This window comes from Staurois parvus, unplaced genomic scaffold, assembly GCF_062004578.1.
Source record: "Staurois parvus isolate SC_StPar_1 unplaced genomic scaffold, SC_StPar_1.0 ptg000086l, whole genome shotgun sequence".
Classification (NCBI taxonomy): Eukaryota; Metazoa; Chordata; class Amphibia; order Anura; family Ranidae; genus Staurois; species Staurois parvus.
This window is the reverse complement of record NW_028317882.1, coordinates 3,147,358-3,724,073: the sequence shown is the minus strand read 5'-3', so window position 1 is coordinate 3,724,073 and position 576,716 is coordinate 3,147,358. Positions and strand designations below refer to the sequence as shown.

Genomic DNA, 576,716 nt, shown 5'->3' with positions numbered 1-576,716 from the left:
GTTTGTAACAACGTAAATATTTCAGACAAAAGAGAGATATGCTCAGTTATATTTTGTGTAGACAAGAGAAGCTTGTCTACATGCTGGACAATACATTCTGGCCTAGAGAATTTAGATAATATTTTTCCCAAATACTCATGAACAATGCCATCACTTATATCCATGCCTGGGGCTAATCTTGTGAATGTATATGTTTCTTTGTTGAAGCTAAAAGCAAGCTTATATTGACAACTCTTAGCTAATGGTACTGACAAATGGCTATTGGCGATTTCAAGTACAGAGAATATTTTGGCCTTGGCATCCAGATGTGACATTATGTTACAATCAGGAACAATAGATTTGTTATTTGTGATGCATTTGTTCAATGTCCTGAAGTCAACTGATAAAGAATATGAATTATCAGCTTTGATAGGCCAAATACAATTATTCACCACAGATTGTACTTTCTTTAAAATTCCTTGCTGTAAAAACTCATCTACAATGGAAGAAATTGGATGAAGTGATTCTAATGGCAATTTGTATTGAGGTTGAGGCTTAGGGTCTCTACCTTCAATGTCAACTTCAAAATTTGTAAACAAACCTACATCATTTTTGCTTTGACTCCAAAGATCCTTATGTGATATAACCAATTGTTCCAATTCAAGATTGGTTCCTGTATGTGGCCATTTATGATCTGAAGACATGTCAGCAGTTGCTGTACAAATACTTCCAACATTACCGTACATGGAAGAATCAATTGATGTTGATTTGGGCCTTCCACTTTCATCCAATAAATGTGGAGCAACATATTCCAACGGTAAAGAAGAAGAGTCTCGATTTGATCCTGATTTAAATTTCGGCAATGGCAATAAACCATTCCTGTTAATGACAACAGCACTGTTTACCATATTGTTTAAGCTGTTGTTGACTCTCAGTGAACTGATCTTTTTAACTTCTGAGGCATAAGGCAACTCAGACAGACTATTGTTGGAACATGGAGGAGCAGATTGTTCAAAAATTATATTTTGGTCTTCTAATTCCAAAGCTTTTCTTTGTAAATCTAATTTATAGAGAATACAATCTCTTTTCAAATGACCAAATCGTTTACAATAGAAACAAATAGTATTTCCTGTCTGCTCTGAGACTCTCGTCCTGCCTGTGACGTATTCATCATCATAATTGGGTGTGGCTAAGCACATGGTTTCTCTCTGTTCTCCATTTTGAACAATTAAACTTTCCTTTTTCTGATTGTTTAATTTAAGTTGTCTCCTAACTGTATCAATAACTTTGGCTGCGTGATCTAAATCATTTTTTCCAGTAGCAATAATAAAAGATGCTGAATCAAGATACTTGAATTTTTTAACAAAAGCATTTACCATAGAAGGAGTCTCATTGTCTAAATTAAATATCATTTTGTATACTTTAGAAAATCTATTTTTAAATTCAAAAGGATCATCATTAATCGTAGCTCTTAAGGAGTCTAAGATTTCCAAAGAAGGTGTTTCCTGTCCAGTAGTAAATTTCAATAATTGACGTAGTCGGTCTGATGCATTGCTATGCATTTCCTCATCATCCTCAATATATGGCGTTTTGATTAATCTACATGCCATAACGCTGGGGAGCCATAAACAGAATAGAAAATTTCTTTGCTCCTGATTTAAACAAAAATTATTACAAAAATTTTCATAAACCTCCATGTTATAGAAAGCATCGGCGTCCATATCATAGGCTGGCATATCCTTCAAAATTTTCATGAGCTGATCAAGGATTTTAAGATTAAGTTTTGCAGCTTTATCCCTTAATTTTCTCTTACACATTTCTTCCTGATTGGTAGGATCTCCTTCTATAGACTGGATCTCTGGTACAAAAGATTTTTGTTTCTCTGCCTTAGTATTCACACAAATTCTTTTTACATCATTCTGCAGGTCAGATAACTGAATGTCTTTTGTTTGAATTGCACTTTGCATATCATCTATTTGCTCAGTCAAAATCTGGCAATTAGCACATACACTGTTCTGATCTTGCTGCATTACACATGTAGCAGTCTTAGGAACATCAAAAATCATGGCATTAAAAACATTAACTAACTTCATTACATTTCTAACTTGTTTGCTCAGTTTCTTAAAGGAAAACTTAGATTTTTCTATCTTAATATTAGCCTGTAAGCATTCATTATACATGTACCGCCAAAGTTCATTATCTTTAACAAATGTAGACAGATTCTTGAATTCTAACTTACTCTCTCTAGATAATTCATCAATAAAATCCATTACTTACCGATTAAGAAGGTCTTTCTTTACATAACGCGTCTTTTCTCTCTTGGCGGGAAATGACATCACCAAGGAACAGCGTTTCTTGCAATTGCGCAAAATTCTCACCAATTCTGCATTTAGGTTCTCGATTATGCCGACGATTCATCTGTTGCAGACTTTTACTTCTCCTGAAAGCTTGATTTCATATTTTGCTGAGTTTGCAAACCACGTCCCTCTCATCAAGATGAAAGAGAAAAAAGTCAAAAATAATCGATCGGCGGAAACGAATCGAACTGGAGGCTCGCCACTGTAAAATATCGTATTGTCTCGATATTTTATTAACTTGTATTGATGAGAAATGTTCAAATAGAAAGTCCTTCCACTTCTTGTAAAAACTCAAAAAGATGATTTAATAATAACGTTGCATAAAATTAGAAATAAAATATTGGCATACAGAATGTTTAAATAATGTCCAAAAAATATAGTTAAGTTCTTGATAATAAGATTGTATATATGTATATGTGTGTGTATGTGTGTGTGTATGTCTGTCGCATCAAGGCTGCTATATAGTGAGAGAGACTCAAACCTTTGTTCTGCTACCAAAAGAGCAATCCAGCCCCCACAAACCTAAAAGTGGGTTGGTATTCTCTTGTAGTCCTACTAAGATAATTGCTTCTCTCAAAGTCTGAGTGTAACTTTATCTCTTACATAGATGGGGGAGGATGGGGGAAGGTATAGCTAATTGCTCTCATATGTGGCTTGAATGTAAAGGAAAAACCCAAGATATATGTTCACAGACTCTGAAGTCTAATTACTCACTTTTCCCAATCTAGAACAAATATAAATATAATAACTCAATTATTCTATTAAGATCCAACTCATTCATACTTATGTTAGTACTGTTAATAAGAAGATATTAGATATTGGGTTAAGGAAAGCTTCTAACATGCACAAAACCATCATTGACACCCTCCATAAGGAGGGAAAGTCTCAAAAGGTAATTGCAAAAGAAGCTGGATGTTCCCAAAGTGCTGTATCAAAGCACATTAATAGAAAGTTATGTGGAAGGGAAAAGTGTGGAAGAAAAAGGTGCACAAACAGCAGGGATGACAGCAGCCTGGAGAGGATTGTCAGGAAAAGGCCTGTCAGGGATCCCCTCGATTCCCGCCGCGTTGGTCCCGGCGCAGGCGCAGTATGCCGCCCGGCGCAGGGACTCGAGCACTGGGTCCGGGCCGGCCGCGGTGTTAGAGTTCGCGCATGTGCAGTAGAAGCCGCGGCCGCCCGCTGGGCACCAATGGCAGCGCAGGGCGGGATATTTAAACGACCCTGAGCTGTCATTCAGTGCCTTCTGGTCTTTCCTGCATCCTGTATCCTGTGAACCTGTACCCTGTAAGTTATTGACCCGGATTATACCTGACCTTGCTGTTTTCTCCTATTCTGACCCTTGCTTTGCCTGACCTCTCTCCTGAATGCCCCCTATTGGATTTGACCTGCTGTTGCTGACCTGGCGTGTGACCCGACCATTCTATGCCCGCTGCCTTGTACCTTGCCGCCCTCTCTGTTACCGACCCGGCCCGTCTGACCTTGCTCATCCATCCAGCCATCCCGTGCAGTGGGGTCTTCTGACCTCCTCACATCAGACTCTTCCCCGTGGGAGCCCCTTGCGCATACTACTACCACTGACGGGCGCACCCAGTAGCCACGACCTGGTCTCAGGGAGCTCCAAGTCCATCCCCACCATCAGGGGCCCTGGTGAACAAGCACCCTGGGACTTAGACTCCGTGCGCTGGGGACGCCTATTCAGTGGAGTGCTAGTAGTACCGCCGGGCGGTCCCTTACAGTACCAGAAGGCCATGACTGAGTCTAGAGGAGGTCCCTCGCCGCTGGAGGAGATCTGCAGGCACCTGTCCAATTTGACACAGACCGTATCGGCCCTGCAGGATAGATGTCAGCGGATTGAAACTCAATTCCAGGCCTGCACTATATCCGCTCCCGCCCCACAGGCCGCGGTCCCCACATCTCCAGCTGTAGCAGCCCCTGTGCTGGTGTCTGGGGCATCCGCACCACTCCCGGCAGCCGACCCCCGAGTACCCTTACTGGAACGTTTCCACGGGGACCGCACACGTTTTAGATCATTCCGTGAGTCCTGCCTCCTCTATTTTGAGCTACAACCCCGAACCTTCGTGACTGAATCCGTGAAGGTGGGGTTCGTCATCTCCCTCCTGCAGGGTGAACCCCAAGACTGGGCCCATCGATTACGGGGAAAAAACGACCCTCACCTCAGTTCGGTTGACAGTTTTTTTGATGCTATGGCCATCCTTTATGATGACCCACAGCGGGCAGCTTCTGCTGAAGCTACTCTGTACACGCTCCGGCAAGGCCGCCGAGCGGCGGAGGAGTACGCAGCTGAATTTAGGCGATGGATGGGGGATACTCGCTGGAACGAGTTCGCACTCCTGCATCAGTTCCGTATTGGCCTATCAGATGGCCTGAAAGACGAGCTCGCCCGGGTGGAGGTACCTGAGACTTTAGAGGACTTAATAGCACTGACCATTAAAATTGACCGTAGACTGCGGGAACGCAGGTTTGAGAGGTCCGGCCAGGGTCATGGAAATCCCTGGGGATCATTTCAGGGTCCCAGTCAAACACCTAGGCCAGTCGTCCAAAACCGGCCACCTGGAGATAACCCCGAACCCATGCAGCTCGGCCTGGCACGGCCTAAACTATCCCCAGAGGAACATCTGCGCAGACGATCCCAGAACCTGTGCCTCTATTGTGGCGAAGCTGGTCATATGGCGCGTTCCTGCCCGCAGAAACTGAGTAAGTGCACCTCTTCTTCCTTATCCATTGGCAATGTTGGTCCATCCCAATACTTAGTGGTACCCCTTTCCTTTCAGCTTCCAGAAAGGACCGTGGAAGTATCGGCCATAATTGACTCTGGGGCATGCAGCTGCTTCGTGGATATTAATTTTGCTCACCAGCAGGGTATTCCCCTTCAATTGAAACAGAAGGGGTTCAATATTTATTTGGCCGACGGTTCCCGAATAAAATCGGGGGTAGTGAACCAGGAAACCCCCTCCATCACCACTGTCATTGCCGGCCAGCACCAGGAATTCCTCCGCCTGGATGCTATAGCTTCACCCCTCTTCCCAGTCATTCTGGGGCTCCCATGGTTACGGGCCCATAACCCCCAGATTGACTGGGAGACCGGAGTAATCACGTTCCCTTCCCCATACTGTCGGATATACTGCCGCACTTCGGGCCCGGGGGCCCCCCAAATCCTCCTGTGCTCTGAGGGGGAAGCTGAATTAAAACAAGTAATCCCTGCGGTCTACCATGGGTTTTTAGATGTGTTCAGCAAACGGGGAGCTGATACTCTACCCCCCCACCGCCCTTATGACTGCCCCGTTGACCTGTTACCCGGCTCAGAAATTCCTTTTGGGCGAATCTTCCCCCTTTCAGAGCCCGAATTGGGGGCCCTAAAGGAATATATCGAGGACAGCCTCCAGAAGGGGTTCATCCGCCACTCCACCTCACCGGCGGGGGCGGGAATCTTCTTTGTTGAAAAGAAGGACAAAACCTTAAGGCCATGTATCGATTACAGGGAATTGAACAGGGTCACGATAAAAAACCGTTACCCACTACCATTAGTACCTGAGCTGTTCCAAAGTTTAAAGTCAGCAGTGGTTTTTACCAAGCTGGATCTGAGGGGGGCGTACAACTTGATTCGCATAAGGGAGGGGGACAAGTGGAAGACGGCCTTCCGCACCCGCTTCGGTCATTTTGAATATCTGGTCATGCCGTTCGGGTTGTGCAATGCTCCGGCCACTTTTCAACACTTTGTGAATGATATTTTTAGGGACTTTCTGGATGTCTTCGTGATCGTTTATTTAGACGACATTCTGATTTTCTCCCCGTCTTTGGGGGAACACAGAATACATGTAGCAAAAGTATTGGGGCGGTTGCGGCAGCATGGGTTGTACGCCAAGGCAGAAAAATGTTGTTTTGAACAATCCAGCATTGTCTTCTTGGGCCTGATTATCTCCACCGCGGGGGTCGCGATGGATCCCCAGAAGGTCGCTGCAATACTGGATTGGCCTGAACCCACAGATAGGAAAGGCGTCCAACGATTCATCGGCTTTGCAAATTTTTACCGGAAGTTCATCAAGAACTTCTCGGGTCTGGTCTCCCCCATTACTCAGCTAACCAAGCTGGGAACCCGATTCAGATGGACACCAGAAGCGCAGGGAGCTTTCGAAGTCTTAAAGAAGCTGTTCACTTCGGCACCCATTTTGGGTCACCCAGACGCCGCTCTGCCCTATATCTTGGAGGTAGATGCATCGGAGAATGCGGTAGGCTCCATCCTCTCCCAACGAAAAGGCACCAAGGAACTGCTCCACCCTGTAGCGTTCTTCTCACGGAAGCTGACCCCAGCGGAGAGGAACTATGATATCGGTGATCGAGAGCTACTAGCGATCAAAACGGCGTTAGAGGAATGGAGGTACCTGCTGGAAGGTGCGGTGCACCCCATCTTAATATTTACTGACCACAAGAACCTAGAGTATCTGAGAACCGCCAAGCGTCTACGCCCGCGACAGGCGAGATGGGCACTATTCTTTTCGAGATTCAACTTCCACATTACGTACCGGCCGGGATCAAAGAACACTAAGCCGGATGCGTTATCACGGATGTACGAAGACGCCAAGGAGACCCCAGTACCTGACACCATCCTGTCCTCGGGTAACTTCTTGGCCCTTCAGTCGGATCTTCGTTCCAGGCTAATGGAGGCATCCACAAACTTCTCTACCCCAGGCGGAGGGCCACTCCGGAACAAGGGGGGACTCCTATGGAGGGAAGACCGAATTGTGGTGCCGGAAGAAACCCGAACCTTGGTCTTGGGGCATTGCCACGACCACCCAATGGCGGGGCACTTTGGCCCAGAAAAGACCCTGGAACTTCTCCGACGCTCATTCTGGTGGCCAGACATGGCTAAGGATTGTAAGGGCTATGTCAGGTCCTGTGTCACCTGCCAGAAGAACAAGCCAGCAAGAAACAAGGTTTGGGGTCTGCTGCGACCCTTACCTATTCCTGAACGGCCTTGGCAAAAGATCTCACTAGACTTTATAGTCGAGCTTCCGCCATCCCGAGACCACACGGCAATCCTGGTAGTCGTGGACCGCTTGTCCAAGATGGCCCACTTCATCCCGTTGAAGAAAACCCCCTCGGCGGCCGAGACCGCGCAAGTCTTCATTCGTGAGGTAGTCAGGTTGCATGGGGTCCCTGAAGACATCGTCTCGGACCGAGGGGTCCAGTTCACGTCCAGATTCTGGAGGGCACTGTGCAAAACCCTGGACATCAAATTATCTCTCTCCTCTGCGTTCCACCCTCAAACTAACGGTCAAACCGAAAGGACCAATCAGACCTTGGAGCAATACTTAAGATGCTATACCTCGTTTACTCAAGATGACTGGCTGCCACTTCTTCCTTTAGCGGAATTTGCGTATAACAACGCCCGCCACTCAGCAACAGGGCAGTCCCCGTTCTTTGCCAACTATGGCTTTCACCCAGTCTTCCTCCCGGATTTGGTGTCGGAATGCCCAGTACCAGCAACACAAGATGTGGTATCGTTTTTCGCTGCGAACAATAAGAAGCTTCAAGTGGCCATCAGTCGGGCCCAGGAAGACTACAGGAAGGCATTCAACAGGAAACGGAGAGGAGATCTGGTATTGCGGCCTGGGGAGAAGGTTTGGCTGGCGACGTCCAATCTAAAGATGCTTTGCCCGTCAAAGAAATTGGGACCCAAATTTATAGGCCCCTTCTGCATTAAACGGATGGTTAACGAAGTAGCCTACGAACTCGCCCTCCCTGACACGCTCAAGATCCACCCGGTCTTTCATGTGTCCCTGCTGAAGCCAGTGGTCCCAGATGCCTTCCCTGACCGGGAATCTAGACCCCCGGAAGCGGTAACGGTCGAAGGAGAAGAAGAGTTTGAGGTTGAAACAATCCTGAAGTGTCGAAGGAGGGGAGGCCAGACCCAATTCCTTATCAAATGGAAGGGCTATGGTCCTGAGGACAATTCTTGGGAACCAGCCCATAATGTCCATGCACCCAGACTTGTCCGGAGGTTCTTTCGCGATCACCCGTGGTGGAGAGATCGGGTGGGCATCCGGAGGTTGCCCGTAGGGGGGGGCAATGTCAGGGATCCCCTCGATTCCCGCCGCGTTGGTCCCGGCGCAGGCGCAGTATGCCGCCCGGCGCAGGGACTTGAGCACTGGGTCCGGGCCGGCCGCGGCGTTCGAGTTCGCGCATGCGCAGTAGAAGCCGCGGCCGCCCGCTGGGCACCAATGGCAGCGCAGGGCGGGATATTTAAACGACCCTGAGCTGTCATTCAGTGCCTTCTGGTCTTTCCTGCATCCTGTATCCTGTGAACCTGTACCCTGTAAGTTATTGACCCGGATTATACCTGACCTTGCTGTTTTCTCCTATTCTGACCCTTGCTTTGCCTGACCTCTCTCCTGAGTGCCCCCTATTGGATTTGACCTGCTGTTGCTGACCTGGCGTGTGACCCGACCATTCTATGCCCGCTGCCTTGTACCTTGCCGCCCTCTCTGTTACCGACCCAGCCCGTCTGACCTTGCTCATCCATCCAGCCATCCCGTGCAGTGGGGTCTTCTGACCTCCTCACATCAGACTCTTCCCCGTGGGAGCCCCTTGCGCATACTACTACCACTGACGGGCGCACCCAGTAGCCACGACCTGGTCTCAGGGAGCTCCAAGTCCATCCCCACCATCAGGGGCCCTGGTGAACAAGCACCCTGGGACTTAGACTCCGTGCGCTGGGGACGCCTATTCAGTGGAGTGCTAGTAGTACCGCCGGGCGGTCCCTTACAAGGCCATTCAAAAGTGTTGGGGACTTTCACAAGGAGTGGACTGAGGCTGGAGTCAGTGCATCAAGAGCCACCACACACAGACGGATCCTGGACATGGGCTTCAAATGTCGTATTCCTCTTTTCAAGCCGCTCCTGAACAACAAACAACGTCAGAAGCGTCTTACCTGGGCTAAAGAAAAACAGACCTGGTCTGTTGCTCAGTGGTCCAAAGTCCTCTTTTCTGATGAGAGCAACGTTGCATCTCATTTGGAAACCAAGGACCCAGAGTATGGAGGAAGAATGGAAAGGCACACACTGCAAGATGCTTGAAGTCCAGTGTGAAGTTTCCACAGTCTGTGTTGATTTGGGGAGCCATGTCATCTGCTAGTGTTGGAGCACTTCTTGCTTCCTTCCGCAGACAAGCTTTATGGGGATGCTGACTTCATTTTCCAGCAGGACTTGGCACCTGCCCACACCAAAACCTGGTTCAATGACCGTGGGATTACTGTGCTTGATTGGCCAGCAAACTCGCCTGACCTGAACCCCATAGAGAATCTATGGGGCATTGCCAAGAGAAAGATGAGACATGAGACCAAGCAATGCAAGAGAGCTGAAGGCCGCTATTGAAGCATCCTGGTCTTCCATAACACCTCAGCAGTGCCACAGGCTGATAGCTTCAATTCCACGCCGCATTGAGGCAGTAATTGCTGCAAAAGGGGCCCAAACCAAGTACTGAGCACATATGAATGCTTATACTTTTCAGAGGTCCGATATTTTCTATGTACAATCCTTGTTTTATTGATTGCATGTAATATTCTAATTATCTGAGATTGTGGATTTGGGGTTTTCATGAGCTGTAAGCCATAATCATATCAATTATGACAAATCACGGCTTGAACTATCTTGCTTTGCATGTAATGAGTCTATCTCATAAATTTAGTTTCACCTTTTAAGTTGCATTACTGAAATAAATGAACTTTTGCACGATATTCTAATTTTTCGAGTTTCACCTGTATATGTCATCTCCTGTACAACATGTAAAAACAATACTTCGGAAGGACAAACCACATGAACTATTATTCAAACATCAGGGCATGAAAACACACCAAAATAACAAGACGCTTTTTAGAACACTGTAAATAAATCCAATCAAATACAGCTAATAGGACTTTCATGGTACTACAACAGTCAATTCAACTGTAAAAAATATCAAGCATTTATTTGTTTAGACTCAAATTAAAATCACTTATTAAAACATTTCATGCACATTTTATTGCTATCACAATATGTTCATGTAAAGATGTCCTCCATTTTCTATACAAATAATTAAAGTAATTATTTACAGTTACGGAAGTGATGGATGAAATTTCCACATTCAATGCATTTCATAGGTCAAAGCCTGCTTCTTCAGAAACGACAGATATTTTTTTCTCACATTTGTCTGAAATATCAACAAGAAGTGCATGCATTTAAAACATAACACAGAGAAGATGCCTTCAAGGACATAGGCATAGGCCAAGGAAAGAGAGGACGTTCAGTACCAGCAGGAAAATGGCAAGCAGCGTGTTGAACACTATACTCCCACCAGTTTCCTTCAGAAGTCCTGCTCCGAAAGGTCTCTCATCTCTGGATCCACCATGCCACATAGAAATAATATTTATTTTAGTTTTTTTTTTATCAATGGCAGCCAATAGATGGATGTATATACAGTAAATGTATATTTTTAGGGGTGATTGTTTGCAATTTTTTTTTTTAATGATTTTTGTAACAGTTTTTTCTTATGGTCTTCACAAATACTATTGTATGAGAATATAAATATGGTTTGTTGTTGTAGTGATACACTATATTTCCAAAAGTATTCAAACGCCTGCCTTTGTTCACACATGAACTTTAATGGCATGCCAGTCTTAGTCCATAGGGTTCAATATTGAGTTGGCCCACCCTTTGCAGCTATAACAGCTTCAACTTTTCTGGGAAGGCTGTCCACAAGGTTTAGGCGTGTGTCTATGGGAATGTTTGACCATGCTTCCAGAAGCGCATTTGTGAGGTAAAGGCCTGGCTCAAAGTCACCGCTCTAATTCATCCCAAAGGTGTTCTATCGGACTGAGGTCAGGATTTTGTGCTTGGACCTTTGTGCACTACTGTGCAGTCATGTTGGAATAGGAAGGGGCCATCCTCAAACTGTTCCCACAAACTTGAGAGCATGAAATTGTCCAAAATGTCTTGGTATGCTGACACCTTAAGAGTTCCCTCCATTGGAACTAAGGGGCCAAGCCCAACCCCTGAAAAACAACCTCACACCATAATCCCCCCCTCCACCAAACTTTACACTTGGCACAATGTAGTCAGGCAAGTACTGTTCTTCTGGCAACAGCCAAACCCAGGCATGTCCATCAGACTGCCAGACAGAGAAGCATGATTCGCCACTTCAGAGAACACGTGTCCATAGTTGGCAACCCCTTCTGGGGAAGTGTGTGGCACGAAACGTGTCAAGGAGTGGCCAATACGTCGTGACGTCACGCCGCCAGAGCCTCGTGACGGTCCGGTGGCCATCTTGCTTAGCGGATGGTCAGTCCCTCTCTGCAGCATAGTATGCTTTTACTCGTATATTGTTTTTTTTTTTTTTTTTTTATTTTTTATTACCACGTGGATTCTCAATAAATCTTCATTTACAATACTGCACTATGGGCAACTCTTTGTCTGGCTCCACATAAATTAATTTGCAGAGTCTACCTTGGAAGTTAGCTGCAGTATCCCACAGGATCCAGAGGAGGGAGTTTCCACTTCAGGCTGTAAACACCCATCCATCCTATAAAGGGAACCTCTGGCAGAAATATTATATCTTTATACATCCAGGAAACATCCGCAGGGCTGCAAACGATCCAGAGGGAGGAGAATCCGTACCCGGCTTACCTCATCGATTCCACCCTTAAAGGGGACCTCTGGCTATACATATTACATGTGTATTTAAAATACGCATCTGGTGAGTGTATTTTTACCACACCTTATGGCACATCACTGACCACTGGAATAATCAGCAGTTTTGATTGATACCTTAGCACGAACTGTCACATTTATGAACATTTATTATTTTAATATTTATTTTTATTTCTTGATTCATATATCAGCACCTTTTAATATTGGACAGTCAGCAAGCAGCCTGTCAAAAACGTGTACCTGTTATAGGTGGAATTGCCTCTAGACACAAGGGAGATGTTGTCTGCACTCCCTACGCCGCATTCTGTCTCCCATAGCAACTGGAGCACAACTGCACTGCAGTGGTCTCCATCCTGTACAGAGGTAATAAAGTTCAAGTCAAGTGCAAGTTGGAGCCTGTGTTATGTGCACTGTGGGAATCCATGCTGCTACTGGGACTGGTAGCGGGAAAATGCTGGACAGGTGGTTGTAGTGAGTGTTTGGCATGGCCCACCTAATTGCAAACTATAGGTTGAGTACTTTCTGATGGCAACCTTGTCCCAGGGCATTAATGAAAATGGCATGATAGTAAAGGTACCCCATATGTGTCAAGTAGAATGACCCTGTTACAGGTGCACAGGGTAACCCTCTTATTTAACGCACTATGAAGGAAGGTCTGTCATCATCAGCTACCCTAACCCCCCCCCCCGCTCTACAGCTGACAATTTGGGGCCCAACATGGGGCTATGCCTACTGCATGCACTTGAAGACCACCTCTAATGAGACCATGGCATAGATAGCTAGTCAGATACATGGTGATAGAACACGTGCTTAGTCATGTCTGAATCTGAACTCCTGCAGAAGGTATTCACACTGGATTGGTGGGCATCCTGATAAGGAGGCGTATATAGCAACCACACTTGGACTCGCAGATGGCTCCACGTGAGTTGCTAGCCCACACTATGGCTGAACACAGACTCTCCCATGGAAGAAACCCCCAGTCCTGACTGATGCTGGAGACTAGTATGTTCCCGCTCTGGGTTTCACCCTCTGCCAGGTAGGTCCCAGAAAGGAGCTGGGGGTACTTTGGCACCGCTGCCCACCATGCCAGCTGCTTGGTCTGTGATGTCCTGCTGTTCTAGCGGAGGATAAGCACTGTCATCAGGCCAGACCATCTTCCAGAAACTGCTGTTGATACTAGAGACAACGGTACCCCCAAGCCTCCAGTAAAGATACAATGACTTGGAACCAGCCCTGCAACCGAGAAGGCCTTCCCTGATCAAGCTGAGGATGAGCCACCATCCAGCTCCACTTCAACAGAACCTGAAACCACTTGGGAGGAATCACACTTATGTGGAGGTCCTCTTTGAAGAATTCCCACCTCCACCTTCTCCCATGGTGGATTTTGGAAATGAGGAAGATTGGCCAGACAGCTCAGGCTCACTCCTGGACCTGCTGCCACTAGATATAGAGCAACCACAATTACTGGAGCAACAAGTTCTGTCTGAATTCTACAAGGATGATACCTGACTATCATCTATGGAAGCTACCCCTTTGCCCCACAGTCAACACACATGGTGTATTTGATAGAGACAGTGCATAATTTTGATTGCATTTGTTGTATATACAGTCCTAGACACCCCTATCTCTTTGACTAAGCCCAATCAGGGTGAAATACATCAGAAGGCTTCCTACAGATAGGGATGATCAGCAAACAAGTCTGGAAAAAAGTTTTTAATGGAGTGATGTCATTAGCATCCTCTGTTGTAAGAATATTGTGAAGAATGAAAGACTAGCCAGCATCTGTCCCATCCTTGATTGGGGAGAAAGAGAGTGAGGTTTGGAGCAGCGCTTTCTCTTATGGGAGTCATAAAAAGTGTTTGTAATGGATATCTGGATATTCTGTCAATGTTGTCATAGATAATAATAGTTGCTCTTTTATTTAAGCCACCTTCTGGCTTCATTAAATTCTTTTATTTTAGTATTTAATTGCATTAACACATTTTGCAGAATGTATATAATTTTCTAAAGCACTGTGATAATGTGTGTCAAAATCTAACCAACCCTAACATTTCTTAATTTCTTGCCAGCACAAATTTGATTCCTATTACTCTGGTATAGTTTTTTTTAAACTCAATTATGGAGAATTTCAAGATTGATGTTTGTGCTCATAACTGCAAATTTCCTTTGTTGGAATGGCATATTTTTCATATTTTGTGTGTATAAGTTCTTGGATATATATAAAAGTGTATTTTAGTTACAAGTTAGTATATATAGTAAAATAGATGTACAACTGTCTGCTTCTACTTCAGGCTGTCCCACTTGCATTTTAGCAAGTTTTTAACCACTAGCCTACAGGGCACTTATACCCCCTTCCTGCCCAGGCTAATTTCCAGCTTTCAGCGCTGTCGCACTTTGACAATTGCGCAGTCAAACAACACTGTACCCATATGAAAATTTTTTTTTCTTTGCGACAGATAAAGCTTTATTTTGGTGGTATTTGATCACCTCCTGGGGTTTTTATTTTTTCTTAAACCAAAAACCACTGAAAATTGTGAAAAAAAAATGTTTTTCTTAGTTTTTGTTATAAAATTTTGTAAATAAGTGATTTTTCGCCTTCACTGATGTGCGCTAATGAGGCTGCACTGATAGGTGGCACTGAAGAGGAGGCACTGATGGGCATTGACAGGGATCACTGATGGGCACTGACAGGCAGCACTGATATATGGCACTGATAGGTGGCATTGTCTGGCACTGATGGGTGACACTGAAAGGCAGCTCAGATGGGCACTGATATGTGGCATTGATGTACACTGGTACGAGGCACTGATGAGCACTGATATAAGGCACTGATGGACACTGACAGGTGGCACTGCTGGGGCTACACTGATCATCAGGGCACACTGATCATCAGTGCCCTGATGATCAGTGTACATGTCCCCTCCGTGGAAAGCCTATTACCAGCTCTCCTCTCCTTTTCGAGCTGTCAGCGTGACAGCTCGAGAGGACAGAAATGCCGATTAACCGGCATTTCTCTGTTTACATGTGATCAGCTGTGATTGGACACAGCTGATCATATGACCAAGCCGACATCTTCGACTCTTTCCGTGATCGGTGATCCGCTGTGTCCGAGGGACACAGCGCACCACCGATCACCGCGCTCCCTGAGCCGCGCATGCGCAGTGAGAATGGGAGGACGTCATATGAACGAGAGAACCACCTTGCGCCCATCATATTACTATATGGTGGGCGGGAGGTGGTAAAATATGATGATTATTGTTATTATATATTGCAGCTTATCAATCCTTAGATGTGGTGGCTGCATTTTTTTTTTTTTTCAGCTTTTCTTACCTTTATTTCACCTGGTGATCTAGCAAATAACACACTTCTAGCCAGGGGTGGACTGACCACTCATAGGGCCCCCGGGCAATAGGGGATCATGGGGTCCCTGTGTCCACGCCCACACTCAAACCACACCCAAAAAAGCCTATGAAAGGTACCAGGGGCATCTCATGGGGCTCCCTACTGACCCAGGGCCCTCGGGCAGTGCCCGAGTGTTCGAATGGTCAGTCTGCCCCTGCTTCCAGCCTAAGGCATCTACATTCTGGATGAAGTAGTAAAGCAGACACCTTTTGGACAGCAGCATTGTCAGTCTGAGGAGAGGATAGTGTTAGACTAGCAGATTTAAATGGATTAACAAATTAAAGCTGAACTCCAGCAGCTACAGCAAACAGTTTTGATCCTTTTGGGATAAAGGATTTACATACATAAATAAAATCTGACCATTGTAAGCACCTCTGTCAGAGTTAAATGGTTTGTCTCAAAACAACAGACCTGCTGGCTAAATCACAGCTGCAAATAAAAGAAATAAAACCTTTTAAAGGAAAACAAATGCAGCCAATACATCCAATAATTGGTAAGCTGCAATATAGTATATGTTTTCTCTTTACAGCTCTAAGGTTAACATTGTTGCTTTGCCTGAATAATTGAAAGCTTAAACCATACAATCAGTGCCAATGAATGGGGGAATGTGAATTTAGCCATATACTTGGCCTACAAAAAAAAAAAATAAAAACGTTATAAATATGACCAGCAACGTTACAAATGCAATTACTAGCTAAAGGGTGACACAAACATACTAAAAGGTGACACAAACATATTATTAAGTTGCTGATGATTACAGCTTGAGAACAGTCAACAATGAGATGACTGTGTAGGGTGTTTTCAACAAGCCTTTCATACTGGACACAAAGACTTTTAAATTTCAGAAGCAGTAATACTGTCTCTCAGCAGGATACATGCGTCTGTTTAATAACTTTATGTCTCATGCTCCTGTATCACAGATTTTGTTATCTCTGCACATTTCTCTGTAGTTCAAGAGTGCAAAACCATTCAGTGAGGCATCGAAGCCTACAGTTTATAGCTCTGTATCCACCCATAGCTCTAGATTACAGTGACACACTGTTCCATTTTTTTTTTATGTCTAAATCTGTAAATAATAACCCAGTAAAAACACACAAAATGCAATAATAAATATGTTCTCTGGATAGTTTTTGTTTCTTGATAAATTTCTTGGCCGTAGATTAATATTTATCTTCATAAGATTAATATTTCACACCAAAAGGCTCTCAATATCATTCAGTAATAAAGCACCAGTGTCCTGAGCCCATTGGCCACCAGCATACAATCTTCATGTGATTTGTATATTCTTTCTTATTCAATCTGCTATTGATCTATAAAAAAAATACAACTGGAGGTAGGCATTTGGATTACAAAGAGATAAGCGATATGACCAAGAGGCCCCACTAGAAGGTTTCATCTTAAACTGTCCCTAGAGTGTGTGCATATGTGTCTGACAATGGTAGGAAAGAACATATTTTAAGCTTCTTTGGGTAAAAAACTGTGATATGATCTAGTAAATATGAAAAATACTAATAAACCTCAAAAATGAGTGCTATGTGCAAAATCCTTCTAGATTCAACAGCTACAGATCTATAACATAAATAACTATAAACCTTTTAGTAATGGATCTTTGCTACAGCAAAGAAAACTACACCTCATAAACTAGTAAACAGAATATAAATACAAGTTCAAGTGCAATGCAAATATGCATAAAGTACAAAGATATCATTACAAATGTATTACATAAATACAAAGTCTTTTTTTATTTCTTACATAATGAGTCAGGTTGAAACAAGACAAAATTCCATCTAGCTCAATGAAAATAAATAAATATATATAATAAATAGAAAACCTCCTTGTACAGAATCCTATACCCACAGGTGATCCAGGGGAAGGCATAAAAATCTCAATAAACATGGTCCAATGTGCTTCAGTGGGAAAAAATAAATTCCTTCCTGATCCCTCAGAAGGCAATCAAATATTCAACAATCCCTTGTGTTCTTATCTATTAGGCCCCAGTCACATCTGGAGTCGTCTGGTATAGTGCAGAATTGCTGTGATTCTGTCTGCGATCCCAAGTTGCACTGCAATAAAGACAAACTTCGCCTATACGCGGTGCAGTTCAATGGCATCTATATGCGGCACCAAAGTCACACCGCATTTAGGTGCCATTGAAAATGAATGGCACCTGAACAGACGTGGTTGTTTTGTCATTATGGCACTGCAATTTGGAATCACTGCGATTCTGCTCAAGATCACAAAACACCAGATGACAACAAGCCTAAATGTTAAAATTAAGTTATAATATTTTATTTTTTTTTTTGCATCCAGGCCTTTTTTAAAAATAATCTATTGACCTGACCAGAACTAATTTTTGAGGGAGTCTATTCCACATTTTAACAGTTCTTACTGTGAAGAAGCCTTTTAGACAGAGTGCCCCCTTGTCCTTTTGTGGTGTTCTTAAAGTGAATAATTTTTCAACAAGTTTACAATATGGGCCACATATTATTTATAAATGGTGATCATATCCCCCCTTAATCACCTTCTCATAATAATATTTTAAAAGAGCTTTTTTAATTTACCGTATTTTCGCTCCATAAGACGCATTTTTTTTTTCCCCAAAAAAATGGTGGAAATGTCTGTGCGTCTTATGGAGTGAATATGGAGCGGCCGATCCGGTATTCCCGCTGCCACCATGTCAGAATACCGGGCCGGCCGCTCGGCTCTTCTCTGCAGCAGACCCTTACCAGTTCCTCGGTCCAGTGCTGTACAGTCTTCTCTCCCAGTGATGGCATCTTTGGTGTGGGCACCTGGCTGTGACAGCCGGGTGCCCACTGCGCATGCGTGGGAAGCTCTGCGCTTTGTGAATGGTCCGGCAGTCTTCTGGGAACTGTCACCTGTCCCAGAAGATGGGGAGGGAGTGCAACTCCACGGAAGTGGGAGGCGTCTCTGGTCATCCCCTGTACTGTGTCCGGCATCTCTGGTCATCTCCACTATGTTCGGCATCTCTGGTCATCCCCTGTACTGTGTCCGGCATCTCTGGTCATCTGCACTATGTCCGGCGTCTCTGGTCATCTGTACTGTGTCCGGCGTCTCTGGTCATCTGTACTGTGTCCGCAGTCTCTGGCCATCTGTACTGTGTCCGCAGTCTCTGGCCATCTGTACTGTGTCCGCAGTCTTTGGTCATCTGTACTGTGTCCGCAGTCTTTGGTCATCTGTACTGTGTCCGCAGTCTCTGGCCATCTGTACTGTGTCCGCAGTCTTTGGTCATCTGTACGGTGTCCGCAGTCTCTGGTCATCTGTACGGTGTCCGCAGTCTCTGGTCATCTGTACTGTGTCCGCAGTCTCTGGTCATCTCCTGTACTGTGTCCGCAGTCTCTGGTCATCTCCTGTACTGTGTCCGCAGTCTCTGGTCATCTCCTGTACTGTGTCCGCAGTCTCTGGTCATCTCCTGTACTGTGTCCGCAGTCTCTGGTCATCTCCTGTACTGTGTCCGTGTGAGATGGGGAAACAGCTCTCATTGTTTGAACACTGTTTGTGTGGAAGTAAATTAATGTTTTGACTGACATTCTGCGGTTTAGCCACAAGATGTCTCTGTTTTTCTAACACAGCCTCAGACTGCATAGATATTTGTATATTCATGAAGAGGTGGGGTTTTGCACACAGAGTTGGAGAGAAGAGGAAGGAGAGAGAGAAGCCATGTTTTGGAGCATGGTGAATAAGGGGCCGTGTGAGCTGACAATCTGATGACATCCAGGTGTGAAAGCGTCCCTCAGGAAGCTGATGAAATTGCTGCCAGGAATGCTGATGAGATTGCTGCCAAGAAGGCTGATGAGAGCAGAGGAACTAAGCAACATATACGGCAAGACCGCATGCTTGTTGGAGAGACGGTTGTTCTGTTCAGAGTCACCAGTGTATGCAAAGCAGACCCGGGTCGGTAAGATCGTGCACGCACCTCATTTCAGCGTTGGCGCCTTGAGAGTCCAGGCCTATAGTTAGTTAGGGTCTCTGTTTGTGTCAGGCCACAAGTGGTTTTACTGATTATTGGAAGGACTCCACAACTTAAAGTGATATTTCACATTGGAGAGCTGATAAAATCCTACAAACTCAAGCCAGACTGGCATTTTGCTCAGAAGGAATACTCAGGCACGTGCTACAGGACCAGTTATGGGAGGGGGAATACTGTAGATTTGTGTAAGATTGTAAGCTGTTGTGCTGCACAGCAGGCTAGCTGTCAGGGATCGCGGCTCCGATCGCGGCACCTTCCCCCGCGCACGCGCACTGGCGGCGGATCTCGCCGGGACACAGGCACTAGGTCCCGGCGAGCCGCGGCTGACAGGACGCCGCGCATGCGCGGTAGAGAGCCGCGGGCGCGCCTCAGGCGTCCAATGACAGCCGGGGGCGCGTCCTAGCCGGCCAATGACAGTGCAGGGCGCACTATTTAAAGATGCCCTGCACTGTCACTGATTGCCGCAAGGTCTTCTGAGTTCCTGTATCCTGTACCTGAGTTTTTGATCCTGATTGACCCTGACTACTCTACTCTCTCCTGCATTTTGACCCGGATTGTCCTGACTACTCTACTCTCTCCCATCCTGACCCCCGGCTTATTAAAACCTATCTACAGACTGACTTCTCCTGCTGACCCTGCGAGTGACCTGACGATTCTCCGCCTGCCGATTCTGTACCACGCCTCCTCCACGGGTCCCCTGCTCGCAATCTATCCTGCTGGGCCCTGCCATCCTCCTCACATCTGGCTCTTTCGGTACCATACATCCCCAGTGGTTCCCCCTGCCAGGCCTGCTCAGAGGTCATGACCTGGTCCTGGTCTGTTTCAAGTCCATCCCCACTGTCAGGAATGGACTGGCCAGCAATGGTGGGACTCACCTGCCTTTTGATCTGCAGTACCAGGGCTGGCCAGCGGGTGCTCCCAGCAATCAGAGACTCAACCTTTCAGCCAGCTAACACCTGGAACTGATGATACTGGTGTATTTAAGGGATGGCCAGACTTGCAGATTCTGCCTTGGTGTTGTGTTTGTCCTTGGCCCTGTATCTGTCCTGCATCCTGTTTCTGTTCCTTTGCTACCTGTTCTGATCCCTGGCTTGTGACCCTGACCATCCCTCTGCCTGACCCTCTGTACTACGCTGCTTGCTACCTGTTCTGATCCCTGGCTTGTGACCCTGACCATCCCTCTGCCTGACCCTCTGTACTACGCTGCTTGCTACCTGCTGAACCTGGCCTGTGACCCCGACCATTCTCCGCTTGCTCCCCCTGTACCTACCTGCCCAATTGATATTGACTCGGCCTGCCTGACGACGCTTGCTTGTATGTACTGTTATCTGTGGGTGGTTGGTTGGGTTTGTTTGCACTGTATTATGTTTAGTATTGCACTGTGTTTATGTTTGTATTGTTAGTGTTAATAAATTACATTGTTAATCACATATCTGAAGTCTGCGTTTCCCTGCTTCAGTCACACACCTCTGGTCATACCTGGGAGCCCTGACATTACACCAAGGCCAATCCTGACCAGAAGTGGCTGCACAGGGAAGCCATCTTGGCTTGTTGATGGGAAGGATGGATCTGGATGAGGTTGCGTATTTATATCTGCTAGTGTTTGATGACAGGGAGTATGCTTATCAAACTCTGAAGGAGTATACCCGGGATGAACTGCTAGAATGTATACGGCTCGCTCATGTTCTAGTAGATCAGGGCACAGAGTTCTCTGAGGTGCAGCCTTTGATTGAGGTTTGTGCAGAGTTGGTTTCATCTGGTACCCCCGAATGCAGGGATGAATTTTTGCCACCATTTAGTGCAGACCAGGTAGAGTCCCTGGTGTGGTTATTAGAGGATGATGTGGGTTACTTTCTGGAGCGTTATTCCACATGTTCACCACAGACACTAAGAGATTGTATAAACGCAGTGCAGTCATTGACCAGACAGGCTTTGTGTAAGCTCAGCTTTGTTCAACCCATACTGCAGACATGGACAGACTTGTTGCACCCAGCCTCAGTCAGCTTACAAAAACCCAGTCCTGCTTCTAACTCTACTCCTGTATTCCCAACAGCTCCTCCAGTTACAGCCCAGTATACTTGGCTATCTACCGCATGTCAGTACCCTGTTCCCACTCGCTGCACCTATCCTGCCTTTAACCCTGTAAAAAAGCCCTCTGTAGCAACTGCTCCCTCTCCTGTTCCATCCTCCAGTTCTTCTCTGTCTCCAGCTGCTCCATTCGTTTGCAGACCTGCGTTTACTTGCAGTGCTCCAGTAGTTAAAACCAGAAAAAAGCGAAAATTCTTTCCAACCAATACCATCCTGCCAGTATCCAAACCGGTGAGCCTGCCTTCCGTGGTTCAGCCTGAAGCCTCTACTCAGCCTGAAGCCTCTACTCAGCCTGAAGCCTCTACTCAGCCTGATGCCTGTACTCGGCCTGATGCCTGTACGCAGCCTGATGCCTCTCTTCAGCCTGATGCCGGTACGCAGCCTGATGCCTCTCTTCAGCCTGATGCCTGTATGCAGCCTGATGCCTCTCTTCAGCCTGATGCCTCTACTCGGCCTGATGCCTCTACTCGGCCTGAAGCCTCTACTCGGCCTGAAGCCTCTACTCGGCCTGAAGCCTCTACTCGGCCTGATGCCTCTACTCGGCCTGAAGCCTCTACTCGGCCTGAAGCCTCTACTCGGCCTGAAGCCTCTACTCGGCCTGATGCCTCTACTCGGCCTGAAGCCTCTACTCGGCCTGAAGCCTCTACTCGGCCTGATGCCTCTACTCGGCCTGAAGCCTCTACTCGGCCTGATGCCTCTACTCGGCCTGATGCCTCTACTCGGCCTGATGCCTCTAATGGGCCTGAAGCCTCTACTCGGCCTGAAGCCTCTACTCAGCCGGACGCCGGCATTCAGCCTGATGCCTCTACCCAGCATGATGAACTGATCCAGCCTGACGATCCTATTAGGCCAGTTGACTCGATGCCCGCTGTTGATCCAGATGATCCGGTACCTGATCCGGTGCCCGCTGTCGTGCCAATTGACTCAGAGCCCGCTGTCGTACCTGGTGACTCGGTGCCCACTGCCTTGCCAGATGACGCGGTGCCCGCTGGCGAGCCAAATGACCTGATGCCTGGTGACCCAGTGCCCGCTGTCATACCTGGTGACCCGATGCCCGCTGTCGAGCCAGACGATCCAATGCCTGGTGACCCGGTGCCCACTGCCTTGCCAGATGACGCGGTGCCCGCTGGCAAGCCAAATGACCTGATGCCTGGTGACCCAGTGCCCGCTGTCATACCTGGTGACCCGATGCCTGCTGTCGAGCCAGACAATCCGGTACCTGATGACCCGGTGCCCACTGTCGTGCCTGTTGACTCGGAGCCCACTGCCTTGCCAGATGACGCGGTGCCCGCTGTCGAGCCAAATGACCTGATGCCTGGTGACCCGATGCCCGCTGTCCAGCCAGACGATTCAATGTCTGCCCCAGTGCCCGCGGTCATGCCAGTTGACTCGGAACCCACTGCCTTGCCAGATGACGCGGTGCTCGCTGTCAAGCCAAATGACTTGATGCCTGGTGACCCGATGCCCGCTGTCCAGTCAGACGATCCAATGTCTGACCCAGTGCCCGCGGTCATACCAGTTGACTCGGAGCCCACTGCCTTGCCAGATGACGCGGTGCCCGCGGTCGAGCCAAATGACCTGATGCCTGGTGACCCGATGCCCGCTGTCCGGTCAGACGATCCAATGTCTGACCCAGTGCCCGCGGTCATACCAGTTGACTCGGAGCCCACTGCCTTGCCAGATGACACGGTGCCCGCTGTCGAGCCAAATGACCTGATGCCTGGTGACCCGATGCCCGCTGTCCAGCCAGACGATCCAATGTCTGACCTAGTGCCAGCGGTCATGCCAGTTGACTCGGAGCCCACTGTCGTGCCTGGTGACTCGGTGCCCGCTGCTCCGCCTGGGGGCCCGAGACCTGTCGCTCCGCCTGGGGGTCCAGCGCCCGCCGCTTCACCTGGGGGTCCGGCGCCCGCCGCCCCGCCTGGGAGCCCGAGACCTGTCGCTCCGCCTGAGGGCCCGAGACCTGTCGCACCGCCTGGGGGTCCGGCGCCCGCCGCTCCGCCTGAGGGCCCGATGCCTGTCGCCCCGCCTGGGGACCCGATGCCTGTCGCCCCGCCTGGGGGCCCGATGCCTGTCGCCCCGCCTGGGGGCCCGATGCCTGTCGCTCCACCTGGGGGTCCGGCGCCCGCCGCTCCGCCTGAGGGCACGAGACCTGTCGCTCCACCCGGTGGTCCAGCGCCCGCCGCTCCGCCTGAGGGCCCGAGGCCTGTAGTTCCGCCTGGGGGCCCGATGCCTGTCGCCCCGCCTGGGGGCCCGATGCCTGTCGTCCCGCCCGGGGGCCCGAGGCCTGTCGCCCCGCCCAGGGGCCCGAGGCCTGTCGCCCCGCCCGGGGGCCCGGTGCCTGCCGCTCCGCCCGGGGGCCCGGTGCCTGCCGCTCCGCCCGGTGGCCCGCTGCCTGCCGCTTCGCCTGGTAGTCCGATGTGCCTCTGCCCGGGGTCCTGCCCGATGTGCCTCTGCCCGGGGTCCTGCCCGATGTGCCTCTGCCCGGAGTCCTGCCCGATGTGCCTCTGCCCGGAGTCCTGCCCGATGTGCCTCTGCCCGGAGTCCAGCCCGATGTGCCTCTGCCCGGAGTCCAGCCCGATGTGCCTCTGCCCGGAGTCCAGCCCGATGTGCCTCTGCCCGGAGTCCAGCCCGGTGTGCCTCTGCCCGGAGTCCAGCCCGGTGTGCCTCTGCCCGGAGTCCAGCCCGGTGTGCCTCTGCCCGGAGTCCAGCCCGGTGTGCCTCTGCCCGGAGTCCAGCCCGGTGTGCCTCTGCCCGGAGTCCAGCCCGGTGTGCCTCTGCCCGGAGTCCAGCCCGGTGTGCCTCTGCCCGGAGTCCAGCCCGGTGTGCCTCTGCCCGGAGTCCAGCCGATGTGCCTCTGCCCGGAGTCCAGCCCGATGTGCCTCTGCCCGGTGTACCGCTGCCCGGAGTCCTGCCCGGTGTGCCAGTCTTTGATATCCCGCCAGTTACCAGACCCGGGCGGTGGAACATTTTTCCCAGCTAGGACTGTTTGGAGCGTCCTGAGGCCGCTCCTTGAGGGGGGGGTACTGTCAGGAATGGACTGGCCAGCAATGGTGGGACTCACCTGCCTTTTGATCTGCAGTACCAGGGCTGGCCAGCGGGTGCTCCCAGCAATCAGAGACTCAACCTTTCAGCCAGCTAACACCTGCAACTGATGATACTGGTGTATTTAAGGGATGGCCAGACTTGCAGACTCTGCCTTGGTGTTGTGTTTGTCCTGGGCCCTGTATCTGTCCTGCATCCTGTTTCTGTTCCTTTGCTACCTGTTCTGATCCCTGGCTTGTGACCCTGACCATCCCTCTGCCTGACCCTCTGTACTACGCTGCTTGCTACCTGTTCTGATCCCTGGCTTGTGACCCTGACCATCCCTCTGCCTGACCCTCTGTACTACGCTGCTTGCTACCTGCTGAACCTGGCCTGTGACCCCGACCATTCTCCGCTTGCTCCCCCTGTACCTACCTGCCCAATTGATATTGACTCGGCCTGCCTGACGACGCTTGCTTGTATGTACTGTTATCTGTGGGTGGTTGGTTGGGTTTGTTTGCACTGTATTATGTTTAGTATTGCACTGCGTTTATGTTTGTATTGTTAGTGTTAATAAATTACATTGTTAATCACATATCTGAAGTCTGCGTTTCCCTGCTTCAGTCACACACCTCTGGTCGTACCTGGGAGCCCTGACACCCACCATCAGGGGCCCTGGTGAAAGCACAGACCGGGACTTAGACTCCACGCTTTGGGTAGGTCTGTCAAGTGGACAGCCAGCAGCACCACCTGGCGGATCATAACACTAGCCCATACCATACACCCATACACTGATTCCTGCTCTTTTAGGGTAATAACAGGTAAGGTGTGGCAGCTTAGTTATGTCCGCCAGTAGGTAAATTACTTCACTTTCTACCTTCATTCATCAGAAGGCGCCGTGCTGTGCAGCACAAGGGTCTCAGCCTTTGGGCTGGGTGTATGTAAATTTATGGTATGTTTCCAGCATTTGTGGATGTGTTTATTTGCCACATCTAAGTAAAATTCTGTTGTGGCAAAAACTGGTGTTGGGGTTGCTTTCCTTGTTCGTGACTTCACTGTATCCTGGGGAGCCCACTCCGGTACACGGCTTACATCCGCAGTCTCTGGTCATCTCCTGTAGTATGTCCCCAGTCTCTGGTCATCACCTGTACTGTGTCCGCAGTCTCCGGTCATCACCTGTACTGTGTCCGCAGTCTCCAGTCATCACCTGTACTGTGTCCGCAGTCTCCGGTCATCACCTGTACTGTGTCTGCAGTCTCCGGTCATCACCTGTACTGTGTCCGCAGTCTCCGGTCATCACCTGTACTGTGTCCGCAGTCTCCGGTCATCTCCTGTACTGTGTCCGCAGTCTCTGGTCATCTCCTGTACTGTGTCCGCAGTCTCTGGTCATCTCCTTTACTGTGTCCGCAGTCTCTGGCCATCTCATGTACTGTGTCCGCAGTCTCCGGTCATCTCCTGTACTGTGTCCGCAGTCTCCGGTCATCTTCTCCTGTACTGTGTCCGCAGTCTCCGGTCATCTCCTGTACTGTGTCTGCACTCCATTGGTTCAGAATATTTTTTTTTTCTTGTTTTCCTCTTCTAAAACCTAGGTCTTATGGTCAAGTGCGTCTTTTGGAGCAAAAAATACAGTATGTGACTACACTTTGCAATCCACCTAATTTACTAGAAGACCATTTCATGGCACTGATGTAATCATTTATTGTTCGTTTAGGTAAAATATACAAAAAAAAAAAACACAAAACAAATAAACACACAACAAAAAAAACTCCGAATTAAAAAGCAGACTTTTAGTAATATTTTTTCAAATACATTTTAAAATGCTATTCAAGGAACCTTCTTGCAATCTACAATGATGTACTCAGCAAATAAGACAATATAAATCCTCTTTTATTCTTTCTAATCCTTATAAATGTATATTTGACTTTATACATAAATATTTCACTCAAAATTATAGTTGGGGTATATTATTCAGTAAATGCGGATAAGGAAACATGATTGAACAGTCTTTACTGACATGGGATAAATGATTTCTCTTTTTTTTGTATCCCTAATTGCTTTAGGATAAAAAATGATAGACTCATCATAACACAAGCTATAAAAAGATTTATATTGTTAGGCTTCATCAAAGTGCTAATTCTGCCGGATGTATAATTTCACACTTTACCTTGATGTGTAAATTAAATGTGAGTCAGCTTTTACTAAGCAGAGTTATTTATTTATTTTACACTTCACGCTGTGGGTGGTATCAGATAAATGTATGATTTAAGGGCTTTGCAAAATAAGTGAAAGGATTATTGAAGATATACAGTAGACATATGTAGAGAGAGTGTGTGTATGTAAATATATATATATATATATATATATATATATATATATAGTGGGAACTCGCTACAAAATGGTAGAGCTTTTCTGGTTAAAGCACATAGCAACTCGCTTCTTTAAGGGCCTCTTTGCCCAATTTTATTTAAAAGAAAAAGTTCAACAAAAATGCTTCCCACGCAGGGGTATCCACCATCAAGCAAAAACAACAAGGATTCAGCCTCCTGGCTTATACGCAGTTTGATGTCTGTCTCCTGCAGTCTCTTCCCAAATTATGGCTCTCACACACAGCTGGCCTCTAGCACGCAGCTAGTCTGGCTTCCACCTCTCCTTGGTGAAGCCCACTTGACTCCAAGGCAGAGACTTCATGTCTGCCAGGGTGGAGCCCTCCTGACTCCTGTCTGCCAGGGTGGAGTCCTCCTGACTCCGTCTGCCGGGGTGGAGCCCAGAATCATGGGTTAGGCCTCTACAAAAAGCCCTGCACCCACCTGTACAATCAGTGTCCTGGCCATTACCCAAACCTGGTCCCAGGATTGGAGATTTCATCCCTCCCAGATCTTTGAAATCTCCAGGCTCTAGATCCCAAAACAGACTTAATGAATAAATGAGGAAACCGAAAAGACAGTTTCCTCTGCAATACATCAACCCTCTGGAGCCCCTCAACCTGCCTGGTTGAGAATCCAGGGTTTTCAGCTTTATTTTGACTGTGGCAGGACACCGCACTGCCACAAAATATATATATATATACTCACCAGCCACATTTTTAGGTACACCTCCTTGCTAGTACTGGGTTGGACCCTTTTGCCTTCAGAATTGCCTTATACCTTCATAGCATAGATTCAACAAGATGTTGGAAACATTCCTCTCAGAGATTTTGGTCCATATTGACATAATTGCATCACACAGTTGCTGCAGATTTATGATGGGAATCTCCCGTTCACATCCCAAAGGTGCTCTATTGGATTGAGATCTGGTGACTGTGGAAGCCATTTGAGTACAGTGAACTTATTGCCAGGTTCAAGAAACCAGTTTGAGATTATTTGAGCTTTGGTGCATTATCCTGCTGGAAGCAACAAACAGAAGATAGGTACATTGGCAACCGGTGTGGTCTTCTGCTACTGTAGCCCTTCTGCTTCAATGTTCGACATGTGAGTTCAGAGATGTTATTCTGCATACCATGGTTGTACCGAGTGGTTATTTGAGTTACTGTTGACTTTCTATCATCTCTGCCCATTCACCTCTGACATCGACATTAAAAGACTCCAGAGAGAGAGATATAATTTTACCCCTGAACAAATCCATTAGTAATACTGCATCTGGAATTATGCAGTTCAGTTTTGGGCACCAATTCACAAAAAGAACATTGGTGAACTGGTTAAAGTACAGAGAAGGGCAACCAAACTGATAAGAGGCATGGAGGAGATCAGCTATGAGGAAAGATTAGAGGAACTGAATTTATTCTCTCTTGAGAAGAGGACATTAAGGGGGGATATGATCAACATGTATAAATACATCAGTGGTTCATATAGTGTAGAGTTATTCACCTTGAGGTCATCACAGAGGACAAGGGGACACTCTTTACGTCTGGAGGAAAAGAAATGTAATCTCCAAATACGGAAATGTTTTTTCTCAGTACGAGCTGTAAGAATGTGGAATAGACTCCCTCAAGAGTTGGTTCTGGCCAGCTCAGTGGATTGCTTTAAAAAAGGCCTGGATTCTTTCTTGTATACACAGAATATAACTGGTTACTAACATTTATAGGTAAAGTTAATTCAGGGAATATCTGATTGCCTCTCAGGGAATCAGGGAGGAATTTGTTCCCCTGCAGGAGCAAATTGAATCATGCTTTGCTGGGTTTTTTGCCTTCCTCTGGATCAGCTGTGATTGTAGGATTATAACTTTTTTTTTTTTTTTTATGGTTGAACTGGATGGACTTTTGTCTTTTTTCAGCCATACTAACTATGTAACTATTTAACAAGGCATTTCCATCCACACAACTGCCGCTCACTGGATATTTTTCTCTTTTTCTGACCATTCTCTGTAAACCATAGAGATGATTGCCCATGAAATCCCAGTAGATCAGCAGTTTTTTTTAAATACTCAGGCCAGCCCGTCTAGCACCAACAACCATGCCACATTCAAAGTTACTTAAATTCCCATTTTGATGCTCAGTTTGAATCTTAGCAAATCGCCTTTACCGCATCTAGATGCCTAAATGCATTGAGTTGTTGCCATGCGATTGGCCTGTTAGCAATTTGTGTTACCAAGCAATTGAACAGGTGTAACTAATAAAGTGTGTGTGTGTGTACATGTATGTATATATATATATATATATATATATATATATATATACCCCAATGAGCAAAAAACCTTATGACCACTGACAGGTTAAATGAATAAGATTGATGATCCCATTACAATGGCACCTGAAAGTCAGTGAGATATAATAGGCAACAAGTAAACTTGCTGTTCCTGAAGTTGATGTGCTGAAAGCAGATAAAAATGGGCATTGTAGTTTGGTGTGGGAGTGTGTTGCTACAGACCGGTCAAGGTACCTATGCTGACCTGTGCCCAGAGCCAAAAGTATCTATAATGGGCTTGTGAGCACCAGAACTGGACCACAGTGCAATGGAGGAAGGTGGACTGGTCTGAGGAATTAGATATTTTCTTTTACATCATGTGTATGCCTGGGTGCATGGGCATTGCTAACTTGGGGAAGAAATGTCACCAGGATGCAGTATGGGAAGAAAAAAAATCTGGCGGAAGCAGTGTGATGCTTTGGGCAATGTTCTGCTGAGAAATCTTGGGTCTTGCCATTCATGTGGATGTTACTTTGACATGTACCACCTACCTAAACATTATTGGTGACCAAGTACACCCCTTCATGGAAAAGGTATTCCCTGATGACAGTAATTGACTTGTCCTCCAAATTCTCCACATCTCAATATAACCATCTGTGGAATGTGCCGGGAAAAACAAGTCCGATCCATAGAAGGCCAACCTCACAACTTATAGGACTTAAAGGACCTGCTACTGACAGTCTGGTGCCAGAAATCACAGCATACCTTTGCAAAAATTGTTACAAAGAAACCGAACTGTTGAAGTTGTAAAAAAAAAAAAGGCAAGCATAGGAAAATGACTTGACACCCCTATTGTCTGTTTCCGTGCAACTGAATTTTTCCTCATTACTGACCTACCATGCCTTGTTCTGTCTCTGTGTAGAATAACCATACACTTGTCAGAGCTGCTGTTTGATGACTGATGATCCGATGACTGGTGGGGTAATACGAAGTAGCAAGAGAGGTGGAGGAAACATGGATCTACAGAACAAAAACAGATGTAGGAATATCCATGCAAATCCTCAGATACAACTCTGCCTCCTTTTCAGGAAACAGTACCTTAGTGGCATCACTAAATCTCACTTAACCACTTACCACCCGGTCACAGTAGACTTACTGTGACTGTGTGGCAGCCGCATGCTCGGCAATATAAATAAACATTGCCAGCTTGCTTCTGGGTTTGCGCATGCACACCCCAGCCTGGTCTGGGCTGTGGTTGGATACAGCACGATTTTGTCAGCAGGAGTCAGCCAATGATTTGGATTCAGTCTTTGGATGAGACCTGCTGATCAGCTGTGTGCAATCACAGTACAGAGTCCTATGTTTGTTTGTTTTTAAACACACAGGACTCTGTACACCATGGGTGACAAACTGGCAGCCCTCCAGCTGTTGCCATGTTGCCATGGGGCATTGCAAGATTAACTCCCAAAGGTAGCGGCATGATAGGAATTGTAGTTTTGCAACAGCTGGAAGGCCACCAGTTTGACACCCCTGCTGTACACAGAGCAAAGCAGGGAGATAAAACAGCCAGATCTCTTAGTAAAAGCAGCACAAATACACACATTATACTATTAGGCACACATATAACTCTTTGATTGTCCCTTGATGTTAACCCCTTTCCCAGCCAGTGTCATTCGTACAGTGATAGTATACAGTATTATATCTGATCACTGTATTCGTGTCGGTTAGTCACTTAGTGTACCTCCCAGCGAGGGTCTGTTATTGCCAGATTGCTCGCCACACTATCACAGTCCCATTATAAGTTGGTTTTCACCTCCATTAAAAGTATAGTATCACAGCTGCATAAATTCCAGTATATATACCAAAGTTTGTAGATGATATAACTTTCACACAAACCAATTAATATACACCTATTGGGATTTTTTTTTTTTTACCAAAGACGTAGCAGAAAACATTTTGGCCTACATTTAATTAGATTTTTTATTATAACAGAAAGTAGAACATATTGTTTTTCTAAAAATTTATATATATATATATATATATATATATATATATAAATCCAGTGGTGATCAAATGCCACCAAAAAGAAAATCTTTATTTGTGTGAAAAAAAGGATATAAGCTTACTTTGCATGCAATGTTGCATGACCGCACAATTGGCAGTTAAAATAGCACAGTGCTAAATACCAAAAAATGCCCTAGTCATGAAGAGGGTAAAACCTTGCGGAGGTCAAGTGGTTAAAACATAAACAAGTGTCATGCAGCCAAAATGAACAAACTCCAGATTAGATTTAGCAATAGCAGATGAACACATTCGAACTAACACATTTGCTTTTCATTCACACGTGAGTCATTACTGAAATATCCACGTAATGCAAACATTTGTTTTTTTTGCGGTATGCAAATAAAGTTTATACTCCACCAACAACATTCAATTTAGCACTATCTATGAAATAGCACATTCACATTTAACTCAAAAAGTAAATAATGCAGGGTAATGAAAATACTACGTGTTAGAGAGTAACCCCATAATGGCTTTAGTGTGAAAAATTATCTGATTTTACAAAGGGTAAAATTAATGGAGTTAATAAATAGCGTTCCGACTGTTTACGAAATATATTGTATTGCAAAAAATTTATTGGGATTGTCAGCAACAATGGTCCTCCAGGATCTGCAAAAGCTAATACAATGGATTATGCATACCTGGCATCATGACCCAGTTCAATTTTAACAGCCATTACAAAACCTCTTTAAATAGACAAAGTAGACATTAAAAAGTCCAGAGAACCTTGAAAACAAGAGAGGTTATTTTATGGCTGTGGCCTCTGAAGCCATGTATTCTCTGAACATTAAGTGCAACACACACGAACATAATAATCTGTTAGGTAGAAATGGGTTTCCAAAAACATTTCTGTAGAGTGCAGAAATGTTGTTTTATCTTCCGACTCTTTAGTGAAATTGCAGTGTTTGATTCAGAGGAAGGCCAAGACCTCTCACTAAAGCCAATGCCATTTCCTAATGGAAGATATATAGCAGCTGACATAAGTCAAAGCACTTTGGGAAATAAAAAGGAAGAAAACTGCAAATTTTAATGAAAGAAATAAGTGTAGGTGCAAAGGAAAATCCTTAGTGTATCATTTGCAATGAAGACGACAGCCTCAAGCAAAGCAATTGACTTAATCAAAAGATGTATACTAAGTTTAATTTCACAACAGCCCAGCAAGAAGTGGAAGAGTTTTGGATCTGGGAATAATTTAATGTTGTTTGAAAGGCTAATACATGGCAAAGTAGTCAATCTGGAATTAGACGTACAATTTCCTGTCTTTAATAGGACAATATGTTTTGAGATGGGATATAAGAGTATACACACTAATGCTTTCTTTATTTTTAACAAACATGAATAAATGATAACTCAATGAGCAGCCTGTATGAGTGCAGTTTGTAGCTCAGCTCTGTTACGGATTTCTAGTTCAAAAGTGAATTTGCCATTTTGTAGTAAAAAAAAAAAAAAACAGGGAGAAAAAGGCATTACCCTTTTTTCAGCAAATTATTATTATTTTTACACTATGATATCATGCACTGCAGCCCCACATACTTAACAGCTGATTCAAATGTGTGGTGCGGATTGAAGCTCAGGTTTCACAGCTAATTGATACAGTAGTTGTTCAGTGGTACAGGTCAGGTTTATATCAGGTTCAGGATAAGTTTGGCTCATGTTCAGGTCAGGATTTTATCCTGTTCACAGCTGACGACGTGCAGTTTAGGATCGGTTCCCATAGTAGTCTTTAGCCTGTAATCTGCACCTGAACCTGAAGGCACTGCTCAGAAATCGGACATGACTCCTTTTCAATCTGCTCTGAATCCGCACTGTCAGTGCACTGGACATATGTGAACAGGCACCATACAAAGCAATGTTGTTTTTTTTATGTATTTTGCAGGAATGTAGTGCATGCCATTTATATGTGAACCGGCATTAAAGCTGAACTCCAGTCTTACCTTAAGCCCAGGTTCACACCTGTGTGTTTTTTTTTAAATGTATTTTGCGTTTTGCGGGAATGTAGTGCATGCCATTTTATTATGATTTCCTATGGATCACATTCATATCTATGCATTTTTTGGGGGCACGTTTTTTTGAAAAGGGTCAGGTACTTCTTTTCCCACAGCAGTTTGTGTTTTTAGTCCAATAGACTTAAATGGAACCGCATATAAAATGCAAGTGCTGCGTTTTTTTATGCGTTTTGCATTTTTAATCTGCCCAGCAACAAGTTGAGAAGAAAAAAAACGCATCAGAAATGCATTAAAAACACATGTGCAAAAATAGCTTTTACAATAGCTACTCAAGTTATATTGTAATTGGATGTTATTAAAAATTACATTTCCTTTTCAATCTTTAGCACTATTTTCTATAACATGCAATGCAATATGGAGGTGTTCTGTAAACAGATGGTGTAGAGTACGCCCCCTGAAAAATGTCATTTCCTGCTTGAGTGATTGGCTTACTGATTTTCTGCGAATTCTGCACTAAAATGCAAGTAAGATTTTTGGCATCCCCTGCAACAAGAATGTCCTTTTTAGCGAGATACTCCCGAATGGAAATCACATCTAAAGAGATGCAGACCGTGACAATTTCCTCATTACCCACATTCATGAAAAATTTATTTGAAAAATTTTTTAAATATTCTTCCCAAATATATTGGCATATATTTGAAATGCCATATTCAATATATTAAAAAATAAATAAATATATATATATATATATTGCATGTAGAAGTGCATTTTTGTTTCAAAATACATGAAAAACATTAAAAAAAAAATTCCAATATACTGTGTCTTTAAAAATACTGTAGCAAGAGGGAGTGGTAGGGGCTCACAGAAAAGGAAGGCTGGCCCTGGGTTTGAGCACCCAAAAAGATTTGCCAAGTTGGGTGAAGATGTGGGGGTGGCAAGCACAGGGGTGGCAGCCATGGATGTCACTGCTATCCATAACCCCTAGACAGTTGGTGGTAGTAGGGGATTCTATGATCAGAAAGACTGATAGAATAATTTGTCACCAGGATCGCCGCAACTGAATGGTTTGCTGTCTCCCTGGTGCCAGGGTTCAGCATGTGGTGGACCTGGTTGATAAATTTACTGGGAGGGGATGGGCATGACCCAGCTGCCTTGGTTCATGTTGGAACCAATGACAGAATACATGGAAGGTGGAGACTTTCTAAGAACCAATTTAAAGAACTAGGCTACAAATTGAAGGGAAGGACCTCCAAGGGGATATTCTCTGAAATATTACCTGTGCCATGTGCAACTCAGGAAAGACAGGGGGAGATTAGAGAACTCTATGCATGGCTGAAGACCTGGTGTAAGAGGGAAGGATTTGGGTTTCTAGAGCACTGGGCTGACTTTTCATTGGGGTGCAAACTATATGCTAGAGATGGTCTGCACCTAAATGGAAGGGGGTCTGTTGTGCTGGGGGAGAGGTTTATGGGAAGGCTGGAGGAGTATTTAAACTAGGATCGAGGGGGGAGGGAGAATTAGATTATAACGGGGTAGACAGATCAGACAGACAGGGGTCAGTACTTATTGGTGGGTGGAATGGGGAAAGATGGGGGGAAGGTTATAGCAGATAAGAAGGTTCCCATGTTACAAACAACCAGTGGAATTGGTACCATTTGTATGAAAATAACAAATATGCAAAATATGTGTGAACAAGGTGTCAATCGATTAAAGTGTTTGTTTACCAATGCCAGAAGTCTGCCAAGCAAATTAGGTTAGTTGGAAGCTTTATTGCACGAAGAGAACTATGATTTAATTGGTATTGGTGAATCTTGGCTTCATTCTTTGCATGACTGGGCCATTAATATTCCTGGCTATGTTCTCTTTCGGTGAGACAGAGTAAACAGGAAAGGTGGTGGTGTCTGTCTCTATGTGAGAAGTGATCTCAGAGCAAGTGTGAAAGAGGACCTAGTTCATGGAGAGTGTGATGAGGCTGATGTATTATGGGTAGAACTGCACATTGGGGTGTGTACTACAAAGGTAATCATTGAAGTTTGTTATAAGCCTCCCAGTGTTAATGAGGAGGTGGAAACTCCTCTCCTTGCACAGATCGAAAGGGCTGCAATAGTGATAATAATGGTAGATTTTAATTGACTGGGGTAATGGTACTGCAGGAACAGTTAAAGGGCAAACATTTTTAAACCTACTACAGGACATTTTATGGTACAGTTCACAGAGGCTACTAGGAATGATGCTCTGCTGGACCTGGTAATCTCAAACCATGCAGAGCTTATTCCGAATGTCCATATAAAAGAACATCTGGGTAGCAGTGACCATAACATGATTTCATTTATTGTTAGCTGTAAACAGCAAGCACATACGGGAAGAATAAAAATGCTCAATTTCAAGAGAGCTAATTTTCCAAGGCTGAGAGCTGCTCTCCAAGACTTAGACTGGAAGGGAATATTGGCATTGATGAACACAACACAGAAATGGGAGTTCTTCAAAAAAGACTGTGTGTGAATACACTGCAAAATATATTCCCATGGGCAACAAGTGTAAAAGGCAAACCTATGTGGCTTACGACCAAAGTTAAAAAGATAATCAGAAAAGCGCTTTTATTCAATATAAAAATGAAGGAACGCTATCAAAGAATATAACAGAATATGCAAAAAGGAAATAAAAGCCGCAAAAATTGAATACGAACAACAGATTGCAAAGGATAGCAGGACCAACCCCAAAAAATTCTTCAAATATATTAATAGTAAAAAGGTCAGGTCCGAGCATGTAGGCCCTTTACAGAATAATCTAGAGTGGGTGACTGGGGACAAAGAAAAGGCAAATTTATTTAATACCGTCTTCATCTCTGTGTATACAAAGGAGCATGGGGGAGCTCTTGTCCATAATGGGCTTGGAATTGACACAGCTCCAGATGATCCACATTGGCTCACAATTGATATGGTCCAAAAATATTTAGACAGTATAAAGGTGAATAAAGCACCTGGACTGGATGGCATACACCCACGGGTCCTTAAAGAATTTAGCTCTGTCATTTCAAAGCCATTGTTTCTAATTTTTAGGGACTCTTTAATGACTGGCATAGTACCACCGAATTGGCGTAAGGCCAATGTGGTGCCAATATTTAAAAAGGGGTCAAAATCTTTACCAAGTAATTATAGACTTGTTAGTTTAACTTCTATAGTTGGGAAGATACTGGAGAGTTTAATAAGAGACCACATAGATGAGTTCTTGCTGGAAAAAAATAGTTTAAGCAACAGACAGCATGGAGTCATAAAAGACAGAAGTTGTCATACAAATCTGATTTCTTTTTATGAGGGGGTGAGCAAAACTTTGGGCAGGGGTGGCTGTGGACGTGGTATACTTGGACAGAGGGGTGGCAGTGGACAAGGTATACTTGGATTTTGCAAAAGCGTTTGACACAGTTCCCCACACAAGGCTAATGTGTAAGGTAAAGTCTACAGGCTTGGAAAAATCCGTATATAAATGGATAGAAAACTGGCTAAAAGATCGTATTCAGGGAGTAGTGGTTAATGATTCATACTCGATGTTCTAGGGTTGTCAGTGATGTACCCCAAGGTTCAGTGTTGGGACCCTTACTTTTTAATATATTTATAACCGATATAGAGTTTGAGATTAAAAATCCCATTTCAGTCTTTGCAGAAAACACCAAGCTATGAAGTGGGATAATCTCCTTACAGGATGTCTTCAATTTACAAGCCGACCTCAATGCACTGTGTAATTGGGCAACTATGTGGCAAATGAGGTTTAATGTTGACAAATGTAAGGTTATGCACTTGGGGGCTAAGAATATGCATGCATCATACATACTGGGGGGGTACAACTGGGGGAATCAATGGTGGTGAAGGATCTGGGAGTTCTGGTAGATCATACACTTAATAATGGCATGCAATGCAAAGCTGCAGTTTCTAAAGCGAGCAAAATCCTCTTTTGTATTAAAAGAGGTATAGACTTCAGAGAGAGAGATATCATATTACCCCGGTACAAATCATTAGTAATACCTCATCTGGAATATGCAGTTCAGTTTTGGGCACCAATTCACAACAAGAACATTGGGGAACTGGAGAAAGTACAGAGAAGGGAAACCAAACTGATAAGAGGCATGCAGGAGATCAGCTATGAGGAGAGATTAGAGGAACTGAATTTATTCTCTCTTGAGAAGAGAAGATTACGGGGGGATATGATCAACATATATAAATACATCAGTGGTTCATATAGTGAACTCCGTGTAGAGCTATTCACACTGAGGTCATCACAGAGGACAAGGACAACATTTATAGGTAAAGATGATCCAGGGAATATCTGATTGCCTCTCGGGGGATCAGGGAAGAATTTTTTTCCCAGCAGGAGCAAATTAGATCGTGCTTTGCTGAGTGTTTTGTTTTTTTTTTGCCTTCCTCTGGATCAACTGTGGGTATAGAATTATAACTTTTTTTTTTCTATAGTTGAACTGGATGGACTTTTGTCTCTTTTCAGCCAGACTAACTATATATCACTATAACATCATCCAATCCTGTCTGGAGTCAGTGACCGCAAGACCCAGAAGTAGCATTTTACATGTTGCTGCCAGGTCGTTAACAGGAAGAGGAGATCGGTGAACGGGTGTTCACTGATCTCCTTCTTTTCTACTGATGGCACCCACCATGCAGGTCCCAGGTCTGCTGATGGGAGTGTGGAGCCCGGGAAGCATGGCAGGGTACATAGGGTTGTGGAAGCAATCTGGAGGCTGCTCAGCTATTGGATCATTTCCATCTGACAGCCAGCTTGCCAGATTTATACACACTCAATATAATGCTTCCTGATAGTTCTTATTTACACTTGTGTTTGAGGGACATTAAAAATGTCTGGCTGAGCCACACTTTTACTGCCTCCCCTCCATCAACTCCACATTATGCTGCAAAGGCACTGCCAGCGGGTGGTACAGCAGTGGCGGGGGTTATACAACACCTCACCACTATTGCAGTACTACGGTGGCAGTGCTTTTGCAGCATAATGGGGAGTGGTTGGGAGACGGTAAAAGTGTGGCCCAGCAACACATTTTTTAATGTCCCTCAAACACAACTGTAGAAATAATCTAACAGGAAGCATCTCACTGTACTTATGTGATCACCATCATTATCACAATGATGATCACACAATACAGAAGGTACTGTATGCCTGTCTGTATACAGTGTATGGCTGTACTGCCCTGTCGGCGGCCCTGGCTGCTTTCTAGGCAGAAGTGCGCCCTTTGCAGTTGCCTAGTTTGCCTAGTGGTAGTCCAAGTCCTGCTTGTAGCCCTTTGACACTTCCTCCCCCTTTCTAATTGAAAGCTGGAGGATGTGTCTGCAGGAACTTGACATTGCTCCAGTGATTCAATGATCATGGGTGCAATATTTTGTAGGTTCCTGTGGGAAAAAATAATAAATGCACATCTTTTCCTGCAAAACTGCAGCCTGTCTAGGAATGCTATTCCTACAGACTAACATCTACTCATCAGCATGTTGGCTATATTTTATGTTCTATAAAAGTGTGTGTGTGTGTGTGTGTGTGTGTGTGTGTGTGTGTGTGTGTGTGTGTGTGTGTGTGTATGTATATGTGTATGTATGTACAGTGGGGATTGAAAGTTTGGGCACCCCAGCTAAAAATTTGTATTAATGTGCATAAAGAAGCCAAGGAAAGATGGAAAAATCTCCAAAAGGCATCAAATTACAGATTAGACATTCTTATAATATGTCAACAAAAGTTAGATTTTATTTCCATCATTTACACTTTCAAAATAACAGAAAACAAAAAAATGGCGTCTGCAAAAGTTTGGGCACCCTGCAGAGTTAATATCTTGTACTGCCCCCTTTGGCAAGTATCACAGCTTGTAAACGCTTTTTGTAGCCAGCCAAGAGTCTTTCAATTCTTGTTTGAGGTATCTTTGCCCATTCTTCCTTACAAAAGTCTTCCAGTTCTTTGAGATTTCTGGGCTGTCTGTCACGCACTGCTCTTTTAAGGTCTATCCATAGATTTTCAATTATGTTGAGGTCAGGAGATTGTGAAGGCCATGGCAAAACCTTCAGTTTACGCCTCTTGATGTAATCCCCCGTGGATTTCGAGGTGTGTTTAGGATCATTATCCATTTGTAGAAGCCATCCTCTCTTTAACTTCAGCTTTTTCACAGATGGCATCAAGTTACCATCCAAAATTTGCTGAAATTTTATTGAATCCATTTTTCCTTCTACTCGTGAGATGTTCCCTGTGCCACTGGCTGCAACACAACCCCAAAGCATGATTGATCCAACCCCATGCTTAACAGTTGGACAGAGGTTCTTTTCATTAAATTCTGTGCCCCTTCTTCTCCAAACGTACCTTTGCTCATTCCGGCCAAAAAGTTCAATTTTAACCTGATCGATCCACAGAACTTGTTTCCAAAATGCATCAGGCTTGTCTATATGTTCATTTGCAAAGTTCAACGATGATTTTTGTGGTGAGGACGTAGAAGAGGTTTTCTTCTGATGACTCTTCCATGAAGACCATATTTGTACAAGTATCTCTTTATAGTGGAATAGTGTACCACAACTCCAGTGTCTGCCAGATCTTTCTGGAGGGATCGTGCAGTCAAACGTGGGTTTTGAATTGTTTTTCTCACAATCCTGCGAGCTGTTCTGTCTGATATTTTTCTTGGTCTTCCAGATCTTGCTTTAACTTCCACTGTTCCTGATGACTGCCATTTCTTAATTACATTCCGAACAGAGGATATTGACATCTGAAAACGCTTTGCTATCTTCTTATAGCCTTCTCCAGCTTTGTGAGCGTCAACTATTTTCAGTTTCAGTTTTCTAGACAACTGCTTAGAAGAACCCATGGTGCTGATTGTTGGGGCAAGGTCAGATGAGTCTGAGCATTTAAAACCTTTGAGATTGACATCACCTGGTCTTCCCAGACGATGATTGAGAACAATCCATGACACTGGCAGGTCTCAGCTTTGCAAAGGGGGCAGTGCATGCTATAAATTCTGCAGGGTGCCCAAACTTTTGCAGATGCCATTTTTTTGTTTTCTGTTATTTTGAAAGTGTAAATGATGGAAATAAAATCTAACTTTTGTTAACATATTTTAGGAACATCTAATCTGTAATTTGATGCCTTTTGTTCCTTTTGAAAATATGAAAAGTTGGTGCTGCGGTAACTTATAAAGATTTAAATATCTATCAAACATACAGTGTGTGCAAAATAAAGTGCAATGTGTACAAACACAACTAAGAAAAATAAATGCAGTATATGCAATATATGTAAACATAACCCAATCAAAATGAATAAATATAGTTTATACATAATGTGTAAACATAGCCCAATAAAAAAATGAATACATAAATGCACTGTATACAATATGTATAAACCTAACCCAATCAATAAATAAAAACATGCAGTGTGTATGACCAATGCATAACCAACAAGTATGTGAAATATCTGTATGAATATGTGAAAAAAGTCTGTACACATTCATAAATATTCAGACTGTCCCATTGTGATAACTTGATTCAAGTAAACAATAAATGCTTCTTTCCTATTATTTCTGCTTTTCTTCCACCAAGACCAATGTAAAATCCACCACCATGGAATACTAAACAACCTCACCAAAAGTAAATGCAGTTATATTCAGGACCAGCATGCAGTGCATTCCCCTCTGGGAGTAATAATGTGCAGACCCAACCAGATCCTCACTACATTCTCACGTTCACCAGTATGCTGATCTGGTATCACCAATATGAAAATAGGTTTTATTTAAAAATGTAATTGGCATGTTGATTAGGTAGAAAAGATGAACCTGGAAAAATATAATCAGGTTAAACTACAGCTTTAATTTCCAACAACTTTAGGTATGCACCATTCCTTTGAAAATATGGGACATCGAAATTTTGGACAGTTAAAGTTTAAAATGATCCCTTCCAGTGGGGAGTGACAACACTGCAATGGTTATTTGCTTGTTTTGTCTAAGGGAACAGGAGAAACATATTTACCCACCTGATCCTCCCCTCCCTCAGCAGAGGGTACTTCACCATCCTCTGGCCATTAACTGCTCTTGGCATCAACACATCCAATGTAAGGCTATGGAACAGAGGAGCGGGAAAGTAAATCTTTTGTTATTGTTCCCCTAGACCTAAAAGAACAATATTTTGTGTTGCCTGAAGTTGGGATTTAAATGTCCCTTGTACTGTTGTTCTAATGATACATGTAGCTGAATATTTCTGTTTAGGGGCGCATTTACCAAGGACTCAAAACCGCAGGTTATCACTGATAAACTAAACTTAATCTGCTCCAGCAGATCAAAGCATATTTGAATTTGGTTGTCCTCCTGTGGCACAGCACATAAATGACTGAAACTACAGTATTTGGTAGATGAACAGTTAGGCTCCATGTACACGGGACACTTCTGAACGATGGAAACTGACTGCTGGAAAACGTAGGTTAAAAAACGTCTGTTTAGCTGCATTTGCATACCGCGTTTATGAGTGTTTGCATTTAGAAGCATTTTTTAAAGATAACCTCAGGAGACCTTCCATAATGCCCAGAATGCACTGAAAAACAGTAAAAAATTTACTATTTCAGACATTTTGAGAGAAATAGAAGCAGAAGCAGAGAGAGCAGTATTTGTTGAGTTTTTTTTTTTGTGGTGTTTGGATGTGTTCCAGCTCATTTCTGTGCAGAAATTATTGCAGCAGCATCTAACATATTTTATTTCATGCGAAACCTCAAATTATAGTGTACCAGGTCCACTTGGGTACTGGGAAAATGCTTTGCATGCATTTTTCATGATGAAAAAAGACTCTGGACAGCATCTGGAAATGGAAGAGTTAAAAAAAATTTCCAAATGCAAACGCTTATAAGCGCAGTTAGCCGTGTTTAAAAGCATTTGCCATTTGAAACACTGATAAAATCTACTCCTGAATGCAAGTTTGAAAAAACGAGTGTAAACTCAACTGCCTGTAAATGACTGTAAACGACGATGTGTACATGGACACATAGGAAAACATTAGGGAGAGTTCCAGGGCTGCTGAAAAAAAAACGCAGAAAAGCTCCTAAACGTGAGTTTATCAGCTGCAGTGTACATGAAGCCTTAGGCCTTGCAAAATGAATGAAATGTAAATTTTCCATAGTATATGGATTGGGAAGAGACATTTTATTAAATAATATCCTTCTATTACAGCCCATAGGCGACTTCAGTATAAAGTAGATTAAAAATGTTTACATAGTTTTAAGATTTAATTTCACATTGGATCATTATTTGCTATATAGAGTAAAATGTGCAAATCATGTTTGTAAAAAATGAAACCTAAATCTTTGAGTAAAACAGAGTCATAAACTTGGTCAGCCCTGTCATATGTTATTATCAGCTGCTTACTGATGTAATAGAAAAAGTAAAAGTTGGCAGAAGTGAGATTTAGAGAAATACAGTGCATCACCAAGCATACAAACAGTTCTCTGAAGCATTCTATAGAAGTGCTGAAGTCTCAACCAAATGATTGGTCATCAAATGGAGACCGTTTAAAACAGTGGAAAATCTCAAAGTGACCATCCAGCAGGGGCGGACTGACCATTTGGAAACTCGGGCACTGCCTGAGGGCCCAGGGTCAGTAGGGGGCCCCTTGAGATGCCCCTGGTACCATTTTCATAGGCTTTTTTGAGTTTGGGCAAGGACACAGGGGCCCCATAATCCCCTATTGCCCGGGGGCCCCATGAGTTATCAGTCCACCCCTGCCATCCAGCCAAAGTTTCCAAATCCAATGTCTGAACACATTAGCCAGTAAGGAATCTACAGACATCAATAAAATAAATAAAAAACAGTTCTCTCAATCATCCGCTCAAGCCAATGTTTCTGACCCAAATATAATATATGCATGCAGGATTGTAGCTATGTGTAAGAAGGCCTGTGAAGTTTGGGGAGGTCAGCAGGATACTGGCTTTGTGAAGTAACAGCCTATTACTGAAAAAAGGCTTATGAGCTGCAAAATCAAAAATCCACATCAACAAAAGTGAAAACAAATGCTCCTTTTTAGGTCAGTCTAGTTCCAGGAGTAGAAAGGAAATGCGATTATTCATCCAGAAAGATTCACTGCAGTCCAAACACAGTGGATACACATGGATCAGCCAGCCCTAGAGCTTTTTTCGATGTTGGTAGCCAACATTACACAGGTACAGCAATTCAGCTCTCCCTGCATAATATTCTACTTAGTACTTCCTTCTGTCTTATCAGTCCTCTCTTTCATTAACCCCTGCAGTATCTCTTAATGAGCCCATCAGATATCATACAAAGAGAGGATAAATACCTGCCATCCAGGCCACATCTGTTTTGTTCAGACTCCAGTGAAGCCAAACCAATGAACCCAGGAAAGAGTATCAGTATTTTGTTGAAGCTTACAGGGTCTATTTTCCACCATAAACTTGAACTCATGGAGTGCCAGGAACCATCGGGTTATCGGGACATTTTCCCCCTTTTTTTATCACATATATGTCAGAGCATGGTCGTAGACAAGCCATAACGACCTCCCTAAGAGACAATACCAGAACAACTCTAAGACCCTTTTTAATAGCCAAACATTCCTGTTTCCTTAAAGTATACTTTCTGTCAGCAGTCGTTATTTTCTGATTTAGAGACCATGGGATGCTCCTCCCTATGGATGACATGTGATGGAACAGCTCACATCGAACGACAAATTTTTTGAAAGACATTGTAATGCCTACAAAATGTGTTGGCCTTGGACCCTTTTTGTTTCTTGGGTAATTTTAACAATAAAGCATTGTTGCGCAAATGCCAGGGGCATGAGAGGTGACTTGATGTCATTTCTCTAGCCAAAGGAACAGTCACAAGATATTCTGCTGAGAGAAAGATAAAACCTTGTTTATGGAATGAACCGTGTTTATGACATCTAGTAACCTCACATTAGGAGATAAAAACCTGTTTAAGGACATCTAAGTTAGAAATCCTTAAGTCTGGGGGAGATGAAAAGAGGTTTTGGGGTTGATATGAAGCAAAAGTGTGACTTTTCAGATTACTAATATGGTGGTTGAACATGACTGTTACCTTAGCTGAACCCTTTTGCTAGCCCCTCCCGTAGTGGGTGTGGCACCACCCACTATTGGACTGCTTCCAGAAAAAGGGTTTATAAGGCAGAGGTCCAGGCAAGACCAGTAGTAGCTCCCATAGTGGCCAGAGGATGCTCTGACGCTGGGATTTTTACCAAGGCTATATGGGCTCATCAACTGGTCGTGCCTATCTCCGTGACCCCTGGGCAGTTTGGTTCTGATGGGATTTGTTCCTCCCAGCTTCCACATAGCTTCGGTAATGCATTAATTCTATGCTGTGACGCTGTCAAATGATGTGTTTATTTCATGCTGTAATGCTCACATTATTATTGGTGTGTGTTATTATGCAGATTGTGATGAATATAAGATATATCCTCCTGTTTGTCGTGTGATAATAAAAGTGGAGGTTTTGACAGTGCAAGAATATTGCAGTTGGATTCTGTTATTTCTGGGAGTGCCGGGTGAATGCTATGATGTGCCAGGGCAGGTATTCATTGGGTAGTTGGTCTTTCACAATGCATAGAACAGGTAATGGTTTAAATGCTGATTAAAAGTACCTGCACAACTGCATGTTGATTGTGTGCATGTATATGACTTGTTTTTAGTAATTGCACCCAGCATCACTATTACAGACAAATTTTTGAACAGTCCAGGACAGGATGTAGTGTTGGCACAGTGTAAACTTGAGCTCCATAATGGCCCTTTTAAAGCATCCAGGTTCCACTCAACTATGACCGATTTCTGCCACCTAGTCACATTAGTCAATGGAGCCACCAGGATGGCAAAACTGAGCACAAGCCATCTATAGTACCCTACTATGACAACACACACCTGCTTTTTATGAGGGGACTGTATGACCTTTACCTTGATATGTGGATTCATATCTCTTCCCATTGTGTCCCCAAGGAACTTTGCTTCCTCCATTCCCAAGGCTCATTTTTGGGGGTTTACATTAAATATTCTTTTCCTCAGGGAGTCTATCACAGTCTGGACTGTGAGCAAATGGGACTCCCAGTCCCTAATGAAATGACAGTGTAATCCTAGATAACACATTTGTTTACTGGAAATGTCCCTCTGGGACGAAAGACTTTTTTTTCATCTAGGTGGCCCTGGATAGAGGAATCTGCTCTATCCCTTTGTAAGGTCCAAAGTGGTGACATAAAGGGCCAGGCCTAGTATCTCATTTGCACCTGGCTCCTGGGAAACCCTGTTTATAACCACAATCTACTCTCTTCCTCAAGACAGAATAGGGTCTTGCATCTGGACCATGCCAAAAACCTACTTGGACATATGCAGGTTAGGGAGGGCAGGACTAGAGGTTGCCACCTCATCATTATATCTATGCATGATCTATAAATAAGAAATCTCCCCTCACCCACAGCTCAGTTTCAGGACCTTTCTCACCAGTAATGGCAAGCTTCTGGGTAAGCTGACCCTTCATCATACTTTATATGACATTATAGTTTGGCATATCTAATGGTGGAAATGGACATGGACTCTAGTGGATAGGTCCCTGTATTTCCATGGATCCAGATGACCCAACATGCATTGGTCAACCTCACCGACCAGAGTGTCCTGTGCCAGGATCACTATACTTCCTGAGTCCAAGAGAGTTGTGACAGGGACCTGGTTGGTAACAGAGCCCACCAGCTTCTGCAAAGAAAGGGGATGGCAACCCAGGACACATCCCTTTTTGGCCAGTACAGGTCCTCTACCAAAACCATTAAGGGTCCTTATTTTTACTTGATCCCCATATCACAGGCAATTTTTTTAATGATACAAGGTACTAATTTTGTTTTTGGCAATCATTTACCACTTTCCAAAGCATATACAAATTAATTTTATTCCAATGCATTTGCCAAATATTTTTGCTACTTGCATAAATAACTGTATAGCCAAATAACTCCAGGCCCCATAGCAGATGCATGGTTGGCTTTGGCTATGCCCTTGGGAGCATTTCAAGAGGGAAGTAACTGTTCACTGAAAATATTATGAAGATTGCACTTACAGTTACACAACAAAGGTAAAAAATGCCTGGGTGCTTTAAAAGTAATCAAGTAACCGTAGTATAGAAATAAAACGATAAAAACACCCTTTAAAAAAGATTTCCAGCTGCTGAAGTTATTCAACATTTCTGGGTGGGTCAAATACATGCTCCTTCTGCTTCATGCTGTGGTTCTTCCCATTACTTCTAGTGTCACTACAGGACATAGGGATTGGATGAACCATGGCTCTCATGTGGTGGGTAAGCAGGTATTTAACACACCTGACAGTCCCGGATGCTAGATATTTGCTATGCGGTGTATTTTAATGAGACCAATAGAAAGTAAAGTATAAAGCTTCTCTTTTCACAAGATGGTTTTAGGTTACTTTTGATCATATAGAGTAACTTTTCTTACCCTTTTTCCCAGAGGAACCCCTAAAATAATTTTCCAGTCTCAAGCAACCCCTACTTAAACCACTTCATCAGAGGTCAATGGGAAGAATGAAACCCTTGCAATGGTGGTCAGATTGCTACCCTCACAGACAGCTAAAAAGATAATTGGCATATTGCTGCTGGCTCTGTCAAGTGGTGTTGGCCCCAGAACTATTCGGGCACCTTCAAATGGGAGGTTAATCAGCCACAGCTTAAGGAAACCCTAACAACAACCTCTAGAGGAACCTCAAGGTGCCACAGAACCCTGGTTGAGAATGTCTGCTATAGAGACAGGGACACTTTAAGACTTCTGAAAAAAATGTTTGTGAAATGATCAATAAAAAGCAGTGCATTTTAATTGACAGGGGATCCATTATACCTGAAAAAATGCTTTACTTCACTCTAAGAGCCTTCTTCTAGGAGTTCAATATAATGATTGCAGTCAGCTGATGAATATGTCTTGTTGCGCAGGGATCTGCTATTATTATAAGAATTTGTCTTGGTGTTAGCAAATTCAGTGAAGAATGTGAAGCCATCAATCCATGGGCTGAAGCTGAAGTAAACCAATCAACAGTAGGATTGATTTAAAATCAATAACATAACAATGCAATAGCTTAGACAATCACTTGTGACCAATCGAAGAAGATATTGTGGCAAGAATGTGAAAAACTGTTTGTTTCAAAAACTGCATAGGCATCTAACATAGTTCTCCAGCAGCTTTCTTCTCCCTGCCTCTCATTGACAGGAGTGACTGTAGTGTCATTCCTGTCAGCAGGGCTTTTTTTTTGTGGCTGGAGTGCAGCAGTATTCTGTACCCCCACCACCAACACTAACCCTGTGCTCCCTGCTGGCCCTTGTCACTTGTTGTAAACACAGAAGCAACTTCCTGTGCTGATTCTGTGTTTACAGATTACAATGCCTCTCAGTTCAGAAGATGCAGCTGCCAGGAGAATGAGCATGGAGTATTCTTCAGGACTGAGTAAATAGCTGGGGAGGGTGGTAGAGCATTGTACGGAGCTCTGTGTATTTGGGAAAAAGGAAGGAAGGGGGAGCTCTAAACTAGTATGTAGGAGGAAGGGGGAATCTCTAAGTATTGGGGGAGTGGGAGGAGAGAGAAGCTCTGTACTGGGGTGGGGAGGGGGATATCTGTACTGAGGGGATGAGAGGAGAGGAACCCTGTACTAGGGGCCTAGGGGTGGGCGGAGCCCTGTACTGGGGTGTAGGAGGAGTGGAGAGATCTGTACTGGAGTTAGAATGGGGGTGAGCTTTGTAATGAGGAAGAGGGGGTCAGAGTTGAGGGAAGAGCTCTGTACTGGGGGTGGGGGAGGAGCTTTGCAGTGGTGTTTCTTCCAGTGAAAGCAACAACATAGGGTCAATTTTCGTTCCAGTAACACCACCAATGTAAGGATATTTTTTCTGTTCAGAGACATCACCGACACAGGGGCATTTTTTCTTTTTAGTGATACCAACAATGCAGGGACATTTTTTCCTTTTAGTGACACCACCAACGCAGGGACAATTCTTTACTTACAGTGATACCACTGACTTGGCAATTTTTAATTTCGGTGACAACGCAGTGACAATTTTTATTTCACTGACAGCACTGATACAGGGATATTTTCTCCTTACAATGACACCACCAACTCAGGCATTTTTCATTTCAGTAACACAACCAACGCAGGAACATTTGTTTTCAGTGACACCATTGACATAGGGACGCTTTTCTTTATTTCCAATGGCACCGCAGATTTCACTGGTAGTATTTCATTGCATGCCACAAACATAACAAACATTTTTCTGTTTGCCAATATTGGCCCCATCCTTCATCATCAAATGGGGTGGGGGGTTGCCCATCTTTGCCCTGGGTACTGCTTGACTTGTCCCTGCACATATAATAGCTAAAGATGTCACAACCAGTTTTATCATTGGGAATGAAAATTCATTTTGCACAACTATGACTGCATATATTCTACAAGAAAATGGCATAAAACTATATTAGTGTTTTGGGTTTTTTTGGGGTTTTTTTAGGCTTTATTGGTATACAAAGAATTGAAAAATGGACTGAATGTATTTTAATGTCATTATGCTTCAAAAATCATAAAAACTGGAATGGAAACAAAACGTTTTCCTTGGCAATGCACAGTATATCTTTATTGCATTACTAAAAAAACTATGCGCAGGTTCTGAAACTATTTTATTTTGCATACAGCACACAATAATGATTGAAATATTAAATCTGGCTATTTTGTCATTTCACTTGCTATTTATGGTGGGAAATAGGAAGATTTACGGCCAGTGGAACAGGACAATATGGTTGAGCATTTGATGAAAGAGCACAGTATTTTTATCTTATTATTTGGCGGACTCACAGTTAACATATTCTACGTAAAAAGTTAGTATTTTTCCTGTTTGGTGTGTGGATGCTAAGTATTAAAGGAGAGGTACAGGCAAAGCTCTTCTGGCTGTACTTCTCCTGTGGATCACAGGATTGCAGTTAGTTGAAAACTGGTCACAGGAATGCAGAACAGACTGTAGGTTGAAACCCACTGTCAACTGACGTCACTCAGCCAGTCCAGGCTGGGGAAATATCCCGACTTTAAAGTCGGGAACCACCCCAGAGTTTGGAGCAGCACCTAGCTTAGCCTCTCAGCGATATGTTGAGATCCTGAGCCAGCCGTTCCCTCCCCTGTGTTCTCACACTTCGGTGGGGGACAGATGCAGCATCGGACCGATGTTGCATCCACCTAGGTAAGAAAAAAAAAAAGCATACCTGCCTCTGCAAGTTCTTGGCTTATATTCTGACATGAGTTAGACCCTGCTGCAGACTCTCACATTGTGACTTTTTACAGTATTAGTGCAGCCTAAACAATGAGGGAGATGAGGCATAGTACTTGTGTCCTCCTGCCTGGAGCAAATTGATGACAACATTTCAGTCTAGGCAATGTCACTGGACTGGAGCTCAAGGATGCCTTAAGGTGTGGGTGTGTGTGTGTGTATATGTATATGTGTGTGTATATGTATGTATATGTATGTATGTATGTATGTATGTATGTATATATATATATATATATATATATATATATATATATATATATATATAGTGCTCAGCAGATTTGTCAGAAAACCTTTCCTTTCAGAATTAACCTGTTCTATGGAAAACTATACTACAAAATACTCCCACAAATGTGGGCCATTGATTGCAAACAAGATTTGTTCATTTGCACACACAAAAAAGTATTTTTCCTAACAAATGAATTCAAGACCATGTTACAAAATTGAATACACCCCAATGAAAGTCTTGGGAGCAAAGCTAAATTTTAGACAAAATCCTAACTAACAAGAATTCAACTTCAGATGAGTCTAAAATCATTAAACAGGTGTCCAGCAGACAATTGATTTTAAAAGGGTGATACTTAACAAAGAAAACTACTTCCCATCTCATGCTGTCCGCAATGGCACCACATGAAGGAGAAATGTCACAAGGCCTGATAAAGAAAATCATTTCTTTACACAAGAAAGGTGAAGTCTACAAGATAGTAAACATTTACTTACTACTTAACAACTCAGTCAGAATACTATAGCAAAAGTGATACAAACATTTGACAAAGATGGAGTTGCAGCCATCTCATAGAGATGTCTAGGCCGTCCATGGAAGTTAACACCTCAACAGGAGTGTCTTCTGATGAGAAAAGTTGAAGAAAATCTCCCTGCAAGTTCACTGCAGTTAGCTAAAGAAGTAGAAAGCCGAACTGGGTGATTCTTTCATGTGACACAATACGGCATAAACTGCAGAGGAATGGCATGCATGGGTGTCATCCATGAAGGAAGTCTCTCCTAAAACCCGTGCACAAAAAAGCCAACCTAGAAATTACCAGGGCCCATGTTGAAAAGGAAGATCATTGGGACTCTGCACTCTGGAGTGATGAGACCAAGATAAATGTGTTTTGGAACTGATGGCTTCAAAACTTTATGGCGTCGCAAGGTGAGGAGTACAAATAAAAATGCATGGTGCGTACAGTGAAACATTCTGGTGGCAGTGTCCTTCTGTGGGGCTGCATAAGTGCTGCTGGTGTTGGGGAGCTGCATTTCATTGATGGTATCATGAATTCACAGCTGTGTTTGTCAGGGCTCTGTCCTCAGCAGAGGACAGGAGACCTTGCACCCCTGCCAGTACCTTGCATGGCCACAGAAGTTCACATCGGCTTAAATTTGGCACCAAAAGGCCTTTATAAGGAAGCCCTGCACTATTCTCAGGTGCTGGTTGATCTCTGACTCCCTAGTACCTTCGTTCCCTTGCTATCCTGACTTGTGATTTCCTGTTAACGACTTGGCTTGCTCCTGGACTTGCCTGCTCTGTTTAACTCCAACCTAACCCCGGCTTGTCTAACGGATCTTCTCTCCTGATCTGTGTATGACCTTGGCTATCCCTTTTGACTACGTCTGCTCCGATCCCCACCTGGCACCCGACCTTGGCTCTAACTGGTTATCCTGGGATCCTCTGTTCTCTGGAAGACCTGCATACCTCGCACAGGCGCACTCTGCCTGCAGACCCCATCTCAGTGCATCAGCCATGCTCCTGGGTGGACCACCAAATAAGCACTCCCACAGGCGACCTGTGCTACTCTGGGCCTGACTCCTGCTGTCCCACCTTCAGGGGAGTCTGGAACTTAGCCGCAAGGGAAGCCCTCTCTCCCTTTGGCCTCTGTCACCAGGTATGTGATCGTATCAACCAGCCAATAAGTCTGAGGCCGAGAGAGGTGCTTCTGCACTAGAGGCCCTATGCCAACAGATGACGGCCCTCACACAAGCAGTTAAAGATCTGCAGGAAGGATATTTCCAGCTGGAAGGATGCCTTCATTCGCTTACTACTTCCACAACTTCTGCAGACCAGAGTCCATTGGTTAGTCAGAGCCCTATAGTCGCACCAGCCAGTCCGCCTCCTACCGCTACACCTAATGTGATACTACCACCTCCAGAGCCCAGGGTTCCCATCCCTGAATGCTTCCTAGGGTACCAATGCAAATTCTGACCCTTTAAAAACGCCTGCGAGCTGTATTTCACATTGCAACCAAGGACCTTCTCACTAGAGGTGGTTAAAGTGGGGTTCATCATCTCTCTTCTGTCTGATGAACCTCAATCATGGGCACATAGCCTACTGGAACAAAAGAACCCCTTACTTAACTCCATGATCACATTTTTCAAAGCCATGGCGGCTCTCTATGATGATCCCCAGAGGACCTCCACTGCTGAGTCCGCCCTCCATGCTTTAAAACAAGGCCGACGGCCTGTGGAGGACTACATTGTGGAATTCCCCAAATGGTCAGCCGACACTGGGCGGAACAATGTAGCACTAAAATACCAGTTCTGTCTGGGCCTGTCCGAATACCTTAAGGACGAACTAGCTAGGGTGGAAACTCCCTCCTCCATGTAGGACCTGATCCAGCTCACTACCCAATTAGATCTATGGCTACGGAAAAGACGTTCCGAATGTACCCAGTCCTTTCACCCTACGTGGGTTCTGCCAAAGTTTCCAAGACCAATGGCTCCTGTCCCTATTCCTCCACCCATCGGCACCTCGGAAGTAGAACCCATGTAAATCGGCCTTCTCCGACCCGCTTTAACTCCAGAGGAAAGAGCACGCAGATGGCAAGGCAACCTATGTTTTTACTGCGGGGCCATTTCTTACGCAACTGCCCTGTGCAACCAAGTAAGTCCAGCCAACCTCATCCCTCGTATCTCCAGTTGCCCGGAACCCTAACCACCCATGTTGATACAGGTGGCTGGAAGGGAAGTAAAGTTGTGGGCAATCATTGATTCAGGGGCCTGTACCTGCTTCTTGGACATCAACCTTGCCAAGAACCTAGAAATTCCGCTTCTTCCTAAGAAACAAAGGCTGGATGTATTACTGGCAGATGGTACCACCCCTAGTTCAGGACCCGTTACCCAGGAAACCATTCCCATCCTAGCAAAAACAGATTCCGGCCACCAGGAATTTATCAGCTTCGATGTCCTTAGATCCTCTATGTTCTTAGCCATCCTAGGAATACCTTGGTTGCAAGCCCACAACCCACAAATCGATTGGCCCAGGAAAGAAATTACCTTCCCATCGAGTTACTGCCTTTAACACTGCAGCAGCGCCACACCCTCCAATGTTCCTGTGTGCCTCTTAGTTAGGCCTACTTAAGATGCCAGTCAATCCGTTCCCTCTGCCTATCACAGTTTCCTGGACGTGTTTGATAACAAAAAGGCCGACAGTTTGCCTTCTTATTGATCCTACGACTGCCCTATTGAACTGCTTCCAGGGGCAGAAATATATTGACGAGAACCTTGCCAAAGGATTCATCCGCCCTTCTTCCTCCCCTGCCGGGGCAGGTATTTTCTTCGTTGAGAATAAGGATCAATCTCTCCGACCCTGCATCGACTATAGAGAGCTCAACAAGAACACCATTAAGAATCGGTACCCACTCCCTCTCGTTCCCGAGTTATTTCAGAGGTTTCGGACAGCCCAAGTGTTCACTAAACTAGATTTACGAGGGGCCTACAATTTAGTTTGCATTAGGGAAGGCAATGAGTGGAAAACCACCTCCAGAACACACTTTGAGCACTTCGAGTATCTGGTGATGCCATTTGGATTATGCAACGCCCCTGCGTCATTCCAACACTTCGTAGACAACATCTTCAGGGAATACCTCGATCTCTTCTTGATCGTCTACCTGGACGACATCTTCATTTTCTCAAACTCCCTGGAAATCCACCGAGACCATGTTAAGAAGGTACCGTCTATGCTGAGGACGCATGGCCTGTAGACTAAGGCGGAGAAGTGCGAGTTTGAGAAACAGTCTGTCCAGTTCCTGGGGCTCATCTCCACTGAAGGAATCTCCATGGATCCTCAGAAAATCTCTGCCTTCTTGGACTGGCCTGCACCTACTGACAAAGGGGTGCAAAGATTTGTGGGCTTTTCCAACTTCTATCAGAAGTTTATCCAAGGATTTTCAACCATTATTGCCCCGATTACTCAACTTACCCGCCAGCATGCACGTTTTGTCTTGAGCCCAGAAGCACAAATAACCTTCGAGCAGCTAAAGAAGCAATTTACAACGGCTCCTGTGTTACAACACCTGGAACCAACACTTCCCTTCATCCAGGAGGTGGACGCATTGGAGCTGGCTACAGGAGCCGTGCTCTCGCAACGCCAAGGTCCAAAACCCCTGCTCCATCCAGTAGCCTTTTGTTCCAGGAAACTAAGCCAAGCGGAAAAGCACTATGACATAGACAATAGGGAACTTCTGGCAATCAAAACGGCCTTCGAAGAATGGAGGTACCTTTTCGAAGGAACTAGTCACCCGATTATGATCTTCACAGGTCATAAGAATCTAGAATATTTAAGATCTGCCAAACGCCTAAGACCATGGCAAGCTAGATGGGCCTTATACTTCTCCAGATTAAATTTTCATATAACCTACCACCCAAGAACCTAGAATGGGAAGGCAGACGCTCTATCCTGTATGTTCCCAGATTCAGTTGAACCTTCGCCCCCCGACACCATCCTGTCTGCCCAAAATGTTTTGCAAATCCAACCCAGTCTAAGATCATCGATTGAACATGCCTTTACACGCTACACCGAACCCGAACCAGACTCGTTAAGGAGGCAGAATGGCTTTCTGTGGCACCAGGATAAGATCTCAGGTCTTCAGGACATTCCACCTCCATCAACTTGCTGGACACTTGGACACTGAAAACTATGGAACTAATCCAACTGTCCTTTTGGTGGCCCAACTTAAGTCAGGACTGCAGAGCCTAAGTACAATCATGCACAGTGTGCCTATGCATCAAGGGAGACAAAACCAAGGCATGGGGCTACTGAGACCCCTGCCCATTCCTTTACATGCTGTGTTAAGTGTTACGTAGTTCTTACTAAAGAGTTTATTTCAACAGCTGCTTGTTGCTGTGTAGATTGTAACTATTTTTATAAAGTTCATCTTCAAAGTAGTCTCAGACAAATTATTAGTTCCCTATATTCTGTTTTATTTTATTAAAACGATCCTCTGGTTTTATATGTGTCAATTAAACTATTGTTCATGATAGACAATCCATTCTGGCTCATAGCATATAGCCACAGTTTTGTATTTTGTAATTACAAAACTATGGTCCATGTACAGTTTATGCTAAAAATAAGTATCAGGCTCTACTTTAAGCCACACTCAATAGTTAATACAATGCAGCCCTTTTGTGTGGAACACACTGGATATGACTTTTTCATTGTTGTCTAGATGCCTCTCTTTATGAACCATTTAGTCATTCTCACTTTTTTTTCACACTCACTGTTTGACTTTTTAACTGTAATGAAAGGCAAATTACATGCTGTGGGTATTGTTAACAAATTTTTTATACTGTTAAAATATTGATTGTTTTAGTTCGGTAGGCATCCCTAACACTGAGGGTCATTGAATTCAAATTGTAAGTTCACATCAAGTGACAGAAATTCAGCTTTATTTTATTTATGTAATATAGAGCTACTCCCATAGGAGCCACAGGAACACTGCCCAGATCTTCCCCAAAAGCTTTGCCCAGCAGCCAGGCACATAGGCTTTCTTCAGTGACCAGGCTAGGGGAGTTGTTTTTGGCATTTAATTTTGGAGAACTAGGATAAGGATGAGGGAATAAGTGGGATACTCCAAAAATAATAACTACAGTATGTACAACTCGAGGACTTCTTTCTGATAAGCTATGACGAAGTCTGTGTGTCACGAACCTGTGGTAGTGAGCCCTTGTAGGCCACCAACTCAGGGTTCCCCAGGGTGCGGAGTCTAAGCCCCAGCCTGCTTCTTCACCAGAGCCCCTGATGGTGGGGATGTTCTTTCAGCAAGCTGGAACCAGGTCGCGGCCCCCATGTACGCCCAGCTGAGGATGCAGAGTGTAATCCAGGAGACAACAGGGAAGCCGGTAGACAAGCCGAGGTTAAGATGGGTGGAGATCAGCACAGTCAGTGGACGAAGCCGGGGTCAGTGTACGGGTAGTCAGATACAGGATACAAGCATAGCAACAGACAGGAGCTCATAGAACTAAGAAGTTGCTCAGGCAAAGTGGGCTAGACTGAGCATGTCTTTATATAGAAAAGCAAACTAGGAGGCGGACCAGGAAGTGATGGAGAGGAAGGAAAAAAAAAACCCAGAGGATAGCAGACGACGCCCATAGGTGAGCGTAGACAAACCACACATGTGAAAGGAATCAGGAACAGTACTGTACTGCAGCAAGGAGGTAAGAATACACAAACAAACTGCAGGCTAACTTGTGACACTGTGCTTGAAGCAAACAGAAGACGTCAGCTTTAAGATCGCAGTAGTAGTAGTAAGTTAGAGCAGAGTCCCCTCAAGTAGGAGATTAATTGACGCCAGTCTGTGTCCCCTTTAGCTAGACCTGCAGCTGACCCCTGGGCACCAGAGGGGTTTACATAGTAAAAGTTCCCTAAGATCCTTGAGATATCTGTACTCACAAGGTCCAAGAACAGCTGGTTGCCTTCCTCCATGATACTAGACCAGATCGTCTGTAGACTGCCCCTCAGTCCGCTTTAGCAGGCCTTAGCATTCAGGCCTTCAGGTTGCCCACCTGAGGTCTATGGCAGTAGATACAGCAGCATTGCCTGAGAGGGCAGCACGCTCTCTTGAGGTGGGACCAACCCTATACAGTAAAAGGCAGAGAACTCAGTGTGCTCACTGACTCTATACAGTTACCTAGCATGTCATCAGAGCCTCTCTCCCTGGGATAGGCCAGGGCTGTATCAATATTCATGCTGCCATCTGCATATCTCCTCACCGATTATCCAGAAGCTTCTCAAGCTTTTTGGATGCAAAGGGAGCTATGAGCAAGGCAACAGCTGAACTCACTGAGCAGACCTAACTAACAGAATACAGCAGCACTGTTTACAGTGTGTGTGTTATGCTTTTACCTAACAACAATTACAACCACATTGACTATAGTATAACAACTAAATTCACCAAACTAAATCTTATCTATCTAAACACAGCACCTATCTAGATGGGCGCTACATCCACCCCTCATCAAAAATAGGCCATGTCCTCACCGGCCTGAGCCAATGGCTTTTAAAAAAGGTTTTACAAAACAAGGCAGAGTATCCCACTAACTTTGAGGGGGAAAAGGGCAGTTAACAAATGAACAGTCCCAGGTGGCATTCCACATATTGGTGAATGCATACAATTAATTTGTGGTATAAAAATATATACTGTATACCTTTTGTACTATATTTACACATATATACAGAGTTGCTGGTGGAGCCATACTAAGGTGGAAGTTACTGTTGAATGCATCGCTCACCAAAAATAAGCAAATTGGCGGGGTAACCAAACAAATGTACATGTTTCCTGACTAATCCCTATCACTAACTATACACACAAGTATTTACAGTGTAGGCTAATACCGAAGCTGGACAGCAGACCAGCAAGTGATCTGGACTGGATCCCTGCCTACCAGGAGCATTGAGCTGAATCATCTTTGTCACAACAATTACACAGTTAATGCAATATAGACTGCTCTTCACTTAGCAGTCCATCAGCCATCCATTATAAACTCTTAAAGGGTCAGCTCCACCTGCACCACCTTACAGAAGGGCCTCAACTAAAGCCAATACTGACAATTAGGCGCTAGATACTTTATATCCAACTCCATGGTTACCCATTTGTTAGGAATGCATACAAACATTCATTATTGGGGCTGTATGTGTAATGTGAACACATGGACCTTTATTTTGGGTTATTTGATGCCACTACTTTTAACCCTGTTTACACCAGCTATAAGTTTGTTTGTCACTACAGTTCAGTTACTTGCCACCTTATTGAGTAGTGTTCACATTATCTAGTACAGCATCTTTAAACCTGTTCGGTGCAATAATACATCTAATTAATCAACCACAAAGTTGTTGGTGGCCTGCCTTTATAAAATGAATGGCACTGCAATGCACCACACAGTAGACTGTGTGGTCTTACATGTTGCAGTAACACATTACCACAACACAAAACTGTGAACACAGCCTTGAGGTTTTGGAATATATGTGTACGGCTATCATTGTATCTTCTACAAAATCAGCCATAACATTACTTAATTTTCTAGTCCTGTGCTTTTGAAAAATATATGTTTTGAGGTATTGCAAACTTTCTTTTTTTCACGCTATAATTGAAAAATATTGGAAAATGCCAGGATGTAAAGAAAAATTGTAAAAAAGACATGTCTCTAAATGTAGGGCAAAGCCTGGCAACAAATGAATTAAAGATCGGTAGCAATGATCCTTCAACCTTTCATAGTATTAGCAGGGACTCCCCCCTTCTGAGTCACCCCTCATTTCCACCCCCCTACCCACCTCTGAGCACTGTCCGTTGGTGGAGAATACAAAGCCAAGTATCATTTTATATGGAATTTGTTAAGGATAACAAGAAAAACAGTAAAAAAGATCCCTTGAAGCCATCAAGAATCCCCCCCCCCAGCAACAATAGATTCCCCTAGCAACAATGGACCCTCACAACAAAATACCAACCCAGCAACAATAGACACCCAACAGCAACAATAGATCTTCCATCAGCAAGCAACAATAAACCCCTACCTCAAAAGCAGATCCCTCTCCAGCAACAATAGACCGTCCCAGCAACAATAGACCAACTTGCAAAAATATATCCCCTCAAGTGACAATAGATCCCCCAGCAGCTAGCATCAAAAGACCCTCTAGCAAACCCCAGCACCCCTTGTCATTACATACATTCAGTGCCAGAACTGCGTTCACCCACATTCCTGCCGCAAAAAAGCTCTGAGGAAGAAGGCATGACCTTCGAAACGCGTCAGCTGTACTGAGTGGCTACCCCCATGATGGGATTCGCACTGGCCTCTTGCCTTTAAAGTCCCTTGGAGGACTTACATGCCTGTTTTTATTCGCTGTTTGTGAGTACCATTCTTTTACTAAATAAATTTTGGTTACTGAGGTAATGCGCAAGGTTGGTGCGCTTCTTGTTGTTTTACTTCACAGTTCTGTTTGGGCTTCCCCAGCCTTGGTGTGGAGCTGCACGACCTTGTTTATTCCGGTGGTTGCTTTTTCGGAGTTTGATTTCATCTACTCACCACCGGCCTGGGTCCCGGAGCGCAGGAGAAATCGCATTTGGTTCGGAGTATTAGTATTCCACTCCACATGCTGGTCATTGTCTGGCAAATGGAGATACTTTCATCTGTCACCTGAAGGAAAAAGAGGGCATGTATAGGACTATAGCACTTTGGTTGGGAACCAGCTGCAGGACAGAAGTACATCCTACAATTAAGTTTCACTCTGAGAAAACTTCACATTATCAAGTTGTGAATCATAGATTATATTCACTTTCTTATACAAAAAAAGTGTAATGTATTCAGTTTTGTATGGCTTGCATTAGATTTAATTTTTATGACCTTAGTTGAAAGTTAGTACCTTGTGATGATTATATTAGAAATTAAAAAAAAATAATAGGTCAGATGTAACTGTGTGTGGGTTAATAAAAATGTATGGGTTTAACCACGTTAGCGCTCATACTTTTATGCCCTCATAGATCAAAGCAATTTTTAAATTTCCATTATCAGCCTGTTTATTGGGCGACAACTTTGTAATTACTTAGCATAACAAAGTAATACATATATTGTTTTATGGGACAAACGATGCGGGTTTTTCCAATATTGTAAAATTTCTTTTGTTTTCTATGAAATCAAAAGAAAAAAATGCATGCTTTCTGTTTTGACCAGTAGTAGTTCTTTTTAAAAAAACGTAGTTCTACTGTCAATAAAAAGTATACATTGTATACATTTTTGTCCCATTTAAAATGGTTCTAATACACAGCTTGACAATGTTATTTAAAAAAAAAGTTAAATAGTAGTGGTAAAAAATAGAACTGATTACTGTTAAGTAAGGCTTAAAAGAGCAGTACGGACAAAGCTTTTTTGGTTATAGTTCTCTTCTGGGCTTATGTCACAGAGCCGCATACGGCTCTGGAAAGATCCCAACCATATTGTCAGGATCCACTCAGCTGCCTGACTGACAGCTGAATGAGAAATGAGCAATTAGTTGTCACGTAGTGCTCACTTCTCAGGCTTACAGTGAGTGGTGGACAGCTGCAACATCACACCAAAGCTGCAACAGGGAGGTAAGTTGTTTGATTTTTTTCTATCCACAGAAAACTTTTCCTTTTAATAAGGGGGTTACAAAGAATATACATAGGATACTATATATATATATATATATATATATATATATATATATATATATATATATTTATTTATACACTTTTTTAACTAATGTCATATGTAGATCAAGGTCACATCCTTTTTATTTTTTTCTTAATGACACTTCCAGACTTCCAGACAGGAGCTACTGCATTTTCATACCTGCTCATGCTATGTAATATATAGCAATTCCCAACTGTCATTTTGATAGCCGGCAACTGCTAGTTATAGTGGCAGGGGGGTGATGAAAGGGGGAGAGGAGCTGAATGTAGGAGATATGTCCTAGAAACTTTGTTAGGACTCATCTCTTATGTTCATTCAAAATCCTCAAGCTAGAATTTCCTTAAAAGAGAAGTATAGCCAAAGCTCTTTTGGCTATACTTCTCCTATGGATCATGGGAGTCCAGTAAGTTCTGTACTCCTGTGACCCATTTTCAGCCAACAGCAGGCTGAAACTCTGTTGGCTGACATCACAGAGCCAGTCCAGGCACTGGAAAGATCCCGACCATATGGTATCCCATTGTGGATTACAAGTTGGTTTATTCTTAACTATTTATATGGGCATGTATTGTTGGTATTATTGTGTACCAAAGTTTTTTTGTAATTGCATAATACACTTTTGATCATTACTGTACAAGAACTCATTTATGAAGCTCTTTCTTTCTTTTGTGATTGCATAAAACTGCGCTCCTTGCTGGCATGCCAGAGTGGTGTGATCCATGAAACATCATATAGTTCTGTGCGCAATTCTGACAAACTCATTTCTGCTAGCATTATTCCAGCAGAGAAAGAGTTTACCTTATGGAAATATTTCTTATCTCTATTTATTTCTTTCATGCCATAAAAACATGTTTTTTATTAATTTGTAATTCTAATGGTATCACTGAGAATTACATAATAAATAACAAAGCTGAATGCCTTTTTTTAATTATCCTATTATGTGCACTTCTCCAGATAAACATCATCACTTTTTAGTTGTGAATACAATAATTTAATTATTGACATTGAAAGATAAGAAAAATGTGTTTTTGCCATAGTTTAATAACCTCACATTTCTGTTCACCTTCACCGAATGCTTTCAATGTTACTAGGCTTAATGTCACTTGCTGGCATAATCACATGAAACATCTGGATGCTCACATGCTATTATCCTTTCTGTCTGTTGCGAAAACCCAAGTGACAAAAGAAAGGCAAGGCTACATATAAAAGAGCATAAGACAACACTAGACCATAACCAAAATTACCGCTGGATTGCTTACAGTAAATGATCCTCCTTAATGCACTTATTGAGATTCACGGTACTGCTTTTGATTTTATAGTATAAAATACAAACATCTTTGTTATGTAGCCATCAATAATGCTAAAAATACTCATAAGAGTTCTCCAGCAAAGGCATTGGTAAAACAACCATTGGGGGTTGATTACTACAACTTTAGAGTGCAAATTCTGGTGCAAGTGTGCAAGATAGCGAATCAACTTCTAACTTCAGCTTGTTCTGTTAAGCTTCGACAGTAAAACTTAGAAAATGATTGTTTTCTTTGCAGATCTGCTCAGATTTTGCACTCTAAAATTTTAGTAAATAACCCCCATCGTGTTAAAAATGAAGAATAAGTTAAGCTCAATATTACATGGTATTAACCATTTTGAACTAGGCAAGAGTATAATAGCCTGTCAGCAGAAGTTCCATCCATGTGGTGTGCAAATATACCACCTCCTGTTTCCAAAAAATATATCCCCAAAGTGCTGGTTTCTCCTTGCCAAGTCACAACATCACCTTTGATTGGTTCTCATTGCAGTACTCCCTCATTAAAACAAATGTAAAGTTCCCTGGTAATACATTATAAATAGCAGCATAAAGTTGCTGTGTACACTTTTCTGTGATAATGCAGTGCTTCATACACATATAGTACTATCCCCACAGGGGACACTTGATAATGCTTGTCCCCAGTGGCTGCCCTGACCTTGAAAGCCTCCCAACACCTCTACCACTCTGGGTTCAGATAAATTTCAACAGTATAGAATAGTAATGCGTGAGTCACAATTCTTTAGTAACACCTCTATATTAGACTTGTTCAAAAGAGTAGGCTATAGAAATAATGGGTTTAGGATATACAACCCCAATTAACATATAAAAGCAGAACACTGGTAAAACTGAAATAATCAATTAGCAACATTTAATAGGTTATATTATACAATCATGAGTAGTGAGCTTCAACCATTTAATTGCAACACCAGCAGCAAGAGGGGGAAGAAGAGGCTTGTTGACTTATCAGCTCCCTCCGTTCCACCAACACCACAATGGGACATGCAAAGAATTATGTAAATATATACTCTGGCACAAATAGATATAAGTACCCTAAGTTAAATAACAATGGCTTTAGAAGAGAAAAGGTCCCTTTTAAGCTAAAGATTGCAACTTGAGTCCTGCGTGTTTAAAGTTCCTGATGTGGTCGTGTCTTCTGCTAGCAATGGTGGGGCCCCTAAGCATTGATGAATACTGGTAATTTAATGAAGTTAAATAGATAGGAAAAGATCTCGTGGTAACTAGAGTGATAACAGAAAAAGGTTGGGTATCTGCCTGCTCACCAATCCCATGGATTGCATGGCTTCCTAGGAACAGAGTTCTTGCCCAGACTCTTCGCTATTTGCAGGGATGTGCAGAGTTACTGCCTGACAGACTGACAGGTGCAGTGAGTAGAGATGTCTGTGTGAAGACTGGACAGTGACAGTCCTGATGCAGAGAAGCTAATGTGATCCCAGAATGGCGATCAGTGTCACCGCTGTGCTGAACTGATGTGCAGAGTCCTGCAGCAGTAGGCCAGCAATCTGTCTCTGGAGGAGAACGACAGTCCCTCCGTGTTCAGCTCTGAATCATGCCCCAAGAGTGAAAGCCAGTTCCTTGCTGTAGAATATATCTGCTCTCCCAGCATCCTTCTTGATTTCCAGCTCTCTGGTAGTTGTAGTTCAATCAGCAATCATGAATACAGGATGTATTGGCTATAGGACTACAGGTCCCAAGATCATCTGCTGTCATAAAACCTGATTCCATCCTGCTAACAGGAAGTGATGTAGCAGTCCCAGTACTGGGCATTAGGGGGAAAAGGATTAACCAGAGTCTCATCTGTACATGTCCCTGAATGGCATAATGATCTAGCCAGCACCTGGCTACACACATTTGAAACTTCTTGTACCTTAGTGAAGATCAGACCGCAAACAAATGTGACCTCCACTAAAATAGAGAATATAGGTGACTTATCAGATAGTTAGGTTTTAAATGAGAAAAGAAGTCTAATTGCACTTGGCAGTGTGCTACCACTGCAATAGTTTTTAATAACAAGGATTATACTTTACATTTTTGTACATGTTTTGTAGGATGGAGGTGTATAGAAGTTTTCACATTTGTATTAAGAGCTGCATTATCACGGAATTGTACATGGATCTTTAACTACTAATCTTATGCATGCTGTTGTTTATATTGCGAGTCATCCATTTTCACTTTTGAATAGAGGTCACATTTGTTTGCAGCCTGATCTTCAAGGAGGTGCATATCAAATGCTTCATAATACAAAAAATGTACAGTTCCTCTTTAACACCACAAACATTAGATGACATCATAGAAGTTGAAAGGCCATAACATTCCACTCAAGATCATACACTATGCATAAAACCAAATGTCTGTGAACCAGTGAAAGTCATTGGTATTGCTACAACATGCAAAACCATCTAAAACAATTGTGCTCTTCTGAGTTGAAGCAATAGTTTGGGGAATGCCCTTCTCTGTTCCAGCATGGTTGTGTCCACATACACAAAGCCAACATCATAAAGATATAATTTGACCAGTTTGGTGTTCAGGGAATTGAGTGGTTTTCACTCAGCCATGACCTCAATCCAATATAACAACAAATACAAGCAAAAATGGGGTCCCCTGCAAATACACATTGAATTGGTATGTAGGTAATATGCTGACTCACCCAAGTTGAAGGGCGGGGTCCTCAGGTGTGATGTGCGTGGCAGTCGGATGGTAGAGCCACATGGAGGGACCCAGACGCTGGGGACGTGGGCGTCACAATGCTGTGACATCAACATGTTTCACCCACTGAGTCACTTGAGCTTCTTCCTGAAAAAGCTCACGTGACTCAGTGGGCAAAACGCGTTGATGTCAAAGCATTATGACGCCTGCGTCCCCAGCATCTGGGTCCCTCCATGCGACTCTACCATCCAACCACCACGCACCTCACACCAGACCTTCAATCCCTGGACAACCACATGGCATTCCTCCGCATCTTCAACTAGGCAGCAGAAAAATATCATTACAGACGACGGCTTATGATTGGGTGAGCTGACATTGTTCCTGCACCAAGATATCAATATATTAGGGAAATCCCCATCAATTGCAATTGCTCAGTTGAGCTATATACATCTGATGTCTTTGCCTCTACCGCTGGTATACAGCGATTTATTTTAACCACTTGCCGACCGTGCATAGCCGAATGACGGCTGCACCGCGGCCGGCTAGTTCTGGGTGGACGTCATATGACGTCCTCCCAGAACGCGCTCTCCTGCGCGCCCCAGGGGGCGCGCACCCGGCGATCTCCGTGATCGCTGTGTCCTACGGACACAGCTGATCACGAGATGTGGTGAAAGGCCGATCCCACCGGCCTTTTACCACGTGATCAGCGGTGTCCAATGACACGCTGATCACAGGAAAATGCAAGTGCCGGATCTCGGCTGCACTTTCCTCACGCTGTCAGATCGTGAGGAAAGTACTGCCGAGAACCGGCAGTTGTCAGAGCGGGGATCGGCACCGATCATCAGGGCACTGATGATCAGTGCCCTGATGATCGGTGCCCAGCAGTGACCCCCGCAAGTTCCTCCCAGCAGTGCGCCCACTAGCCCCGCCCACCCGTGCCCAGCAGTGCCCCCACCTGTGCCCAGCAGTGCCCCCACCTGTGCCACTCTGCAGTGCCACCTACCTGTGCCCAGAAGTGCCACCTACATGTGCCAGCAGTGCCACCCACCTGTGCCCACCCACCTGTGCCCACCAGTGCCACCCACCTGTGCCCACCAGTGCCACCCACCTGTGCCCACCCACCAGTGGTGCCCACCAGTGCCGCCCACCAGTGCAGCCCAGCAGTGCTGCCAGTCAGTGCCACCAGTCAGTGCCCAGGGGTTGTGCCAGTCAGTGCCGCCAGTCAGTGCCCAGAAGTGATGCCAGTCAGTGCCGTCTATCAGTACCCATAATCAGTGTCACCTATCAGTGCCGCCTATCAGTGCTGCATATCAGTGCCGCCTATCCGTGACCCCTAATTAGTGCTGTCTATCAGTGCCGCCTATCCGTGCCACCTCATTAGTACTGCCTATCAGTGCCCTTTAGTGCTGCCTATCAGTGCCCATCAGTGCCGCTTATCAGTGCCCATCAGTGCCGCCTCATCAACGCAAATCAGTGAAGAAGAAAAAATACCTGTTTGAAAAATTTTATAAAAGAAACAAATAAACTTTTTTTTTTTTTCAAATTTTTTGCACTTTTTTAATTTATAGCGCAAAAAGTAAAGCGCCCAGTGGCGATTAAATACCACCAAAAGAAAGCTCTATTTGTGAGAAAAAAATGATCAAAATTTCATATGGATACAATGTTGCATGACGGCGCAATTGTCAATCAAAGTGCGGCAGCGCTGAAAGCTGAAAATTGGCCTGGTAAGGAAGGGGGTATAAGTGCCCGGTAGGCAAGTGGTTAACTTTGCACATTAGCTCACCCACCACCTACTGTATTACCTATATTGTCAACTCTACCTGCCAATTATTGGCATTATGGCCATTACCACCTCTATTTGGAGATAATTCAGTGGACTGTCCTTCATGGGAAGCATACGGGTCTGTCATGCACCTACATGGCCCTTTCAATAATCAAGGGACTGGTCTCTACGATTTAGTGAACTACAACCAATTGTCTCTTCCTCTCACATAAGTGCACCGGTCCTGGGTGCCCAACTATATTCTTCCTTTGGGGGGCCATTCTATTTAGCTTATGAGAGCAACGTGCTGTGTCACTATTTTTACAATCATTGTCCATATATGCAAAGTTTGTGGACTGCCTGTAATTCTGACTGTAATTCATGAGGACTGATTGAGCTTGTCTCATTGTTTGTAAGTTTGATCCTACCATAATCTGTATTTTGTCCCATTGACTTCCGTGCTCACATCATTACTATTCTTTTTATACAATTTTTGATCTTCCCTTGATTCCTGTTTGATGTCCTATGACCCTCAGGGTTTCATGGTTCCTCATTGTATCGGCCAATGAGTGTGCTGAGTGTGAGCGTGTGTGTGCTGTGTGGACCTGAGTGCCCGGGAGGGTGTTTTTCTCTATATGCAACGTTGTCATGATTGTGTAGGGTGGAGGGCATTGTCAGTTTTTGTACTTGCCATGTCATTTTCAGTTAAAATTGTGTTTTAAGCCTCAGTTTTGTTCTCATGAGGACTTTTTTTCCAGTGAGTTCTTTTATTTTTCACTGCATGACCTCAACCCTACTGAAAACCTTGCAGATACATTGGAATGCCAGTTGTGAGCCAAGTCTTTTCATCCAACTTACTTGATTCTCTTATGTTCTGAATGGACACATGTCCCCACAGACATCCAAAATCTTGTGGAAAGCCTTCCCAAAAAGTAGGTAGGGGGACAATGCCATGTTAATGCCAATGGCTTTCAACAATCTCATGTAAGGCTGATGTTCAAGTGTTTACAAATTAGTTTTTTTCCTGTTTGTATACTTTAGTTTCTTAGCAAACTGAGATTGATTGCTGTGAAATGGAATTCTTAGAACGCAGTGGTCAGGAGTCTGTAACACAGGGTGAGGGGTCAGGGGTAAAAGTGCACAGAGTTCAGGGGTCAGGAGTATATAGTGCACAAAGTGCAGGGATTAGGAATGTGTACCACACAGAATGCAGGGTTTGAGAGTGTACAATACACAGAGTGCACGTGTTAGATGTGTGTAATGTGCACAGTGCAGAGGTTAGGGATATGTAATTCAGGGGTGGAGGGGTCAAGAGTGCATAATTCCTCTTTCAAGCAATAATATTTTATACTTTTGCATCTCTGAAAAAAAATACTATCACTTGTCAAACAAATACATCAGCAATCTGCAACACCCCCCCCCCCCAGCACATTTTACTTTGCAAGCCAAAATTTTCTCCCAATAAAATAGCCCTCCTCCTCCTAGCACAAATCTTCCTCTTCTGCTAAAAATCCACCCTCCCAGGCCATAGGAAGCAAAGTACCTGAGCTGCATCTTAGTTGCAAATCTAAATTTACAAACCCTGAGCTTGCAGCATAATACAGGCATATGTAGGCTTTTTGTGGTGCATGCTGTCGGACCATATCATATTTACTTGTTTTTAATATAGTGAGAGCTTTGCAGTATGAAAAAAAAATCTGTAATAGTGGAGGAAAAATTCCCATTCATTTCTTTAGAAGTTGATCATTTTCTAAATGTTTTTTTATCAAGAAATCTGTAAAAACGAAATAGGGTACATCTCTCCCTGGGGTGTTATAGAGTGCGTGATTTATTTCATAAACTGACCACTTTCCTTGATCCTAGATTTATTTCACTAACTGAATGTAGCAGCTATATAACTCCAGGATATTGCATTATGGAGAAACACTTTAGGTAATATTGTAGTTTAAAATTCTTTTAAGCAGCATCACACTATATTTGAAAACTACAGTTAAACCTAGGAATCTTTTACCATTCAATTACATTTAAATGATACAACCAAACTGTGCACACTGATAAAAATGGTAATAGATTATTATTTTAATAATAATTATATTAATAATAATGATAATATACAGGTGAAACTCGAAAAATTAGAATATCTTGGAAAAGTTAATTTATTTCAGTAATGCAACTTAAAAGGTGAAACTTATATATGAGACTCATTACATGCAAAGCAAGATAGTTCAAGCCGTGATTTGTCATAACTGTGATGATTATGGCTTACAGCTCATGAAAACCCCAAATCCACAATCTCAGAAAATTAGAATATTACATGTAATCAATAAAACAAGGATTGTACATAGAACAATATCGGACCTCTGAAAAGTATAAGCATGCATATGTACCCAGTACTTGGTTTGGGCCCCTTTTGCAGCAATTTGCAGCCTCAATGCGGCGTGGCATGGAAGCTATCAGCCTGTGGGACTGCTGAGGTGTTATGGAAGACCAGGATGCTTCAATAGCGGCCTTCGGCTCTTCTGCATTGTTCGGTCTCATGTCTGTCATCTTTCTCTTGGCAATGCCCCATAGATTCTCTCTGGGGTTCAGGTCAGGCGAGTTTGCTGGCCAATCAAGCACAGTAATCCCGTGGTCATTAAACCAGGTTTTGTTGCTTTTGGCAGTGTGGGCAGGTGCCAAGTCCTGCTGGAAAATGAAGTCAGCATCCCCATAAAGCTCGTCTGCGGAAGGAAGCATGAAGTGCTCCAAAATCTCCTGGTAGATGGCTGTGTTGACCCTGGACTTAATGAAGCACAGTGGACCAACACCAGCAGATGACATGGCTCCCCAAATCAACACAGACTGTGGAAAATTCACAAGCAGTGTGTGCCTCTCCATTCTTCCTCCATACTCTGGGTCCTTGGTTTCCAAATGAGATGCAAAAGTTGCTCTCATCAGAAAATAGGACTTTGGACCACTGAGCAACAGACCAGGTCTGTTTTTCTTTAGCTCAGGTAAGATGCTTCTGACGTTGTTTGTTGTTCAGGAGCGGCTTGACAAGAGGAATACAACATTTGAAGCCCATGTCCAGGATCTGTCTGTGTGTGGTGGCTCTTGATGCACTGACTCCAACCTCAGTCCACTCCTTGTGAAAGTCCCCAACACTTTTGAATGGCCTTTTCCTGACAATCCTCTCCAGGCTGTGGTCACCCTGCTGCGTGTACAACTTTTTCGTCCACACTTTTTCCCTTCCACATCACTTTCTATTAATGTGCTTTGATACAGCACTTTGGGAACATCCAACTTCTTTTGCAATTACCTTTTGAGGCTTTCCCTCCTTATGGAGGGTGTCAATCATGGTTTTCTGCACAACTGTCAGGTCAGCAGTCTTTCCCATGATTGTGATTCCTACTGAACCAGACTGAGAGACCAATTAAAGGCTCAGGAACCCTTTGCAGGTGTTATGGCTTAATTAGCTGATTAGAGTGGGACACTTTGAGCCTAGAATATTGCACCTTTTCATAATATTCTAATTTTCTGAGATTGTGGATTTGGGGTTTTCATGAGCTGTAAGTCATAATCATCACAATTATGACAAATCACGGCTTGAACTATCTTGCTTTGCATGTAATGAGTCTATCTCATATATCCGTTTCACCTTTTAAGTTGCATTACTGAAATAAATATACTTTTGCACGATATTCTAATTTTTCGAGTTTCACCTATACACTATTTGGTAACTGTATAAGATTATTACCTGTAGATTTTATTTACAAATATTAAAATCACTTAAAAGAGAGCTATATCCATTCTGTAATATGTATTAAAAAATTCCCATATGTCACATTTCTACCTCTATAATTACTCTAAAATACTCACTTCTTAATAGGCAAAAATGCCTTTACAATCAGGCACAGAGTCACTTTTAGCATTCAGTTGACAAAGGGGCAAGAATTATTCTCAACACAGTTCCTAAATCATAGATTGACTTTATCAGGAAATATAAAAGGTATGTATTTATTGAAGAGCCCAACAATTTAGGCAATGAACCAGATGTTCCTCCCTACAAGACACACTAAAATTGTTTATTTTTATAGCAGGTCTGCTATACATGAAAAGTAAGCACAAAGAGGTTATTATTACCTAGTTGAACCCAATTGGTGGCCAAAGTCAAATCATATACACACTAGCAATGCAAAGATGTGTATATATGGAAATCAACATCCCAGATATACATACAGTACAACTCCATCCTTGTAACACACCAAGGTGCCATATCAGAAGCACTATGGCAGCTACTCAAGCACTGGCTCCCAAAGCTCTAGTTACAAGGGAATGGTCTATCCCAGGGGTGTGCAACCTTAAAGAGGTGGAAATCTACCTGAACAACATGGGAGAAGTTAAAGGTCACAGTGTTGCCACCTCACACCTGATTTAAATCTCTAATTTCTGTACTACCGTGTCACAATTGCATGCATTGCACGGCAATCATGGGTTTAAATCAGGTGATGAGGAGGCAACATATCGCTTACTCACCACCTGTCAAACACACTGGGATCGCTTTGCTCCAGTAGCTCCAGACCCACCTGAGAAAGACCAGCCCTGACAGTATGTAGCACAGGCTATTACAGTGAATCTTCTAGATTGTAAACTCCACGAGCAGGGCCCTCCTATTCCTTCTGTATTAAACTGTATTGTAATTGTACTGTCCCCCTTTATATTGTAAATCACTGCAAACTGTTGGCGCTATATAAATCCTGTATAATAATAATAATTTCTCTATCCCCAGAGGCTCTCCTGATATAAAGAATCTGGATGTAACCCAGCTATACCATTATATATTTAACTGGTTGCTGACCAGCCACAGTGTTTTTACTGCGGCAGGGCGGCACCTCTGCGCAGAACGCCATTTTTTAACGTCGCTCTGCAAAACAGGTAGGGGGCGCGTGCCCGCCCTACCCGTCCCGCCGATCACGGGAGCGGGTGACCATCACTACCGGTCATTACCTGCCGGGTCACTGCGATTACCGGCAATCACTGGCAGAGAGCACGGCTGCAGTGTTTACACTGCAAGTCTTATACAACTAAAATACAGAAAGAAATTCTCCTGCGCTAAAAGGGAAGTTCACCTACTGAAAGCTGCCAGCACTTAACCTGCTACCCAAACAGTGTATATAATAATTAAAATTACAAATAGTGCAGCGCTCAAAAATAATACTAACTCAAATAATACAATAAATGTGCTCACATGCAATAGTGTCACAAAATTATTCAAACACAAATCATTAAGTGAGATATCTTCAATATAAAGTGCCACTCAGTATTATTCACTATCACATTAGTGCCCACATATTCAAAAAATAACTACCCTTTGAAAAAAACAGTTTTCACAGTGCTCCAAGTGTAATAACGTGACCACACTTTATATACTACTCAAAAAAGTCCAAAGAATTGTAGAAATGTCCATAAAGAACTGATAATAATAAATTCATGCAATGTGCAAACAAAAGTGCAAAAAATGTGTTCATATTCCGCAACCGTGCCACTCTTCACCTCCTAAGGCTAGATTGCCTCCTCACCTCCTTAAAACGACCCCTAAGGGCCAGACAGCTTTCAGAATCACTCTGGATCCTTATCCCCTGGCGACAAGCACTTCTCCTAACGTTGTGGATCACTTTAGGGGACATCCATTACCCCCAATTGGAAGCCTCTGGAGAACAATTGCTCACCAACCCTTCACTTTAATTAGCACACTTTGACACACACCGGCAACACTATACCAGTGTTCACATTAGTATAGCGTCCCCAAAAATGCAGCGTTAGCAGGATCAGCCCCGGCACCTGCCAGCACCTGCATTTAGCCCCTACGCTTACCCCCCCTTCTCCCCCAGCAAGTGCAGTGTCAGTAGGTCACTGTCACTTGATACATTGCACACAAAACCGCAGTGTTCGCAGAATCAGGCCTGATCTCTGTTAGCACTTGCCGGTAAATTTTGATGACTCTCATATGCAGCAGAGTGCCAGTACTAGTGCCGCTCTACCTTTCGGTGAACTGGTGAGTACCAGCGGTCTAGTACATCTTGGTCTTTCACATACCGTCTTGATTTTTGGAGCTGTTTTTCACGGAATATCTGTATGCGTTGATTGTGGATATATATGCACAACAATTTATCGCCGCCAGCCGAAATTCAAGGGTTCAAGGGTCAATCATAAATAACCAAGGGGGGGCAGCCTCTGTAGATAGAGCACAGCTGGGGGAGGATGGCATAGAATGCTCTCTTTTGTAGCCCAGGCAGATGAAGGGAAGCAATCTATTGTTTTAGTTCAGTCACATACAAGGGAATGGTTTTTAGCTGCTTTTAGAGCAGTGACTGGGTGTTGGAAGTTTGACGGCTCATGGAACAGCAGCCATAGCTTGTAAGCAGAGGGAGGGCTGGGATTGGAAGCATTGTTTCATGCTAGGACTGACTGTTTTCCAGTAATTTTCTGTCCAACCATAAAGTTGCTGGCAGCTTTGTGGGATCAGTCACAGTCTGTCACATGCCAGCAATTGATGGGTTGCTGACCCCAATCTAGTGTGACTATAACTGTTGTTAGTATCAAGACCCCTTTCAATTCCTCTATGAAGTATATGTTTGATGTATTTGTGCATAATGAAGAGTATAGCCTAATTGACGCAGTTCAGAGGCTCATTGTTGCTGAGTTTTTCGAAAGCTCTAGCTCAATAAACTGGTTGACTAAGGTGGAGCCTAATGAATGTGCATTTCTGCATGTACAGTCATGACCAGAAATATTGGCACCCCTGCATTTCTGTCAGATAATACACCACTTCGCCCAGCAAGTTGTTGCAATTACAAACGTTTAGGCATTCTCATGTTTATTTCTTTTGCTTGTATTGGTATAACACAAAAAAGTAGAGAAACAAAAAGCCAAATCTGATACATTCCACGCAAAAACCCAAAAATGGACTGGGCAAAATTATTGGCACCCTCAATGTAATATTTAGTAGCACACTCCTTGGAAAGAAATAATTGAAATCAATTGCTCCCTGTAACCATCAGTTTCTTACACCTCTCTACTGGAATTTTGGACCACTCTTCTTTCGCCAACTGTTCCAGGTCTCTCAGATTGGAAGGGTTCATTTTCCAACTGCTGTTTTGAGATCTTTCCACAGGTGCTCTACGGTATTAAGATCTGGACTCATTGCTGACCAGTTCAGTACTCTCCAGCGCTTTGTTTAAAAAAAATTTCTGAGTTTTTTGAAGTGTAATTTGGGTCATTACCCTGCTATAAGATGACTTCTGACAGAGATACAACTTTCTGACACTGGGCCCTACATTGCACCCCAGAATTCTTTGGTAGTCTTCAGACTTCATAGCGCCATGTACACGGCTGAGACCTCCAGTGCCTGAAGCAGCAAAGCAACCTCAAAAATCAGTTAACCTCCCCCATGTTTGACTGCAGGGACTGTATTCTTTTCTATAAAGGCCTCATTTCTTTTTTGAAAACCGTAGAATGATGGCCTTCACCAAAAAGCTTTATTTTTGTTTTGCCTATCCACAGCACATTCTTCCAAAAGGATTTTGGCTTCCTCATGTAAGTTTTGACAAACTCCAATCTGGCTTTTTTATTTTTCTGTGTCAGCAGTGCGGTCCTCCTGGATCTCTTACCATAGCATCTCTTTTCATTCAGATGGTGATGTAGTGCGAGCTGACACAGTTGTACCCTGTGCCTGAAGGTCAGCTTGAATTTGTTTGGAAGTTGATTGAGGTTCTTTAGTCACCATTCAATCAATCCTTTTTTGAAATGTTTGATTAAGTTTCTCTTTTTGTCCATGTCCAGAGAGATTATCTATAGTACCATGGGCTGTAAACTTTTTGACAATGTTGTGCACAGTGGACACAGGAACATTAAGATCTATTAATTGATTGAGTTTAGTTACAAATTACAGAAGCATCACAAATTTGAAATGCAATTATTTCTTACAATTTTGAGAAGGTACCAATAATTTTGTTCAGTCCGATTTTGGGGTTTTGCGTGGAATGTGTCAGATTTGGCTTTTAGTGTTTCCACTGTTTTGTGTCATAATAATACAAGCAAAAGATATAAACATGAGAATGCCTAAACATTTGTAATTGCAACAATTTTCTGGTGCATTCTCTGACAGAAATGCAGGGGTGCAAATATTTTTGACCAAGACTGTATATTGACACTTCTCTTTAAGCACAATAGTCCAACTCTTCTTGCATGAGCTATTTTTTAAAGTGTACATTTTTCTGTGTGGTCGTGAAATTATATTATTTATATGTTATCATACAAGAATTAAGAACTTTGCCCTTAAAAGCAAGCTTGACAATGTGCTGGTGACATGGGTTAGCCACAGCATGGCTGGTCTGAAGTCACTGCATCACCCTTTTAACCACTTGACGAATCCAGTATGGTGTGCAAGAGGGATATACCATATGTTCTGGGTAATGTATACCTCTGTTTATTCAGAATGCAGCTGGTTTCCAGGGACAATCCTATGTGAATGCACAAGAGTTATATGCCCAGTGGATGCCCAGTGGCATGAAATATATTTTACCAAGAAGACTAGCAGAAGATGTGAACAGGGAGATTCCTCTAGGGGCGAAGAGGGTGCTTCTGGGGATGGCTTGAAGGCTAAGTGGTTAGCACTTTCACCTGGCAGTACTAGGGTCATTGGTTCAAATACCAAACATGGCACCACCTGCCTGGAGTTTGCATGTTCTCCCTGTACCTGTGTGGGTTTCCTCCAGGTATTCCAGTTTCCTCCCACACTCCAAAGACATGCTGGTAGGTTAATTGGCTCCTGTCTAAATTGTCCTTAGTATGTGTAAATGGGAGTTAGGGACCTTAGATTGTACGCCCCTTGAGGGTTAGGAAGTGATGTGAATGTAAAAGACAGTGTATATATGTAAAAGCGCTGCGTAAAATTGATGGCGCTATTTAAGTACCTGAAATAAATAAATGTACCATAATGTTTAAGTATGCTGTTTATTGCAAACACCCACACACCAGAAAACACTACAAAAACACTTAAGTCCTATATTAAATAAAAATACAATAAAGATTCACTAATGTAGGTGATTTTCCAGCCTCAGAAGAAGTTTTCAATACAAGTTAAACCATGTGTTAAAATCTATCTAAAAAGTTTAAAAATAGAGTTTGTGAATAAATTGAAACTAAGTCCATCTTCCCCACTCATCTTTTTAAAAGCTTTTTTTCCTAAAATCATTCTTGGCAATCTCTAGAAACTGCAGTGCATGAAAATCCCAGCAAAAAAAAAAAAAATACAACTGTACCAACAATCGTTCCATGGTCAAAGTTGTTGGATCATGCTCCTCATTTTAACATCTGCTAGCTATAGATATTGGGTTGCAGCAACATGATTCACTGCTTGCTTCTTTGTGTAAACATGCAGGTAAACAGCACAAGATAACATGTCCACTGAGTGTATTTTTTGCTAGAGTTCCATAATAATTCACAACCCTTTCATATTGCCAGAGAGTGACTAGGGTACATTTATGCGATTTTTCTCATTTGGGAAAAAAAGCTGAATCTGTTTTTGGCACACTTTGCCAGTTGGACTTGTCGAACATAAAAAAAGACTCAAAATTCATCTGTACAGTAAAAATCCATTTTTAACTTTCATTTGCACTTGTACTGAACAAAATATAGGTTCTATTTGTCACTGTAGCTATATATATGAACGCCCTAGGGTTTCATACATACAATACATAGAATGCTTTTTGCTAATGCGCTGGTATTATACAATATAATGTCTGGCTGTAAAATCCTAGTTTGGTGTAAAAAAAATTAAAATACATACCACAGTGTCACATAACACTGTAAATAAAATATGCCAATGTAAGATCTAAACATACAGCTAAAAAATGTATAAACTTAAAGTGTAACTAAACCAAAAAACAAAACTAACATATTGCAGTTTACACATCTTAGAAGTAGTGACTCCATTAGTTTTCTTTTTTCTTTATTTCAACCTACTGATACTGCTTTCTGTTTTAGGGTGACAATGCTCACTCACTGTACTATGTCTATAGCCAGGGCTGTGGATAAGGGGGTACCACCAGTTCTCTTGTACGCTGCCCAGGCCAGCAAGGGGACCCAGGCAGCTGGGTAAATCGGATGTGAGCAGGGAGGGTGATTGGCACAGCGGGAGAAGGGCATTTACTAGAACTGATCCCTACATCCTATGCCCCCACAGTGTTGCTGGATTCCCTCCTCTCTTTTCCATTGGCAGCTGCAAGAACACAATGGGATCCTTCATGATGGAGAGTGGGGGAAGGTCACATTTACCAGCCCTTTCCTTTCCTGAATGAGCACAATGAGAAAACGGCACCGATCACTCACTCTGTTCATTCATAACTGAATCATAGTAAGCTGTATTTTTTTTTCCCGGGGGGGGGGGGGCTGTCAGGTTGGTTGTATGATGGGGCCCCTTAGTTTTTAACAGCAGCCCTTTCTATAGCATTGTCAACTTAGGCTGCTCTCCTGATTTGAGCTACAAAACCACTCCCCCTCTTCATCACATTATTAGTGTTTTGTAGTTCACAGAATATAGCTGGGAAAACTGATAGCATTGTTTAACCACGTCATGTCCTTAGCTCATCTTAAAAGTGGTTGAAAAATAAGCTCATCTTGAAGTGTTTAAAGCAAGCTCATGGCTGCGACTGCAGATATGAGCTTGGTGTCACTTTTTTTTTTTCAACCAGCGATCGGCTGTTTAAAAGTGTTCCTTCTACCCGCTTCCCCACCACTTCCGCAGTGGTGCCCTTTCATCCAGGGAGCCAGGCACTACAATAAACAGGAAGAGAAGGAGGAGATCAAGGAACATCCATTGCCCAGTCTCCTTTGTGACATGCATTTCATCACTTCCAGTTTCAGAGTTGTCCTTCCCTGACTACTTTAGCTGAAGAAGCAGGCACAACCTGAGCTTGATTAGCTACAGTGGATGTCAGCGGAGACATTGGGAGTCAAACAGGCCCTTGATGTCTTTATAAAGAGTACCTGTCTCCTGCTCATGATGTCACAAAGGAACCCCTTGTGCCTCCTTGTGAGAAAGTTAAAGTGATTGTAAACCTTCAGTTTGTAAAACAGCCCATTCAGTTTAAAATATAAATGAAAGGAAAAACATTTTGTGTATAGATATAAAAGCATTATACATACTTTTTCCCTGTTTTATAAGTGATCACATACCCTTTGTTCTCAGCTGCATAAGAGCTGGAGGAGGAGAAACAGCATGACACTGAACTGTGCAGGGGGGCACGTCAGGACAAGTCTGATCATTGGAGATGAGCACACTAAGTTCCAGCAGGACTAGAGAACTGACCACGCTGTGCTCTGCAGCCTAGTGTGGTCAATTTTTAATAGGAAAGTAGAGGGACTTGCAGGAACACAAGGGATTTTACACAAAGGAAGCAAGACAAAGAGAACAGGATACCTTTTTTATACAAGTGCATGGTACAGCAGGCGCATATCAGAAATAAGAAATGTTGGGTTTACATATTCTTTAAATGAAAAAGGTAAAAAAGTGAAAAAAATACATTCTTATTAAATGAATAAAAACAAAAAGTGTAAATGCACCCCCTTTTCCTTATACACCTGCCCAGGTATTGCTGTGAACCCTGGAGCAAGAACATTAAGTCTAAAGCCATAATTCATAGTTACTGCAACTTTAAACTGATAACCTGTAAAGGCTTTTAAAGTGTTACCTAATAAAAATTTGAAATACCATAGTTTTCATAATTTCAGGGGCACATGAAATGTTGGGTCTTGACTTGTTTGGTATCTATTTACTCAACACAACCCCATCTTTTATATTTTACCTAGAGTATTATATTGTGTTTTTGTGTGCACTAAGAATCATTTTAGTGTATTGTTTCCTGCAAATATGAGTTTCATTATCAGCTGCACAAATATCGTGCAAAATAAAAATAAATTTCAACTGCCTGTACTGTTTGGAGGTTATAAGTAATTTTCTAGCAACAAATGCTGCTTTGTATATGGAAAGTTAAAAAATTGCTATGGGCACACAGTGAGTAAAATTTCAGTTCAGTACATAGGAAATTAAAAGGAAATTTTATTTTTGTAAAGATCAGCAGGTCATTTTCTTTACTTGCAAAAGATATACTTAGCCCAAAAAACAAACAACCAAAAAAACTAACTCGATATCCACATCTAAGGACTGGTAAGCTGCAATATACTGTAGATCATTTTGGTTTTGAATTTTGATAAACTGCTCTGATCTGAAAGGGAGGAAACTCTCCTGAACAACAAAGGGTTAAGGTTACAAGGCAGTATTGAATTTTCATGAATGATGTATTGCTGATTACAAGGATTACCTATCACCAGCACCCAAGGAAAAAGTATATTCCATTTAGACTGACAAACTAACTTTTTCATGATTGTGTTTTTTTAGAGGTGTCAGAAAATGCTGGTGAACTCCAGAGTTTTCTGGACTTCCAATTCTGTGAAAGGCTCCTGAAAGTGATATGATCTTACCCTAGGTTCACACCTAAGTGTTTTCTGCATTTTGCAGAAACGCAGTACAGTCCATTTAACATGATTTCCTATGGGACAGGTTCACAGCTCCGCATTTTCACCCAGTGTGTTGTTTTGGAAATGGTCAGGGACTTTTTTGAATGCAAAATGTTGCATTTTTGGTTCTATAGACTTCATTGGGAATGCTGCAGAAAAGCATGTATTGCCTTTTGATGTGTTATTGCAGCATTTTTAATGCATCTTTTTATGTGTTGCTTTTTAAATTGCCTAGCAACAAGAAAAAAACTGAAAAAGAAAAAAAAAAAAAGCAAAACGCATCAAAAACATTGCAAAAACGCAAGTGCAAAAATGCAAAACGCAATGCAGAAATTCCTCAAATGCAAACCTGCATAGGTGTGAACCTAGACTAAGCAATAATTACACATTCAAACAGCCTCATTTAGAATGTAATACAGACACCGTTTTTCTTGAACAATAAAAGTTCACAAGGTACAACTAGTTTATTGATGAAAAGTATGCAAACCGCCAAGATAATGGCATTTTGAAAAAAGAGTTAAAATAGATATTGCAATCAATGAGTCAGGTACACCAATCAATTCATGAGCAGGTTTGGCATGGCATGTTGTACTAGGGCTGCCACCTCATCCCTTTAAAACCGAACACATATTAATTACACAGGTTCTGGGGCTGATTAAAGTGGTAATTACATTCACTTAGTGCCTTAGCTGCATTAAATTAGCCCCAGAATCTGTGTAATTAGTATGTGTTCAGTTTTTAACCGCTTCCCAACTGCTCTATAGCAGATATACTGCTACAGGGCGGCACGGGTGAGCAAACTCACGGATATATATGTGATTTTGAATTTCTGGGTAGGGGGAGCGCAAAAAATAAAACCGCACAGGAGATCAAATACCACCAAAAGAAAGCTCAATTCGTGCTAAAAAAGGACGTAAATTTCATTTGGGTGCAGCATTGCATGACCGCGCAATTGTCAGTTAAAGTAACGCAGCGCTGTAACACAAACGGCCTGGTCAGGAAGGGGGGTAAATCCTCTGGAGGGCAAGTGGTTAAGGGATGAGGTGGCAACCCTATGTTGTACATATACCAAAATAACTTTTCCTACCTTCACTGTGCAATAGTACAATAAAAACCCAAGTTTGGGCTCTGTGCTTACCCCCAGTCACCAACCTTACCTCCTTTGAAGTCCCCCACTGGCAGTATTTTATATTTTTCTTTCTACATCATTTGTTTTCTGCCCCTCTGAGTCTTCTTTCTCCATGGTTCTCTCCTGGCATTAAGGTCCTGCATGATGCAGAGAGTAGCTCTGATGTCATCAGACACTTTGTCTTAATATACCGTGAGTATAGGGTACCTCACTGATGCCCTGCATTCATAGTCTTTTCTATAGTCTTGCGGGCTGAGTAATGGTATTCATCATTCAATACAAACAACTGAAAATTTCCCAGCACACTTACCGACTAGCCTGCAAAAACAACAAATGAGCCCTGTCTAACAGTTCATGTGAGTAATGGTAGGTATCATTCAACCCTGATGACCGAGCACTATTTGTGGTGAAGACAGGTTTTGCAGATGACATTTTTTTTTCAACCACTGTGTGGTGGTAATTATAAAATATAAATCCGTTAGACTTTAGAGCCTAACTCTGAATTTACTATGACTTCAAGTAGTTTGTTTGGACCAAGCTGACACAAACAAGCTATTCTCTTTAGTAGCAGATTCTCTCGTTGGGATGAGTGGGATGGGGACTTACCATTCTTTTCCCGGAACAAAATCAAGCTGGGCTTAGCACTGCTCATCCATTCACCAGATGCCTTGTATTTTATAAATGCATGCAAGACTTCCTCTGATTGGATGAGGTGGAGAGGCAGGCAAATTACATCACAATCTCCACATCAGTCAATTAGAGGAGTTTTGTGGAACATATTCACTATACCATGTAAGTAAGTACTGCTGTGTTACACATTTCACAGAGCCTGCCTTTTAAACTACAGAGGTCTACAGAGGACAAATCTATCCTAAATAAGGACGTATGGGATTTAGATAAGCTGAAAAATTATTACCTGGGGGGTGCCTGTCTAGTAATCAAATTAAATATCCATTGAAATCCCCCATAAGCAATAAAGGAATATCTGGCTTGCCCACTAAGTTCGACAAAAAGGTATTTTAGAAAATCTCTAGAAAAAGGTGGAGGGATATACAGAATACAATTACTAAAATGACTGTAACAGTGAATATGTAGCAACGTATTAAGACATAATTACCCTCCGTATCCACCATCTAAATTCATAATTCTCTTTAAGGGACTGTGAACTTCTGTAACATTCCAGGAAATTATTTATATTGCAGCTAGTGATGGGCAGAACACCCCCCTGTTCGGTTTGCAGTCGAACATTTGAACCTAACAAAAGTTCAACTGTGAACTTCGAAAAGAGGGGAAAATTCACTAAGCGGTATCTTACCACATCTGAGTATGCGGCAAGATACTGCACAGCTACTAAAAACATTCTTTATTGTTTCAGCTGTCAAGAAAAAAATATGTGGGTACCCCCCCATCCATACCAAGCCCTTCGGGTCTGGTATGGATTTTGAGGGGAACCCCCACACCAAAATGAAAAAAAAAATGGCATGGGGGTCCCCCCAAAATCCATACCAGATCCTTATCCAAGCATGCAGCTCGGCAAGTCAGGAAAGGGGGGGCGAGTGAGTGCTCCCCCTCCTGAACCATACCAGGCCACATGCCCTCAATATGGGGGAGGTTTGGGACAGGAGGGCTCCCCCAAAGCACCTTGTCCCCATATTGATGGGGACAAGGGCCTCTTCCCCACAACTGTGGCCAGTGCTTGTGGGGATCTGCGGGTTGGGGCTTATCAGAATCTGGAAGCCCCCCCCAGATCTTAGCCCCCCCCCCTATTTTAATGAGTATGGGGTACATGATACCACTACTCATCCTAAAAAAAAGTGTAGTGGAAAAATGACAGGAGACAGTCTGACAAGTCCTTTATTAAAAACAAAAATAAAAAAAAATGTCCCCTGAAGGAGATCCAACGTCAATCAAACAAATATTTAATAATGAGATGTTGTGCTGTCTCATTTTTCATTTCTTAGAACTAAGGTAGAGAGAGTTTCCAACATAAATGGTTAGAGGGCTTTGTGTGGCCATAATCTCAAAGGTATTTTCCTGAAGAAGCAAAAAGGCATCTAGTGTTAGACCTTTCCAGCAGTTTGCTGATGACTGCTTCATTAGCATCCAGCCAGGAGGAAGCCTCTGAGGCCATCTCAAAAAAATGGGATGGACCCCTGGCAGTAATACAAAGCCTAGCAGGTTTAGGCATGGGATAAACTACCTGGAGGCATTGAAGCCTTTCTTAGCCTCTACGAACTTGAACCTTTGCATTGGGCCTCCACAGAGAAGTCCAGGTAGAATGACACCTTGGCTTCATTGTATTGGATGTTCTGGCAGTTATAGGCCAAGCATATGATGATTTCTCTCTTTATAGTTTAACATTTGAGCTAGCAAAGGTCTGGGTGGAGGAATGGGAGGCAGAGGACAGGGAGGTGTTCTATGGAACCCACAGAATAGAGAACTGTAAAAGCTTCTTCACCAAAAAGCTCTATCTGACGGAGTTCAGCAAATCTTTAGGGTCCTTCCCTTCCACCTTCTCCAGCAGTCCCAGAAAACAGATGCTGTTACACCTCTGTCTGTTTTTAATATCATTCAGACTGTTACCTTTTGGCTTGCTGGACTGTAGACTGAGACTAGCTGATAAAGGCTGGCAGCCCTGACTTCTATGTCACTGATATGACTTTCAGTGGTGGTGCTGCACTCTCTAATTTTCTGAAGGTATTGGCACAACAGGGCAACCTCTTCTTTCAGCCCCCTAATGTGATATTTCAAAGTGGTGACAGGCTCTGTATTTACTAACCGCTCATATGACCTCTCCAAATGTTCTCCCTCCTCAGTATCCTCCTCTAATGGTGATTCCTCTCAGCTGTGCCAGTAATGGCACCAGGGAGTGCAGCTGTTGCTCTTTCTATCATTAAAGTCCTGCAAGGTATCAGAGCCATTCAATAGAGACTTTTCTTGGGAGCCCGCTAGTTTCTGGGCTCCTGACCTGATGACAATTTGAATGGGGCTGTATGAGTGCTGGAGCAGAAAAGACGAGATTTGTTTATTAGTACAGCACTACCCCCATTGGAGCCACTTATATCTTGCCCAGGCTTTCTCCTAGATTCTCTCCCGCAGCCAAGCACACAGCATTTCCTAAAGCCAGGTGCACACAACTTCTGCTCGTTACTCCAATGGTCAGTCTAGGGGATGCAGTTTTGTTGTTTTTATTTTGATTTAGAACAGGGATAGGAAAGGGGTATAGTGGGATACTCCAAATTGAACTATGCACATTTGAGGAGAGCTTTCTCTAAGTAGATCTGTGTAGCAAACTGTACAAGTAATGCAGCAAAGTCCCTCTGTAGAAATGCAGAACTTAATGGACAATTGCTCTTCTGTACTCCAGCCGTTGTCCCCTCTAGCTTACACCCAGAAGCTGACTATGTAGATCCCAAGCGGGTTAAACAGCACAAGTCCCAGACATGTAGAACAGTCTGTACTCACAAGGCCCTTGCTGCAGGTCACCTTCCTCCATGATACCAGACAGGATCTGTCTCAGGATCCCCCTTAGTCAGCTTTCAAATGCACCCTGGGTTTCAGCATTCTGGCCCTCAGGCCGCCCATCAGAGACCTCCTGGCAAAATGAGCCAAGGAAGGTAGCCTCCTCCCTGGCTGGAACTCCCTTCTCAGAGGAATAGGAACAAGAACTCAGATCACATGTGCTTACTGAATATAAATACTAGTACCTAGCATGCTTAGGGGCACCACTCCCTGTAATTGGCTGGAACTGCTTCCATATCCATGCTGCTGATCTGAATGGGTCACTCCTGTTCACACAGAACCTTTCAAAGTCTCCTAGATACAGAGGAGCCAATCGCAGCAGCAGCAGCACTGTGAGCCTCGCAGGATATTCTCACTAAACAATTGTAGTTTTTCTGTTAAGCCGAAAAGCTGCTATGTTTTGCCTATCAGTCGCCTGTTAAGCAGGAGACCACACTATACTAAATTAGACTATATACATCCTAGCAACCTACCTAGGACGGTGCTACATTAGTTTGGGGAGGCAAATTAGGCTGGAAGTTTGGTGGTCTGCTGAGCCTTTATAACCACCTCAATACTGGGCACTTTCACCCCCCCCCCCCTCCCAAACCCTTTCTGCGCAGGCCAATTTTTAGCTTTCAGCTCTGTTGCACTTTGAATAACAAGTGCATGGCCATGAAAAAATGTACCCATATGGAATTTATATCTTTTTTTTTTTTTTCAGACAGCTTTCTTTTGGTTGTATTTTTTCACCACTGGGTTTTTTACTTTTTACTACACAAATTAAAAAAGACCAAACATTTTGAAATAAAAAATGTGTCTTCATTTATAAAATTTTGCAAATAAGTAATTTTTCTTCTTCACTGATGTGCTCTGGTGAGGCTACACTGATGGGCACTGATAAGATGCACTGATGAACCTGCACTGATGGGCACTGATTAGGCTCTACTGATGTGCACTGTTGCGGCTGCACTGATGTGCACTGATAAGCTGCACTGATGAGGAGGCACTGATGGGCACTGATAGGCAGCACTGATGGGCACTGCTTGGGCTGCACTGATAATCAGGGCACTGACGATCAGTGTCCTGATTATAAGTGTAAACAAAGTGCTGTCAGAATTGCCGGTTATAGGATACAGCTGGTCACATGGTAAGGTCCACTGTGACTGGCCCTTTACAGGAATTTGTGATCAGCTGTGTCCAAAGGACATAGTGGTCACAGAGCAAGCTCTCCCAGGACGAGAGAACTGTGCTGTAGCCATCTTTCTAGTACAGTATTAAAGTGGATAAAAAAAATAGGCCTTTTGGACCGCCAGTTGATTTATTTAGTACTAGATCTGTTTGAAGATACCTTAGGGAACCACAAATAATGGTCCTCCTTTTGCCCTGGTCTTATCAAGTGAGGGTTATCTCTTTGAGTTTTTTTTTCTTATCCAGGACCCTTATAATAGCCTATTCATATTTACATTTGTCATATATGCAGCTATGGACATGAGTGTTATCTGTTTCCAGCATAGGATGTGTCACTTTTAAGGTCAAAGTGTATCTCTGTGAGTACAAAGCATGTATATACACCACCACTCTGTAAGATAATAGCAAAACATATATACACACTCTAAAAGGTGGTTACATACAGTGGGGCAAAAAAGTATTTAGTCAGCCACCAACTGTGCAAGTTCTCCCACTTAAAAAGATGAGAGAGACCTGTAATTGGCATCATAGGTAGACCTCAACTATGAGAGACAAAATGAGAAAAAAAATCCAGACAAGCACATTGGCTGATTTGGAAATAATTTATTTGCAAATTATGGTGGAAAATAAGTATTTGGTCACCTACAAACAAGCAAGATTTCTGGCTCTCACAGACCTGTACCTTCTTCTTTAAGATGCTCCTCTGTCCTGCACTCATTACCTGTATCAATGGCACCTGTTTGAACTTATCAGTATAAAAGACTCCTGTCCACAACCTCAAACAGTCACACTCCAAACTCCACTATGGTGAAGACTAGAGATGAGCGAAGAAATGAAAAATTCGATTCGACTGATTCGGCGAATTCGTGGACAATATTCGATTCGAGTCGAATAAATTCGCTGTGAATTTAACTTAAAAAAGGGTGTTTCTAGGCTTCAGAGAGACTTAATATTAGTGCAGAACACTGTACCTTTAATTTAAATGCCCTTGGAGTCTGCTGGGGAAGAGAAATAATACTGTCAGTCAGTATGACATGCAGATGAGTGCCGTCGATCTTAGAATCACCGCACACTTCACTCATTTGGGCAGTCACGGGGCCAAAACCAGAGTGTGGAGCCACAGTGTGGCGGTGGAGGCAGCAGCAATGGGAGGCCATACAGCACCCTATGACAAAAATGGAAACCACCAGCAGTGTGAGGAGACCTGAAAGTGGCACATGGCAGAGTGTGGCGATAGAGACAGCAGCAATGGGAGGCCGTACAGGGACCCATGACACACTCTGGACCTGGCAGCAGCATGAGGAGGCGGTACAGGGGCCCATGACAGATTACGGGCCTGGCAGCAGCATGAGGAGTCGGTACAGGGGCCCATGGCAGATTACGGGCCTGGCAGCAGCAATGGGAGGCCGTACAGGGACCCATGACACACTCTGGACCTGGCAGCAGCATGGGGAGGCGGTACAGGGGCCCATGACAGATTACGGGCCTGGCAGCAGCATGAGGAGTCGGTACGGGGGCCCATGACACACTCTGGACCTGGCAGCAGCATGAGGAGGCGGTACAGGGGCGCATGACAGATTACGAGCCTGGCAGCAGCAACTTGGACAGGAGGACGTTCAGCTTCTGCACCGTCGGGTGCGTGCTCGCAAACTGTTGTCTCTTGGAAACGGATTCCAAGAAAGACTGCTGACGGAATCCGTGAAGAGGAGTAGCAGGAGAAGGAGCATCTGAACGAGCGGAATATGCCAACAAGCGACAACAGTGGCCCATGACAGATTACGGGCCTGGCAGCAGCATGAGGAGTCGGTACGGGGGCCCATGGCAGATTACGGGCCTGGCAGCAGCTATGGGAGGCCCGTAATCTGCCAGCACCCTATGACAAAAAATGGAACCCACCAGCAGTGTGAGGAGACCTGAAAGTGGCACATGGCAGAGTGTGGCGATGGAGACAGCAGCAATGGGAGGCCGTACAGGGACCCATGAGAGACTCTGGACCTGGCAGCAGCATGAGGAGGCGGTATAGGGGCCCATGGCAGATTAGGGGCCTGGCAGCAGCTATGGGAGGCCCGTAATCTGCCAGCACCCTATGACAAAAAATGGAACACACCAGCAGTGTGAGGAGACCTGAAAGTGGCACATGGCAGAGTGTGGCGATGGAGGCAGCAGCAATGGGAGGCCGTACAGGGACCCATGAGAGACTCTGGACTTGGCAGCAGCATGAGGAGGCGGTATAGGGGCCCATGGCAGATTAGGGGCCTGGCAGCAGCTATGGGAGGCCCGTAATCTGCCAGCACCCTATGACAAAAAATGGAACACACCAGCAGTGTGAGGAGACCTGAAAGTGGCACATGTTTGGGGCATGATTCATGGCGGATTTAGTCAGTTGTGTCAGGAACTGGTGGTTTGAAATCCAGACTAATCCACGCCTGATTCATTTTCACAAACGTGAGTCTCTCCACACTTTGGGTGGACAGTCGTGTCCTCCGCGGAGTTGCAATACCTCCTGCCGCACTAAACACGCGCTCCGATGCCACGCTACTGGCCGGGCATGACAGCCTTTCAAGGGCAAATTCAGCTAGTTGGGGCCAAAGGTCAAGTTTCGTTGCCCAGTAGTCAAGGGGATTGTCTACCTCGGTTGGCAGGGTGCTGTCCAAGTAGGCCTAAGCCTGTTGTTTGAGGTCCTGCTCCAGGTCCACCTGATGCTGCTGCTGCTGCTGCGGCTGGTTAGTAGTTTCCTCACTGCGCTGGTGAAGAAAGCTACTCATCATCGACTGCAGACTGAGGCAGCCGCTGCTGGTGGAGCTGCCACTGCTCCTACCACCCCACCCCTCCCCTGCTGCCATGGCAGCGGAACACGAGCGCACAGGGCCCACAGTGTCTGAGGATGGACGTTGGCGCAGACAGGCAGAGACCAGCTGACTACATAGGTGTTTTTTATAGTACGTTATTTTGGCCTCCCTCTCAGCAGGTGTGAAAAAGGCCACCATTTTTGAACGGTAGCGAGGGTCCAACAAGGTGGACAGCCAAAAGTCATCCCTCTGTCTGATGGTTATTATTCGGCTGTCGCTACGCAAGCAACCGAGCATGCTATGGGCCATTTGTGCCAAGGAATGCGAGGGACTCCCTGCCTCCATCTCCACAGCATACTGCCACGGTGCGTCTAGGTCCTCTGTCTCCTCTTCCTCCTCCTCTACCAGATGCTCCTGCTCCTCCACTCCTGTCCGCTGAGTGGAAAAACCACCCATTTCACTCAATAATTCCTGAGCACCAATGTCCTCCTCTACCTCCTCCTCTTCTTCCAGTCCTGCCCCCACAGGGGCCATGTGGCGTTGAGATCTGTGCGCCACGTCTACCGCACCCTGACCAGCCATTGTTAACAGCATTTGTTCCAGGACGTGCAACAGAGGAATGACGTCGTTCATCCCATAGTCCTGCCGACTCACGAATAGCGTGGCCTCCTCAAAGGGCCTGAGCAAGCGCAGGTGTCACGCATGAGCTGCCAATGGCTGACATCTAAGTTACACAGGGAGTACCTTTATCTGCTTTTAACATCAGGAAATCTGTGATGGCCTTTTGCTGTTCGTAAAGGCGGTCTAACATATGTAGGGTTGAATTCCACCTTGTTGCAACGTCACAGCATGAGGAGTCGGTATAGGGGCCCATGGCAGATTAGGGGCCTGGCAGCAGTTATGGGAGGCCCATAATCTGCCAGCACCCTATGACAAAAAATGGAACACACCAGCAGTGTGAGGAGACCTGAAAGTGGCACATGGCAGAGTGTGGCGATGGAGACAGCAGCAATGGGAGGCCGTACAGGGACCCATGAGAGACTCTGGACCTGGCAGCAGCATGAGGAGGCGGTATATAGGGGCCTACGGCAGATTAGGGGCCTGGCAGCAGCTATAGGAGGCCCGTAATCTGCCAGCACCCTATGTCAAAAAATTCAACACACCAGCAGTGTGTGAGGAGACCTGAAAGTGGCACATGGCAGAGTGTGGCGATGGAGACAGCAGCAATGGGAGGCCGTACAGGGACCCATGACAGACTCTGGACTTGGCAGCAGCATGAGGAGGCGGTATATAGGGGCTTATGGCAGATTAGGGGCCTGGCAGCAGCTATAGGAGGCCCGTAATCTGCCAGCACCCTATGTCAAAAAATTCAACACACCAGCAGTGTGAGGAGACCTGAAAGTGGCACATGGCAGAGTGTGGCGATGGAGACAGCAGCAATGGGAGGCCGTACAGGGACCCATGACAGACTCTGAACTTGGCAGCAGCATGAGGAGGCGGTATATAGGGGCCCATGGCAGATTAGGGGCCTGGCAGCAGCTATAGGAGGCCCGTAATCTGCCAGCACCCTATGTCAAAAAATTCAACACACCAGCAGTGTGAGGAGACCTGAAAGTGGCACATGGCAGAGTGTGGCGATGGAGACAGCAGCAATGGGAGGCCGTACAGGGACCCATGACAGACTCTGGACTTGGCAGCAGCATGAGGAGGCGGTATATAGGGGCCCATGGCAGATTAGGGGCCTGGCAGCAGCTATGGGAGGCCCGTAATCTGCCAGCACCCTATGTCAAAAAATTCAACACACCAGCAGTGTGTGAGGAGACCTGAAAGTGGCACATGGCAGAGTGTGGCGATGGAGAAAGCAGCAATGGGAGGCCGTACAGGGACCCATGAGAGACTCTGGACCTGGCAGCAGCATGAGGAGGCGGTATATAGGGGCCCATGGCAGATTAGGGGCCTGGCAGCAGCTATGTGAGGCCCGTAATCTGCCTGCACCCTATGTCAAAAAATTAAACACACCAGCAGTGTGAAGAGACCTGAAAGTGGCACATGGCATGAGAGACTCTGGACCTGGCAGCAGCAGGAGGAGGCGGTATAGGGGCCCATGGCTGATTAGGGGCCTGGCAGCAGCTATGTGAGGCCCGTTATCTTGCAGCACCCTATGTCAAAAAATTTAACACACCAGCAGTGTGAAGAGACCTGAAAGTGGCACATGGCAGCAGAGTGTGGCGATGGAGACAGCAGCAATGGGAGGCCGTACAGGGACCCATGAGAGACTCTGGACCTGGCAGCAGCAGGAGGAGGCGGTATAGGGGCCCATGGCTGATTAGGGGCCTGGCAGCAGCTATGTGAGGCCCGTTATCTTGCAGCACCCTATGTCAAAAAATTTAACACACCAGCAGTGTGAAGAGACCTGAAAGTGGCACATGGCAGCAGAGTGTGGCGATGGAGACAGCAGCAATGGGAGGCCGTACAGGGACCCATGAGAGACTCTGGACCTGGCAGCAGCAGGAGGAGGTGGTATATAGGGGCCCATGGCAGATTAGGGGCCTGGCAGCAGCTATGTGAGGCCCGTAATCTGCCTGCACCCTATGTCAAAAAATTTAACACACCAGCAGTGTGAAGAGACCTGAAAGTGGCACATGGCAGCAGAGTGTGGCGATGGAGACAGCAGCAATGGGAGGCCGTACAGGGACCATGACAGACTCTGGACTTGGCAGCAGCATGAGGAGGCGGTATATAGGGGCCCATGGCAGATTAGGGGCCTGGCAGCAGCTATGTGAGGCCCGTAATCTGCCTGCACCCTATGTCAAAAAATTTAACACACCAGCAGTGTGAAGAGACCTGAAAGTGGCACATGGCAGCAGAGTGTGGCGATGGAGACAGCAGCAATGGGAGGCCGTACAGGGACCATGACAGACTCTGGACTTGGCAGCAGCATGAGGAGGCGGTATATAGGGGCCTATGGCAGATTAGGGGCCTGGCAGCAGCTATGTGAGGCCCGTAATCTGCCTGCACCCTATGTCAAAAAATTTAACACACCAGCAGTGTGAAGAGACCTGAAAGTGGCACATGGCAGCAGAGTGTGGCGATGGAGACAGCAGCAATGGGAGGCCGTACAGGGACCATGACAGACTCTGGACTTGGCAGCAGCATGAGGAGGCGGTATATAGGGGCCTATGGCAGATTAGGGGCCTGGCAGCAGCTATGTGAGGCCCGTAATCTGCCTGCACCCTATGTCAAAAAATTTAACACACCAGCAGTGTGAAGAGACCTGAAAGTGGCACATGGCAGCAGAGTGTGGCGATGGAGACAGCAGCAATGGGAGGCCGTACAGGGACCCATGAGAGACTCTGGACCTGGCAGCAGCAGGAGGAGGCGGTATAGGGGCCCATGGCTGATTAGGGGCCTGGCAGCAGCTATGTGAGGCCCGTTATCTTGCAGCACCCTATGTCAAAAAATTTAACACACCAGCAGTGTGAAGAGACCTGAAAGTGGCACATGGCAGCAGAGTGTGGCGATGGAGACAGCAGCAATGGGAGGCCGTACAGGGACCCATGAGAGACTCTGGACCTGGCAGCAGCAGGAGGAGGTGGTATATAGGGGCCCATGGCAGATTAGGGGCCTGGCAGCAGCTATGTGAGGCCCGTAATCTGCCTGCACCCTATGTCAAAAAATTTAACACACCAGCAGTGTGAAGAGACCTGAAAGTGGCACATGGCATGAGAGACTCTGGACCTGGCAGCAGCAGGAGGAGGCGGTATAGGGGCCCATGGCTGATTAGGGGCCTGGCAGCAGCTATGTGAGGCCCGTTATCTTGCAGCACCCTATGTCAAAAAATTTAACACACCAGCAGTGTGAAGAGACCTGAAAGTGGCACATGGCAGCAGAGTGTGGCGATGGAGACAGCAGCAATGGGAGGCCGTACAGGGACCATGACAGACTCTGGACTTGGCAGCAGCATGAGGAGGCGGTATATAGGGGCCCATGGCAGATTAGGGGCCTGGCAGCAGCTATGGGAGGCCCGTAATCTGCCAGCACCCTATGTCAAAAAATTCTACACACCAGCAGTGTGTGAGGAGACCTGAAAGTGGCACATGGCAGAGTGTGGCGATGGAGACAGCAGCAATGGGAGGCCGTACAGGGACCCATGACAGACTCTGGACTTGGCAGCAGCATGAGGAGGCGGTATATAGGGGCCCATGGCAGATTAGGGGCCTGGCAGCAGCTATGGGAGGCCCGTAATCTGCCAGCACCCTATGTCAAAAAATTCAACACACCAGCAGTGTGTGAGGAGACCTGAAAGTGGCACATGGCAGAGTGTGGCGATGGAGAAAGCAGCAATGGGAGGCCGTACAGGGACCCATGAGAGACTCTGGACCTGGCAGCAGCATGAGGAGGCGGTATATAGGGGCCCATGGCAGATTAGGGGCCTGGCAGCAGCTATGTGAGGCCCGTAATCTGCCTGCACCCTATGTCAAAAAATTAAACACACCAGCAGTGTGAAGAGACCTGAAAGTGGCACATGGCATGAGAGACTCTGGACCTGGCAGCAGCAGGAGGAGGCGGTATAGGGGCCCATGGCTGATTAGGGGCCTGGCAGCAGCTATGTGAGGCCCGTTATCTTGCAGCACCCTATGTCAAAAAATTTAACACACCAGCAGTGTGAAGAGACCTGAAAGTGGCACATGGCAGCAGAGTGTGGCGATGGAGACAGCAGCAATGGGAGGCCGTACAGGGACCCATGAGAGACTCTGGACCTGGCAGCAGCAGGAGGAGGCGGTATAGGGGCCCATGGCTGATTAGGGGCCTGGCAGCAGCTATGTGAGGCCCGTTATCTTGCAGCACCCTATGTCAAAAAATTTAACACACCAGCAGTGTGAAGAGACCTGAAAGTGGCACATGGCAGCAGAGTGTGGCGATGGAGACAGCAGCAATGGGAGGCCGTACAGGGACCCATGAGAGACTCTGGACCTGGCAGCAGCAGGAGGAGGTGGTATATAGGGGCCCATGGCAGATTAGGGGCCTGGCAGCAGCTATGTGAGGCCCGTAATCTGCCTGCACCCTATGTCAAAAAATTTAACACACCAGCAGTGTGAAGAGACCTGAAAGTGGCACATGGCAGCAGAGTGTGGCGATGGAGACAGCAGCAATGGGAGGCCGTACAGGGACCATGACAGACTCTGGACTTGGCAGCAGCATGAGGAGGCGGTATATAGGGGCCCATGGCAGATTAGGGGCCTGGCAGCAGCTATGTGAGGCCCGTAATCTGCCTGCACCCTATGTCAAAAAATTTAACACACCAGCAGTGTGAAGAGACCTGAAAGTGGCACATGGCAGCAGAGTGTGGCGATGGAGACAGCAGCAATGGGAGGCCGTACAGGGACCATGACAGACTCTGGACTTGGCAGCAGCATGAGGAGGCGGTATATAGGGGCCTATGGCAGATTAGGGGCCTGGCAGCAGCTATGTGAGGCCCGTAATCTGCCTGCACCCTATGTCAAAAAATTTAACACACCAGCAGTGTGAAGAGACCTGAAAGTGGCACATGGCAGCAGAGTGTGGCGATGGAGACAGCAGCAATGGGAGGCCGTACAGGGACCATGACAGACTCTGGACTTGGCAGCAGCATGAGGAGGCGGTATATAGGGGCCTATGGCAGATTAGGGGCCTGGCAGCAGCTATGTGAGGCCCGTAATCTGCCTGCACCCTATGTCAAAAAATTTAACACACCAGCAGTGTGAAGAGACCTGAAAGTGGCACATGGCAGCAGAGTGTGGCGATGGAGACAGCAGCAATGGGAGGCCGTACAGGGACCCATGAGAGACTCTGGACCTGGCAGCAGCAGGAGGAGGCGGTATAGGGGCCCATGGCTGATTAGGGGCCTGGCAGCAGCTATGTGAGGCCCGTTATCTTGCAGCACCCTATGTCAAAAAATTTAACACACCAGCAGTGTGAAGAGACCTGAAAGTGGCACATGGCAGCAGAGTGTGGCGATGGAGACAGCAGCAATGGGAGGCCGTACAGGGACCCATGAGAGACTCTGGACCTGGCAGCAGCAGGAGGAGGTGGTATATAGGGGCCCATGGCAGATTAGGGGCCTGGCAGCAGCTATGTGAGGCCCGTAATCTGCCTGCACCCTATGTCAAAAAATTTAACACACCAGCAGTGTGAAGAGACCTGAAAGTGGCACATGGCATGAGAGACTCTGGACCTGGCAGCAGCAGGAGGAGGCGGTATAGGGGCCCATGGCTGATTAGGGGCCTGGCAGCAGCTATGTGAGGCCCGTTATCTTGCAGCACCCTATGTCAAAAAATTTAACACACCAGCAGTGTGAAGAGACCTGAAAGTGGCACATGGCAGCAGAGTGTGGCGATGGAGACAGCAGCAATGGGAGGCCGTACAGGGACCATGACAGACTCTGGACTTGGCAGCAGCATGAGGAGGCGGTATATAGGGGCCCATGGCAGATTAGGGGCCTGGCAGCAGCTATGTGAGGCCCGTAATCTGCCTGCACCCTATGTCAAAAAATTTAACACACCAGCAGTGTGAAGAGACCTGAAAGTGGCACATGGCAGCAGAGTGTGGCGATGGAGACAGCAGCAATGGGAGGCCGTACAGGGACCATGACAGACTATGGACTTGGCAGCAGCATGAGGAGGCGGTATATAGGGGCCCATGGCAGATTAGGGGCCTGGCAGCAGCTATGTGAGGCCCGTAATCTGCCTGCACCCTATGTCAAAAAATTTAACACACCAGCAGTGTGAAGAGACCTGAAAGTGGCACATGGCAGCAGAGTGTGGCGATGGAGACAGCAGCAATGGGAGGCCGTACAGGGACCATGACAGACTCTGGACTTGGCAGCAGCATGAGGAGGTGGTATATAGGGGCCCATGGCAGATTAGGGGCCTGGCAGCAGCTATGGGAGGCCCGTAATCTGCCAGCACCCTATGTCAAAAAATTCTACACACCAGCAGTGTGTGAGGAGACCTGAAAGTGGCACATGGCAGAGTGTGGCGATGGAGACAGCAGCAATGGGAGGCCGTACAGGGACCCATGACAGACTCTGGACTTGGCAGCAGCATGAGGAGGCGGTATATAGGGGCCCATGGCAGATTAGGGGCCTGGCAGCAGCTATGGGAGGCCCGTAATCTGCCAGCACCCTATGTCAAAAAATTCAACACACCAGCAGTGTGTGAGGAGACCTGAAAGTGGCACATGGCAGAGTGTGGCGATGGAGAAAGCAGCAATGGGAGGCCGTACAGGGACCCATGAGAGACTCTGGACCTGGCAGCAGCATGAGGAGGCGGTATATAGGGGCCCATGGCAGATTAGGGGCCTGGCAGCAGCTATGTGAGGCCCGTAATCTGCCTGCACCCTATGTCAAAAAATTTAACACACCAGCAGTGTGAAGAGACCTGAAAGTGGCACATGGCAGCAGAGTGTGGCGATGGAGACAGCAGCAATGGGAGGCCGTACAGGGACCATGACAGACTATGGACTTGGCAGCAGCATGAGGAGGCGGTATATAGGGGCCCATGGCAGATTAGGGGCCTGGCAGCAGCTATGTGAGGCCCGTAATCTGCCTGCACCCTATGTCAAAAAATTTAACACACCAGCAGTGTGAAGAGACCTGAAAGTGGCACATGGCAGCAGAGTGTGGCGATGGAGACAGCAGCAATGGGAGGCCGTACAGGGACCATGACAGACTCTGGACTTGGCAGCAGCATGAGGAGGCGGTATATAGGGGCCCATGGCAGATTAGGGGCCTGGCAGCAGCTATGTGAGGCCCGTAATCTGCCTGCACCCTATGTCAAAAAATTTAACACACCAGCAGTGTGAAGAGACCTGAAAGTGGCACATGGCAGCAGAGTGTGGCGATGGAGACAGCAGCAATGGGAGGCCGTACAGGGACCATGACAGACTCTGGACTTGGCAGCAGCATGAGGAGGCGGTATATAGGGGCCCATGGCAGATTAGGGGCCTGGCAGCAGCTATGTGAGGCCCGTAATCTGCCTGCACCCTATGTCAAAAAATTTAACACACCAGCAGTGTGAAGAGACCTGAAAGTGGCACATGGCAGCAGAGTGTGGCGATGGAGACAGCAGCAATGGGAGGCCGTACAGGGACCATGACAGACTCTGGACTTGGCAGCAGCATGAGGAGGCGGTATATAGGGGCCTATGGCAGATTAGGGGCCTGGCAGCAGCTATGTGAGGCCCGTAATCTGCCTGCACCCTATGTCAAAAAATTTAACACACCAGCAGTGTGAAGAGACCTGAAAGTGGCACATGGCAGCAGAGTGTGGCGATGGAGACAGCAGCAATGGGAGGCCGTACAGGGACCATGACAGACTCTGGACTTGGCAGCAGCATGAGGAGGCGGTATATAGGGGCCTATGGCAGATTAGGGGCCTGGCAGCAGCTATGTGAGCCAAGTGCCAAGTGCGATCAACCTCCTCATCATCAAGTAGGGTCTCCGCCTCACTACTAGCCCCCTCGGCTGCGTCTGGGTCAGGAGACAGACCTGTCTCTAGACCGGCTACCGAGCCACTCTCCTCGCCAGTACTTGTTCGCTTGGCTGCTGAAAAGGCCGATGTCTCCCCCCGTTCCTGACCGCCCTCTGTTAGCTCTTCCTCACTGTACAGTGGGGCTGAGCCCACAGCATGCGATACTTCGCTTGGTGAGGGAACAGCAAAGGACAGGGGCAGGTAGAGGACACGTGATTTCAGTGGGCTTGGTCCCGGGCCATGCCAACTAACGGTTGTGTCTGACGTACCCACCGACCGTTGGCTGTAGGTGTCAGAGGTGACCTGGGAAGAGGAAGACGACCGAGCCAACCAATCAATGACGGCAGGGTTGTCGGTGGAGACACGACCGCTGGATGACACCGGGAGCACTGGCCTCTGGCTGCGAATACTGCTGCCTCGACCCCTTCCTCTGCTGCCACGTCTGCTCGCTCCTAAAACATTGCCTCCTCTGCCACTCCTCTGCATGTTGTCTGACATACTATTTAATTCAACGATTAGGTGTCCCTGAGTAACAATTCTCTGGCACTCAGTAACAATTCTGTCTGTCCCTGAGTATGAATTCTGTGGCCCTGAGTAACAATTCTGTGTCTGTGCGAGTAACAATTCTGTGTCTGTGCGAGTAACAATTCTGTGTCTGTGCGAGTAACAATTCTCTGGCACTCAGTAACAATTCTGTCTGTCCCTGAGTAACAATTCTCTGGCACTCAGTAACAATTCTGTCTGTCCCTGAGTAACAATTCTCTGGCACTCAGTAACAATTCTGTCTGTCCCTGAGTAACAATTCTCTGGCACTCAGTAACAATTCTGTCTGTCCCTGAGTATGAATTCTGTGGCCCTGAGTAACAATTCTGTGTCTGCGCGAGTAACAATTCTGTGTCTGTGCAAGTAACAATTTTGTGTCTGTGCAAGTAACAATTTTGTGTCTGTGCGAGTAACAATTCTCTGGCACTCAGTAACAATTCTGTCTGTCCCTGAGTAACAATTCTCTGGCACTCAGTAACAATTCTGTCTGTCCCTGAGTAACAATTCTCTGGCACTCAGTAACAATTCTGTCTGTCCCTGAGTAACAATTCTCTGGCACTCAGTAACAATTGTGTGTCTGTGCAAGTAACAATTCTGTGTCTGTGCAAGTAACAATTTTGTGTCTGTGAGAGTAACAATTCTCTGGCACTCAGTAACAATTCTGTCTGTCCCTGAGTAACAATTCTCTGGCACTCAGTAACAATTCTGTCTGTCCCTGAGTATGAATTCTGTGGCCCTGAGTAACAATTCTGTCTCTGTGCGAGTAACAATTCTGTGTCTGTGCAAGTAACAATTTTGTGTCTGTGAGAGTAACAATTCTCTGGCACTCAGTAACAATTCTGTCTGTCCCTGAGTAACAATTCTCTGGCACTCAGTAACAATTCTGTCTTCCCTGAGTAACAATTCTCTGGCACTCAGTAACAATTCTGTCTGTCCCTGAGTATGAATTCTGTGGCCCTGAGTAACAATTCTGTCTCTGTGCGAGTAACAATTCTGTGTCTGTGCAAGTAACAATTTTGTGTCTGTGAGAGTAACAATTCTCTGGCACTCAGTAACAATTCTGTCTGTCCCTGAGTAACAATTCTCTGGCACTCAGTAACAATTCTGTCTGTCCCTGAGTATGAATTCTGTGGCCCTGAGTAACAATTGTGTGTCTGTGCAAGTAACAATTCTGTGTCTGTGCAAGTAACAATTTTGTGTCTGTGAGAGTAACAATTCTCTGGCACTCAGTAACAATTCTGTCTGTCCCTGAGTAACAATTCTCTGGCACTCAGTAACAATTCTGTCTGTCCCTGAGTAACAATTCTGTCTGTCCCTGAGTATGAATTCTGTGGCCCTGAGTAAGAATTCTCTGGCACTCAGTAACAATTCTGTCTGTCCCTGAGTATGAATTCTGTGGCCCTGAGTAACAATTGTGTGTCTGTGCAAGTAACAATTCTGTGTCTGTGCAAGTAACAATTTTGTGTCTGTGAGAGTAACAATTCTCTGGCACTCAGTAACAATTCTGTCTGTCCCTGAGTAACAATTCTCTGGCACTCAGTAACAATTCTGTCTGTCCCTGAGTATGAATTCTGTGGCCCTGAGTAACAATTCTGTCTCTGTGCGAGTAACAATTCTGTCTCTGTGCGAGTAACAATTCTGTGTCTGTGCAAGTAACAATTTTGTGTCTGTGAGAGTAACAATTCTCTGGCACTCAGTAACAATTCTGTCTGTCCCTGAGTAAGAATTCTCTGGCACTCAGTAACAATTCTGTCTGTCCCTGAGTAACAATTCTCTGGCACTCAGTAACAATTCTGTCTGTCCCTGAGTAACAATTCTGTCTGTCCCTGAGTATGAATTCTGTGGCCCTGAGTAAGAATTCTCTGGCACTCAGTAACAATTCTGTCTGTCCCTGAGTATGAATTCTGTGGCCCTGAGTAACAATTGTGTGTCTGTGCAAGTAACAATTCTGTGTCTGTGCAAGTAACAATTTTGTGTCTGTGAGAGTAACAATTCTCTGGCACTCAGTAACAATTCTGTCTGTCCCTGAGTAACAATTCTCTGGCACTCAGTAACAATTCTGTCTGTCCCTGAGTAACAATTCTCTGGCACTCAGTAACAATTCTGTCTGTCCCTGAGTAACAATTCTCTGGCACTCAGTAACAATTCTGTCTGTCCCTGAGTAACAATTCTGTCTGTCCCTGAGAATGAATTCTGTGGCCCTGAGTAAGAATTCTCTGGCACTCAGTAACAATTCTGTCTGTCCCTGAGTAACAATTCTCTGGCACTCAGTAACAATTCTGTCTGTCCCTGAGTATGAATTCTGTGGCCCTGAGTAACAATTGTGTGTCTGTGCAAGTAACAATTCTGTGTCTGTGCAAGTAACAATTTTGTGTCTGTGAGAGTAACAATTCTCTGGCACTCAGTAACAATTCTGTCTGTCCCTGAGTAACAATTCTCTGGCACTCAGTAACAATTCTGTCTGTCCCTGAGTAACAATTCTGTCTGTCCCTGAGTATGAATTCTGTGGCCCTGAGTAAGAATTCTCTGGCACTCAGTAACAATTCTGTCTGTCCCTGAGTATGAATTCTGTGGCCCTGAGTAACAATTGTGTGTCTGTGCAAGTAACAATTCTGTGTCTGTGCAAGTAACAATTTTGTGTCTGTGAGAGTAACAATTCTCTGGCACTCAGTAACAATTCTGTCTGTCCCTGAGTAACAATTCTCTGGCACTCAGTAACAATTCTGTCTGTCCCTGAGTAACAATTCTCTGGCACTCAGTAACAATTCTGTCTGTCCCTGAGTAACAATTCTCTGGCACTCAGTAACAATTCTGTCTGTCCCTGAGTAACAATTCTGTCTGTCCCTGAGAATGAATTCTGTGGCCCTGAGTAAGAATTCTCTGGCACTCAGTAACAATTCTGTCTGTCCCTGAGTAACAATTCTCTGGCACTCAGTAACAATTCTGTCTGTCCCTGAGTAAAAATTCTGTGGCCCTAATAACGTTTCTGTGGCCCTAAGTAACAATTCTCTGGCACTGAGTAACAATTCTGTCTGTCCCTGAGTATGAATTCTGTGGCCCTAACTAGCGTTTCTTTGTCCCTAAATAACGATTCTGTGGCCCTCATTAACAAGTCTGTGTCCCTGAGTAATGGTTCTCTGTCCCTAAGTAACTTCTCTCTGTCCCCAATTCTCGTTTCTGTGGCCCTAACTCTGTCCCTGTCCCTAGTACAGAGCGGTCTGCCTCTGTTCAATGACTGCAGGCAAATGAAGATTTCCAAAATGGCCGCTATATATACCTCGACCATTACACAGTGCTGGCTGGCTGGCTGCTGATTGGCTGATGCGATCACATGTCGTTGAGGAATGCATTATGGGGCAGCGCGCCTTGTCTGCGCGCCTTCCCCGACATCCCCGCTCCGTCGCCGCACATGTCAGCCGCCATTTTCGGAAAAATTTCGATTCGCGCGTCCGAATTAGGCTGTTTTTCGGATTCGGCACGAATCGAAATTTTTCCGATATTCGACTCGAATTCCACTTCGGATACTTCGATTCGCTCATCTCTAGTGAAGACTAAAGAGCTGTCGAAGGACACCAGAAACAAAATTGTAGACCTGCACCAGGCTGGGAAGACTGATTCTGCAATAGGCAAGCAGCTTGGTGTGAACAAATCAACTGTGGGAGCAATAATTAGAAAATGGAAGACATACAAGACCACTGATAATCTCCCTCGATCTGGGGGTCCACACAAGATCTCACCCCGTGGGGTCAAAATGATCACAAGAACGGTGAGCAAAAATCCCAGGACTACACGGGGGGACCTAGTGAATGACCTGCAGAGAGCTGGGACCAACGTAACAAAGGCTACTATCAGTAACACACTACGCCGCCAGGGACTAAGATCCTGCAGTGCCAGACATGTCCCCCTGCTTAAGCCAGTACATGTCCGGACCCTTCTGAAGTTTGCTAGAGAGCATTTGGATGATCCAGAAGAGGATTGGGAGAATGTCATATTGTCAGATGAAAGCAAAATAGTAGATGTTTGGTAGAAACACAACACGTCGCGTTTGGAGGAGAGAGAATGCTAAGTTGCATCCAAAGAACACCATACCTACTGTGAAGCATGGGGGTGGCAACATCATGCTTTGGGGCTGTTTCTCCACAAAGGGATCAGGATGACTGATCCATGTACAGGACAGAATGAATGGGGCCATGTATCGTGAGATTTTGAGTGCAAACCTCCTTCCATCAGCAAGAGCATTGAAGATGAAACATGGCTGGGTCTTCCAACATGACAATGATCCCAAACATACTGCCCAGGCAATGAAGGAGTGGCTTCGTAAGAAGCATTTCAAGGTCCTGGAGTGGCCTAGCCAGTCTCCAGATCTCAACCCCATAGAAAACCTTTGGAGGGAGTTGAAAGTCCGTGTTGCCCAGCGACAACCCCAAAACATCACTGCTCTAGAGGAGATCTGCATGGAGGAATGGGCCAACATACCAGCAACAGTGTGTGCCAACCTTGTGAAGACTTTCAGGAAACATTTGACCTCTGTCATTGCCAACAAAGGATATATAACAAAGTATTGAGATGAACTTTTAATATTGACCAAATACTTATTTTCCACCATAATTTGCAAATAAATTCTTTCCAAATCAGCCAATGTGATTGTCTGGATTTTTTTTCTCATTTTCTCTCTCATAGTTGAGGTCTACCTATGATGCCAATTACAGGCCTCTCTCATCTTTTTAAGTGGGAGAACTTGCACAATTGGTGGCTGACTATATACTATTTTGCCCCACTGTACATAGGGATATGCATGTCAGGTTTTGTGGCTGCTTGAGCAGATAATGTGGCTGGGGATAAGGATAAAAGCAGGATCAGATGTGGGTGGTCTGTGAGAAGCCAAAGCTCACATGCAGCTCTTGGCCATGCAGCTAGCATAGACTTATTACTAGAAACCACATGGCCGCTAGGTTTATTTTCACAGATTCATCTATATAAATATATTATCATTATATGGAAATATGTCACCAAACCACATTAATGAACAAATAAAATCCACCACGCTGTGTGAATACATGTAACAGAATCATAAGTGGGATTAAATGTCCATATGATTGTGAACAGATAAGTTAACTCATCTCAATTGAACAGTTAAGTAATACCTTTTCCAAGGTAAGTACATATATCCACTTTACGGTTTTTGGAAAAAAGCACTTTCCCATATACAGTATAATTGGATAGTGGACTTTCCTTTATTATAATTATTAATGTTGTAGCTTATACATAATATTATAAATTATAACAATATAGACTGTTTATGGTATTGGTATTTTCTGTAATTGGTTTATTAGTGGTATTTGTTCTGTGGTCCCTAGCCCTCTTTTAATTGTGAAGCTTGCACTCTCTTATGGTTCTGGCTTGGATTCCAAGTGGGTCTGCTGACAGCATGAATTGAATTGGGATGTCACATGACCAGTTGAGTTGCCCCTCTTCTTTTTTTTTTTTTTTTTTGTATTTATTTAGAAGATTGCAGCAGACAAGAAAAATATTGCCTCCATACATGAGTCTAAGGCAGCCTTTCTCAACCAGGATGCCCAGGCACCCCAGGGTGCCTTGAGGTTTCTTCAGGGATGCTTTGGCAAAATGTCTAAAAATTGCCCAAAATGTGTATACAAGCCAGCAGGTGGAGCAAGCCTACTTTTTGTTACACAAAGCCACATATTTTCATTGTGCACCATTACGAACTTCTAGACGCCTGCGTCCGACAACTAATGACACCATCAGTCGATAAAAAGGATGTCAGCTGCCTGCATAGCATCCTAGTTTGACCCTCTCCTGCCCCTTTCCATCAGTGCTGGGGTCACATTAGCTGAGTGAAGGAGAAAAACTGAGGGAGAAGAGCAGTACTGGAATACTAGTCAGTAGCAGTGTGCAAAAGTTTATTTGCTTTGGAAGAATAAATCACCTCTAATGTTGGATGTCCTACATGTGTGGATGTTGCTGCATTATATAACACTATTAGGATAGTTTTTCACATGTTAGAATGGGGTGCCTTGAGACTGTCCATAATTTTAAAGGATGCCTTGACTGAAAAAAAGGAAGAAACGCTGGTCTAAGGTATGTTTCAAATCACTGCATGTAACATTTCCAAAGTATCCACACGAGTACAGTACAGTATAAAGACACCATATAGATCAACATGAATCCACATGTGGAGGTATCAAAAGGCTAGCTAAACAAGTCGAGAGGACTTTGGTCAATGAGTATATCAAGGCCTCTGGGATGTCAATATTGAGCATAGGATCAGAACTTAAGCCCCGAAAACTGCAGAACATAATAAACACAAATGTACAAAAGTCAAATATAGCCAGCCAGAAAAAATATTACAGAAAGAGGGTATGACAAGTAAGAGAGAAAGCAAAAAAAAAAAGAGAAGAAAAAAAACAAACAAACATGAAAGGGGTGGGGGGTTTAGGGGAAAAGGGCAAGGGGAACCTACCCTTCTTAATGTCTTTTGATATCAGTAGTCCTGCTCACAAACCTTTTTCCTTGTCTTTACTTTGTTCATTACAGATCATATGTCATCGCTTACTGCAGCAGCACACACAGCCTCCTTCGCCTCAGTCTATGCTTCCAGTTCTCTGTCTTTCTTTCTGGCACCAAACTCTTTCTTTTTATGCCTGCTAATGGCATCACCAGCTCCCTTGCTACTTTTACAGTGAATATCAGCACTGACTGTTGTTTGTAACATCTTCTGCCTGTGGGAAATATATGTAGTCCCCATTTAATTTTCGATCTGATGAATTGGATTCAGAGTCTCTTGTTTTTAATGTGTATACAGTTGTGCTCAAAAGTTTACATACTCTGGCAGAAATTGTGAAATTTTGGCATTGATATTGAAAATATGACTGACCATGCCAAAAAATGCTCTTTTATTGAAGGAAGATGATGATGATATGAAGCCATTTATTATCAAATAGTTGTTTGGCTCCTTTTTAAATCATAATTATAACAGAAATCACCCAAATGGCCCAGATCAAAAGTTTACATACCCTGGAATGTTTGGCCTTGGTACAGACACACAAGGTGGTACACACGGGTTAAAATGCCAATTAGAGGGTAATGTCCACATCTGTGGCTTTTTAAATTGCAATTAGTGTCAGTGTGTAAATAGTCAATGAGTTTGTTAGCTCTTACATGGAAGCACTGTCTAGACTAGATACTGAGCCATGGGGATTAGAAAAGAACTGTGTTTTAAAAGTCCTGCGTAACAAGGCAATGAAACTTTATAAAGATGGAAAAGGACAAAAAAAGATGTCCAAAGCCTTGAAAATGCCAATCAGTACTGTTAAATCACCTATTAAGAAGCGGAAAGTTTGGGGATCTCCTGATACCAAGCCAAGGTCAGGTAGACCAAGAAAGATTGCAGCCACAACTGCTAGAATAATTGTTCGGGATACAAAGGGAAACCCATAGGTAACCACAGGAAAAATACAGGCTGCTCTGGAAAAAGACAGTGTAGTTTTTTTGAAGGAGCACAATATGATGACACTTGAACAAACATGAGCTGCATGGTCGAGGTGCCAGAAAGAAGCCTTTACTGCATCAATGACACAAAAAGACCTGGTTAGGCATGTCAAGGTGTTGTCAGGCATATTGTAACCGCTTTTTTGTGGCATTGGTGCAGTAAAAGCTTATTTCTGGCACCTCAACCAAACAGCTCATTTTTGTTCAAGTATCACCGTATTGCACTCCTTAAAACAACCACACCATCTTTTTCCAGAGCAGCCTCTTTTGAGGTTGCCTGTGGGTTTTTCTTTGAAGCCCAGACAATTCTTCTGTCAGTTATGGCTGCAATCTTTCTTGGTCTACCTGACCTTGGCTTGGTATCAAGAGATCCCCGAACTTTCCATTTCTTAATAGGTGATTTAACAGTACTGATTGGCATATTCAAGGCTTTGGACATCTTTATATGTCCTTGTCCATCTTTATAAAGTTCCATTACCTTGTTACGCAGGACTTTTGACAGTCCTTTTCTGATCCCCATGGCTCAGTATCTAGCCTAGTCATTGCGTCCATGTAAGAGCTAACAAACTCATTGGCTATTTATACACTGACACTAATTGCAATTTAAAAAGCCACAGATGTGGACATTAACCTCTAATTGGCATTGTAACCCGTGTGTACCACCTTGTGTGTCTGTACCAAGGCCAAACATTCCAGGGTATGTAAACTTTTGATCCGGGCCATTTGGGTGATTTCTGTTATAATTATGATTTAAAAAGGAGCCAAACAACTATTTGATAATAAATGGCTTCATATCATCATCATCCTTCAATAAAAGAACTTTTTTTGGCATGATCAGTAATATTTTCAATATCAATGCCAAAATTTCACAATTTCTGCCAGGGTATGTAAACTTTTGAGCACAACTGTATATACATCCCTCTCTCTTTTTGCTTTCCCTCTGCAATAGTTTCGAGCTCAGTCTGTAGCTGTATTGTTGAGTCAATTTAACATTCTGCCATTTGACTCATGTACAGTTGTGTTCAAAATAATAGCAGTCAGACATCACTAACCTGATCAATCACTGTTTTTGGTAGAAATGATATTTCTACATGGCAAATAATTTACTAGCAGGTGTAGTAGAGTAATAGAAATCCAACAGACCCAACAATCATGACATGCATGCTTCTGATACTGTGTAATTGAATCACTAATTGAAAGGGGCATGTTCCAAAATAACAGGGGTGTGGAGTTCTATTAGTGAGGTCATTCATTCTTTGAAAAACAGGTGGCAATTATTGCCCTTATTTAAGGAAGGAAGGCAGCAAATGTTGTACATGCTGGTTACAGTGCATTTTTCTCTGAAATTCTAAAGAAAATGGATCGTTCCAGACATTGTTCAGAAGAACAGCGTACCTTGATTAAAATGTTGATTGGAGAGGGGAAACCTATAAAGAAGTGCAGAAAATGATAGGCTGCTCAGCTAAAATGATTGCAAATGCTTTAAAATGGCAACCAAAACCTGAAAGACGTGGAAGAAAGCGAAAAACTACCATTTGAATGGATAGAAGAATAGCCAACATGGCAAGGACTCAGCCAACAATCCAGCTCCAGGAAGATCAAAGAAGGTCTAAAGTTACCTGTGAGTACTATTACAATTAGAAGACGCCTATGTGAAGCCAAGCTATCTGCAAGAAGCCCCTGCAAAGTCCCACTGTTGAAAAAAAGACGTGCTGAAGAGGTTACAATTTGCCAAAGAGCAAATTGACTGGCCTAAAGAGAAATGGCGCAACATTTTGTGGACTGATGAAAGTAAAATTGTTCTTTTTGGGTCTAGTGGCCGGAGACAGTTTTTCAGACGACCCCCAAACACTGAATTCAAGCCACAGTACATTGTGAAGACAGTGAAGCATGGTTGTGCAAGCATCATGATATGGGGATGTTTCTAATACTACTGTGTTGGGCCTATTTATCGCATACCAGGGATCATGGATCAGTTTGAATACATCAGAATACTTGAAGAGATCATGCTGCGTTATGCTGAAGAGGAAATGCCCTTGAAATGGGTGTTCCAACAAGACAACGACCCCAAACACACCAGTAAACGTGCAACATCTTGGTTCCAGACCAACAAGATTGACGTTATGGAGTGGCCAGCCCAATCCCTGGATCTTAATCCAATAGAAAACTTGTGGGGTGACATCAAAAATGCAGTTTCTGAGGCAAAACCAAGAAATAGAGAAGAACTGTGGAATGTAGTCCAATCATCCTGGGCTGGAATACCTGTTCACAGGTGCCAGAAGTTGGTCGACTCCATGCAACACAGATGTACAGCAGTTCTCAGAAACAGTGCTTATACAACTAAATATTAATTGATTCAAAGGAAAGCAAAATCTTCAAACATTTTTCAGTTTATATAGTGAATGTTTGAGTTTGTAAAGAAGAATACAAACACTGCTATTTTTTTGAACAGTCTAATATTCACTGTTCTTCAATTTTTTTAGAGGCACAACACAAATTTGATATATTTGATATTCTTCATGTTTTGATTTGGAATAGAATGTGTAGTGTTCCCAATGCATTTGTGTGTATGGAAATAAAAGCTATTAGAAGGATTTTGAGCTTTATTCACTTTTTTCAACACACTGCTATTATTTTGAACACAACTGTGTGTGTGTGTATATGTATATGTGTGTATGTGTATGTGTGTGTGTGTATATATATATATATATAGCCAAAAGTATTGGGATACCTGCCTTTACCCATACATGAACTTTAATGGCATCCCAGTCTTAGTCTATAGGGTTCAATATTGAGTTGGCCCACCCTTTGCAGCTATAACAGCTTCAACTCTTCTGGAAATACTATCCACAAGGTTTAGGAGTGTCTATGGGAATGTTTGACCATTCTTCCAAAAGTACATTTGTGAGGTCAGGCACTGAAGTCGGACGGGAAGGCCTGGCTTGCAGTCTCCGCTCTAATTCATCCCAAAGGTGTTCTGTTGGGTTGAGGTCATGTCTTTATGGACCTTGCTTTATGCACTGGTGGGCAGTCATGTTGGAACAGGAAGGGACCATCCCCAAACTTTTCCCACAAAGTTGGGAGCATGAAATTGTTCAAAATGTCTTGATATGCTGATGCCTTAAGAGTTCCCTTCACTGGAACTAAGGGGCCAAGACCAATCCCTGAAAAACATGCCCACACCATAATCCCTCTTCTACCAAACTTTACACTTGGCACAATGCAACCAGACAAGTACCGTTCTCCTGGCAACTATCAAACCCAGTAATGTCCATCGGAGAAACATGATTCGTCACTCCAGAGAACACGTCTCTACTGCTCTAGAGTCCAGTGGAGGTGTGCTTTACACCACTGCATCGGACGCTTTGCATTGCACTAGGTGATGTTAGGCTTGAACGCAGCTGCTCGACCATGGAAACCCATTCCATGAAGCTCTCTATGCACTGTTGTTTTGCTAATCTGAAGGCCATATGAAGTTTGGAGGTCTTTAGCTATTGACTCTGCAGACAGTTGGCAACTTCTGCGCACTGTGCTTTTCATGCGCTGACCCCGCTCTGTCATTTTACGTGGCCTTTTACTGTTGTTCCCAGCTGCTTCCACTTTGTTGTAATACGACTAGCAGTCGACTGTGGAATATTTAGAAGCAAAGACATTTCACAGAAGGACAGGTGGCAACCTATCACCGTACCACGCTTGAATTCACTGAGCTCCTGAGAGCGACCCATTCTTTCACAAATGTTTGTAGAAGAAATCTGCATGCCTAGGTGCTTCTTTTATACACTTGTGACCATGGAGGTGATTGGAACACCTGAATCCAATGATTTGGAGGGGTGTCCTAATACTTTTGGCAATATAGTGTACACTGCTCAAAAAAAGAGGAAAACTTTTTTAATCACATTATAGCATCAAGTCAGTTCAATTGGAATATTGATATAAGTTAAGTAGCAGAGGGGATTGTTAATCAGTTTCAGCTGCTTTGGTGTTAGTGAAATTAACAACAGGTGCACTAGATGGGCAACAATGAGATGACCCCCAAAACAGGATCGGTTTAAAAGGTGTTTAAAAATGGTTTAAAAGGTTTAAAGTCCACTGACATTAATTCCCTACTCATCGTTTCTGACTTTTTTTCACTAGTTTTGCATTTGGCTAGGGCCAGTGTCACTATTGGTAGCATGAGGCGATACCTGGACCCTACAGAGGATGCCAACTCTTCCAGGATGGCACATCAATACACGCCATTGCCAGAAGGTTTTCTGTGTCTCCCAGCACAGTCTCAAGAGCATGCAGGAGATTCCAGTTACTCTAGGAGAGCTGGACAGGGCCGTAGAAGGTCCTTAATCCATAAGCAGGTATCTGCTCCTTTGTGCAAGGAGGAACAGGAAGAGCACTGCCAGAGCCCTACAAAAGGATCTCCAGCAGGCCACTGGTGTGAATGTCTTTGACCAAACAATCAGAAACAGACTTCATGAGGGTGGCCTAAGGGCCCGAAGTCCTCTAGTGGGTCCCATGATCACTGCATGGCCCCATAGAGCTCGATCGGCATTTGCCACTGAACACCATATTTGGCAGGTCTGCCACTGGTGCCCTGTGCTCTTCACAGATGAGAGCAGGTTCACCCTGAGCACATGTGACAGACGTGAAAGGGTCTGGAGAATCCATGGAGAATGTTATGCTGCCTGTAACATCGTTCAGTATGACCGTTTTGGTGGTAGGTCAGTGATGATCTGGGAAGGCATATTCATGGAAGGACGTACAGACCTCTACAGGCTAGACAATGGCACCCTGACTGCCATTAGATGCCGGGATGAAATCCTTGAACCCACTGTCAGACCCTATGCTGGCACAGGGCCCAGCCTCATGTGGTGAGAGTATGTAGGCAGTTCCTGGAGGATGAAGGAATTGATACCATTGAATGCCCCCATGCTCACCTGACCTAAATCCAATAGAACACCTCTGGGATATCATGTTTCAGTCCACCGACGCCGCCAAGTTGCACCTCAGACTGTCCAGGAGCTCAGTGATGCCCTGGTCCAGATCTGGGAGGAAATACCTCAGGACACCATCTGTTGTCTCATTAGTTGGATGCCCTGACATTATCAGGCATGCATACAAGCATGTGGGGGCCATACAAACTATTGAGTACCATTTTGATTTGCTGTAATTAAATTTCAACAAAATGGACTAGCCTGCTGTATCAATTTTTCACTTTGATTTTCAGTGTGTCTTTGAATTCAGTCCTCTGTAGGTTGATGATTTTAATTTCCATCAAACGATGGGGCTTCCATACATTCCTAACACATTACCCATATCAATATAGATATCCAGCACAATATTTTTCCCCATTGAGATCTGATGTGTTTTTCAAAGTGTTCCTTTAATTTTTTTGAGCAGAGTATAAAATTATGTGAAAAATGTACCTAGCGACCAAATGGTTTCTAATATTAAGTCTAAACTGAAAAATCTGAGAAAAAAGGCAATTTTATAGTAAATAGGAACAGACCTATTATAATAGTTTTTAAAGAACTGTATGTGCTATTGCTGTATTGTAGGTTTTGATAACTATACCCTTTGGGGTGATATTAGTATAAAAGTAAAAACAGCTATTGTCTTTTAGATATAATCTTGGCCAGTTGTGTGGCTGTATAAACCTTTCTGAATGCATTCCGTGTACTAGTGTGTATTGAAGGCATTAAGTCCCCACTGTGATTATACAGTGAATTCAAGGTAGAGGGATTTTCTTTGTTTTCTGTTGAGCATTAAAACCTGACTGGAGTTTAAACACTTCCACACTCAAAACTTAAAAGAAAAAAAGTTTTGGCTTTACATACAGTGCACCTAAAGCAAACCATTGTTCCAATGTCTCCTGTTGACTTAGTAGACCAAAATTTACATAATGCTAAGCACTGCAAAGCCTGCAGCCAGATATACAAATACAGTAGTCTGAAGAGATTGTCAAACTAAGATAACAAAACATGGTTTCAAAAGATGGTAATGGTGCAGTCTATAGTTAAAGAAAGTCTAAAGTCTAAGGAAACATAGGTGCTGTCATTCTCCATCTACTGTGTGTGGTTTCAGTGCTTTCTGAATCATTGAGCTAGAACAAGTGTGCTCCAAGTGAACTCACAGCTCCTAATCTGCATAATTTTTTTAGGTCAGTACTCAAGAAGTATTAATACTAGATTGTCAGAATGCCAGCCAGAGAACCGTTATAAAAAGGTTACTACTTACAGCGTCCATATTTGTTTTAGTTTAAGTATGTTTTACTGCTTGCTGCCCGCCAACCAACATACTGTGGATAGGTGGCCCGTACATGCTCAGTGATGTACCTGTACATCTCTGGCCTCTTCTAGGTACAGGGCCGGCACTACCGCTAGGTGAACAAGGCAGTCGACTAGGGCGCACTGCTGCCTAGGGCTCAGCCATGTCCGCTGGTTTCCCTACTCTCCACCGGCTTCCTAAAACTCTGTTGGTTTCCCCACACAGTCCACCGATGTTCCCCACACACTCCGCTGATGTTCCCCACACACTGCACTGACGTTCTGCATACCACTGTGCTATAGGGAAGTATCATGTTAGCTGGAGACAAAGTGGTCTCCTGCAAACTTCAGTCAATCCATGAAGAAGAGGTATCCAGCCAAAGAGGTGCCACGCTGCGTGTAACATCACTTCCTCCCACCTCACCAGTCTCCAGGTGGAGCTAACGTTGGTATGGAGGCGAGAAAGCATCCCTGCACAGGCTGCATATGCCGATATGTTAATACATTTATCAGTAGTTGGAATTTACTTCAAATTATATGCTTTTTTTAATATATTGATATCATCATGGTAATATGTTTTTTATAATGGCACACAGTGAAATAATAATAAAGTGCCATTATAAAAAAAAAACACTGGGGGGGTGCATGCCCCCGCCTGCCAACTCCTGCTGTGATTGTACACAGCAGAAGTTAGTCAGCAAGGTCCCAACCAATGATTCATGGCCAGGATCAGCTGTGTTCAATCACAGCCACGAATCCTGTGTTGACAATCAACACAGAGCTCTGTACAGAGGGAATTATCTCTCTGTTTCTTCTTCCTGCAAAGCAGGGAAAAGTAACAGAGAAGTATTTAATGTTTGTATTATGTGCTACTTTTTACTACACATTGTTAAGTACACATTTAACCCCTTGATTACCCAAGATGTTAACCCCTTCCCAGCCAGTTTCAATATTAGTGACAGTGTATAGTACTATCACTGATCATTGTAATAACCTCTTCTCGTTCTGGCCGATTGCCGATAAATGGGCGGATGGGAGCGCTGCTGATGCGGCGAAACCCACTTTTTAAAAAAAATTTTTGGTCTTTTCATTTATTTAGCAAAAAAATTTAAATCCTAGTGGTGAATAAATAACACCAAATTAAAGTTTTATCTTAATCTTTATCTTACCAAAAAAATGCAAAAAATGTCATATGGGTTCAGTGTTGAATGACCGCGCAATTGTCATTCAAAGTATGATAGCGCTGAAATCTGAAAATTGGCCTGGACTGGAAGGGGGTGAAAATGTCCCGACTTGAAGTGATTAATGTCCCATGCAATGTCAGTGGCAGTTAGTCAGTTTCGACTTAATGTCCGTTAGTGTCAGATTGCTCACTACACTATCACAGTCTCATTATAAGTCGCTGATCCCCAACATTACTAGTATAAAAAAAAATACAGAAAAATTCCAGTATATACCTTAATATCAGTTTGTAGATACTATAACTTTACACAAACCATTCAATATACGCTTATTGGGATTTTATTTTTTTACTAAAGAAATGTAGCAGAATACATTTTGGCCTAAATTTATGAAGAAATTATTTTTTTTTTGGATGTTTTATAGCACAAAGTAAAAAATATTGGGGTTTTCTTTCAAAATGTTTGGTATTTTTTGTTAATATAATAAAAAATAAAAGGCCTAGGGGTGATTAACCATTAGCCGCCTGGCCAATGGCTGTTTGGCGGCTTCAAAAGTGTCTCTGCACTCCGGGTGCACGCCATTGCGCAGTTTGCGCAGTTTGCGCTAATGCAGAGCGGCGCAGCAGTGCGATCTGTCACCGGCCGTGCACCTCGGACACGGCCGTTGACAGATCCGAGTACCGGCTCCCGTTGCTGGTACCATGTGACCTGCTGTGACCAATCACAGCAGGTCACATGACAGTTGTATACAATGGATGGCTTCATTCATGATGCCATCCATTGTATACTAGTGCCTAGCTGTGAATGGTCACAGCTAATCACATGCACATGTCATGTGATTAGCTGTGACCAAATCACAGCTAAGCACAAAAAAAAATAAAAAACTGAATGAATCGATTTCATTCAGGTAAATGCTTGCTTATAGCAAAGTAATTCTTTGCTATAAGCAAATTGTGTAAAAAAAAAAAAAAATACTGATCACTTCCCCAAAGTAGTACAATGTTACTATGGTAACATTGTACTACTTTGGTCATAGTAAAATATGAAAACAAAAATCTTAAAAAAAATAAAAAAAATGTAATAAAAAAATTTAATATAATAAAAAAATAAAAAAATATATATTTTTTTTTTTTCATACTGTCACCAGTCAGTGTCCCTGTTCACCGCCATGCCAGTTATATGATGACGCTGTACTGCACTGGTGACAGTATGTAAAAAAAAAAAATTGTGAAAATAATTTTTTTAATTTTTTCATTTTCCGAAAAATTATGACAAAAAAATACAACTTCAAAAAACTCGCCATGCCTCTTATGAAGTACATCGGACTGTCTACTCTGCAAAAAGGGGTCATTTGGGGGATATCTGTACTGTTCTGACATTCTTGGACCTCAAGAAATTAGATGGGCAGTCAGTACTTCAGGATTGATCAATATTCAGATCTATACCATAGTTTGTGAACTCTATAACTTTCCTACAAACTAAAAAATACATCCTAATTTGGGTTATTTTCACCAAAGACATGTAGCAGAATACATCTTGGCCTAAATTTATGAAGAACTATTATTTATTTGTAACATTTTATAACAGAAACAAAGAAAAACATGTTTTTTTTTTCAAAATTCTTGGTCTTTTTTTGTTAATATAGCAAAAAATAAAAACCCCAGCGGTGATTAAATACCACCAAAAGAAAGCTCTAGTTGTGTGAAGAAAATGATAAAATTTTAGTTTGGGTTCAGTGTTGTATGACCGCGCAATTGTCATTCAAAGTGTGAGAGCGCTGAAACGTGAAAAATGGCCTGGGCAGGAAGGTGTAAAATTGCACGGTATTGAAACGGTTAAATACCACCAAAAGAAAGCTCTATTTGTGTGGGAAAACATTTATATAAATTTAATTTGGGTACAGCATTGCATGACTATGCAATTACCAGTTAAAGTAGCATAGTGTCAAAAAGCAAAAAATGGCCTTGTCATGAAGGGGGTAAAACCTGCCAGAGCTGGAGTGGTTAAAGGAAAAAAACATGTTTGCTGTGGCTTTAGAAAGTTTGTTCCTGCCATCTTGGTTCAAATTAATGCTTACCTTTGCACAATATTCCAGCCACTGTGGATGCTGTATTTCACTCTGACTCTTGACAGATGATGTGAAAATGTCCTCCTCAGCCAATCAGAAAATGCCCATTTTTAAACTTAACAGATTCAGCACAATAAAATAAACATTTCCCAGTACACTATTTGTTAAAATTCTTACCTCAACACTTGCAGTTTACAACTTTTAATGCTGTTGGCTCCTGCTCTATGAGTTCTGCTTCCCTGAATTTCCTGTCTTTACAGGAAAGAGTTAGAAGTGCACATAGCACTCTCCAATCAGTCTGTTAGCTAGGAGAAGAAAGAGGGAGGAGCAGGGGAGTTCCTTATCATCCAAGACTATGAGGCTCTGTGTTTCTATAGATGTACACAGTGTAGGAATACGCAACTCTAGTCCCTGCATACAAGGGTGGCTCCATAGGATGCTGCAAGAGAAGGGAGCTACCCTGGAAGCCTGGGACAGTGATCATGGCACCAGTGTAAACAGGAATATAGCCAAGGAATAAAAGACAAAGACGCTGTGTACTCAGTAAGTGAATAAATCAGCTGCTGAACATGCTTAAAATACCCGAGAGTTAATATCACTTTAATCTTATAAATGTTTCTGGATTTTTAGAACTCAATAATTCGTGGTTGGTAAACAGATGCAGCATTCAAAGGATCTCCATGAACTTATCTGCTGAACAGAAATATGTACTGTAAGTATCACATAAACACCTTTCCCTAGATCTAAGAATATTTGCATATGGGCTGAACTAAACTGGATACAGCAGGGGATTCTCAAACATGGGAAAAGTCTAATTTTTGTGCCCCATTATTTTTATTTTAACAGTAAGCAAAAAACAATTGAATAAATATTGTAGCATGACGATGGTGTGGAGGTGGAACATCACTCCCAGCAGAGGTTCCGACAGCTGAGCGGGTAAAAAACAGCTTTAAAAATGGACTACACACACACACACTGGATAAAATTAATAAAAGCAAAACCAATGTGTTATATACTAATGGTAAAAAAATGGAATACATCAGCAGAAAAATAATAGCTAAGAGAAAGGGAGAAGAAGGTTATTAGTGATGAATGGGGTAAACTAGAGGATACAAAAGGGTTAAATAGGAACAAATTGCAGCAGTTGCTCCTGTGGTACAGAGCAAGTCTAAGAGTGCTTGGGGAAGAGGAGCAAGACATACGGCATATGCCCAGGGCACTTCTATGAAGATTTTTAGGTTGTTTCCCATATGCCTTCGGTCACCAAGTGCCTAAGAGGAAAGGTTTCAAGATGAAGTAAGGATAATAAAAAAAAATCAATTATGAACATGTTATACTTACCTTCTCTGTGCAATGGTCTTGCACAGAGCAGCCCCAACCCTCCTCTTCTGGGGTCCCCAGCTGGTGCTCCTGGCTCCTACTCCCTGCTGAGTGCTTCCATTGCAAGCCACTTGTTATGGGGGCACTTGTGGGGGCTCACTCCCGAGCCAGCTTTGTGTGTCCATAGACACACAGAACGTGGCTCAGCCCCGTCCCAGCGCACTCCTCCTAGAATGCATGAAGGGAAAAATCCTTCAGCCTTTAGAACCACACTAAGTTTTTTAAGAGTAAATAAAGTAGAAATCTATCTTTCTGCACTCCAGAACTCGCATGAATCAATGAGCATGACTGTTAAGTGATGTTTAGAAAAGATGATTAGTAACGTCTTGGAAGGTATTTAATTTCATCTTGATGTCAATTAAACTACTCTTTCATTTTTAATGGTGTGTATTGGGACATTATTATCCTGAAATATGTTTAACAAAGTTTGAATCTGGTCCGGTAAAATAGCTCCCTACACCTAGGCCTCTATACAACTTTGTAGAGTATTCATGAGACACGAAGACTCCCATATGATGGCTACCATTACCATTTTAGATCCCATGCCATGTTTCACAGATTGCAAAATTCAGCCTCTGGCAGTCGCTAAGTATAAACCCATCTGGCTGTAGGAAATAGAAAGAAAACAAGTCATCAAGCCATATTACTTATAATAGTATAATAGTTAGCCCAACCAGGGGTGGACTGACCATTTGGAAACTCTGGCACTGCCCGAGGGCCTGGGGTCAGTATGGGGCCCCATTAGATGCCCCCGGTACCTTTTTCATAGGCTTTTTTGAGTTTTGGCAAGGACACAGGGGCCCCATGATCCCCTATTGCTCGGGGGCCCCATGAGTTGTCAGTCCGCCCCTAAGCCCAACTTAACTTCCAACTTTGTGAACCTCAAAATGTACAGATTTTATTGAGACTGTGTGGTAGATGTGGTGCATTTTATGGCAGGTATCCTGTTACCTGTTTGTCTTGCATTTCAACCATTGCTGCCTTACGCATAACAAGCTATGAGTAAGGCCACAGTGGCTGAAAAGCGTTAACATTGTTTTACTGGATGTACTTGTGTAGTCAATAAAGATCTCCAACGTTTGAGTCCACAGAGTTGCTGGCTTATATCTATCTACACTCACAGCTGAATATCTGCAATATGAGATCTAAGGACTCTTGTACCTCAATATCTAACATAGACAGCTCCTGGGAAATTGCCTGTTCATAAGTGATAGAAAGATCTCTATAACATTATGAGGCCAGACACTTCATGTTCTTAACCTAAATGGCAAACTAAATTATAAGATTTGCAATTCTTGACCAAAAAATGTTTAGAGATTTGACAGACTTATTCACAAATCAGATTTTAGACATTCTTTCCCTACTGTCTGGAAGAAGCCCTAGACCTGATAGCTTTTCTGCAGTGTTCCCCAAATTATTTAAAGGATAAGTTCACCTTTGGAACATGTTACATGTTCTACCCGTTTTTAGGTTGGAACTTGTAACATGTTCCCATAGCCACAGCAGCCACGCCTGCCACCCCCCTCTCCCCACAAAGAATCTTCCCCATACTATTTATCAGATTTGAAAACAGCACGGCCATGTGGGGCTCCTCCCACATGGCCACGACACTCATTCACAGTGCTCTGTAAATGAGTGCCTCCAAATCTCGGCAGCCTTAGAGGCTGTGGGCTTGTAGTTTTCAATGAACTACCACAGTGCTCCACAGCCCCTTGGTAGTTCATGAAGCTTCCTGTCAGAATATCTGCTTGATTGTACATCCCGTATGGACAAGCAGATATTCTGACAGGTCTGCAGGAGACTAGCATGGCATCAGCGATCTACTGATCGCTGGTGCAATGCTTTACCGGTTTCTGAAGACAAAAATAATAAATGCACATTTTTTTACCTGCAAAAAAATGTGCATTTATTATTTTTGTCCAAAAAGTGAACTTATCCTTTAAAGATTATTCTTTAAAGATCCTCATCTTAAACACCAGATTGAAGGCAGGGAAGTGACCCAGCTTTATTATTTATGAAGCGTGAGGTCCTCAACCTGCTTACAATGTTTGAAAATTGTAAATCTCAGGACTGGATAACCAAAATCAATGGTCCTATATCAGGTAGGATAGCTTCCATATACAGTGAGGAACAGAGGTATTTGAACACCCTACGATTTTGCAAGTTCTCCCACTTAGAAATCATGGAGGGGTCTGAAATTCACATTGTAGGTGCATTCCCACTCTGAAAAAAACAAATTCAGGAAATCACATTGTATGATTTTTAAAGAATTTATTTGTCTTGCACTGCTGAACATAGGTATTTGAACACCTGAGAAAATCAGTGTTAATATTTGGTACAGAAGCCTTTGTTTGCAATTACAGAGGTCAAACGTTTCCTGTAGTTCTTGACCAGGTTTGCACACACTGCAACAGAGATTTTGGCCCACTCCTCCACACAGATCTCCTCTAGATCTGTCAGGTTTCGGGGCTGTCGCTGAGCAACACGGAGTTTCAGCTCCCTCCAAAGATGTTCTATTGGATTTAGGTCTGGAGACTGGCTAGGCCACTCCAGAACCTTGATATGCTTCTTACGGAGCCACTCCTTGGTTATCCTGGTTGTGTGCTTCGGGTCCTTGCCTTGTTGGAAGACCCATATAAAAAATGGATATAGTGAGCGCTCCTACAAGGCAGCTGCTAAAACACCAAAAAGGTACCAATATAAAACCTTAAAAATAAACAATAAATATAATAAGAGGTGTAGCGCTGGAGATGATGATATTGGTGCGATTTCAAGCCCAAAAACCTATGGGGTGTGCTAAAATGTCCTTCTGGTAAAGTTCAAACATAGGTACATAAATGAAACAAAAATGAGAATAAATCCCAAGGTGATATAAACAGCAGACAAGCTCATGACGCCAACCAGTGGCTAAAGTGCGCACTCACCGGAAACGCATGAGAAAAGCGCATGTGATGTAACCATTACGGTATCTGTAGATGGGCAGGTCACTCCGGTGAACTTATCCTCTACGGTGTTGTCATCAAGCTGTAAAGGTTGTCTGCTGAATCCAGAGGTCCCTTTAAGGATAGATATGGTGCTCAGCCTATGTGCAGGGCTCCTGTTCCTCTGGAAATGCTGTATCACTGGCGTAACCTGCAGGCTTATTAGCTCCATATAGGAGCCAGAAAACAGGTGCCCATAGTATAGTAGGTTCAAAAACTTTATTAGAAAAGTAGTGCAGTAGACAGGGTGTAGTTACATCCAAAAATGACAGGGCTTCCTCCAGGCTCTGGCGGCAGTGATGTCACGAGCTGTCTGGTTCCTCCTGAGGCCTTTCGTGCAATGGCACTTCATCAGAGGGAGAACCGGTTGTACATCACTGCCGCCGGAGCCTGGAGGAAGCCCGTTGGCCATCTTAACTCTGGGTTAGTGTACTGCATCCTGTCAAAATCTCACAATAAATGGCCCCATTCATCCTCTCCTTAATAGAGTGCAGTCGCCCTGTCCCCTTCGCAGAAAAGCACCCCCAAAGCATGATGTTACCACCCCCATGCTTCACAGTAGGGATGGTGTTCTTGGGATGCAACTCATCCTTCTTTTTCCTCCAAACACGACGAGTGAAGTTTAGACCAAAAAGTTCTACTTTGGTCTCATCTGACCACATGACTTTCTCCCATGCCTCCTCTGGATCATCCAGATGGTCATTGGCAGACTTCAGGCGAGCCTGGACATGTGATGACTTAAGCAGGAGAACTTTACGTGCAATGCATGATTTGAAACCATGACGGCGTAGTGTTCTACCGACAGTGACCTTTGAAACTGTGGTCCCAGCTCTCTTCATGTCATTGACCAGCTCCTCTCTTGTAGTTCTGGGCTGATTCCTCACCTTTCTTATCATCAGTGATACCCCACGAGGTGAGATCTTGCATGGAGCCCCAGTCCGAGGGAGACTGACAGTCGTCTTTAGCCTCTTCCATTTTCTAACAATTGCTCCAAAAGTTGATCTATTTTCACCAAGCTGCTTGGCAATTGCCCCGTAGCCCTTTCCAGCCTTGTGGAGGTCCACAATTTTGTCTCTGGTGTCTTTTGACAGCTCTTTGATCTTTGATCTTTGATCACTGACTGTGGGGTGGACAGGTGTCCTTAAAGAGCTCAGACAGGTGCTACTAAGTTAGATTAATGAGTGCAGTAGAGGTGGACATTTTAAAGGCACAGTAACAGGTCTTTGAGAGCCAAAATTCTTGCTGTTTCTTAGCTGTTCAAATACTTACGTTCAGCAGTGCAAGAGAAATAAGTTCTTTAAAAATCATACAATGTGATTTTCCTCACTGTATGTATGGTGTTTCATATATGTATGTATGATTTGCTCTTTTAAGTTTAAATAATTTTCTTTTAACCAGACCAGAAAATCTTGGCTGACACATGATTCCATCCCAATGGATCTCCGAATGCCGACAGATAGCTGAACATCGTGATGTCACATCCACAAGCTCCTCCCTACGCGTTTCATCACCTGGCGTCCCATGGGGCGGGTCCATCAGGAGACGTCAGGGAGGATGTTAGGTAATGAAACGTGTAAGGGCGGAGTTTGTGGATGTGACGTCATGAAGTTCAGCGAAACGTGTAAGGGTGGAGCTTGTGGATGTGACATCATGACGTTTGGTGATCTGTCGGCGTCCGTGGATGCCGGAGAAGGCTGTGGTTTATTGCTGTGAACGCTGTTTATGCTGGTGTCGGCTTAGACACCATTCATTGTAAGTATGATGAGTTATTTTAAATAAATTCATTTTTAAACGTTGCTGCACTATGAGCTTCTCCTCTCTTGCTTCCTGAGTACTATCTGAAGTTTATGAAGAAGGGTGTGCCATACTGAATTGTTCCATATATGCTGAGATTCATCTGCAGACCATTGCTCCCAGAGCACAAGCACTTATGTTGGTTTATAATCTGACCAGCACATTGCTCTGGTGAGTTTATTCAATCTTTTCCGTGGTGGATTTGTGCACGGTGGTTTTGTGTTTTTCACGTGAAGATTTTTTGATTTGAAGATTTTGTTTATTGATATAGATATAATTTTGGTGTTGTACATTTGCACATTTATTGGACACTATTAGAAATTTATTTATATAAGTTGTATTAAGTTACACATTACATTACAAAATTTTTAATATATTGTGTGTGATTATTAGCGCAAACTTGATTTTTCATTTATATGTACACCTTATAGGTTAGGTTTTGTGGCTTTTTGCACTTTATTTTATATTATATAATTAAATATTTTGGCACTGTCCATATTTTGCTAATTAAAAGAACATGTGCATGTTCAGGTTCTTCTTCTTATAATAATAATAATAATAGTAATAATATTAATAAGGGATATTTACTAGAATTGGAGCACTCAGAATCTGGTGCAGCTGTGCATGGTTGCCAATCAGCTTCTAACTTCAGCTTGTTCAATTAAGCTTTGACAATAAAACCTGGAAGCTGATTTATTCAATCTTTAGATTGAAATTGGATATAAATGCAGTAGCCTCCCGTTTTTCAACCCACAGTGCTGCATACAGTTTAAAAGCACATGTGCATGATCAGGTTCTTCTTCTTCTAATATTATTATTATTATTATTATTACTAATAATAATTGTATTATTGTTATTATTAATACCATAATAATAATAATCATTATTATTATTTTATTATTTAAATAGCAACAACAGTTTGTGCAGTGCTTTACAGAATAAAGGGAGACAATGCAGTTACAATGCATGATGCATTTCTGATGATCAGTTATGACCAGCACACTCAGAAATACATCTTTTCCCCAACAATTTAAAAACTGATTTTTTGGGATTTCAGTGTCATATGTCACACTTTATATTGTTTTGCCTCCGATTGTCTGCCTGTTACTATTTTTGACAAGAATACGAGCCGGTATGAATGGTGGGGGCACCTTATTGTGCTTTGCAGGGAACATAGGGGCTCTGTGCAACCACAATGCTCTCTAGCAGCAGCAAGAGGAGCTCAGACACAGCCTGCATCCTGCTTAGGCACACACACACACCAGAGGCTACAGGAACATAGCAGTCACATTCAGCTTCCAATGCTGTAGAGAGGAAGGCATTGCAATCGCATACAGCTTCTGAGGCTGTGGAGGAAAGCATGACAGTCACACTCAGATTGATGCAGTGGAGGAAAGCATGGAAGTCACATACAGCTTCTGATGCTGTGGAGAGGAAAGCATAGCAATCACTTAGAGATTTGGATGCTGTGGAGAAAGCAGGGGAGTCACCTGCAGCTTTTGTTGCTATAGAAAGGAAAGGATAGCAGTCACATAGAGATTTGGATGCTGTGAAGGAGACTAATTCAGTCACATAGAGCTTCTGATGCTGTAGAGGAGACTATAGCAGTCACCTAGAGCTTCTGATGTAGTAGAGGACTATTGCAGTCACGCAGAGCTTCTGATGCTGTGGAGGAGACTATAGCAGTCACCTAGAGCTTCTGATGGTGTAGAGGAGACTATAGCAGTCACACAGAGCTTCTGATGCTGTGGAGAATATAGCAGTCACATAGAGCTTCTGATGCTGTGGAGGAGACTATAGCAGTCACATAGAGTTTCTGATGCTGTGGAGGGGACTATAGCAGTCACATAGAGCTTCTGATGCTGTGGAGGGGACTATAGCAGTCATATAGAGATTCTGATGTAGTAGAGGAGACTATAGCAGTCACATAGAGCTTCTGATGCTGTGGAGGGGACTATAGCAGTCACATAGAGCTTCTGATGCTGTGGAGGGGACTATAGCAGTCACATAGAGCTTCTGATGTAGTAGAGGAGACTATAGCAGTCACATAGAGTTTCTGATGCTGTGGAGAATATAGCAGTCACATAGAGCTTCTGATGCTGTGGAGGGGACTATAGCAGTCACATAGAGTTTCTGATGGTGTGGAGGGGACTATAGCAGTCACATAGAGCTTCTGATGCTGTGGAGGGGACTATAGCAGTCACATAGAGCTTCTGATGCTGTGGAGGGGACTATAGCAGTCACATAGAGCTTCTGATGCTGTGGAGGGGACTATAGCAGTCACATAGAGCTTCTGATGCTGTGGAGGGGACTATAGCAGTCACATAGAGCTTCTGATGCTGTGGAGGAGACTATAGCAGTCACATAGAGCTTCTGATGCTGTGGAGGGGACTATAGCAGTCACATAGAGCTTCTGATGGTGTGGAGGAGACTATAGCAGTCACATAGAGCTTCTGATGGTGTGGAGGGGACTATAGCAGTCACATAGAGCTTCTGATGCTGTGGAGGGGACTATAGCAGTCACATAGAGCTTCTGATGGTGTGGAGGGGACTATAGCAGTCACAGAGAGCTTCTGATGTAGTAGAGGAGACTATAGCAGTCACAGAGAGCTTCTGATGTAGTAGACAAGAAAGATCTTGCCTAGCAGTCCCAATCATCGACTAATTCAGTAGACAAGAGCCTGAGCTTCTGATGCTGTGGACAGGATCTTGGCAATTTAATCCAGGCTTTGATGCTGCGCTCAGACTGATTCCTTGAAAGTGCAAGGGTATGCTGAACTTCCCACTGACTTTCTCCTCTCCCCCCTGCTGATCTGTCTGTGTGATCAGCATCCCTGGCAGCTCTGCTGAGCTCTGGACAGAGCGATCACAACACTGAGCTGACGTCTGGATGTTTACTTCTTGACATCCTCAGCTTTCCTCCTCCCTGCTTGTATCCCTTCCTACCTCTGTCACCGAATCTTCCATGTGATGGTCTCCTCCAGGGACTTTCTGCGATCTGCTCTCCTTAATTTGGACATCATCGCTAGCTGCGATCTCCCAAGCCCTTGCTCTACCCCCTTCCTCCCTCTCTCAGCTCCATTCCATCCTACGATGATGCTGCTGAACATCTGACTTTTGGTTGAGGGGAGGGGGGGGGGAGAAAAAAAAGTGTGTGGGATGCTGTTGTCACATCCCTCATCTTCAGCCCCCGTCATCTGGCTCCTCTGAGCCGTCACAGGCGTCCAAATCAAAGTGTGGAAGAGGAGGAGAGACGGAGGAGGCACATCAGGGTTATTTGGAGGAGAGGAGGAGGAAGGAAAAAAAGAGGAATCTTACACCTGATCACATCCCACTACCAGAAAGACACCTCTGACAGCAAGGACAACCGACAAGTGCTCCATCGCCATCAGCTCTTGGATTGACAGCCTTAAAGGGAATTGCCGGGACTGCTGGAAAGGATCCTAAGACAGCCAGGCAAGAGGGTTTTTTTTTTATTTAATAAAGGATTGCTGCTGAAAGAAGATGTTGCATGTCGGTGGTGTCAAATCTCCTGCTGGACTGTCTTGGTTTCATAGTGGATCTTCCTGGTGGGGTGGATTTGGGACTCATTTAACCCTTTGGATATGGCTGATCACCAGCACCTACTCCAAGACCATCGCTGGCCCAAGCAATGAAGGTGAGCTCTATTATTCATCATCCTTAGATGTGTGCATTTACACTAAGCACATTAGGCAGCAACACTGACAATCAAAGTGCAACATCTCTGTGACACCATCAGTCATCACTCCAAAGCAAGGAGACTATACCATATGCATATGTTTATATGGGGGCTGCATTCAATCTGGCTCTAGAATGCTGGCAATCACCATTAAATAACAATAGGTAGCATGTACAAATCAAAAATGGCCAGAGCCAAGCTTGTAACTTCTATGTCTTTGTTTATTAAAGCTGTATTGAGTAGTTTACAAATAACTTGTATATGTTGACAAATAATGTGTATGTTGACAAATAACTTGTATATGTTATGGTTACAGCATAAAAGTAATAGAGACCTGAAGCCTATAAAGATCTCTATAAAAGTTCCATGTACAGTATAAAAATATATATTGCCATCAATATTATTCTGCTTTTTTTATAGTTCATTTATTGATGATCAGTCTTTAAACAATGTGGTAAAACCATTTTGAAAGGGGGTGCCCTAACAATTTACATATTGTAGTAATATTTACTTTTTTAAAAAAAATTATATTCTTGCATAACAGATTAGGATTGTATGTGATATATTGTGTTTATATGCTGGTTTCTACAGATTTAGTTTTTTTCGTTTTGTTTTTTTAAATATGTAAGTTAAAAGAAAATTGCTAATTCTAGTGTTCCAGCATGGTCTCTGTATTACAGTACACCAAAGTGATCTCATGCTGTGCAGTACTGATAATATTGTGGAGGAGATGAGAATGGAGTTGACTCTTGGGTCAGAGCGTTGCTGCAGGGTTTATGCTGATGTCTTGTTAGGAAGTTGTTCCTTGAGCCTTGGAAATGAGTCAAGAGCAGTAGTAGTCTCTGAGTTTATTACATTACAACTGCTAGGATGCAGCCTACTTCAGTCGTTTGTCTTTTATTTTGTAGACCACTCTTATAGCTGTATTAGTCATAAAGGGATAGGCTAGCAACTGTATGGTGATCAATAAAAGAGAAACAAGGAGGTCATTCACTATTATGTATAACACACTTTGGGCTAATTAACTGTCATTCTGTGAATGTGAACAATGTGTTTGAAAAAAAAAAACATGCTATGCAATACAAAAGTAATTAAAATGAAGTTGCTGTGGGTATCTCTTAATAGCAATGCTGCACTTATGCAATAATTCTCAATACAAAGTCAAGAATTAAAGTTGTCACACTTATAAGATATATTAGTGTTGTGGTGAATGTTTTATTATTTTGTTTATTTCCTACGAGTAGAATTATATTATGTGATTATTTGATACAATGCTTCTTTATACTGCAAACATTCTGAGTGGAAGTAATATCTGATAAACACAATTTGATAAAATTGTACTTAGAGAAAGGCATATGTGTTCAAATATTGTTTTTATCTGATCTATAAAATAAAAATTAGGCTGGTTTATGATGAAAATTGTACTTTGGTTGCATGTGTAGGCCCGTTTTTAAAAGTTTTTACAACTATTAAGACCATCTCCACATATAGGCATCCTTCAGCTCAAAAGCTTTGAGCAGAATAGTCTTGGATGTTTGGGTATCAAGGCTGGAAAATAAGACCGGAAAGATGATTATGAAAGTGGTTGGTGGATGTCCTATGATGCAAAAGTAAAATAATTTGACTAAGACTTTGATAAGAGATTGACTGTAGGAACGAAGGCAGTGTTTGCCAGCCACTACTGGTCTGCTAGTTTTTGTTTCTTTTAACTTTGTTTAAATTGTTCTGAAACCTTGTTTCAGTATGTTTTCTCAGAACATTTGAGTACATGGTAATTTTGCCAGCTATCATGTAGGTTACTTATGAAAATAGTAGATAGCAATGGGGCGTTTTTGTTTTTTTCCAACTTAAAACAAATATTTAACATTTTGTTACACCAAATTTACATCCCATCATGGCATTACGAAATCTAAAATATTGGAAAAATATGTGAACTTGCAGTTTTTAAAGTCTGACTGATTGTCTGTTGACCAAAGACCATCAGGATGTACATTTGGCCTTGCACAAATTATAGACTGAAAAGACACAACTCCCAAAACATCACAGCCAAAAAAGTATTAAAAAAAATAGAGCTTGTAAAGTTTTTTTTGTGATGTGTTTGGTCACATACACACATACACACAGCGCAAGATGTGAGCTGTAACTGAATGTTAAGTTATGGCCATTCTATATATTTCTTTAATACGGCTCAAGGTACTCTGTAATATAGCCTTCTCCATCTGTAGATTACAATTCAAACCTTGACACAATACAGATCACTAAACATCTGAAGGATGGATGCCACAAATACAATTGAACTGAACGTGTGATCCAGTTGAAGATGTAGTAGAAAACTAGGACCAATAAAAACATGTAATAAATATCCGAAGATAAACTGTTAAAGGAGGTTCATAAAAGAGGTCTTTTTTGCTGACTATTTACGTGCTACTTTTATTGTGTTTTTTACTTTACACGTAGCAGTTCTATCTTTGCTAGAATTTCTTTATTATTTGATAATGGCCAATTTCCTTTCAGCTCTTCTATTTTCCCATCCCTATTAGAGTGGGAAGAATCTTAATACACACAAAACATGATTAAAAGTAATCTAAACGGAGTTTGAGAAGGATACAAGAAAACTAGGCCCTATGAATATCACTTGAATTATAGGTACATATTTCTGGCCTTAAAAATCAAGTGCCTATGCTTTTTTTTCCTTGCCATCAAAGTAATGATTCTATCACTTTTCTTTTTTTCACAGTTTAACATATCAAGTGCGTTTTTACATTACACATGTATCATTGTGATTCACATGCACGTGGCTGACTATTTTTAGAGGTTTGCACGATATTACAAATCTACACAGCTAACAGGAGATGCTAAAAAATCTCAATTCATACCTATTATAGTATATTGTAAAAGAAGAAGTTAACTTACGCTGGTGGTTCAGACCTTGTCATGTATAAAAGTACTGCCTTTGTGCCAAATCAAATGGAGATCTCAAAGTAGGCAGAGGAAAATCATATTCCATTCTTCTTCTAGAAAAATAAAAATGACCTAGAAAGTCTTTCCTCCTGAAGATGGTACAGCTCTCTGGAAGATACTTACTAGTACAGTATATAAGTCTAGTGTAATCAGTATAAAAATGTCATATACTATTTATTTGATCATAACAAGCCTTTATATAAAATATATAACATTATTATTGTTATTTTTGGTGCACTTGTCTTTGTTACTGTTTTACATATCGAATATAAAACTCACCATCAATGGCTTGGCTATGAAGTGTAAATCTCTGTTATTTACATTATTAGAGAGAACATTTTACCTATGATAAACAGGATTTTCCTCCCCTCTTTGAATTCCTTAAAGGCTTTCAAGTGTCTCTGATGTGCTCTTAAGAGCAGCATCATGAGAATATTGCTGAAAAAAAAAACATGTTCATGGAAATGTAACTTCATTAATGACAGCAAAAAATAAGTGTAGTTAGCATATAAGCATAGTATGGACTATTTCAGAAACTCGTACACTATTATATTATTAGAGGCATACATTTCATAAAAAAAATACTACATTAAACATCTATATATGTTTGTTTAGCCTTGTGTATAAATGCACCTAATGCATATAAAATATTATATAGAAAATACTGTCTTGTGCATTTTATACCTACTTAGCCAATAACATCAAGATTGTTTGTTTATTTTTCAGACAAATATAAAAACATCATTACCTGAGAACAATGAATACCCATCATTCTTTTGTTAAGTTCAAACAGTAACATTTTTTTTTTACGCTGTACAATTTTACACTACATTATGCTATTATTAGTTATTATATTTCTCCTATTGTTATATTTTTATTTTTTTAGCACTGACACTTTCTTCTCAAAGTCATATGGTGAATATAGCCATACAATGTACACCTTAGATAACTTTTGATCTTTTTTTTTTCTTGGCCAGATGGTTAAGGTAAATCCCACAGGCTACAAGAATTAATACTGCAACCAAACCTGTCATGGTTTAACTGTGTCACTTTGATGAGCTACCTTAGAATATTGTTTGACAAGATTCAGATACACAAACAATGGGATGATAGTCTAGATGTCACAACATGTGTGAATCCAAGGGAGAACTTCAGTATAGAGTTACTGGGTGGAACTGTGTTACAGGTCTCTTTAACATTTCTCGGTTAAAACTGTGTTTAAAAAAAAGTGCAAATAAGTACACAAACATCAATACCCTGTGGTTTAAAAAAACCTGACATTTCAATATATTAACCCAATTCATTGCATGAGGGATATTACTGTATTAGGGTCCATCTGGAACTAATGAGGTTAAGTAAAATCCCTATGTTACAAAACTCCCCTCTAAGCTTATTCTTTATGTCTCCAACCACACAACACAAAGGCTGTCCTTTTCACTGCCAACGTCTCTGCCCCTTTTGACCCTTCCCTACTAAAAACAGGAGCACACCACAAAGCAAAGGGGTAGGCACATGAGGCCAGAAATTTCAGAAATCGTTCAAGGCTTTTCAACTTTTATTTAGAGAATGAAAATGTGAAACCTTTGTTATGGTAAATAGTTCATGCACAGTGAGGAAAGAAATAGGCCTGCAATAATTTGATGACTTCCTCTACGATGCTGAGTCTTTTATGAAAGACCTAAGTTTCTTTAGTTAGGTACTGGTGGCATTGTCATGAAATGTGAAATTCTGTGTCAGTTTAATAACACTTCCTCTATAAACATTGTCTTTTGTGTCATTCAGTGCAGCATTCATTTGTAAAAATGGTCAGAACATCAAAGACTATAGCAACCAAAATCATTTTGCTAGTCAAGTTTTCAATCTGAAAATCACTCTGATATCGCTTGTTGGGATCAGAATAGTATGAATAGTGTTGATTTTTATTTAATTTTTTTAGTATGTTATTGTTTATAAAAAGCTACAACTTTTATGCTTTGGTGAGTCAGGCAAAGTTTTCTACTTGCTATTTCTAATGACTCTTAGAGAAATGCTCTCCCATGTATTTGTCACTATTACTTTTTTTGTGGATTCATATGTATTTACATTTTATGGAAGATTGATTAAAACTAGAGAACATAAAATGGGGGCATATTACTTTTCATAATAAGCAACCATAATTTTATCTTACATCTTCTACAAAATCCATGCTAAAATCTGGGTTATTGCCATTCACAATCCCGATTTGTCAGTTTTATTGTAAAGGCAAGCATTTTGCATGTTCAGCAAGATATACGCTCACTTTAACTTGCAGTACTGTGATATTCATAAAAAAATACTACTCTAGAAGAAGAGATACAGCTTGTCATCTCTATGTGACTTCATTATTCAAAAATATGTTTGTTACAACTCTCTTAGCGTTCAAACAGCCAGTTTTAGAATTGTATTTGTATGTCCATCTACCCAGTCTTTGTAAACTGCAAATAAGTCATGTAAAGGCTTCCTTTCTCTATTATAAGCCTATTGCTCTTTATGGTTTGTAAATGGCCACTGAAAATATAATTCTTTTTAACTTGGAATGCTACTAAAAAACAAACCGTATGCAGGGGGTTGTGTGGTCTCTGCAAAGATTGCCTTTACTTTACAGACTGATATTTCAGGCACCTCTATAAAGCAAGCAGGTTCCATTGAGGACACCTAGCTGGCAGTAGGCTAATTATGCTGCCTTTATTGATGCCACTGAGGGTATAACTAAAGGAAATTGTGGATGGTGGCACATAACAGAGGTGAAAGGTAAAACTGAGAGTAATATCTGGACTATGGTTCAAATTCAGTATTGCTTTATGGATTTATAACTACTGTAGCATCAAGGACTTCAGATTAGAATAATAATTAAAAAAAACCTACAAACCAAAAATATCAGTAATAAGACATAGCAAAAGCTATTTACCTTTCTCTGCATTTTGTTTATGGCAGAAAAGCTAATAATTGACATCAGACTTTAGCTTTCTACAGCTCAAAATGCTTTTTTGCAGTATAGGAGTTCCTGCATGCGTTCAGGGCTTGCCTAGCTATTGCTGTAGTGTGATCTAAGGCAAAAAGAAGACTCGCATAGATTCAACCATGGTGATCAATATAGCAACTGGAAGCTGTGAAGTTTTATACTTCAAAAAAGAAACATAACGGAAAGACATACCGTAACTTGATTCTGTGTTTGTTTAATTTTGATTTTGTCTTAGTCTTTTGGTTCTTTTTAAACAGAACGTGAGGGTGTTGGACTGTTCCATGCTCAGAGTTTCTAATTTAGAACAAAAAAATTAGCTCAGTTTGGACTGGAATGTGAATTTGTGTATGGGGGAGGGGTTCTGTTACACTTTCTCCTGAAATGGAAAAACAAGCCTTGTGCTGATGAACGAATGAGTATGTATCAACTTAACAGGGGGGCTGTACTCACAGCTGTCCCCTTGTTATTAGAATATTATAAGATATGCCTGAGTTATCAAACTAGAAACCTTTGGCAAGGAACTTCTCACTATTATATATTGTATGTGAATTTTTTTTATTCTACATACACTTTCCAGGCATGTCAAATAGCTAACTTTACATGATAAGACATCATATGTTTGTTAGTACATTTGCATATACCAGTTTATGTTTATGAATATTGTTCAATATTAGCTGAATTTGGTCAATGGCCCACCCAAACCAGATTACCTGTGTCGATAAGTTTTCCTTCTAGCTTTATCCAAGAGACAGTATCCAGAGACTACAACTTAATTACAGCTGAATTTTCAGATTATTAAAAGAGATTTTATTGACAAAAAGTCTAAACCAAAACTGACCTAAACCCAAAGGAGGTAACTGCAATATATAAAAATATTCAGCTTGGTCATCTAGTTGGGGGCAATTGGCCAGGGTTGTCTGGTAATTCCCATAGACATGTCTCTCAGTTTGTATAGTTTCACCTTATGTCTATGGGTACTTTAGCTAGAGCGTTTTCTGTCTATGTAATCAGGGTTAGACAGACAAGTGAAAGAACATTAGAACCACCCAATGTAGTAGTGTTACATATAGAGATATAAGAAAATACATTTCTTAGGTTGTAGTTGATAGGACTCATTTACAAGTGGTATAGATATTCATAGTCTTTACCAAAAGCTTTCTGCCAGTTTTCCAGTCTAGTGATGGCTTCCTGATACTGCCTTGCATGTTTAAATCCTTACTAATAGGCTTTAATACATGTAATACCCTTTTCTACAGCCAGTATGCACAACTAATAATCTAGTTGCTCAGGTACACCATGTGGCTTCAAACATCAAATTGTACTGAGAATCTAAATACAAGTTTGAAGATCAAGAAAAGATTCAGAAATTGTTCCCTTTTTGTACTCATTGTGGTTCAAGATCCTTAGCACCGAAGAACACCCAAATATTCTTTTTCTTTCTAGAAAATAGTCTGCTTTTTGTGTTTTCTGCTGTTGGCCTAAACATAATGGCTGTTTCTCTTGTAAGAGAATGTTTTACTACAAGGTTAACATTCTGCCTGGTAATGGGTAATGGGCCACAGTGGCATATATTACTTATTTCACTGTCTTTGTGACTCTCAATGTATACTTTGTCTATTTAGCTCTTTTTAACCATCACCATAGTGTTTCTTTAAATTTTTTTTGTTCTTTCAAATTTTAACTTTAATAGTAACCCTAATATTTCAGTTGTATACAATTTGATATTTAGGTCACAGAGTAGAGAATATTTTTCTTGTATTGGTAAAATGTTTTTTTTTTTTTTGTATATTTCATTTACCTGAACAAAACAAACTTACTTCCAAGGGCCTGTTTACACCAGTGTGTTTTAGGTATGGGCAAATAAAAAAATCACTTTGCAAGGGAAGTGACACTTTGCAAGATATTTTTCCCCAGAGCTCTGCTGACATCCATCATCCAACCATGTGCAAGAAAGAATGCTTTTTTTTTAATGTTTGTTGCACGTGATTGGTTATTCCTTGCAAAGTGAAATTTTTATTACATTCACTAAGCTCTGGGGACGATATCCCTGTAAAGTGCAACTTCCCCTGTAAAGCAAACAGCCTAGTGAATCAACCCCATCATGTGTTCAATGGTAACACATGAAAAATGCAGTACAGCTATCATGTGATCTTGCCCTACGATGTGTATTCAATTCACACACACCTTAGGGCCTGGTTTTTCATGAAAATTACACCATTTGAGCTGAAGCTGACAATTTAAAGACTTTTACCAGATTTCAGTTAATAAGGATATTTTGCTTTCAAATATTTCTATTACGTTATTATAAATTCCTATATTTGCTATTTTTTGCAGCCTCTGATATATTATTTGTTTTAAATGAAACTGTTTGTCATTTGTGTTTGCATTTTCCTGTCTGTATTTTAGAATATAATAATGTATGAGTGTTTGTATTGCATTCATGAAAAATGAGGCATAAAGCACTGATATTATTAGACTAGCTGTTTTCTGTGCATTTTAATAAGACAATTTACAAGTCTGGTGCATTCATTTATAATTTTTTTCTTTGAGGTTACAGTGGTTTCTCTACATGTATGGGAATATAAACACATTTGAATATCTATTTAATCATACTTGCCCTAAATGTTTTCGGTATAAGACAGTAATCATCTGTGCAATAAAACTAAGTGAACCTATTTAAATGAAGAGTATATTACTTTAAAGGAGAACTATACTCTTTTTACTATTTTTAGATGTAATGTACATACCAGGGGCAGACTGACCATTTGGAAACTCGAGCACTACCCGAGGGCCTGGGGTCAGTAGAGGACCCCATGAGATGCCCCTGGTACCTTTTTCATAGGCTTTTTTGAGTTTAAGCAAGGACACAGGGGCCCCATGATCCCCTATTGCCCGGGGGCCCCATGAGTTGTCAGTCCGCACCTGGTACATACAGTATAAATTCAATTGGTTATTTTAATATTTTAAAATTCCTGTTTTTGTGCAACAATTGTAAATACAATTTTTTTTTCTTGTATGTGGCTTACTGATTCACTTATGTCACTCTACCAAATAGGGTTTGTCTGATTAAAAATAGCATATTCTTTGTATTCACTAATTATGAGAAACCGCTACAGTACTACTGGTAGCTAGGGACCACATGCTCCAGGCTGTCTGTATCACAGTTTTGTCATTCATTGCAAGAAAGAGGTTATTTTTTACTCAAAAAAGCAATGTGATTTGGTTATGCTGACAAACACCCTAATAATTCAAGTTACATGTAAATTTAAATATTATGCTCACTTTAAACATGAAGTGTTTTTATACAGTTTAAATATATATATATGTTAATTTTTAATTGGTAATTTGTCATGTCCCTTTATATAAAATAACATTACATTTATGACAAAGGGTTCACAGAGCACTATGTGTTTTCCAAAGAGAGAGAACAACAGTAGGCTGTCTATGACCAAATCCTCAGACAGAGCTGTATGGAATGAGAGGGATCAGATGCAGGTTTGATTGATTGACTCCTGTACTTGAAATGTATTTAGAGCTATTGATTATAAATAAGGTTTTAGTATTTTAACAATATAAGAAAGGTAAAACCAGAATCCATGTAAATAGAAGGGCTTAAGCAGCTGGCTAAATGTAAGAATATACATATTACTAATTAAAGCGGTATTAAGCCCCCCCAAAAAACATGTATTATATTGCAGCTCACCAATTCTTAGGTATGATGGCTGCGTTAGCTTTCTTTTTTGGGGGCTTTTTGCCTTTATTGCCTGTTGATCCAGCCAGTAAGTGTGATATTCAACTTCTACAACTTTCACAGACCAAACTGTCAAACAAAAGTGGCAGTTAAAGTATTGAGACAACCATTTTGTCAATCTAACCAAGTTTATCTAAATCTGCTAGTGCATCTAACACTACCTTCTTCATGTTATTATTATTTCTCATGTTTTGTATTGTTAACATTGATGTAAAATATAATAAAGACAAATTTGCCTTTACCCACTACCTTCTTGACAACACTCCTGTCAAAGGTAGCTCCATTACTCTCGATCCAGATCAGAGCCACCCTAAGACAGGAAGTGTGTTACTGGCCTGATCACCAGGTAAAAATAAAGGAAAACACTCCTAAGAAGAAAACCTGTGCCACCACCGAATTTGGGGATTGATAAACTACTTGGGATTTAATACCACTTTAAATATTATAATTACTTTTACTGTTAATAATAATTATTACTGCTGTTTTCATTATTTTTTGTGTTTTTTACTTACCTAACAAACAAAAAAAAAAACCAAGAAAAAATGTATAAAAAAATAACAAAAGCAAATAAAGAAAGAAAACATGTACTACACTATACACTCCCTTCAGAAAAGTAGCTAAAGCCTCCAGAGCAAAGACAAAATTCAGTAGAAATATTTAATGTGCATAAATATTTTCCTGTAATCTATGTACCTTTGTTCTTAATGAGATTCTTAAAGATATGGAATTTCATATTAGCACTGGAAGTACTCTAAATATAGATAAAGGGCAGCAATAAAAATATTTAGGTAAAAATAATGTAATAAGGCTTGACACATTAAAGTCTAAATTAAATAAATGTTTTATGATATAGAAACTATACCGACATTTAATCCTGTTATAACTCTTGAGTATATTAGAGTTTAAATACGTTGTGTTACGCAGTTCACAGAACCCAATATATTAATTTATTAATTATGAAGGCAAACTGAGTATTATTTGGGCTTCTGCATTATAGTAGTCAATTGTTTAAAATATACAGAAATAAAATCTATATTTTTAACAGTGGGTTAGGCCTGTCAAATCTCTGCTCCTGACACATATATTTAGTGTGTTTTAAATAGACTGAGAATGCTAGTCTATCTTAGGTGTTGTGTGGTCATTTTTGAATGTCTGTATTATATTACTGTTATTGCAACATCTACAACACTTTCCAATGTTGAACCTTTTTTCTACATTTTACACAGCAGAACTGTTATGCCGTATGAGGTTGAGAACCCTTTTGCCCTCTATAAAATGATTCCTTTTGTGTCCTTTAGAGGTGAAAACTAAAACTTGTCAACTGTATGCCATGACATCTGCAGATGGTGATCCATTTCTGTTTTTACAAATTCAGTCTATGAATCATTGCTTCTGGGAAATAAAACTTTAGAGCAGCTGAGAATGTATTGAGATACTGAATTTGTAATGCCAATTCTATTGGGGATGCAGTGACATTCATGTGCTGTGGGATCTTGTATTGGCTGAAGGTAAAAGATAAGTTTTGATATAAAAGAAGGAGAACGTGTTACCTTGGTTACCAACCATAACTGGAAAATTAGGAGCATTTGTGAAACACTTGGAAGAGGTTAATTGGACTGACTGTTACAGGATGACAATAACCTACAAAGAACCTGAGCACAGTTTTGTTCAGTCTTGCAGCTGTGAAAAAGTACAATGCTCCAGAATGAAAACTAATATAAGTTTCTATTTTTCTGGACTTTTTTTATTTTATTTTATTTTTTTTAAGTTTTTAAGTTTGATTATTATTAAACTGCATTTAACCAGAGCAGCTTTAAGACCAAAATGATTATTATCCTTGTATAACCAGCGTATCAGTAGCATAAGTAAGTAAAAGTCCAGCTCCAACCAATAATGTTTTTACATTTTGGGTAGAGTTGGAGAGACCTAGGACTTTTGTCAAGTTTATATTGCTGTCTGTAATCATACTTTCAGTCCTTATGATAGTGGGCTCAGATAGTGACAAAAACCTTACAGAAATTCTAACATTTCCATACTCTACTAAAAAGTGCTGTGTTGCTGTCTCTGTCCCCATTCGATATTTTCTGTTACTTACTGTCTCTGTAACACCCTGCCACTGGGACATGAAGTAAATTGAAACCTCAATAGGAGACAGCCATAGAAACCTTACCTAACCCTTGCCTACTGATTCAAGCTTAAAGAAAAAAACGTGGTTGGAATTGAGCTTTAAGCAAACTTTCCTTCCCTTTTAATTGTAACAAATAAATTGGCAACAAAGAATTGTAGAATTTGCATAGGGGCTTTGTAGAGCTTTGCATGAGATACTGCGCCCTTTCCTAGGTTCACATCTTACCATGTACTCAAACTTCATGATTTAGTCTTGGCTGTCTACAGGCCTTTACATATGCAAACTGACTTGGCTCTGTCTTTCACTCTCTTTGGGATGGGAGCCTGCTGTTTAGGGGAAAAATATGAATGCTGACAGAACACTAAAAAATGTACAAAAACTCCATGTTTGTTTTGGGGGAACCCATTAAGGGGCATGCTATTAGTCATGAGCTGAGCTGAGCTAAGTTTAATTAGTGGCTTGGTCAAGCAGATTTTGTTATGTTTTGTTTGATTTATGCCAGGGTCTTTTCTGTACTCCTCCTCATTAAATCTGTGTTTATTGGCTGCCTTGCTAAATAAATGAAAAGTGCAAGGCAACCCATATACACAAATACAATATCAAATATCAAAGTGTGCATGTAGATGCACACCATTGTCCCCTGAAAAATGTTCCCTCTCACTGCTATTCCTAATAAAACATACCTGGTGATCTTACCAAAAATACAGCCTGCACAACATAACTTCCTTTAATATGCTGACAACTCTGACACCCCTGCCTAGAAATTGTAAGCAGTGTTGCCAACTTTGCTACAGGACAACACACTGATGTTGCATAGTCAGCATAGCTCATATTCCTTATTCCTTCTGATGTGTGGCAGTCATCAACTATATCCTCCAATGCTAGCAACTGGCTGACTCTCAACTACCGACTGTTGTCATATGCAACAATGTGGTTCCCAGAGCTTCTTCTGCAGCATAAATTAGTCCTCCGCAGAGTTGATGTCTGCTATTATAGATTAAAAACCAGTGAAAAATAGACCAAAAAAACCCCCCTTTTTACTGGTGACTGAAGTGGAGCGTGATTTCCTGATGGAGAGGTGCCACTTATGTGGCAGCAGTACTTTGTTTGATGATTAGGTTTTTAGACTGCCCAGGGATTCCAGGGGGCACCTTTTCTCCTTTCCCTCCTTGTGTTTGACGCATGAGGTGGTGGCTGGTCCTTGAACATCCTCTCCATTGGGATACCATCTTTTGCCCTTTGCGCCTAATGACGTACTTATGAGAGTGTACCATTGAATTTTATCCCTAATATTTTCTCCATTTGAATCTTAGCTATCCACAATCATACCCCTTGAACCCATGAAGAAGCTACAGTGTGAAACGTGTCGGGACCAGGCATCCCCTCTTACGGATCAATACACTATGTGATATACTGTATACATGACATCATTATACAATGAATTAGAAGGGGGAATACTCCCTGGGGGGGGGGGGGGGTTGTGGTGTTAATTACACACATAAGAGTTCAATTTTTCCAGTCTTCTTTGTTCTTACTACTTTTTAGGGGAAGGCTTCACCCCAATGTTTTTAGAATTGTTATAAAAGGTGTCAGCACCATGAAAATCCCAATTTCTTTTTGTCTATTTTTCACTGTTTTTTCATATTTAGAGATGTGGCTGAATTTACCAACTGGACCTGTTACTGTGTTTTACTAATCTGCTATTATATGTTACCAGAAGACTTCTATCAAAGTAATTACATAGTGTGCTCAATCATCTCTTTCATAAATTATAAAGTATTGCCAGTCCATGACAATCCTAGTGTACCCTATACTGTTCTTGAGCCCTTGAAGGAAGAGGGGTACTGTCAGGAATGGACTCAGCACTGGTGGTGGGACTCACCTGCCGTGTGAGCTGCAGTACCAGGGCTGACCAGCGGGTGCTCTCAGCAGCCAGAAGCTCACTCCTGCAATCAGCCAACACCTGGGGCTGATTGCAGGAGGTGTATTTAAGGAATGGCCAAACCTGCAGTCAGTGCCTTGGTGTATGTTTCCCATGAGCCCCCTGTACCATGTATCCTGTGTTCCTGTTCTGCTGACTATCTGATTTGTTGCTGACCCTGCCTGATCCTGACCTCTGCTGACTTCTCCTGCTCGATCCCTGGCTTGCCTGACCATCCTTCTGCCTGATCCTCTATACCGCGCTGCCCGTGAGTTACTGAACCCGGCTTGTGACCCTGACTATTCTCTGCCTGATCCTCCGGTACCTCGCTGCCCGCACGTTGCTGACCTGGCCTGCCTGACTACGCCTGATGCTACCCAGACGATCCATACATCCATCCCGCATGGATCTGTCCCTGTTGCCAGGTCTGCCAGCCTCTTCACGTCAGATTTTCCCCCCGTACATACCCTCGGCAGACCCCTCTACCACAGTTGGGTGCACTCAGGGGCCGCAACCTGGTCTTAGTCCTGCGCCAAGTCCATCCCCCCCATCAGGGGCTTTGATGAAAAGGCAGACTGGGGCTTAGACTCCGCGCTCTGTGGAATCCCGTTCTGTGGGTACTAGAGATCCCGCCGGGCGGTGCCTGAAAGTACCTAGCGGCCTGCCTGACCATTCCACCTCTCCAGCCCTGACTACGCCTGTGTTCCCACACATTTCTGGTCATACCCAGATCCTTAACAGGTACTGCCCAGCCTTGGTAATCACCTATATTATACATGTTCCTGCTTCTGCCAAAGGATACCAGAGATCATGTGAAATGTTGTACTGTGACTGATGGCAAGTCATGGTGGAGTGAGGTGTGAAAGCCACAGCCATCTACCATCAGAAGTATCTGTGAATAGTACTTCAGGCAGGAGGAATGATTTCAAGTACTTTTTACACCAGCTAGAGAGTGATGATGAAGCATATACCTACTTTTTTTTTTTACATTTCAGTTCAATACAAGAGGGTTAGGACTAGGAGGACCCTGCTCCTTGGAGCTTACAATCTAAGAGGGAGGGGCTGGTGGTACAAAAGGCAATAATTGTAGGTGTCAGGGACCCTAGCGGGTGCCGCGATCGCGTTCGGATCTGCGCATGCACGGTGTGCCCGGCCGCGGGCATTAAGACCAGGGCACCTGCGATTGCAGTGGCGCTTGCGCACTCGCGATCGCAGGCGCGAGCCTGGCACCAATCAGGGCGCAGGGTGCCCTATTTAAAACAGGACAGGTATGTGTTCCAGTTGCCGTATGGTCTTACTTGTATCCTGTGTTCCTGTTTTGAGATTGCCTTGTTGCCGACCCTGCCTGACCCTGATTTGCTGTTTGTCTCCTGTTCTGATCCCTGGCTTGCCTGACCATTCTCCTGCTTAACCCTGTACGTTCTGATCTCCCGTTAACGAACCCGGCTTGTGACCTGTTTATCCCTCTGCTTGCTGAATTTGTACTTCACCGCCACCACTGTTACCGACCCGGCCTGCCTGACACTGGTCCTGTTACCTCCTCACATCAGACTCTCACCTGCTATACACCTCCAACGGTGCTTCTACCAAAGCTGGGTGAACCCAGGGGCCACGACCTGGTCTCAGCCTGCTCCAAGTCCATCCCCACCATCAGGGGCGGCTCTGGTGAACAAGCAGGTCGGAGCTTAGATTCCGTGCCTTGGGGGAATCCGGTCTGTGGAGTGCTAGAGGCTACCGCGGTTGGATCCCTGACAGTAGGAGATGAACTGATAGGAGAAATAGAAGATGATATAAAAATTTCCATACATGTTCAAGCCTAGAATTAAAGAGTGATTGAGAAGATTGGGTTAGTGGAGGATTAGTAACACAACTCCCTTTCTGCTTCACATGTGGGACTTTTCGGCAGTGTGGCAGAAACCAGAGTGTTATGCATATAACAACTGTAATAGTGATAGCTACAGGCCAGATGTATGAACACAGATCAGCAGTAAGATCCCCATGAAGTAAAACTTGTAATGGGGTCCTTTAAATCCCTTACCGGTTTATCTTGACACCATCCAATTTCTCATCTAGAAGTGATGGTTCTTCACCTTTAATTTTTGGTCTCCTGTTGGTAAGTGATTGAAAAAACCTAAGAAATGTGCAGATGTATGAGGCTGGATTCTCATACGATCATTATTAATTTTGTAGGTACCAACAGGAAGCATTGACCCTTCTACCAGTTTATTTTAAAGGTGAGGGTGTTTATGTTAGAAAAATGTTTTATATTTTTAAGTATATGACCCTGCAGGATTGTCACAGGTATAGCACAATAGCAGAAATGCTGTGAATTAGTCTTTTTCTTTTCTTATCGAAGCAAGTATTAAAAAATACATCCTGTTATGCATTGACATACTGTTCATTTGCAGTATCATTGTTTATACATAATCCCAGCAGCAGACAAGTTCTTATAGATACACAGACTGGCATTCAGTATTGAGTAATTGTTTTTCGAAGGGGATCCTGTGTACATGAACAGGGGACTGTTTTTGTGAAATTACTTTTTATTAAATAAATTATAGTGTGAGATGCCAATGAAAATAGGTAATTTTTTTGTATAATGGGATTTTGAAAAATAAGGATAACCCTTGGGTGTTGAAATGTCTATAAAGTCAGCTAGACATCCACTGTGAAATTTTTTTTAGTTTTGGAAGCATTTGTTCAATGAAGAATGTTGTTTCCTCTTATTTGTTACATTGAACTGATTTGTTTTCAGAATTCTTTTGTATCTTCAGCATTCTTTTGTATATTCGTTGGTCCAGGTGGATTCGAAAAAATTTTCCAGTTTTTCTGAAAGATTGTAAATATTAAATTTACTATTGAATCGTAAGGATTCGAATTGGAAGGATTCAATATTTCTGGATGCTAGTCCAACCCACCAAGAGAAATGGTTTAAGCTGATTGGACAATATCGACTGGCATTATATGTATCCAAATTAAGGAATGGAATTAAATTCAGATCTATTTTGTTATTTGAATCTGAATTATCGAACAAATTTGAAAATGTAATTCATTTCCCCATGGGTTCGAACTATCGAACTCATCTGAATGAAACTAATGAAACAAATGCATTTGTTAATTTCATTATAACTTTGTTTTCAGTTTCGATGGCATTCATTACTATGTATGTTCAGAGATTCGTAAACATCCAAATCTCTAAAAATGACATGTTTGTCCAAAAAACAAATCTAAATGAAAGGCACATGCCTAAAGTCAGCTATAGGACAAAAAAATCTGTTAGTAGCTCATGGTATATGCTGATGGGGCTCCACCATATGTTTATAAGGGTAGGATATACACAGTACATCTTCCCTTTTTATTATTCTATGCACTAGGTTTTGTTCTCCCTCCCATACCCAGGGCAAGTGCCACCTATTGGAAGCTAATGAACATGAACCCTAGCTCCAACGATTGTAATAAAAGCCATTACAATTTCCATGGTGGGATTAACTAGAACATTTACTTTGTCTTTTTTCCAAATATCCACTAGGTTGAAAAGAGTTATTCCATCAGCCTCATGCACACTGGATGATTTTTCATCTTCTCTTCACCTGCATTTAAATGCCCCTGCATGTTAGCCTATGTGTCCATGCACACGTAGGCTTTTAGAGGAATTTAGAGACGGAAAAAAAACACTGCCAATGCATCCAGGAGCAGCGGTGTTTTGGCAGAAAACACATGTAAATGCGCATTAACACTAGGCGCATTTAGACCTTGAGCATTAATTCATTTCAAAGGACAGAATAAATTATTATTCTGGCCAATTAAATCAATTCATGGCCAAACAATTGATGCAACTAAATGTGGCTAAACTCGCCTAAATGCCGTTAACGTTGAGTGTGCACGAGGCCTAAATGTTTTAGTAAATTAAAAGCATAATAAACTACTTGACTCTTTTAAAGAAGATTGCTATTTCATATATTTTTGTCCTACTAAGTTAGCATACATCCTTAACCACTACTCATCCGGCCCATGTAAGTAAATGGCCAGACAGAAGCAGCACCAATGCGAGTTAATGTACCTGCACGTTCCTCCATATTAAAGGCTTCTGCGTGACCCACAGAGTATGCACCTGGAAGCCTGATGATAGCTGTGTCCCCCCAGACACAGCAGATCACATTACTGCTATGTCCGGGTGATCACATGGTCTTGTACCATGTGACTGCTGTATTCAATCACAGCAATCACATGGTAAACATTGAACCAAAAAGTAAATAACAATTCTCTCTGCTCTTACAGAAATCAGCTGTGAGAGCAGAGACAACCATTACTTCAGCCTGTGAGTGTACATTTCCTGTCACACTGTATGTACACTCACAGACTGCAGTGCCAGCCCCAGTACCAGCGATCTGATAACTGCCATATACCATACCAGTGATCTAATCATTGCCATACCCCATACCAATATCCTGATCACTGCCATACCCCATACCAACATCCTTATCACCAGAATATGCCATACCAATGTCCTGATCACTGTTATATGCCATACCAGTTCCCTGATCACCCCCATATCCCATTCCAACTCCCTGACCACTGCCATACTCCAAGTCCTGATTACCACCATACACCAAACCAGCATCCTGGTCACTGTCATCCACCATACCAATGTTATCACTGCCATATGTCTTACCAATGTCTCGATCCCTGCCATACCTCATTCCAGCATCCTGATCACTGCCATAGCCCATATCAGCATCCTAATCACTGCCATACCCTATACTAGTGTCCTGATCACTGCCATGCACCATACCGGTATCCTAAGCACTATCATATGCCATACCAGCATCCTGATCACTGCCATACCCCATATCAGCATCCTGATCATTGCTATACCCTATACTAGTGTCCTGATCACTGCCATGCACCATACCAGTATCCTGCTATGGTGCATGGCACTATCATATGCCATACCAGCATCCTGATCACCTCAATACCCCATACCACCATCCTGATCACCACAGTACCAGTGTCGTGATCACCGCCGTACGCCATACAAGGATCCTGATCAGCGCCATACCCTATACCAGCATCCTGATCACCACCATATCCAATATCGGCATCCTAATCACTGCCATACCAGTGCCCTGATCATTATCATATCAGTGTCCTGATCACTGCATACTATCATCCTGACCATCATACCAGAACCAATGTCAGCAAAACTAGTGTCCACAATTATTTCCATGGTCCTGGTGCTCCAGGGCCTCCAAAAATGTGATAGTCAGGAAATTAGATACGTAATTTATGTCCCTAGAACACCTTAAGGTGCTTCTTGGACATCGGCCCCTCTGTGTGGCTAGGCTGTTAAAAAGTCTCACATATGTGGTATCTTTATACTGAGGAGGAGTAGTAGAACATGTTTTGTGATGGTATTCTAAGTATGCCCATGCTGTGTATGAGAAATAACCTATTAAGCTAACAACTTTGTGTAAAATATTTCATTTTCATTTTCTTTAAGCAGTTTCCAAAAATGTGTTGCAAAAAATTGAAGCCTTTAAAAGACTCATCACGCCTCCTACAGAAATACATTGGGGTGTTTACTTTCCAAAATTGGATCATTTTGTGGGTGTTTCTACTTTCCTGGTGCTCCAGGGACTCCAAAAATATGATAGGTAGTCAGGAAATTAGATGTGTAATTTATGTCCCTAGAACGCCTGAAGGTGCTTCTCGGTTTTTGGGCCCCTCTGTGTGCCAAGGCTCTGAAAAGGTCTCACATTTGTGATGTCTCCACACTTGGGTTGAGTAGCAGAATGTGTTGTGGTGTGTATTTCTAGGTATGTCTATGCTGTGTGTTAGAAATAACTTGTTCAAATTACATCTTTGTAGAAAAAAAAAATGTATTTTCAAAAAAACTATGACAGCTTTGTGTAAAAAAATACATTTCCATTTTATTTCCTACATTTTCCAGAAAATTGTGGCAAAAAATTACATTTTCAAAAGACTCATTATGCTTTTCAGAAAATACCTTGGAGTGTTTGCTTTCCAAAATGGGGTCATTTTGTTGGTGCTTCCACTGTCCTGATGCTCTAGGGCCTCCAAAATTGGAATAGGCAGCCAGGAAATTGGATGTGTAATTTATGGGTAATTTATGCTCCTGGAACTCCTGAAGGTGCTCTGTGGATTTTGGTTCTCTTTATGCATTTACGCTGTGAATAAGTCTCCAATATGTGGTATCCTCATACTCAGGAGGCATAACAGAATGTGTTTACCATTTAATTGTAAGTATGCCCATGCTCTGTGTGAGAAATAACTTATTCAAATTACATCTTTGTGAAAAAAAAATATTTATTTAAAAAAACCATGACAAAAAAAAAATGACAACTTTAAAGAACTCACCATGCCTCCTGTGGAATACCTTGAACTGTCTCCTTTCCAAATAGGGGTAATTTGGGGCATATTTGTACTGTCCTGGCATTTTAGGGCCTCAGGAAATGAGATAGGCAGTCAGTACATCATGACTGATCAATTTTCAAACAATATATACCATAGTTTGTAGGCTCAATAACTTTCACACGGACTAAATATTATACATTGTTTTTGGTTATATTTACCAAGAAAGGTAGCATAATACATTTTGGCCTAATTGTATGAAGAAAGATTATTTCTTAAAATTGTAAAACAAAAACTAAGAAAAACATTATTCTTTCAAAATTTTTGGTATTTTCTCAATTAACAAAAAATGTAAAAAAAAACAGCGGTGATTAAATACCACCAAACAAAAGCTCTATTTGTTTCAAAAAATATCAGCACAGTGGCTAAATGGTTAGTACTTCCGCCTGGCAGTACTAGGGTTGTTGGTTTGAATCGCAATCATGTCACCACCTGCCTGGGGTTTGCATGTTCTCCCTGTGCCTACGTGGGTTTTCTATGGGTACTCTTGTTTCCTCCTGCACTCCAAAGACATGCTGGTAGGTTAATTGGATCCTGTCTAAATTGGTCCTAGTATGTGTATGTATGAATGTAAGTTAGTGACTTTTGATTGTAAGCTCCTTGAAGGTTAGGGACTGATGTGAATGTACAATATATATGTAAAGCCCTGCGTAAATTGACGTGCTATATAACTACCTATAATAATAATGTAATAATTTGGGTACAATGTTGCATGCGTGAGTAATTACCATTCACAGTGTGATGGTGAGTAAAGCTGAAAACTAGCCTGGACTGGAAGGGGTTGAAAATGTCCTCCCTAGATAAACAAGCATTAAATTCTGCATACAGTATGCTGGGGGTGCATTTTTGGGACACCCCAGGACTCCACTTAAACACTATATAATTTATGATTTCAGGACTCATTGCTATGCCTTTATAGGCTGTAATGGTTATTCTTAACTGTAATTCACATTCATTCTATTAATTACGTGTATTTTTTTTCTTTACATTTCTAGTGACAAATTTAAATAAAATCAATATGTATGTGTTTATGATCCATTTTATTATCAGTTGTACTGTTTGTCATGTGTTATATATTTTATGTGATCATTTTATAGTAACTTAACCATCCTTGTCTTGTAAATTTGCAAGAAACTAATGCAACACTTATTAAACTCCAGAAGATGAAGATGTATGTTAACACACTGAATGAACATTTGCCCAGGGCTGCCTTCTGGGGCAGTAGTCAAGAATAGAAGAGAAGTCAGTATACAGTGTATTATGCTCTTTGAACTACCGCTATAACAAGTCTATTAAAACCAACAGAGAGTGAAAGCTTGCTGCTTAGCAGTACTGCCCCCATTGTTACATGAAGTTAGACAAACAAAACCCTGACAGAGAAACTGCTTGTGAATTGTATTAAACCAAACTGACACACTTTACAAAACTAGCATGTTCACAATAGTCAATTACAAGTCATCAGTCCAGCAAATATAAGCAAGTAGCATGAAATTCACTCCAGTGGCAGTTTTACCCATCCACTGCCATGTTCCTGTTTGCTGAATATAGATCTGACAGTCTGTCATTTTTTTATTTCCACTAATTCCCACTAATTGTGGGCCACCTTTAACCACTTCCAGTCTGGACACTTTTACCCCCTTCCTGACCAGGGCAATTTTCAGCGCCATCACACTTTGAATGACAATCGCGCGATCATGCAACACTGTAACCATATGAATTTTGTACCATTTTATTGAGAGAGATAAAACTTTATTTTGGTAGTATTTATTCACCGCTGGGATTTTTTTTTTTTTGCTATGTAAATGAAAATGTCCAAAAATTTTGAAAAAGTGTTTTTCTTATAAAATTTTGCAAATAAATAATATTTCATCATCAATCTTGGCCAAAATTTATTCCGTTATCTTTTTAGTAAAAAAAAAAATAAGCCAAATTAGTTTATAACCAAAAATTATAATTTTTAAACATTTTTGTTTACATTGTTATTTATTTTTTTATAGTATTTATTTTATTTTTTTTTTTTTACATACTGTCACCCTAGCAGTACAGTGTCACCATGGTGACACTGTACAACTTTTGGGGGGTGATGAAGATTTTTTTTTTTTTTGTACACGGATTGCTTTTACACCCATATAGGATGTAAAAGCAATAATTTCTCTTTCTCTCTGTCTGCATTCTTGCAGCCATTGAGAACTACTGAGTGAGCTGTGATTGGTCACAGCTTGTCACATGGTACAAGGCTGTTGTGAATAGCCTTGTACCATGTGAACTCTGTGATCATTCACAGATTTCACACGTAAGCAATGATATCAGAAGTGACATCTTGCTTACTACTTTGCATGCGATCACTGATTGGCCAATCAGTGATCACATGATCGGCACCTCGTACAGAGGTCCCGTCCAATGATTGGTGTTTCACTGTGTCCGGAGGACAGAGCGGGCACCGGATCGTGGTGTGCGCTCCCGGGGAGCGTGCATAAGCAGGGTGTGGGGAGGCCATTTATAAACGGCCACCCAACCCTGCAGTGCCACCGTCCGGCCGTTTATATACAACGGCCGGTCGGGAAGTGGTTAAGAATTTTGACCAGGGATACAGATTGGTATTGGTAAAGGAAGAGGGTCAGGGAACATGCAGGACCCTGTTAATTTATGTCAAATAAGTCTGTTAAAATCAAGGAGGTTTTTCACAAAGAAGGAGCAAGAAAAAGTGGATATTACTGGGATTAGGCTTGATGCTCGAGTCAAACATACAGTCAGGTCCATAAATATTGGGACATCGAGACAATTCTAAAATTTTTGGCTCTATACACCACCACAATGGATTTGAAATGAAACTAACAAGATGTACTTTAACTACAGACTGTCAGCTTTAATTTGACGGTATTTACATCCAAATCAGGTGAACGGTGTAGGAATTACAACAGTTTGCATATGTGCCTCCCACTTGTTAAGGGACCAAAAGTAATGGGACAATTGGCTTCTCAGCTGTTCCATGGCCAGGTGTGTGTTATTCACTCATTATCCCTATTACAATGAGCAGATCAAAGGTCCAGAGTTAATTTGAAGTGTGCTATTTGCATTTGGAATCTGTTGCTGTCAACTCTCAAGATGAGATCCAAAGAGCTGTCACTATCAGTGAAGCAAGCCATCATTAGGCTGAAAAAACAAAACAAACCCATCAGAGAGATAGCAAAAACATTAGGCGTGGCCAAAACAACTGTTTGGAACATTCTTAAAAAGAAGGAACGCACTGTTGAGCTCAGCAACACCAAAAGACCCGGAAGAACACGGAAAACAACTGTGGTGGATGACCGAAGAATTCATTCCCTGGTGAAGAAAACACTCTTCACAACAGTTGGCCAGATCAAGAACACTCTCCAGGAGGTAGGTGTATGTGTGTCAAAGTCAATAATCAAGAGAAGACTTCACCAGAGTGAATACAGAGGGTTCACCACAAGATGTAAACCATTGGTGAGCCTCAAAAACAGGAAGGCCAGATTAGAGTTTGCCAAACGACATCTAAAATAGCCTTCACAGTTCTGGAACAACAACCTATGGACAGATGAGACCAAGATCAACTTGTACCAGAGTGATGGGAAGAGAAGAGTATGGAGAAGGAAAGGAACTGCTCACGATCCTAAGCATACCACCTCATCAGTGAAGCATGGTGGTGGTAGTGTCATGGCGTGGGCATGTATGGCTGCCAATGGAACTGGTTCTCTTGTATTCATTGATGATGTGACTGCTGACAAAAGCAGCCGGATGAATTCTGAAGTGTTTCGGGAATATTATCTGCTCATATTCAGCCAAATGCTTCACAACTCATTGGACGCCGCTTCACAGTGCAGATGGACAATGACCCAAAGCATACTGCAAAAGCAACCAAAGAGTTTTTTTAGGGAAAAGAAGTGGAATGTTATGCAACGGCCAAGTCAATCACCTGACCTGAATCCGATTGAGCATGCATTTCACTTGCTGAAGACAAAACTGAAGGGAAAATGCCCCAAGAACAAGCAGGAGCTGAAGACGGTTGCAGTAGAGGCCTGGCAGAGCATCACCAGGGATGAAACCCAGCGTCTGGTGATGTCTATGCGTTCCAGACTTCAGGCTGTAATTGACTGCAAAGGATTTGCAACCAAGTATTAAAAAGTGAAAGTTTGATGTATGATTATTATTCTGTCCCATTACTTTTGGTCCCTTAACACGTGGGAGGCACATATGCAAACTGTTGTATTTCCTACACCGTTCACCTGATTTGGATGTAAATACCCTCAAATTAAAGATGACAGTCTGCAGTTAAAGCACATCTTGTTAGTTTCATTTCAAATCCATTGTGGGGGTGTATAGAGCCAAAAATGTTAGAATTGTGTTGATGTCCCAATATTTATGGACCTGACTGTAAGTTTGACTCAAACATCAGCCATTCCTGTGTTCAGTGAACACATGAACAGTATGAGCATTCGGCGCACTTTTTGCCCGCTGAGCCCCACAATGCACTGCGCCCTGACAGTGCATTGTGATTGGCCAAAGCAATGCAACTGACCACAGGTCAGGTGCAATGCTTTCGCCAGTCACAGTAAATGATGATGTCACAAGGGGGTGGGGCCACCTAGTGACATCAGCAGGGTGACCCTGCCCCCTTGTGGCATCATCGCAGTATCTAGGAACTGTCAGGCCGGGAGCCAGAGCAGAGAGCAGAGCTTTTTCTTTTTCTTTTTTCAGGTCAGCGGTCATGATTGACGTTGGATCTACTTCGGGGGACATTTTTTTTAGTTTTTGTTTTTAATAAAGGACTTGTTAAAGACTGTCTTCTGTAATTTTTTTACACTATACTTTTTTTTGTGTGTGTTACTGAGTAGCAGTACCATGTACCTCATACTCATTCACATAGGGGGGGAAGGATCTGGGGTCCCCCACAGTCATGGGGAAGAGGCCCTTGTCCCCATCAACATGGGGACAAGATGCTTTGGGCCCTTCCTGCCACAAAGCACCCTCCCTATGTTAAGGGCATGTGGGCATGTGACCTCATATGGTTTGGGGAGGAAGGTGCTTGTTCATCCCCTCTTTCCTGACCTGCTGCATGTTCGGATAAGGATCTGGTATAGATTTTGAGGAGGACCCCATTTTTCTTTTAAATTTTGGTGTGGAGTTCCCCTCAAAATCCTTATCAGACCTGAAGGGCTTGGCACGTATGGGGGGGTCCCCACATCATTTAAAAAAAACAAATTTAATTGATTGAAATTCTTTTTACATTCAGCTGTCAGCGGGGAACTGACAGCTGAAACATTAAAGAATATTTTTACTATTAAAATACAGCATGGCTTAATAATATAACTCTTGCGGTATTTTAGTAGCTGTACGTTATCTTATCACATACTCGGGTGCGGTAAGATACGGCTTAGTGAAATGTCCCTTTTCGAAGTTCAAGGTTAAACTTTTGTTAGGTTCGAATGTTCCACCGGGAACCGAGAAGGGGAGTGTTTGGCCCATCACTAGGTACTACCCAAATACTGCTTGACGTTCTTGAAGTTTTCCTGTTAATATTGGTTTCTGTAAGCTTGTTTGACATTGTAAGCTGGCTTGATATTTAAACTGATTTACTACAGGAGCTGCGAATCTTCACTAAAGTATATGGATATTCACATCAATATTTCAGTCGGGTGAAAAGCAAATTCTGGTTTAATTAACAGTTATTATTAATATTAATTGTGTGTGGATTCTCAACTCCTTTATTGAATCAGCCTCAGTGTATTGCTTGCCTTCGAGCTTGTAAACATGAAATTGTGAAAGGATTTATTACCAATACAATGTTTTGTCTAAAATTGAAACCCATTGAACAGAGTTTGTCCATTGCAAACAATAAATCCTAAAATAAGGGATATAGAACTATTCTAGGTCTCTTTTTTTTTCCACCACGATCCACTATATACCCTTGAAAAAGATTATTACCATGATCTGGAATTATTTTTAGTTGATTAAGGTTTTTTATTTTATTTATAAAAACAAGATAGGGACAGGTGAGTGCCCCCCCCCCCCCTCCCCATTTCTTCCTCTTAAGGTCCCTTTCTTTTGGGTAACTAACCCATTGGCAAAAGGCATATGTGAATTTGTCAATATAACAGAAACTCAGTAGCTCTTTTTCTATAGGCCATACAGCAAGGAGGGTAGTGTTTGATGAAAGAAGGTAGCCATTTAACAATGATGCATTTCTTATATCTGCAGTTTTGCTACAATTTAACCCAATTTGCTTTTAATTTCTGTCTAATTTTTTGCTGTAAATTAAAAATCTTATAATCCTTAACATATAATATGGCTTGTGAATTGTATTAATAGTATGTTAGAAAAGCACAGGGATCATTACTAATGCATGTTTTATTTGCCAACTCTTAGTAATTTAATGCCAATGGTTTATAGCCTAGCTGGAGATTTAGCAAGCCTCATCTTATCGCATGTAATATCAAGTACATTCACCTGTCATTCACTGTGTGTCTCTACATTCCTTGGATCTTCAGGACAGTGTTTAGTCTATATTTGAATTATTTATTATTTATTTATTGCAGGTACTTATATAGCTCCATCAATTTACACAGCGTTTTACATATATTGTACATTTTCATCAGTCGCTAACCTCAAGGAGCATACAATCTAAGATCCCTATCTCACATTCATATATACACATGCTAGGGCCAATTTAGACAGGATACAATTAACCTACCAGCATGACTTTTGGAGTGTGGGCGGAAACCTGTAGGAAACACATGCAGGCACAGGGAGAACATGCAAACTCCAGGCAGGTCACGCTGTGGTTGGGTACAGGGGTGGACTGACCATTCGAGCACTCGGGGAGTGCCCGAGAGCCCGGGATCAGAAAAGCCCGTTACCTTTTTTATAGCCTTTTTCTGTGTGCTTTGAGTGTGGGCAAGGACACGGGTCCCATGATCCCCTATTGCCCGGGGGCCCCATGAGTTGTCAGTCCGCCCCTGGTTGGGTAGTCTACAGAAAACTAATCTTGACAAAGTGAGCCATGACATAAAAAATAGTAAGTGGTGCCATAATTGCACTAGTCCTGATTCACACTAGAAAGTGGTGTGGGAATCCCCGATCTCTGTGCATTTCCTACACCGCAATCAAAATGCTCTGCCCTTGCCATCCGCAGCAGATGTCAGTGTAATCTTAGTGACACCCCAAACACAGGTTGCAAATGCAGTGCGCTTGCCCACACCCGATGACAGGGTGCAAAACTACCAAGCAATCTGGTTGGAGTGAGTTTCTAAAAGTAGCGCATGCAATACTTTGGTGCAATGCAGTGTGTTTTGAGCCCATTCAAATCTACTTACTGTACATTCTGTGCACTTGGACCATAGACTGACATTTGTACAGAAATACAAGCTATACATAGACAAAGTTAGTTTCTGTTTTCTACAATTAAATTCTTGTAAAATAAATTAGCAAGAGGTTTTTGAATTTGCTGTTAGTTTGAAAGATTGGATACATAGTAATTGGCTTTTTTGTGGATCATTGCATTTCTTCATTTTCCTAATAGAATTCTGTTGTATAGAAGCTGAATATAAATGTACAAATTTGCTGTATTAAATAGGTTGATTTGTTTCAGTAATAATGTAATTAAAGGTGTTATCTATCTGCATATGCACATCTAAATTATTCTTCTCATTTTCTAAACACATTGTGCCTATAGCTAAAATAATTTTTCTATTTTTTTGTATTTTCTTTAATTATACATGTTGCTTTCCCCAGAATCCTTTGTTTCGGACCAGATGCTGGTTCCCTATTAGTACAGTACCACACCTCCTTTTTCCTGACATTCTTCTTGCCCGTCTGATACTTTCTTCTTTTGATGGAGCCTTGCGCTTTTTTCCTTATCTTCTCTTCCATGACTAAACTCTTGATGGTTCTGCCACCTTAGGCCCTGGAATGAGAAATGAACAAAGCAAACAATGGACGTTTAACTTTTCCATTTGTCAAAATTCATTCAATAAACTCATATGTTTTTGGGCTGTATACCGCAGAACAGAAATCTGTAAAAATGAAGCCTTTATACACAAGCCCTAAAATGTATTTTGCTATGGATTTAATCAGTTAGGGGTATTTATCATAACTGGAGCAGTTAGAATCTGGAGCAGCTGTGCATGACAACCAATCAGCTTCTATTTTCAGCTTGTTCAGTTAAGCTCTGAAAATGAAAGATAGAAGCTGACTGGTTGCCAAGCACAGCTGCTCCAGATTTTATAAATTCCCCTCAATGTGTCCTTAGATTTGAAAGTAGAACCTTTCCCAAACTTCACATATGTTGCTACATATTTGGCAATAATTCTGTTGGAAGAACTACTGTATATTGTAAAAATCCTTAAACTGCTTACTTAGGTATGAAAGGAACATATGCCTAGCCCAGCAAAGGAGTAGTTCCAAAAACCACAGAACTAAAGATACATTTAGGTTATCATAAGTACATCATCATTACAACAACCATTCCTAAGTAGCAGTGTAAGACATTTTGTATAAGGGACATGGGCCGCAGGCACAGTCTGTTCTTTTGTACATGAGCCCTGTGACACCATCCATCAAGCTTGAACTGTTCTTTTTTAAAGTGATCTGCTTTACATATATGCTCTGCACGCCACTGGCTCCAGGATGTGGAGGCAGGTGAAGTGTGTTAAAATTGAATGGATGTTTGAAAAAAGTCCTATAATATGTCCTGTCAAAGTCACATGGTTAGCTCTCCTTAAAACATGGTGCACTTCCTGCACTATAGGGTGGCTACACACCACAGCCTAATTTTTATGAATGGGACGGGGTTGTGGTGTGCATAGGGTAGATGTGCATAATGGAAAGCAGATAGCGATAGCTGGTATCCATTATTAATTAGCCCATTAGAGCTATCAGTGCTCACTTTAATCTGTATTTTTCTTAGAAAAAAATTTGACATAGCCCCAAATATATTAGAAAAATTCTATTTATCTGGCATATATTTAGCATTTGGAGCAAATTAAAGATCAGCATAGGAGTATAACATGAGAAGCAGGCAACGTGTTCTCCTGAAAAGTACTTTATTCATAAAGGGTACAGTGTGCAAGTTACAGCAGCTGGGCTATGAATAAAGTTTTTTACTGAAAAACGTAAGCTGCTGTAACTTGCATACGGTACTCATTATGCAGAAAGTACTTTTATCGGGAGAACGAATTGCCAGCTCTTCATCTTATACTCCTATGCTGTTTAAAGTGCCAGGAAGACAATGTGAGCTTTGGAGCACCCTTGGTCTACCTCCAGGGGAAATCAATCTAGGCGTACATTTTCATTTGTAAACTACAGATCAGCCCATTACATTTGTAAATGAATATCAATATGTACAAAGTCATAGTTGTGTGCTTCACTATGTGTGCATAGTAATTAACAACGGAGTAAAAACACCATACCAACCTATGAGGCTGCTATGGGGGCTGGAGTACCAAGCATCTCCGACAGGTAGGAGGACTGTTTTGCTTACAGTTCTCCCCCCTGTCAGCTCGGGCACACTGCTTTGGATGGCTGTGCACAGCACAGCCATCCAAAACAGTGTGCTTACAGTGAAGCAGACTGACACGGCCCCCTAGTAAAACACTCCCTGCACACAGTTAACCCTTCGATCACCCCTCATGTTAACCCCTTCCTGCCCAGTGCCATTAGTACAGTGTGAATGTTTTTCTTTTTAGCTCTGATCACTGTATTGGTATCATTGGGGATGTCAGTGACACCAAGTCAGTTCCCCCCAGTGTCAGAATGTCTGATCGCTGCAATTACTAGTAAAAAAAAAAAAAAAAAAAGAAAATTCCAGTATCTATGCATATATTGGGATTTTTTCTTTAGCAAAGACGTAGCAGAATACATTTTGCCCTAAATTTATGACGAAATTTGATTTTTACATTTTTTCACTGGACATGTTTAATAGCAAAAAGTCAAAAATATTGTTTCTTTTTCAAAATTGTCGGTCTTTTTTTTTATAGTGCAAAAAGTAAAAAACGCACAAGCGATCAAATACCACATAAAGTTCAATTTGTGAGGAAAAAAAGGACGTAAATTCCATTTGGGTGCAGCATTGCATGACTGTGCAATTGTCAGTTAAAGTAACGCAAAAAATGGCCTGGTCAGGAAGGGGGATACATCATCTGGAGGGCAAGTGGTTAAGATTGCTCCTACTGTTACTCCATAAGGACAAATATAAAAAGTATACAGAGAATTACTCACTCAAGCTAACAGTTTGAAAACTAAAATCAACCTTTATCTACATTATACTATATTCAAACATCATTGTTGTACTACACAAATAGCTATTATATATTTTTTGTTCACACTCACCAAGGGGTCTTCTCCTCATGCTATTTCTGCAATCTTCACCTTAGAAAGGCAGGAAAAGAATAGGGGAAAGGTTGTAGATATTGAGGATCAGTTATTTCAACACATCAAGGCTACAAATGTACTAAAGGGATCAGCACTGTTCCCATGTGGCTCCTCTGCAGATACTGGCTTCTCCTACTCTCCTCATTGGGGGTCGGTTTAGACCCCTGGTGCTTCTTGAAAGCTCACTCCTGAAAAAAAAGTAAAAAATATTAAAAATAAAATTCAGTAACATCTTCATTTTATTTTACTGGTCTTGCGCTTTCAGAAAATGTATGATTTGGAGAAAGGGTCTTTTACAAATCTTGGAAACTGTCAGTGAAAAATGATAACCTTCAGATTTTTTATCTAAATTGCTTATTTACAGTTTTGCGTACCTTGGATTTTCACCATGTCGAAAAAGGGTGCAATTTAAAATGTTCAAATATTTGTTATTTATTAACAATACAGTTATCGCTTTTATGTTTGGTAGGAATTTAGCTGCACTTTTGTTTTGATAAACATTTGCACAAATATCATGGGACCTTAGAGAGTAATTCCACTTTTGCTGAAAAAACAACCCTCCCCTCTTGGTGATCTATGCATATTGCTAGGATTTTAATAAACTTTATTGCAAATTCCTATTCTGAAGAAATAGCTGTTTGTTTGTCTATGTCCATGGGTGGAGTGAATCTGTATAGGAATTACTGATTAATTATCAATCAGCTGCTGCACCTGCAGGGCACCAATGAGGGAAATTGCAAGGTCTGCATCCCTTTAGAAGTGATTTCCCATAGCAAGTATTTTACCAAAAATTTAATTTTTGTTGCAGAGGTCAATGCCAAAAATCTGACTTGTATCTTAGTGCAGACTTCTGGGAAAATCTGTGAGCCAATCACACAAGCAGGAAATTACCTTTTTAGGGTCATTACATTACAAATACAGCACTACAGATAGAAAAGGAAAGGTAATTTTTAACAACATTCAATTACAATATGACTTGAGTTGCAATTGTAAACACTATATTATTTTCTTTTTATTTTCCCATTTTTTTCCCCAAAGTGGAGTTGTCCTTTAAAAATTCTCTGCCTGCACTCCTCCTGGCAGGGGAGTTTTCTTTAGGCTTCATGCACACAGAGCATTTGATTTTCTCCTCTGAACACCTTTTACTCCTGGCAGGAAAAAAGCAGCTTAAAAGTATATTGCACATTGTGTTCAGCGTTAATGCATTCTGTCGGCCAGAATATGAATTTATTCTGGCTCTTAGAATGCATTATTGTGATACAACACCTAAATGCATAGTGTTTATGCTTGTATCACATTTTTTTGTGCCCAAAAGCTCCTCTCCTGAATGCTCTGGTGAGGTTTCTTTTTTCAGCCTGTAAACACTCCTCTTCTAATATGCCTCTAAAAGCCTATGTTTGCATGGACACCAGGCTAGCTGAAAAAAAAGTCAAATACTTCTAAAAGTTTTTTTTAAAGCCCTGTGTGCATGAAGCCTTAACTGGGTGAGAGAGGGTTCCTGCATTCCTGGATGGGGGTCCCTCTGATCACCCCCTGCACAAAGGTCTCCTTCTACTGGAAGAGGGTTCCTGTATCCCTAGACAGTGTTTTCTCATATTTGCCTATATTCCTGGATGAGAAGAAGGTGTCCTCTTTAATTATCCCCCTGCCTTACTCCTGGTTGGGGGTCTCCAGGGGGGAGGGTGTCACTCTGCACTCCAGTTGCAGATTCTAGGCTGGCCATACATTATACAATTTTCTTGAGAAGTTTGCTTTAGATTTACCAAAAACCATATAATATGAGGTCAAACCTAAACAACACTTTGATTTGTATCCAATTAGACAGGCCCTTGCACTATAAAGTTGAAGGTAAATGTAAAAGAAATTGGGCAGAAATTGGACAGAAAATTGTATAGTGTATGGCCAGCCTTAGATTACTCTCTGCACTCCTGAATGGAGGCCCCTGATTATTTCTAGACCCTCATTAGTGGTTGAACCTTGTAGGGAGGTTTTGAAGTTTATTTATTTATTACAGGTACTTATATAGCGCCAATTTACGAAGAGATTCACATATGTATTGCACATTCACAGCAGTCCCTGCCTTCAAGCAGCTTACAATCTAAGGTCCTGGAGGAAATCCTTGCAGGCATAGAAAGAACATGCAAACTCCAGGCAAGTAGTGCCTAGATTGGGATTCAAACCGGTGACCCTAGTGCTGCTAAGTGCTAACCACTTAGCCACTGTGCTGCCTGCATTCCTGCAGTTACAGCATGTATTTCCACCAAGGAGAGATCTGTTATCACTCTATTATGGGGCTCTCTGATTCTTCCATCTTGGTATCTCTGTCATGCACAAGGGTCATCTACTATTCTTTATACATTAGTACAGGGCTATAAAAAGGAAGGGGGGTGCTAAGTATTGGAAGGAGGGGGCACTGGGAGCTTGTGGCAGCTTCATTTTCCAGCTGCCTCACTGAAAGGAATGACAGCAGTGTGGAAGGAGCAGGGGTCTCCACAGTTGTTGGAGGTAGATATAGTAATGAGGGGTTCAGTGAGCACTAACTAATACAGCAGCTGATACACTAAAAAGGAAAAACCATAAACCTTCAAATTGACAATATAACATAAATAGTGCAGCGCTAGATGATATATGACTGCACCAGTATTTGAGGTGGTGCAAAATCCCTTGAATTAATATCAAATAGTGTATGCCACATATATTGTATGTGACCTTCCCAAAAATTGAAAAAATGAAGTAATGACGTGTACTCCACACAGCTTCACTTCACAATAAAAACGCACAATATGAATGCACAGTAAAAAGATTGTCCAATAATAGTATAGTAATCAAAAAAACACAGATAGATGTATTTTGATAAGATCCCTGTGATGCATATAGTCCGGCGTTGTGCAGAAAAAATGAATAAATTGCGCACTCTCGGGAAGCACAATTAAATTGTGCGTTTATATCTCATACACCAAGGATCACTCCAGCTCACACTCTCCTATACCAGCTGGTCAGTGTGTATTTCATGACATCCTTTGTGCACAAGGATTGATTTTACTTTCATACTCATGTTAAGTGTTTCTTGCTCTAATATTCAATAAATCCGTTTTAAATTTGATTTAAATACTACACTATGGGTATTCCTTTTTGCTCTACATCGAGCATTTAATCCCTCAGGACCACCAGGTGACTACCCCAGGGCCCAGAGTAGCATTCAGCTGATCCTGTTTGGAGCCAGGTCTACCATAAGGGACCCCCAGATGTGTCACCCCCCATCACGGAATCACCTGCTCAGAGCTTCCTTCCATCTACAGCTGGAGTGATCCTTGGTGTATGAGATATAAACGCACAATTTAATTGTGCTTCCGGTGAGTGCGCAATTTATTCATTTTTTCTGCACAACGCCGGACTATATGCATCACAGGGATCTTATCAAAATACATCTATCTGTGGTTTTTTTTTTATTACTATACTATTATTGGACTATCTTTTTACTGTGCATTCATATTGTGCGTTTTTATTGTGAAGTGAAGCAGTGTGGAGTACACGTCATTACTTAATTTTTTCACTTTTTGGGAAGGTCACATACAATATATGTGGCCTACACTATTTGATATTAATTCAAGGGATTTTGCACCACCTCAAATACTGGTGCAGTCATATATCATCTAGCGCTGCACTATTTATGTTGTTGGAGGTAGGATTTGGCATTTTTATCTAACACCAATGACAGGGCATGTCTTCCTTCACATCTGTTAGCCCATATTTTTCTGCAGGACAGAATGTGCACTGCTATTAACCAATTCCCATCCGGCCGTTGTATATAAAGCGCAGTGCATAAACGGCGCCTGCCATTTTGGATTGTGAAAGCTCTCTGGACACAGCGGAACACCAATCGCTGTACAGGACCTCTGTGTGAGGTCCCGATCATGTGATCACTGATTGGCCAATCAGTGATCACATGAATAGGTGTAAGCAAGATGTCACTTCTGACATCATTACTTACTACATGTGAAATCTGCGAATGATCACAGAGATCACATGGAACAAGGCTATTCACAACATCCTTGTACCATGTGACAAGCTGTGACCAATCACAGCTCACCCAGTATTTCTCAATGGCTGCAAGAATGCAGCCAGAGAGAAGGAGAAATGATTGCTTTTACAGCCTTTATGGGTGTAAAAGCAATTAGTGTAAAAAAAAAAATCTTCATCACCCCCCACAAGTAGTACAGTGTCACTGTGGTGACACTGTACTGCTAGGCTGACAGTATATAAAAAAAAAATAATAATATATTAAAAAAAAGCAAAAATGTAAAAAAATATTTTTTAATTATAATTTTTGGTTATAAACTAATTTGGGTTATTTTTTTTTTACTAAAAAGATAACTGAATACATTTTGGGCAAGATTTATGAAGAAAGATTATTTATTAGCAAAATTATATAAGAAAAACACTTTTTTTTCAAAATTTTTGGACTTTTTCATTTATACAGCAAAAAAAAAATAAAAATCCCAGTGGTGAATAAATACCACCAAAATAAAGTTTTATCTGTCTCAAAAAAATGCTAAAAAATTCATATGGGTACAGTGTTGCATGACCGTGCAATTGTCATTCAAAGTGTGATAGCACTGAAAGCTGAAAATTTGCCTAAACAGGAAGGGGGTAAAAGTGTCCAAACATGAAGTGGTTAAGCTCTTGAGTTTGCTCTGGTGTGCCACAAACATTGGCACTATTTCAGTGCATGCCACAACCACTGCATACATTTCAGTGCAACGCAATGCATGCACTGTTATTAGCTCTTCCACGACTCCTCCTGGGAGCCTCAGTTTGACATCTTTGCCCCGCGCACTTGACTAACCTTGTCCTGCCACTGGTAGTCTACCCTGAATCCTGTTGTCAGTAATTTAGAGGTAAGAGTCCCTGCATGTGATTCAGGAGAGGAACTCCAAAACACTCCTAATGCAAATCTCAGTGCTAAGATTGTGTATGTCTCATGATCACCAATCAGATTCATACTTTTGAGTGTTGTTTGTGATACAAGAAGCAGAGTAAGAGAATGTTACACAGCACGGGCATCAGAAAGTACACTGTCATTTGGTCTGTTTACTCTGGCTACATTGAAATTTACAGAACTCAGATAAGATAAATGAAGCCAACATTCTGATTTTTAGCACAGTTGCAACATGTGCTAAATAGCATTAGTAGTTCACTAATTGTTCCACTCGTGCTTGAAATTGTGCTCTATTGAAACCATGGATTTCATTAGCATTATTAAGTCATGGACAAACTAACTGAAAAAAGGACTAAAGTGGAAGCGACTGCATTTTCATTAAATCTGAATCTACATAAATTATATTTCAGAAAATAGTAGTTCACGTACAATCAATGTGTCGCTAATTACAATAAAGGTAGATATTATTTTCTCTAATTAAATTCACTTGTGGTGTTTAAAAGATATGATTGTATTTTAAATGATGGGCTACCAAGTAGATCAATACACATTGTGCATCCATTATAACGTACAAGAAAAATATACTGCTTTGAAGCACTTAATTACAGTAATTGCAGCTCAGAGAGTTGTGGGTGAGAATGGAACCTCCTTGCCAAGAACATCTATATTCCAACTTGTAATCAATGAAATGTGATAAATTCGTAAACTCATGCTGTTATATGAATAGTCTATTCATTTCAATATAGTCAGCTTAGAAAAGAAAAAACATTTAAGCTTTTCGGTACCAACTGGAGTGTGATATCAGACAAACAAAAAATACATTTTTATACAGTAGGTTTAAAAAATTGTCTTTTTTATAACAACCCTTTACTTTGCCCAGGCTAGGTGAAGCAACTGGTTTGCTTTAAAGTGACCCTGGCACTAGGGAACATGAACTTAAAGTTGAACTAAAGCTTCAAATACTCACCTCCTCATCAATGATCTGACATCTGCAAGGTCCCTTGTCAGTACCGGCATCTTTTTCCTCGGTCTTAGGCCATTTTGATTTGCTGGTGCAGGATGATGTTACTCATGCGCAGACACCATGCGAAGAATATACCTTTCAGCTGAACATGTGCAGCTCCGTGTACATTGTAAAGATGACTGTGAACAAGCAGATATGTGTATTTTATTGCAGAAAAGGCATAGCTGTAACTAGCCTACCTGTTCACAGTTTTTTGTTTTGTTCTTTAAGTTTAGCTTTAAATAGAAGTAGTCAGTAAAAGAATATTACTTATACTTACCGTGCTTAAAAACTTCAGACTTTGACTCTTGTAGAACCTCAGTCACTAAAATTTGACACTTCAGGGTGTGTCAAATGCTTAATCTTCTGCTACGCCCTGTGGTTTCCTCTTGCCCCCTACCCCTTTAGCAGCACATTCTCATCTTAAATTTGCTCTAATGCCACTCTTTTAAGCTGCCATTATGCATGTGAACAGAAAGGGGATTAAACAAGATATAATTGTATATTTAAAATCTAGTAAGACTGTCCAAACAATTTTATATCATTTTACATTTGATCAATGATGTTTAGGGTTACCTTGACCTCTCATAATGAATAATGATACTGCCCTCTGGTTCTGTAAATGCCCAGAGGGATGAAATATAAAATTATTTATGACCTCAGAATTAATGCTTACTTGCAATTCTATCTTTGCTCCCCTGTGCTGGTAGGTCTAGGGCAGATATCACTTTTTATTAGAATTGTACTGCACATTAAGTACGATGGTAACTTTAAACTATTTTGTATCATACAGTCTTTGGGATTATCTCTGGAATAGGATGAAAAGAATGGGCTTTGATGATGAGTTTAAATGCTGGGTTAAACTGTTGAATTCTGGTCCCAAGGCTACAGTAGTTAAAACAAACCAGGATTTATCTGCACCATTTTCTTTCTACAGGGAACCTGGCATGGATGCCCCTTGTATCCACTACTGATTTCACTTGTTATTGAACCCTTGGTAAAATGTATAAGGCAATCTCTCAAAGACTAAGATTGCCAACTTCAATTTATTGGTTTCTCGGGCCTTTAAAATGTTTATTTACAGTCTTCTGATGGTATTATGTGTACCTTTTTTTTTTTTTTTGGCATAAAGCCCAACTAATCAGAACCAAACATTAAAGTTATAACAGAGGATAAGAAAATATCCAAACATTTTGCAAGAATTTACAGTGGAGAAAATAATTATTTGTTCCCCTGCAAATTTTGTACGTTTGCCCACTTACAAAGAAATTAAGGGTGTATAATTTTTTATCATAGGTGTATTTTAGTAAAACACAATGTAGCGCTTTGTGTGTAACTTCAAGTTGCCAAGCAACAGCCAAGAAACCTTAAGGATTTAGAGAAGATCTGTAAACAAGAGTGGATCAAAATCCCTCCTGAGATGTGTGCAAACCTGGTAACCAACTACAAGAAATATCTTACCTCTGTGCTTGCCAACAAGGGTTTCTCCACCAAGTACTAAGTCATGTTTTGCTTGGGGATCAAATGCTTATTTTACTCTCTGAACTGAAACTTAATTTATAACATTTGTATTATGTGTTTTTTCTGGATTTTTGGTTGATATTCTGTCTCTATCATTTAAATTACACCTATGAAAGAAATTATAGACCCTTTATTTCTTTGTAAGTGAGCAAACTTACAAAATTTGCTGGGGATCAAATAATTTTTTGCCCCACTATATGTCTCCATTCAGAAGCAAAATAGGCCTATAGGACTCACACTTAGAAATGTATTTGCCTAACTGTGGGAGAACAACTATAAGAGTCTCATTCACAGAAGGTGACAAACAACTAGAATCATAGGCTGCTTGAAGTTATTAAGGAGAATAGGGGCAAACAACTAAGCATTGCAGACATACCATTTAAGGTTATCTAAGCCAGTGGTTTTCCTAGGTTGAAAGGATAAAATGGTAACATGTATTTCCTGAACCATAATGTGTGTATTTAAAGAAGCACTTTGAGCATAAGTGAGACACTAGAATCAGAGAAGGTCTGGAGCTCCACAGCGCGGTTGTAGTTCATTGAAAACTACAAGCCTACAGCCGCTAAGGCTGTTGGGACTTGCAGTTCATTCATTCACTGAATGAATGATGTGGCTGTGTGGGCGGAGTGTGGACTTCTCCCTGTACTATCTGTCATAGGGGGCGCTGGGCGGTGGCTGCGGCTATGGGAACATGTTACATTTTCCACCTTAAAAGCGGGTGAAACATATAACAGGTGAACTTGTCCTGTAATGAAACCTTTCATTATAGTAATAGGCCAGTAGTAAGGCACAAGGTGGGGGAGCATGCCAGAACCTGCGACCATGAAAGCCTATAATGTTTTGCATTAGAGAACTTCGAATTTTTTTTAGTAGTGTTGGAGGCTCTACAGGGGATGATGGGAGCTTTCAGACACTTGGAGGCATCTGTTTTTCAGATCAGGTGACACTTCAAAAACAATATTTTAATTTCTCAAAACTGCAAGATTTGTAATACACAGCTACACAGCGCTCTGAAAAAGGAGAGGTGAGATGGTGGATGATCTGTAATTGGTAGCTATCGCACTTTGCTTTGCTATATATATATATATATATCTATATATATTGCTCAAAAAAATTAAAGGAACACTTTGAAAACACATCAGATCTCACTGGGGAAAAGTATCATGCTGGATATCTATACTGATATGGACTGGGTAATGTGTTAGGAACATAAGGATGCCCCATTGTTTGATGGAAATGAAAATTATCAATCTACAGAAGACTAAATTCAAAGACACCCTGAAAATCAAAGTGAAAAAATTATGCAGTCAGAGATATTCACACCAGTGGGCTGCTTGAGGTCATTTTGCGGGGTTCTGGCAGTGCTCATCCTATTCCTCCTTGCACAAAGGAGTAGATAACAGTCCTGCTGATGGGTTATGGACCTTCTACAGCACTCTCCAGCTCTCCTAGAGTAACTGCCTGTGTCCTTGATTCTCCTCCATGCTCTTGAGGTTGTGCTGGGAGACACAGTAAACTTTCTGGCAATGGCATGTATTGATGTGCCATCCTGGAGGAGTTGGACTGCCTGTGCAACCTCTGTAGGGTTCAGGTATTGCCTCATACTATCAATAATGACTTTGACCCTAGCCAAATGCAAAACTAGTGAAAACAGTCAGAAAAGAAGAGTAGGGAAAAAAATGTCAGTGGCCTCCACCTGTAAAACCATTCCTGTTTTGGGGATTGTCTCATTTTTGCCCATCTAGTGCACCTGTTGTTAATTTCATTAACTTCAAAGCAGCTGAAACTGATTACCAACCCCCTCTGCTACTTAACTGACCAGATCATTATCCCAGGAGTTTAATTTACTTGAGGCTATTCTCTGATTAAAAAGTGTTCCTTTAATTTTTTTGAGCAGTATGTGTGTGTATGTATATATATATATATACAGTTGTGACCAAAATTATTCAACCCCCAATGCTGTAAAGGGGTTTAGGGACTATAGTGTACATTTGGAATTGTATTCAGAATCAAATCCTACAAGGACGTTGTAACTACCCAAATGCAACTAAAATGACATCAATTGTTTATGTAATACAGTAGTAAATGGTTCTTATGTGGTTTCTTCATTGCCACAATTATTCAACCCCTTAAAGACTACCACTCTGAAGAACAGAGGTTCATACAGGTGCTTTCCATCAGGTATTGAAAACACCTGTGGATGTCACCGAGCAGCAATCAAGCATAATAAGCACCAATTAGGCAGCTTTAAAATGACTGTGATACTCAGCTCCTTCTAGACATTTACTGGTGTGGTTACAAACATGGTGAAGGCAAGAGAATGGTCCAGGAAGACAAGAGAAGAGGTGATTTCTCTTCACAGGAAGGGCAATGGCTATAAGAAGATTGCAAAGATGTTAAACATACCAAGAGACACCTTAGGAAGCATCATTCGCAAATTCAAGGCAAAGGGCACTGTTGAAACGCTACCTGGTCGTGGCAGAAAGAAGATGCTGACTTCGACTGCTGTGCGCTACCTGAAGCGTAGAGTGGAGAGAAGTCCCCGTGTGACTGCTGAGGAACTGAGAAAAGATTTGTCAGATGTGGGTACAGAAGTTTCAGCCCAGACAATAAGACGCACACTGCGTAATGAAGGCCTCCGTGCCAGAACTCCCAGGCGTACCCCCTTGCTGTCTCCAAAGAATAAGAAGAGTCGACTGCAGTATGCCAAAAGCCATGTGGACAAACCACAAAAGTTGTGGGATAGTGTTCTGTGGACTGATGAAACAAAATTAGAACTGTTTGGGCCCATGGATCAACGCTATGTTTGGAGGAGGAAGAACAAGGCCTATGATGAAAAGAACACCTTGCCTACTGTGAAGCATGGTGGAGGGTCAATCATGCTTTGGGGCTGTTTTGCTTCTGCAGGTACAGGGAAGCTTCAGCGTGTGCAAGGTACCATGAATTCTCTTCAGTACCAGGAGATATTGGATGGAAACGTGATGCAGTCCGTCACACACCTGAGGCTTGGGAGACGTTGGACCTTTCAACAGGACAATGATCCCAAGCATACCTCCAAGTCCACTAGAGCATGGTTGCAGAGGAAAGGCTGGAACATTTTGGAGTGGCCATCGCAGTCACCAGACTTAAATCCGATTGAGAACCTCTGGTGGGACTTAAAGAAAGCAGTTGCAGTGCGCAAGCCTAAGAATGTGACTGAACTGGAGGCCTTTGCCCATGAAGAATGGGCGAAGATACCCGTAGATCGCTGCAAGACACTTGTGTCAAGCTATGCTTCACGTTTAAAAGCTGTTATAACTGTAAAAGGATGCTGTACTAAGTACTAAGATTGAATGTCACTTGGGGGTTGAATAAAACTGATAATGCTGTGAGCACAGAAAAGACATTTGTGGTTATTTCATTATAACTGTTATGTTATATTTGTCTGACCTACAAGTGCCTCTTTAATGTAAATGTAAGCAAGATGACTGAATGATCAAAAGCAATGTCAAACTGGCCAAAACACTCAATTTCAGTGGGGGTTGAATAATTTTGGTCACAACTGTATATATATATATATATATATATATGCATTTAATGTTTATAAGAAAGATAATGTTAAAGATCAGGTGAAATGGTGCTTTGTACAACTGACAGAATACAGTATATCACTCTTAAATAGTGGTTGGTTCTTGTATTGGCTTGTTTAATAACATAATACAAAGGCAGTGATGTGTAGTAGCCCATGGCTGGCAATCTAATTTCAGCTTTAAGAACTATAATAAAGGTTGGTTATGATACGTTGCTTTATTAAATGAAAGGTGAGTATGTAAGTAAACGTATCCTTCTTCTATGTTTCTGTGTTTAGTTAGGTCAAAATTGTTCTATCTTTACACAATAAATCCTGGTTTAGCTGTTTAAAACTTTATTTTCTGAAAAATCATTATTATTTTTTATTCATGAGCTTGTCTTGCTCTCCAGTTTAATCCATTCAAATTGAAATACAGATGCCTTTTTTGTTTTAATTTGCAGAGCTATAAAAGAAGCACGTACTGTAATCGGTACTGCATTCATTGACCCCTTCACTCCCATTGAGGCTACTTAATAGACAGGGTCAAGGAACTTGTAGGCTTTAATCCTCTCATGTCCTTTCTCATCTTTTTTGTGAGCTACGAGAAAGGAGAAAATAATCAATCAGAAGATTTTTTTTTCTGGTACAGCAAATCTAGGCTTTATAGCTCCGTACTTTGCTTTTCTTCATATCGTTAAACATTGTTAGCTACACTATTGCCTTTGTAACCAGACAGAACAAAGAGCAATGAAATACAAATGCTTATAGAGATCAGTCAGATTGAAAGTTAATGCAACCTAAAATCCAATTCTGGGTGGAAGAACTTTAGCAGGATAAAAGCAGTAAACATATCTTAGCCTTAGCTGCAAATGTCCATTCATTCAGGCTCTATTCAGCATGTTAAAGTTAATTATAACTGCCAATATTATTACAGCTGTACTTATAGGCCACTATAGATGTAAGTGTTGCAGTTCAGACCCCACAGCTGCACTTGGGTTTCCATCCCCCTGGACAATCTTAGAACAAAGCTTAAGGCCATTTGCTTTTTGATTGGCCCGGAGGAGAGGGGATCAGAGACATGACTGCAGAGCTTGGGTCTTTGAGACCTGCAGTGCTTACATCGACTATGGCACAGAAGTCGATGGGAGCTGTGCTATGTGGATATGATAATAACTAGTTTTTCGCAGTTTGCAGCTCAGGCTAAGGCATGTTAGCTGCCCTAAACCTGAGATGGTTCTCATATGCAGAGTTGGGCTTTAAGGTTAAATGTGTATATGTACATATTCTAGGCTACATGTGCACAAGCATTTTATGGGAGGTCAAAAAGATATAGCCTTCTGAAAGCTGCATTAAGGATTAATTTAATACTAAGAGCAGGGTATTTGTGGTATACATAGTTTCGGCATGCAGAAAGTCTGTTCTGACTACCCTTTTAGCATAGGTACTCTATAGGTGTACTATATAATTCTATGGTTCAACAAAAGTAATGTGAAAAGAATTTGTCTTTGCACCAACCTTTCTAAACTTTTTTTTTAACATGTGGGAGCTGTTTAAATTTCTATCTATATTGAATGGCACATTAGCGTAAACGGTATATTAAAATAGAAGAGTATATAAAAGAATAAGGAATGTGGCATACGTGGTGTATTCAAAAACTATAAATTACTTTATACAAAAATAATATAAGTAATAATACTCAAATAAAACTAATAACTACTACCAAAAAAGAAATGCAGACAGTGAAAACTGGTGGTCAGTGTGGAAATGCCCACTTATGAAGATGGTCGGTTAAGATGTGCCTCCTTATATTTGTGGTCAATGCAGTGTCCCCTTACATTGATATTTAGTGAAATACTCCCTTACGTAGATGGTTAGTGGAGACAGGCTCCATTTAGGTTGGTGGGAGAAGGACCCCTTTACATTGGTGATCATTGCAAGAAGGTCCTCCTTTCAATGGTCATCAGTGGGAGAAGGTCCCAAATATTTTAGATTTTAGTGGGAAAAAATGCTTCTTATATGGGGGATCTGTGGGAAGAATGCTCCTTACATTGGTAGTTAGTGGGAAAAATACTTTTTACATTTGTGGTCAGTGGTTAGAATTCTCTCCTTAAAGATAGCTAAAAAGATAATTTATGTCTATGGTTAATTTTCAAAGGGGCAAAAATTGTTAATTGCTCAAGGAACCACTTAGAAACCTCTGGAGGAACTATATGATTTCAGAGAACCTTGGGTAAGAAAGACTGATTGACACTATTAGCATAGCAAATGATCAAATTACGGAAGGTTTTTTTTTTTTTTTTACTTCCACTTAATTTTCTGTACATGGACTTTGTTATAGGTGGGGAAATTGGGGAAAAATAAAGGGAATTAAATCAAGCCTCTCTCCTTCATATCAAATTGCCATACTATGACAGAATGTATCAGTGTGCTGCTCCTCCATTTACTGTCCGGTCAAAGGCTTAAGAAAGGACAAGGCCTTAAAGTGTTACTTAACTGTTGTGGAGAGTAAGGTAAGAGTGGCAAGTAAAACAGCCTCCTATATAAATATTTTATTTTTGTACGTTGCTGTTTACCTTCATTTTCGCTTTAAATATTTCAAGCTTGCAGTGTGCAGCTATTCTTTAAAACATAGCAGTTATGCCTATTACATCAACTTTTTATGGACAGTTTATTTATATATTTATTTTCTCATTTACAGTGAATTTATTGGATTCACGGTCCGTGATGGGTGATCTTGGATGGGTAGCATATCCGAAAAATGGGGTAAGGTTTTATATTATACATAAAATTGTTTGCTAATAAAGATGTATACAAAAAAAAAATGTAATACTTTTATCCCTCAAGAAATTACACAAGGCCTCATGTGTCTCTAAAAGCAGTTCTATGTTAGCCTATGTGGCCATGCACATCAGGCATTTTGATCAGTGTTTTACGAGCAGTGTTTAGAAATATTAAAAAATGCACCAAAGCTGCATTTAAAGAGAAACTTAATGTACGCTTGTAAATGCACATGTATGACAGTAAATGTATTCCAGTGACCAGAATAAATTAATATTCTGGCCAGCAGAATGCATTTACACTCAATGCCATATGAGCGTAAATGCATGTATATATGCGCATAAACATGCGTACATGTGTGCATAGGCACATACATATGTGTTAAAAACTGTAAAAATTAAAGAATGAAGCTCTGTCACAACCAATAAGGTGTCCAAATGATCAAGCTCTGTGTTGAACCACTGAATTTCTTAGGACATTTCTTTTGATTGAGTAGGGAAGGGCTTAGGCTCCGTTCACACTGCCACGACTTGGGACTCGACTTGGGAGACCCCAAGTCGCATGACATGTGAAATCCCATGTTGGTCAATGAGAGCTATCTTAATTAGCACTGTACTACTTCAAGGTGACTTCTATCCGACTTGTTCCCATAGACGTTAATGGAAGTCACCTCCAAGCCGGATCCTCATCTATATTGATGTGATTTGGAATCAACATTGTAGGAAGATTTCATTAAAGTCACTTCAAAGTCGCATTAAGTCGCATCAAAGTAGTACTCAAGTTACCAGGAAGTTGCCTGGCAAAGTCACACTGTAAGTCGCTCAACTTTCAGGTCAAAGTAGTGTGAACCAGGACTAAAGGATATCTAATTCTTCCCAAACCATGTAACAAATGCCTCCCCATGTAAAGGAATTGAAGCGTGGACATGGGGTTAGTAGTTCCAATCAGGAGAGCTGCCTAGTTACAACTGTGGCTTTAGGATTTGACAAAAAGATACATTGTAGTCAGAAGAGAAAAATGTAACAGCAATAATAATACATAAAGGTACACTGGCTAGATCAAGGCTTGATGTAGGTTTAAAGAATATATACACTATGGTTCCTTGTCCCTACCATGGATTCCAAAATACAAATAATTTACACATATATGGGCTTGCTGTGAATGTAAGTAGGAAACATTTATTTTGGGGTTGGCCTTGGCAAGAAATATACAGTTCAAAGTTTCAAAAATATATGTTTCCCTATTTATTTGTTTATTTAAGGTATTTAGGGTACTTATATAGCGCTGTCAATGTACACAGCACTTTGCATATATATTGTACATTCACATCAGTCCCTGCACTCAAGGAGCTTACAATCTAAGGCCCCTAACTTACATTCATACCTACTGTACACATACTAGGGCCAATTTAGACATCCATCTTCATCAACAGAGGCATCTCGGAATGCTGCAGAAAGACAGCTGCTTCAACAAAGAGCTCTTCTCTGCAACATACTAGCAAGACACAGGCTTTTCTGCTCAGAACGTGGCTGCTGATTAAAGTAAACAAACTAAGATTTTGCACCCCGTTTATTTTGATGCAAATGGATTGTATTGCACTGATTTAAAATGAAAGGTCAGTTACGCGTAAAGTGGTTGTATACCTCAAACATGAAAAAACACATCTCTCTATAGTGTGTACTTGTCTCTCTCTAAAGCTCTGAGTGTCATTTCTCTCTGCTGCCTGGTTACTCTGTTATCAGCATGTGTCACTTCTGGCAGCTTTTCCAATACCAAGAGTTAAAGTGTTACTAAACCCCAGACTCTGCATCTACTCTATCTGGTCTCCCACAGTACACAGAACATGGAAATGCAACTATTTTAGTAAATATAAACTGCTGAATACCTTTTCTCATCAGTATATAACAGTCCTGTGATTTCTAGCAGTGTCCAGCAGAGGACATGTTAAAAATTGTAGGAGGAGTTTTCATTCTGCTCTTGGAGAATGCAGGACCCCTGACCTCTGTCTGGACAGTGCTGATTGGCCCTGTGCTGATCACATGCACTCTCCCAAGAAAAGAAAAAAAAAACATCTCTAGCAATACACAGCAAACTGAGCATGTGCAGAGTGTCTCCACACAATATGTCTTATCAGGAGATAAGAGGGGGACACTGGAAGAAGGCGATTATTAGAGAAGTCAGGATCAAACAGCCTTTTTACATAATGCAGAGGATTAACCGCTTACGTTCCACAGTGAGTATAACAAGCATGCTTTACTGCATATACAGACTGATTTTACTGTTGTGGGTTTAGTAACACTTTAAAGCGATCCTAAAGGTTATTTTTTTCTTTTTGGAAAATAACAAACATGTCTATACTTACCTGTTGTGTACAGTGGTTTTGCAGAGAGCAACCTGTATCTTCCTCTTCTCGGGTCCTCTGCATGCTCTCCTGTCCCCTCCCTCCTGTTGAGTGCCCCCACAGCAAGAAGCTTGTTATGAGGACACCCGCTGCTCCTCGTGATTATTCACACATGCAGCCGTGGCTTGATCCTCTCTCTCCTCATTTGCTGACTGGCTGTGATTGACAGCATCAGGAGCCAATGGCTTCTGCTTGCTGTCTCTGCCAATGAGGAGGCAGAGACCTGGGACAGCTGAGGCTGCCATGCACATCACTGGATGGCGATGGGGCTCAGGTAAGTATTGAGGGGGTTGGGGAGCTGCTGCACACAGAAGGTTTTTTACCTTCATGCATAGAATGCATAAAGATACAAAACCCTGAGCTTTAAACTGGAACTGCACTGCATCTGAACGCCACTAACCAAAAATGTTATTTCATGTTTAATATTCAAAGCAAACTCACCTATCCATCCATGTCTCCATGCTTTATTTTGCTGAGAATTCATTTTGAAAAACACCCCCTGGTATGTCTGGCAGTGGCCATCTTGAGTAAGGGCAGATGAGTCATGTAGCATTTACTTCCTGGAATCCAAGTGCCCCTAGCTCAGGCATTGGGTGGCCTGAGAACCCTGCCCTCCTGAAGACTCCTGGGATGTATGACACCATTTGCCTAGCAATGGAAACCAGAAAGTAACTGAAGAAATGTGGAAGAAAGTTGAAAACAAGTAAATATCCAAAGAGGGGTGTGTCCCTTCCCTCCAAACAGGGCTCAGAGCTGTCAGTTCTGTGAAGACTTCAGATATGCCCATTTCTGATAGAACTAGAGAGAAATCCTTTCCTCTTTGTGTCTTCAGAACAATCTACAGAAGAAATGGCTGCAGATGCACAGCTACAACTTATGTAGGAGGATTTGTTTCATCTCTGTGTATCACGTAATGCTAGTCACTTCACTGGGTATATGTAAGTGTTTACAAGCACTTTAACGGCGGCTACAGCGCGGTTGTCCATTTTGGGAGGGCGTTATATGAGATCCTCCCAGAACGCGGCCCTGTGCGCCCCCCTATGGACACAGATGACACTTGACTAGGTAAAAGGCCAATCACAGCAGTCTTTTACCACATGATCAGCTGTTTCCAATAACAGCAGATCACAAAGTAAATACAGTTGCCGATTGTCAGCAGCACTTTCCTCATGCTGTCACAGCGTGAGGAAAGTACTTCTGATAACTGTCAAATGTCACAGAGCAGATCTGCACTGATAATCAGGGCACCAATGATCAGTGCCCTGGTCATCAGTTCCCAGCAGTGCCGCCCAGCAATGCCACCCAGCAGTGCCACCCACCTGTGCCAAGCAGTGCTACCCATCAGTGTCACCCACCAGTGCCCAGCAGTGCTACCCATCAGTCTTCAGCAGTGCTGCCCTGCAGTGCCACCCAGCAGTTGCACCCATCAGTGAATAGTAGTGCCAGCCATTAGTGCCACCAGTCAGTGCCATCAGTCAGTGCCGCCTATCAGTGTCGCCTATCAGTGCCCATCATTGCTGCATGTCAGTGCAGCATCATCAGTGCCTCCTCATCAATGCCCACTAGTGCCACCTCGTCAGTGCCACCTCATCAGTGCAGCCTATCAGTGACCATCAGTGTTGCCTATCCGTGCCACTTCATTAGTGCCCATCAGTGCTGCCTATCAGTGCAGTCTCATCAACGCACATCAGTGAAGTAGAAAAATTACCTGTTTGCAAACTTTTATAATATAAACAAAGAAAAACTTTTATTTCCAATTTTTTTGCTCTTTTTTGTTAGTGCAAAAAATAAAAACTTCAGTGGTGATTAAATAGCACCAAAAGAAAGTTCTATTTGTGTGAAAAAAATTATAAAAATTTCATATGGGTACAGTGTTGCATGACTGCGCAATTGTCATTCAAAGTGCTACAGCGCTGAAAGCTGAAAATTGGCCTGGGCAGGAAGGGGGTATACAGTAAGTGCCCGGTAGGCAAGTGGAAAAATAGTTCTGGGAACACTGCAGAGAAGCTATCAGGTCCAGGGCTTCTTCCAGACATTAGTGACAGAATGGTCTCTAACATTGAGTGCCCGCTAGGCACTGCGGTTTTTATTTTTTGCATTATAAACAAAAAAAAAGAGCAATCAGTTTGAAAAAAAAGAGTTTTTCTTTGTTTCTATAAAAAAAATTTGCAAACAGGTTTTTTGGTTAAACGCTGACTTGGATTTGTGAAAAGTCAGATATGCTTTGATTGTGAAAATGTTTATGCGTTTTATGCTATTTATTTTATTATACATCCCCAATTCACGCAAGGTGCATAGAACTGTGCATGTTTCATACAAGCTTGGTTCATGGGATATATCAGAAAAATGTTGCCATGTCCTTCTCAGCAACAAATATGCTTTATATCTTGCTTTCCATGTTAACATGTTCAGGCCTCAGGGTGAAGGGCGTTTTTCCTCCACAGTTTATGTGCACGTATTCAGTAAAGCATAACAGCAAAGCTGTTATTACCAAATATTGTTTCACACACATGGGTTCACAGGCTATATGAAATACATATTTATTTGCTTTGCACAGGATTTGGCTGCAGTGTTATTGCAACCTCTGATGGGTTATTTGGTTTTACAGCTGCCAATGGTTCTGTTATGTGGTATAACTCCAATTTTTAATTAAGTCATCTGGAATAATGGAGCTATCAAGCAGCTTCCCCCTTTTCAAATCTCTTTGACACTACTGTGGGTGCAGAACGTTACACCCATGTGTGCAAACCGATTGAAACATTTTACAGCCAGCTCCCACCCTTATGACCCATTTGCTTTGCTTATCATGCTGATTTTATTTCCTACTATTTACATTTCGGAAAGTACAATTGCTTCCTTTAAGAAAATACACATCTGCTTACTGTAGGCAGTCAGATCCCTTTGAAGGATTCTGGGAGTTTTCTGCACAGTATGGGAGATAACCTTTTTTTTTTTTTTTTAGTCCGCAGAGAGTACAGAGTATGAGATGGGCCTTGCTGCATAAACTGTTCTGTTTCAAACGGCATTATAAACATTCCTTTCATCACCAGTGCAAAAAGGTTGTCTGATTCTGCCAGAGCAATCCTAACTGGATAAATTAAATGACACGATTTAAAAAAAGATATAAAGAGATAGCAGACAAACACGTTTTGATAATGGTGCGCTATTGGCATAATGTCAGTAATAGCAGGGGGGCATTTGAACTGGAAGATGAATAAATGACCAAGAGTTGATCCATTTCATCTTTATACTGTGTTATACTGCTTGAAGCTGTTCTAATCTATCCATGGAAAAAAATTAGATTAAAAAAAATGTTAGATTTATCACAAAATTTGCATGTCACGCGTCACAGTAGTAGTGGGAAGCTTATTCTGCCTTCAGCTAATAACGGTATCTTCTATTCCTCCTACGAGTCCATCCCCCAAGTTATTACGTTTTGTACCACCAGCCCCTCCCTGTTAGATTGTAAGCTCCGAGGAGCAGGGCCCTCCTATCCAGGGGTGGACTGACCATTTGGAAACTCAGGCACTGCTCGAGGGCCAGGGGTCAGTAGGGGGCCCCATGAGATGCCCCTGGTACCTTTTTCATAGGCTTTTTGGAGTTTGGGCAAGGACACGGGGGCCCCATGATTCCCTATTGCCCGGGGGCCCCATGAGTTGTCAGTCCGCCCCTGCTCCTATCCCTCTTGTATTGAACTGTATTGTTGCTGTATTGTCTCCCTTTATATTGTAAAGTGCTAAGCAAACTGTTGGTGCTATATAAATCCTGTATAATAATCAATCCTATAGAATAATGAATCCTGTATAATAATAAAAATAATAATAATACTGCTGGGTTTATGACTACAGATTAGATGACGACCTAGCATCTGTTACTTTCTAACCTGATTCACACCTAGAGTTGATTTACTTGCTCATAGTCACAACAAATGCCTTTTTTTTTTTAACCACTTGACCTCCTGAGGATTTACCCCCCTTCCTGACCAGGCCATTTTTTGCTTTACTTTAGCTGACAATTGTGCGGTCCTGCAACGCTGACCCATCCTTTTTTCCCACAAATAGAGCTTTCTTTCGGTGGTATTTAATCTCCTATGCGTTATTTCTTTTTTGCTCTATAAACAAAAAAAGACTGACCATTTTGAGAATAAAACTATATTTTTGACTTTTTGCCATTAAACATGTCCAATAAAAAAATTGTAAAAATCTAATTTCGTCATACGTTTAGGCCAAAATGTATTCTGCTACGTCTTTGCTAAAACTTCTTCGAGAAATATAAGTAACTGTATGTGCTTCAACTTTAAAAATCTACGCATAAATTAATTGGTTTACGTGAAAGTTATCGCATTTACAAATGGCGGTATATATACTGGAATTTTTTTTTACTAGTAATGGCGGCGATCAGTGACTTATAGCGTAGCATAAGCGCAGTTGACATGTCAACTGACCAAAAGAGACAAAAGGACATTGCTCAGGATTGTGACCTAGAATAAGGAGGCAACTGCTGCAAAAGTAACTGCAGTCACTTTTGCAGAAGTTGTTTTCCAGGAAAACATTGTCTGATAACCATAAGCACAGTCGACATGGTCAACTGACCAAAAGAGACAAAAGCACTTTGAGCAGGATTGTGACCTGGAATAAGGAGGCAACTGCTGCAAAAGTAACTGCAGAGCTCAATCTCAGTCTTCAGGACTGAAATTGAGCTCTGCAGTCACTTTTGCAGTTGTTTTATTCTGGGTCACAATCCTGCGCAATATCCTTTTTGTCTCTTTTGGTCAGTTGACCATGTTGACCGCGCTTATGGTTATCAGACAATGTTTTCCTGGAAACTATATACCGTTGTAACCTTTGAAACTCTAATGCATGGCACGGCAAATAAATTGTCAAGTTCAGTCACAGAGGCACCAGCTAAGCGGGCACAAACAATTTGCCCTCTTTAAAGCTCAGTAAACTCTGACATGACTCTGTTTTTACTAGCAGCACACTCAGGGAATTAGGAAAGTAAGGGTTTTCACCTGTTAGCTAGGTGTCTCATCACACAGCAGAAGCAAAAAAATGTTACATCACTTCCTATTTCAACATAAAACATGCTATTGCTTTCACACCTGCATATCATATAGTTTCCATATTTTTTCTAAGCACTATATCTAGGTACTTTGCCAGTGTTATAATTAGGAGGTCTCAACCCTACTGAATTTTTATATTATAATTTATTTACTATATTCACCCAAAGTGAGTAGAAACAGAGCCATAAAGTAGGTGGAAAGATTTTGTCACTGGAATCCCCAAAAGACATTTGAAAAGTGACTGAGCCCCCGGATTCCACTTCCAACTAAATTGTCACATTTGGACAGGATAATTATTAGCAGCATTGTAATAGTTAATTACTGTAGATACAAAGTATGTAGTTCATATTAATTATTCTAAGACTGAAGTATAATTATCATTGATAGATTATATAAGGGGCGATCTCACATTTGTTTTTCAAAATCAGTGGTACAAATATGGCATTAGAAGGAAAATTGTATTGAATTACATTCCAATAGCCTTGAAGGCTTAGTTCACCTTTTCAGAAAAAATGAAAAAGTGAACTAATACCAAACACACTCCCCCTCTGCCCCAGTCACTACAGATTAGAGCAGTTATGATTGGTCAGCGCCAGCCAGTGACCATGCTGACTAATCACAACCGTTCTGATTTGGCCTGATTTCCCTAGAGTAAGAAGAGGAAGAGCAATGCAGTTTCCAAGCCCCAGGACAGCTGCATCGGGCTATGTGGATGGTGAAACGGGAGGGGGGGGGTGTTTCCAGGGTGTTTTAAGTTTTAGTTCACCCTTTCATTTTTTTTGAAAGGGTGAACTTTAAGGAGATGAACTTGTTTATACTTTGCATTATAATACATAAATGACTACAAAAGCCCTATAATAGTCTGAGTTGATGAAAGATCTGCTGATTTTAGAGTGGTGCATAGTATTCAATCATTTGGGTCAGAATAACAGCCAGGACATTAGCATTTTAAAAATGTTCATAATGCCAGCCTTTATACTTTGTCAGTAGATATTTTTTAAGAGATATTAATGTGTTATCTATGATTTCTCCTAGCACCAGTATTTAACTGCATGAGCAAAGATATATGTTATAATAGAATGTAATTTATATGTTTTTTTAGCCAATTTATGCCGTCTTTCTCGCTCTGATTTTTTTTATGCTATTTTCTATTGTATCGTTCTCTAGAGGTTAAAAATGAGTGCAGTCTAGATTAGTCAGCATGCTTCATGAGCACAGTAATGTGTTTCTGTGCTGCCCTAACTGTAGCTTGCTATTTAGAAGAGCTGGCATAGTTGCTTAGCCAGTGCAGTGCAGGCTTTATGGAGCAAGGGCCCCCAGGGAGAACAAGAGGAATGAAAGCAAAAAGAGGATTTTTTTGGCACACCGGAGTCATGTCGCATCCCTGTCATGGTAAATGGCATATCCAGGGCACCAGAACTACAAAAATGTGGCACTGGACTCAAAGAATAAGAAAAAATGAATAAAAGCATCAATCTACAATATATTTATTTAATATACTGCTATGATTGTTATATTTATATAGCTTTTATCTGTATAATGAAAGATCCACAATAGCATTATCAAATGTCCACTGCAAAGTTGATTCTCTATTTTGCTTGTGTCATACTATATATGGAGTAGAATAACATTAGCATTACTATAAGCAAAGTTATGTTTTAGATAGCAACACTGTGTAATAGTATTACCTGTCAGGTTATAGTGAGTAGGCTAAACGAAAACAAACTCCCTTTATTAAAAATTGTAAAATACAGAACTATATTCTTAAAGGGGTAGTCCGCACAAACATGATATTTCAGTTCTAGATAGAGACTGGTAGGCTAAGTCAGCCCCTGGCATGTTATAAGTCTCAAATTCTCAGACATTGAGACCTCATTGCCATAATTCCTGACTCTTGTTCCATTGCACCTGGTTGTTCTGAGTTTATCCATCCACCCTTGTATATTCCAGGAAGCCTCCTGGCCAGGAACCAGATCATTTACAGCAACTTTAATATCTTAAGATAACAATACCATTGGAGTGTACCTGTGGGTCCAGTGCTGTCTTTCCACTTTCCTTAACCAATCTCCCTCTAACCATCACTCCTTTCACCCGTGGACATCAGTACTAACTGGAATGGCATCTCTGCAGCCATCTCCTCCTTAGGTACACCACTCCCAGGACCCTCCAGGAGAATAGCCTCACTTAATGACAGCACCATTGGAGTGTACCTGTGGATCCAGCGCTGTCTTTCCACTTTCCTCACTTTCCCCTTTAACCATCACTCCTTCCACCCGGGGACATCAGTACTAACTAGAATGACATATCTGCACCCATCTCCTCCCTAGATACACCTCTCCTAGGACCCTCCAGGAGAATAGCCTCACTCAATGACCCCCTGGCCTGGCCTTTTGTAAAGCACCTTAGCCCCCACCTTTATAAAGGTCAGAAAGTCTACAGCTGGCTCTCCTAGGTGCAGGTCTACTCCTTTCCAGCCTCCTATACAGGGCCTTCATGTGCTGTTTACATCTGTGCTGGTGTGTGGTGCTTGGTTCTCATGCCCCTAGTGTACTTGAGCTCCTCCTAACCTGTCTCATAACTGGGCACTGGTTCACCCATGACTTCACTGCAGGAGGACTCTAACTAAAAGGGGGCTAGCACCTGATGACACTGACTGGTGTAACCAAACACTGTTTCTGGTACAGAGCTACCTAGTGGCACAATAGCTAACTGCACCTGCCTACAAGTATGCCTGTGTGAATGAGGCCTATGAGGGTTTCCAATCTCCTTGATGGATGCTTTATTTATTAGGTATTAGGGAGAATGCAACAAAAGGTGTTGGAACACACAAGGGTGGGTGGATACACCTAAAACTACCAGGCCATATTGACCAGAGCAGGTTTGCAGACCCAGAAACTCAAGCACAAAGATCTCACTAACACTTCTTTGAGAAGTATAAGTAACTGTAAGTGATTCAACTTTAAAAACATACGGTAAAGCAGTAGTCAGAAAAATGGAGGAAATTAAAATGAATTTGACCTGGCCTAAAATGTGATCAAGGTAACAACTGTGCTGTGATATTTGTTACTTTTAAACTGATTTGTCCCTGTGAGCCCTTTAAAGTGTATTTCCACTTTTGCTGTCAAATTTGAGAAAAACCCACTATATATTGTATTTATTATGTGTTCCTTTTCACATAGCATACCTAAAAAAAAATCAAAGTGATATTTAAGGCATTTTTTAAAAATAACAAATACAGTCAGGTCCATAAATATTGAGACATCGACACAATTCTAACATTTTTGGCTCTATACACCACCACAATGGATTTGAAATGAAACAAGATGTGCTTTAACTGCAGACTGTCAGCTTTAATTTGAGGGTATTTACATCCAAATCAGGTGAATGGTGTATGAATGACAACAGTTTGCATATGCGCCTCCCACTTGTTAAGGGACCAAAAGTAATGGGACAGAATAATAATCATAAATCAAACTTTCACTTTTTAATACTTGGTTGAAAATCCTTTGCAGTCAATTACAGCCTGAAGTCTGGAACGCATAGACATCACCAGACGCTGGGTTTCATCCCTGGTGATGCTCTGCCAGGCCTCTACTGCAACTGTCTTCAGTTCCTGCTTGTTCTTGGGGCATTTTCCCTTCAGTTTTGTCTTCAGCAAGTGAAATGCATGCTCAATCGGATTCAGGTCAGGTGACTGACTTGGCCATTGCATAACATTCCACTTCTTTCCCTTAAAAAACTCTTTGGTTGCTTTTGCAGTATGCTTTGGGTCATTGTCCATCTGCACTGTGAAGCGGCGTCCAATGAGTTCTGAAGCATTTGGCTGAATATGAGCAGATAATATTGCCCGAAACACTTCAGAATTCATCCTGCTGCTTTTGTCAGCAGTCACATCATCAATAAATACAAGAGAACCAGTTCCATTGGCAGCCATACATGCCCACGCCATGACACTACCACCACCATGCTTCACTGATGAGGTGGTATGCTTAGGATCATGAGCAGTTCCTTTCCTTCTCCATACTCTTCTCTTCCCATCACTCTGGTACAAGTTGATCTTGGTCTCATCTGTCCATACGATGTTGTTCCAGAACTGTGAAGGCTTTTTTAGATGTCGTTTGGCAAACTCTAATCTGGCCTTCCTGTTTTTGAGGCTCACCAATGGTTTACATCTTGTGGTGAACCCTCTGTATTCACTCTGGTGAAGTCTTCTCTTGATTGTTGACTTTGACACACATACACCTACCTCCTGGAGAATGTTCTTGATCTGGCCAACTGTTGTGAAGAGTGTTTTCTTCACCAGGGAATGAATTCTTCGGTCATCCACCACAGTTGTTTTCCATGTTCTTCTGGGTCTTTTGGTGTTGCTGAGCTCACCGGTGCGTTCCTTCTTTTTAAGAATGTTCCAAACAGTTGTTTTGGCCACACCTAATGTTTTTGCTATCTCTCTGATGGGTTTGTTTCGTTTTTTCAGCCTAATGATAGCTTGCTTCACTAATAGTGACAGCTCTTTGGATCTCATCTTGAGAGTTGACAGCAACAGATTCCAAATGCAAATAGCACACTTGAAATGAACTCTGGACCTTTGATCTGCTCATTGTAATTGGGATAATGAGGGAATAACACACACCTGGCCATGGAACAGCTGAGAAGCCAATTGCCCCATTACTTTTGGTCCTTTAACAAGTTAACATATGCAAATTGTTGTAATTCCTACACCGTTCATCTGATTTGGATGTAAATACCCTCAAATTAAAGCTGACAGTCTGCAGTTAAAGCACATCTTGTTCGTTTAATTTCAAATCCATTGTGGTGGTGTATAGAGCCAAAAATGTTAGAATTGTGTCGATGTCCCAATATTTATTGACCTGACTGTATGTTATACTTACCTGATCTGTGCAGTGGTTTTGCACAGAGCAGAGCCGACCTTGTTGTTTTTGGGTCCCCTGCTGGCACTTCTAGCCCCTGTTCCTTCCAAGTGCCCCCAGAGCAATCAGCTAGCCCAAGCAAGCTTGCTCCTGAGCTGCTGCTCTGAGTGTTCTTTCACACACAGAACTGAGGCTTGGCCACACTCCCTCTCTTTCCTCATTGGCTGTGATTGACAGCAGCAGGAGCCACTGAGGAGGGAGGGTCCCTGGAGAGCCAAGGCTCTCTTGCACATCTCTTAGGTATGTATGGGGCGTAGGTAAGTATCAGGAGGCTGCTGCACACAGAATTTTTTTTTACCTCCATGCATAGAATGTGTAAAGGCAGGTGTCCCAATACATTTGACAATATAGTGTACAATGTAGTGTTTTGTTACGTCTGCTCAATAAATGCAAGAAAATACCCATTGATCCAGACAGAAATTTAGCACTGTCCTGTGCACTCTACAGTGTTTTCAGCCCTGCTCAGTTCACTTCTGTGGACTACAGAACATCAGCTGCTGTCAGCTGCAAATGGGTCACTGGAGTACAGAATCAACTGCTTTCCTGTGATCTACAGGAGAAGCCAAAAGAACTTTAGCTGTACTTCTCTTTAAGTCCTGCCCTACCCTGTGGTAAATCTTGTCCTTGCCAACTTTCAATTCCAGGGTAATGACTTCCCACTGAGGCACTGGCTTTTCATAACTGAATGACAGGGGACGTGGTTTAACATTAAGGTTCACCAGACATCTTACAATCTGACTGTGCAACCTCCTTTAGATCTACCAACAAGTACTGTATGTAGTGTAAGGGCCTGCTTGATTGGATGCACATTGATTGGCTAGATTAGGTAGGTCCCCATATTACATAGTTTTGGTAAATCTAAAGTTAATATAATCTAAAGTTGATAATAAGAGGGAGAGAGCCTATACTGCACTCAAAAAGAAGTCAAGGTCCCATATAAAGCCTGGGGCTTGGATCCAAGGATTCATAAGGGCACAGAAATAATTTTGAAGACCAGCACACATACTTGCAGACTTCAATTTCAGCTCTTTTGTTAGGCAATATATGGTCTACCTTAATTTTCTTTTCATTTTGTTCCCTTCATTTTCAGAACCATTCCCCTCTCCTATTCTTCATAACATAGAAAGATGTGGTTTTGTAGTCCTCAATTATATAGCTGAGAACAATGTAATTGATAAAATGTATAACAAGAAAGGCAAAGAACACAGGAATCCTTAACGTATGAGTGTTTTTTAAGGGGAAGTATGACAGATTTTTTTTTTAATCTTAAAGTGGTTGTAAACCCTTCATATAATGAAGTGACTGGCCTCAGGTGATTATTATTATCATTATTATTCAGGATTTATATAGCGCCAACAGTTTGAGCAGCACTTTACAATATAAGGGAGACAGTACAATTACAATACATTTCAGTACAGAAGGAATGTGAGGGCCCTGCTCGTGGAGCTTACAATCTAAAGGAAGGGGGAGATGTTACAAAAGGTGATAGCTGCGGGGGATGATTTGGTGGAGGTGATTCAAGTACAGTTCTTAGGTGGAGGTCGGGTTGGCTTCCATGAAGAAGTGAGTTTTCAAAGATCGCCTAAAGGCAGACAGGGTAGGGGGTGACCGGACATGCTTTGGTAGGGAGTTCCAGAGGATGGGAGAGGCTCTGAAGAAGTCCTGGAGGCGAGCGTGGGAGGAGATGATGAGGGAGCTAGAGAGGAAGATATCTTGGGAGGAGCGGAGTGGGCGATTTGGCTGATATCGGTGGATGAGGTTAGGGGCAGTGTTGTGGATGGATTTGTAAGCTGTGGTTAGTATTTTGAATTTTATACGTTGGGTTAGTGGAAGCCAGTGAAGGGATTGGTAGAGAGGGGCAGCAGTCGCTGATCTGTTGGTAAGGTGTATGAGTCTAGCAGCAGCATTCGTAATAGACTGAAGGGGGGGGTAGCCTGTGTAACAGTAGACCAATGAGGAGGGAGTTGCAGTAATCGAGGCGGGATATAACCAAGGCGTGGATGAGTTGTTTCATGGTGTCATTGGTGAGGAAGGGGCGGATTTTGGAAATGTTCCGGAGGTTGAGGCGGCAAGATTTAGCCAGTGAGTGGATGTGGGACCCAAAGGAGTGGTCAGAGTCTAGGATTACGCCTAGCATCTTGGCATGAGGGGAAGGACCAATGGTTGTGCTATTGATCTTAATGGTAAAGTCGTGAGTGGGGGATCGGGGAGGAGGAAATATTACAAGCTCAGTTTTTGAAAGATTGAGTTTGAGGTAGTGAAGTGACATCCATGCTGATATGTCGCTTAGTAGATTTGTGATACGTGAGGAGATTGAGGGGGTGATCTGGGGAGTGGAGAGGTAGATCTGGGTGTCATCAGCATAGAGGTGGTATTGGAAGCCATGGGAGGTTATCAGTTGGCCCAGGGAGGAGATATAGAGAAAGAAAAGGAGGGGCCCAAGAACAAAACCTTGGGGTACCCCAACAGAAAGGGGAAGAGGAGTGGAGGAAGAGGAGTTGTATGTGACACTGAAAGCGCGCTGAGAAAGGTAAGAGGAGAACCAGGAGAGCGCAGAGTCACGGAGGCCGATGGAGTGGGGTTTACTGAGGGGGATCGGGTGGTTGACTGTGTCAAAGGCAGCAGAAAGGTCAAGGAGTATGAGTATGGAGTAATGGCCATTGGTTTTAGCAGTTAGTAGGTCATTAGTGAGTTTTAGTAGGGCAGTTTCTGTGGAATGTTGTCGGCGGAAGCCAGACTGTCGGGGATCAAGAAGGTTGTTGTCGGTGAGGTAGCAGTCCATACGGTTGTGAACAAGGCACTCAAGAAGCTTGGAGGCAAACGGGAGCAGGGAGATGGGTCTTAAGTTGTTCAAACAAGTGGGGTCAAGCGAGGGTTTTTTGAGAATGGGGGTAACCAGTGCATGTTTGAGTGCGGAGGGAAAGGTGCCCATGGAGAGTGAGAGGTTGAAGATGTGAGTTATAGAGTTTAGGATAGCGCAGGATGGAGGCTGCAACAGTCATGAGGGGACAGGATCCAGGGGACAGGTGGTGAAGTGGGCCTTGGAAAGGAGATCGGTAACTTCCTTGGTGGTAACAGGGTTGAAGGAGGAGAGTGTTTGAGTTTGGTGTTGGGCCTTGTATGTTGGTTAGAGGAGGAAGCTTGACACTGGAGATCTCATCACGAATTGTGTCGATCTTCTTCTTGAAGTGACTGGCAATCTCCTGTGCAGTAAGTAAGTTGGTGGGCGGAGACAGTGGGGGGTGGAGTAAGGATTTAAGGGTAGAAAAGAGTTGACAAGCATTGGATGAGAGGGTCTTGATGAGAGTGTTATAGTAGGTTTGCTTAGCAGCATGGAGGCTGGAGTTGTATTTAAAGAGAGCGGATTTGTAGAGGTTAAAGTCTTTCAGAGATTTAGTTTTACGCCATGCTCACTCAAGAGTGCGGCTGTGTCTCTTGAGACTTCTGGTGTCTTCAGTTTGACAGGGTTGAGACAGGCGAGGCCTGGTTCTGTGTGTAGAAAGAGGAGCAAGAGCGTCCAGGGAGGATGATAGATAGTTGTTATAGGCAGATGTGGCCAGTTCTGGGCAGGACAGGGGTGCAATTTCATCATAGAGATGCTCAGTAGCGGAGTGAAGAAGGTCAGGGCTGAGGTGATGGAGGTTTCTACAGGTGACGGTTTGCTGGTTGGAGGCATGAGGGGTAGGAGGCAGGGAGAGTGTGAAGCTGATAAAGTTGTGATCAGAGAGAGGAAAAGGGGTGTTAGAGAGATTACAGGGAGTGCATAGGTGGGTGAATACAAGGTCAAGGGTGTTTCTATTGCAGTGGGTGGTGGATTGTGACCATTGGGTTAAAAGAGGAAGTTAGGTTGAGTAGTAGGTGATAAAGATACACAGAGATGAAACAAAACCTCCTACATAAGTTGCACCTGTTTATCTGCTGTCTTCTCTATATCAGTTCAAAGTACTGAATTTCTAAATCTTGTCTGGGAGTTCAGAAAAAGGGTGCAGAGAGCTGAAGTTACACTCTGCAGAGCTCAGTGTGGAGAGTTATTGATTCCTGATTGGAGGGAAGAGACACACCCCTCTTCCATACAGCTCACAGGAACAGAGCTGAGGCTGACAGGGGAGATCCCTCCCCTGTCACCATTTCTCTCTTGGTGTCAGGAAAACTTGTCAGAAGTGATTCATGCTGATAGCAGGGGAACAAAGCAGCAGACAGAAATGGCACTGAGTGCTCTTAATTGAGACAAGTACACAGTAAAAGAAGTATGCTTTCTTCACAATTTATGGCTGAGGTTTACAACCACTTTAACAAACAGCTTTAACAAAACATGTTTACTTGTAAATTTAACAGACCAAAAAGATCAAATAAGGGACTAAATCATAGTTAGTTTCCACCTACGCTACAGTCAGGTCCATAAATATTGGGACATCGACACAATTCTAACATTTTTGGCTCTATACACCACTACAATGGATTTGAAATGAAATGAACAATATGTGCTTTAACTGCAGACTGTCAGCTTTAATTTGAGGGTATTTACATCCAAATCAGGTGAACGGTGTAGGAATTACAACAGTTTGCATATGTGTCTCCCACTTGTTAAGGGACCAAAAGTAATGGGACAATTGGCTTCTCAGCTGTTCCATGGCCAGGTGTCTGTTATTCCCTCATCCTAATTACAATGAGCAGATCAAAGGTCCAGAGTTCATTTCAAGTGTGCTATCTGCATTTGGAATCTTTTGCTGTCAACTCTCAAGATGAGATCCAAAGAGCTGTCATTATCAGTGAAGCAAGCCATCATTAGGCTGAAAAAACAAAACAAACCCATCAGAGAGATAGCAAAAACATTAGGTGTGGCCAAAACAACTGTTTGGAACATTCTTAAAAAGAAGGAATGCACCGGTGAGCTCAGCAACACCAAAAGACCCGGAAGAACACGGAAAACAACTGTGGTGGATGACCGAAGAATTCATTCCCTGGTGAAGAAAACACTCTTCACAACAGTTGGCCAGATCAAGAACACTCTCCAGGAGGTAGGTGTATGTGTGTCAAAGTCAACAATCAAGAGAAGACTTCACCAGAGTGAATACAGAGGGTTCACCACAAGATGTAAACCATTGGTGAGCTTCAAAAACAGGAAGGCCAGATTAGAGTTTGCCAAACGACATCTAAAAAAGCCTTCACAGTTCTGGAACAACATCGTATGGACAGATGAGACCAAGATCAACTTGTACCAGAGTGATGGGAAGAGAAGAGTATGGAGAAGGAAAGGAACTGCTCATGATCCTAAGCATACCACCTCATCAGTGAAGCTTGGTAGTGGTAGTGTCATGGCGTGGGCATGTATGGCTGCCAATGGAACTGGTTCTCTTGTTTTTATTGATGATGTGACTGCTGACAAAAGCAGCAGGATGAATTCTGAAGTGTTTCGGGCAATATTATCTGCTCATATTCAGGCAAATGCTTCAGAACTCATTGGACACGGCTTCACAGTGCAGATGGACAATGACCCAAAGCATACTGCAAAAGCAACCAAAGAGTTTTTTAAGGGAAAGAAGTGGAATGTTATGCAATGGCCAAGTCAATCACCTGACCTGAATCCGATTGAGCATGCATTTCACTTGCTGAAGACAAAACTGAAGGGAAAATGCCCCAAGAACAAGCAGGAGCTGAAGACCGTTACAGTAGAGACCTGGCAGAGCACCACCAGGGATGAAACCCAGCATCTGGTGATGTCTATGCATTCCAGACTTCAGGCTGTAATTGACTGCAAAGGATTTTCAACCAAGTATTAAAAAGTGAAAGTTTGATTTATGATTATTATTCTGTCCCATTACTTTTGGTCCCTTAACAAGTGGGAGGCACATATGCAAACTGTTGTAATTTCTATACCGTTCACCTGATGTGGATGTAAATACCCTCAAATTAAAGCTGACAGTCTGCAGTTAAAGCCCATCTTGTTCATTTCATTTCAAATCCATTGTGGTGGTGTATAGAGCCAAAAACGTTAGAATTGTGTCGATGTCCCAATATTTATGGACCTGACTGTATATAATGCATGCACTGTAGTTGTACAGATATTTTTCTTTTCTTGCACAGAGAGGAGATGTTTGATTCAAGTAAATGATGCCCTTCCAACCCCAGTGAAACTAAGAGATCAGATGAGTTAGCCATCATTTGATGCATGAAATGCTTCACGGCTTCAGTACAATAATCCTAGCTACATCTGTAGTGCTTTATGAAATGCATGAAAAACACTATACTGTATGAGAAAGGGATGAAAGCAGCTAGTAGTGGCCACAGTCCAGTGATTTAAAAGTAATTGCACAATTCTCTACAGTCTGCACGCTGCTATGATATATTTTGAAGTGAACAGCCAGCTTGCTTATTCCCACCTTATGAGAAAAATTGCAGTGTAGTATATTGTAAGAGACTATTGATGAAATATATCCACAGTGTAAAAATGTGTGTACAAATAAATTCCTCTCAAATTATTCTTTTTTTTTAAACATGGCAGTGAACTGTATTTGAATGATATGTAAGGAATTCATAATGGTAGGGTGGTCATGGAAATTTAGTTTGCAATTTAAAGTAAACATTTGTATATCTTTGGCCAAAATGCAAAATCATGTTTCCACATTCTATTTCAATTATTTCTAGTCTAGTCCTATTAATCTGAATGACCTTGAAGTTTTTAAACTGATCTGAAGACCCCACGCATTTACTTCCATGAGTTCTGTGACGTGTATACACTATACCCTGTGAGCAAGAACTGCTGTGTCACACATTTCACAGAGCCTGCCTTCTGAACTACACAGGTAGTGAGGAAAGTACTTCCGATAACCCACCTGATCATAAGTGTCCTGATCATAAGTGCCATCTAGCAGTGCCGCCCATCAATGCCTATCAATGCCACCCACCAATGCCCAGCAGTGCCACCCATCAGTGCTGCCCAGCAGTGCCACCTAGAAGTTGCACCCATCAGTGCCCAGAAGTGCCGTCAACCATTGCTGTCATTCAGTGCTGCCTATCAGTGCCCATCAGTACTACCTATCCGTGCCACCCCATCAGTACCTATCAGGGCTGCCTATCAGTGCCCATCAGTGTTGCCTATCAGTGCAGCCTCATTAACGTACATCAGTGAAGGAGAAAAATTACCTGTTTGCAAAATTTTATAATAGATACAAAAAACTTTTTTTTCAAATCTTTTTTTGTTTATAGTGCAAAAAATTAAAACCCCAGTGGCGATTAAATAGCACCAAAAGAAAGCTCTATTTGTGTGAAAAATTGATACAAATTTCACATGAGTACAATGTTGCATGACCACTCAATTGTCAGTCAAAGTGCAACATCACTGAAAGCTGAAAATTAGCCTGGGGGGTAAAAGTGCACGGTAGGCAAGTGGTTAAGCTTGAGATCCACCTAGATGCCTGACTGATTCAGCCTTTCAGCGTGCCACTGAGAGTCTGAGCCAGCCTCTCCCTTCCCCTTCACAGCTCGGCTCTCCAGCGAATGCTGGAGGGGCACAGTAGAGAGCCGGAGGCTGAAAGTCACTGCTCTCTGCTCAGTGAAGACCAAGAACTGCACTTAGTTCTCAGTCTTATAGCCAGCAGCAGATAGCTGCAGCATCAGTCCAAAGAGAGTAGGTGTGTTTGTTGTCCCACACTTGTCCTTTTTGTTATCCCACACTTCTTCTTTAACCCAGATCACACTGATTCACCCAAGGCAGATTTTTGTCAGCTTTTGGCAATGCATGCAAAATTAGTTGGCACAATCCTGATGAAGGTCCCTATACTGATTTGAATGTCTCCCATCACCTTTGCTTGCCCACCCTTTCCCAAAGTCAATTAACTGGGGCTTTGTTTACAAATACATTATAAAAGTTGAGAAGAAAGTGCTATAAGTGATATAGGAGTTGTTGTCCAATGCCTCTGCTTGTCATGTAGATTAACCACTTGTTGACCGCGTTATAGCCAAATGATGGCTGCAGCGCAGTCGTCCAGTTCTGGGAGGGCGTGATATGACTTCCTCCCAGAACAGCACCCCCAGCAGCATGCATCCAGTGCTCTCTGTGATCACTTTGTCCTTTGGTCACAGCTGAATACATGGCATGGTAAAGGGCCAATCAAAACTTCTTTTTATCACGTGATCAGCTGTGTCCAATCACAGCTGATCATGATGTAAACACTTTCCTCACGCTGTGAAAGTAGTGCTGATAATCAGCAAGTGTGAAAGGAGACATCTACATTGATAATCAGGGCACTGATTATCAGTGCCCTGATTATCACTGCAGCCCCAAAATTACCCAGCAGTGCCCATCAGTGATGCCAATCTGTGCCCATCAGTGCTGTCAATCTGTGCCCATCAGTGCCACCTATCAGTACTGCCATTCAGTGCTGCCTATTAGTGCCCATCAGTGCCGCATATCAGAGCAGCCTCATCAGTGCCTCATCATCAATGCCCACCAGTGTCACCTCATCAGTGCAGCCTATCAGTGCTCATCAGTGCTGCCAATCAGTGCCGCCTCATCAATACACATCAGTGGATGAGAAAAATTACCCCTTTGCTAAATTGTATAGTAGAAACTAGGAACAATGTTTTTTTTTTAATTTTTGGTCTTTTTTCATTTGTTTAGCAAAAAATAAAACACCCAGTGGTGATTAAATACCAGCAAAAGAAATCTCTATTTGTGTGGAAAAAATGATAAAAATGTCATATGAGTACAGTGTTGCATGATCATGCAATTGTCATTTAAAGTGCGATAGCACTGCAAGCTGAAAATGGGCCTGGCAAGAAAAGGGGGTAAAAATGCCCAGTAGGCAAGTGGTTAAAATTGAAGTACCTCTGATTCTTTCCCTGTCCCAGCCCATAACTTTTTTGGAAGGAGGGAGTGACCTTTTTTTGTCAGTACCTGCTCCCACTTCTGCAGTCCTCGTACAGGCAAGCATGACATCACTTGTCCTGCCTTCCACCCCATCCACAGCCTTCTTGGGCATGCCACATGTTCTAGGAGGCTGCAGGATCTCCCTGTGTTATGAGGCTAGGTTCACATATGTGCGGGTGGTGCCCCTGCGGATCCGCACAACAATCCGTGCAGCCGCACCACCCACACAGAAGATTGCGGACACATGCACAGTGGGATGCCAGCTGGGATTTAGTCTTAGCTGGTTTCCCAAATCCAAGATGGCAGTGAGAAGAATCGGCTGCAGGAAGACAGCACTGGAATCTATAGACTGGTAAGTACCTGCTTTTTAAAAGTATCTGTAGCTGCTGAATTTTAGATTTTAAACATTTTAGTGAAGTTCCTTTTTTAAGCAGTAGAGTAACTGCAGGTGACTGGAGCTTTTGACCATGTTACAAGTTTTTTCCCAAAGTTTCAACACATTATTCAAGTTAAGCATAATATCCCACACTAAAATGGAATTCAGTGTAAAACAAATTGCTGCTGGAAAACTGGTTTGAAAGCAACATGATTTAGTAATGAATCTTCTCCTGTGACAAGGCATTTTACGTAAGTGCAGACTTACAGCATACATTGCTACTAGCCTGAGCACAGTGGATATGGAAGTCTCATTACATGGTAAGACTTGCTAGCCACAACAGGCACACACCGCAGGAAACCCTGTCCTAAGCTTGCACACCTGCTGTTTACAAAGTGTTAGTAGTCCATTAAGGCCCTTTCAGTACATTGCAGTTTAATAATGGATATGGGTCTACAACGTTTAGGTCATAACAACAAAATATATGTCTCTAGTACAGAACATTCAGTAAGCTTGAACATCTCTGTCAGACTATTAATCAAAATATCTGTCTCTAGAGATCCTTACTGAATTTTGATGGGAAGCAGCAGGCCATTTAAAACACCTCTATTAACCAGAAAGTAGAGTAGCAATGAAGGTGATATTTTAGTGCCACTTTTAAATTTTGGGGATTGGGGTAGGGGGTAGTTGCAGCAACATCGAACATGACTGCAGCAGGCAAGTACCACTGTTACTAAAGAATTGTCTACAACACAAGTGTCAAACTGGTGGCCCTCCTGCCGTTGAAAAACTACAAGTCCCATGGGGTATTGCAAGGCTTACCGTTACAAGCATGACTCCCAAAGGCAGAGGCATGATGGGACTTGTAGTTTCGCAACAACTGCAGGGCGGGCAGTTTGACACCCCTGGTCTACAGGGTCATTTATCCTTGCCAAATGCTTGAAATTGTTGATTAGATAACTTATTTCTCTTTTACTCACACAAGGATGCTGAATGTCACTAGGACTTTAAACTAGGATACCAAGTGAAAAGTTGCATTGGTGATAGTAGTTCATGGCTTCATCCAAAGTCTTAGGCCCTGTACACACAGGCCAAATATTGTCCGGTATTCTTTTGGCTTCTGTCAAACGGGCATACTGGAAAACCAGCATCTGATCAGCATCACATCAGTGCTGGCAGCCAATGTCCAGTACTGACTTGTGTGTGCACTCACTGGCAGCCAATGTCCAGCACTCACTGTCAGAACACAATAGCTCAGGAGGGAGATCGCTGTACGAACAGTAGTTAGTACAGCTAGATCCACCCAATCTTTTTTTTTTTTTGTTTTTTTTCATTCAGCAGCTGGGTTGAACCAAAGAAAAACTAATGGTATGTACCCATCATTAGTCATTTGGAGGAAGAAAAACTCTAGGAGAGATCCAAATGTAATACAAAGAGGAATTAGATTTAAAACAGAAAGGACAGAACTGAATGTTAAACAGTCATCTGTGATGGTAGTGCTGGTTGTGATGATGAGATCTTAGTGGCCCAAAGTGTATTATTTTTCTCTAGTATTACTACTTATGATGAATCTGACTCTAGGACAGTTGATGGCATTATGTACTGGTAGATAGGATGTGGAATGATAATGAGGTGAAGATGGGCATATAAAACATATCATGAAAAAGGAAAAATGAATCCAAGACAAAACTGAAGCTATTGCTCTTGGGGTGCAAATACACACTGTACATTTTTGTAGAACTATGGTGGCTATACCCTGGTATCCCTTCACAGTTTGGGAATTTTATGTCAGATATGATGAGTCACTTGTCTGGCTCCCATTCAAATCCCTAACTACATTATCATCACCTTCTGTCACTGCTGCTGTTATACACAATGTAGAGACATCTTCTGGTGATGTATTTTTCCATTTGCCTTGTTTGCTGTTGTGATAAAAGGGAGGGATAAGCAGTAGAACACCAAGTTAAAAGGCAGTAGTTTGCTATGTAGTCAACATCACCTCAAGTAGCAGCTAGGTCATTCACCATTTTCTACTTCTCGTGCTTTCCTTTCATCATGGACAGTAATCAATCCTGGAGTGGCTGGAAAGGAGGCAGCCATATATTGGATTATTAATTAAATTATTTCCTAGGCAGCTCTTTTGTCCCTAAAGTACTGTAAATTACTGGGTGTGCGAACAGGGCCATTGTCCTGATGTGCCTCAATCCAGGGGCATGTGTGCATGGCCTGATGTGTTCAAATGAGACTCATGGTGCCATCACCCAAATATACAGAGTTATCTACCACAGTTATGTCACCCTATGCATGAACTCCTTTAAAATGGTATGTTTACCTGTTTTCACTCCCATGATGTATTTACTGTGCATCCTCCTTCAGGTGCTTCACTGACGTTTCTTCAACATTCTTCCAGACGGGCTCTGTACCTCCTGTAAATGTACACCACAATCTTCATTCATTTCTATGGAAAGACCTCCACTGCCTGTCCCGGCATAGAAATCAAATGGTTTGAAATTGCTAAGGGGTAGGGGGTCCATTGCAAGAAACATGTAATTGAATCCTGAAGTTAGAACAATCACATTCACAACCTTTTCAGTATCTTTAATTAAAAACCTCTGGGCTGACTTTTGCTCTAACATGTAACCAATCTGTTTGAAACAAAGATTGTTTGTTTTCAAGTTTGTTTTCATGTACCCCTTTAGTGAATTGACTCAAATTTGTGGCAATACCCATAGATCTTATTGGTTTAATTTATCAAAGCATCTTCTGTAAGTGGTACCCTATAGAATATATTCCTTTATTGCAACCAGATTTAGACTTACACCAGGTATATGAATCTGCTTGGTTTAATACAGTCAATCTTTGATAAAAAGTATCTGTCATGAGGCCATACTCTGTCCCCGGGGCTGCATACTTATTCAAGGTGATGGAGCTAAACCTACTGAAGGCACTTTGTCCTGGAGCTAGTATGCGGCATTGGCAGTTGCAGTAGATAATTTACTGTTCTCTTTAAGGTTTCTCATACAGGTGTAGTATTTTACTTTGCGACAGGTTCTCTTTAAGACACTTTGATTAGCATGGCCCAAATTATGTTACCAGCATTGTTTGTTCTTTTTCTAGTCATGAAAATCCATTTACTTGCAAGTCTACAAAGTTTTTTGTTGAACAAGAAATAAAAGTTCATTATAAAGCTACACTGAATTGCAATGAATAAAATTCATCACCCATGTTTACTGGCCAACACGGCTGCCCTTTTCTGTCTATTACATTATTGATTTGGATATTGACCTTAGCATAGTGTGCATTGTGCATTATTTTAATGCTGCTGTATCATATTTGTAAGTGTTTACACAAATATAATTCATATGTGACTCCAGAAGCTGCAACTTTAATCTAGATTAGTTGAATGTCTGCTAAGCATATATTGCATCCTTCCCCTGAACAAGATATTTTTTCTCTTAACCGCTTGCTGACCGCTTCCTGACGATGCACAGTGGTAAAGTGGCCTCTCTATGCTGGATCACATATCTGATATGGGATCTAGCTCTTTGGGGTAGGGGGTGCACATGCGCGCACATGCCTCCCCAGCTGTGCTGTGACTAGTTCCAGCATAAGCTGACCAGTGGGTCCCAGCCATCATCATCAATCAGCAAAGCAGGGTATAAAAACTGGCACATCCCGTAGTTAAATTAGCACACAGTAAAGACACCAAACATTGTTAGGCATGCAGTTAACCCTTTAATTGCCCCTAGATGTTAATTCCTTCATAGCCAGTGTCATTGGTATAGTGTTAGTGTATATTACTAGCACTGATCACTGTATTAGTGTCTCTGAAGATGTCAGTGGCAGTTAGTTCCCACAAAATGTCAATTAGTGTCAGATTGCTACCCATACTGTCACAGTCCCACTATAAGTCTCTGATTGCCACCATTATTAGTAGAGATGAGCGAATCGAACTTGGCGAAGTGGAATTCGTTTCGAATATTAGGAAAAATTCGATTCGCATCGAATCCGAATTTTAGCAAACTTCGGATGCACGAATCGAATTTTCCCCGATCAGCCGGCAAAAGTGTCACTGCAGAGAGCTCCGCTATTTCTGACAGTTCTCTGACAGTTCTGACAGTTCATTTACAGCGGTTGAAACATTGTATCTATTTGTTTCCATTTAGGATACAGATGTTTTTATTCGGAAATAAATAGATACAATGTTTCAACCGCTGTAAATGAACTGTCAGAACTGTCAGAGAACTGTCAGAAATAGCGGAGCTCTCTGCAGATACACTTTTTGCTGTACTGGAATTCTTCTTCTTTTCATTCTTCTTCTTCTTTTCATTCCTCTTCTTCTTCTTCTTCTTCTTTTCATTGTTCTTTTCATTCTTCTTCTTCTTCTTTTCATTCTTCTTCTTTTCATTCTTCTTTTCATTCTTCTTCTTCTTCTTTTCATTCTTCTTCTTTTCATTCTTCTTTTCATTCTTCTTCTTCTTCTTTTCATTCTTCTTCTTCTTCTTTTCATTCTTCTTTTCATTCTTCTTCTTCTTCTTCTTTTCATTCTTCTTTTCATTCTTCTTCTTTTCATTCTTCTTCTTCTTTTCATTCTTCTTTTCATTCTTCTTCTTCTTCTTCTTTTCATTCTTCTTCTTTTCATTCTTCTTTTCATTCTTCTTCTTCTTCTTTTCATTCTTCTTCTTCTTCTTTTCATTCTTCTTTTCATTCCTCTTCTTCTTCTTTTCATTCTTCTTCTTCTTCTTTTCATTCTTCTTTTCATTCCTCTTCTTCTTCTTTTCATTCTTCTTCTTCTTTTCATTCTTCTTTTCATTCTTCTCATTCTTCTTTTAATTCTTCTTTTCATTCTTCTTCTCATTCTTCTTTTCATTCTTCTTCTTCTTCTTTTCATTCTTCTTTTTCTTCTTTTCATTCTTCTTCTTTTCATTCTTCTTCTTCTTCTTTTCATTCTTCTTTTCATTCTTCTTCTTCTTCTTTTCATTCTTCTTCTTCTTCTTTTCATTCTTCTTTTCATTCTTCCTCTTTTCATTCTTCTTCTTCTTTTCATTCTTCTTCTTCTTCTTTTCATTCTTCTTCTTCTTCTTTTCATTCTTCTTTTCATTCTCCTTCTTCTTCTTTTCATTCTTCTTCTTCTTTTCATTCTTCTTCTTTTCATTCTTCTTTTCATTCTTCTTCTTCTTCTTTTCATTCTTCTTCTTCTTCTTTTCATTCTTCTTTTCATTCTTCTTCTTCTTCTTTTCATTCTTCTTTTCATTCTTCTCATTCTTCTTTTCATTCTTCTTTTCATTCTTCTTCTCATTCTTCTTTTCATTCTTCTTCTTCTTCTTTTCATTCTTCTTCTCATTCTTCTTTTCATTCTTCTTCTTCTTCTTTTCATTCTTCTTCTTCTTCTTTTCATTCTTCTTTTCATTCTTCTTCTTCTTTTCATTCTTCTTCTTCTTCTTTTCATTCTTCTTTTCATTCTTCTTCTTCTTCTTTTCATTCTTCTTTTCATTCTTCTTCTTCTTCTTTTCATTCTTCTTCTTCTTCTTTTCATTCTTCTTCTTCTTTTCATTCTTCTTCTTCTTCTTTTCATTCTTCTTTTCATTCTTCTTCTTCTTCTTCTTCTTCTTCGTCGTGCCCCGTGACTGCCCAAATGAGTGAAGTGTGCGGTGATTCTAAGATCGACGGCACTCATCTGCATGTCATACTGACTGACAGTATTATTTCTCTTCCCCAGCAGACTCCAAGGGCATTTAAATTAAAGGTACAGTGTTCTGCACTAATATAAAGGCTCTCTGAAGCCTAGAAACCCTTTAAATAAGTTAAATTCGCGGCGAATAAATTCGCATCGAATCGAATTTCTCCCGCAAATTCGGCGAATCAGCCGAATCAAATTTTTGAATTATTCGCTCATCTCTAATTATTAGTATAAAAAAAATCCAGTATATATACTATATAGATAGATAGTGTTTGTAGACACTATCACTTTTACGCAAACCAATCAATATACGTGCTTATTGGGTTTCTTTTTTCTACCAAAAATATGTAGCAGAATACATTTTGGCCTAAATTTATGAAGAAATTTTGTTTTTTTAATTTTTTTATATGTTTTAGTGCAGAAAGTAAAAATATTGGGTTTTTTTTTTCTTTCGGTCTTTTTTCATTTATATAATAAAATAATACAAAACACGGGTGATATAATACCACCAAAAAGAAAGCTCTATTTGTGTAAAATACATAAATTTATTTGCGCACAGTGTTGCACGACTGCCCAATTGTCAGGTTAAGTAGAGCAGTGCTGAATAGCAAAAAATGGCCTGGTCAGGAAGGGGGTAAATCCTTCTGGAGGTCAAGTGGTTAATGATATAGAATATCTATGTATATTTATAAAAATGCATGTAGAAAATAAAATTGAACAAAACCAGTATAGCTATTCTGTAATGTTTCAGAGTTGATGCTAAGCAGCATGCCCTCCACCTTAGCCCCTTTATTTTGTGTTACATGTTGAGCAAGAAGCTAAGTAAATTGTTTTTTTGCTCATATATGGGTCTATAATGTGTCTGCAATAGGGCTGCCACCTCATCCCTTTAAAACTGAACACATTAATTACACAGGTTACGGGGTTGATTTAATACAGATAAGGCACCAAGTGAGTTTAATTACCACCTTATTCAGCTACAGAACCTGGGTATTTGATATGTGTTTGGTTTTAAAGGGATGATATGACAACTCTAGCCTACAAGCTGGAATGGCATTGTAGGGTGGACAATAAGTGCTGTACTAAATACTCCGTGTCAAATCCTTCATATGAAAGATATCATTTGCATGAAGCATTGGGTGCTCAGCAGATTTTAAATAGAGGAAAAAAAGGCACAAAATAAAAAAGGAGGATGTGCTTGAAATACAAATAGAAAATGATGATGAATGCTTAGCTTTTCAGTGCTTCTGATCTATAGGCTCTGAGTAATTATGGAAATATGTCAGGTCTTTTAAAATAATGACAGTTCCTTATAGCTGACAAATTCCCTATAAGTGCGTCCCTACTTAAGCACAGGTGGTTCAATCAACTGCACATTCATCTTCACTGTCATATATGCTCAATCAGGGATATCCTTAACACCTGGCATATTAGTGGATCTGGAGTGCTGGGCTTGACTGCTTGTGATTAAGCTCCAAACAAAAGTGATTGGTATGAAGGCTGAGCCAGCTGAATGTAAAAATAATAAGTAAATATGCTTATATAGGAGATGGGGCATGCTATATACTCATCTCTCTATTAGACTCAATTCAGCAAGCTCATTTCAAAGCAAGCTGGCAAAAGACCTTTCTGATGGCAAATCATTACAATAATAGGAGATTAAAATTTTGTGTCACAAATCCTTCTAGATGACACAATTAAAGTCATAACCACACAAATAATCCTCTAAGTTGGAATCAATTCATTATACAGTGCAAGCTCCTTCTGGTGTGCTATCAGCTTTATGTCGATGCCAAACCGAACAACTGGCTCTCCTTGTGTGATTAACTTCATCGGTGTTTTGTCTGCTCAGTGCCTCCTGGCTGATTTGAGAGTACATTTCACACTCTCAAAACATAACATTTGGGAAGATACTTCCCAAACAGAAGCCAATCAAATCACCATTAAAGTCATGTAGTCAGATTGGGGATTCTCTCTGCCAACTTACATTTTATATCCAAATTATAGTATATTAGTTCTGTCAGTTAGATGAATTTACCTGAATGGCATGTAATCAAAACACACAATTCAGAGATGAAAGTTAAATCTGGGGAATTACATTGCTTAATTTGCACACAGGGGGTTTTAACATGTCATTACCATAATGGAGAACTAGATGAATAATAATGTATAAAATACATTGAATAAATGTGATCAGGGAAATCAAAATTCAACCAACAGAAGATTATAGAAGTTTTAGGAGATGCCAAACTGTGTCTATAATTAATTAATTTCTACACATTTTTTTTTGCAAAATAATTTTATATTTCAATAAAAACGGTTCGTTTAATAAATAAGGGAACATTAGTTGGGTTGTTCGTAGATATTGCTTGTAAAGAGGGTAGTGACTGGCATATCTGCATAAGAGATGTTAATAAATGTGAGAAATAGGACATTTAGCTTTGGTTTTGTGTAAAGGAAAAACACTAGGATAAGGCCATCCTCTTCACCCAAAATTATATTATTATTATTATATTATTATTATAAATATATAATATATTATTATGTCTTTGCGTCAAATGATAGTGCATGTCTTACTTTATCCTTCAGCTGTTATACAGAAATTAAAGTCATGATCTCATCAAGATCTGGATTACCATCAATGGTAGTAATGGATTGCAAAAAATGGCACATATGATAGATACATGCATGTACAATACACACACACATATCCAGTAACATCTCCTAAAAGCAAAGACAGAAGTATAAGTTCATTTTTAAATTCAGGACCTAAGATTGACCAGGTAAAAGTTGGACTTAATAGACTTGTGTTTCTTTGTCCATAATTCTACAGTTATGTAATGGGGCAACAAATCTACATCCTAGACCCAAGGTAAACCCTTCCATAACTACTCGTATAACAGATTTCACTGAATTGTGTTGATGCATGGGACAACAGTCCCATGTATCAATGCCATCAACACCACTAAAATATTTTACATAGGAATATTGAAATGTAAAGAAAAATGAAAAATAATGAGCATTAGTTAAAGGTAGAAAGTGTAGACTACACTCCTGACTTATTATGGCAATAACTTGTAAGTTTCCTAAGAGTACACAAAAGCCTATATGCATTTGATTATAGATCTGACTGTGAAGTGGGACACTGAACCAGTTTATGTGCTGAGCTGCAGGAGTACAAAATGGGGAATGTGCATGGTAATTTTTTCTAAAGTACTTTGGGCAATTTAAACAAGATATCATGTAGTTAAAGTTAATGTTGCATATTCTTTAAAGAGGATACATTGTAGCTACCAGCACGAACACTCCAAACACTTTTTTTACTTTCCAAACCAAAACGATTCAAGGCTATAATCATGCCCATCAACGCATAGCTTGCCAGATGCGATAACAGAATTTTCCATTTTGTTGCTTTCTCTGTGGCAGCTCATTGTTATATTTAGTATGACATTTCTTCCGCAGCTTAGCACTTTTAGTTCTTTTTGTGCTTAATAATTTAAGGCTGAGTGCACACATTATTAGGAAGCTTAACACATTCTACACCACGCCAGCAATTATTCATTCCTTGAGTGATGTTTTTTTCCAGTGCTCCCCGTTTTTTCAATGCAAATTAATTGAAATTAATTATTCAAAGACATTTTTAAACATATATGAATTTATTTTAACATTGGATAATTATTGTATGAAGGGAGTTAATACTTACCTGCAAATGCATTAGTATCCCTATAACTATGTTTAAGTGCATGATATTACTGTAAATCAATTATTTTTCATTGCAGACAGTCCATGATTCCATACATTTTACCTGTGATAATATGGCTTATAAAGGTGACCAGTACTAATAGAAATATGAAGCCTGTCATCGCTGGCTTTCTACTGAAAATTCTAGTTTCCTCTTTCTCAAATTGGTCCAGTCCCTTCAGTACTTCCAAATTACTGACCAAGAAAAAGAATGCAGATCAGGAGTTCTGACTTCACTGTCACTCGACAAGTTGTATGCTTGACTCAGATCAGCGACTCAGAGAGTATTAAGGCCAAGGACAGCCGGGCAACTAGCATCCTAAGAGAATGATTGGCAATGGCAACATTTACATTCAGACCCAGATTCCCATCCTCTGAACCAACTACTTTGGGCAAGCTCAAGTCTGCCACCTAAAACATGTCTGACCTTGGCTCGTATGTCTTCTGGTGCCCTCTACCATATATACATTAGTAGTATGACCATTGCTGCAAACTGAAAAGGCTGTAAGCTGTTTCATTTATCCCTGTTTTGACCCTTTTTTTGAATTTCAGCAGTCAATGCCAGTTGGTTAGATAATTCACCGGAAGTGCAGAGGGTGATGGAAATTCAATACAGAGAAGACTTACCATTAAAGCAGAACTAAAAAATTAAATAGATTAAATCGATAACCCAGCTAATGTAAAGTGCTATATACAGTCAATGGAAATGTTTGTATAACATGAACAAAGTAGGCTTAGTTTGCAAAACTAACACATTCAAATATTTTTTTATTCAGAAGGGATTCTTATTTGTAGTTGTGTCCATTGATAATAACAAAATGTTACTCACGTGGCAGAAAATGTAGATCCTTATGGGCTTCTTTACACTTTGCTATTTGGGGAATGTAAACACATGTGGTAAGGTTGCATTTTTACCAACTCCAAATGCTCACCCTTAACCACTTGACTGAAATCCAGAAGATTTACCCCCCTTCATGACCACAGCATTTTTTGTGATACGGTGCGTTATTTTAATTGACAATTGTGTGGTCATGCAATGCTGTACATAAATTAAATTTATGAATTTTTTCCCACAACTAGAGCTTTTTTTTAGTGGTATTTGATCACTTCTTTTTTTTTTTTTTTTTTTTGTGCTATAAATGAAAAAACACACAAAAAAAATGTTTTTTACTTTCTGCTATTAAAAATATCCAATAAAAAAAGTAAAATTAAATGTCTTTATACATTTAGGCCAAAATGTATTCTGCTACATATTTTTGATAAAAAAGAATCCCAATGAGCATATATTGATTGGTTTGCGCAAAAGTTATAACGTCTACAAATGGCGATATATACTGGAATTTTTTTTTAATGTGCTAGTAATGGCAGTGATCAGTGACTTATAGCAGGACTGTGATATTGCGGGTGACAATCTGACATTAGCTAACACTTTGTGGGGACCAGTGACACTAATACAGTGATTAGTGCTATAAATATACACTGTCACTGTATTAATGACACTGGCTGGGAAAGGGTTAAACATTCAGGGTGATCAATGGGTAATTGAGCCAGTGTTTATGTGTTTACTATGTGCTTTTTTTACTAGGCAGTTTATTCCATGAATAAAATCTAGCAGATCGCTCTTGACATAACACAGCTCTACTTTGTGTGCATAAAGAGCAGGGCCCTCAATCCCCTCATGTTTTGCATTGTATTGGTATTGTTCTGTCACATGTTCTGTCCCCCTCTGTAATGTACAGCGCTGAGCGAACTATTGGCGCTTTATAAATACTGTATAATAATAATAATAGGCAGAGCTGTGTTATGTCAGTCTCCTCGGCTATCAACAGGTGCCAGCGCTCATCCGTTGGCCGGCACCTATTGATCAACTACTGTTGTATCCAATCACAGCAGAAGTAGCTCTCCGGAAGCAGGCACTCACCGCCCAGTGGCAGAAGTGCAAAATTACATTTATATACACGATTTTGCACAGAATGTCTGCCCCGTAGCAGTAAATATGCTATAGGACAGAAGGCAAGTGGTTAAAGCAGAACTCTGGGATAGGCAAAAAAAAAACACCCATTAGTATACTCCCCTACACAAAATACTAAACAGTTAATACCATTTTGAAAATCCTTACCATTTAGAAGAAATGTCTAATTGAATTTTCTTGACCTCATCTTTGTAATTCAAAAGATAATAGCATCTGCTCTGCCAAGGAGAAGGTGTAACAGCAGGGTTTATATCAACCACAGGGAATTGTAGTGAATGTGGGTGGGTACACTAGGCCTGTACATTCTGAATGTGTCGGAGAGTCTCAGTCCGCCCACCACTGAATGACATCACTGCTACCTGGATAAAGAACTACAGAAGGGATGTGCCAAGACCAGTGGCTGGGGGAATAGGAGACATAGCAGCTACTGGTCTTACTAAGAGGAAACCAAAGAGAATTAATGGTTTGAACAAATAGGCTATTTTGAATAGGCTATTTTAGAGTAACTACTAAATGATCCAGAAGATGGATGATATATTAATTGAAGGTAGGAAATCAGCAACAATGGCATGTAATGACTTTTTGCCCAGAGTTCTGCTTTAAGCTGCAAATGTAGCTGATGGAGGATGAACACATGCCATAGATGTGATGCTTTGCTTCACAGCCATGGCAAGAATTAAACCTCCTGTCAGATTTGTGGGGCAGTATCGCCTGCTAAACATGACCCATTCAATTACCTGGGGTTGGCTGCAACCACATGCAATGCTCATAGTTGTGGGAGCTTTTGGAGATTTAAACATGCAGTAAGGATGCATAGCACTTCCCCACTGCCTGTCATCGAAAAGCAGATCACTCTTTGGAGGGCTACGCATGTGTAAATGAGCCCTATCTTCTGTTAAAGCTTTAGGAATTGAGCCTAATGTTCATCAAAGATACCATCCTCTTCTGATAATCTAATTAAATACCACCTGTAAGCAGACCACTCCAAAACTATTCAGCGCAGGTGTCTGATATAAACATTGGGGACATTAACAAAAATTGGCATATGCTAAAAAAAAATCACCAATTTCTGTATGCCTGTTTAATCAGAGCTTCCTATGACAAAATAATAAAGATAAGTTTGTTTTATGGTGGTGGAGACATGCCAGAGTGGAGCTCTGTTATTCTGCATGTGCCAAAATGTTGGTAAAAAACTGAAATTATGGTCACTTTTTGTTCATTTATTTACACCACTCCAGTAATAATGTAAATGTTAGAACTGTTTTAAATGTAAACATTGGTGCAAGCGGTTCATTATATTGGTGCACATGACCAAACATTTATAGAAACTGTCACATAACACTTTTATCATGACACCACATAGAATTTATACATGTTAATTTGGTGCACGGAAAATAAGCCAATATTTACAATCACAGAACTGACATGTTTTCTTGTGTTGATTCCCCCTATTGTTGATGGGAATGTTCCATTTTAAAGATCATGTTTTCAGGTTGGGTTTCTGGGATCTGGCCAACCTTTGTTCCACCACAATGATGTTACTCAAGCATAAACTATAGTAGCAGCCTCTGACACTAAGCTTAGGTGGCCACTGACTTCAGACAGTTATAACAGTCTCCTGGGAACAAGAGAGATTTAGATAGAAAGAAGAACCTGTAAAAGATAATTTATAGAATATATAATGCTTTATACTGCTTGTTAAAGTATTGGTTTTTATTCTAGCCTTCCTCTAATTACACATAGCACAGTTAAAAAATAAACTTTAGCAACTGTTCAGTGAATATGCACTCTCCGGCCACATTATTAAGTACACCTTGCTAGTACCAGGTTGGACCCCCTTTTGCCTTCAGAACTGTTTTAATTCTTCATGGCATAGATTCAACAAGGTGTTGGATACATTCCTCAGAGATTTTGCTCCATTTTGACATGAGTTACTGTTGCCTTTCTATCATCTTGAACCAGTCTGCCCATTCTCCTCTGACATCAACAAGGCACACAACTGCCGCTCACTGGATATTTTCTCTTTTTTGGACCATTCTCTATGAACCTTAGAGTTGGTTGGGCATGAAAATCCCAGTAGTTTCAGAAGTTTTTGAAATATTTAGACCAGCCCGTCTGGTGTCAATAACCATGCCACGTTCAAATTCACTTAAATCCCCTTTCTTCCCCATTCCAATGCTCACTTTAGACTTCAGAAAGTCATCTTCACCACATCTACTTGCCTAAATGCATTGAATTGCCATGTGATTGGCTGATTAGCAATTTGTGTTACATAGCCATTGAACATGTGTACCTAATAAAGTGGCTGGTGAGTGTATATATGTAATAGAAGCCTACACATTTGCCTGGAGTTTCTTTTGCTGCTCCTCTTTTTAGTTTTACATAAATAACTGATTACCTCTCAACTTAAAGATGAAACATATCATTAAAAAAAAGAGAGAAACATCGGTTATCTATATAAAGTGAAAGATAGGAAAGTTGTCTACTGTAACTAGCTAGATTTACAGTAACACAGACTTTTGATTTGACTTTACAGGGCAAATCAACCAGTTTACTTTAATGCCCTCTTTCCAGTAGCATATACTCACTTTTCCTTTTCTCCCCCACCAGGCAGCGCTCATACATTGATAAAAAACTACCTCCATATTAGTGTTTGGCCAATCAACAAGCAGCAGTGCTGTCTCATGAGAAGAAGGGGAGAGTCATATGCTCTTCCAAAGTACATGAAAGCTATGTTCTGCTGAGATTTTCTCCCCAGCAGGAGCTACTAAATATATTTGTACTTCTAGGCATTAAGGCTTAGCTCTATATTTAAGGTCCCTTTAAATAGTTAATTTAGGCCAAGCTGACCCAAATGGACTAGTTGCAGCACTAACAGATGCACTTGCTGGGTGTGCTGTATTACCTGTATGTAGCCTCAGCTACATGCTGTATTGGCGGTGAGATGAGAACTTCCCATCCCACTCCCAAAACAAAATAGTCAAGCTGAGGGCTGCCCAACCATTCATGGGAAGCTTTGTATTCTAGAAAATACAAAGCTTCCTCTGATTGGCTGAACTTAACTGTATTTGAAGTTAACTGTGCAAAGCTGAGCACAGATTTAGTTTCAGAAGTGGGATGGGAAATCCCAGTCCCACTGCCAGAATACAGCACTGTATACTATTGGGTTGATATACTAAAACTGAAGAAAATCAGGTGCATCTCTCCATAGAAACCAGCTTTCAGGTTTTTTCAATTAATTGAACAAACTGAAGTTGGAAGCTGATTGGCTACCATGCACAGCTACTCCAGATTGTGTACTTTGCAGTTTTAATAAATCAACCCCTATATGCAGCTGAGGCTACATACAGTTAATACAGTGTGCCAAGCAAGAGCACTTGGGCCAGCTTGGCTCAAGCAAATTATTTAAAGAGATATAAAACATGGATTTAGCCTTTAACATGAACCTGTTGCTTCGCCCTGCATAAGAATTGGTACAGGTTTCTTTAAACTGCATGGTATGCTGTTTATTAAAATGTGAAAGCTATCTGCTATTCAGAACAACACCAACATTTTTCCATGATTTAATTGATTATTATCTCTTTATGAATCCGTTGCTTTGGGCTCAGGATGTGAAGGATCAAGCTAATGTGGATGAAAGCAGAATTGAGAGCTTTGAGGGCAGAACAAATTTTATTTAGCTATGATTTTTTTTGCAATAAATCCACATTTATCAGCATTTTCTAGAAATTTAAGTAACCCTAAATGGTTTCAAAGCTAAGATATTGATTATATTATGAATTATGAAATCAGGTCTGCTTTCTAAATCCTGCTTTGGAAGGACCAAGAGAAAACACATTTATTTTATCACAGGAAAGATGGACTTTTTTTAAATGCTCTGAATACTTTACAAGGCCTGCTACTGACAGAAAATCATTATTGTACTGTAATAAATGTGTTATCTTACTTTTAATTTGGGTATCTTGTGATATCTTTATATAATATATAGTATAATATATATAATTATATGCTTGTTCATCAAGCCTATATGAGATCAAAAGTGTGGATATTTTTTTTGTAATCCATATTTTGTATTAGTAATTGTAATAAATACTCATTAAAAAGCAGCTTTTTCAAGATGAAACATTTACTTTATCTTACTGAAGCAGTTAGTGAAGTATGGAAGGTAGTGATGTGTGGTATGGTATAGTGTAGTGTAAATGGAAGGGTAACAGCTATTATTGGTGTGTGTGTGTGTGTGTGTGTATTATTAAGCCATTTTTCATTGCAATCTATTTTTCCTTGAAGGTTTTCATGTTAATTGCCTCACGTTTAGTAATTATACACCCAGACATTTTGAAATATTGAAAATGTCCTCTTACACCCCGGTCACATGGGGTGCGACTTGGCATGCGTTTTGCATGCCATGCGACTTGCAAATCATATGCCAAGTCGCACCCTATTGTCTGCAATTAGAGCGGTCAAATCGGTGTGGTTCTGACTAGGTCGGAGCCGCACCGATTTCTAAAGTACTACATGTACTGCTTTTGGTGCGATTTGCATAGACATCTGTCTCAGATGTCTTGCAAATCGCACCGGAAATCAGCATCTCACCCAACTTTGAAATCGTGCGACTTCACTGTCAATTTCAAAGTCGGGCTTGATGTGACCGGGGGGTTACTGGCAAATGTAAAGTTGTATTCTAAAGGTTCCTAGTTAAGGATGAGCTTAAAGTTCAGATCAAACATTTATCTGTTCAACAGGAGCTGAACATCATGTATAATGCAGTATTACTACCACTGTTATACGTGACAGTTTCCCTTTTGGTCTGGATTTTAAAGGGGAACCCCATGCAAAAATAAAGAAAAAAAAGTCTGAGGTATCCCCAAAAATTCATACCGGACCCTTACCCGAACATCCTGGCAGGTCAGAAAAGGTGATGATGCGTGTGCAGCCCTCCCTCCTGAACCATGCCAGGCTACATACCCTCAGCATGGGGGGCATCTTGACACCTCCCTGGCAAAACACCTTGTCTCCATGTTCATGAGAACAAGAGCTTCTTCCCCACAACCCTGGCTCGGTGGTTATGGGGGGTCTGTGGACAGGGAACTTATGAGAATCTGGGAGCTCCCTTTAACAAAAACTGGGCCTACAGATCCTACCCCCCCTCCATGTATGATCCTACTCACAAGAAATATGAGTAAAAAAAGCTCTCTCACACACACACACACCTTTTGACTAAAATCCCTAACTATGAGTGCAACATGGTCCAAATGGTGTCGTTAGCCTTTTAAGCTTACTTTGCAGTGCAATGCCCCAAACTTGCACCATACTGTATAATATATATATATATATATATATATATATATATATATATATATATATATAAAATCAAGTTTACTTTCAGCATTTACAGTATAAAAAGGGTTGATTTACTAAAAGCAAAGAGGATGTTCACTTTGCAAGGAAATTTTTCTCTTAACTTAGTGAGTGATGCTCTGAATTTCTGCTGACTTCCATCAACCATCCATCTGACCCATCAGCCCGATTAAGGATAAAAAAAACAATAACTGCACCTAACCCAGTCATAAAGAATAAAGATCAAAATATTCAGTAAACTTCAAGTGATATCCTTTGTGTGTTTTTTTAAAATCAAAAATTAGTTCTTAGAGGTCCCTTTATCTGTATGTATGAATAAAGCACCCTTTGGTCCCCAGGAATTTTACCGATCATCATAGCTGAGTAATGTTAGGTCTACCTTTTGCTAAGAGCACACAGTGATCATTACAGTCTGATCATGAACATGCACAACAATCATGGAGTCTTTGGAGTAATAACAGACCAAAATCTGATGTGGAACATTGGCTTTTTTGGCAGACAATACGTCCAAAGCAGCATGTAGGCACAGGTGAGCAGCAGTAATTATGGCTTTTGTTTTGCATCTACTTGTCCTTTATTCTGGTTTATTGTGTATTATCAGATAAACAGCATGCCCATGTGCTTTTCCATGTTTAAAATAAAATACTGATTTAATTCTTGAATACCTTTATATGTTTTATATAAGAATGGTATTAAATATAAAGGAAATGGGCTGGGCAGCATTCATGGCCAGCAGTTTTACTTAGCCAATAACCAATTTTATCGATATTAAAGATTTCAATTTCTGGCATTCTCCACACATCTGTTGATGAGAGTAGATGACATCTGTTACTTAGTGGAAATGAGGCTGTAATCTAAGTACACTAACCTGGCTGTGGTATTCCAGACCAGCTGCAGATAGTATGGAATCATTTCTTGACACGTTGGCAATGGCGCATGAAGCAGCATTTCGGCTATGACATGAAAAATGTTAATGAACATAAAAATGTTTTTATAGCCATAGATGAATGTTCAAAGCTGTGCAATAAATGAATATGCCAGGTAAAGAAAACAGGCTTATGGCAAAGATTTAAGTGTACGATGCTTCATTAATAGCCTCAATCTAAATTAATAATGCACTGAGAAGACAGATTTGCATGTTCTTAGCTCAACTATAGCAGTACTTAATGAAAAATATTCTGGTATCTCAGTGTCTTGGGATAAGCAGTGAATGAAGTACAATGATATAGTTCAGTAGAGCGAAAGGTTGTTCTACTTGAGAAAACAACAAATAACAGCGCTGTTTCTCCCCTCCCAAAGCTGTGTTGCTTCTCCACTCTCAAAGCACAATCAGCATCTGAACTCTAAATTAAGCTTTTGAATATCCCAACATAAATATTTTGTCCTAGCACTGGTAAGGCTATAATTTCCCTCTAAAAGCTTGTTCACAAGATCGCAATACAGATTTAGGAAACATTGTTGATAAAAGTAATAAAGGCATATCAACAATGTTAAGCTATACGAAAATAGGAAGGCTGGAGAGTTAAGTTACAGCACTGATAACACAAGTTAATCTGTAGTTTCTGAGATATAAATGGATGTTATTCTTAATTTGCTATATAAATGGATAAAAGCATCTTCCTCTGTACTTTCACATAAAGTATTATAAAAACTACACGGTAAGGCAATTCCAACAAATCTGGAAAATCAATCAGTGAACTAGGTACTTTCCCAGAAACAATGCCACTATGTTAAAATTACAGTTTAATTTAATCAAATTTCAGCACTCTTTGTGGGGAATGCAGACTCTTGTCATATGTCTCTATGCTGTTTTATCCTGCAATTTTTGTGGGAATGTGAGATAAGACCATACCATAGAAAACATTGGTCTGTGTTTTTTCAGGCTTGGATGTATGCTATACAGATGATGAAGACACAAGTAACTAGCAGAGTTAAATAGCAAGGCAGTGAGTGGGAATGTGAGCTTGGGTTCAGAGAAAAGCTGAGAAAATACCATAGAAAACATTGGTCTGTGTTTTTACAGGTTTGGATGTATGCTATTCAGATGATGAAGACACAAGTAACTAGCATATTTAAATAGCAAAGCAGTGAGTGGGAATGTGAGCTTGGGTTCAGAGAAAAGCTGAGACCATATCATAGAAAACATTGGTCTGTGTTTTTACACGCTTGGATGTATGCTATTCAGATGATGAAGACACAAGTACTGTAACTAGCAGATTTATATAGCAAGGCAGTAAGGTAAAGATGGTATGTGGATGTAATATATGCCCATAAAGCAGGCAGCTGTGTCCCCAGAGTAAAAATTAAAGGAAACCTGTATTAAGTGCGAAATATGGGTCATCATTAAAGTGATTGTATGCCTATGATTTTTCTTTTTTTTGCACAAAGCATCCCTGATCCTCCTCTTCTTGGGTCCCCCGTGGCTCCTTCCACTGCCGAGTGCCCCCATAGCAAGCTGCCTGCTATGCGGGCACTCATGCAGGCTCACTCCCTACCACAGTATCTGTTGAAACTATTGATTCACATACACGTTTTTTGTTTGTAAGTGTACTTTTATGCCCTATTAAAGGTGCTTAAGTGGGTCAGCTGGGCCTTATTGTCCTCTGGACTCAGTTCTGTATATATAGAGGGCCTTCAGCACTTCACATCCAGGCCTCTGGAAGGAGCAGCTAGCTCACAGCATGTAGCTTCACTTCTCCTCGGCACACCGTTCTTCTCGTCCCCTGTGACGTCACATCCGCCCGAACTTGTGGCCCACGCTGGTCACAGAGACTTCCAGTTTTGTCTGCATTATTCTCACCCACCATCTATTGCAACTTTACCCAGTGCCAGACAGACCCTTGCACGATGCGTAGGATAGCAACGAGCCCTGGATGTTCTCTCTTTTACTACTGATGGGCGTTTTTACCTTTTTTCATTTTGTAAGCTTTTATAACTGTGGCTAAATATATTTTAACTAAAATACTGCACCCAGAAGGTGCCTTTCTCCCTCCTTTCTGTTTAAATGGTTTTGCACTATGAGGAGTTCTCTATCTGCTTATCTTGCATGTATACAGTTGCAAGAAAAAGCATGTGAACCCCTTGGGATTATGTGGAGTTTTGCATGAATTGGGCATAAAATGTGCTCTGAAAGTCATCTAAGTCACAACAATAGAAGAACACAGTCTGCTGAACATAATACTACACAAACATTAGATGTTGCCATGGTTTAATTGCACATAACATGTAAACATTCACAGTGCAGGGAGGAAAAAGTATGTGAGGCCCTAGCTTAATGTCTTCTCCCAGAGCTAATTGGAGCCAGGAGTGAGCCAACCTTGACTCCAATCAGTGTGATGATATTGGATGTGTTGCTGACAGCTGTCCTGCCCTTAAAAAACACACACCTGTTTTGGGTTTACTGGTTTCAAGAAGCACTGTCTGATGTGAAACATGCCTCGCAGAAAAAAATTCCCAGAAGACCTACAATCAAGAATTGTTGACTTGCATGAAGCTGGAAAGGGTTACAAAAGTATCTCCAAAAGCCTTGATGTTCATGTGTCCACGGTAAGACAGACTGTCTACAAATGGAGAAAGTTTAGCACTGTTGCTACTCTCCCTAGGCGTGGTCGTCCTGTAAAAATGACTGCAAGAGCACAGCGCAGAATGCTGCATGAGGTAAAGAAGAATCCCAGAGTGTCAGCTAAAGACCTACAGAAATCTCTGGCACATGCTAACATTTTTGTTGACACATCTACAATAAGGAAAACATTAAACAAGAATGGAGTACATGGGAGGACACCATGGAGGAAGCCATTGCTGTCCAAAAAGAATATTGCAGCACGTTTGAAGTTTGCAAAAGAGCACCTGGATGTTCCACAGCACTACTGGCAAAATATACTGTGGACAGATGAAACCAAGATTGAGTTGTTTGGGAAGAACACACAACACTATGTGTGGAGAAAAAAAGGCACAGCACACCAACATCAAAACCTCATCCCCACTGTAAAACATGGCGGAGGGAGCATCATGGTTTGGGGCTGCTTTGCTGCCTCAGGGCCTGGACGGATTGTTGTCATTGATGGGAAAATGAATTCCAGAGTTTATCAAGACATTTTGCAGGAAAACGTACGACCATCTGTCCGCCAACTGAAGCTCCGCAGAGGATGGGTGATGCAACAGGACAATGACCCAAAGCATACAAGTAATTCAACAAAACAATGGCTGCAACAGCACAGAATACGCCTTCTGGAGTGGCCCTGTCAGAGTCCTGACCTCAACCCAATTGAAATGCTGTGGCATGACCTTAAGAGAGCGATTCACACCAGACATCCCAAGAATATTGCTACACTGAAACAGTTTTGTGAAGAGGAGTGGTCCAAAATTACTCCAGATCATTGTGCAGGTCTGATCTGCAACTACAGGAAACGTTTGGTTGAGGTTATTGCTGCCAAAGGAGGGTCAACCAGTTATTAAGTCCAAAGGTTCACATACTTTTTCCTCCCTGCACTGTGAATGTTTACATGTTATGTGCAATTAAACCATGGCAACATCTACTGTTTGTGTAGTATTATGTTCAGCAGACTGTGTTCTTCTATTGGTGTGACTTAGATGACGTTCAGAGCACATTTTATGCCCAATTCATGCAAAACTCCACGTAATCCCAAGGGGTTCACATACTTTTTCTTGCAACTGTATACTATCTACTGAGAATTTTACCATATGCCTGATGAGCAATACTGGTGACCATTATTAGCATTGACATAGAGAATTAACATTGAGGTGGACCACATAGAGTGTTTATGATCACTCTGAATAAGGGGTCTTTTTATCTGATAAACCCGCATCTTATTTGCACTGCGGTGGCTGGTAGCACTGGTGCTAGAGGATGAAAAGAAGGACATTGAAAGCTGACATATTTTGATTCACTAACTGGAGACTTTTGATTTTTATTTTTCACTATTTATTTATTTATTTATTTATATTATGATTGTTTTGAGACACATATTCAGTTCACTTTTTGAGCGTCTATTAATGTATTTATTATTGATGTAGTTTATATATATTTTAATATATTAGTGACTGCATAGTGCAAAACTTACTACTACAGTATTTGTTATTAGAGAGGATGTCTTCTATTGTGCTTGCAGCTGTTTTTAGTTTTGTGCACAACAGTGTCCAATAATTTTTTTACTGGAAGTTCCACTTCTGAATGCCACAAAGTTCTTTTTTTGCATTCCATCTTGTATTTTTGTTGTGAAAACTCAAGAATTTAAAAAAAGAAACATTGCCTTAAAGTGTCTTCTTCTGCTCTGTTAAATTATAAATATTCATTGTGAACTTTTGTGTAATTGCTAATTAACCTTTTCACATCTATTAGATTAACACAGAGTATTTTTGCTCAAAACAACCAATAACAGTAAACTGAGCTGCCTGGAGATTTAAAATGTCTAATACTGTCATGGTAAAACAGAGGGTAGGCCGCTCACTAAAGCAAAGCTTCCTGAAGGTCACATGAACTGCAGTATTGCTGTGTACCACACATATTGTATTTATGTGATGCGCTTCATGAACTTGCGATGCCTGGGCTTATTTGTGCTAATTAACACTTATCACAATGCTCAATAAGCAATAGGATAAGCAATGACCTTAAGGGGCTAGCAGTCATGTCACATCATGACAGAGACATCTCATTATTGAATCAATTCATGTTTGCTGTTGTGTTGCTCAACTGGTGTAAGGGAAAAAGAATACTTGAAAATCCATTTAAAATGTCTATCTAAGAGGCAAGTTCCTATTAGATTTATTGCTTGAAGTTCAAGAAAAGAACTAAAAACCTTAAAGGTAAGAAGAGTTAGCACAAAAAAAGTCTGTTGGTAGTTTGATTAGCAGAAGTGCCCAATGTGGTTATTAAAAAAATAGGCACAAGTCATCTGCTTTAGTAAAACATCCAATTACTTGATTTCACCAAATAAAATTATTTTTGTGGCTTTAAATTGGTGTCTGCAGGTAAATAGGAGTCAGAGGATATAATAGGTATCTAGTATAACTCAAAAGCACAGTCGAAAAATGAAAACATATCAAAAGCAATCAAATATGCGAGGGAGAATTGTGCAAATAATAAAATAAATGTTAACTTTTGTAACGATATAAAGGCACAAAATGCATTTTATTCAGTAATACAGTAATTCAGTAATCAAATAACTGGATGGTTTGCTAAAGCAGACTGCTTGTGCCTACTCTTTGAATAACTATATCAAGTGGCTCTGGCAGTCAAACTACTGCCATTTTTGTTTTTGCATTGACTCTTCTTACCTCTTAATTCACCCACCTGAGAACCCCGCAGAACACCCAGGATAGGAATGCCTGAGGTGTAGAGAGCAACCACACTGATGCTGCAGGGAGACAGGATTTCTCCACCCATACACTAGGTAAGTTGAGTATTCCCCAATCTGGTTAAGTGACTGCACCCTTATCAATTGTAAGTCCATTCTGACCTTTTTTCCTTTTATTGTGGAAGAATTTTATCCTTGCTTTTGAATTAATCTACTACACTCTAAGGGCTCTCCAGCTTCCCTTTCTTTTCTTTTTTGGAGAAAAGTCAAAATTTTTCATAGACCCCTGATCAGCTCCTCAGGATCCTTTGGTCTGTGATCTATCACTATACCCTACACCCAAAAAAACCTAAAACCTACTTCAAAAAGACAGTTTTATCAACTTAAAACAATCAGGTAAAATCACAGACAACATCAGGACTTTTAAATGCATTCTTGCTGCATTTTCCATAAATGATTTTTCATTTACTTGTGATGTGTCTTCAAAGTTGATAGCAATCTCTTCTGTCCCTGCAAGCCATAGCCATCTCCTCTTCTGGGAGTGTCTAATTACTTTCTGTGCTTGCCCAACTACTCCTCCTCTCCCTTCACCTCCCTATATAACTTTTTATTTAGCAGCAAAAGGGAATACTATAGTGTGCCACTTGAGTTAGAACTCTTAGTCTGCTGGGGTTGCCAACATGATATCCAAGATTGTGGCTCCTAACAGAGGTCTGAGGGCTTTAAGAATTCTACACAAGGGAGCTTTATAGATATATAATGTAATCTTTTGGGAAGCATTTATTGAAATTAATAGTCTTACAACAGGGTCTCTTTAAATGAGTCAGAGTTTCCCAAAATGCACCCTTCCCCAGGATGGTATGTGGTGGGGTTCAGCATCGAAATGTTAACTGGACAATTTTACACAGAGGTTTCATTTATTGCAATCCGTCTAGTGTCTGGACTCTGTCACTAAAATACATAAATATATTCAGTCTAATGACTATTAGCTTGCAAGGTTATTTAATGAGCAGGAAATATAGCTATGGGAAATTATTTTAGGGATTGCATTTTTTGTCATAAATGGGATGATAGGGGTGCTTTCAATTTGTGAAAAAAATTAGTGTTGGTGTTAGAGTTAGTGTGATTTTGTTTATTACAAAATGCATTATGACAACCCCTTTACCAGATCACTCAGGCATGGGGTGGAAACTTTTTTCCCCATCCAGGACAGTTTGGCTGCCTCCCCTTAGCTCCCTTCCCACTCAGAAAGTACCAAATAGATCAGCACCCATTTTGCTTGAAAGGGCCAGATTTTTGGGTGGGTAGGGGAGGCTCTTTCAAAGTACCTGCCCAATGCAGAATGGCTTACAAGCTGGAGTCAGCATGGCATGAGGCCCTCATGACTGTACCAGACTGATATCCTAAGAGCAGTGGAGGTACTTGTGTAAATAGTTTTTTGGGGGGGGTTTTGTAAAAAGAATTTGAAAAAGAAGAGACTTCATAAATGGTGGGACTTTCACAAACCGATCCATGCATCTCCAATATGTTTCTAAAGCTATAAAAGAATTGGCACTGTGATGAACTGGGGTTACAATATTTATTTGTGGAGCTTGCAAAACAATTTTGCTTGGCCAGACTCTACTGGAGCCTAATCTAGGAGCCTTTCCAACAGAAGTTACAAAGTATTCAGAGCCAGTGAAAATAATGATAGATGAGACAAAACTTTAAAGGGTTTCTCTTTACAAAATCTTGTGACCCTTCTGCTTTGTTGCTGGTGAACACCAGCCATGACTGGAGTTTGCATTGAAAAAGCAGAACAGTTCTCCTATTCAGAGACCCTGCCACCAATGACAGACAATGCTGACTTTGCTCAGCCCTGTTACTGAATCACATTAATGCAACTCACGACAACTAGACTGAAAAGACTTCTGTGTTTATTAGGGGAATATAATCGTTTAAGCTTGAATAAGCTTAGGAGGCCTAATGTGGCAGTTTGGTCAACAGAAATGAGATGTAAATTTGCGGTGAATAGCCCCTGATTACAGAAAAATTATTAATGCAAGATCTGAAATTGATTTATGGGTACAGTTGTCAAGACGTAACACTATCTCTGTGAAATGCTTTGGACAGATTACAGCCTAGGGAATACGATTAATGGTACATTCAGTAATATCTCATATTTCTTACCATTTTGTCACTAATCCAGCCATGATAAGAAAAAGCAGAGTTAAGACATATGGGCAGAATGGTGGGTTATATTATTGTTTATTGTATTTATTTATGGTAATTATACAGTAAATAGAAATTAATTTATAATATTATAGATATCCTAGATATCCCACCATTATCCAAATTCAGCATTCAAATTGGTAAAAATACAGTAACTGTGTAATTTTACTAAAGACAATTCAAAGAGCTTTAAGCTTTTTTATAGATATGTATGTGAATGAGATTGGATGTAAAAAAAAAAATTACAATGCTTGTTGCTGGTTAAAAACCTTTTTTGTTTGTATAGATTGTTATTACATATGTACACTAGCAAAAGTGTGCCTGTTTATTGAACTGAATACAGAAGTGTGCATTGCTACAGTGGTGGGGTGGTTGAGAAGGCTACGTCTCTGCAGTGGCGGAGTGCATTTTGAAGCAGTGGCAGCAAGATTGGGCATGAGCGTCGGTGCACAATGGTTTTGATTACCCATGGACATGAAAGAAATAATGTTTACATTTGTAATAAGAATAAAAATCAAATGTTTTGTTGCTCCTCCTACCCCATTAAATGTATTACATTCTGGGAACAGTGAAGTAATTATTTTAATTAGCACATGCCTTTGCTGTACTGTAGGAAAAAAAATCATGTGTACAGAAAAACATGGAAAAAGTAAGCTCCAGTGAAAAGGCATCCCTAGAGACAATTTAGGTAAATCAGCCTTTTTCAACCTTCGTAAGGTGGAGAAACCCTTACAATAAATTTATGGATCAAGGAACGCCTGCTAATAATTACTAGATCTACAGATCATTGTACATTGGTGTGATGGTCACCGGGGAGACTGCTCCTTACACTTGTGGTCATTGGGAGCATTCTCCTCTGTACATTTAGTTAAAACGATTGTTGGTGTCAGAGGTTAATTCTTTGAAAGGCAAAAATTGCTCAAGGAACCCCTAACAACCCATGGAGGAACACTATGGTTTCATGGAAACTGTAAGAGAAAGGCTGAGCTAAGCTGAATAAATGTGACTTCTGTCAGCTATTTTGGGGTAAGCTTTTAGGCTAAATTCACACTGGAATGCAGAGCTCCCGAAATGATTTACCACTCACCATACATGCAGTAGGGGGTAGTGTGGTGAATGATTCAGCGCATCACACCGCTCCCTTTTTTTGTACATTTTGTCTCATTTTGTACAAACTTTATTCGAAGTGTAGAAAGTGCAATGTGCTACATTGCTGTACACTGCCCCACGATTTGGCACAGTGTGCCATGTTAAAATACAGTATGTCTGCATTTTATGGCAGTGTGTTGCAACGCAGCCATATGTTGCGTTGCAGGTGTGCATAGGACACAAAGGAAACAATTGTTTCCAGTGTGTCCCTAAGATGACAGACATTTTACATTGCAGTAAAATGTCTGTTTTTGCACATAGTGTGAATTCGCCCTAAGAACTCTGCAACTAAAGGAATCATACAATGCCTTATTTTAGGTAACTCATCATACACAGAGCATCTTGGAAGATACCATGCTGCTGAAAACAAGCAAAAGTCAATATGAACTGGCTGGGGTCTTGAAAAAAAGCTCGCGAAGGATAGGAAAATAAAAGAGAAAGGTAAAACCTGAGATGACGTTATAGTGTCAATAGTGATAGTGTACAAGGTGCTAAAGTTTTATTTGGTGAATTAGTAACATAGTCACTTTAAAATCGAGGTGGAATTTGGTTATTACAGTTTCAAAGTAAGACTTCTTGCCATGGCACATAAAAGGAGATATTATCAGAAACAAAAGGTCTGTTATCTTTCTAAAGCTGGTCATAGACGGTTTGAATTTCAGACAGTTCAGCAGGAACCAGCCGAAATTCGAAGCATGTATGGGCAGGCTGAAGGTACCCAAGTTGCTTAATTGATAAACTTGGGTACAACCAGCACGCATGTTTTTACATTTGATTATTGCTAACGGCTGTTATCACCACTAGCAGCAATCACTGTGTTCTCCCGGAGGGGACAGTTCCCCCATAGGAGAACACCGTAATACTGACAGCGTTGATGGGGGAATCAGATGATTTTCTTTCCTACAGGGCAGAAATTGCTCCATCTATGGCCAGCTTAAAACAGACACATTTTGAAAGAGCAGGCTATATTACTAAGAAGTCTAATAGAGCCTTAATGTGCCTCAATGCAAATGCATGCTCACCATTATTCTATGCTTATGGACTGTAATCTATGGTGAATCTTCACTTGTGTCCTGGCTGTTCAAAAATAACAGCATGCATTAGTTTTAATTTCTATGCAATATATGAGTTTTACTGAGAAAATATCATTACAGTTGATAAGTTTGTTTGAAACACAAAACTATTATACTGCGAGATGCCAAAATGTTAAAATGAGGAATTTCCATGTTTCAAATATGAATAATGCATAGCCCCAATCCAGAAAGATCCAAAGAAATCAGTGGTATCTGTATGCTCTTAAATGCTGTAAAGTAGCTATCGTTTCAGTGCAGTATTAAACACAGATAACGCGGCAAAGCTTTTATTACCTTCTGCCGAAGGCTGTTGGCAAAGGGATAAAAACTAGGATACTCTGGAACTTAACTTTCTCCAGGTGTGCTTAGCTAGGTCCTAAATTAAGTAACAATGTAATCCAGAGGGAAAAAAAATGATCACTGTGTTATAGTTAATTAAGTAAATCAAAGGCACATAAGAAGATACAACCATGTCATAAAATTAGTTGACACAATTATTATGTAATGTTTATAATAAAACATTTCAAAAGAAATATTACACATATATAGATATGTAATGGGATGAATATGGTTTCCCTTTATGGTGTGGCAGCATAAGTTTAGGAAGGAGCGACTTCTGAAGTATGACGAAGCACTTCCCTCTGTTCTTGTGATACCATGTGACAGGCAAGGTGTTAGCCAGTTGGCAGAAGAATGTAATGTGTGTGTGTGTTGTTCAAGGCTAAAGAATGGTAGAATGGACCTTTGGTACCAAGAGGAGACCTAGAGTAGGATGCCCCTAATGGTGGACTGAAACAGTTGATGAATGTTGGCAAACGTGAATATTCTGGCAAAGTCAAGCTTTCAAATAACTAGAATTCTCCTAAGTGTGCATTTTCTATCATTGTTTTTTAGTTTATTGTGTATATGATTTTTCACCTAGTGCACGTAGGTGCACCTATTATTATTGCCAGCTCTGTTAAACACTGCAATTATTGTCGTAAATGATGTGTAACCCCTAAATAAATTACAATTAGTTTGAAAATAAAATAAAGCTTTTCCTTTGTTGTAAATGTGTTGATCTCTTGTGGCCTCTTTGCAGTCATTCCTTGTCTACATATGCACTCGCTCCAACCATGGCTGCATGGCATTTCTCAGCGTGTGCTTCCTGATAGTGATGAGAGTGAACCATACCTGAATAATTTGTGTTGAAACCTCCATCGGAGGGCCATGTGGCAGACTGACATTGCAAGTATACAATAGGGAGGTAGAGACAGCATTGTCCACCAGCCAGTGGACAGAAGAATGTAGTGTGTGTGTGTGTGTGTGTGTGTGTGTGTGTGTGTGTGTGTTGTTCAAGGCTAAAGAATGATAGAATGGACCTTGGGACCTAGAGGAGACCTAGAAGAGGATGCCCTTAATGGTGGACTGAAGCAGTTGAAGAATTTTGGCAAACGTGAATATTCTGGCAAAGTGAAGCTTTCGAATAACTAGAATTCTCCTAAGTGTGTATTTTCTATCATTGTTTTTTAGTTTATTATGTGTATGATTTTGCACCTAATGCACGTAGGTGCACCTATTATTACTGCCAGCTCTATTAAATACTGCAATTATTGTGGTAAACAGGGGCAGACTGACCATTTGGAAACTCGGGCATTGCCCAAGGGCCCGGGGTCAGTAGGGGGCCCCATGAGACGCCTCTGGTACCTTTTTCATAGGCTTTTTTGAGTTTGGGCAAGGACACAGGGGCCCCATGATCCTCTATTGCCCAGTGGCCCCATGAGTTGTCAGTCCCCCCCTGATCGTAAATGATGTGTAACCCCTAACTAAATGACATTTACTTTTAAAATAAAATAAAGCTTTTCCTTTCTTTAAAATGTGTTGATCTCTTGTGGCCTCTTTGCAGTCATTCCTGCTCTACATATGCACTTGCTCCAACCACGGCTGCATGGCATTTCTCAGCGTGTGCTTCTCGATAGTAATGAGAGTGAACCATACCTGAATAATTTGTGTTGAAACCTCCATTGGATGCCCATGTGGCAGACTGACATTGCAGGTATAGAATAGAGAAGTAGAGACAGAGCATTGTTATCACAAAACAGGAAGTGCCTAAACAAGGAGCTTCATTGTAGGAGCACCATGCATTACTTTACTGAAAGCTGCAGATTAAAAAATATCAAAAAGGATCTTTTAAATGTACATTGAAATTTTAAAGCCTATATGAGATTTTAGTAACTGAGTTTACATATACTTTAAGTTTGAGTTTTATCCAATTAAATACTTAATTAGCAATCCTTACCTTAATTCATTAATTAATGCTTAACTTAATTAGTTTTCCATACCTGGTTGCAGACAAAATACAGAATGGTTAATTTGCTCTCATTGCAAATATTATTAGACACCAGCATACCCTAAATTGGTTCTAAACATTGTTTTTTCTTTAAAATAACAAACATTTCACACTTACCTGCTCTGTGCAATGGTGTTGCACAGAGCAGCCCCGATTCTCCTCTGCTCGGGTCCCCGACAGCGCTTGTGTCTCTTCCCTCTTGCCAAGTGACCCCTAGTTCAAGCTTCTTATGTTGGGGGTACTTTTACATGTTTGCACCTGAGCTGCGTTTGTGTGCCTATGGGACACACAAAGTATGGCTCAGTCCCCCCCGCTCCGTCCTCACTGGCTATGTTTGAAAGCAGTGGGAGCCAATGGCTGTGCCTCAGCCAGTGAGGAAAGAGAGTCCCTGGAAAGCCACTGCTCAGCTGTTGCACAGTTCTGGATGAAGATTGGGCTCAGGTGAGTATTAGGGGGGTCTGAGAGGGAAGCTGCACATTAAAGGCTTTTTAACTTCATTAATAGAACGTATGAAGGTAAAAAAAACCTTCAGCCTTTACAACCTCATTAAGTACAAGGGTTCATGCACATGGACATTTGTTGGCATATTCCTAGTGTAAATTTCCCCTTAGCTTCCCTCTGTTCTAGGAGCTTTAGGTGCCACACAGCCTGCCATACAGGTGAATGTACTGTATGCGTATGTACTCTTGCATACACCAACATTTTCTTGTATGGGCATGCACACCCAGCATAACTTCCAAATGCAAAAGCTTTACATGAAGTTTACAAGAGTACGTTCATGTAGAACCATTCAGGTGTATGGCAGGTTGTACACGCTCCCTAAAGTTCCCCAGGCACAGGAAAATGTCTGAAAAATTACATTGGGTGTATAAAATCCCTACAAATGTCCATGTGCATGAACCCTCAAAGTATCCCTATCAATATAAAGTAAATATGTGCCATTTGGAATAAACATATGACACTTTTCAATGCTTTTCCTTTATGTGAGACTATAAAAATAAAAAATTTATTTCATACGTCGTACTCATTCGCCTATAACATTCAATGACCTGTCTAATAAAAATGTCCATTTCTGTAGTTCTCAGTGCCCCTTTTACTGTTCCGCAGTATTTCCAGATTGTCATCACAATTTCATAGGTAATAATTGTTTTGCTACACATGCTAGGGGAATAGAGTAACCTTGGTCTTCTCCTGGAACTTGGCTGTTAAACATTTTTCATAAGCTTATAACCTTGTCTTATGAGTCAGTATGGGAAAACCAGTGTATCATAAATAGTAAAGGCTAAGTATGTTTACTTTAAATTATATACTTTCCAGCATGAAAAAATTGAAACCACCAATGTCAAGTTAAAGTCAACCTTTCATACAGCAAACTAATGTAGTTTTTGAGGCTGTGTAACTTGGTAGTTTATGAGTTGGAAAATAATGACTCCAATTGTACCTAATTTCCCCACCACCTGGGTTTGTAAAGCATTCTAAGATATTGACTGATCAAATATTCAAGTAATCTAATGAAGACAAGTCTTCATGATATATTACTTGGAACCAGCAGTCTGTATGGAGGAGGATGAGTAGTTCACAAATCCTGTATACATTTCTGCAAATAACAATGAAATGCTTTAAAATCCATTATGGGGGGTAATCTTTTATGTCCTTACATGTACACATTTTTCTCCTTCTGAAGATGCATAGCAGTAAAACATAATTGGAACAAATCTAAAAATATTCAGCATGGCAAAAAACTTGCATATGAAACACAAGTTTGTTCTTGCTTGTGCATACTGATAAACAGAGAGAAGTGACAGCAGATATATATATGTGTGTGTGTGTGTGTGTGTTTGTAACTTTTTGGGGCATAGATATATATTTTTGTCCCAAGGATGTATGAATCTGCTTACTGCTGACTAACTACCTCTACCAGAAGTCTATTACATGCATCAGCTACTCTTTCAGTAAAATATTACTTTCTAAGATTGGTTTTGAATTCTCCTCCAGTTTGTTTAAGGTCATGTCCCCGTGTTCTTGATCTTGGCTTCATATTGAAAACACTGTACTCCTGAACCTTATTCATCCCCTTGATGTATTTAAAGGTTTCAGTCATGTCCCCCTTTCCCTGCTTTTCTCCAGACTATACATATTAAGTTCTTGAAACCTCTCTTGATTTGTTTTATTCCCAAGACCTTTCACCATTTTTGTTGCCTATCTATGGACTTGTTCTATCTTATCAATATCTGTAGGTGAGGTCTGCAGGATTCAATATAATATTCTAAATGAGGTCTTACTACAGATCTTCATACAAAGGGGAATCAGGATACCTCTTGCTGGTGACCCCTCTAGTTATGCATCCTAGAATTATATTCTTTTCCCACTACCTGGCTACACCTTTTGCTCATTTTGCAATCTGAACTAAGTACTCCCGAAGCCTTTCCTTTGTAGTGCTGGCCAAAACTGTACCCCAAATGTTGTACTCTATTAAGGAATTATTTTTTCCTAGATCAATTATTTTATATTTAGAAACATGTAACTGCAGTTTCCACTGCAATTTTCCAGCCATGTTCCATGTTACCGACTCCTCCAGGGATATCAACCCTATTGCACACCATTGTGTCATCAGCAAAAAAACATACCTTACCCACCTATAGTTATATCTCTTACAGAGGTTTGTTGTGTTAAAATCAAGAAAAAAGCAGGCTTAAAAGCAACACTGCATTGGTAGATAAACCAGCAGGCCCTGAAGTCCGATACATATGCATCAAAAATTGTCTGGTTCAGCAGGAACCAACCAATGTTTGGCATACCAAGTCATGAGTAAGACCATTATGGTGGAAACACATTGACTGTTTGTACTGTGTACACCAATGTCTTAGTAAAGCTGATGTCTTGCTGTACTTGACCTTGATGCCACCAAGCACTGATCAGTGTATTCTGTCAGAATACAACAGTTCAGCAGGAGAAATCCTTGTGTTGATGTGGAGATCTGTCAATTTTTGTTCTGGTTGAACCCGCTGATTGAACGAAGAATTAAAAAAAACTACCTGTGTATTCCCAGCTTTAGAGGCAAGTGTAATTATAATGTTTGTTTTAGGTAATTCTATACATTCACTTCATAAAAGCAGCAGTATAGTAAGGTACGGTAATGAACTGCAATGTAGGGTACCACAGGCTCCACACTGCTGTTTACATTTTATGAATGGGCTGCAAAATGCAGACTGCTGTGTGTGTAACAATTATTAGTAAAACAGAGAGGGGATAACAATATTCACTTTCTGTTAGGAATGACCCCTTTAATTTTACAATACTAATTCAAGCTGATCTCAAGCCTGACCTTGGTAACATGCTAGCAAGAAAAAAAAAAGAATTACCTGTCACCATGGTTTTTTTCATTAACCTAAAATATGTGCTTTGGAACAACATGCTGTATTAGTGCTTACAGTGTGGAAATGGTTGGGTATTATTACAATATTCCAAAAGCAAAATCATTAGAGCTCAAATGAAGGAAATACGCTTTAACACACCTCAAGGGCTTTTGTAAGTTTCTCATTAAAATCTTAACTAAAGAAAAAAATACAAGGACAATGAATCCTGTGTCTTAGACACCATGAAGGACAAGCAGGTGCTGAAACAGGAGTTAATTGAAGAGCAAATTACCTCCGCAAAATTAAATGTACTTATCACAAGACTTTGCTTCACGTGTTTGAGTCTGTATGACACAATATAGCAGATTCCTACAGTCAAACATATACAAGCAGGCATTCTCATCTTGGGAATTGACTCTGCACTTGGGAATGTATGAATCAAGTATTGCAACTGATAAGCCAGCACAGAAATAATCAGCAGTGGTTCCCTTATCTCCAAATATATAGGAAACATTTGTACATCACGCATAGGCCATAACAGTTAGTGCTAGTTCTGGTAGCCATGCACTGGCTGGTTGACGTCTTACTACCTGTTATTTCCAATGAGAATTCTACACATCTATGAACAGCCTAAAATAATTACCAATGGAAGATTTTTGTCTATGTATGCTTTGCATCTACATAGGGCTCTTTGCATACTTCCAGTGCAATTAAGAAAAACAACCAGGAGGCCTCATATTCACCAGGTATTTGCCCATTTCTCCTAGATGCCTTCCCTTCTGGCAGCAGTGATTTGGGAGAAAAAATGCTTGATTGATGCTTGATGCTAAATGTGTTTAGGTGCATCAACGGCTTGGACATTAGTTCATTTCATTGGCCTGAATATTTATTTTTCCTGGCCATTGAAATAAATTAACACTCAAGTGCCTGACATGCCTAGCGTTATTGTGCATTTAGATGCATTTACAAAGGTCTAGCACTTTTTCTGTCAAAATTCTGCTGCTCCTGGACACGCTGGCTATGGGGTTCTTTATGCCTCTAAACGCCCCTGCCTTTAAATATCTCTAAATGCCTATGTGCATGGACACATAGGGTAACAAGCAGGTGTGTTTACAGGCAGAAAGAAAGCACCAGGCACCCCTAACTGTATCCTTAAAAATATCCAGTTTATATGAGGCCTTAAAAAAAATAATCTATTTTTTTGTTTCACATGATTCAAACAATCGTAATAAAAAAAGTGAAAAATAGGACCTATGTGTGGTTATACCTAGCTGTCATGGTCTGAGCAGGTCTGAATATTAAAAAAAATAAATCCTCAGATCCCGTGAACCATTAGCAGCCTTTTTTCTCTATGATCCATATGTGAGATTTGTTGATGGGGCAGGGGGTGGGACCAACAAACTCAGTCTGACTCCTACTGACTTCTTTAGAACTGAAGGCTGGGTTTGTGAAAAAATTAGAGTATACAGAACTAAACTTGAATTTGCCATTTGATGCTTGCCATATCTGTTCTTTTCTGTTAAATACCTGAGCAGTATTTTACTACAGGAAATGCTTGCTGTGATTTTTTAGATAAAAACAAGAGACACCAGCGAAGAGGGGTTTATAGTATAGTACATCAAGCATGGACAGGGCTGTGGATAAGGGGGTACCACCAGCTCTCCTGTACGGGGCCCAGGCAGCGGGATGAATTGGACATGTTGAGGGAGGCCATCTTTCACTTCATTTGTCTGTTTGGAAGGGTTGAGCTTTTCAGTGCTTTTTATTTTTTCCTCCTGTATTGTTACCTATGACTATAATTACTTATCTCTAATAACTATTTAAAGCAGAGCTACATTTCTGTTGTATTGGCTGAAATAAAGCATAGCTAGCCAGACTGCCAGCATCACGCCATTTCAATATGTCATCCCATGGTGTTTCCAATCTCGTTAGACTATTATGATTTTGGTTCCCTTTTATTTATTTTTTTTCTAACTTTTTTACATTTTTTTTACTATTACACATATACATATAAAAATGCAATAGTTGCAAAAAGGTTCCCAAACCACTGTGGGCTAGCTAAAGAGACAGCACAACAAACAAAGCTTGCTTTGTAGCTTTGATTTTCTGAAGAAAATTTTCCACTAAGTAGCCTTAAAAGAAGTCGCTACTGTGATTCATTTGCATTCAAGGAGGTTCTTTCAGCACAGCTCTGAAATAGCTGTCTATATGACTAGGACTCAATCTGCTGACTTGACAGAAGAGTGCATAATCACGATAAGCAATGTTGCATATGTATGTTTAAAGAAAAAAAAAAAAAATATATATATATAGTTATAGTTTTGATCATATTAGAAAATATGTGAAAAAACACTGTATATCTATTTTATATGAGACATAAAAAAATATTGAACGTCTGTTTACCCACTAGGTTGAAGAGCCATGAAAGGTTTAACCAGAAAAAAATCAGGGGTTCCAGATCTCCTTCTGATTATACCCTTTTCTACTATATCGCTTTATACGTTTACCATGAACCATGATTGCTGTGCCTTATTTATTTATTTCTATTTATTTTTTTATTTTAAGCTGTTACGTATTAAAATAATATATGTATTGTATATACAATACTTTTCTGGTAGCTGTTTAACATCAACCCTTACCATATAGGAGAGCAATAGATACAATTGTATGAGAGTCACTTGCATGCACTGGTGTAGAATTTCTATAGTCTCAGCTTCCATCTGGGCTCTTTTTGTCATCCTTCAGTTGGAGAGGAGCAGTACAAGAAAAATAATTATTTCTCTATTTTTTTCCCTTCCACTAAAAAAATAAGGAAAATATTTTTCATCAACTTTTTTTCTGGTTTTAGGTCAGCCCCGAGTAAGGATTTAAATTAGCCTGTTAATTTCTAAGGACTAATAAACTTGCGAAAAAAAATATTTTTCTCAAAATAACATAACTGAACTATTAATACTTTGCTTTTACTTTAGCACATCTCTGCACTCTTGCTTTAATGAAAATCCACTGACTTAAAAATAATGCTTTCATAAATGATTGAATACCACACAGTAGAATCACATTTGTGTTTTGCTTGGTGTGGCTATCAGAAGCTCAGAGGAATATTTAGCTCAGACAGTAAATGCAGAACAGCAAATTTCACCCTACCGTTACACTTGAATTATGGTTGAAATTTCAATCTGTGTTTCTTTGGGGATTCAGAATCATACATTAAATTGAGGGATTATTTTGTGGAGATGCTATATGGAACTAATTGTTTCATATCTGTCACCTTAACAAAATGTAATTCTTCTTGTAGCAGCGTGAATTTTTATTATTACTTGTTATAAGGGCTTGTTGAAACTGTTATTTTTTCCTGTTTATTAAGTACCATTATGTGAACTGTGTGCTTATACACTTGAACAAGACAGAATGAGCCTCATTTATCAAAAGAAAAACAGTCAATAGGGTCCTATGGATGTAAAAATTATTCAGCAGATTTAATGTTTTTGATCGAATCTGACATTAACCAAGCAGTGTAAAACCCATCCCCAAATTCCGAGCCTAACAGATATCTTCTTAATTAGCAAATTGACAGTGAGTCTGATGCTGTCCTATGAAGATCACATTAACACATAATTCTCGTGTGCTTATTGCTTTTGTTTAAAGCGTTAGTTTACCTTTACTGAAAAAATGTAAAGGTGAACTAACACCGGAAAACCTTCTCAACCCCTGGTGTCTGTTGTACTTACCAGGAGTAATCCCTGCTCTGCTCCATTTTCTCTGTCAGTGCTTCCAGAAATGACCAGATGGATACTGATGGGTCAACGCTGTTACATTGACGGTGCTCACCAATCAGAATCCATATGATTTTCCCTGGAAGCACTGACACAAAAGAGGGAGAAGAGTGGTGATTTCAAATCCCCGGACCACTGGAGCGACTACAGAAGTGCTAACAGCTTAGCAACCCCGGTGGTAAATACAGAAAGTACTGGAGAGGTGGGAAGGGGGTCCGGTGCTGTAAAAATTTAACTCAATGTCCCAGCAGAACCACAGCCAAATATTTTGATTGGTTGGAATGGGTTCTAAACTGTGTTTACAGAATCCATAAATAAACACAAGATAAAGATTTTGTGGGTAACAGCTCTGAAATATAGCTGGAATTGTGGGTGAAGCAACCACAAAAGTTTTATTAATAATTCCAAATACACAAAGCTGTACCCTAACTGTAAATCCACCTTTTCATATAGGGCATATGATCAGCAATATCTTTAAGAAATTTGATGCTCATGAAGTTTGCCAAAATGCAGATATTGCTTTGAACCATAACCACATGCTGGGCTGGATATCCTACACTTGCAAAGCCTCATAGTAGGGGAGCACCTGTACTCTTTAACCCACTCCTGCCCAGCATAGGTTGGTCCCCAAAACTCACTTTGGGCTGTGGGCAAGTGGTCCTTCCCTGGGTACCATTACAGAAGCAGCCACAGGAGACCTCTGGCTTGGCCTAACTAGCACCACCAGTAGCCTATTTTGTACCATCATGTGGGCTACAGCAATGACCCCCTATTGTGGCCTTGCCCTGAACATCCAGAACATGTTCTCATCTTGAATTTGGGACATTAAGAGCCTTTTAACTCTTTACTGAAATGTAGTTGATCTATGTATATACATTTTATCAGTCCCTCCACAGGTGGTGGCACATTCTTTAGTTGCAAACATATAACAGCAGAGATGAGAGCTGAATTAAGAAACAGCCCATACCTTTAAAGGGTTTTGATAGAGTTCTATATCCCAAGCCAAAGAATTGTGGGTAGTCCCATTGGTCCTGCCCCTCTCCTTTCTTGCTTCCATTGGGAAGCTTCCAGAAGCTATAACCTCCAAGACCACATCTTTTTCATTCCTTGGTCCTTGCACTGCTGCTTAAGACCAACTCCCCAGGTGGACTCCTGCCAGCCTATTTTTACTCCTAATGAAGGTTCCCTCACATTAGCTGGGGCAGGGCTGGTATTTCCTCACTTTTTATGGTACACCTCTCTCACTATTTTACCACTAGTGGATTCCCATTACAAACAAAATAAAATTTCCCAGCACATTTACCAGCTAGTCTGTACAAATTGGCCCTGTCTAACAGTTTGTGTTAAACAGAGGTTTTGTTTGCACCTACAGTTGCTCTTCTGCATACTGTGATTCTAACACTATAGTTTTGAGAGTCTCCAATTTGGAGCACATATATCAGTGGATAAATTAAGGGCAGGCTTGCCTGAAGGTAGTCCATTCCACCTTAAATGCACAGGGACACCTTGACCACCTAGCAACTGCACAATGGCAACTTAAGTTATGTGTCACAGCTTCAAATTCAGCTGACAAGCTGTACAGATAGTTACATAGTTAGTCTGGCTGAAAAAAGACAAAAATCCATCCAGTTTAACCATTAGAAAAAAAAGTTAGGATCTTATACCCACAGTTGATCCAGAGGAAGGCAAAAAAGCCCAGCAAAACATGATCCAATAAGTGGCAACCTCCCCAGTCTATAATTAGTCTTTACAGTAAGGTACTCCCTAACTATTAAGGAACTACAATGGGCACCACTATGCTCCTACCCTATTAATATAATCATCCATTCTTTTTAAATAGCTGGAATTTTTTTTCTAATCAAGGGAAGGACTGGTACTATTAAATTAAGTTGCATAACAACAATATCATGTAAAAAATAATATTATGACTTTCATTCACCTATTTCCTTTAAAGCATGCAAAGGTGACAGTAGAAAATATGAATATGCTACAAGCCTTATAACTTCTGGCATCAAGAAAATGTGACCTACTGCAGAGAAAATGTAGTTTTGGATAATTTTGGCCTATTATTTTTGCACTTTTCCAAAATAAGCAGGGACGGAAGGCTTCTGGACATGCCTTATCTTCTGCTTTCATAGGCACATACATGCATGCTCAGATGTTTTTAGCATCCATGTTTATATAGTAGTCAAGAAAAAAAACAATTGAATGTGCCTGCATTACTGACTGCCCACTAATGCCTGTGGCCAGCGTTGGCTGAATAAATAAATGTGTGATGGTGGCCTTTACGACGAACAAATGAGAGTGAATCTGTTGGACTCTAGGGAGTAAATATAACCTTCAGGGCCTTTCAAGCCAGGTTGTGTTAATCAGAAAATAAATGAGAGGTTGTTATACAATTTCTGATACAGATGACAAAGATAAGATTAGGAGGCAGGATGGAGTTTTGCACAGAGAGCACTAGGCATGTGCTAAGATATGATTGTGCTGTCTCTCCCTGGTGAATTTATAGAGATAAGCAGCCTTAGCAAATTACTATTTAGCACATCTTTTTCTTTGGCTCTTTCAATGCCTGCATTAATTTTAATGAAAGTCTATCTCCAGATTTGTATTGCATTAGCTGGTTACTTTTCTCCTTCTTTTGTTTGCTTCTGCCATTGTGAAGAATGGTTCAAGCGTGATGGGGTAATTTCAGCACAAATAAGGATTGATACACTGCCGGCTCTATTACAGAAGAAATAAAAAAAAATAAAATGAAGTATGCTCACAAGCATATACAGGGCAACATTTTTATGAACTAAAAAAAATGACGTTTTTTAAACACTTTAGCATACTCCAGTTACATGTTGTCTTTTTCTACTAAGATCATTCTTCTAGTGCTAAAATGGGTATTCATATACAGTGGGGCAAAAAAGTCGACAGCTCTTTAGTCTTCACCATAGTGGAGTTTGGAGTGTGACTGTTTGAGGTTGTGGACAGGTGTCTTCTATACTGATAACAAGTTCAAACAGGTGCCATTGATACAGGTAATGAGTGCAGGACAGAGGAGCCTCTTAAAGAAGAAGGTACAGATCTGTGAGAGCCAGAAATCTTGCTTGTTTGTAGGTGACCAAATACTTATTTTCCACCATAATTTGCAAATAAATTCTTTCCAAATCAGCCAATGTGATTGTCTGGATTTTTTTTCTCATTTTGTCTCTCATAGTTGAGGTCTACCTATGATACCAATTACAGGCCTCTCTCATCTTTTTAAGTGGGAGAACTTGCACAATTGGTGGCTGACTAAATACTTTTTTGCCCCACTGTATAATAAGCAAATAATATGCACTCTTTTTTCAATTCTTTAGTTATATATCTGAAAGATTAATAATTATACATGTCGTTTACACCCAACAAGGCCAACAAATACAGGCTATGACACATCCATAACAGTGCCATGTGCATACATTTTTGTCACATATGAACCTCCTACCTCTTTATATGAGTATGATAAATTATAAAAATTCCTATTCTATCCAAAAGAGCCTTTTATTTTTCAACAGACTAATTCTAATTTTCCCAAAATACCCATAAGAAAACCAAAACAACAACACAAAAAACAAAACGAAAGAAAAAAAGGAAGAAAAAACCCTCCAACAACCCCACACTCAAACCTCCCTTCTTATCTCTCCTACCCTTCCCACATCTCAGGTGAATCTTTATCTCTCTAAAAGCCTCCCAGAATTTCCCAGGCTAATTGCTCTTTGTATAGAAGGAAAGGAGACCATGTATTCCAGTACAGCTCACTCAGTTCCCTCTTGGCCGTAGTTAAGTCTTCAATTATTTGGATTTCCATTATTCTCGCCAGCCAGTGAGACTTAGTGGATCCTTATTTTTCAGGCTGCTGGAATACATGCCCTTGCCACCGTAATGAGATCTTTTAACAAAGATTTTCTATAATAAATAATCTGTACTCTAACATAGCAATGTATCTCCAACAACCAGTAAGGTTAGTTCATTTTCTTTTTTTTACCTTTTCTTTACTTGATATAGAATGTACTCACATTGGGACTGCTGCAGTTAGTTTTTTCTATGTTCCAAAGACTGAACTAATCTAGGCAGAGCAAAATAAGGTATCTTCATTGAAACAAGACATAAGGTCAAAGGATATCTTGCTGGGCAATGTCGTGAGGATACCTTACTCTGATCTACTAAGAGAGAACGGGATGTACACGTACACACCTGTCTGAGGTCACCTATAATCAGTACAGCCTGTATCTAAGCACATATTCACTCTTCTAACAGCAGCTGAGCTTTTAGAATAAAAGACAATTATTTTAAAACTTTTAATATAATTTTAATGCAGCATATTTGCTTTTCCTAATTATGGCACATTGTTGAGGCTTCACAATGAGTTTAAAAAGAAAAGTTTTCTAAGCAAATCTTTTTTTTTATATTTAAATAGAGTGGGGAAGAGTTGGAACCTTTGTCTGGTTTCTATTGCTGTCTGTGTGCCTGCTGGAGAAAGTCATCGTCTATTTGTGTACTCTATAATGTATTAATATCCATTCCCATTGGGAAGACAGAAGGCAACAGGAAATTGTCACTGGAACAGTACTAGGTAATCTTGCAATCTGGATACCTGTTCCAGAGAAAACTGTCTAAGAGGGAATTTCCCCTCACTGTAAAGAGATTTTTTTCTATTGCCTGTTCTGTCTCCAGAACAGGAAATAAAGGAAAATCTCACCCAATGGACAAAGAGAGCAAAAAAGGCTGATATGTGTTTTAACTGTTCCTTATTCGTAACATACATTTTATTTCAAATACTATTTTTCTTTTCCTTCATAGTTCTCAAAATATTATATATTTAAGCTTGTATGTATGTGAAGGTTAATACCTCTACTCTGCCATTTAGGAATGTATATTACTTGTGGAGGACGGAAAAATATCTTTTACTTGCTAATCATATCCAATGTTGTTTATTGTAATACTATGGAAAACAAAATAAATTTTAAAAAAGCATGCATAATATTAGAATGTCATGCTGTACCCATCACATAAACATGTACCTGATGAATCTCACAGCTAGCAGAAAGAAAATTAATATCTGAGACAACACACCTCCTTGTGCCCAGTCTGGCTGTGTAATATAGTTGCATGTGCTTGTACATGTACCTCTGAGAATTGCTTTCTACACACCACTAATAACTATTGCTTTGATTAATCTTTAGCAACATATGCAATTGCTTAGCTCAATTTATGGTGAACAGATAAGGAAGTAAACACATGCAAGCACAGTTTAGACAGCCTTGTACTATTGACCTCAGTGAAGCAGGCAGCAAACCTTCACATCAGTTAAAGATGCTTTATTAATTGTATAAATGCCCCTGTTCCTCATTTAGAGTTTGATATTTCACAAATTCTTTGAACTTAGTAGTTTAGCAGCTTTTTAGAATAGTTTTGTATTAAAAATTATTTAATGAACTGTCCTATACTTTCTGCATGATCTCCTACGTAGGATAGATCTCAGAGATCACCCATGGAGGTGTCAATTTGTGAAAAAGAGAAATGCCAGTGATTCTGATGGTCACAGCTTATCTCTCATGTGTACCAGTTTATGTAGCTGAGATGAGGAGCGCAGAACATGTTCTCTGCTTCTCATCACAGCACACACATCTTCTGATAGATGGACTGTTTATGAAGGTGAGATCTGAACACCCCACTGGCCATCTCTGTAAAATATCTCCATTCAAGTTCTTTTTGAGGACAGATATCTGAATCAACTAGTCAGATGCACATTCAGTATAGCCCAAAACATCCCACATGACCCCTGCCTCATACCACCAACCAGGTCCAAATCTGCTAAACCCCTTCCACAATGCACCTTCATTACCAGATATATTACAAATCATATTTCCATCCTTTACACAAATATGATTTACCTCCCCAACTAAAAATACGTTTCTGAAGAACCAAGATTTTAACAAGAACTTGGCTCACGGCAAAACACCTATGATCCAGAACAAACTAATCTCTACAAATAATGCAGGAACTTTTAGATACAATACCCAAGATGCCTCTGCTGAACAATTGTGGGTGATGGAATCAAATGTTTCCTGTCCACTAATACCCTAGCAACTTAGTCTATTATGTCCCATCATAACTGCACTTCTCAGTTCAAAATAAACCTATTCACCTGTGCTTGCCAACTGCACTATAACAGTTGAACAATTCAAACATTTTGCTAAAGTTTTGTCATAAATAGATTCAATATATGAAAGGTTTCTTGGACCGCAACATTTTGGCACAATTTGTTTCCTCTTTATTACCAATTTTTTTAATATTAGTGTTCACACAAACTCACTACCTTACTTACTGATATAATTTTCCTTTGAACTCTCAATAATTCATCCATTTAATCTCTGTTCATCTCATTAACCGCCTTCCGCCCATCATATGAGGCAGTGACGGGTGTAAGGTGGTTCTCTCGTTTTGGGAGGACATCATATGCCATCCTCCCACTCTAACCGCGCATGCGATCGGTGGTGCGTTGTGTCCCTTGGACACAGCGGATCACTGATCAACGGAAAGAGCCGAAGATGTCGGTTCGGTCATGTGATCAGCTGTGTCCAATCACAGCTGATCACGTGTAAATAGGGAAATGCCGGTTATCGGCATTTCTCTCCTCACAAGCTGTCATGCTGACAGCTCGAGAGGAGAGCCGATAATCTGCATTCCTCGGAGGGGACATGGGCACTGATCATCAGGGCACTGATGATCAGTGTGCTCTGCATGATCAGTGTGGCCCCAGCAGTGCCACCTGTCAGTGCTAATCAATGCCAACTGTCAGTGCTCTTTAATGCCAGCTGCCAGTGCAGTGCCCATCAATGCCACATATCAGTGCCTACTAGTGTACATGAATGCCACATATCAGTGCCCATCTGAGCTGCATTTCAGTGTCACCTATCAGTGCCAGTCAGTACCACCTATCAATGCCAGTCAGTGCCACCTATCAGTGCTGCCAATCAGTGCCAGTCAGTGCTGCCTATCAGTGTGCATCAGTGCCGCCTAACAAAGCCAGTCAATGCCACCTAAGAGTGCCAGTCAGTGCTGCCTATCAGTGCCAGTCAGTGCCTTCTATCAGTGCCACCTATCATTGCTGCCTATCAGTGCCATATATGAGTGCTGCCTTTCAGTGCCCATCAGTGATGCCTGTCAATGCCTATCAGTGGCACCTACTAGTGCCTCCACATCAGTGCCCATCAGTACCACTTATCAGTGCCCATCACTACAGTCTCATTAGCACACATCAGTGAAGGGGAAAAATCACTTATTTACAAAAACTAAGAAAAAACTTGTTTTTTTCAAAATTTTCAGTTGTTTTTGGTTAGTTTAGCAAAAAATAAAAAACCCAGAGGTGATTGAATACAACCAAACGAAAGCTCTATCTGTCTCAAAAAAATGATAAAAATTTCATATGGGTACAGTGTTGCATGACCGCGTAATTGTCATTCAAAGTGTGACAGTGCTGAAAGCTGGGCTGGGCAGGAAGGGGGTATAGGTGCCCTGTAGGCTAGTGGTTAATTTTCCTTTAGAGCACCTTCCTTCTCCGTGACTAACCCCACCTTCCTATCGGTTTATACATTTACATTTTTAGGCGCTAACATCAATCAAAGATTCAGTCAGCTGCCCTCGTGTTGGTCAGATTATGCTGGCATTCCGGACTGTTTCCACCCCATGTTCCTCGGCTAATGCTCATTAACAATTTTAACTTCGTGCTATACTTCATATTATCTGATTTTCCACTCTTCTCTTTCTTTTACACAAACACTCCACCTCTGCTGTGTTTGTTTCCCAGCTCACAGGACACTCACTTAACCCCACATATTTTGTTTCCCTACCTGTCTCATCTTCCTTCTGTTCAACACTGATTATTTCACCAGTCCAGATACCATCATTCACTTGTATCTCTTAGCAAAATTCTGTTCTAGCTCCTTACTTCCTGGCTACAACCATTGTTGCACACCCTCAATTGCTTTCTCAATGCACCAGTTATCCCATCCTGGTCACCTTGCCATCTCATTCCACTTTTTTTTTCCTTCCTTCTGGTGTTTCACTACCACATATTTCCCTCAATGTCTCTGTTTTATTAACTGATCATTGATCCATATGGTACATTTCCCTGACTCCACCAACTACCTCGACCCTGCACCATCACAGCCTCTGCCCACAGTCTCTGCTCAGCACACATCCCCATATATTTTTTTACTTTTCCAGTTAGTAGCTTTCAGTTTTCTGTCCCATTAATTCCCCATTCGAGGCTATCCAGTAAACTCTGCCTTGAGCAAATCACAAAATATTCTATAAGGTTTGTCTTTTTTAAATATATTTATTTTATCCTTTTCTTGATCTAGTTCATTTTTATAATGTATATATTGTTCATACTTTCTTGATGTAAAGGAATATTTTTGTGGTGTTTGCATCCTCCGCTTTTCTCTGCATGCTCATTGGTGTGAATTTACTTGTTTAATGGCCACAAATTGCAGAAGGTATTATTGTAGTAAATCTATGTTCATTCCAACAACTCAATATTGAGTCAATGAAAAAGTAAAAACAAGGTTTCTCCTAAAATTACTGAATTATTGGAAAGATCCTAAAAGTTAAGGTATAAAATGTTATACCCTTTCTACATCATTGAAAAAACACAGAGTAAAATAAAAGTCAGTAGGTACAAACTGCTCATTATGATTGTATTCACATGTTTCATGATGTTTTGAAGTCAAATTTAAAATAAATTTCTGTGCTTGGTTTGCAGAATAGAATTTCCCATTTTGTTCCCTGTTGATGTTAAAATCATTCTCATGTTTAAAGGTATATAGATTTTATTTTTGATGGAATCTTTTCAAGAATGTTAGAATCCCACTGTGAAGATTAATTGCTCTTAGCAGTCTGCTATAATGCCCACCTGTCCAACACTGTGCTATGCCTTGACACTGTTAAATATGCGTTTCCATAGCTTGAAAATAACCATAGTCACAAGAGACAGAGGTACTTCTCACGAATGCTCTACAGCCCAACGTTTAACATTAGATATTAATTTCATGTTCAATGCTCCTTTGAAATGCTCAAAATTCAGTGGTTTTGTTTAACCAATAGCAGTAATCATTTGTATATCAGAATGCAGTACAAATATGTACTAAAATTATCTTGTTGGGCTTATTCTTTAAAGCAGCATAAAAAGAAATTATGATGTGCAAAGTGCAGTAATTTTCTAGTCAACCACATCAACCAGTCTGATGTGACTACAATAAAACCTTTGGTTGCTGCAGATGATTACACTTTGTATATTATTTTAGCATGCATTTCTAGCCTACAACCTTGCAGTTACAATTCTATACATTTGTGAGTGCTTTGTATTTATTAACAGCTATGGTAATCATTTATATATTTAAGGATAACTAATTGTGCACTTTATTGGGTCACGGTGAGCAGTATATTGTCATGGACAGCTTTGGGTCACCAGCAACCTGTATAGTTGGCTAATGGAATATGCTGGGTGCTGACAGGCTGGTTACCGGACTTTGGACTGCAAACAGTGAGTACTGGCGACCCTGTGTAGCTTTTTTGGTCAATCAGCTGCTTATATGATCAATGCAGGCTGGACTGGAGACACAGTTTGAGGTTGCTCTATTGGTACCGATACCAGCTTTATCACCTGCAAATCAGCTCCAACTCCTACATTACACACTTGGCATTGCTGCTATCAGAGTTAACACTGCTGGACATTTGGTTTATATATACTACTTTGGACTGTCGGTTTTGCTACTATATTACCAGACTGGAATCATCTACATCTAGCAGTGGTCATGATCCACTGACTACATAATTTGCATTATTGTGTGCGTTTCAGTTTGCCATACATCTAGCTCATCCATCCATCTGGGACCATGGAATCACAGTGCCTCCAGCCATACAGTTATTTATGTCTATAGATCATTACTGGCTTTCAGCATTAACCGGTTTAGGACTCTTCTGTGTGCTCCATGGACTGTTATGTGCCATTTATTCACAGGTGTCTTTATTTCAGGCTCCAAATTATATGGTCTACTTAGCTCATTTAGGATGCTTATAGACTGCCAGCACGTCTAGTCGCATTTGTGCAGCTTTGGGAGTGTGTTACATCAGGGGGGATTTAGAGGTGGTTTAGTTATTCAGCTTCTCCCATCTGGGTTTGGAGGGGTGCGGGTGGGTGTCCCTTTACAGGAGGCAGTTTTTGGGTGGGGCTACCTTTTGGTGGGTGGGGTTTCACAGGGAGGTTTTGGGGTATAGGTAGGGGGTGTATCAATCCATTTAGGGGATCTGGGGGGTCTCTGGGGTGGGGAGGGCTTTTGGGTCATTGATTTGTGATGCTTTTACTTCATGTCTTTTTGTAATAAATATATTAGTAGTAGCCAACTGGGTGTGTGGTCTATTTTTTTTCTTGTTTTGGAAAGTTTATGTTTTGACAGTGCAAAATATGCTATGAAAATATGAAAACGCATTTGCGTGTTCAGATGCCATTCATTTCAATGGCACCTAAAAACATGGCACATTTTTCTGCGTGACAAATGTGCTGCGATTGTGTAAAAATTGCAGGGTGTGCGATGCTCAAAAAAGATTTCAGAGCCTTTTTTGGCCATCGCACGTCTTACAATTTTATTTGCGTAATTGCAGTGCATTTGTCATGTGGAAATATGTGCCACGATTGCGGGAAAAACGCCCCACATTTTCAGGTGCCATTGAAGTTAATGGCACCTGAACACACGAATGCACGCGTTCACATTTTCACAGCGCATTTTCAAAACACGGGCAGAATCACAGCAATTCCGCCTGTGATTTGAAAGGCCTAAGTGTGAATGCAGTCTAACACAAGTAACAGGAAAAATCCTATACAACCACAATATAGCAGTGTCCCTCCAAAGAGAAGCCAAGAGAGCCACAATAATGTTGTAAGGTATAAAACTCACTTTTATTAAAATCAGACATGTACTTCCAAGATCAGAGGATATCAGAAAAGACCCTGAGACACCGATATCGGCATGCGTGTGACGTCACCAGCTTGGCCCTACCCAACATGTTTCTCCACCAATCAGTGTCGTCAGGGGTATGATGCTCCAAAATGATCTCTTTTCCATTGAGCAAGAGACTGAATATCTGTGGTAGAGGAATCATGGTCACATATGGGCTGAATGGCTTTTTTACAGAATATACAGCTGTGCTCAAACATTTGCATTTCTTAGCAGAACTCATGAAATTTTGGCATTTATATTGAAAATATATATATGACAGTGTTATTAACAGATGTTCCAAAGCAAATTATAATCATATAGATACCCAATTATTGTAAAATAAATCCACTACCAATATAAAGTCCACTCTGATTTTTATGTAAATGACTTAGTCACCCCTTATGACTAAGTCGATGACGAAACGCGTCAAGGTGGAGTGACGTCGAGACGTTTTCCCGGAAACCAGAAGTTACCTGGCGGCCATTTCTGATAAGGGAGAGATCGAGCAGGAGCAATGGGACGTGTCTCCCTGGATGACCGTGAGATTCCTATACCTTCTGTACTCCCTCTAATGCGGTTAAAAAGCTTTGGCAATGTGAGCAGTTTTAATAAAGTGTATGTTACTTATTTTATTGGCGGTATCACACTATGTCCTGTGTTTTTTTGGTGACACTGGAAGTGTCTAAGGAATCCAGAGAGTGGGGTGGCTGCGTGATACAGCAGAGGTTCCTGAGTGGATCAGCCTGTGAATTTCCTGGATGACTACAAAGCCCATTATATTGGGAAGTTGGTAAGGGTATCCTCACTGCTTTTAGAAGTGGATACACCCTTTTATATTGGAGTTTTCTGTGATGTGGCACTGAAATAGTGTTATGCACATTGAAGTGGTTTTTCACTGATCACGTGTGGTTCACGTTTTTTCACAACTTTTACTTATTTTCACTGGAGGAAGCATAGATAAAGTTTATTTGATAAAGGTTAATGCACTATATGAGTTTTCTTTTTTTTGAGGTGGACTAATTTTGAACACCGTTGGAGTTATTGATGGGACATTTTGCGTATTTACATAAAAATCAGAGTGGACTTTATATTGGTAGTGGATTTATTTTACAATAATTGGGTATCTATATGATTATAATTTGCTTTGGAACATCTGTTAATAACACTGTCATATATATAGTTTGGTACACCTTCAGGGGAAGGTGTTGTTTGTGTTATAGGGTAATTATAGTAGGATAGGAGGTGGTTGATTTCTAATTATATTGAAAATATGACTGCCATCATGCCAAAACACTGTCTTTTATTTATAGATCAAAAGTTTACATTCCCTGGAATGTTTGGCCTTGGTACAGACACACAAGGTGACACACACAGGTTAAAATGGCAATTAAAGGTTAATTTCCCACATCTGTGACTTTTTAAATTGCAATTAGTGTCGTAAGTTAATGTATAACTAGTCAGTGAGTTTGTTAGCTCTAGATATTCAGGCTAGATACTTAGCCATGTGAAGTAGAAAAGAACTGTCAAAAGACCTGCATAACAAGGTAATAAAACGTTATAAAGATGGAAAAGGATATAGAAAGATACTTTATAAAGATGGAGAAGGACATATAAAGATATCCAAAGCCTTGAATATGCCAGTCAGTACTGCTCACCATATGTTAGATTTATAATGTAAGGTTTAGTATTCAAACCACTTTGGTTGCTGTACCTTTACTATTTCACTAAGCGCAAATACATTACCATTTGTAAGATTATTTTTACTACTTTGTTTCTTGATGGGAAGATTTTCTTTACTTCCTGTTCTGGATACATAAAAGAAAGTGAGAAGAAATCTCTCCAAGGTGAGAATATAGTTCTTAGATCAGTGTCTCTGAAACAAGTGTCCTCATTGAAAAATTAACCTTCATTTCTTGTTTTGGTGACAACTGTATAATTCTGTATTTTCTATCACTTTCCGTCTTAGTGACAATCGTCACCAGGACAAATAAAGATAGTGAATTTCCTCATTGGGTTTGCAGCCCACAATAAATATATAACAGGTGATCTAACACTTTCTTGCTGTGTTCACAGCTGAAAAAATGTTTGGGTTATACATTTACTTTATTTGGCTTGACAAAATCAAATAGTTGGCAAAGACATACATGCATATGTTGTGGTTAGATTTGTATATACAGTAGATATAGGTATATTGTATGTATACATTGTAAGAATAAATATATATTTTTCTTTTGCTGTACAGTGGGAAGAAATTGGTGAAGTTGATGAGAACTATGCTCCAATACATACATATCAAGTGTGTAAAGTGATGGAACAGAATCAAAACAATTGGCTCTTGACTAATTGGATATCCAATGAAGGGGCTTCAAGAATCTTTATTGAGCTCAAATTTACACTACGGGATTGCAACAGTCTTCCAGGGGGACTTGGCACTTGCAAAGAAACGTTTAATGTATATTATTTTGAATCAAGTGAAGAAGATAGTAGGAACATTAGAGAAAACCAATACATCAAGATCGATACTATTGCAGCTGATGAAAGCTTTACCGAGCTGGACTTGGGGGACAGAGTGATGAAGCTAAACACTGAGATCAGAGATGTGGGACCACTCACCAAGAAAGGTTTTTACCTTGCCTTCCAAGATGTGGGAGCGTGTATTGCTCTGGTTTCTGTTCGTGTATACTACAAGAAGTGTCCATCAGTGGTACGAAATTTAGCAATTTTCCAAGACACAATCACTGGAGCAGATTCTTCGCAACTTTTGGAAGTATCGGGAACATGTGTCAACAATTCCGTGACTGAGGAGGCTCCCAAAATGCACTGCAGTGCAGAGGGGGAATGGCTTGTTCCAATAGGAAAGTGTATGTGTCAAGAAGGTTATGAAGAAAAGAACAATACCTGTCAAGGTAATTTTTTGGACTATGAAAATTAAATGATAGGAACATTATATTACATGATATTTTAATTAACCTAATTTACTCAATTTAACATTAACCAAAAAGAGTAAAAATACACACGAAGTGATTTATTCTTGCTTAGTGCAAGACATTAACATTTTTGTAGTCATTAGGGTTGATTTGCAAAAAAGAAAAATGAATGTCCACTTTGAAAAATGAAAACCGTGAAGCCACATTCTTACAAATTACCCAAACACTCAAGGGAAACCCAGATTTTTAAATTCTCCTTGGACTGATTGGGTATTCAAAGAGAACACTGCTATCTGAAAATTCACATTCTCTTTTGTACTTTCTGATCACCTTATATTGCATTTTAGCCTGAATAGCATTCATATGAATTTGATTCAAGGTGCTATTATATATATTTTTTAAAATAATCATATTTACTACAACCAAACTATTAATTGCTATCAAAAAAGCTACTAAAATTATGTCATAATTGAATTTAGGTCTGTGAGCAAATTTAAAGACAAGGTAAATATTAGCTATACATATGTACACCTTGACATAAATTATATTCATGTTGATCATAACTGATTGATCATAACAGACAAATAAGTATTTGTTAACATTAATGCATAAAGGGAGATTTACTAAGAACGGGAACACGCAGAATATGATGCAGCTGTGCATAGTAACCAATCAGCTTCTAACATAAGCTTGTTCAATTAAACTTTGACAATAAAACCTGAAAGCTAATTGGATTCTATACAGAGGTGCACCAGATTTCCAGTTTTAGTAAATAACCCCCAAATTATACAGCATGTGATGACAGTTGATAATTTCAAATTGCTTCTATTAATACATTTTAATTTGTATACAAAAGTGGTGACATGCTTAAGTGATGTGGATTAGAAGTATTATGTATGTTATTCATGTTTTCTCAGTCCTTTTTTATTTTTTTAGAATAATGTTGATACTTGTTATGCATAGGAACATATTCACTGCAGGCTTCCTAGTGCATGTTTTGCATAATTTTCCTCAGTTTTTAATCTTTGACTGCAGTTTCACAAATGAATGCCAAAAGTAAAGGTTATATCAACACAGTGGGTTGGAGTACTTTCGTGAAAATATTTTAATTGAAACTTGATCAGGCATGCTTCCGCTTAGAATGGAAAATTATACATCGGTTATATTTTTAATACGGTTCTCTTCTTACTTTTTTCTTGGCATTTAGTATAATAATAAAGAAGTGATCTGCTTTATTAACTCAGGGAACTGGATTATAAAAATAAAGAGTTCCAGTTTAGCAATGACCCGAGCAGCATCAGCAAAAAAAAATAAAAAATGTAATCCAACAATATTACCAATTGTAAGAAACGGCTGAATACTTTAGCAGATGGAAAGCACAACATGATATGGAATTACATAATGCATCCATGATGTAATTAAAAAAAAATCTATCATTAACAGTGCTGTCGATGTGAAAAGCCTAATTGCACTCCAAACTGACTAACTTAAACAGAAAATGACTTTCAAAATCACAAACTGATTAAAGTCACCTACATTTTGATTATATATTTCAGCCTATGCTCTTTACAATATGGCTGGGTGATATGTACACTATTCCTGTTGTCTTGTATCATGGCACTAATATTTAAATTTGTTTTGTTAGAGGTTAGTGTGGTACCAAAAGTGCTTTTATTTAGTAGAACCTGTCCTTTAATGTGACAGACTTTACAGAGTTTGAAAGAGAGATCAGGAGTCATTTAAGCCAACCACAGAACCAAGAAACCAAAATCAATCAATTTTAAGGAGCTCACTCATATGAGCTTTCACTAACAAGAACAGAAAAGACAATCCAAAAAGTTAGGTACTAAGTATTCTTTAAAACAGCCACAAATAACAATGAAAACTGTGCCACAGACAGAACCAAAAGAAACCAAAAATAAGGAAACACAGATGAATGTGATTATGGCTGCTGCAGTCTTCAAAATGTATCTAATTTCCACATTAGTGAGTCCTATGAAAGTGTATAGAGACCAAGCTGCCAAAAAATGTGAATCAAAATCATTAAACAATTGGCCACATGTGAAAATGCAAAAAAGAAATTAAATAAATGAACAACACTAGAAAATATAAGTAATGTCCAATGTATCAGTAAGTCCCATTCAAATGGTAGTTGCTTGAAAACCAAAAGATAGCTAAACAGGTGCTGGTGCCATTAGTAACAGGAAAAACAGGTGACCACTTCTAGGTGCTACAGGTGACCCCACATGGATTTGCACTCACCACAATGGATGGACCTTCTATTACTAGATAGGTATTACTGCGGTTTTTTTGGTTGGACCCACTGTGTGTCTTGTCACCAACTTGACCATTCATATGTACCAGGAATGCGATTCCTTCCCATGTAATACACAGTCACTCAAAAAAACAGTATCAGGGAAGAGGTTCATTGCGCAAAGCAGCTGACTTTATTAAATTATATAAAACCTAGCAATAACAGCACACTCACATGTATATGTGCCTAAGGACCGGCACCAGGTACATACAGTGCATTTGGTTAAGATGGCTGCCGCTGCTCCGAGTTCGTAAGCTGGCTTGGGTCCAGGGATGGAATGTGATGTATCGGTTGGGGAACACTGCTTTTTTTTGGGGAACCAGTTTTGTCTGTAATTGGACGTCTTCAGGAAGCAAGGCAGGTTATGCGCTTCCTGAAGACATCCAATTACAGACAAAACTAATTATCAGAACTAACATTAATGTTCTCTAAAAGTGCTAGTTGCTCTGCTGTCACACAGATAATTTGGCTTTATGTATTTTGAGTATTAATACAAAGCAATTATTTGGATTAGAAGTTCTGACTTAACTTGATGCATCCTTTTTTCTTTGTCATCAAGACTAAAAGTATGAAAGACACTGGATTGGCATAATAGTAAGCAACCCGCAACCAAAATCATTTTCAAAGGAATGTTCCCTTTTAAGGATTACCTGCTTCAAAAGAAACATATGTATGAGTGAATAATATGAATTGCACAATTTAAAATGAGCCTCAACACCCTGGCTTAGCAGTTATAGGTCAAAATGAAAATTATTTTAAATGCAGCCAAATATGTTAACAGAAAAGGTAAAAACTAAAAAGGCTTACAAAGGAAAATTTGCACTTTTGACAGTGTATAATTAAACTGGAGCAGGAAAACTAATGGAGGTGATTATAATTAAGAGGAACTAATGACCCTTAGAACACCTATAAATGTGTGCCTTCTGTTCCTATTTATAAAAAATAGTGATGAATAACCTGCAGAAGAACGTATGGCTGGGCTTGCTGGCACTGTTATCATTTATGTAATTAGGAAATGATTAGAGGTGATTGAATTTTTGAAAATCTGTTAGGTGATTATTTTGAGTGAAGGGATCAATTGATTAAGCTGAGTTTGTTGAACCAATAAAGTCAGATATGCTGGAGAGTTCACCACTTTCGATACATGTTGGGTGCTGCTTAGAAGCAGTATCAGTTTCCATTTGTTTTATTGCTGTCCCCAATAATAATGTGAACAACTTGGCTTCATATCAAATTGTTGGGCCTCCATTTACTAAGTCACAAAAGTAAAGTTCTCCATGCATCCATTTTTGAATTTAGAACCTTTGTATTTAGCACTCATATAATTTGGTAAGGCAAGTTATGTGCTTTCATCCCTACCTCCTTAAACCTATCATGTAAATATAATTATGGGGTTCTTCACTATGGCAGTAAAAAAGGGGTAGTGGTCTGAGTAGCTGCCTGCAGCAGACTTATGACCTCATCTGAGTCTAGGGAAAGTCACTTTACTGGAGCTCAAATTCAATCTCTGCCAGTCTCTGCCAGTCTGGAAATTCAATCTCTGGGAACCAGTATCCACACTATAAATCATGCCCTCTACTTCCTGTGACAAGTGACAACAATTTACAAGTGACAGCATTTTTTTTATTTTACCTCACTTTCTGTCATGGTAACATTGTTCCTCAAGACAAACAATGGGGTCAGGACCCCATCAACCCCCATCCTATCCTATAAAAACAAAGACATGTTTCCATATGCCTTAACCCTTTCCCACCTGTGCCTTCTGGCCCTTTAAGAAGTTTCAGACACTGGGAGGAGGGCATTTTGGTCATGTGATTGGTTATCACCATGGTCGGTCACATGATTGAAAAGCTTCTGATTGCAATTAGTGATCGGTAGCTTTCTGTTACCTGCTGGGGAGCACACAGGGCACTCTCTCTTGGCCCAGCATTGTTTACATTTTGGTATACATATAGTGAAGGAAATAAGTATTTGATCCCCTGCTGATTTTTAATGTTTGCTCACTGTATCCCTCCTGAGATGTGTGCAAACCTGGTGGCCAACTACAGGAAATGTCTGATCTCTGTAATTGCCAACAAGGGATTTGCCACCAAGTACTAAGTCATGTTTTGAGAAGGGGATCAAATACTTATTTCCCTCATGAACATGCAAATCAGTGCATAATTTGTTAGACATGCATTTTTTTAAATTTTTTGTTGCTATTCTGTCTCTCAGTGTTACAATACACCTACCATTCAATTTTTAGACTGATCATTTCTTTGTGAGTGGGCAAACATTCAAAATCAGCAGGGGATCAAATACTTATTTCCTTCACTGTATACTGTATATGCCTCTCGGCTTTAAGGCCCAGCAAGAGGCCGCATATATGCATATGGCTGGCAGGAAGAGGGTAAAAAAAATCGAACATTTAAGGAGAATGTATATGTTAAGTTATGTTTAAATTATGTAATTATTTAGGCCACTTTGTAATAACTGTACCACAGGCTTGGATGTAGACTTTGAAAGGCTCCTCATAAAACACCAAGTAATTCCTTTTGATTAATTCCTGTATATTTAGAAAAATGCTTAAGATCATACACTACTGTATATTATATTAGGAACCTGCTGAGCCACAAAGACACAGTGCTAAAATTTCTATGCATATTTTGTTATACTTTATATTCTGTTTTACTGATTTAGTTGACCCTCTCAACCTCTGGTGGTAATAGGCAAAATATCTTAGCCATATGTTTTTCATGAAGGGATCAAAGATCATAGAAATTAGCTTGATGAGTCTCACAAAGAGGAGTTATTCTAACATGATGTGGGAACACTTCCTATGATAATCAGATGGAAATGTGCAATTAGAAAGGGAATAATTATATTCTCAGTTATATCAAATGATTAGATTTTTGACTAGGTCATATAAAGTCAGATCAATTTGAATAATGTCAATCAGGGAGTAGTTACCTTTTGTTTTGTGTGTTGATTTTTGGTATGAATCACTGAAAATGTTGTCCTCTCTTAAAGTAGAACTATGGTCAAACTATAAATCAAATGCATGAAGCTGGTTGCTCATTCCAGCAAGACCAAGCTCTTGACCTTCTGGAACATTTTGCAAATACCTGTTGATCCTGCCCATGAAACTATTGGACAGGAACTTCCCTTCACAGGGTGGCAAGCACTTCTCCTTTTGCAATGAACTCACTGCTTTGTTGTCATTATAGCTGCTTAGATGCTGAGCCGTTGAGCTTAGGGAAATGATGTAAAGGTATCCTTATTTCTTCCCACCTTTTCATTTACCATTAAATAGGCAATAGAAGTAAATTATATTTATTTTAGGATATTTAATACATCAACTTGCCTTTACATTCACTCTGAGGAGAATAAAAATGGCTGATTTAGATGGACTTTAACACAGCAATTAGAAGACTTTGCTCTACATGGGCAAACAGCACTAAAAAGTCCAAAGTGCTTGCAGTTTAACTGGTCACTGGTCCGTATTTGGGACCTTATCAGATTTGTGAACCTGCTATTGGTGACAACTCACCAACAACACAAAAACTATGCAAGGCAAGACAGAGAAATACTTATCTTTCTGCCCTGCTTGCCGCATGAGCCAGGCATTACTCTCATGCTGGTAACTTACATTTTTTTTAGCATTTTCATCAGTGAGGGAATGAAGGAGTATTTACATTGTACATTTTAATGATCCCGTCACATTTTCACCAGCCATGGGATCTCAAGTGTGATATTAGCCTAACTGTTTCTTGAATCATTCCCTTGCTAATTTGACAGAGGTGAGTTTAAAGTTTCACAAAAATTACTCTTTGCATGAAGGTTCAATATGAGCTCCCCTTGTTTGTGTGAGTCTCTTTGCTCTGGTCTCTTCTTACTACATCTAATAGTGTTGCCTGGTTAAATGGGTTATTATCATACTTCTCTATAGTACTGTGGTTGGAACATTATAATATACGCTCTTATGACAGAGAGAGGGAGAAAGACTGGTGTGAGTGGATTTCTGTATTTTGTGCCGCATAATGCATTGGGATTAATTTACTAAAGTTTTTTGTTTTCTGCTCTTTTGTGAAAGACAATAATTCAGATACAGTATGTATGGTCATTTCTAACAATTTTACGTCTGAAATCTATGTTTGATCATGTATGCGGCTTGTACACAAGATGTACATTTCTTCATAGTATTACTGATTTAGCTGTTATATTCCTGTTATTAATACTGGCATTACTGGTAGACATGTTGGGGTTAATTAACCGCTTCCTGACCACCCTATAGCAGAAATACAGCTACAGGGCAGCAGGGATGCACAAAATCACATATATATATATATATATACGTGATTTTGTATTTCTGGGTTGGGCACAAACGCTTGCTCCCTACCCACGCCGCTATTGGCTCCTCGGCATGTGAATCACCATGTCCTGGCCGCCGATTCTCGTTGGCAGAGCTGACAGGGGAGAGGTCTGTATGTAAACAATACAGATCTCTCCCTTGTCAGCATGAACAGGCTGCTTTTTATTGCTCTGCATAGCACACACAGCACACTTAGTAACACAGCACATGGTTAAGCCTTTGATTGCCCCAGATGTTAGCCCCTTCTTGTCCAGTGTCATTAGTTCAGTGTCAGTGATTTTTATTAGCACTGATCACTGTAGTAGTGTCACTGGGGATGTCAGTGGCAGTTAGTCAGTTCCTTTCTAGTGTCAGAATGCCCGCCGCAGTTCCACAGTTCTGCATTAAGTCGCTGATCGCCGCCATTACTAGTTAATAAAATAAATAAAAATACCAGTATATATACCGACATTTGAAGACGCTATAACCAATTAATTTACACATATTGGGATTTTTTTTTTTAGCAAAGCCATGTATCAGTATACATTTTGGCCTAAATTTATGACGAAGTTAGATTTTTAAAATTTTTTTGTTGGACATATTTAATAGCAAAAACCCCAAAATATTGTTTTTTTTTTCAAAATTGTCAGTCTTTTTTTGTTTATAGTGCAAAAAATTAAAACTGCACAGGTAAAAAAATAGCACTGAAAGAATGATCCATTTGTGGGGAAAAAGGGTACAAATTTCATTTGGGTGCAGCGTTGCATGACTGCGCAATTGTCAGTTAAAGTAACACAGCGCTGTATTGCAAAAAATGGCCTGGTCAGGAAGGGGGGTAAATCCTCTGGAGGGCAAGTGGTTAAGAAATACAAAATGTTCACTTAGCAATGTGAAGCTGTGTTGATGTTGAATGACTAATCACATTGCAATGTAAATTTAACAAAGCATTTTTTCTTGCTCATGAGTGATGTAAATGATGTTTTATCTTATTTTATATTTTTTTTTCCCCAAGCAAAAGTTTATTGAAGTAAATAAGAAATACATAGTACAAAACAAACTTGAGAAAGTGTTCAGAACACAGGTTGTACATTTTCGTATTTACATCTATTCATAGAACAAAGAGAGAACAGGACAAACATTCATAGGTGGCAGTTAAATACGGGAGCTATGTCCACGTTAAGGTGTAAACAACTTATAAATTAACGGAGGGCCAATGTAGCATCTTGCATAGAGCAGTATGTGCTCATCAACAGATATTTTTTGTTTATAATATGCAACCTAATGAAGCCTATGGCATTAGGGAACTACTAGAAGTTGTAAGTTGGCAATGCTTAGATCAACCCTACGACAGAGAAGGTCGTCGGTTTGGGAGTGTATGCGATCCGCATTTACACTGCTACTAGGATCGAATGTGTGCAGAAGGGAGATGAAGGGGGGGGGGGGTAAGAGGTCGGTACGCTTAAGAGGGTAGGATCACAGGAGGAAAGAGATCCTGGGGTCCTGGGGGGGGGGGAGGAAGGGCGAAGGGGAAAGGAAAAAGAAGAGAAAAAAACTGTGTGTAACTGAGGTTTGAATCTGTAGTAACAGCATTATAAAATTGGTTGATTTTTGTGCTAGAAAAGGGGAACAGGGTCTAGAATGACCATAGTAGATTGGTTGTGGTGAAGATGAGACTCGGATGTTTGTCAACTTAGGTCTAGTTGGATGAGGAGAGACCCGTGGTCTGGAGATATTCATCAGAGGACTGAAAGTGGGTTCAGCAAGCCCACGTGGAAGTGAATTTAGAGGGGGAGTCATGTGAAACTGAGATGAGCTCCAAATGGAAGGGGCCTGGGAGTTGCCCCAGAGGGATACATAATTTGGCAGAAATTACTAACAACATGGCCAGGATTTAAAGTAGGAGTTAGAGTTAAGGGCACAGTGGTGAAGGAGGAATTCAGCGGTCATGAAATCCAATGAGTAGGTGGTGATTTTGGTTATCTGGTCATGAACTGCTTTCCAGATTGGTTGGCTAAGTGGGCATTCCCACCACACATGAAATAGAGTACCAGATGCTTGATGGCATCGCCAGCATTGATCTAAAATATTTGCGTTGAATTCGTGTAGAAGGGATATGGTCTGGTACCAGCGAGATAAGATTTTTTTAATTGTTTTCCTGAATGGAGATATTACTGGATCCTTTGTGTATGTGATGGAATATCCATGCCCAGTGGTCTTTGGGCAGGTCCAAGTTCCAGTCACGAGTCCATGCCCTGCAGGGACACCAACCTGAGTCAGTTGGTGTGTTAGGCCATAGCATAGTATGAACAGAGGATATCATGTGCTGTTGAGGGTTAGGTTTGGAGCATAGTTTTTCAAAGGGTGACAGGGACTTAGATAGGTCAGTGAGACATTGGAGAGAAGAAATGAAGTGTTCTACTTGCATGTATTCCCGTGCATTTATCTTATAGGTCAGGCCACCGTGTTTGCATGCTGTCAGGTGAAAGAAGAGTGCCCTCATGAAGAAAACGGCGAGTTCTTAGGGTTATTTTAGGGTGTTCTCTTAAGAAGTGTCTAGTCATTCCAGAAGGGAAATCTGGGAAATCGTAGAGAATCCAAATTTGTGGCAAGTCTCTCTGAAGGCTTGTAGGGTTGACCCAATAAAGGGATGATCTCTCAGATCTTCTGTGGTTTGGCAGTGGTGGATCCATGGGGCACAACGAATGGGCAATCTCGAAAATATACTTAACAGACCGTCCCAATCTTTGGTTTGGAGTTGTACATGCCAGTCCACTATACGTTACAGATAACACGCCCAGTAATAGTATTGGAAGTCAGGAAGGCCTATCCCCCCTTTAGATTTGGGTGTAGCAAGTTGAGTATAGCTAATTCTGGGGTGGTTTCCATTCCATAGAAAGCGTGTTCTTGCCTTTCTAATGGAACAAAAAAAAGGAAGCCGGTAATTTGATGGGCATGGAATATATAGAAAATGCATGGCAATACATTCAATTTAAGAATTGCTGTTTGACCAAACCAGGAGAAGTGGGGTTTACTCTAATGTTTAAGGTCTTCTTAAGGTCTAGTTTTTTTAATATAAGTCTGAGAAGCGGGAAGGTAGTTGGATTCCCAGGTATGCAGTTGCTTCAGGTTTCCAGGGGAATGGGAAGTTGTGCCAACATTGTGATGTTAGGGATGAAGACAGTGTGATGTTAATGGCTTGGGATTTAGTGAAATTTATTTGAAAGTGTACTGGAATAGGCAAAAATCTTTCAGAAGGTTGGCAATAGTCACAAGAGGTTCTGAAATGAAAAGTAGGATATCATCCACAATGGCAGCCAATTTATAATGTTTGTCTGCTATGGTCACTCCATGAATATCTCATAGGCAGTGTAGGAAAGGTTTGAGGGTTAATATAAATAGTAAAGGGGATAGGGGGCATCCCTACCTAGTGCCGTTTCTGATAGAGAAGGTGTTTGATAGGAGGCTGTTGGCCCTAACTTTTGCCATAGGATTAGTATATAGTGACACAATGAAGCGAGTGAGCCGGGTCCCCAGGCCCAAAGAGCATAGGACAGCTTTAAGGTAGTCCCAGGCCAACCTATCAAACACCTTCTCTGCATCTAGGGATAGAAAGAAGCAGGGTTGGTTGTGTTTAGTGAGCCAGTTGTGGATATTCAGGGCTATTAAACTATTGTCTCTGGCCTACCTTCCTGGAATGAATCCCACCTGGTCCTTTAGCATGAGATTTGTGAGTAGTGGCAAAAGGTAATTGGCTAGGATTTTGGCAAAGATCTTCAAATCTGTGTTAAGTAATGATATAGGGTGGTAGTTGGAAGCCAGGGCTGAGTCTTTACCCAATTTGGGAATGACTGAAATATGGGCTTCTAGGAGGTTATTATATGAAATTGTGGGACCCGCTAGCTGGTTGAATGCACGGAGAAAATGTTGAGTCAGAAGATCAGAGAAAGATCTATAATATGCCATGGAGAATCCAACTACACCTGAGATTTTTCCCAGTTTCATTTGCTTAAGTGATAGTTTGAATTCTTCTGGTGTCAGAGGCCCATCTATAGAAAAGGCTTGTTGTTTAGATATACAGTTGCAAGAAAAAGTATGTGAACCCCTTGGGATTACGTGGAGTTTTGCATGAATTGGGCATAAAATGTGCTCTGAACGTCATCTAAGTCACAACAATAGAAGAACACAGTCTGCTGAACATAATACTACACAAACATTAGATGTTGCCATGGTTTAATTGCACATAACATGTAAACATTCACAGTGTAGGGAGGAAAAAGTATGTGAACCTTTGGACTTAATAACTGGTTGACCCTCCTTTGGCAGCAATAACCTCAACCAAACGTTTCCTGTAGTTGCAGATCAGACCTGCACAACGATCTGGAGTCATTTTGGACCACTCCTCTTCACAAAACTGTTTCAGTGTAGCAATATTCTTGGGATGTCTGGTGTGAATCACTCTCTTAAGGTCATGCCACAGCATTTCAATGGGGTTGAGGTCAGGACTGACTGGGTCACTCCAGAAGGCGTATTCTGTGCTGTTGCAGCCATTGTTTTGTTGAATTACTTGTATGCTTTGGGTCATTGTCCTGTTGCATCACCCATCCTCTGCGGAGCTTCAGTTGGCGGACAGATGGTCGTACGTTTTCCTGCAAAATGTCTTGATAAACTCTGGAATTCATTTTCCCATCAATGACAACAATCCGTCCAGGACCTGAGGCAGCAAAGCAGCCCCAAACCATGATGCTCCCTCCGCCATGTTTTACAGTGGGGATGAGGTTTTGATGTTGGTGTGCTGTGCCTTTTTTTCTCCACACATAGTGTTGTGTGTTCTTCCCAAACAACTCAATCTTGGTTTCATCTGTCCACAGTATATTTTGCCAGTAGTGCTGTGGAACATCCAGGTGCTCTTTTGCAAACTTCAAACGTGCTGCAATATTCTTTTTGGACAGCAATGGCTTCCTCCGTGGTGTCCTCCCATGTACTCCATTCTTGTTTAATGTTTTCTTTATTGTAGATGTGTCAACAAAAATGTTAGCATGTGCCAGAGATTTCTGTAGGTCTTTAGCTGACACTCTGGGATTCTTCTTTACCTCATGCAGCATTCTGCACTGTGCTCTTGCAGTCATTTTTACAGGACGACCACGCCTAGGGAGAGTAGCAACAGTGCTAAACTTTCTCCATTTGTAGACAGTCTGTCTTACCATGGACACATGAACATCATCGCTTTTGGAGATACTTTTGTAACCCTTTCCAGCTTCATGCAAGTCAACAATTCTTGATCGTAGGTCTTCTGAGAGCTCTTTTCTACGCGGCATGGTTCACATCAGACAGTGCTTCTTGAAACCAGTAAACCCAAAACAGGTGTGTGTTTTTTAAGGGCAGGACAGCTGGCAGCAACACATCCAATATCATCGCACTGATTGGAGTCAAGGTTGGCTCACTCCTGGCTCCAATTAGCTCTGGGAGAAGTCATTAAGCTAGGGCCTCACATACTTATTCCTCCCTGCACTGTGAATGTTTACATGTTATGTGCAATTAAACCATGGCAACATCTAATGTTTGTGTAGTATTATGTTCAGCAGACTGTGTTCTTCTATTGTTGTGACTTAGATGACATTCAGAGCACATTTTATGCCCAATTCATGCAAAACTCCACGTAATCCCAAGGGGTTCACATACTTTTTCTTGCAACTGTAGGTTTTGGGCTATAGCACTTCAAGAAGTCTTCGATGATAGACTAACATGTTCGTTTGTCATCCAGTAGTTGTTGTTTTGCGGGAAGGTTATATAACTTTGAATAGTATTGAGCAAAGTGATTGGCAATATCTTCATTAGTGAGAAGAGATCGACACTGCGGTGTGCAAAGCAGACTGATTGTGGCATTAGCTTTTTTTAGTCTGCAGGGCTCTGGCTAACCACTTTTGTTGCTATGTTCCTGAAAGAGCTTTTGGGCCAGAATGTATTTACATATTACTTTCCGTCCATTCCTCAGCTAAGAGTGTGCGTGTGTGGAGCTTATGGGCCTGATCTAAAGTTTGTATCTTTTTTAAAAGGGCGTAAGTGGAAGCCTGTTTAGCCCACTTACATGCCCCTGCCATAGAAAGTAGAGGGCCCCTAATCACACATTTGTGGGCCTCCCATTGTGTCAGGGGGTTGGTATCAGGGACATTATTATTATCAAAAAAAGTCTATAATGTGTTTTTTAAGTGTGGCGGAATTAACAGGGTCATTGTGCAGGGTCATTTCACCACATCTTGGTGACTTGCAGCCACTCAGGGAACAATACAGTCATTGAAATTGGGTGGTGGCCTGATAGGAGCATTGGTTCAGTGGTCACATTTTTAAGGAATGGGAGATCCACAGATAGTCTATTCTGGAATAGCGGTTATGTGGAGGGGAGAAAAAAGTATAATCTTTTTCTCCTGGTTGGAGTGTACTCCAAGAATCATGTAGGAGAAGCTCCTGGAGTTGGATCTTAATATTGTGAAGAGCAAGATAGGGTAAGGAGGAAGTGCCCAAAGAGGTGTCCTTGAGTGGGTTCAGGGCTATACTCCTTTAGTTTTGGCAAGTGGGTTATTTGCGTGAAACATGGTCGGGAAATCAAATCATAGTTTGTCAGTTTAGGGATGTTGTTGGAGCTGAAGTGAGTTTCCTGCAAGAGGATTATATCCGATTTAAGTTGTTTCATGTATAGTAAGAGCTAGGATCTTTTTTCTGGTATATTGAGGAACTGGGTGTTGAGTGAGACAATTTTAAGATTTGTCATGGTGGAGTTTTGTAGCACTGAAAGCATTTCAATAAAGGGCAGGGTTGCTATCCAGAAAAAAAAGGGGAGGGGGGTGGGGAGGAAAGGTGTAACCTGAAAAGGAGAGAGTAAGGTTAAAGGGAGTGGATGCAGGAGAGGAGTATAAAGGTGTGAATGTATAATTTATTTTCTAACTAAGTGAAAATTTGCTTTGGGAAATGAGCAATCACTTTGAAAGGTGAAGATTTTTTTTTACTCCCTTAATAAACCAACTCAAAACTTGACATATTAAAGAAACAAATTGCCCAAAATGTCTGGTCTCTCTTCTGTTTTTCATTAATTCACTGTACTGCCATACTGTTTTTAATGTTAATTATGATAATTAATTCAGCACAGGTGCTAAAAATGGAACCTCAAATGCAAGCAGATCAGCTGTATATAAATCCTTAATTACAATCATATACTTTAAAGCTGTCGTTATTTATGTAGACAAGTAAGTATGAAATTATGTAAATAACAACGGGCGTTTATAAACTAAATTCAGCTACAAGCTATATATAGCAGTTTGCAAATTCTGCAGCAGTAGCACTCAATACTGAGTCTCAAACCCCATAACAATACATTGTTTCCCTATCATAAGGTAAAGGCATATTTGAATTAACCCGAGTAAGAGAGTAGATTTAAAGGAGAACTGTGGTCATAGCATACATTTTAATTTTATAACATCCCCTTTGTAGTAGCAATACAAACCATAGTTACATTTGACAATCCAATATAAGCTTACTTAAAAAATTTCCTTTCGTGTTGTGAGTTCTTCCTGTCTTCTGACCATCACTTTCCAGAAATTCTTGGATTCCCTGCATTTTTTACTGCTGTCCACTTTCAGTTTCTAAAGACTACATATTCCATGGTACCTTGCTGCCTGCAAGCAGTGATTCCTGTACTGGCTCCGCCTCCTGAAACTCCTCCTGTCATTCAGAAGGCAGGTTCTGTGAAATGCATGACACAGCAGTGCCTACTCACAGGATACAGCAAATCTATTTCATAAAATTCAACAAAGTAAATGTGTGGGATATTCACAAAGCAAGTTTACACTCTTCAAGATCGTTCCCATAACGGTGTACACTAGAAACATTTGAAATACAATGTAGAAATGATTTTATATTTTTTTCATAAATACAATGTAATTATCTTATGTAGGAGCCTATGAAAAAAACTGTAAAGCATTTACTGCCAGTATCTAAACACAAGGATTTTGCTTACGAATATAACATAAGGAAGTGTTTGCTAAGCATTTAAGCAACATTCTCTAAACCCATAAGGCCCCTTCAGGCTCACTCTGGGAGTGCAGAAAAACAATCTTAATTGTGGTGCTAGCTGTAGCTTTAAATATGCTTTAAACAGATAAAATCATGTTTAAAGATACAACCTTTACTTCATTAAGATTTGTATTCAGAATGTCCAAACTAAAGCTCAGGGGGGCTTTAAACACTTCAAGAAAGTCAATATTAAATGGAAGGAAAGTCAATCCTAACTAAACTTAAATCTATACCAACCCCCATTCTAAGCCTATTCTATCTATCCTGTAAAACGAAAGATATGCATACTTATCTATGTTGCTCCGGTCAGGTCACATGATCAGCTGTCAGTGGCAGAGATATGGGGGATATCATCGCCTAGGCTCTGCAGGTATTGTCAGTGATCCATGCTCTACATTGAAGCCAACGCTGTAGAGATCATGCGACCGTACTGGAGTAACTTCAAGATAGGTAAGTATAGGCATCTTTCCTTTTACAGGGTAGATAGAATAGACTTAGAATGGGGGTGGGAGCAGTTACGGTGCTGTGCTACTTTAACTGATGCAACACTGCACCCAAATTAAATTTACGTCCTTTTTTCCCACGAATTGAGCTTTCTTTTGGTCGTATTTAATCTCCTTTGTGTTTTTCATTCTTTGCGCTGTAAAAGAAAAAAGACCGATAATTTTAAGAAAAAAACAATATTTTTGACATTTTGCTATTAAACATGTCTAGTAAAAACATTTTAAAATCAAATTTCATCATAAATTTAAGTCAAAATGTATTCCGCTACATGTCTTTGTTAAAAAAAAAATCCCAATACGTGTAAATTGGTTTACGTGAAAGTTATAGCGTTTGCAAATGGCGGTTTAGATACTGGAATTTTTTTTATTTTTTTTTACTAGTAATGGTGGTGATCAGCAGCTTATAGTGGGACTGCAGTGGACATTCTGACACTGGGGGGAATTACATCCCCAGTGACACCAATACAGTGATCAGTGCTAAAAAAAAGCACTGACACTGTATTAATGGCACTGGGCAGGAAGGGGTTGACATGAGGGGTGATCAAAGGGTTAACTGTGTGCAGGGAGTGTTTAACTAGGAGGCTGTGTCAGTGTGCTTCACTGTAAGCACACTGTAACCACACTGCTTTGGATGGCTGTGCACATCTGAGCTGACAGGGAGGAGAACTGTTAGTAAACAAAACAGTCCTCCTCCCCGTTGGGGATTCTCGGTAATCACCAGGCGCCGTGGGTAATCACTGGCTGGAACCCGGCGATTGACAGCCGTGGCCACAAAATTGCAGATCAAACAGAGGCTAAGATGGAAGCTTCCTTGACTGTAAAGGATAGGAAGGTTTAACAGCACTTTCATATACAGGGGGTGAGTTATAGACTGGACCATGCACAAGGAGGAGTCCTGGGAGAGAAAGCAGTCTAGTATTGAAAACCAAGGTAGTTAGAGGCTCAGGAGTGCAGTGCAACTTAGAAAATTACACACATCCTGTGCTGGAGGAAAATAATATAAGATCACACATTTCCAACATGTCCATTCATAACCATTCCATTCCAATATAACCATTACAGATATACCATTTTACTGCACCCAGAGTTTAACCTAATCACGGCGGCCGCATGCAAATGTGCGGCCTACCGGCGTCTGGGCCTTGACGCCGAGCGACCGCACATTTGCGTGTAATTAACAAAAACATACTTGCTCAGAGCGCGCTCCCTGAACGCTCCCAGCACACATGTCCGGTACTCACAGAAAGGTCCCGATCTGCTCTTTCGATCGGGACCTTTCCAGATCATGTGACGGCGAATCACGACGGTCACATGAACTTAAAACCCCGCCACGTTTCCAGGCTTCTGAAACCCTTAAAGGGCCAGGAGGCACCGGCGCCAAGGGAATAACCTTAAGCCCCGGTTCACACTGATGCGGTGCGGGATTCACAGCAATTCCTGTGCGTTTCCCGCACTGCATCACAGTCGCACCCTGTTCATAAGAAGATGGCAATGTTAAGTTAACGACACCCCAAAAACGGTTTGCAAAATGAAGTGCGATTGGCTGAATTGGATCATATGGGTGTGCAATCCGATTCCAGTATGGCAAAAAAAAGGGTGCATGCATCCTTTTTATGCGGGTGTGGTGGGATATGAGCTATACAAAATTCCTGTCCCAATCACATGCGGTTTCCCACACCACATCAGTGTGAGCCTGCACTAAAACAAACATTTGCATGTGTTTGCTGTTTAGACAAATGAGCTTTAATTATTTTTATTCTTTTATAAGCCAAGTAAAATTCATTTTTATGAATGCACATAAAAAGTAATAAAAAGGACTACTAACACAGCTTGTTATTTCTCTTGATCCATAAAATAAGTAAAAGCCAAGCCCACACTAAACGCAATACAAAAATGCAAAAATAGGGAGCTGCATTATGTAAAGGCGACATGTGTGTGCATTATATGTTTCTAAAACAAAGCTTTCGTCCTCATCAACAAACATGTTTCCAGAAAGCACATTATTTATTTATTTTCCTGGATTTTCAGAGTTGTTTCTACATTATTTTTGCTCTCAGAGTTCAAGCATGATTTAACATGTCACAACTCGTTAGCCTAACTGGGTTTGATTGTCTGACATACTTCCACTAAAACAGGGCAGCCGTCCTTTCAAGCATGCTGCTGCCCAGACAAATGAAGTGTCACAACAGTAAGAACTTGCTCTTGTATTGTGACAGCAGTAGCTTCCTCTGACAAAGTCGGCAGCAGGGAATTTAGACAGTGCTTATACCAACAGATACATCTCGGGTCTTTGTAGACTGTGGCCACACACAAAGTACACTCCGACCCAGGCTTGAAAAGGATCATTGATCAGTCATGTGAAAAGTATTGGGGTTTGGGAAAAGGGTATTAGTCAAATATTTGGTGAGACAAAGAAAGACAAAAGCTAGGCAGTTGTGAAAAAAAAAAAGCAGTAAATGGACAGTAAAGTTTCTATGATGAAAACAGACAGAGGGAGGTAATTAAAATAGACAGTTGGGGTGCAGACCCTGTGACCTGGCCAGGGGCAAAGGAACTGGAGAAGCACAGCTGTGGTCATGTCCCTCTCCAGGGAGGTCCAGGCCACAGCTGCCTCTAACCGAATGGAGAATGGCTGCATTCTGCATTGCAGAACTACACAGCCTATGTAAGCACGGTGATTATATTATTATCCTTAGCCTCATAAAACCTTGTGATTACCCATAAAATAAAGAGTTGTGCAGTAAAATAAATAAAATACATATGTAAAATATAATCTTTGTGCAAAAAGAGTCTCACCTGTGTAGCAATTCCAAAAATATCAATACCATCCCCTTATCAGTCTAACATAAAGCACAATACAATTAGCTATACAAAAAACACAATAAAATATGTAATGCTTAAAGCGATACTAAAAGCTTAACTTTTTTTTCTAAATATAACAAACATGTCTATACTTACCTGCTGTGTGCAGTAGTTTTGCACAGAGCAGCCTGGATCCTCCTCTTCATTGGTCCCCTGCAGGCTCTCCTGGCCCTTCTCTCCTGTTGGGTGCCCCCACAGCAAGCAGCTTGTTATGGGGGCACCCGCTGCTCCCTGTGTCCATTCACACACGGAGCCGTGGCTCAGTCCCGCCCCCTCGCTCTTCTCGTTGGCTTACTGGCTGTGATTGACAACAGTCAATGGCTCCCACTGCTGTCTCAGCCAATGAGGAGACGGAGTTCCGGGATAGCCGAGACTCCAGTGCACATCGCTGGATCGAGAGGGGGCTTAGAGTATGAGTAATAGGGGGAGCTGGGGGGGATGCTGCACAGAGAAGGTTTTCCACCTTAATGCATAGAATGCATGAAAGTAAAACCCCTTGAGCCTTTACAACCACTTTAAAAACCACAAAATCTCTGCTACAGAGAATAAAAAGCTTTTGTAATAATTACACTCTGAAGCCTTAAAGTGGTTGTATACCCTTACATATACCCAGTGAAGTGACTGGCCTCAGGTGATACACAGAGATTGAACAAATCCTCCCACATGCATTGTACCTTTTTTTCTGTAGCCTCTTCTTTTCTACATCTGTTTAATGTCCTAAATGTTTTAAAGCTTGTCTGACAGGGGGCGGAGAGTTGAAGTTACAATCTGCAGAGCTCAGTGAGGAGAGCAGTGAGAGCTGATTGAAGACAAAGGATACACCCCTCTTCACACAGCACACAGAAACAGAGCTGAAGCTGCCAATCATGGGCAGTGTGCTGGGGCTTCCTTCCCTGTCACCTTTTTTCTCTTGGTGTCAGGAGGAACAAAGTAGCAGACAGAAAAGACACTTGATTGATGTTTAAAACCACATTAAGTAATAGTAACTTTAAGTACTTTAAGTACCCACTCAGTAGCCTTTAATAGTATCCTTTTTTTTTTTCAAAAATTGCCCAAAGAAAAATCCTGAAATAATGTCCCAGTTCAGTTGACATGTAAATGCTGCCATGAACTAATTGATTGGGCGAGTAAGCTCAGTCTCTGCAGTTGTGCTTGGCAACTGTTGAAAGTCTTTCAAACACCCTAGGCAACCATTGATGCAAAACTCTCACAAAAGGGTCAGATTTGATGTAAGGTGAATGGGAACTTCCTTAAAAAAAACTCACCAGTGCAAATGTGCTTATGTTCAATTCCTGGAACTCCCATGTATCCTTATGTGCCTTCATTCCTTTAGATCTCTCAGAATTCAGAATTGAATTCCAGAAAAAAAAATTAGGCAGATGGCAGGATAGTGTAAATTTATTGCCCCCAGCGGAAGTGTAGAAGCGACAAAAGGCATTGGTTAGAACTAGTGACATTATTACCTTATCCTTTGCCATAGGAATCGGAAGCAGCAAGAGAGGTCAGAGCATTATGTGTTACTTTTGTGTTCAGCGTAGCTTTATGTAAGTGCATTTCACTTGCTTTTAAACTTTGAATAGAAAGAGAGTTTTGAGCTACATTGCAATCTGCTTTTGTTTTTGGATACAGTGAAGGCAGCTTTATGCAACTGTATATTTTGGAGTCACTATTTATGGCAGTGCTAAAATACAAAGTATTATTGCTGACATATTCTCTCTTACACTGTTCAACAGGTAAAAAGTTTTGGGCATAAAATTAGCTAATCTTACATAATTTTGGGGTGCTGAAAACGAAAATGACCCTAAAAAATGTTGATTGGCTCTAGTTTCCATGATATATTCACCCATCTAATGACGTAAGCCATTCAAAATTATGATGCAACTTCAGCTGCATATTGCGCAATTGATACTGGTGACCAATAGAAAATTGCATGTATACTGAGATGATGCAATATTAGCCTTTAATTGCATCACTTCACTGCATAAAAGCTGCAGTATCTGTAGCTGATTGTAGTTCGACAGCGTCTTTACATTTCGTTTTATGCTTATATAGGCTACTCAGTAATGCCTCGAACTTGTGTGAATAAAGCAGATAATTTCTGCTATATCTGCGGTGAAATAACTTTTATCTCACAAAAAAGAAGGATAACAAGAATGATTAAGAAAGCCTACAACTTGTATTTTGGCTGCAAGATAGGAGACCAGGACAAGAGCTGGGCACCACATATATGCTGCAATTCTTGTGGGACGGCACTGGAGCAATGGTTGAATGGAAAAAAGGCATCTATGCCTTTCGCTGTGCCAATGATTTGGAGAGAGCCAACAGATCATGTTAGTAATTGTTACTTTTGTATGGTGCCTCCAATTGTAAAAGGGCTAAATAAGAAGAAAAAGTTATATGTCCACTATCCAAATATTCCATCGGCAATACGTCCAGTTCCTCATGGAGAGGGGCTACCAATTCCTAAAGCACCAGAATCCTTCGTGGTTGAGTCAAGTGAGGAAGAACCTGAAGCGTGTAAGAGATAGCCCTTTCCTCGAATACAAGAGAAAAGCCAAGAGAAGCAAAACCGACACAAACTGAAGACAAAACTAGTGAGAATCCTAAGTATTAAAATGATTCAACTTAGCTTATGGCTATAATTTTTCTTGGTAATCCTATGCAATATATTATGCCATTTAGGCTTTGTTATGTAGTCAATATCACTTGCTTTATATTTGTGGAAAGACATCTATCTTTATAATTATTGTGCATTATGTAGTCATTACGCCTATAGTAGAAAACTTTCCGTTTACAGAAAAACTAGAGCCAATTGACAAATTTCATTGTTATATTTGAACTCAGAATGTGAAATTCATTAAGAAATGGATCCTTTTGTTTCCAAAACTGGCAAAAAATAAAAATTTGTTGAACAGTGTTATCTGACCACCCAAAGGGATAACTGGGCACAGAATATTATAAACCTCTATAAAACATCAAGCAGATATTGGCATACTAGTACAACAATACATCATTTATTATTTCCATCAAGAGCTAAACTATTTATTGCTGGATCACATGGCAAATTTTAAGATATGGCTCTTATAATCACTTAACTCCATCTTTAAACCCAAAACCAAAAATGTAATGTATTGCACTTTACCAATCCTTGGGTGTGATGGCTACATTAGTTTTCTTTTTATAGGCTTTTTTTTCTTTTATTTGGTGATCTAGCCAGTAACACACTTCTTGTCTTAGGAGATCTGCATTCTGGATGAAGAAGACACCTTTGGGCAACAGTATTGTTAGCCTGGGGAGAAGGTAGTGTTAGGCTAGCATATTTAGATGGAATTGACTAACAAATTGAAGCTGAACTCCAGCTAACACTACATAAGACATTTTTTTTTATGGGGGGGGGGGGGGGATAAAGGTTTTACATTAATGAACAAAAGCTGACAGTTTTAAGCACCCATATTGGTGTTAAGTTGCTTGTCTCAAGCTTCTAACTACAACTTTTTCTGGACAGCTTGATCTGGTAAACTACTGTAAGTTGAAAAATGACAGACTTGGTGGCTGGATCAACAGGTGAAAATAAAAGGAAAAAAGTCTAAAAAAATTAAAACTAATGCGTTGACCACATATGTGTTTGGGTTTATTATCACTTTAAATTGAACATACAAATACCTAAATGGTACTGTACAGCCCAACAGTGAAGGCCTAGCCATGTCTGAAAATTCCTTTAGATGTCCTCTCCAGTTCCCAGATTTTCAAATTGCTTTAATTAAACTTCAACACTTCTTGGTAATGTAGCGAGCTGACCTCCAACTCCTTCCTATTGGCCCATTAATATAGTGGACCAATGCATATTCAAGCATCCTGGGATGCCATCTGAGATATATGCATTCCCCGTTTGGTAGTATCGCTGTCTGGTACCATTATGGTGCTGATGGGTTTACCTAACCCTGTCATTGAAATCAAAAAACATTACAAAGTATTTGACCCAATTTACTAAATTGTGAAATGAAATAAGGTAAAGAACAGACAATGGTGTACAGGTAACTTAACATGAATAGGATATAATTAAATGCTTGAAATAGATGCTTTTCTGCATATAATTGGAGACTTAAAGTAAAGCTAGGCTCACTTTACTTCATATTACTTCAAATGATATAAATTCAGACCTACGAAGGCACATCATTATTTAAGCCTATCAAAGAATAAAAATGAAGTTAACTACTGTATGTAAAGCTGGCATGGTAAGAGACTCTAATATTTATTAAATTATAAAATAAACTACTGTAGTTATAGTGCTCACTCCCGCAGAATTCCCCAGTTTTAAGGTCCCTAGGTATTTGCCTATAATTGCTCCATGCCTAGGCACACAGTCACAGTCACTCCTTCGGTTCAATGAACAGTCTAGGAGTATATATTTCTGGTGCTTTATTGTAGAATTTGAATTAGGGATAGAGTACTCCAGTAACTTTTAGCAGCAACTCGAGGATGCTAAACTTTCTCTTAAAGAATTGAGCAGAGACCTTGACCAAGCAATTAGTGAACTGAACTTTTCAGGACACTAGATACAATGTCCCCTTTGAACAAGGATGACTCTAGCACAAGAGGCATGGCAGCACACAAAGTCTCAAGGATCTCTCACTAATATCCTTGGATAATTGGGTGCCTCCTTCCAATATCTTCCAGACACCTTTACAGTAATACCAGGCCAGATTCCCAGACAAAAACTCAGCTCCAGCAACTTTCAGTAGAATAGATCCCCCAGCTAGCCTAGCTGGGTCCTTGATGAACAGTAGACACATGGAAGGGTTGCCCAGGGGGCAAACAGACCCACGCAGGCTGTGGTCTCCTCCTCCCAGGACAAGTTCCCTCTACTCCAAGTCTCAGAATATATATACACACTCCCTGCCACCATTTGGGCACACTCTCCCCAGAAAGTGGCCACAGCTGCAAAAATGTGCAGCTGCTGATTTGTCTCTCCCAGCCTTCTATCTTCCATAATTCTTCCAGACAGACAGGGGGAAGCAGTCAGCTCTTCAGCCAGTGAAAAACAGAACAGACCAAAATAATTACATGCAGCTACACTAATTACAAAGAGCCAAGAACTAAATGTACCTAGCCTAGCATTTAGGAGGGTGTAATGTAGGTATAAAAAGAGCACCCTTTGAAACCCTTCTTTCTTGGCCAAATCCAGGGTGTTCTAAACATATATCTGTAGAGCCATAGTTTGCAGCTAAGCCCTGTTCTTCAACATACACCAGCCCATTGCCATGATAGACTGATCAATAGGTCAGCTTGTTGCTTGGGGAACTGTCTGAAATGCAACTATGATATGGGTGCTTAGGAAGCTACTGCAGAAATGTGCAGGTATACATTTTTTGGCTCTTGATTTTGATGTATTGGAAGGCAATAGCAGGCATCATACAAACACATGTTCAGTATGCTTGTGTAACTTTAGTGGCCAGTCAGCACTGTACTGATTGGAATAGTTGCAGGGGAAGAGAGAAAATATGAGCCATTGTTTTGTGCACTAGAGTTGCATACATAATAAAGGTAGATAATCTAATCTAGATTATTTTGCAGTCTTTATTTGTAGTCACTCAAGACTAAGAAATACTCCAGCACTTAGCACACAGAAAGCACTGCAGCTCCCTGTCTTGTTTATCAGCGGGATGACAAGTACAATGCGTATTAATTTCATGGAATTCTGCTTCATGACATTCCTGGTCTGCAGCCAAGGAAAAGTCAGCAAAAGTGACTTTGAAGAGTGTATTTTGCAATTCACCCGATTTCACAGATTTTTAACTTTATTACTGGGTGCGTGTACTCTCATACAAAGAAGTCTTTATATGTCAGAATTAAGGGAAAGTTTAAAGAGAATTATTCACAAGGCACAATGACATAAATTTACCAAGCAGTTAAAAGAAAAAAACCATGACCAGGAAAAACTGTTCAAATCCTATGTTAGCTTATAAATCAATGTCCAGAATAAAATAAGGGACGATTTTTCTGATGAATTACCTATCCATCATAGATGAATAAAGGATATAGGGCAACATATTATTGCTTAAAAAAAGGGTATGACTGGTTTTCCAAATATTTTTATTACCAGTGTCTATAAACTCCATAAATTTTAATAATCATAATATTGCGTGTTTATTTAGGTCTTCAGTTATAGAGAGAACACACCAACAGTGATCTAGACCAGTGTTTCTCAACCTTTTTTCAGTCAAGGTACCCTTAAAAATGGTGGACAGTCCCGAGGCACCCTTTAAAATTATGGACAGTCTTGAAGCACCCCATTCTAAAATGGGGTGCTTCAAGACTGTCCATAATTTTCAGAGGGCAAACCATTCTAAATGTGAAAAGTTTTATATAACGTAGCAACATCCACACATGTAGGACACCCAACATTAGAGGTGATATATTCTTCCAAAGCAAATAAACTTTTGCACGGTACTGACTAGTATTCCAGTGTTTCTTTTCTCCATCACTGAGCTAATGTGACCCCAGCACTGATGGAGAGGGGCGGGGGAGGGTCAAACTAGGATGCCATGCAGGCAGCTGACATCCTCCTTATCATCTAATGATGTCATTGTTTGTCAGGAAGCCATCAGCTAGAAGTTCATAATGGTGCACAATGAAAACCTGTGGCTTTGTGTAACTAAAAGGCAGGCTTGTATACAAGTTTTGGCCAATTTTTAGACATTTTGCCAAGGCACCCTTGAAGAAACCTCAAGGCACCCCAGGGTGCCTAGGCACCCTGGTTGAGAAAGGCTGATCTAGATCATGCAAAATTGCATTCTACTGTCACCTGTTTCTTTTAAATACCTGCCGGACTATTCTAATAACTTATTAGTAGTTCATTTACATAAAGAATGTATTTAATATAGATATCCTTATTATTTTACAGGATTTTTAGGGCACCAATAGTTCGTACAGCTCTTTACAATACATTAAAATGTATTAAATTAGGAGCTACAAGGAGCAACAATGAAGTAACCAAACGTGTAGATATTGGCTTGCCTCATACCTGCCCAATACCATTGTTTTTTGCCCTGTTGTTGGTTTTGCTATTGATTGGGTGAGCTGAATTTCCTTGTCCAATATTGTACAGTAACCCTTTTATGACCAGTAGTCATTGATGCCTGGATTATAGATTATCCAACATGTCGCAAATAATTTAAATGAATGGCATGTCAGAACAAAGTTGGCCAAAAGCCAAATATCCAACATTAACCTGTATATGGCATTGGCAAGCTGGGCCAGTTTTACTATTTGGTACATTGGGCTTGCGCATATATGCAGGAGAGGCAATGAAACAATGTTTTACCTGTATAAATATCAACCATACTTTTTCCTCAGTAAAAACACAGCCCTCTAATATAAGCTTATTAAAAAAAAGGAAAATTGAATAGCCCAATAAAAAATAAAATAACAAAACCAGTTACAGCTGCAATATTCTGCTTCTATCCACAACTTTTTCTTCTGCTGTATTATTTTTCTGCAACTAAATGGCCTTAGTCTGATAGCTAGCATCATTCAACCCATGTCCACTGAGCTCAGGTCATCCTGGACCCACCCCAGTCTATTATTGGACAGAAGGAACAGTGTACAGCGATGAGCTCATCTCTTTGTTACTCTGCTTTCTCTTCCTATCAGCATGCTACTTGTTAGCCTATGACCTGATTGGCTGCTTGCACTGCTTCCACCTATCACTCCCCAGCTATGCTACAGTGCAAGTAGCTTGAACTCAGCTACTTGCACTTCTTCCATTTAAAAAATACACTTAATGATTATGGATCTACACTCACATCTCATTTTATATATGCCTAGAGATCAGTTTTAACCTCCTGCCAACTGCGTAACACATTACATTACAGTATTCAGGGACTAGAAATGTGGGCTTTAATGCTCAGTCGCTGCACATCCAGTCTGGGGTTGTATGCTGAGAGCCCCAAGGCTTCTGATCTAGAGTGAGCAGGACGGGACCCTGATCATGTGACTGTGAGGACCAATCACAATAGTCACATGATACAGAAGCCAGGCTGCCTTCCAGGCATTAAAGCTCAATCAAAAGAATTTAGAAAGTAATCTTTGCAGAGTGGTGTTGTTTGTAACACCACAAGCTGTGTGTCCAGGCTCCAACAATGCCAAATAAGTCCAGCTTTACTGGAGGATGACATGGATGGATTTTACAGGCACCATAGACAATTGTATTCCACGAAAAACATACTGTATTTTTCAGAATAATAATTTAAAAGATATACTTAAACAATGGCAGACTGGTAGGTACAGTGGGTGATACAATAGCATACAAAGATACAACCCCCAGTGATGACAAAAATAAGACCAAAAAAAGGGATAATTAATATGTACGTTCTAAACCCACTCTGTACCCTGTAGGTCAACCAATCATGAGCTCTACATATTTTGCAGTGAAGATCACTTCTTCAGGAGCTTGGTATAAGTTTTCTAAACGAGTGAAAGTAAGAAATAACAATCATATAGATATAAGTCATATCTTCTATACCAAAGTCTTAATTTAGAAACACTTACAAAAATGTATAAAAATGTACTGTTTATATGGTTCACCTACAGGGTACAGAGTGCCTGAAGAATCTGCATATTCCTTTTTTGTCTTATCATCATTAGAGCTTGTATCTTTGCTATTGTATCACCTGCTGTACCTACTGGTCTGCCATTGCTTAAATATATTTTTTATATTATTATTCTGGAAATTTTAACAACAATTGTCTTGTGTATCATTAAAAATATACTTTTCTTGGAACACAATTGTTTTCTATGGTGCCTATAAAGTCCATGTCATCCTACTATAGATAAGTGGTAGTACTAGCAATTAGGATGTGGCATGTGTATATTATTGGCTACACCCATAGTAACCACCCTATGTTTTGGTGTATTTTTCTATCATCACCTCTGTTGGAGGATGTAGTGATTTCAAAGACCTAGTATTCAGATATAATGGCATGCTAAGCAAGCACTTTTTAATTCACTGATCAGGTAAGTCTGATCCTTTTGCTTCCTGTTAAGGTACAGGACATAGTGGGCTCAAAACATAATATAACATTTTAATTCTCTCTAGAAACATAAAGCCACTTCATTATATGCTAAAAGTTAAATATTAACAGCACTAAAAACTGTGTAGACAGTGCTGGAGTGCAGCATTTTAAGCCAGAAAGTCAAAGGTCTATTGTATGTATTTATATACGCCGATTCTAAAAATTTTGGAGCCAGCATGTGTCTAGTCTTTTGAAAGTTCAATATTTTGTCAAACATTTTTACTATATTCTTCACATTTTCAGCAGACACTTGTCAAGAATATGAGGAAGAGCACTTAGCATCTTCATAGAAAAATGTCAGTTTAGTGTCAAACTGCTTTTATCGGCAGTCAGAAGATTAGATGAGTGGGTGACAGAACCACAGCTTTCTACAGCTCACTTGTAGACTTTTAAATGTTTCTAAAGTATATTTTTGTGTAAAAAGGAGTTTTCCATAGTATCCCATATTTTTACTATTACGACTACCAATACTACTGGTGTTGCTGCTATTGCTACTACTGTTGCTACAACTATGACTAGGAAAACTTATTGTTGTTATTACTATTTTTTTGTATTACTATCATTGTCATCATAAACAATTTACAGTATCAAGGGTATGCCTTCATTCATGAATTATCTACTGTACTGTATATAATCTACTTTCCCCTCTAATCTAATAATTATTTTTTTAAGGCTCGCAACAATGAGAGCCAAGCCAGTTCCCACCTGTTTTAGTTTGTTAGATTGTTAGTTTATTATGTTCAACATAGACCAAGGGCTATTTCTTGCAGTCCTTGCAGTGACAGTTGCTGCTTAGTGAGTTCTAAGGCAATATCTAAATCATAAATAAATCATGGAATTCTCACAGTTCTTGCTGTCTAAATTGTTACAGAGGAATTTCAGTCCCCTTGATTGTGGCTCTTCCCCCTTCAACCATTTTTGATTGTCCAGTAGGAATGCAGATGCACTGAAGGGCTCTGCTCAGACTTCAGGACACAGAAAAACCCTGCAGAACATCTGTGCATGTGCTGAGCTGCACTCACACATGCGCAGGAAAAGAGGTCCCCGGGTTGTGTGCTTGCAAATGGAAACTTGCATTACACAGATGTGCTGAAGATCTGAGTCTTTCAGCACATCTGCTTGTGTGTACATCATCATTCTTGCCTAGACAAGAAAGGAGGAAGCGTTGCCATGCAGCAGAAAAAAATCACTTAAAAAATAGGAGGGAGGTATAAGGAAACTATCAGATAAGACTTGACAGGGAATTTTAGAACAGGTGTTACTGGTTTCCCTTTCATCTCAAGTGTTTATGATCTATAGGATGTACTAAACCTCTCTAAAATGTTTTCAGTAGGAGAGACAGCTCAGATTGTCCTTAATGCAAGGGTTCACCAACATATGCTCTGGAAATTTTCAAAATAATTCCACCATTGACATAGCTACATAGTTACATAGTTAGTCCAGCTGAAAAAAGACAAAAGTCCATCCAGTTCAACCATATGATAGTTGATGCAATTAATATAGTTTTCCAGACACAAATTGCCCCTGATCTGTTAACTGGTATCTTAGGGAAACTGGATGAAGATTTTTTCTTTGCCTGAAATCCCATCTTCAGGCTTCTCTTTATTGCCTGCAAGCTCGTAGCTTTGAAACGGCTTTCTCCTGGCCCTCTTATATTTGAGGACATATTTCCACTTTGCTTAAAGAATGACTGATCTTTCAACAGAAAGTTACCCCCAACAAATTTACCAAACTTTGAGAGCCTTGGCTGGCCGTCTCCAGTTTAGTGCTTCTGTCTTTGACCTACATTGTACTTTGGGTTTTAACTGATGAATAGGGAAATATATGAACTGTTACCAACTGGTGTTGAGATATTGTGACAACTCTATCTTGTTTCCAATGGTTTCTCTATATCCTCATACTCTCTAGCAGGCAGCAGAATTTGTGTGTGTGTTTGTTATTTTAGTTTCAAACAGAATATGCTTGTTCTTGGGATGACCTCCTTTTCTAATGATTTTTACACTTAAAGTGTTGATTGTGTATATTCCCTGTTTACCAAGATGTAAGAGAAGTGACTTTTGTGCTTTTATATTGCAATATGCACTGATATCTATTGCTGATATTTTTCTCATATGTTGTTATCTATGCTTTACTACTGTGTTATTCAGAGATGGAGACCTTTGCTGTAATAAAAAAAAAATTGTGGTTGATTTGTAAAACTATAAAACCTTAATAAAAATAATAATAACTAAATACAAAAAATAAATAAACAAATGTCCAGTTATGGTAGAGGGAGGGGGCTACAGCCAGGTATACCCACATTGTCTTTCAGTAAGAAGGTGCACTTCAAATAATAAAGTTTTTAAGCAGTTTACAAAATTAAGTATTCTAACCATTCTTAAAACTAATAGTAATTTATTTGTGAGAATCCCTTGGAAATTTCACATTTCAACTTGATGAATGGATCTATAAGCTTGGTTCTGAATGATTAGAAAGGTTGAGCTGTGGTCTAATGTTTGCAGACTGGTATTACATTGATGTATTCCTCAGTAAGGCTATCACATGGTATGTTCTCAAATTGCCAAGTGACAAAGCATGATTCATTTTTATGCTCTTCTTCACAGGGGCTAGTAATCTCATCTTACTTGCATATGTTGGCAATTTGTCTGCAAGTGGTCCTGTAATATGGAAGTCTCCAAATGAGTAAAATATTCCTCTCTATGTGACACCAGCACCACCTGTTAAACTGAGACACTGGGCAATATTTTATTAAGATTAATATTCTGGAAATCGAATCCTAAAACAGATAGATGTCAGCAATTAAGCTTTGTTTTGATTAATAGACTGTGACCTCATAGGGTAAAACAAGCTCCTATTTTATAAATTACCAAGCTAGCATGATTTTCTGTGCTGTGCACAGATGTCTATCAGAATAGAGTGTGCTGACAAGAGATTAAGCAGCATTGTTTTAATCTCCATTTGCAAGCCTGGAAAGAACTGGAGATGAAGTCTATATGCTAAGAATTTGAGTAAACAGAGGGTCCTGGCATTTACTGATAAAAGTTACTCTTAATGGCTTATGCGGTGAGATTTGAAGAAAAAGTTGATTAATATGGCACTGGTTTAAAAGAAATGTGTCCACCTGGATATTTGCTAACCGTAATTAGAATTACCTATCAAGTAAAGTAGTAAAGTAGATTAACATCTTCTTTACTACCTTGCTTTCTAACCATCAAACTTTAATTTGCTGTCCTCAAGGCAGTTGGGCTAGGAATACTTTTGAACAGAAGCATCTTGAGGAACAAGGTTTTTGATAACTCGCCATAGCTCACTGAGCTTAATCTGTGGCAAACAAAGGACAATACTGCAGGTGTTGACATGTCAGGACTTGAACACAAACAGCATAGAGGCTCATCAGCGTAGTGGGGATTCTCTGTTTTTTAAGGGAAATCAGGATTTGAAAGGAGTCCTTGGCGGTCACTTTATATTATCATTCTTCACCATTCTTCACCCTCAGTATATCTTGATTTGAAGTTGAACTTTTTGTGAAGTACTTAATTCTGTTAAGAAGGCCACACAGTTAAATGCAGAATAGTTCCCTGTATCCTACTGGGCTCCACCTAGTCTATTACCAAGAAAACTAACTGAGAATACAATATGGTGGTTACTAAGCCTGGAAACAAATATTAGATAGCAGTAAGATCTTGTGTGTAAAATTCAACCACCAAAAGGTTTTTGCAGCTTACTATGATAGTACATGCATAAAACACATGCACTAGTATTGTTTTGAGAGAACATTACAAATTAGACTGAAAAGTCCAACCCATCCTACTGATGTTTTTCCCCTTTAGCCCATAGATGTTAAACAAGTCCAACCCATCTAACTGATTTTGCCCCTTTTACCCATAGATGTTGACCACGATTGCAAGGTGACCAGAGATATATTGATTGTGGTTAGCTCCTAGATTGTAAGCTCTAACAAGCAGGGCCCTCTGTTTCCTCTTGTACCAAATTGTATTGTAACCGTAATGTCTACCTTCATTTTGTAAAGCGCTGAGCAAACTGTTGGTGCTATATAAATCCTGCATAATAATAATATAATAATAATTATGCCAAATAGGGTCTGAAAATGATCTTAGAATCTGTCATATTTCAAATGCCGATTTTCTAGGCTAATAGGCAAGGGGGTGTCAAAAAATAGCATGGGGGTTGGCAATGGGGGGAAGGAGGTTGGGCAAAGTAACCTAGATTTGGACTGAACTGTTGGCTCATCTCTATATACAAGAGTGGTTAAACAAAATCACAAATATTTTTGAAGGTAAAACTGTTTTCATGCATGCTTTTCACTTGTGTGTGGAGTTGTGCCTTAAGCCCTTTTATGCCTTTTTTTCTGAACTGTCTCACGGCAGTATAATAAAATACAACTGCTCAGTAGGGGAGATCTAGCAGTTATCCTGCCAAGCCTCTGTGTATTCTCTTGCACACTTGCACAGCTTGCTAGGCATGTTAACGGTTATTGCTTGTGAGGACTGCCTAAGTGATTAGATTATTAAACTGAAATGAAAAAATATAAAATGTACACTTAAGTACAGTATCTTACTTTTATATGTATACATTTACTTGTATATAATGATTCTATTATTCATATTGTTTATATTTTGTTTCATATACTTCATGTACACTATAGTTTTGACTAGTAGCACAATGTTTCTGTGCAAAAACAGCAAAAAAACAAACAAATTTGTAAAGAGTAGGGCTAATTGCCGAGATTTTAAAGCATCCTGGACAATGTTTGGTTTCTGTTAGAGCTCAACTCCAGGCAGATTAAACACTAAATAGTACAGTTATGTAATTAATAAAAAAAGGTGTGATGTATATTTATGTACAGGCGGTATAAGTTCCTGAATTTAAATGGTATCAGCTTCTTGTAATACCTTATACAGCAACTTACCAACTGGGAAAGAAAGAGACAGCACCGTGAACCAATTATAGGATGACAACTGTGCTACAGTGCTGATGTAAGAATACAGGAGAGAGCAAAGTTAAGCAGATATAAAGTCTTATTTGTTTCTAAAATGATAAGCATGTTTTACTTACCTGCTCTGTGCAGTTATGTTGCACAGAGCAGCCCCAAACCTCCTCTACTGGGGTCCCCCACCAGTGCTCTTGGCCTCTCCTTATCTACGTGAGCCACCATAGTAAGAAAAAACTGGTCACCTACAAAGAAAAACTGGTCACCTACCCAGGTCTATAACTGGCTTTTTAAACAGTGAACATGGAAGGCGTCACAAAGTAAAAAATAGGACTATCCAGTTCAACTTGCCAGCCTACCCCAGTCTAATAATGGTTATTGTCGGCAAGGAACATGGATAAGTATAACTTATCAAAAGAGGGGGATAAGAAAGCCAGTTCAAACTGCCAGCCAGTTAGCCAACTATCAAAAACAAAATTAACCTGTCTAAGAACATGCGTTTAAAAACAGGGGTTTAGTTAGCACACATTTGCAAATATATACGTAAGCCACAGAGCCACACCATAGTGCCAACAGGAGGGCTCGCTCCAGAGACAGGCTGTGTGCGCCCATAGATACACCCAGCATGGCTCGGTCCTGCCCCCACTCCCTCCTCGGGATTTGATTGACGGAAGCAGGAGCTAATGGCTCCCACTGCTGCCTCTCTGTCATATGAGGAGAGAGAGAGACCAGTGCTGCTGCAGATGGGCACATTGCTGGACCAATATACAACTCATTTAAGCATAAAAGGGGTGTTGGGATATTTTTTACCTTGCAGGGAATGTATTAAGTTAAAAAATTCAAACCTTTACAACTATTTTAATAGAGGGATCAGCTGATGGGTCTATTAAATCATCTTCATTGTCCAATCACATTGTCCAGTCACAGGCTGGGGGCAGGGAGGTGACCTAGCAGTATTGCTACAACAGAGAAGTCATACTCACATCAGGAGCTCTCAAGATTGGTCTGCTGTCTGTAGGGTTCTGTAAATCTGAGGACTGGCTGGACAGAATTTCATATGCTTTGACAATCCTTTGATAGACATAAAAGTCCAAAGCATAGTTTAGAATGAGTTCTTGGTTATTGCGGATCTTTTATTATTTGCTCAATTAGATATGACATCTGTTTGTGTGTGACCATTCTTAGGCAGAAAAGTTGCATCACACAATTTTTATTTTTTGTAACTGTGCATACTTATATTTTTGGCATACTTATGCATTTTGTATTTTTTTTTGCATTGAGTTTTACACCATAGCCTTTTAGTGTATAAAACAATATTACACTCAGTAATGGCACAGCAGAAGCAATGGATAATGGGATTCATAGCATAAGTACCTTGTGTGGTTTATGCTGTGAGAATGTAAGCACTTTTATAATGCACTTGAACCTGTCTGCAAACATGTTCCACAGTAATTAAATGTTAAAAGACTGATGACAGATACAATCAGGCAATGACCGATATACAGAAAGAGTATGCCCTGGAACCAAATACATCCTGTTACTTAACAGATATAAATCACTACAATAACACACTTGTAATCAAGCAGAAATAGTTTACATGACCGTATACTGTGTACATATGGAACATATTCATTGCTTGTCAGCATACAAACTATTTAAACTGAGCCTTTAATGTTAACACAAATCTACATTCAACAGTCTGCTGAAAAAAATTTTCCTTGTGGTGACTTAGAAAAACACATTTAGTCGTGCAATTTTCTCTGAAGCAAAGAATTTAAATTTGCAGATCCTTTTAGTGAAATACTGCTATCTTGCTTGTTCAGGCCCACTGCTAAAGCTTTTCTCAGGCTACAGGCTGTGCATTACTGTAATGGCAGAATATCCAGAGTATATGCAGGCAACCATATTTGCTCATTACATATGCTTTTCACTTAGCATTCCCTTTTTTATTTCAGTAAAGTCTGCCTGACAGGCTAGTCTGAGTGAAATGATTACCCTATTTGTGTGGCTGAGATTTTGAAAGAATCCTAGGAAGAATTTTTATGGAGCTCTGTGGGAGGTAGGTGTAATGTCTAAAATATACTTGGCTCTGTAGCATCCTATGCAAGATATGGCCCTTTAAAAATTTGGCTTTTGCCACGCATTTCTTTTTCTCTAGATCAGGGTGTCAAACTGGCGGCCCTCCAGCTGTTGTAAAACTACAAGTCCCATCATGCCTCTGCCTTTGGGAGTCATGCTTGTAACTGTCAATCTTGCAATGCCTCACGGGACTTGTAGTTTGGCAACAGTTGGAGGGCTGCCAGTTTGACACCTGTGCTCTACATATATGATCAAATTACATTTAACATTATTGCATGCAATCAATAGGTAAGGTCAGTTTAATACAGGAATACTGTTAGAATGCCTCTACCGTTTACCAAATCTTAGAAATTACACTTTTATTTTCATGTCATAAACTGCTACATAGCTGTTTTTTCTATATATAGCCATTATTTTAGTTTTGGATAGAGCAGGGAAATGTTAAAACTCCTGCCATGTTTTTCTTTTTACCCTTAGGGAAATTTTCCTTCACTTTCTTTAAAGTGTTACTAAACCCCAGACCCTGCATCCACTATATCTGCTATCCCACAGTTCACAGAATATGGAAGTGCAATTTTAGGAAATATAAACTGCTAAATACCTTTTCTCATGAGAAGTTAGAGCAGTCTTGTGGCTTCTATCTGTGTCCAGCCCAGCACTAGCTAAAGCTTGTAGGAGGAGTTTTCTTTCTGCTCTAGGAGGATACAAATCCCCTGACCCGTGTCTGGACAGTGCTGATTGGCCCTGTGCTGATCACATGCACTTTCCCAAGAAAAAAAAAAAACTCTCTAGCAATGCACACCAAACTGAGCATGTGCATGCCTACGGTTCAGTCTGGAGATAAGTGGTGGTAGCTTGAAAAAAGAAAAGAAACAAAAAAGGATCAAACAGCCTTTTTACACAATGCAGAGGAATAACCCCTTAGGTTCCACAGTGAGTATAACGAGCATGATTTACTGCATATACAGGCTGATTTTACTGTTGTGGGTTTAGTAACACTTTAACAGCAACACAAAAGCAAATTAGGGGAAATTCCAAAGTAAAGGGAATTGTCTCCATTACAGGAGTCTGCATTGGAGGATTTCTCCTATCTCCTGATCTGGAGGGAACACCATAATTATGGATTTCCCCTTGCTTTCTTTCTCCCTGACAATCATCACCAGAATCTTCCCAATGGAGACATGGGGGTGTATTTACTAAAACTGCAGAGTGCAAAATCTGGTGTAGCTGTGCATAAAAAAACAAAAATCAGCTTCCAGGTTTTTTTTTGTCAAAGCTTAATTGAACATGTTGAAGTTAGAAGTTGATTGGCTATATGCATCAGATTTTGCACTCTCCAGTTTTAGTAAATCAACCCTAATCCGTACCCACTTTACCAAAAAAAAGTTTGGCCTAGAGATACACTTCAGTGTATAACATTGCCCATAGATTATTTTCAGAGCATATTGAGATTTATATATTTAATTTAGTTTTATATTCTGTTTAAAATTGAAAGCATGTGATAACATTCCATGCACATATATTTAAGAACATGAGAAAAGCAAAAACATGCATTCAGTATATTAACCATCCAAACATAGTCCAAAAAGATTGTGTATAGAAAAATCTGTCAAGGGTTACTATCTGGAGATCAAAGATTACTAGGGCTTTCATCTCCAAAAAGACCTAGACATGAACTGTGCTTAAGTGCATTTAAATAAAAACATTAGGCACCATTTTTTTCTTTTTGATTTCTGATATTTTTTTTAAAAAAAAGATCGTGTAAAGAAAAATCTATCAAGGGTTACTATTTGGAGATCAAAGATTACTAGGGCTTTCATCTCCAAAAAGACCTAGACATGAACTGTGCTAACTTGCATTTAAATAAAAACATTAGGCACCATTTTTTTCTTTTTGATTTCTGATATTTTTAAAACAGAAATTCTTAAAACTAACCCTAAAAGAAAAGCTGTTTCAAATGTTATGTACAGTAAACAAAATGGCTACATCGCTTCTCATATGTTTATTTAATATAAAATCAACCCTAAAATAAAGATGGGAAGACAGTTCAAATGTCAAGCTGTTAGAAGAGTCTAGACTATCAGATATTTTCATTATCTTCAAAGCAATTACTTGATAACCATCTCACTCACTAGGTGTTGCCATCCTTTTCTTGCTGAAGCCATCAGTAAAGTGTATGTCAATTTACGACCTATGGGTTTTTCGTTTTTTCAAGCTGAAAAGACATACAAATATCTCTGGAGAAGCTCCTCATGCCTAATAATTAGCACTCTGTCACAGTGACTGGCTCCTGTTGAATGCATCTTTCATGTGCGGTGCTAAGAGTCCAACATTCACACAACTGACAGGATTTGGCAATATTAACTGGCAGATGTTTCCAGCCACTGAAGTGCTGAGGGGTTGCGGACACCCGGCTTTACCGCTGTGAATTAAATTGGTGCACTTCTGAGCCGTCTCATGGGATTTCACTCAAACAGAGCTTTAACACTGAGCAAAGAATGTTTCAGAGAGAGGTGACTCATCCAATCACTGCATATCTTTCTAATTGTTGCTGAGATAATACACCAAATATCTTTTGTTAACAACAGCAGTCTTTCTTCATGCTTGGCTAAATGAGGTATACAATATAAACAAAAGTGTATCTCATTAAAATATTCAGATAAAAACTTTATAACAGGATAAATAAAGGCATTTTTATTTAGAAAAATACAAGATTTTACCACTTCATCTGTCGTATTTGTAAACACCTTATGGACCAGAGAAATTTTAAAATTTTCACTAAGTACCTGTTTTTTTGTCATAAAACCTAATTTAAAATAAAAACTTTATTTTGGTTCTGTAAAAAATTAATTTTATTTTTTTCTGGAATTTATTGTGTTAATAAAGCTTTTGTTTTTGTTTATATTTTGCTCATTTTCTTGCTATGCAACACTGAAAAAGGAGCAAATAAAATGAAAAAAAAAATAAATAATGGTAAAACATAATAAATGAAAGAAAATCTAATCAGAAGAAAAAGGGAAAGGGGAAATACGGATTTGATAAGGCTGATTGGGGTTAACTAAAGGAGTTATACTGTTAAATAAGGAGTTATAAGGAGTTATACTGGAATACATTTTCTTTAAAAAAAGGAGTTATACTGGAATACATTTTCTTTAAAATAAGGAGTTATACTGGAATACATTTTCTTTAAAAAAAGGTGTTATACTGGAATAGATTTTCTTTAAAAAAAGTTTCTTTAATTGATGTTATATGTACATCATGTTATCTACTTATGAATTAAATAGAAAAATCCAGTAAATCAACATATTGAAAGCAATTGTAATTGCTCGACGATACTTGAAGACTACCTGCATGGAGGACACAGGAGTGGCTGCTACAGGCCCTGCTGTGTAATACAAGGTAATTACCAGCTGTCATTTTGACAGCCAGTAATTGCCAGTTATATTGGGGGAGTAGCAGCAGAGGAAGAAGATGATGCATATAATAACTTTGTTGATGTTTTTCAGGGCATATATCTTTTGATCCAAAAGTAGTTTATGAAATTTCATTTACTTTTAGTATATATTTATACTATATTTATATATATATTTCCAGTAACAACTTGATGTAAACCATGTTGAATTGTATGGTAGTTTTTAAACTTTTTTTGTAGCTAATAAAAGCTTAATATTTGTGGCACCATACAATTAGTAAAAGATTCATGTGCAATTTTATAATAGCGAAAATTAATTGAGCATATCATATAAACTGGAGAAAAGCAGTAAGTGGGTAAAACGTGTTAGCTCATCAGTTAGTAAATGGTCACTGAACAAAAACCTGCCTGGAAAAAGCTTTGTCTAATATTTAATGAGAACACATAATAATAGTAATAATAATAATAATAATGCAATGAGTTTATGTATCTTAGGGGAACTACAAACCTAATCAAACATTTGCTGCCCAGTCCATCTATTTATGGTCATATCAGAAAAATGTATGTGTTTGTATGCTTTTTCCAGATGTCCCTTCTTGGAGGAAGAATTGATTGGCCAGGATGGAATAACCTACATATCATTATTGTTTTCCCCAGGTCAGATCAACATATGCATCAGCTTTTTTCCTAGGCACAGTACATACAAACTTACTTAAAGCCTATTTTAATTTCTGTAGGATGATTATGTAAAAGATTTGATATCAAAGTTCTGTTTTGTTAAACCTCTGTGGTCTTGTTAGCATGGATGGCCAGTCCAATATTATAGGTTTGGCAGACAGACTGCACACTAATAGCTGCATCCTTGTTTCCTCCAGCTTCCTGGCTGACTGTGTTGCATTTCATTCAGTGAATTATAGTGCAGCTAAATATATACTCTTGTTTATTCCTTCGGTGTTTCTGTGCTGTCTGTATTTGTTTAGAAGTGTCTCTTTTTTGTTTGCAATTATTTTACTTGAATGAAAAGTCTGTAATCCCAGTTTTTGGCTTACTAAAGTCCTTTAGATTTCTATTGAGAATTAAAGATGGTGAAAGACATTCTAAATGATGTGTTGGACTTATGGTCACATTTTATAACGGGCACATATATTGTAATTACACTATAGAGTGGCTGTGTTGGGCAGAATTGAGATTCCTAAGCCTTCATATTCACATACTGATGATTAGTTGTTCCTATAAAAATAACACCAGCTAGAGAATTTGACTAAATGAAATCACCCAGGCTTTGTTTGGATGACCCCAGGTACATTCACATGCTTTAACCTCATACTTGACTGGAGGGTTAGCATAGAAGTAAACTCATTAAGGAATAGGGATACAAATTGTTAATTAAATCTTTTACTTTGACAGCAGGTAATAAAGATTGTAGTTGAAACAGTAACATGGTTCTGCTGCACCCCTTTAACCCTGAATTACTCTAGAGATTGTTGAGTTTTCAGTGGATAATGCTGTTTTTTTGGTTAAAAATGTAGAGGCACGTATATTGTATTGTGGGATTCATTGGGGTCATGCTTGTGTTTGTCTGCACATGATTGGACAATTGAAGTGAATATTACCACAATTTCTTGTGTGAACATTCTCAACTTGTTTAGTAAATCAGTTTAATTAGCTGAGGGCTGAGTGTGAGATTAAAAATTTGAATTCTGAATGCATATCTTAGAGCACAGAGATAATTATTTAGAATTCCGAGATATCTCTAAAATCTGTTTTTTCATTGCAGATAGATGTACTCAGCTGTCTTTATATGTCTAAAAAGCTTAAAACATGGCCCTAAGCACAATGGTATTGTTTAATCAACTTTGTAGATCATTTCCAAAGCATTTAATTGGTTTCATGCATATTTCCTGAAGTCCCTAAAGCATATGGAGTTCCTTCATGATTGCTAGCAGTCTGGGCCATGGGTGCATTGTATTTTATCGATGCCTATTTTTACTATCTACAGAAAGTTGTATAAAATATTGTTTAATGGATTTGCATACCTGTGAGCAATTTCTGCCCCCCTTCCCCAAGAAGCCTGGCCAAAAAAATCCCAGTTATTGTTGACATGTACTGCCCAAGTTGCTTCCACCATCATAGGAGTGAGCAGTTTTCCTCATTCAATTTCCCACAACAAAGCTGCAGTAGGGCTGCTGATGTCACCCAGCAGTTGGACTGGCACATGAATGGGCTTTTTTATAGGGCTTTGCTGCAGAGACGGGAACATCGCTCTGTCTTGTGATGCTGATGGCAAGCCTCTGATGGCTGCAGTGTCCAAAACTTGGGCAGGACATGTCAACAATAAAGTGGTAGGAAAGTCTAATAAAAAGATTTTTAAAAGTCCAGTCCCCTTGCAAGATAATGCCATAATGTGCTAGTATGTATTGCATACTAACACATTATGAAAGACTTACCTGTAAAACAAATCCTTGTAGTGGCACACTGTCACTTCTGACAGGGCTTCCATCTTCACCTGGTTTTCATCCGGGTTCACTAGCTCTGGCCATTTGACTGGCCGAGCCGCGATGATGTCACATGCACATGAGAGTCGTGGTCACGGCACACAGCTCTGGATTAATGGCACATTCAGCGTGCCCTCAATTCAGAGCGCAGTGCATATACACCAGTGATGTCACTGGCTGCAAAACATGTGAATATCTTCTAAACGGTGTGCGTTTAGAAAATATTAATTTTACCTACAGGTAAGCTTTATTAAAAGCTTATCTATAGGTAAAAGTGACAAAGTGGATGTTTCTTACTGCTTAAACTGAGAGTTTTTTTGGAATGGATTCTTGGTGGGGAGAAGAAATGGTCTATAGATTTACAAAAATGCACAATGTATTCTAACCTTCTGTGGCTACTTGTGTGCATAGACTATTTTCTTAAAAAGGTGACCTTAGCTTTTAAATTCATCTAAACCGATTAGACCTGAACACATGTAAATGCAAAGTATGAAATAAATCATTTAAAATCATTGCATGTATTTACATGCATTTAGAAATGTTCCATGATCAAACATACATTGATATACATTGATATAATCACATGCTTGTGTGAATGAAGCATCAAAGCTTACATTTTATGTCAAGATAGTCAAGATAGTATCTAAGAATTCTGACTTAACTTTTTTTCTTTTTTATTGCTCCACCAGGACAATAGCACCTTTAATTGCATAAACCTTATTGTTTTAAATTTCAATGTTTTGATTATTTTTCCTACCACTACTACTGCTGCTGTTGTCATAACTACTTCCAACTCTTTTTTGAAGACTTACAAATAATAGCTTTTGAAAGCCAATTCTTTGCACTGTGGAAATTAGAGTAATAGATTGCTGTGTAATTTTGACAATTGGCAACACATTCAGGAAAGCTGTGCATGTAAATTATACACTGCATGGCCCATTATGTTTAACACAGCACCTTGAAGGTAGGTAATGAATATCAGGGAATAGCAATTTAATTGTACCATAAGAAAACCAAGACAATATATGTATTGAGTGCAATTATCACTTTGGTATAATTAAAACAATTACACAATTGCAGAGTAATTATGTATGTGGCCTTTAACAGGGAATTTTTGTATATGCCAAAAATACCTGAAATTGTAGACTTTGGAAATATTATATAAACCGTACATCTCAATTGATTTGCATTTATTGCTTAATAAAAAACACTAAAAGGGATATACATGCAGTATGCCATAATGTCTGAAGACAATAAAGGGTGGAAACCACCGGAAGGGCTTCAAGCTTTAGGACTGTAGTATGTATAGGAATGTAAAGTATAGGAACAGGAAAGTATAGGAACAAGATATTCTCATTAGGTTTCAAACAAAATAAAATCTATAATCAGGTTTTCTATGATCACATTTGCATAGAAATCCATATCAGGTCCAGATTTTGCCATTAGAAAGAAAAATCTGAGCCACAATAGCAAAGTACTGTAGTTTGTGACTGAAGGCTATTTGTTTAGAAATCACATGGGTTTCTATATTCCTATCATGAATATATGTGTGAGCTTTTCATTATATACTAGGCATTAGAGTGAAATAATCCATAGATGCAATGTACAATTTGTAGCAAAATAATAATTATAAAATTACCTTGGAAAATGGATCTATTGCGTACTAAGCTTGATGGAGAAATATGCCTGTAAACAAAGTATTATTTTTTAGAATGGAGGACGTTGAGTGTATACATACTTTGTCCTAGCTTACATCAAACAGGCTGTGATATGTTTATTTAAATACATGTAATTTGCTTTTGCTATTAAATTAAAAAAAAAACTTCTATTATAAAATTGGTGCAAGTTCACAATTCTTGATGAAAGTAAATTGTGCTATTGAAGGTTGTGTCCCCCATTCTAACACCAGCCTGCGGCAATGAGTTTCAAGGTTAGAGATGTTCTAGCAGTGATTCAGCTTCTCAGGTCTGAAATGGAGAAAGGAAATTGTCAGCAGTTAGAAAATTGGTTCATAATTAGTATCTTGTAGCTGCGAGGTATGAATAAATTGAGTCTGGAATCAGCTGAAGCTGCCGGGTCTCCTTCATATTGCACACGCAGATACATACATTTTCTTTCTCGTTTGCACATAAGGATACTCACTGGGGAATCAGTATAGCAATGGGCAATTGTGAGTTGATTGGTGCTGTCCATATTCAGAAACATGAATCACCTTGATATAAAAAATAATGCTGTGCATTTGCAAAGAAGGTTCCCTAAAGTCAGCCTTAAAAAATTATTCACTGTAGAAATTTTCCTATAATGTATATTCATTTATAAAAGCGTTTTTGGGCATGAACATTTTGACATTTTTAAATGCCATTTTAAATTATTTCAAAATTTTATATATTTAGATCTGCTTGTATGGTGGAGCAGCTAGGGCATTTTCCTTTGGCTGAAGGGCTTGTTGATTTTCATTTATGTTAATGGTTTATTTATAAATGCTTTTTCACAGGCATGCAGTATGTCATTCTGTGGGTAACGGTGGCTGTATTTTAATATATTTTTTTACAATAATGGTATTGGGGATGATATATTACACTATAAGAATATTTAAATTGTGAAAATTTAGACATAGAACATGAGATGGTTTTTAAGCTGAACAATTCAGATTAGTAAATTTATTGGACATGACTAAAAGCAATGTGTTTGGAAACCAGTGTTGTGTTTACCACAAGGAAATTTTGGGTCTCTGAGTATGTCAGGATAGTTACAAGTTGCAACAACTCACCATGGCATGCATAGACTCTCAATCAGAGCAACATATGGTTGCATAGCATAGTCTCTATAAGACAAGAGATTCAAGCTGAAACCAGCAGACAGCAAAGCAGTTCAGGGCGCAAACAGCTACTTGAGCTTATCCTTATAGAAATGTCCAGAGTATCACTTGTAAAACAGGTGAACAGCTGGAGGGACTCAAAGACCATAATGCCACCCCACTGGAACTAGTACTCTGGTAGCAATTGGAAAGGTGCTATAAAGAGTAGCTGCATGCTGTTTGGATAGACTCCTGCCCAACTGCTTGTATGCTAGTTCTGACAGTCAAAGGCCCCCTTCTGGCTGTAAATCACTTGCCCAACTACCTATGCCTCATCAGGTGTGGCCTCTTTGTCTCAGAAAAATGTATATTTGCTGACTGTGTCCAGAAAACCAGGGAGTTGTGTCAAAAGGTGTGCAAGGGGATTGTGGCACCATCTAAGCATGGTGAGTAAATGGGTGCTCTGCTACCTACTAATTGAGCATCTTTAATCACATAAATAGTAGACCACATGCCACATTCAACAGTTTTTTCTATTAGTATTTACAAAAAAAAATCAGATGACAAAAGGGGTGGGGCTTTACATAGGATCATGATTTATTGCTTTCTAGGGTAGCATGCCATCTAAGTTCAGTCCTGGCAGCAAACCCTAGATATCAATTACAACATAGGTTTCAGTTTTTATTGTTCTGAACTAAGTAAACAGATTAAACTAATACTATTATTATTATTATACAGGATTTATATAGCACCAACAGTTTGTGCAGCGCTTTACAATGTAAGGGAGACAGTTCAATTACAATACTTTATGTACAGAAGGAATGTGAAGGCCCTGCTCGTGGAGCTTACAATCTAAAAGAAGGGGGAGGTGATACAAAAGGTAATAGATGGGGGGGATGATCTGGTGGAGGTGATTAAAGTACAGTTCTTAGGTGGAGGTGGGGTAGGTTTCCCTGAAGAAGTGAGTTTTCAAAGATCGCCTAAAGGCAGACAAGGTGGGGGCTGACCGGACATGCTGTGGTAGGGAGTTCCAGAGGATGGGAGAGGCTCTGGAGAAGTCCTGGAGACGAGCGAAGGAGGAGGTGATGAGGGAGATAGAGAGGAGGATATCATGGGAGGAGCGGAGTGGGCGAGTTGGGCGGTATCTGTGGATGAGGTTGGCCATTTTTTGTAAGGTGTGGTTAGTATTTTGAATTTTATACGTTGGGTTAGTGGAAGCCAGTGAAGGGATTGGCAGAGAGGGGCAGCAGTCGCTGATAGGTTGTTAAGGTGTATGAGTCTAGCAGCAGCATTCATAATAGACTGAAGGGGGGATAGCCTGTGTAACGGTAGAACAGTGAAGAGGGAGTTGCAGTAATCGAGGTGGGATATAACCAAGGTGTGGATAAGTTGTTTTGTGGTGTCATTGGTCAGGAAGGGGCGGATTTTGGAAATGTTCCGGAGGTTGAGGTGGCAGGATTTGCCAGTGAGTGGATGTGGGGCCCAAAGGAGAGGTCAGAGTCTAGGATTACGCCTAGCACCCTGGCATGAGGGGAAGGACCAATGGTTGGGCTGTTGATCTTAATGGTAAAGTCATGAGTGGGGGATTCGGGAGGAGGAAATATTACAAGCTCAATTTTTGAAAGATTGAGTTTAAGGTAGTGATGTGACATCCATGCTGATATGTCGCTTAGTAGATTTGTGATACGTGAGGAGATTGAGGGGGTGAGCTGGGGAGTGGAGAGATAGATCTGGGTGTCATCAGCATAGAGGTGGTATTGGAAGCCATGGGAGGTTATCAGTTGGCCCAGGGAGGAGGTATAGAGAGAGAAAAGGAGGGGCCCAAGAACAGAACCTTGGGGTACCTCAACAGAAAGAGTAAGCGGAGCGGATGAGGAGGAGTTGTATGTGACACTGAAGGTGTGCTGAGAAAGGTAAGAGGAGAACCAAGAGAGAGCAGAGTCACGGAGGCTGATGGAATGGAGTTTACTGAGGAGGAGCAGGTGGTCGATTGTGTCAAAGGCAGCGGAAGGTCAAGGAGTATGAGTATGGAGTAATGGCCATTGGTTTTAGCAGTTAGTAGGTCATTAGTAGGTTTTAGTAGATAAGATTATTAGATATTAGACTATTATATATATATATATATATATATATATATATATACAGTATATATATATATATATTATACTATATATATATTAGATATATAGACTATTAGATATTAGATTAGAGATTAGACTACAACATGTTTTTCATATTGTATATGTTGATCTTTGAGATGTATTTTTATAGAAGACCATAGATAATTTTTTCAGTACACCACTGTAAAGCATAATGATGAAGATGAAAGTTGATCGCTGAATAATTATAATAGGTTAGTGCACTTTGGCAATTGCCTTTTGACTTAATTAACAAACCTGATAAAGTACCATGTTACTGAAATGAAAAAAAATATTGAATTTTAGAAGGATTTATGCTGGTAGTACTGTAGATAGATGTTAGAAGTGCAGGGACAATGTGACAGCTAAATGATCTTTCTTTGACTGGACTGGTGTATACAAATTCACGTTCCTATCAAGAGTGCATGTATTCACAGTTAGCAGACGTTCCTAGCACAAACCTTATTTTAGAAGAAAATCAAGGATCACCAATGATCAAGCCAGGTCAATCTATTTTCATTGCAATCAGATATTTATCCTCAAAGCATACCTTTTAGTATGAAGTGTACAATTTGCTATTGATATTGATTTTACAGGTTGGATGTCTAGAAGAGTAAAAAGAAAAAAACTTTTTGGTTTGAAAGTCATTTCAGTATTAGACTATGTTGACACTGATCTGCCGCAAAAGCAGAAAAAATGCATATGCATTTTTTTCCACGTTTTTACCGCACTTTTGCCATGCTTTCTGAGCGGTTTTTAAAACACATGACTTAAAAACTGCATCAAAAACATTTTCTCAGAGGCATTTTTCAGGCGCTTTTCAGAAGCTTTCCATTGATTTCAATTGGAAGAGGTGTATTTGGAACATTTTTTTTTAACTGAGCAAACATGCTCCAAAGATGCTGCAAGCAGGAGTTTTTACACTGCAATGGAAGCACAACGCCCAAGTGTGAAAATATGCATAGACAAAAATAGGGAAGCATTTTCCTTGAGCTTCTCAGGTGCTTTTTTTAATGCAAAAACACTTAAAAAAATTGTCAGTGTTAAAGTAGCCTTAGTGTACATAATAACCAAATGTTAACCCTTCCTACCTGCACCTTGTGTATTTCACCTGCATAAGATGTGTTGATCATGTAGTTTCATGGTGTTATTTATTAGCCTGTACGAACAGTGTATAATAGAGTAAATCTTTACATCCTGGTGTCAGACATTTCTGTTTGTGTTCAAACATGAGGAACGCCACATGGCAAAAGTTAATGCATGACCTCTGGCTGTATTCTAAGAACTGACACTTCCTGTGAAGAAACTACAAATCTCACAATCCATCGGTCTTTTAGTCTAGCAGTGGTGGAGGTGCGGTAATTAGATCTGACATAGCCACAAAAAGGTTAGCATTCAAAGAGAGCACACCATGCTGGAAGAGATGTATTTTCATCACATTAGCACTTCCACATTTGTAATGCAACACAGAGGAAATTGTAAGGCATGGTTGGAAGCTGCATGACCAATAACAAGATGTCCCTTAAGCGAATACAAAAAGCTAGGTGAATGAATACATGGACAAAGGGGAATTGATCAGCCATTACACTACAACTGCAGTCTCAACATGTAAGCCCATCATTACAAGGTAAGGCAAAGAAATGACACAGGGAATATACCTACACTAATACCTAGATAAAACAAACAAAATATTTGAAAGTGTACAGTGCCTTTAAAGGAGATATAGGGCCAAATCTCTTTTGGCCCTACTTCTCCTGTGGGTCACAGGAGTGCTAATTAGTTCTACTCTCCTGTGACCAGTATTCAGCAGGCTAAAGTTCACTGATGACTGATGTTTCTCAGCCAGTCCAGACTATGAAGGGATCCTGAATTTAATGTTGGGATCCACCCAGATGCCTGACCAGCAGCTGACTCAGCTTCTCAGAATGCTGCCTAAAGCCTGAGCCAGCCGCCCCCACCCTCTTCTCAGCCTGACACTCCAATGAGAGCTGGAGGGGCAGAGCAGCAAGCTGATGATTTCCAGTCACCACCTCTCTGCTCACTGAAAATCAAGAACTGAGTCATTAGTAGTCTTTGATCGCTCAGTTCTGTCTTATGGATGGCAGAGGAGAGATGCAACATCTGACTGATGCTGCATCCACCTAGGTGAGTATGATTGTTTTTTTTTTTAAATCCCACACTTTTCTTCAAAGATAAAACCAAGCCAATAAAATACTTAGCTATCAATTTACAGTTTTAGAGATTAATAAAATATTTTAATAAATATATAAGAATAATAAATGTATAACTTCATTGAATACTAATGACAGTGCTAGTAGTGTCACAAAAGGCAGATGGTCTCAATCACCAGTCAATACTACACAATAGCACAGATTACAGAGGATTCACTTGCATATTAATCATTTCTCAAGCAATCAACCTCTATTCAGTAAAGCAGTCAAACCCTTTATTAACTGAATTTCAACTTAAATTACGTTTATTGTGTTACAGCATGTAATATGTGCTGGCAGCTTGCAAGCAGATATGGCTCCATAATACATAAAATGAAATAACTATTTTTACTAAGGTAAGTGTAATTGTCAATACAGTTACAAAGACACCATATTATTTTTCTGGAGCTATATTATGATGGGACAGAATATCATATACAACAGGCCTGATCGCTAGACTGCTATGCATTTTTGCTTTTATAAATAGATAATTTATTACAATATGAGAAGTAGGTGCAAAGGTCACACATAAGTATGCCTAGAATATAACATTGTAATAGTTAAAAAAAAGTGTTTAAACAAGTATACTAAATCCTCTTGGTTTTTGTGGAAGCTATGTAAGCTAGTACCTGTCAACTTAGCTCTAAACCTGTATCCTGTCTCTCAAAATTTCCATTAATGTTATCATTAAAACATTCATTTATGGTGGGAATGGACGGCAACATGAAGTTTAAGCAAAGGACTATCTATTCTGGCAGATAGTGTTTATGCTGCTGTTCCAAGCATTATCACAGATGTTTGTACTCTGTATACTGGGCAACACGATAGTTTTGTTTTGTAGCATTATCCTCTAAATCCCTATATAAATTGAGTGTGTATTAATAACTGGAAATCACAGGGGAATGCTGATGTACAGTAATAGCCCTCACCTCTGTAGCATCTTTAACAACATCAGAAACCAAAGTTTACCCCTTTTCTTCTCAAGAAAACATGGCTTTTATATGTACTCCCAAAACCAGAAAAAATGTAAGAGATTGTGAAAACTCCTGGCCCATTCAAATAGATGCAGTTCTAAAAATAATGATCAAGATTTTGACAAACAGAATTAATTGCTTCTTACCTGTATGTGTTCATCCAGACCAAGTTGGTCCTCATTCCCAACCGTCAGTGTTTGGATCAAACCAGAAGAATCCTAAACCTCATATCATCAGTTCAGTCAAAATGGAATAAGATAGGTGACAAACAGAGCATATTGTTCTCATTAGATCTCTATAAGTTACTTGGAACAATATTGTGGGGATATTTATTCTTTGCATTACATACATTAGGTGCTAGCCCAAATTTTTAACAATTTTTAGAACTTTATACTAGTCATGACTATATTATCACAGAGGTACAAATCTCAAAGATTTTAAATTTCCAGAGGCATGCACCAGGGCTGTCCACTTTCCCCAAATGTATTTATTTGGCTTTGGGACCAGTGGCCATTTTGATTTAAAACCCCCAATCTCCACAAAAGTGCCTTCTCCCAGGTCTCCAATTCAAAGATTTAACAATAAAGGTCTCCTAAGGATAGCTAACCTTTTCAATAAATGATATCCTGTGAAAGACACATTTCATAATATGGAACTCTTTTGCTATAGCCAACTTGTCAACTTCCTCAAACTGCTATGACATCAGACAGGTTTGACTTTAATATCCACTTTTAAATGCTATTACAGCATCCTGGACAGAATGACAGGGCACATAATCAGCGTATATAATATTCTAACCTCAGTTTCCAGAAAAAAACCTTATATGGACTGATGAAAGTAGGACCTGGGGGGGGGATGCATGGAATTGGGGGAATGGCACACACTAGCATCCAGAGCCTACATAAACACCTTGATTATTGAGGCAAACTATAAGCTACTATGAATGTGGTATATGGTATGTGTCATGTATAGCCTCCTTTATGCCTGGTGCTTCACCTAACTGCTTCCATGGATGCAGATAGGAAGAACAAGCTTATCATATATGGTGAACTTGTCCAAAAGCCTGGAATTTCTGGAGCAGAATATTCAGCTTAATTTACACCCTCCCCTAAATAAACCTGAGCAAATCCCCATCCGAAGCATTTCTAAACCGACCTATCAGGAAAATGCCTGGATTGTTCAGAAAATTGATCATCATCATAGGAATCATAGGAGCTATAATTGCCATAGCCAGATCAAGGAAGACACCTTCTATTCCACTTGAATTGGTACAAGGTAAACACTAATGAATTATGATCAAATTAAAACGATCCCTTTTATTAAATGATGTAATGGAAGCCTTGGATTTCTGGGATTTATGGATACCACAGTACCTCTAGCAGCTATGGAAGAGAGTAGGTAGTCAACCCTGCTAAACAAAAAACTCTTTCCCCAACCCCCAACCATCTTGTCTCCATACCTATCCACTTTCTCAACCCAACCCTTGCCTTTATTACTTACGCTCTAAATACTGTTGGTTCGCCCAACCTTCTTGATTTGTCTCTTAATAAAACTGACATGGCACTGTCTATTGCTGTTTTCATCACTGTTTATTTCTGTAGCATTAGTATCCTAATCTTTAATGACATCTACCAAAAGCCTACATCATCCATAAGACATGACCATGGAGACACACAGAATAAACTGTACACCTCTAATAAACCTTAACTAGCCATGCTTTTTCAGCACTGTAAAGATTATGAACAAAGAATGTAATCATATTGGTACTTAACATATGCAGTTAAAATTATAGGGGAAGGGGTACTGGGCCACTAGGACTACTACTTGGAAACATTACTCCATTTAGAATGCATTGTAGCTAATTTTATAAAACATTTAGTTTCTATTGTGAAAACAATGATTGTGTGGGTATCATTCAGATATTCTGGGTTGCTCCAAAAAAAAGCTGTTATATTAATCGTCTTCTGACAAGATTGCCATAGAGAGTGCAAGTGTTTTGTTATGGTTCTGGTAGGGATATTATATTGTAAATTTCTCTTGATTCTTTTTAATTCTGTAAAGAGTTGTGTCATATGTCAGTGCTGTTTAATTAAAGAACAAAATATATATATATATCTGTACATTAAGCCTCAACCTCAGATGTACAGTGCATCCCAGCCAGGTTATTGTCATGTAAAACTTTGAGCTGTGGATGGCTACAGCATCACTTGGCTTTGAAAATGTTGATTTAAAAATCAACTGACCTGGGTGGAAAGTTATCGTCTGAATAGTGACTGCTTCATATCAGATGTGTTTGTTCACAAAAATCAATACTGCTAGATGGTATCTGCTAGATGGTATTGAAAAAATTGTTTTAAATAACTAAAGGCAAAAAATTATAAATATCTGGTCACCTAAATATATATGTACCAAATTCATTTCCATACAATAGACATTTTCTAATAAATGATAACATTGGTAACATCAAAATCATAAAGAAAGAATTGCAACAAATCACATCATAATTGGCTGCAAAACTGTATCCACTTCAGCTCCAGTGACATACCCATTACCTGCAACTGCAGGCATCAACCCAGTACTGTTTTTTTAAGGGCCGATGGTGAGCTCTCTTGTAATAACTAACTAGCCACATGATTGCTATTGTCCCCCCTCCCACCACCTTCTGCAACTCTAATGGGATCTTCCGTCTCACTGGGAGTCATGATCAACCAGCCGGAACTTCTGCCGGCTGATAATGGTGCCAGATCGGCTTTGTTCAGCTCTATGATATAGTAACCCGGAAGCGATGACCTTGTATCACTTCTAGTTTACTCAGACATTTACGGCAACGTTTTTAAAAAAGAAAAGCATTTAATCACACTGATCTTGGTGTGATTAAATGCTTTTAAGGGCAGAGGAGGGATCTGGGATCTTATTGACCCCAGAACTTTCCATAAAGAGTATTTGTCACACGCCTATTGCTGTCACAAGGGATGTTTACATTGTTTGTGACAGCAATAAAGGTGTTAAAAAAATGTAAAGCAATAGTGTAAAAAAAAATGATAAAAAAATAAAAATGAACGTGCTCTCACCCCCCCCCCCATATAAAGGCGCACACACATGTCGGTCACGCACACAAACAGCAATTGTCCCACACAAGTGAGGTATCACTGCAAACATTAAATCATGGATCAGGTCAGAATTTCTAGCACCAAATCTCTTCTGTAAATCTAAAGTGTTAATTTTTAAAGCATCACCTTTGTACAGTAAAATGTATGCTGGATGTGGCCCTTTGCTTGCTTCTATCCGACACTTTGAGCACTATTCCTACCACTGACATCACCAACAGGGCATAATCCCTGCCACGAATACTAACAATAAGGCACTATTTCTACCAATGACCCCAACAATGAGACACTATTCCTGCCAAAGACACCAATGGCAGGGCACTATTCTTTCCATTGACACCAACAGTGGGGCAATATTCCTTCACCTGGACAATATTCTTCCCACTAATGCCAATGATGGACCATTGTTTATTCCCATTGAAGCCAGTGCATTTTCTACTTTCACTGGCCCTCAAAGTCTTAAGGACACTAAACTGGCCCTTTGTTTAGGAACTTTGGAGAACCCTGGTCTTGGTTATACCCACATGGAAGAAAAATATATTTCAATAAATCACTATATATATATATATATATATATATATATATACACTGTATGTTGAAATGCGTTTTTATTACAAAATATATTCAAATATACTGTATGTCTTTAAAAATACATTTAATCTACCTTTTTGGAATACATTTACAAATATATGTAAAAATATACGGTAAAATGACTTTTTTATGTGTTAAAAAAAATCTGAAGAATATATTTAAAAAATATTTATTTTTAAAAAAGTCTTTATATAAATATTTTGTAATATATAAAAAATGCATTTCAACATGCAGTATTTATTATATATATATATGTATATATATATATATATATATATATATATATATATAATTTTATTTTTTTAAATATATTTTGAAATATATTGAATATGGCCAAAATTTTAGTATTTCAAATATATTTCAATATATTTGGGAAGAATATTTTTAAAATATATTTCAAATATATTTTTCTTCCATGTGGGTAGAATGATGCAAGTAAAACATTTGGTGATTTCTCAGATATAATATTGTATAAACTTTGGCCACAGCTTAGGCCCTCTGTCCAGAGCCATACAATATGTTCCTTCATCCTATTAATTAATAGTTTTTAACATATTACAAAAACAAAACTAATAATGAACTGTTGCGAACTGAACGGTCTCTACTTCTTTTTCCCGCCACTGCTTCCCGGCCCTTTTAGTGAATTATAATGCTGGGAGGTGGAGGAGGGCATTCCGATCATGTGAAGATCACTTAAAGAAAAACCCTACCGCTCGCTAATCATAAAAGGATACAAAAGTAATGCAGTGTCACAAAATGATAAATAAACTAGTGTAGAGTCATCTTCTCTGCACATTTGCCCTGACTCCGGATTCTCGGCTAGGCTTTGTGCCAGGACTGTGACATCTCATCCGGCCCGGTGGTTCAGCCATTCCTACTTCATTGGCCAAGTTAATGTCCATCCAAGTGCATATACTTCTTTTCCCAGATCAGACCTTCTATCCACGCCAGCTTCCTGCCAGACCTGTGACACTCTTCCAGTGTGCTTGCAGTGTTGTCTGAGACACTCTAAGTGTCTAAAAGCCTACCTTCAAACATGTTGACTGTCAGACTAGTATTTCTGTATTTGACCACATTCTAGACATTCCCCTTTCTATGTATTTTTGTCAAATTCCTATTGGAAAGATTTTCTTTTGCTTCCTGTCCTGACATGAAGTGAATGGAAATCTCCTCAATAAGACAGAAAACAATAAAAACCTGATAGGGCTCTATCCCTTATATACCCTTTTTAAAGGTAGTGAACTTTTGGCTAGTTTTGGGTTTTAAGTAACTTGGGTTTTTTAATTTATTTTCTTTTACTTTTATTATGCCAGTTCAAATTAATCATAGTATAGATAATTTTCCTACTGACCTTTTTAGCAAAATATTGCATTAATTTATTTTGGAAAGTGTTACAACTCATGGAAATTAGGAACTTGAAGATGTACTGACCTCCCCATCTTCCTTATTATGCATTTCTTATTTTATTTGAAGTGTTTTCTCCATTGCTCTGACTCTGGCAAGCATCAGATTGCACAAGCCAAAGGAATTATTACAGAGGTAAAGGAAACAAGATAATGTATATTATATTTTATGCAGGGTGGCACTTTGAAGGAAAACAGTTGCATGCAAATTGCAAATATCGATGGTAATGTGCACTCTCCTGAGCTGTATCAGTTATGACAGATTTGTGACTCATTTTACAGATTCAGAATTGAATTTAAAAAGCAGCACTCTGGCAAATTCTGTGCCATTTAGCAACAGTTATAAATAAAATGCCTAGAATCTGGGACAAAGGGTCTAAAGGTACCTTAGAACTGCTATGTTTTCTGAACTGTAATTAAATTAATGTCTTTTGTACTAGATGCTTAACATGAATATTGAGCTAAAGTCCTCTAAAATATATTGTTATCTATACATAGAGATGAGCAAGGACAAATGGCAAAGACTGATGTGCAAATATGACATGACCCGAGGTTTATGCAATTCTAATTTCTCCACAATGCTTTCTTAATTTAAGCACATTATTGATAGAAATACCAAAAATACAACATAATTGCTACATTTGTTGGTTAACAAAATAACTATTTATACTTTTTGCGATTTACCCTTTGCTGTCTAAGAGAATGAAATTAAGAATCTTAAAAGTAAAGCAATACTGATCCAACACTTAGTAGCAAAACTTTTTTTTTGCTACATGTGCTACTGGATCTAGACACCACTGCATGAATCATCCCATGTTAAACAGCTTTGCCCTCAGTTTTATTTGTACTGCCATGGCTATATGGTAAAGGATGATGCGTATCCATTAATCTCATAACATGTAGAAATGTAGGAATGTTGTTGACTACTAAGCACTAAACACATAATAGGTTATTCTCATTTCAATGAAATGAAAATATGCTTAAGCAGGAACAATTAAATGTATTAATCAGTATTAGCATCCCAGTTTTTGAACACTTTACTCCATTAGGCCCCTTCACATAGGTGTCACAATTTACTGATGTTTACTCAGAAGGGGCCAAAAACTGTGTATAAAGACTTGAGTAGAGTTGAGTATAGGCGAGTATAGGTAGGTAAAGGTGTATAAGTGTATAGATGCGCATAGATGAATAAAATTCTTCTTTAGTCCCAGTACTGTAGCCCCTTGCACATGGACCTCCTCAGTAAACATCAGCAAATTATGACACTCATGTGCAAGTGGCCTAAACGAGTAACCATGGGAGTAAATTACTGCACTCAAATTAAACATTTTCTATTTTTGTTATACTGCTCTGTACTCAATTACTGATCTTTACTCAGCTGTGTGCAACATCCCATAGACATCAATGCATCTCATTTCAGAACAGTAAAAAGCTCAACATTTTTTACTCCCGTGTGCAACAGGCCTTATACTTTATCACAGATACTTTGATAGAGTATGCTCACATAATATGTTATCTAGGTAGTGGCATTAATGGAAAAAGAAATATAGAACACATAAGGTGTAATACACAAAATGTTACACAAGGGTAAGGATATTTATTTTCAGCCTTGTGCTGTAATCTATTAACCACTTGCCCTCCAGAGTATTTACCCCCCTTCTTGACCAGGCCATTTTTTGCTATACGGCACTGCGTTACTTTAACTGACAATTGAGCGGCCATGCAACCCTGCACTCAAATGAAATGAATTGTATGTCATTTTTTTCTCCACAAATAGAGCTTTCTTTCAGTGGTATTTGCTCACCTCTGCATTTTTTTGTGCTATAAAAAAAAAGACTGCCAATTTTTAGAAAGTCCAGTAAAAATATCAAATTTTGTCATAAATTTACATAAAAATGTATTCTGCTACATGTCTTTGCTATAAAAATCCCAATATGTGTAAATTACTTGGTTTACATGAAAGTTATAGCGTCTACAAATGGCGGTATATATACTGGATTTTTTTATAGTAATGGTGGCGATAAGCGACTTATAGTGGGACTGCGGGACTGCAGCGGGCATTCTGACACTGGGGGGAACTGACTAACTGACACTGACATCCCAGTGACACCAATTTAGTGATCAGTGCTAATAAAAAGCACTGACATTTTACCAATTACACTGGGCAGGAAGGGGTTAACATCTGGGGCGATCAAAGGGTGAACTGTGTGTTGTGTGCGCACTGTAAGGGGAGAGAACTGTATTGTTTACATATAGGTCTCTCCCCCATCTGTGATACACTATGATCGCAGGGTGCCAGCGGGGAATCACCGGCTGGGACCCAGTGATTGACAGCCGAGGCTGCCCCTACCCGGAAATGCAAAATCACTTATATATATGTATGTGTATATATATATATATATATATATATATATATAAATAAATATATATGATTTTGCACACCCTTGCCGCCCTATAGAAGTATTTCTGCTATAGGACAGCGGGAAAGCGAATAAATTCTATTAATTCTATTGAACTAGGCTGAAAGTAGATGTCACTTTATTTAAATAAGGTTTCTTATGTTGATATTTAGCTTTGGGGATTGAGCCTACAGAAAGTTGTACATTGAAATCACAGACCTACCTGAGTTTAAAAATATTTTAGCTACTTGGAGTAACAGCAATGGGGGCCAATACATAAGTTTACTGCCAGAGATAGATCCATTTGAAACACCTCTCTTTTGATAAACAGCCTGTGTATTATCCACAGAGTGACAATTATTTGCTTAGAAACTTTTAAAGGGGTCCTGTGGCAGTACAGAGGCACAGGAGAGCAAAGGAAAGGTGAGTATGAGTTGCTGGAGAGAGAGGCATTAAAGTGAATCTGTTGCTTTGCCATGCATGGGGAGAGCACAGGTTTGCTTTAAGCCTCATTTCAGAGCGTATAATTAAGTTAAAGAGCATTTTTTAGATTATGGCAATAGACCCTCTATCTTCTCTCCATTGTGTGCCCAAGTGAGGCACTTTAGCTTGGGGAAGTGACTCAGGATAATATCTGAGTGATTTCTTTCAGCACATCATATACATTATACCTTGGACCTATGTTCCATAAATATGGAAAATATATAGGGTGTCAATGAAATCTGGGCACATAGGAAATATCACTATATATATATATATTTACGTGTATAATATATCACTATATAAGCTAACCAGACCTTAACCCCCTTGATTTCATTTTTTGGGTTATGCTAAAGGAGGTGTACTCAATGAAAATTACAGATATGAATCACTTGAAGGAATGCATCATGAATGAATGTGCTCAAACAGAAATGTGGAGATACTGCATTGGGTTTATGTGAATCTTGCAAGCGCATGGAACTTTGCATCACAAATGGTGGAAATCACACTTAAGAAGTTATTAATCAATATTCCAATGAAATAAAATGTTAAAAAATGTATTGAAATTATGCATTTTGCCTGTGTCTAGACTTTAGAGACACCCTGTACTGTATAAGAGAGCAGAGTAACAGGACTTAACCTCAAGCCTTGCATTAAAATGTAGAGTATGTAAAGGGAAAGCATATTTTCTTTATTAGTTTTAAGTAGAAAAGGGATTTGTTAAAACCCCCCGTTAGCTTATTTTTTGCTATCTGCATCCTAAAACTACCCAGCGGGAACACAGATAGTAAAAAGAATTTGGCAGGAGTTCACAGATAATTTTGTAACATCCTTCAAATATGTTTTTGTTTTAATATTAGAATTTGTTAAACATATCACATTGGTAACATTCTTATAGGTGTTAGTGAAATCTGAACCAGTCAATGCTGATACTACAACAATGCTCCTAGCAAGCAGTAAATAACCCTAGAGGTATTGAATATGAAGTTTAAAATATCAGTCTATGTGCTGTGCTTATCATAGTAAAGTAGTAGCTTATTTTTACATGAACGTGCTTACAGATTACACTGCCACGGGGAAGTGCTTATTATTATTATTTTTTTTATTATGTCAAAATTTCATCTCTTTCATACATGCAAAAAATAGTGCATACATTTTCTTTCATCTAGGTCATGCATTAGATCAATACAGGTTTTAAATGCTGCTGATACATTGATCAAGCATACTTCTGCTTACCTTCTCTAGATTTATGGAATTTATAATTTTATATTTTTTCTAATATATTGTATAGGACAGATAATTATAAACAGACCTGTAAAGCAAAATTCAAAACATAGCACATTTAAATGTGGTTTATATTATTTGTACAATGCCCACTGATCTTTTTACTCAAACATTATGAGAATCATATATCTTGAAAGTCAAACCCAACCATTTATATTTCTTGATCCAATGGGTAAAGTAAAAAATATAATTGGACATTTGAAAGAGCTTTTTAGAGTGGATCATATGTCATTGTTATTCATGTCCTGCTTGACATTAGTATAATGAGCATAGGCAGCATATAGGGCTATGTTTGCAACTTCTGATGCTGTGGACTAAAATTAGATATGACTGCTGGCATCTGGATATTAGCAATGTAATGCATTGCATTATACGAAACCTTTCCTAGCATCTCATTGGCTTCTGAAAGTTCATCATACAAAACGCAAAAAAAATTGGAATTGTTTATTTGATTTTCACCTCCATAGCAATATAAAATGCAATAATACACTGAGCTATTCTGCCGTGCAAGAAATATATAAATATTGTAGTGGAGTGCCCATTTATTCACCATGCTCAGATGCAAGTACAGGTCCATTTAACTCCTTTTCTCACAACTCCTTGGTTCATGGACATGACCAGGGACTATGCATTCCTCAGCTCACATCTCTCAAAGATGGAAGCACAAAAAGACCATACCTGATGAAGCAAAGGTAGACGGGCAAGTGATCTGCAACCAGGTGGGAGGTACTCCACTGTCACAATTGGTCATCTGGTCACGATGCTAATGGCATGCAGCTTCTCAAGACCCAGCTACCATGGAGAGCACCTTGCTAACAATTCTTGAGCCTTGGATCCCTCAAACTATTCCCCTGTGTTACTAGAGCTACCCTCGACTTTGTTTTGAGATAGTCAGGATAATTGTAGCTATCTTTGTTATGTTCTGTTTTACTGAATTAAGGATTTTTAGCTTGATTCTCTGTTGCTATAGAATCACATAGAGTTTATTCCATGCAGCCACATATACCCTGATTGAGTCAAAGAGGCTGTGAAAAGTCCATGTTTGTTCAGCGTTTATATGTTTGTGCAACTTCTTTATTATGCAGTGTATGCATCTATTTTTTTGTGCCACCCTGAACCTGCTTTGCAGCTCTGGTCTCATATTATTAATCAGAAAATGGAGGACCAGTTACCCAATAACTTGACTGCTGCAATAGTCTGTGATTGGCTATCACAGTAATCAGTCACTGCATAGCCCACCCCTGTGTTCTTTCTACTTTCAAATGGAGAAAATGGTACATTGTATATTTTTCTCCTTGCTAGAGGAGAAATTGTAAGCAAAAAGAAATATGTAAAAAAAAATAAAGAAAAATAACTAGATCAAGGTTTGGTCTGGATCAGGGTTGAGACTGAGGTCACGTTTAGGATCAAAGGTCATGCTCAGAGTCAAAGTCAAAGGTTGTGCCAAAGGTCAGAGTCTGTTTGTCTTTTATTTATTTATTTTCAATTTAGTTTCAGTGTCAGTTAGTGTCAGCAAAATGTGCACTATTGTATTACTAGTACAAACAGGTATGGGGTATTGGTGCAATTGTCAGGAACAAGGGAATTTGTTTTGGGCTGTTCTTTGGTGGTAAGTCATGGTAATACGAAGAAATATGAAGCTAAATTAAAAAACAGATTTTTTTTTTTACCATTTTGAGAAATAAAAACTTTAGGAGATATCTTTACTATTTGCCAGAAAATATAGTCCAATTTATGCTGAAAAAAAACCACACAGTATAATTCATCTGGATACACTAAATAATTGCAATGATATGTACAGTTTTACTAACACATATCAAAGTTGCAAAACTGTGTTCAGGCGCTAAGATTTATTTTACCCTCTTCAAGCACTAAATCTCAGTCTCAATCTGTAACATTTCCTATAGTCTGGTGTAGCTGTACTGCAAAATAAATGGTAGCAACTGTTCCATTTCTGGTTCCACCAACAATTTGTGACTACATCAGATGTTATCAAGTATAGATGCTGTAGTTATTGCTCCTTCTGGGCAACAGGGCTAGCAGTCATGTCAATCACTGCTGTATTTTGTACAAAGCTTTATATTTGCTTTAGCTATGTGCAGATAAGTGTTGGGCAGCTCCAGCTTTACACACTCCTTACTATAGCTGTCAAATCTGTCAGGGAAAAAACTGGCTTCAGTAACTGTATTTGTAAATTCCTGCCTTAGGCAATGAAAACGGTTTAAGGCCTTGATGGCCCTGATAAATCCATGCAACAAACTATTTACATCATTTATTACTGTAAAAGACTAAAAAGGAGTATTGCTCTCACCCAAAGTTATTCTTGGGAAAAACTGAATCATTCTTAAATTCTTAAATATCTCATAAATTTAAGTGAGGTAGTGCTCCCAGGTGCGTTTTCCCCAAACTGTGAATACCTACTCTACATGATTCCAGATCATAATAAAGATCACTTGTAGGGATATCAAGTGCAGTTGTCAGATTTTATATACAAGGCATTAAACTTTGAATAGCCTCCTATGGCCTAGAACCTGACCTTTAGAAATGTACTTCATCTGTAAATAAAAGGCCAAGAGGAATAAGGTGGCTTAGCTCAGAAACTTACTTGGGGTGGGTGTATTGTTGAATTTATTATTGTCTCATCTAGTGTAAGGCTGTCAGCATGATAGTCACAGTATCTGTTAGGTGTTGTAATAAAAGGAAAGAACTGAATGAGACAAAGCAAATAAAAATCCTGCTGTCTCCCAGTGTGGGGAATTATGCTGCATAGTTTTTGTCTTGTTCCCTGACACAAAGATTAAGAGTTCAGTTGCTTGATTTTTTTCATTTGAGACCTTCAGCAAGATATTATTTTTCTCTGCCTAATAAAAATGTTAAATGACAGTATTGATAACTGTTTTTTCCTTTGCTACCAGAACATTTTCGGAATCTTAAATTGTATCCAGAGTATCGCTATAAATTTGAAGAGGAAAATATTTTCTGATGTTTGCGAGGATTATATGTATTAATATCCTGTATTGAGGAAACATGAACTGAATATCTCTTTGCTTTTAATTTCCTTGCATCTATAATCTCCAAGATTTGTTGTTATTAGATTGGGATACTAGCCATATGTTTCGGTTTTATTGTTTTGTTTTATGAATCAGCTGTGAAACAGTAACGATAAAGGATTCATGTGCCTTCAGTTGTAAACAAATAATGTTGGCAGTGCCATGATTGGAATAAAAGGGTAGAGAAACTGCCAGGAAAGCTAGTACTGTTATTTTAACATTTTAATTAATCTTCTTGTTCTTGTTTTATTATTTTATTGGTATTGTTTTGTTAGCAGGTAGCGCTTTTTATAGTTAAAATTTTATAACTTAAAATAAATCTGTCATATACAGTATGATGAACCATTACAGTCATGTGGAGGAGACACAGTTGTTGCAGAAATCATTTTAACTTTTTAAATCCATACAATTTCATTAATCAGCAGTAGAAAAGCAGACAATCTGGCACTGGTTATTAAACATACAACATTTTTCAAAGCAGCCAATCAGCTGCATAGAAACTGCTTGGGTTTGAAGTATTCAGTATTTAGCTCTGAAAACAAATAGTTTTTTGCATATACAGGGGTTGGACAAAATTATGGAAACATCATGTAAAAGAACAAAATCGTTACCTAATATGGTGTTGGACCGCCTTTGGCATCCAAGATGGCCTGAATTCTCTTGGAAATTGACAAATGTAAGTCTTGGATGGTGGATAATGGAATCTGATACCACTTTTCATCCAAAAATCGTTTTAGCTTTTGCAGAGATGCCGCAGATGGAAAATGAGCCCGAACCTTGAACTCCAAAATTGACCATAGTGGCTCTATGACATTGAGGTCTGGTGACTGTGACGCCCAGAGTAATTGTGAGACTTCATCTGCATACTCATCAAACCACAATTTGCAACACCAACTGTGTTAATCAGAGCATTATCATTCTGGTAAATGGCAATGTCTTCAGGAAACAATGTCTGCACCATGGGGTGCACATGGTCAACCAAAATTTGTAAATAGTTGCTGGCCTGACGATGATAATGGGGCCTGCAGATTACCAAGATATGGCTGCCCAAGCCATAATTGTGCAGCCACCATGCTTTACCGCTGGCACAAGAAAGTCCTGGTCGTAACCTTGGGAAGGTATTCACCGCACGTAAATACGTCCAGTGGCTGTGAAGAGTGTGAAGCTTGATTCATCAGACCATATGAAAGCCCTCCTTTAATCAACGGTGGTGTTGCACCACTGTCTCCTCTTCTGAGCATCAATATTGATCACTAGAGATTTGGCAATTGCAGCTCGCCCGTGAATGTTTTGCCTATGGACTTCCCTCTGCACAGTTTTTGTGGACACAGGCTTTGGAAGACTGGGATTGAGCTCTGGAGTCACGTTTGCAGCAGTTGTTTTTTTATTCTGGGTCACAATCCTGGCTCAATGTCCTTTTGTCTCTTTTTGGCAGCTGACCATGTCAACCGCACTTATGCTTATCACATTACGTTTTCCCACAAAACTGTATATGCCGTCATAACCTTTGATATTGTGCCTCACGACATGGCAAATAAATCGGCAACTTCAGTCACAGAGGCACCAACTAAGTGTACAACAATTTGCCCTCTTTGAAACTTAGAAAGCTGTGAAATGACTCCGTATCACTAGCAGCACATGCAGTGAATGACGAAAGTGAGGCTTCCACCTGTAAGCTAGGTGTCTCATCACATTGCAGAAGCAAAAAAAAAGGTTACATCACTTCCACTTTCAACGCAAAACATGTTTTCACTTGCACAGCTGCAAATAATGTAATGTTTCCATATTTTTGTCCAACCACCTCTACTTTTCATGTGTAAATCTTTTTTTTATATTTTTTAATGTGTGCTTTAATCCTTTCACTGCCAGGTCGGTATGTCATATGGACCTTACAGCGAAGGGTTTACACACACTCCTGGTGGCTGTAGCCACCCTGATTGTGTGTATATCTGATAAACCAACTTCTGGCTGTCAGAAGGAAGCAATCATGTGGCTATGCAGCCACCTGATTGCTCCAAAACCCCCCAGTACTGCCCCCCCGCAATGTTACCGAGCTGTGCATGCCGATCAGCGCACCTAGGACCATCATGGTGGGTGCTGCCAGATAGAGAGGAGAGAGTTGCGTGGACATAGATCTGCTCTTCTCCCCTTCTTCTTGCTGACCAGGAAGTGACATGTAAAAATATCACTTCTAGGTACCCCTTTCACTATAACTCTTGGCTGGGATAGAATTTAATGCAGTGATAATACTATACATTGTCACTGAATTAATGACACTGGCTGGGAAGGGGTTAACATCTAGGGCAAGCAAGGGGTTAAATGTGTGCCTAGCTATGTGTGATGTGTGCAGAAGTATGCTAGCTTTACTACTATATTTCTCAGTTTCTCATCCCTGCTTTGCTGGAAACTGATAGATCGCTCCCACTGTACAGAGCTCTGTGTTGTTTACCAACACACAGCTCTGGACTGTGATTATACACAGCTGATCAGCAGGTCCCAGCCACGAATCATTGGCTGGGATTTGCTGACAGGCTCCAAGTGGGTGCCAGGTGGGGCCACGCATGTGTGCTCCCTAAACCTGTACGTAGGCAGCGGGGTACACCGCTCTGCCTACAGCAACAGCCTGCCCACAATCTACTGCAGCCAAGTGGTTATGGAAAGTTGCAAATATACTTTATGAAAAACTAAAGTATTTCACATTTTAAGCCCTCATTACCATTAGTGAGAGGAAGCAAAACATATTTAATGAAAAAATAAACAAAGATTATTGCAGAAATAGAAAAAGAACACAAAGCACAGAGCATTCTACAATGAGTGGGTGAAGAAAAAGTGGCATCCATGGGGTTTTTTATTATATTACCTCATGTTCCAATACTTCATAGGGAAAAGAGAGAATTAAGGCAGGCATGATATTAACAGAGTTAATATAACAACTCATAGATTTTTTTTTCAGAACAGTCTTAAATCCACAGAAATTGTTTTTTAGGAAGATAAATATTGTATTATCATCATCCATTTTTATTATGTCCATTGTCCTGGTAAAGCTATTGTTCAGAATATCTAAATTTGACTGTGCAGTCTAATGAGAACCAAAGTTAGACTTGGTGCTGTAAGTAATCAGCAGTCAGAAACAGATCTTGTCAAACAAAACTTTTCTTTTCATATGCAATGCAATCTGTGTGAGGCAACTTGTATTGAGAGCTATGCAAACATAGAGCACTGCTGTTGGAGGGCAGGAAGCAGCATTTTAACCACCTCCCACCTGCCATATAGTCCAATGATGGGCGCAAGGCAGTTCTCTCATTCTGGGAGGATGTCATATGATGTCCTCCCATTCTAACCGCACATGCGTGGCTCCGGGAGCGCGCATCGTGGCGATCGGCAGGGCGCTGTGTCCCTCGGACACAGTGGATCACCGATCAATGGAAAAAGCTGAAGATGTCGGCTCGGTCATGTGATCAGCTGTGTCCAATCACAGCTGATCACAAGTAAACAGGGAAATGCCGGTTATCGGCATTTCTCTCCTCACGAGCTGTCACGCTAGTGATATGACATGTTCCCTGTACTCCATTATAGTGATATGACATGTATACAGTAATGTATATCCCAGCTCCCCTGTACTCCATTATAGTGATATGATGTGTATACAGTAATGTATATCCCAGCTCCCCTGTACTCCATTATAGTGATGTGACGTGTATACAGTAATGTATATCCCAGCTCCCCTGTACTCCATTATAGTGATATGACATGTATACAGTAATGTATATCCCAGCTCCCCTGTACTCCATTATAGTGATATGACATGTACACAGTAATGTATATCCCAGCTCCCCTGTACTCCATTATAGTGATATGACATGTATACAGTAATGTATATCCCCCCTCCCCTGTACTCCATTATAGTGATATGACATGTATACAGTAATGTATATCCCCCCTCCCCTGTACTCCATTATAGTGATATGACATGTATACAGTAATGATTACTGTATACATGTCATATTACTATAATGGAGTACAGGGGAGGTGGAATATACATTACTGTATACCGTTTTAGATTTTGGACTCTTTATTCTAAAGAAAAATGTAATTGGTTAGGGGAAGGGTTGGGGGACGGGACGGGGGTGGGGTCGGAGGTGGAACTGAGCATGGTTGGGTGGGGCAACTGGTGGAGAGTAAGGTTTGTGCCTGGCTAGTAGGTCTAGACTCGAAATTTTAAGCCCTATATATTATTGTTCTCCAAAAATGTTAATATGACCAGATTCAGTCATATACATGGCTTTTGAATTATTGTGTATTTTCTGCTTTTGCAACTGTGTAAGTAAATAAAAGGCACTGGTTTATCTGGGTTTGGAGTTTATCTGGAAAAGTAATTCAGTTGCTTAACAGCTATTAAATAATTAAAAAAGTATCCCACTTAAGCTGGCCATAGATTTGGAGACTTTTGTTCCTGCAACTTGAATAAAATCACTTGATTCCCCCATAAACACAGTCAGTGTTGATGTTGGAATCCCTCCCGAGAAGCCATTGTGTTCTCCCCACTAGGAGAACACAGTGATTACTGCCAGCTGCTATAATAGCCACTAGCAATAATCGCATGTAAAATCTGGCTGGCAGGTACAGTACATTCAGCTTGACCATACATGGTTCAAATCTTGTCCGGTCCCTGCTGAACCAGCCGGGGTTTTAACCATCTATGGCCAGCTTTAGTGACATTGGCTAGAAATCACTATCATCATACCATCTCTCTGCCTTGAGCTGAAAAAAAAAGGACATGGCATGTAAAGTATTGCAGGAAATAAACAGGCACTAGTCTTTACAACAAGACTAGTGCTTGAGCATGTTGTAGTTCAATAGCATCTATGTCTGAGTAAACTGATATCCAGGAAGTCTGTATTCAGTGTATTCTGTTGCCACCTCCACTATTCAGAGAAAACCCCATATTTTGTACAATGAATACAAAGCATTCTCTGCTTTTTTGTAAGGCTATTTGTAAGGAAACGTATAGCAGAATGCACAATTATTATAAGATGAATATATCTATAAATGTTCTTTAGAACAGCACATATGACCAAATTTAGGCATATACTTTGTGAGCAATTGTATGTGTTCTCTGCTATTATAACTGACTATTCAAGTAAATAAAAAGCACTAATATATCTGGACTATCTGAAAAGGCAGTTTGTTCACTTAGCAGCTATTAAATAAAAAAAGAAATCAATAAAAGGGTCCCACTTGGTGACATTGGATACAGCTCTCTATAAATCATCAATCTGCCTTGAGCTACTAAGAAAAAGGCATGCCATGTAAAGCATGTCAGGACATAATCAGGCACACCAGCTGGATTGGGCAGCCTTGCCCACCGTAGTCCCAAGACAAGGCAAAAGCTTTGATCCCAATGAAGGCAATTCACATTACTGTGCTGCAGTGGTTTAGGCACTGTATGCAGGACAATTTCTGCCCTGCAGGTTACAACACAAACTACATCATTGTGTGAATAGAACTTAATTAAATGTCACTTGTGTCATTTCAATAAAGTTCTAACAATAAAAGAAAGTAAACTGTAGGATTTGCTGGGGTACAGTTTTCCTTTTTTTGTTTTTTACTTTGTTTGGCAACATCACCAGTAGATTAATTAAGTGATAATGTTATAAATACATTTTATAAAATTTGAGACTTGTTAGTCACATACGTAAGTCTAAATTGAGGTTTTCTGCAATAGAACATGTATTATACTTACCTCCTCAGCAGCTTGGGTGTCCAGAAGTGTCAGATGCTTGTGTCCCCACAGCATGCTGTTCTTCTAACCTCTAACCCTTACATCACTACAGGACACAGGCAAGGTAAGGGAGGGAGAAAAGAGCTACAGCATACAGCATGTGTTGGGTGACGCAGGCATCTGGCCCTCCCGGAAGTGTTGAATGAAGGAGAACATTGTGATGGCTGCAGCACAAGAACAAAGTGAAGATGGCAGACACTGGTCACCAGAGAGGTGAGTATCATACATTTAGGTTCCCTTGTTCTCTCTACAAATATGTCCATCAAAAGGGACAGCAACCTCACAGATGTAACTTCATTTCTTAGCTAGAGGAGTTATTGCAGGGATATACATTGGTAAATATTTGCAGCTTTAATATTGGTTGAACTTAGTGGATATTGGTTGAACTCAATGGATATTTGTTGAACTCAATGCACAGCTGCTTAAAACTTGATGGATAGTTGGTTGAAAGTCATAGATATGTGTGGTTTTTCAACCTAACTGTACAACCTCGTTTTTGTTTCCCCATAATTTAACAATAGTTTATGGGCAGCCATTTTTAGACTCCAGGTAAACTTCAATATATAGTTCATAGCACCAAAGCCTAAAAAAATATGTATATTACGTGTAAGTATATTCACTCATGGCCACCTAAAAAAAAAAATAAATATAGGATCTTATTTTGTGCATTTTTTCATGTCACACTGCAAACAATTATATTGGTAACATTTCCTGAATTATAGTGGTTGTAAACCTCAGACATGAAAAATAAACAAAGCATAAAGTGTGTACTTGCCTCAATTAATAGTACATAGTACATTAAAAGTGGCATTTCTGTCTGCTGCTTTGTTCCTCTGCTATCAGCATCAATTCATTCTGACAAATATTCCTGACACCAAGAGAAAAATGGTTCTGTTCCTGTGTGCTGTGTGGAGGAGGTGGGTCTCCTCCCTCCAATCAGCTCTCAGACCTCTGCTTATTGAGCTCTGCAGAGGGTAACTTCAGCTCTTTTCCCCCTTTTTTAACTCTCAGACAAGCTTTCTAATTCCAACACCGTGAAGGGATGTAGAGAAGAAAAGACTGCAGAGAGACAGGTACAACTTATGTAGGAGGATTTGTTTATCTCTGTGTATCACGTGAGGTCAGTAACTTCACAGAGTGTACTTAAGGGTTTACAACCACTTTAATAATACCTCAATCTTAGGCTTAACTATTTGGATAATGTTGTTTTCCAGGTGATAGTTCACCATATTGAATATCTTTGTCATTTAAAATAATAATATTTGCCTAACTTGCATGTATAACATAAAGTGATGGTTATTGTTGGTTTAAACTAAATTTTATTTGGTATTTTTTCATGAAATATCTGAATGTAGTATCCTCCACAAATAGTTATGCCTTTGGGAGGCTACAGGTGACTGTACACATGACAGAACGGAACAAGTGCAAGACAACTCCTAGACCATTAGTATAGATTATGGTCAGTGCATATATCACTATCATGTTTCTACATGGTAATGCTATCTCACAAATGGCCCTGTTTTCTTTGTTTCTGTCATGATATATCCTGCCTATATTCCTTATGTATAGGTTATAAAGTGCATTTGCTTCATCTCATCAAAAAAGTATGTCCTGTAGAAATCAGCAGAATCAATATGATGTATAGAATTTCTTGTTCTTTAGGTCCCTGAAGAAAATCTGTAAATTGTATTAAAAAGCACTTGAAAGCATTGGAGTGATTAGTAGGACGATTACCATTTAAATGTCATACAAATAAACATAAAACAGTGAAAAGTATCAGTCTATCATGAAATTATTTGGGGAGAGAAGTAAGTGTTTCCTAAAACTGATTTAAAGGAAAGCTCAGTAAAATCTAACAAATAGTTAAAAAAAAACTAACAAAAAACGTAACCCTAATTACTATAGTTTACTTCCACTTATCTACTTAATCACTTAATAATTTTTCTTTTTGACACCATTCCTAAATTGATTAAGTCAGCTGCTTTGGGCTTCTAGTTTGTAGGATCACCATTAAAGCCAAACTCCAGCCAAACCTTTTTAATCTGTTACGGATAAAGAGCGGAAGAGTTAGAACCTATATTAGGATCTTATTGCTGTGTATGTCCCTGTTGAAGAGTTGTCCCCCTACTTCTTATCAGAGCAGAAAGTAATGGGAAACGTCTCTAATGGGGACAAAGACAAAAACATGTTAGTAGAAGGAGGAATAATTAGAACTTTTGGCAATGTTTAATTGCTGTGTGTGTTTGTCCTGCCAAGCCACATTTTGGGGAAATTAAATCTCAGTGTTGTGCATCCTTACTGGTGCCATAGAGAAAGAATATGAAATAAACAGAATAAAAAGGAACATAAATAAAGATCTTCCAAAATTCTAATGGTTGCAAAAGATTGTTGATTTCAATTAATCATGCACAATACTATCAAATAATATCTATGAAAATACTCCTAACAAATTGTGGGGCTATTAAATCAGATCCTGTTTAAAAAAACTCTAATAATGTTAATGCTTATAACTGTTTTAATAGTTGAAACTAATTTGGATAAATCATCATAACATATTTGTAGTTTGGTTTCTAATATTCAGGTTATCTTGGTTTTATTTACTTGCTTGGATGCCAGAAACAATATTTTCATGAACTATGTTTGTTAATATTTGCTCAATATTAGTTAAGTCTAAAATTGGCAGCTATCTTGCTCATACTGATTGTAATGCTGCTAAACACTTCCATTATCTCGCTATTAAAAATGAGCCAAATATTGTCTTTTGAAAAAATGATCATGGCTTTGTTGGCTTATACATTACAGGAGTTTGTTTAATGTTACCCATACAGAGAAAAAGACTGTCACGAGGTACAAATAATTTTGGTGTACATACTACTACTACTACATATTACTATTTCACACTGTATGAAGCCAAAATAAACAGTTCACGGATCTCTGGAAGAATGTAATTCATTGGTGGAACTACATTCATAACAGTTCTTGGAATTCATGGATGAAAAAAAATATTTTTTTTCATTTTCACAAATATCAAAAACTTCCTCAACAGTCCTTGACAGTCTAAATCAGAGGCACTTGTGGTATGGGTTGACTGGTAACACTGCCTATAGCTCTGTGTTCATAGTTAACTCTTAACATTAGAATTAAAGTGTTACTAAATCCAGGACCCTGCATTCACTATATCTGGTCTCCCACAGTACACAGAACATGGAAATGCAATTATATTAGTAAATATAAACTGCTAAATACCTAAATACCTTTACTCGTCAGCAGTTATAGCAGTCATGTGACTTAAGCTGAGCACTGATTAAAGCTTGTAGGAGGAGTTTTCTCTAGGAGGATGCAAAACCCCTGACCTCTGTCTGGACAGTGCTGATTGGCCCTGTACTGATCACATGCACTCTCTCTAAAAAAAAAAAAAAAACTCTCTAGCAATACACACTAAACTGAGCATGTGCAGAATGGCTACGGGTTCAGTCTGTCTTATCAGGAGATAAGACATGGACATTTAAATGAGAGGAGGGGCAGAGAAGACAGGATCAAATGGCCTTTTTACACAATGCAGAGGATTAACCCTTTAGTTTCCACAGTGAGTATAACAAGCATGCTTTACTGCATATACAGACTGATTTTAATGTTGTGGGTTTAGTCACACTTTAATGTCCAGCTTATAGCAGAATGGACAGCCCCCAGCTTTAGTTGTTAGCAGATCTCTAAGTGTAGACATTATTGCAAGTGTTGCCTTCATACACAGTAAGGACTGTAGTGGTTTGTGGTCTTTTTTCAAGCCCTAACTAAAGTTGCTTTGCCATTGGCATTGCAGGTAGTGTGCAGAACTGTGTGGGTATGAGATCCCACTGATCATATCATGACTGTTTAGCTGTTCTCATGTCTGTACTACATAATTCAAATAAAAATGTTATGTGGTACCTCAATCCCCATAGCGCTTCTTGTATTTACACCAGTAAGTGGGGACTGGAGGCTCACTGGGTGCCCTTAACATTTCTGTATCAGAATTCTATAGAGTCCACAGCTGTATTTGTGAGCAGATCTCTAAGTGTGCAGATCTGTGTGTATGAGAGCACACTGATCATATGACTATTTAGCTGCTTTCATGTCTGTAATACGTAATTCTAATAAAATGTGGGCTGGATAATACTGGGTGCACTTATCTGTGACTTCTCTGACCAATGTATATTGTGAGGCACTGGCTGGCAGGATTGTGGATAGTGTATAGTATATGTGTCACATAGCTTTCCTACCTACACATGGGGAAGGGCTCCAGAGTATACGACTCCTATGGAGAAAGCTAATTTTTTGTTTTCTCAGATTCTTAGTAAGATCCTTTCTGGGTCCTGGAGCTTTGTTCAGTGAATACAAAGCATTCTCTGCTTTTTTGTAAGGCCTTTTGTAAGGAAACTTATAGCAGAATGGACAATTATTATAAGATGAATATATCTATAAATGTTCTTTAGAACTGCACATATGACCAAATTTAGATATATACTTTTTGAGCAATGTTCTCTACTATTATAACTGACTATTCATGTAAATAAAAAGCACTAGTCTATCTGGACTATCTAAAAAGGCAGTTTGGGTGCCCTTACCATTACTGTATCAGAGTTCTATAGAGTCTTAGTGTGCAGAACTGTGTGAGTATGAGAGCCCACTGATCATATCATGAGTATTTAGCTGCTCTCGTGTCTGTACTACATAATTATACTAAAATGTGGACTGGATACTTACTGGATGCACTTATCTGTGACTTCTCTGACAATATATATTATGAGGCACTGGCTGGCAGGATTGTGGACAGTGGACAGTGTATGTGTCACATAGCTTTCCCACCTACACATGGGGAAGGGCTCCAGGATTTATGACTCCACTGGAGAAAGCTATTTTTTGTTTTCTCAGAATCTTAGTAAGACCCTTTCTGGGTTCTGGAGCCCAGAGGCTTTGTAGAGTCTTGGCAGGGAATAAGCCTTTATTCCTATATCTATGTCTTACCTGGTAGCAAGACATCATAGCTAGTCTTACTGTACACAGGTCTTTATATATGTGAGTTGAGTGATGCCCAGGGCTCTCTCCCACTCTTTCTTTTGCTCGGTGAAAAAGCTGACTGCTGACAGAACTCTAACAAGTAACATGTACTGCCTGTTTGTTTTGGGGAACCTATTAGGAGACACCTTTTAAATCAGGAACTGACCTGACTCAGACGAGCAGATGTCTTGATTGTTTTATGCTATGGACTTGCTGTGTTGATTGGATGTGAAGAAAAAAACCTTTCTCCTATACTACTGTAAAATGTTTTAAAGCATTTTTCTGCCAAATGAGTTGGTATTGAAATCACACCTTAAAGATCAGTGACACTGGTGCTTATACCGTATACAAAGAACAAAGGTATACCGCTCAGGCAAACAATCCAAATCAATCCACAACAGGTGCAGGCTCTGGCTCGCCACCACACATGGTGCAACAGGAAGAAGGGTCAGCCGCACACCGGAGGATTGATGAATATAGTGTGTATTTATTGATCCATAGGACACACAAAACACCAGGACATAAATACAGGACCTGATAATGCTTTTCACAAGATCTCGTGCTTAATCATAACAATGTTTTTGTTATGATTAAGCATGAGATCATGCGAAACACGTTAACAGATCCTGTATTCATGTCCTGGTGTTTTGTGTGTCCTATGGATCAATAAATACACACTATATTCATCAATCCTTCGGTGTGGCTGACACTTCTTCCTGTTGCTTATATTGTATAGCCTGGTGTAGCCTGGTTTCCAAAGAGATATCAACAGGCCCTAACAGCTCAGTTTAGATAATGAAATAGATACATTGTTTGCTTAAGCAGAAGTGAGAATCTTCAACTGTTAATCTAATGGGGTGGTGAATTTAGTAAATTTCAGGACTTTTCATACATTTACATCTTTGCAATACTTACATTCTTACTCAGTGGTATTGCTAGACCCTGACACCAAGGGCACGTGCCAAAGGTTTTCTACTAAGTGACCCTGGGTTTCCTTTGAGATTTTGAAGTGATGCATTCCATGCATTATACAGTGTTTACATTTTTTGAGTTGTAAGACCAATCCATTTTAGTTCAGGCAAAAAGATTGTATTAGTCCTACATTTGAACCAGAATAATCATCGTGGTATCCCATGCCCCTCGACATTTAATATGTGTGGCCAGAGGGGTCCCTGGTCTATTAGAACCCTAGAACACCCCTGCTCTCACTGGGTAACTTAATTACAAGATTACTCTTTACATTTTCTGGTTGAGTACTAAATAAATCCTCTTTTGGAATATGAGAAAAGATTAATTTAATAATTCTTTTTCTATAATGCAGAACAACATACCATTGTAGACATTTTTTAATACAAACAAAATGTTTTGCTTTTGATAACATTCCCAGTCCTTTCCTGGGTCTGGTGTGTCTGCCAACACTTATTCTTGGGGGAGTGTATTTCAGAGCTTCACAATTATTACAGCAAAGACTGTCTTGTTGCTGAACATTCACATTTTTGTCTTATCACCACTGAGAATGATTTTGTGTCCTTGTTTAGACACCTTTTTTTATACTGCGTTTTTTACCAATTCAGGCATAGTTTGCTTACATTTAGGGCCCTATAAATTGCTAAAATTGTGGCCAAATCCTGCTATTGCCAGTCAAACTAGCTGGTTCATCAAAAGATGATTTAAAAATTGACTGAGCTGGGTGGAAAATTACTGGTTGATAAGTGGCTGTATGGCGCCCTTAATGCTACAGGCCTAAACTCATTAAGATCATAATCTGAATGTACCCATTACATATCCAAGTTTATTGTTCATTTTAGCTGACAATTAGGCTTCAAATGAACAATGCAGTGCTGTATTTGAGGAACTGTCCAGTGGTGACATTTTGCTGGAGGCTTTTAGGTATTATTTTTCTGTCCATAACAGTTTATAAATACCAGCATGATCTTCTAAATTAAATGGCAAATAATATTTTAGTGCAAATGGGCTGGTATGGCTATAATTAGGTTGGCTATACTTTCACCTAGTTACTTACAATGCTGAAACCAGCCTGTATGCTATGAGCATTAGGCTTTTGTATAAAGGGGGGGGGGGGTAACAAAAGAAACATTGGCCATTCCTTTCCCAAAATCCCCAACCTTGTTTTTGTGCAGGACCCTTTTGTGCCCAGGGAAGTTTTAAATATTGGGGAGAAAAAAACACAGTGAATCCAAACAGTAGACTAAAGTAAATCTTACTGCAATTCAATATTCATTTTTCATAGAAGGGAACTCTTCCACAGGGTAATTGTAAATGTAAATTGAATATTTTTAACTATTGTTTACAAGTGGTCATGTGACTGCTATATAGGTACTACATCTTGGGCTCCAAGGGATGGGGGTTAAGACTCTCCTTGTGATGATAAGCAACTTCTGCCATCATCACATATCCCAGCCGCTGTCAATCAAACTGTGTAGGGCTGAGTGGGAGGGGACAATAGTGCTGGGTGCAAAGGAGTATAGGCTCTACAGCTTCGAGCTCCCAAGAAGAAAGCAGTGTTGGGTGGTAGCACATGTCAGCAGCCTTCTAACCATAAAGATACAGGCATGCCATGTGTAGGCAGGGTATCCTGTAGCTCCTACGCAGAAGCTGGAGATGCACACTGAGCATTCTAGGATGGAACTGCTTCTTTGCCAGATGGAAATATGGTAAAGGGGATAGGAAAGGATCACCTGTCATATAATGTAGTTTAAGTGCTACTTCACACTATCTGTTGTGTTACAATGCAGTGGCTGGTGTGCTGTGCAGTCTGGCGGGATCTCTGCAGTGGCAATGTGCCAATCTTGATGCATCATTCTGTTCTTTTTTTCAAAATGAACTTTATCACGCAGACATTTCAGTAATTGCAATTGGCCACCCAGCAGTACAAGGCAGTGGATTGCCTCTCACTGTGCTGTGCTGAAGAAAGTACTGCATGCCTGAACTTGACACAGGAGACAAGGCATTGTGCCTTGCTTTGCGGTGGAAATATACTGGCATAGCAACCCAAGGCAGTACTATCACACTTGATCTGAATGGTCCCTAAAGCTTTTTTTTTTTTTATGGACTTACTAAGTTGGGGACAAAGAAAGTGAATACCCATTATGTAAATTAAGGTTAACATATGCTTTAAACAAAAAGCCCCATGCTAATGAGGTAGACAGCCTATGCTCCCCAACCATTAATCCATTATGCGTATTTTAAGTAAAGATCGGAGCTAGTACAGGACAGAGAAGACTGAAGAACATATAATAGTTTTTTGGACTGGTGAATATGTTGGGAAGAGAGCTTCCTAATATCAAACATTTTTTAAATCTTGCTGTGGGACACCAGTCCAGGTGTTCTGGCATCCGATAAAGCAAAGGAACTATATATTTTTTTAAAAAGCAAGGAAAATCCTGACTGACTGACTGACTGATCTCTTGAAAGCTGACCACCGCTGTTTCATGGAATGCCTAATGCATAGTGTATGTCAGCTGCATGTGCAGTATAATGTTACATTTATGGACATTTCAGACCTCCCAGAGAAATCGTGAATTACTATTGCTCATGGGTCAAGAGTGTAATAAATATTGAGATTTTCTTCTTAGCCCTGGCTTGACATTTGGTTGACAGACTGCTAACTGAATGACTAAAATACAGAAAACAAGCCTATTCTATAGAAAAAACATTTTTTTCATATTCACTGTGGCAGCTGCTATATTGTTCTCCAGATGTTAATGCCAATCATTCACTGCTGGCCTTCTTAATGGCAGATTTGTTAAGTAATGTAAATCAAACCCTCTATAATAGCTTCATGCTTACCTTTCTCTGTTTTCATAGTAATTGTATCCACTAGGGTAGTATTTCGGAAGCTCAAGGCATTGTTGTTAGTTTACAAATCCCAGGATTCTTTAGTCCCTGCATACTAAGTATCACAATGCAATTCAATTGCATTTTTTGTAGTTCTATATAATTTATGTCATTACCTGAAGAAATTCATTTGTAAGCTATATTGACTCAGTTATATGATTTAGAATGTATATCCTAAACATGTGTTAGAACCATAGAATCATATTTTGTAATAGCTTTAACATCTGCTCTTTGTACAATAGCGTTCTGTTCTTTGTTATGTTTAATGATGGAAAAAACAAATAGATATATATATATATATATATATATATATATATATATATATATACTGCTCAAAAAAATTAAAGGAACACTTTGAAAACACATCAGATCTCAATGGGGAAAAATATCATGCTGGATATCTATACTGATATGGACTGGGTAATGTGTTAGGAACGTAAGGATGCCCCATCGTTTGATGGAAATGAAAATTATCAACCTACAGAGGACTGAATTCAAAGACATCCTGAAAATCAAAGTGTAAAAATGATGCAGCAAGCTAGTCCATTTTGCTGAAATTTCATTACAGCAACTCAAAATTATACTCAGTTCTGTATATTGCTCCCATGTGCTTTTATACATGCCTGACAATGTCGGAGCATGCTCCTAATGAGATGACGGATGGTGTCCTGGGGTATTTCCTCACAGATCTGGACCAGGGCAACACTTAGATTCTGGACAGTCTGAGGTGCAACCTGACAGCGTCGGATGGACCGAAACATGACATCCCAGGTGTTCTATTGGATTTAGGTTAGGTGAGCATGGGGACCATTCAATGGTATCAATTCCTTCATCCTCCAGGAACTGCCTGCATACTCTCACCACATGAGGCCGGGCATTGTTGTGCACCAGGAGGAACCCAGGACCCACTGCACCAGCACAGGGTCTGACAATGGGGCCAAGGATTTTATCTTGCTACCTAATGGTAGTCAGGGTGCCATTGTCTAGCCTATAGAGGTCTGCATGTCCCTCCATGGATATGCCTCTCCAGACCATCACTGACCCACCACCAAAACGGTCATGCTAAACGATGTTATAGGGAGCATAACCTTCTCCACAGCTTCTCCAGACCTTTTCACGTCTGTCACATGTGCTCAGGTTGAACCTTCTCTCATTTGTGAAAAGCACAGGGCACTAGTGGCGGACCTGCCAATTCTGGTGTTCAATGGCAAATGCCAATCAACCTCTATGGTGCCGGGCAGTGAGCAAAGGGCCCTCTAGAGGACATAGGGCCCTCAGGCCACTCTCATGAAGTCTGTTTCTGATTGTTTGGTCAGAGACATTCACACCAGTGGTCTGCTGAAGGTCATTTTGTAGGGCTCTGACAGTGCTCATCCTGCTGATGGGTTAAGGACCTTCTTCAGTCCTGTCCAGCTCTCCTAGAGTTACTGCCTGTCTCCTGGAATCTCCTCCATGCTCTTGAGACACAGCAAACCTTCTGGCAACGGAACATATTGATGTGCCATCGTGGAGGAGTTGGACTGCCTGTGCAACCTCTATAGGGTCCTGGTATTGCCTCATGCTACCAGTAGTGACACTGACCATAGCCAAATGCAAAACTAGTGAAAAACTGACAGGAAAGATGAGCAGGGGAAAAAAATGTCAGTGTCCTCTACCTGTAAAACCATTCCTGTTTTGGGGGTCATCTTACTGTTGCCCATCTAGTGCACCTGTTGTTAATTTCATTAACACCAAAGCAGCTGAAACTGATTACCAACCTGCTCTGCTACTTAACTGACCAGATCAATATCCCAGGAGTTTAACTGACTTGATGCTATACTCTGATTAAAAAGAGTTCCTTTAATATTTTTGAGCAGTGTAGTATACACACACACGCATACAAATATACTGTATATACAGAGATATACAATGTATACAGTATATATTTTTCCACCTATTCAAAATCATAGGAGCCCAGCGTTTCTGTGCTTGTCATAGTAAAACATATCACTTATTTTCACCTTGTGCTGTCATCTATGGTGGGGTTCATAACACAAAGCAGCATCTGATTTTGAGGCCTGGAATTGCTAAGTAGCCAAGTTTCTCTTTCCTGCTGTTCACCAAAAAGGTGCATCACCTGTGAGGGCCTTCCTAAAGCTGACCATGCACCATGTTTTCCTCTGTGCTGGTGAATTTGCATGACTACTGGACATGAAGGCCACACTATTTCAGGATAGCCTAGAATAAAATTCAGAAGTGTACATGTGTACTGTAGTGCTAAAATTCAAAATGCCATTTTTTGTACCATTCAGTAATTTTCTTTTTTTAAGTTGATCATATACTATCTGATTTTATATACTGATGAAAACATCAGAACATTTTTGGAAATAACCAAGTGCCAGGCCAAGTTTTGTCATTTCTATGTGGACTCCTCTATCTTTACAATACATTACATTACTCCTAATGTTAAATCAGTAACACTGTGTAAACAAATGTCAGTCAGATGTTCAAATATTTTATTTGAGCCATTATAATCAAAACAGAGACAAGATAAACAGGAGCACAGAAAACATATAGAAATCAATACGGGAGCATACTGTGAACTCAAGGCACAGTATTCAATAACAATAAGTTTAAGGTTTAAATGTACAGATACAAATACACTATATTGCCAAAAGTATTAGGACGCCTGCCTTTACACGCACATGAACTTTAATGGCTTTCCAGTCTTAGTCCGTAGGGTTCAATATTGAGTTGGCCCACCATTTGCAGCTATACCCGCTTCAACTCTTCTAGGAAGGCTGTCCAGAAGGTTCAGGAGTGTGTCTATGGGAATGTCTGACCATTCTTTCAGAAGAGCATTTGTGAGGTCAGGCACTGAAATTGGACGAGAAGGCCTGGCTTGCAGTCTTCACTCTAATTCATCCCAAAGTTGTTCTATCGGGTTGAGGTAAAGACCCTGTGCAGGCCAGTCAAGTTCCTCCACCCCAAACTCCCTCATCCATGTCTTTATGGACCTTGCTTTTTGCACTGGAACATTACTAAACTGTTCCCACAACACTGGGAACATGAAATTGTCCAAAAATGTCTTGTTATGCTGACGCCTTAAGAGTTCCCTTCACTGGAGCTAAGGGGCCAAGCCCAACCCCTGAAAGACAACCGCACACTATAATCCCCCTCCAGCAAACTTTACACTTGGCACAATGCAGTCAGGCAAGTACCAGTCTCCCGGCAGTCACTAAACCCAGGCACATCCATCAGATTGCCAGACAGAGAAGCGTGATTCGTCACACCAGAGAACTCATCTCCACTGCTCTAGAGTCCAATGGTGGTGTACTTTATACCACTGCATCCGATGCTTTGCATTGCACTTGCTGATATAAGACTTGGATGCAGCTGCTCAGCCACGTAAACCCATTCCATGAAGCTCTCTACACACTGTTGTCCTAATCTGAAGGCCATATGACGTTTGAAGGTCTTCAGCTATTGACTCCGCAGACAGTTGGCGATTTCTGCGCACTGTGCGTTTCAGCATGCACTGACCCCACTCTGTCATTTTATGTAGTCTACCACTTCATGGCTGAGTTGCTGTTGTTACCAGTTGCTTCCACTTTGTTATAATACCACTAATAGTTGACTGTGGAAAATTTACTAGCAAGGAAATTTTATGCATGGACTTATTGCACAGGTAGCAACCTATCATGGTACCACGCTTGAATTCACTGAGCAAGACAAATGTGCCAAATGAAACATAGATACATATTATTAGCTCAGAAGAAGGGTACTTATACAGATAAATAGACTATGGGAATGCTCAAGGGGTCATAGATGACCTGTGCCTAAGTATTATAGGAACAGAAAATAGGGGAAGGTAGAGAACAAAGAGTGGGGAGATAAGGGAGAGAGGTTTCCCATGGAAGGATGGTCTGCCTTCGGACACCATGGGGTATACACAGGTGTCAGTATTGATGAGTGTTAAGAAGGAAGCAAGGACTCATAGAAATTTTAAAAGGTAAGTAGTGGGCTATCCAAGGATGCCAAAGCATTTCATATTTACTAATTTTGTCCAAATAGGTCGCTTGAATTTTGTCATGGATCTCTGCTGGTATCCACTGTATCAAGGGAGGCAGACTTCAAGGCCTTCACCACTGTTTGTTTGACCACGGTGGTTACCTGCAACAATAACCTAAATTGTTCAACAGTTAATTCTGGGGGCCGGGTGTTGAAAAGAGCTACCTGCGGATATTAAGTGAGAACAGTTGCAAGATATGCCAGTCAAATTTTTCGTAATAGCAAAAAACCACTATGAACAAAAAAGCAACTTCCTGAAAGGTACTGGTCACAGAGATTGCACATGTGTAGTTCAAGAGATATATCCAGAACTCCAACCCATTGAAACTAAAAAATATAACCTAATGCTTGGGTTTGTTAAACCCTAGAGTAATGTATGAATTAACAGAAATATGCAAACATTCTCAAAGATAACTGTTGATATTAGTTTTTCTGTGGTATTGATAATTATTTTTCAAACAAACATACAATTAAAGTGTATATAAACCTAAAAACACAAATGTGATATGTAGCAGCATACCAGTCCATAGATGTGGTTACTACCTTTTTGTCTTTTTTGTTATTCTTTACATCCTGTATTTTCACCTGGTGAATCTATCAGTAATACACTTCCAGTCCGTTGATGACAAAGCTCGCGCACCCCTTATTTGGACAAGAGAAGCAAGATGGTACTCCACCCCTCTCCATTTCTTCATAACATATAGTAGCATGGATAGTCATGAGAAATAGCTGAGAAAAATGTAATTTGTACCATTTAGCTCAGGAAGTTACTAGCTCGCAAGGTTTCTGACAAGATCAACAGGTATTTATTTAAACTTAACAAACTGATATAAGAAAATGCTTTCAATGATATATTTAAACAGAAGAAAAAGGTCTAAATGCGTTCAGAAGTTATGGTTTATACTGTATACCCTATAAACCTTTTTGGATTTGATCCTAGATATGACTGTATAATAACTGAACAATAACAAATATAATGGGGCAAAAATAAAATGTCCCCCCAAAAATTTCACTATACAATAGCAGGATGTGCTAGCCACATGACGTGACAGTTCTAGCTGTATATAAGTACTTAGTGCCTACACCTCCTTCCAGAATACCTACTAAGCTTCTTCATGATTCAGTAATTACTGCCAGCATTATCACTGAATCTCTTTATTCACAAACCCAACTTGGAAGCCCTATAATTATCCTAATAAATTAACAATCTTGTAGACAATGTTAAAATGATCAATTTCTATATTTTATTCTGTACAGAGCAGTCATTTATTTCAGATAATATGGAAACATCAGTGTAACTACTATTTTCCAAATCCCAAATGAGGTCGGTCTCTGAGGCACAGGAAAATCTAATCTCATAAAGTAACAAAAGGAGAAAACAGACTAGAAAAATGATCAGATTTTCCGATTTCATGGCCAGAGATACCTTGGGAAGTTACAAAAGTAACATTTAAGCTCTGTAACTAAGGTGGTATGCCAAACAAAACACTAATAACAGTGCAACTGCATGGAAAGATATCGTTTTTACAATTTAACAGCTGCAAAGTGTGAAAATTGTAGTGCAGTCAGAGTCCTGGAAACTGACAGCGAACAGGTATTAGCCGAGCTGCAATTTGTTTCTTGTGTTGACACAAATTTGCACGGGGTAATTGTTATGTCTTTGTTATGGCTTATCTTGATTTCTTGTCTTTCATTGCCTTAAACAGGTTTTCATATATCGTGTCAACCTGATTTATGTTATCTGTTTACAGCATTTGTTGGGTCAGATGAAATTTTCCTGTAAGATATTTCTTCAGGAGTAAGCTACGGAGTTTTAAAAAGGAAAATGGTCAAATAAAATATATGAAAATATATTGTTGAAAATTCAAAATGTGGCACACATTTTATAATGTTATTTTATTACAAAAATATCAAGGTAATGTTTCATAAGAAAATTGGTGGTGACTGGTGCAAAATTGCCATTTAAAGAATAATTCCAAACCAAGCGGACTAGCTTCACCAGGCTCTGATCCTTTACCGATCCTTCTCCATCGTGCAGTGCTCCCACCTCCAGTATTGGCTTCCTTTCAGCTTCAGTTTTCTGCAGATACCTGACACGGGTGACCTGCTTGCATGATGACCCGCAAATCTAAAGAAGAAGCCACGGCCCTGGAGGCTCAACATGGTGCCAGAGCGCTCTCACAGAGGACTCTTTGTGGCTCCGAGAGATCCAAGGAGCCTGGCAGCAAACCTGGAAAGTGCAGCCAGCCCACCTGTAAAGATGATAATATTCTACGTTTTACACATAAACTCTCTGATATGCAGACGGACACTGATCCTGGAGCTGGGGAGGGTTGATCGGAGATGTTGGGAGAAGTGGCCTTTACTGTCCCCAGCCCTGACCTGGCCGCTATACAGGAGGCGGCCGCCAACACGGCCAGGGAGGACACTGAGTTCCTGGATGGGGGAGAACAACCCACTCTGAGTAATATTCTGAGGGCTGTGGTTAAATGCACAGCCTTGGTGCAATCGGTGAAGGAGCAATTTGGGGGGCTGACAGAGAAGGTATTCTTTTTGCGTCAGGACCTCCAAAAGATTAGAGAACACACAACTGCAGCTGAAGACTACATTAGTGATTTGGAAGATCAGACGTCCCTGCTGGTGGCTGGGGCTCGCCAATTACATGTGGTCACACATGATGACATTGAAAATAGATTGCGGCGTAACAATGTCTGCATAGTTGGACTGCCAGAATGAGTGAACGGCAGAGACCAAATTACCTTCATTGAAACATGGCTGCAGAACATTTTTGGTAAAGATTCCTTTTCTCCCCTGTACACTGTGAAAAGAGCACATCGTGTCCCTGCTGGAGATACCCTGGGAGACACCCCCAGACCTGTCCTTGCTACATTAAAAGGACAGAGAAATCATTCAAAGACTAGCCATGGAGTGGGCACCCTTGCAGTTTAATGGAGCCAGAGTATCCTTCTTTACGGATTTTTCCACAGAAGTTCAACGCTGGATGGCAACATTTTTGGATGTCAAGAAGCGACTTAAAAAGGCTTCAAGTTAACTATGCTATGCTATACCGTGATCGCCTGTGGATCACGGCGAGAAGCCAAGGTCACTTTTTTGACACAGCTGTGATGCAGTGCAATGGTTGGATGTCAATGAAGCCTCCCTTAAGATGCTACATCAAGATGCTGCAGGCTGACCATGTACTCCTATTGAGTTGAAGCTATTTTTCCTTCCTATCCAGTACCTGCCTGGTGGTGGTTGGGAGCTACATATATATGTGCTGTTTTACAGTTTTTCTTCTTTCTGTTTTTTCTTACAAGCCAAGGGAATTTTTCCTACTGCTTCTTGCTATGGAATATGTATACACAGATGAACGTTCCCCTGTATTCCAAGAGTTTGGGGATGCAGACTTCTTTGTGAATGCACACTGCATGGTCCTCCCAACGCTTGCTGTTAGGCAGGGCAGACTGTTTTTTTTTTGGGGTGGCTAACATGGGTTCAGCCTAGTCACACCAGCTGGCTGTTACATTTTCCATAAACCTTTATCCCAGCACTGTTGTACTGTGGCCTGTTTTCAACCCCTTTTCCTTTGTTTTTATTGATGGATAACGCTGTGTGATGAACAGACTATTGGGACAGATGGACTATATCATATTCTACAGTATTTGTACTTTGCTTTCCCCTGCATAAGCTATTATGGGATTCTAGAGGGAGAGGGTGGTTGAGTAATTTGTTGGGGGAATCCCTTCCCCAAGGGGGCGATTTGATAGTTTTTATGCTTTATGATGGCTAATGTCCCCATTTTGTCATGAAATGCACGGGGGTTACATGATCCTTTGAACCACTCCATGGTTAATGCGTCCCTGCGTAAATACCACCCAGGTATATACAGGCTGCAGGAAACACACTTGACCAGGGACATGCTGACATATATTGAGTATGCTTGGGTTGGTTGTTCTTACCACTCTACTTACACTTCATACTCTCGGGGGGTAAGTTTATTGGTCCACCGATCCTTGGATTTACAGGTGTTTTGCTCTAATACCGATCACGAAGGCAGATTTATATTTTTGCACTGCAGGCTATGTACAGTTCACTGTGTTTTGGCTTTGGTATATGTACCACCTCCTCTCTCTACTCTGGTTTTGCAACAGCTTGTAGATTTTTTGTTGGATAAACTGGACCTTCCTCTGTTTGTCCTGGGTGACCTTAATGGGGTGGTTCACCCTCAACCAGATAGACATCCACCTGCCGCCGTTGGTAGGTGCTGAAGTGGGATGGTTAGACATATGGAGGGCAAGAAGTCCTCTCCGCATTGAATTCTCCTGTTTTTCTAAAACGCACACTACACTATCCAGAATTGGGTACGGCTCAGTCCGACATTTTGATTTATGATATCAGATATGCTCCTAGTATCTCAGATCACTCTCCCTTAGTGGTAGTACTAAATGTTAAACCTATCACCTTCCTTAGTAGATCCCCTTGGAAAATGAATGCATTTAATTCCTTCCCACGCTATCATCCTAACCCGCATCACCAGATTTGTTCTTGATAACGCGTATGACCCCTTGCTAAAATGGGATGCTTTTAAATGTTGGCTCCGGGGTGTCTTCTTAGAGGAGATTACGAATATTAGAGACTCAAGTAAATGCCAGGAAGAACAGCTGTCGCAGCTAGTGGAGAGAAAGGAGCGGGATTACAGTATCTTTTAGACTTCTCAGAGGCCTCTAGGGCAGCTTGGATCTCAGCACAGGAAGCTTACCTGAATGTGCTCTGCTTGGTAGCGGAGAAAAAATATTTCTTCGTCAAACAGGCATTTTATGAGGAAGGGGAAAAGACTGGCCGTCTTTTGGCCAAACCTGTCAGGGCACAGTCTACCACTCCTGCCATCACCACCATTTATTCTCAATCTGGTATTCTTTTAAATGCGCACGATGTGGTGATGGCGGAATTGGTATTGTTCTATTCCACCTTGTACCAATCTAAGGTTTTGTGTACCCATGACGAACTGAGTACAGTGCACCTGCCACAACTGTCTAATGCATAAAGGGCATTATTATTATTATTTATTTATTACAGGTACTTATATAGCGCCATCAATTTATGCACTGCTTCACATATATATATTGTACATTCACATCAGTCCCTAACCTTCAAGGGGCGTACAATCTAAGGCATTACTCGATTCACCTCTCACTGTAGAGGAAGTCCAGGAGGTGGTGGACTTTGATGGCCAACTCACCCCTACTCTTCCACCAGGGTGCCCAGTACCTATAGTTTTTAGTTTTAAATATTTGGGCACTGTGATATCTAGAACAGTCACTGAATTTCCAGGGCTCAATATTAACGAGTTGCTTAAACATTTTTGTGATAAAATACAGATATGGTGTAAACTGCAGATCTCTTTAATAGGTTGGGCCAATTTGGTCAAAATAATACTTATGCCCCAGCTACTCTATCTACTACACAATTCCCCAGTGATAATTCCTCATAAAATGTTGTGCACTGTTAACTCCCTTTTCTGCTTCCTTTTATGAAAGCAAGGCCCTCCTAGGATTAAGCTAGAACAACTCCAGTGCCCTAAGATGGCAGGAAGTATGTGTTTCCACACCCTTGGCTCTATTATGTCTGCTCAACTGCAACATATGGTGAGCGGTATGAACCCCCATGCTAGTAATGCTCAGTTCCACCATGACACTACCCTAGATGTGGCTCTTCGTTTTGTTAACACATCTTTATCCGAATGGCTAGTGTCGTAATCCTTTGCTAAACCAAATAGGACTTTCCCCACCTATAGGCTGATGCATAAGATTTGGCACAAAACTAAACAACTTCAGGGTGTTACAGGATATACCTGCTTTAGTACTCTGTGCCAAAATCCCATGTACCCCGAGCTAGCTAGCTGGCTGGCTAAGCTCCAATATGTTTCCAAATGGCAGGTGTATGGCATCACCCATTTGAAGCAGGATTTGAAAATGGCAAATTGTTACCCATTGCAGACTGTAATCTCCCTGTGCAGATGCATTTCTATTATCTGCCATTATGACATGCAGTAATGGCCCAGGGCTTTTCTCCTGACTTCTGCCTCTCCCTTAACCCCATCTTTCAATAGATGCAACAGGTTCCCTCCACTAAGGGCTTTATCTCAAATTGCTAACAGCATCTCCTGGGACCCTATTTGCATAATTACCCTTTTAGGGCTCGAGAGCAGTGGGTGCCAGATGTGGGGGAACTGACTGGAGAACAATGGCAGGAGGCTGTGGAGGAGGTTTACTGCAGTTCTTTGAATGTGTTGCAGCGCCTCTCACAGTTGTACATACTGCTTAAAGTACATTAAAGCCCCTTTAAACTGCATAGGATTGGTCTACTGGCTGATCCCCTTTGTCCTAGGTGTCGAAGGGACCACCGGAACCTTATTCATATGCTGTGGTGCTGGCCCAAGCTTCACAGATACTGACTCAAAGTGCTGGATATTATTAACCAGGCCTATCAACTTCAGTTATCATTGGACCCTTTGTCCTGTATTTTGGATATTTTGGATCCAATGATCCCTGATGTGTTTGTTAAGGAGGCAGTATTGAGAGCCCTGTTCCAGGCCTGAAAGGCGATTTTGTTACACAGGAAGAGCCCTTTACCCCCGTCTACACAGGACTGGCTTAACAACATGCATACCACCCCGAGTTATGAGTAACTTATAGACCAACATAGAGGATGTATTTGACAAAATATGGGATAGCTGACTTTCGATTCCTGGTCTTACTACAGTGGTGTTGGTGCTGCCTTGTTTGTTAGGATATGGATAGGCTTATTAGTGGAGGGGTTGTCTCTCTAGTACAGTTCCAATATCATATGAAATATGAATGGTCATAGATAAGGCTCTAGTCATGATGTGTTTATTTCTTTTTGCCTTATTTACTTACTAAAGAAGGGAGAGGTGTTAATGTACAGTCTACTACTTACCACTTTATTATACTATACTTGTATGATTTCTCAGGATATGTACCCTAATGCTGATTACCATCTTTATTGTACACTGTTTCGTGACACATTTTGGAAATTGTACCTAAGTTTTGTTCAATAAACTCTTTTATGATTTAATAAATAAATAAATAACCCATATGTACTCCGTATTCAGTAAATAGCGGTTAAACATATTCCTAAAGTACAGTATGTTGTTTATAATTTTCTGTTATGCTTCTGTGTATTAAATTGTCTTTGTGAATTATTTGAATTTCAAATTAGCCTAACGTTGTGAATGTCTGCAGGGGCTGCTAAATGACAAAGAATGTTCAAGGCAGAAATGATAGACTCAACATCCTACCTCTAGTCTCTACTCTCTGTAGCTATATGTGTAAATGTCATGATTTATGTCCCTAGAAATGGTTGGGGATGTATAGGTTGCCTTAGAGTTCAGGCTTGTGTGAGGATACAGGGTTAAGATTTTGTGTTGAAATATTTTTTCAGGAACAGGAAATTGAGTCACAAAGAACCACATTGTATGGGAGACACTGGCTAGACCAAACCATAGCTTCACTAATAGAGAAAAGCCTAATGGTGAATTAGGACCAAATCTCTGTTGGCCCTACTTCTTTTGTAGAGTCTTGGGAGTGCACTTAGTTCTGCACTGCTGTGACCCAGATTCAGCTGACAGCAGGCTGAAGTCCACTGTCAGCTGACGTCACTCTGTTCAGACTCTGGAGGGATTCCAGACTAATGTTGGGATCCACCCTGATGCCTGAGTGACAGCTTGCCGCTTAGAGGCTGAACCAGTCACTCCCACCCCTTCCACAGCCCTGAGCTCCAGTAAGCACTGGAGGAGTAGAGCAGGAGGCCAGTGACTGACAGTCACAGCTCTTTGCTCACTAAATACCAAGAACCAAGCAATCAGCAATCTTTGATCCCCCAGTTCTCCGTCTTAGAGGTAGCAGGGGACAGATGCAGGATCAGTCTAATGCTACATCCACCATAGTGAGTATGTACTGTATGTTTGTTTTTTTAATCCCACACTTCTCTTTTAAAAGAAAGGCATTGACAATTATAACCGCTATATTTCAGAATTTCCTATTTTTGTCTTCATTTCTCTTTAAATCAGCTCTAGTGCTTAAACTAAAATAAAGGGCTCTCTGCACAGAAGAACCTATATATATATATATATATATATATATACAGTATACCTCTCCTGCTTCCCATTAACATTCACTGGAATGTTAATGAGAAATCACCTGCTGCAGTAATCTTCAGAAACCAACACCTCTGGGTGTGTCAAATTTATGGAACCCCAATGCTCTATGTGGTTCATTCTGTTATCCACACTCAGTAGTGGTGTAGGGTCCAGTGGATGAAACCACTGAGAGCATCAAAGAACTAGGCATCTGACGCTACTGGAATCGCTGTTTTCTGAAATTTCTTAAGTAGGAGATTTCTCCTTGGTACTGCAGCAATCGGTGACACAGGTAGCAGTAGAGAAGAGTATTTTCTTTGCAGAGCAGCAAGGAGTGTGGCCAATGCCCTAAGTCAAGATGTCAGTGCCTCCACGGTGAAAGTAGACAAGAAAGATAATAGTGCCTACTCTTTTGAAGTACTTTTAGCTTTAGATATAGTGGAGGACAAGGGTACTTTAATAACTATAATTTGAGATTGAGAAAAGAAAAAAATCATAGGAGGTGGTTTGAATGCAAAAAAAAATGGTGATATGTAAAATAAAAAAAAAATGTTAAATTTAAAAAAGTAGTTCTGCATATGGTAGGGGAAGATTAGTGATGACCTATGCCCATTTTATACTTTCTTGTTAAAAGAAGTCCATTCAACACCCGACATGTGAAAAACTTAATTGATCCATGGAAAGGCAAAACATTTACCAATTAACCATAACAAAAAAAAGTCTTGTTTATGGTACACTCTTTTTAATATTGCCAGTTTTACTAGTAACTGTTTGGCATTTATGCCTTTCTCTATTATAGAATTATGCAGCAGTTTCTCACCAACCTTATATGTTGTCTATAGAATATTAACTCCCAAAAAGCTAGCTTTATTTTTTTCTACTTTAAATTTTGTTTGCAATATAATTACCAGTTCCCTGTTGTCAAGAACTAACTGTAGGTGCCATATAACATGACATTTAAATATTAAATACCTAATAACATAGAATTTAGAATGCAGCCAACAAATTCCTATGCAAGGGTACACTTGAGATAATGGTGTTCCACAGTGCATTACCTGTTCAGTTTGGCAAAACTTTCAGTATGCCTCTATTTCACATTACCACGCAGTAAAAGTGCTGTGCTGTGAGGCTTTCAGGTTTGTTTTAGCAGAAGCCAAGCCAAAGTAATGACCTGCCTTGGGCTGTTTGGAGCAGGTGTGCAACTCCCTTTTCAGGTTAATAGGTAGTGTATATCTTTCCTGTTTATATTACTGCCATAGCGCAGAAAGCCTCAAAGAATTATTAATATTTAATGCTTTGTAGAAAGTGATAGATTTTTCTTTTAACCTAGTCATTAATTTTTTAAACAAAATTATTAGGTCTTTTTCCTTACTTCTAAAATACCTGGGAATATATAGTTTTATAAAACATTACTCATATCTTCAATTTTCAGGTGCTCTACTCCTTATCTGACCTTTATTCTTCCATGTTTACTCAGCTTCCAATTTCCCTACATGTATGAAAAAGTGGTACTCACCCTAGTAAGGAAAAGTAAAAATAGGGTAGAGTCAAAAACTAAAGTTTCTATAATAACTGCCAACAAGTCAATACTGTTTTCCAGCCGAATGGATTGATAATTTGTACATTGCTATAAAAACCAGACAGGTAGCAAATATACAGTTAAGACTGATCCAACCGAATATTTTAAATTGAAAACTTATGTTACTTGATTACTGTAAATGTTTTATAGACACAAAGTGAATCAGTCAACAATTTTATCATATTTAAGCTTCGTTCACATGGATGCTGAGGCCCCTATCCTGTGAAAGGATTTTCTTCACAGACAGCTTATTAAAGTCTAATAAGGATGCAGTGGCTGCATGGATGCGCACTATGCATTTGGAGCCATTCACCCACACCCACATGCCTGTTAGGATGAGTGGCTGTGTCCTTGTAGCCACTGTGTCCTAATAGATGTCAAAAGGCAACATCTAGAGTCAAGACACACTGCAAAAAATGGCCTGTTTATGGAATACGGCTCTTAGCACCCATGTGACTGTGGCCTTAAAGCAGAGTTATAGCCATATGTGAAATAATTTTATATGCTATTATTCAGTTAGAGGCAATTTACACTTTTGTGTTGTGGTAACACACAGCAACGCATATTGACCATGCATAGCTTGGGCCACCACTCTAGATAAACATCCGAAGGTCTGGTGACTCCCACTGTAGTGGGCAAGAGGAAGAATGAGCTTTGTCCCTGTGACACTCCTTGGACACTCCTTGGAAGAAAAAGTAAATCCCCCACACACCAGCACAGCCTGCGTGTGGAATCAGTAAATAAAGCTTCAACCTAGCTCCATCAAGGCCGCATTCTCTGATGCATTTCTCCCCGCCCATGGGGTTAAGCCATGGAGATTAATATCTAAGCTCTGTGAGTAGGGTGAAACGCGTTGGTGGCATGACCTGAATGGAGCTTGACTTAAACCATGTTTACTGATTCTACACTGGGACCGTGCTAGCACACAGTGACATAGCAGCTCATGTTACATGTGCTGCATTCAGAGCTACTTATTTTTGCACCTGCATTGCAGAGGCCAACAATGCATGGTAGTACATTGCAGTGTTTTGCAATAGAATAAGTATGACAAGTCTGATTTTAAACACATTTTGAATGTTTTGGCAGCCATTAATTTTAATTAGCTATCCTAATGCGGCACATGTTAATGCATAACATAACATGCATAAATGCACACTGCACAAATGTTAATGATCCCTAATCCATTTGTGAATTAGTTAATCAATCTTTAAATGTATTTTTAAACAACGTCACCATTTTTTATACAGTTTAGCTTATTGCTATCATCCAAACAGCAGGAGTTATCTGCACTTACAGTTTGAAACATCTAAATGCCGTAGTGCATCATATTAAAAAGGCATGCAAAGTTTTGCTTTTTCAGATTAGAAAAGCTTGTCCTCTGCTAGTCTACTGTAGAGAAGGACAGTTGCTTTCTGTGTGAAAGCAGTGGTGTCTCTGTAGAGGTACAACACACCCCTTGCTGAGTTCTCCAAGCAGCAGAGAGAATTAACTTTGCTATAGGTTAGACCTCTGCAGAGAGACCGCTGCCACGAGCAATGGCCCTTTGCTAAAGCGTGATGGCAGATGGTAGGCTTCAGAACTGTAACACTTTGTAGACCTTTTGTTTTAACATGCATGGAATGTATTTAGCTAATTAAGACTAACGTTCAATTGGCCTTTAAAGTGTTACTAAACCAAGAACCCCACATTCATTGTATTTGGTCTCCCACAGTACAGAGAACATGGAAATACAATTATTCTAGTAAATATAAACAGCTAAATAACTTTTTTTTATCAGCAGTTAGAGCAGTATTGTGACTTCTATCAGTGTCCTGCCGAGCACTGGTTAAAACTAGCAGGAGGAGATTTCATTGTCCCCTGATTGTCCTATGAGATTGCATGACCCCTGACCCTCTGTCTGGAGAGTGCTAATTTGCCCTGTGCCGATCACATACACTTTCGCAAGAAAAAAAACTCTCTAGCGATACAGACAAAACTGAGCATGTGCAGAGTGCTTCCCAGGGCCCTGTACTATTAGCAGATGGAGTGGGGACTGTGAAAGAAGGGGAGGCTCAAAGAAGACAGGATCAAACAGCCTTTTTACACAATGCAGAAGATTAACCCCTTAGGCTCCACAGTAAATATAAAAAGCATGCTTTACTGCATATACAGTGGGGATCGAAAGTTTGGGCACCCCAGCTAAAAATTTGTATTAATGTGCATAAAGAAGCCAAGGAAAGATGGAAAAATCTCTAAAAGGCATCAAATTACAGATTAGACATCCCACCCCACTGTACAGACTGATTTTACTGTTGTGGATTTAGTAACACTTTAAGCTTCCATTGGACATCACGTGAGAAGTGCCTAATTTAGCTTTTCTGGCCAAATTAGACAAAGATCTCTTGCTGTATAATCCCTGGTACACACTATCAGTTTTTTTTTTTTTTTGCTCAACCCAGCGAGCTGAACGAAAAAAAGCTGAAGAGCTTTGGGTGGAGATCACTGTACTAACTATCTGATGTTAGTACAGCAATTTCCCCACTGAGCTATTGTGTTCTAACAGGTGGACTTCCACACCCCATCCCCTTTGCCATAACACACCAGTCAGCACTCACAACCGTTGGTTGCCAGCACTGATCCGATGCTGGATGCTCATCAAGCTTCTGTCGGACAGGCTGTTGTACACACAGGCCAAATGTCAGGCGTTTTCTGTTGAACCAACTGATATTTGGCCTATGTGTACAGGACTTAAGCCTCCAGACACTACCATTGTCAGTTGTCAACGTAAAAACAATTGATTAGAAAACCTTGTGTAATCACTATTGTTTCCATCCAGAGCAGGCAAAAACATGCATGCCCAGCCAAATGTATCATTTATGCTTTTAGACCTTTTATGTGACTGTGGCATGGTAGGACTGAGGCTAGAAATCTGAAACCCCACTAGCTATGGACAATTTATTTTAGGTTCAACTGTTTGAAACCATTTTTTAAATCTACTTCTTCATTTCAAACTTCATTGTAGCAAAATGGGTACAATGTATGTAAAAGCAAACAGAAAAGAATACAGATCAATAAATTATTTTAAGAAGAATATCCTAATTCTTTTAGTCTTTGATGATGAACTTAATGTCAGAATATGATTATGTGTTAAGAATTTTGAGTGGTCAACAGCACACTAATGAGGTTATCTCTCTGCTCACTCTTTTCTTTCATTTGGTTAGCAACGCATAAGTGCATTGCAGCAGAATTTGAATGGCTTTCTCTCCCAGACAGAATGATTTGTAAAGGAGATTACAGGTGGCTGATATTACAACACATGTGGTTACCAACCCTAAACCATGAATAAATGTAATAGTTTTTTTTTTTTAGAGAGATTTGCATTAGCTTGACTATTCTTTTAAACTGTATCTGTCTGAAGTTTAACCTGACATTCTCAGTTAATGCATCACTATAGCAGTTTGTATCAGTTCAGTACATATTTTTAAAGAGATTGTTTTAACCTTAATCAGAAAATGCAATAACAACCAAATGTACATTTTGGACAGCTATGTATTTATGTGCCCCATATCCCAAACATCAAAGGAAGAATAACACATAAAATGTTAATTGTAATGGGACTTTTCAGGTACATCATTGATGACAGTATAATTGGTCAAAAAAACTAATTTTTTTGTATAAAATGCTTTTTATTAAAATATCATGACCAATTCTTAATATCTTCCAAATGCACATCAAATTTACAGTCTATTCATCATAAATTGTCACATGCGTTCATGAAAAGCATATTTTATTTTATTATTTAACCACTTGCTGACCACGCACTGTAGTTTTACTGCTTCAGTGCAGGCCGGCTGTGCAGAATCATGTATGTATATCTGACTGTCTATTTTCGGGAAGGGAGTGAGTGTACACCTGCATACCCATCTGCGTGCTGGCTGGATCCCTTAGATGCCCATCAGCGGGTCCCAGCCAATGATTCATGGCCAGGACCCGCCGATCAGCGGAGTGGAAGACAGGAGAGAAATCTGTGTCTCCTCACAAAGCAGAGAATGAAAACTGTCACATCCCCTAGTACAGCACACTAAAACAGCACACAGTTAACACAATAACACTTTCTAGGCACACAGTTAACCATTTGATTGCCCCAGATGTTAACCTCTTCCTTCCCGGTGTCATTAGTACAGTGACAGTGCATATTATTATTGAACACTGTGTTAGTGTCACTGGTGATGTCCGTGTCAGTTAGTCAGTTCCCTCTCAGTGTTGGTGTCAGATTGCCTGCCGCATTATGTTGCTGATTGCAGCCATTATTAGTATAAAAAAAATCCAGTATATATATATATATATATATATATATATATACATACAAATTTGTACATGCTTTCATGCAAACTAATCAATATGACATGTAGCAGAATACATTTTGGCCTAAACTTATGAATACATTTTATTTTTTTATTAGGTATGTTTCATAGGAAAAAGTAAAAAAAATTGGTTTTTTTTTTTTTAAATTTACGTTTTTTTTTTGTTTATAGCACAAAAAATATAAAAATCCCAGTGGTAATCAAATACCACCAAAATACCATTATTTTAACTGACAATTGCGCTGTCTTGCAACACTGTACACAAACTACATTTTTATAATTTTTTTAACACAAATACAAGCTGTATTTGTGTGAAAAAAAATATACATTTAATTTGCGTACAGTGTTGCATGACTGCAACAATTGTCAGTTAAAGTAATGCAGCGCCGCACAGAAAAAAATGGCCTGGCCATGAAGTGGGTAAAATCTTCTGGAGATCAAGTGGTTAAAATAAATACAGTAATAACAGGCCATGAGGGCATACAGTACATTGAAATTTCTCCTCATAGTCCAATGCATAATGGCATTTAACAAATGTGTATACATTTATATATATTCAATTCACAAGGTCTCAATAATACAATATACACTCATAAACGGGTCTACGTGTTTTCAGACACTGGCTGCTTCCTCAGGACCAAATGGTTTATCCTGTTGTTCACTGGTTAGTTTTTTTTATACACATTCCCTATGCCGTATAATAAATGTTAGATATCAAGTAATAAGCAGAAGTCCCCTGGATGATCAAAATGATCAAATATTGCATGTATAAGAGAAGAAATGTTGAACATGGTTTCCATGTATATAGAGCTGATCAGTCTTAAGTTAAGCTACATAATAACACTCCAAAAAGATTCAGGAAAAAAAGTTCAATTCATATATAAAACACTTAATAATAGTAATATGCAGTTACAACTAGTAGTGCACCCAAATCTCAGTGACCAGATCTTAATAAAAAAAGTTGTACAAATAAAATATGAAGTAAGTCCCCTTAAAAATAAATGTTCTATGTGGTATCATCTCTATAATCACAAAATGTACCCATTTTTAATATTTCTCTCGCTATATAAGTAGGCTTCCATCTCTTCCAAGCCACATTTTTTTGCTTGCTGAGAACATAATATTAGATATCTGTTGAACTAGAGATAAAACATATTATTGATCAATCAATAAATCCTGCTTGTGTTATTTGAACTTATTTCATAATTTAAAAGCATAAGAACAGTACAGATCTCACCTGATACAAGTACCCTAATGTAAATAAATCTTAAATAGCAATTTTCATCTTCTTTTCATAAGTGTAATATTTTGTTTCAAAGCCATTCACTAGACTCTTTTCCAAGGTCAGCTGTCTTTTTCCTTTTTCTGTAACTACTGAGCTGCATATATGTGATATAACATTTATAGTGTTTCACCTTCCATGACCTATTCTTCTAAATTCCTTTTAAAATTTTATCTTTTATATCTTGCTATGCCAGTGAAGGTCTCATATTATGTGCTCACTGATACATTTCCATCTCATCTCATATAGAAACATTAAGCTTTTGAAAGTTTCAGCACTGTCTTGTACCTTTCTTTGTGTTGTGTCTACTGTTCTTACTGTTCCCATCAATAATATTTTGTTATTCTTATACCATTCTTATAGCTATCTGTCTGTCTATCTCTTAACCTCCCTATGTGATATAATGTTGAATAGCACATCTGTACACCTGAACAGCTAATAATCACCATGCCAGGACTATTTACTATTTCAATCTTCATTATTTGAAATGAGATTATTACCTTGAGCACAGTAAAGACCACATGATCTAATACAATGCCTTTAATTTGAACTGTCTCGAAGCTAATATGCAGAACTCATAGAAAGTTTGTTGACTTTTATTGCTTGAAGTGTCTGGGCAATATGGTAACAAAGTGCAGTATGTGGCGCAATGCAATATGTCACATTTTTTATACAGTTCCGTTATTTTTTTTTATAGCTGAAATTTGTAAGAATATCTATTTTTATTTGTTGAAGGATTGTGAAGTATAACAGGAAAGGGACACTTCAAGTGTATGACTGGGAAAAAAAAATGTAATACCCATTTGTACTTCGTCCCAGGTCTCATGGATAACACTGGAGATACAAAAAAATACCTATTGCTTTACGAAAAACAAGGCAATTGTAAAATGACAGCTGAGCGGGAGTTGTATTATTCTGGGTAGACATCATATGACTTCCTTCCCAGAATGTGCCTCGCCCGGAATCAATTTTCTAGTGCCTCATTTCCACAAATAAAATATGATGATCATAAATTGTCAAGCAAGAATTATACTTCAATCAGAGCTAAGTGGTGAATTCATACAAATAAAACTAGCAAAACAAATATATATATATATATATATATACAAAATGCAAAAATTACATTCTATATAAATAGAAAGATGCTGGAATGAAAACCCTGACAAACAGAAGAACTAAGTGGGAAAATCATGCATTATTAATGAATACGTTAATATTCCACTCAATGCTCATTCCATAAGGGGAAAACACCCTAATTTCATAAATCCAATGTGTCTCCTGCTGAGAAATACCCTTTCTTATGGAATCACCACTCAACGGGGGGATATATATTTATCAATCCAAAAGAAGGTGCCACGGAGGTCCATATTATGGCAGGCTGCATAATGTTTACGAACAATATGCCTCTTTAAACCTTTTTTTGATGTTATTTATGTGTTCATTCAGTAATACACTTAAAGCTCTTGTAGCCTCCCCACATATTGCAAGCCACAAGGGCATTGCAAAAGATAGACCACATTGGTAGAAGTGCAAATGATAAAACTCTCAATTAGGTACACATGAGAAGTAGCAGTAGAAGAACACATGCAGGGCTTTTTTTTTACAAACAGGATATTTCTAACAAGGAAACAAACATTTAAAGTTGTGGAAGAAGGAAGGTCTAGCCAGTTGATGTAAAATATTGTTCTATAATGAAGGAGCCCCTATAAAAATTACTCCAGGTTGTTCAGGGAGCAATGAGCCTAAAACCCGGTCATTTTTCAGTACAGACCAATGGTAATTAACAATCTTTCCAATCATGGGATGCTAAATAGAAAAAAGCACAAAAGACCACTTCATTTGTGAGAATCATTCTGCTTACCATTCTCAACAACTAAGGCCCACTATCTAAAGATTTAACTATAAGGAAAAAATTCTCCTTATAACCCTTTAAAAAAACATTCTTTTAAAACCTTAGCTTGCATCTTTTGTAAAAAGCTGTATCTCTCAGTTGGAGACACTGTGGATGTATGAAATGAGGGGTTTTACCCCCTATCTCATGAAGGTTGAGTGGGATATTAAAGCATTCATTAATAAATCATGATTTTCCTATTCTGTTCTTCTGTTTCTCAGGGTTTTCATTCTAGCTTCCTATCATATATATATAGAAGGTAATTTTTTGTATTTTGTATATGTATTTTTGTTTTACCAGCTTTATTTGTATGGATTCACCACTCAGGCCTTATTGGAGTATAACCCATGCTTGACATTTTATGATCTTTGTATTGTATTTATGGAAAAGAAGCACTAGTAAGCTGATTTTTATTTTATTTTTGAGCAGAGCCTTTGTTTGTGACGTCCTCATGCGCTCAGAGTCTGGAATTGGCCCGCCTCACTCCTCGGTCTGGCTGTGTTTTCTATATGTATTGATTTTATGGATTTTTGTGAGTGGTTTGATGTTTTTAAGAAATAGAAGTGCTTTTATAGTTTTACACTGTGTCTCTCCTCTGATTTGGAGGGTCTAATTGCTCTGGTAAGCATGCGGAGGAACACAGCAGTGAAGTGTGGCACAATGTGAAGAGCTGCACCTCATTTTGCACTTACTGTATGTGAGCGATATAGTGCTGAGACTGTTCATGTCACAGATTTTTAGATGGTGGATTTTTTGCACTGGACTGTCTTTTGACGCACATTTATTTTTGATTAATATGTATTATTCAAAGCACAGCATTTATTTATATGAATCAGTTTACCCATTTATATCTGTTTGGTGTGCTTCCAGCTGTAATTTATTGTACCTTTTAGCATGATCACGTTTTTTATGTTAAATAAAACATGTTGTTGAAGACATGTATATTTCTATGTTAATTTTTTTTACTTTATCTTTAATCTTTTCTCATTACCTAATGCAATTCTCACTTAAAGCATGCCTTATTGCTTTACTGTTTGTTTTGTTGATTTTTTGCTGCCTTTTTTGTTTACTAGCTCGCATTGCCAGTAGAGATGAGCGAATCGAACTTGGCGAAGTGGAATTCGTTTCGAATATTAGGAAAAATTCGATTCGCATCGAATCCGAATTTTAGCCAACTTCGGATGCACGAATCGAATTTTCCCCGATCAGCCGGCAAAAGTGTCACTGCAGAGAGCTCCGCTATTTCTGACAGTTCTCTGACAGTTTTGACAGTTCATTTACAGCGGTTGAAACATTGTATCTATTTGTTTCCATTTAGGATACAGATGTTTTTATTCGGAAATAAATAGATACAATGTTTCAACCGCTGTAAATGAACTGTCAGAACTGTCAGAGAACTGTCAGAAATAGCGGAGCTCTCTGCAGATACACTTTTTGCTGTACTGGAATTCTTCTTCTTTTCATTCTTCTTCTTCTTTTCATTCTTCTTCTTCTTCTTCTTTTCATTCTTCTTTTCATTCTTCTTCTTCTTCTTTTCATTCTTCTTCTTTTCATTCTTCTTTTCATTCTTCTTCTTCTTCTTTTCATTCTTCTTCTTCTTCTTTTCATTCTTCTTTTCATTCTTCTTCTTCTTTTCATTCTTCTTCTTTTCATTCTTCTTTTCATTCTTCTTCTTCTTCTTTTCATTCTTCTTCTTTTCATTCTTCTTTTCATTCTTCTTCTTCTTTTCATTCTTCTTCTTCTTTTCATTCTTCTTTTCATTCTTCTCATTCTTCTTCTCATTCTTCTTTTCATTCTTCTTCTCATTCTTCTTTTCATTCTTCTTCTTCTTCTTTTTATTCTTCTTCTTCTTCTTTTCATTCTTCTTCTTTTCATTCTTCTTCTTCTTCTTTTCATTCTTCTTTTCATTCTTCTTCTTCTTCTTTTCCATCTTCTTCTTCTTCTTTTCATTCTTCTTTTCATTCTTCTTCTTCTTCTTCTTTTCATTCTTCTTCTTTTCATTCTTCTTCTTCTTTTCATTCTTCTTCTTCTTCTTTTCATTCTTCTTTTCATTCTTCTTTTCATTCTTCTTCTTCTTCTTTTCATTCTTCTTCTTCTTCTTTTCATTCTTCTTCTTCTTTTCATTCTTCTTCTTTTCATTCTTCTTTTCATTCTTCTTCTTCTTTTCATTCTTCTTCTTCTTCTTTTCATTCTTCTTTTCATTCTTCTTCTTCTTCTTTTCATTCTTCTTCTTCTTCTTTTCATTCTTCTTTTCATTCTTCTTCTTCTTCTTTTCATTCTTCTTTTCATTCTTCTCATTCTTCTTTTAATTCTTCTTTTCATTCTTCTTCTCATTCTTCTTTTCATTCTTCTTCTTCTTCTTTTCATTCTTCTTCTTCTTCTTTTCATTCTTCTTCTTCTTCTTCTTCGTCGTGCCCCGTGACTGCCCAAATGAGTGAAGTGTGCGGTGATTCTAAGATCGACGGCACTCATCTGCATGTCATACTGACTGACAGTATTATTTCTCTTCCCCAGCAGACTCCAAGGGCATTTAAATTAAAGGTACAGTGTTCTGCACTAATATAAAGGCTCTCTGAAGCCTAGAAACCCTTTAAATAAGTTAAATTTGCGGCGAATAAATTCGCATCGAATCAAATTTTTCCCGAATATTCGGCGAATCAGCCAAATCGAATTTTTGAATAATTCGCTCATCTCTAATTGCCAGGTAAGGGTCCAAACATCACCAAATTGGAATTAGTTTGCCATTGCCAATTGCAGGCAGATGAACTGAAAAGTACATAGGAATACAAAAAGCTATGAAGATTGATCGGGAGCATTCATATAATGCTGACAACTGTTGGCTGAACTGAAATAATAGTTATGATTCATTTTATGTTAAATCCATAAATAAGCTTGTACATGCATGGCGGCTTCATAGATATGTTATAGGAAAATCAATCCTCTTTCTCTTTTAGATTACTTAAAGCTGAAGCCCATGTAAAAATCCACACCTCTTCTGGTATGTATATATATCAGTCCCATGGAGTCACAGGTTCTTTCTTTTGACTTTTAACCATTGCAATCAATGGTACTTGTGTAATGGCATGCAAGCAGTTTTAAAGGTGGGTCTGGCAAAGTCTGGGCTCAGAAGAATAGAAACAGAAATATATAATACAGAATTAAAGTAAATTGCTGGCTTTTATTGTTCAGAGTTTAATAAGTGAACATTTATAAATGATATTGATTATTAATGTTGAGGTCTGTCATTTAGAGTTATAGGGGTGTGTTTTGTCATCATTTTTTTCCTTTTGTTTTAGCATAGATCAACAGTTTTTTGAGGTTTATAGTTACATTACCAATGGACACTTTTTGGGGCATAGGTTAACATGTTTTTAACCACTTGCCGCCCAGCCACTGTATATATACGGCGGCAGGGCTGCACTCGCAGGCAAAACCACGTTTTAAAACGTGTGTTTTGTAAACAAATAGGGGGCACGCGCAAGGCGCGCCGCCGCCCTATCTGTCCTGCGGATCACCGCCGCAGATGTGAGTGGCCGGGACACAGCCGGTCCTTAGCGGCTATCTCCCGGCGATCGGCGGTAAACAGTGACAGACAGCACAGCTGCAGTAGCTGTGCTGTCTGTCACTTCCCTGTCAGCTCAAGGATGAACAGTTTCTCTTTCTCGATCAGCCTTGTCCCGTCCAGTACACACCCCCGCCCCCTAGTAAAACACTCCCCTCACTCCTATAATCCTTCCCTGCAAAATAAAGTTAACCCCTTCCTCCCCATTGCCATTAGTACAGTGTCAGTGTTTTTTTTTTTTTTTTTACACTGATCACTGTATTAGTGTTTGTGGGGATGTCAGTGACCCCAAGTCAGTACCCCCCAATGTCAGAATGTCCGCCGCAGTCCCGCCATAAGTCGCTGGTCGCTGCCATAAGTCCCTGATCGCCGCCATTATTAGTATAAAAAAAACCTAAAAATCCCAGTGTCTTTCCCGCCATTTGTAAACGCTATAACTTTCACGTAAACCAATTAATTTACACGTATTGGTTTTTTTTTTTAGCAAAGACATGTTGCAGAATGAATTTTGGCAGAAATTTATGACTAAATTTGATTTTTGCATTTTTTTTTACTGGACATGTTTTATAGCAAAAAGTCCAAAATATTGTTTTTTTTTCCTCAAAATTGTCAGCCTTTTTTTTATAGCGCAAAAAATAAAAGCCGCACAGGCAATCAAATACCACCCAAAGAAAGCTCAATTTGTGGGGAAAAAAAGAATGTAAATTTCATTTATGTACCGTATTACATGACCGCACAATTGTCCGTTAAACTAGCACAGCGCTGTATAGCAGAAAAATGGCGTAAATTGCAGTATCTATACCATAGTTTGTAGATGCTATAACTTCCACACAAAGCAATCAATATACACTTATTGGGATTTTGTCTACCAAAAACATGTAGCAGAATACATTTTGGCCTAAATTTATAACCAACTTTGAGTTTACTATATATTTTTTATAGCTGAAATTAAAAAACATTGTTTTTCTTCAAAATTTTTGGCCTTTTTTTGTTTATAGCGTGAAAAATAAAAAGCGCACAGGTGATCAAATTACACCGAAAGAAAGCTCTATTTGTGTGAAAAAAAGGACGTAAATTTCGTTTGGGTGCACAATTGCATGACCGTGCAATTATCAGTTGAATTAGTGCAGCGCCGAGTAGCAAAAAGAGGCCTGGTCATTAAGGGGGGTAAATCCTCTGGAGCTCAAGTGGTTAAAGGTTTATGTTCACATTAACAATAGCACTTTTGGGGGGCTTAGAAGGATACTAGGATGTGAGATATACAAAATGTATTCTGTATAAGGGTATGAAACATGTAGAAAATAAACAAAAAACATACAAGTTCCAATGCATTAATGAATAAACCACTGTGAAGGTGAAATAAAAATTTGGAAGGTGCGTGCTACTATCTGACTTTCATGTGGTGTGCCTCTAGGTGGTAATTAGAGTACCAAGTTATTTATAAGCACTACATTCAATTTCTGATAAAGCTCTCTGCAGTGATTTTTTATGAAATTGAGACAGAAACAACTGAGTACTGTCCGTGATACTTTTTTTATTTGCACTAACATACAATTTTGAGGGCAAGCTTTCAGGGAATGTCCCCTTCTTCAGGTCTAAGCAGTACTGAACACAAAGATTTAGCAGAATGTTAGAAGAGATGTAGGGGATGGGGGAAAAAAAACAGAGATAAGACACAGCAAAAGCAAAGTCTGGGGGGGGGGGAAGACAACACTCAAAGAGGCAGTCATGCTTGAGCTGATAGTCATAAAACTGTTGGATAATGAGTGAGAAACCCCATGTCCAAATTCAGGCCATTATCTCTTGTGTCAAATAGAATTATCATTCTTAGTTCAAAAGTTTTTCTTTCCTGAATGGATTTGAAATTTCCTTTAAGAACTAAAATATTGAGGTCTCCCAAAGTGTGGTCTGGTTGTGCGAAATGGTGTCCTACAGGTGTGCAGAGGTCATCTTCTTTATGTTCCTTGATGGTATGTCTCTGCAAATTCATCCTTGTTTGCAACTTCTGTCCTGTTTCGCCAACATAAGATCCTTTGCTGTATTTTCTGCACTGCATAAGGTACACAACATTACTAGAGGTGCAGCTGTATGAACCGGAGATATTGAAGATCCCTTTTGAGTGTCTGACACTTTTTGATGGATTGATTTGGTTGCACAGTTTGCAGCATTTCTTATTGCAGGGTTTGCTTCCATTATTTGTGACATCATAATCAGAAGGAAGTTTCCTACTGATTAGTTTTTTTCTGAGGTTGGGGGGTTGTCTGAAGGCCAGTATTGGTGGTTGTTGGAATATTTCTTTCAGAGTTCCATCCTCTGTTATGATGGGTTGTAAATCTTTGATTATTTTTCTTATCCCTTCTAGTGCTGGGTTGTATGTGGTTACTAGAGGTACACGGTTGTTTGTTTTTTTCTCCTTTTACTGAAGTAGGTTTTCCCTTCGTGTCCTCAAGGCTGTGTTTATGCTGGTGTTGATAGTTTTGTCCTTGTAACCTTTCTTATGGAAGGAGTCTGCTAGTGTCTCGAGATGTTTTTCTCTGTCTCTTGGGTCAGAACATATTTGGTGGTATCTAATGGCCTGACTGTGTATGATGGCACGTTTCGTGTGTTAGGGGTGGAAGCTAGAACTGTTGAGGTAGTTGAATCTGTCAGTGGGTGTCCTGTATATTGAGATGTGAAGCGTATCATCCCTGATGTATACTGTAATGTTGTAGTTTCCCTTTCCTTTAAGCTAGAGAGTTTTGCTCTGTTCATTTATATGGCTTTGGACATACAGTATAAAGTCTTTAGAAATTTTAAAACACAGTGCTGTACTTGTAATGCCAATTAACTTGTTATAAAGTTTGAAAAAGTGTTCTTTTGCTATAGTTTATATACTGTAGGTATAATCACAGTTAAATATGACAGGAAAATATGACAATTATGAATTATTGTAGTCTGTGTAATTATTTTATGTAATTTTATGTGTTGTTCAGTCATTAGGTATAGCACTACATAATTAAAAGCATGATTACACTGGTCACAAATTAACAGAACTCATATGCATTTGACAGGAATATGTATATTATATAGGGCACGCTTGTTGGAGCCCAACCTCTGTAGCTGTAAGATAAAGGTGCCAGATGGATATCAGGGATGGATGGATGGGAGCAGTAACACTGAGGATGCTCTTCTTTGAGTGGAAGCAAGGCTCTAATGCAGTAACAAGAAAAAGAGAGGAAGGCGCCTCTAAGTGCAGTATTGACAATTTATTTAGTAAACAATGGATAAATTGCACTTACAAGATCAATGGTTAAAAAGACTCATCGTGTGGTAATTAGATCCAGGTGGGACATCCAGCCGTCCAGCAGCAAGCTATGTCTATAGGATCAAAAATGAAGCTTGGAGAGCAGAGTCAGATGTAGCAGGTGAAGGGGGCGGAAGAAGGAGCCTATTGAGCATGCTCCAAAATGCATTACCGCCCCCTTCACCTGCTACATCTGACTCTGCTCTCCAAGCTTCATTTTTGATGCACAGGCACATCCTGGACTCTACTTCCTGATCCTATAGACATAGTTTGCTGCTGGATGCTGGATGTCCCACCTGGATTTAATTACCACACAATGCATCTTTTTAACCATTTATCTTGTACGTGCAAATGTATCCTTTGTTTACTAAATAAATTGTCAATACTGCACTTAGAGGCGCCTTCCTCTCTTTTTCATTTGACAGGAATAGCCTAACTTCATGAACCTAACTGCTTTTGCAGCAATACAGAATGTTTAATGCATATAAGCAGCTTGTTTTGTCCTTTCTGCTTAAAATTATATAAGCAGGGGCGGACTGACAATTTGGAAACTCGGGCACTGCACGAGGGCCCGGGGTCAGTAGGGGGCCCCATGAGATGCCCCTGGTACCTTTTTCATAGGCTTTTTTGAGTTTGGGCAAGGACACAGGGGCCCCATGATCCCCTATTGCCCAGGGGCCCCATGAGTTGTCAGTCCGCCCCTGTACATAAGTTAACCCTTAATCACTAGGTGTTAGGCAGCCTTCCAGCTTCTCCTATATGCTGAGGGTTAGGGCTGATTTACACCTGAATCAAACAGGAACATGTTTCGTGTTCCTGTGGGATTTCTGTGTGATTCAGTGTGATGTGATTTTTCAGCCCATTCATTTGAATGGGCTGAAATGTTACTGGATTTCCCCAAAAGTTTTTTTTTTTAAATACGCTGCAATCAGATCACATGGTACTGTGGTACCATGTGATCCAGTCCAGGCAAACACACTGTATTTGCGATCTGCGTTTGTGGTGTTATTAGACATATATATACACCTGCAGCAGAACTCACACCCACTGCATTTTCAACGTAATGCAGGAAACGTGCACGAACCGCATGTTTCCAGCACCATGCTCTGATATGAACAAGCCCATAATGAATCTTCCTAGTCTCCTAAATGTTTCCGTCAGCTGCAGGGCATTGAATCTGAATACACGCTCCCTAGCTAGATTGGTCCTCAGAGCAGGAGGCACCTTATTTAACGCTCATCAACCTATGCTTGTGATAGTGTTAGCTTCCTGGCTCCCTGTTTGTGTACCTGCCTGGTTACTATTATCTTAGAATTCCTTGTTGCCATCCTTTGCCTTGTGCCCAAATTACTACCAGCTGTTGTCTACTGCCTAACCATCCTCGGGACTACAGGCATCCTTTCTTGTCTCAGTCGCTCAGTCCGATGCCATCTGGACAGGAACTAAAGAATTGTGTTCTAAGACCTGTGGCAACCAAATACCTGTAGAACTGCTTGCATTTAGGGAACAGGGCTCCTATAAGCAGAATAAACATCAGCCAGCTATAATTCTTGATTTGTTTGGACTATTTATTGAGTCACTATTATTTATTATTGCAGTGGTGTAAAGCACGCCACCACTGGACTCTAGAGCAGTGGACACCTGTTCTCTGGAGTGACGAATAACACTTCTCTGTATGTAAATCCTATGGACGTGTCTGGGTTTGGGGGTTGCCAGGTGAACAGTACTTGCCTGACTGCATTGTGCCAAGTGTAAAGTCTGGAGGAGGGGGGATTATGGTGTGGGGTTTTTTTTCAGGTGTTGAGCTTGGCCCCTTAGTTCCAGTGAGGGAACTCTTAAGGCGTCAGCATACCAAGACATTGTAGACAATTTCATGCTCCCAACTTTGTGGGAAGAGTTTGGGGATGGCCCCTTCCTGTTTCAGTATGACGGACTCCAGTGCACAAAACAAGGTCCATAAAGACATGGATGAGCGAGTTTGGAGTGAAGGAACTTGACTGGCCTGCACAGAGTCCTGATTTCAATTCGATAGAACACCTTTAGGATGAATTAGAGTGGAGGGTGCGAACCAGGCCTTTTCGTTCAACATTAGTGCCTGACTTCACAAATGCGCTTTTGGAAGAATGGTCAAACATTCTCATAGACACACTCCTTAACCTCGTGGACAGCCTTCCCAGAAAAGTTGAAGCTGTTATAGCTGCAAAGGGTGGGCCAACTCAATATTGAACCCTACAGACTAAGACTGGGATACCATTAAAGGTCATGTGCATGTAAAAGCAAGTGTCCCAATACTTTTGGCAATATAGTGTGTGTATATATATATATATATATATATATATATATACAGTTGTGTTCCAAATAATAGCAGTGTGTTGAAAAAAGTGAATAAAGCTCAAAATCCTTCTAATAGCTTTTATTTCCATACACACAAATACATTGGGAACACTACACATTCTATTCCAAATCAAAACATAAAGAAAAATATATCAAACTTATGTTGTTCCTCTAAAACAAATTGAAGAAAAGTGAATATTAGACTGTTCAAAAAAATAGCGGTGTTTGTATTCTTCTTTACAAACTCAAACATTCACTATATAAACTGAAAAATGTTTGAAGATTTTGCTTTCCTTTGAATCACTTAATGAATATTTCGTTGTATAAGCACTGTTTCTGAGATCTGCTGTACATCTGTGTTGCATGGAGTCAACCAACTTCTGGCACCTGTGAACAGGTATTCCAGCCCAGGAGGATTGGACTACATTCCACAGTTCTTCTCTATTTCTTGGTTTTGCCTCAGAAACTGCATTTTTGATGTCACTCCACAAGTTTTCTATTGGATTAAGATCCGGAGATTGGGCTGGCCACTCCATAACGTCAATCTTGTTGGTCTGGAACCAAGATGTTGCATGTTTACTGGTGTGTTTGGGGTCATTGTCTTGTTGGAACACCCATTTCAAGGGCATTTCCTCTTCAGCATAAGGCAGCATAACCTCTTCAAGTATTCTGATGTATTCAAACTGATCCATGATCCCTGGTATGCGAGAAATAGGCCCAACACCTTAGTATGAGAAACATCTCCATATCATGATGCTTGTGCAACCATGCTTCACTGTCTTCACAGTGTACTGTGGCTTGAATTCAGTGTTTGGGGGTCGTCTGACAAACTGTCTGCAGCCACTAGACCCAAAAAGAACAATCTTACTTTCATCAGTCCACAAAATGTTGCACCATTTCTCTTTAGGCCAGTCAATGTGCTCTTTGGCAAATTGTAACCTCTTCAGCACGTCTTTTTTTCAACAGTGGGATTTTGCGGGGGCTTCTTGCAGATAGCTTGGCTTCACATAGGCGTCTTCTAATTGTAACAGTACTCACAGGTAACTTTAGACCTTCTTTGACCTTCCTGGAACTGATTGTTGAGTCCTTGCCATTTTGGCTATTCTTCTATCCATTCGAATGGTAGTTTTTCACTTTCTTCCACATCTTTCAGGTTTTGGTTGCCATTTTAAAGCATTTGAGATCATTTTAGTTGAGCAGCCTATCATTTTCTGCACTTCTTTATATGTTTTCCTCTCTCCAATCAACTTTTTAATCAAGGTACGCTGTTCTTCTGAACAATGTCTGGAACAACCCATTTTCCTCAGAATTTCAGAGAGAAATGCACTGTAACCAGCATGTACAACATTTGCTGCCTTCCTTCTTTAAATAAGGGCAATAATTGCCGCCTGTTTTTCAAAGAATGAATGACCTCACTAATAGAACTCCACGCTGCTATTATTTTGAACATGCCCCTTTCAATTAGTGATTCAATTACACAGAATCAGCAGCATACCCTACTACACGTGCTAGTAAATAATTTGCCATGTAGAAATATCATTTCTACCAAAAACAGTGATTGATCAGGTTAGTGATGTCTGACTGCTATTATTTTGAACACAACTGTATATATATAGGCATTAATTATGTGCAGCGGTGTGCATCCCATTGCCTGCACAATATCTGCTTGTGCTAAAAGTCTTCACCAGAGTGCATTCTCAGCAATACAAAATACTGTCCTCAATGGCTGTCTTCCGGTCCTGTGGGAATTCACACAAAAGCCCCTTCTGCTCTTTCCACTGTTCACAGAAGTTGTCTTTCTACAATCTCACAATGCATCGCATTCTGTGAATGGGCAATTTTGTGAATGGTGGAGAAAGCAGAAGGGGTTGGTGGACAGCAGTTGCGATTAACTCTTAGAGCGCCAGAAGACAGAGGATGTTGTCCATCAGCAGCAAGGAGGCACTAATGAGAGAATTTTTAGCATTTTTAGCCTGACAATGCCTCCCACCCTACAATGGAGGAGGAAGGAGAAGGGTCAGGTCCTCATTGGGAGTTTGTGTACTGCACTGCACTGCAGTGCACGGAGCTACTAACCACTTCAGCACTGGAAGTTCAGAGCCGGGAAGAGGACGGGACATCAGTTCACAGACGATTTCTACAGGATCCAACAGCCTGCACAACATGGGGCTCACTTCATTACAGGAAAATGATGACACTAGAGCTGTAGAGTTTATTTTTTTAGCTAAACTTCAGATTTAAACACATTCCAGCATCTGCATAAGTACTTCCAGTATTTTCTGATATGGTGGTTTTCAAGGACAAACTTGTCACTGCAGGTAGAATGAACACTTTAATTATAGAAATGTTTTTTTCCCCAAAGAGTTACACATTTTGCTAATTGGACTTAATTGGAATTACTTAATCTTTGGTAAAACATGGGTAAAAACATCTAGAAATATACCTATTTTGTATGTATGAACATTTCTTGGTACATTTATGGGCACACTTCAGCACTTAGTCTCTTTGTCACCCCCATACTCAACTGCTTCCACGCCACCCTACAGCAGAAATACGTATATATATATAATATATGTGATTTTGCAGTTCTTGGTAAGGGGCTTGGCTCGCCATTCGCCTCCGCTGTCAATTACCAGGTCCTGACGGGTGTTTATTCGACGCCGTTCGGTGGTCGCCGAATATCTCTGACGGGGGAGAGACCTGTGTATAAAAAACACCTCTGTCAGCTTCTGCACACTGCACAGAGCCATACAAAGCAGTGCGCTTACAGTGTAAAGCACTCACACAGTATACTGTGAAACAGCACACAGTTAACCCTTTGATCGCCTCACATGTTAACCCCTTCCTGCCCAGTGCCATTAGTACAGCGTCAGTGCTTTTTATTAGCACTGAACACTGTCACTGGGGTCACGTATTGGAATTTTTTTTAGCAAAGACATGTAGCAGGACATGTTTTGGCCTAAATTTATGATGACATTTGATTTTTGACATTTTTTACTTGATATGTTTTATAGTAAAAAGTCAAAAATATGTTTTTTTTTCTCAAAATTTTTGATTTTTTTTATTGTTTATAGTGCAAACAATTAAAAATGCACAGGCGATCAAATACCACCAAAAGAAAGCTCTATTAGTGGGGAAAAAAGGATGTAAATTTCATATGAGTGCAGCATTGCATGACCGTGCAATTGTCAGTTAAAGTAACGCAGCACCGTAAGGCAAAAAATGGCCTGGTCAGGAAGGGGGGTAAATCCTCAGGAGGGCAAGTGGTTAAATTGTTAAAAAAAAAGGCTACCTACGGCCTCATTCAGCTGATGGCTGCCAATGGATTCAGAGCAACAATAGGCTGACAGTAGCTGCAGCTGTCCACAGCAGTTCATTGGTGTTTGGATGTAATTGCACATGAAACAATGACCTGCTGTTAGTTCCCTCCTCCCTGGATGCAAATTGCTTACGAGCAGACTGAGCTGTGGCTGGCTCGTTCTACCCATGCAATCAGTCCACTGCTGCCACCTCTCTAAAATGTCCTTAGCCGTGGTCGCATGCTCCTTTTCCATGCAGAATGCATAGTTAAAGCATTGTATTTGATTATGCTCACAACCTGGCGCTTTCGACAGAAGAGTGCTGGAACCTGCTGGACTGAGGGATAGACTAAGGAATACCTTATCCCTGCACCCCTAGACTAAATGAGCATTTAACCCTTTCAGTGTGTGTTTCGGGGGGAGTTCCAACTTCCTAGAGTTCAGCTTTAAGACCTCTGTAGATATTTTTTGCCATCTGTGCCTGTTGGGGAGTTTTGGGGAGTTTGTAATTCACTATCCCATAGAAAGTAAGTAGAAATGTCTCCATTTGAACACTTCCATTTATTCCTGTCCTAGTGACAACTCAAAATTTTGGATTTTCCTCACTTTTAGCCTCAGTAATGGGTAATCAATAGGCATTCTCTCCAACAGGTACATGGACAACAATTCAAACCTGACAGAAACCCAACAACACCTTCCCTACAAAATTAAACAATAGTTTTGTTTTTTAGATACTGTTTAAATGTTAATTTCTATGTGTTAAAGTATAACTAAAGGTAAAACTAGTTTTGGATAGAGTGCAGGGGGATTAGAACATGTCAGGCTTGTATCGCTGTCCATGCCCTCACTCGCCCCCAGATTTACCCTCTCTAGTTATTTACTGTTATCATCAAAAGTGAAAATAAAGAAAAACCCACATTTTGCATTGTCACCAGAACAGGAATAGAGAGAATATTTTCCAAGTGGGACACTAGTTCTGGTGACAACCTGGGATTCTTTCACTTTGGAAGGATTTCCTCTCCATTCCTAGTTTGGCTTTGGGACAGGAAGTGAAGGGAAACCTCCCCAATGGGACAGGGATGGCAATTAAAAACAAATCTGACCGGGGATATAAACCTCCTTTACGTAACGCAAAATAAAAAATAGACTTGCCTTTAGTTCTACTTTAATGTTAGCACTCTACTTCTTTTTAATGGGTACTTTGCTTACCTTCTGTTAAGAACATAAAAAGTCCTTATCTGTAAATACAGCATTACTATAGGAGAAGAGAAACTCCACTGTCTTTTTTTCCCTCGTTACTCCTAGACTGGTGTTTAACGATGCTAAAGAAGAAAGTGTTCTAATAAAACAATACATAAACTGCATCACCGACCACCGTCCTGTACTATGTTTTCACATCACCAAGTAGCAGATTTCTGGCTGTGAATGATTTTTCTGCTCTCCTGACACCATTCACAACACCGTGATGAACATATTCCAGCATGAGATCATTCTAAAGTTTATATTGCTGAAATAGCTTTGGAACAAGATAAAATGCTAAATACAAAGATGCATGCAGGGCTAAAATAGCGGGCGCAATTTATTTTGCATCCCATTTCTTTAATAATAAAAGATTTACTTGGCTGTTAAAACAGAATAGATTTACTGCTTCACTAAAACTACTTCAAGATAAAATCCTGAAAGTGTTCTTCAATTTCTGGCTGTTTGAAATTTTTAAAAAATACAAATAGTAAAGTTGTGGATGTTGCCACGAAAGTGTGGAAGTTTTGTGTATTAATAGATTAATAGGCATGTATTAGCAAGAAACAATATCTGTTCTATTTAGAACAAGTACTAGTATGGGTATAATAATATGTGTATCTTATTGGTAGGTGGGTAATCCATTCAATGATACATCAGGATAAAAAACAAGAGAGATGGACCAATGTATAAAAACGGGATTTCAGCGTGTAGAGATGTGTTTTTAGTGTAGTACAGTATATAAAATGTGTTTTCAGTGCATTATAGTGTATATGAATGTATGTTCAGTGTAATACAGTGTATAGAAATATGTGTTCAGTGTATTATAGTGTATGGAAATCTGTGTTCAGTGTAATACAGTCTATAGGAATATGTGTTCAGTGTACTACAGTGTATATGAATGTGTGTTTAGTGTACTACAATCTATAGGAATGTGTGTTCAGTGTACTACAGTGTATAGAAATATGCATTCAGTGCACTACACTGTATACCGATATGTTTTCAGTGTACTACAGTGTATTGGAATGTGTTTTCAGTGTACTACTGTATATGTGACCCTGCATTCAGTAATCTACAGTGTAGTATTTATGAGCATGTATTTTTAGTCTACTACAGTGTATAGAAATGTGTGTTAGGTGTACTGCGGTATATGAATGTGTTTTCAGTGTACTACAATGTATAGCAAAGTGTTTTCAGAGTACTACAGTGAGTGTATTGGAAAGTGTGTACAGTGTACCACAGTTTATAGGAATGTGTGTTCAGTGTACTAAAATGTATAGCAAAGTGATTTCAGTGTACTACAGTGAGTGTATTGGAAAGTGTGTACAGTGTACTACAGTGTATATGAATGTGTGTTCAGTGTACTACAGTGTACAGGAATGTGTGTTCAGTGTACTACAGTCTACAGGAATGTGTGTTCAGTGTATTACAGTGTAGAGTAATATGTGTCCAGTGTACTACAGTCTATAGGAATGTGTGTTCACTGTACTACAGTTAGAGGAATGTGTGTTCAGTATACTACAGTCTATAAGAGTGTGTGTTCAGTGTACTATAGTTATAGGACTGTGTGTTAGGTGTACTGCAGTGTATATGAATACTATATGTTTGCCACATACTGCAGTGCATAGCAATGTACTACAGTGTATAGGAATGTGTGTTCAATGTACTACAGTGTAGAGGAATGTGATTTTGGTGTGCTACAGTCTATAGGAATGTGTGTTATGCATACAACAGTCTGTAGGAATGTGTTTTTTTATGCACTACATTGTATAGACATTTGATTTCAGTGTATGACACTGTGTAGGAAGGTGTTATCATTGTACAAAGCTACGTAGTAATGTGATTTCAGTGTACTGCAGTACCTATGGATGTGTTTTCAATGTTTTACAATTCACAGCAAGGTGTTTTCAATATATTACAGTGTATAGCAGTATGTTTTCAATGTACTAAAATATACAAGACTGAGATTTAAGGATACACTGTATATAAAAGCTTGTTGCATTAGATCAATGTCTGCTTTTGTCAAACAGATGTTCGGGGAACCTAGAGGTCATGTTTTATAGACTCCAAAAAATGACAGTTAATTAATTGCTTACTATTAGCGAGAAAGTCTGAGACTCACGGTTTGATGTGGGGCTTTTTTTCTGCATCCCAGTTAGAGAACTCAAAAGACCTTGGCTGAGCAATCATAATGCCACAAAATGGTTTTACAAGCCAACATCCATGAATCAATTGTTGACAGTTTTAAATCTGAGGAGCACAAAGGTGCTTGGAACAGCTGCTCTGAAGTCTACTGTAGACTTGGGCTTCGAAATGTATACAAGTCAAGATCTGTGTAAATGATGGCAGGATACAAACAGTAATCAAGTTATCGAGGGCGGAGAAAAAGAGATTTTTTTTTTGTAGCAACATTATTGAAAACCTGTACTGGTGTCATGGAAACTTCATGAAAGGCCCCATTTTAAGTCAGTGAAAATAAAGTAATGCAATCCCCATTAGTTTTTTTGTTTTTTTTTTACTTTCGGATAGCATAAGGAAGTGTAGTACCCTTGTTAATTTACCATTTCTGTCTGTGACCCTGGTTGGGATATTTCCCTTCAATTCTTAGTCCAGTACCACAGGGCAAGATTTGAGGGAAATTAGTGTCACTGAGACAAGAAAGACAATAAAAACCCTTCCTCACTCTGTGTGCTGTGTGTATCCACAAAAGAGATTTCTGCTCACTTCCTATCTATGAGACACTATGTCATTGTGGTAGGAAGTATAGGTAGTTCTCACTAGCAGGAGAAGAGGCAGCTTGGAGATCTGATGGAGGTTCTAACCCCAAGATTTTCTTTCTTCTGTTAATGCAAGTTTTCAGGCCCATGTGAATACATGGTAACATGCAAAAAATCCAAGTATCATATGCTTTTTTACTGGGTTTACTGGGAAAAGGAAAGTTGCAATAAGAAAAAAAGAAATATGCTTCAAGCTAGTAAATAGAGATGAGCGAATTATTCAAAAATTCGATTCGGCTGATTCGCCGAATTTGCGGGAGAAATTCGATTCGAATGCGAATTTATTTGCCGCGAATTTAACTTATTAAAAGGGTTTCTAGGCTTCAGAGAGCCTTTATATTAGTGCAGAACACTGTACCTTTAATTTAAATGCCCTTGGAGTCTGCTGGGGAAGAGAAATAATACTGTCAGTCAGTATGACATGCAGATGAGTGCCGTCGATCTTAGAATCACCGCACACTTCACTCATTTGGGCAGTCACGGGGCACGACAAAGAAGAAGAAGAAGAATGAAAAGAAGAATGAAAAGAAGAAGAAGAAGAATGAAAAGAAGAAGAAGAAGAATGAAAAGAAGAATGAAAAGAAGAAGAAGAAGAATGAAAAGAAGAATGAGAAGAAGAATGAAAAGAAGAAGAAGAAGAATGAAAAGAAGAATGAAAAGAAGAAGAAGAAGAATGAAAAGAAGAAGAAGAATGAAAAGAAGAATGAAAAGAAGAAGAAGAAGAATGAAAAGAAGAAGAAGAATGAAAAGAAGAATGAAAAGAAGAAGAAGAATGAAAAGAAGAAGAATGAAAAGAAGAAGAAGAATGAAAAGAAGAATGAAAAGAAGAAGAAGAAGAATGAAAAGAAGAAGAAGAAGAATGAAAAGAAGAATGAAAAGAAGAATGAAAAGAAGAAGAAGAAGAATGAAAAGAAGAAGAAGAATGAAAAGAAGAATGAAAAGAAGAAGAAGAAGAATGAAAAGAAGAAGAAGAAGAATGAAAAGAAGAATGAAAAGAAGAAGAAGAAGAATGAAAAGAAGAATGAAAAGAAGAAGAAGAAGAATGAAAAGAAGAAGAAGAATGAAAAGAAGAAGAAGAAGAATGAAAAGAAGAATGAAAAGAAGAAAAATGAAAAGAAGAAGAAGAAGAATGAAAAGAAGAATGAAAAGAAGAAGAAGAAGAATGAAAAGAAGAATGAAAAGAAGAAGAAGAATGAAAAGAAGAAGAAGAATAATGAAAAGAAGAATGAAAAGAAGAAGAAGAATAATGAAAAGAAGAATGAAAAGAAGAAGAAGAAGAATGAAAAGAAGAAGAAGAAGAATGAAAAGAAGAATGAAAAGAAGAAGAAGAAGAATGAAAAGAAGAAGAAGAAGAATGAAAAGAAGAATGAAAAGAAGAAGAAGAAGAATGAAAAGAAGAAGAAGAAGAATGAAAAGAAGAATGAAAAGAAGAAGAATGAAAAGAAGAAGAAGAATGAAAAGAAGAATGAAAAGAAGAAGAAGAAGAATGAAAAGAAGAAGAGAAGAATGAAAAGAAGAAGAAGAAGAATGAAAAGAAGAATGAAAAGAAGAAGAAGAAGAATGAAAAGAAGAAGAAGAAGAATGAAAAGAAGAATGAAAAGAAGAAGAAGAAGAAGAATGAAAAGAAGAAGAATGAAAAGAAGAAGAAGAAGAATGAAAAGAAGAAGAAGAATGAAAAGAAGAATGAAAAGAAAAAGAAGAAGAATGAAAAGAAGAAGAATAAGAATGAAAAGAAGAATGAAAAGAAGAAGAAGAAGAATGAAAAGAAGAAGAAGTAGAATGAAAAGAAGAATGAAAAGAAGAAGAAGAAGAATGAAAAGAAGAAGAAGAAGAATGAAAAGAAGAAGAAGAATGAAAAGAAGAAGAAGAAGAATGAAAAGAAGAAGAAGAAGAATGAAAAGAAGAATGAAAAGAAGAAGAAGAAGAATGAAAAGAAGAAGAATGAAAAGAAGAAGAAGAAGAATGAAAAGAAGAAGAAGAAGAATGGAAAGAAGAATGAAAAGAAGAAGAATGAAAAAAAGAATGAAAAGAAGAAGAATGAAAAGAAGAAGAAGAAGAATGAAAAGAAGAATGAAAAGAAGAAGAAGAATGAAAAGAAGAAGTATTCCAGTACAGCAAAAAGTGTATCTGCAGAGAGCTCCGCTATTTCTGACAGTTCTCTGACAGTTCCTTCACATTTACAGCGGTTGAAACATTGTATCTATTTATTTCCGAATAAAAACATCTGTATCCTAAATGGAAACAAATAGATACAATGTTTAAACCGCTGTAAATGAACTGTCAGAACTGTCAGAAATAGCGGAGCTCTCTGCAGTGACACTTTTGCCGGCTGATTGGGAAAAATTTGATTCGTGCACCCGAAGTTTGCTAAAATTCGGATTCGATGCGAATCGAATTTTTCCCGATATTCGAAACAAATTCCACTTCGCCTGGTTCGATTCGCTCATCTCTACTAGTAAACATGCAAAACCACATAAATGAGTTTATCAGAAAACCACATTGCAAGCCCCCTATAGCTCATTTTCCTCACACCTGGGGGGAAAATGGTGGTCTTGCTCTGCAGCTCTTGGCCCCTGTCTCAGATTCCACCTGGATCACTATTATCTGCATGGAGATTGTACGTTTTCCACTTATTTCCCCTGGTTTCTTCTCACAATCCAAAAACATGCAGGCTGGTTAATAATAATAATAACAACAATAATAATTATTATTATTATTATTTATATTATTATTGTTATTTATTATTATTATCATTGTTATTATTATTATATTCTACAAGTCTGATCATGCTGGGTGCTATGCTATGTAGAATAGTATACAACTGGCTAGGATTAGGGCATTTTTAGGCACTTACAAACAAAGTATGATATGTCAGTGTAAATTTATTAATACAATTTTATTAAAAACGTCATATAAAATTAGCAGCTGGTCAACCACAAAGGTATATATACAGGGACCCTCCTCACACCTTCAGTAAATAAAACACATATAGGTAGATAAAACCCCTATCTGGATGGAGAAGTACATTCTGCATGGCTTTCCTCTGATTTCTTCTCTCAATCCAAAAACATACACACTGGTTAAATATTATTATTATAGAGGATTTATGATATGCCAACAGTATGTGCAAGGCTTTATAAAATAAAGGGTGACAGCACAATAACAATTCAATTTAGTACAAGATTAAGGATTAAGAGGGCCCTGCTTGTGGATTTTACAATCTAAAAGGGAGGTTAAGGTTAATCCCCAACTGACCCCTTTGTCTCTAGTGAGTGTGGTAGGGATATTCTCTTAAGTGCCCCCAAAACACACCATGTTTTGGATTTATAGATATACAGTGAAAAGTACCGAGTAGTGTCGATATGTAGAGCTTTCTACTTTTTGCCACTTTTATTGCCAAATGAAAGGACCATGCATGTTTCTCATTGCTGCTATGAGAGCGCTTTTGGCATGACAAGTCTTATTTATATGATCTTACAAAGAGGTGCGTTATATGTGAGTATATTTAATGCGTGTATCCAGTCTAGCACTTTTTTGGATTTAAGCTGTCCCTTTTTTTTTCCATAATACATTTTTATTTGGTTTTACAAATATAGTTACAACAACAAAAAAAACAAAAACAAAAATAGGACAGCGAAAAGCTACACAATATCACAGTATAGGTATTGCGGTAAAGTTTAACAAAGAGAAAAAAGGCAATATTGAATAATTCCTAACAGTCCTACTAGTTCCACGGAATAATCATTTTAGAGTATCCAAGAAAAGGTTAAACATAATAATATCTTAGGTTACAGTCAGGGGCGGACTGACCATTTGGAAACTCGGGCACTGCCCGAGGGCCGGGGTCAGTAGGGGGCCCCATGAGATGCCCCTGGTACATTTTTCATAGGTTTTTTTGAGTTTGGGCAAGCACACAGGGGCCCATGATCCCCTATTGCCCGGGGGCCCCATGAGTTGTCAGTCCACCCCTGGTTACAGTTCTGAACCAGCCGGACCAGGGTTTCCAAACTTTGTCAAATTTAGTAATTCTATCGTTTAGGTAAGCTAAAGATTTCTCATAGATGAAGTGGGTCTGGACTAGCTCAATGACTTCTTTTAGAGAAGGGGCTAAATCTTTTTCCAGTGTCTACTAACGGTAAGCCTTGATGCTAGAAGAATGTGTCGCTAAGAGTCGGATTGGATATGTATCTATATTTAAATTCAAAATGGCTAAGGTAGGATCTGGTTGTTTTAATATCCCAGTAATTTCCGATATCATGTGGAAGACTTTATATCAATAGCTTCTAATATTTTTACATGTCCATAATATATGTAATAGAGTACCAATCTGACCGCAGTTTCTCCAGCATTGAGGACTATGTTGTTCTGAGAATTTGGCCATTTGGTAAGGAGTTATATACCATCTTGTGGAAATGTTGTGCATTAGCTCCCAAAAGGTTAACACATCTAGTAGCTGAAAATACATTCCCGAATGCACATTCCCACTGCTCATTAGAGATTTCAGTCTCTAAGTCTTTTTCCCACTTGATTAAGGGAGTAGTCATATTATATTCTGATTTAAATTGTAGAAGGTTATAAAATAGGGTTATACCACCTGATTTAGGGGTAGCGGAGCTATAGAATTATAACGATACTTTGGGTATACTGGATGTTTCGATAGGCAATGACTGATGAGTATATAGGTTGATTTTTCAGAAGGGAGGAGGTTAAATTCTTTCATAAGAAATTCAACATTTTATATATAATTTTTAACACAAATATTTTGTATTGTGCGCATGCCATTATGTTTCCAATTCGAGATATGTATGCTAGGCATTATGACTTCTAAGGTTGTAAGCTTTCCCTTTTTAATCAAACTCAGCGAGCAATGGCGACTCTATAATTTAACAGAAGAGTGTCAGGGAGCAAAGATTTAACTTGGTGTAGGGGGCATTATCTGGATTTGGAGAGAGATAGATGCCCTATGTACAGCTTCAACTGAAGATCCCAGGTGTTCTACATGTAGCCAAGGTGCTCTCACTTCAGTAGTTTTGTTACTTTAAGCAATTAACTGAACACTATCCTTATTCCCAAGAATAATCTATATGTATCCACTACTTAATGACCCCGTAATCTTTCTTTATGAAAACATTTCTCCCATCTCAGCAGCAAACAAGAGGGTGGCTACAGTCCTACATGTAGAGGTAACATGGAGAATGAATGTAGTTACCCTCCCACAGAAAGTCAAATCACAGCAGCAAAAAAAAAAAATGGAGATTTGAGGGAGGCTGAAAGCAATTCTTTTTTGAGCTAAGAATACATACTTGAATAGAACTTATTAACCAGAGTTGAGTGTCACTTTAAGGTCGATTCAGGTTCAATCCAAATTGACAATTACCATGATTTACTAAAGGAATAGAGCATTGTAACTTTTAAGATGAACGTTTGCTTTGGAAAGGGAATATTCACTAATTTTGGTAACTGACATGCAAAAAACACCCAGTTATGTGCAAATAAATATTAAAAAAAAGATGTTTTGCTTTTACATGATTGGATAACTAAAGTAAATATGCTAAGTGAAATTTTAATTTGCTATTGTTTTCTCAAAAGAGAAAAATTCCTTTAGCTTAGTAAATTGGGTAAAGTTCAATTGTCCAATTATGTGCAAGCAAAAAATGTTTTTTTCTTGTACAGGAACATTCTTTGCAAAGTGATTTTTTATTTCTACATTATGTATACTGTAAGAGTATTCATGTGAAATATGTCAGTGTCTCATGCAGTCTTGCAAAAATCAGTCAACCTGGGAAATTGTGATCATGCAGTAGAGACATAGTCTAGCATAAAATGCAATTATATTTTTGGTTTCATATTATATGTCATTTCTAATACAAGACTGAGTTTATTACCTCTAGTTTTCCAAACTACAAGGTTTCCATTGTTGGGCTAGGTGACAGCAGTAATCTCATAAAATAATTGCACCATTTAATTCATATGAAAAAAGAAATCGGCAGATGCAATTCATTCACAGCTTTGCATGTGCAAAACTACTTTAAATTCATCAGTAATGTGATCGTACTAAATAAAGTTAAATGAGGTAATTTATAAAGCACAAACTTAGCTTGTTTTATGCACAGGTGTTTCTTTTAATCTTCCTCCAAAAGAATTCAAAACACACATACTGTATTTCTTTCTGTTCAGGTACACATTAGGGATGAGCTCAGTGTATGGCTCAAACTTAAGTTCAGACTGAATACTGGCCATTTCAAGCATTTATCTGAATGCCGAACATTTAGGGCTTTTGACTTCTGGCTGTCAATGGTTGCTAAGGAAGCAGCTGCTGCTTTCACCCACTGTATCTTTAACAACCACTCCCATCACCCACCACATTCACTTAAATGGCCAGGAATCCCCAGCCATGTAAGCAAATGGGCAGGGAATGAGAAGGTCTCATCATTGCCTATACATGCCCACATGGTCATATTTGGGCAATGATGTCACTATTATCCCTGCTGTGCATGGTTGCTAAGGAATCAGCCAGTGCTTGCACAAATGGGCAGGCAAAGCAACATTCCATCATTGCCTAATTTGGCCACGTGGATTTCCTGGGGGACCCCACACATTTGTTTTGCTTTTTTTTTTGCATGAGGTACCCCCTTAAATCCATATCAGACCCTTTGGGTCTGGTATGCATTCTGGAAGGGTGGGGGTAGACTCTATGCAATTGTGTTCTTCATTCTTGCTGTAGGATGTGCTATATCAAAAGTGACATGTGCAAAGAAAACAAAAATGAAACAGTTTAAAGTGGTATTAAACGCAAAACAAAAAAATATATTGCAGCTTACCTGTCCTTCTATATGGTGGTAATATGTTTTTCCCCGTTTTTGTTTTTTTTCCTCTGTTTTCACCTGGTGATCTAGACATTAACACACCTCCTGCATTAGAGTGTCTCCACTCTGGCTAAAGGAGAACGGGGTGAGGGGGCATTTTTGATAGCAGCATTGTCAGTCTGGTGGAGGGCAGCGTTAGATGTACTAACAGATTTAGATGCACTAATACATTGAACTCAAACTCCAGCTCACATTTTATAAGCAGTTACAGCAAACAGTTGTTTGTCCTTTGGGAATAAACGTTTTACATAAAAGCTGATCATTGTAAGCACCCCTGCCAGTGGTAAATGGTTTGTCTTATCTATGTAGCAATACCTTTGCAACAGAGCTTGCTCTTTTAAAAAAACAACAGACTTGCTGGCAGAATTTTAAAAATAAAAGGAAAACTAATGCAGTCATCCCATCTGAGAATTGAAAAGCTGAGATATAATAAATGTCTGCGTTTGGATTTAATACTGCTTTAAATTGCAAATACAACTGCACTACTTTCTGTTGTTATTTTTATTGGTACATGTTCCTTAGGGCAGTGCCCCTCCCCCTATGCTATTTGTTTATACTCCCTTTCTATTAGCCCAGAAATATTTCATTTGAGAGATTCAGCTTCCATTGATTTCCATTAAAACCAATCCCCGAAAAGATTGCCAGAAAAGTTTTGTGCATCATCAATATGCATGACGGAAAAGTTGAGGTTACCTTCAGTAAAAACTGCATAACAGGAGGTCCAGTGAAAAAAGGAAGCTGAATTTATATGCAAATCTCAGCATTCCTGTATAATTTGAGCTTGCCTTGTTGGAGTCTACCTCCCAAGCTTCCCCCTAATGAAGTGGTCACATGAAACAAACAGTTTTTCACTGAAGATTTTCACTAAAGGCAGTCTTTATTTATTTATTTATTTACAACTAAGCCAAAGATAGCCAAACTATCAAAAAAAAGCAAAAAGAAGTCAACAGCATAATTGTTCTCAAGGTAATTACTGTTCAGTACTTTTATGATGATTTGAAGACTATGGCTTAATTGGCCATCTTTATATTTTAGAAGTAAATTATGGATATTTCCTTAACAAATGCCAGGATAATCACCTTGATATTGCATATCTTGAATATATCTAAGAAGCCTTCTTAAACTTGTATTAACAGAGACAAGCACCACCAAGCTAGAAGCAAAGCATGTACTTGTATATGTAATAATGATATATAAAGCTCCATGTGCATACAGTATATATTTAAAATTCGAAAGAACAGAAGGCTTTTGTACTAACACATATTGACACAGTTATTCTTAAGCTGAACGCATCTGTCATGCAATGCTGTTGAGTTTTATATCTTTTTTTAGAAAGATAAAGCTTTCTTCTGGTGGTAGTTAATAACTGCATTTTTTTTGTTGTTTTTTTTTACTATTTCGAACAATAAGAAAAGCCCCAAAATGATCCTTTTTGGGAAGCAGACACCCCAAGGTGATCTAATTTTTTTCTATATTTTTTTTTTTGCCTTATTATTTTTCTGCTTTTATTTTTTTTTTTTTTAGACGTGAAAAAATATTCCGGTACTGAGGGGGTTAAACATGGTGCTTGAGAATGTTGTGCTAGATACATAAAATGTACAGGTCATACACAGAGGAAGGGGTTAATGTACTGGTTGCATACGGTGGTAGAGTGGAGATGAAGGGCTTAGTGTGCAGGGTAAGGGAGATGAGGGGTTAATTAATTGGTCACTAGAGAGAGTATTAGATATAGTAAAGGGGGGGAGGGGTGAGAGGAAATGTTTAAAAAATATCCTTATGTCACTGCAACAGAATGAATGGATCAGCAGCCACTGGTCCATTCATTCAGTACTCATACATAAGTACTGATCCTTCTCCTTCCCCTGTTGTAAGGGGAAAGGGAGGGGATTATAAATAGTGCCATGTGATTAGTATATTAACCAATCATGGGGGGGCAGAAATACCCATATGTCACTGCAACACGATGAATGGATCAGCAGCCACTGATCCATTCATTCTGTACTCATTCATAAGTACTGATCCTTCTCCTTCCCCTGTTGTACGGGGAAGGGGTGGGTATACGCTGCGCAAACTGTTGGCGCTAAATACATCCTGTATAATAATAATAATATTTTAAATAGTGCCATGTGATTACTATGTTAACAAATCACAGCAATTGCCTGGCACCCAGTCCCTCGGATCTGGACCAAGGGGCTGGGTGCCATGCAATTGCTGTGATCCACCCAGTGGATCGGCCGCCCAATGGCTATTTATCCAGTGCTATTAAATAATGCTATCAAAAATAAAGAATATAAGTCAAATCAGCTGAAGCACAATAGTAAAAGATGTGAAGAAATGGATAACTCAGCCCCCCTTTTTATACAGGGATGGCAGTCATATTGTCAGTGTGCATTTTATCTGTTAAGGAGAGTTGACAGTTCTTATTTATATTATTATTTTAGTTTTGGCATTGGTACATGTCCCCCATATTAGTGCTCAATTTATCATGCCTTTTGTTTGACAAAACCTTACTTATGAGTCCTACAAATGGCTATTTCTGAATAACATGATTTACCATTAATAGACTTTAATGAGGGTCACTACAAAGCTTCAAGCAAGATTTGCAAACCTGTTTGCGAACCCAGGCAGATAGCTCTATCGCTAAAGTCCTATGAAATACTTGGTACCTTTGGGTATGGGGCACATCTTACACTCTCTTCCTTCTCAAAACATCCATTGCCTAGGTGGGCAAATTACCTGTTCAAGCACTATCACGTTAGGGGTTTGAGGCAGATTTAGATGTTTAGGAAATTAAAACTGGCATAAGAATTTGCAGGAAGTTTTTAGCCCCGGAATGTACACCTTTTTTTTTGGGGGGGGGGGGTGTAAAGTAAATCAGCAACTAGAAACCACATTTTGAAATAGATAATACAGTCAGCCTTAAAACTCAAGGCAAGCATGTGTAACTGGTCCATCAAAATAACTGTTATGTACACTGTCCATCCGCAAATGTAGGAGACCATATCTCCAAAAAGACTAACTGCAAGAAGAAGGGAGAGGGTGGAGCCTCCAGCCTTGATTGAAAATCTGTTCTTGACAGAAAAAAAACATCTGGAGGCAACAGAAATAAAAATGGGTGCAAACTGCCATTGATTAAATGCCTTCACACTCTATTGTCATTGGACACTAAACTTGAAAGTAGTGCTGCTGACAGCTGTGTTCCTACGGTTAGATTGTGGGGTGTGTAGGCACAAGCAAATACCTCTACAGCTCCATATGTGGTCTACAGAAACCTTGTTTTTTTTTACTCTTGTCCTAATATATTTACTGTAGGTTAAGAAGAAATCATCGAGAGAATAATGAGCCACATATGATATTCATTATATCTATTTTATTTCCCTGTATATTTTGGTGCCAAATCTCAGCTGGTGTTAACCTACTTTGCAGTTGCGCTAAGCTTTAAAACACCTGAAAACTAAGCAGTACAGATTTGTTTAGTATGGAATATGCTCCTATATTTAGCAAATCACACTGACATAATCTTTCTTTTTTATAATAAGCACAACATAAAACCAGGCAGTATGTCAAATTTCTCTGTCATCTGGTCAGACATTTTATAGACTACTCCCATACAAGGCAGATCCTAAAATATGACATATAAGGACCAGTGTCATATTGACATACAGAAGTGATTCCCAAGTCCATTCTTCAGTATTCGCCAAATGTCCAGGTAAAAATGAATAATCATAAGTAACTCATACATTATTTCAGTTTTGAGTCTATAAAGCAGTCTACTGTGTTCAAGGACCTTTCAGATAGCTTTGAGCATACCCATCCTTCCCTAGGGAAAACATTGCTCCAAAGTTTTATATTACTATTACAATATGTGCATTAGAAATTGGACAAGCTCCCAAGTACCTGCTTGGAAAGAAATTAGGAGAGCTGTAATCAGTTCTTTTGTCTTGAACTTTGAACATTTGTTACTTCATTGTACATATAGCTACAGAGGTCATTGAGAGCCTGATTACTACTTGTTACATGTGCACAGCTGAACTTTAAGCTGATAGGTAAATACACTGTACAATACATATGTGACAGCTGTTTTATCTGCTAAAGTGTTGGTGCTTCTGTCCATCTATTCCTGTGGTTTTCACTCCCCACCTCTGCTCACTTTGCTTTCTGTTAAATATGTGAAAAAATACTTTTTGTTTATGGTCTGGGCACAGATGCACTTTAAAACATGATAACCTGTGTGTAACAAGTTAAGTTGACTAAAGGAACCAAAAAATCAACCAAGTGTACCCAAGCGCAAGCACTCACATCTACCAATTAATTTGAAAACTATCTACTACTGCACACACTCATGTGTTTCCACAAGTGAAAAATACCTCAATATATGTGAATAGTGCCACTCAGCAAACCAAACACCAGTGTCCATCAGATACTTTAAATACCTTAACAATGTGCTCAACAAATCTGCTGATGGATCTCTTGTAAATAATGCTATGAAACAAACTATTCATGTGTACCTATTCAAATTTCCATGTGTACGTGATCCAAAATACTGTATCAGAATTGTATGTACTTATACATAACTTGCAAATTGTTGTACATGTGTACTGAGTTGAATGTGAAACAAAAATGTTTCAGAGCTAGATTATTATCTTGCTCCACTTTGTCTTGCGGAATGATCATACAAGTGTATTGTATTGTTACTGTATTGTCTCATGTACTGTCCCCCACTATAATGTAAAGCGCTGAGCAAACTTTGTGGCGCTATATAAATACTGTATAATAATAATAATAATATACAGTCCACATATACTGAATTTGTCCACATGTACCACAATGTGTACAAGTGTACAATCTTTTCCACTGATCACTGGTGCTTTCAATTATATATCTCAATCAGAGTGCACGTTCCATCACCCCAAAAGTTAATGATCTCACCTTGACCATAGACCTAACCTATAGTAGGGCATATGCACTTGCCCCTTTAAGATGGAATCCTATAAGCTACAGCACTGATCTCCATTCCAGCCTCCAGGTACTTTACAATCCAGCGCCATCCTCCATACTTCTTCAGACCAGGGCAATGGTAAACTCAGAAATGAGAAGAATATATAGTGCCCTCTGCTTCCCAAATTTAATTTTTACTAAAATCTATTGTACTTAACCTAAAAAGTGCACACCACATCAATGCACTGAAGATTTTAGCATACAAGGCTTGAAAAACTCCAAGAAAATGGATGCTTGCATACTGCCTGATAGCTGTTCTGCCCTATGCATTACGTTAATCACGTGACGTCCTCAGAGCATTACTCACAAGAGATTCATCAGCATATTTGTTGAAGATATTGTTAAGATATTTAATACTATTTGATCAGCAAAGGTGGCGTTTTGTTTACCGCGTGGCACTATTTATATATATATTGAAGTTGAGTTGACTATAAAATAACGTGGTAAAATATTGCTTAATGTGCATCTAAAGCCAAAACGTTTTTTTAGTTTTGGATAGAGCAGTGAGGGGTTACCCTTTCAATTTTTGTTATTGCTGTATCTGTCACAGCTGAGGACTGAGGAGAATCACCTTCACTGTGTTCCCTGTTGACCATTGTCACCGGAAGAGACACAACTGTCTTAGATGTCTCCATCCCTTTGGAGACATTTCCTCTCACTACCCATGTTGTTTATCGACAGGAAAGAAAGGGAGATTTCCCCAATGGCGCACAACATAAAAGGTAAAAAAAGTGGCAATACCATCACTGACAGAATTGATTTCATCCCATAGAATTCAGTGGAAAGGCAAAAGCAGCTTGACGCAGCTTAGAAGCAGTTCAAAATCTGGTCAAAGGCTGAACTACAGTACTTTTTGTAGACGCCCAGGAGCATCTCAGACTGATCTCAAATGCAAGGTGAATGCACCTGAAAGCACACTGCATTTGAACATTAACAAATCCTAAAACACCAAAGGCACCTCTCTATTGCTGTGTTTGCTGAGGTGATAATAATCACCACTATAAGTAAGGCAAGGTGGATCTACATGTACAATTACTTCAACATCACTATGGCCAGTTCATTGCCATTATCATGGCTCACCCAAGGTGATTTATTCTTAGAACCAAGGACATGAAACAAAAGACAGTTGCCCATTTATATTCTCTTTAATTTCGTGTATTCTTTCCTTACTTGACTTTGCATTGAATAACTCTTGTTTTGTTCTTCAGAGCACTTTGAAAACTGTTTGTACCGGAAAAACAAATCAAAATTGTCCTTGATATTGTGTCTGTATTTTGCATGCATAAATTAATCTGAATTGTGAAGCTTTGCACCAAGCTTTTACATAATTACAAAAATATATTTACATGTTATGACAAATTTATATTCATTCAAAATACAAAGTACTGAGGGTTAAATAGAGAACATTGGGGGTTGATAAGAGACCTGCAGCATGAGCTATGATGTTAATAATTTATCATAAGAGGAAACCAAAGCAGGGTTTCAGCAAATACAATCGTTTCAGCAGTGTATTGATATAGACTTATGTTGAAAATGTACTTTATACTGATCTGCCAGGAATTTATAATGGAATGTATCATATGCTGGCCATGTTTCTGCCTTGTAATATGATTGCAACAACTTTGTCACTATGGTTTTCCTGGTAGGATCACCAGTTAGATTCCTGGAATTTTGCTTGAAGCTGCACTTCACGCTAAACTGTTATAGCCTATTGCATTATGCATCTGTATATTTGCAAACGGCATTTTGAATTTTCAGTTGACGTGCATCATTATGTTAAAATGCACATTCTTTCATTCTGCGTATTGATCAAATGGCTATAATCTAGTTTTTGCTTATAACTATGTGTTTTGTGGATGCACACCAGTAATTCAGAATATAGAAACTGTCATGCTTGCTGTTCTGATGTCAATGATGCATTGAAGTACACACAAATGGTTATTGTACATGCAGCAAATTATACCTGATAAATTAGTAGCTACATAAAAAGACTCACATATATGGTGATAGTTAACTGACCACACACACAAAATCCAATAATGCTGTCAAAATATAGATGTCATGAGCAAAACATCTTGCATCCTCCATATATATTATTATGGGTTAGTAATAACATAACAAAGGGCCAGCACACGTATGCCATGCTATACGGATATCATCTTCTATAATTGGTGGACTATTGTAAGTGGAGCAGCGGGGGAGTTTTTACATATTTCTATTTCTAAACTTGAATGCGTGTAACAGCCTATCTAATGTACAAGTAGGCTTACTTCATAAGCAAGTGTAAAGAGCAGTGATGATGTGCAAAGTAGCAGCCCATAACACCCATAAAAAGCAAGGGTGCAGCGCTAAAACATCTTATAAAATCTCGTGATGACTCACATGAAAATAAACACGCTTGATCCAAAATATGTCATAAATCAGAAATAAAATATGATAAAATGGAGATAAGTCCAGTGACAATGTGCAAATAAATTGCCACTAAAAAGTGACCAATAAAGTTAATAGTGCCAGACACATCAACCCCACAGTTCGCAATGAAGGTGCATATGAGATCTCCAATGATCTTCAAAATCCAGTGAAAATATCCAACGATACGGTGATGTGAAAATACCCTGGAAGGATTGCGCACTTACCAGATACGCAATCAAAATGCGCATAGAGAGATGATATCCTCAGCACACTGGAAATCCTTATGCAGGTCAGGTCTGGTCCGGTCTGGTATCCCTCACTGTCTAGTATACACTGGCACACTGGGAGAAGCTGCTCTGTAGATGTAGACAGCTCACAAGGAGCCCCAAAAAACAGAGGAGGCCAAATAGTGTGATATCCTTTTAACAGGAAGCATTTATTCCATATGTGCCATATAAACAATAGGGAAAAAACCACTGACCATGTGTGAAGATAAAGATGGGCGCCGGGGCCCTCCTAGGCGCCGGCGGCGTGACGTCACAGCGCTGTAGTCCCTCCCTGACGCGTTTCGTGCGATTGCACGTAGTCTTAGGGGGTTCACCTACCAAACACCCAATCAGATTTCAGATTACTTTTGACACAGTGGGGATTATTTCCTAAAACTGCATGGTACAAAATCTGGTGCAGCTCTGCATAGAAACCAATCATTTTCCAGGTTTTATTGTGAAGACTTATGCCCGATAAGAAAATCACGCAAAAAATTTTGCGGAACCACTGATCGAACGATTTTCTCTTCGTTGATGAGCAGGATGTTTTAACCGATAACGATATTGTGAATGAAAAAATCCGGTTGAACAACAGTGAAAAATGTTGTTGTTTCACATACAAATTACTGATTTTCTCTGAGGTGGTATGACGTTCGTACGAAAAAAATCTACCAAGTGCTATCACGTATGAGCAAAAACAGAAGATGACCCGGATGTTTATGTCCAAGGAATCTTCGTAAACACAAACGAAAAATCCAAATGTTAAAAGTAGATTGGCCTAATGAGATAATGAAACCAGAATTCTGCAGATTATATTTTATGTATCACTATTTATGTATATAGATAATGTAATAAACTATATTATACTCATTGCTGGTAATTGTTGTGTATATTGCTTGTTCTGGCCGGAAGGGCGTGGCTACAAGGTCACATGCACACTGCATCACTTCCACTTGTACAGAAGATGTCAACACTACGTATTGCCCAAAGAACGTTTTTTTAAGATTGGTTAATGTGGGCCATGATTTTAAACAACAGACGAACGCCTCTCGGTAATCGGATGACCGATCGGTCGATTTTCTAATCGTGTATTCCCACCTTTAGGGTCCTTTCACACGGGGCGGACCCATTTAGTGGATCTGCTTGCTCAGCAGGCGATCTCTCCGCTGATCCCCGCTGAGCAAGCAGATGACAGCTTGTCTCTGTGTCTGATCAGCTCTGATCCGCCACAGAGCTGCTCGCTCTCCTCAATGGGCGGTCAGATAAAAAAAGACCGCCTGTCCGTTTTCATTTGACCCGATCTAACAGATGGAAGGGGAATTGGATCCCCATCTGTCCCTTTTTGGTGGGTCGAATCGGATATCGGCGGGTGTAAATGGACACGTCTGTTTATACCCACTGCTCCGTAGAGGAGAATGGAGGTTCCGATCGGGTCCGCCTGAAAAGCGGGCAGGACCCGATTGGAACATTCATGTGAAAGAGCCTTTAATTGAACCAGCTGAAGTTAGAAGCTGATTGGCTATCAGGAACAGCTCCACCAGATTCTACAGGATGCAGTGGAGGGGATTTACTAAGACTGGAGCACTCAGAATCTAGAGGAGCTGTGCATGGTAGCCAATCAGCTTCTAACTTCAACTTGTTCAAATAAGCTTTAACAATAAAATCTGGAAGCTGATTGGCTGCCATGCACAGATGCATCAGATTTAGTAAATCTCCAGTGGTTTCTGTGGCAAGTTCTGATTGGTGACTGTGTGTTACTGCACTTTTCTTTTTAAATCTCTTCATTAATTTACATTACATATATAAATACGATCAAATATGAATTATACTTCCATGCACTGTTTAGATTAACTTAGTAAAAAAAAAAACCTTGATGGAAGTGTGTTAATTATTCAGGGGAGTTTTTTGTTCTGTGTAAGATGAGCTATATGAGATATAAGAATATGGAATTGTTTTTGTGATAATGGCATATCATTATGTTCTAAAATGAACTCAGTATGTAATCGAACATAATTTATTGCTCATTGTTCTTTTTGGCAAATTAATGAATCCTCCTCTAAAATGTAACTGCATACAAAAAGCCATACTGTATGTTAAAAATGCAGCTAATTCCTCTTACACAATCCCATGAGAAGACAGAATGTTTGTGGTGTCAGTAGAACAGGAATTTATTTTCAGATGATAGTCCATACAAGCAGGTCAAGTTATTAAAAAATTATATCTTTGTTTTAGTGATTCTTCAGATATTTATTACAATTGATTTTTATCATCATATAAAGGTTTGAATGTGCATTGAAACAGAAATTCTTCTAGATTATAAATGATATTGTGCATAAGAGTGTTTTTCAAATTGTAAGACGAGTATTACAGGTGGTACTTCTACAGATTAGGGTACTTGAAGAGGCTCTTATTTGAGTGTCGGTGTATTTTTGTGGAGGGAAGATGAATGATTGAATAATTATTTCATGATGGCTGTCAGAGACTGCTTCTTTAGTCTCCAATAACCACAGCATGAGATGGTTCTTTGTTTGTATGCCTTTCTTAATGGACAAAGGGCCTACCTGTGACAAAGCACTGTACAATCACAGGTTAATAGTGTTTATTTTTTTTGTTATTAATTCATTCAATATAACTACAGTTGTGCCACCAATAGTTGATTCAACATTAAGGTCAGTTGGGTACAGGAAGGCACCTGGGAGAAGACGGAGAATTTTTTCTTGTGATAGGAAAATATGGTGGTGCACTTCTTTTATTGTCTTCAGCAACGTGTGCAGTGTCCCAATTCTCTGCAACATCTGGGATGCAAGACAATTTGAAAATGTGGGAAATGTCCTGCAAAAACACTTTGGGGGGAATTAACAAAGAGTGTTACAAACACAATGTTTGCATCTTTTTTGTAAACATCAAAAATTGAGCAAATGGCGCTCCTAATTAACAAAAGGGGCATAAAGCTTTTTGTCATTTAGGAGTGTTATCCTGTTTCTGGCACTTAGCACAGGGAAAAGGAGAGCTGGAGGTGCTTTCTCTGATTTTTCTGCCATCCCCGCCCCCCACCACTTGCTCAGAGCAGGAGGAAGGAGGCTCTGCTCATGTAGTGTCATCACTGCATGGGCAGAAAGAGAGATGTGTCTACTGACAGCATACATTCCAAACGACACTGCAGCAGTTTTTGTATATGGAAAACTGACAAATTCCCCCCGATAATTACCTCTTTTACTGCCAGGTCTGTACGTCATATGGACCCGACAGCACGGGAGGGGGTGTTCATACACAATCTGATAGCTGCTGCCACCAGTATTGTGTGTAAAACTAACAAGCAGATTCCTGCCTGTCAGATGAGAGCATTCAGGTGGCTGCACTGCGGCCCAATTGCTTCCGCACACCCCTAATAATGGCGCCCTCCCTACACGTGCACGTCCCCACAATGTGTCCCGGGTTCCGCTTGCCCAGGACAGACATGGCGGATGCCGGTGGGTGTAGGGGAGAGAGTAGAGTGGACATGGGTTCCCTTCTTGTTGGTGACCCTGGAAACAACGTGTATGATGTCACTTCTGTGTTCCCATATAATTTTCCCCTGCTAGCTTCACCAGCAAGGAATGTATTGCAATGTGATCTGCATTGTAATATATTCAGTGGAGCACACAGGAGACATGTAGGGTCTTTGAAACCCTACATGTATCATTAAAGAGAACCTGTCACCAAAAAATCACTACATACGTGATTTTGCCCCCTATGTGATGAAAAAAAGTTAAGCAAAAAAAAATTAAAAGTTACACTCAAGTGCATGAAATCTCCCCCTCAAAAAACATTTGAGCCCCCCACCCCCACATATACACACGTAGAATCCTAAATGCATGCATCGGGGGTGCCTATGCATGAAAACATTGATTGCGATAACTGTTACGTTACTCCACACACGCCGGAGTGAGAGCAATAGGTCTATCACAAGACCTCCTCTATAATGGTAATCTGATGACCTTATGGGGGCTTTTGAAGCATCACCTCTAGAAAATATAGGGTACTAAGTTTGTCACCATTTCAAAGGTGCACACAAATTTAAGGTTTGACATGTTGGGTATCTGTTTACTCAGCGCAACTTCATTTTTTATATTTTGCCAAAACTTTTAGTAATCTATTGTGTTTCTTTGCCTTAAAATTAATTTTAGTGTATTTTTTTACTGAAATTTTGTGCTTCCTTGACCTTTATGGCAATATCATGACATAAAAAAATTGGAACTAATACTATTATTTTCTCTAGGTTGTCTGTTTTCAGAAAAAATATACTGTTTGGGGGTTTGTGTAATCTTCAGGCCTAAAATGGTTTTATAAACGTGTGCAAAAAAAACAGCAAATACGGCTCTGGCAGTGAAAGAGTTAAAGGCAGGCATGTGCTAGTTTCTATTTCACTCTGGCACAGGTTGTGCAGATAGACCTTACACAAGTCTATTGCTTAGTTGCTCCTGGTAGTTTTCTGCACCAGTTTGACTTTTATTTTCATTATTTTTTACTTGTATCTTCATTTTATATTCATGACCTTTTACATTTATTTGTATAACCTTTGTATTTGTACTTTTTTGCAACCCCAGTTAAGAGGGAGAGTGTTTGGCCCCCAAAATACATTATGTATTTTCTCTGCTATGAATCAATTCTATTGTTGAAAACCTTGGAGTTCTGGACAATTGTTTGGTGCTCTCATTGAACTATATGTATGTGGATTCTCGACTATGGGTTCTTTCTCTGTTTCTAATGGGATCCCTGTTTGGTGCCCTACTGCCGAACTGCAGCCAGAGTAGCCAGTGACAATCTTAGTGACCCTTAGAAAATCTGAATCTAGTGCCTCATTTGTTCTTGTGTCTCTAAAGGAGGAGACCTTGGTAACTATGGCCTGGATTCTTTACTGGCCAAGGATACTTGTCATATTCACTATGGGCAACTTGTAGATGACAGAGTACAAACTCAAGAATGGATGGTGTACACCTAATGAAAAAGACATCCAAGATATAGAAACAAAAATAAAAACCAATGCTGTAATGCTAGGTAACTCCTTGGCTTATTCTCTATTTCCTACCATACAGCAATCTCCTCTGGCAGTAGTTATTTACATTTGTTTGTGCTGCTGACAACTATGGAGTCCAGAAACAATGGGGTTCGTTTTCTAAAGGCAAATAGACTGTGCCCTTTGCACTTATTTTCCCCAGAGCTTACTGAATGCGGTGAAGCTCTGCTGATTTCCATCATTCAATCACATGCAAGCAAAAATGCTGTTTTTTTAATTTTCTTTGCACCTGATTAGGTATTCTTTACTGGGTGAAGATTTATCACTAAGCTCTAAGAGGAAAATGAGTGCAACTGTACTTGCAAAGTGCACAGTCTATTTGTCCTTAGTAAATCAACCCTCTTGATTTAGTGAACAGTAATTACTTGAAAATGCAGTATTTATTGCTTTAGTGCTTTGTCTGGAAATTTGTATCTATGTTTTCCCTTGTAATAAATCAGGATACAATAGAAAGGGGCAAAGGGTTGATTTGCCAAATGAGTTGAGGCTTCCTTTGCAAAGTATATGTTCACTTAGCAAATAAGGTCAAAAAATTGAAACAGCCAATGAACATGACAAAGAGACACCATTAGTCCAACAATTGTGCTAGATTCGCATTGTAGTTTTGCACTGATCTTGTAGAGGAGGAAAATATATGGTAAGACAACAAAAAACAGAACACACCTGATGCAGATAGTCACACTAAAGTGGTAGTAAACGCTATTTTTTTATTTTTATCTACAGGTAAGCTTATAATAAAGCTTACCTGTAGGTAAAATGAATATCTCCTAAAGGTGCATTGTTTAGAAGATATTCTACTATAGGCCAGCTGGTGACATCACCGGCGCATGCGCTCTGAAGGAACAGCATCCACCTGCCATTCCTTCAGAGCTCTGTGCCTCAGCCGTGACTCCCGCGAGCATGTGCAGGAGTGAAGTCATTGCGGCTTGCCTATTAAAGAGGCCGCAGCCCAGGAACCCATTAGGAAAACCAGGTGAAGACGGAAGCCTCTAAAATGACAGCATGGCACTGGAGGGCTTTGTTTCAAGGTAAGTTTCACATAATGTGCTAGTTTGCGATGCATACTAGCACAGTATGACATTACCTTTCAGGAGGAAATATTTTTCTTTTTCTAACTTAACTACCTCTTTAGTTAAAAAACAAAATGTTAAAGTAATGTTCTTACAAACAAGTAGGCCCATAAAGCTTATTAAATACAACCTAGTGGTCAAGAATACATCCTACAAATACCACTCATCTAAAAGCCATAAAGTTCTTGCATGTTGTTTGATCCCAGTAGATCTCTAAAGTAGAGCTTGCAGGCTGTCCCAGGAAACACAGTAGGGGAACCAGTGGAACATGACAATCTGTACTATTGCCTCTTAAGTGTTTTGGGGTGGTTTAAAAAAAAAATAGTGAAACTAATGTATAGTCTTGATGAGTACCAAAAGGAATTTTGCTTGCAAATGATTTAATAGGTATCCAGTCCTTTAGTAAATCCACCCCAAGAAGTAGACACTTTTCCAACATCCTGTTTTTTTCTTCTACCACATATTTATGAGTATTGAACGTGAGCATTATACTCCTAAGCTAGGTGAATGCTTTCTTTGCTATGTAAGCATTTTCTACCTCTTTAGTAAATCGATTGTAATGGGAGAGTAAGGCTGGCCATACACTTTAAAATTTGATTGTACAATCTCCTTTAGATCTACCGTCAACTATGGTGTGCAAGGGCTTGCCCGATTTGATACTAATTGAATAGATTGTTTAAGTTTGTGCTGAAATTATATTTTACAATCTTCTGTAGGTCTGCCATCACCTATGGTGTGCAAGGGCTTGCCCGATATGCTATTAATTGAATAGATTGTTTAAGTTTGTCCTCAGATTATATTTTACAATCTTCTTTAGGTTTGCCATCAACTATGGTGTGCAAGGGCTTGCCCGATTTGATATTAATTGAATAGATTGTTTAAGTTTGTCCTCAGATTATATTTTACAATCTTCTTTAGGTTTGCCATCAACTATGGTGTGCAAGGGCTTGCCCGATTTGATAATAATGGAATAGATTGTTTGAATTTGTCCTCAAATTATATTTTACAATCTTCTTTAGGTTTTCCATCAACTATGGTGTGCAAGGGCTTGCCCGATTTGATATTAATTGAATAGATTGTTTAAGTTTGTCCTCAGATTATATTTTACAATCTTCTTTAGGTTTGCCATCAACTATGGTGTGCAAGGGCTTGCCCGATTTGATATTAATAGAATAGATTGTTTAAGTTTGTCCTCAGATTATATTTTACAATCTTCTTTAGGTTTGCCATCAATTATGGTGTGCAAGGGCTTGCCCGATTTGATATTAATGGAATAGATTGTTTGAATTTGTCCTCAAATTATATTTTACAATCTTCTTTAGGTTTGCCATCAACTATGGTGTGCAAGGGCTTGCCCGATTTGATATTAATGGAATAGATTGTTTGAATTTGTCCTCAAATTATATTTTACAATCTTCTTTAGGTTTGCCATCAACTATGGTGTGCAAGGGCTTGCCCGATTTGATATTAATTGAATAGATTGTTTAAGTTTGTCCTCAGATTATATTTTACAATCTTCTTTAGGTCTGCCATTGACTATGGTGTGCAAGGGCTTGCCCGATTTGATATTAATTGAATAGATTGTTTAAGTTTGTCCTCAATTTATATTTTAAAATCTTCTTTAGGTCTGCCATCGACTATGGTGTGCAAGGGCTTGCCCGATTTGATATTAATTGAATAGATTATTTAAGTTTTTCCTCAAATTATATTTTACAGTCTTCTTTAGATCTGCCATAAACTATGTAGTATGACTATATACTGCAAGGACCTGCCTGATTTCATAGTTAATCAATAGATTGTTTAAGCTTCTACTCATATTAAGATGTTTGGCAAATCCAAAGGAGATTGTACAGATATTATACAATCAGACTGTATAGTGTATGGTTAACTTAGGAGATATGCCAGGGCATGTTGTAGAAAGATTTTAAACAACAAAAAAGTTGAAATGTATGCACTAAAGAATACTCAATTATTATGACTTTGTCCCCATAAAATTTCCAGATGTGACTTTTTTTACTTATTAAGCACAGCGGTACAAAATGAAATTAACACCCATAAATATGCAGACTTTGTGGAGCAGAGCTGCAGATGCCCTTCTGACCACACTTTCCCATTAAAAGCTAAGATGTCATCAGGAAACATCTGCTGCTATTGCGTTTTACCCAGCAGAGCTGTAAGTGATGCAGAACAATAAAGAATGCAATTTACACACTAGTAAAACATAAAACCTGTGCATAACGTAATTTCAAGCCTTGTATTTCCTTTTAATATGATGCATTCGAAAACATATTGATTTTTTTGCTGTTTGGAGGCGAGTCCTTTTTCAAGATGTCTGTTTTTGACCTGATGATAATGCTTTTTAGTGTCAGTATTCGTTACTGTGCATTGCTTTCCATGGCCAACCTGACAGTTTAAGGTGCGATATATACTCTGGGAATACACACGGATTGTTAGGCCTATCCTAGGCTATCCCTGATGTACAAATCTCTTTGTATAAAAGATAATCACAGCCACTTACCCGTGTCTTTTTTTCTTTCCTTTAAGACTTGCAATAATAAAATTATTTCCCAAGAGAAGAGAAACAAAACAGTTCTTTCTGGAGGATGGCCATGTGTAAGGATGAGGAATTTTGGGAGTATGCATGCCTACATAAAGACTTTATAAAGTGTTAAACCTGCCTTGGTGTTATGAGAGAATGAGAACAGGCAATTGTCCATTGCATTGCTACAGTACATTTTCCAGAGTAGTAAATCTCACAAAATACAGACACAGATATAAAACCTTCCTGAGCATCTGTTATACTGTGCTCTTCCTCCCATGACCTGTGAAGAAAACACAAGTAGAGGCAATTAGCAGCTGGAAAAAGCATTATCTAGAAGGTATCACATAACATATGTAGGACTTTATTTACAGTTAAAACGGAAATGGAAAAAAGGCAATTGAACGTATCTGCCTCTTTGATTTATTATATTAAAAATAGTTCATGACTGAACAGATAGATCGATTGATATCCATATGCAACTATTTGACTGTAGTATGTGAAGAGGTATAAAAATGACACAATATTATTGATGGGAATATTAGACAACACACAAAGAAAAAGTAGCAGGCTGTGCTGAAACTTTCAAACTGTTCAATGTTTCCATATGAGGTGAGATGAAAAGAAAAAAGTAGTGAACTCTTTTTTTTTTCGAATTCTTTAGTGAAACCTCAGATTCAGTTACAGAAAATAACTGTGAAGCTCAGTCAGTTATATGTGTAACATAACAGTGAAAGGAAACAAGTGATACATCAGGTCTGTAATTATGAAATAGATAGGGATGGGAGAGAAAGCTGCAATCAAAGCTGTAAGGTCTGCTTAGGATGGTGACTCATTTCGAGATATTCCTTTTTTGCATTAAGAAATGAGTGAGATAATCAGGTACATAAAGTACAGAATTTATTGCAAACAAGGGCAGATAAGAAAAAGATAAAGCAAGACATTAGGAGGAAGAGTAAGAGGGGAAGCACATGAGGATAGGTAAGGAAATAAAGGGTAAGGTGCAGGGTTGAGACCTTACCCCGGGATCCACGATGGAGGAAAGTAGAATTGTTTCATAAACAACTCAGCAGTAGGGTCTTTCCCTCGCTCGAGAGGAGCAGACTGTCCAAGTAGAAACAGGTGTGAATTTGGGCTTGACGTTTGAGTAGTGAACTCTTCATATAGACCTCCAATAATCGTCATTGACTTACAATAAGTACTGTCAAAAGTATAGATATGCACTTTCATTCTTGCTATAACTTTATCAAAGTATCAAGATCATCTCCAAACAAAAGTTGTTTCTAACTTTTGAATAGAGCAGGGGTCTCCAAACTATGGCCCTCCAGGTGTTGAGGAACTGCAAGTCCCATGATGCCTTGCAAGACTCTGACAGCTACAGACAAGGCTCCCAGAGGCAGAGGCATGATAGGACTTATAGTACTTCAAAAGCTGGAGGGCCATAGTTTTGAGAACCCTGGAATAGAGTATGGAAAGGTTAGAACCACATTAAATATTTTACTGTTGTCTGTGCCCCAACTTTGGCTATTTCTCCTTACTTCTAGTCTGACATGTATCGCATCGTACAGGAGGCTAGGGAAATTCTTCCTGCATCCCCTGTACTTTATGGGTGTCACACAAAAGAGTGGGAAACACAAACTTCAAAAATATTTTCTATGTGGAAGGTTTAGAACTGATGTGAGGATTTTCTGTTGACCCATGAGAGAGATTTCACACTTACACTCAGTACAGGTGGTAAGAGGAAGACAGAACAGAAAGAAAAATCTTCCCTATGGGGAAAGAGAACAACAGAAATCACCCAAAAATATCCTTATCAGGAACGAAAGTAAAACAATTACAGAGGTTCTAACCCTTGCACACCCCATTCAAAAACGAATAAAACAATCCTGGCTGGAATTGGCCTGTTGAACAATGTCATACAGTCATTGACTCTTCTGAAATAATTGACACAAGCACACATATATATTTTATTACTCAAGGGTTCTCACCTATGCAGGATGAGATGTTCTAGGGTAGTCCGGTTGGAGAGGAGATGACTGATTTTCAGTACACTCAGGATTGGTAAGTCCTCACTTGGGACCTAGGATTCAGAGGCCTGGTTAGACTTTGGGTGGGAAAGAGCCTACAAACCCTGATTACAAGGACTTTGGTCCCAAGATTAACTCTTCTGCAGGGGAGTCCAGAAGAAGAACTGGAAACAGCCAGCTCGTGTTTATGAGGTAGAGTAGAGCAGAACACAGTTGAGTGGGCAGTGTGTGACTTCCAAACACCCTGTTAAGGGATGGGTATTACTTGTGATGAACCAAACCTTTACTGTTGTACCACAAATTGATGAACTATTTATGTTTTTCCTTGCTGAGGATAAGCTATTGACAAATTCCTAATGCATTAAATGGGACTCAGTTTAAGTTATCATTAAATAGGACTCGGAGGTTGTGTTTAGGTGAAGTTTTTTTGAACATATCTCCTTACACCCAATGTTTTTCATTGGTTAATGTATAAACCGGCCATTCCCAGATCAGGTGGCCAGACACATTAGTTAGCAGAAAGGCAATGGTACCTGAGGGCCTTTTATCACTTGATCAATGATGGTTTTCAACTATTCACAAATAAAAAAGATTGAAAACTCTTTAAATCTAGGAAACACATTTCTTCCAAGAACTGAGTAAGCAAAACACAGACGCCAATGTTAATTTGTTCATAACATTTTTCTAAGAAGTGTGATCTCAGTGGAGCTTTTTGAAATGCAGATTTCAGCAACATTTTAAGGTAATTGTTTGCCTAGAGCTTAAATAATGTATAGCTGGCCCCTGAAAATACAGTTTTCACTGTCGAACTCTTTGTTAATATTGCTTTTATCCGTATCGGTCATTAGTCACAATATTAAGGAAGATGAACGAATTATAATTTCCATATTGTTCTGAGCTACCACCTGAAATCAACATCCTAAGAAAATGTTCTGCACAATTATAATTATTAATAAAAATAGTGCTTATGCACTTATGGATGTACAATATCTTAGTATATAATATGTTTACTACAAATCAAACTCTACAATTAATGCAGCAGTCTTAAAAGTGCCACCACAATATGAAAAAAAAATAAATAAAAAAAAAAAAAAATATATATATATATATATATATATATATATGTTTAGGCAGTGCATCTACATTATACATATCATATGTGCATATCCTCTGTGTATTCTCGAAAATTCAAGACATATTCTCACATCTGTAAATCAAACATCACACCATCATAGTATTCACAACATGATTGCCAATAATTATAGTCCCAAATGAAATAAGTGCCCGTGCTCGTGTTCCAGCTTGATTATGGTGCTTCACTTATTCAACTGATGTAAAGTGCTCCATACATCAGTGCTCAGAGTGCCCCACATGGACTAAAACTCAATCTCAGCAGATGACCATCTAATTCAAGAGTGGTCTACAACGCTTGTTGGGCATTTGCCAATTAAGTTAATTAATGTCCCCAGGTACCGCAGTCTTGAAGTAGATGTATCACAAAAAGAACAGAAAGGAGAATCTCATAGTGTAAAACCGTAATATATTTTATTATGTTTAAGATAAGTATAAAAAAACACTCACAAATATAGTGCCTCTGTCCGGCACCTGGTGTACTCCGCCTTTTTTGTGTGTAAGAAAGCCGCTATACTAAGCGCTCCTCAAAGCGACGTGCGTTCCATATGCCGGAGGTGACGTCAGCAAAAGTTGCGTCATCAAACCTCTACGCGTTTCGTTCAAAGATCATCTTCAGGAAGTGCCCTGAACCTCCAGTTATAATTATTCTTTCTTCAAATTCAAAGAGATAATGATATAAGAACCTTCAGGGGTCCTCCAAAAACTGCAACAATCTATTTAAAAAGGAAAAATACCAAACTGTCCATGTACTAAAAATTACAAAAAGTATCCAAATAAATTGCCAAGGTAACCAAAATAATTTATTCAAATGACTGCACCCTATTAACCCAACTCCAAAATAAAACCCTATAATTAAATGCGGTCTACCACATTCCCTGGAAGGAACCATTGTAAAATGGTACCGCTACTCTGACAATACATTTCAAATGAAGTCCTATAAACTTATTATTTTGTGAAAAGCTATGAAATGCTGTAAATTTAAAAATGTAAATTTCTGAAGTCACAATTCATCAATGCCAATCCTTATAAGATAGTAAGCCATAGCATAGCAAGGTAACCAGTCACTAATTTTAAATGATAACAACGCTAATGTAGTTACAGCAGATGAGGATAAGGTCCCATTCACACCTGAGCGATTTTCCGCTTGAAGCTTGTAGCTCTAAAATGCTCAACAAGCCAAATTCCATTTATTTCAAAGACCCCTGTTCACATATGAGTGTTCTGTCACCTGAAGCCTGTCAACGCCTGACACCGAAAAAAGTACATACGCTTCTTTTTGGTAGATTACAAGCATTTTTGGACCCATTGACATCAAAAGAAACACCTGAAAACGTGTAACATTTGCCTAATTTCCTCCCTCTCTTCCCTTTAGTGCTTTCTATTGGCTATACAAAATTGCCTGAAGCTGTAAAATGATTGTAATGTGCTTCTAAAACGATTGCAATACACTTCTAAAAATGCTCAAAAGCTCTCGAATAAAAACGCCAGTAAATCGCTATGCTCAGGTATAAATGCAGCCATAGATATAGCAAAAGTGCAAACACTTCAACGTATAATTCTGCTGCAATATTCATTATGTATAAATTAAAATGCAGATAGAAAAAACTAGATAGTGTTGCAAAAGGTGACCAATACTCTTCGGGCTCATGTACATGGGCGTTTGGAAAACTCTTCTGAACAATGGAAACTGACGGCTGGAAAACGTAGGTTAAAAAAATGTCAGTTTAGCTGCATTTGCATACCACGTTTATGAGCGTTTGCGTTTAGAAGCGTTTTTAAAAGATAACCTCAGGAGACGCTCCCAAATGCCCGGAATGCACTGAAAAACAGTAACAAATTTACTATTTCAGACATTTTGAGAGAAATTGAGAGAGCAGAAGCAGAGAGAGCAGTATGTGTTGAGATGACCTGTATTTTCTGGTTGTATTCACTATGGATCCCATCATGAGCATAATGCAGCACGTTCTATAATTGTTTCCTTCATGCAAAATCTGGAACCGACTGCACTGGAATACTAGGTCCATTTGAGTACCTGGAAAACACTTTGCATGCATTTCTGATGATGCAAAAAGGCTCGGGACAGCATCTGGAGTTGCAACAGTTAAAAAATGCTTATAAACGCAAACGCTTATAAACGTGGTTAACTGCGTTCACAAGCATTTGGCGTTTAAAACGCCGGTAAAATCTACTCCTGGCCGCAAGTTTGATGCGTTCAGAAAAATGACTGTAAACTCAACTGCCTGTAAACGACGATGTGTACATGGACACATAGGAAAACATTAGGGAGAGTTCAGGGGCTGCTGAAAAAACACAGAAAAGCTCCTAAACGTGAGTTTATCAGCTGCAGTGTACATGAGCCCTTTCTTTTTGCTGTACTAGCCATGCATTCTTGCTCTCCTTGACCCTCTATTAGCAGTATTATACTCTGTAGCTAATAATGCAGATAACACACTGGCCAGGAAGAGTCCTGGTCACTTTCTACATTTAATATGGCACCACATTTGCAAGCTACCGTATTTGCCGGCGTATAAGACGACTGGGCGTATAAGACGACCCCCCTACTTTTCCTGCTAAAATGTAGTGTTTGGGCTATACTCGCCGTATAAGACTACCCCTCTTCCAATGCACACCAGTGGGAGGAATAGTGTCCCATCATTGATGTCAGTGGGAGGAATAGTGCCCCATCATTGGTGTCAGTGGGAGGAATAGTGCCCCATCATTGGTATCAGTGGGGGGAATAGGTGCCCCATCATTGGTATCAGTGGCAGGAATGGTGCCCCATCATTGGTATCAGTGGCAGGAATAGTGCCCCATCATTGGTATCAGTGGGGGGAATAGGTGCCCCATCATTGGTGTCAGTGGGAGGAATGGTGTCCCATCATTGGTGTCAGTGAGGGGTGGAATAGTGCCCCATCATTGGTGTCAGTGGGGGGTGGAATAGTGCCCCATCGTTGGTGTCAGTGGGGGGGGGGAATAGTGCCCCATCGTTGGTGTCAGTGGGGGGGAGGAATAGTGCCCCATCGTTGGTGTCAGTGGGAGGAATAGTGCCCCATCGTTGGTATCAGTGGGAGGAATAGTGCCCCATCATTGGTATCAGTGACACCAATGATGGGGCACTATTCCTCCCACTGAGACTTGCTGACCCTGTTCTCGTATGGTGCTGCTGCAGCCAGCATATGTGGTTGCAGCAGCACCTCTACACAGAGCACTTACCTGCTGCTCCGGCACTCAATTTTCGCGGGGCCGCTCGGCTCCGCCCCCTCGCCGGTGATTGGCCGCCTGTGTGCCTTTCCTGAGCTACAGTTCTGGCGGCCAATCACCAGTGAGGAGGCGGAGCCGAGCAGCCGCACGAACATCCAGTGGCCGAACTGAAGGAGACGCCGCGCTTCCTGGACCGGATCGTCGTGGGACTGGATCCAGGTAAGAGACATCAGCCCCTGCAAACCCCTGTACTTAATGCCGCAGCCCCCCTAACATGTGTACCGGCGTATAAGACGACCCCCGACTTTTGAGAAGATTTTCAAGGGTCAAAAAGTCGTCTTATACGCCGGCAAATACGGTATGTACAAATAGTAACACTGTGTACTGGTATGGAACAGCACATGGCAGGTTTTCTGACTATTATAGGTAATAAAAGGCATCACATGGTGCATGCAGGACTTTTAAGCCCTATTTACGGTATGTGTTGCATTAATACATGTGCATTATGGTGCACTGCATTAATGCAGCCTATTCATTTAAGGTTGACAGCGTTTTTTTAAAGTGACCCTGTCAAATTACAAAAAATATCAAGATCAAAATTGCCTGTGGTAGAAGAGCTTTCATTCTCATCTCTCCTGTCACCTGTGACTGACAACTCATGGGAACCCCGGGCAATAGGGGGTCATGGGGCCCCTGTGTCCTTCCCCAAACTCAAAAAAGCCTATTAAAAAGGTACCAGGGGCATCTCATGGGGCCCCCTACTGACTCCCGGCCCTCGAGTTTCCAAATGGTCAGTCCACCCCTGCCTGTGACCCCTAGCTTGCCTCTGTTATGGATTTGATGGAACTCTGTAAGACTCTTTGGCATTTGACACTTAAAGTGTTACTAAACCCACAACAGTAAAATCAGTCTGTGTATGTAGTAAAGCATGCTTGTTATACTCACTGTGGAACCTAAGGGGTTAATCCTCTGCACTGTGTAAAAAGGCCGATTGATTCTGTTTTCTTTGCCCCTCCTCTTGTTCAAATGTCCACCTGATAAGACAGTTAACCCATAGCCACATGCACATGCTCAGTTTGGTGTGCATTGCTAGAGAGGTTTTTTTTTTTTCCTTGGGAGAGTGCATGTGATCAGCACAGGGTCAATCATTGCTGTCCAGACAGAGGGTCAGAGGTTTTGCATCCTCCTAGAGCAGAAAGAATAGTCCTCCTACAAGATTTAAGGTTTTGCATCCTCCTAGAGCAGAAAGAAAAGTCCCCCTACAAGCTTTAACCAGTGCTGTGCTGAACACTGATAGAAGTCACAAGACTGTTGTAACTGCTGATGAGAAAAAGTATTTAGCAGTTTATATTTACTAAATAATTGCACTTCCATGTTCTGTGTACTTTTGGAGACCAGATATAGTGATTGCAGGCTCCTGGGTTTAGTAACACTTTAATAGCTAGCCAGATCATTTTGTCCCCTTCCACACAATTTTGATTTTATTCTCCAAGCTCTATGTCAGTACAGGATATAGCACTAACATAGTAAACTGAAGAAGGAACCATTGCACACGGTGGGGACACAGGCATCCAACACTCTCAGAAAGGAGGTTGCAGTGCTTAAATAGAGGGAAAATAGGAGACAGGGGATACCAGAGGGACTTTTGATCTTAAATTTTACTGCAACTGAACAGGAATGCTTTAACACATGGACAAAAACAGTTTTTTTTTCTTTTAACACACAATCACAATGCACAGATAGTTCACAAAAGCAATGACCGAGTGCATTGGGTTTCCATTCAAAATAAATACCACACTGCACTATTTGTAATGTGCTGCCAGCCACTGCAGAAAAGAGCAGTTAAATAAGTATTTTATCATGTGTTAGCACAACACAATAGCATGAACATGGGTGGACTGACAACTCATGGGGCCGCCAGGCAATAGGGGATCATGGGGCCCCTGAGTCCTCACCCACACTCAAAACCACACCCAAAAAAGCCTATGAAAGGTACTAGGGGCATCTCATGGGGCCCCCTACTGACCCTGGGCCCTCGGGCAGTGCCCAACTGCTCACATGGTCAGTCCGCCCCTGAGCATGAATGTACCCTTACTGCTTCCTATGAGTTCCTTTTTGCACAGTATTGTTTTGATCCTTTTGTCTTTATTAATTACACAAACCTTTTGACGTACCTCATCGTTGTAGTATATTAAATTAAATATTGTTTTAAATATTACTAAATATTGTTAAATAATATAAAAACTGCTATATTATGGTTGATATGCATTTGATAACATAATACATAAATTATGTGATGTCTTATACCTACAACATAATCCAACACATATGTAGCTTTGTTTTTGTAGACATTGTCAGTACAGACCTCAAAAAATTACACTTTTAGAAATTGCTGAATATTACATTGAGTTAATTTTTCTAGTGTATTTTCTATAGTGGGTATGGAAAAATTACGTAAACCTGATATATAAATACACTAAAATAAATAACGTTCAGCATTCTAAAGAACACAGGAACAAGAGCATTAATATTAGGAATTCTCATTTCCTAGAATTTCCTATTCTTGGTGCTTGTTCAGCTTCAGATATGTAGTTCAATGATGGCAGGGAGGAAGTTCAAAGAGCCGTTTAACAATCTGCGCTAAACATATTACAGCAACACCAACATTTCCTCTAGAGTGGATTTTTCCTGTTTACATGCCAGACATGTATGTTTATACATATGAATGACTACATTTATTTTTATTTATTTCAGATACTTACAGTATATAGCGCCGTCAATTTATGCAGCGCTTTACACATATATTGTACATTCACATCAGTCGCTAACCCTCAAGGGGTCTACAATCTAAGGTCCCTAACTTACATTCATACATACACATACTAGGGCCAATTTAGAAAGGATCCAATGAACCTACCAGCATGTCTTTAGAGTGTGGAAGGAAACTGGAGTACCTGGAGGAAACCCACGCAGGCACAGGGAGAACATGCATACTCCAGGCAGGTCCCTAACTTACATTGATACATACACATACTAGGGCCAGTTTAGACTGGATCCAATTAACCTACCTGCATGTCTTTGGAGTGTGGGAGGAAACCCATGCAGGCACAGGGAGAACAGGCAAACTCCAGGCAGGTGGTGCCATGGTTGGGACTCAAACCAACGACCCTAGTACTGCCAGACGGAAGTGCTAACCATTTAGCCACTGTGCTGCCCATGTAACTATGTAATAAACATAACTGGCCATTTTATTAATGCTATATTGCTTCATTATAAAATCATTTGTATTCCTGTAAAAAAAAAAGAAATAATGATAGAAGTTAAAGTATCGCAGCAAAAAAAAAATGGCTTCACAGAACAGTAGTCATTTAATTCATTTTTTAATTTGTATAGCCACAACATTATTCTTTTTTAGTTTTGGTTAGAGTAGGGGAGGTTTAAATGCAGGTTATTTATTGATGTCTGTGTTCTGCTGGGGAGATTCCCTATTTTGAAAACGCAACAGGCAGTGAGGGACATACAGTGAGGAACAGAAGTATTTGAACAGCCTGCGATTTTGCAAGTTCTCCCACTTAGAGATCATGGAGGAGTCTGAAATTCACATTGTAGGTGCATTCCCACTCTGAGAGACAGAATTTAAAAAGAAATTCAGGAAATCACATTGTATGATTTTTAAAGAATTTATTTGTCTTGCACTGCTGAACATAAGTATTTGAACACCTAAGAAACAGCAAGAATTCTGGCTCTCAAAGACCTGTTACTGTGCCTTTAAAAAGTCCACTTCTATTCCACTCATTAATCTCACTTAGTAGCACCTGTTTGAGCTCTTTAAAGACACCTGTCCACCCCAGAGTCAGTCAGACGCCAACTACTACCATGGGCAAGACCAAAGAGCTGTCAAAAGACACCAGAGACAAAATTGTGGACCTCCACAAGGCCGGAAAGGGCTATGGGGCATTTGCCAATCAGCTTGGTGAAAATAGATCAACTGTTGGAGCAATTGTTAGAAAATGGAAGAGGCTAAAGACGACTGTCAGTCTCCCTCGGACTGGGGCTCCATGCAAGATCTCACCTTGTGGGGTATCACTGATGATAAGAAAGGTGAGGAATCAGCCCAGAGCTACAAGAGAGGAGCTGGTCAATGACATGAAGAGAGCTGGGACCACAGTTTCAAAGGTCACTGTCGGTAGAACACTACGCCGTCATGGTTTCCAATCATGCATTGCATGGAAGGTTCCCCTGCTCAAGTCATCACATTTCCAGGCCCATCTGAAGTTTGTCAATGACCATCTTGATGATGCAGAGGAGGCATGGGAGAAAGTCATGTGGTCAGATGAGACCAAAAGTTTTTGGTCTAAACTTCACTCATCGTGTTTGGAGGAAAAAGGACGAGTTGCATCCCAAGAACACCATCCCTACTGTGAAGCGTGGGGGTGGTAACATCATGCTTTGGGGGTGCTTTTCTGCAAAGGGGACAGGGCGACTGCACTGTATTAAGGAGAGGATGAATTGTGCCATTTATTGTGAGATTTTGAGCAACAACCTCCGTCCCTCAGAGTATTGAAGATAGGTCGTGGCTGGGTCTTCCAACATGACAACGACCCGAAGCACACAGCAAGGATAACCAAGGAGTGGCTCCGTAAGAAGCATATCAAGGTTCTGGAGTGGCCTAGCCAGTCTCCAGACCTAAATCCAATAGAACATCTTTGAAGGGAGCTGAAACTCCGTGTTGCTCAGCGACAGCCGCGAAACCTGACAGATCTAGAGGAGATCTGTGTAGAGGAGTGGGCCAAAATCCCTGTTGCTGTGTGTGCAAACCTGGTCAAGAACTACAGGAAACGTTTGACCTCTGTAATTGCAAACAAAGGCTTCTGTACCAAATATTAACACTGATTTTCTCAGGTGTTCAAATACTTATGTTCAGCAGTGCAAGACAAATCATTTTTTTAAAAATCATACAATGTGATTTCCTGAATTTGTTTTTTAAATTCTGTCTCTCAGAGTGGGAATGTACCTACAATGTGAATTTCAGACCCCTCCATGATTTCTAAGTGGGAGAACTTGCAAAATCGCACGGTGTTCAAATACTTCTGTTCCTCACTGTACCCTTCAGAAACAATTGTCACTAGGATATTTTCCCCCATTGAAATGTTTGCCTCTTGCAGGGAAGCTGGTTGGCATGGGGCCAGAAAACTAGCAGCAACCATGGTAGCCTCCTACGGTGATTTCCAGCTTTCATGGAGATCGGGCCAGGTATGACACATGTATTACATTGGTTCAAGTTAGACCAATGTAATTATGGAAAAATGTGTATGCATACCTAAACTTCAGCTTTAAGTAATTAACCGTGTCTGACAGAATTATTTTGCAAAAATAGAGGTATTGCACAAGTAATCACAATGTGAAAATCTCTGTAAGAGCTAATGTGTGACAAACCCAAAATAATTTTCTCACCACTAAAGAGCGTTATGCTGCACTCTAAATGTATTCCTCTTTTCTCCTTTTAAATCAATTAGACATATTTCTTCTCTACTTATGACAGGTAGCATTAGATTTTAGGTAGATAAGGAGGGGTTCAGGTGCAGTTTGCAGAAAGCAATTTGCTGCAAAAAGAACAGCTCCCTGCTTCATCATACCGAGAAAAATTTAGTGCATGTTTGCACAACTCTATTCCAATGTGAATATGTAATTCTTTACGGCAGAACTGAATATATATATATATATATATATATATATATATATATATATATATATCTATATCTATAGATAGATATATATATATATATATATATATATATACATTGTGTATATATATATATATATATTTATATATATAAAATTGAAACTCTGTCCTCCACTACACATGAACCATCTCATTTTAAAGGCAAACAAAGGGTTACGTATGGGTTTATTTAAAATCTCAGAAACGTATCAGGGCTGATTATATTTATTAAAATTTTATACTGGGGAGCAATTTTCTCTTGCAAACAGTAGACTTTTTTTTAACAATGTAGTAACATTTGCATATTTCCCCAATACACTGTAACCCTCCTCAACGTGGTGTTGGGGAACAACAGGGAAAAGCATTATTCTATGTGCCCCTAAGCTGAACCTGCATCATTCTATGCAAATCAATGCGGCTCAACAGATGTAGATAAGGAACAAGCAAGTGTAGCACTATCCCCTTATGGGTTGCTGATGAATTTGGGTCCCCCTATAGTACTGCACAGCCAGTCAATCAGCATTTGCCACACAGGCTTTCATTCGTAGACAGAAATGAGGCCTTGAGCGTTGGTTTTGTTATTTTATTGAGGGGATTAAACGTGTATAGGGTAAACGATGTATAAGATGCCCAAGGTAACTGAAATCCGAGGACAACTTCCTGAACTAATCACAGCTGCTCGTCTCTCATGCAGTCTCTGCTGGTGTGCTAGCCAGCAGCTCCTGTTGTACTACCCCAAACCCTAAATGAACTCCTCTTCACCCAGCAATCTGGAGACTCTCTTCCTGAGCAGGGGATTTGGCTCCTGTTCCTTTAAATGGGTGACAGTCACTAGCAGAGGGCTAATCTGGTTTCCCACCAGAGTGTTCCTTCCCCTATCCATGCAGGGGGTGCAGGTGTACCCATTCAGAACCTCTCCTGTACCACTTACGGAATGGCTGCTGCTACCAGGCCTTTCAGCTGGGCTGCTCCTTTCCTACCATACAAGTGGTCCTCTCTCCAGTGAGTCCTGAGTTTTCCTCCTTTCCAGCTCCAAGCTTGCAGGCAGTCCCCATCCTGGCAGCCTTCCACCTCAACCTCACATCTTCCTCTCTCCTTCTTCCACCCGATTCTCCTGCTACTGAGTAGGCTCCAACACTTTTATGGGAGTCCAGCCCCTTGCCAAACCTTATGTTGGTGATTGGCTGAGGTCTCTCAAGAGTGAAAGCAACCAATCCTCAGATCCACCCACTGCCTCCAAGTCTCTCCTCCGAAAGCCTCAGAGCAGGGGGAAATTCCAGAGGGGCTGCCCAGCAGAGGCTCTCAGTCCTAACCAGAAATTGACCCCTCTGGCTATCTCACCTGAGCTGCTAATCAGCTGCTAACAAACCATTAAGGTCTAGCTCCCTAGCTAATCTAGTTGGGTGCTACACAAGGTAAGGTGTAAAGTTAAACATACAACTAGACAAATATATATGTTGTATATATGTTGTATTAGTTTTATATTTGATGCAAGCATCTTAGTCTGGGCAAAGAGGAATGCCTGACCTGCTTACATCAGTGGAAATTTACTAAACCTGTAGAACACAGAATGTAGTGCACCTGTGCATAGTAACCAATCAGCTTCTAGGTTTTATCAAAGCTTAATTGAACAAGCTGAAGTTAGAAGCTGATTAGGTACTATGAACAGCTGCACCAGATTCTGTTTGCTCCAGATTAGTAAATCTCCCCCATTGCCTCTCACCAGAGTGAACCTTATTCTTCTGCTGAGAGACACTGACTCTTGCTTTGCTGTTGCTTTGAATAAAGTGCTTGCTGGTTTCTGCGCTGGGATTGTTTTTTGCATACTGAGTCAGCCATAAGATTCTGACTCGGACTGGAGCCTAAGTAATTAGTGTTTTGATAAGTTTTTACAACGGATGCACTATAGTACAATAAATTAAGTTGCGGTATATAGTAGCTGCAAAGACCACTTTAGGAATTTATGGACCACTAAGAGCTCTGAAGAACAGCTCAACCTCAATTACTTTTTTCCTGCTAGAGGAAATTCTTTTTTTTTTTTAAATGTGTATTTTTTTTAAATGTGTATTATAGACCTGAAAATTACTAAAACTCCTCAAAACATTAAATATTTTATAAAAGATGGTAGTTGCAAATTTTTATGTGATGCAATATTTACACAACAATTTTTCAAAACTATACACTCAGTAAAAAATACAATAAATACACTTTAATGCACACAAACACATAATTCCTATTTTTGGTGAAATTTAAAACGTGAAACTGGATAGAGTAAATAGATACCAAATATGTAAAGCCTTAACCAGTTGCCAGAAGTACTGCTACTGGGTGACTACAGGGCGGCAGGGTTGAGCAAAATCACGTATATATACGTGATTTGCATTTCTGGGTAAGGGGTGCGCGCACCTCCCTACCTGCACCGCTATTAGCAGCTGGGGATATGAATCACTGGTTCCTGGCCGGCACTTGGTGATCATCATCAAAGTTGACAGGGGAGAGACCTGTGTGTAAACAACACAGGTTTCTCTCCTGTCAGCATGGACATGCTGCATTGTATCTCTCTGCACAGCGTTTAGGCCCAGACGCCAGGAGGCTAGGGTTAGGTTAAATGTTAGGGCTGGGGTTAAATGTTAGGGTTATTATTAAATGTTAGGGCTAGGGTTAGGGTTAAATGTTAGGGCTGGGGTTAAATGTTAGGGTTAGAGTTAGTGTTAGAGTTAGTGTTTACCTTTACCTGTTTCCTTTAGATTTTAAGTTGGTTGTCTTTAGTGTCATTATTTGTTCCAGTTTTGTAATATTTGTATGATTATTTAATGATTTCTCTTACTCCAAAGTGCTTAAAAATATATTAGTGTTATACAAATAAAAAGTAATGAAAATAATAATCTTTATAATTGTAATAAATCTTGGTCCAGAATATCCCCGAGAGCTGGTGTGCTTTAAATGCCAGAGCCAGTCTTTATCCCAGGTCTGGCACTGTACTTAACCACTAATAACTTTTAAAATGTAGTGTTTTACATTTTTACATTATCTTCAGCCTCCTAAGTAAGAGATAATAACAATAGCAATTTTGTTCCTTAGGAACAATTCAAACGATATCTAATATCTCTATAATCATCAAAAGCTTTGCTGATCTCATAATGGTCAGTCATATCTTGCATTTGTAGCTGTATTTAAGTGCTTATTTTAATGCTTAGTAATAAAAGAAGTTAATTACATATAAAAAGTTGTTCTATTGTAAAGCGCTCTGCAAACTGTTGGCACTTTATAAGTCCTTTGTTATAATAATAGTATTATTATTATTATTATTATTATTAATAATAATAATAATAATATCTAATACCATATTCCTTAACCGCTAGCCTACAGGGCACGTATACCGTATATACTCGAGTATAAGCCGAGTTTTTCAGCACATTTTTTGTGCTGAAAAACGGCCCCCTCGGCTTATACTCGAGTCAACGTCTGCAGATGGCTCCCCCCCCCTTCCAACAGAAGGGAAACTACGGTAAGTACAGGGGTGGGCAGGGAGCTGCTGTCTCTTACCTGGCTCCGGTCCCACGACGATCCGGTCCAGGAAGCGCGGCTGCTCCTTTATTCAGTTCGTCCACTGGATGTTCGTGCGGCTGCTCGGCTCCGCATTCTCACCGGTGATTGGCCGCCAGAACTGTAGCTCAGGAAAGGCACACAGGCGGCCAATCACCGGCGAGGAGGCGGAGCTGAGCAGCCCCGCGAAAGTCGAGTGAAGGAGATGCAGGTAAGTGTGCCGTGCTTAGGTGCTGCTGCAACCACATATGCTGGCTGCAGCAGCACCATACTGGAACAGGGGTCAGCAAGTGTCAGTGGGAGGAATAGTGCCCCATCATTGGTGTCACTGATACTTATTTTAATGCTTAGTAATAAAAGAAGTTAATTACATATAAAAAGTTGTTCTATTGTAAAGCGCTCTGCAAACTGTTGGCACTTTATAAGTCCTTTGTTATAATAATAGTATTATTATTATTATTATTATTATTATTAATAATAATAATAATAATAATATCTAATACCATATTCCTTAACCGCTAGCCTACAGGGCACGTATACCGTATATACTCGAGTATAAGCCGAGTTTTTCAGCACATTTTTTGTGCTGAAAAACGGCCCCCTCGGCTTATACTCGAGTCAACGTCTGCAGATGGCTCCCCCCCCCTTCCAACAGAAGGGAAACTACGGTAAGTACAGGGGTGGGCAGGGAGCTGCTGTCTCTTACCTGGCTCCGGTCCCACGACGATCCGGTCCAGGAAGCGCGGCTGCTCCTTTATTCAGTTCGTCCACTGGATGTTCGCGCGGCTGCTCGGCTCTGCATTCTCACCGGTGATTGGCCGCCAGAACTGTAGCTCAGGAAAGGCACACAGGCGGCCAATCACCGGCGAGGAGGCGGAGCTGAGCAGCCCCGCGAAAGTCGAGTGAAGGAGATGCAGGTAAGTGTGCCGTGCTTAGGTGCTGCTGCAACCACATATGCTGGCTGCAGCAGCACCATACTGGAACAGGGGTCAGCAAGTGTCAGTGGGAGGAATAGTGCCCCATCATTGGTGTCACTGATACCAATGATGGAGCATTATTCCTCCCACTGACACCAACGATGGGGCACTTTTCCTCCCCCCCACTGACACCAACGATTGGGCACTATTCCTCCCCCCACTGACACCAATGATGGGTCACTATTCCACCCCCCACTGACACCAATCATGGAGCACTATTCCACCCCCCACTGACACCAATCATGGGATACTATTCCTCCCCCCCACTGACACCAACGATGGGGCACTTTTCCTCCCCCCCACTGACACCAACGATGGGGCACTATTCCTCCACCCCCCCCACTGACACCAATGATGGGATACTATTCCTCCCACTGACACCAATGTTGGGACACTATTCCTCCCACTGACACCAATGATGGGACACTATTCCTCCCACTGACACCAAAGATGGGGCACTATTCCTCTGACACCAATAATGGGGTGCTATTCCCCCCACTGATACTAATGATGGGGCACTATTCCTGCCACTGATACCAATGATGGGGCACTATTCCTCCCACTGACACCAATGATGGGGCGCTATTCCTCCCACTGATACCAATGATGGGGCACTATTCCTCCCACTGATACCAATGATGGGGCACTATTCCTCCCACTGACACCAAAGATGGGGCACTATTCCACTGACACCAATAATGGGGTGCTATTCCCCCCACTGATACCAATGATGGGGCACTATTCCTCCCACTGACACCAATGATGGGGCACTATTCCTCCCACTGACACCAATGATGGGGCACTATTCCTCCCACTGACACCAATGATGGGGCGCTATTCCTCCCACTGACACCAATGATGGGGCACTATTCCTCCCACTGACACTAATGATGGGGCACTATTCCTCCCACTGACACCAATGATGGGGCACTATTCCTCCCACTGATACCAATGATGGGGCACTATTCCTCCCACTGATACCAATGATGGGGCACTATTCCTCCCACTGACACCAATGATGGGGCACTATTCCTCCCACTGACACCAATGATGAGGCACGATTCTTCCCACTGGTGTTCCCACCCTCGGCTTATACTCGAGTCAATAGTTTTTCCCAGTTTTTTGTGGTAAAATTAGGTACCTCGGCTTATATTCGGGTCGGCTTATACTCGAGTATATACGGTACCCCCTTCCTGCCCAGGCCAATTTCCAGCTTTCATTGCTGTCACACTTTGAATGACAATTGCGCGGTCATGCAACATTGTACCCATATGAAATGTTTATCATTTTTTGAGACAGATAGAGCTTTCTTTTGGTGGTATTTAATCACCTCTGGGATTTTTATTTTTTCTTAAACAAACCAAAAACCACTGAAAATTTTGAAAAAAAAGTTTTTTCTTAGTTTTTGTTATACAATTTTGTAAATAAGTGATTTTTCTCCTTCACTGATGTGCGCTAATGAGGCTGCACTGATGGGCACTGATAGGCTGCACTGATGGACACTGATAGGTGGCACTGATAGGTTGCACTGATGGGCATTGACAGGCATCACTGATGGGCACTGAAAGGCAGCACTGATACATGACACTGATACCTGACACTGATATATGGCACTGATAGGCGGCACTGATAGGCAGCACTGACTGGCACTGATAGGTGGCACGGACTGGCACTGATAGGCAACACTGACTAGCACTGATAGGCAACACTGACTGACACTGATAGGTGGCACTGATTGGCAGCACTGATAGATGGCACTGATTGGCATTGATAGGTGGCACTGACTGGCACTGATGGGTGGCATTGAAAGGCAGCTCAGATGGGCACTGATATGTGGCATTGATGTGCACTGGTATGCACTGATATGTGGCATTGATGTGGCACTGATGGGCACTGGCACGTGGCACTGATGGGCACCGGCACTGATGAGCACTGACAGGTGGCACTTCTGGGGCCACACTGATCATCAGGGCACACTGATCATCAGTGCCCTGATGATCAGTGTACATGTCCCCTCCGTGGAAAGCCGATTACCGGCTCTCCTCTCGAGCTGTCAGCGTGACAGCTCGAGAGGAGAGAAATGCCGATAACCGGCATTTCCATGTTTACATGTGATCAGCTGTGATTGGACACAGCTGATCACATGACCGAGCCGACATCTTCGGCTCTTTTCGTGATCCGCTGTGTCCGAAGGACACAACGGACCGTCGATCGCCACGCTGCGCGCTCCCTGAGCCGCGCATGCACAGTGAGAATGGTAGGACATCATATGACGTCATCATCAGAACGAGAGAACCACCCGTCATTGTACTATAGGGCGGGCGGAAGGTGGTTAAAGAAGAACTCCAGGATAGCCAAAAATAATCCCCTGTTAGTACACCCCCCTACACAAAATATTAAACAGTTAATATATTTGTGAAATCCCTTCCTTTAATTCAAATTCTAACAGCATCTGCACTACCAAGGAGGAGGTGTAACAGCAGAAATTACATCATATCCTCTCCTGTCTCTCTCTCTGCACGAAAAGGAAACTACAGTTCCCATCAACTTCTGGGAATTGCATTGAATATGGGAGGGTATACTAGGCCTGCACATGTAGAATGTGTCTGAAAGCCTTGGTTCGCCCACCACTGCAAGTGGGGCTGAATTACATCAATGCTTGCTGGAATAAGAACTACAGAAGGGATATGCTAAGACTACTGGCTAGAGGATAGGTTGCATAGCAGTCACTGATCTTACAAACAGGAAACCAAAGAGAATTAGCGGTTTGATTTGAAAATAATAGGCTATTTCAGAGCAACTACTGAGGTAACCAGAAGATGGATGACATATCCAGTGAAGGTAGGAAATCAGCAACAAGGACATGTAAATAAGTTTTTGCTTAAAGCCAATGGGTACTACTTAAATGTATTTCAAAAATCACCATGTAACGCATACAAGAAAATGGATACCCATGAGATTGAAATTAAAGGTAGAATTAAAGGTATCTATGATTGAGGATATGTCAATATTTTCATCATACACTTTTCTGAATGATGTTTTAGGAGTAGTGGGTGCTGAAGTATCAACCAGCTGGAACTGGTGACATCACAGATCAAATGCACATATTTGCCAGCACACCATGAATCGTCAAATAGTGTCCAAAATGTTTTTTTTGAACGATCACATCACAGAGGACCTAGTGCAACATTTCGGAGCCGTGCAGGACCTCTTCGTCAGGCATGTGGTCATCACATGCCTGATGAAATGGTCCTGCGCAGCTCAGAAACATTGTACTATGCCCTCTGTGATGTGATCGTTCTTCAATAAAAAAATTTGGGAAGCTATTCGATGATTCATGGTGTGCTGGCGAATATGTGCATTTGATCTATAATCAAAGATTTGTCAAAATGAAACTCAGTAGAGGAACATTAGCTAGTGAAAAGGGTTACCTTTAGGCGTTTTACATTTTTTTCCATTTATTTCATCCTTCGGCAAAATGTTTTTTGTGTTTGGTTCACTTGATTGCCCCGAATAACAAAATAGCCAATGCAACAAAACTATATACTTTTGTTTTACTGTCATGGCATGTTTATGTAAATATTTATAAACACAATGCTATTCAGTAATATCAGTATGCATGGTATGACGCAGTATGGCCATCTATCCAATAATACTTGAGACATAAGGTAATACGAAAAATCATATGTGCCTAGACAAGTGCCCTAAGTTACAATTGTGTGTCATCTACCTTTGAATAGCAAGCACAGTCCTTCTGTGTTGCACCTCCATAATTAGCAAGACCTCTCAAGGGATCCAGCTTCCTTCCCCATTCCCTCCACATGAACACTTTATAAAACATGCAAAGTGAAGGGATGCTGGTTACGTCCATCAAGACACAGATGGTCAGGGAAACGGCTGATGATTGGCACTACAAGACATCTTATGACACCCTTGTAACAGACCATGGAACCTCACAGACCACTTGACATCATATGCTGTAATTGAAAGATTCCTGCACAGCTTTGCCATGGTGGATAAAACAAGCTCCCTTAAGCACACAATAAGTATTTTGGACAAATTACAGTCCTTTTTTTCTTTTTTGCATGCTTGTCCCATATTGAAAATAAATAGGTTACTAGAGTTATGAACATTCTTGGAAGACAGAATACAACTCCCGTGATGATGTAATGTATTGTATTGTATTGTAATGTATTCTTTCGTTTCTAAGAATGCACAGTCTTGGTCAGTTGATTTTTTACAGATGAATACTGTGCTGATTAAACAAAAATCATTTGGTCTGTTATCTTACAAGAAACATTTTTGTGCTTCTCCCTTCGGGAATTTTGCATGAATTGTTATGATCGGCTCTCAAAAGCTGTGTGCTAACTGTCAGATTATCAGACAGTTGCTCCGCAAGCGGTATTTTTCATCCAAATTTTCTCATCTTGTGTACTAGGCATAACACCCATTATGCTCTGCATTAAATGCGAGTGTTTATGCAGGAGGTCATTGCAAGTGAAGAACAGTACTTAAATTGCAATGTAGCTGTGTACATAGGTAGACTTCTATCTCCCTATCAGCCTATCTTCGATGTGTTGAACTTGCCTCTTATTTTTTCCCTTCCCCTTCTTTGTTCTAGGGACCTTGCTTCTGTTCCCTGGGCTTTAGCAAGCTCCAGGCATAGGCTTATTTGTTGCCTTTCGATGGCTACCACCCTTAATAGCCCTATTATTTACTGTGCTCAGGTTGTACCTGAAAGTATTTTCCCAGAGTGATCTAGGGCATTTACACTATCTGAGTTATATGTCTGTGGAAACTGTGTTGCATTGTGAATCTGGCTGCCTATTTATGCTTTATGTCTCTACTGTCATGTTGGTATATCTTGAAAAATGGTATAAAAAAGATTTTTTAAAAATTGCACTGTGGCCTATGAATGTCTGAATATGCCTATATGCAGTGTACATACTTTATATATATATAAATATATACACTACTCAAAAAAATTAAAGGAACACTTTTTGAAAACACATCAGGCCTCAATGGGGAAAAATATCATGCTGGATATCTATACTGATATGGACTGGATAATGTGTTAGGAATGTAAGGATGCCCCATCGTTTGATGGAAATGAAAATTATCAACCTGCAGAGGACTAAATTCAAAGACACCCTGAAAATCAAAGTTAAAAAATTATACAGCAGGCTAGTCCATTTTGCTGAAATTTCATTGCTGCAACTCAAAATGGTACTCAGTAGTTTGTATGGTCCCCACGTGCTTGTATGCATATCTGACAATGTCATGGCATGCTCCTAATGAGATGATGGATGATGTCCTGGAGTATTTCCTCCCAGATCTGGACCAGGGCATCACTGAGCTCCAGGACAGTCTGAGGTGCAACCTGGCATCGTCGGATGGATCGAAACATGATATCGCAGAGGTGTTCTGTTGGATTTAGTTCAGGTGAGCATGGGGGCCATTCAATGGTATCAATTCTTTCATCCTCCAGGAACTGCCTGCATACTCTCGCCACATGAGGCTGGGCATTGTTGTGCACCAGAAGGAACCCAGGACCCCCTGCACCAGCGTACGATCTGACAATGGGTCCGAAGATTTCATCCCGATACCTAATGGCAGTCAGGGTGCCATTGTCTAGCCTGTAGAGGTCATGCTGAACGGTGTTACAGGCAGCATAATGTTCTCCACAGCTTCTCCAGACCCTTTCACGTCTGTCGCATGTGATCAGGGTTAACCTGCTTTCATCTGTGGAAAGCACAGGGCACCAGTGGTGGACCTGCCAATTCTGGTGTTCAAAGGCAAATGCCAATCGAGCTCTATGGTGCCAGGCAGTGAGCACAGGGCCCACTAGAGGATGTCCGGCCCTCAGGCCACCCTCATGAAGTCTGTTTCTGATTGTTTGGTCGGAGACATTCAAACCAGTGGCCTGCTGGAGGTCATTGTGTAGGGCTCTGGCAGTGCTCATCCTGTTCCTCCTTGCACAAAGGAGCAGATACCGGTCCTGCTGATGGGTTAAGGACCTTCTATGGCCCTGTCCAGTAACTGCATGTCTCCTGGAATCTCATCCATGCTCTTGAGACTGTGCTGGGAGATGCAGCAAATCTTCTGGCAATGGCACGTATTGATGTGCTATCCTGGAGGAGTTGGACTGCCTGTGCAAGCTCTGTAGGGTCCAGGTATCACCTCATGCTACCAGGAGTGACACTGACCCTAGCCAAAAGCAAAACTAGTGAAAAACAGTCAGAAAAGATGAGTACGGAAAGTGTCAGGGTCCGCCGCGGCGTCTCGCCCGACGCATGCGCAGTCTCGGCAGCTCACGACGGGATACGTGCACTAGGTCCCGGCCGGCCGCGGCTGAGGGAGACTCGCGCATGCGCAGTAGGCGCCGCGAGTTCACGCTGGGCGGCCAATGACAGCGCAGGGCGCAGTATTTAAAGATGCCCTGCGCTGTCACAAATTTCCGCAAGGTCTCTTCCTGTACCTGAGTTCCTGTATCCCTGTGCTTGTGCTATTGTTGACCCGGATTGCCCTGACTTCGCTGCCTTCTCCTGTTTTTGACCCGGATTGCCCTGACTACGCTGCCGTTCTCCTGTCCTAACCCCAGGCTTGTTTGACCCCTCTGCAGACTGACCATTCCTATACTGACCCTGCGTGTGACCTGACTATCCTTTGCCTGCCGTTTCTGTACCTCGCTGCCCCCTTGGTGACAACTGGCTAGTTTGACTACGATCCATCCATCCATCCATCCTGCCTGGGCCTGCCAGCCTCCTCACATCTGGCTCTCCTCCTGTATCCATCCCCGGAGGTTCCCTCTGCCACGGGTGGGATTGCTCGGAGGTCGTGACCTGGTCCTGGTCTGCTTCAAGTCCATCCCCACCATCAGGGGCCCTGGTGAACATGCAGACCGGACTTAGACTCCACGCTCTGGGTATTCCTGTCAGTGGGCTGCCAGAGGCACCACCTGGCGGATCCATAACAGAAAGAAATGTCAGTGGCCTCCACCTTTAAAACCATTCCTGTTTTGAAGGCCGTCTCATTGTTGCCCATCTAGTGCACCTGTTGTTAATTTCATTCAAGCAGCTGAAACTGATTCACAACCCCCTCTGCTACTTAACTGATCAGATCAATATCACAGGAGTTTCATTGACTTGATGCTATACTCTGATTAAAACGTGTCCCTTTCATTTTTTTGAGCAGTGTGTATATATATATATATATATATATATATATATATATATATATATATATACTGTGTATATAAAATTAAAATATGTTTACTAACATAAAAACTAATATAAAATCTAAACTGACAAAATTTAAAAATTTCAAGTGAAACAACGTTTGAATCTACCTTTATATTCTTCAAAATGCATCTACACCTAGGGAACCTACACAATATGACCTGTTTATCTGAGAGAAACTATAAGGAGCACATTATAAATGTGCATATTTTTCATTTTATGATTTCTTATCTGTTATATACTTATGTATCATGATTAAAGTGGTAGCACATTCATAGAAACCATTACCTGGTATAATAATTTTTTAAATATTTGTTAGGTTCTTGGAATCATATTCCGTTTTATTTGTCTTAATCATACCCTAGGGCATCTATACATTTGTGATTATATCAGGCAAACAAGAGATACTTAGGATATTTTCATCTATGTATATTCTTCCCTGGTTTGCAGACTGGTTACTCACTACATGACCTCAAGTACGGATATAATTTGCTCCACTGGCAACTCCTTCTGAGCAATTTGATCCACCTACCTGATCTACTTTGACATAAATATATAGTTTAAAAGTATAAATTAATGTCTACCTCCCAATAATACTGACTGTTTTCTCAGACAAAAAAGTAGACGCACGCAAAAACTGGTGATCAGTAAAGCAGCTGGACACAGAGTTTTAAGCACTAATTCACGGACATCTGGATCACATATTTGAAACAAAGAAACATGTACTTTTTTTTTTTTTTTACAGAGTTAAGTATGATTTTTTTTTTTTTCCTTGACTAAAGTACACTAGGTGGGGCGCATGCGCGGCCGGCTACGCGATGGATGCGAACTAAGACCCGCTCCGTCCATCCGCCAGCTGTAAACCGGCACTCACCGGCTCCAGGGGTAATAAAGCACCCCACAACAATATTGACACCTGCCCGCACCTCAACAGTTATGCCCCGCAGAAGGAGAGCCCCGGATCACCCCGGGAAACTTACAAACTTCTTCCCTGCTTTGGGAAGCCAAGATGGCGGCCGCAGCAGCACTGTGAACAGAGACAGCAGGCACGAGGAGGAGGACTACAGAGCCCAGCACAGAGACCCGAGGCTCCAGGCATCGCTGTATCCAGGGGACCCTGGTGAGTTGTCACCTCCCTTGTCCCCCACGACTAGCAGCCCTGCCAAATCAGACCTCGTCTGGACCAGGACCCGGACCCTCCTTGCCAAGCCATAAATTACCTGCCTCCATCCCCTACTATAGACCTCCCTGACATAGGCGCATTCCCTGCAGCCGACCAACCGCTCACAGAGGTGACGATGAAGCACATGCTGACGTCCCTGCGTCAATCCCTGCAAAACGACATATTTACATCCTTAAACCAAATTTCTAACGTGGTAGAGCACCAAGAACGCAGAATAGCCCACATTGAAAACAGCTTGGGTGACATAATAACAGCTCACAATGATTTGATTGACGTTCATGCGGATCATTCGTCTAACATTGAACAAATCAATCTAAAATTGGCCGACTTAGAGGATCGCTCGCGATGCAACAACATTAAAATCAGAGGGATCCCTGAATCAGTAACGAGCGAGAATCTGCTTCCCTACATACAACAATACGTCAAACTACTCCTCCCAACACTTCCGGACATAGAGCTCACGATCGACCGAGCCCACCGTTTGCCCAAGCCAGCGTTTTTGTCAGCTTCTATCCCAAGAGATGTACTAATCAGAGTATACTTCTACCATGTAAAGGAAAAAATTATGACGGCGGTCAGAAACATGCCACCTCTCCCGCCATCACACGCAAATCTCCGCCTCTATGCGGACCTATCCAAAGCCACGCTCCTTAATAGGAAGAAAATGATTTCCATCACCAAGGCCCTAAGAAATCATGGTATTGCCTACCAATGGGGCTTCCCAACCAAACTAATAGTGTGGCGACAAGGCAGAATATTTACCGTTAAGAACCTGGAAGCAGGCATTGATCTGCTTAAAACTTGGAACATCCTTCCTGCAGATACACAGGACACTATTCCTAACTCTGCCCAACACATGGAAGCAACATGACCGGCTACATGAAGCACTCCAGGTGCAGACATCTGTCCTACCCCCCTAGGGGCCTATTCTTAATATCCAAATGTCTGGCGATCGGCCCTCATTTGAAGATGACTGTTCTACATATTTTTGTTTGGCATGACCCTCTCCGTGGTCAAACCCCATTTATACCCCTCAGTTCTAAAGTAGCGATGTTGGCTACTTAGCCTACCTGCTTTTTCTGCAGAACTGTTTTTATTACCCTGTTTGTCTCCACCTACCGTCTTTTACGGCACCATCGACTACTCTTTTTTACTTCTACTCACGCATTCCTAGAATCTACATGGAACAATAATTCCACAGCCTCCATTCGAGCCATACTGGTACCACAAGTAAACTACCACTTTCCATTCCTAGGAGATTACCAAGTCTTGACCCACTTAAACAACAACCCGACGCTATACTTTCAATGACTAATTCCTTACAAATGATTACTATAACATCTCTAAATGTCAGAGGCCTAAACTCCCCTTTTAAGAGATCACTACTCCTTAAAGAAACCCGGAAATCCCAAGCTGACATTTTCTTCATACAAGAAACCCATTTCGCCACTGAAAAAGCGCCTAAACTACACCTCCACCACTTTTCACAAGTATTTATGTCAACCAACCCCAAGAAGAAAAACGGAGTCATCACAGTAATTAGCAATTCCCTCCCTTTCCGCATCATCTCAAAAATAGCCGATCCACTTGGACGCTTTCACATCCTCATCTGTCAGATCAATGACATAACCCACACATTGGTGAATGTATATGGCCCGAACAACAACCAATTACAATTCTATCGGAAACTCTACAAGATCATCTCTACCCATAAACAAGGCAGACTCATAATTGGCGGAGATCTCAACGTTATGAGCAACCCACTTGTGGATTCATCCTCCAAGAAACAACCTACTAAATATACCTTTAATCAATTTCTACACGACCACGACTTATATGACATTTGGAGATGCCATCACGGCTCCGAGAGAGACTACACTTACTACTCCCCCGCACATCTTTCCTACTCAAGGATAGATATGTTCATCACCAATAAATGGACATTACAGCAAGTGACCTCATCGAACATTGGCATCATATCCTGGTCAGATCACGCACCAATCAGTCTATCCTTAGAGGATGATCGACGCTCGGCGCTTCCGCCGATTTGGAGACTCAATTCTTCACTCCTAAAATTCCCGGACAATCAGAAGCATATCTTAGAAGCACACAATCTATTTTTTGCTACCAACACCACTCCAGATATCTCAATCACCACACTCTGGCAAACATACAAGGCCTACATGAGAGGTATCCTCATACAATTAAGTTCGCGTATAAAAAGACAGCGTTCCCAACAAATTGACCAACTCCTAACCTCCATTAACTTAAATGAAGAACTCAACAAAAATAACCCTAACCCCTCCACCTCCGCGACCCTAAATCAAGAAAGAAACAAATTACGCACCCTTTTACTCCACTTATACGACACCAATCTCCAAAAAACGAAGACCAAATTTTATGCACTAGGAAATAAAGCAAGTTTTCTTCTTGCTAAGACCATTAAACAAAAACGACTTAAGACCAAAATATCTACGATACAACACTCAACCACGCGCTCGCCTCTTACAAACCCGCAAGATATAGCCAATGCTTTTGCAGCATATTATCAAAAGTTATATAATATAAAAGACGACCCAAATACAACCCAACCTACGATTCCCACCATTGAAAGTTTCCTGCATGACTTCTCGCCCATATCACCCCCTCTCAACTTGAATCTCTATCGGCGCCAATCTCATCCATAGAAATTGAAAAAGTTATATCTACTCTACCCTTAAACAAATCGCCAGGGAACGATGGATTCACTAATGAATTCTACAAAACATTTGCACCCGACCTTAAGTCACACTTATCTGCCCTTTACAATCACGCTGCGTCTAACAGAAAATTCCCTCCCGACATGTTGCAGTCGATAATCACCACTATCCCGAAACCGGGTAAAGACCCACAACTCACTCAAAATTACAGACCGATCTCGTTAATCAACACAGTCATAAAAATATACGCCAAGTTAATTGCCCAAAGACTACTCCCTTATCTACCTACACTGATCCACCCAGATCAAGTGGGTTTTATACCTGGTAGACAGGCCCCAGATGCTACCAGGCAAATAATATCTCTTCTGCACCACCTAGAAACTGATAAACGTCCCTCTCTCCTTTTATCATTAGATGCGGAAAAGGCTTTCGACAGAATTCATTGGCAATTCATGGCACTTACACTACAAAAATTTGGCATTACTGGCTGGATACTGTCGGCGATTCTCGCCCTTTACTCTCAACCCTCTGCTAGAGTATTAACTAACGGCACGCTTTCACAACCCTTCTCCATATCAAATGGAACCAGACAAGGGTGCCCCCTATCCCCCTTAATCTTCGCCCTACTAATAGAACCACTAGCGACCAAGCTCAGAAATGACCCAAAGTTCACGGGAGTCAAATATCATACTATCGAACACAAAATCAGTCTCTTTGCAGACGACATCATACTGATAGTCACAAATCCACATAAATCTCTTCAGACGATACGTACACATATTAGTGATTACGCAGCGGTTTCATACTACAAACTTAATGAACCCAAATCATCAATCTTAAACCTGTACACACCGCTCATAACCCAGGACTTACTTTCTAAACAGTTCCCTTTTACCTGGGAAAAGTACAGCATCCCATATTTGGGGATTAAACTCACCGCTAATACTAGCCAACTTTACACAGCTAATTACAGACCGCTTCTCGAAACTATCCCACAGGATCTCAAAAGCCTTCGTACTACTACTCTATCGACACTAGGTAGAATAGCAACCCTAAAAATGTGTATACTTCCTAAAATACTATACATTTTTCGAACACTACCTATTCCAGTCCCCTACTCTTTTTTCGCCAAACTCCAGGCGATATTAAACAAATTCCTATGGAATTCAAAAAAACCCAGATGCACCACAAATCTACTAATATGCCCTACCTCCAGAGGGGGAGCAGGCCTCCCACATATGAAATCCTACTACCAAGCTGTTCTACTAGACCAGCTCTTCTTCTGGTGGCATCCCTCCCCTGAAAAAATATGGACCACCATGGAAACATCTTTGTACCACCCACACGTTTTAACGGACATACTGTTTCTACCCCGCAGGGCTCAGAATCAAATGCTCCACAAACATCCATGTATTCAGGCCTCCTTAACAGCCTGGTATGATTTTATTGACTATAACAAATCGGGGAACCACAACGTCCAAACCCCTACCCCACTATCATCCCTTCACCACATCATCCCCCATTTAAACTTAATAACATGGACGGCCCTTAGCATACTTCATATTCAAGACATATATACCTCAGACACATTAGATTCCTTCTACATCACCCAAAGTAAATTCCATCTTCCTGACAACGAACAATTTACCTATATGCGCATAGCCCACGCACTCTGCAAAACCAATATTTCACATATAGAAATCCCTGAAACGGCTCATCATTTCTTACATAGAACCACCTACCCAAAGAAAGGAATTTCCACATTCTACACTCTTATACTCGAAAAGCAATTTACAACGTACACGTCTTCCTTAACCAATTGGGAGAAAAATTTGCATCAATCCTTTTCCCCGAATGTATGGGAAAAAACATTCACTATTACCTACAAGGCCTCGAAATGTTCCTCCCACTGGGAAACATATTTAAAAATTCTACACGAATGGTATATGACTCCTACTAAGCTATCTTTATTTTACCCACAACATTCGCGAGCTTGCTGGAGACACTGTGGAGAGTCTGGTTCACTTCTCCATATACTTTGGAACTGTAAGTCAATTAAGTCTTACTGGAACAAAGTTTTTCATATATCCTCAATTACAGATACGTTAGTTACTCCAAACCCCGCTTTGGCTCTCCTACACATTGGCATAGATAAATTCCCCATAAATTCACGGACCATCATTCTACATACTTTAGCACCTGCAAAATCCAATATTACCAAATTATGGCGTTCTAACACTACCCCCCCTCTGTCTCGCCTCTTTCAAGACCTCAATCTCCAATGTGAAATGGAAAGAAGAATAGCCTTCCACAACTCGTCTTCCCACAAATTTACAGCCCAATGGTCTCGATGGCTAAAACATCCAAACTGCTCCGTAAAGTGATTACTAATACGACCCGTTCTAATATACGAAACTAGTATTCCTTTGTGCCTCCCCCTCCTGTTTCCTTCCCCTTTCCCAATTCTTATTTCTTCCCTAATTATAATCTATTGACCTCGAGAAAGGTTCACTGGACAATGAGCATACCTCTCATGTAAACATCTGGAACTTAAAATATCCCCGGCCTATTGGTGGGGATCCTTCACGTCTGTTTATCCTTTTATGTACTATGACTCCCCAAGTGAACCTTCTATTCTCACATTCTCTTTTTACCATATTTTTTCTTTTCTGTATGTTTGAAAAATCTTTCAATAAATAATATTTGAATATAAAGTACACTAGGTAACAAAACATGGTTTGATTTTAGTCACACCAAATGATAAATGATAATTACCAAATGATAAATAAATTGAAACCATTTTTTTCTACCATGTGTTAAAATGGTATTGCTCCCAAAGGTTTTTTAGCAATGGAAAGAATAAAACAGTCTTTAATCCTCTATCATTTCTTTACTGCTGTCTGTGCCCCCAGCCATGTTCACCCAATGCCCAGTAATAAATATGCTACAGTATTTGCTCTGATACCATGACGTATGGGTTTTTTTGTACTGCTGCTTTGCTTGGCATGTTTGCTTTCTATTACCTAGCAGGCTAGTTACATTAGGGTTTTTTTGGGGGGGAGGGGGTTTAGATAAAAAATTTACACATTTAATTTTTTTGAAAATGCTCTATTAATCTTTACAGCACACTTTGGTATAATCATTCCTTGGAATTCATAAAGGCGCAGACAGATTTTGCGAAAGTGTCTCTTATGCATTACAAAGTGGTGCAGCATGCTCCAAATTCATGCACCTGTCTAGAATTTTTACTGAAATTTGGCTCATGCTGCACAACTTTTAGAATGTACACAAGACACTTTCGCAAAATCTGTCTGCGCCACTTTTTCTCTGTACACCAAAAGAGAGTTGGTCTTAATTAGCTCCACTTTTATAAGATATGAACTGTTGGTATTTTATTTAGAATTTGGTGCATTCATTGTTTCACAAGGTAATAACGGTACATTTTAGAACTAAGCAAATCTCGGTCATAACTTAACCCCTTGGTGCCGGCACCTCCTGGTCCTTTAAGGGTTTCAGAAGCTGGGAGGCAGGGCTGGGTTTTAGGGTCATGTGACCGCCGTGATTTGCAAATCACGGCGGTCACATGATCGGGAAAGAGGAGATCGGGACCTTTCCGTGAGTACCGGACATGTGTGCTGGGAGTGCACAGGGCGCGCGTTCTCAGCACATATGTTTTACTTAATTGCACGCAAACGAGCGACCGCTAGGCGTCAAGGCCCAGACATTTGCGTGCGGCCGGCTCCAAGAGGTTAAAGCAGCACAGATGCTTAACCTGTTGCCGCTGACAGTATGCAGATATGTGGCCTCTTGTCTGCTGGGCCTTGACACCGAGCGGCTGCATATTTGCGGACCAAAAGTAAACAAGCATGTGCCGAGAACACGCACTCCCAGCACACTCATGGAAAGGTCCCGATCAGTACTTGTGATCGGGACCTTTCCGATCATGTGACCGCTGTGATAACCAATCATGGCGATCACATGACCCTAAACCTTGCCCAGCCTCCTGGCGTCTCAAGCCCCTTAGAGGGCCAGGAGGCGCTGGCGCCAAGGGGTTAATGAATTTAGTGCAAAATGTTAACAAGAGGGAATAATGACAGAACTTTATTGAATCCCTTGTCTATTATTCACATAAAGCTATAGGCATCACAAGCCGATTCTTATTTCTTTTTAAAAGTATGGTGGTACCATTCACCAATTCCCTACAGCACCCTACATGAACTGAGGGCAAGCCTGAAGGATTTGCGACAGATATAATACAGTGTCTTTAATGGGAAAAATGCACAAGTCGCACAGCAAATTAGGTTTGCACAGAATTTACTCAACAGCTCTGTATGATCACAACATTTAATGCATGTACATGTGCATGCTTGTGCAAGCCCAAAATGTAATTTTTGCATAGCGAGTCATTTCTGCTGCTGTTCATTTGCTTTAGAGGATTAGGCTCAATATGTTTGCTCTTAATTACTCTTGCAGTCTCTTGGCCTCAGGGTATGGTAGTTTGGAACACAGCTTTCTCATATCATATTTTTGCTTCCTGAGCTGTCATTTGTACCAAACCTACTACCATATAACACGTAACCCACTTAACGTGTTACTAAACCCACAACAGTAAAATCAGTCTGTATATGCAGTAAAGCATGCTTGTTATACTCACTGTGGAACCTAAGGGGTTAATCCTCTGGATTGTGTAAAAAGGCTGTTTGATCCTCTCTTCTCTGCCCCTCCTCTTGTTGAAATGACCACCTGATACAGACTGAACCCCTGGTCACATGCACATGCTCAGTTTGGTGTGTATTGCTAGAGTGTTTTTTTTTTCTTGGGAGGGTGCATGTGATCAGCAGAGGGCCAATCAGCACTGTCCAGACAGGGGATCAGAGGTTTCACATTCTCCTAGAGCAGAAAGAAAACTCCTACTACAAGCTTTAACCAGTGCTCTGCTGAAGTCACACGACTGCTTTAACTGCTGATGAGAAAAGGTATTTAGCAGTTCGTATTTACTAAAATAATTGCATTTCCATGTTGTGTGTACTGTAGGAGACCAGATATAGTGCATGCAGGGTCCTGGGTGTAATATAACTTTAAGGGATAGCCAAACAAACCTTGTAAGAGGGAATGGCCTCCCAGACATCAAGGGAGTCCTTACCAAACCTCTTACGTATGCACATCGTAAAGCTGAGCTCTGCATGAAAAGTTTGATTCAAATATGTTCTTAATAAACACAAAGAACGATGGTTGTGGATTACCTTGTAAAAGTAGTGGTGACATCATCACTGTGTTTCAAATTACCTGTGCAGAGAGCAGACCTGTGGAAACAACAGGAACTACAAGGGAGGTGTAAACAAGACCAGTCACCCTGCACAAAGAGAGGGAGCAGCAGTGACTGGTCTTTATTACAGAAAACCCTTACACAGAAGCAAATTAGAAATGTTTTATGCTGGATTACTACACAAATATGGAAGTAATACACAAAGGACGCCAAGATTTAAGTAAAAATACATATGGCTCTTCTATTTAGAAAATATATGGTTTGCCTGGAGTTAAACTTTAGAAGAGACATTTTAATTGGAGTATACTCTGCAGCCATATACATTAAAGACATTACTCAGACAGCAGTCTTGGCAGGGGCATCCCTGGGGTTGGTGTCACCTGCTGTGGTAACACTTGGTGACACCCCGTCTGACGGATTGAGCATAATGGATCGGAGTCCGATCCATTATCCTCCCCAATCCGCGGATCAGATCCATCCTGCGGGGATCGTTGGTTTGCAACCTATACGGGGCTTGAAACCTATACCTATACTGATCTCTCCATGAAAAGGTAAGTTTTAAAGCAAGCCGACGATCCCCACAACATGGATCGTATCTGCAGATTGGGGAGGAAAATGGATTGGACTCCAATCCATTATGCTCAATCTGCAGATTCGATCCATCCCGCGGGGATCGTCGGCTTTCTTTAAAACTTACCTTTTCGTGGAGCTTGTCCGGTGTCACCCCACGTGATTGGTGTCACCCCCCGCGCTTGCCTAGGGACGCTCCTGTGTCTTGGTACTTTTTAAGTTTGTTTTGTATATGTGGAAAATCCAGATAGCTTATAGATATGGATTTAGATAAATAGCCAGCATAACACATTGTACACATAAACTTTTAGCATGTTCAAAGGCATTATTGAAGTTTATGCTATGTAACAGCTACATTATGTTGAACTGCTTCATTAACTGAATTGTAGCATATTTAAATCTCATTCTGTATCTGAACAGCAATTACTTTCATGGAATGGTAGGTGAACTTTCTGACGTAGGTTTTTGTAACTCTCATATTTCATTGTAAAACCCTTAACCCACAAATCCCATGCTCAAACACTTTGCTGATCTTTCCTCTAATCTAGGGTGTGAGTAATTATAGGATACCACATTTATGAATTAGCCTTATGTGCACTTAATTAGTCCATTTAAATATACAGACACGGCTTGCAATGGAGAGGCCATCTGGATTAAAGAGAAATTCTTAATTGGAAGAAGCGCAACAATCTTTATTCTGATCACAGAAGGAGCTTTGTCTGGTGCCGAACAAAAGAAGCGGCAAGGTACAGGTCTTTGCTGAAATCTGTCAGAGCTATCATACATATAAATTACAGCTGGAGGAAATGTATTGAATAGAGGGCATGTCTGGTTCACAATGTACATTGAGAAAGCTGTCAGCTAGCTTATACTCTCCACAGGTTTTTCTACAAAAGGCCTATGGGAAATAATAGACATTGGTGTGGTTTCAGGCTTTCTCTGCTGATATTCACATTATTAATATTATAATTTGGTGGCACGTAGAGGAATGGATTTCAAAATATTGTATTGTCTGCTCCCAGTACAGAGAATTTGTTTTATGAATTCATTAAAAGAAAAAAAAGGATGTTTATTTTACTCTAGGTATGTAAAATGCAAAGGTCATTAAAGACTGGAGATGCTTGTTAGCTACGGTATTGATATTCTTTATCTTGAGCTGAAGATGTGCATTCTGCTCCCCATCAATATTCTCAGCCATGTTTCTAGCCTTCCAGTACTTTATTAAACTACGAGAATTGTCTCTGTGAGAAGTCTCTTTTGTGTGCTCGTTTCAACTCATAAAGCTACTGATTGTTTTCTTGCAGTAATCTTTAGCACCGCTGCCTTCATAATCCGGACTGAATGTGAGCTGTCAGTGAAGTACGGGACTGTTAAACATGTTTTGCATCTAGCCTTCAGCTAAGAATACATAATAGCAAATAAATACAGTGAAAAGTACCTCTTACTAACACAGAGATCTATGTTTTAACTAAAGAAATGATAAAACCATCATAGAAAAGAACTGATAAATCTATAATAAAACAAAACTATGGATCCAGTCCATACCTAAAGGATATCAATCAAGGTATCGGGCTCAAGTACAGTTCTTTCAAGCAGTGATGAGGAACATTGGGGGGTACTAATGCCAAGTAAGTGAACAGGGCACAGAAAAGGAGGAGTGCTTCATCTTAGACAACACATTCTCTACTGCCAGGGCCAAATTACTGCTTGGTCAACACAGGCCATTACCTAGGAAGGCAAGGTTGCCAGGGGCAGCACATAGCCACTTACACAAAATATTCCTATCATTAATACATTTTTATGTGTAATGAAGGTTTCCAAACTAGTGCCTTGACCAGTGCCCTGACTAACTGACTTTTATCATTACGTCTCTGCACATTTTGAGCATTTTGTAGATGTATAATATTTATTGTACTTAAAGTTGTCTAATGCTCTGTACATGTAAAACTGAAGCTCCGGAGTAGGCTGACCATTTGTCTACTTTTCTAGTGGTCAGTTCTATGTGCATTGATGTGGTAAAACTGTCTTTTTCAGTCTCTCTGTCCCCAGTGAAAGTCGCTGTCAGTGTAACTTGTAGCTATGACATCTTTATGTTATACAAAGGTATCCAGTGGACTGTGATAGGAGGAGGGCAGCACAAGAAGGTTGGTCTATGAAGACAGAAAGTATAAATCCAGCATATCTACAGCTATCCCTGTGTTTACTGCTGCAGTTCTTGATCCTTAAATAATGTAGTAGGCTTAGATGTCTTTAAAAGGGTGCTGGGATGTCAATTCTAAGAACTAGCAAATATGCTGAGTGTGAGCAGGTATATCAGCTAGAAACAAAAAGACAGTAATTGAGTTCAGCACCTTAGTTTTCTAATTCAAAGAGAATGTAGTTATGTGTAACCAAAATAAATCACCTGAAAAACAAAATGGTAATAGATGGCCTCTGCAAAGCATGTGTGGCTATTTAAAACTGCAATAACACATGACTTAGTTTAATTTTACCTATATCTACAAAATAAAGTCTCTTGGCATGCTTGTGTAAAACTTACTAATACTCATGTCATGAAATTTTTTGGGCAGTACAACAGTTTTTAAAATTACTAATTATATTTTGCAATTTCATTGACAGGTATCTGCAATGCCAAGTAAGATATTTTGATAGGGGATACAAACCTTGCTTTATACCAGCGTGTTTAACTATTCTGTAAATTCTACCTCCAAAATATTGAATTGATTGTAGAGATTTGTGTGGGCAAGTCACCTTACAAAGCAAAATTACGCCTGTTATAATGGGCCTGAATTTAAAAAGTAAAGATTTGCTATCTTATAGGGGACATCTAGAAACGTTAATTGTGAAGTAACACTTAAAGATTTTCCCTTTGGCTTGAAGTCCCTCTAAAAATAGCATTGCCCCTTCCTGTTCTCTTCAGTTCCCTAGAAGTTTGGATCCCAGGGGATCTTCTTTTATATGATGTGAACTGACTCGTTATTCATTATTACTGACCTAAGTGGTGCAATTGCGTCACAATAAAATGGGCTTGCATTTTAACAGTTGACCTTAAACTCTGCCTGTTTCTTCCCTATAAATATGGGATACTTTTCTTACAGCAAGTGCTTTTTGCTGCTCGGCAATTCATTGCTCGCCATTGGATGCAAGCTCTCCCTCCTACACTCCAAGCCTGGCGTCTTGACTTTAACTCATTTTTGTCATATAAGAAACTCATTTATGTTCAGAGGGGATGTCCAGCCAAGTATAATTAAATCTGGGATCAGTGGTTGGCTGTCCCAGTTGTTGACATTTACTTTTGATGTGCTATTGACCTCCAACATAACTAAGGTTATATTTTGATAGTCAGTTATACAATCAGAATTTCCATCTGTTACAATTTTGCCAAATGGTACCATTTAGGATGCATGATCGTTGTAATCTACTGGTGATGTTGTCAAATTGTATCTTGTAAGCGTTTCTTACTTTTCTTAATAAAACACATTTGAAAGTAAAAAGAAAAATAGCATTGCACTTCCTTTTCCTTGAACCTCATAGCTCTACATCTGCAGCATGAGATTGTCTAAGGCACTGCTGCCTGTGATTGTTAGTCTCACATAATTTGGTGATGTCAATGCATGGCTCTTTTTGCTGGATTCTCCTTGCTGCTCTGCTTCATTCATTTTGTGGATCTGTTCTTTCTGCACCTCTTCTGCTGCTTCTTGAATAATCTCTCAAAGGTAATCAAAGTACTAGCCATCGGGGGCAGCTCTGACACAAGGAAGCAAAGTCCTGCCTCTACCAAGTAGGCTACTTCCACACATGAACACAATGCAGAAAAAGACAAGATAATGAGAAAATGGGGACTAGTTATTTGTCTTCTGCTTGCTTACTTTGGTCACAGCGTCCACAGTTAAGATTCTGTTTAAAGGATAAGTTCACCTTTGGAACATGTAACATGTTCCACAGGTATTTAGGTTGGACCAAGTAACATGTTCCAGCTCCTGCCTCCTCTCCCCCCATTCCCTCCTTCCCAGTTACAGCAGGTGGGGGACCTTCTCCTGGAATCCGCTGTTGGCTCTGTCCACACAGCCGAGGTATTCATTCACAGAGTTCTGATGGCTTGTAGTAAACTGCGAAAGCAATGGTGAACATTCTTGTAGCCCATTGATTCTTCCTACCATTCAGCAATTTCCTGTCCTTACAAGGTGTGGGCCGACAGCTTACTGGGTTTCTGCTGGATCTACTCATTACAGGCTTTACTGTAAAAAAATAATTAGTGCATTTTTTTTTACCTGAAAAAAGATGTGTATTTATTATTATTATTATTATTATTATTATTATACGTTTTTTTTTATTTATTTTTTTTAAAGGTGAACTTAGCCTTTAAAGTCTATTTTTAGATAAGAATGAGGAACGATTAAAACTGGTGTCAGGTTTTTATGGTTTTCAATTTCCCAATCAAAAAATTTGACATCAATTTCAGTGTCAATGACACCCTGTCATGGCCTGACTCAGAGGGTGTCTGTAAGACAGAATGCAAATTTGAACCACCCAAGTGAGAACACAGACAACTGCACTTAATAGTTTATGCAAATCTATGATCAAGCAAATACATTTTTTGATGTATATGCCAACAGCCCTGATTTTTTATTAAAAGACCTCACTTAAAAAACTACAAGCATTGTGAAGGAAGGTGAAGTCTGGACATAACCTAAATTGTACTCATCTTCAAGTCAAACAGGTTGGCAAGTTTGATTTAATGTTGGCAGAATTATTATTCACTGTTGTTGTTTATTAACTTAAAAAAAGTCCACTTTCCAACAAAATGCCAAGCAGATTAAAAAATGTTTGAACAAAGCAGGCTGGTATTCGTTGATGAATGGGCTCATTAACACAAATGCATTGCTTGGAATGAGCTATGTTTAACTCAATATGCTCTATTCCTACTGTCTATAAAAAAAGGAAAGTACACTAATAGCTATATAATTATGCATGCTCCATCACTCAAAGCAGCATTGTTTTACACAAGTATAGCAATTTTATTTCAGATTTCACCTGCATCAGAAGTTTAAAAAAAGTGAAATATAAAGAGTATAGTTTTCCTTTACCCAGTACCCTTACACCACAAGTGATATTTTATTGTAACAAAATAAGTGTAACTTTTTTTAAACAGGCATATTATTTCTTATTCATTGAAAAATTACCTAAAACCCCAATATGTCCCCAAAGTCAAAGTCGGTTTACTTTATTTTAGCAAGACCGAACCACACACCAAGAAAAACAAAGCTTATTACAAAAACATTTATAAATGATACTGTATTTGTTAAATCCTAGTACTGATTTATGAAATATATTAGGTTGTGGGCAACTCTAAAGCAAACTTTATACAATATTTATCATTCACGTCCTTAGCATTTTTTTTTTTTTAACGTCTCACTTTATAGAGGATATGGAAGCAAAACAACCCATTTAGTTTTAAGTGCAGAGTATTGAATGTATCTTTGCAACTACTGCATTGAGATGCAGCATAAATAACCTCTTGACACGGGTCGCACAGATATATATGCAGCCACTCAGCAGGTGGGCCTTAACACCAAATTGTTGCATATATGAGGTCCTGTTTAAACTACTTACCGTGCTGAGCGTGTGCTCCCTACACGCCCCCAGCATGGTAGCCAGCGGTGATTTGTAAGCTGCCCGATGCATACATGCGATTCGGAGCCTTCCGATCATGTGACCACTGTGACAGCCAATCACAGTGGTCACATGACTCGAAGGAACGCCTCTGCCTCCAGCTCCCAGCTTTTAGAACCCTTAAAAGACCAGGAGGGAGTTGACGCTAAAGGGTTTAATTTTTTTTTGTGATGTTTTGCCTGTAGATCTCATATTTTTCTTTTTTTCTAACCATTGACTACTATTATGTCACCCAGATGTATTCAGCATCACAGCATTGGATGTTAAAGGATTTTGGTACTTTCTTATGAATCTCAGGTATCCTTTCTGCCTATTCCCCAAACAAAAAAACACCATTAAATGTATACTTACCCAAATCTCATGGTTGCAATCAGCACAAACTTCACATTCTGTGACTGAAATGTTCCTTTTCACTGGCTGATCCTTTAACCACTTGCCCTCCAGAGGATTTACGCCCCGCCCCCCTTCCTGAACAGGACATTTTTTGCGGGACAGCACTGCGTTACTTTAACTGACAATTGCGCGGTCATGCAATGCTGCACCCAAATGAATTTTATGTCCTATTTTTCCCACAAATGGAGCTTTCGTTCAGTGGTATTTGATTGCCTCTGTGCTTTTTATTTTTTGTGCTATAAACAAAAAAACTGACAATTTTGAGAAAAAAAACTTTTAATAAAAATATTTTGACGTTTTGCTATTAATCTCCTTGGCGGTAATCCCGAATGTGACTAGGGGTTAATTTACAGTACCAAAAGCAGTAACCCTGAGCCACACTCGCGAGTACACTGTCGTGCTTGTCCTGTGATCTCCCGATCCTTACCTTGTCCTGTGATCCCCCGATGTCCTCTCGCTGTGTCCTCCGGCTGATGCCGGCATCTGTCTTCCGGGTTCCCTTCCCTGCGAGCCTCAGGACGCAGAGGGGTGGAACCAGCTGGAGATTCAAAAAAGTAAAAACATGACATACACACAATACATTGTAATCTGTTAGGATTACATTACTGTATCAAACCATTTCACCTAAATTTTGTCCCTAGTGCTTTGTCCAGTGCACTGCCTGCACTTTTACCGTTCTTTCTGCCTGGAAACTTGAGAATGTTCATGGCATCCAAAAAGCGTCCTTTTTAGGTAAAAATTGGTTTTAGACCAGCTAGAAAACAACGATAGTGAATTAGAATCACTTGCAGAATTGAGTGATAATGATTCGTGGGTAAATTCATCATCAGACACTGAAAGTGACGACAGCGACGATTCTGTGACTGAGCTCAGTGATGTGTGAACTTGGTGCTCTATATCAAATTTCAGTGTTTATGGTTTGATTATATTATTGAATTAAATTGTTTAGTAACATTATTATTATATTATTTTTTTTTTATAACTATTTATTATATTATCATTTATAATTTTGTGTTTCAAACTTTATCATACCCGGGATGTTTACTAGACTCTTGTTTGGACAGATTTAAGTGAGTTATTCTTAAGAATTACAGGCCTACAATATAAAACAACAAATTTCCATGCAAAACAATGTACCGCTTTGATATTCAAAAATATTGACATAGTTAGACCGCCAGGTAAAAAAAATTAAAAATAGAATTTCTTCATAAACTTAGGTCAAAATGTATTCTGCTACATGTCTGCTAAAAAAAATCCCAATACGTGTAAATTAATTGGTTTATGTGAACATTATAGCTTCTACAAATGGCGGTTTATATACCAAAATTTATTTATTTTTTTTAATACTAGTGATGGCGGCGATCAGCGACTTATAGCGGGATTGCGGCGGGCATTCTGACACTGGGGGGGAACTGACTAACTGTCACTGACATCACCAGTGACACTAATACAGTGATCAGTGCTAATAAAAAGCACTGAAACTATACTAATGACACTGGGCAGGAACGGGTTAACATTTTACACTGCTGTGTGTGTTTTACACTGTAAGCACATTGCTTTCTTTAGCTCTGCTATGCAGAGCCATACAAAGCAGTGTGCAGGAGCTGACAGGGGAGAGATCTGCATTGTTTACAAACAGACCTCTCCCCTGACAGTGATACTTGGCTATCGCTGGGTGCCGGCTGGGAATCACCGGTCGGGACCCAGTGATCGAGAGCTGAAGCCTCCAATGGCGGCATGGGTAGGGCGTGCATGCCCAATCCCCGGAAATGCAAAATCACGTATATATTTATGATTTTGCGCAGCCCTGCAGTCCTGTAGCAGTATTTCAAGCGGTTGAAGGGAAGCTTAAACATAGACAGCCTGCTCCCATCACCCTCCTCTCATAGTTGTAGTTGGAGGTCTTTAATAGGGTAAATTATGTAAGTAGTAGTTTAAATTAATTTTTATATTAGCTAAATATGTTAAAGTGTCAAGCCAAATTTTTTTTTTGCGTAGATTTGGATACAGCGGGGAAGGATTAGAACTCATGCTTGGTTTTAATTGCTGTCTATGGCTCCATTAGATAGCCGTACCCTCACTTACTGAGCTGCGCTTTTTTTTAGATAGGAAGTGAGAGAACATTTTTAACAGGTATACACACAGAAATTTCCACAGAAGGTCTAGCCTTCCCCAACTTTACTAAAGAAAATCATTTTTTCTGTTTTTATTACTGATGGAAATTTTCCCTCCGAACCTGTCACTGGGACAGGAAGTGAGAGTAACATTTTTCTAAAAGAGCTCCGGAAAGCAATATTAGACTGAACAGAAGGATCTAATCTTTTTCCACTCTAATCTAAAATATAAACTGATCTAAAACTATCCAAAATAAATAAAATGTTTGGCTGTACATTCACTTCAACTTCTATAAGTGTATTAATCTGTGACATATTTACACAAATATAAAAAAGTATATAGTACGTGTATAAGTAAGTTTTTGTATTTTGTTTGTTTTGCAGCATGTCGTCCAGGATTTTTTAAGTCTTCCCCTCACAGTCAATTGTGCAGCAAGTGTCCACCCCACAGTTATGCTCATCAGGAAGCATCGACGTTTTGTATCTGTGAGGATCGCTATTATAGGAGGGAGTCTGACCCACATACAATGGCTTGTACAAGTAAGACTGCAATATTCCTGCATCGAACAGAACTATTATTTCTGTTATTTATCACAAAAATTAAAAAGAAACATTTGAAGTATTAAATGTATTGCCCGTCAAATAGTAAGTCTTCACGTGTTACAAATGTACATGTAGAAGCAACATAGAAAATATTATAACATTTTTCAATGATAGTTGATTAATCCTTATGATGTTTTGTCTATCACCCTCATTGCATTTGTATTTGTTCTCTTCAGCTGGGTCTAAAATTATTATCATGACTAAGAAACTGATTAAAACAATGTTCAGGTTGGGAGTTTTAACCTCTTTGCGCCGTTTCCTCCCAGCCCTTTAAGAGTTTCAGAAGTCGGGAGGCAGGGCGGGGTTTTAGGGTCATGTGACCGGTGGTCACATGATCGGAAAAGGTCCCGATCAGAAGGGGAGATTGGGACCTTTCCGGGAGTCGCAGACATATGTGCTGGGAACGCATAGGACACATGCTCTCAGCAAATATGTATTTTCTAATTGCAGCAAATATGCAGCCGCTCGACGTCAAGGCCCAGACGCTGAGAAGCCGCATATTTGCGTGCAATCGGTGTCAATGGGTTAAACGTAAAATATAACGAAATGCAATTTGCTCAGTTTTAAATAGAGTGAAAAGTAACTAGAAAACCTGTCTGTGCTGCTTGTGTCCCCTTTAGGGAGATTCAGCCTCTCTATTTTTCCTGGTTTTTATCACTGAGAGTAAAATTTAATGAAAATTTTAAATTTTGGATTATCACCATAACAGGAATAGAAGGGAAATCTTCCAGGTCTTTTGACCCTTATGACTACCAGGGATTCCCTCACTTTGGAGAGATTTCCTCTCACCTGTTTTGGCTATGAGACAGGTAGTGAAGGGAAATGTCCCCAACAGGAGACAGATAACAAATACAAAATGGCAGGGGTTATAACCTTCCCTTATTGTATCTAAAATGTCATTAGATCTAATTTAACCATTTCAATACCGATTAGCAATTTTACACCTTCCTGCCCAGGCCATTTTTCAGGTTTCAGCGCTCTCACACTTTGAATGACAATTGCACGGTCATACAACACTGTACCCAAACTAAAATTTTATCATTTTCTTCACACAACTAGAGCTTTCTTTTGGTGGTATTTATTCACCGCTGGGGTTTTTATTTTTTGCTAAATTAACAAAAAAAGACCAAAAATTTTAAAAATACCCACATTTTTCTTTGTTTCTGTTATAAACGTTTACAAATAAATAATTGTTCTTCATAAATTTAGGCCGAGATGTATTCTGCTACATGTCTTTGGTGAAAGTAACCCAAATTAGGATGTATTATTTAGTTTGTAGGAAAGTTATAGAGTTCACAAACTATGGTATAGATCTGAATATTGATCAATCCTGAAGTACTGACAGCCAATCTAATTTCTTGAGGTCCAAGAATGTCAGAACAGTACAGATATCCCACAAATGACCCCTTTTTGCAGAGTAGACAGTCCGACGTACTTCATAAGAGGCATGGCGAGTTTTTTGAAGTTGTATTTTTATGTCATAATTTTTCGGAAAATTAAAAAATTAAAAAAATTATTTTCACTATTTTTTTTTTTACATACTGTCACCAGTGCAGTACAGCGTCATCATATAACTGGCATGGCGGTTAACAGGGACACTGACTGGTGACAGTATGAAAAAAAAAATATTTTTTTTTTTTTATTTTTTTTAATTTTTTTATTATATTTAATTTTTTATTACATTTTTTTTTATTTTTTTTAAGATTTTTTTTCCATATTTTACTATGACCAAAGTAGTACAATGTTACCATAGTAACACTGTACTACTTTGGGGAAGTGATCAGTATTTTTTTTTTTTTTTTACACAATTTGCTTATAGCAAAGAATTACTTTGCTATAAGCAAGCATTTACCTGAATGAAATCGATTCATTCAGCTTTTTTTTTTTTTTTTTTTTTTTTTGGTGCTTAGCTGTGATTTGGTCACAGCTAATCACGACATGTGCATGTGATTAGCTGTGACCATTCACAGCTAGGCACTAGTATACAATGGATGGCATCATGAATGAAGCCATCCATTGTATACAACTGTCATGTGACCTGCTGTGATTGGTCACAGCAGGTCACATGGTACCAGCAACGGGAGCCGGTACTCGGATCTGTCATCGGCCGTGTCCGAGGTGCACGGCCCGTGACAGATCCCGCTGCTGCGTCGCTCTGCATTACCGCAAACGGCGCATGTGCGGGAGCACGCCAAATGGCGTGCACCCGGAATGAAGAGGCACATCTGAAGCCGCCAAACGGCCATTGGCCGGGCGGCTAATGGTTAAAGCAAACACATAATGGGCAAGCAACATGTTGCCCTTAATTCCCACATACTCCCAGCATACACTTCTCCTTTGCTCCATTACCATTGCATTCAGTTGAAAAAATTTAAGGCAACACCCAATACATCTGAATTTGGAAGAGCATGCAATCCTGCATATAACATAACTGGGCCAGTGAGGTATTCCATGGCCCAGTGTACCCACATGGAAGAAAAATATATTTTAAATATACTTTAAAAATATTCTTCCCAAATATATTCACATATATTTGAAATTCTACAATTTTGTCCGTATGCGATATATATATATATATATATATATATATATACTGCATATTGAAATGCTTTTTATATATTCCAAAATATCTGAAACATTTTTAAAAATATATTTTTTTAAATATACTCTTCAGATTTTTTTTAACATATGAAATAGTCATTTTAACATATATTTTTACATATATTTGTAAATGCATTCCAGAAACATAGATTAAATGTATTTTTAAAGACATACAGTATATTTTAAAATGTATTTTTAAAAATAATTTTCCTATATTTTGTAATAAAAACTCATTTATATATATAGAGCTTATGAAGCACACAGTCACTCACTTCCTTCTTTTTAAAGGCCATTTTTGCCCAATTTTATTTAAAAGAAAGTTCCATACAACCTAGTTTTCCCATGCAGGGGTATCCACCATCAATGCAAAACAAAAACAAAGATTCAGCCTCCTGGCTCTCTTTAGCAGCACCGGTGCTCAGGCTTCATGTCTCGGTCCTCTTGACCATTAGGTTAGCGCCCTTTCACAGCACTCCTGCTTCTCCAGCCCACAGGCTTGGGCCTGTCTGTCAGACTTTTCTGTGCCACCATGCACACTTGTGGCTGCTCCCTTGCACCCACATGGACTCCCCAGGAGGGTGGAGCCTAGAACCCTGGTCCTGACTCTAGAAGAGACCCACACACACCTGACCAATCAGTCTCCTGACCATTCCCAAAACCTGGTCTGAGGATTGGAGATTTAACCCTCCCAAAGCACTTTGAAATCTCCAGGCTCCAGGTTCCGAAATGTACTTTACAACCAAATGAGGAAAGTGAAAAGCCAGTTTCCTCTGCATTAAACAAGTACCCTGGAGCCCCTGAACCTGCCTTGTTGATAATCCCAGTTGATATATCCTTTCTACACTGTGACAGGTTGCCACACTGTCACAATATATATATATATATATATATATATATATATATATATATATATATATATATATTGAATATGGCAATATGGCCAAAATTGTGGTATTTCACATATATGTCAATATATTTGGAGAGAATATTGTACAATATATTTAAAATATATTTTTCTTCCATGTGGGTAAATTACAACTTGTAGCTTACCTGGTGATTTCCTACATTCATGGTAGAGGAACAGGTGACCGGGAAGTCAAAGGTGGGTATATACTGCTTGGGAGGGCTACATTAAAATTAAGCTATTGCTTTTCCCTGTGTGGGTGAAGCACAGATTAACCTTAAGATCCATGCAGAAAATAACTATAAACTTTGTCATACAACTTGTTTTCTCACCATTCAAATATGATTGTGATTACTGTCATCCAGTACTGGGATGGAATGGGTCAGGCTGTTGTTCCATGGGATGTGGTGGAAATAGGGGCCCCTAGCACTTGAGACAATATATTTAAAAAATATATATTTTTAAAAATGTATATTTTTTTAAAATATATTCTTCAGATTTTTTTAACATATAGAACAACCATTTTAACATATTTGTAAATGTATTCCAAAAATACTGGCAATATATATGGGAAGAATATTTTTTAAATATATTTCAAATATATTTCTCTTCCATACGGGGATGGAGATAGGAAAGAGTGCAGGGCACATTATATATCACCTAGAATTAGGGTTATGGTCAAAATAATAAAGTAAGGCATGGCTAAATGGGTAACAGGCTGGCCATTGACACCCATGTTTCTTCCCAGCCCTGAAAACAATTATCCGCTATCAACCATCTTGAGACCTGACAGAAATATTCTCGTGTGTGTATATTAGCTGGCCCATGAGCTTCTGTGAATATAAATGAGGGCTGTGCTGCATATGCAACACAGGTCAGCTACACTAGATGGTTGTCTCAAGTGACTGTCAAATCTGTTGCATGAATTTCATACGTTTTAGTATTGGACAAACAACATAAATACAAATATCTAAATCATAGTCTGGTCCTTGTAGAGAGATATTTACTAGCTATCAATAGTCAATGCAGGTGATATCAAGACCTGTAACACTACTGGGCACCTGTGCAGCAAGCAGTGAGTTCTCCAGACATAAGCCCCATATACACGTTGTGAATATCGGACGAATGACTGTCCGTTTTTTTTACATGCTAGTGAAGAGGTTACTAAATTTATTAAAATTCTGGTACAACAGATGTAATGTATTGTAATGTATTTGTATTGCATTTTTGGACAAAAACTGTAGTCGTTAAATGAAAATCGCATAATCTGGTATCGTACGGCAAACATTTTCGGGTGATTGCTGTGTACTAACGAACAGATTATCGTACGATCGTTTTGAAAGTGGCATTTTTTTGTTTGCTTTTCTGATCATGTGTACAGGGCCATACACCCATGCCTGAAAGTGAATAGGGGAATGATGATCGTTGCTATTGCCTGTTGCCTTTTGTCTGTCTTTGTGTAGTTTTTTTTTTTAAACTTTAGTGAGGAAGGTAAATAAAAAAAACTTGCATAATTATATATTGCAGCACAATATATGTATTAGCAAACAAGACCACAAGTGCTATGTATACTTCTTGCTATAAAACATAGGTTACCTTGTTTATTTATGGCATACAGTATATCTTACAGGGAAAATAGTTATTATTATTATTATTCAGGATTTATATAGCTCCAACAGTTTGCTCAGCACTTTACAATATAACGGGAGACAATAAAGCAACAATACAGTTCAAAACAAGAGGGTTAGGATCTAAGAGGGAGGGGCTAGTAGTACAAAAGGTAATAACTGTGGGGGATGGACTGGTTGGAAGAGTATAAGATTTGATTATTAGCTGAGGGCAGGATAGGCTTCCCTGAAGAGATAGGTTTTCAGAGATCTCCTAAAAGTGAGCAGAGCAGGCGATAGTCTGATAAATTGGGGTAGAGAGTTCCAGAGGATGGGGGAAGCTCTGGAGAAGTCCTGGAGATGTTCTTTGGAGGAGTCAAGGGAGCTAGAGAGCAGGAGGTCGTGCAAGGAACGGAGAGTACGGTTTGGGTGATATTTAGAGACAAGATTGGTGATGTAATTTGGGGCAGAGTTATAAATGGTTTTATATGTTATTGTTAAAGTTTTGAATTTTATTTGTTGGGCAATGGAAAGCCAGTGGAGGGATTGGCAGAGCGGGGTGGCAGATATGGAACAGTTAATAAGGTGGATGAGTCTGGCAGCAGCATTCATGATAGACTGAAGAGGGGATAGCCTGCGATGAGGTAGGCCAATGAGGAGGGAGTTACAATAGTCAAGGCGGAATGTAATATAACAGGTGTGGAGGTGGGTGTCCTAATATTGTGCACTTGTAATAAATTTGGACATATGAGCATTCAGTGTCTTTGCCCTGTACCACACCTTCCATGTATAATTTATATGCTAACAGCCTTACATCTGATCCAGAGTGCTAGACCTAAATGGAACAAATAGTGGTTTTGTGCTTATATGTTATTTGAAGTAATACATCCCATATTGGATGACTTGCTACAAGGTGTCAGAGAAAGCCATTTTGCTAGTAAAGAGATGGGTACAACTTTTAGCTAATCTTTAGTGCTCTGGAAATATATATACTTTTTATTTGTAAAACAAAGAATGTTTTCCTATACTAAAATACAAAAATAATTCATCAATTTAACACATATAGACTTAAAAAAAAATTTCAAAAAATGTAAAATAGAATTGAGCCAAAACCATTATAGTTTCATTTTAAAGTGGACCTCCAGGAGAACTGCTAATTACACCGTTAAAATATTTTATTTAGTAAATTGGATCGTGCTTTGCTGGGTCTTTATGCCTTCCTCTGGATCAACTGTGGGTATAGGATTATAACTTTTTTTTTTTTTTTTAAATGGTTGAACTGGATGGACTTTTGTCTTTTTTCAGCCAGACTAACTATGTACCTGCTGAAGGTTATGTAATTCTGTAAAGCCAGTCTTGTGATTTACACACTTCTAATCATATCTGTTATGCTTCACAGCCTGGGATATCATAGTACTATTTCCTGGTTCAGGGTTTCTGCTATCTGGATCAGCACCATACTCAGCTGACAATGGTGATAATGCTAATTCAATGGGGCTGATTTCCTAAAGAAGTCTGTAATCTGCACACAGTGTGTGAAAATCTATATCAGTTATCCAAGCATGTAAAATGCACATTCTGGTTTATTCTCCTTATTTATTTTTATTCATCAACACATGATTGGGTATTCACATCACAGTTGCAATTTGAGTGAAGATTCTCAGCTGATTAGCACGTAAACCCTATTGTCTAGGGGTCCTTTCATGAAAACTGAAGCTATTTTACATCAGTTTACATCAGTTGATTCAGCTATCTTCATTTTAGTTTTATCACTGTGCATCTGTTGTTTCCATCTCTGGGTTTTTTTTTAGTTTTTTTTTTTAAATTTTAGTTTTTGAATAAAATAGTCATGTGGATAAAAGTGTAAACAAAAAATAGGTTTCTTTGCTAAAAATGGAAGTTTACATCAGTTGATACCAGGGGAGGACTGACCATTCGAGCACTAGGGCACTGTCCGAGGGCCCGGGGTCGGTAGGGGGTCCCATGAAATGCCCCTGGTACCTTTTTTATAGGCTTTTTTGGGTCTGCTTTGAGTGTGGGCAAGGACACAGGGGCCCCATGATCCCCTATTGCCCAGGGGCCCCATGAGTTGTCAATCCGCCCCTGGTTGGTACAGCTATTTTCAAGTTAGTTTTATCACTAAAAAAAAAAAAAAAGAAAAGAAAGTTCCCAGCTCAACTTGCCAGTCAGCTTACCAACAGCTGAATTAACCTGTCTAACAGTATGCGTTAAAAACAGGGGTTAGTTAGCACACATTTGCAAATACATACATAAGGCACAGAGCCTCGTCACGGCACCCCAATATTCTGCAGTCCTAACTCTACAAGATTTGAGAGCCCCCATAGTAGAGGCACATGTATTTACTGGATAGACCAAGGGCATATGGACCTGAGCTAGCCCACCCCTCCTTAATGGCACAGGTAAGCACTGGACACCCAGCGTGCAGCACAATGGCAGCCAGAGTGTCCAGTGCACCCCCTCACCAACAAATCAACAGTACAAAAAAACTGTTATAGACTGGGGCAGTAGCCATTTTTTGTATAGTTTTACCACTATACATCTGTTGTTTCCATGTCTGTTTTTTTGTTTTCTTTTTCTTTTAGTTTTTAAAGAAAATAGTCATAAGTGGATAAGGGTATAAACAAAAAATAGGTTTCTTTGCTAAAAATGGAAGTTTACATCAGTTGATACAGCTATCTTCAATTTAGTTTTATCACTATGCATCTGTTGTTTCCATGTCTGGTTTTTCTTGTTTTTTTTTTTTTAGTTTTCTTTTATTTTAGTTTTTGAAAGAAATAGTCATACAAGGATAAAGATGTAAGCAAAAAAGAGGATTCTTTGCTAAAAATGGAAGTAAACGGAATGGACGTAAATGGACAACATCCATTTACAGAACATCCATACCAGAATCCAGAGCTCCACTGCAGACCCTCACCTCCTGTCATGCATAGACAATTCAATTGCGGGCTAATGTAGCCTGTCTCCTTCCAAAAAATGTAATAAGATAACAGTTGCAATCCAACGTTATCAACCAATGTGGTAAAATGCGTTAAGTAAATACATTATACAATTTTCTTGAGATTTTTTCTTTAGATTTACCAAAAAACATATAATACGAGGTCAAACCTAAACAACACTTTCAATTGTATCCAGTTAGGTGGGCCCTTGCACTACATAGTTGGTAAATCTAAAAGAAATTGGGTAGAAATTGAACAGAAAATTGTATAGTGTATGGCCAGCCTAAGTATGGTTCTTCTGGGCGAAGACATTATGTCTGCAGTTGCTTTGTTTATAATGGAATAAAACACCAGGATGAGTTCACATTGGAGTACAACTCTTATCTTCTATTAATTTACATTTGTTTATGTCGAAAAAATTAAAAAGTATGCAACCTTTTTCCATTTTTTCTGCAGACCTAAAGGTACTTGGGTGTAAATGGATGTTTGTTAATTTACATTTGTCTGCTCATAGACTTACATTGTGGTTCTGTCTGGATCAGGGGCGGATTGACCATTCGAGCACTTGGGCACTGCCCAAGGGCCTGGGGTCAGTAGGGGGCCCCATGAAATGCCCCTGGTACCTTTTTATAGGCTTTGTTTGAGTGTGGGCAAGGACACAGGGGCCCCATGAGTTGTCAGTCCACCCCTGGTCTGGATCTCCCTGAAGAACTGACAGATAGATCAAGACTAAACATGCATGTGAAGAACATCCTGGAGGTTAAGAGGGGACACAGAAAGCTGACCTGCTGAACCAGGAAAAAAAGTATGTCTTGCTTGTGTGTGCAATGTGATAATATGCAGATCATTCCGATAAAAAATAATGTTTTAGTCCTGGTAATGATAAAGAAAGAAGGAAAATATGTAGAACTAGAGATTCTTTTTAACACATGACCATTGCCATACAGCACACAATGCTAATATTCTTGTATTATCTGCACTTTTTAACATGCAGCTTATGTACAAATTATTTCTGATATATTTAACATAAATAAATTCATTTTTATCCATTAAACCAGGGCCACCGTCAGCTCCACGCAATGCTATTTCCAACATCAATGAAACAAGTGTGTTCTTGGAATGGATGTTCCCTGCAGACACGGGTGGAAGGAAAGATGTCTATTACAATATTGTATGCAAGAAGTGTAACTCCATTTCCGGCATATGTGAGGAATGTGGAATACATGTCCGTTATATACCTCAGCAAAGCGGCCTGAGAAACACGACTGTAATGGTAATAGATCTGCAGGCACATACAAATTACACCTTTGAAATTGAGGCTGAGAACGGTGTGTCTGAGCTGAGCCCAGGATCTAGGCAGTATGTCTCTGTAAATGTCACCACCAACCAGGCTGGTAAGTGTGATCTGATATATTGTACAAGGCAAAGCATGGCAAAACGAAATAAAATGCTTTGATGGATTTTCAAATATATGGCTGAAACTGCTGAAAAAGTATTTATTTTGTTGTTAGGTTTAATTTTGTTTTTGCTCCTTAATTAGCTGTTGCTTTTACGTCTTTTGTTTTTGGGGGGAAAAAAAATCCTTTAAATGTAATTTTGGTTTTGAGAATGAACGTATGTTTTACTCACCATGTAAATATATTGGTATATTCAATGTTTCCAGTAGCTGTATTTAAATCTGTGTCCTATCTGAGATGAAGATAGAAAAATCAATGCAATCTTCAGAATAGGCACTGTCCTTCTCAAAGATGGCCATGGCAACAGAGGAAGAATATTTCAATAGTTATTATTCAATTAAAATGTTCGTTTTAAAGGACAACTGTACCTTTGGTACAACTGTCAATTGATCACATTCCTCCACCCCTTTTAGTGCACCCCATCAATGAATATACTTATCTTTCTCCTTGATCAGGTGATCTTCACTGTGTGACCTGGTCCAGGTCCACACAGCCTTTCCGATGGAAACACCTCTTCCAGATGTGCATGGTATTTGCGGTGTGCTCACACAACACCCCCTTCCCCTGTACACCAATTTTGAGTTGGTCTTAATTACTACCATTTTGCTTATTTGAGAACTGGTGGTCATTCTTTTAGAATCTGTCACAGCCATAGTGGCGGTAATGAGAACCGAAACAGATGCAGTTGGTGACTCTGATCCTTCGCAGCATAAAATCTATTTATCAAGCTATGATCAAGGCCCCCTGAGATCTGAAACATGTAAGCTGCTTGAGTTCTGTATTTTTTACCTCTGCCTATACTAAATAAATGGATTTTATGCTGTGAAGGATCCGAGTTACCAACTGCATCTGTTACAAATCTTCATCGCTGGCTTTTGGAGCCTGTTGATCGATCAGTGGATGATAGTCTTTCATGTTAAACTGGATTATTGGGATAGTAGCACAATTCACGCTTTAAGGTAGTAAGAACTACCTGAATCTGGCGTACGTCAATAGAAATTGGTGCAAGGCTTCCACGAGTTAGGCGCAGGCCATGTTAAAAAGGTCATACTGCCAGAAAAGTAACATTACTACTTTACTGAGTTCTCCTGACAGGGTTTCAGCAAACTAAACGTCATTCAGTTAGGATTTACATCTACTTTAATTCAAGGCTCAATATGTTCTGGGTTCGTTCTAACAGTCTGCCCAAGACCCAGTTTATCTTGGGCAAAATATCATTCCACACTTTATTGAGGGCCACTCCAGTGCATTTTATTTCTGCATCAAAAATGCATGGACAGTAGGTTTTATGGGTTTCAATGAGTTTACACCAGTGTGGTCAGTTCCAGTGCATTCCAATGAAGAAAAAACAAGTATAACATCCTGCATTTTTTCTGAATTGAACTGTACTGGAAGACAGCACAATGCATAAAAATGCACTAGAATGCATCTAAACACATCAAAAACGCACTGGAATGCACATGCCCCTAATTGTTAGGAATTATTCAATATTTCCTTTTTTTTCTTTGTTAAACTTTAATGCAGCACCTATACTGTGATATTGTGTAGGTTTTCACTGTCCTATTTTTGTTTTTTTGTTGTTGTAACTATATTTGTAAAACCAAATAAAAATGTATTATGGAAAAAAAAAAAGAAAAAAGGGGAAAGTGCACTGGAATGTATAAAAAATGCATCAAAAACGTGCCAGAACACATAAAAAATGCTCATATGGAAACACATCCTGAAACGCATCTGGACTGTGTTTCTGTTGTGTGAACTGGCCCTAAAGGAAAAGTTTGAGATGACTAAAAAATAAACACACATACTCAATTCTGTGCTGTAGCATTGGTCTGAGGCTGAAGCTGACCCCGCTGACTCTAAGCCCAAGAACTGAGAGATCACATGACCTCTGATCGTTCAGTTCTCAATCAGCTCTGAGCAGACAACAGAGACCGCCAGTCACCGCTCTGTGCTCTGCCCTTCCAGCACTGACCATACTTCTCTTTTAATTTCATGTTCAGGGTGTTCTGATGAATCCACTAAATTAAATTATGTATCTATTTTATGAAATTAACATTTTGAGGATGTTTAAAAACACACAAGCCAAGTGTTGCCAATTGAAATGCCCAAATCTACTTTCCCAGTAAAGGCAAGCTGTGCCTGGGCAGTGACATCACTGCAGTACATATGGCCGAATGTCTGCTATCAGATGAATTATGAATCAGATGAATGCTTTATAGCTTTATTTATAGCTCCCTGGTTGGTAATTGTTGCCTTCCCTGAGTTTATTAGCCCTTAGAAAATGCCTCGATTAATGAAAGAATGTAATCCATTGTGAAAACATCCTGAGACTTTTCTGAATGGCTTTTCAGTCAGCGCCTTTGATCACGCACGCCTGTGTTGTATTTCTTTATCTAGCTGAGGAAAAGAACAATAAATTGACAACAAAAAAGAGATATATGTTTCTTATGTAAAAAGAGTTTATTGAGCTGCAAGGAAAGGTGATAGCAATATTTTTCGTAATGTAGTAGCAGATGTACACCACTGGTATTCTATTAAAAAAAAATGTGTATTACTCTTAATAATGAAAAGCCTGAATAGCAACTACAACTTTCTACATTTGCCGAATCACTTCGGAAGAAAACAAAAATGATGGAGTAATAGAGAACAGAGCACTGTGCTTTTACCTATTTTATGTATTTATTCAGTTAGTGGCAAGTCACTCTTGAATAACAAAGAAGTAGTGTCAAATTTTATGTGCCCAACAATCAGGCAGCAGGAAAACTCGACTGTTGTATATTGCAGTTAGTCTGGAAAGCAGTCATTGTTATTATTTTTATATATAATCATTTATATAGACCTACTTATTTTTTTTTATAGCATATGTTCAAAGCTGAACTCCAGTTAAAGGGATTAATACATAGATACAATACTTACAAGAGAGCTGTCTTATCCACCAAAGGATTTGTAATTCTATTCATCCTCTTCTGATATTTACACTGTTCCGCCACACAGCACAGACCGGTCAGGTGACCTGATTTATCTCTGCTGTAGTTCAGTAACACTTATAGGTTGTGTCCCTCCTCCAGCCAGCCTGTGATTTGACAGTGAAAGGAGAAGCAGGAGACTGATGCAATCATCTCTCTTTCACTCTGCTCTCTCCTCCCATTAACATGCTTCTTGCAATGCAGCACAACTGATTGGCTCCTTGTGCTGCTTCTCCTTCCCCCAGTCTAAGCTCAGCTGTACAGCGATTGCAAAACGCTGATACCATGTCAATTTCAGATACCATTTGCATTTAAAATACATTCAATGATGTATTAAGAAATACAAAGCTGCAATAATTTGTTAGATTATTTACTGGTAAGACATGAAGACCATGACATATCTTTCTGAACAAGCTAAGACCTCATAGCTAGGGACCATGAGACAAGTTTCTTTGGTATCTGGTTAATTTGTTCCTAGGCGAAACTACTGGTAACCAATGTGATTTCCAGAACACTGTCACGTGGATCATCATAGGGCCTTTACTCATAAGTCCCCAGGACAGCTGCCACCTTGCAGCTTCCTCTGGGCATGGCCCAGCGAGTGAGACAGTCCCTCTCCAGACCAGATCCCTTGCGGTGATGTCCTGCAATTAGCTTCTAAGTATATCCATCCTGGCCCTCAGCCCTGACACCTCTGAGGCCTCTAGAACAGCAGCACAGTCCACGGGCTGCCTGAGGGCAGAAGCTCCTCAGGCTCTGAAACCCTCCTGGGGAAAAGGAACCCAGCTCTCCAGTGCTTTAGACTACTTTTCACCTTTCCAGTCCCCTTCTGGACACTCCTCTCCAGGGATTGGCTGGAGCATGATACATATTCAGGTTGGTTTTCTGAATCACCCTCCCTAAGCTCTGGAAGCTCCTTCCAGAGGAAGGGGGAAGCAATCAAACTTCCAGCCTCTGAAACCTTGAAACACTGTATAGATGCATTGTAATGTGTTGCCATTCATTCTAAATGGCACCTAATGCACATATACAGTATAAACAAAAGCAACTAGCTTTCATCTCAATGCAGTTTGCAGATTTTTAAACAATAACCTTTGGGGTGTGTTGTGTTGCTCTTCAAAAAAAATCTGCATTTTTTTTTTCATGCGTTGAGACTCATTGGGAGCCCATTCAAAGTGAATAGGCTGCCTTACTGAAATGCATATGAATTCATGCATAGATAAGTAGTTGGACACTTGTATTAGAGCTATGTCTTCTATATTTTATCTAAGATCCTAGTTTTTTTCTGACAAACCTAAAATACTACCCAAAATGTCCCTAGAGCATGCCCGGAACATTAAAATGAAAGCATCTGTGGGGGAAGGGACTGATATGAATGGTTCCAATATAGCAACACTAAATAAATATGGGGAAATATTAGGGCTCATGCACATGGTTGTATGATCACACATAGTATCTTGCTAGAAGCGAGATCCTACGTAAAATTTTGTCCATACAGTGTATGTATGTTTCGTTTGTACTAATATTTACAGTACATGGTTACAGACTACAAAGCAAAAGTACCCTATTGGTTGCTAGGATGCAGGCAGCCATTCAGGGCCAACAGGGTAACTCAATAGTGTGTGATCAAGTGTGTTATATACAGTATTATTGATATTTACATCTTGGCCATGAGCAAGCCAAAAGAGTACATTTGCAGTGTACACGTCAGTACAAATGATTACACGTGTAAAGCATATAATATGGCTCATATGCAGGACAGTGGACACTGATGTTTTTATTTTTATTTTATTTCTCTGAACACAGTGCAAGTATACTGATCTTTAAGCAGCTATGTGCATCAGCCCGTAGAAACAATAGACGTGCGTTTAGTTAAAAAAAAAAGCTGTACTGATAAAAAATGCTGTGTTTTTTTGAGGCCATGTGCATGAGTCCTAAATCAATAAGTAAATAATTTGAATTATTCAGATATGTTCAGGATTATACAAACATTTTTTTTCTAATGACTGTACTTATGCACAGCAATAATATCAACAGCATGAACTCCCACATCATGATTGTATGTGTTAATTAAAATTGCTTTGAGTGCACTACTCTAATTAGCTGCTAGACAGGGATAAAAGTGACACAGTGAATTTAATGTAGTAACATTTACATAAACGTATGTGGACCAACTCCTTCTGTTGCCCCCAGCAGCAATGTTGCTTCTCATGGTTCTGTACTGTATATATAACAAAGATCATGTTCTATTATCAGTATGTTTAATAAACAGCAAGATAATTAAAGGTAGACATGCCTTTGGATTTTCCCTGATTAGCTAGTGTAGCACTACCCCCTTAGGAGTCGCTGAGTTATTTTCGGGTTGCTTGTCGCTTTGAACCCCTCTCTGAAAGCCCAATCCCTGCTGATACCTCAGTACTCTTCTGACCAAAGTAAATTATCACCAGAAAATAGACTCACACACAGATTGAAGTGAAATGATATGATGTTTATATTAAACTTGGATGTAAGCTCAGTCAAACAGTAAAAAATTGTATATGTGCATGTAATGGCAATTGCCACTATTAGTAACTCTAAGAAAAGAAAACAATATATACAGCAAAATCTCAATCAGTGTTGGCAGGCCTGCTATTCAGACGTTAAGCCAAAACCTCAAACCTGAGGTTTTGCTATTCCCCAGTGAGCAACGAATCTGTCAAAGGTGGAACTAGCTCACTTTGGGCCCTCAGGATCTGATGGCAATGTTTAAGTCTGCAATAGAAAGGAGCTCCTTTAATTAGGGTAGTCAACATCCCTTTAAATACAACGAGAAATCGTATGTGCTCATTGGGGCCCAATTGGTGCACTACAATGATCCAGACTTTTTAAGTAGGAAGAGATGAAAGTTGAAATCCCCCAAAGAATTAATACCAGGAAAGAAAAAGGAAGATCAGATACCAGGGGCAGACTGACCATTTAGGCACTCGAGCATTGCCCGAGGGTCCAGGGTCAGTAGGGGGCCCCATGAGATGCCCCTGGTACCTTTCATAGGCTTTTTTAGGTGTGGTTTGAGTGTGGTCAAGGACACAGGGGCCCCATGATTTCCTATTGCCTGGGGGCCCCATGAGTTGTCAGTCCGCCCCTGTCAGATACTATCCCTATAAGTGGCACTTAACTTAGGTGGTGTTTCTTTAATGCACTAAGCAGGTTGCGAATGATAGGCAAAAAGGTGTTAGAAGTTTGCAGAAGCACTTACTGGCAAAGGGCAACTCCTCTCTGGGTTGCAGTAACTAATGGCAATGATAGGAGATGTTCAGACGTGATTCATGCTGATTGCAGAGGAGAGAAGCAGAAGACAGAAATTACACTTTGTGCCCTTCATAGAGACAAGTACACCCTATCACTACAAAGGGATATTCTTAGTTCATATTTCATGTCTGGGGCTTACAACCTCTTTAAATTAATAGGAATGCATTTCATGTATTTTATGCATGTTATTTACCTGTAAAAACTTCTCTTGTGCTGCCATTCAAAAGCCTTGAAATGCATCTGGGTTCCGCCATCTTGGATGTGATGTCAGAAGCCCCAACAGACTCAAGTAATTCTCTGTAGTATTCCTTTCCATTCCTCCCCTGGCAGCTACATAAAAGGTTGTGTATGGAGGTGAGCAAAAGAAATGGAGATTCTGGTCCAGCACAGACAATAATTAGACACTCCAAGAGGAGGGAAGGGCTATGACATGCAAGAAGGGATGGAAGCTGTGCTAAGGAAATGACTCTTCCTGAAGTATTCAAATTTGCTAACTAGTTTAGAGGAACATTGCAAGTCAATCAAAATTTATTATGGAAAAAAACAAAATCTGCATGTAGGCATTTAAAGTGCTTCAGTCTCTTTAAAGTGGTTGTAATTTTAATATTTTTAATTTTACCTACAGGTAAGCTTATAATAAAGCTTACCTGTAGGTACATTGAATATCTCCTAAACATGCACTGTTTATGAGATATTCTCTCTATACTTAATCCGGCACATACACTCAGAAGGAACGGCATACCTGTGTCATTCCTTCAGAGCTGTGTGCCGTGGCCTGGGACTCCCATGCGCATGCATGGTTGTGATGTCATCGCAGCCCAGTCTGTCAGAATGCTGGAGCTCATGAACCCGGAAGGAAGACGAGTGAAGATGGAAGCCTCTACAGCGGTGACAGCGCCCGCTGGAGGGCTTTGTTTTAAGGTACGTTTTACATAATGTGCTAGTATGCAACGCATACTAGTACATTATGACATTACCTTGCAGGGGACTTTTTTTTTTTTTAATAATAATGGACACGGTTTGCTATCACTTCAATGAATCGATATAGATAGAACTGCTCTGCTGATCCCACCAAACCCATTGCCTAGCAATTGTGATCACTGACCATTGCCAGATAGAAAGGAGAAAGGAGGTGCCAAGCTAAAGTGATCTATGCTGAAACAGAATGAAGATGGATATGTCAAGGCTACCTATGTCAAGGCTGAACAACTCTCAGCTCACAGTAGGTCAATGATATATTCATTTAAATCATTTCTTCTGGTTTTTGAATCAGCAATTTGACAATCTGGCAAAAGATAGCTAGAAAGATAGATAGATAGATAGATAGATAGATAGATAGATAGATAGATAGATAGATGTTTGTTCCTAAATCTATTTATAGGAGCAGTGCCATCATCTTTCATTCAGTGGCAGAAGAAAATTAATTCTATTTGTTTAATTTCCACAGTGTGTCACACTTGTCTCTCATTTGGCAAATCTGTATTTTGTACATATACATAATTATTTATGTTAAGCAGAGAAATGTAGTAATGGGAATCTCACAATATCTCTCCATCAAGATTGGGAAGGTGTTTTTAACAGATTTATTGGTTAATTTGGGATGGCATGCAGGTGGTTGAAATATTTATGAGACCTGTAATTACTTTTTGTAAAATGAGCTCCACCGAGAAATCAGCACATGGTGATGAAATGTGATGAGCAGCTCCTGAATAGCCAAAGTCTAGTAGTTACACAAACTTAAAATGTCGTAATGCAAAACCTAGAGCTGTGAATTCTGCAACATTGTACTGTCAATGTTTGCACACACATATATATATATACAGTATATATATATATATATATTACAGTATATATAGAGAGAGAGAGCTAAGGGTGTCTAATGTTAAATTCATAGCTGGTGTGGCATGTGACTAAATGGATACTATTTTATTTTCAAATATTCTTGCTCCCTATGTGTGTGTGGTTTTCCTCCCTGTGCTCCTTACAGTGCTGATTAAATAAAACTGGAGAAAAGATAATGAACACATCATTTTAAATATTGGAGATAAATTGTAACCAATTAGTTTTCACCTTTCATGAGTACTAAAAAAAAAGTTTAAATTCCTATAAGCAGTAAATCTATTTTGTGCCTATTGTGGAGCAGGGACTGTTTACTCAGTTGTTTGGAAATAAATATATAATGAAATACTGATGAAGAAGCATTGCTCAGCATGAGTACGCAAAATTGGAAGGGCAAAAAAACAAAGCTTGCTTACCAAAATTAAACCTTTCTCAAAGCACTTCACTTGCTTCAAATTGCATCTTGAGCCCGGGTTCACACCAATGTGGTGAGGGAAACACTGTGAATCCTATGCATTTCCTACACCACAGTGGAATCACATCATGTTCAGGCAATCTGGTGCGGGTGTCAATAATAAATTAATGATACCCCGAAACAGATTACAAAATGTGCAGCGATTGCCAGAAATCGCATTGCATGGGTGATAACACCCATGTGATATGATTCAGGTACAGATTTAAAAACAGGATCCTGAACCTTTTTGGTGTGGATGTGATGCCATTTGAGCCATACAAAATGCATCGCTCAAATTGCACAGCACAGACATTTGAATGTAGTTCGTACAGGAATGCAGTGCAATTCCTGTGCAAATTACATGCGGTGTCCCACACCTCATAGTGTGAACCCAGTCTAAATGTGGGGAGCCAGCATAGCTTACAGTCTTCTGTACAGTTCACAGTTTGATAAATAGAAAGAAAAACATTTAAAGTGTTACTAAACCCAGGGCCCTGCATCTGCTATATCTGGTATCCCACAGTACACAGAACATAAAAATGCAATTATGTTAGTCAATATAAACTGCTAAATACCTTTTCTCATCAGCAGTTAGAGCAGTCTTGTGACTTCAATCGGTGTCCAGCAGAGCACTGGTAAAGCTTGTAGGAGGAGTTTTCATTCTTCCCTGATTGTCCTATAAGGCTGCATAACCCCTGACCCTCTGTCTGGACAGTGCTGATTGACCCTGTGCTGATCACATGCGCACTCCGAAGAAAAAAACAGCTCTCTAGCCATACACACCAAACTGCGCATGTGCAGCTTGCCCCGAAAGCTCAGCTCTGTCAGAATACCATAGTGCAGTTTGGAGGATTTCCTCATCCATCTTCAATGTTTGGATGGGGGAATCAGTTCAGTTTTATCATTCAGCCTACTTGCCAGCTTAACTGTCTATGTTGGGTTGAAAATTCCGAGGACACTAATGAACTAGTAGGCAGGTCTAATATTAAGGGAAATGCAGCTGATATAAGTCAAAGAGCATGCTGAGAAATTTGTGTAAGCATCCCATACATCATTATAATGTCACATATGTTTGCACTACACTGGAAACACTTCAAATATTTCAACACAGCAAAATTTTGTTTTGCCTGCCCTTTTGGGCACCAGAGTTTCCTGTGGTAGGAAAGCTAGAGTGTTCAGTACAGGGGCAAACTTCTAAAGAAATGGCTGTATTTGTTTAGTCTATAGTACGAGGTAGCACTTTTAAAGCAAAGAGAATTTGTTCATGCTTTGGTTAGAATGTGAAGGGGCTAGAAATGTTTCCCTATTTATGAGATGTCTTCCTTCCTCCTGTCCATGAATGTCAGAATAGGAAAGGGGGAAAAATCTATCCTCTCCCTGCCTATTGGAATAAGGAGGACACAAGTTGCCATAAAAACAACTTTTATAGTAGAGGAAGTAGAGGAAGATATAGAACCACTGTCAGCCATTTAGTCCCTGGTCGCACCGTGCGACTTCTCATGTGATTTAATAGTTTCAAATCGCAAGACAACTCACACCCTATTGTACGCAATAGAAGCGGTCATATTTTTGATTTTGAAAGTACTTTATGCACTACTTTTTGCAAGTTCAGCTGTGACCTGCATGGACATCTGTGCATGAAGTCACACAGATGTCTTCCAAGTCGCACCTGACTTTGAAATTGTGCGAATTCAATTGCATCCACATGATTTCGAGTGACTGAAGAATTAGTGCTACACTATATTGCCAAAAGTATTGAGACTCCTGCCTTTACATGCACATGAACTTTAATGGCATCCCAGTCTTAGTCTGTAGGGTTCAATATTGAGTTGGCCCACCCTTTGCAGCTATAACAGCTTCAACTCTTCTGGGAAGGCTGTCCACAAGGTTTAGGAGTGTGTCTATGGGAATGTTTGACCATTCTTCCAGAAGTGCATTTGTGAGGTCAGGCACTGATGTCGGATGAGAAGGCCTGGCTTGCAGTCTCCACTCTAATACATCTGAAAGGTGTTCTATTGGGGTGAGGTCAGGACTCTGTTCAGTCAAGTTGCTCCACCCCAAACTCACTCATCCATATCTTTGTGGACTTTGCTTTGTGCACTGGCATGTAGTCATTTCGGAACAGGAAGGGTCCATCCCCCAACTGTTCCCACAATGGTGGGAGCATGAAATTGTCCAAAATGTCTTGGTATGCTGACACCTTAAGAGTTCCCTTCACTAGAACTAAGGGGACAAGCCCAACAACTGAAAAACAATTATACAGTTATATTGTAAAGTGCTGAGCAAACTGTTGGCACTATATAAATCCTGTATAATAATAATAATAAAAGTTTGGAGGTCTTTAGCTGTTGACTCTGCAGACAGTTGGCGACTTCTCTCTGACCCTGCTCTGTCATTTTACGTGGTCTACCGCTTCGTAGCTGAGTTACTGTTGTTCCCAGTTGCTTCCAATTTGTTATAATTCCACTAATAGTTGACCGTGGAATATTTAGTAGCAAGGAAATTTCACGGATGGACTTATTACACAGATGGCAACCTATCACGTTACCACGCTTGAATTCTCTGAGCTCCTGAGAGCGACCCATTCTTTCACAAATGTTTGTAGAAGCAGTCTGCATGCCTAGGTACTTGATTTTATACACCTGTGGCCATGGAGGTGATTGGAAGACCTAAATCCAAAGATTTGGAGGGGTGTCCCAATACATTTGGCAATATAGTGTATTCCTCATAAGGGAAATTCTTCCTCACATTCTTATGACAGGTGTAAGAACAGGGGGAGAAGGGAAATCTCCTTCATGGGGAAAATCACAGCATTTAAAACCATAAAGAAAACTTCTTTACACTAAAACATGGAAACCACAGATCTTCTATCCACTCTATATTTAAAATTTAAAAAAAAATGTTTTGGCAAAGTTGAACTTTCATTGGGATGCACAGAAATTGAACTTTGTTACGCTGAAGTTGCACCTACTTTGTATGATAATGCCGCTTTGGTGTTACCCAAGAGCAGTTTTAATATTTCACTTATTTATTTTATGCCATAGAAAAGTTCATTGCTAAGAAAGCAAGAATAAATCAGTTGTATCTCTTCTAGAACTTCTATCCAATTATACATTTTAGTAATTTATGTTTCTTGCTGAGCAAGCTCTTTATAAGAATGAATAGTGAGACTAATATTTCTGTGCCGTTGGCATGTGACATTGTTACAAAGCTGCACTGCATAAATTCATATTTAGATGATTTGTTCTGTTATCAGCCCAGCTTTAAAAGTGAACTCTATGCAGATAAAAAATCCACAAATAAATGAAGCTTTTTAAATTAAATTAGTGTAAGCACTTGAATTTGACTTAGTATCAACCTTTTGCAGTTCCTGTACAGAATTTACTGCAAGGCTCAGAAAGGGGGATGTAGAAGCAGCACAAGGAGCCATTAAAGTGTGCAGTATAAAAAGCAAGCTTCTCCTTTCACTGTCCAGTTACACTGTGGAATAGGAAGGAGACCTGTATATGTAAGTGTAAGTGAAGCTGCAATAAAGGAATATAGAGAACCCTTAGCCCACACCTGATTCAGAGGAAAGCAATAAAACCTTTATAAATGACATCGGGTCCTGATTCTAAGAAATCAGATATTCCCTGTATCAGCAATCTACAGTGTTATTTATTTTAAATGTTAACAATCTGTTAAAAACACATCCCGCTTTTTAAAAACAATTTACACCAATAGCTAGAACCAGCTATTGAGGAAGTCCATTTCACATTTTCACAGCTCTTACTATGAAGAAGCCCTTCCATATACAGAGGCACAGCTTTTTTTCCTTCAGATGCAAAGAATGCTACCTTTTTATTTGTAATGGCATAATGAGGTTGATTTACTAAAGGCAAATAGACTTTGAAATTTGCAAAATTTAGTTGCACTCTGCAATAGCAGTTGCTCCAGAGCATAGTACATGAAGGGAAGCTCTGCTGACTTCCATCATCCAATCATATGCAAGCAAAAATGCAGTTTTTTTTTCCTTACACATTGTTGAGTATTTATTTATTTCAGGTATTTATATAGCGCCATCAATTTACGCAGCGCTTTTACATATATATTACATTCACATCAGTCCCTAACCCTCAAGGGGTGTACAATCTAAGGTCCCAACTCCCATTCATACATACACATACTAGGGCCAATTTAGACAGGAGCCAATTAACCTACCAGCATGTCTTTGGAGTGTAGGAGGAAACTGGAGTACCCGGAGGAAACCCATGCAGGCACAGGGAGAACATGCAAACTCCAGGCAGGTGATGCCGTGGTTGGGATTTGAACCAACGACCAGAGTACTGCCAGGCTTAAGTGCTAACCATTTAGCCACTGTGCTGCCCGTATTCTTTGCAAAGTGGGGCTTTACCTCATTTACTAAGCTCTGGAGCACCTGCACCTGCAGAGTGCTGCTGCACTTTGCAAAGTTTACAAAGTTTACAGTCTATTTGCCTTTAGTAAATCAACCCCAAATTGAGCGATTTTGCACCAAGTATACTATATGAACCATAATTTCAAATACTGCTGCCCGTGTACAGGTTTCCAATGATAATACCTGAACACGCTCTGCCCCTCAGCGTGGGGGGCTTTTCAACCTGCTGCCTTGATGCATACAATTTTTTTTGTCTTAATGACCACTTGTGGTGCTTTTCACATTAAGTGGCCAGTCATACTGGTGCGATTTCAGATGTGATTTGGAAATTGAAATCGTACCTAAAACACATCTAATGAATGTGAATATTAGTGTCCTAACATGTGCAATTTGCTGCAGCGTGATTTCTAAAGTAGTTCTTGCATTACGTTTTCTGCAGTTTATTGCAATTTCACATACATAGAATATAATGCAAATCACAAAGCAAATCACAAGAAGTCATTGAAAATCTTCACAATAAAGTGTTCAGAAATTGCACCTGAAATCGCACACAAGTCGATGTGACCAGTGACTAAGGATCGGTTCATAACAAAACACACATGTTAATGTGCAAAAAAGAAATGTGCATTTCGTTACGATTTTTTTTTGGGGATTTAAATTTCATTTTTAGAGATTTGGATGTAAATGAATGTCAAAATGGACACAGAAATTACTGAAAAAAAATTAATGAATGCATTTGTTTTGTTTGCTTTATTCGAATGACGTGACATGATATGATACTAGTTCAGACCCATGGTGAAATAATAAAATTTTTGATACAAATGGAGAAACAGAAAAAGGGTGCACCGACCTAGTGCATTATTGTTTAAAATAATTTATTAAAGAAACAAAAATAGGTATCATACTCACAATGGACATAACAACACAGGCATGTCAAACTGAACAAGACGTATGATCCAAACAACATCTGAGTCCATATGATGGAACCCTGGATGACCAACTGGCTAACGCGTTTCGAGGTCACAACCTCTTCCTCAGAGCCAGGTTTCTCCATTTGTATCCAGTGTATTCGGACCACCCCGGTCTGTTGAGGGCAGCAAGCAGTGCATATTCCAGAACATTCCTATTGGGTCTACTGAGTCCTTTCCTAGCGCAGGAGTAAAGTGTTTGTTGTGTTGAATAAAATTTTTGAATTTGTTCGATAATTTGAACAAATGGATCAGAATGTTGTTCCATTTGTTAGTTCAGATGCACATACTGCCAGTTGACATTGTCCAATCAGCTTATGCCACTTCTCTTGATGGCTTGGACTAGCAAAAATATTAAATCCTTTCAAATCCATCCGATTCGATAATATATCGAATATATAGCAATCTTCCAGAAAAACTGCAACATTTTTCGAATCCACCCAGACCAATGATTATATGAAACAAATGGCGAAGATGCAAAATGAATTCTGAAAATTATTTGGTTCAACATAACGAATGTGACGAAATTAAATCTTTCAATGAACAAACGAAATAGAAACGAAGCAAACATTTCCGGCTTCCACATGCCTACTTCAAAATGCACTGGAACTTGGAAAAAGTAGTGCAAATACTACTTTTAGAGATGAGCGAATCGAACTTGGCGAAGTGGAATTCGTTTTGAATATTAGGAAAAATTCGATTCGCGCCGAATCCGAAAATTAGCAGACTTCGGATGCGCGAATCAAAATTTTTCCAAAAATGGCGGCGACATGTGTGGCGACGGAGTGGGGATCTCTGGGAAGGCGCGCTGACCCATAATGCATTCATTCATGACATGTGATCGCATTAGCCAATCAGCAGCCAGCCAGCCAGCACTGTGTAATGGTGGAGCTATAAATTGCGGCCATCTTACAATTCTCCATTTGCCTCCGGTCATTCAAGAGAGACAGACCTCTCTGTATTAGGGACAGAGTTAGGGCCACAGATACTTTAGGGACACAGAATCGTTACTTAGGGACACAGAATTGTTACTCAGGGACACAGAATTCTTACTCAGGGACACAGAACTGTTACTCAGGGACACAGAATTGTTACTCAGGGACAGACTTGTTACTGAGGGACACAGAATTGTTACTGAGGGACACAGAATTGTTACTGAGGGACACAGAATTGTTACTGAGGGACACAGAACTGTTACTCAGGGACAGACACAGAATTGTTACTGAGGGACACAGAATTGTTACTCAGGGACACAGAATTGTTACTGAGGGACACAGAATTGTTACTCAGGGACAGACACAGAATTGTTACTGAGGGACACAGAACTGTTACTCAGGGACACAGAACTGTTACTCAGGGACACAGAACTGTTACTCAGGGACACAGAATTGTTACTGAGGGACAGACACAGAATTGTTACTGAGGGACACAGACTTGTTACTGAGGGACACAGAATTGTTACTCAGGGACAGACACAGAATTGTTACTGAGGGACACAGAATTGTTACTGAGGGACACAGGATTGTTACTCAGGGACACAGAATTGTTACTCAGGGACACAGAACTGTTACTCAGGGACACAGAATTGTTACTCAGGGACACAGAACTGTTACTCAGGGACACAGAATTGTTACTCAGGGACAGACACAAAATTGTTACTGAGGGACACAGAACTGTTACTCAGGGACAGACACAGAATTGTTACTGAGGGACACAGAATTGTTACTGAGGGACACAGAATTGTTACTGAGGGACACAGAATTGTTACTGAGGGACACAGAATTGTTACTCAGGGACAGACACAGAATTGTTACTGAGGGACACAGAACTGTTACTCAGGGACACAGAACTGTTACTCAGGGACACAGAACTGTTACTCAGGGACACAGAATTGTTACTGAGGGACAGACACAGAATTGTTACTGAGGGACACAGAATTGTTACTGAGGGACACAGAATTGTTACTCAGGGACAGACACAGAATTGTTACTGAGGGACACAGAATTGTTACTGAGGGACACAGGATTGTTACTCAGGGACACAGAATTGTTACTCAGGGACACAGAACTGTTACTCAGGGACACAGAATTGTTACTCAGGGACACAGAACTGTTACTCAGGGACACAGAATTGTTACTCAGGGACAGACACAAAATTGTTACTGAGGGACACAGAATTGTTACTGAGGGACACAGAATTGTTACTGAGGGACACAATTGTTACTGAGGGACACAGAATTGTTACTCAGGGACACAGAATTGTTACTCAGGGACACAGAACTGTTACTCAGGGACACAGAACTGTTACTCAGGGACACAGAATTGTTACTCAGGGACAGACACAGAATTGTTACTGAGGGACACAGAATTGTTACTGAGGGACACAGAATTGTTACTGAGGGACACAATTGTTACTGAGGGACACAGAATTGTTACTCAGGGACACAGAATTGTTACTCAGGGACACAGAACTGTTACTCAGGGACACAGAATTGTTACTCAGGGACAGACACAGAATTGTTACTGAGGGACACAGAATTGTTACTGAGGGACACAGAATTGTTACTCAGGGACAGACACAGAATTGTTACTGAGGGACACAGAATTGTTACTCAGGGACACAGAACTGTTACTCAGGGACACAGAATTGTTACTCAGGGACAGACACAGAATTGTTACTGAGGGACACAGAATTGTTACTGAGGGACACAGAATTGTTACTCAGGGACACAGAATTGTTACTGAGGGACACAGAATTGTTACTCAGGGACAGACACAGAATTGTTACTGAGGGACACAGAATTGTTACTGAGGGACACAGAATTGTTACTCAGGGACACAGAACTGTTACTCAGGGACACAGAATTGTTACTCAGGGACACAGAACTGTTACTCAGGGACACAGAATTGTTACTCAGGGACAGACACAGAATTGTTACTGAGGGACACAGAATTGTTACTGAGGGACACAGAATTGTTACTCAGGGACAGACACAGAGTTGTTACTGAGGGACACAGAATTGTTACTGAGGTACACAGAATTGTACACGGAGGAAGTAGCAGTCAGCCAGTGAGGAGTAGCGGGGGCAAAGTTTCCTACTCGGCGGTGTGGCAATTTTTCGTCAAGCCGCCCGAGGAAGTAAACGTAGCCGTATGTCGACTATGTGGCCAGAAAGTCAAGCGTGGCCAGGGGGCCCATGTCTCCATCGCCACACTCTGCCATGTGCCACTTTCAGGTCTCCTCACACTGCTGGTGGGTTCCATTTTGTCATAGGGTGCTGGCAGATTACGGGCCTCCCATTGCTGCTGCCAGGCCCGTAATCTGCCATGGGCCCCTGTACCGCCTCCTCATGCTGCTGCCAGGCCCGTAATCTGTCATGGGTCCCTGTACGGCCTCCCATTGCTGCTGTCTCCATCGCCACACTCTGCCATGTGCCACTTTCAGGTCTCCTCACACTGCTGGTGGGTTCCATTTTGTCATAGGGTGCTGGCAGATTACGGGCCTCCCATTGCTGCTGCCAGGCCCGTAATCTGCCATGGGCCCCTGTACCGCCTCCTCATGCTGCTGCCAGGTCCAGATTGTCTCATGGGTCCCTGTACGGCCTCCCATTGCTGCTGTCTCCATCGCAACACTGTGCCATGTGCCACTTTCAGGTCTCCTCACACTGCTGGTGGGTTCCATTTTGTCATAGGGTGCTGGCAGATTACGGGCCTCCCATTGCTGCTGCCAGGCCCGTAATCTGCCATGGGCCCCCGTACCGCGTCCTCATGCTGCTGCCAGGTCCAGAGTGTCTCATGGGTCCCTGTACGGCCTCCCATTGCTGCTGTCTCCATCGCCACACTCTGCCATGTGCCACTTTCAGGTCTCCTCACACTGCTGGTGGGTTCCATTTTGTCATAGGGTGCTGGCAGATTACGGGCCTCCCATTGCTGCTGCCAGGCCCGTAATCTGCCATGGGCCCCCGTACCGCCTCCTCATGCTGCTGCCAGGTCCAGAGTGTCTCATGGGTCCCTGTACGGCCTCCCATTGCTGCTGTCTCCATCGCCACACTCTGCCATGTGCCACTTTCAGGTCTCCTCACACTGCTGGTGGGTTCCATTTTGTCATAGGGTGCTGTATGGCCTCCCATTGCTGCTGCCTCCACCGCCACACTGTGGCTCCACACTCTGGTTTTGGCCCCGTGACTGCCCAAATGAGTGAAGTGTGCGGTGATTCTAAGATCGACGGCACTCATCTGCATGTCATACTGACTGACAGTATTATTTCTCTTCCCCAGCAGACTCCAAGGGCATTTAAATTAAGGGTACAGTGTTCTGCACTAATATAAAGGCTCTCTGAAGCCTAGAAACACCCTTTTTATAAGTTAAATTCGCAGCGAATATATTCGCATCGAATCGAATTTATTCTTCGAATTCGCCGAATCAGCCGAATCGAATTTTTGAATACTTCGCTCATCTCTAACTACTTTGTCAGAAAGCACTGCACCGAACCGCATGGCACTGTAGTCATATGAGATTTGGTGCCTGCAAATGCACTGTGTTTGCAAGATGCAACTGGGGCGCTATTAACATTTCACTGGAACCCACATGCTCATGCAAGGGCAGCGCAGTCACCTATATATAGAACGGCCCTTCCTGCACCTCGTTTTGGTGTGAGCCAGCTCTTATGGTATTGTATTGTCAAATAATATGTTGACACGTGAAGTATGACTGAAGTATTACATGTTGGCTGCCATAACCTTTATAACCACCCCATTAACTTATGTATGTCCCCAATAACAGACAACACAATCTTATTATTTGGAATTCAAAGGCCATAGCAGCCATTTTATTGAAAGAACAATAAAATGCAACTTTATTAAAACTTAAAATTGTTATATTTATTAAAACTTACATCTTTCTTTTTTAAATATGTGAACCTCACTGACCACAGTGTAATTACAGTAACTACCCTCCTTAAAGTCTAAAGGTCTTTTAAGGCAACTTGTATTCAACCAACTGGCTATATCTACCACCACATAGACTTGAAGGCCCCCAGCTGCAAACACACCAACTCGAGGACAATTTACTATCCAGATAACCTCAATACAGCTGAATGATTCTTAATACATTACTCCTTCACTTAACTAGGGAAGGTACACTCATACCTGACATGGGCCCAACCCGCTCATTCGCTAACAAATTTACCAGTCACTGCCTTAACCCTTTGAGGACCATAAGATTACGGAACGCCAAAAGAATCAATTTTTTGTTTTTAAAGTTGGTACACTTCAGTTGCTGTAACTAAGCCATTTCATGAAATAATTGGCAAACAGCTAGATCCATTTGTTGATAAGAACTAATATTTTGACTCAAACCAAAAAAAAAAAAGGTATTTTAAGTTCTTAATCAGATGATACAGGCAATTAAAAACATGGGACAAATACGTCCGTTGGTCCTCAAAGGGTTAAGAGTGACCCTGAGGAAATGCTCCACCCCTTTTTCCCTTCCAGGGCCCACCCTGCCTCGCACCATCCAGCCGAATGTTCCTCCAGTCAATCGGGATACTAAAACATTTAAACAAAGCTGACTAAGTAAGTGTTCTTGCATGGCAAGACCACTTACTGTTATCTCACGTATATATTCTTATTATTATAGCCAAATTTACCACCCTAACTCCTCCCACAGTTTTTACACTACATAGACAGTAATATACCAAAACGTGCGGATTGTTTCCGATTGGTGTGCTATTAATTTGTGGAACGTTCACAAAATATCGCCGTTTTTGTGGTGAAATTGGTCCCATAGGAATGAATGTAGACTACTGGTGGAGGCAAGAACACTTCACACAATTTCCCCAGAAATTGTAGCTTTTCTAGTTTTTAACTCAGTCCTGTTAATCCAGCCTTTCCTTCAAACCCAGTCATGTCTGACCTTACGCCTATGCTACCCATCTAGCTCCGGGCCCTATTCTTTCCTTACCAAAACAAAATGCATTGCAAATCATTGTACCATTTGTTAGGCTGAGGGATTGCGTTTGCACTTTGTGTGTACATCCGCATGTGATCCGTAATTTAAGCATACCGCAGTGATTTATCCTTGTTCTTGTTCATTTCCCTTTAGGTAAATCGGGCCCATTGTCTGGACAGCATGTATACTCATGCAGCAAGGATGCTGACTGTTCTTTCTGACATAAAGATAGATGTGCTTTCTAGTGGCTGGAAATTCAGATATTGAAAAGCCGGATAGCATAAAACGTGACTTCATCAGTTTATGAAAGTATAAAAAAAAAAAAATGTGAAAAATAATTTAATCATTACACAAAAATAACTACTTAGAAACATTATTCCGTTATCTTTTTAACAGCAGCTGGACAAGTACAGATTTCCTACTCTGCCCCGTGTACTATGTCTATCATTATCTGTTAGAATAATGTGAAAAGTGTGCAAACAGTGAGATGCCTGGGTCCTTGTTAAAAGAAAATCGAACAATGCTATCCTGTCTGCAGTGATACTGATTAATCTGCCTCACAAAGCTTTCAGACCATTCTAGGTGATTAGTTAATCCAAGCAATAGCATCATCATCTGATAGAAGAGAAATACAATGGCATCAGTCTGTCAACTGCCTGTTGATTAATGCCTGAATTAGGAGTCATGCATTTCAGGATGCTCGCTTTCCTCCTTACTCTGTGCTGGCTGCCGCTGCACAGTACAATGATTAAAAAGCCAATAAATCTAAAGCACATGATGGTTTATATAAATATCTACCAATTAAGGGTACAGGCAGCCTTTTCAGCATAAGAAAGAGAGAGTAGAATATTGATAAAACCTAGGCTCCATGCACACTAGCTTAAAAAAAATGCTCCTAGCAGCAGCGATTAGTACCCCATTTTCATTCACAAAAAAAAAATAGTAGTGTTAAGTGTAAAGACAGGAACCAGTTTTTGATAAGTCCTTTAGGAAAAAAATCAAAATAAATTGTCCCCCGATGTAGATCCATGGTCGATCACAATAAACGCAGCTCCACCGACTCACATTAAAAAAAAAAGAGGTCCACGCCCGCCTACTGACAGCTCCACCTGATAGCTGCCATTAAATAAAGTAAGGAGGAGGGGCCTCCTGAGTCATAGACCCAGTATGCCCTGTCGATGATGTCACAAAGAGGCAAGGTCACCTAAGGGTTTGGTATGGATTTTTTCAGAACCCCACGCCATTTTTAAAAACAATTTTGATGTGGGGTTCCCTTTAAAATCTGTACTAAACCCAAAGTGCCTAGTATGGATTGAAGTGGGGTGGCCCGCACCTTTTTTTTTTTTCTTAATGCTGGCATTCTTTTGTTCACATTCAGCTGTCAAAGGGGAATCCCACTGACAGCTGATGAGTCATTGGTTGTTAAGGACGCGCCAGCCACCCGCTCCTTAACAACCTGCTTTCACTGCTGAATGCCCGCACAACTCCGGCACAAAAACTGAAAAACACAGGCAAAAAAACACTATATTGAGCATTTTTTATCCATCATTTTTCAGTTGTTTAAGCTCCTAGTATGCATGGAGCCTCAATAACTTATATCCTATACATTAATTTGTGTCCTATTCCCACAGAATAAATGTGCCCTTTTGCTGTGTGAATGGCTAGGTAAATTATTTATAAGAAACCAACAAATCTCACCTGTGTGTCACAAGCAATTTGACATTGCAGATGTTGGTCAGGGTGAAAGGAACAGCTAGGAGCAGCTAGAAATGTTAATGCTCAATTCCAGATATGAATATTACTGTGTTATTATAAATTATTATTATTATTGATATTACTGACATTTGTTCAGCTTGGACCAACATAAGTATACATATATACCTGATAAACAATAAACAACATAAAGGGACACCACCTAAAAGAACTTCCAAACTGCATGTGTAGGGAAAAGCAGCTCTTTACAGTGTAATAATACTCTAAGTGAAAGATAATATAAATAATAAAAGCTGCTACTCGCACTCTTAATAAAACAATATTAATAAAAATCACATTGATATATAGCAGAGAACTGCAAAGCATATGACTATTGCTTCTATACAATAGAATTAAAAACAAAATTTTCTATAAAGTGTCCATTAATGTGAAAAGTCCATAAGTTATTCCATTAACACATGTCTGTCAACCGCGTTCCCAAAACCAGTGATGAATCAACACGAGCCAATATTCCACCATGTGCAGTAAGTTTAATAGCTTACCAGAACCCCATCAACATAGGCATAATACATATCACTGTGGAGATAGCCCCCAAAATAGAGAGGAAGCAGACGTCACCAGGGTCTTCCTAGATTAAATCTCTTATTAGTAGTGGGATGTGATAATACTCACATTTCCTGTTTGCAATGCATACACAGCTCAGTGTGTATTCTCAGCACACCTTGGTGCCATGAGGAATGAACTCTCATGGGCATGCATGAGTGTTACGTCATTCCTCCTTCAACCAATCAAGATAGTCAAATATCTGACACCCAGAAATAGTCAGGGAGAAGATGTCAGCACCAGCGAGGGAACTCGTGGATGTTGCATCACTGGAGTGGCTCATGGTATGCAATCGGTCATGGTGATCCTTTTGGCTTCATTTTCACTATCCAGAGCCGTCTGAAAAACATCAGGGGCCAGACAGAGGCCAAGATTCACAAGTAATGGACGCTTTTTTCTTACAGTGTCCTTAGAGTTGCTTTGTTTTACCTGGCAATGTGTCAAAATGCCCAGAGATACAGAGAGCCACAATCCCCTTCTCTTGATTCTCTTGAATGGAGAAGATTTCTCACAGCCCATAAAAAATTGTGTTTACTTTAAATACCCAATTGTGTCCAGGGGGTTTTTAAATAAAAATAAAAGGCCTTTATAAATGCTGGATGATTGAAACTTTGCTTTCAGCTTTACTGCTTTAGTAAACCAACTTCTATGTGTTAAGCCCTATCTGTTGTGTTCGGCCCTATTAAATGTGTTTTCTGAACAGGTTTGGGACAGGGGTCTGCAAGAAGAAATATTGCTTATTTTTGTAATCTGTTACATAAATGCAAGAATGACTTACACGTGGTCTGTATCAGATGACCTACTATGTATAGTCGTATTGCACAGCTTGCCCTTTCCATCCTCCTAAGCTGTCTACTTGCAGCTCTGCACTCAATACACTTTTGAAACCAAGAACATCTAAAATTGTTGTTATAGAAATAAATCATGTCTGGCAATTGGGTTCCGAACACAGACATATGTGTTTTCACTGCTCGCTCATTATTTGCTTCCATAAGGTCCCTAGTGTGTATTCAGGAAAATTCTATTACCCAATAATTTTAAACACATAGCCAATCTAAAAAGTCATGATTCATAGTGCGAATGTTGGATTTTTAGTTGTCATTTGATACCATCTTAGAGTTATAAATTGTATCTGTTCGGCTTGTAACAAGGTTAAAAAAAGAACCTGGCAGAAGTACAGTGTTATCTTACAGTTTCTGTTTGTCATTTTGGTGTCCTTGTGTCTATACAAAGAGCTGTTAATGGTCTTGTATTATGTCAATAAACAGTAGTGCCACCATGTAATACTATTTCAGAACAATTACATGCATTTAGCCTGCACACATTTTCTATTTTAGAATACTATCTATTAAAAAAACTGTAAATAACGCAAGCTGATTTAGTAATGATGGCGGGTAGCAGTGGTGTGTAGGAAGGTCTATCTAATCTACTAAGGCCATAGACTGGGAGAAGAGTCAACTTCAGAAATTTTGGGCTGTTTATGACTGTTCAAAAAACCTGCTTATGCAGAGTTGCACAGAAATCTAAACTTGTATAAATAAATGGGCTCTAAACAAGATAGAATAGATATCTGCACACCTTACAATCTGTTTTTTTTCCTACATTTCAGTGTAAGATACTTTAATTTTCTATAATTCATCTAAATGTATTAGATTATACTCTGTGGGATGTGAGGCTAGCTAACAATAAAGCTGCCAGTTGAGTAAATAAAAACCTAACCTACTCCCTGTTATGTACTAGGCAACCTTAAATTACCCTTAGTGCCCATTTATTGACTCTCAATATTTTGAACCACCCACCTTGTGCTTACCTTTCCCAATATGGCTAGTATTTTCAACCTTGGTCTTCAGCCACTGAGGTATTAAAGTGGTTGTAAAGGCAGAGAGTTTTTTTATCTGCATGAATGCATATCAAAACCTTCTGTGTGCTGCTCCCCCCACCCCCACCAATACTTAATTGAGCCCTGTCTCAATCCAGCAAGGTGCAGGGGAGCAGTAGCTCTCCCAGGTGTTTCCCTACTAGCTGAGACACAGTCATGGGAGACATTGGGTACTGTCAATCACAACCAGTGACACACAGAGGCAGCTCAAAGGTGAGCACGCATGAGTGCCCGCAGAGCAAGCAGCTTGCTCTGCGGGCACTCAGGAGGGAAGGGGGGCCAGGAGCCCCGGTGTGGGAACCAAGAAGAGGAGGATTGTATTTCACAGAGCAGGTAAGTATGACATGTTTGTTATTTTTTAAAAATGAGCCTACAGTGTTACTTTAGGAATTATATAGCAGAAAGGTGAGAAGTGCAGTGTCTGCACACCATTGCCCAGGATCACTGGAATGTTTCACAAAGTGGTAGAGGTGGCACACACCAGCTCTAAGGTTCATTTAAGGAACCACAGATGCCTAACATACATATTTTTATGGTGAGTTTTCTTTAAGTGTGCTTTTATATGTAAAGCTGGTCATACATGTATCAGGTTATTTTTTATCAGTCAGCGGGCTGATCAAGAAGAGCTGAATGGATTCTCCTATCCTATCCAGTGAAGTGGACAACAGGGACTTCTCAGATTGGCTGCAGGGCTGATGAAACAAGCATTTTCCAGCAAGCCCATTTAGGAGAAGTCAACTATCAGGTCAACTTCTTAGGAACAGGAATGGCCATAGATGAATAGAAATTTGGCTGGTCCCTACTGAACCGTCCTAGCCATCCTAAAGCAGCCCATACATGATTCATGTAGGTGTACTGGTTGAATGAAATAAAATTGGAGATTGCTCCATCCACATTCAATGTGGATGGGGGAATCTTTCCCACTGTGCTATTGTATTCTGCTGGCTGGAGCTTTCTCTGCCTGCAGAATACAATGATCCGTGTTGCTGGTGGTAGCCAGTGGCATTGATCATTCAGGAAAAAACAGACAAGCTAGATGTACATCAAGTCCATCATTACATGCAGGTGTACAACCAGCATACATGGATCAGAATTCAGCCGGTCTCTGCTGAACAGCCAAATTTCTTTCCATGTATGACTGGCTTAAGTCATATGTTTGTTTTGTTTGGTTTATTAAAAAAGGATGTTTCAAAAACTGTCTGGTAAAACTGGAGCTGTGCGAGAAGGAACGCTTCTCTAGTACAATAAGGAGACATTAGCAAAAGGTTTTTTCCTTTAATGATGAGGAGATGATATAGGGTCCCAGAACACATTTTGCCTTAGGTCCAGAGAAGCAAAACTGTGCACCACAGAGGTAATATATAACTTCCAACCTTAATTTACTGTTCATATCCTTAACATTTATCACCAGCACCGTAAACATAGCATTGACACTATAAATTATGCTTTTGTGTCCACCTAAGTTTTTTACTGTACCATTACATCTCAGCACGCTCATTAAAACCACAGTAATTAGTAATCTGCATCACATCTGTCAGTAAATTTGTCATTATTACACTACAATAAATCATTCAAAGGTTTTGTCAAGGAGATAAAACGAGACAGTTTAAAAGAATTCTCATCAGTTACAGATTAAGGGATCTACAAGTTGGTACCATAAAAAAAAGCTGCTCTCTCTTAAAGTGATACCAGAATACATTTTTATTGAGCATTTTTATTTATTTAAATATTAACCTGAAAGTAATATTTATTTTGATTGCCACATTATGCCTAGACGTGTACTCCAGAAATGTTTGTTCCCTTTCATTTTGGATGCATTCATTCATTAAAGAATGTTGTCATATTCATTATATTGAATCAGGGGCGGACTGACCATTTGGAAACTCGGGCACTGCCCGACGGCCCGAGGTCAGTAGGGGGCCCCATGAGATGCCCCTGGTACCTTTTTCATAGGCTTTTTTGAGTTTGGGCAAGGACACGGGCCCCATGATCCCCTATTGCCCGGGGGCCCCATGAGTTGTCAGTCCGCCCCCGTATTCATTTTCAGAATTCGTTTCGTATATTCGTTGGTCCAGGTGGATTCAAAACATTTTGCAGTTTTTCCAGAAGATTTCTATATATTTGATATATTCTCAAATGGAACGGATTGGAATCAGAAGGATTCAATATTTTCTGACGCTAGTCCAACTCACCAAGAGAAATGACATTAGCTGATTGGACAATATTGACTGACTTCATGTGCATCCGAATTAACGAATGGAACGAAATTCAGATCCATTCGTTATCTGAATCTAAACTATCGAACAATACGTACATTTAATTTTTTTCACTCATTGGCCCGTACTACTGTCGCCCATGTGATGTCATCTGAATGAAACAAGTGAAACAAATGCATTCGTTAATTTCATTTTAACTTGTTTTGGATTTGTTACTATATCCATTTGGAGTCTCGTATACATCCGGATCTCCAAAAATGAAAATTTCGTCCAAAAAATAAATTGCTACCTGTGACATATTTTTCTGGTTGAATTTTCCTATATATCAAAGACTTGTTTCCTCATTTCCATTTAGCAGGAAATAGAAAAAGAATAAACCAAATATAAGCTTTATTTTTGAGGTTCAAGTGCTTAGAGGGCCCTTATTTTTTGACCACATATTGTTTGGCCAAATTGCTATACACAGGAATCATGCCTTGCAACAATTTTAGTCCAAGTAATGGTACAAATCTTTTATTAGTATTGTGTGAATCCACTCTCAAATATATTTTTTTTGTCTGTAAAGTATCAGTTTCTCCATATTTCAACATTTTCTTTTTTTCTGAGCACTGATGTAACTATGGGTTCTACCCCAGATTCCCTGCAGTAACAGCTACCTCCCCTCCAGACCCACCTAAACACTGGCTATGGCTTTAGCATTACCCTGCTCCCAACCAGTCTACCCATTTAACAAAACAAAAAAAACGTGACTTGACTTCAATGTTCAGAATTTGCAGAGAAGCAAATGTATGCAGATGTCTTAGCCACTGAGCAACTCGGGCTGGATAAGTGTTCTGTAACAGTGCTGACCTCCTCAGATCGGGGAATCTGGTACTGCACAAACAACAAAGAATAGAAGGGCGCAAATGCCTAGTGCATTATCTCAAAATAAATCCAAAATGTGCTCACAAACCAGGCATGGAATGATAGCGTATCATGATACTGCATTCAGAAGTCCCATCTCCATTCACAGGGATTCAGAAGAATGATGGAACAATTGATGCGTTTAAGAGGACAGGCCCCATGTCATTCCATGTTTGGTTTGTAAATACATTTTGGATCTTTTATCCTGTAATAAAATGCTTGAAATAATGCACTAGGCATTTGCGCCCTTCTGTTCTTTGTTGTTTGTGCAGCACCAAATTCTTCTCCCTGTTGACCAGCATGTATATACTTACCCCCCAGAGTCTTTTGTAAAATGCAAGTGTGCCCCCAAACACATTTGTATCCAAGCAAAGTTCATTATAAACAAGCTGAAATTGTGCCTCTTTAACCATGCCACCTTCCACTGAAAGAACTCTGGCAAAGAAATGAAGCCAGTTAGGATGCCCATCACGATGATGGACAAACACTGAGGCTTTAGAGGTTGGAGATGGATGTTTTACCACAGTGGGAATGGAAACAGCAGGAATCTACTGATTCGCACTGCTGTGTTTGACAGATTTGAGTGGCCACAGTTATTTGTGTCTATTCGAACAGCCAGCAATTAACTGTGGTGGATACTGATGGATACACACAAAGTGTGTGCTGCTGTTTAGCAAGCAACACGACTGGGAGCATCAGATACCTGATACCCCTTTGTGCTGTGTGGTTTCTTCTGCTTGCTCCTACATCACTACAGTACACAATGATGACACAATGGTCAGCAGGGGGAACCTCAATGTGCATTCTTGGACCAGGCATCTGGCATGTCTCTGATTTAGAATCCAGCATAACACTTGAAGACAAATTCAATAGTTGGAGGGGTAAGTATTATCCATTTTCTTTGCAGGGAAGCACTTCTTTAAGTAGTGACAGAGAGTCTTTAAACCTTAGCTTCTATTTACATCAATGTGAGCCAAAAATGGCCATCCCTTGGTCAGGACCCCATCAAAACGTATACTTATCAAAACAAAACTTGATATAGGGTCCTGTGATTGGTAGTTAGATCCTACAGTGTACAGCACTTATAGACCATACACCTTATAGAACTTATAGACCAGTGTGCACCACAACTATTTTAACCACTTGCCCTCCAGAGGATTTACCCCCTTCCTGACCAGGCCATTTTTTGCATTAAACATGTCCAGTAAAAAAATGTTACAAATCAAAATGTATTCTGCTACATGTCTTTGCTAAAACAAAATCCCATATACGTGTAAATTAATTGGTTTACATGAAAGGTATTGCGTCTACAAATGGCGGTATATATACTGAAATTTTTTGTAAATTTTTTTATACTAGTAATAGCGGCGATCACAGACTTATAGTGGGACTGTGGGACTGCGAGACTGTGGCGGGCATTCTTACACTGGGGGGTGAACTGACTGTCACTGACATCCCCAGTGACACCAATACAGTGATCAGTGTTAAAAAAAAAAGCACTGACACTGTACTAATGACAATGGGCAGGAAGGGGTTAACATCTGGGGCGATCAAAGGGTTAACTGTGTACCGGGTGCTTTTTCACTGTGTGTTGTGAGTGTGCGTTACACTGTAAGCACACTGCTTTGTATGGCTTTGCTATGCAAAGCCATGCAAAGCAGTGTACAGGAGCTGACAGGGGAGAGATCTGTATTGTTTACATACAGGCCTCTTACCCGTCCGTGATACTCGATGATCGCTGGGTGCCTGTCGGGAATCCCGGTGATTGACATCCAAAGCTGGGGGTAGGGCGCGTGTGCGGCATGTGTGCGCCCCCATGCAGAAATGCAAAATCATGTGTATATATACTGTATGTGATTTTGTGCAACCCTGCTGCCCTGCAGCAGTATTTCTGCTATAGGGCGGCGGGAAAGCTGTTAAACAAAAAACTAATAGTCAAAATGTTTTATACCATAACACATGCACTTAAAATATGCTTCTATAAACATCCTATCATACATGCAATATCTGTAATGAAAATAATGTCCATAATAAAAAAGTGTCCTTTATATTGAAAACCGTGTCCTTTATATAGAAACTATGTTCTTTATATATAAAAAGTGCCTTGTGCAAATAAAGTGCAGCAAATCAAATATTCAGTGCTTCACATCACCACATTGCTCCGCCACCACTCAAGAAAACTCACCAAATTTCCATGATCTCCCAAAATTAGAGGTCAGTATGTGCCTTTCCCCTTTAACCATTTTGCTGCCAGGGCCATTTTTACACTCATGTTTAACCTCCCTAGCGGTCTGATTATGTCCATATTTCTGTGCTCAAAGCGGTACATGTTTTTGCATGAAAATATGTAGTTTTTTTATTGTAGGCCTATAATTTTTAGGAATAACTCACTGAAATCTGTCCAAACAAGAGTCTAGTAAACATTCCGAGTATGTTAAAATTTGAAACACGAAATCATAAATTATAATTTAATAAATAATCATAAAAAATAATAATATAATAATACATTTAATGCAATAATGTAATGAAACCGAAAACACTGAAATTTGAAAGAGAGCGCCAAGTTCGCACATCACTGAGCAAAGTCGCAAAATCGTTTTCAGTGTCTGATGACGAATCTCCCCACAAATCATTATCACTCAATTCTGCAAGTGGTTCTAATTTACTATTGCTGTTCTCTAGCTGGTCTAAAACCGCTTTTGACCTAAAGGGACGCTTTTTGGACGCCATGGACATTTCTCAGTTTCAAGGCAGAAAGAACAGTAAAAATGCAGGCAGGGCACAGGACAAAGCACTCGGGACAAAATGTATGTGAAATGGTTTGATACAGTAATGTTTTACTATGTGATTTTAGTGAATTTAGTGAATGTCACTTTTAAAATTTTCAAATTTCCTGCCAGTTCCGTCCCCGTACGTCCTGACGTCACAGGGAACGGAACCCGGAAGACAGATGCCGGCATTGGCCGGAGGACATTGCCAGGGACACTGCAGGAGGGACATCGCAGGAGCGCAGGACAAGGTAAGTTATGACGAGATCCCAGAGCAACGCTGCAGGGTATTCCTGAGTGTAGCTCGGGGTTACCGCTTGTGGTGCTGAAACCTTACCCCGAGCTACACTTGGGAATACCTCCAGGGAGGTTAAAAATAATTTTAGGTCTGATAATTACACAAAACACCCAAACATATTTTTTCTGAAAGCAGACGCCTTAGAGAATAAAACAGTGGAATACAGATAAGGTCTAGGAAGACAAGGTTATGCCGAGTAAATAGATACCCAACATGTCAAGCCTTACAATTTTGTGCACCTGTGAAATGGCAAAAAACTTGCAAAGAAAACAATTTTTTTTTACTTAACTTTTTTTTCATCATATAGGGGACACACAGTCCCCTATGTGATGATTTTTAAGTGACAGGTTCTGTTTAATGAGAGAAAAGCCTCTGCATGTTTCCTCTGGGCTCCACTACTATTCTAATCGGGGAAAGTGACAGCGGTGACCCGTAAGTGACGTCTTATCATCAGTGATACCCCACGAGGTGAGATCTTGCATGGAGCCCCAGTCCGAGGGAGACTGACAGTCGTCTTTAGCCTCTTCCATTTTCTAACAATTGCTCCAACAGTTGATCTATTTTCACCAAGCTGCTTGGCAATTGCCCCGTAGCCCTTTCCAGCCTTGTGGAGGCCCACAATTTTGTCTCTGGTGTCTTTTGACAGCTCTTTGGTCTTGCCCATGGTAGTAGTTGGCGTATGACTGACTGTGGGGTGGACAGGTGTCTTTAAAGAGCTCAGACAGGTGCTACTAAGTTAGATTAATGAGTGGAGTAGAGGTGGACTTTTTAAAGGCACAGTAACAGGTCTTTGAGAGACAGAATTCTTGCTGTTTCTTAGGTGTTCAAATACTTATGTTCAGCAGTGCAAGACAAATAATTTCTTTAAAAATCATACAATGTGATTTCCTGAATTTTCTTTTTAAATTCTGTCTCTCAGAGTGGGAATGCACCTACAATGTGAATTTCAGACCCCTCCATGATTTCTAAGTGGGAGAACTTGCAAAATCGCAGGGTGTTCAAATATTTCTGTTCCTCACTGTACATCACTTCCTACTTACTTATAGAACCAGATCTCCAGGGGTTACATCACTTCCTACTTACGGAACCAGATCTCCAGGGGTTACATCACTTCCTACTTACGGAACCAGATCTCCAGGGGTTACATCACTTCCTACTTACAGAACCAGATCTCTAGGGGTTACATCACTTCCTACTTACTTACGGAACCAGATCTCCAGGGGTTACATTACTTCCTACCAGGAATATCATAAAAACCAGAAGGGAGAAAAGCTCCAATATTGTAATACCTTTATTAAAACAGCATAGTGCACCACATCCATTAAAACCATAAACTTGTATGCTCACATTCAATAGTGCATTCCACCCCGTGATTGGTAGTTGCATCCTATTTCCCAGCAAAAATGTTCAGCTACAAAAGCTTTTCCATGTAGAAAGACAGTTGTGCCCTGAATTATATAAGTCATGTTAAATTCACATCACTTTTATTTTAAATCTTGATTTTATTTCACTGCTTTCAACAAATGGTTCCTTTTTCAAACTTCATTTAGATTTACTCAAAAAATTCAGTGCACGTAATGTACTCCCACATGTTAAGAATAGGACAGCTGCAGCATTAGTAATAATCAGAGAGGAAAGCCTATCAAAATATTAGCGTCATTAGGCGCTATGCATTAACTGCATGCTTTTTGTTATGCAAAGTAAGGCAATTTACATCACTTAAAATATCTTCAGGGTCAAGGGTATCCTAGATTTTTTTTTAAACTTTCTTTTTAGTTTTGTTTTGTTAAAATGCAGTAGGCACTTACTGTCAGACAAAGATGTAATTAAAAGTATTCCTGCTTCATAAAGCAAGTCTTGTGGGCATTGAGTTCTTTTTTTCTTTAATTCACATACATTTGTTTTGCACATTAACTCTTTAAAGCAGTCCTAAAATTTCTAGGACTTGATTGTCCCCACCCCTTGCTGAAGTTGCAAGTAGGCCCCTTAACCACTTGCCTACCAGGCACGTATACCCCCTTCCTGCCCAGGCCAATTTTCACTGCTGGGTGTTTTATTTTTTGCACTATAAACAAAAAAAGAGCAAAACATTTGAAAAAAAAAGGTTTTATTTGTTTCTGTTATAAAATTTAGCAACCAGGTAATGTTTCTCCTTCACTGATGTGTGTTGATGAGGCTGCACTGATAAGCAGCACTGATGGGCACTGATAGGCAGCACTGATGGGCACTGATGGGCGGCACTGATGAGGTGGCACTGATGGGTGGCACTGATAGGTGGCACTGATAGTTGGCACTGATGATGGGCACTGACTGGCGGCACTGCTGGGCACTGACTGGTGGCACTGCTGGCGGCACTGCTGAGCACTGACTGGCGGCACTGCTGGGCACTGAAGGGTGACACTGCTGGGCGGCACTGATGGATGGCACTGCAGGGCTGCACTGATGGGCACTGGTGGGTACTGATGGGCACAGGTCAGTGGCACTGAAGGGCACAGGTGGTTTGCACTGCTGGGCACTTATGGGTGGTGGGCGGTACTGCTGGGCATTTGTGGGTGGCACTGCTGGGCACCGATCATCAGGGCACTGATCATCAGTGCCCTGATGATCTGTGCCGATCCCCCCCCCTCTGACATCTTCCGGTTCTCGGCAGTACTTTCCTCACGCTGTGACAGCATGAGGAAAGTGCAGCCGTTAACTGGCAATTGCATTTCCCGATGATCAATGTGTCATTGGACACAGCTTATCACATGGTAAAAGGCCGCTGTGATTGGCCTTTTACCATACCACGTGATCAGCTGTGTGTCCGTATAACACAGCAATCACGGAGATCGCCAGTGCGTGCCCTTGTGGGTGCGTAGGAGAGCACATTCTGGGAGGACATCATATGACGCCCACCCAGAACTAGCCAGTCACAGTGAAGCCGGCATTCAGCTATCTGCGGTTGACAAAGTGGTTAAAGCCCAACTGAACTTTCAGCTTAAATCAGCTGAACATGTTCCAAGTGCACCAACATAAGAGGCATTCAAAGTCCTACAGTTGGTTTTCTTTAGAAAGCAACCTCAGCCTTAGTGGAAAAGCCTGTCCACTGCTAGCATGCTGTAGAGATAGACTCTTGCTCTCTGTGTGAAAGAAGAGTTCTTTCTGAAGGGGTCTGACACTCCCCTTGAAAAGTTCCAACTAGAGCTGTCCAATTAGTTGGGAGCATAGGCTTTGCTGATTACAGGCCTGACACAGTAAGGGCATCAAACAAGGACCCTTCTCTGCAGCATGCTAGCAAGTGGCAGGCTTTTCTACTGCTTTCTAAATAAAACTAACTGTACAGCTTTGTACAACTTTTGATTTGATGCTCCTGAAATGTATTTAAACTAAAATTTTAGTTAGGCATTTATTATTTTATTATTATATTATTATTATACAGGATTTATATAGCGCCAACAGTTTGCTCAGCACTTTACAATATAAAGGGAGACAATACAGCAATGATATAGTTCAATACAAGAGGCTTAGGAGGGCCCTGCTCCTTGGAGCTTTGCAATCACAGACATTTAATGCTTACCTAATATCAAAGTTAAGCTTCATCAGTTTACTGGTGATCCTTCGCTACCTCTGCTCAGGCAGAGGTAGTCAATCAATACCTCTGCATTTCAAAAATCCCACCAATCCAGATGGAACAAGCCTCCAGTAAACCAAAGGAGCCCAATCCTGGCAATCAGTACTTAAAACAGAACTTTACTCTCTCAGTCAACATTGACTATTTGAAATCCTTATGCTGTTAGCATTAGTAAATAGATAGGAAAGTAGGTCATATTTACGTTTTAAACTTTTTTTTTCAGGTCTTCAATTACTTCCTGGTTTCCATGTCTAGGCAAATTATGTCATACATTCCAAGAGTTTTCAGGAGGGGTTTTTGTAGCTAAGTTCTCTTCCTGTCTGCATGCCTGAGCTACAGGCAGATGAATTCCAGGAAGTAAATGCTTACCTTACTCAAGATGGCAATGGCCAAAAATGCTAAGGGGTGTTTTTCAAAGTGATTTCCCTGCAAAATAAAGCATGGAGACATGGATCAATGGGTGAGTTTGCATTAAATATTAAAAATAAATAGTGTTTTTGGTTTGTGGAGCTGAAATGCAATGTAGTTTCACTTTAAGTGATTGAATGCAACCTTGTCTACAGCAAGGCAACAGCAGATTCCAGATTACTCCAGACTTTAAGTGCACTTTGCTCTTTTTATCCCATACATGTTTTCATGTTGTACTGCAAATTCTAATCACGGGTCTCAAAAGTCATCACCTTTTTAGGCTTTACACTATGAAGTGTACAATTTATGTATCTCCTTGACAGAAACCTCTTGTCTAAGAAATCCCTGGAACCATTGGCAAAAAAATTGGTAACATTCCTTCTACCATATATTCAGGAAGGAATGATTTGCCTTAGTCTCAAAATACCCTCCTTGGTCCTTTGAAATTGGCTGCCCTGAGACAGGCTTACTGGACCCCGAGGCAGCAGGGAATTTGTGAATTAGGGTTACAGCTGTGCTCCAGGAAAAACACCTATTATTGCAGTTATGAATTCATCAACAAAAATAAAAATGATATCTAAATATCAGACTCAGTTCCAGGACCTAGACTTGATGTAAAGTTTGTGACTAATTGCTGTAAATCAGCAATATACTCCCAGAAAACAAACCTAAATTGCATTGAAAGCAAACACTGTTTTTTTGTTTAATTTTGTTTTTGTACAACAGGGATTTTTTTTTTTGCTGCCTGTGTCCCATTGGAGAGATATTCCTTCACTACCATCCCAAAAATGCAAAAGGAAATAATAAGAAGAAGCTTTCCAAAGAAGGGGGTGGGACAGGGTATCTAACAGTTGTCATTGGAACAAATGACCCCTTTGGAAGATTTCCCCCCGTTTCTGTTCAAGTGGCAATTGTACATTTTTTGCATTTCTCATTCCTTTCTGTTCTTGTGACTGTGGTCATCAGCACAAACAGAGAATGTGAAACTCTCCAGAGGGACACTGACAGCAATAAAATTCTGATAGGATTTACACGTTCAAATTTGATCTACAACATAAAACAAATTTGGATATACGTTAAAGTAGACCCAAGACCTTCTGCTTTCTAGTTCCCATGTCACCTCCTCCCATGCTTGCCTCCAGGACTTCTACCGAGCTTCTCCCATCCTATGGAACTCTCTACCCCAACCTCTCCGGCTGTCTCCTAATCTATCCACCTTTAGACGATCCTTGAAAACCTTTCTCTTTAAAGAAGTCTATCCTGCTTCTACCTAGTAAACCATTTATTTCCTCCATCAACTATTACCTTTTGTAGCACTCAACCCTTCCTCCTAGATTGTAAGCTCTAATGAGCAGGGCCCTCTGTTTCCTCTTGTACCAAATTGTATTGTAACTGTAATGTCTACCTTCATTTTGTAAAGCGCTTTGCAAACTGTTGGCACTTTATAAATCCTGTATAATAATAATAACAATAAAGTAGAAATCCGTTAAAGTAGAAATCCAGTCCCAGCACTGGCTTTGGTGTAGTGGAGGGACTGCGGACAACGGATGCCCCATGACGCCACTGCCCAGGCACTGAAACCATTGTTGCTGTTCTCAACTCTCCCCTGAAGCTTGTCAGTCACCAGGTCTCTGCTCTGCCCCTCCAGCACTCACTGGAGCACCAGGTTGTGAAGTTGGTAAGACCAGCTGGAGTAAGCTGCTTATCAGGCATCTATGTGTTTCCACCAATATGGCCAGGATCCTTTCATAGCCTGGAGTAGCCTGTGGGCTTTAGCCTGGTGTCGGCTGAATTTAGGTCACAGTAGTACAGAACTAAGTGTAAGTAAGTGTCACCCACACTCTGTCCCAGCCTTTCTCAACCAGGGTGCCCAGGCACCCTGGGGTGCCTTGAGGTTTCTTCAGAGATGCCTTGGCACATTACCTGAGCGAGGGAGAAAAACTGAGGAGAAGAGAAACGCTCAGTACTAGTTTGCAAAAGTGTATTTGCTTTGGAAGAATAAATCATCTCTAACGTTAGGTGTCCTACATGTGTGGATGTTGCTGCATTGTATAAAAGTATTACAATAGTTTTTCACATTTTAGAATTGGATGCCTCGGGACTGTCCATAATTTTAAAGGGTGCCTCGGGACTGTCCATAATTTTAAAGGGCGCCTCGGTACTTTCCATAATTTTAAAGGGTGCCTTGACTGAAAAAAGGTTGAGAAACACTGATCTATCCAACGTCATAAAAAGTGTATGCAGGGCTTATGCTTTAATTTCCTATAAGATCATTGTCCAAAAAAAACCCCCAAAAAACATTTAAGTATTTATATATGTTCCTCATGAAAATAACATAAAATTCTGTATATAACAAAGTTACACAGAGGTTTTATTGTTGTACAGTACTGGTGCAGTTCTAGTTTATTCACTAACATCTGCAAATATTATTCAACCAAAAATGGACAAATGTATTCATTTAGCTTATTTTCCTCGATATGAAAATGAAACAGAGAGCTTATTTTTTACATGTATGTCAAAATAAATTTAGTCCACCCATTTTCTACTCCTAATCTCCAATTCAGTATTTTCCTTTAACAGGAACAACTGCATCCTTCCCTCAGCTGTTATTAAATTCAAGGAAAAATAAGTACACCAATCACCCAGACCTGTTAGGGTTGTGTGGGAAATGTCCTTCGGTGCCAAGCCTGCCAGTCTACATGATACAGCAATCAGTCTTCTTGATGAATGCCCTAATACTGGAGCCAATTTTAACATAGTAGCTGAATCATGTCTCACAAAATAAATGTGCTAGGTTTGTAGGATGAAAAAAAAAATCTACAACAGAGATTTAAGGATCTGTGCAACAAAGGTTTTAAATTCAGAAAACATAATAATATGTTTATTATGAGCCACATCTTTTTTTTTATAAAGTTTAATTTAAAGAGAAAACAATGCATCTTTGGTATTAGGGGGAGGAATAGTGCCTCATCATTGGTGTCAGTGGAAGGTATAGTGCCCTGTTGTTGGTGTCAGAGGGAGAAATAGGGCCCCATTGTTGGTGTCAATGGGCCTCATTGCTGATGTTAGTAGCAGGAATGATGCCCCATTGTTGGTGTCAGTGGGAGGAATAGTGCCTCATCATTGGTGTCAGTGGAAGGTATAGGGCCCTGTTGTTGGTGTCAGAGGGAGAAATAGGGCCCCATTGTTGGTGTCAATGGGCCTCATTGCTGATGTTAGTAGCAGGAATGATGCCCCATTGTTGGTGTCAGTGGGAGGAATAGTGGCTTGTATCAGTGGGAGGAAAAGTGCCTCAAGGGTGGGATAAAGGCAAGAAAAGGGCCGCACAGGGAGTGAGCCTGACTGGGCCCCCAGAGTTTGGTGGGCACCATGCGATTTGCAATACATATCTCTTCTTGATACCTTCAAGGCGTCACTTTTAAATTTGCATTTATATACTTGTAATGAATTTTATCTTTATAACTGGAATTACTGCATCTTGTTCCAAAAATGTGAGACAACTTTTTGATTGGTTGTTAAAAATAGAGGTACCATTTTTAGGTGTGGTTAAAAGTGGGCAAAGTCAATGGAGTATGCCCAGATCTTATTTTGAAAATCTGGTCTGTGCACTGGGTCCAGTGCCTAGTTTGCCATGTTCCTAGGGCTGGTGCTTCCACTAGGCAAACTAGGCAGCCGCCTAGGGTGCAATGCAATCTGGGGGTGCGTGGGCACAGCACTCTTTCTGTGTGGCCTATGGACCTCTTGTATGAAATCTCCATTTCTCTGCAGAGTCCCCTCTCCTCATACACAGAGAATGATGAGGGAATGATGATATCTTTACTCTGTATAATTGTATCACAGCCCACAGCCTGTCCGCACACATGACCATTTAGTACATATTATATATATATATATATATATATATATGACAATATTCCATGTAGCAGTGAAATGTCGGCTTCCCTTAGGATGGGAATTGATGACATCAGCCCAGGATCCGGGCGGTCTCTGATCAGAGGATCCTCCAGTTGTAACAGGCAGCTAGTGACCGAATGGGGCATGTCCAGCACTGGCTCCGCCTTCTTCTGCACAGCTGGAGCCAATCAATAGGTAGGGGGTGCTCTGGTTGCAGAGTTAACCCTATGTGATTAAGATGATTGGGGTCCAATGTGTATGAGAGGAAAGGTGTAGTGCTGGGAGGCCACCTTTCTTCACTGAGAGCCGGAGCCTGAACTCCGCACCCCAGCAGGAGCCATCAGAGGTGAGCCGAGCCTAGGAGGATGGCAGGTCTTGGAGGTGACAGGACCAGGAGCGGGGCAGACAATGGTTGGGGTGAGCTGATTGATTGTGTGGGATGCTGCCACTTCATGAATGATCCCTCAGCTGAGGGGAGCGGCGGCAGAGGGGGAGGAAGAAAAAGACAGAGGAAGATGCTGGGTGTCTGTGGTCAGTGTAGCAGCTGAGCTGCGGGTCCTTCCAGTGTTCCTCTCAGACCCAGTCCCTTACTGCAAGCCGGCTAGGCCTTTGCTGAACACTGTAGAGTTTTGTAACTCTATCTTGTTTTTTTGTTTGTTTCTGGTTGGTTAATACAGTTCATTTATATTTGGTTAATATATATTTTGTCTTTAATATTGGTGCTGGTGGCATCTTATGGCATCTATTTTTGCAAGTTAAAAGAAAGTTAGCAGGTTCATGTTTTGGTGATTTAATATTCTCTACTGTTTTTAAAATGTTTTATTTATTTATTTATTTTGGGGGAATGGTGCAAATAGCTGGTCTTGCCTAGGGTGCAAAATAGTCTAGCACTGGCCCTGCATGTGCATTAAAAATCACTTTTTTTGCTGCTTTTTTTAGCTTCTGTTCCAGCAAGGTGCATATAAAATCTTGTATGTACATTTGCCTTGGCCACAGCATGCATATCCGTGCATGGGCATTTTTTTACAACCAGCACAGTGTGCACTAAAACCTAATACATTTAGGGGTTGATTTGCTAAAAGCAAATAGTTTGTGCACTGCAAGTGTAGTTGCTCTAGATCTGAAGGGAACATGCAAGGAAAACAAAAACTGCATTATTTCTTGCCCATGATTGGATGATAGAAATCAGCAGAGCTTCCCTTAATTTTAGAGCTTCCCCTCAGATCTAGAGCAACTGCACTTGTAGTGTACAGACTATTTGCCTTTAGTAAATCAACCCTTTTCTATTTTAACAGTTGCTTTTATTGATATAAGTATGCACTTCATGCAGTAGTTTTCCAACATGAGATGCACATTTAAAATATCTAACAGTGGTTAGATAGACCAAAAAACAAAACTAAACAAAAAAAAATCTAGCTTTTAATTTAGGCACACCACCACTTAGGTGGCGGTACATCCAGGCACTGGAATGTACACCGTATAGCAAAGCACAGAGCAAATAATGTGAGGATATGATTTGTTTCTTGGCATAATCAATGCACCAGCATTTTTTGTAGCTAGCTGAGCATATATGTTAATATAAAGTTTTTTATTAAAGAAACCACTGCAGAGAAAAATTTGCAGCCCAGAGTGCTGATCTCTCATAACTACTTCCCCTCCTGAGGATTTACCCCCCTTCCTAAACAGGCCATTTGCTGCGATACAGCGCTGCATTACTTTACCTGACAATTACGCAGTCATGGAACGCTGCACCCAAATGAAATTTACATCCTTTTTTTCCCACAAATAGAGCTTTCTTTTGGTGGTATTTGATTGCCTCTGCATTTTTTATTTTTTGTGCTATAAACAAAAAAAGATCAACAATTTTTAGAAAAAAAAATATTTTTGACTTTTTGCTATTAAACATGTCCAGTAAAAAATAAAAAAAAATAAAATGTCATCATACATTTAGGTATTCTACTACATGTCTTTGCAAAACAAATGGCAATACGTGTAAATGAATTGGTTTGTAAATGAATTGGTTTCAGTGAAAGTTATAGCGATTACAAATGGCGGTATATATATACTGGATTTTTTTTTACTAGTAATGGCGTCGATCAGTAACTTATAGCGGGACTGTGGGACTGCGGCAGGCATTCTGACACTGAGGGGGAACTGATTAACTGACATCCCCAGTGACACCAATACAGTGATCAGTGCTAACAAAAAGCACTGACACTGTACTAATGACACTAGACAGGAAGGGGTTAACATCTGGGGCAATCAAAGGGTTAACCGTGTGCTGTTTTACTATGTGCTGTGTGTGTGCTTTACACTGTAAGCATAAGACGTGACAGCGGAGAGGTCTATAGTGCACGCTTCCTACCCAGAAATACAAAATCACGTATATATACGTGATTTGCCACCCTGTTGCAGTATTTCTGTTAAAGGGTGGCACGGAAGTGGTTACTGAACATGTTAGTTACCTGGCCATCATGCTAGTCCAGCATTTTTGGGTCACTGAAATGAAAAATGCATATTGAATCTCTTGATTGAAATTGCTGATTAATTGCAGAGGCACACCTTCTATCTCCTTAACTAACTGACCATCAAAGAGTTATGAAACATATCAGGCATAATGTACAGGGTCTAGGCCAGGGGTGGGCAAACTTTTTGACTTGAGGGCCGCAATGGGTTCATATATTGGACCCGGGGGCCGGACCAAGAGTAGATGAATGATGTGTATGTGTCATCCATAGTAAGTATAGTAATATTCCCCCATAGTAAGCATAGTAATTAATCCCCCATATAGTAATTCATCCCCCATAGTAAGTCATCCCCCATATAGTAATTCATCCCCCCCATAGTAATTCATCCCCCATATAGTAATTAATCCCCCATAGTAATTCATCCCCCATATAGTAATTCATCCCCCATATAGTAATTTATCCCCCATAGTAATTCATCCCCCATATAGTAATTCATCCCCCATAGTAATTCATCCCCCATATAGTAATTCATCCCCCATAGTAATTCATCCCCCATATAGTAATTCATCCCCCATAGTAATTCATCCCCCATATAGTAATTCATCCCCCATAGTAATTCATCCCCCATATAGTAATTCATCCCCCATAGTAATTCATCCCCCATATAGTAATTCATCCCCCATAGTAATTCATCCCCCATATAGTAATTCATCCCCCATAGTAATTCATCCCCCATATAGTAATTCATCCCCCATAGTAATTCATCCCCCATATAGTAATTCATCCCCCATATAGTAATTCATCCCCCATAGTAATTCATCCCCCCCATAGTAATTCATCCCCCATATAGTAATTCATCCCCCATAGTAATTCATCCCCCATATAGTAATTCATCCCCCATAGTAATTCATCCCCCATAGTAATTCATCCCCCCATATAGTAATTCATCCCCCATATAGTAATTCATCCCCCATAGTAATTCATCCCCCATATAGTAATTCATTCCCCATATTAATTCATCCCCCATATTAAGTCCCCAAGTCCCCCCTGTGTCAATTCACTTACCTTTGCTCCGCGCGTTCCTCTTGCCGTGTCCCGCGCCGTTCTGGTGTAGCATGAAAATCTGTCTCCTATGAGGATCTGTCCCCCTCGACGTATCTGCGCATGTGCCAGTTTCAGGCATTAGCAGCCGATCGGCGATCTCCGGCACATGCGCAGATACGTCGAGGGGGACAGATCCTCATAGAAGACAGATTTTCATGCTACACCGGTCTTCAGGGCGGACTGTGAGAGGAGCCTAGCTCCGCGGGCCAGATTAAAAGGTCCGTCGGGCCGTATACGGCCCGCGGGCCGTAGTTTGCCCATTGCTGGTCTAGGCATTAATCTGTGGTGGTTAGACATATGCGATTCATTTCAGTTAATTTTCGGATTTATCCAAATCTCCGAATGGGCACAGAAACGAATTATAATGAATCCAAAAAATTTAGAACAAAATTAACAAATGCACGTGTTTTATTTGTTTAATTCAAATGATGTCACAGAATGCAATAATAGCTCGTGCCCATGGTGAACTTAATTACATTTTCAAACTTGTTCAATAATTCGGATCACGAATGGATCAAAATTTTGTTCCATTCATGAATTCAAATGCACAAAATGTCAGTCGATATTGTCCAATCAGCTTATGCCATTTCACTTGGTGGGTTGGATTAGCGTCTGAGAATATTGAATCTTTTTAATTCGAATCCATCTGATTTGGTAATATATCAAATATATAGCAATCTTCCCGAAAAACTGCAATATTTTTCGAATCCACCAAGAAATATATGACATGAATGCTGAAGATATGAAACAAATCCCAAAAAAGAATTGATTCAATGTAATGAAAATGACAAAACAAAATTTTTCAATGAATAATCGAGAACTTCCCGACTAGCTGTCGAACTATAGTCACACATATACTACTAGCAACCAGATTAGTTATAACCAGACACTGGTGTAAAAACTTAGCTCTGAATTTGTCTGAAGTGGTAGCCTTTGTTAAGATGACCAAATTTGACGATGGTATTTTGAATGTATCAAAACCGGTGACAGACATGCATCTATAAAATGTAGGAGGTCAGGCAGTCTATGTATTTATCTATTTTGGTTTAACCTTAACCGCTTTCCAGGGGTGTGCAAAATCACACACATATATATATATATATATATAAAAAATTTTGCATTTCCAGGTAGCTGTCACGCGAGAACCGCGCGCACGCCCTACCTTCTCCGCTATTTGCAGCCTCGGAGCATTACCGACAGAAGGAGAGAACAGTATGTAAACAATACAATTCTCTCCCCTGTCAGCTTATGCACACTGCTTAGCACAGCCATACAAAGCAGTGTGCTTACAGTTGAAATGCACAAACACAGCCCACAGTAAAACCCCTTCCTGTCCAGTGCCATTAGTACAGTGTCAGTGCTTTTCTTTAGCACTGATCACTGTATTGGTGTCATTGGGGTTGTCAGTGACACCAAGTCAGTTCCCCCCTGTGTCAGAATGCCCACCGCAGTCCCGCTATGATCACCTCCATTACTAGTAAACATAACAAATACAAAAAAAAATCCTAGTATATATACAGTACCTCCATTTGTAAATGTTATAACTTTCACATAAAGCAATTAATTTACACACATTGAGATTTTATTTTAGTAAAGACATGTTTAATAACAATAAGTCAAAGATAATGTTTTTTCTCAAACTTGTCGGCCTTTTTTTTTTATAACCAAAAAAATTAAAAATGCAGAGGTGATCAAATGCCACCAAAAGAAAGCTCTATTTGTGGGAAAAAAGGACATAAATTTAATTTGGGTGCAGCGTTGCATGACCGTGCAATTGTCAGTTAAAGTAATGCAGCAGCGTAACACAAAAAATGGCCTGGTCGGGGGGGGGGGGGTGGTAAATCCTCGGGAGGGCAAGTGGTAAATTGTACATTTATAAGCGTTTGCGTCTGAAAATTATTGTTAACTCTTCCGGTTCCCAATGCTGTCCAGAGCCTTTTTTCATCATGGAAAATGCAGGCAAAGCATTTTCAATGTACTCAGATGGACAAAACACTTAACACAGGATGTTCCTACCAAACTTGTCACACATTGTAATGACCAATTCACATCTCAGACCTCTCCCACCCTTGGGAACAAAAGATATATGTTAATGACCATTCACACCTCAGATTCCTCATGAAGACCTCCTGCCAGGTGGCCTTAATGGCTCATTCCACCAAACACCTTCCCACCCTTGGAAACAAAACAAATGTTAATGACCAACTCACACCTAATTATCTCAACACATACTGCTGTCTCTGCTTCTACTCTCTGTATTTCTCTGAAACAGTCTGAAATAGTTAATAATTTACCACTTTTCACTGCATTCTGGGCATTTAGGAGGTTCTCCTGTGCTTATCTTTAAAAAAATGCCTTTAAACGCAAATGCACATAAACGTGCATAAACGCGTTATGCAAACACGGCTAAACAGACATTTTTTAACCTACGTTTTCCAGCAGTCAGTTTACATCATTCAGAAGTGTCTCGTGTACATGAGGCCTTATACATATAGAGTGGTGAGTGAGTGTTCTTACAATAGGACAGAAAGTGTATTAATAGCAGGATCATCAGACCAAAAATGAGAACAAAAGCCTGACAAAAAGAAAACGAATGCAAACACCAAATCCGAGGACTAGTAATCTGCAGTATATTACATTTTTGCTCTTGTGCTTTGTAGATATGATTTAAATGAAGATCTTTCTGTGACTGATATGTTGCCTGCAGGGGCGGACTGACCATTTGGAAACTCGGGCACCGCCCGAGGGCCCGGGGTCAATAGGGGGCTCCAAGAGATGCCCCTGGTACCTTTTTCATAGGCTTTTTTGAGTTTGGGAAGGACACAGGGGTCCATGATCCCCTATTGCCCCATGAGTTGTCAGTCCACCCCTGGTTGCCTGTATGTCCAACCACTACCTAATATTATCTCATCATCCTTGCTTGAATGGTTGCACCTTGCTAGAAAAATACTTCTTTGTTCCATAATAGTTATACAAACTACCTAAGCGAGGTGACTTTAAAGCATGACGTCAGTTTGATGAAAGAGTCATTAGCCCAGCCTAAATGTGTCTTAAGAATGTTCTTTGATAAATGCACGCTCTATGTTGTTTTGCCTTGGTAAAAGTCTGGTATTTGTCTGTGTAGAGCACAGCTCTCTGATACTCTGTGAGAGCTGCCCTACCAGAAATAGTGACCTTTACAAACAGGTTCCAGGGCAATTGCACTTTCCTTTCAAATCATACGGTGCAGTATCCAGTTGCAGACTTTTTAAGATGGAATGATTGCAGCCTTTGTGAGGATGTAGAGATTAAATTACATTTTGTTTGAGAATGAAAACTCCAAAAATACTTCTACCTTTCTACTTCAACCCTACGCATTGTAACGCAGATGTGCTCCGGATACCAAGACACTATCATGTGAATACCTCAGGGATCGATTTGATATACTTAATTGGCCTTTATCGCACAGTTACACTTTAACACTTCTATGAAAGAAAGCTCAAGGGGGTAAAATTACCAGCTTTATCATTTACTCCCGGTGTAGTGTTTCCTTTTTTGCTTGTCTAAAATTTATTCAATGTCACAGCAGATTTGCTGGCATCTGCACATATTGGTGAGCTCCAAATGGTTTGGTTGGATGCACTTTAAATACACATTTGGCCATTCATAGAGATTATATGATCTGCTCTCTACACAAAGATAAAATAGCAGAAGAGTGGGCTTAAAGCAGAACTAAACTGCAATACAACATTTAAAAAAAAAATTGGCCTCCAGGAGCTTTTGCCATAATGTGCAATGATGCACAGCATATTTGTACATTATGGCACACTTGTTTATATCAGCAAACCACCCAGCACTATGATATTCACGATCCCTTCCATAGCTTGCCCTTCCATCCTCCTCTAGTCTTCTTCTGGATTTGGAATCTTCAGCCACCTCGATTGGCCTAGACAGAATAACATTTGCTGAGACTGTAGACTGAGCTTTGCATGCACTGTTCATTGTACACTAACACAGGGCTGCTGTTAGAAACCACAGGGCCCCATACAGCCAACCTGAAAGGGCTGACCTGACTATGCTTCAGTTATGAATGAACACATTGAGTGATCAGTACTGATTACTCATTGTGTTCATTCAGGAAAAGAAAGGGCTGGCACATGTGACATATTTACTGGACTCCTTTGCCACTCTCCATCCTGAAGAATCCTACTGTGTGCTTGCAGCTGGCGGTGGGAAGGTGAGGAGGCAAGACAGCAGCACTGGGGGGGGAGGGCATACAGGGGGTTTGGGCAGCAGGGGGAAACGTATGGTGCAGAGGGAGGAAGATGGGTGTGGCAATTGCTGGAACCAGGGGCGGACTGACCATTGGAAACTCGGGCACTGCCCGAGGGCCCGGGGTCAGTAGGGGGCCCCATGAGATGCCCCTGGTACCTTTTTCATAGGCTTTTTTAAATTTGGGCAAGGACACAGGGGCCCCATGATCCCCTATTGCCCGGGGACCCCATGAGTTGTCAGTCCGCCCCTGGCTGGAACTGATCCCCTGTATTGCTCTCTCTACAGCAACTGAAAGCCAGCAGGAGGGAGAGGAGAAGAAGCCAGCTTTAAGCTTCTGCAGAGAGAGCCATACAGGGGATCGGTTCCAGTAATTGCCCCTCCTGCCATACCGATCCCCCTCCCTGCCCACATCCGATTCACCTAGTTGCCTGGGCCCCCTTGCTGGTTTGGGCCCCATACAGGAGGACTGGTGGTACCCCCTTATCCACGGCCCTGCACTAACATACTGTATGTGATGTACCTGCTGGTAGGCAGATAGTAGAAGCATCTATGACAGGTCAAGTGTAATTCCCCTTTTAATAAAACACAATAGGCAGTTGAATGCAGAAGGCGACTAATCAGTCAATTTTTGTTTTATATTACTATTATTTCACATTGAGTTGTTGGTGTGTGGCAGACATGTGCCCGATGGAAATTTTCATTTCATTTAATTTTGGCTGCATTCATTCATTGAAGAATTTTGTTTCCTCATATTCGTTATGTTGAACCAATTCATTTTCGGGATCAGTTTCGTATCTTTGGCATCTGTTTCATATATCCGGTGATAGTGGTGGATTCGAAAGATTTAGCAATTTTTCAGGAAGATTGCAATATATTTGATATATAGTCAAATAGGACGGATTGGAATAAAAGGATTATAATAATTTCAGACATTAGTCCAGCCCATCAAGAAAGATGACATGAACTGATTGGACAATATCGACTGGAGTCATGCGCATCCGAATTAACAAATTAAATTAAATTCAGATCAATACGTTATCTGAATTATCAAACAAATTCAAAATTGAATTCATTTCTCCATGGACCCGAACTACTATCGCATCATGTGACGTCATCCAAATGAAACAAATGCATTCGTAATTTTGTTATAACGTTTTTTTTTCTGATTCGTTGATGTTGGTTACTATGTCCATTCAGAGATCCATATGCATCAGAATAAAAATAAGAAAAAGAATCGTAATGAAATGAAACGCACATGTCTAGTAAGTGGTCTCTTCTCACATTAGGACAGCATACTTCCTGGATACGTATCACAGTCACCAGCACCTTCTTAAGTAGTGGATCACTGTAGTGGCAATATTCAGCATTTAATTGCCTACAGGGCACTTATACCCCCTTCCTGCCCAGGCCAATTTTCAGGTTTCAGTACTGTTGCACTTTGAATGACAATTGCGCAGTCATGCAACACTGTACCCATATGAAATGTTTAAATTTTTTTAGACAGATAGAGCTTTCTTTTTGGTGGTATTTAATCGCCTCTGGGTTTTTATTTTTTGCTAAACAAACCAAAAACATAAATATATATGTTGTTTCTGTTATAAAATTTTGTAAATAAGTGATTTTTCTCCTTCACTGATCTGCGCTAATGAGGCTGCAGTGATGGGTACTGACAGGCTGCACTGATGGGCATTGATGAGGAGGCACTGGTAGGTGGCATTGACAGGCATAACTGATGGACACTGAAAGGCAGCACTCATATATGGCACTGATAGGTGGCACTGATAGTTGGCACTAATAGGCGGCACTGACGGGCACTAATAGGCGGCACTGACTGGCGGCACTGATAGGCAGCACTGACTGGCACTGATAGGTGGCACTGACTGGCCCTAATAGGTGGCACTGAAAGGCAGCTCAGATGGGCACTGATATATGGCATTGATCTGCACTGGTAGGCACTGATATGTAGCATTGATGGGCACTGACAGGTAGCATTGATGGACACTGACAGGTGGCACTGTTTGGGCTACACTGATCATCAGGGCACACTGATCATCAGTGCCCTGATGATCAGTGTACATGTCCCTTCTGAGTAATGCCGATTACTGTCTTTTCTCTCCTCACGAGCTGTCAGCGTGACAGCTTGTGGGGAGAGGAATGCCGATAACCGGCATTTCCTTATTTACATGTGATCAGCTGTGATTAGACACAGCTGATCACATGACAGAGCTGATGTTTTCGGCTCTTTCCATTGATAGGTGATCTGCTGTGTCCCAGGGACACAACGCACCACCGATTGCCACGCTGCGCTCCCTCAGGGGCGCTCACGCGCGGATAGAGTGGGAGGGCATCATATGATGTCCTCCCAGAACAAGAGACCCGCCTTGAGACCCATCATTACCTTATATGGTGGGCAGGAGGCAGTTAAAGTGGTGCTCCCAGCTATACCAAGTTGATTTTTTGTTATATGTTTGCGTTTTTTAATTGCATTGGTATTCACATCTGTTTACCAGGGGATTAATTCTTTCTGGATTGCTCAGATCCCTCAGCCACAGGTGTCTCTTTAAAAAGAACTTAATGCCGCTGTTGTTTACACTTTATTTATCTGATATAAAATATTCGATGGAGTTGATTGTCTATTGGGGTAGAAAATGATCACCTTGCAAAGTAACAGTTTTGTGAATAATATGAAATTGTGTTCACTTCATACATACATTTATTCATTCATTCATTCATATATATAATGTTTAAGCAAATTGATTTAGGCTGCTTTACTAAAGGCAGCTGGGATTCTTTACTTTCAAAAATGTGTGAATATTTACTTCAATTACCCAGTCTTTTAAAAAGTATCACTTATTTGGGTATTCAAAGTGATCAGAATTTATTTTTCACATTATTGGATAATTGAAGCAAATATTCAGACTTTTTTTTTAATAAGATTCTAAACTCTTTTAGCAGACAAGTCTCATAATTGGAAGAATGTGATCATTTCCTGTTAATAAGTTTGCCAATTCTCCAGAATATGTGCATTCATCCTGTCCAATACCAATGATACAAGTTATTATTTTCTGTTGCCTGATTACACAAGCTATGTAAACTTTGCAGATCAAGCAAATCTGCATATGTTCGGAAGAATTAGATAAATAGCTGAAAAAATATAAAGCAAAGGGGGAAATCTACATTTACCATAACAAGTGTAAATTAGAAACCCTCAGGGAGCAGTTTATCATAGGACAGATCAGATGTTGCAGAGCCAGCGTGACCTACGGATCTGTAATACACTGATCACAATCTTGTTTGTTTGTCTGCATCTTTCTAAACCTCTAGAATATAACACCGGTAAATTTAGCTTTGGCTAAAACCTTTTGTTTAATTATTTAATTTACAGTATAGAGACACAGATTTTTCTACAGTGAGGATACAGTAAAATAAAATATTGTTTGTTAATTAAAATAAATCTGATTTTTAAAAATACATTTTGATATATAAGCTTGATGTCACAGATATTGTTGTTTTATACCTTTTTGAGCTGCTTTAGTCATAAATAAATCATCTTTTGTTAAAGTTGCATTCCAATATGTTCACTTTTACATCTTGGACCAAGCAGAGTATGTATGTGCCCCACATGTGGTATCTGTAGTGTGTGGAATCTGTAGTAGGCACTGCTACAACAGTGATCTCCACTAGCTTCTTGGTCCCATACTGAGCAGCTGCCCTGAGGAAGGCCACTCGCTTGGCATGAGCACCATTCAGAGCACACTTTGCCTTTTTTTCATAGAATGCAAAGAGTACACTTATTGGATGAGGTGGAGAGGTAGTGTAGTGATGTCAAAATCTCCACCTTGTCTGGTCAGAGAACACTTTGCACTCTTTGAGAAAATGCAAAGTATTCTCTGAATAGTTCCCATAATAAAAAGGCAATCTCTTGTGTTCACAATACAACAGGGCAGCCACTTGGCACAAGACTCGGAAGCCAGTAATCACTGTACAGTAGTAGCGGTGGCTGCTACAGTGATATTCAGCTTCCACAAGCATAGCACATAAATACTCAAATTGGTTCAAGCTGAAGTAATGCAACTATGTAAAGATTACTGTACCTAAACTTTAGCTTTAATGATCCTACAGAAGTTATCTGCCTCAAAACAATGATCATTTTTAGCCAAGTCTCCTGAATTTCTAATTAATCTCTCCAATGTATGTTAGGTGTATGTGTGAGGCACAATGTTTGAAATGGCTTTTTTAACCACTGCTAGCAAATTCAGAATATATTCATGCACAGGCAGATGAGATCACATGGTAGTTCCCCTATCCCACCTGCATCTACAATGATAAATATAGGCCTTCTATGTAGGTTAGCATTATGTGGAGAACAAGAAGTGCTTTCGTATCAAAAATATGTGCAAATATTGATTGATTATTGATTGTATCCTTTACAATAGTTGGCAAAACCTTTTTTTTAGTTTGGGATAGAGTTGGAAGGGTTAGACCTCTAAATACCCATTGTCCCATTGAAGGGCAGGGATTTTCTTCAATGGAAAACAGGCAACAACAGGCAATCTTTAAGTTTATGACTGCATTATAGAAGACTTGCACATTATTTTATTAAGGCAATAATGGTTTAACATGCCTTTTACTTACAGATCTGTGTGTATTGCATATTTTAAAGGGTAAGTATATGTTCAGAGATTGAACACTTACTCTTTCTGCTTAAAACTCCTCATCTATCTAAAGAAACCCCAACCTCCCACTAATTCAAGAGACAGTCCCATAGTAGCATATGAGGAACTAGTATACAGGGGCAGCCAACAGCAGAAACCTTGGACTACAGGATGTAAACAGTGGTCAAGATTCAGGTAGATATGCAGCCAGGGCAGAATGTGTGGATTATTTTATGTTAAGGGGTAGGCAGGCAGGTAGGGTAAGTGAATTTTTTTCTGAAAGTAAACCTACCCTCTACACCCCAACATTTTTAGTAACTAATTCTCTGTCTACATATTTATGCATAAATACATTTATTTATTTTAGAAGTAGTTAGTATTTAGGTACTTTATTAATGTATGCATCCTTTTGTTTATACCATAAGGAGCACCACTGAAATACCCCGTAACTTTTGTACATTTGTTTTGTAAACATTCCTTTCTAAATATATATTTTATTATATTTTATTTTGCATTATATTATATCTTAATATATTATTATAATACAGTATATACTGTATATATTTACAAATATCCAACAATATTCATTTTACATGTGTCTTATATTTTACATGCGACTTACTATCTGCTAAAACTCCAAATTGTTAACGTGTTTTGAGAAAGACCCTCAGAACCATTTAGATTGAACTCTAGGGTACGCATCCTTTTATGAGAATCTGTATTTTTAACGTTTATTTTTATCATGTCAGGAATATAACGAACACTAGAGCTAACACAAGAGCCGAGGCAAATGTAAAAAAAACTATGACTACAAAACTATAAAAACCAGAAGCGTCCGCTATTAATCTTGCTCTTTTGCTTTTGTTTCTGCAGCCCCGTCTCCAGTCACTCATGTGAAGAAAGGAAAAATCGCCAAAAATAGCATTTCCTTGTCTTGGCAAGAACCAGAGCGACCCAACGGTATCATCCTGGAATATGAGATCAAATACTTTGAAAAGGTCTGACCTTTTGTAATGTACAGTTATATCTTTGTATTTTTTTCTCTTGCTAGCTAATCCTGGTTAGGGAGCCATCAGCTACATGGGGAAATTGATTACTAATTGATTGCGTCTGCAATAAATGACCAGGGTGACTTCCAGTGTGTGTTTTTCATTAGTGTGGCATGTCAGCTGAGGGAAATACATTAAAAGTTCAGCTTGGAGTTATTGGCAGACTTTGCTGATCTGAATAAAGGTCACTAAAATAAAAGAAGGCCAAACATTATATATGGCTAATAATTATGAGTCTGTTTTGACAATATTTTTATGTATTTAAGGGTGGGAAATCAGTTTGCATGTAAATAATTTGTTTAAAATACTGGCTGTAAATAACTGATCATTTTGATAATGTTAGGAATAAAAGCCAAGTTATGAAAGCATTGCTGAAATATTAACCTCTCTCAGTGGATCGTGTGTCATTTCTCTCTCCGAAGCCCCGCACAGTACCAGTGGCAAAAGCAATTATGTGATGTGATAAGAAAGATCCTTACTAAAAATGAAACAGTATCAGCTAATGTGTTGGAAGTGAGGACAGGAAAACAGATCGGAATCTAGCTTTATTATTTAGGCAGTTACAAGAATACAAGTTGAAAAACAACTTGAAGGTCATTATACTGTAATTGTGCTTGTGTCTTAGCATTTCCTGTAACCCAAAGCCAGCAGTTAAAGGAAACCTTTACTAATGCCTGCCAGTTCTGATCTCTTCTGCACCGATAAGTTACTTGGCTGTCATGCTGTTCAACTTGCTTTTGTACCTTTTACATCCCTGAGTTAAAAAAATATATGCAGATTGTGGGTTCTGGCATACATCCCAATTTCAGTTTTTGCAAATAAATAGCCCATTAGTAGTTACAATTAAAAAGCAGCACTCACTTTCTTTCCAGGGATGTCCCTCATTGGCACTCTGCTCTATCATACTAATGTTACTTTTCACAGTTTTCTCATTCAACCCAGTTCATGGATCCAGCCCATGTGGGTGCATCACCACATTGCCCAGGGCTTACATAACATAACAGTGCTCACATGCCCTTACCTGAGTGTTATACTAAGCAGGAGTATGGACCATCCGCCGAAATTGTGAAGAACGGGAGGTGGAGGACCCCTCTCATCACATTAGTTTTGCTTTAATATGACAAAAACAATATAAATGGGAAAAACATCTCATGCAGGACATTACCTAACCCCTTGTCTACAATGTATGTTTATAAACATCCTAGTAGCCAGGACGTTAAAGCAAGCTTGGTATTGATTTTTTAACTGATTCTTGGCTGTCATGCAAAAAAGATCTGGAGTTTCCCACCGGGGAGCCTGGGGACTTGGTAAATGGCTTCAGGTTGCCAAATGGAAGGAAAACGTGATGAATGAATCCAGAAGCAACAAGCATTTCATCATTTCTGATTTACAGCTGTCATTCCCTAGCTACTTTAGTAAGGGAAGCAGATAGTCAAGCAAAATCTGTGCTTGATTAGCTGCAGTGGAAGTCAGCAAAGACATTGAGGGGTTTATTTACTAAAGCTGGAGAGTCCAAAATCAGACTCCCTTCTGCATAGAAACCAATCAGCTTCCAGGTTTCATTGCCAAAGCTTCATTGAACAAGCTGAGGTTAGAAGCTGATTGGTTTCTAAGCAGAAGGGAGTCTGATTTTGGACTCTCCAGCTTTAGTAAATAAACCCCTGAGGTCTTCTCAAAGAAAACCTGTTATCTACCAAATACTATCTCATAGGGGCTTGTTAGCCCCCTTGTGACTGAGATGAAGTAAAATAAAAAAAATGTGTGTGTATGTGTATATATATATATATATATATATATATATATAATTAATTAAATAAAAATAATTTCAAACAAAATAAAAGCACCCCTTTCACCCCATGTACACACCTAAATGCAAATGCTTATGCAGCACATGCATGTGTATGTATATGGCGATTGTGCCACACATAAGGTATTGCTGTGAACTTGGAACAGTTATTCTAAGATCATAATGCATGGCTGACTCTAAGTTAATACTCTGTAAAGACTTTTAAAGCTTGACATTTTGGGTATCTATTTACTCAACACAACACCATTTTTTTTATTTTACCAAACGTTTAGGAAATATATTGTGTTTGAGTTCACTAAAACTCATTTTATTAGAACCAGAGCTTTTTAAAGCAGGTTTCCTTTACACCTATACTCATTGTAAACCCAGCATCTAAAGTTAAAGGTCAAAAAATGTTTGATCATAGTTCTTACATATTCTACATGAACTGTTTCTTGCCCCATTTGTCCAAAGAGAGATTTTCCGGAATGCTTCCTTTAACCAACTGATTAAGCATCCATAAAATTTGAATATATCATGTAATATAATCCTCTACCCTTTTTTCCACTTGGATACATCTATATTCTTGTTGTGGTTCAGTGATTCTGCAAGACACTTGATCAATATGACGCCAAGGCATAGCATTTCTAAAGACATTAGAGTCTCCTGATTACAGTACAGGATCCATTTAAACAGACATCCCTAATCCTGTTCAACTTGTAAACTATATTTAAATATAAGAAAGGGCAAAGATCTACAATGTGGGCACATGAGAGCTGTTCATGCCAGTCATTTTTTGCTGAGAATTGCAGCTTGTAGTGTATGCACTGATCCGATAATTGCTGCATCATCTCCATGTGGCACTGAAAATGCTCTGATCCTGTCAGAAACAAATTATTTTTTTTTTTTGCACGATTCTCTTGTTGACAAGATCAGAGACATGAAACTGTTTTTGTATGACTAAGTGAAAGGACAACATCACTTGTGCTTATACTGTCATGTCAACATTAGCTCTTTTTTTCTAAAAGTGTCCTTGCAATTCAGGGTAACATGAGACCTTTTCATAACCACATTTTACCTGAAAAACACTGGCAGTGTCAATAATAGAATGATTGACAGGAAAAGCTCTTATGTAAACTAGACAAGCGTGAGATCCACCAGCTCTGTCATCACATAAACCTATTGATAGATGTTTTTTTTCAAAGCAGAATCTCAGTAGAGTCTGATGGGGCACATGTCAGCATTACCGTATCACACAATTGCTATGAGGGAAGAATAACATAATTAGAAAAAGCTGCTTCTTCCCATCACCCAGTCTTGGCAGCCTAGGTCATGTGGTCATGAGTTTGGCATTATTATTATACATTATTTATAAAGCGCCAATAGTTCGCTCAGCGCTGTACATTACAAAGGGGGACAGAACATGTGACAGAACAATACCAATACAATGCAAAACATGAGGGGATTGAGGGCCCTGCTCTTTCGAGCTTACAATCTAGGAGGCGTGAAGACCTCTGGCTACCAGTGATAGAAGAGGAATAGCAAGGCATAAAGGGAGAAAATATGACAAACCCCATGTGCAAATGTAATTACACAGTCAATAGAAACATGATGGTTTTAAAATATTCAACCATTTGGATAAGATTTTTTTTATGTTAAGTTGATTTTCCTTACTTGTATAGCTTATATTGTATTATAAAAATATTATATGTATATGTTATAAATATATTATATTATATTATAAACATTAAAGAAGTTATCCGTTAAATGAAAAATGAATAGTGTTTCTGAGCATTTAAGGCATAGAAGCCTTAAATGTAATAATTTTACCACCACAAATTTGCACACTGCATACAGTATTTCAAATTACTCTAATTTACTTATGCAGTGGTAGAAGTATTGCCCCATGTTTTGAATTCTAATTAAAAGAATTGCTAAATCTAAAATGAAAGCTGATCCAATAGAGAGCACATGGTTTTACAATTAGCAGATTGCATACTGCAATTATTTTTATTCTGCTTAAGTAACTATTTGTTGTTTAGAAAATAGATATATGAGCCAAGCTGGCTTAATTAGCTCTAACCAGAATGACACAGATCACAGAAAAATACTGTTGCATAACAGTCATTGTAGTCTGTACAGATCCTGAGTACTAGATAATATACAAATATACATGGACCTAACTACTGTATATATATATATATATATATTGTATGTATAGTTAGGTCCATGTATATTTGGACACAAGCACAATTTTCATGCTTTTGGTTCTGTATGCCACCAGAATAAATTAAAAGAAAACAATCCAAATGAATTTGAAGCACAGACTTTCAGCTTTAATTCAAGGGGTTGAACATAAATATCAAGTACAAATTTTAGGAACTGCAACCATGTTTATACACAGTCTCTCCATTTTCAGTGGCTCAAATGTAATTGGACAAATGAATATAATCGTAAATAAAATGTTCATTTTTAATATTTTTTTGAGAATCCTTTGCTGGCAATGACTGCCTGAAGTCTGGAACCCATGGACATTATCAAAGACTGGGTTTCTGCCCTTCTGATGCTTTGCCAGGCTCTAACTGCAGCTGTCTTCAGTTGTTCTTTATTTGTGGGTCTTCATTTGTTCTTTGTTTAGTTTTGCCTTCAGCAAGTGAAATGCATGCTCAGTTGGGTTGAGATCAGGTGATTGACTTGGCCATTGCAGAATATTCCACATCTTTTGCTTAAAAAGCTCCTGGGTTGCTTTTGCAGTGTGTTTTGGATCATTGTCCATCTGTACTGTGAAGCACCATCCAATCAACTTTTCTGCATTTGGCTGAATCTGGGCTGACAGTATATCTCTAAACACTGCAGAATTCATCCAGCTGCTTCTGTCTTCTATCACATCATCAATAAACACCAATGACCCAGTGCTACTGGAAGCCATGCATGCCCATGCCATCACACTGCCTCCACCACGTTTTATAGATGACATTGTGTGCTTTTGATAGTGAGCTGTTCCTTCTCCACACTTCTTTCTTCCCGTCATTCTGGTACAGATTAATCTTAGTTTCATCCGTCCAAAGAATGCTTTTCCAGCACTAGCCTGGCTTTTTTAGATGTTTTTTGGCAAATTCTTATTTGGCTTTCTGCGTAATTCCTAAACCCTTCCTCCAATTTGGATGTACATATCCTCAAATTAAACCTGAGAGTATGAAATTTCATTCCATATCCATTATATAACTATAGCTTGAATATGTTTTGGTAAATACCTGAAAAAAACTAAAATTGTGCCTGTATCCAAATATATAGGGACCTACAGTAACTGTATGTGTATGTGTGTATATACAGTATGTATATATATATATATATATATATATATATATATATATATATACAGTTGCAAGAAAAAGTATGTGAACCCCTTGGGATTACGTGGAGTTTTGCATGAATTGGGCATAAAATGTGCTCTGAACGTCATCTAAGTAACAACAATAGAAGAAAACAGTCTGCTGAACATAATACTACACAAACATTAGATGTCGCCATGGTTTAATTGCATATAACATGTAAACATTCACAGTGCAGGGAGGAAAATGTATGTGAACCTTTGGACCTAATAACTGGTTGACCCTCCTTTGGTAGCAATAACCTCAACCAAACGTTTCCTGTAGTTGCAGATCAGACCTGCACAACGATCTGGAGTAATTTTGGACCACTCCTCTTCACAAAATTGTTTCAGTGTAGCAATATTCTTGGGATGTCTGGTGTGAATCGCTCTCTTAAGGTCATGCCACAGCATTTCCATCGGGTTGAGGTCAGGACTCTGACTGGGCCACTCCAGAAGGCGTATTCTGTGCTGTTGCAGCCATTGTTTTGTTGAATTACTTGTATGCTTTGGGTCATTGTCTTTTTGCATCACCCATCCTCTGCGGAGCTTCAGTTGGCGGACAGATGGTCGTACGTTTTCCTGCAAAATGTCTTGATAAACTCTGGAATTCATTTTCCCATCAATGACAACAATCCGTCCAGGCCCTGAGGCAGCAAAGCAGCCCCAAACCATGATGCTCCCTCCGCCATGTTTTACAGTGGGGATGAGGTTTTGATGTTGGTGTGCTGTGCCTTTGTTTCTCCACACATAGTGTTGTGTGTTCTTCCCAAACAACTCAATCTTGGTTTCATCTGTCCACAGTATATTTTGCCAGTAGTGCTGTGGAACATCCAGGTGCTCTTTTGCAAACTTCAATCGTGCTGCAATCTTCTTTTTGGACAGCAATGGCTTCCTCCGTGGTGTCCTCCCATGTACTCCATTCTTGTTTAATGTTTTCCTTATTGTAGATGTGTCAACAAAAATGTTAGCATGTGCCAGAGATTTCTGTAGGTCTTTAGCTGACACTCTGGGATTCTTCTTTACCTCATGCAGCATTCTGCGCTGTGCTCTTGCAGTCATTTTTACAGGATGACCATGCCTAGGGAGAGTAGCCACAGTGCTAAACTTTCTCCATTTGTAGACCGTCTGTCTTACCGTGGACACATGAACAGCAAGGCTTTTGGAGATACTTTTGTAACCCTTTCCAGCTTCATGCAAGTCAACAATTCTTGATCGTAGGTCTTCTGAGAGCTCTTTTCTGCGAGGCATGGTTCACATCAGACAGTGCTTCTTGAAACCAGTAAACCCAAAACAGGTGTGTGTTTTTTAAGGGCAGGACAGCTGTCAGCAACACATCCAATATCATCACACTGATTGGAGTCAAGATTGGCTCACTCCTGGCTCCAATTAGCTCTGGGAGAAGTCATTAAGCTAGGGCCTCACATACTTTTTCCTCCCTGCACTGTGAATGTTTACATGTTATGTGCAATTAAACCATGGCAACATCTAATGTTTGTGTAGTATTATGTTCAGCAGACTGTGTTCTTCTATTTTTGTGACTTAGATGACGTTCAGAGCACATTTTATGCCCAATTCATGCAAAACTCCATGTAATCCCGAGGGGTTCACATACTTTTTCTTGCAACTGTATACTGCTCAAAAAATTATTAAAGGAACACTTTTAAAACACATCACACATCTCAATGGGGAAAAATATTATGCTGGATATCTATACTGATATGGACTTGTGTTGGGAACATAAGGATTCCCCATAGTTTGATGGAAATTAAGATTATCAACCTACAGAGGATTGAATTCAAAGACACCCCAAACATCAAAGTGAAAAAATGATGCAGAAGGCTAGTCCATTTTGCTGAAATTTCATTGCAGCCTGACAACTTTGGGGCATGCTCCTGCTGAGACGACGGATGGTGTTCTGGGGTATCTCCTCCCAGATCTGGACCAGGGCATCACTGAGCTCCTGGACAGTCTGAGGTGCAACCTGGCAGTGTAGGATGTACCGAAAAATTATATCCCAGAGGTGTTCTATTGGATTTAGGTCAGGTGACCTTGGGGGCTATTCAATGGTATCAATTCCTTCATCCTCCAGGAACTGCCTGCATACTCTCGCCACATGAGGCTGGGCATTGTCATGCACCAGGAGATACCCAGGACCCATGGCACCAGCGTAGGGTCTGACAATGGGTCCAAGGATTTCATCCTGATACCTAATGGCAGTCAGGGTGCCATTGTCTAGCCTGTACAGGTCTGTGCGTCCCTCCATGCATATGCCTCCCCAGACCATCACTGACCCACCACCAAAACGGTCCTGGTGAACGATGTTACAGGCAGCATAACGTTCTCTACGGCTTCTCCAAACACTTTCACGCCTGTCACATGTGCTCAGGATGAACCTTTTCTCACCTGTGAAAAGCACAGGGCGCCAGTGGCAGACCTGCCAATTGTGGTGTTCAATGGCAAATGCCAATCAAGCTCTATTGTCCCGGGCAGTGAGCACAGGGCCCACTAGAGGAGGTCGGGCCCTTAGGCCACCCTCATGAAGTCTGTTTCTGATTGTTTAGTCAGAGACTTTCACACCAGTGGCCTGCTGGAGGTCATTTTGTAGGGCTCTGGCAGTGCTCATCCTGTTTCCCCTTACACAAAAGAGCAGATATCAGTCCTTCTGATGAGTTAAGGACCTTCTACAGCCCTGTCCAGCTCTCCTAGAGTAACTGCATGTCTCTTGGAATCTCCTTCATGCTCTTGAGACTGTGCTGGGAGAAACAGCAAACCTGGCAATGTTCCATCCTGGAGGAGTTGGACTGCCTGTGCAACCTCTGTAGGGTCCAAGTATTGCCTCATGCTATCAGTAATGACACTGGCCCTAGCCAAATGCAAAACTAGTAAAAAAAACAGACAGAAAAGATGAGTAGGGAAAAAATGTCAGTGGCCTCCACGTGTGAAACCATTCCTGTTTTGGGGGTCGTCTCATTGTTGCCCATCCAGTGCACCTGTTGGTAATTTCATTAACACCAAAGCAGCTGAAACTGATTAACAACCCCCACTGCTACTTAACTAGCCAGATCAATATCCCATAAGTTTAATTGGCTTGATGCTATACTCTGATTAAAAAGTGTTTCTTTGTTTTTGAGCAGTATATATACTGTATGTATATATATATATATATATATTTATTTATTTTTTTTTTGGGGGGGGGTCCCCATTTCTCATATTACTATACAGAATACACTAGATAACCAGCAACAGTGTTGATAGAAGCAACAGGTGAGCTGAAAATGTTAGCCAACAGCAGATATTAATTAACTTAACATTAGTCCCTCTGCTGCCCATTGTACCCTTAGAACCCATTCACACTAAAGCATTTCATTGCAGTGTATTAATGTGTGTTGCTTTAAGGCAGCCCTTTCATTATGAATTATGAATGGGATGCCAATACACCACAATGGATGAAAAAAACATGCATATGCCCTTTTTTAAATATCCTTTTTCTGACACTTCAGCTATGAATGGTAAAACTATATTACTATTTGTGTTCTGCTTCTCCTCTCAGTTCAATGGTTCTGTGTTTTTGCTTGGCCTTGTGGATGATTTAGCAATGAAAGCACCCCTGAGATGTCTATGTTTTTGTGTTTTTGTCTTTAGACTGTGTTTGTTCTTATAACCTCAGTCCGATCTTGCAGAGTCCCAATTACCCAATGACCCTCAGTTTGTGTTCCAGTGGGTGGTGGGAGCCAAAATGCAGATTCTGGTCTGTGTGGGTAGGTTTCTTGTAGACCACAATGTCCAAGTCAACTCCTACTTGACATGTTACACATATGATAGTACAAAAAGGGACATTTGTTATTCCGGGTATCTTTTCATGTAAACGTGGTATATTTGTCTTCTGAGTAAGAAGTGCACCACATAATTTTTGTCTTCTGCTCCCCCAACTAAACAAGAAAATAAGGTAGGGACAACTCAATTCACTCACCCTAGCAACCCCCGTGCCTGTAGTATCTTTGAAGAGTCAGTAGAGCTGTGGTCATTTTCCCTCAAATTCTTTGTGGTACTTTCATCAAATTCACCTTAGAGATCAAGTCTGTCTCTGAAGCTTTCTCTTCCTCTTTTGATGGTACAACTTTCCCAGCTTTCTCTAGCGGTGGCATGGGTCACACACCCCAGATGACTACTTTGACTACACTTTGAAACAATGGGAGTCAGGAGCAAATTCACTGGATCTGTGCTTGTTCCCACTATCAATTAACTCTTGGTGGACCCTGGGGAACAGTAACACACAATAGCTAGTATGTCAATAGTCTGTGATGCCCCTACAACCAGGGGGTCAAAGGACAACTTGATTTGCAGTGTTTGATCCAGTTATAAACTGGCTGTCATCTTCCTCAGGAGACAGTTCTCTCATTTGAGCAGGACATGACTGAACCATCACCTTTCCCTGTATAAGTTCCCTGTGGGTGTATGTAAAAGTCTTGGTAATTCAACTCCAAAGACACTTCCTCTTCCCTAACCTCTCTCACAAAAGCGGGACAGGTGGAAGTGGCACTAGGGCTTCTCAACAGACACTTCAAAGCTATAGGGTGGTTCAGGAGAGATTCCTGCACAACTGGATTGAGTCAGAAGCTTGGGGGTCAGTCCTTTTCTTTCAGATGACCTGGTGCAGGATCTCATCCACTCAAACAATGTCCCCAGACAGCTTTCTGTCTTTTTTCCCTAATGGGTGTGTTTGAACCTGTACAGCAGGTCCAACAATTTCTCCTCCCCTCCATACAAAGCACTGCAAGGTAGGACTTTGCAGTCTTGTAATTTTAGTGTTGTGATTTACACCGATAGTAAATCCTCTTAAACTTTCAGTGAGTCTGCTTTTTCTGTGCCTCTGGAATATCCCACTCTTCTAGGACTTGAGTAGCTTGGTCTATCCAAATCTTAAAGTCTTTCTCTGGTGGGACTACAGAAATCTTCAAGCAATGTTCTATCAACTTCTTGCACTTTTCAAAGAACTTGCTGGACATACCTTGTGTAGAGATAGTTGTGAGCTGGCTTCTTTCTCAGTATCTCTACTTGTGGTGCAATGGAATGATTAAGTCAGCTTTGACTCTGTCCAACAGTGAGACCTTCCAAGAATGCAAGCAGAGGGGAATCATATCCCAGCATCCTAATAGGGTGCTGAGGAGTCTGTAATGCAGTCCATGATGAAATTCCAATTTTCAGTAGACAGTGTTTCAACCACTTGATGGATTTGAGTCTTGATCCACCAGGGAGACAAAGTTTTGATCTAGTCTGAAAACGCTCACACTACCTGGTCATGGCTTTTGGATCCATCTTCTTGGCTTGGCTCAACATTATAACAACATGGTTATCATTCTGTGAACAGGGCAAGAAAGGAATTCTAGATGATAGCCCAACTTCTAGCGCTCACCACCAATGGAACTGCTGGATTGCCCCGGATCAGTGGTGACCTGCTCATACCTGGAGCAAAGAACAGTGACACGCCTACAATGTGTTTTAAATGGGCTTTGACAGGTAAAAGCTCTGTAAGAAAAGAAAAGTTAGCAAACAACTGGCAGTGGCAAAGCATTTAACAATAACACTCTAGTATACTATAAAAGAGAGACCAATATAAAATACAGGAGGCCCTGTCTACACCACTGGCCAAGATTAAACTGAACAAACGTCTTCCAGTTGCTCTTACCATTTATGGCTTGTGCCTCTGTCTCAAACAATCCCTCAGTGGCCAGTGAAAGTGTTCTCCCTCATTATCCAGCTCTTTGCAGCTGTAGCTGGAACACTTGCTGGAATGCTCTGAATGACTGGAATACTCGCAGGATAAATGGAGAACACTGTGTAACAACACATGCTCCTCTCTCAGTATACAGTCTCTGCAGCAGTAATGGCAGCTGTACCTCCGTACTCAAGTTCATCACAGCTCATCTTAAGCTTGGACCCTCTTCAGGCTTCTGGCAGCACAGTACTACAGAAGTTTTTAGATGCAACACAAAAGGGACACTTTCTATTCCCACCCCATGTGGGTCTCCCCCATACTGTCTAGACCACACTTTATGGGCACTCCCACTTGTCATATAGATTTTTTCAGACTCTGTTCCATCAGAAAGTGGATGAGACTTAACATGCTTGGCCAAGCAGGAGCCAATAAGTATCAGTCTGTCACCCAGAGCAATCAAAAACCTCCTTATCAGGAGTGCTAGCTGTGGGTCCTGTTTAGCTACGGCAACAGTCATTCAAAAATAGTACACAGTCCTCTTTCTACTCTATGCTGCCCCTCAAACATGGGAAGGAAGGAGAGAAAATAAATAAGGAGAGAAAAATAAAACATCATTGCTACACTTATTTTTTCAGCTTCTTGCTGCTGGGCTAGATTTAAAGAGCCCCAGTTGGCACTGCATATTCATGACCATAGTGCATCTCTCTTTGTCTGCTGGCAGGAAGGTAATGCTTGTATCCTTACTAAGAGATGTAAAAATCTTCTCATCTAGTGGTCTCAAGTTGGAAAGGAGTATTTTGGCACCAGACAGGACAGCCAAGAACCTCAAACAGAGCAAGTCTAGTTGAATGTGACTGAATACTACAAGCTATACCATGACCTGGACTAGACAATCCAACATGTTGCCTGAAAATATCCCCAAAAACTCTAAAAAAATCGGAACTTAATTGCTTGGCAAAGGGAAATCTAAACAAGACAAGTAACAACTTGTAGATAAATTGCGGTATTGCTCAGTTGCTCAGAAATTGATTGCACTACCAAGCAATTAAAATGTCTCTAGTGTGTGAGGTCACTTAAGTATCCATTTGGTACAAAACCAGTTATCTTTCTCTGGAGATTAATCTCTTTTACAATCTACCAATTAAAATCTCGTGTGAAGTTTAAGCTTACAAGCATGGTATTTATTACAAATCAATGTATTCCTTGTAGTGGGAGTGCTTTGTGCTTGTTTTGGGTAAAGCAAGCTACATATGTAAGACTAAAATGATATAAATAGTTGATATATAAATTATATATATGTAACCTGTGAACTGTACAGAAGTACATCAAACAGAAACTGTGTTTGCTTCAAACATCCAGTTATGAGCAGAAAATATTCTCATGTTTGTTCTTAAATATCCTTACACAGTAATTGGATGCTTCGCCTTAACTTCAAAATGTGGTAAATCGGGCCTTATTTGTAACCCTGATAGCCAAATAACAAAAAAAACTGTTGACATTTTAAGAAAAACATTTTTGTTATCAAATATTTAATGTGTCTTAAAGTCTGTACTTACCTGACAGTCTTTAGTGCATCATTGGGGAACGTTAAAAATAAAAACTCATTCACTAATAATGATCCTGAAAAAATTGTAGCAGAGTGCAGTTGCTCCAGAGCGTAGTAAATGAAGGAAAGCTCTGTTGACTTCCATCATCCAATCATGTGCAAACAAAAATGCTGATCTTTTTCTTTGCATGTGATTCGATATTCTTTGCAAGGTGAAGCTTTACTTTATTTATTAATCTATGGAGCAGCTGCACTTGCAAAGTGCACAGTCTATTTGCCTTTTGTAGATCAACCCCAGTGTGTCTGATTTGCTAAAGAAATTGATAATGTTCACACAATAATTTGTACGAATATTTACTGCTATTACCCTATCATGTGAATTGCAAATTCCCATTTGCTTATTTCATCTTCATATGATACATGACAATTTCTTGTGTACATATTCTTAACTTCTTTAGCAAATCAACCTCATTACATCACATCACAGTATGATGCTTTAGATGGCGATCGGTTGCATTGTTTTCAAGGATGTTAAGTATTATTGAACTGCCAATGGATGTTATAGCATATTAGAAAGAAAATAATGTTGGCTTGTTACACTTAAAACCAGAGTTTTGGACTCCTACAACTTAGTCAAACTGGTTTGTTTGTTTTAGATAAAGTGGGGAAGAGTTAAATGCTTGCCAAGTCTATATTGTGACATGTCATCCCCCTAAGAGGAGTCCCCCCTCTCTTTCTATAACAGAGTCAAAGGGACAGATAGTATAAGAATTCCCAATGATTGACACAGAGGGAGGAACAAAAACCTTCTTTAATGCAATGGGCAAGGCTAGAACCTCACTCAGGTTTTTATTGTTGTGTGCACCTTCTGGTCCCATGACCTCCATTGTCTTCTTGCATACTTCTTATCCTAGTGTCAAAAGCATGCCAGTGAGACACACTCTAAAGGGAAATCTCCCCAATGGAATAACAGCATTACAAAGAAGACAATACTGACAACTGTTCTACACCATAAAAAACTTTTCTGGCTGGGGCTGGGATTTAATTATTTCAAAAGCTACTAATTTAAAGCTGAACTCCAGGTGGACTGCTAAATGCACAGATGACATAGAAGGGTTGATTTACTAAAACTGGAGAGTGCAAAATCTAGTGCAGCACTATGAAGAAATCAGTCAGCTCCTAGTTTTTTTTTGTCAAAGCTTAAAGTGATAAAAGTTTTTATTTTTTTTTGTTAAATAACAAACATGTTATACTTACCTGCTGTGTGTTATGGTTCTGCACAGAGCAGCCTGGATCCTCCTCTTCTCAGGTCCCCCACTGGCACTCCTGGCATCTCCTTTCTGTCAGGTGCCCCCACAGCAACCAGCTTGCTATGAAGGCACCTACTGCTCCGTGTGTCCATTCATACACGAAGCTGTGGGTTGGCCCCACCCCCCTCTCCTTATTGGCTGACTGACTGTGATTGACAGCAGCGAGACCCAATGGCAGCTAAGGGTGTCATGCACATTGATGGATCGTGATGGAGCTCAGGTAAGCATTGAGGGGGCTGGAGGCACTGCTGCACACAGAAGGCTTTTTACCTTCATGCATAGAATACATGAAGGTAAAAAAAACCTTGAGCTTTTACACCCACTTTAATTGAACAAGGTGAAGTTAGAAGCTGATTGGCTATCATGTACAGGTGCTCCAGAATTTGCAAATCAACCCCACTTTATGTATAATTGAGCAATTTTGACTAGCAAAGATTTTGTATTTTTTCCATCAAGTTCTGCAGTTAATACTGTACAGCTATTGCCACACCATATAGTCCTTTCTGGAAGGGCAGGAGACCTGATTTAGTTCAGTATCACTTATGGCTTTTCTCCTTCCACCAGCCTGTCATTTAACAGTTAAAATTTACACAGCAGACTTCAGAGCTTATCTCTTTATAATTCTGCTCTCCTACTGTCAGCATGTTTTTGCAATGCACCACAAGTAAATGACTCCTTGTCCTGTTTCTCCTTTTCCCAGCCTGAGCTCTACTGTACATAGTACAAGAGATTACAAGAGGCTGATACCAGGCCAAATGCATGGAACTGTACACTGCTTGTATTTAAAAACACTTTTTTGGATGTATTAATTAATTCAGAAATGTTTTAATTTGTGTACTATATACTTGCCTAGAGTTCGGCTTTAAAGGGAATTTTTCTTCAAAGTAATGAAGCTTCCAACTGGTGTCCGTTTATGAAAGAGAGAAAAGCCGAGATCTCAGCTGATCTCTCAGGTGTGCCAGTTTATGAAGCTAAGAACAAGTTCTTCACGTCTCATCACAGGACACACATTTCTGTCATTCACTGTTTACAGAGATGGCCAGTTTATGAAGGTGAGATCTGAAGATCTTACTGGCCATCTCTATTAAATATCTTCATCCCAGATTCTTCAGCTCAGAGGTGGAGAATCTGGGTGAGAAGCTGCTGTGATGTGAGTAAGAAAGCCTCTTTCTTCCTAATATCAGCTTCAGCAAGGTTAAAGATTGATATAAATAATAACCATGTATGGTCATGTGTGTATATATGTGTTTTATATATACAGTGTGTGTTTATATATATGTATATATATTACAGTATAGTTATAATGTATTGACTTTTAGGACCCGTTCACATCTGAGCAATGCAGAATTGTTGGCAGAATTGTGCAATTTTTGCTACAATTCCAAACTGAGCTAAAATACACAGTGTGCTTATGCGTGCCATTAATTGTTAATGGCACCCCAAATGTGGTTAGCAGACATGCATTTTGCTGCACATTTTGTCATTTGATAAATACGCTACCTACGTGCCAAAGTGTGCATTGAAAAAACACACAGTGCTCCATGTCCAAAAAGGTTCAGTTTGGCATTTTTGCCTTTTTTATGTGCATGTTGGTGCAGTTTTTTAACGCATATTCTGCTGTTTTTTTCAGCAAATGTGTTGTTTGCCAAAATTAAAACAAAACCAAATGCACTTTAACAAAGTGCCAAAATATGTGCTAAAAGAAGCGCCAAAATGTGTGTTACAAACTATATCAAGATGCGTTTTAAAATAACCTGTGCCAAAATGTGCATTAAAGCACCAAAATGTCTTTTTTTTAAAAAATGCCAAAATGCACAATTAACCCGTGCCACGATGCACGGTAAAAAAAATACAGCATGTAAAAAAAAATGTGCGCACCTAATGCCAAAATGTGCTATAAAAAGGGTCCAAAATACACAATTAAAGAATGTGCCAAAATGTGTGTAAAAAACTGAGAGTTAAAATATGTGCCAGTGGTCAGTGCTTATTATTGTTTTATTTAAGGTGTTACTTTTTATTGAAAGTGTTACTAAACCCACAACAGTAAAATCAGTCTGTATATGCAGTAAAGCATGCTTGTTATATTCACTGTGGAACCTAACTGGTTAATCATCTGCATTGTGTAAAAAGGCCATTTGATCCTGTCTTCTCTTGTTCAAATGTCCACCTGATAAGTCAGACTGAACCCGTAGCCACATGCACATGCTCAGCTTAGTGTGTATTGCTAGAGATGTTTTTTTTTCTTGGGAGAGAGCATGTCATCAGCACAGGGCCAACCAGCACTGTCCAGACAGAGGGTTAGGGGTTTTGCATCCTCAAAGAGCAGAAACAAAACTCCTCCTACAAGCTTTAACCAGTGCTCTGCTGAACACTGATAGAAGTCACAAGACTGCTCTAACTGCTGATGAGAAAAGGTATATAGCAGTTTATATTTGCTAAAATTATTGCATTTCCATGTTGTGTGTACTGTGGGAAGCCTGATATAGTGAATGGAGGGTCCTAGGTTTAGCAACACTTTAATTACATGGTCTTTTTTAACTTTGGTTTCACTTTTTCTGCTCTGTAAATTCCCACAATCTCTCAGAAGATCACAGGCAGCCTCTACCCCTTCTACAAAGATCTCAGCTGTTCTCAGACGAAAAACATCTCTCTTCTCCTTCTGAGAACAAATGTTCTAGGCTTCATAAACAGGGTGCCAGAGGAGATGATTGTTTTCTGAGAACTGCAACGTGATAAATTATCTCTGTTAAATAAACGTACAACTATCATATGTGCTCTAAGTAGGCAGAAACTTTTCTCACAGACCATTTGAAAAAATAGCTCAATTGTTGAGAACTAATATGCAGTTAGAGTAAAAAAGGCAGATTGTGTTACAGGTTTTCTGACTTTTAAGACAGATATCCTTTACATATGCGTCTTGCTTGCAAACTTGTTTAGAGCGTATTATCTTTATAGGTTATTCATCCTGTTTTTCATATTTAACCTATGCTTGTTTCACTTACTTCATAGTTCTCTTATCTTTGCTTAATCTTTCTGTACAAATTAAGGACCAAGAAACCAGCTACACAATTATCAAGTCTAAGGAGACAGAAATCTCAGCAGAGGGACTGAAGCCTGCGTCATCCTATATATTCCAGATCCGAGCACGCACGGCCGCAGGGTATGGCGCCTACAGTCGCAGATTTGAGTTTGAAACCAGCCCAGTGTGTAAGTCATTTTAATTACTGTCAGCTCATGTCCATGTAATAGTTAGCGGAAAGAGTCAGCAGATCAATACCATAACAGGGAACTGTCATTCTTACACTGCTCTAGATTTCCTCTCCCAGGTCTGATGCATTAAATGAAGAGGCCCTATTCATGTCACTCAGCGGGATAACTTCACACTTTGATCCTTGCTTTCTCATTTGATTAAGTCCAAAGAGAGGGTCATTTTCAACCTGTACTAAAACTAGAAGATCAGAGAAATGGAGTGTATTTTTTACAGGCTGTGGGGTTTTTTTTGTTTTGTTTTAAAGTGTAATTTAATGTACGGGATTATTTATTCTGTGGTTGCTTTACTGTACTCCAATATCTTGAAAGAACAATATTCATATTGGTAGCTTGAGAAAGGACAGGCAATGGTATGGAACATAAACACAGAATAGCTGTTATATTGACAATAGTATCATACTAGGGGGGGTACAATTGGGGGAATCAATGGTGGAGAAGGGTCTGGGAGTTCTGGTAGATCACAAGCTTAATAATGGCATGCAACGCCAAGCTGCGGTTTCTAATGCGAGCAAAATCCTCTCTTGTATTAAAAGTATAGACTCCAGAGAGAGAGATATCATATTAAGAAACTGGATTGTTTCTTAGATACACAGAATATAACTGGATACTAACATTTATAGGTAAAGTTGATCCAGGGAATATCCGATTGCCTCTCGGGGGAGCAGTAAGGAATTTTTTTCCCAGCAGGAGGAAATTGGATCATGCTATGCTGGGTTTTTTTTCCTTCCTCTGCATCAATTGTGGGTATAGGATTATAACTTTTTTTTTTCTATGGTTGAACTGGATGGACTTTTGTCTTTTTTTCAGCCAGACTAACTATGTAACTATGTCAGTATCAATTTATTCTGTCTCTTTATACCTGGAGAGCAAAAACCTATTTTGATCATCTGCTTGTGATCATTGTCCAAACCTCAGTAAAGTTGAACAGGTCCATCCTGACACTAGAATGAGGTTTGGGATCAGACTGGGGCCATAACCAAGATCTGGAGATTAAAGGGAATCGGTCCAGAGAGAAATATGGAAGCTTTTTCTGACCTCCCTTTGAAAATGTTAATTGTCCCTCTGTTTGGGGCTCAACATTTTTTGATGTATTGCTTTGGAGTATGCATATTTTTTGGAAATTAGTAACTCTGAACCCTTTGGATCAGTATTGCAGGAAAAAAAATTGTATTTTTGATATTTTTATTGTTAAATACAATAATATTCAAGTATATTAATTGGTAACTCCACTTTTGTGGGAAGAAAATTAGCAAATAAAACAAAAATAATAATATAGCATATACAATTGCAACTCAAGTCATATTGTAATTGAATGTTATTAAAAATGACCTTTCCTTTTCAATATGTAGTTCTGTAGTTTTCTGTAAATTGCAATACAATATGGCTACCTGAAAGCATTCTGTAAACAGATGCTGTACACACATGGACACAGACAAACAAACAGCTATTTCTTTAGAATAACAAAAGGTAGGAATCTGAATAAGTTTGCTAAAATCCCTGCAATGTACAGAGATCAGTTGGGAACAGGGGCGGACTGACCATTTGGAAACTCGGGCACTGCCCGAGGGCCCGGGGTCAGTAGGGGGCCCCATGAGATGCCCCTGGTACCTTTTTCATAGGCTTTTTTGAGTTTGGGTAAGGACACAGGGGCCCCATGATCCCCTATTGCCCGAGGGCCCCATGAGTTGTCAGTCCGCCCCTGGTTGGGAATGTTTTTTTCTCAACAAAAGCAAAGTTATTCTTTAATTTTATTTATTTATTCAGTTGAAGTCAGCAGTGGCAGCCTCCATACGTTTTCAGAACAGGGTCCCTTTAGGATTGGTCCTTTTAACTACTTTTGTAGTATATCTCCTCTTTCTATTCTTTCTCTGCAAGTTTGTAAATGATGTGTGATGCATATCTTTCATATTTACTTGATTGCATAAAGTAATGTAAGTAATACTAAATAAAATATATTCACGTACATAAGAATACATAACTATACTGGGCACTGTATTGTGGCTTTAAAAATGTTTTTGAAGGGGTGTCTTACAGTGATTTGTTTTTTCTCATAGTAACTAACTGGATATTAGCTTTTTAACAGAATTACTTGGACTAATTAACGGTGATCTGTGGTTGCTTGACATGACTATTGCAGACTTGCTTTTTTAATGACTTATAACTAAATTTTTATTTTTTGCAAGTAAATCCAGAATATGACATTAAAATGAATAATGGAGTTAAGCTGTATAGTAGGTTTCTATTACTGGGATAACAATGAACATATAATATTCATAAATGAAAAAAGTAAATTTTTCATAGAAATATAAAGTATATGTATGAAAATCTTAAAATTACAGTTTGCAAGTATTTCTGCACAATGGTTTTAAATCTAAGGTGTGTTAACCCAAGTGAAAAGGGATGTACAAAACAGGAGGATAGAACAAGCAATTAACCTGTGTTGTTCGGCTACTAATGCAGCATGTCTATTATATCTGAGAGTTCAGCTTTAAGTAATGGCAAAGTTATCACCAAATTAAAAGGCCCATTGCAGGAATGTTTTGGGAACCAGGCATGGTCGCATTATAAAGATTCCTGCTGTTCACCAATTCTATTTATTTTGTAAATATGATATTTTTTTCTCAACTGAGTGAATATCTTTTATAGGTTACTACAAGATATGTTTCTATGTTTCTGCTTTAAATATGCAAATTCAGTTAGACACGTATGACACCACCATAAATGAACTTTTAACTAAACAGTTTTGCAGAAGCTGCAGTTGTTAAAGCCTTTGAATCCCCCTGTGTACTGGTTAAAATGAAAACCGTAATCTCTGTTTTCTGTCTATTCACTCAGCATTTGCTGCAACCGGTGATCAGAGCCAGATTCCTATAATAGCTGTGTCTATCACGGTGGGGGTTATTCTGCTAGCTGGAGTTGTCGGTTTTCTTCTTAGTGGAAGGTATGTCAAAAGTCATGTTTCTAAAACAAGAAAATATAGTTTATTCACAATTTCATTTTCACTTAATATATGTCCAATTAACATGGAAGTTACTTGACTACCCATTATTATGTGATAAACGTCTATGTCATTTACATAGACCAACGGTATATTCCAACTTCAAAATGTTTTGTGAACCCTTAAGCATGTTCATCATTCATGAATGAACAGTTTCTAAACTTTGATCTGTTTTTTACCTATTTATTATTATTATTATTATTATTATACAGGATTTATATAGCGCCAACAGTTTGCTCAGTGCTGTACATTACAATGGGAGACAGTATTTAAACCTGAAGTTTAGCTAAACAAAATTCCCTATATCTTTAATCACATTGCTTACTTGTAATGAAGTATGTCTCAGGGTCTCATGTTGTGCAGGAAGCTTAATCCTGGAAAAATCTTCACTGCAGGGATGACTGTCCTCTTCCTGTCTCTGAACTTCTGGTACTGTAATAGTTAACAGCTTCAGGTCTTCAGGCACAGCAGCAGTACATATGGTTATGCCCCCTCCGTTTGCCTCCTCCATTGATAAAAGTCTTTTAATTGATTATGCTGGGAGAGAATCTTGTGACTGATCAGCCTGATCAGTTCAGAGACAGGAAGAGGACTGGCATCCCTGCAGCAAAGGTTTCTCTAGCATTCAGCTGTCTGCACAATGTGAGACATCCTTTATTACAGGTAAGTGTTGTGAGTAAAGCTGTATGATTTTTTTTAAACTAATTTCAGCTTTAACCAGAAGTAGAATCAGAAATGTTTAATAAAAAAAACCCTACAGCAATTACCATTGCCTGATGTCTAATGAAGACATGGTAAAATGTGATCTGATCTTCACGTATTTTATAAGTAAAACATTGTTTAATTGACACCCTTGCAGCAATTACCTTTGCTCAACCTCTATTGAAAATAGTCTTTAAACAATCAATATCATTATGCAAATCTTTAGTAACTGAAGGATAATCTTTTGTTAATAAAAATCACTATTTGGTATGAAATGCTGTCTATAGCTACTGTTCAGACCAGCAAAATAGCCAGCTTATATTTGTACACAAATTTTCGTTCATATATTTTTGAAATGTTCTTTTTAAATGGTTTAGTTTGTGTCATACCACAGCATTTCATTGGGATTCGGTTCTGAGCTTTACCATTCTAAATTGTACAATTTTCTAACATTGAGCCATATATCCATGTGTTTTGGAAATTTTTACCCTGGTCTGTTAGCAGAGTACCAGCTTTTCCTTGTACATCGCAGGGCACATAACTGTCACTGTTGATGGATGCATGCATATGTTTTCCTACTTGACACATCTAAAACTTCCTTTGCATCACACCCGATCACCCAAGCTTACGCTTTCCAAAATTTCAGCCTTATTCCTAACAATTTTATATAGCAATGAATGTATAGTGGTTTACAAAGATCTTTTGTAACACAGTACATTACAGTCTAAAGGAACTTCTCTTTAATTTCCAATATCCTAAACATTCAGAGAACATTGCCACTGATTGCAATAGTTACAAAAGCGCTTCAATAAAATGAGAAAAATATAGAGAAGCAGTCTTGTTAACACAGCTTATATACTGTAAATGGTATAATGGTAAATGGTATAATGGTAAATGGTATAATGATAAAAATATACTATATTTGCTTTTCTTTGGTTTAATAAATATTTGCATAGTTATGTATACATTTATAAAATATCCTTGCAATTGGTTCTACATTGAGTTGTTTTTCATAAACATTTCTTCACAGATCAATATGTTGAGGAGAGAAAATCCCATAAAAACAAGTCTCTGCTTCTGCAGATTTAGTTTTTCTCCATTAATTTTTCAGACCAAAGTATGTTTATTTTCTAATCACATTCATAATAAGTTTGGATTTCCCATTAAGCTACAGCCACTTAGTTTTTCCATCCAACTAATAAGATTATATATTAACCAAGTTCTGGGTAGCATTGTCATTTTAAGGGTCAAGCGAGCTGTAGCAGAATGCTCTGTAAACGGTTAATTTGTCTTTCCAGAGAGTCTCCAGTAATTATCTGGATAATTGGGGTCAGAACAAGACAAAATATAAATGTATTTGCATAAATTGCAACTACTAGGTCTTGACTTGCAGGGAATCACAGCCATTAATGATTGAAATCTAATTGTATATTCACAGTTGGAAAATGAATTTGCGTATCTCTGGAGTACATTTCCTCTACCATATTTCTACAGAGATTGTTTATTTATTTTGGGCCATGCAACAGAAATTGTTGGAAATGTACAAATTAATGTAATTATGATGTCTTTATTGGAAGGCATTTTAATATAATGTTAATGGTTTGCATGCAGTATGGATTTAGTACACAGAATATGGTATGTCTAAATAAAAGTTCTGGTTGGATACTTGTAGAAAGGAGTATCTCTTCCTATTTACACTGTGTAATGTTTTATTCTTTGCGCACATTTTATAAAGTCTGTGTAAATATTGTTCACAATCCCTCATCTGGCTTACTCAAGACAGGCAGAACATGTGTATTTAATAACCAACATGACACTGACATTGTAATGCATGTATGTATCTATGAATTGCTTTACAAACCATAAAGGATAACTGTAGACTATATAAATCAGGGTCAATTGCCCATCTTCAGTTTCTTTATCCCATATATATCCCCTGGTACATTCAGAACATTGTTTGACCTCTTCTGGCTGTGGCCTAAGCAGATTTGGGGTTCTTTTAGACTTTCTTCACAGAACCGACTAGTCAGTGCATACTGGCATGCACATGTTTTTCTTATTGAACCTTTGTAAACCCTTACTTGAATGCTTGCAATGAGTAGGTAGCCAGTGGAGGAGGTCATCAAATCATCTGAAGTCAGTAGTGGAAGAGAGCTGGCTGACCCTTAAACTAGAACTATAGGCAACACTTTTTTTTCTCATTTTGGATAGAGCAAGGGAGGGTTATAACCCCTGTCAAAATTTTTTTTTCACCATCTGTGTCCCATTGTAGAGATTTCCATTCACTTCCTGTCCCATAGCCAAACAAGAAATGACAGGATATGCCTGCAAATTAGGAATTCCATGGGGGCCCCCAGGTCACCAGAGCTAATGTCCCTGTTGGAAGATCTCCTCTTTATTACTTTTCTGGGGACAACCCAAATTTTGGGATTTTTATTTTATTTTCACTTTCAATGATAATGTTAAACAGGACAAATAGAGAGGGTAAATCTCCCTAACGTGTACAGACAGCAATAAAAACTGACAGGTGTTCTATACCATTTATACTCTATCCAAAATTAAAAAAAAAGTTTTGCCTTTAGTTATACTTTAACTTTATTTAATCTAAAGTTATCCTTTAAATGCAAAATACCTTCCAAATCTCAATTAATATAGGGTTAATGAAGATTATGAAGTTGAATTATTAAAGAAGGAGAGAATGTCCAAGTAGAAAAATAGATGTTCACGTAGCTTAGTGGATAAGGTGAACCTTTTCACTTTAAATACTCAACCATGTGCAATGGAAAAAACAAAAACAGAATTTATGAGTACAGATGGACACAGTGGGTGAGACCTACTAGAATTGGTACACACAGAATCTGGTTCAGCTGTGCATAGAAACCAATCAGCTTCTGGGTTTTATTGTCAAAGCTTAAGTGAACAAGCTGAAGTTAGAAGCTGATTGGTTACTATGCACTGCTGCACCAGATTCTGTGTTCACCAGTTTTAGTAAATCCCCCCCAGTTTCATCTTCAATATTCTACAAAAACTTGTACTTTACAAAATGCAAATTGTTTATTCCTTTAGTAAATCAGTGTGTGTGGTTGTCAAAATCCATGGAGATGGAACTGATATTTTTAGAATGCTTTATGATATTGTTTGCATTGTGTTAGTTATACATTTTTACAATGGTAGGAAGCTGAACCAAAATAAGTTACACCATGAGCAGGAGTATTATGTAATGATTGTCTTATGTTTATAGTATAATATAAATGAAAATTAACCTTTCCATTCATTCTATATGTAAGTATAGTTACAAATTTTAGAAAACTAAACAGAAATATTACTAATAGGCAACTTTTTTCCCCTTTTTGTCAAGTCAGCAGCAAATCAAACATCTCTATCTTTAAACTAAAATTTCAGTTAAAATACACCATCGTACATCAAAAGCCTTACAGGTCACTTTCATAGAAAGCAGCCACAGTCCTAATTAAAAGTCTGCCACTTGCCAGCATACTGTAGAGAAGGGTCCTTGCTTTTTGTGTGCAAGCAGTCTCTGTACAGAATAACTACACTCATTATGCTGAGTGAGAGCTAGAACTGTCCAATCAGCAGTGAGGATTAGCTATTCGTATTGGAGAGCTCCAGCTGTGACGCAGCAGGGGGTGTGTTGAAGCTCTGCAGAGAGATCACTGCTTCAGCAAACAAAGCAAACATTCTTCTTTATAGCATACTAGCAAGGGACAAGTTTTTATATTTGCTAACCTTTTGTTTGATGTGCTTGGAATGTATTTAGCTGATTAAAACTGAAAGTTTAATCTGACTTTTAACCACTTCCCATCTGACCCATGTATATAAACGGCCGGATGGGAGCAGTGCAGAGGCGGGTGGCTGTTTATAAACGGCCTCCCTGCTCCTTGCTTGTGCGTGCCCCCTGGGAGCTCTCAGCCCCGCGATCCGGTGCCCGCTGTATCCTCTGGACACAGTGGAACACCAATCATTGTACGGGTGCTCAGTGTGAGGTCTCGATCATGTGATCACTGATTGGCCAATCAGTGATCACATGAAGAGTAGTAAGCAAGATGTCACTTCTGACATCATTGCTTACTACGTGTGAAATCTGTGAATGATCACAGAGGTCACATGGTATAAGGGTATTCACAACAGCCTTGCACCATGTGACAAGCTGTGACCAATCACAGCTCACACAGTATTTCTCAATGGCTGCAAGAATGCAGCCAGAGAGAAGGAGAAATGATTGCTTTGACAGCTTTTATAGGTGTAAAAGCAATCAGTATAAAAAAAATAAAAAAAAAAATCTTCATCACCTCCCACAAGTAGTACAGTGTCACTATGGTGACATTGTACTGCTAGAGTGACAGTATGTAAAAAAAAACATAAACAATAATATAAAAAAAATATATAAATGTAAAAAATTTTTTTAAAAATTATAATTTTTGGTTATAAACTAATGTAGATTTTTTTTTTACTAAAAAGATAACTGAATACATTTTGGCCAAGATTTATGAAGAAAGAATATTTATTTGCAAAATTTTATAAGAAAAACACTTTTTGTCAAAATTTTTGGACTTTTTCATTTATATAGCAAAAAAAAAAAATATCCCAGTGGTTAATAAATACCACCAAAATAAAGTTTTATCTGTCTCAAAAAATGCTAAAAATTTCATATGGGTACAGTGTTGTATGACAATTGTCATTCAAAGTGTGAAAGCTGAAAATTGGCCTGGACAGAAAGAGGGTAAAAGTGTCGAGACTTGAAGTGGTTAAAGTGACTTCCACCTTTTATATAAACTGGCCTATACAGAAAGGGGCCCCAGTAACCTTTAATCACTTGACTTCCACTGAAAGGGCAGTCTCCTCCTCCCATGCTTGTCTCCAGGACTTCGCCAGAGCCTCTCCCATCCTCTGGAACTCTCTACATCACAGATGTCAAACTGGCAGCCCTCCAGCTTTTGCCAAACTACAAGTCCCATGAAACATTGTAAGATTGACAGTTACAAGCATGACTTCCAAAGGTTGAAGCATGATGGGACTTGTAGTTTCACAACAGCTGGAGGGCCACCAGTTTGACACCCCTGCTCTACCCCAATCTGTCCAGCTATCACCTACTCTGGGGGCCTTAAGGCGATCCCTGAAAACTCATCTCTTCAGGGAAGCCTATCACGCCTCCAATTAAACATTTATCACTTCCATTAGCTCATCCCCCACAGTTATAACCTTTTGTACCACTTGCCCCACCCTATTAGATTGTAAGCTTTTATGAGCAGTGCCCTCTTAATCCTCTTTTTTATTGTATTGTATCTGTAGTTTCTCCCTTTATATTGTAAAAAAAAACCCCAACAAACTGGTGGTGCTATATAAATCCTGTATGATAATAATAATAATAATAATAATAATACTATTAATAATGTGAGTGGTATAATTGACAGACTGGCTTCAATTTCTGGTGGCAGAACCCAGTGGAGGTCTTACTAGCTTGCTGGTTTCTACACACATTGGCAAGGAAAAGGGCTAAAGTACAGTAAATCCAGTAAAGTGATCCTATTATTGTTTCTTTAATGGATAATTCTCCCGACTCAAATGGCAAGCTTACAAAAAAAATCAGAATTTACTATGGCACTAACCAGACCAAATCTATCAATGTGTCTGTGGGTTTTGAGCTTATTCAGCTGGATTACCCGTTTTGCAACACATTTTTTTAGGGTTCAAATAAATGTTTCTCACTGCTGAACTGCAGGCTGAAAGCCATTCCCTCAAAATCTAACACATCTGTTTTTCAGAAAGCCAGCATTTACTTGCCAGACGTTGCAGGGCATAATTTGTTCACTAAGTGACAAATTTATAGCCTGTTTATCTGATCAGTAAATTTAGTACATCTGGAAGCTCTAAGGTAGATAATGTTTCATAGACAGGTTTTCTGCCATGCATTATTAGTGAAGCCGAACCAGTGCAGCCGTGCCAACATAAACCTGCTATAGTATTATAGTATTATGCAGTGCATCGTGTTCAGACATGTTTTTATGGTACTTTGGGGTTTTCATGACTTAATTTTGTATGTTAATGTGACATGCTGCTGTATACATTTATCGACCTCCAGAGATCCCCAGAATGAAAAATAAGCTGCTTCTACCGCCTTTTTAATCGCACTTTAGATAATATACTATGAACCATTTAGCAGTGACAAAGGCCTTTTTATAGCCTTGGCAATTTTCCTGCTTATTTAGAGAATCTTGGGGAATTTTTTTATCTCCAAGGAGAAAATATTTGTATTGTATTAAGAGAACTCGCACATTTCAAAGAATGCTCTTTAGTTACAGATATTTGTGAATATGCAAGGGACAGGGATAAGCTTGGTTATTAATAGCGAAGACTTTAATAATAATGAACCTTATGGAGACAAAAGGTTATTGAAAAAATAAAAAAAACACTAAGCACTCTTTGCCTTTAAATGTTCAGTATGTCCATTCAAATTTTTTTTTCTTAATTTTGGGTAGAGTGAAGAGGGGTTAGGACCCCTGCTATGATTACTGCTAGAGAGGGCTCAATTGGAGAGATTTACTCTCACATCCTGTCTGGCTAACAATGTTTTACCAGACAGAAAGTATGGCAATCTCTCTTACAGCAACACAGAAAAACATTATTCATTAGTAAAGTACCAGAAGTCTAGAGCCTCTGTCAGGTTTTTTTAAGTCTGTCTCTGTCTCTTTGGCAGAGTTTCCCTCACTTCCGGCAAAATGAAACCATTGTCAACAGAACAGGAAATAAGAGAACATGTAACATGAGTAAAAGAGTATGTAACATGCTCCTATGTACCCACCTCCTGCCCCCAGCTCTTCCCTCTCTGTGACAGCAGGCGGGGGTTCTTATTATTTATTTATTTCAGGTACTTATATAGCCCTGTCAATTTTTACGCAGCGCTTTACACATATATATTGTACATTCACATCAGTCCCTAACCCTCAAAGGGCGTACAATCTAAGGTCCCTAACTCATATTCATACATATACATACTACGGCCAATTTTAGACAGGATCCAATTCACCTACCAGCATGTCTTTGGAGTGTGGGAGGAAACCCACGCAAGTACAGGGAGAACATGCAAACTCCAGGCAGTAGGTGCCATGGTCGGGAATCGAACCCATGACCCATTTATTGCAAGGCAGATGTGCTAAGCACTAAGCCACTGTGCCGCCCACAAAACAATCTTCTCTCCACACTTGCTGTCAAAATTTGAAAACCGCACGACCGTGCTTTTTTGTCCCACTTGACATTCATACCACACCCCCGTCAAGAATAGGATGGTATGTAATATTATTCAATGACCTGTAGGTGTAACGGACCACCTGACAGCACCTCTATCAGTCCCCTGATAGAGCCTCCCCAGAGTGCGGAGTCTAAGTACCGGAGCACTTGTTCACCAGGGCCCCTGATGGTGGGGATGGACTTGGAGCGCTCCGGGACCAAGTCGCAGCTACCGGGTATCTCTACCAGAGGTAGAGGAGTCTGCCAGAGGCTCCTGTGGGTTAAGAGTCTGATGTGAGGGAGCCCGGGGATCCCTGAGAGATGGATGGATTGATGAGCAAGATCAGAGTCAAACAGGCCGTGTCGGTAACTAGCGGGTCGGTGTGGTACAAGACTGTAGGCAAGGGATAGTCGGGTCACACGCAGGGTCAATACCAGAAGATCAGATCTATAAGGGAGCATCCAGGAGCAGAGTCAGGCAAGCCAAGGGGTCAGGACAGGAGAAGGCAACAAGGTCAGACAATCCAGATCAGAGTACTCACAACACAGGCAACAGGATACACAAAGACCATTCGGCAACAAGTGTCTGTTCAGGGCTGGTTTAAGTAGCCCGCCCTGCACCTGACAGGCGCAGCCTAGGTCCTAGTGCCTGCCCAGTACTGTCATAGACGATGGGTGCGCCTGGGTCCTAGTGCCCTGCTGCCTGCATGTCTTGACAGACACCTACGCATGTGTAGACCCATGCGTCGTGATGGTCCCTGACAGTAGGTGTTTTTAAAGCTTTACCTATGGAAAATGTTGTCTTTTCACAGGAGCATGAAATTATAATTATTCTTCAGCTCTGCTTTCAGAAATAATAGAGTGTTTGTAATGGGTCTTTACAAGTGATATTATCTTGTTAAAGTTTATAATGAGATTTAGTAATTTTGTTTACATCTACTTTAACAAATTATGCTTTATTCTTTGAATAGCAGTGCTGAAGTACATTTTCTTGGATGCCCAATCTGTGTACACAGATCTGTACATCTGAAAACCAATATCTGTATCCAACAACTGACTGGCAGCTAGCTCTTCTGTTGTCAACACCTACAAGAACAGTGGGCACCTAAACCATCTCACACATTACTTCACTCACATTCACCGCACCCTCCCTTCCCATCCTCTTATATTTAATACAATTTAGGCATACTCTGGTTAGGCCTGTTACACCTAGTTACAACTGTCCTGATGCTGACCAGTTTTACACTGCTGTATCTTCAACAGTTTCTTAGCTCTTGCAGTAAAACCTTAGCCTATGCTCTTTCTCTCTAGTAAAATTGGACCTCTTGCAATTTAAAATTTTCCCTCTGCTGTTCAATTTTGCACTGCTGTGTCTTCTGTGGTCTCTTACATTTTGTAGTAAAGTCCAGGCCTGTGTTTAGCTTTGCTACTTGCAATTAATTAGGTGCTAACATTTCTATTTAAAATTGTTCTGCTGCTGGCAATCTTTGCACTACTTTATCCTCTGCAGTTTTATCTCTTCACTATATTTTCTGTTATCAGACACTACTTTGTGAAGAAAGATGAAAAACATTTATGTAGTGGTTCAAATATTGCTTTGTCCTCTATAATTTAAAAAATAGCCAAAACTATGCAATTTGATCCAGCAGAAGACATGCCGACCCGCTTTCTACTGGCAAATGAATACAAATGCTGGGAACTGAATCTTAACTTTAAAAAACAAAGTTATATATTTTTCAAATTTACTGTTTTACTGATGCATTAACTGTACCTCTTATTAATCTAAACCTCAATAAAAACCTGATAAATGTTTTCACCCCTCTCTGCTCTATTCAAAAATATTTTGGCCGAAACCTGTGTTTAAAGGTGGTTTTAGTTTAAAACACTTTTTTTTCTCTACATCTTTAGTTAAATTATTTACCTGGAGGCTGCTAACTTCTGGATTCTGTAGAAATCATCATCACAGGGTTGCCTTTTCCTCTTCCTGTTGCTGAAGTTCTGGTGCTGTAGAGATTAACAACTTCAAATCTCTGGTCTCAGCTGATGATCTGATGCGGACATGTCCCTCCTCCCTCCACCTCCAATGAAAAAAAGTTCTTTCACTGATTACAATGCCTATAACGTGATCCGTGAAAGGGGGAGACAGTCATGTGACCAGGGGCGGACTGACCATTCGGGTACTAGGGCACTGCCCGAGGGCCCAGGGTCAGTAGGGGGCCCCATGAGATGCCGCTAGTACCTTTCATAGGCTTTTTTGGGTGTGGTTTTCAGTGTGGGTGAGGACACAGGGGCCCCATGATTCCCTATTGCCCGGGGGCCCCATGACTTGTCAGTTCACCCTTGCATGTGACTGTTCAAATTATCCCCTATTTACAGATTATGTAACAGGCAGTGACAGTGTTTTGGATAGATACTGTCACTAGTGATAAGAAAAACTGTTTTTTGTTTTTTTTTACAGGCGATGTGGATACAGTAAAGCTAAGCAGGATCCAGAAGAAGAAAAGATGCATTTTCATAATGGACACAGTAAGTACCATATGTTTGTTACATATTTGATTACTTTTTTGCATTGATAAATAGGGCAAATATTATCATAATCATCATTATCATCATCATCATAATAATATCTTATTTCATAACTGTAATCATGTACTCATTTCATAAGACAGATATATACCACATATATATAACAATTAATACACTCCTTGATAGCTTTTGAAAGTTTTTCATTCATATGACATATACAGTTAGATCAGGGTTTTTCTTTTACTTAATTTTCATTAAAAGAATAAAACAGAATATACACACAACCAACAGTTGTTAAATTTATAATACAGTATGGTCCAAATAAATGATCATCCTGCTAGCAGAGAAGTAGATAATTTCACAACATAGAAGACTCAACTTGCCAGAGCAGCCAGTCAAAGGCATTTAAGATCAGGGTTCTTCAACCGGGGCGTTGCGACACTTTGAGGTGCCGTAAAGAGTCCTTAAGGGTACTGTGGCAAAATGACATGTAACCTTTTATAGTCAGATCATAAAAGGGTTACTTTGTAAACCTCCGTGAAGAGAGAAGGAAGAGAACACCTCCTACAGGCTCTCTCCTCCTCTACGCTGTTACCTGTACTCTTTCCGGCAACACAGTAAGCTGTGCAAGCCGCCCGCCTGCATCTTGCCAACCAATGACATCATTGGTTGCTAAGGACAAGTTGGCCTGCTTGCACAGCTTTCATTTAGTATTAGTAGTATTTAATTAGTATTTAAAAATCATGCCTGCACGTTTTTTACGTGTTTCACGAGCATAAAGCAGCCTATCAAAAAAATGCAACATATAGGAACATGCAAAAAGCAGCTTGCGCTGAGACACACCTCCTTCTGTGAACGAGCCCTCAGACTGATGTGCCCCAGGATTGTACTCAATTCTAAAGGGTTGAAAAACACTGGGTTAGATCATGAAAGTCCATATTGCATACAATCTACAAATTAGGATTTCTGCGGTACGTCAGCAAAAATGTTATGTGTTTTGCAAAGCATTCTCCACTTCTTCGGACACAGTAGTCAATGTAAATCAGTCTCTTTATAGTTTGGTATAGATATTTCAGTTTTGCTTGTCACAGCTCCCACCCAATTGATATGGACACCTTGCAGGGAGACTGTTTAGTGTTAGAAAGAAATGCCATTCTTCTTTGAAATAGAGACTGATTTATGCCATTGAAGAAGCTGACCTTGGCTTGGGATTTGTGTAACACCTTTTTGCTGATGTGGCAAACCACACACATTTCAATCTCATCATACAATCTGCTTCAGATCTACCAACAAGTACATAGCACAAGATCCTGCTTGATTGAATACAAATTGATTGGAGAGATTAGGTAGGTAATCATATTACATAGTTTTACTAAATGTAAAGTTAATTGCAGAAGGTTTGTATGGTCAAACTATAATTTAAAGAGTGAGCTTTAGGTCATGTCATTTGTGGATTGCATAGTTTTGATAATTATCCTATGTCATATGACACTTTCAAAGGCTTTAGATGATTCCACTACCTGTTACTTAGTGTTTGTGTTATACAATCACATAATATACAGTCTATAATTACAATTAGGATGTGAAATAAGATTCTGTTCATTGATATATCAGTACTTTGCTTAAAATAAACGTGTATGAATTTAACTGTATAACTATAATAATATCTGTTTTGGTTTCTACTTGTCCCTGAGGGTGTCCTTCAGGTCCCATTCAAAATATATTTGATACTTCAAATATATTGTATGGTGAAACCAGGGGCGGACTGACCATTCAAGCACCCGGGTCACTGCTCGAGGGCCCGGGGTCAGTAGAGGGCCCCATGAAATGCCCCTAAAACCTTTTTTATAGGGTTTTTTTGAGTGTGGGCAAGGACACAGGGGCCCCATGATCCCCTATTGCCCGGGGGGCCCCATGAGTTGTCAGTCCGCCCCTGGGTGAAACCAATACATTTTCTAAAGATATGTAATACTCCTGTTTTTGGCATTTGGTAACTTTTTTAATGCATTGGGATATTTTCAGCAATATTCTGTAATAAATTAACTATTCTTTTGTTATTGTTAATAGAAAACTGTAACTTTGCCCATTAAGGTGAAGTAACAAGTTTTTTTATAGCTTACTTCATCTGGCACCAATTGTCTCCGTGCTGTTCTCCTACAAGAACCTTAAGTATGAAGTCTTTATAGCTCCTTATCGGTGGTAGACCTTATACAGCACTAAGGACCTTCCTCCTACCCCTTGATTGTGCTTGGGTCTGATGATTACTGATCAGGAGGAGGAGGAGAGAAAGTCACATGTTTCCCCATAACTTAAAGTTTTCTGGGTATTTTAAAGTACTTCTGGTGAATGGGATGGGAAAGGTAAGTGTAAGTATTAGTGGAGGTGGACTATAAAGTGGACCTGTTATTTTTCCCTAAATAGTCAAAGTAACAGAATGAATTTAAATACAACTTGCTTTAATTAACAAAATAGCACAGGCTTTGATATTGAAATACTTTCCAGATCCTGGTTTCACCACAGTGTTTTGTTGTTATAACTTGTAAGTCTATTAATCCGAAATGGAATAAAAATTATTGGGGCAAACTCCATTTCAAACAGCAGTATATAGTAAGTAGAAGAAATGGCGTATGGTCAGTTGCCTTCACTTAGCATTGCTTTTTTTACTGCCTAAACATTTCAGAGATAACATATGCTCGAAGCTATTTTTTTTTCTTTTTTTTTTAAACAGAATATCTGAAATGGGAATGTTTTATTTTTAAATTACATTTCTGACTAATAAAGAAATAGTCTTCTGTTCCTCAACAGTTAAACTTCCAGGAATAAAGACATACATTGATCCTCATACCTATGAAGACCCAAATCAGGCAGTGCATGAATTTGCCAAGGAGATTGATGCTTCCTGTATAACTATTGAGCGAGTTATTGGAGCAGGTATGTTATTGCACTAATTTAGCGTTAAACATTGTAGCAATAAGACCTAAATCCAGCTTCATTAAAACGTTTTGAAATAAATTGCTCTATGGAGTTAAAACATACTGTATAAAGCAGAAATTTATAGCCGGTCCTCTTCTGAGTGTAATGATGCCCAGTGTAATTCAACCCACTTCCCATGAGCCAAAGGTTTCAACAATATTCTTCTGGGGGACACATTATCAGGCCACCCTACACTTACAAAAGAGTGCTGTACAGATTGGGCAATATTATTATGGGGCTCAACTATGTGCAACATTCAGGTCCCACCTACAGTTAGAGAAAGAAGAGTAGGAATTGGTCACAGAAGAGGCTAGAAGCTGTCATGCAACCCGTCTGAAGACAGGAAAAAGGGGTGTGTATACATTGTTGTTTTTTCTAAGGGTGCAAGCAAAAATGTTAGGTTGGAGGTTTGTAATGAACAAAATGGGAAGAGATGAGCAGCTGGAGTTGTGCTTTAGCTTTCCCTTCCAGGAACAGGTTTGTACCTTATGCTAGGAAGTTGTTCTAAAGTCAAAATTATATATTTGTTACCATCATGAAAAGTATAGTGATGTGCAATAACCAATGGCAACAGACAAGACAGAAATCTGCTGCTATAGTTAGTGCACATTGAACTTTAGTATACTGTATGTATAAATGGCCCTAGACACTAGGTAACTAACAATCAAACATGGCCCCAGCTTAGTCTGCACATTAATTTAAGCATACCCCAGATGGCCTGAACCATCCACAGCAAACATTACCCACAGCAAATTTGGAGGATAACTACACTGATTTCAGGCAGCTGCAAACGTTTTTCATTTGAATTGTGGCAACAAAATATTAGTTTTTACATGTTTTGTGCTGTTCACAGTGCTTTTTCAAAGAGAGGTGTAATAACTCATGGCTGAATGGAACCCACTGGTTTCCACAGTTTCTATATTATATTCATAGTGGTAATAGCAGTTACAACTGTATAAATGACCAACTATAAGACAATAAAAGATAGTAAGCAAAATGAAAAATTGATTTTGAATGTAGTTATTTTTAGAGCTCACTTTGATGTAAAATATGAGTGTAGATGAGAAAGATTGATTGGTTGACTGGCATAACTAACTAGTTGATTGTATTTATTGTTATTTCTATGTAGGTGAATTTGGGGAAGTTTGCAGTGGCCGAATTAAACTTCCTGGAAAGAGAGAGTTTCCTGTGGCAATCAAGACTCTTAAGGCTGGATACACTGATAAGCAGAGAAGAGATTTCTTGGGAGAAGCAAGTATAATGGGACAGTTTGATCACCCAAATATCATTCACTTGGAAGGAGTTGTCACAAAAAGTATGCAGTTTTTTTAAATATTACATCATTATTATAACCAATAACAACATGATTTGTATTTAACTAGCTACTTCACAATTCAATTCATATCAGTTGTTAATATTGTACATGATGAGTATCTAAATTACTTCATAGAAAAGAATAGTGTGCTTTATAGAATTCATAATGTGATGTTGACTGGCCAGTATGGCCTTAAAAATGGGTGCACAAACCTCAAAGTAAGATTGTGATTTTAACTTGGAACTGATCTAGGTAACTGAGATGGAGCATTAGCGAGTTTTATTGGAACATGAGATTTTTGGGACAGAGAGAAAAGAGATGATGCCAGGAGCACTGGGGAAATGTTAATAACTAATTGCAAATCATTTTCTCCAAAACTGTTACCAGGGGGTTCTGTTTTGTCGGCAATAAAAACCCAATGGGGAACTAACCCTTCAACACCTTGCCTTAAACAAATAGATATGCATACACTTTACACACAAAACATTTCTGTACTGTTTTCTAAAATATTTAGTGCTGAGCTTATAAAACACAAGCAAGTACAGTACAATCAAATGACAAATAATAATATAATGAAATAATATATAGTAGTTTACCAATCCTTAGATATTGTAGTGGCATTAGTTTCTTTTTTTTAGGTTTTATTCCTTGATTTTTACCTGGTGATCCAGCAAGTAACACACTTCCTGTCTTAGAGTGGCTAAACTTACTCCCTTACATTATCTCTGGAGCAGCCATCCTGAAAATAGTAGTGTCAAATGAACTGGTTGATTTAGATACATTTTACACAAATGATTAACACATAATTCCAGTTAACCCTTTTTAGGCAGTAACAGAAGTTTGCTTGTGTAACAGAAGTTTTGGTGTAAAGGTTTTACCTAAATCAATAAAAGCTGATCATTCTAAGCACCACTTTCAGTGATAAATGGTTAGTTCTATGCCTCTAATTGCCACTTTTGCTAGAAAACGTTGTCTGTTCAAAAATACTAAAAATGAACAGACTTCCCGGCCAGACCAACAGGTCAAAATAAAAGAGAAAATAGAAGAAAAAAATAATGCAACCACCACATCAAGGATTGATAAACTGCAATATATTACATTTGTTTTTGGGTTTAGATACACTTTAACCATATGTAAAGACTGATATTAGTATTAGATGCAGCATACAGTCATTTCTTAACGGAGCACACAAAGGATAAAGTGTTTATTAAAGCAGATAAATATATTGAAAATACTTTTAAACATTCTTCACATCCACACCAATTGTTTAGGCATGCTGTGTTTAATTTCAAATAAAAACCAAAGTAATGAGAACTATCATTGTAACACAATGTCTGATTTATGTATTGTGTTCTTATTCTTTTAGTGTATAAATTGATCTGATGCTGGAATTTTACAGGGTTATTTTCTTTCTGATCTAGCTAAAGCATCCACTTGGCTTCTAATGTGACTTCTAATTTGCCATGTTATTTGTGTCTTTTAATTTCATGCTTTCTGGTCCGGTGCTAATGTGCTCAACAATTACTTTCCTATTGCAGCACCCAGATGAGGAAAATGTAGCACAAATACATATCCTGCAGATATTTTTTCACTGTCAGCTTGTTTTCTTCTAAAGAAACTGAGCATAAAAGTTAGAGTTGCTATTTTGTGAACATTCCAGTTCTTGGCTGGGAATTTGTAATAATAGCATCGGTGTCAGAAACAGTTTGAATTCCAGGGTGCCCTGCTTTGGTATACTTACACCTACTCAGAATTGTTAGCAACATAATGGCTGGTTTACTGAAAGACATTTTTTACACCGACCCTAAGTCCCTTAGTTTGCTTCAAAAGTTCATTTAGCTTCAAACAGAACCTCTCTTAGATTTTTACAGATGTCTGTATGCCCTTTGGAAAGGATCCCAGCAGAGGTTTTAACCTTTCCTACTTTATCGTGATCTGAAAAAGTTTTGTTTGGAATAACATGCAGTATAAAAATCCGTAAAAATGAAATTTCTCCTGAATCTAATAGAATGTGTAAAAAGAGTGGACAAGTATAAGATCATATTGTAAAGTATATGTATTCATTATAAGTATTTCTAACACACACATTTATACAGTGAAGGAAATAAGTATTTGATCCCCTGCTGATTTTGAATGTTTGCCCACTCACAAAGAAATGATCAGCCTAAAAATAGAATGGTAGGTGTTTTGTACCACTGAGAGACAGAATAGCAACAAAAAATTCAAAAGAAATGTCTAACAAATGATGCACTGATTTGCATGTTCATGAGGGAAATAAGTATTTGATCCCCTATCATTCAGCAGGCTTTCTGGCTACCAGGTGTCATTCACACAGGTAACAAGCTGAGATTAGAAGCAGTCTCTTAAAGGGAGTGCTGCTAATCTCATTTTGTTACCTGTATAAAAGACACCTGTCCACAGGAGCAATCAAACAATCAGATTCCAAACTCTACACCATGGCAAAGACCAAAGAGCTGTCCAAGGATGTCAGGGACAAGATTGTAGACCTACACAAGGCTTGACTGGGCTACCAAACTATCGCCATGCAGCTTCGTGAGAAGGTGACAACAGTTGGTGTAATCATTTGCAAATGGAAAAAACACAAAACAACTGTCAGTCTCCCTAGGTCTGGTGCACCATGCAAGATCTCACCTCGTGGAGTGTCACTGATCATGAGAATATATATATATATATATATATACTGTGTATATATAATTTTTCCTTCTTTTCTTTATGTGTATAATAACATCTTCTGTCCGTACATTAGAAATATTACCCTCGTGCTTTCTCAATGTTACTTTTGCTAAAGCAGTGTGTTTTTCATGAAGCTTAATAAAGCTGTACGCATTTTACTAAGAGTAGCTGTTCTTACTTCGACCTTTGAATCATGCATCAAGATAACTCTTATTTTTTAATTTCTATGCACAAGTGAAAATGTACTCCTTTAGTAAATGGCCCCATAGGATCAACATCAAATGCTCATTTATTTTAGAAAGCCTATAATGAGATTGCCAACATGTCCTCCCTGTGCTTGCCTGGGTTTCCTTAAGTTACTCCGGTTTCCATCAACACTCTAACATGCTGGTAGGTTAATTGGCTTCCATCTAAAGTTGGCCATAGTATGTGCATAATGTATGTATGCATATGAGATAAGGACCTTAGATTTTAAGCTGCTTGACGGGAGGGAATGATATAATTGCACTATATTTAAAGTGCTGTATAAATTGTTGGAGCTGAACAAATATCTTTAATGTTAATAATAATAACTGTAATGGGAAAAAGGTTGCTATGATCGCTAGGACATGTAGGATTTGTAAAGTTTGAGATACAAAAATATATGTAACTGATCACAGTTCTAGTAAACAATATATGCTATGTTAAATGGAAATATGTGTAAAGCCATGATCATTCATGAAAGTTTTTGCCATTAATTTAGAACCCTAGTGATAGTGAAACTTCCCTTCCCCCCAGCAAGGAAAATAACGTTAACATAATGATGTAAAAGCACAAAAGGGGTTAAATTCAATGTATGCTTTTGCCATATCCCACACACACTCCAAAGACATGCTGGTAGGTTAATTGGATCCTGTCGAAACTGGCCCTAGTATGTGTATGTATGAATGTGAGTTAGGGTCCTTAAATTGTACACCCCTTGAGGGTTAGGGACTGATGTGAATGTACAATATATATATAAAAGCGCTGCATAAATTGACAGCACTATATAAGTACCTGTACTAAATAAATATATGGCTCTATTCTATGATAGTACAAGCCTAGCCCTCCCCCTCCAAAGGTAAGGTGCCCAATGGCGACAGGCATCAGTTGTTTTCTCACCCTCAATTACCAAGGGAAGGTGCCAGAATAGTTTCATGTTATTCACAAATTTGAGAGTGGAGGGGCAGAAAATTAATTAGACACACGTCAGCATGCCAAAAAATTATGGGTTCACTTTTATCAGTGATATTAAAAAATAGGCTAATGTGCCATTTCATTCTGGCAAATGTGCAAGAAAAAAATGTGCCCTTTGAATGTTCAAGGAATGTAACATTTGTCTTGCTTAGGCAAAGAAAAGCACCTGTTACCACTAAATTACAGATGTTGCTGAATGTTATTTTGCCTTGTAAATGTGCTACAAATATGTTTTATATATACAGTGAATTGTTCTCCAGGGAATGTGTTATTAATGTCTGGCAAAAACAATATGCTCCAGTGATACATGGATCCTTGTTATAGTTATCAGTAGTGATGTTTTTAAAAATAAGATACTTTGAAATCACATAGTTGTTTTTGGAAAGTCCCATTTAACTGACAACTATCAACACAGGTTATTGTAGAAACCGCAGTAACTGTTACTACAGATTGTTGTTATTGTTATTACTGTATCATTACTATTATTTATGCATAGTTTATTTTATTGAAACTTTTCCATATATTATTTTCTGTCTCGAGAAAACGTTTTTGTTTCCTTCAGGCAAACCAGTTTTTGTAAAGTCCTGTTTAACTGACAACTATCAAAACAGGTTATTGTAGAAACCGCAGTAACTGTTACTACAAATTGTAGTTATTGTTATTACTGTATCATTACTATTATTTATGCATAGTTTATTTTATAGAAACTTTTCCATATATTATTTTCTGTCTCAAGAAAAAATTTTTGTTTCCTTCAGGCAAACCAGTGATGATTGTCACAGAATACATGGAAAATGGTTCTTTGGATACTTTTTTAAAGGTAGCATCTTTTATGTGGTATACTTAAATGAGATAATATTTTATTTTATATAAAGAAAAATCCCTTGTCTAATATTATGTAGAAAAAATATACCTACAACATCCTGGGTCCTGGTTCAACAATTACATTGTTATGTGATGATATGATGGTGTTACTCTAGCCACTGTGTTACTACATCATTATTAGCATGCAGCATGCAGACATCATTACCACGCATGAGAAAACCAGCAAAATAAATGTAAGGCATTCATAAAACAAAAAAGAATTTCTATTTTAGGACCTGATGTAATTTGGAAGCCTAATATGATGCTGTCACCCATACAACCCATATATATATATATATATATATATATATATATATATATATATATATATATATATATGTGGTTTACTTTGAATTCAATCATGAAATCATTCAAGGTAGTTTCTTGCTTTATGCCAATAATTTTTCATATTTTAAACAAGTTGTTTTTACATGGTAACAGTACTCACATATTTCATGAATGATACCGAAGTGAATTGTAGTAACATTCACCAGTACAGAATAAAAAGAATCAAGTAGTAAAGGCAAAGTTAATCCATAAACCTATTTCTAACCAAAGTTGTAACTTTAGCCTAAACCAAACCCTACTTCTAACCCAAAAAAGAAGGTAGTGAACAGTTTTAATGTGGTTAGGGCTATTAACAAGTTCAACTTTCATACATTTACTCCCCTGTAAACCAGAGCATTTTTTACATTTCTGCAATGGGCCTGTTTCTTTGGCAATGACACTGGCATTACTTAGGATAACAAGTAATACATATATGATTTTTGGGACAAATAAGACTTTCTTTTGGCGATATTATCTTGTACAAATAATTTTTTATATGTAAAAAATGTAACAAAACTAAAAAATGCACTTTTTTCTATTTTGTCTAGTCTTAGTTTGAAAAAAGTAATGACAATGCAGATAAAAGTATTAATTGTTTTCTATAACTTTCCTTATTTAAAATGACAAAAAATGTATGATTCATGTACAAAGCTGCAAAGTTATTTATAAATGAATACTTTTTTTTAAATTTTTTACTTTTTTAATGTGACACTAAAATCAAATAACCAAAAACAAATAAGTATATAAACAAACAAATAAATAACTAAAAGATTAAAAATATTAGATAGAAAAAAATCATCTGGAAATAGTAGTTAAGGGGAGAGGAATAAGGAGTTAATTAGGACTGATTAGGAAAAACTAAGGGTTAATAAGAGGTGTAATTGGAACACATTTAAAAAAACAAAACAAAACAAAACTTTGTAATGGGTTGCTTAAACTTATAACATCTGTAGATCAAAGCTCATCGCACTGATCTGTAAATGAACAGAAAATATATAAACCGTGTTTATAAACACTGAGTCAATTGTCTTTTTTTTACAGCAGTAGCTTCTATAGCTTCTGTAGTTACACAGCAACTCCAGGCTATCATTTTGACAGCTGGGTATTGCTGGCAAGTGCAAGGGTTAAAGCAGCACTAGGGGAGAAGAACTGGATGTACTACACACCCCATTTACTTTCAATAAGTTTTTTTGTGAGCATGTAGCATATCCAAATTCCACAATTAAAAAGACTTAATTTTAATACTACTGAAGGCTGTTGATAGGTGCAAGCAGAGACAACTCATGGGGACAACTCATGGGGCCCCGGGGCAATAGGGGATCATGGGGCCCCTGTGTCCTTGCCCAAACTCAAAAAAGCCTATGAAAAAGGTACCAGGGGCATCTCATGGGGCCCCCTACGGACCCCGGTCCCTCGGGCAGTGCCCGAGTTTCCAAGTGGTCAGTCCACCCCTGGGTCCAAGTAGAGATGCATATACATACCAGCAGCAGATTTCAGCAGAACTTTTCATTTTTTTGCCCTGCTTCAAACTTGTCCAGCCATGACAAAATTAGAAGTAGCTACAAACTGAAAACTGTTTTATTGTTCACATATATTATGTATGATTGTTAAAGCCACATTGACCCTGTAAATAATTGATTTAATTGAAAAGGGCTGTTGCTGTTGTGTTGTACATACACATTTTGCTTAGCAGAGTTCTTCCTTAACTGAACCTGCTTTTAGACAACCCTGCGAGCGTACTAGACTTTATGTTATTACATAGTGCACATCATCTTGTGCGGTGATTTTAAATAAAGTGCATCGCATTAAGCCTGAAAATTCTATGGCAAACCAAAATGCTTTTCTAACCACCAGTACATTGTATTTTACTGAAATCCCCCTTTTTCCTATTTCCAGGGCAATTTTGTAGCATTTGATTGCAATGTTGGTCGCTCATGTGCTTTTACATTGTCTAGGGCTCCTTTCCAGTGCATGGCTGCCAAGCGTTGCTTGTGTGAGTTATTGCACAAGACACTGTCCTAGCTTAACCTTCACTGAAAACCCTGATGATTTTCTTAAAAGGAAAAAAAATCTCATTTTCAAAACATTGCCTCCTGATCAAAGTTTATAAATGTGAACATGGTTGGCAAACCATGAATGCTCTGTGTGTTAGCAGTCTCAACTATATAAAACCTTAAAATGGTTTTCCATGTTGAATTAAAACCAGACTCTTTCTGTAGATTCTTCTTAGCCATTTAATTAAAATTTGCAACCCTTTGCTGCAATTTGCAATTTTGAGAAGTGGCAGTTTTTCCATTAGAAACTATTAAATGTTTTTTTTTTAAAAAAGTAGTTCTTTAAAGCTCAGCTCCAGCAAAAATGTGTCTAGTTTTGGGTATACATAGTGAAGAAGAGTTAACACCTCTGAGTAATTTAAACAGTCTGTGTCAGACTAAGTAAATACAATTAAAACTAAAATTAGCTGATAGTAAAGAACATGCAACAATAATCATTATTATTCTGCAATTTTGATGCAATATATTGTAACTTGTTACAGATTACTTGATATTACAGTGCCGTAGCACTAGGCATTCTATGTTCATTGTAGTGAACTAACTTTTTCACTTTTTCTTTTCTATTAAGTTTTTCTCTGTTATTTGTTATTTTGCCTTAAAATTAATAAAAACTATTTGAAAGAAAACTAAAGTTAGCACACCAACTAAAGTTCTGATGCATAAAAAAAAAATATTTATTAGTAAGATGTAGCAAAGATTTACAAAGGCATAAGGCTTCATGTACACGAGCCTACTCTGACCACCGGCTGCTGGGAAACACAAATGTTTTGCGTTTTCCCGTGGTTGGCGGTCAAAAAGTTTCTATCCTGAACATGATTCTTTCGTGTTCAGGAGAGGGAGGTTTAACCTCACCTAAACGCGACAGCTCTTAAATTCTGTTAAAAGCCTAAAAAAATGCCAAAAGCTCCTAAACTCGGGTTTAGCAGCTTCTTATGTACATGAAACCTTATAGTGTACATTAAAAGAAGAATAAGCACACCAAAGTATGGTGGCCACAAAGATACAATCATACAGAAAGTATAAAAGGAATGAGGTCCTATAACCACTTGGTAACCGTGCTATAGCTGAATAACGACTACTGCATGGTTACCCAGTTCTGGGAGGGCGTCATATGATGTCCTCCCAGAACACGCCCTCTCAATTGCCCCCGGTGATCTCCATGATTGCTGTGTCCTACGAACACAGCTGATCATGTGATGAGGTAAAAGGCCAATCATAGCGGCCTTTTACTACGTGATCAGTGGAGCCCAATGACACCACAGATCACAGAGTAAATACAGTTGCTGGTTATCGGTAGCACTTTCCTTATGCTGTCACAGTGTTAGGAAAGTACTGCTGATAACAGGCAGCTGTCACAGAGGAGATCTGCACTGATCATCAGGGCACTGATGATCAGTGCCCTGCAGTGCCACCCAGCAGTGCCACCCATCAGTGCTGCCCAGCAGTTGTGCCAATCTTTGCCCAACAGTGTTGCCCAGCAGTGCCCAGCAGTGCCATCAGTCAGTGCTGCCAGTCATTGCTGTCACAGAGGAGATCTGCACTGATCATCAGGGCACTGATGATCAGTGCCCTGCAGTGCCGCCCAGCAGTGCCACTGATCAGTGCTGCCCAGCAGTTGTGCCAATCCATGCCCAGCAGTGTTGCCTATCAGTGCCCAGCAGTGCCGCCAGTCAATGCCATCAGTCAGTGCCGTCAGTCAGAGCTGCCCATCAGTATTGCCCATCAGTGCCACCTATCAGTGACCATCAATGCAGCATATCAGTGCAGCATCATCAGTGCATCCTCATCAATGCCCACCAGTGTCACCTCATGAATGCCACCTCATCAGTGCAGCCTATCAGTGTCCATCAGTGCTGCCTATCCATTCCACCTCATCAGTGCCCAATCAGAGCTGCCTATCAGTGCCCATCAGTGATGCCTATCAGTGCAGCCTCATCAATGCACATCAGTGAAGGAGAAAAATTACCTGTTTGCAAAATTTTATAATAGAAACAAAGAAAAGCTTTTTTTTCAAATTTTTTGCTTTATAGTGCAAAAAATAAAACATCCAGTGGCGATTAATACCACCATAAAAAAGCTCTGTATGTGTGATCAAAATTTCACATTGGTACAATGTTACATGACCGTGCAATTGTCATTCAAAATGCGACAGCACTGAAAGCTGAAAATTGATCTGGGCATGAAGTTGGTATAAGTGCCCTGTAGGCAAGTGGATACAGAACCAATGTTTCATGATTCTCACACCATATTCCCAAAGAGGACCTCCTTGACTGAGTCTTTGTGGCCACCATACTTTGTATGCTTATTCCTGAAGGCTGATATTAAGACTAAACCAATCCAATAAAATGTGTCAGTGCCCCAGAGTATCACATTGATTGGCTAGAGTCATTTATAACAGCAGGTGCCACCCTTGTGCTACTAGAAGAAAGATGTGAAGATGGGGAACACATTTTGGAATACAATGTGTTGATGTGTGTTGTTATGCTTTTCTTATAGTTATTATTTTACAGTATTTTCTGTTAGACTCCTGTGAGTTTCCCTGGAGAATTTCAGAAGTGAAAACATGTTATTATTTTTTAAATTTCTTTGAAAAAAATCTATAGAGAAACAGTGAGGCTGTCATTTTGAAAATTATGGCTTCCTGGCAGTCATGCTGACTCTCTTTAGTACTTTGAGATACTAACCTGGAACAAGTATGCAGATAATAACTTCTGACTTTTTAATCTGGGTACTTGTTTCATGTTAGTGACTCAGAAAGTGTTTTAGAAAAAGGGTCATTGCATCAGCCAGGCAAATTGCAGTTTGCAATTGAAGCTTAGGTAGCACCTGTATTAGTGATAGGTTTACTTTAAATAAAATGTTGTTTGACTCTTATTGTGCCTTATCACCATGAAAAAGCAATATGTCCAATTTGTAAATTTTTTTCCTTCAGAAAAATGATGGCCAGTTCACTGTGATTCAGCTAGTGGGTATGCTGAGGGGGATTGCATCTGGAATGAAGTACCTCTCAGACATGGGCTATGTGCACAGAGACCTGGCAGCAAGAAACATCCTCATTAACAGCAATCTGGTGTGCAAGGTTTCAGATTTTGGCCTTTCTAGGGTTCTTGAAGATGATCCTGAAGCTGCATACACAACAAGGGTAAGGTTTATATATAGTCTATTGCTCCATTAAATTAAATACTGTATGGGGTTGATTTACCAAAGGAATAAAGACTGTTTATTTTGTTCCCTTAAATTATCTGAATAGGGTGACATTTTGTTCACTTTAAATACCCAATCAGGTGCAAAGGGAGATTAGGAAAACAGGATTTTTGCTTATACAATTTAATAATAAAAGTCAGCACAGCTTCACCCTATTCACTAAGCAGAGGTATACATTTGCATTGCTAACAGAACTCTCTATACCTTTTATATGTCAACTATAATGTGTTTTTATTCCTACAATGTAATGGACTATGGTCTCTCGACTTGTGGAAATTAGTACATTGCAGCCTGATGTATGGCTGAATTTGCAGTACAAGTCTTTTATCACAGAAGTCTAACCTACCTATCTTTATCTCTTTGTATCTATGCTTGTCTTGTTTGTTGAGGATTTAAATGGCTGTTTCCAATTTCCTGTGTATATTTTTATACATTTTTGGGGGTTATTTATGAATATTTTGTAGTTTTGTGAAGAAGCTAAATTGCCGGTGGCATTTTCCAAATAGCCTGTGGTATTCTGCTATTTGTTGAATGTTCCCTACAGTGAAAATAATCCAAGCAATTTTTGACTAGAGCCAGGAAGGCACCTTTATTTTTTCCAAGAAATAGTTGAAACAAAGAGTCCTGGATCACCCCAACATGGTGTAAAGCAGGCTGAAGTGGACTTATTTTTTAACAATTCATGCATATTAACTCACAGCATTAACCCAAGGCTTCAGTTTAAACAATTGGCAACTGCCCTAATCTATAATTGGCCTTGGCAGCAAGGATCACATGGAAGGGTGACACATGTCAAACAACAAAAAAGAAAAATTCCCATCTCAACTTACTGACCAGTTACTGAATTGTCCTGTCTAATAGTTTGCATTAAAAACAGGGGTTTAGCTTGCACACATTTGCAAATACATGCATAAGCTGCAGAGCCTCGTCACAGCACCCTATTATTTTCTGCAATCCTGACTCTATAATTTTGAGAGCCTCCATAGGAGAAGCACATGCATTATAATGGATAGACTGGGGGAAGATTAGCCTAGAGTGAACTCACCCCTACTTAAAGGCACAGAGGAGCACTGGACACCCAACATATGGCACAATGGCAGCTAAAGTGTTCAGTGCGTCCCCTCAGCAGTATGTCAACTGTACAAACAAATGGCAACTGCCCCAATCTATAACTGGCCTTTGCAACAAGGAGCACATGGAAGGGCAAAGCATATCAAACAATAAAAGCGAAAAATTCCCAGCTCAACTTACCTACCAGCCTGAAACCAACCAAATTGTCCAGTCTAACATTTGCATTAAAACAGAGGTTTACACATTTTCAAAAACTGCTTTTAGCAGTTTAGTCGCACATAAAAGCTGATCTGTGATTTTTTTTGTAATGATAATAATGTTAAAACTATGAATCTGTACACTGCCCATACTAGACAAATAACAGATTAGCTGCATAGAGGGCACCATATTTGAGCTTAAGGCAAATCCTAACTAATGCTAAAACCACTCCAAGCCTCGTTCTAAGCCTAATATGTCACTTACCTATACTGCAGCAGCTCCTGCCCACGCTGAGCTATCAGCTGCGGCTTCATTGTGTAGGAGTGTGCAGAAGAGGCAGCCAACAATGGAAGCCCTATAGTAACTCTATGGGTAACATCACTTTAAAGGCATTTCCCAGCCATTGTTGGCTGTCTCCAGCACACAGAGGGTGCCGCTGGAGACTGGACCGGAGTGGCTGCAATACAGGTAAATATAGCAATATTTTCCTTTACAGAGCTGGATAGAATAAGCCTAGAAGATGGCAGAGAGTAGATTTAAAGTTATTGAGCATTTGCATTTATTTACACTTTAACTCCTGTACTCCTCAAATCCACCACCAGAGCTTGGAGATATATTTAGTACCTCTAGATATAGGGAAATGCATGGTATGTTCCCCAATTCAATGACTGGCGTCTCTGCAGTCAATCTTCAGAAAGCTGAGACTTGCACAGAAATTTTGGGCAGTCTAATGGTAAATCAGGGTGGTGCTGGGGGGAAAGGGAAAAAGAAAGGTAAATATAGTGCCTCCAGCACGAAAAAGGGCAACTGCAGCAATATAAATACTATAACTTTTTCATTTTTGCCAAAATTGGCTATTTTCCAATCACTAAAAGAACATCCAGGCATCTGTAGAGGAATGAGTACACAGAAGGTACTATCCTGTTACCTACAAGTCCCAGCACTGAACAAAACCTAAGAAACTTGCTCTCATTTACTCCCTTCTGTCTGTCTTGTTCACCCAATAGCTGATTGGTAGACATGCTAAGTAAAGTTGTCAGCATTCACATATTCTACCTCATCAAAGCTGAACAGATGGGCTGTACACCCATCCCTTGCATTACTCATTTGAGTGAAGCTGACAATACCCAGTAAGAAAGCAACATTTAGCCTATGTTTGAGTTTTATGTGTGATGAAGAGAGGAGGAGCCAAATGGTTGAAAACTGAACAGTAAACAAGGTTTTATGCTTATTTGTTATTATTTGCTATGGGTAATACCAGAGACTGGTGTATCACTCTTCCGTTCAGGAATGTAGATTTGTGATCATGTGTATGCTGTTAAAATTACTCAGCATGTCAACCACATAGATAACAAGTGGACAAGGCAAACAGGTCCTGAGAATGCAGGAATGAGTTCCCCTAGGTGCATTGACTGCTGGTACTAGTAGAGAAAAGGACATTACTTCCTTTGTACTCTTCTTTCACAGGATCCTAAATAATCAGTCAGTGATTATGTCAGTGATCATCATTTTGGTTTATTTTAGCAAGAAAGTAAGGTTGGGCAGACCATGGCAATACCTAAGTTTATGTAGAAACTAGTATAACATTTACACCGGTCAGTCATAACTTTATGACCACTGACAGGTGGCAAGGCAACAAGTGAATAGCATTGATGCTCTTGTTACAATGCCATCTCAAACAGGGTGCTAAATATTGAGCAGCAAGCAAGCATGTTGTCCTTGATGTTGATGTGTTGAAAGCAGAAAAAAATGGGCAAGTGCAGGGATTTGAGACAAGGGCCAACTTGTAATGGCTAGATGACGAAGTCATGTCAACTCCAAAACTGCAGTTCTTCTGGGGTGTTACTGGTCTGCACTGGTGAGGACCTATCAGAGATGGCCCAAGGAAGGAAAACTGGCAAACTGGTAACAGGGTTATTGGAGGCCAAGGCTCATTGATGCATATAGGAAGCCAAAGCTGTCCTGTGTAGTCTGATCCAATAGAAAGGATACTGTAGCTCAAATTGCTGAAAAGTTAATGCTGTTCCAATAGAGAGGTATTAGACCACACAGTGGATTATTATTATTTTTCAGGATGTATATAGCGCCAACAGTTTATGCAGCGCTTTACAATGTTAGGGCAAACTGTAAAGTAAAAATACAATTGAATACAGAAGCAATAAGAGGGTCCTACCTGTTAGAGCATACAATCTTAAAGGGGAAGGTCAAGTGATACAGAAGGTAAAAATTGTAAGTGTAAGCAGTTTGTTGCGTGTGGGGCTGTATAGCCACAGACCAGTCAGGGTTCCCATGCTGATCCACGTCCGCAGCCAAAAGTGCCTACAATGGGCATGTTAGCATCAGAATTCGACCACAGAGCAATGGAATAAGGTGGCCTGGTCTGATTAATTACGTTGTTTGTGACATCTCTTTTAGCAGAATGGTGTGCCCTGCTACACTGCAAAAATGATTCAAGAATGGTTTGAAGAACACAACAATGAGTTCAAGGTGTTGATGCAGATCTCAATCTAATCAAGAATCTGTAGAATGTGCTGATAAAACAAGTACAATCTATGGAGGCCCTGCATTGCAGGAGTTAAAAGATCTGCTACTGATGGTTTTGTGCCAGACACCACAGCATACTTTCAGAGGTCTAGTGGAGTACATGGCGTAATGGGTCAGGACTATTTTGGCAACAGATGGTCTGTTTTGGTGGCAAAAGGGGGACCTAAAATGTTGAAATGTCACCAAAACAGAAATACAGAGGAAATCTCAAGAGACACTTGTTCAAGTGACAGAGAAGAGAGGATTTATTGATTTAAACAAACTTCTTCTCAGTCGCTGTTGTGAGCAATTAAGGCAGTTCTCACCAATGGGACACAGGTAGCAAAATTACTTGATGGGGCCTTATTCCCCGCTCTATCCAAAATAAAAAAACAAAATGTTGGCTTTAGATATATTTTAGGGTAGACATGTCATTTAAAAAGTGTCAATTTATCAACAAAGTTAAAAAAAATAACACTAACAAGAAAGGATTGTCATAATTTTTGAGAAATTTTCCTCTTAACACTGGGATCTTCTGCTTGTGTTGGTCATATTAAGGTGATATATGTAATAATTTTAATGTGTTTATTCATAGATCTTGTGATAATGATGTATTAGAGGTCTTTATTTATTTATTACAGGTACTTATATAGCACCATCAATTTACGCAGCGCTTTACATACGTGTATATATACATATATATTGTACATTCACATCAGTCCATAACCCTCAAGGGGCTTATAATCTAAGGTCCATAACTCACATTCATGCATATCCATACTAGGGCAAATTTAGACAGTAACCAGTTCCCCTACTAGCATGTCTTTGGAGCGTGGGAGGAAACCGGAGTACCCGGAGGAAACCCATGCAGGCACAGGAAGAACATGCAAACTCCAGGCAGATGCTGCCGTGGATTCGATCCAGTGACCCTAGTACTGCCAGGCAGAAGTGCTAACCACTTAGCCACTGTACTGCCCTGTCTTTTAATTACAAAAGGCATTCACTCTAAAATTCTATTAAAGTGGAACTACACTGTGTATGAGCACCACAAACCAAAAGCGCTACTTAATTATTTTGTAATATTCAAAGCAAACTCACCCATCCATCCATGTCTCCATGCTTTATTTTGCTGATAAAATGCTTTGAAAAACATCCCCTAGCATTTCTGGCCGTGGCCATTTTGAGTAAGGGCAGATGATTATTTTGCAATTACTTCCTTGAATCCATCAGCCCTTAGCTCAAGCATGCAAGCAAGAGAGCATGCTTAGATAAGAAAACCCCTCCTCCCCGCCTGAAGACTCCTGGGATGTACAACATCATTTGCCTAGGCATGGAAACCAGGATGTAATTAAAGAAATGTAAATAATAGTTTAAATAAATATGATATACTTTCCTATCTATTTACTAATGCTAGCAGCATAAGGATTCAAAATAGTCAATATTGTTTGAGAGAGTGAAGGCATTTTTGGCAGAGATATCTAGGTACTTTTTTCTGTTCCTGTAGGCCAGCTGTCAAAAACATAAAATAGTGTGACTCTCATCCAAATATTACTGAAGCATGCATCAGTATTCTAGACCCTTTCAATCAAATAGTACAAATGCTTCCAAATAGACAGCAGAAAGCCTCAGTTGCAGTTAGTATGGAAAGTTCCAGAGTCTATTCAAAGGTACAGACTTTCATTTTTGGTTGGTGTCATGCACCTTAAATCACATTACACTTTGTTTTTGAGTGTGTGTGGGCCAGATATGGGGTTGATTTACTAATACTGGAGAATGAAAAACTGGTGCAGCTGTGCATGGTAGCCAATCAGCTTTTAATTTCAATTTGTTCAATTAAGCTCTGACAAAAAAAAACTGGAAGCTTGTAGGTTTCAGTGCAGAACTGAAGCAGATTTTTCACTCTCCACTTTTAGTAAGTCAACCCCTATATATTCTAAAGCACTGGTTTACATAAAAAGATATAATTAGATTCCAAAATCTACCTTGTACACTACACTTTCTAGGTTATTTGCTTTGGTGTGAAATATGGAATCTATTAATCTGAATAAGCATCCCTGCTAAACAAAATGGGGGAGATGAAATAACAGGATAACAATACCTAGTATATGGTTTACTGATGTCGAAAAATATGATATGCATAAAAAAACCATAATAAAAGTTGAATTTTGTTTGCATTATTGAGTCTGGCTCTGAATTACAGGGCAGTGCAATTTGAACTATGCTGTTTATGTTTTATTAAATGTAACCACCTTTGTGTTACATGCTATATTCTGTAGGGTGATCTGTAGTATTAAATTTACTGTGAGATGTTGGCCATTCCTCTATGTGCTTAAAATTGCGCATAACCTCAGTTTATTAAAGCCTTTTATATGAAAGTTATTTCCTTCCATATGACAAATGAAATACAGATACGTTTTGTACTTCTGTACTACATGCCATGTGCATTTTATTATATCTGCTTGAACTGAGCCAGCACACTTAGCACACTGCACATTTGTAATCAGGAAAAGAGTTTCATAGTTTAGATTTTATCTGTAAATCTAGGCAGTGTATCACACTTGACATTCAGGACTATACCTTCCTTCTTCTACCATTGTACAGTTTATTACTTTCATGTAGCTCCGTAATAACTGTTCAGGAAGGAAGATTACAGCTCTGATCTTGAACTGTCTGTAAATGGAGTTCAATTCATTGTTTTGAAATACATCATGTGATTCATACATTTTATTTTACTCTGGAGACAAAATTATTACCAGTTGTTGGATGTGAACTTTTTATTCCCTGTGTTACTTCACCTGAGCATCAAGTGTTATGTGTGTTTATGGCTTAGAGCCTTGTTTCAACTTATTTGCTCAGTTTCGTTATTGCTTTCAGAATACGAAGGGCATTCGCATTGTCACCTGACCACATGTTCTAATGTTTACAGGGAGGAAAAATTCCCATACGGTGGACAGCCCCTGAAGCAATTGCTTTCCGTAAATTCACCTCTGCCAGTGATGTCTGGAGCTATGGAATAGTGATGTGGGAAGTCATGTCATATGGTGAAAGACCCTACTGGGAGATGACAAATCAAGATGTAAGTAGAACTATAAAACAAGTCATATGCTTTGAATTTTGAAAAGTTCACTCAGGCAGAGGTTTCAAAAATCAGCTGCAGTGAAGTGAGCACTTCAATAGGCAGCAAATAGAGAGAGATGAGGTAGGATTTAGCTTGAAATAAACATTAGAATGTTTCATCTGAGAAAAAATAACCACAAATATTGTACAGTGGCTGGCCCCAGAAGACAGAGAAGTGGGGTAAGTTGACTGCCTTGGTATTTCCTGATAGTTGAAGAGCTCATCTATTTGAGAATATAGCCTTCTCTATGGCCGCTATTTTAATGATTGGATGACTGTTCTTTCTTTGACTGGGATCATATCTACAGTACAATATGATTCATTAGATGCATTTATGCTCCAGTGTGCCTCTCAGAGGATCCTCTACAGCCCCCCTCTACATTGTAGATGTTCTTATTAATGCACTGAAGGTAGTATGGTTATCTGAAATACCTTTATGTACACAGCTTATCTTTTAACATTTACTCTTGAAGAAGAGTAAGTGTAAGAAACACACAGAGTTTTTCACACTAAAGCTACCATCATGTGATGCAGTTACATTTAATACATATGGAAGCCAAAACTGGATATCTGTTAATGGAACATATTGTACAGATATAATATTAACATGGTAAACCTTGAGACAGTTTATTTCATAAACTCATTGCTAAATGTTTACTCTTGCATATTCCCTTCTACAGTACAGTCTCTGTGTACTAATTTCAATATTAACCAACATTGTTTTATATATATATATATATATATATATATATATATATATATATATATATAAATGTGCTGAGCAAACTGTTGGTGCTATATAAATCCTGTATAATAATAATAATAATAATTATATATATATATATATATAAACACAAAACTACTTTGCTACATTTCTCTCCTTTGGCAGGAAGACATATATATATATATATATATATATATATATATATATATATTTGAACTGTGTATTTAGCAATTTGCCTAATGTTTCACTTTCAACCTTAACTAGTTTCTCTAGGCTTAAGCAATTGCAACCATATAGTTTAAATAAATACAAAAAAAATATTGAATGAAAAATTGCAGCCAAATATGTATAGTGATAAGTGATGGGCTGAGCTGAGCTGCTCTGGATTTGCTTTGACAAAGGTCTGGTGAATTTTCAAGACATTCCCAAGAACCCAAACCCCAAGTTTGGATTACATGAGAGCTGAATCTGTCACATGAAGAGTGCCCTGGGATAATAGTTAAGGGGGTGTCAAAAACATAGCATGAGGGTAGGCAATGCTCTGGGGAACATGCACCCATGCAAATAAATGTTTTTTTAAAAATTAATTCGACCAGGAGAAATTATTTTTTTTTAATGCTTCATGTGAAACTTTAAAAATACCTGATTCCTTGAAATAACATGCCTGGGGATATCCTAATCCTGCCTATGTATCACTGTAATGTACAGAAAGTACTGCAGCAGCACTGACATGCAGGGGCGGACTGACAACTCATGGGGCCCCCGGGCAATAGGGGATCATGGGGCCCCTGTGTCCTTGCCCAAACTCAAACAATCCTATGAAAAAGGTACCAGGGGCATCTCATGGGGCCCCCTACTGACCCCGGGCCCTCGCGCAGTGCCCAAGTTTCCAAATGGTCAGTCCGCCCCTGCTGACATGTCATTGCCAGCTTCTTCTTTTTTTGTTTTTAAACAGCACACAGCCCCCCCCTCCCAGGAGTCTTGTATGTATTTTAGGGGACAGTTGACTGAGTCTGTGTGCTGGTTTGTTTTTTTTGTTTGTTTTTTAACAAAAAAGCCAACAATAATCATTTTCAAAGTCATTTTCTGGCAATTAACATGGTATAATTTTTTTTCCTTTAAATGTCATTATGCTGTAGCTATAGAATGAAAAAACAATTAAAAAACTTGCACCACAAACTGTATACCCTTTGAGCAGGGTAAAGGTTTTAAGGGAATGCCTCACACAAAAAACAAACAAAAAAAATTGCTAGCAGAACATCATAAAAGCCTGTAGGTCTGGTATGGATTTTTGGAGAGGGACTGCATGCAAAAATGCATGAGGTTCTTCCTAAAAATTCATACCAGACCATTAATCCAAGCATGTAGCTTGGCTGGCCAGGAAAGGAAGGGGGGGGGCGAGCATGTGCCCCCCACTTTCTGAACCACACTAGGCCATATCCCCTCAACATGGAGGAGGGGGTGCCTTGCTGGGGGAACTTGTGTTCAGACCAAACACTGAGCTCATTTCTAGTAGTAATAGGTAATATTAAGTCACTGTTCCCTGAGTAAACCATACTATGCCCTTCTTATATAGGCACTGCCATATTGCCCACTGTACCTTAAAGAGATTTAGATCAATCTTCTTCACTTCCAAACCTTAATCCTCTTTCCTCCAATCCAATCACATACTACGTGCCCCCTCAACTTGTCAGCTCAGCTCAGGTCTTTATTCTTGCCGTTTTAAACTATATTGTCAGAAAGATGCTATATTATGATATCCAGCATGTTCTAAGAACAGGGGAATCAAATTGCCATTGGGAAAGCTGAAACATTCCTAAATATAATTAGCTTCTGAAGCAAATAAATGTACTATGTTACATCATGTACATTAAACTGATCACATAATCAGATGCTGAAACTGATTGCATGTGCATTTCTGAATCAACTGGGAAAACTGTTTATGCACAGCAGAATTTCCAGAAACCACAGTGATAATGCTTCTTTTCCCCTTCATTCTCTATTGAGTGAAGTAAAGTAGCTGTTCATGATGTTTGGCATCTGTACAACATAAGATATAGCAGCTGTATTGCTTGTTACATGCATCATTGTGTTCGGTATGCTGAAGTAAGCATATCACCCTATTTTACTCATCTTGATCACCCGGATGACCTATGGTTGAAAGGATACAAAGGGGTCAGTTCACAAAGTCATTGGAGTTATTTTAACTACATTTTTTATTTTACCTCAGTCACACACATAAACATAACATACCGTACATATGAAATTGGTATTTTACATATAAAATGGATACTTGACCACTTGGAGTCCAGGCCGATTCTGACATTTCACTCATACATGTAAAAATCAGCATTTTTTTTGCTAGAACATTTCTTAGAAACCCCAAACATTATATATTTTTTAAGCAGTGACCCTGAAGAATAAAATGGTTTGGTGTTTTCCATCTTTTTTATATTTGCACAGCAGTTTATCAAACACAAACTTTCAGGAAAAAAAACACCGTAAAGAGTTTTATTACACACAAACACAGCATAATACTCCATCTTTTGGTAAAATATTAAAGCGGAGTTCCAGCCGTCCAGCCGTTTTTTTGTGGTTATTAAAAGTGAGCAGCTACAAAAACTGTAGCTGCTGACCTTTAATAAACACACACTTACCTGTCCCGGAGTCACCCGCGCTGTCCCTTCTCCGCTTCTCTCCTCTACGGCACCGGCATCTCTACTGTGGGCACCTGGTTGTGACAGCTTACGGCTTCACAGCCTGGTGCCCACTGTGTATGCGTAAGTCTCGCTGCGCCTTCTTATTAGTCTGGCAGTCTCCTGGGACCTGTGAAAGTTCCCAGGAGACTGCGGGAGGGAGGAGGGGGCTGAACTTCCGGCTCACTTCACTCTGGTAAACAGAGCTGGAAGTGGCTGCAGGTACCTGTCAAAACCAGGTACCCGCTCCCCTCTTCCCCCTAAAAGGTGCCAAACATGGCAGTGGAGGAGGGGACAAGGCAAATAAGCGGAGCTTCCTCTTTTGAGTGGAACTCTGCTTTAAAGATGATGTTACACCGAGTAAATAGATACTGAACATGTCACGCTTTAAAATTGCATGCACCCATGGAACTGCGGCAAATTACTATACCTAAAATCTCCATAGGTGATGCTTTACAAGCCTTTTCAGGTTACCAGTTTAGAGGGCCCTGGGAAGGTGGTGGCAGGAAGAGGGGAACCCTATTCCACTACTTGTAAAAATGATCAAGCAGCTTTATAGCTGCTCAGATCACTTTTATCTTAAAATGATATCTCGGTCATCAATGCAGCTACAGAAGTGATCAATTACTGAATTCGTCTCACAAATTGATAAATAATATAGCTCAACCTAGTGTGGCAGTTTTTCTGCTTTCCTCAACAGACACCTCATCTAACCTCACAGTTTCCACGTTCAGAAACTAGTATTATTAAGGAATAAAAATCTGTGAGAGCACCTTCATGAAGTTACTTTTATGGGGTCAAAATGTGTTTAACATAAAACAAAAAGATAATATATTGAAGTGTATCAGTCCAGTGATGTGGTGGCTGCTTTTGCTTCTTTTTTTCAAGCTATAAACATTTTTAATAAGTACAGAGTATACTTGCTGATTAAAAAAAAAATGCAATGTCCGTGTCACTTCTTGAGAGCTGAAAAGAAAGCATAAACAATGTTATCACTTTTTTGGCAAACTACTAGTCCCATCAATCCATTGTGTAATAGAAATGACAAAAGGCATACATGGTTGAAGCCCAGCCTGTGTGGGAACCATGGCTCCTTCAATAGATACCATACAGAAGTAAGTAACAAAAAAGTAAATGAAGGTGTGTTATTTGCAGTATTATAGGCCATTTAAAATGAAATACATCTTTTTTTTGTTTTTGGATTTATATCTGATTTTTGTTTATAATATAATCATATCTAAGTTGCAGCATGTACATACACAGGAGGTAATCACAACAATATATGATTTAACAAAGAATTATAAAATTGAGTCTGTACCGTGTGAAACCAGTCATAGAACCACTGATTAAACTAACATTATTGTCACTAAATTTTCATTTTGGAGGCAGTGATTTATGCAGTATTAAACCCCAAAACCAAAATGTTATATATTGCAGCTTACCAATTTTCCTAAATGTAGTGGCTGCAGTTCTTGTCTTTTTTAGTATTTTTTTCCTTTATTTTCGCCTGGTGATTTGGCCATCAACACACTTTATGCCCCAGGATGGCTCCACTCTACTGGTAGAGCAATGAAACACCCTTAGAGCAGCATTTTCAATATGGGGTGAGGATAGTGTTATATGCACTAGCAAACTCCAGCTAACACATTTAAGCAGTCTTTTTTTTCCTTTTGGGATAAAGGTTTTACATAAACAAATGACAAATGTCAGTGTTATATGGTTTGTCTCAATTCTTAAACAGCCACTTGGTCCATTAAAGAAAACTGAAAAATAACAAACGTACTGGCCAGATCACTAAGGGATAAAAAAAATACTAAAAAGCTAATCAGCCACCACATCTAAAAATTGGTAAGCTGCAATATATTACTTTTTTATTTTGGAGCTTAATAGCACTCCTTTTTGGCCTATGAGATTGTATGCTTTTATGAGCAGGGTCCTCGTAACCCTCTTGAATTTTATTGCATCGTACCTGTACTGTTCTATTGCTGATTCTTTCCTAGATACACATGGTATAACTGGATACTAACCTTTATAGGTACAATTGATCCAGGGAATATCCAATTGCCTCTCGGGGGATCAGGAAGGAATTTTTTCCCCCTGCAGGTGCAAATTGGATCGTGCTGTGCTGGGTTTTTTTTGCCTTCCTCTGGATCAACTGTGGGTGTAGGAATATAACTTTTTTTTTTATTATAGTGGAACTAGATGGACTTTTTGTCTTTTTTCAGCCATACTAACTATTATTATTATTCTACAGGATTTATAAAGCGCCAACAGTTTGCTCAGTGCTTTACAATATAACGGGAGACAATATAGCAACAATACAGTTCAATACACTATGTAACTACTGTACTGTCTCCCTGTATATTGTAAGCACTGCACAAATTGTTGGCACTATATAAATGCTGAATAATAGCAATAATAATAATAATAACAACAATAATAATATATAGGCAGATACTGGAGAACTAAATGACCTTTACCCAGATGGAGTATACTGAAAATCTACATCAAAACAAAAAATACCTGAACTATGGGTTATTGGAATTCATTGAATTACCAGTATCTCATAACTCTCGTGCCTCTTTGAACCCTTCGGGGAAAATCCAACCAAAAGTGATCTTTTAGTTGCAAGTTCAGTCTTGTGGCTGAATCAGAAGTCAGCACCTGGTTTCTTAAATGTCTTGGGTATTCCCAAGAGCAAGCTCTCTGTACTATAATTTCTGATTCTGCTCTCCTCCACCTGAGTATTTTGGGTGTTTCCACCTACCTTTGCATGTTCCAGAACCCCATTGTGCACATGTACAACATGTGAAACCCTCATAATGGCCACAGCAGGTGTGCAGAATCTGTGCAGAGGTCTCAAGAAAAGACTCAAGAAACAAAAAACTGTCAAGTGTTTTTGCTCTGTAGAATTTACCAAAAAGTGAAATATCAGTTTTGTGTGGAATGACACTTTAAGCCACAATAAGTGAAGCAACAGTGTCTGACAATCAGTACGTACTGACTACAACCAAACTATATTTGTCTACCTTTATAAAGAATGATCATTACATTTGTGTTTATATGTTGACATACTTTAACTAAATGTGAATAATGTAGGCTATGAAATTCTGCAAGATTAATCTGTATCAATAGAGTAGCCAAGGGACAAACATGGTGAGACAATTGTATAAATATCTAACACTTCACAACAAATTCAACAAACTATCTCTGAATACACATTAGTGATTCCTGGCTTGGCACAATTCATTTGTATGTTTTTAGCCCAAAATAAAATAAAAAAAATAATTTGTCTCTGTTAGGTAATTAAAGCTGTTGAGGAAGGATATCGGTTGCCAAGTCCCATGGATTGCCCGGCTGCTCTTTATCAGCTCATGCTGGATTGCTGGCAGAAGGACCGGAACAGCAGGCCCAAGTTTGAAGAGATTGTCAGTATGTTGGACAAGTTGATCCGTAACCCAAGTAGCTTGAAGTCACTTGTTAATTCGTCTAACAGGTAAAACATATTTTTAGAACACATAAATTATGATCTTTTATATATATTTTGTAACCAAATTATTGCAAACCATGCTATAGCTTCTCATAATAATAGTATGTCTACCCTGTAAGCACTGTTTCCTATCTACAGTAGATATAAAATACCTTTTATTTATTCTTTCGGCCTTCCTGAATCATCATTCAGGAAAAACAGCATTCTTCCTTGTTATCCATTGTAATGCCACCCTGCATGTTTTTTATATTCAGAGTACAGGACACTGTACTACTGCTCGTATAAATGTATAAATCCAATTGAAAGAAACAGCCAGCACTGTAGGGTTGATTTACTAAAACTGGAGAGTGTAAAATGTGGTGCCAGTATGCATGGTAGCCAATTAGCCTGTAACTTCAATTTGTTCAATTATTATATTATTATTATTATTATACAGTATTTATAAAGCGCCAATAGTTCGCTCAGCGCTGTACATTACAATGGGGGACAGAACAATAACAATGGTGGCACAGGAAGAGAAAGCTGTGGGGGATGGAGTGGTAGGAAGAGTGGAGGAGGTCGGCAAGTTAGCAGGGGCTGGGGTAGGCTTCCCTGAAGAGGTGGGTTTTCAGGGTGCGCCTAAAGGAGAGGAGAGTAGGTGACAATCTGATGGGTTGGGGCAGGGAGTTCCAGAGGATGGGTGACACCCTGGAGAAGTCCTGGAGGCGGGCATGGGAGGAGGAGACCAGGGAACTAGAGAGAAGGAGGTCTTGTGAGGAGCGGAGTGTGAGTGTTGGGTGATGTAGTTCGGGGCAGTATAGTGGACAGCTTTGTACGTCAGTGTTAGGATTTTGAATTTGATCCATTGCGCAATCGGAAGCCAGTGGAGGGATTGGCAGAGGGGGGTGGCGGAAACGGAGCGGTTGGAAAGGTGAATGAGTCTGGCAGCCGTATTCAGGATCGACTAAAGTGGGAATAGCCAGCGGCGAGGCAGGCCAGTAAGGAGGGAGTTGCAGTAATCGAGTCGTGATATGATGAGGGAGTGGATGAGCTGTTTAGTGGTTTCTGGGGTTAGGAATGAAGTTCAATGAAGCTTTGACAAAAAAACCTGGAAGCTGATTGGTTTCTCTGCAGAGCTGCACTGAATTTGGCACTTTCCAGTTTTAGTAAATCAACCCTTATGTGTTATCTTCATATATTTGACAATCTATGTGGAAGCAACATTGCCTTGCCAGGACCCCTGTACATTGTGGTCTCTAACACTAGGACATGTACAGCAAAATAAATGATCAAAGGCAGGTCTGCCTGGAGGTAACTAATCGCTCTTTGAAGAATAACTAAAGGTAAAACCGTTTTTTGTGCTGGATGAAGTGCAGAGGGGTTAGAACCCCTGTCAGTTTTTTTTTATTGCTGCTTGGGCCCCAAGGAGATTCACCCTCTCTATTCGCCCTGTTTACCATTAGCATCAAAAGTGAAAGTAAAAGAAAATCCACAATTTTGAGTTGTCCCCAGAAAAGTAATAGCGGGGAAATATTTCAAGTCCCTAGGAGATTCCCTTAATTTGCAGGAATTTCCTCTCACTTCCTGTTTGGCTATGGGACAGGAAGTGAAGGGAAATCTCTGCAATGGGACACAAATGGTGCAAACAAAATCTGTCAGGGATTATAATTCTCCCTTTTTCAAAATGAAAAAACAAGTTTTGCATATAGTTGTACATTAAAGGTGCAGAGACACACCAGAAGCCCAGTCCCTTTGTTTGTGCTGGTGTCTCTGCTTTAAGGAGGAATTAGTTAACAATTTCAAAATTTGAGGAAACTCAATCTGTCCTTATTGACAAGGAACAACACACTTATATCCTCTCATTAACATAAAATGGAGAAGCCAAGCTTTTAGATGTTTAATTCTTTGTTAGGAAAGACGGTGTTCAAACGTAGGTTATAATTGATATGAAGATCTTCCAGCACAGTACTGACAGGGTTATTTTATGGTAAAAATTGACCCCTGACCCTCTCTGCATAACATAGGAAAACTTCAGTTTCTGAGTTTTCAGAAAAGAGCAAGTCAAATTTAAAGTGTTACTAAACCCACAACAAAATCAAATCAGTCTGTATATGCAGTAAAGCATGCCTGTTATACTCACTGTGGAAACTAAGGGGTAATCCTCTGCATTGTGTAAAAAGGCTGTTTAAACCTGTCTTCTCTAATCCTCCCCTTCTTCTACTTTCCCCAATCCATGTGCTGATAGAACAGAGCCTTGGGGCAAGCTACACATGCTCAATTTAGTGTGCATTGCTAGAGAGTTTTTTTTTTGGGGGGGGGGGCAGAGTGCATGTGATTGGGACAGGGCCAATCAGCACTGTCCAGACAGAGGGATCTGCAGCCTCATAGGACAGTCATAGGAGTATGAAAACTCCTCCTACAATCTTTAGCCAGCTTGTAGGACAGCTGATCACGTGATGAGGTTGAAAGGCCAATCACAGTGGTCTTTTACCACATGATTAGCTGTGTCCAATGACACAGCAGATCATGGAGTAAATTATTGGCAGAACTTTCCTCACGCTGTCACTACGTTAGGAAAGTACTGACGATAACCGGCAGCCATCACAGAGAAGATTGGCACAGAGAAGATTGCCCTGCAGTGCCGCCCACCAGTGCCACCCCCCAGTGCCCAGCAGTGCCTCCCATCAGTGCCCAGCAGTGCCTCCCATCATTGCCCTGCAGTGCCGCCCACCAGTGCCCAGCAGTGCCCCCCAGCAGTGCCTTTCATCAACGCCCAGCAGTGCCACCCATCAGGGCCCTCAGCAGTGCCACACATCATAGCTGCCCATCAGTGCCACCCATCAGTACCACCTATCAGTGTCCAGCAGTGCCTCCAGTCTGTGGCATCAGTCAGTGTTGCTAGCCAGGGCTGTCAGTCAGTGCCGTCAATCAGCACCGCCCATCAGTGTTGCCCATCAGTGCCACCTATCAGTGCAGCATCATCAGTGCACCATCATCAATGCCCACCAGTGCTGCCTCATCAGTGCCACCTCATCAGTGCAGCCTATCAGTGCTGCCTATCCATGCCACCTCATCAGTGCCCATCAGTGCTGCCTATCAGTGTTGCCTATCAGTGCAGCCTCATCAACGCACATCAGTGAAGGAGAAGAATTACCTGTTTCCAACATTTTACAATAGAAACAAAGAAAAACTTTTTTTTTCAAATTGTTTGCTCTTTTTTTGTTTATAGCACAAAAAATAAAACACCCAGTGGTGATTAAATACCACTCATATGAGTACAATGTTGTATGACTGCGCAATTGTCATTCAAAGTGTGACAGCGCTGAAACCTGAAAATTTGCCTGGGCACGAAGTGGGTATAAGTGCCCAGTAGTCAAGTGGTTAAACAACATTTTCCACCTAAATAAGAGCATGTAACATTTATACTTATTTAACAAGGTGGAGATTCTGACATCACCACCCTTCCTCTCCACTGCATCTAGTCAGAGATCTCCTTGTATTCAAGATGCCCAGCAAGTGCAACCCCCTGTAGTCTGTATACAGTGGGGTAGCCACTCAGCACAGGACCTGGAAGACTGTGGCAATAACTGTAGTAGCACGGACTCCTATAGTGATTTAACAAAAATGGAAATCGAAGTGGCACACCACTAATAAGAGGTCCAGATATAACTTTATTCCAATAAAATTTGGGGCGACAATCCAAAAAGTAGTCAACACATTTGGGGGTCCAAGAGCGCCCCCTTCATCAGATCTTGATTGACAACAGTGTGAAAAGATGGCTTCTACAGCAGTCCCTCAGGTATGAGATATGCATGTTTACAATGGTCCAAGCTGGACTAGTGTGAGTGAGTAATTATGATCCTACCTGGACTACAGCTTTAAAAAGTGCTGGCTAGCTCTTTATTTTGGACTCATACAGTGCCACCGTTGGCCGGCCAACTTTCTATATTGACTGTAGATGACAGTGCAGAACCGGATGTCGAATGCTACAATTTTTCTGCTGTCTGTATTCTGTTGAGGTCATTTCCTATCCTGGAGACACAATAGAAAGTTGGTGGACACAGTATCTCTCTAAAGTGAGATGAAATCCCACAGACAGACCACTGTAATATTTAGGATTTCCCTTCACTACCTGTCCCATAACAGTGCTTACCAGGACAAATAGAGAGGGTGAATCTCCCCAGGGACCCTGACAGCAATAAAAACCTGATGGAGGGTCTAAGTGGTAAATTGTTCCATATTCTAAAGCTAGAGATACACTCCAGAGCACATTTCTAAAGTTCTGATTGTAACGTTCACCAAACATTCACTGATGGTGAGTCAATCAATACTATCACTAATCACTACTATTTTTAAAAGTGCAGCTGGAAGATTGACCTGTAGAGAATGTCAAAGTCACTGCTTAATACGTATGCCCCTTTAAGCTGTAAGGCTGGCCATACACTATACAATTTTCTGTCCAATTTCTGCCCAATTTCCTTTAGATTTACCTTCAACTATACAGTGCAAGTCCTGCCTAATTAAATACAATTGAAAGTGTTGTTTAGGTTTGACCTCATATTATATGGTTTTTGGTAAATCTAAAGCAAAATTCTCAAGAAAATTGTATAATGTATGGGCAGTCTAAGTCACAGTTAACCTTACACTGCATTTTACTTCAGGAATGTCACTACAGAGGATCTAGAAAATGCATATCTGCCCAGAATGCTGCAAAATGCACAAAAGCCAATAATAAACATTTAACCCTTATAAGAGTTTCAGCTTCCTGGCTCAGCAGTAAAAACAGGAGAACTTGATGAAAGGGAAACTGTAATAGGATAATAATGATGCTTTTGGCTGACACTCAAGGTCACATCAAGAAATTAAATTATGTTAATTATGAAAAATTGTGCTGCTACCTGTAAATTACTGGGGGTATAAAAATATCTGCTGACTAAAATGCCATTTATTTAATGCAAATTGCTGGCATAAGCTTTCTGTAAAAATAGAATACATGTAGTAACGATTATTTCACACTGCTGCCCCTTTTTAGGAAGGCAAATGCAAAAGTATATACCAAAAAAAATGCCAAAAGATACTACAGATTTTTTTTTATAGCTGAACTCCAAGCAGGCATTAAAAAATAATTATGTCCATGTATGTATTTATTTAGAAAAATTATTAAATGTATTTTAACCACTTCAAGTCTGGACACTTTCACCCCCTTCCAGTCCAGGACAATTTTCAGCTTTCAGTTTGAATGACAATTCCGCAGTCATACAACACAGTACCCATGTTAATCTTTTAGCATTTTTTTTGAGACAGATAAAACATTATTTTGGTGGTATTTATTCACCACTGGGATTTTTTTTTTTTTAATAAATGAAAAAGTCAAAAAATTTGAAAAATAAGTGTTTTTCTTATACAATTTTGCAAATAAATAATCTTTCTTTATAAATCTTGGCCAAAATGTATTCAGCTATCTTTTTAGTAAAAAAAAACAAATTAGGTTATAACCAAAAATTATAATTTTAAAATGTTTTTATTTAAAAAATTTTTTTTTATATTATTATTTACAGTATTTTTTTTTTTTTAACATACTGTCACCCTAGCAGTACAGTGTCACAGAGTGGGTTCCTGTGTAGTCACAGGCTGGGAGTGACACTGTACTACTTGTGGGGGGGGGTGAAGAATATTTTTTTTTCATTTTCTACAATGATTGCTTTTGCACCCAAAAAGGCTGTAAAAGCAATTCTTACTCCTTCTCTCTGGCTGCATTCTTGCAGCCATTGAGAAATACTGTGAGAGCTGTGATTGGTCACAGCTTGTCACATGGTACAAGGTTGTTATGAATAGCCTTGTACCATGTGACCTCTGTGATCATTCACAGATTTCACAAGTAGTAAGCAATGATGTCAGGAAGTGACATCTTGTTTACTACTATTCATGTGATCGCTGATTGGCCAATCAGTGATCACATGAATCGGGACCTCACACAGAGGTCCCATACAGCGATCGGTGTTTATAAACGGCCATGTGCTCCTGCACTGCTCCCGTCTGACCGTTTATGTACATGGGCTGGACGGGAAGTGGTTAATAGCAAAAAGTAAAAAATATTGTTTTTTTTCTCAAAATTGTCGGGCTTTTTTTTAATAGCGCACAAAATAAAAACCGCACAGGCGATCAAATACCACCAAAAGAAATCTCTATTCATGGGTACTGATTGTGGTGCCACGCGTTCCCAGGGAGCATGCACAGGCTTTGAATGCGGCTGATGTTTAGAAACGTAAACCCGCTTTGGCAGCGCTCCCGTGCAGCTGTTTATCTACATGGGCCGGACAGAAAGTGATTAAATACTTGAATTTGACTTGATTCCAGCCCAGGGGCAGACTGACCATTTGGAAACTCTGGCACTGCCCGAGGGCCCGGGGTCAGTAGGGGGCCCCATGAGATGCCCCTGGTACCTTTTTCATAGGCTTTTTTGAGTTTGGGAGTAGGGTGGTGACCTAGCTGTGTTGTTCCATGGTAGCAGAGAAGAGTTAGGCCACCAGGTTCAAAGTCCTATTTATCTGGGCTTTGAAAATCTCAGGACTGGATGGATAGAAATACATATTCTTTGTCAGGTAAGACCACTCACATACAGTGTATGCATTTCAGAGGTGTAGTCAGCTGTTTATTGGCTTTCAGTTTTAAGAATGTATTGTGCATACCAATGTTTTTCATAAGAATATAAATTGTTCTTATATTACATGGGATTGCTATTTTAATTCTATGTGCATATTACATTATAGGGTATCAAATTTACTGGTAGAACATAATCCAGCAGGTAATGCTGTGTATAGATCTGTAAATGAGTGGCTTGAAGGCATCAAGATGGGCAGATACACAGATACATTTATGGAGAATGGATACACTTCAATGGATGCAGTGACCCAGGTGACTTTGGAGTAAGTAATGAATTGTTTTAGTGACGAAAGACTCATAATATACCTACGGGCATTCTTATTTGATCATTAGATATGTCTACTTAATATTGTGCCTTGCTGATCTTCTTATCTCACTGTAGGACTGTACATCTAGTGTTTGATTGAAAACAATAGATTTTTTAAATATTTGCACTGCTGCTCATAGCTATGAACCCTTCGCCCTGGCTTACATTTTTATTGAGATGGTTAGAAGACACATTTTTTTAATAATGGAAACTATAATAAAGCTGGCCATAGATAGAGTTTCAGCTAATTCAGCAGGGACCAGCCGAGATTCGAACCATCTATGGGCAAGCTGATTGTACCCAATTCGATTGTTGTATGACTTAGGTACAATCAGCCTGTCAGATTTTTTCATGCGATTATTGCTGGTGGCTATAGCCAATAGCAATAATCTCTTTGTTCGCCCAGCAAGGACAGCTCTCCACGCCCCCACCTGGAGAACCCAATAGTTCCATGGGCGGCATTCCTCCATCAACACTGACTGGGTTGATGGGGGAATCCAGCAATTGCCTTTCCTGCAACCCATGATTTCAGGAAAGAAAATGACATCGTCTAAGGCCGGCTTAACTTTGGGGACATTGTATTTTATTCTTTAAAAAATACATTTTTAATGTTTTTAATAATTACTGTAATTATATGTTGTAACAAATAAACAAAAAAGATTTATCATATGGTGCACTTATAATGCTGGTGTCTCAAAACATTATGGATTTTCTGGGATAGAGATGGCAAAACAGAACCTGCTTACTTTCAAACTGTCTCTCTCTTGTCTAAAGTCTGTAGAACTGTTTACAATGCAAAGGAAGAAGGGGGAATTAGTGTCATCTATGACCCATTCAGATATGTGTGTACTTTGAACTTTAGCTATTCAGCTCTGCTAATAAAACAGTAAATCTGACATTCACCAACTTTTAGTGCATTTTAATCTTCCAGTTGCATGTGTTTTAAATTACAATGATTGATTCACCACCAGTGAATGTTTGATGGAAGTCACATTCACTGCTTTATAAACATACTCCATATGCATTGCCTTTGATGGCAACAGAGTGCAACTTTTTTTTTTACTGAAAATAGATTTGTAATATGGGAATAACACTGTGTGACCTACAAATTTGGCCGAAGTATGTCATTTATTTGTCATTACATTTTTAAAGAGATTTTCTTTTCAACTGAATTTCTTTTTTGTATGTAATTTGGATTAAATCAAGATCGTGCATTATAAAATGGATTAAATTAAAAATGGATTACAAAAAAGGAAACTTTGTCAAAATGAAACTGATTTACTGATTTTTTTTTATTTGTGTAGCCTTGAACCTACTAAAATCCTGTGTGTGTTTCTAATCTTTAGTGATTTGAAGAGGTTTGGAGTGACTCTGGCTGGTCATCAGAAGAAGATAATGAATAGCATCCAGGAAATGAGAGCCCAGTTATTGAATGGAATGGTGCCGTTGTAATTGTACCATTCTGCATCCAAGCAAGCCTGCACTTTGTAACCTGTCCAGAGATTTATAGGCATAGAAAAATGAAAAAGGAAAAAGGGAAGTATAACGTTATAGAAAAACTGAAAGTGACACAATGAACATACAACTGATAATTCAAAAAAAAAAAAAAAAAAAAGCAGTATTTGACTCAAACTTCCATTTATTTTTTATTCTGTCCGTGTCATCATTCTTCATGAGTAATTGCTACATGCATGGGACCCAGAGCTGGATGTAGAGGCCTAAAGTGAGGTTAGCCAGTTCTTTGGCTATTGTTACAAAGGACTTCCCATGATGCTTTGTACAGGAATTGTATATAGCATCTTCATAGTGCTTTCATTGTAGCAGCACGCTAAATACTTCCATGGACTTACTTGAATGGATCATTAAAAAAAAAAAAAAAGTTTTTGTAGCCATGTACGGCCTAGGGGGGGAAAAGCTGCAGTTTTCTGACGTTTACTAAGTCTCAATTGTCTACAAAAGTGTATTGAAGAGCAATATGTTTAGATTCATAGTTATCTTTTTTTGTAAATTTAAAAAATGCTGTTACACAGCATTATGGTATGGAAGTGTATGTAAAAACAAGTTGCTTGATCAGTTGCAAATACAATATATTTATTTTTTGTTTTTGTGTTCTGAGTTTCCCTATTTGTTTGCTCTCTACTGAGTTAATGCATTAAATGATAACTAGGATTACCATGTATATATTGTAAAGTTTACTACACTCCCAGGTACATTTTGTGCTGCCACTTACGTCTATATTTTGCCGTTCTAGTCTTACAACACCAGTGATACACTGCAAAATATGTTAAGTAAAAAGTAAAAGAAGACAACATGAATAAACATCCATCTTTCCTGTATCCAAATCATCCACAATCATTGAGACATGATTTAACAAAATTAAAACAAAACAGGGTATATGTTTAAACCTACGAAGTGGACTTGTTCTAAGACATGATTAAACAGACATTCCATCTGTTGCTTCAAGGTGTTCTTATTATTTATGTCTTTTTTAGAGGAATTGCTAGAGAACCTCTACACTTCTGCATTGCATAGAATACATATCTAAACTTCATTCTGCAAATTTAATGTTAGGCCCTTGACTTTAACTTACCACCAAAGTTCATACCCTCATTGAAATGAAACTAGGATCTTTGCTTAGGGATTGCTCCTTCAGATGCTATAGGACAGTCAAAAACACCCTGCATGCTCATTTCCTCTTTTAAGGAGAACTAAGCTATCGTTTTTTATGTAAGCACTCTAAAATTTCAAATTACAAATGTGGCATGAATGAATACCTGCAAAACTTTTAGCAATATTTATATTTCATATGTTCTAATTGCCAGCTTATTCCTCCCCTGTGTTAAGGGTTGGTGACAAAGGGGTTCTACCATCTGATGGAATTTATGTAACCATGCCCTCAAAGAAAATTCTTTTTATAAACTATTTGCATGCTTTTCCAGTGATTGCGTATATGTAATTGGGGGGTTCTATCTCCACATCCAAGCCACTTGTTACTTTTTGTACTAACTGCTGCTGTCAATCAAATAGGAAGGCAGACCACATGACATGACTTGCAGTAGCCACACTGTTCTTTGCAGTGAGGGTCTCTGCTTCTTGATGTAAATCTAGGAGCATAATGATATGCTAAAATCAAGGAGTAGAATGCCTATGGCCCTTGAGCTGATCAACCAGCATCCAAGAGATCATAGATAATCTCAGATCCTGCAATGTGCCTGCAGAGCAGCTGGGAGACCTTCTGGAAAGCCACAAGGCACATAATTATGCAAGTGTGCATGCATGCACTATTTGTAATTTAGGGTTTTGGAGTGTTTTCATACCTAAATATTGTTTTTAAATCTTCCATTAATCTAATTGTTTTGATTGTACAACAAAACATTGGTCTTCCAAAAGATGAGCCTATATTTCTTTCATGTACTTTTCTACACATATCCTTGTTTGTTGTCAGGCTTTACCAGTACAGCACAGACATTGTTTTTAGAACTATAGCACATTTGCTTGTCAGTGCTGTAATTAAAGTGCATCTGCCATGAAAAGTGAAAATTGGGTTTCACTTTCGTGAAAATCATCAGCAATTTTTGCTGTACCCAGTGTAATACATAATTGCAAAGCTGTAACTGTGAATTATTAATTATGTTTTCCTGCAAAGAACTGATTCCGGCATGTAGGCTATATTTGGCCAGAAATTATGCTTAGTAGTTTTATTTGAAAGAGCATATAGTGTTAAATGACCTATAATTCTAAATATTCAAGCCTACCTAGTTATGCCTAAACATAGTCGTGATAATTGCGTCACTAGAATTCTACGTCTCGACTTTAAGGTACAGATAGATTAATTGTTTATATCAATTTTAGCAGCTGCTATTACTCTGGTTACAAAGTTTTAGTGGTAGAAAAACAGATCTTTGCTTGCATCTGATTGGATTATTGCAGTGAACACAGCTTCACCTTATTCATTAAAATATATGTAAACCCTCACATTGTAAAACAACCCATTATATTTAAAGTAGAAATGAAAGGCAAACCATTTGTTTATAGATATGAAAAAATAAACACTTTTTTCCGCTTTTTCACATTCCCTCTGTTCTCTGCTGCATAACAATGGCTGTGAAGGGATGGGTGGGGGGTTTCAGCACAAATCTGATCATTGGAGGAGAGCAGACTGAGTTCCCAGCACAGCTAGAGAACTGACCACGCTGTGCTCTCATGCCTAGTGTAGTCAGTCTTTATTAGAAAACAGAGGTACTGGCAGGAACACCAGGAATTCCACATAAAGGAAGTAATACAAAGAGAACAAGATACTTTTTCATACAAGTACAAGGTACAGCAGGCACATATCAGGAATATGAAATGTTGGGTTTACATACTTGTTAAGCACTTTGCAAAGCAAATATTGACTTTGATAAGTGAACAGTCTTTTTTGCTTTAGCATAGCAATGTAATGCATGAGTGTGTATAAATAAAATGTGCAAAATATTTCTGCCGTTAAGCACAGTTTATATGCAGCTTAAATTAAATTATGTTCCTGTTTGGTAAATACAAGTCCTGCATTTTGTAATATGAGTCCACACAGGAAAATTCTTTAAATCTAACACATTGCCAAATGTTCAAAGTGCATATTTAACCAGGTCTAATATAAATCTCCGAATGTAAGCACATGTAGTTCAAGTGAACAAGTCACTTTACAAAGAACCTGTTAGTATAGGTATCTAGGAATGATATACCTCTCAAAATACCTTCTGAGTCCAAAAAGGACACTTTTAGCCCACTTTCACTAGTTTCCTAGCCTAAACTAGACTAGAATCCCCTCCCCCAGCTGCTTACATACCTCAACAAGACAGCTGCGGCCTAGTTTTCTTTGCATGTCCTTCTGGTAGATTGGTAGATATCTTCAGTGCTGGCTGCAATTTGCAGTGAACCCTTATAGACTTAAAGCTGGCCATACACTATACAATTTTCTTACAGTTTTCTGTCCAATTCCTGCCCAATCTCCTTTAGATTTACTTTTAACTATGTAGTGCAAGGGCCTGCCTAATTGGATACAATTGAAAGTGTTGTTTAGGTTTGACCTCTTATTATATGGTTTTTGGTAAATCTAAAGCAAAATTCTCAAGAAAAATGTGTAATGTATGGCCAGCCTAAATGAGACTGTGGTCTGAGACTTAAAATGGAGGATGGACTAGTACAATTTTTACTAAAAGTTTACTTTTCCTTTAACCTTGAGCAAGCAAGAATAGAGGGGACACTTATGTACACTTGTTCTGGGTCAGTGATCCACTAAGTATTAAAGAACTTGACCTTTCGTAAAACAGTTCTTCAATAAATTCTCCCTACAGTGCAGCTCACCTTGGATAATACTTGTCTTCCTCCTCAAACCAATGATCTTTCTTCTGACAGTTCCCAGCCAGCTCCTTATACTGCACATGTGTACCATATCCCCAATAAATTTATGTGTAAGCCTTAATCATGGCAGCCTCCAGTGGCCCCCTGAAGTACGGCTTACACAGGGATTAATGGGAAATGTGAAGTATGAAGGAGAGCTGGTCAGGACCTTGTCAGAGAAAAGACCGCTGAATCGGGGAGGAAGGTATTCATGAACTGCAGTCAGGGGGTGGGGGGATTTATCTAAGCACAACTTCACTAAAATTGGAAAGTTGTCCTTTAAAGCAGGAATAAGGATAAAAGCTCAGAAACTTATATCTTAGTAATCAGAGGCAGCTCACATATATCTACCCATTTAAAAGGGTTCTTTACTATCTTGTTTGAAGGGACTGGTTGAGTTAAGAGACAGTAAATTAAAATCGAAAGCCATTATAGTGGGCTGTCCTAAAATATGAAAATGGGACTCAGGTCCTTCGATATATACTTTCTTTGGTAGGATAAATATTTAAAATGATCTTGACATCTTTATAGGAACCAATAGTAATACAAATATTAAAGCTTTCATTACCTGCTTGCTTTTAAAGGGGCTCTGTAGTTATTTTGAAAACCTAAATAAAAGCAAAGCCTGTTAGGAAAATTATTATTACTTAACTATCCTGTAAGGGCACATAAAATGACAGAACATAGCAGGGGGCATAGGTTTGACCTCCATTAGAAATCATGGGTCTCTGTACAGCTTAACTGACTGGGCTTCCCCCATGCTTTCCCCCTTGTCTCTGTATAAATTTTAATCCCTCTATTCTGGGGCGGTCCAGCTGAGTGTTGGCATTCCAGCTTGTAATCCAAGGTGAGACTAGAAGAAGAAGGTGCTGTGCCACAGTACCATCTTGCAAGCAGGCTCTTACCTATAATGGTATGCTGATAGAAGTGATGATGGGAAGGGCTGTGTGCCTGGCTTTACCACTTTTCTGTGTTTCTCTCCCCTAAATTCTGTAGCTCCCGCCACAGCATTGTGTATTAAGCCATCCCTTTACTAGTTAGCAACACACAGCCCATAACATAAGCTGTCAATCAAGCAGCTCTAGCATAATTTCAGAGTTCACTTCTCTCTTGCGGCTGTGTACAGAGCATGAGTGCTGTACAAGCTGGCCAGGTCTAGGCCCCCCTAGCACCCAGTTTGTGAAGACTGGCTGTAAGACCCTATTGACAGCCCAAGACATAGGTATCCAACATACAGGCGTACCTCGGTTTATGAACACCTCGGTTAATGTAATTTTCGGTTTACAAATGAAAATCCATTGAACATTATTCCTCGGTTTACTATTTTTTTTTGCAATACGAACAGATTCATTGGTTTTCAATGCATTTACAAATTTTTTTTTTATCATGTCCCTGTACAGTATTTATTCCTTTAAAGTGCACTTTATAAAGAGTTTTGAACAGATAAAATACTTTTTTTTACTTTTTTCTGACCTCCGGAACGGATTAATTGGTTTTCAATGCATTCCTATGGGAAACCACATTTCGAACTTTTCGCAATCCGAAAAGTCCTGCAGAATGCATTAAATTTGTAAACCGAGGTACTCCTGTACCTGAAAATGTGCTAGATGTTGAAAATTCTTCAGCAGGATTACCTCTTTAATATGGTGGTAATTGGCAGTGTGGCAGGCAGGGGCGGACTGACCATTTGGAAACTCTGGCACTGCCCGAGGGCCTGGGGTCAGTAGGGGGCCCCATGAGATGCCCCTGGTACATTTTTTATTTATTTTTTTTAGTTTGGGCAAGGACACAGGGGCCCCATGATCCCCTGTTGCCCGGGGGCGTCATGAGTTGTCAGTCCGCCCCTGGTGGCAGGTATATATTAAGCATTTTCTTTCCAGGCTCGGCTTCATTTTAGGTTTTTTAAAAGTGCATCATCAAGATCTACTATTTCTGTCTCTGCTTCACTACTTAAGCTAGCCATAGATGGATTGAAATTCAGCCAGTTTTGACTGAGACTGGCTAAATTTTGATCCATCTATGGCCATTCCTGTTTGGGAAGTCGATTTAATGATCAACTTCTCATGAACAGGCTTGTTGGAAAATTTTTGTTTGATCAGAACTCCAGCCAATCGTCTGCAGCTCTGATCAGTGTATCCTGAAAGTGGAAGAATCCCAACTGTCAGAATACAATAAAACAGTGGGGAGGATTCCCCCATCTACCTCGCTTGTGTGGATGGTGGAATCTGTTCAGTTTTTTTGAACCAGCTGGTTCAAAAACAGGAGTGTTGATTTGAAATTAATTAGTGATTAGCATAATACCACTGAAACTTGCACCTTTAACAATAGCAACATCTATATTACTAAATGTCAGCAAGTTATTGAAAGACATGTAAATAGTGAGTACAGCATTTTAACATGCAGTATTATTTAGATTTTTCATAGACATATGATAAATATTATATAGTATGTTCATTATTTTTGTAAGCCCTGTAGTCATTTGTAGGGCATTTTTATTAGACTAGGACTAACTAAAGCAAGTAGTAACCAGATGTTTTGAAATCTCATTTCACTGGTAAATTTAGAAATTAAATACCAGCTGCAAGACTGGTGTTCTGTAATTTTCCTTTACTTTGCAACTGATTGATCATCTAAAATCCCACTATAGATCCTTGAAGCCCCTTCAGCTCAGTATGGGAGTGCTGAATACAAATCCTAATGAGAGCACTGGATGTAGCTTTTACCAAGCTTTGGCAGGCTGTTAGCATGCTTCAATCTCTTTATCTCTGCCTGGAAAAATGATAATCTATGAAAAATCTAGAAATCTGTTATTCATTTACTTATTTATTCTAGAAAGTATTAAAGTGATACTAAAGTTTTTTTTTTAAATAAAATAAACATGTTATACTTACCTGCACTGTGCAGTAATTTTGCTGCCCCAATCCTCTTTTTTTCTGTCCCTTGCCGAAACTCTGGCTCCTCCCCCTCGAGCAGTGCCCCCAGAGGAAGCTGCTTGCTCCCAAGCTGCCGCTCTATACTTCCATTAGACACATAGATCCACGGCTCACCCCCCCCCCCCCCATTGGCTCACAGTCTGTAATTGACAGCAGCTGCTGTCTCGGTCAATGAGGAGGGAGAGTACCCATACAGCCGAGGCTATTGTGAACATCGCTCCCCCTCGAGCCGTACCCCCAGAAGAAGCTGCTTGCCCTGGGGGCGCCGTTAAATGCTTACTCCCAAGCTGCTGCTTTATACGTCCATAAGACAAATAGATCCACGGCTCACCCCCCTTACCTCATTGGCTCACAGACTGTAATTGACAGCAGCTGCTGCCTCAGTCAATGAGGAGGGAGAGTACCCTTACATCCGAGGCTATTGTGTCGCTGGATTGGAGGGGGCTCAGGTAAGGATTGGGGGGGAACTAGGGGACCAGTGCATACAGAAGGTCTTTTACTTTCATGCATAGAATGCATGAAGGTAAAAAACCTTGAGCCTTTACAACCACTTTAACAATGCTTAATTAATTAAGGCCATCGTGTTTGTAAATGAAGTTTTTATGTGCTCCCTTTTAAACCATTCTTAAATGGTAAATATCATTACAGATACCTTAGAGAATACCTTATATAAATTATGTTTAGCTCTTTATTATATTTTTATGAAAATTATTGAATCATACACAATGCAGTTCACAGTGAATGTAACCTAAATGCTTATAGGATAATTTTTCTAGCCACATCTAATTTTAAGAGAATTCTTAGTTTATTTTAAATGTATAAATTCTATTTGAATCTAGTAAAATAACTCTGATTTAGTGATATCTGCTTTTTAAGTTTAGATACTCATCTTTTATTTATTTTTGACAAATTCATGCAGTATTGACACCTGTCATGCCTTATGTCTTTGCTAAACGTTAACACAATAAATACAATACTATTGACAGACATAATTTAACATTATATTTGTCATATACAGTAAGCACAAGTATAAAAAAAATGAAGGAGAGCAATTATCCAAGGGCAGTAATTGTAACCAATAGCAGCCAATCAGAAATGATCACTCCATGCTTTGACTACAATAATTTGCTGAAATTTGATTGGGTATTATAGCTTACTGTACACCAATGTTCTTAGTTCCATGTTGTTAAAAGCCTTTGCAGTATGTTAACAGGTGTTAAGTGGAGTGTACAATGTTTACAATATCTGTAATGTTAAAATGAAGCTATAAGGACAATTATAAGGGAATCTACCACCAAGAAAGAAGTGTTTATACACTAATGATATAAAAAACACATTTCTTTTGAGCCATCATGTGTTCAGATTAATGTTGCAAAGTCATACTAAATTGGCCATTGGTGCAGCAATTTTCAATACATACCAGCACAGGTACAATAAGAACGAATAAATTCATTCAGTGTTGTTCTATTAGCTTGGAGTCATGTAATGAAGGCTCTTTAACTGCTGATTTTGCAGTGCTAATGCCATTAAGGTAGAGTTAGCATCACAAATTTATAATTAACAAATTAAAGCAATTTCAACATTATTTCCATCTTTTGTATAGTCATGTGATCAAAAAACACTGCTAGCATAATAAATGCACAGCATTATATTTCAAAGGCTAACTTCACCCCAAAGTGACATTTCAGCTCTGCACTGTTGTTGGTAAGTGTTGTCAAATCCTAACTGCTGACCTTGGTGCCAAGATATTTGCACATAAATTTCAAGTTCTGCCAAAGTCTAATGACTATAATAACTATATCGAAAGATGGTGTCTTTCTTCTCCAGTGGAACCTCCATAATATAGAACAGTATTCCCCAAACATGTGCACATATTCAACAGTGTATGTTTTGTAGATAACTTCACATAAGCACAAATAGCTGGTGCCTCAGCAATACAGTTTAACTACCTATACGGTTATCTGAAAATCATAAACTGTTGGTTGGGCTTGAGGACATATGTTAAAAAAACCTAATATTGAATAAACAATTAATTGGAAAATACTGTTTTATCAAGAGGGTGCACCACTTCTAAAATATCTAAAAGTGATTAAAATATCACTTCATTGAAATAGATTTTTAAAACTACTGTAAGGAGTCAACGAAGCCTAAAGCTGTTCATTTGGTTATAGGGTTGACCCTGATAATTTAGTTATAGATGGAGCTCAATGAGCTGAGTCAGCTTTTGGCTTCTAAATCTTGGATAGTTTAACAGAGATATCTCACTGTCATAATCCTCCAATCTGTCCTTGTGCACCTTTGCATGTTCTAGCACCTGTTGTGCCGTTCTTTATAATATATAATAATTCCAGCAGGTCAAAGTGGGAACCCTTATAATAAACACAGCAAGTGTGCAGACTCAAAAACTCAAGCACAGGAATCAAACCAATCCAGTTCGGGAGAGATGTTAGAAACTGCCATGTGGTTTAATTCTCAGTCTTCTTCCAACACTGAAATATCCATTTTGGATTGAAATATTTTTTAAGTGTCTTTCCAAGCCAGGAAAACCTGCAGCTGTAGAATGGTTATATGTATTTACCAGTCCACAAATCTAAGTTATAAATCCAGTTATGTATATATACCAGTTCCTGAAATCTAGAGCTGTGAATCTGGTTTTATTCTGATTTTATATTTGCTATTTTTGTGCTTTGAGAATATTAAACAAAAATGTTTTTACTCCACTGTGAGAGATTTTACATTGCAAGTGATGTAGTTTATTGGCATTTATTATGTCAACTACAGACTTAAAGTCTTACTAAACCCACAACAGTAAAATCAGTCTGTATATACAGTAAAGTATGCTTGCTATACTCACTGCGGAACCTAAGGGGTTAATCCTCTGCATTGTGTAAAAAGGCTGTTTGATCCTGTCTTCTCTGTCCCTCCTGTTGTTCAAATGTCCACTTGATAAGACAGACAGAACCTGTAGCCGCATGCACTTGCTCAGTTTAGTGTGTATTCCTAGAGAGGTTTTTTCTTTTCTTGGGAGAGTGTATGTCATCAGCACAGAGCCAGTCAGCACTGTCCAGACAGAGGGTCAGGGGTTTTCCATCCTCCTAGAGCAGAAAGAAAACTCCTGTGGAAACTAAGGAGTTAATTCTTCTAATTGCGTAAACAAAGGCTGTTTGATCCTGTCTTCTCTGACCCTCCCCTTCTTCTATGGTCTCTAATCCATCTGTTGATAGTATAGAGCTCTAAGAGTCACTCTGCACATGCTCAGTTTAGTGTGTATTGCTAGAGAGGTTTTTTTTTGGGGGGGTGCATGTGATCAGCACAGGACCAATCAGCACTGTCCAGACAGAGGGTCAGGGGTTATGCAGCCTCATAGAACAGTCAGAGCAGAATGAAAACTCCTCCTACAAGCTTTAACCAGTGCTTGGACAAACACTCATAGAAGTCACAAGACTGCTATATACTGCTGATGAGAAAAGGTATTTAGCAGTTTGTATTTACTAAAACAATTGCATTTCCATGTTCTTTGTACTGTGGGAGTCCAGATATAGTGAATGCAGGGACCTGGGTTTAGTAACACTTTAATAAACTGTGTTCCTGTCACTGTGCTCAGAAATAGTCTATTAGATCAATGACAGGGTAGCATGGTGACAGGGAGCTGTTGTACATGTATTGTGCCAGAAAAAAAGCACACAGGCACACACACACACAAACAATCATACAACTTTGTTACAAAAAAAAAATATTTCAGCAGCTTCTAAGACTATAACCTAATCATGTGTGCTGACATATTTAAAGTGCTGGCCCATTTGACAGTATAATGGTTTATGAAGCATTCACTCTGTGATTGTCTTTAAGTGCTAATTAAAGGAAAGATATTCAAGCAGAAAGTGCAACAAGCAGCATGTGGCCAGTTACCATGATAATTACCTTTCCCTTGCACAGCAGATAATTCAGAAGCAATGCATTTGGCATTGTTGGATTCATTCATACTAGCCTAACAGGTGTAACAAAACATCATTTTTTAAAGGATCAGTATTTCTTGAAATAGGTGGTACCGTCCTGTATGTGGAAAGAGAACATTTGAACATAACGTTTTATAAAGGCAGACAATAGGTATGTTGTTTGTTTACCATACCGTATTGATGAGTTTTCCTTTTGGTTACTAACACAGTCTGCCAACTGGTAGATCTGTATGTAACAAGTAAGTATCTATAGTGGATAAATTTTTTTCACTCTGACTTAAACAGTATTTAAAGCCAGCCCCCTAACCCACAGGTCTCAAACTGGCGGCCCTTCAGCTGTTGCCAAACTACAAGTCCCATGAGGCATTGCAAGATTGACAGTTACAAGCATGACTTCCAAAGCCAAGGCCTGATGGGACTTGTAGTTTCTCAACAGCTGGAGGGTTGCCAGTTTGACACCCCTGCCATAACCCTTGTTATTGAACAACAGTATTAATACATTTTCTGCTGGAAACAAGCAACAAAGTTACTTGCCTAATGCTTTTATTTTGTTATTCAAATTTCCATAACTTTGCCCATTCTATGTTCCATAATACATTTTCTGCTGGAAACAAGCAACAAAGTTACTTGCCTCATGCTTTTATTTTGTTATTCAGATTTCCATAACTTTGCCCATCCTATCTTCCATAATATATTTTCTGCTGGAATCAAGAAACAAAGTTACTTGCCTCATGCTTTTATTTAATTATTCAAGTTTCCATAACTTTGCCCATTCTATGTTCCATAATACATTTTCTGCTGGAAACAAGCAACAAAGTTACTTGCCTCATGTTTTTATTTTATTATTCAAGTTTCCATAACTTTGCCCATTCTATGTTCCATAATACATTTTCTGCTGGAAACAAGCAACAAAGTTACTTGCCTCATGTTTTTATTTTATTATTCAAGTTTCCATAACTTTGCCCATTCTATGTTCCATAATACATTTTCTGCTGGAATCAAGCAACAAAGTTACTTGCCTCATGCTTTTATTTTGTTATTCAGGTTTCCATAACTTTGCCCATTCTATCTTCCATAATACATTTTCTGCTGGAATCAAGAAACAAAGTTACTTGCCTCATGTTTTTATTTTATTATTCAAGTTTCCATAACTTTGCCCATTCTATGTTCCATAATACTGCACAACCATTTTAAACTCTTACATCATCTGTGGCCAGCTTCTTCCTCCTTATGCATTGGGTCATCCCACGGATAATGTCTGCACCAGATCTGGAATGGCTAGCGATTGTTTGACCATTGCTAAGTTTGTTGAAGTAGTAACTATGGATGGTCCTATTGTATCCAACTGAAAAATTGAAAGGGGGACCCGATTGGACTGTCAGTGTGAAAGGGAACTTACATTTTGGTATTAATGGATCTATTTAAAAAATTACATCGTTTGGCAAAGGTCAGCTGTTATCATTTAGTGGAAAAAAATAGATCCAAATTCTTCTTTTACTATAAAGGGGTGAAAAATACACTTTCAACAGTAAAATGCTTGATTACTGAAACTATTTTTGGCATGAACATTTTTTTAACAAATGTATGCTGCATGATAAAAAACATGCCAGCTCCCTATCAGATTGATACAGCTTACCTGATTTACTAAAGACGTAGGGGCTTTTCACATGGAAAAGTGTATGTTCACTTTGCATGACAGTAAACAAGGTGAATCTGTACTCACTATGAATACCCAATTGCATGCAAAGGCAAAAAAAAACGGATGTTGCCAGCACATCATTGGTTAATTGAAGCAATATCATCTCATCAGCTTCACCTCAATTGCTTTGGGAATATTTACTTTAGGTGAATATCTCCTCTTCTTTTAGTAAATCAACCCCATTGCTAACATTACTGAAATCTTTCCAAAATATTAGAAGTAATGCTCTAATTTATGTTCAGTTTGATTAAAAAAAAAAAAGACCTCCTTTTAGATAGGTATTGAGAAAGAAAAGTGTTTCTGGCTGGAACTATGCTTTTTGTATTATAATTACTAATATCCAAGCACAAAATGAAAGACTGGTATAAAAACCTTCTATAAAATATTTTTTTTAATTATTCAGAAATGGGTGATCATAAGCACACACCTATTTACATAAACAAATACATAATTCTGACGCACTGGGGCTTTATTTAAAAAACACAGGACAATGTCAAGAGATGTGCTGTAACCCAAAGCAACCAATTAGGCTTCTTCTTTGGTGATGGTAATGACATTTTTAAATGGTTGCTGTGGCTTACTGGTTATGATACATCATTGATCTTTGTAAGTGATTAAATAAAGGCATTTATATTTTAATGCTTCACGCTGATTACAAGTACATAGATTTGTTTATAGGTAGAGTCATTTATGATCAATCCATAACAGTGTGTGTAAATTGGTGTAAATGAAGCCCATGCTCTGTAACATGATATGTGCTAGCTATACTTTACTGTAATTAAAGTAAATGGGAGTTTAGCAGAACCAAGATTGTCCTCAATTTGTAAATAAGGCTGTGTTTCTTCAAAGCATTGCTGTTATTACCCCTTTTCTTTTCTCCTTTCCCTAAAGCTATGTGTGCATTTGGTTGTGTACATTTTTTTGTAGTGTAAGATATGAAATTTTATATTTTTTCAAAAAAAAATAAAAACTTTCAATAACAAACTGATGGTGTTGTGGGTTTGATTAGCTTTCACATAACCAAACAATTAACATTAATGGGCACATAGCCCAAATAACATCAATGGCCTTTTTCAATAAAAGTAGAAGGTGCAAAGTGCAGTATCAATAGCAGCCTCCTTGTACAGGTCTAGCTTTAGTATTGGTTGCATTAGGTTAGCCCATCTTATATATTGGTCAGATTTATGAAATCATATATACATATGCCAGTGCATTGTTTGCACACAAACAAGCAAATAATATGCTTTGGAAATTACTATGTGTTTGTAGCATATACTGTATATATTTGTGTATATATATATATATATATATATATATATATATATATATATATATATAGTATATATATGAAATTATTAACAAGTGGAGTTTGCTGTGGAATGCATGCTTCGGTGTCCAAATGTATGCCAGGGCCAGGCCTAAATGTGTTTTTTTTTTAAATGTTTACTAATGTAAAAAAAAAACTACTTAACTACAAGAATGAAATCCAAAACCAGGTTTGACAAATATGCCACATGGTGCCATGTCCATCCCCAAACTATTTGTGACCAAATACTATTTATACATATAGGACTTTACAGCCACCCAAATTACTTAATACGTTTACAAAAACGTTTTTTTTTTTCTTTAACACACATCAATGAAAACAAAGGGTTAAAAATACAATGGCTGACATATTCTCCAACAAATATCTCATCTGAATATACACTATCGTCTATCTACTCTACTAACCACGTGTTGTCAGTTGGTACTCTGATATATCAAATTATAACAAAAAATCACATGTACCCAAACCCAGCACTATTTAGTCATCATGATCTTCTTCAGGGATAGAGCAGTAACCTGTAACGTGATATATAAAAAGTACAGCATATGTTACTACAACAGTCAAATGCCATTATATGGTGTCACCTTCCAGTCCACCCATTGCCTTTAGACAGTGGATGGGAAACTTTGCAGATGTGGGCTAATGTACCTGTACGTCAGCGCACATCAGCCACTCCTGCGCGGATCATAGAGTGTGTACTTGGGAGCCCGGCGATCGGTGTGTTGCCTGGACAAGGCGGATCACATCACCGCTGTGTTCAGGCAATCACATGGTGTTTTCTATGTCATTGCTGTGATTGGTCACAGCAATCACATGATAAAACACTGAAAGTGAAAGTAAAGATCTGTTCTCTCTGCTCTCACTGTGAGGACAGAGACAACCGATGCATCAGCCTGTGAGTGTACAGCAACCTATCAGGCTGCTTGTACACTCACAGACTGCTGTGCCAGCCACCCAGGTGTCCCTGATTACTACCCCAGTGTCCCTAATCACCGCCCATTGTAGTGAATAATAAACATGCAACCAGCCCCTGTCACCTGTCCCATTGTTCACAACAACATGGCCATACACCATACCAATGTCCTGATCACCGCCATACCCCAGTACCAGAGCTCTAATCACCACCATATGCCTTACCAGTGTTCTCATCACTGCCATATGCCATACCAGCACCCTAACCACCACAATATGCCATACCAGTGACTTGATCACTGCCATAACTCTTACCAGCATCCTGATCACCGCATACATCATACCAGTATACTGGTCACTGCCATGCCCCCTACCAGCATCCTGATCACTCCATATACCATACCAGCATCCTGATCACCACCAAACCCAAACTGGTGCCCTATCACTACCATACCTTATATCAGTATCCTGATCACCACCATACTCCATACTAGTGTTCTGATCACCAACATACCTCATACCAGCGTTTTGATCACCACCATACCCCATACCAGAATCCTGATCACTGCCGTACCCCATACCAGCATCCTGATCACCGCATATTAGCGTCCTGATCACTGCCATACCAGCATCCTGATCACCGACATACTGCATGCTACTATCCTGATCACCACCATACTCCATACCAGTGATCTGATCACTGCCACACCACAATCCTGATCTCTGGCATACCCCATACCAGCATCCTGATCACCTCATACCAGTGTCCTGATGACCGACATACCTCATGCTAATGTCCTGATCACCGCCATACCCCATACCAGAGTCCTCATTACTGCCATATGTCATACCAGCATCCAGCATTTTAGGGTCTCAACTGATCAATTTTCAATTATATCTCATAGTTTATAGACTCTATAGCTTTCACACAGACTAAACAATATACACTGTTTTGAGTTATTTGAAAACGCAGAGATGTGAACCTGTCCCATAGGAAATCATGCTAAATGGATTGTACTGCGTTTCTGCAAAATGTTGCAGAAAACACATAGGTGTGAACCTAGGATTATCATTAAGGAGTTAACCAATTAGACCAAACTAATCTAAACAAACTATTACCTTCACTAACACATGCATTGGCATGAGCTCAGTACTGTATGAACTCTATGTAGCCTCATCTTTGTACATACAGTATACAACATTGTTCTGTCTATGATATGGAACTTCCCTTCCAGTTCCTATAACAACACTAAGTCAGGCTAAGCTCTGCTCAGCCATTCACAAGAAGATGTTTTTTTTTTGTAGCCTCCCTGGCGGCATTCCCGAGTGTAGCTCGGGGTAAAATTTCAGTACCACAAGCGATAACCCCGAGCTACACTCTGGCTTTCCATGCGGCGCTGCTCCGGGATCTGTTCTTCTCTTACCTTGTTCTGCGCTCCCGCGATGTCCCTCCTGCAGTGTCCCCGGCAATGTAATCCGGCCGATACCGGCATCTGTCTCCTGGGTTCCGTCCCCATGGGGACGGAACGGCGGGAAATTTGAAAATGACAAAAAGTGACATTCACTAAATTCACTAAAATCACATAGCAAAACATTACTATATCAAACCATTTCACATACATTTTGTCCCGAGTGCTTTGTCCTGTGCCCTGCCTGCATTTTTACTGTTCTTTCTGCCTGGAAACTGAGAAACGTCCATGGCATCCAAAAAGCGTCCCTTTAGGTCAAAATCGGTTTTAGACCAGCTAGATAACAGCGATAGTAAATTAGAACTACTTGCAGAATTGAGTGGTAATGATTCGTGGGGAAATTCGTCATCAGACACTGAAAACGATTTTGCGACTTTGCTCGGTGATGTGCGAACTTGGAGCTATATTTCAAATTTCAGTGTTTTTGGTTTGATTATATTATTTAAATAAATGTATTATTATATTATTATTTTTTATGATTATTTATTAAATTATAATTTATGATTTCGTGTTTCAAATTTTAACATACCCGGGATGTTTACTAGACTCTTGTTCGGACAGATTTCAGTGAGTTATTCCTAAAAATGACAGGCCTACAATAAAAAAAATACATATTTCCATGCAAAAAAAGTACCGCTTTGAGCACAGAAATATGGACATAATCAGACCGCTGGGGAGGTTAAACATGAGTGCAAAAATGGCCCTGGCAGCAAAATGGTTAAAGGGGAAAGGCACATACTGACCTCTAATTTTGGGAGATCATGGAAATTTGGTGAGTTTTCTTGAGTGGTGGCGGAGCAATGTGGTGATGTGAAGCACTGAATATTTGATTTGCTGCACTTTATTTGCACAAGGCACTTTTTATATATAAAAAACATAGTTTCTATATAAAGGACACGGTTTTCAATATAAAGAACACTTTTTATTATGGACATTATTTTCATTACAGATATTGCACGTATGATAGGATGTTTATAGAAGCATATTTTAAGTGCATGTGTTATGGTATAAAACTTTTTGACTATTAGTTCCCGCCGCCCTATAGCAGAAATACTACAATTAAAAAAATACATATTTCCATGCAAAAAAAGTACCGCTTTGAGCACAGAAATATGGACATAATCAGACAGCTAGGGAGGTTAATGAATACAAAGCTTATTCTGATTGGCTGAGGTGAAGATCTGGGTGAATGATGTCATAATCTCTACCTCTCCCAATCAGAGGAAGCTGTGCTTTTATTCCTAATTTAGTCTGAATGGCTGAGCAGCACTCAATTATGTTCCAGGAGTGGGACAAGAAGTCCCCGTCCTGCTGCTGGAACACAATGCTGTATACTGTCTTTAGCTCATTATACAGACAGTTCATACAGAACTGGCACACGCTGCAAGTGTTAGTGCAGGAAATAGTTTGTTTGGACCAACTTGGCCCAAATTACCTATTTAAAGTTCACTAAAACACAGAGTTAGGCTATAATAGAAAAAAAAGAGACTAGCTGCTTTCAAACATAAATTAATACAGAACAGGACCTGAGGGGTCAAACTATTAGCTCAATCTTGTAGATTACAGAGACCTTGGAACAAATTTCTCCTTGTGTAATCATCAGAGCTTTCTGACATTTGGGTAATGTTTATAAAGGGCACCTGGAGCTCCTGTCCTAATACCCAGCCATGATCTCCCTGTATGGTCCTGCACAATGATGTAGATGGCAAGGCGGTGCAGAGACAGGAGAGGCTCTTACCAGAACTGAACCCTTCATAGCACAGCACCAAAGGCAGGTGTCTCTTCTGCACAACAGGAGAAGGATTGCACTGCACATATATGTATGAAACTGGCATACGAGATGGGGGAAGCTTTGTTTTTTATAGTAATCTTCAACAAGCTCTCCCATACAACGTTGTATTGCAAAAAAAGAAACCCTGAGCATTTCATCTCTTGAGTTAAATTTAAATGCCATCTGTCCATGACAGGGGGCAAGAGATGTGCCTAATCATTAAGAGAAAATAGAGACACTATAGGGGAGCTCCAGGCAATGCTGGAGTGACAACAAGTGGAGCAAAATGCATGTGCTGACAAATTACACTATTAGGTACCTTATAAAGCTATTAGTTTAGTTTGTCTTTTCTACCACACGTGCTAGCTTTAAGGCAGCAAAGTAAGCAAATTTGGAAATGGAACGTATTGCTGACTTTTCTTACTTTTATGCCTGCACAGGCTTTGTTAACACATTGTTTCGACACAGATATATTTGATTTTGCTGTTTGCTACTTCACAACTGTAGGAAAAATTTGATATTTTGTCTGGTAATTAGTATTCATCTTATTAATGGTAGTCTAAACCAGAAAGTGTATGACAAGCATTTACAAAGCTTACAGTAAGTTTCAAGCAGGTTTCTTGAATCCCCAGAAGCCCTTTTCAGCCCATTAGTATTTGTAAGCAACACTCTTAAATTGGCACTGAAGAGTGCTTTAAAGTGATCCTAACATGACCTAAAATGTATGGAACGCAATTAGATTTCTGAAATGCAGGGTCCTTGTGTTGTCTGTGAGTACCTATGTGCGTCATTTCAATTCCTGTGTCCCTGCAGAGCCCCCTTGAATCCTAGTCTCAGAATGTACATGCCAAGAACTTCTGCTTAAGGCAAGCTAAAATCCACCCTTCTGTCCCCTGCCATTTACCTGTCAGAGGCCAGAAGTACAGTAGGTGGTTTCATAAGTGAATGTAATTAAGTGGAGCTTGATATCAGAAAAAAGCAGGTCTTGATCTCAGATTGGGCAGATGGATGGAATGTCAACAGCCCCAGCTGACTGACAGCTGTCACTCAAATTACACTCTATATAGTATTCCCCTTCACTCATTCCCTGGCAGGTATCTAAAAGTTTATGTAGGAAGGTAAGCTGAAGGGTGGTGAGGTTGGGCCAACACAAACAATAATCTGACACTTCCTGAAGAGGAGAGGACTATGTTGTGCAAGGAGCAAAGGGTCTGTGCTAGGAAATTTACTCTTGTGGAGTAGTCAAACTTACTAACAAGTTTACAGGCATGTGAATTAAAAACAATCTATGGAAAGAAAAACCATTGAGAGTAAGCATTTAAAATATTAGATTTTTCTTTGTTTTTATCTGTCTTTTTATGTATGATATTTTAAGTATTTTTAGATACTTAAGATACTTTTTAAGTATGATATAGATACTGTGCAAGGTTTATGGTGCAAAATGGTATAAGGAATTAAAGTAACTATAAGGCTGGCTATACATGTTATAATCTTGTGTAATTTCTGCACAACCTACTTTTGATCTATCAAAATAATTGTCAGGAACCATGAACCAGGCAGAGACAAAAGTGCGGTTAAAATCACACCTTTAATGAAATAGCTAAAAAATAACACAGTTTAGGAACATAGTCAAAACAGAAGCCAGGGTTTGGATGCCAGAGCGGGTAATCAGATGAGCCAGGGTCAGGAAACTAGAAGTTAGCATAGTCAACAGCCAAAAATCAGGAACAGGAATCAAAAGTCAGGCAGACTGAGTTGTACACAGTAACACAGGCAGGAACACACTGGAGATCACAGACCATGCAAGTGCAAGGAGGAAACGAGCTAAGATGCTAAAATAGAAAAAAGGGCTGGCTGTAGGCTGGAGTAATAAGGTAGGTAATGGTATCCAGGTGAGTCACTGTGGAGAAAATGAGTGTCTGATAATTAACTGACAGCTGAGCAGCTTCTGAGCACTGAAAGAAAAGAGCTGCTCATTAAGTAGTAGGAGCTCAGCCCTGACAATAATATAATATACCTACATTAACCACTTCTACTTATCTGGCACATATATGCGGTCTCTCAGAGGGTGGGCTTTAACACTGAGCTGCCGCATATATGTTGCCCTAGGTAAACACTTTACTGTGCTGAGAGCGAGCTCCCAGCACAATAACACATGATCGGGAGCTTTCCAATCATGCGAAAGAGAAGAAATCTCTGCCAGAAAAAGTGTGTGGTATGCCCACCATTAGAATATACTGCCCTGAAACCACCTACTTCTAATGGTGGGCACACATTAGGTCACACTGTGCCACATGCGCCAGTTCCAAGATTGTACAAATTTCTAAATAGTGACACGGTTGAATAAAAATTGTCCACGTATAAGTGGTACCCCATATGGAAAAAGGATGACACCAAGTCCCAAACTATCATGCCACTGCTCCCCTTGCAGCCTGGGCATCTGGGGGGCTCCATGTGACTATCTTTTCCCTCATAAATCCAAAACTTATATGTATAGTCTGTTGTCCTCTCACAGGTCTTCTACATCTTGACCCCATATCTGGCACGCTTGCTGGGGAGAAATTGTTTGAATGCAAGGCGGCCAGAAAAATTAATGAGGGACTCATCAACGCAGATTTTTTGCTGGCGAGTATAGACATCAGCAACTTTTTGGTTAAGGTAATTTATGAGGGGCTGAATTTTGTGAAGCCGGTCAAATTCAGGGTCACCTCGAGGACGACAGAGTGTATTGTCGTTGAAATGCATAAAACACATTATACTTTCATATCTATGCCTGGCCATGGCAGCAGAGAACACAGTCATGTGAAGAATCGGGTCCGTGGACCAATACAACCGCAATTATTTTTTTTTAGTAATGCCCATGTTGAGGGTTTGGCCCCCAAAAAATTTTAATTCTGAAACCGTAATAGGTTTCCATGCGAATGGTCTGGCAAGGTTTCAATTTGGGTTGCCTGCAATAAATTGTTGTGCATATAAATTGCTTTGATCCACAATCAATGCACACAAATCTTCTGTGAAAAACAGCTCCAAAAAATCAAGGGGAGTAGTTAAATTTGATGTTTCCACCTGAATTCTGGGTTGGGCAGTGGATGGGGGAAATATGGTTGCTGCAGAATGTGTGGGCTGCCAATCAGGATTTGCAAGCACATCTGGAAGGATACTAGGGGCTCTAAGGGCCTATGTGCGAATTCTTGGTGGTTGCAGGACAATACTTGTGCTCCCACCGCACCAGCTTGTACTACACTTATGGGTTTTGCCACATCACCAAGTGATACTGTAGTGCTGGTATTATTATTATACAGGATTTATATAGCGCCAACAGTTTGCTCAGAGCTTTACGATATAACGGGAGACAATACAGCAACAATACAGTTCAATACAAGAGGGTTAGGAGGGCCTTGCTCCTTGGAGCTTACAATCTAAGAGGTATGTGAAAGACCAGGATGTACTAGGTCACTGGTGCTCACCAGTTCACCAAAAGGTAGCGTGGCACTAGTACTGGCTTTCTGCTGCATATGAGAGTCATCAAAATTTACCGACAAGTGCTAGCAGAGATCTGGCCTGATTCTGCCAATGCTGCGGTTTTGTGTGCAATGTATCAAGTGACAGTGACCTACTGACACTGCACTTGCTGTGGGAAAAGGGGGGGGGGTAAGCGTAGGGGCTAAATGCAGGTGCTGGCAGGTGCAGGGGCTGATCCCGCTAACGCTGCATTTTTGGGGATGCTATACTAATGTGAACGCTGGTAAAGTGCTGATCTGATCAAAGATATTGATCCGTTCAGACACTATACTAGCAATGGAGGTTTATTGTGTATGAGCGTGTTCTTGGCAATCAAGGGGTTAAATGTGATTACTGGTGTACTGATGGGCAATCTGAGGCTATCTAGGAGGGGTGTGAAAACCAAGGGAGCGTGAATCACCCATATATATATATATGTGATTTTGCACACCCGTGCCACCCTGTAGCAGTATTTATGCTATAGGGCGGTCGGAAAGCGGTTACATAAGCGGTTTGTGTTATGGTGCTGCGTTACTTTAACTGACAATTGCGCGGTCATGCAACGCAAATGAAATTTACATTCTTTTTTCCCCATGAATTGAGCTTTCTTTTGATGGTATTCGATCACCTGTGCATTTTTTATTTTTTGCATTATAAAAAAAATACCGACAATTTTGAGAAAAAAAATCAACATTTTTGACTTTTTGCTATAACACATGTCCAGTAAAAAATGTAAAGATCAAATTTCTTCATACATTTAGGCCAAAATGTATTCTGCGACATGTCTTTGCTAAAAAAAAAATCCCAATACCTGTAAATTAATTGGTTTACGTGAAAGTTATAGCGCCTACAAATGGCGGTATAGATACTGGAATTTATTTATTTTTTTATACTAATAATGGCGGTGGTCAGCGACTTATGGCAGCGATCAGCGACTTATGGCGAGACTGCGGCATATATTCTGATATTGGGGGGGACTGATGGGGGGAACTGACTTGGGGTCACTGACATCCCCAGTGAAACCAATACAGTGATCAGAGCAAAAAAAAAAAAACACTGACACTGTACTAATGGCACTGGGGAGGAAGGGGTTAATAATGAGAGGCAATCAAAGGGTTAACTGTGTGAGGGGAGTGTTTTACTAGGGGGCGGGGTGTGTGTACTTCACTGTTAGCAACTTAGCAATCCAGAACAGTGTGCTGAAAACTGACAGGGAGGAGAGCTGCAGTGTAAACACTGCAGCCATCCTCCCTGCCAGTGATTGCCGGTAATCGCCGGGCTTCGGCAGGTAATCACTGGCCGGGACCCGGTGATTGACACCTGCAGCTGCGGGTAGGGTGGTTGCGCGCCTTGTGCGCGCCCCCTACCTGAGATGCAAAATCATGTATATATACGTGATTTTGTGCAGCGGTGCCGCGCTGCCTCAGTATATGTACTGTGGCTGGTCGGCAACCAGTTAATTTATGTACACTGTTGTTTATGCACAATGTATTTTATTATGTGAAAATAATAGCATTATGAAATATTTTTTGCATCTATGCTCACATTATTGTGAGTATTAGGACTATTGCATTATTTATCACGTCTATTATTAGTGGGAGTAGCGCCTTTTATAATTTATGGGGTTGTTTTATACCAGATCTCTGTTTTGTAAAAACTAAGGGATACAATGTATTATTGACTTTGATCAGACGTAGTGGTTTCCTGCTATTAATCATTGTTTCTTTCATTTGCATATTGTTAGACAGATGTCTTTCAAAATCAGTTAATACTAGTACTAGAGAAAACATTTTGATTTAGACATATTCCTGATTGAGATAATTGCTTTGGAATGAAGTTTTACAGCATGATCAGTGTATTTTGTCTGCTATAATTTTCAGAACCTGGCCAGTAACACAGACTTCCTATTGTGATATCATCAATTTTGTTTTTAAGGAATATACAAATATTGAGAATGCGTGATTGATTTACTAAGGGAATAAGGCATGTTTACTTTTTAAATTAACTGTTTACTTCACTTAGTATATCCATTCCAAACATGGGAGAGCAATGTGAAAATTGTTGTTTTTTTTATCTCCCATGACTGGTTACTCATCATGAGTACACTTCACCAGAGCCATTGAGGAAGCAACTGCTGGTCGACTCGGATATTTTTTACACTTTCATGCAGCAAAAGGGGCTACCTCTGGAGGGAGTACGATGCCTCGGTTCACGACCTTATTTCGTTCCACGACTCTGATTGTGAACCGAATTGGTTGCAAACCAAATCAAATTTTTCCCATAAAGTTCAATGTAAATAAGGTTAATCCATTCTGAACTTTTTTGTTTGTTTTTGAACAACAAAAATATGAAACAAAGTACAGTACAGTACAGTATGAAGAGAGAGAACACTAACCTTGCTTGTGACAATTTCTGACATGGAGGACAGGAAGGTGGGTGGGACCACCCTCTACTGGCTTTAAATTTTCCACTTCCTGCACTTGTAGAGGGTTTTTATTTCAGTAAATCACTGTGCAATTTCCTGGCTTTTTCACAGATCATAGCTTCACTAACGCCATCATCTGCCAGCTGGTCCTCATTCAACCACACTAACAAAAGTTTTTTCGCCTCTTCCAGCACTTGCGTCCTCTGCTTGGTTAACATCGTTACTCCTTTTGCCACATCATTTCCTTTGATGGCAGCTTTCTTCTTAAAAATAGTTGAGATTGTCGACTTCGCCATCTTGTACTCCAAGGCCAGATTAGTCACATGAATACCACAGTCATTCTTTTCTACAATTTCCTTCTTCGACTCAATGGTTATTTACTTCACAACTTTATTCTTACCATTCTTGCTCTGCACTTTCTTTTTACCACCATGCTTGCTCTGCACGTTCTTGTCAACTTCATTACCGCTCTGCACGTTCTTGCCACCTTCATTACCGCTCTGCGCATTCTTGTTGCCTTCATTACCGCTCTGCACTTTCTTGTCACCTTCATTACCACTCTGCACGTTCTTGTTGCCTTCATTACCTCTCTGCATGTTCTTGTCACCTTCATTACCGCTCTGCATGTTCTTGTCACCTTCATTACCGCTCTACATGTTCTTGTCACCTTCATTACCGCTCTGTATGTTCTTGTCACCTTCATTACCTCTCTGCATGTTCTTGTCACCTTCATTACCGCTCTGCACGTTCTTGTCACCTTCATTACCACTCTGCATGTTCTTGTCACCTTCATTACCGCTCTGCATGTTCTTGTCACCTTCGTTATCGCTCTGCACGTTCTCGTCACCTTCATTACCACTCTGCACATTCCTGTCACCTTCATTACCGCTCTGCACATTCTTGTCACCTTCATTACTGCTCTGCACGTTCTTGTCACCTTCATTACCACTCTTCACTTTATTTTCAACAACACACATGCTCTGCACATTCTTGTCACCTTCATTATTGCTATGCACATTCTTGTCACCATCATTACCACTCTGCACTTTCTTTTCAACAACATACATGCTCTGCACATTCTTGTCACCTTCATTACCACTCTGCACATTTTTGTCACCTTCATTAGGGCTCTGCACATTCTTGTCACCTTCATTACCCATCTGCATATTTTTGTCACCTTCATTACAGATCTGCACATTCTTGTCACCTTCATTACTGCTCTGCACATTCTTGTCACCTTCATTACCACTCTGCACATTCTTGTCACCTTCATTACTGCTCTGCACATTCTTGTCACCTTCATTACCGCTCTGCACATTCTTGTCACCTTCATTACCTCTCTGCATATTCTTGTCGCCTTCATTACCTCTCTGCACATTCTTGTCACCTTCATTACCACTTTGCATATTCTTGTCACCTTCATTACAGCTCTGCACATTCTTGTCACCTTCATTAAAGCTCTGCACTTTCTTGTCACCTTCATTACCACTCTGCATATTCTTGTCACCTTCATTACCTCTCTGCACATTCTTGTCACCTTCATTACCTCTCTGCACATTCTTGTCACCTTCATTACCTCTCTGCACATTCTTGTCACCTTCATTACCTCTCTGCACATTCTTGTCACCTTCATTACCACTCTGCACATTCTTGTCACCTTCATTACAGATCTGCACATTCTTGTCACCTTCATTACTGCTCTGCACATTCTTGTCACCTTCATTACTGCTCTGCACATTCTTATCACCTCCATTACCACTCTGCATGTTCTTGTCACTTTCATTACCACTCTGCACATTTTTGTCACCTTCATTACTGCTCTGCATGTTCTTGTGACCTTCATTACCGGTCTGCACATTCTTGTCACCTTCATTACCTCTCTGCACGTTCTTTTCACCTTCATTACCACTCTGCATATTCGTGTCACCTTCATTACCACTTCACACTTTCTTCTTACCACCATGCTTGCTCTGAATTTTCTTTGGAGCCATACTGGATGTATGTACATTATGTACTAAAAATCACACCAAAAAAGCTTTACAGCAAGTGTGCACAGGGATGTACAGTACAGTACTGTACTGTATGTGCTAAAAAGTACACCAAAAAGCTTCTCAGTACCATGTGTCAGAGCAGGGAAGATGGCCGTGGCTCGTGTTCATGAACCAAAGTGGAGTTCGCGAACAGAACCAAATTTTTGCTAACTCTTCTTTTTGCGAACTGAGTTGCTTTCGTTAATGTTGCCTGAAGAAGCTGCCACAGTTGGGCTCATGGGCAGCATGGCCCTGAGATTCACCTTATTTACTAAACTAGTTTAAATTTTACTTTGCCAAGTGAACAGCCTCTTTTACATTAGTAAATCACTCAATTATCTTACAGTAAGTAGTACTACCTAAATGTATTCACAGAGTTAAGTTTATGAATATATCACTCGGAATCAGATTCAGATAGAAGTTACCATTGAAATCAAGACTGTTCTGAATCATGAGTTACTACTCCCAATCAAGTAGTGCTCAATATGAAGGTACAAAGGTATAGAAGGTAGAGGGGGTGGGTAAGTCATTGGCACTTCAAACAAATGTTTATATTTGGCAAAAAAGTTATACCAGTGACTGTTATTCTGGGGCTAAGAAGAAAACAGCTAATAATATTGCAAGCACTGCTAGGTGGCCACATTTCATTACTGTATCTATGTTCCAAAAAAGTAGAAATTTTTTACCAGGCTATGGACAGTAAAATATTCACATATTCTTAACAAGCAGTTAATTAGTTTTAAAACAGGCCATTACTGGCCCCTGTAGCTGTAGGCACTATGGAATAATTTCTCTTTAACCACTTACCTAACGGGCACTTTTACCCCCTTCCTGCCCAGGACAATTTTCAGCTTTCAGCACTGTCGTACTTTGAATGACAATTGCATGGTCATGCAACACTGTACCCAAACAAATGTTTTCGCTTTTTTTTGCAACAGATAGAGCTTTCTTTTGGTGGTATTTAATCACTGGGTTTTTTTATTTCTTTGCTAAACAAAGTAAAAAAGACTGAAAAGTTTGAATAAAAAATGTCTTATTTTCTGTTCCAAAATGTTGTAAATAAGTATTTTTTCTCCTTCACCGATGTGCGCTAATGAGGCTGCAGTGATGGACACTGATAGGCTGCACTGATGGGCACTGATAGGCGGCATTGATAGGAGGTACTGATAGGTGGCACTGATGGTCATTGACAGGCATCACTGGTGGGCATTGACAGGCATCTCTGATGGGCACTGAAAGGCAGCACTGACTGGCACTCATAGGTGGCACTGACAGGTGGCACTGACTGGTGGCACTGATAGGCAGCACTGACTGGCATTGATAGATGTCACTGATTAGAACTGTTAGGCAGCACTGATTGAATCTGTTAGGCGGCACTGATAGGCAGCACTAACTGGCGCTCATAGGTGGCACTGACTGGCACTGATAGGTGACATTGACTGGCACTGATAGCACTGAAAGGCAGCTCTGAGGGGGACTGATATGTGGCATTGATGTGCACTGGTAGGCACTGATATGTGTCATTGATGGCACTGATGGTGCTACACTGATCATCAGGGCACTAATCATTTAGTGCCCTAATGATCAGTGTAGATGTCCCCTCTGAGGAATGCCACTTTCCAGCTCTCCTCTCCTCACGCACTGTCAGCATGAGGAGAGGACTGCTGATAACCGGCATTTCTTGTTTACATGCAATCAGCTGTGATTGGACACAGCTGATCACATGACAGAGCCTGTGTCCCAGGGACACAGCACACCACCAATCACCGTGCGCACCCAGGGGCATGCATACACAGTTAGAGTGGGAGGACGTCATATGATGTCCTCCCAGAACAAGAGAGCCACCGCACGTCCGTCATGTCCTTATGTGGCGGGCAGGAGGCAGTTAAACTTTATAGCAAAAACTATTTTACTTTTGTTTCAGCTGCTTAGCTCCCTCTGCTCTTCCCACCCCACTTAGCAGTATGAGAGCCTTGTAACCTGTAGAATAAACAAACAGCAGCTGCACACGAAGAGGGGAGAAAGCAGAATGTGGAGACCTAGTTTAAATTACTTCATTGCTTCTCTTGTGAATTTTAAGGATAAATTGCTGAACTAAGATGTCCTTTTATCATGCAGAGGTAAATGACCACTGCTCAGTTCTCTGGCATTCTCAGAGGAGAGAGTTCTCCTCTGAATGCCTGTTCATGAAGTGGTGTAGATCGCTTCTCCTAATGAGGAGAGAAGCGATCTACAAACGCTTTGAACTCTAGAAAATGGCTGCTGTTACTGTAATCTTGCATTCACAGTTTGTGGTTCCCCCGATTCCCCATCTCTGGGCTGGAGAATCTGGAGGTCGAATTTTCACACAGATTGCCAGTGAAGGGCTGACATCGCTCCTTCATACATTGGCCGTCTGTGTACTGAGATGATCAGTGGAGAACATGTTTATTTATTTCAGGTACTTATATAGCGCTGTCAATTTACGCAGCGCTTTACATATATATATATATATATATATATTGTACATTCACATCAGTCCCTAACCCTCAAGGGGCGTACAATCTAAGGTCCCTAACTTACCTTCATACATACACATATTAGGGCCAATTCAGATACGAGCCAATTAACCTACCAGCATGTCTTTGGAGTGTGGGAGAAAACTGGAGGAAACCTACGCAGGCACAAGGAGAACATGCAAACTCCAGGCAGGAGGTGCCGTGGCTGCGATTTGAGCCAACGACCCTAGTGCTGCCAGGCAGAAGTGTGAACCATTTAGCCGCTGTGCTGCCCCACTGTTCTCCACTGATCATCTCTGTTTCCTAAACCACTAATGACCTGAGATCAGCGACGATCCTTAGGATTGCCGCTGATCTCAGATTCATAAAAAGACACCTATATTTGCATCTGCAGAAGTCAATAATGTAATTATTACCTTTATAGTTATGAGAACAAGCATAACATTGAGAAAAAAAATAATTGCATCCCCTTCAGATTACATCAGTCTTCTTCTGGTGTCATGAATGGTCAGAATTGTGGACCCTCTGTACAGCCTGTACACTGGATGGAGGGGTGCTCTGAGAGCATGATCATGCAGGCTATTACTGACGTGGTAAAGGGAAGCACTAGAGACCAGGACCTGAAAAAGCGCAGAATACAGGTCTAATATGAATGGCAGGAGAATAGTGCAGCACTGGGGGGGCTGTTCTTACATGCAGGAAGGACACAGAATACTGTAAGAGGTACATAACAGTATTGGGGTGCAGGGCTCACAGAGAGACAGGAGTACGGGAGTATACTACAGCAGTTGAATGCTGAGCTTACAGGTACACAAAGATATGATGAAAAAGACAAGAAGTGCACAGGGGACCCAGGAAACACTGGTACGCAGGAGATATTTGGGGTGCACAAGGATTCTAGGACAGGGAGGATATCTAGTGGTACTGATGGGGGAGAACCCAGCCTGCCCACATGTACAGGGAAGGAAAGGTCCTCTGTCTTCTTCAGAGCTTCTGAAGGTGGAGACGGGTTGCACTGTAGAATATTGGTAGTGTTGCAGTTCTTTCACTCACCAAAGCAGGCACTGGGCAAAACAGCTACTGGGAACTAAAGGTTTATAAGTAGGTAAAAGTCCTTTGCAGTGCTGAGGCACAGGGATCACACGACAGAAGGGAGTACAGCCCAAGCTAGCAGAAGTGCTTGGAAACATACAGAGACAAAGGGAACAGAAGTAGCACTATGAGAAACACAGGATCGCTAGAAGTAGACAAAAATGCACAGGGACATTGAGCAGGAAACAGACTAGGAATACATAAGGAGACAATAAATTAGACTACAGACACAGGTAATACTAATGAAAGGCAGGCTGGAACTCACAGGGGATCTTGGAGGTGCAGGAAGGCTGAAAGCTGGCAAAGCAACATCAGGAAAACAAAGGCAGAAAAACATTTGAATGCTTAGAAGACACAACAGATACAAGGATACAGGTTGCAGAAGAGAACAAGCAGAGAGTAATGGGGTCAGGCTGGGAGACACTGGAAACACTGAAGGTATGGAGATCTCACTGGGAGGCATTGGGGGACACTTGCAA

The 576,716-nt window shown here is 40.0% G+C and overlaps 1 protein-coding gene and 1 long non-coding RNA gene across 3 annotated transcripts in view; one reads left to right on the top strand and one right to left on the bottom strand.

Annotated features, from left to right (window-relative positions):
• The window catches only part of LOC149468476 (uncharacterized), a 4,498-nt gene extending 1,675 nt beyond the window's left edge, over positions 1 to 2,823 (bottom strand). The window contains exon 1 of the long non-coding RNA XR_016311707.1: positions 2,257 to 2,823. This is a non-coding gene — a long non-coding RNA (uncharacterized LOC149468476). The remainder of the gene's footprint in view (positions 1 to 2,256) is intronic.
• A 117,717-nt stretch (positions 2,824 to 120,540) lies between these two features.
• EPHA5 (EPH receptor A5) lies at positions 120,541 to 560,196 on the top strand. Of its 2 annotated transcripts, XM_089669982.1 has the most exons (17): positions 120,546 to 122,670; positions 166,986 to 167,050; positions 238,927 to 239,590; positions 417,937 to 418,092; positions 427,283 to 427,618; positions 479,187 to 479,311; positions 496,141 to 496,300; positions 499,199 to 499,304; positions 509,764 to 509,831; positions 512,619 to 512,762; positions 513,934 to 514,119; positions 518,787 to 518,848; positions 524,206 to 524,415; positions 531,196 to 531,345; positions 538,109 to 538,302; positions 545,046 to 545,201; positions 546,592 to 560,196. In XM_089669982.1, the coding sequence occupies exons 1-17, from the start codon at positions 122,517 to 122,519 to the stop codon at positions 546,695 to 546,697; spliced, it is 3,042 nt and encodes a 1,013-aa protein (XP_089526108.1). In that variant the 5' UTR covers positions 120,546 to 122,516; the 3' UTR covers positions 546,698 to 560,196. The 2 variants fall into 2 exon arrangements, with proteins under 2 accessions (XP_089526109.1, XP_089526108.1); XM_089669983.1 differs by lacking the exon at positions 545,046 to 545,201 and having other exon boundaries at positions 120,541 to 122,670.
• Positions 560,197 to 576,716: the final 16,520 nt, after the last annotated feature.

What these genes read in the sequence shown, in the direction of transcription:
- EPHA5 (XM_089669982.1), top strand. Translation starts at nt 122,517, where the DNA reads ATGTTGCATGTCGGTGGTGTCAAATCTCCTGCTGGACTGTCTTGGTTT. An exon ending in AAAGAACAATACCTGTCAAG is followed by an intron (nt 239,591 to 417,936) that starts GTAATTTTTTGG and finishes TTTGTTTTGCAG; the next exon opens with CATGTCGTCCAGGATTTTTT. An exon ending in ACATACAATGGCTTGTACAA is followed by an intron (nt 418,093 to 427,282) that starts GTAAGACTGCAA and finishes CCATTAAACCAG; the next exon opens with GGCCACCGTCAGCTCCACGC.